Consider the following 576,716-nt stretch of genomic DNA (forward strand, 5'->3'; position numbering starts at 1 on the left):
CAGGGAGGGGGGGACTTCCATGCCAGGCCTCTGCTGTTGAGCCCCACCCCTGGCTCCCCTGGGTCCTGCCAGGCCTGCTGGGCACTGCTGCCTTTTCTGCTGGGCCCTTTACTCTTTGCTGGTCCTGCTGCTGGTGGTGCAGTGGAGTCCTTGAGTGCCAAAGCCCCGTTGAGTTTCCTGGAGTCCCCAGTGCGTTGAATCCCCACTCTGTCTTCTAAAGCTTCTCTCTGCTTTATAGTGATGCTTAACAGAGGTGGGGACTGTTCCAGGATTGCTTGTGCCACAGTGTTAAGCAGAGTTTTTAGTAAAACAGCCCCTTCCATTTTCAGCCACAGGACACTTCCTCCATAGGAGTCAGACATGATGAGTCCATTTTGGGGGTTGGACCAGGGTTCAAATTTGAGCAAAAGATGTCATGCTACAGTCAGAGTTGCTGCTCGAAGTCTAAGAACTGAGGTTTCGTCTTCTTTCTCTTGTGGGATGATTTCTCCCTGAAGGCTCTTGTCAGGCCTGCCCTACTGGTTCAGAAGACTCAGAATATGCATAAATTGCACAAAGCAGTACAGGAAACAGATCTAAGGGAACAGTTCCCTTCACCCCATCCCATCCCCAGTTGATACGTGAAAAAAAAAAAAACTTGGAAAGGCAAAAACTTTATAAATACACTTAAAATAGAATGGCTTCTATGTAAATGTTAGGAATTATATTTTCCTTACAGATCAAAGACTATCTTTTCCTCCTGATATCCCACCTACTTGTAACACATCATGTTTCAATATTTAATTGATTTCTTGATTGATTATTGCTAAGGAGCCAGTAGGTTTGTCCAAATTCTGCTATTGACTCAGTAATCTTCCACAAGTCTTTTTTTCTGGTATTATTACAAGCAATTCCAGAAAGAAACAGTTCATGGAATGGATTGCACTCCAAATGTTTTATCAAAGCCATGCATAATCACCTGCATCAGTATCACCTGGGGAGCATCTTTAAAATACTGATTTCTGGGCCCCACCTAAGACTTACTGCCTGGAGGTGGGCTGTAGAAGTAACAGGTGACAAACTCCTCCAGGTGATGATGCTATATACACTGAAGCATGAGGACAACTGGTATATACAGTATGCTTTCCATTATTGCAAATATGAAAGTAAAATAATTAGAAGAAAATACTGGTGAACTTTAATTGAAATTCAGGAAGTAGAAGCCTATAACAGCATTTATCTTTTTTAAGTATGAACTTTTAAAGGAAAAGGTTGACAGGTTTATATATAAAATTTTAAAGATTCATTTTAACAAAGACAAGATAAAAAATCAAGGGGGGAACTATATAAGATGCATTTTTCTTGATGGAACACCATCAAGAAAATGTTTGGCCATGCATTCACTCCTTCCAATATGAATAAAATATATTAAAGTTCTCCTGTGCTCAGCTCAGAAAACAATGAGCCATCCCTGTGCTCTTTGGCTTTTTAAAAATTTTTTCACTGTGTGATGCCATGTGGGGGGAGTGTTCATGTCACCAGCCCATTCTTCAAAGTTATGGCAGCCTGATGGATGCTGGTCAGGCTGGAGTGAGATGAAGGTCCAGGAACTCACTTGCCAGCATTATAAGATGGGATGAATCCAGTGCACTGGCACTGAGGTTTGGAACTGGGGCAGGATGTGGAAGGGCTCCCCCAAGGCACATCCCTCTCCAGGGTGGTCTGACTTTGGTTTCTGTGCTCCAGCCTGCAGCAGGCACCAGACTCTTCTAGGCTGAAGGCCAGGCTGTCCTGGACATACATACCTGGAGGACAAGGACTGTCCCCATTGCAGGTCAGAGCACTAGACTTCCTTTACCCCCTTTTTCTTTCACAAGGGGGCTTGATGGGAACTTTTGTTTTCACTGTTTGAAAAGCTTTTTTTTTTTATGGAAAGGCATTTTATTTTAAATACAGCCGTGTGTACATGTCAATCCCAAATTCTCAATCTATCCCTTCCCCCCACCCTTCCCCCTGGTAACCATAAGTTCATTCTCCAAGTCTGTGAGTCTGGTTTGTAAATAAATTCCTTTTTTTTAGATTCCGCATTTAAACAATGTCATATATTTGTCTTTCTCTGTCTGACTTCACTTAGTATGATAATCTCCATGTCCATCCATATTGCTGCAAATGGCTTTTTTTTTTTTTTTTTTTTTTTTTTGCGGTACATGGGCCTCTCACTGTTGTGGCCTCTCCCGTTGCGGAGCACAGGCTCCGGACGCGCAGGCTCAGCGGCCATGGCTTACAGGTCTAGCCGCTCCGCGCGGCATGTGGGATCTTCCCCGACCGGGGCACGAACCCGCGGCCCCTGCATCAGCAGGCGGACTCTCAAACACTGCGCCACCAGGGAAGCCCTATTTCATTCTTTTTAATGGAGTAATATTCCATTGCATATATATACATACCTCAACATAATAAAGGCCATATATGACAAAACCTACAGCTAATATCATACTCAACAGTGAAAAGCTGAAAGCATTTCCTTTAAGATCAGGAATGGGACGAAGATGTCCGCTCTCACCACCTTTATTCAACGTAGTTTTGGAAGTCCTAGCCATCGCAATCAGAGAAGAAAAAGAAATAAAAATAATCCAAATTGGAAAAGAAGTAAAACTGTCACTGTTTGCAGATGACATGATACTATACATAGAAAATCCTAAAGATGCTACCAGAAAACTACTAGAGCTCATCAATGAATTTGGTAAAGTTGCAGGATACAAAATTAATATACAGAAATCTGTTGCATTTCTATACACTAACAATGAAACATCAGAAAGAGAAATTAAAGAAACAATCCCATTTACCATCGCATCAAAAAGAATAAAATACCTAGGAATTTGCCTACCTAAGGATGGGAACTTTTTAAGGGAAGAAGATAAGACTTCAGAATTCACTAACTGAAGATGTTGGTTTTGATAGTCTTTGGCCAAGCAGTTGCCTGAACTGGATCTGATCAGGTAACTTAGAGTTAAAGCAGGAAGGGCTGACCCTTCTGTCAGTGTCCAGTGAAATAGCTCCCAAAACAATTGGGGTGAAAACGGGGATAGCTCTTAGACAAGATCTCTGTCATGCCTCTCCCACCCACCTTGCTCAGACTTCCAGAAGGGCCTCTGTTGTGTCTGGGCCTGTTTGGGTGGTTCTGTAGTGACTTTAGTTCTGTGTGTGCCTGATGCAGTGCTTCTGATGTCTGCATCAGTCCAGACCCAGAGGTAGAAGAGAGAGCCCAGGTAGAGGAAGCTTGCAAAGACATGTGACCCTACAGCTCAGGAGGAAAGGGGTGTCGCCTCCTGTTTGAACAACCCCATGCGCTGTAGTCCTAGCCCACAACTTGGGGGCCATGGCAGTCAAGTTATGAATTGGTGCAAAGATGCTTTTTCAGGCATTGATGGTGGAGGAAGCAATGCCATTGTGACCCTTGCTCTTTAGGTCTGTCATCTGAGAAATCATTACCACTTTTTCTGGTTGGGCAATAAGGTGAAGATGAAATTCACATTCTTGGGTTTAGGAAGGCAAAGTGGTTATGTATATGACCTTAGAGTCAGATAAACTTGAGTTCCAATCTGGACTCTTCCCCTTACAGTACGTGACCTTGCATAAATCTTTTCTTGGAGACCCATGGAGTGTCCGGACATAAAACTCTTAGATCAAAAATAAAGTTTCCTTTCCATTACCATCATTGCTGTTATCATAATTATCATCATCATCACCATTATGATCAAGGGATAGTACTGAGTGAATAACCAATGGATTCCTGTTGGGCACAGGTGTCATACTGTGAAGGATTGTAACAATCACTGGCGAAGCCTTGGAAATCCATCATCTGAAAGAGTGGACCCAGTATAATCAGAAAACACTGGCTAGAATTGGATTCTCTGCTTATAAGAAGTGTGAGGCCAGATTGGTTCATTCATCTGTAAAATGAGTATAACCCACAAGACTGTAGTGGGAAATAATGCAGAAAACTATGAAATTCCTGGCTTTCAGAGAATGTTAGATCTTTGATCATCATTATCATCCGTGTTGTCATTATCATTGTCATCATCATTATCATCAGATAATGCTGAGATAATTCTCAAATAGGAACCCCAAAAGTCTGTGCTCGTTCCTTTCATCCAACCTTCTCCCTTGCCTAAAAGAAACAAATAGTACATAAACTAAATGGAAAAACTTTCATTCATTTGGAATTATAAAAGAAATAATTGAATTCTATATACATTTACATCATATATGAACTCTGGTGCCATTTCTGTATTGTAGGATGAGAAAAAATTCCCTTCACATTTCCATTTTATTTAGTTGCCAGAAAATGCGAAATCATGAGGAAAGTCTTGCTGTCAGGAATGACAAAATATAATCTAGAAATATATCATTGACACGGAAAGCTGTTCCTTACATACTGTTTTGTGAAAAAGCCAGCTGCAAAACACAAGCACAGGTTAAGAATAAATATCAAAATATTTGAAGTGAATATTTCTAGATGGTGTTATTACAGGAAATTTATAACTTCATCTTTATCCTTCTCTCTGTTTCCAATTTTAACATTTTCAATGAGCATGTTCAGTTTTTATAATTAGAAAAAAAAGTCGTGAAGGTGAAAATAGTATAATTCTGTTCCTCCTTTCTCTTTAGCTGAAATAGGGGCTGTTGGATCTTGCAGTTCCTCATTTGCTTTCTGTTCCCTCTTACTTCCGAGGAGAACCTGGCATAAGTGTCAGAACTCTGTGGGTCCTGGCTGAGAGGCTTCCCCCTCTATGCTACCTCCTTGCCACTCTCCCTTGTCAGCTAAATTTGTGCTGGATTCCTGTCTTTGGTCACAAGGTGGCATTTCATAATTACTTTCTAAATATTCTCCCATTTAAATGATCTTATTTTTCAAAAAATAAAATAGCAATAAACAAAAATTTCAAAGAACATTATGAAAATGATTCCTAATTCTGCTTTAAAAATGTACAGGTATAGCAAAATATTGGAAGGATATACACTCAGTTGAATTTGCTAGAGACTCACAAATTTAATTTCATTTATTTATTCATTCAACAAATACTTACTGGTTGCCAACTATGTGTCAGCCAAAATCAATTTATCCACCTCAGACTTTTCTCCTGAGACTCTATTTTCAACTGCCTGCTGATACTGACCACTTGGACTAAGATAAACATTATCCAACAATATGGGCATAACCCTACATAGACACATACTCATCACTTTTAGCCAGTTTATCCCTTAATCCTGGAGGCTCACCATGTAAAGTGGAGAACGTATGAAAAAGCAGGAAAAGTAAAGGGTTAGAGTCAGAGAAACTTTTGCTGTAATAACCATTTTTTTATTTCAAAACCTTTGTAAGTGATCAAAAGGATTCTTAATAAGGCAAGAAGTGGATCAATAATATCAAGTTTCAAATGCAAGACATACCTATACTATTTAAAGTTGAGAGTCAAAGTCTCCATTACGCATTTGAATACCATTGATTTAGATGATTTCCAAGGCCTGCTTCTTTTTTCCCCAATGTTTACTGAGCTCTTGCTAAGTGCCCTGGCCCTTTGTTAGTTCCTGAGACTCAGCAGTGAACAAAACAAAGTTCCCGCCTTCATGATGCTTATATTCTGATTTACACACTTAAAAAAATTGAGGTAAAATTTGCATACAGTGAAATTCACAGATCTTAAGTGTATACTATTGAGTGTAAAATGGGACATTTCCATTACCCCAAAGTTTCCTGTCCTCTTTCCAGTCCCCCTCCCCCCACAAGCACTCACTCGGCTTATTTCTATCAATTTATATTATTTTTTATCTGTTGTAGAATCTCAGATAAATGGAATCCTACAGCATGTACTCTTTTGTGTCTAGCACGTCACTCATTTTACTCGATATAATGTTTTTTAGGATTCATCCTTATAGTTGTGTGTATTGGCAGTTGATTCTTTTAAAATCATTGCTGGGTGGTATTCCATAGCGTGAATATACAACAATTTGTTTTTCTATTCAGATGTTCTGGACATATGAGTTGTTTCCATTTTTAATCTATTATAAGCTGTGTTGACTTAAAAGAATGCACAACGTGAAAGTTGTGAGTTAAGTTTTATTTGGGGCAAAATGAGGACTGCAGCTGGGGAGACAGTTTCAGGTAACTGAGAAACTGCTCCGAGGAGGCAAGGCGGGGTATCAGGTTACATAGAAGTTTTGTAAAGAAAACCAGATATCTCAAGTTAAGGAATTTAGCGCTTTTCTGTGTATGGGAAGGTGCAAGAGTCTGGGCTCACTGAAATCATTCCTTTGATATGCACCTCAGCTCTCTGGGGCCAGTATCCTGTGTTTTCACATCCTGAGTTTCCTCAGGGCTCACTGGCTCACGTTGGAGGGCTGAAATCGTTGATGACTGTGACACCCTTTGTTTGCTGATATGGCAGGAAATATTTCATTTATAAATATTCCATTCCAGTATCAGCTGCTATGAACATTCTTGTGTAAGTTTCTGGTGCATATATGTTCTTATTTCTCTTGGGTAAATACTCAGCAGTAAAATTGCTGGGGCATAGAAGTAGCAACTGTTTGATTTTATATGAAATCGCTGAAGAGTTTTCCAAATTTCCTGTACCATTTGGTACTCATATCAGCAATGTTTGACAATTTCAGTTGTCTTACATTCTCACCAAAATGTCAATGCCTTGAAAGAAGACTAGAGCACAGTTCTAGATTAAAACAGATTAAAAGACATGACAACTAAATATAATGTTTGAATAAGGACTATAGTTTAGATAATAGTATTATATTGATGCTAAATTTCCTGAATGTGATCACTGTATTGTGGTTGTTTAGGAGACTGTTCTTGTTGTTAGGAGACAAAATGCTGATGTATTGTAAAGTCTGTGATTAACTTAAAATAGTTCAGCATTGAAAAAAAGATAGAAAAATACATAACAAGAGAGAGAAAGCAATTGGAATATTAATTGGTGAGTCTAATCTAGATGAAGGGAATGAGTATATGGGCATTCACTCTACTATTCTTGAAATATTTTGTAAGTTTGAATTTTTTCAAAATAAAAAGTTGGTGGTAGTGGTGGTTGGGGAAAAGACAGAGATATCTGGTCAGTTCTCCAGGAGAAAAGGTGGCGGAATGAGAATCTAGAATCAAGATTGACAAATTTAGTTATCTTCAAGCATGAGGTATGTCGACTAAAGAAAAACAACCTAAACTTTGTGAGCTATGTTTTATTCGGGGACCTTACTGAGGACTACAGCCCAATAGACAGCCTCTCAGATAGCTATGAGGAACCGTTCTGAAGAGGCAAGGGAGGAGCCAGGATATATAGGAGTTTTTGCTGACCCCCCCCCCAGAAAACATGTAGTGGAACGAGAGATTACTGCTAATCACAACAAAACAAGACAAAATAAAACCAGACATTTCAAGTTAAAGATTTTACTTTCCTATGTATGGGAAGATGCACGAATCTGGGCTCATTGAAATTATTCCTTAGATATGTATCTTAATTATCTAGGGCCTATATCTTGTTTTTCTTTTCCATCCTGAATTCCCCTCAGGGTGCACTGTTAGGGGGTGGCTGCACATGGCTTGCTGGTGGCAACATTCTTTGTTTACTGAAATGACAGGTAACATTCTTTGTCCACAGGTGATAGGTTATGCAAACAACTTTAGAGGAACACAAAGACAGGGACAGCAGGTTGAACTCTGCTTCTGCAAATAGTGTAAGAAATCGTTCCATAGGCCAGCTTGTTGGGACAGACCACCACATGTCACCAAAACTTTTTTGTGAGAGTTAAAATAGTAATATCTACACACCATGAATATGATCAGACTCCTGTGGGAGGAAGAGAGTTAGGGACTTGAGAGCATTTAAGTATCCAGTTAAAGTGGACTAGGAGCAACATTAGGATTAAGACAAAAAGAAGAATGTAGTTTAATTAGAAAAACCCATAGTACTGTATCAGATCTTGATGTGGACAGACTATGTGAGCTGCTTTGCCAGCAGTGAAAGTATCAGAAAAAGAGAGTCACAGGGATCAACGTTGGCCCTGTCCCATTCAGTCACCATCCAGTGCAGGAGGAAAGCAGTGGTCTGGAACCCCAGAGTAAGTGTTCAGAACGTGAGTGGAAGGAAACATAAGAATGCTAGGAATGGAGTAACAGGGTGTGAAGATGTAGCAATGATGGGCGTAGAACAAAAGAATCCAAAGCAAGAGTACTGTATTCCGTATTTACACAAGGGCTAAAAGTGCAACTGGATTCAGACTAGAAATATACCAGAGCTATAGTATAGTGGTCTCTCAGGACATAAAGTTGCCCCCCAAGAGCCACATTTTACTCTCATCTTCTAAACATTACACAAATGGCGTTCATCTCCAGTAACAGCTAAAAGTTGATATGAGAATACACGAAAATGTTCTTTACACATCAGGTTCTTCTTATCTTTGAGAATTCTGCAAAAGCAGAATGAGAATTTCCCAAAGAGATGCTGATTTCATAGGCCTGTTTTAAGGATTATTAAATGTGACATCTTCCTGTATGGAATTCAGGAATCATCCTTTTACGGGATGGGGCAATTCTTCAGGTAGGAAGTGTGAAATAAAATTCATATTTTATGGTAAGACAAGAAAAATTTAAACATAAAAAATTTTCTCTGCCCTTTGGCCTCCTCTCTCCCCTCTACTGTGCATTGTGTATCTATATTATGCATTGACCAAACCTCCCCATCAGCAGAAATACCTGCTCATCCATAAACAGCAACATTCTCCTGGCACCAATAAGACAACTCTTTAAAAGATAACATTCCTTCTTGATCTTGTAAGGGGCCATGACAACCCAAGATCCACTACTCACTTTGTACACTTAGATCTGTCAATAATACGTCATTTCATGTACAGCCCTTTGTCTCAAAAACATAACCGCGCTTTGACCTCTTATGGGTGGAACAGTTCTCAGAGCTTTCTGAGAGGCTGTTCCCGGGTTATAATCCTCAATTTGGTTTGAATAAAATTTTCCATTTCTTTCTTAGAGGGACTGATTAATTTTTCGTTGAAAGGAGAACAGAAGGGAGGCTGTTACAGTAGTTTAAAGGAGGATAAGCAGCAGGTGTTGGTGACTGATTGCATGGGGACACTAGGAGAAAGTCTGGTGTGGGGAACTGGCTGAATCCTGGTGCCATTAATTTAGCTATAGACCCCAGAGAGAGATTTTGGGTGTGGAGAGAGAAGAAGTGAGAAAACACTTTGCTCAGGGTAGGACATTTAGGTGGAAAAGTCCAAAAGTAAGTTAGATAAAATAATATGGAGCTCGAAAGAGAGATATAGGCTAGAGACACAGATTTAGGAGTCAATGCTTATATGAAAGTAAACATCATAAGATTATTTGAACATTGTGGTAAGCTGAACAATGTTCCTCAAAGGTATCCAGGTCTTAAATCCCTGGAACAGGTGAATTTTACCTTATATGGTAAAAGGGACTTTGCCGATGTGATTAAGTTAAAGATCTTGAGATGGGGAGATTATCCTGGATTATTCAGGTGGCCCCTAAAATGCAATTGCAAGTGTCCTTATGAAGGGAGGCAAAGGGAGAGTTGACTTCAGAAGATGAAAAGGCAATGTGATAATGGAAGCAGAAAGTATAATAGTGCAACTACAAGCCAAAGATAGCAGGCAGCCAACTCAAAGCTGGAAGAGGAAAGCAATGGATTCTTCCCTGGAGCCCTCAGAAGGAGCCAGTCCTGCCAACACCTTTAGTTTAGTCCTGTAAAACTCAAACTTTGGAGTTCTGACCTCCAGAACTTTAAGAGAATATATTTCTGTCATTTTAAGCCTCTAAGCTTGTGGTAATTTGATACTGTAGCAATAGGCAACTAATATAAACATTTTGAGAATGAAAAAAAGGTCTAGAAAGAACTGTAAGGTATACCAATATTTCAGGGAGCTTACAATATAGCTTACTGGCTATGACCACAAGTGGTGGTGTCAAACTGATCTGGATTCAAATTCAGCTCTACACTTAAGAGCTGTGTGACCTTGGGCAAGTTTTTAAAACTATATACCTAAGTTTCCCTGTCTGTAAAATTGGGACAATAACACTATACCTCAAAGGACTTTTGTGAGGGTTAGAGGTGAATAGGCAACTAATGTACCTGGTACATAGCAAATACTTCATAGATGGTAGTTTTGGAGAGCCACATATGTAAGCATGATTTATAGCTATTATTGTGTAGTTAATAAATGTTTTAATGTGGAGATGAACCAAAACTCAATGTTATTTTTTAGAAGAGTTGTATTAGCTTGTCCAGCTCAGTTTAGCAATGTAAGAGACTATATGAGGCTTGATGCCAAGGCCTGCACTGTTAATAAAGAATGCATCCATCTGGACTGCCGTACGTGTATATGCGTGTTGCATACATATATACATTTGGGAACAAACAGGTAAAAATGCAGTTTGTTGAGGATATGAGATGGCAGAAAAATCTTTTTCTACTTTAATAGTTACTTGATGACTGTGATAATAACACCACATTCTCTGTTAAGGTCTCTCTCCTTCCTGATACCGTTAAAATTTTCAGGTATCATTTACATGCAAGTGAATTATGGTTACAAAGTTGATAAGTTATGATAAGTTACCTCTTTGGAAGAGCATAAACTCAAACTGTTTTTCAAATCCCTTGATTCTTTCTAAAGTATCTAAAGTAGAACTTAAAACAACCAATGACCAAGAAATGGGAAAAGAATAATGTTAAAATTGAATCTGGAGCTGGAGGAATGTTAACAATCTTAAAAAAAAAACAAAACAAAAAACATTTTCTCCTCCCAAATAAAAAATAGCTTTATTGTATTTATGATTTCAAAAAGAAACTATGCAGAAAAATCTTGAGAGTTAGTAAAAATCACACTTTAGATCCCTGCCACCTTGCATGACAAAAGCAAGTTACTTGGTAGGCATTGGTGGCTGGGGGGAAAGGTAGGAGGAGGGAGGGAGGTGGCAGGAGAGGCAGAGGACAGAAAAGCAGAAAAGGCCAAGGCCTGGTGGGAGTAAGGATGGGAAGTGGATGGAGACCTTCATTAATAACCAGAGAAGTGGAAACTCCAACCTCAGGCTGTGATGTCACTTGTAGTTCCTCAGATTGGTGAGGACTAGAATGAATGACAGGGCAGTGCGCCGTCGGGGCTCCCCATACAGATGGGTGTAAGGAGGGGCGCGGTCTCTGTGAGTGTGTATGTGGCAGGAGTGTGGTGGGAGTTCCTGATGCACAGCCTGCCGGCTGAGAGGTGGGTGGGGATCCTCGGAGCCAGTTGAGGGGGGTGGGGCGGTTGGCAAGCTCGGTAATGACGCAAGGACCTCCTGTGACCAGGAGCCAAGGTGTGCATAAGTCCCTCTAGTTCAGGTCTTTTTCTTTGCAGTACTCACTCCCCTTTTCCATCGAGTGAGGCTGGCATCTGGCCAAGAGAGGGAGAGGGATGAACACACTTCCCCAGAACAAAGCAGGTCTGTGTGAGCAATTAGACCAGGAACTCTGCATTGATGGTGGCATGAGTGGGTGCGTGGAGGCGAAGGAAGGCAAAGAATGAAGTCGGTCTGGGCCTCTTTCATCGACACCTCTTTAACCTTTTGGAACAAAAATGATGGGCCTTGGGATGGAAGGAAGGGCTGGAGAAGAAGGGTCAGGAGGGAAGGAGGGAACACAGAGACTTGGGAATAGTTTGGAAATAATCCTTTGATTTTACAGCCTGTCTACAGGGAAGCGGTGGATAAACACGGAGATGAGCCTTGAAATTAAGAGGGAGGAGGTAAAACAAATGATTATCTAGGGGCGCACAGTGCATTAACAAAGACTAAAATCATTGAAACGAATTCCCTACTCCAATAAGGTGGGTATTTCATGGCTGGGGGTGGGGGCGAGGCAGGGCGGGCAGTGGGAGATTTGAGACTTGAAGAGATGGTGTAGGCCAGTCTTAAAGGAGACCATTGTCTAGTGTACTGGTCTGTTCACCAAGCACTGCCATACCACACTGTCTCTCATCTGTCTGCAGGTCCAAATGTCCATTAGCTGTGTCTCAGTCCAAGAGGAGAAAAGGAGGGGGAAACTGCTTGGGATTGGGGCAGGTAGGTATGACACAGTGCCCTGGACTGGAGCCCCTGGTGCTGGTGGGCTGAAGGAGTGGATATGGCCCAGGCCAGAACGTAACTAGGACTTCACACTGCTCCTACTTGCCCCTCAGTCAGTAAAAGAAGACTCATAGAAAGAACTAAAGGGGAAATTGTTGAAAGAGACTGAGGGAATCTAGAGGTGCCCTTTGGGTATGGGAGAAAGGCAAGAAAGAACCTGAAGAGAACAGAGGAGTGAATTACAGGATGAGAGATACATTTACACCCCTTTACTTGATTCAAGAAAGTAGATGGGTGATGGAATGAACAACACAATAGAAAAGTGTCTGGAAGAGACAAAAAAGATTAAGAAATAAATTTAGAGTAATGCATTGGAAGCAACGACAGTCCAGGAAGCAGCCATATCCGATTTAATGCTTTTTGCCTTCAATTCTTTTTTTTCCTATATAATTAGAGCCTGACTTTTATTTTTGGTGGCATTCTCTAGTTATAACTGTGCTCATCTTACTTTTGAACTTTTAATGGTACTGGTTTTATTTTTTTAATTTATTTTTTATTGAAGTATAGTTGAATTACAATGTTGTGTCAATTACTGCTGTACAGCAAAGTGACTCAGTTATACATACACATATATACATTCCTTTTCATATTCTTTTCCATTATGGTTTGTCACAGGATATTGAATATAGTTCACTGTGCTATACAGTAGGACCTTGCTGTTTATCCATTCTATATATACCAGTTTGCATCTGCTAATCCCAAACTCCCATTCCTACCCTCTCCCACCCTTTCCCCCTTGGCAACCACCAGTCTATTCTCTTTGTCCCTGATTCTGTTTCTGTTTCATAGATAGGTTCATTTGTGTCATATTTTAGATTCCACATATAAGTGATATCATATGGTATTTCTCTTACTGACTTACTTCACTTAGTATGGTAATCTCTCATTGCATCCATGTTGCTGCTAAAGGCATTATTTCATTCCTTGTTTTTTTTTTTTTTTTTTTTTTTTTTTCTTTTTGCGGTACCCGGGACTCTCACTGTTGTGGCCTCTCCCGTTGCAGAGCACAGGCTCCGGACGCGCAGGCTCAGCGGTCATAGTTCACGGGCCCAGCTGCTCCGTGGCATGTGGGATCTTCCCGGACCGGGGCACGAACCCGTGTCCCCTGCATCAGCAGGCAGACTCTCAAATGCTGCGCCACCAGGGAAGCCCTATTTCATTCCTTTTTATGGCTGAGTAGTATTCCATTGTACTTATGTACCACATCTTCTTTATCCACTCATCTGTTGATGGACATTTAGGTTGTTTCTATGTCTTGGCTATTGTGAATAGTGCTGCTGTGAGCATAGGGGTGCATGTATCTTTTTGAATTATAGTTTTGTCTGGATATATGCCCAAGAATGGGATTGCTGGATCATATGGTAATTCTATTTTTAGTTTTCTGAGGAACTTCATACTGTTTTCCACAGTGGCTGCACCAACTTACGTTCCCACCAACACTGTAAGAGGGTTCCCTTTTCTCCACACCCTCTCCAGCATTTGTTATTTGTAGACTTTTTAATGATGGTCTTTCTGACCCACGTGAGGTGGTACCTCACTGTAGTTTTGATTTGCATTTCTCTAATAACTAGCAATATTGAGCATCTTTTCATGTGACTATTGGCCATCTGTATTTCTTCTTTGGAGAAATGTCTCTTTAGGTCTTCTGCCCATTTTTTGAGTGGGTTGTTTGTTTTTTTATTGTCAAGTTGTATGAGCTTTTTGTATACTTTGGAAATTAAGCTCTTGTCAGTCACATCGTTCGCAAATATTTTCTCCCATTCTGTAGGTTGCCTTTCATTTTGTTTCTGGTTTCTTTTGCTGTGCAGAAGCTTGTAGTTTGATTAGGTCCCATTTGTTTATTTTCATTTTTATTTCTATTGCCTTGGGAGACTGAGATGGTACTGGTTTTAGATGTTCCTGTTATTAGCAGTATCTCATTGGATTTTGTCTTGTGATTCTATATGCAAGTTTGCATTTTAGTAGGGGATTTTTTCCAATTTTCACAGAAAAAAGGTCATTATATATTGTACTGTGAATAAAGGAGGTTGAAAAGTAGTGTGTGTGTGTGTGTGTGTGTGTGTGTATCAACTGACTTGTTATTTTAATAATTTTCACTTTTTTATTTTTAAACATTTTATTATTTTTGTGACACAAGTAAAACATGTTCTCAGGAAAATGAGAAAATAAAGATATGCAAAAAATACAAAAAATGTTTTTCTCTCCACTTTAATATTTACCCAGATAGGTACTGTTGCTTGGGCCCTGATGCATCATACATACAAACACAAAGTTATTTTAACTTACAGGCACCTCCTATCCATGATGAATGCATTGGGGGCTAGGGAGGTGGGGAAGCAATTAAATTTGAGCAACAGGCACCACACTATAGTGAGGATTCTGCTTTGCCACTCTGACATGCATAAATCTGTCTGCCTGACTGTTTCATTAAGTTCAAATCATTATATTTTCTCCTATTAAGGCCACTCTTCCAGGTCAGGAGGCTTATCTGAACTTGTTAATTTTATAGAGGCCCACTAAGTTCAAGCTGGAACATTACACTCCTTACTCTCACACAATCTATATCCCACAAATCAATCTATAAGGCTAAGTACTGTGTTAAGTATCATTATTTCCCATATATTGTGTCCAGTTAAAACAAAGATATCTTTTGTCATCTTGGTCTCCTAAGTGCCTACTAAGGTACCTTACTATCTAGATATCTTACACATATTAAACACCCCATCAAGGCAGGAATGTACCACTCCTACCTACCTTGGGATCAATTTTTAAAAGGCCCTTTCCTTTGATATTTGGCTTTTGTTCTTGTTCTTTTTATTGGGTTGAATGTTTACCATAATTTCACCACAACTATTACAACTAGTGCAATAGTGGAGTACTGCAACCTCCATCTCCCTTTCCAGAAGTTCATGCTGTTTGGTGGACCAACAAATGTGCTTGGAAAATTCCTGCTTAGAAAAGCATAGTGAAAAGATAGTACATAATGTCATGTTATTGGTTCTCAGGGCTGTCCTGACTGAGTGCTTATGAGACAAGTGCTTCATACTTGTAACCTTCAATCTGTTTCTTCTGTCTGTCTTGGGCTCCATTATAACCCTGATGCCTAGAGGAGTGGTTCTCAAACCTTAGAGCACATCATAATCACCTGGCAGACTTGTAAACACAGATGGCTGAGGCCTACCCCCAGAGTTCTGATTCAGTATGGAGCGGGGCATGAGAATTTGCAATTTTAACAAGTTCCTAGGTGATGCTGCTGGTCTGGCCATTACACTTTAAGAACTACTGACCTAAACTAGTAATTGGTAGGTACTCAATAAATTTGTTGAATAAATTAATGAAATAAATTAATCTTAACAATAACTATTTGAAATACATTAGAATTACTTTTTACGAAGAGGACACCTGAGGGACAAAGGAGTTAAGCGAATTGTGCAAAGTAAGAACTGAACCCAATTTGCCTATATCTAAAGTCAAGGTTCTTAACAACTATGTCTTGCTGTGTCCTCTGGGCCAATTTAATGTTTTTAACTTTAGGATATTAGAAAAGTTATTACCATACTCTAGTCTTTGAATGTTTTTCCTATTAGCATGTTCAAATTTTCTTTTCCTTTTCTTTTTCTCCTATAAGCATGTATTATTACTGTAATCAGAAAATTCCATAAAGAATATTATAAATGCCTTAAAACAAAATAACATCATAAAGCATGTTAAAATACATATAAACAATGCAATGCAATGCAATATTTACAACATGTATTATAGATTTGGAGTTAATCATATTTGAGTGGCTCTAACAACTCAATAGCAAAATGGACTCAGGATATGAATGGGAAATTCACAGTAAGGGAAGCATAAAGGGCCAATAAACAAATGGAAACTCAACTAACAACAGAAAAATTACAAACAAAAACAAAAGAAATCCTTCTTTTGTCTAATCAAATCAGAAAAGATTAAAAAGGTTGATAAGATTCTGTGCTTGCTTGGGTGTCTGTAAATAGAACTATTATATGCTGTGGGTGGGAGTAATATATAAGCACAACCTTTATGGAGTGGGGTTTGTATACAGATGTCAATTAGAACAATAATGATAATATTGAAATTTGAAAACAACACAAATACCCAGGGGTAGAGGATTGGCTCAATACATTATGATACACATAATTAAAGGAATACAGGCATACCGTGGAGATATTTTTGGCTCGGTTCCAGACCACCACAATAAAGGGAATATTGCATAAAGTGAGTCACACTGGTTTTCCAGTGCATATAAAAGTTATGTTTAGGGCTTCCTTGGTGTCGCTGTGGTTGAGAGCCCGCCTGCCAATGCAGGGGACACGGGTTCGTGCCCCGGTCCGGGAAGATCCCACATGCCGTGGAGGGGCTAGGCCCGTGAACCATGGCCACTGAGCCTGCGCGTCCGGAGCCTGTGCTCCACAACGGGAGAGGCCACAACAGTGAGAGGCCCGCGTACCGCCAAAAAAAAAAAAAAAAAGTTATGTTTACACTATACTGTAGTCTGTTAAGTGTGCAATAGCATTATGTCTAAAAAAAAGTACCTACCTTAATTTAAAAATACTTTATTGCTAAAAAAATGTAAACCATCATTTGAGTCTTCAGTGCATCGTAGTAGTAACAGCAAAGATTACTGATCACAGATCACTATAACAAATATAATAATAATGCAAACGTTTGAAATATTGCAAGAATTACTAAAATGTGACAGAGACATGAAGTGAGCAAATGTTGGAAAAATAGTGCCAATAGACTTGCTTGATGCATGGTTGCTTCAAACCTTCAGTTTGTAAAAAAGTAGTGTCTTCGAATCGCAGCAAATTGAGGTATGCCTCTGTATAGATGTAAATGTGTGAATGTATTGATATATATGTGTGAGTACCTATGTCTGTGTGTGTATGTATACACATACAAATATTGTCTAATTCTTTCCACTTTAATTCTAATTCACTCTAATTCTTTCTCCCAGAGAGCCTGGGAGCCCAGCACACCAATAGCAATAAGCACACCTAGTATCCATATCTTGTCTTCTAAATACCATTATTCAATAAAAAGAACAAGAATTCCTTGGAGAAATGTCTGATTACATGGATGGGGCAGGTAAAGAACACAATGGGCCAGGAACATTTTGCTGTGCCAGAAAGCAAAGTGCTCAAAAAATGATGGGGGGAGGCATACCAAAAGGACACAGAGGTCAGTCTGAAGAGGCTCCTCACAAACCTGATAGGATAGAAAGAAAATACTACAGCAACACTTCTGTGACATTCCTGCCAAAGATGCATAACCTGAATCCACTCAAGAAGAAATATCAGGCAAACCCAAATTTAGGGGCAATGTAAAAAATAACCAAACTGTAATGTCATAAAAGTCATGACTTGAGGGCATACTTTATACTGAAGGATAATAGACATGACAACTAAATGCAACCAGTGATTCTGAACTGGATCCTTTTGCCATTGTTAGAATAACTGCTAAAAATCCACTGGGGTCTGAGTTTAGATGGTAGTAATGTATCAATGTTAATTTCTGATTTTGATAATTGTATTGTGGTTATGCTGGAAAATGTCTGTGTTTGTGGAAAATGTGCACTAAAGATGCTTGGGGTTATGTTCATTTTCTACTGCTGTGTAATATATTACCATGAACTTTGCAGATTAAAACAATGCCTTTTATTAGCTCACAGTTCTGTAGGTCAATAGTCTGGGAGGGCTTGACTAGTTCTCTGCTTAGATTCTCACGAGGCTGAAATCAAGGTGTTGGCTGTCCTGGGCTCTTATCTGGAGGATCAGGGGACGAGCCCCTTCAAAGCTCATTCAGGTTGTTTGCAGAATTCAATTTTTTTGCAGTGATAGGACTGATGTCCCCATCTCCTTGCTTGCTTTTGACAGGGGGTTGCTGTCAGCTCCTAGAGGTTTCTCTCTGTCCTTGCACTTTACCCCTGCCATCTTCAGACCAGCAATGGTGATGCATCCAAGCTTTATCATGCTTCCAATTTCTCTCACTTCCCTTCTGCCAACAGCCATATAAAAGTTTCTCCTTTTGAAGGGCTTGTGTGATTAAATTAGCCCCACCTGAATAATCTCCCTTTTGCCATATATGTAACATAATGGTAGGAGGTGAAAAACATAGGGGCCCTCTTCAAATTCTGCATACCATAAGATTAATGGGGCATCAGGCTGGCATTACTCTCAAATAATTCAGGGAAAAAAATTCTCTGTACTGTTTTTGCAATTTTTCTCTAAGTTTGTGATTTTTCTTCAAGTTAAAAAATTAAAAGTAAACATAAAGATTTAAACAGTGCTGTTCTCATTCCAAGTAAGATAGAATAGGCACATTCTAACTTTCTGTAGCACTGAACACAGTTGTGAAAAACCAGACAGAATGTGTGGTGCAGCTATTTGAGTTCTCTGTAAAGGAAACATTAAATGGCAGATGTATTGGGAAAGAACACCAGAATCCAAAGTGCCATCAAACTGATAGATTTAAACAAGACCCAAAATCTAGTAACATGATATTCAATGTCCCATATACGAATCAAAATTACTCAGCATATAAGAAACCATGAAAATCTCAAAAAGCATGGGGAAAGACAGTCAACAGACACCAATGATGGGATGACAGATGCTGTCTGTAAATATTTGCTAGCCTTTAAAGCAACTATTATAAAAATGCTCAAAAGAGCCATCACTCTTGAAAAACTAATTAAAAATGAAATTATCAGCAAAGAAATAAATATAAAAAAGAACTTAATGTAAGTTTTAGAACTGCAAAATGCAATAACTAAATTTTAAAACTGACATGATGGATTCAATGGAAGTATGGAGATGACAGAGGAAGGAGACAGTTAATTTGAACACAAATCAATAGATATTGTCTAATTTAAACAGCACCCTAGATAAAATAGATAAACTCAATGGCCCTACAACTATTAAAAAAATCAAGTTCATAGTTTAAAACCATCCAGAAAGAAAACTCTAGGCCCAGATAGTTACACTGGCAAATTCTACCAAACATTTAAAGAAGAAAAAGCACGCATTGTACACACTCTCTTCCAGAAAATAGAATATGTGGTAGGTAGAATTATGATCCTACAAATATCCACACCCTAATCCCTGGAACCTATGAACATGTTTTGTTACATGGCAAAATGGACTTTGCTGATTTGATTAAGGGTTTGGACCTTGAGATGAAGAGATTGTCCTGGATTATCCATGTGAGCCCAATCTAATCCTTAAATGCAGAGAACATTTCCAATCTAGGTCAGAGAGATGAGATAGAAGGAGGAGGAGAAATTCAAAATGTAATAAGCACTTTACCAGCCATTGCTGGCTTTGAAGATGGAGAAAGAGGGTCATGAGCCAAAATATGTGGGTGACTTCTGGAAGCTGGGAATGACCTTTAGCTGACAGTCAGTAAGAAAACAGGGATCTCAGTCCTACAACCACAAGGAACTAAATTCTGCCAACAGTCTTTGTGAGAAAAGAAACAGATGTTCCCCTAGAGCCTCCAGAAAGGAATACAGCTCTGCTGACATCTTGATTTTTGGCAGGTGAGACTTATGACCTAGATAATCATCAGATAATATACTTGTATTGTTTAAGGCTCTAAGTTTGTGGTAATTTCTTATGACAGCAATTGAAAACTAATACAGAAAAGGAAGAAATACATTCCAACTCATTTTGCAATGTCAACATTACTCTGATACCAAAGCAGAGAAATATAGTACAAATAAAGAAAACTAAAACCAATATCCCACATATTACCAGATTAAATTTTTCAATATATAAAAAGAACAATCTACTGCAACCAAGTGGGGTTTATCCCGAGAATGAAAGGCTAATTCAATATTTGAAAATCAAGCAATGCAATCCATCACATTAAGAACCCAAAGAAGAAAAAACACATGAGCATAGCCATAGATGCAAAGAAGTCTTTTGACAAAATGTGATATCTATTAATGATGAAAACTCTTAGCAAACTATGAATAGAAGTCAACGTCCACAACCTGATAAAAGGCTTCTACAAAAAACCTTCAGCTAACATATTAAATGGTGAAGGACCGAATATTTTCTCTCAAGACTGGGAACAAGGCAAGAATATCCACTCTCAGCACTCTTATTCAACATCATAATGGAAGTCCTATCTGGTGCAACAAGGCAAGAAAAAGAAATAAAAGACATACAAATTGTAAAGTAAAGAAAAATTTTCCATATTTGTGGATGACATTATTGTCTATGAACAAAGTCCCAAGAAACATATATTGGAAAAGAAGAAATGAAACCAAAATAACTGGACATGCATAACTAAAAAAAATGGACTTCAAAACATACCTCACAACTTATAGAAAAATTAACTCAAAGTATAATATACTTAAATGTTAATTTTCATTGAAATATATCTAAATGTATTAAATATACATGTACAACACAATGTAAATCATAAAATGTAAATGTAAAGCATAAGAATCTGGAAGAAAATATAGGAGAATGTCTGTGTGATCTTGGTTTTGGCAATGAGTTTTCAGGTGTGACACCAAAAGAAAATATTTACAAGTATGACACCCATAACAGAAAAAAAATGATAAATTGGACATTATCAAAATGAAAACTTTTGCTCTGTGAAAGACACTGTTAAGAGAGTGAAAAGGCAAATCATGCTGGGAGAAAATATTTGCAGATTGCACATCTTATAAAATAATTATATCTCGAATATTTAAAGAACTCTTAAAACTCAGCAAAAGAAAACAAAAAATTCAATTAAAACATTGTCAAAATATCAAAATATGCTGTGTATCATTATTCACCAGAGAAATGAAAAGGAAAACCACAAGATAGTACTACACACTCTTTAGAATGGTTAAAATTTTTAAATATTGACAAAAATATCGTGACCATACTAAGTACTGCTGAGAATGAGGAGAAATTAGAACTCCAATACTCTACTGATAGAAATGTAAAATGGTGAAACCTCCTTGGAAATACAGTTTGGCAGTTTCTTAAAAATGAAACTTACAATTTCCATACAACATAGCCATTCCATTCCTAGGTATTTACCCAAGAAAATTAAAACATATGTCCACACGAAAATTTGTACGTGCATATTCATATCAGCTTTATTTGTAATAGCCAAAAATTGGAATGTACCTAAATGTCCATTAACAGATGAATGGATAAGCATTCACCGTACCATGTAATACCACTCACCAATAGAAAGGAATATGCTATTATTTCATGTAAAATCGTTATGTTTAATGAATGAAGCCAGACAAAAATAAAAGAGCATGTGCTCTATGATTCATTTTATATTTAAAAATACTATAAAATGAAAACTATAGTGACAAAAAACAGCTCAGAGGTTGAGTGGGGTTGGGGGTGTAAGGAGGGAGAGATTACACATGGGATGAAAGAGATTTGGGGAGATGATGGAAGTGTTTGCTAATTTGATTATGATCATGGTTTCATAGGCCTAAATATATGTAAAACAGATCAAATTGAATACTTTAGGTACTTCTAAAACTTTAATTGTACATTTAAAAAAAATTGAAGTATAGATGATTCACAATGTTGTGCAATTGTACCTTAATAAAGCTAAAATAGTTACTCACTTGTAGGTACTAACTGAAAAGGCTGAGAGTGATAACCTGTCTTGTTGTTTATTCTCATGATATTTGATTTACTTGTTTTTGCTTTTTTCATTGTAAGTTCATTTTTTTCCTTGCTGGTCTCTTTAAATACTCCCTCAGTGATATTTCCATTTTCTGTAATTTGAAGAAAACAGCATATGCTGCTGAAAGGTTGACCCTCCTCAGAGATCTCCCCGTTTTCTCCTTATTTACTAGACTTCTATCCCAATCCTTGCTTGAAAATCTGTAAAAACATACATATTTTCCTCAAGATACTAAAAATTTACCAACATGAAAGTATAAACAACTGATAGGGATGAATGTATTAGTTCCTTTTGTTGTTCCTGGTTGACTCACTTTTCTTTTGTTTTCATAAGAGATTCATTTTATTTCCTTGCAGGCTTCTTTAGGACACTCCCACTGACATCTCTCCATCATTACCTTAAAAAGTCAGATTGTACTGTTCACCAAGATCAGGAAAAACTGACTCTCCTATGGGATATATAAATTAATGGAAGCATTCATGTGATACTCAGTTCTCCTTCAATCACCTTCTGACTCGGCTCCCTGACTTTTACTTTTTTCCGGAAAGTTCTGGCCTCATTCCACCCTTACAGAAACATCCAGGAAAGGGCACTTCCTTCAGTTCGACTTTAAGCAATCATGTTTTGATTATGGTCCCTGAACTTTACTGCTTCTAGAAAATTCTGTACTCATCCCCTACCATAAGAGGAACTCCCAGGAGAGGGATGTTAATTTCTCTTTCCACAATCACATTGTGACCTTATTCCTTGAACTTTATCACTTCCAGAAAGTTCTGACTGCATCATCCCGCTCCCTCAGAAACACCAATGGGAAGGGATTTCAGTTCTTCAAAAAACCATACTCTGAACCAAAATATTGAACCTTACTTCTTCCAGAAAGTCTGTTCTCATCCCCCGCCATCCCCAAAAACCCTGGTGAGGCTGCCTTGCTTTCCTTCGACCAGTCAAGTTCTGATCTCATTCCCATATTTTTAAAAAATTGAGGCTGCTTTGGGAAATCTAGGATTGAGGTAGAAGGCACAGTATTGATTTTCTGAGGGACCAAAAAGCCATTTACGAACATCACTCCATCAGCTAGCCTTTATGAAGTGCCTATGAGTTCACCCGTGCATTTTTTTTTATCAGACTCTCCCTTCCTCTAGACAGAAAATGAAAGATCATTCCAGCCCCAAAATATTAACGGTCAGAGTCCTCCTTAAATATGTTTCTCAACTGAACATGCAGGGACTCTGATGACTAAAGTGTGAACATCAAATAAACAGTGATTTTGTATAAGTTGTGTAAGTTTGTCCATACACACCACTGGCAATAAGCACACACTGCAAAAATTTCCAAGTCATGTCTTGTGAAGGTACTGTGGTGAGGAGACAATCACCCTGAACTGGAAACTGTGGTCCCAGCTCTACTACTCACTGGCTGTGTGACCTTGGAAAAATCACTTTCCTACCAGTTTCCTCATCTGTGAAATGAAGTTTGGACTGATAAAATGACTTCGTTTTTTTACCCTGTGACCTACAGTTAGAAATACATCTTATAAGGTGACAATATTTCTTACATGTAAAACTAAAACAAGTTTCTCAAAATAATAATTCTTAACACTACTCATGGGTGATGAACTCTGATGTTTTTTGGTTTATTCTTTTTAAAAAATTGCTTGTGACCCACAAAACTGATTTCAAGAGTTGTAATAGGTGGCAATTCTCACTTTGAAGTACACTGGATTGAAGGAACTTTAAGATTTCTTTCTGCTCTATTCTAAAAATTAAAATGTCTACACTTTTCCAAAGTGTCTACATTGGAAACACTAAAAAGCAAAATATAGAACAACAGCCTCAGTCTTGCTGAGTTTGATCTTCCTCAGCTTGTTATCAGTTACAAAAGTCAAATATTCTCCACCTCCAGATGACAAAGTCCTATAGAAAATGTCCCAGATCAGACCCCCCCACCAAGATGTACAGCAGAGGGTAACCTTGGTACTTAGCATCTCTGAACTCCAGTACCCTCATCTGCCACTGTCCCTACCACTCTTATAATCAGTCTATTTTAGGGTCTTGTACTTTTTTAACGTTTTTGCTCATTGAATTCAGGAAGTATTCATCCTGTTATTCCACGTACTTTGTTTACACTTAATGACATGAAACACACATGTTCATGGAATATACATACACACAATGATACATACATATGTACACAGATATCCAACATACATACAAACAATAGTGGCCTCAGACTTCAGTGTACACTAGAATTACCTGGAGAGTTTACTAATAAATGGAAATTTTGGAATCCAACTCTGTGGGTCTGGAAGATAGGAGCCAGAGGTCCTACATTCTCAAAAAGCTCCCCCATCGGGCTTCCCTGGTGGCGCAGTGGTTGAGAGTCCGCCTGCCGATGTAGGGTACACGGGTCTGTGCCCCGTTCTGGGAAGATCCCACATGCCGTGGAGCGCCTGGGGCCATGAGCCATGGCCGCTGAGCCTGCGCGTCCAGAGCCTGTGCTCCAACAACGGGAGAGGCCACAGCAGTGAGAGGCCACAGCAGTGAAAGGCCTGCATACCGCAAAAAAAACAAAAAAAAGCTCCCCCATCAAGGTATTTTTATGCAGATGGTGGACTCACACTCCTTGAAAAACAGTACGACATACATTCTTTTTTTTTTTTTTTGACATACATTCTTAAAATATCAGATACTGAATTATGAATACGATCCTTTCTGGTTGGTTGAGGACAAGAAAAAATAGTCAAAGACAATTGAGATTTTGAGTCCAGGGATCTAGGAGAGAAAAGGTAACATTAACAAAAAATAAAGACTTGTGTGTCACAGGAAGATTGCTTTGTAAACTGCTTTATTAATTTCATATTATGAAAAGAATAATTTTCCTATAACTGGATGAAATTGCCCTGCTGACAGAAAGTTTCACAGAGACAAAGCAATATTCAATTAGAAACTGGTAAGTGGAAACACCAAAAGGTTTACAGAAAAAGTAAATCAGAAAAACTACAAGCATGTAGAGCAGAGGCCACATTACTGACCTCAGGGATAATCTTAGGATTCAAGGTATAAGGCAAAACTCATAATGATTGTCAGGTTCAGGAGTTTGGTAGCGCAAATGATGCCTCATTTGCTGCTTCTTAGTCTTTCTCCTGATTTCCATCATCTGCCCTACGTGCTTTTCTACATCATCCCCCATTTCATTGTGATCAATATGCCTGCTGGGTATGGCCCATCGAAAATTAGGGACAAGTCGTCTAATCCGTCCCAGCCTGACATTTCCTCCAGGCTTCTGGCCTCTACCCCCTCCTAAATCGCGTGATTCCTCTCCATTCTGCAAAGGGGCCTGGTCCCCGCCTTCCTTTTCCTGTTGGGTATTTTCCATATAGAGATTTTTTACTGCTTGTTCCTCTTTGGACGCCATTGCTCCTAGGAGACAAAAGAGAGAAGAGACTATTTTCTGGGTGGACTGATCAGCACCGAGGACAGAGGCCCTACTAAGCACCTCTCAAGACTTCCAGCCCCGGATGTAAAGGCTCTTCAAATTTTCGTTTTCCCACCTGAGAGGCTCCTTATGCCCTCTAGGGGGCCCCCAGTCCAAGCTCTCCCCCTCCCTCGCCCAAAACCCACCATTTGCCCTGCCTATCCATGCCCACGTCTCTGCAAGCACTAAAATGGAGGATAGGGTAGGGGGGAGTATTTGGGGGGTCTTAGGGCTATCCACACGTTCCCCCCACAGCCCAACTGTCCCCCGCACAGACCTGGGCCTATCCTCGCGGTCTCCTGCTCCTCCCGATTCTTGCTGCAAGTGCGCCGCCGCGACACTTCGACTCGCAGATCTGCAGAGAGTAAGGGTGGGGGAAGGGGGGCTGCTGCATCCTGACGCTCGGCCCCTTCTCAGCCCCGCATCTCCCACCCCCGGCCACCCCCACCCAGCGTCCGCCGCTCCCATCCTCAGCCGCCCCCGCGCCGACCACCATTTTCTACCCCGAGAAAAAAGGGGGCGGGGCGGGGGTGTCGGAAAAGCTCGCTGTGTTGCGAGAAGCAGGTAGTCGCCTCAGGGCCGCGCGGCCCGCCCCCAGAGAAGGCCTACCGTTTTCTGTGGCCAAACGCCAGGCAGCAGGGGGCATGGGGGCTGCGGTCTCCGCCCCGGGGCAACCGGATCCCCGGGGAGGGGTCCGCAGGCCGTGTCCGCTCGCCAACGCCACCTCTGGGGACCCCCCTCCGGGTCCCTTACCTGCTCCTCCCGCGCCTCTTACTTTTGGGGGCCGCCCCCGGCCCGCACTCCCGCAGGGACCGAGAAGGCAGCGAGCAACAGCTTGGTGTACCGTTAGAGCGCGGCGATCGCCAGTCGGCGCTGGCCGTTCACGTGGGGCCTCCGTCACCGCGGGACGCCACGCCCTTGCCACGCCCTCTCCTGCACTACGGGGTAGCGCCGAGCCGGCCTTGTGCACCTCCCCCTGCACCCCGTGTCACTTGTCCAAGCACCGGCCTGGGCCCCGAAGCTCTCCTTTTTTTGTGTGTTCCTGGGCCTTTCTCTAACGGCCGTAGAAGGACAGTATCTTCCCAGGGGGCCATTGGCCATTCCCACTGCTCTTCTGGGGACTTGCCTTTGCCCTCCTCTGCTCCCAGGATACACCCCTCCCCCTTCCAGGATTCAGGTGTAACATTTTAGGGGGTGCAAAACCCCTCTGTACTGAAGATAAATCGCACTTTAATGCAATATTCTAAAAAAACAAAATTAATGCAAGAATATCTATGATGAGCAAGGTGCCCCAAACACCCCACCCCCAAACTGTTGTCCTCCTTGTTACCAATACCCACTGTTTTCTCGTTTTCTCTATACGCAAATGCATGGTGGGGGCAACAGGAAGTGAATCAAGGAGATGGAGTTGTTTCTAATTATTCTTAACACTTTATTGTTTTGTTCCTGTTTTTGATTTAAAATTCCTTCTATTTATAGTTTACATTTATTTTTTGTTATGGAAAAATTTCAAACATGCAAAAATAGAATAGTATAATGAAAGGCAATGTACTCATCACCCAGTGTAAACAACAACTGAAAGTGTACTGGAACGACTCATGGCTGATCTTATTTCATCTATATCCTTACCCACTTCCCACCCTTAGAGATTATTTTTGAAGCAAATCGCAGACATAATATCACTTTGTGCATAAGTATTTCAAAGTGTGCATCTACAAGGACTCCTTTTTACTGACAATCATAATACCATTATCACACCTAACAATTAATCATCCATTAGTATCATTTAATGTCCAATCCGTGTTCAAATTCCCAATTCTGTTATAGTTTTTTTAACAGTTTGCCCGGACCAGGGTCCAAATAAAACCTGATGCCTACTGCTACTTTCAGGATACTCTCTTTGTCTTTGGTTTTGAGAATTTGACTGTAATGTGTCTTGGTGAGTGTATCCTGCTTTAAATTTGTTGAGCTTCTTGGATGTGTGTATTTGTGACAGTCCTTAAATTTTAAAAGTTTTACCCATCATTTCTTCAAATAATCTTTCTTCTTTCTCTCTTTCTCCTTTTTCGTTTTGCTCCTCAGACTGGGTAATTTCAATAGACTTATCTTAAAGTTCCCTGATTCTTTCTGCTGCCTGTCTACATCTGACGTTGAACCTTGCTACTGAATTTTTCATTTCAGCTACTGTACTTTTCAGCTCCAGAATTTCTATTGTTTTTTTTTATAATTTCTTCTTGTTTACTGATATCCCCTATTTGGCAAAACATCATTCACCTGGTTTATTTTAGTTCTTTTTCTTTACCATTTTGGTCATATTAAAGGCAGTTGATTTAAAGTCTTATATATATATATATATATATATATATATATATATATATAAATTTATTTATTTTTGGCTGCGTTGGGTCTTCGTTGCTGCGCACAGACTTTCTCTAGTTGGGGCAAGCAGGGGTTACTTTTTTTTTTTTTTAGGGGCTACTCTTGATTGAGGTGTGCAGGCTTCTCATTGCGGTGGCTTCTCTTGTGGTGGAGCACGGGCTCTAGGCACTTGGGCCTCAGTAGTTGTGGCATGCAGGGTCAGTAGTTGTGGCTCGTGGGCTCTAGAGCTCAGGCTCAGTAGTTGTGGTGCATGGGCTTAGTTGCTCCGCGGCATGTGGGATCTTCCCGGACCAGGGCTCGAACCCATGTCTCCTGCACTGGAAGGCAGATTCTTAACCACTGCACCACCAGGGAAGCCCTGATTTACAGTTTTGAGGGACAGTTTCTATTAATTTTTTTCCTGTGAATAAGCTGTACTTTGTTTGTGTGCCTCATAATTTTTTGTTATTGAAACTGGACATTTTGAATATTACTATGTGGTGACTCTGGAAATCATATTCTTCCCTCTCCCCAAGATTTGTTGTTGCTGGCTATTGGTTTGTGGTCGACTGTTTGTTTAGTGATTTTTTTTAAAACAATTTTTGTAAAGTCTGTATTCTTTATCGTGTGTGTCCATTAAAGTCTGTTGCCTAAGCTTAGTGGTCAGCTGATGTTTTGACAGTTACTTTAAATACCTGAAGTCAATAGAAGTTAAAGAAGAAGGAAAAAGAAGAAACATTCTCCCAGTCTTTGCAGATTGGTCCTTGCTGGGGAACTCATTCAGTCTTAGCCAGGCCATTTACAACTCTGCATTAGTCTTCACTTCCTACTTGCCTGAGTCTGAAGGACAGCCGAGGTGAAAGCTTTGGGTCTCTTCAGGCTTGTAAAGCACATGCCCACCTTTCCCTTTCATGCCATGTTCTCTCCTTTGGCAGCCATCTCATCTATACTTATATCTTCAATTGCTGTCCATCCACATATGATTCCTGCATTTCCCTCTCTAGCTCAGCCTCTGATCTAAATATCTTGCTGCATTCTTAACTTTCCCACTTGGGTGTACAAAGGTACTGAGAAATCAGGATGGCCCATCATGTTCCCTCCAGAAAGGATCCATTACATGTTGCTCATCCCAGTTAATATCACTACCTGTCACACAGATAATCAGGTGAAACATCTGAGAATCACACTAACACCTCCCTCTATACCCCCAACCCAACTCTCAAATCTTTCATTAGTTCATCTGTTTGTTCATTCATGCATATATTCACTCATCTAGTAGAAAGAGGAATATTGATGGCTCAAGGGAAAATGGGGATAATCACACAATCAGAGTCCTGGAGTAGGTGATCCATTGCAAGGAGAAGGACTACCATAGGAAGATTTGTCACTGCAGGGAAAGTAGTGAGCATAGGTGTTGAGGCAGGTAAATTGGTATGTTTGGTGCTGGGGGACATATAGACAATCTCTTCTGTGATAGCATTTATTTTTCCAAAGAAGCAAGAAGCCAAAAGAGCAGTTGAGAATGTTGAGGTGTGAGAGAGTGTTGAAGGTTTGTGCACAGAATAGATGTTGTGCCCCAGTGGTCTCAGATATTGAAAAAGTATACTGACTATGGAAATGTGGTAAAGTTGCCTGCTAGGCCTGAGTTTTTTCCCCATATCTTACAATAGCTTTCTTTCTGCTTTGTCTCTCACAGCTCTCCCCACTTTTCCCACCAGGCTCCCACACTGGTTTTTGTCTTTTTCTGGAACAAGTCATACTCACTCCCACTTCAGAGTGTGCTGTTCCTTAGGCTAGTATCAAAGGTTCTTCACACACACACACTCAGCTCATTCTTATCATCCAAGTCTCAGCTGAAAAGTCACGTCCATAGCATGGCCTTCTCTAGTGACAAAGCATGGCACAGCTCCAGGGATCATCATGTACGGTGTAGTCAAAGTAAGTGATGGTCTTTGAAGTTGTCAGACTGGGTGGCCCTGGAAATCCTTGACTGCCTTCTCCATAAATATTATTTTTGATCCCATTTCTCTTTTTTATTTTCTTCATGGCATTCTTCACTCACTGAAATTACATTAGTTATTTTTTTATTTTATGTGTATCCAAAAGAGAATGTAAACCCCATAAGGGGAAGGGCCTTTCCTGTCTTAAGGACTCAGTAAACAAGTGCTGCATGTCTCAATTGTTACCTACCAGATACACCAAAACAGAAACATAATTAAAGTTGAATGGCAAAACCAACTGACATTGGAATCAGAGATCACAGTATGAAAAATATTTAAAGAAATCTTGGACATTTGCTATCCAGCAGTTCTCAAACTATAGTGAACATCAGAATCTACCAGAGAAATTGTTCAAAATACAGATTCCTGAACCTCAAACTCCAGGGAAAGGTCTAGAGTAAGGTCTTAAAAGTTGCAATTTTAACAAGAGCCCAGATGATTCTTATAAAAGTGGCCTGTGCTTCATGTTTAGACCAACAAATACCTTTTAAAATGCTGTTTTTCTCATTCTCAGACATAAATTGTAGCAATATTTTCTTAGGTCAGTCTCCCCAGGCAAAAGAAATAAAAGCAAAAATAAACAAATGGGACCTAATCAAACATAAACTTTTGCACAGCAAAGGAAACCATAAACAAAACAAAAAGACAACCTACAGACTGGGAGAAAATATTTGCAAATGATGCAACCAACAAGGGATTAATTTCCAAAATATGCTAACAGCTCATACAACTCAATATCAAAACAAACAGCCCAATCAAAAAATGGGTAGAAGACCTAAATAGACATTTCTCTAAAGAAGACATACAGATGGCCAACAGGCACATGAAAAAATGTTCAATATTGCTAATCATTAGAGAAATGCAAATCAAAACTACAACGAGGTATCACCTCACACTGGTTAGAATGGCCATAATCAAAAAGTCTACAAATAATAAATGCTGGAGAGGGTGTAGAGAAAAGGGAGCCCTCCTACACTGTTGGTAGGAATGTAAATTGGTGCAGCCACTATGGAGGTTCCTTAAAAAACTAAAAATAGAGTTATCATATGATCCAGCAATCCCACTCTTGGATATATATCCGGAAAAGACGAAAACTCTAATTCAAAAAGATACATGAACTCGAATGTTCATAGCAGCACTATTTACAACAGTCAAGACATGGAAGCAACCTAAATGCCCATCAACAGATGAATGGATAAAGAAGATGTGATATATATGTGTGTGTGTGTGTGTGTGTATATATATATATATATATATATATATATATATATAATGGAATATTACTCAACCATAAAACGAATGAAATAATGCCATTTGCAGCAACATGGATGGACCTAGAGATTATCATACTAAGTGAAGTAAGTCAGACAAAGACATATATTGTGTGATATCACTTACATGTGGAATCTAAAAAATAGTACAAATGAACTTATTTACAAAACAGAAACAGACTCATAGACATAGAAGACAAACTTATGGTTACCAAAGGGGAAAGTGGGGGAAGGGATAAATTGGGAGTATAGGATTAAAAGATGCAAACTACCATATATAAAATAGGTAAACAACAAGGATGTACTGTATAGCACAGGAAACTGTATTCAATATCTTGTAATAAACTATAATGGAAAAGAATCTGAAAAAGAATTTATATATATGTACATATATAATGGAATCACTTTGCTGTACACCTGAAACTAACACAATATTGTAAATCAACCATACTTCAATTTTAAAAATGGTGTTTTCCTAGGGGAAATTGCTTCTATACCATTAGTCTGTTACCTATTATGCAGAGTTCTATATCTTCAGTTTGACTGCTGGTGTAATTACTGGGAAGCACAGTGTTCATCTAGGACCTCAGATTGCTTTTCCAGATGGGATCTCATTTAACTCTTGGTAAACAAACTATCAGGGTCCACTGCACCCAATTTTTGTTTTTGAGCTTTTCTTTGAGCATTTCTAAGTATTTTTAAGGATTGCTATTTTATGTTTTCTATTCTTTCTTAGAAATCTTCCTAAGAATGAGGAGACTATTATCTCTTATTTTTAAATAGAGATAATAATAATAGAGATGGTGTGTGCATTCTACCTTGCACACACCACGTGGGACAGTTGGGCCCTTTTGTAAAATTAACATATAGGATCTTATTGACCTTATTTTTTCTATATCTTGAGACATTTTGCTATTCATCATCCTAAGAATTATTTTATTATTAGCTAATTATTCCCAGGTATACTAAAAAGACTAAAAAAATTGAGATAATGCAAGAATGATGGACTAGCTTACATTAAGAATGACGCAATACTGAAACAAGTCATATCACATCACCATTTAGTTTTTTACTGCATTGTCCAAAGTATTACACTATCTTTCAAGAAGGTATAAAAGAAGTCAAAAGACTCCATCTTTGCATTTATTTAATCCAGCTTTCACTGAACACAGGTGAGATTTTTTTTCCATTTTCTTCCCATACAGACGGAAATTGAGAGAGGAATTCATTTTATGGTTATTAAATCAGAAGATGTAAGTACAGTGACAGCAGTATCAAACTGTGAGTCTTCAAATGACAGTATCTTAGATGAACTTTCTCAAACTCAAAAATCAACCAGTGAATAATGTACTTCTAAGGACCAAAATGATAAATGGTGTTCTCAATCAGTTTGACACTAGTCATTCAATATGTTGTGACAAGAACTAGAAATGCCGTGTTTTGCTCAAAGGACATGGGGAAACTTTCTGTCATCTTTATGATATCATATATTTAATATATGTCCAACATTTAATCAGTAAGTTTCTAAGTAGACAAATGCTGAAATCAGGCAACTAGAAGGAAATAGATCATGTATAAGTGGAAAAAAGTCATTGGATTCATCATTCTAATTGGTGTTCATCAATCTAAAAATGAAAATGTTTTGCAACTATGGAGCAAGACAATGGCTGTCTTCCCTTAAATGAAATTATGAGCTGTCAAAGTTTTGAAAAATTTTGTTTTGATGATTTAAGTACAAGATGAACCAGAGTGGTGGTAAGACAGAATTTATTGGGGATGTAAGTGAGATAGAAGTGAAGAATCGGTATCTACAAGATGTATATATTCCAGATTCAGGCATGAGAGTTGATGAGTAAGTTACATTCACAGGATGATGGCTATTTGTGTATACCTATATTCAAAGCCAGGAAAGTGAGGAATAAAATTTGGGTTTGATATGTTTAAATTCTTGTTAAATGTTCTGATTTAGTTGTCCTCTGTTATCCCTTTTTTTTTCACTCCTGTAAATTATTCATAAATTGACTTAATACACAAAACATCAAATGAGTATTTTGTATCCAGAAGGTGATGATGATTTTGCCTTGGTATTCTTTTTTTTAATATATTTATTTATTTGGCTGCTCCAGGTTTTAGTTGTGGCATACGGGATCTAGTTCCCTGACGAGGGATCAAACCTGGGCCTCCTGCACTGGGAGCACAGAGTCTTAACCGCTGGACCACCAGGGAAGTCCCTTGTCCTGGTATTCTGAGTGGTAACATTCCTGAGTGGCTAGGAGAACTCAATATTTTTATCTTGTTTAATCAGTGCGGCTGGTGGGAGTGACCTCTCCAAAGTGCCTTTATGATGGGAACCCCTGACTCTCATTTCAGTGTTCTACTTAGCCAAGTCAATAACACACTGTGTGCTTCCTTATCAGCTTCTGTGCCTCAAGATCAAAGTTCACAAACTTTTCTGATGCTAAATCTAGAAGTCAAAATAAGACAACTGGAGAGCTTATGAAATAGAGGGGTGGGGGAGATTTTCTTCTCCTATCCTAGACTCGACTGGAGATCCTTCAATTAAATGGAAATGATATAATGACATTCCTTTTTTTAAATTTATTAAATTTGTTTTTTTTGGCTGTGTTGGGTCTTTGTTTCTGAGCACGGGCTTTCTCTAGTTGCAGCGAACTGGGGCTACTCTTCATTGCGGTGCACAGGTTTCTCATTGCAGTGGCTTCTCTTGTTGCAGAGCACGGGCTCTAGGCGCACGGACTTCAGTAGTTGTGGCACTCGGGCTCAGCAGTTGTGGCTCACGGGCTCTAGAGCGCAGGCTCAGTAGCTGTGGCAAACGGGCTTAGTTGCTCCGTGACATGTGGGATCTTCCCGGACCAGGGATTGAACCCATGTACGCTGCATTGGCAGGCGGATTCTTAACCACTGTGCCACCAGGAAAGTCCCTATAATAACATTCTTTCTCCAGGACTCCATCAGGCAGCCAATTCTAACATAAAAAATTGGCACAGAAACTCACGTGGGCAGGTAATGAATTTGTATGCATATCCCTTTATTGTTACATTTTCAAGTATTCCCTCTAGTAGTCAAGCTTTTCAGTTCATGTCCAGGACACCTCTTTTAAGAAGGGAAGAGTCAAAGTGGGAAGCAAATTGGCATCTCCTGAAGTGCCCCACTAGGTGCCCAACACTGGTGGTTTAAAAATGAGGAAGGCTGAGGGTCAGAGCAGTTAAATATCATTCCTAGGCCCCACAGTTAGTAAAAGGCTGAGGAGATCTTCTCACCAAGGGTTGTCTGAATCTAGTGACCATAGTCTCGCCACTCTCCCACTTGGACTTCTCTTTTAGATGGTAGCCTTGCAAGGATGAGGAATGATTGAGCTTATGCTTTTTTGGGTAGGGGAATCCGTGCTGAGTGGTACAGGTTACCAGGGGATTTATCGTCCTCCAGTTGAAGATTTCTGATAGATACACAGGATTAGAGCTCATGTAAGAAGTCTGGAATGAAATGTGAATTGGAGCCTGCGTACCTTGATCCCATTAGGTGCCTAACACATGCATGGTGGCCATGTTCTACTTTACTCTTTCTGAGTCTCATTACTCTCTCTGCAAACTGAAGTTGCTGGACTAGGTAACTGCTAAGGTCCCTTTCTGCTCTGTCTTCATAAGGGCTAAAGATGGCCACTTAATAGTTTTTGGATGCCGCAAAGTGAGTCAGAGTTCCTCATCAACTGCCCCATCCCTCCTTGTAGGCTGCACTTCAGCCATATCAGACTGTCTCCTGGCTGTGTACCCCAAGCACATTGGGTACATTTCCTCTTCCATGCCCTGTGCATAGCCAGGAATGTCCATATATGTATTCCACTTCCTCTCACAATCCTACTCTTCCTGTACGATTTAGCTCAAAGCCCATCTCCTTCTCTGATGATTTTGACTGGCATTGCCTGGCACACAATATTTTCTCAAGAAGGGCATGACAAAAGAATGAGGCCATTAACCAGTGAAGGTTTAATATTCTTAATGCATAAAAAACAATAAATATCAGAAAAGGTGGTTAATTATATCAGTAATTAGGGAAATGGAGGTGAAAACAACAGAAAGCAATATTTCAGAGTCATCAGTTGAGGAAGACTTATTTTAAAATTCTCTAAATACCAAAGTTCTGGTTTGTTTTTGGTTTTATTTTTTTGTTAGGAGTATGGTGTATAAATTGAGAATTTTCACCCACTGCTGGTGGCAGTTTAAAAAGGTGCAAACATTTGGGGGAACAATTTTATAATTTCAAGTAGAGCTTATTCATATCCTAAGACTCAGACATTTCATGCTTAGGCACATAACAGCTGGAAACTCATACATACGTACATACATATATTCATAAAACACTATACCATTTAAGGAATAGTGCAAGTATTTCGTAACAATTTTCAAGGCCACATAGCTTGGTAAGAGGCATTACAGGGATTCTAACCCTGATTTTTCTCATTCTACACTAGCACGCTGACTCCCCCGCAGACAGTCAGTCACCTTCTAGGGCTCATGTAAACTTATTCGATGTGAAAACTCTGCTAGAATCTTGCAGTTGTAAAGGACAGGGACACTAAGTAGGCAGTTGTATAGACAAGTTTAGGGCTGAACAGAGAGAGAGAGGTGTGAAATAGGAGTTTGAATACAGGTTGCCAGTGCCTGGCACATAGAGATTGCTCATAAATATGTAGTGAAAGGATGAATGAAATGTCAGTTTTGGAACGATCAGCCTCTGGCAGTGATCATACATCTTTACAACTTTTACCTAATTGTATATGAGATAGAGGCTTGTTTCATACTTCCAGTTTTAGAACCTGCTTTGTAAAAATTATTTTTTAAAATGTTTATACTTTTGACAACATGAAATATGGACTTTGGGTAATAAAGGGTGTATAGATATAGGTTTATTGATTGTGACAAATGTAGCACTCTGAGGTGGGATATTGACAGTAGGAGGGGAATTGTGTGGGCTTGTGGGAGCAAGGGGTACATGGGAACTCTCTGTACTTTCTGCTCAATTTTTCCTTGAACCTAAAACTGCTCTACAAAATAAAGCCTATTTAAACAAACAAAAATCTTTATTGCTTTGGTTTTCTTTCCTTGCTAAAAAAATATTATATGCTTGGGGAAAATTTAGAAAGTAGAGGTCTTCACCAGCTGGTGAGGAGAACTGGAATTGCAACTTGAACCTCACAGTTGAGGACAACAGATTAGGTGGGGATGAGGGAGCACCAGGGGTTCCCTTAAACCCACTTGATGGACTTTTCTGGATGTGAAATGTGGCACAAGACCCTGTGCTTCCACTGCTATTACCTGTGCAGTCTCTGAGCCTCATGACAGACGGATCCTGTCTGATAAGTAAAATTTGGGATGATGCTATACGTAGTTTCTAATTTGCTTCCTCCCCAGCCCCTTCACTATTAATTATGGACATATTTTCAGAAAAGTAAATCTCTCTCTACAACAAAAAATTTGCAAATAAGTTTAAGACCAAATTCAAACCTCCTGTTTTAAAATGTTATTTTTATTATAATTACATAAGTAGTAAATCTTGGATGTAAGATAAATTCGAACAACACGGAAGTGTGTATAACATCTATATTTTGCCGCAACCCTGGAAATATCCATTGCTGTAATTTGGTGTATGTATAATTTATATATATTGTATGTTATACGAAGAGCTGTATAGAAAGACCTTTTTGTAGGAGAACATCCTCCACACCCAGCCACCTGAAAATACTGAATTCAGTGTTTGTTCACTGTCCTGGCAATGCAGAAGAGTCAGAAAAACTAAAGGCTGAGCATTTCTTATCTTCATCAACTTTTAGACCTTGAACCCTCTATTTTCTTTACAAGGCCTTTCCTTTTCAAAATTAATACGAACTGGCTTATGTTTCTCCTTCCAATGAATAGCTAAACAAATATACCAAAAATCCTTCCCTACAAATCAATATTCCTAAGCCACATCCTCCCCTCTCTCCTCTTATTTTCATAAACAACAAACTTCTCAAAGCAGGGGGAACTATATTCACTGTCTCCACTTTCTAACCTCCCTGTCATTCCTCAACCCACCCCTGTCTATTGCCTCTCCATTCAGCTGAATCTGCTCTCAACAAGGTCGCCAATGGCATCATTGTTGTAAAACCCAAAGGAGTTCCTTTCAGCCCTTATCTATATAAATGAGCCCATGTTTCTGATGAAAACAATACATGCTCCTTGATTTTGGTTGTTGTTAAAAACAAATCACAAACTTACAGAAAATTTGCTGGTATAAAACAAAGAATCCCCTGCCCCACCCCCTTCCCTGGACCATATGAGAGCAAGTTGCCAACACAATGCCCCATAGCTCCCAAATACTTTAGAGTGTATGTCTTACAGACAAGACCATTCTCCTATATAACCAGAAGACAACCATCAAAATCATGAAATTATCATTAATAAAATTTATCACAAGCTAATCCTCAGACCCTGTTCAAGTTTTGCCAGTTGTCTTAACGATGTCTTTCATAGCAAAAGGATCCAGGACAGAATCTTGTACTGTGGTGTCTCTTTAGTTTTCCACAGTCTAGCAAAGTTCCTCCGTTTTGTCTTGACTTTCATGACCTCGACATTTTTGAAGACTGTGGGCCGGTTATTTCATACCCTTTTCTCCCTCCCTTCCCCTTCCATTGCCTGCTGCCTTGAGACTTTCAGAGCTACAGTTCTAGATCTGACCACCAGGGGAGTATCTATCAACATTGACTACATTTTACAAAGGAAAAGCCATGATTTTCTTTTTTTTCCTACTCTTATTACAGTGACTCACCAAACTGTTTGCTAATTCCTTTCTACTTTCCAGGTCTGTTTTGTGTATGACCTCTCTGGCATGTGACTGATTTGAACCAACACTTCACCTAAGAAATTATATAAATGGCAAATTGGTACATGAAAAGGTGATCAACATTATTCGTCAATATGGAAATGTAAATTAAAATTACAGTGAGATATCACTACACCCCTATGAGAATGGCCAAAATTAAAAATGCTGACCATACTAAGCACTGACGATATTGTGGAGGATCAAACCCTCATACACTGCTGATGGGAATGAAAAATGGTATAACCACTTCAGAACCAGTTTGGTAATTTCTTACAACATTAATCTTACATCTACCATATGCTCCAGCCATTGACCCCCTAAGTATTTACCCTACAGAAAGAAAGCATGTGTCCCTGTAAAGACTTAAACCCAAATGTTCATACCAGTTTTATTTAAAAGAGCTTCATGTTGGAAACAACCTCATATCCCTCACCAGGTTAATGGATAAAACAAACTGTGATATATCTGTATAATAGAATACTACTCAGCAATAAAAAGAAACTATCTATACAGGCAACAAATGGATAAATCTAGAAATAGGCTGAATGAAAGAAGCTAGGAAAAAAGTACATTCTATACAATTCTATTTACATAAAATCACAATGAAATTAATTAATAGTGACAGAAGTTCAGTGGTTGCCTGGGAACAGGAAAGGTCCAGGGGAGGAAGTTGGAGGCCAGAGGCAGGTGGGTGGGAGATTACAAAGGGGCACGAGGAAGTTCATTATCTCTGCTGTAGTGTTGGTTTCATGATGTAGACATATACAAAACCGTATTAAAGCATACAGTTCAAATGTGTGCAATGTATTGTATGTCAATCATAGGTCAATAAAGCATTTAAAATATATTTTTCTAAGTCTTTGATGCAATTAAAATAACCAGGAGAACAATACCCATCAATATGCTCTTATCATATTAATAGGTCCACACCATGTCTCACCAAATTCATCTACACCACATATTACCAAAATAGAAATCATCTTTTGCAATGAGGTATGTTGAAACATTTAGTGAAAGTTGATGCACATGTCCTTCTGAAGTACAGACTAAAACTATTATTTCTTGGAAAATAATCATAAAGATATTTTAGAATATCCGGTTATTTTAGGGGACATGGCTGAATATTATTATAATAGGGAAGCTCTAGAGTAATTATTATTTTTCAAAATACTAAATCCTCATAACTGACATTTTATACTAACACTTGGAAACTTTTTGGCATTTAAACATTTTGTTACGCAATGGATAAAAATGTGGTGATCAGGGAAGAATCCATGGTACAATCACAGATTGCTAGGAAAAACAACGTAGCATATTTCTTTTGTTTTTTTAGAAACTGTTTATTTTCCATCAACCTATTTCCATTTTGAGTTTGTGGAAGAACAGTTTCAGACCACTCAGTGGTTGTTCCTACCCACTCAATGGCCTGAGCAGTGGGAGCTGCAGACCAGTCTTCAGTGGCAGGCTGAGCACTCCAGTCTTTAGTGGAGAACTGCTGAATAGGCACAGAGGGCACCTGCACACCTTCAGACCAGTCTGCCACCTCAGGCTGAGTAGCAGTGAACTCAGGAGCTGGAGCAGTCCATTCACCTTGAAATTCCTCCTTGGCCACAGCCTTCTCAGCTGCCGCCTGCTCTTCCTTTTCAATCTCTTCAGGATCTCTGTAGAAGTAGAGATCAGGCATGACCTCCTATGGGTGTTCATGGGAGATGGTGCCACGCATGCGCAGAACTTCCCAGGCAAGCATCCACCACATCAGACCCACTGAGTGAGCTCCCTTGTTGTTGTATGGGATGGCGATGTCCACATACCACAGAGGAGAGTCTGCGTTACACAGAGCAATGGTAGTCAGGTTAGCATAAGAGGCCCCAGTGAGAGTCTGGTGGTCAGCCCTGGGATCAGTAATCACTAGAAGTCTTGGCTCCCAGAACGCTGCCTGGATCTGGTTAGTGAAGGTTCCAGGAGTGAAGCAGCCAGCAATAGGAGTGGCTCTAGTGGCAGCAGCAAACTTCAGCCCAGCTCGCTGGCCAGTATTCCTGGAGGATATGACCCTGACATCAGCTGGGTTTTCAATGGCAACAATGGCACGAGCTTCCAACAGAAGCTTCTCCCAGGTTCCCTTCAGATTTATGATGTAGATGCCATCACTTTTCCTTTTGTAGATGTACTGTTCCATTTGGAAGTCAAGGTTGGTGCCACCTAAGTGGGTTTCTGCTGCAAGGAATTTGAGGACATCCTTCTCCTTCATTTGCAGGACATCAAGGCTCCGGACATTGTGAAAGTTTCCCTTTAAGTTCCGATGGGAATACAGAACAACGCCGTATGGACCCCTGTCTGGCTGGCACGGAAAAGGCAATTGCATATTTCAATACCCATCTGAGACATACGTGAGAATCACTGACTATTATTTACACAGTTAGAAAGTATATATGTAAACTTATTGCAAATGCATATTAAACATCAAGCAGCTCCCTCAAGCTATAGAATTCATTGCTTTTGCACAAATAAGGCATTTCTAAGATGGGCCTCAGGACTACTACAAAGCAAGTAGCTGCTGATGGAATGACATTCCACCTGCTAAACCTCTTTCCCATGATGAGATCACAGTAGCTTCTCTACTTTTAGGCTAGAATCTCACAGGAGCTATTTTATAACATGCTTTTGTCCAGATCTATGAACTCACTAGAGCCAGGCGTCATATTCCACCAGGAAGTGAAGTGTTGTGGTTTCCTGAAGACTGCTGCCCTTGAATCGGGAGTAGAAGCTCCAGCAGCCATCAGGACACATGCTCAGAACCTGCCCCCTTCAGACACCTGATATGACCAAGGCCACCGGCATGAGAAGCTGCACAGGGAGAGACAGATCCAGCAATTACCATGCTTTACTGGTAACTGTGTGCCCTGCACCGTGCTAGGCACTGGGTTAGTGACATAGACAGTGAAACAACTGAGCAGTGATCCTAACTACCAGATGTTACAATGGGTTTCTCACCAGGGCCTTTTTCTTTTTCTTTCCTCATCTCTCCCCCAACAACGAAGTTCATAATAAATAAGAAGTGGCCAAACATTCATGATCCCACAATAACCACAGGACTATAGGCTTACTCAGGTGTTATCACTGAATGTTCACAGCGATCCTGTGGGGAAAGCATTGTTATCCCCATTTTACAGAGGGGAAAGCTGAGGCTTAGAGTCGTTACCTGTGTCACCTCCCGCGCCCCTGCCTTTAGAAGGAAAGTGGCTCCAGGACACCCCTGGAGCAGGACACCGCACCCACTGGGGCTGGGCGGGACCCCAATGGCTTTACCTACGAGACAGGGGAGGCACCTAGCCCCAAAGCGGGAAAGAGGCGACTTGGAAGCGGATCCCTTTGTCTCCCCATACCCTAGGGCGGTCCAGCCACCACCGCCGGGACGCACACCCTCAGCTGAGTCCCAAACACCTGAAGGCGGGACCTGTGCTACTCGTCAGGTCACGTCAGTCTCTGCAGAAAAGTCGTCACGGTCGCCTTATTGACGTCAGGTTTCCATGGCAACCGCGAGGCGCAGGCTAATCCCCCACACCGGAAATGCCTCTTGCACACTCCTCCACTCCCTGGATTTCGGTGAAAGCAGAGGACCTTAGCTCTGGCTACCACCAGAGAAAGCATACTAATTAGAGGCACTAGACTGGGATCCGGAAAATTGGCGAACTCTGCCCAGGCTGATGGAAAAAAACGTCCCTGTTGTCAGGAATATGTTTGCTTTAAAGAGACAAGAACGGAGTTATTCTCAGTATACAGAGACCCAGGGAAGTATCCTAGGATTCTTGGAGATGACCTAGCCCTCAGAGGGCTAACAGAAGTTCGTCATCTATGGTAGAACATTAAGAGAATGTCTATAATCGTGTGATTGAATGATCTAGGAAGTTGGAAAAAAGTCACTTATTTATTTATATATTTATTAAGTCATTTAAAGAAACATTCAGAGGTGCTTCAGGGAGGCAGGCCTAGAAAAATATAATCATTTAATAGGCAGAAAGAAACCTAGTCAATTCCCCATACAATTGGTTTCTGTTGGGGAAATTCTTATTCTCCATTCCTGATGTTTTCTTCCATGAGGAGGGACATCCATGACCAAAATACTTCTAGCCTCTCTGTAATTCACTTCTCTATTGTGGGAATCACTTATCTGATGAGTGACTTTGGAAGGAGGGACACACAGCCCATACCCTTTCCCTTCAAAATTCTTGAAGCAAGCTGCCTTTATAGAGCACATGTTTACTCTGTTCTCAGGGGTGGGTCTAACAATAGATCCACAGCTCTTCTCCCCTTTTCTGAGTCTTGCTGGCTCCCCAACTTTTCCTATGATCCATTACAAAATGCTTGTGTCTTTAAGGGGTCCCCCAAACATACCTTTTATCCACATCTGGGCTCTAACTCAAGAACTATGACAAAAGAATAAAAAGAACAAAACATCAATTCTATTACTTATAAAGGTGATATTGGAGAAAATGACTTAGATTTGCAGGCAATTGGGCTTCTTTTTTAATAAACCCCAGAATCATACTGACTTGACCAACTAAAAGTGCTTCATGAGACAGTCATAAAGGCCAAAGACTACAATGCAGAGCTATTTGCTGCTGGTGAAGAAGCTCTGTCTATATGTGCTCAAGGAAAGTAACTTCCTTGCCAAAGGTTATCCCTGTAGCAGGAGAGTGTTTCAGGAAACAATCTGAGAATCACTTTTCAAAGTGAGTAAACACCCCTTGTTCTATTACTCACCAAGCAACGTTCTGAGGGTATGGTGTTCCATGTGGTTTATGGATCCAATTGTAGCAACAACCTCTCTGTTCCTTAACACAGGAGATTGCATTGGAGACTCCTCCTGTGGAGGGGGATTGGAATTAGGTTCTAAATTCCAAAAGTAGGGTGAAAATCATATGTCATGAAAATTTCCTATGGAAATCCCTTCAAGAAGGAATAGAAATGTTCAGAAATCGATACCCACATATAAAGCTATATGCAATCTATAGCCGAAACTATAATGAAGTCCTACCAAGGCTTCAGGAATCAGTGAATCCCTATCCTTTCCAATGATTACAGACCACAGAAAAAAAGTACACCCCAAATACATGTTTTGGATATCCATTTCTACTTAATAAAGTCCCACAAATAATAGTCATTTATTATCTCTCAGGATTCAGTATGTTGACTCAGCTCAGTTGAGTGTTTTTCTGCTCCACATGGTTTCTGTCACTTTAGGTCACAGTCATCTGGAGGCTTAATTCAGCTAGGACATCCAAGAAGGTGTACTCACATGGATGATTGGTGCTGATTTGTGGGCTCAACTGGGGCTGTTAAACTTAGATTCACAGTCTCCTACCCCAGGGTGTCCAGATTTAGCAAATAAAAATAAAAGACACCAAGTTAAATTTCAATTTCAGATAAACAAAATCACATTTCATTTGACATACTTATGCTAAAAATTATCCCTTAGTTCTCTGGAATTCAAATTTAATTGGGTGTCCTGATTTTATCAGGCAACCCGACACAAAGAATGCTTTGTGGAGGAGAACCAAGGTGCTGGTGGTGAGGTGTGGCTGTCTTGTCTTCACGATGTATGTGACAAAAACGCATGGGTTTCTCACCAGGAACAGGTGGCAAAGAGGTTTCTCCCCAAGCCCACTGCCATAACTATGGATATAACCGGCAGCCTGGGCACCTTTAGTTGCTGGTGACCGATCTGTACAAAATGTATCAGGATACATACTGCTGAGGTGATCACCTCTGTTCTCCCTGTGTTTACCTTCCCTGCAGCAGGGAGCCAGGCTTGATGCCCCTTCCCCTTGCCTCCAGGGAAGTTTGTGACAGGGTTTGGAGCAGAAGCTGTCTGACACCTGTGTTTCTTCCATCTTTTGTAAAACCTTAAACTTACAGTAAGGATTGGGCTGTTTCTACCTGCTACAGAGCAGAGGGCTTCTGAGAGCCTGGAGAGGGAGAAGAAGGGAGATTTCTCCCACACTGGGATGAGGTCAGAGATCTACATGTCCCTCCAGGAGCAGGGACCTAGCACTGCTCCATATCAGTGCTTGTGGTGGTTCTGTGGATGGTTCATCTAGGCTGGGCAACCAGCAGTAAGAGAGATTTTCTCCTTTGAATCAAGCAGTCAGGGGGCCTGAAGACATTGAGTCATCTGTGTTGATGGTTCAACCCTGAACAGTGTGGACAGATGGGTCATGATGGCAGGGGTCTCACCCGGCTGCCTCAGGAAGACAAGATCCCACAAGTGGGACTTCTTTGTCAAAGAGTATGGACATTGAATATTTTTAATATTTACTGTTTAGTTGACCTTTATAATCTTATTAGTATTTAGCACAAACAACCACAAGACGAGAGCACCTGTTTTTGCAGATCTGAGTCCATGATGGGTTTTACGTTTTTATTATTTGCTAATCTGATATCCTGGTACTAGAACGTTCGATTATTTTAATCTTTCTTTGTTATATTTCCCTATAAATGGCATATCTCACATTTGTGCCTCAGAATATATCCTGAAATAATTCCAGAATTTGAAAAGAAAATCTGATCAGTGACTTTATGTTTACGCTGCATCCTCTTTAAGTGGAAAATGTGGGGATACATTAACTCCATTCACTGCTGGTGGAGGAAAGATTGGTACAACCTCTTTGCAGAGACATTGGCAATATCTATGAGAGAAGAAATAGTGAGGTCCCCATCAGCTGCTGCACTCTTGGACACTGGCTACAGAGCTTCTTGGGCACCTGTGCCCCAGGAAATACGGGAAAGAATGGTCAGGGCAGCATGGAGTCATATGAAAGCAGCCCCACAGTCACCTTACTAGAGAAATCTCAAAAAAACACTATTTTCAGATTTTAAAAAGGTTGCTAAAGGGAACTAGCTCTATGATAGTATTTATATGTTTATAGCTGAAACATGCACACAATTATATACCTTACATTATTCTCACAACAACTCTGGGAGGATGGCATCATTATTCCCATTGACAGATGACAGATTCATTCACTAATGGAAGATCAATCTTCCAGAGGCATCTTTTAAGGAACAGGAATGGGATCTACCTCCTACCCTTCCCAAAGGGCATCCAACAGTCTCCTTGACAGATGATGACCTTCTAGAACTTAAAACTTGCAGTTTTACATGTTTCTAAACTGTGCCCACTGAGATAATATTCGCTCCCCATCCCCTCTCTTTGAAGAAGCTGATGGTGCAGATGAAATCCTAGTGCATGGTCCTGTAGAGGGTAATGGGTCTGGTGTCAAAGTCAACGGTTTGTGATTCCTGCCTCCCCTTTATCTGCACTCTCTTCATCTGGGGACTCAATGGGAAACTGCTTTTCCAATATCAATCTAAAAGGTAAAATAAAGGGACATAAAATGATGAGGAATTAAAGAAAATGGTTTGATGATCTTCTTACCTCACCCTGGATTCCTCAGCAAAGCCATCCTGCAACACAGAAATGGCCCCAAACCTCCTTTATTATGGAAGTGTGAATATGTGCTATTTCTGACTGCCATGTTTTCAGGTGATTTCTATGGCAGGTATGTCTCAGGGTCTCTCACAAGGCTGCAGTCAAGGCAAAGGTAGTGGCTACAGCTACCTGAAGGCTCAACAGGGGGAGGCTTAGATAACAGTCATCACTTTCTAGGAGGGAGGAGAAAAGTGGGCCATGTCTCACATTTCTTGAAGTCCTACAATGTGCCATATACTCTATGGAGGGTTCCCCATTTACTCCTCCCTATAGTCCTGTAAGGAAAGCATAATGGGTGCCCTTTTGCAGAAGAAAAAGGGCAGGCTAACAGAGGCTAAGCAAGCATTCCTGAATGACACACCACATAATGGGCAGGGATTGCGTTCCAGGTTTTGTCTCCATCACAATTTTCCATTCATCCTCAGTGAAGCCAATATGGCCTCCCACCAAGAATCTGAAAATTGGTTCTTGAGAATAGGGAAGGAAGTAGACATTACAATGGTTTGTGGCCCTCCAAAGGTCCACAGTACATAAACAGATGCAAACTACATCTATGGTATTAAAATTTCACATTCTATGCAGTAAAGTGTTGGCAAAGAAAAACTGTCTAAAGAGCCTCCTTGAGGGAGTAATAATGAAAGTAAGTTGAGATACACTGTGTATATCCAGCGATCTCTTATGTAGGTGATAGGGCTTAAGGACTGGTCATTTTACACTCCCCTATGGGCACTCACTCAAAAACCCCTCTTGGTGATGATGATGACGATGACAGAAATGAAATCCTGTCCCTGGGGCCAAGACACCTGTGAATGGGGACCAAGTGAATTGACTGGTTTTAAGGCGGTAGACAAGTTCTCAGTCAGAACAGGTGCTTCCTCTAGGATAGGTGGTCTGAAGAGTAGGATATTAATGTTGACAAAACTATTTTATGCAAGTGGAACTCTAAATTGTATATCCTTTAATCTTCACATTTATTTGAGTAAAGTATTATTAAATCCACTGTTTACATCAGAGTATAGGAAGTTTGGAGAAGTTAGATAAAAGGGGAAACTTCTTTGTTAATGCCTGCTTAGTAGTGTAACCTGGACTTCACTAAAGCTTCTCCTATTGTGTCCTGAAGCCACCAGGACATGTCCTAATCCTAATTTCTTTCAGTGCTCATATTTCATGCTGCCAAGGCTATCAATTTTTTAAATATAATGAGCCATATTACTTTTAAATTATAATATTAAAATTTAAAAGACTGTATTATAAAATAATCGTTAAAACTTGCTTGACAAGGCTGGAGTAAATACTTGAAAATTATATGAAGTGAACTCTCATGATATTGAAGCATTCCCAGGAACCAATATAAACAGATAATCTAATGATGTTGTGGTAGGCAGCCCCTAAAACAGTCTCTAATGATCTTCGCCTTCTGGCATTCACTTCCTTATATAATTTGGCCTATTGTGTGTGGGCTGGAGTTAGTGACTTCCTTTAATGGCTAGAATATATGAGAAGGGATGGGGTTCAATTTTGAGACAAGGTTACAAAGAGGCTGTGTCTTCCTTGTTGGTCTCACGCTCATTCTGAGAGAAGCCAGCTGCCATGTTGTGAGCTACCCAAGTAAAAAGGAACCCATGTCTCTGGCCAGAAGCAGTGAGGCCCTGAGACCTGCCAGTAACCAGCTACCTTTGCCTTGATTGCAGCCTTGTGAGAGACCCTGAGCCAGAGCCTTCCACTTTAGCTTCTCCCTGATTCTTGATCCAAAGAAATGGTGTAGTATTATATATTTGTTATTTTAAACATCTAAATTTTTGAGTAATTTATTTTTCACCAATAGATGACTAATATAAATATAAACAGAATTCATTCAAAGAGCAATATGCATGTCTTAGAAACATTTAAAGACACAGCTAATGAAATACAAATGAAAACATAAAGAGATACTATTTTTGATGCAATAAAGCAAGTTGCAAAATATGAATAAAGTGATTCCAATATTGAAAAAAATATATGTATGAAAAAATATTTTTGTGCATCTGTGATTATGATAATTCACCTATAGAGAAACACATCTGGAGAACATGCACCCGTCTGTTGATAATAGACACCTTTGGGTCAGGAGACAGGAATCAGGCAGGAGGGAGATTCAGGGTAATTTAATTTTATACATGTACAGTTCTATATTGCTTGAAATTCTATAAACAGAAAAATTTATTGATGAAAATTTGAAAACACAAAATACTTTCACAGATAAAGTAGTTATGGTTTTATTGTTTTAGAAATGTATTCAAAGAATACTGATTCATACAGAAAATAATCTGATTACAATTTTTGACACTGGATCTGTACACGTAAGTGTGTGTCAGTGTGGGTTTCTCTGGCTGAAACTTGATAGTATCTGTGTGCTTCCATGTCTCAAGTTCTATCACCTTATGTATTCATGGGCTGTGGATCCTTGTTATTTGGATTCAAAATCCTTGATGGGTCCCTTTTTAAGTTTGTGAGCTTACGCAAAGTACTTAACCTCTTAGTTTCTTGCCTATTTCATCTGTACAATAGGGATGAAAATGTCACATAATAGTTTTATGAATAAATGTTGCCTGGGCCAAAACAAATGTTACCTAATTTTGATATTGTGATATGTTTAAAGGCCACTAGTATTTTTGCAAGCATAATCATTAGTTGATTTATATCAGTTTCAGGTGTACAACATAGTGATTCAACATTTTTATAGATTATACTCCATTTAAAGTTATCATAAAATAATGGCTATGTTTCCCTGTGCTGTACAATATACCCTCGTAGCTTTTTTATTGTATACATGGTATTTTGTACCTCTTAACTCCCTACCCCTATCTTGCCCCTCCTCCCTTCCCTCTGCCAACTTAGTGAGCAAAATTGGGCACCACTGTGCTATAAGGTAATGGTTACCCACTGGTAACCACTAGTTTGTTCTCTGTATCTGTGAGTCTGTTTCTTTTTTGTTAAATTCACTAGTTCATTTTATAGTTTAGATTCCATACATAAGTGATATCATACAGTATTTGTCTTTGTCTAATTTATGTTGATAAGCATAATATGTTCCGAGTCCATCTATGTTGTTGCAAATGGCAAAATTTCATTATTTTTTATAGCTGAATGACATTCCATTATATATATATACCACATCTTCAATAACCATTCATCTGTTGATGGACACTTAGGTTGCTTCCATATCTTGACTATTATAAATAAGGCTGCTATGAACATTGGGGTGCACGTATCTTTTCCAATGTGTTTTTGTTTTCTTTGGAAATAGACCCAGGAGTGGAATTGCTAGATCATATGGGAGTTCTATTTTTAGCTTTCTAAGGAGCCTCCATACTGCTTTCCATAGTGTCTGCACCAATTTACATTCTCAACAACAGTGTACAAGTGTTCCCTTTTCTTTACATCCTTGCCATTTGTTATTTGTAGAATTTTTGATGATAGCCATTCTGACAAGTGTGAGGTGATATCTCATTGTGGTTTTGATGTTCATTTCTCTGATGATTAGCAATGTTGAGCATCTTTCCATGACCTGTTGGCTATCTGTCTTCTTTGGAAACATGTCTATTCAGGTCTTCTGCCCATTTTGTAATTAGTTTGTTTGGTTTTTTTGCTATTGAGTTGTATGAGCTGTTTATATGTTTTGGATATTAACCCTTTATTGGTCATATCATTTGCAAATATTTTTCTCCCACTCAGTAGGTTATCTTTTTGTCAAACTGTGTTTTGATGCATCACCAAATTAATCAGATTCAAGGGTTTTGCTCAAAGTATCCATGACTATGAATGAAAGCATCTTAATTCTGACCTCAATTACTATAGTTTGTTACCTATTAGCAAACACGTTGTAATGCAGATTTTAATTGTAATGATTTAAAAGGAAACTCTGTAATTTTGAGAACATAAATTATTTTTGAGAAACGTGTATTTCTACTTGGTTTGGCCAATGATATTCTTACAGCTGTTAATTCATTTCCACTGAGAAATGATATATAGCTTTTCTTTTCTGTTAAAAGCAATATCTGGGTGATATGGGTTTTTTTTGGTGTGTGTGTGGGTCTATAGGTATAATTTGCTACAAATTGTAACAATTTAAAATTATTATAAATTGGAGGAATAGTCTCCCGTGATCTGAAACTATTATACAGTTCAGCAAAGAAATCACTAGTCATTGAAAAACTAGTGAACATAGTAGTTTCCAACATACATCTTTATTGTTTCCCTTTTATAAAACTAATTAACATAAACAAAATACCAATCAGCATTCATGTAGGAATTATACTTGTTCATCACTGTCTGTTTATGGATACAAACATTGCACCAAAATCAATGAAAGCCTTTGGTGAGAATCAATTGGCTATATGAATTTATAATAAAGAAGATTTTATATTGTATTATTTGTAAATAGTGTGCTGCATATCTTTTTATCAGTGAATTTATAATACGTATATGAGTGTGTGTGTGTACATGCATGCACATATTTTATCAGAGAACATATTGTTAAGCTAAACACACCACTGTGTATCTAAATGCTATAAGTTCAAATAATCTAGCCTAAAATACCTCCCTCTTACCTATTCTAGGCCTCAAATTACTCCACTAAAGATTATCCCATTAGCTTAAAATGTTGAGTCCTTTCAAAAGGTAACTATTTCTCAACAGGGTATTGATGGAAGCTCAATTATATATACTTTTTTTAAACATCTTTATTGGAGTATAATTACTTTACAATGGTGTGTTAGTTTCTGCTTTATAACAAAGTGAATCAGTTATACATATGCATATGTCCCCATATCTCTTCCCTCTTGTGTCTCCCTCCCTCCCACCCTCCCTATCCCACCCCTCTAGGTGGTCACAAAGCACCGAGCTGATCTCCTTGTTCTATGCGGCTGCTTCCCACTAGCTATGCAACTCAATATCAAAAAAACAAACAACCCAATCCAAAAATGGGCAGATGACCTAAATAGACATTTCTCCAAAGAAGATATACAGATTGCCAACAAACACATGAAAGAATGCTCAACATCATTAATCATTAAGGAAATGTAAATCAAAACTACAATAAGATATCATCTCACACTGGTCAGAATGGCCATCATCAAAAAATCTACAAAAACTAAATGCTGGAGAGGGTGTGGAGGAAAGGGAACCCTCTTGCACTGTTGGTGGGAATGTAAGTTGATACAGCCACTATGGAGAACAGTATGGAGGTTTCTTAAAAAACTAAAACTAGAACTACCATACGACCCAGCAAGCCCACTACTGGGCATATACCCTGAGAAAAACATAATTCAAAAAGAGTCATGCACCAAAATGTTCATTGAAGCTCTATTTACAACAGCCAGGACATGGAGGCAACCTAAGTGTCCAGCAACAGATGAATGGATAAAGAAGATGTGGCACATATATACAATGGAATATTACTCAGCCATAAAAAGAAACGAAACTGAGTTATTTGTAGTGAGGTGGATGGACGTAGAGTCTGTCAAACAGAGTGAAGTATGTCAGAAAGAGAAAAACAACTATCGTATGATATCACATATATACGGAACCTAAAAAAATAATGGTCATGAAGAACCTAGGGGCAAGATGGGAATAAAGACACAGACCTACTAGAGAATGGGCTTGAGGATACGGGGAGGGGGAAGGGTAAGCTGGGACAAAATGAGAGAGTGGCATGGGTGATATGGTTTTAAAACAGTGGAAATAAAAACAAAACTTGTCTCAAATCGTCACAGTAAATTGAAACTAGCTTTTATATTGTTTTCAGTTGTCAGCAAGGGAAACCATAAAGTTAACTATGTATGTCAGTGTTTTGTAGTGTTGCTGTTATTTGCAATTTCCCTCCATCCTTGAATGTATTTTCCACATTGTGTAAACTGAGTGTGAATTCCTGTTATGGTTGTAAACAAAGCCCATAAAATTATATCCAATAAATAAAGCAAGGCCTGGTGAATCAGTAGGAAGAGTAAAGGCCTTGGGTTCAGAAGACGTGGGTTCCAGTCTGGAATCAGCCAATGAGTAGGAGCATGACATGGGGCAGAGTGGAACATTAAGGTCCCAAACCTCAGGTTCCCCATCCCGGGAGTGAGGATTCTCCCCCTCATAGGGCCCTTGTCAGGATTTATTGAAATCACAAGATAGTGTAGGTCACAAAAGTGCTGTAGTCTCAGCCAGGCCTGAAATCTAAGGCTCGGTTTCCTTATCAGTAAAGAATGAATCACAATATGGAGTTTGTAGTTATGTCAAAAGGATTAAGTGTTATGTGTAGATTAAAAGATAAGCCAGTGTCCTATTATGTGCATAATTAATGAGAATATAAAAATGATGATATCTCATCAGGGGTTAAAGGAACATTTTGCTTCCTTCCTTAATTTTTTTTTTTTTACTGTTTTCCAAGTTCATTTAAATATTTTGAAATATATTTAAGAGTATTCCACACAGCAAATTATTCAAAACCTTTCAAACCTGCAATTTTACCTCTGGAAGTTTCATTTGGTCTTTGCCATGCAAAACTATGCCTGCTAAAAATCACAGACTCTCGTTGTAGTACTCTTATGGGCTCTTGTAGAGGAAGGAAGATTAATCCACAGCCTGCTCAGCTTCTCTGAACTACATGCTCCGATTGCTGTCTGTGGAAGAACTCTGCATTTCCGTTGCTGAACTGTCCTGTGTCCCTAGCATCCCTCTCAAAAGTGGCAGAGAGAATCTGAGGCAACTCTTCAGACAAGATATTTGAAAATTTCAGCATCTTAAGTCCACTGTGTGACGCTACAGCCTATGAAACATTGTGAGGTCACAGTCTTTGGTCCCCTTTCACATGGAACATGTGTCTGGAGATGGTAAAGGTGGTGGAGTTACTAGATGCCTAGTGGTAATCACACCAGTAGGGTATGTCTGAGACTTCTCACGTGAAGTGAAGTTTAAGCTGAGATCTGAGCCTAAGGAGGATTTAGCCAGCAGAAGAGGAGAGAGTGGAGACTAGCCAGATATAACAGGAAGGAAATACCCTATAACCTGGTTCATCCCTTTGGAAAATCCAGAGTGCAAATCCCTTACCCAGAAGTTTGTCACGCTGGGAGAAACTTTGTGAAACTTAACAGGACAGTTGTAGAAAGTATCTGAACTCCTTCTGCCCTCCTTGCTCCCACCTCAGGCCTTTACTGACCACCAGCCCTCTAAGAGTCCTATATTATTATTATGATTTCTATCTGTGAAACCATAGAGAAGAAGAAAATCGTTAGGTAAAGCAATTTGAGCATGATTTTATTTCACATGTTCTTCCACCACTCGCAATGCAAGGTAACTTTTAGTAGATTTTTCTTTCCCTTTCCCAAATAACATTTTTCACTGGAGAAAATTCAGAAATTGGAGGTCTGTGCCACCTGGTGAGCATATCTGGAATGGCAGCTTGGATGTTGCATAGCAGGAAGCCTTGGCAGGAGGAAGGGAGAAAGGTGCCCATCGGATGGTAATATCTGGAAGATTTTGTGGCGAATGAAGCATTAAGGGTGAGTTAGAGCCCAGGTACATTAAGTCTAGTGGCAAGAATTTTCTTCAGCCCCTTCCTCCCAATAGTGACAGGAAACGTTTATATGTATAATTGAGAGACAAGGGTAATGTGAAAAAACATATAGATTTATATATAAACACAGTTAAGTCACATACATAATTTCTTTGCAATGAAATTCCCAGCTAGGTATATACTATAGTGTTATAAAAATTTGCATCATTTATTCTTCTGATTTCAAATTAATATCTTTCTTTCCAAAACTAATGAAATGCAGGAATGTGTATATGCTAGAGAAAATATTTTTCTATTTGTTTTCATCTTTTTACATAGCAAGATGTATATTGTTGGTAATTTAGTTTATATTTCCCGGGTGTATTTCTCTGTGTACAGTACTATATAAGTAAGTTTACATGAATATACTTATTCTTCCAAAATTTACTCACAATATGTATACATACTATGTATACATATGTTATATGTGTATGCTTATGTGTATATGCATATGTAAATATATGTACCCATACATATATGCATATATAATTGTTTTTGTATTTGTTTAATCTTTATATGTTTGTGATTCATAGTTGTTATTTAAATTTTTTAATAGACTTTAAATGATGCTCTTTTACTAATCAGATATATTTATATAATATAATATTAAACATTTGGCTATAAAATATGTTCCAAACACTTTCCCAATAATTCGCATTCCTTTATATGTGACATTTCTGTTTGGGAGACATGGACTTTTTCTAACTTTCCTTCAATTTCTCTAATTAAGTTTGTGACAGAGTTAAACGCTTTTCTTGGGTCACGTATATCGTTTTGGTTGTCGTAGTGTTAATGCCACGCTGATAGGGTACTCAAACAGTCCTCTCCCCCATGTCTTGATCTTGAAGGCGATGTAGATGAAATCTACTCCCTTGAGCCTGGAGGCCTGGATATGGGGCTACAGAGATTGAACTGTCCTGAGGAATTTGTGTGGGGCTCAGGTTGAAACAGAGGAAATTAACCTCTATGGAGGGAAGGAAATGATCATTTACGGAATTATTTTAGGCCAGAGGCACTTTACATGGTGTCTCCTATAAGCAAACAAATATTCAAATATTTTCCCCAATATTCACCAATGTAGAATTTTGTCTAAAGCTCTTTTCCATTTTGCCCTGAAGCCATCAAGGCTTTGAATCTAGAATTCCCAGTGGGCTAGTATTTGATGCAACCCTATGTATTACTCATTTTTTTCTGTCATAGCTGTGTTATTTTTAAATTTTAAAAATCCATGAAAATTAAAGCAATTTCTGTACTGTCAAAAGAAAAAAAATTAAAAGTTTGAAAAGCTTGGAGACAACATTTCAAACAGTATTACAGATTTTGTGCTCATGTGCAAGAACAAACAGGATTTCTATTAATCAGCAGAGAAAGGAACAAAAGATAACCACAGATAATTCAATTCATCTAAAAATAAAAATGCTTCTTCAGTAAAGATCTGGAAAGATGCCAAACCATTAACTGAAGAAGCAAAAATCAAAAGATGTCATAATAAATGAAAAAAATCAATTTGCATAAAATTGCTTATGAAATTGAAATTATTTATTTATTTGTTTGTTTGTTTATTTATTTTTGCACCTTGCAGCATGCGGGATCTTACTTCCCCAAGCAGGGATCGAACCTGTGTCCCCTGCATTGGCAGCGCAGAGTCTTAACCACTGGACCGCCAGGGAAGTCCCTGTAATGGCAAAATTTAAAAAGAATATGTACAGAACTGCAAAACTACACAAATGTTTTAAGTTAGGTATTCATGTCACCTAAAGAGAAACACATCTGGAAAATGTGCACCAATCCTTTTACATTGGATATCTTGGGTATCTATGACTCATGGTAAGGGGATCACGTAGATGGAAGGTGCAGAATGATTTTTATTTTCTAAGTATACATTTTTAACGTTTAAGATTCTGTGATTAGGCTAATCTGTCAAGAGGAACACTTGAAAGGATCTAATAATCGACTAACAAAAAAAGTTCACGTATATTTACCATGTTATCAAAGAGTTCACATGATACTGTTTCATAAAATGTCAGAATTTTCAACTTTTGACTTGACAGTGTATCTGTGTATTCATATGCATTTCTGTCTTACATTTCCCTCACCTCAGATGTTCACACTCTCATGTGCAGATTTTTCTTCACCTCGCTCAGGCATTGGACTTCAGGGCATAGAGATCTAGGAAGGGAAGGAGGGCAAGTGGTGGAAAATTCCAGAAGGTATTGGAAAATTCCACAAAGTTCTGGCTCATAAACTGGAGCCCAGGCTCCTCCCTCCTTCCCTCTTTACAAATCCCTCTGATTTGAGACTTTCAGAGCTACAGTTGTGGTTCTAGCCACTAGGGGATATCTGCCTAAGGTGACTACATTTTTTTTAAAAAAGGAGAGGCTACACGTTTTTGTTTGTTTGTTTGTTCTTTGTTCTCACTGTCATTACAGTGACCCACCAAACTCTGTTTGATATTTCCTTTATATTTTCAAGTGTCTTTTGTTGTTGTTGTTTTGGTATTATCTCTCTGGAATGGGTTAGAGTTAATTCTAGCCATTTGATTATTTTTAGACTATTCAGTTACTTTGTGTAAACTTCAGAAAATCCCCTATACTGCACCAAGAATTTAGTAAACCTATGCATGGAGAAGTCATCTTCCATTCCATAGAGCTCAATTCCAGTCTCTGTTTCCCTAGGTAGCATCTGAATGACCCTAGACAAGCTCCAGCACCTCAGTAAGCCTCAGCAACCTTGGAAAGTTGGTGATTCTGATATCAGAGTCCCCTTGTGAAGAATTCATGAAAGAACAGAGGCAATGTAGCAAGTACAGAGTCTGGCCTACAGCTGGCACACAGAGTTATCTGGGTTTGCAGAATGAAGGAACACAATGTAGTGTAGCTGATCCAGAGTCTGGCATACAGAGCTCCCTGTGTTTGTAACCAGAAGTATCAAGGTCCCCTAAGCCTCCTGATTCCAGATGGCCTCCTCTGCAAGGGTGATACAGTTGGAAAGAGTTCCCTGGGTGTTAGGTTGGTAGCAAACTCAGGGGGCAGTAATTACAGGACGTTAAGTCTCCTCTGGCTCCCAGGGCTCTCCTCCTCTGTGCCCTTGGGGAAGGGACTTCCTGTTAGGACTCCATCTTGTTTGTGTGGCTCTGACAAAGTGGTTTGGGGCTTGCGCTCTCCTTCTTCGGAAGCCCTTCCTGATATTCTCCAAACCTCCAGCTCCAGACCCACAGATTCTCTTCACGAGCAGCCTGTGAGGAGGGTGGTGACAGATCACTGCCTTCAGGCCACCCCATGGGTGAGTTGATTAGCATGAGACCTTTTCGTCAGATCTCCATAGGGCAGGAGGGGTTCTGGGTTTCCTCCCTAACCCCAACGCACAGGACCCCAACCAGCTGAACCCCCTTTAGAGAAGGGGTGGAGAAGGCCCAGGCTGACTAGTTTCCACTCTCTTGAGGAAATGGTCTCTGACACTCCCATCCTGATTCCACATGGAAAACCTCCCCTCCTATGGAAATGGCCATAGCTGAGGTGAATTTTTTCCCCTGGTTAGGGAAAAGGCCTGATTCATGTGACCTAGGGCTTGGAGAGTGGAAATGGTCCCCTAGGCGGGGGATGGGGTTAGTATAAGCTAATATTCTTTGGATTAATAATAGAGGTGGGAGAGGGGAAGAAAACCCACTATTACCCTTGAATCTTACTTTAACTAGGCAGGGTAAATTGTATTAGCCCAGAAAAGGTTCTTGAGGCTGGCTTTATTGCCCAACATATGATCTATTCTGGAATGTTTGAGGAGTAGTTGTTATGTGAATTGTTCTATGTCAATTAAATACATTTCTTAATTTATTTAAGTCACATTTTAAAATCTCCTCCCTGTAGTTGAGTTTTTCTCTGCCACTTTATTGGTCACTCAGTGAGCTGTGTTAAAATTTCCCACTGTGACTGTGGATTTCTCCATTTGTTGTTTATTTCTGTCAGTATTTGCTTTGCATATTTTGGCTTTGTCTTAAGACATGCATACAAATTCAGAATTTTGTATTAATATCTTGTTATTGCAATGCACCTGTTATCATAAGGAAATCTCCCTCTTTCTCTTTTAATGTTTTTTTCTTTAAAGTGTACCTTTTCTTTTACTAATGTGGTTATGCCAGCTTTCTTTAGGTTAATGTGGAGAAGGTATACATTTTGCCATTTTTTTATTTTCAGACTTTCCTGATGATTAAATTTTGCATGTGTCTCTTTTAAGGAACATTTGATGGAAGGTTTCTTGTCCAGTCTGATAATATCTGTCTTTCTATTTGGAATATTTAGCCTGAAACTTTTTAGGTAAAAATAGATGTAATTTGGTTTATGTTTATCATGTTACTGTATATTTATTTTTGCCTCTTCTAAGTTCCTTTTCCTTTCCTTTCCTTTGAAAGGGTTAATATTTTGTAACTGTTAAATTGTCACCTCATGTGGCTATCTAGTTAAACATTCTTTTGCCATTCAGGTGGTGCTTACCCTTAAGATTACAATGTACATTTTTGCCTTGTCACTGTCTCATATTAGTTAATTATCTCTTTAGAACTCCTCAGACAATTATGGGACCTTGAGACACTTTGATTCCATACACTCCCTCCAAATTTATTGTCATGCATTTTCATTCTCTATATATTTAAATCCCCAGAAGAAATTACTATCATTGTGTTATATAATCAACACTCATTTAAATTTGCCTACATATTCACAAATGTCATTTGTCTTTCTTTCCTGTATCTATGCGCCTCCACGTGGGATGATATTTCTTCTGCCCAAGAAAGAGCTTATAATATTTCTTTTAGTTTGAGTCTTCTGGTCACAAATTTTCCAAGTTTTTGTTACAGGATGATGAAATGAATGCCTTTTCTTTAAGAATGTTTTTCTTTAGAGCATACTTTTTCTCCAGTTACAATAATACTGTTACACTGAGTCGATATCTTGTTACTTTTGGAAGCTTCTCAACCAAGATCTCTTCAAATACCACTTCTCCACTGTTCCCTCCCATTCTTTCCGGGACTCACATTAACCATGTGTTAGGTATGTTCACTGCATCACCTTTAATTATCTCCCCCTCGCTTTTGGTATTCTCCATGTTATGTCTCTCCAGGCTCCATTCTGGATCTTTTCATCAGATTTATCTTTCATATCTCTAATTCTTCCATCAGGCAGGGAGATCACCTTTGACACTTGAACCAACACACCAGGCTAGATTTCAGGGTAGGTTTTATTGTCCCCCTAGAGCAGAGCAGAGAAGAGAGAGTTAGAGATGAAAAGTCACTTGTCCCAGGTCACATAACCTGAACCAAGCAGAGCAGGGACTAACAACACAGACTAAACCCTGGGTCCAGACCCTTTCCTCTGTGCTTGTTTTCTTCTTGGCTGTGAATGCTGCCTACCTCTCATTTCCTGAGAAGCAGAAACACAGTGAAGTCTCTCAGCCTTTATTTTTTCTTCCTAACTATGATAATTTCCTATTTAGATTTTAAAGTTGGTGGTGTTTCTTCATTACCGTGATATTTACCCAGGAATTTTTCTGGTACTGAGACAATTGATGTGATATTCTCAATTTCAGGGTACAATAAGCAAGTAACCTCCTTACAAAGAAGAGCCAGATGCTGGCGTATTTACCAAAGGAGGTATAACAATTGGCCTGAACAAGTCAGGTCTGGTATTCATCCTTCATCCCAGCACCAGCAAGATAGAGAATCACTAAGAAGTGATGCTCACGTGGACACCCAAGCAAGATAGTAAGTGACGAGGCAGCATGGCTGACCAGTATCAACCAGTGAAAAACAAAACCTTGTAGTTAAATATGTCATTCTTCTCTCTAACCTGGAAGAGTGAGGAATGATGGGATCAGGTTAACAGTTGAGCAGTCTTTATTGTAGCTCTGCTATCATTGGGGAAAATGTAGAGAAGACTTCCCAAGACTATACGGACCACTTTCTTCTCTCCACTTCCCCACAGTGCTCCCTATGCCATTCCATCCTGTCATCGGAGAGGCAATTTTCAGGAACAAGACGAAACCCATGTTAACAAGGAGACAGAGCAAAAGCCTCCAGAGAGAAGAATGGAGAGAAACAGGCAGGATGAGACCTTGGGGAGCTGGTTCAAGATCAGAGTGAGTGTGCTGGCTAAATGGACCTAACATGTAGAAGAAGGTGACAGAGAGAGTCATGTTGGGCACGTGTAGAGATGCTGGGAACTTTTCTCTCGTGGCAGTGGAGTTGGTAATCTGTCTTGTTATTACTAGGAGTTAACTTCCTAGATCATGTGAGGGCAGGTTCAGAGAAGCAATATAAAGGGAGCAGACTGACTGCAGGGAGCATGGGAGAGGCCGTCTAAAAGCAAAGGAGGAAACTACTGCCAAGGAGATGGAGCAACTCCACACCAGAAGACACAGTTTGGCTCAAGCTGAGTGTGGGAGGAGGTTGAGTCTCTGGGGTCCTCGTCAGAGGGGCGGGCCAGGTCTGCCTTAGGTAGGATCTCTTAGAACTTTATAAAAGTAAGTACATGTGAAAGATATGAAGTCGATTATTTCAGGAAAAGTATTTAAATGGAAAGAAAGGGTATTTGGGAAGTCCATGTCTGGTGTAAAAGTTAGCGATAACAGATATTGTCCTATCTTAAGAAATTACCTAAAGCCTGAGAAAAGGTCCTAAAGCAAGACACAGCTGGGTCTTATCTTAACCTTGGATTCCATTGTATCATTTTTCTTTCCCCAATTATTTCTTTGGCTCCTAGATTCCCTTCGGTATTAAATATGATGAGAAGTGGCTGCTGAATTTGATTCAGAAGCAATGCAGTGTCCCCTTCACCCCAGTCGAAGTAAGAGAGGACATTGAGGCCGATGAGAGGAAACGGGGTAGATGGCAGGCCCAGATGAGAAATGGCTCTGGTCTCATATTATGCTTCTCTTGTCACTCTCCCTACAGTTTCACTATGAGAAAATGCAGGCCCAGTTCTTCGTTGAGAATGCCAACATTGCCTTCGCACTGAAGAATGTCAACGGCAAGATTTACAATGAGGCTAATGAAAGGGTATGTATCAAGGGCATGAGCAGGGCTAGCTGGGGGCAAGAGGGCAGGACAGGGGCACGGTCTTGCTTGATCCCAGGGCTCAGATTTCCTGGAGCTTACCCAGCCCCTCTTGTGTTCTCAACAGATATCTATCTTTGTTGATCCCTGTGATGCACCCCACTCTGTGCTGAAGGAGCTGAGGTCAGAAAAGGTGGAGCAGATAAAGGTAATGCAGACTCAACACAACCTGTGCACTCACAGCCAGACCCACCTATTGCCCCCGATCACCACCTCAGACTCAGGCCCCTGAACCCCATCTCTAACTCTGCAGCTGTCCATGAAGGAACAATATGATGCCTCCCAGCAATCTCTTGACATCCAGAGAGTCCGCTCTGACCCTGGTATGGCTACAGCAGTAATTGTAGAGCAGGTGAGGGCAGAGGGGTCTAGCTGGAAAGGATACTCAGGAATGGTAACTCGGGGAGGGGTTGGTGCTGGAGCTGTACCAGCCAGGAGCCTCTCAGCCCCCGCTTCCCTCCTCCTGTCTTCCTGGAGACTTGATGACCCCTGATACTGGAATGGCACGAAACCCTAGAACTGGCATGGCCGCCTCCCTGCAGATCCATCCAGGGAATATGCCCAAGGTGAGGACCTTAGACCCGATGTTGGAGCAGGTGGTGATGGTGGGAGAGATTAGGTAGAAGAGGCAGATTTGTCTCAGGTATCCCCTGCTGGGGTCCTCACTCTAACTCTTTCCTCATCATAGCTTTTGGCCTTGGACCTGAGCAGCAAGAAACCCTACCAGCTGCACAGCCTGTCCAACACTATGCCGAATGCTTCCAACACCAAGAACTTGAACCTCTCCAACACTGAGGTGAGGTGTGGTACCCAGATCCGTCTTTGAAGGGAAGGTGGGAAGGCTCATGTGGTGGTGACAGAGGAAGGGAAATGGATTTGTAGGAAAAGGAAGCGACTAGGGGTGCACGGCCATCCTGGCTCTGTTTCTCTGGCCCATGTGGTTCCTCCTCATAATCACAGGTGAAGTCTGCAGGGGAGATGGACATGGGTGAGCGGCTGGAGCCAGAAGGGATGTGTGCAGACAGAAACCCCCTGTGCACCACCTTCCCTGATATGTCAACCAACATAAGGTCAGATGCATCCTCTGTTACCCGGTGGCAGCCTGAGCTACTCCCGAAAGTGCCCGTTTGCAAGGGGCAGCTGACGTGGACCTCAGGGAGGACTACAGGCCCTATGCTCTGCTCTCTGCATCACAAAGCTGCCAAAGTTTCAACCAGCACCCAGTGGGCCCCCAGCCCAACATGTGCATATTTTACATTCTTGTGCTGTGTCTGAGCCATTCTGGGGCAGGTGAAGAGCTGCAAATGGGGCGCCATTTCCCCTTTCTCCTCTCTTCTTCCCTTACCCCCACCATGGGAGAGCTTCTTTCCCTTCCCTTTGTTTTCTCTCTCTCCCTTGTGTCTAGGCCCATATGTCTCTCTCATCTATCCCCTCGTACCTTCACTCCCTTTCTGTCTTCATCCCCCTCCATCTCCCTCCCTGAGCCCCACCTCACTCACCTCCCTGCCCCAGCACCCTGGGCCATCCAAGGGGGAAGTCCAGGTCTTGGTCCAGGTCTTGGCAGAGTGCTGGACCGCCAGTGAGGTAGCAGAGCCTCGGGCACACACCCCATTCCCTCTTCTCTCCACAGCCTTCAGTGGGGCCCTGGAGGAAGGAAGGGAGGGGAAGGAAGCCCTGAAGCATGGGTTTGAAATGCTGGTCCCTGTGGCACTGGAGAAGAGAGTCCAGGCAGTCTGCGGGGGAGCTACCCAGGGGAAGGAGAGGAAGGGAGGGAGGGAGGCGGGGAGGGAGGTAGGGCCTGCTCTCCCTCTGTGTCAGTCGATGCGGGACGTGTTCAGGGCCCTGGATGCCTGGGACGCTGTGGTGTGGGTGTACTTGCTCCCATGAGGAAGAGGGTCACCTCCACAGTTTCACTGACTTTTCTGTTTTGTCTTGATTTTGGCAGCTCCATCCTGGAATTGTTCCCCAAGTTACTAACTTTGGTAAGTGTATTCCTTGTTCACTGACTCCTCTAACTGGCACTGACAGCACCCACAAACTACTCTGAACCCCATTAGGTCTTGCCCCAGTTACAGTTTTGAAACTGACCCTTCAAAGTCCTGGGCGGAGGGCGATGGTACAGTCCCTGTGGGAACCTGACAAACGCTCTGGATCTTCTACAAGCACATTCTTCATAGGCTTTGGGGAATACACGGTGATGATCCAAACTGTAGTCCTGCCCATGGAATTTCCAGGGCCCTTTCACCACTGACCTCTGACCCTCACCCTCTCTTGGGCCCATCCTTTTCCCTGATCATCCAGCACCACCTCCTGGTCTGCACTGCTGACATCCTCTTCTCTTCCCCAGGATGACCAGGAGACATCCCCACTGGCTAAGTGTGGTATTGAAGCCTGCAAGCGCTTACCAACCTGCAAGGTGAGGATGGAGGATCAAGCCGGGTTTTAAGTGGTGCCTGAGAAGGGGGTGTCAGCCATGGTCCTGAGGACTGTTTTGATTCCAGGGAAGCTACTTTGGATCTGATGAGCTGAAGAGCCTAGTCCTGCAATTCCTGAAGCAGTAAGTACCTCTGAGAAGCTGAGCAATGGGGGAAGGGCTAGGACAGGTGAGGCCACCTAAGCACAGGTCTGCTCAGGGGAGTTTTCAAGCCTCATTTGAGGTCCAGACCACAGAGATACACTGTCCTCTTTGCTCCCCCCTCAGGTACTACTTGATCCATGACTATGGAGACAGACAGGTTCTCGCGGGTGCTTATCACGAGGAGGCCTGCTTCTCCCTGACGATTCCCTTCCACCCCAAGGACCCAGCCCCGTGAGTATCACAGTACAGGCTCTGCTCCCGGGCCGTGTGGCTCCCCAGCAGACACAGGCCAGCTCCTGCAAACACCCACCACCCACTGTTGCTCTTTGTCTCCTAGAAGCAGCTTGTGCAAGTATTTCAAGGACAGCAGGAATATGAAGAAACTCAAGGACCCCCGTGAGTGTGTCATGGGAAGACTGGGTGGGAAAGGGCGGTGAAGGGGTCAATCATAGGGCCCAGGGCGTGGCAGCCCCTGACCTTCGCTCGCTTCCCCTCCCCTCACAGACCTGCGGGTCCAGCTGCTGAAGCACACAAAACGTGTCATTGTGCACACTCTCTGTGTGTTGCCCAAGACTCAGCATGACTTCAGCTCCTTCGTGGTGGACACGTGGTTCCAGACGGTGAGCGCCTGCTTCCTCCCTCGGGTGGGCCCAGGTAGCTGCAGGTGGGTGGGCGGAGGAGGTGGTGACTGGGCGCCTGGGCTCTTCCCTTTCAGAAAACGATGCTCTGCTTCTCCGTCAGCGGGGTGTTCAAGGCAGGTGAGTGTGTGTAGACCCCCAGCGCAGATGGCCCACTGCTGCCTCCCCCTGGCCAGGCTCACACCCAGAACCACTCAGCTTCCCTGACCCCTTCCCTTCCCTTCGCTTTCTTTCCGCTTCTCTTTCCTTCCCTCCCCTTCCGTTCCCTCCCCTCCCCTCCCCTCCCCTCCCCTCCCCTCGCCTCTCCTTCCCCACTGTGTTCTCCTGCCCTCAGGCTTCCCACAGACAACCCAGGTCTGAGCTGTGTCCATGCCTGTCTGCCCTGCACACCCTGGGCATTGGGGACACAGGCTGTGGATTTTGGTGGCTCTCATCCCAGATCCTTACTCTGAGAACTTGGGCCATTACTGAACCTCTTGGTTTCCTCATTTGCAAAAAGGGGTTGTACTATCCACCTCTTGGGCGGCTGTGAAAAATGCATCCCGTGAACTTGTGTAGTGGTCGTCAGGGGCCCTGTCACTGGGCGCAGACTGCTCCTACAGTTGCCCTCCCCATACCCAACACCTTGGCCCCTGTGAACAACTGCCCTCTCAGTATGAGTGTCCAGTCACAGCCTGACTGGGGACCGCTGTGTGAGCGTGTACAGCACATGCGGCTGTAAGGGGTGCTGTAATTTGTTTGTTGTTGAAGTGGAAGGAAGTTCTCAGGGCTGTGTGCGTGCCTTCACCCGGACTTTCATCGCTATCCCTGCCGGCTCCTGCAGGTGAGAGCCCTGTTGTGGGTGGGAATGCACATCCCCGCCTGGGCTCAGGGGCGTGGGAATGTCATGGCAAAGACCTTAGGTTTACTCAGTATTGTGGAAAGCCAGCAGGGAGATCCAAGGAGCAGTGTAGCCTAATGGTTAACAAGAGTATGGGCCTGGAATCGGCCTATGCGTTCACTCCTTGACCCAACACTCACTCGCTGTGTGACCTTGGTCAAGTCACATGACGTCTGTGTGACTCAGTGTCTTCTTCTGAGAATGGGGATCAGACTGTCTACCCCTTGCACTGTGGTAAAGGGTAAATGCAAAACTGCCCCTGGGTTGGGGATAAACCTATAAATCAAGTGAAGGTGGTAGACAGTCTCTCCAAAGGTGGGCTCTGTGGGGAGGGGCAGAGGTACCAGTCAAGGAACCTGGGAGACAGACACAGGAGGAACGAGGAAGGAATCTGGTTGCTGAGTGCCAGTGGGAGCAGAGTCAGTACTGGGGGTGTGGGTGTCCATCCACCAGTTGTCTGAGGGCCCATTTTTCCTTCAGTCTGTGCATCGTGAATGACGAGCTGTTTGTGAGGGATGCCGACCCCAGTGAGACCCGGAGTGTGTTCTCCATCCCACTGCCTACACCCACCTCCAGCTCCATGCACCCCCTCTCCCAGCAGCAGCAGGACATCATGCAGGCATCCTCCACCCCATCTGAGATGAACCGCTAGTGGTCTCAGAAGTGAGTGCTGGGGTTGCATGGGGATAGGAGGGAGCTGGGAGGAGTAGAGGAGTGATTAATGGGAATTTTCAGGTAACTATTTTAAATCTATTTTTCCTTACAAACATTTACTTGTGAGAAATACCCTAATTTCATACTAATACATTTCCATGTATTATAAAATACAGGTATCCTATCTCATATACTGTTTTGAAACTTCTTTTATTATTAGTGCCAGCATAGTTTCTTCTCAGTATATGTGAAGCTACATTATTCTTTCTAAGATCAATATATTAAACAATTGAATTCCAGGAAGCCATAAGCTGTTATTGATAGGCATTTAGCTTTTCGCCTCTTTTTCAGCATTACATGCAGTGGCATCTGCTCATTCTGGTACATACATGTTGGTAAACTTGAAGGCTTGCTCTTGTAGCATAGATGTAGCAGTGAAGTTGTGTGGTCAAGTGTCTCCAGTTTGGTCCTAAGGGAGGTCATCTATCCTCCCCCACTAGAGGCGCTTTCAGTACAATGACTAGACTATACCAGAGCTAAAAATTTCTTTACTCATCAAAAAGTGAATTCTGAGAATTCAGAGATAAGAAGAAATAGACCTCTAGGGTTTCAGGAAGGTGAAGGTGGACAGAAGTCAGGTGCCCTGGGGTTGACACTCACGGCTGCTGGCTCTGCTGACATCCCAATTCTTTCTCTTTACTTTCTTCAGTCCAAGGGCAAAATTCCAGATGTGACCCTCATCCACTGACCTGGGATCTTGAGAAGAAAACTCTGCAAATGAGCCTTTAGATGTCAGTTTCATCCTCATCATATCTGTCACCTCTCTTCTCTTAACTGAAGCCATATCCATGACTAAGCTTGCAGTCCGGCTAATCAGGAAGCCAAAGTTTACCGTGTAGGCCTGCCCGTTGTTTTATATTTTTCCCACACATGATCCTTGTGTATCTTTATATTAAAGAGTAACATTGCACATTGTATGTTGTGTGTCTTGGATTGCTCTTCCCCTGACCCAACCATGAGTTAGTGGGGCCAGGACCAAAAAGTCCCATCTCCCACATCATCCCTGGCAGTCTCTAGCATTTATATCTGACCTACACAGTGCTTGAAAATTATAGAGTAAGGACTCCATTCCTGGACAACCCTAAAATCCAAGCTTTGCCTCCTGATAACCTTCTCTCCACCACTTCAGTACTCACAAGTTGTGACCGTTCTGATGTTCACTTCTATAAACAAATATAAGGTATTTAGCAAGTAAAGTACCATATTTACTCCAATAATTATGGATTTCTTACTCACTTAACAGGTCTAAAACTGTGTTAACATTTTTATTAGGTTCTTAGGTTCTGTACCGAAGACTATTTTCCCCACAACTCCTGTGTTGTTTTTTTAACTTTTTTATTTTGAAATAATTATTGATTTACCAAAAGTTGCAAAAAAATGTGTAGAGAGGTCATGTATACCCATCACTCACCTTCTCCTAATGATAACACCTTGTATTACTTTAGTACAGTATCGAAACTAAGAAATGGACATTGGTACAATCCACTGAGCTTACCACAGTTTCGCCATTTTACATGCACTCATTTGTGTGTTAGAACACTTGGGCATAATACTTATATATATAATTCCATGCACTTTTACCAGCAGTGTAGGTGTTCTATCACCACAAACAAGATCAAAAACTGTTTCATCACCACACGTTTCCCTCATGTTAGCCTTTATAGCCACACCCACCTTCTTCCTGATCCCACATCCCTAAACTCTGTCAAACACTATTATAATTTCCTAAATGTCATAGAAATGGAATCATATAGTACACTACCTTTAGGAATGGATTTCTTTCACTCAGCATAATTCTCCTGAGATCCATCCAAGTTGTAAAGTGTGTCTATCGTCTGTTCCTTTTTATTGCTGAATAGGATTCCACGGTGTGAATGTACCACAGTTTGCTTACCCATTCCCCCGTTGAGAGACATCTGGGCTATTTCCACTTTTTAACTATTGTGAGTAAAACTGTGATGAACTTCATGTAAAGGTTTTTGTGTAAACATAAATTTTCATTTCTCTGGGTAAATTGCCCAGAGTGCAACTGCTGTACCATTTGGTAATCGCATGTTTCGTTTTGAAAAACCTGCCAAATTGTTTTCCAGACGGCCTGTACCATTTTACATTCCCTTTGGCAATGTGTGAGTGACTCAGTTTATCCAGTGTTGCCTGCATTTGGTTTGTCCATTTTTTTCAGCCATTCTGATAGGTGGGTTTAACATTTCATTGCGCCTTTAATTTGCATTTGCATGATGGCTAAAGATGTTGAATAGCTTTTCCTAAGCCTATTTGCCCTCTGTTCATGTCTTTCATCCATTTTATAATTGGATTAAGAGGCAAGAAGTTACCTCTAGAGAGCTGCCCTGGCTCTGGCTAACAGGCAGAGTAAGAGAATGTGAGGCCCCTCGAGACTCACTTTTCTTGACAGGGAGGGCAGAAGTGGGGCTGAAGCTATTAAATGTTCCTCAAATTAGGACTGAACTTGGATATGGAACAGGATTAAGAGGTGGGGGCATCTCTGGGTCCATCTGTGGAGATCTGGATAGGGCAGAAAAAGACGGGGCATATGGGGTAGAGGAAAAACAGTGGAAGGAGGGAGATACGGGGGGATGCCTCCCAGACAATGCTAGATTCACCAGTCTCAGCCTGCTCAATGGAGTGCAAGAAACTATTCTCCTAGACGTGTGGTTTTCAACTCTGGATATCCATTAGGATCCCCTCGAATGCTCAGATTCAACCAACTGAATCAGAGCCTCTAGGGATAAGCCCAGTCATCAGTGTCTTGAAGGTTCACCCCAGTTGATTCTAATGAGCTGTCAAACTTGAAAACCTTATCTGATGGTGTATTAGTTTGCTATGGCTGCCATAACAAGACACCACAGGCTGAGTAGCTTAAACAACAGAATTTATTTCTCACAGTTTTAAAGGTTGGAAGTCCAAGATCCAGGTGTCCACAGGTTTGGTTTCTTCTGAGGCCTCTCGCCTTGGCTTGCAAATGGCCTCCTTCTTACTCCTTCTTCACATGGTTGTCCCTCTGTGCATACACACCCTGGTATCTCTTTACGTGTCCTGAACTCCTCTTATAAGGAAACCAATCATATTGGATTAGTGTCTACCCTAAAGGCATCATTTTAATTTAATCACCTCTTTAAAGGCCCTATCTTCAAACACAGTCACATTCTGAGGTACTGGGTGTTAAAGCTTCAACGTATGAATTTGGGTAGGACACAGTTCAGTCCACAACAGATGGTATGAGAAACACCATGGTCTGAGACATTCATCTCCCTTTTAGCCACCTTCCTGGAACTACTATACAACACTTCTGCCATCACCTCATTAGGTAGAAGTCGGTCATGTGACCATTCTTGGCTGCAAAGGAGGCTATAAATGTGGTCTTTTACTGGAAACATTACTGTCCCAAATAAATTTGGGATTCTTTTATTAAGAAAGAAGGAGAATAGGTATAGAACATATGCTACACTTTCATACCCAAGGCAGCTAGAAGCACCACCTCAATTATCATGTCCTTTCTACCCAGTTTTCCAACCACAGTTTTCATGGGTTCAAACAAAACTGCTGCTTCAGAGACACCTGAGCTCACTCTCCCATCCTCCCAAATCCCATGTCCCAGACTATGCCTGCGTCCTCACAACTTAGCATGCTAAATCTACGTCATTCACTCACTCATTCATTCATTCAACAAATATTTATTGGTTACCAGTGATATGTGAGGCACTGTGATAGGCACTGGAGATAAATCAGAGAACCTGACAGACAGGGTCATGGTTCTCAGGGAGCTCACATTCTACAGGGGTTGATACACTCAAGATTTAAGAGCCATTAAGAAAATAATATGGGAAAATGTGACAGAGAATGACTAGTTTGGGGAAGGCAAGGAAGGATTTTCTGAAGACGTAACTTAGATTTAATATTGAAATAACAAGAAGTACACAGTCAGCAGTGGGAAGATATAGGACCTGAGCCCTCGAGGTAGAGGGAAGAGCAAAATGAAAGGCCCTAAGATACGGGCAAGCTTGGCAGTTTTAAGGAACAGCTTGTATGCCAGTGTGTATTGGGAGGACAGTGTTAGAAAATGAGGTGAGAATGGTAGGAGGGGCCCAATAACAGAAGGTCCTGTGGGCCATGGTAAGGACTCTGGGTTTTGTTCTTATTATGATGGAGCCATTGGGTGCTTTCTGAAATGAAGGGAAATTATTATTATAATCTACTTTATGAAAGCTCATTCTAAGTGTTCCTTGGAGGACAGACGGAAATAGAGCGACTGTAAGATCAAGAGACAAGATTAGGAGGCTACTACACACATGACAGTGAGAGGTTACAGTCTCGTAGACCACAGTCGTAGCAATGGAAGGGGTGAGATGGGGTTTGAGATGAGATGTATCTTGGAAGTACTGAACTTGTTGATGAAGTCCACGTTTGTGGTAAGGATAGAGAGGAATTAAGTGTGTCTCTTGGAATGTGGATTTTTGCAGCTGGGTTAGGGTGGTTTTCTTCGATGGGGAAGTGAATGGAGGACCAGCTTCGGTGCTATGTCAGCAAACTGACCGTTCTGTTTTGACCATGTCATTTGTGGAGCCTATGAAGAATCTGGGTGGGGAGCATGTGGTTGGATGTATAAGTCAGGAGATCCTGAGAATATCCTTGGCTGTGGCAAAAAAACCCAAAACAAACAAAAAAACCCCAAAACAAACACAAAAAAACAAGCATGCAAGCAAGCAAACGAAAAACCCAAGTGTACAGTTCAATCTGAAAATACAGGTTGATTCCGCATATGAGCATGACACAGCTCTAGATTCTGGAAGGGATACAAAGACATATTAAAAACCAACTTCACTGAGCTATAATTTGTGTTCAACATAATGCATCCATCTTTTTTTCTTTTTTTTTTGGCTGTGCTGCGTGGCTTGCAGGATCTTAGTTCCCCAACCGGGGATCGAACTGGGCCCCTCGCAGTGAGAGCACCCAGTCCTAACCACTGGACTTAGCTGTAAGCCTAAGGCTCTGGCCTGCCAGGGGTTACAAACTGTCAGAGAAGAAAGATATATGTGTGGAGTATAACTATAACTATCATTCATCCACTTATTCATTCATTCATGCACCTAGTGCATGTCAAGCTTAGTGCTAAGAAGGGAAGATAGGACCATGAACAAATTCAGACAATGTCTCTGTCTTCCGGAAGATTAGGAGTCGAAATAGTGGCTCTGGTTGCTAAATAGTAAGGGAGGTATTTGGTGAGCTAATTGGGGCCCCGAAAGGTCTAACCCCAGTGCACAGACGCAACTCTTCCCCTTCTGCATGTCTCATTGACAATGCTGTGGCATGACCTAGAACATAGAGCTGTTAGAATAGAATGAGCCTGAACATTCTGTGCATAAATGGCTGAGGAAACAGCTTTCCAAACCTTCCACCCAGCAATCAGCCCTGATTATGTGCAGAAGTAGATCTCAATTTCATTTAATTCTCACAGTTGGAGTTGTATGACTAATTATTTTGTCTCTGTATCTAATTAAGAAGCTGAGGTTAAGAAGGGTCAAGTATCTTGGAATCTTCCAATCCAAGAACATGGTATATCTCTCCATCTATTTGTATCATCTTTAATTTCTTTCATCAGTGTCTTATAATTTTCTGCATACAGGTCCTTTGTCTCCTTAGGTAGGTTTATTCCTAGATATTTTATTCTTTTCGTTGCAACGGTAAATGGGAGTGTTTTCTTGATTTCACTTTCAGATTTTTCATCATTAGTGTATAGGAATGCAAGAGATTTCTGTGCATTAATTTTGTATCCTGCAACTTTACCAAATCCATTGATTAGCTCTAGTAGTTTTCTGGTAGCATCTTTAGGATTCTGTATGTATAGTATCATGTCATCAGCAAACAGTGACAGCTTTACTTCCTCTTTTCCGATTTGGATTCCTCTTATTTCCTTTTCTTCTCTGATTGCTGTGGCTAAAACTTCCAAAACTATGTTGAATAAGAGTGGTGAGAGTGGGCAACCTTGTCTTGTTCCTGATCTTAGTGCAAATGCTTTCACGTTTTCACCATTGAGGATGATGTTGGCTGTGGGTTTGTCATATATGGCCTTTATTATGTTGAGGAAAGTTCCCTCTATGCTTATTTTCTGCAGGGTTTTTATCATAAATGGGTGTTGAATTTTGTCAAAAGCTTTCTCTGCATCTACTGAGATGATCATATGGTTTTTCTCCTTCAATTTGTTAATATGGTTTATCATATTGATTGATTTGCATATATTGAAGAATCCTTCCATTCCTGGAATAAACCCCACTTGATCATGGTGTATGATCCTTTTAATGTGTTGTTGGATTCTTTTTGCTAGTATTTTGTTGAGGATTTTTGCATCTATGTTCATCAGTGATATTGGCCTGTAGTTTTCTTTCTTTGTGACATCCTTGTCTGGTTTTTGTATCAAGGTTATGGTGGCCTCGTAGAATGAATTTGGGAGTGTTCTTCCCTCTGCTATATTTTGGAAGAGTTTGAGAAGGATAGGTGTTAGCTCTTCTCTAAATGTTTGATAGAGTTGGCCTGTGAAGCCATCTGGTCCTGGCTTTTGTTTGTTGGAAGATTTTTTTTTTGGAAGATTTTTAATCACAGTTTCAATTTCAGTGCTTGTGATTGGTCTGTTCATATTTTCTATTTCTTCCTGATTCAGTCTTTGAAGGTTGTGCATTTCTAAGAATTTGTCCATTTCTTCCAGGTTTTCCATTTTATTGGTAAAGAATTGCTTTTAGTAATCTCTCATGATCCTTTGTATTTCTGCAGTGTCAGTTGTTACTTCTCCTTTTTCATTTCTAATTCTATTGAATTGAGTCTATTCCCTTTTTTTCTTGATGAGTCTGCCTAATGGCTTACCTATTTTTTTTATCTTCTCAAAGAACCAGCTTTTAGTTTTATTGATCTTTGTTATTGTTTCCTTCATTTCTTTTTCATTTATTTCTGATCTGATTTTTATGATTTCTTTCCTTCTGCTAACTTTGGGGTTTTTTGTTCTTCTTTCTCTAATTGCTTTAGGTGCAAGGTTAGGTTGTGTATTCAAGATGTTTCCTGTTTCTTAAGGTGGGCTTGTATTGCCATAAACTTCTCTCTTAGAACTGCTTTTGCTGCATCCCATAGGTTTTGGGTCGTCGTGTCTCCATTGTCATTTGTTTCTAGGTATTTTTTGACTTCCTCTTTGATTTCTTCAGTGATCACTTCGTTATTAAGTAGTGTATTGTTTAGCCTCCGTATGTTTGTATTTTTTACAGATCTTTTCCTGTAATTGATATCTAGTCTCATGGCGTTGTGGTCGGAAAAGATACTTGATACAATTTCAATTTTCTTAAATTTACCAAGGCTTGATTTGTGACCCAAGATATGATCTATCCTGGAGAATGTTCCATGAGCACTTGAGAAAAATGTGTATTCTGTTGTTTTTGGATGGAGTTTCCTATAAATATCAATTAAGTCCATCTTGTTTAATGTGTCATTTAAAGCTTATGTTTCCTTATTTATTTTCATTTTGGATGATCTGTCCATGGGTGAAAGTGGGGTGTTAAAATCCCCTACTATGAATGTGTTACTGTCGATTTCCCTTTTTATGGCTGTTAGTATTTGCCTTCCAGGTCACTTATCCGTTCTTCTGCCTCAGTTATTCTGCTATTGATCCCATCTAGAGTATTTTTCATTTCATTTATTGTGTTGTTCATCATTGTTTGTTTCATCTTTAGTTCTTCTAGGTCCTTGTTAAATGTTTCTTGCATTTTGTCTATTCTATTTCCAAGATTTTGGATCATCTTTACTATCATTTTTCTGAATTCTTTTTCAGGTATACTGCATATTTCCTCTTCATTTGTTAGGTCTGGTGGGTTTTTATCTTGCTCCTTCATCTGCAGTGTGTTTTTCTGTCTTCTCATTTTGCTTATCTTACTGTGTTTGGGGTCTCCTTTTTGCAGGCTGCAGGTTCCTAGTTCCCGTTGTTTTTGCTGTCTGTCTCCGGTGGCTAAAGTTGGTTCAGTGGGTTGTGTAGGCTTCCTGGTGGAGGGGACTAGTGCCTGTGTTCTGGTGGATGAGGCTGGATCTTGTCTCTCTGGTGAGCAGGTCCACATCTGGTGGTGTGTTTTGGGGTGTCTGTGAACTTATTATGATTTTAGGCAGCCTCTCTGCTAATGGGTGCGGGTTGTGTTCCTGTTTTGCTAGTTGTTTGGCATAGGGTGTCCAGCACTGTAGCTTGCTGGTCATTGAGTGAAGTTGGGTGCTGGTGTTGAGATGGAGATCTCTGGGAGATTTTCGCCATTTGATATTATGTGGAGCTGGGAGGTCTCTTGTTGACCAGTGTCCTGAAGTTGGCTGGCTCTCCCACCTCAGAGGCACAGCACTGACTCCTGGCTGCAGCACCAATAGCCTTTCATCCACACGGCTCAGAATAAAAGGGAGAAAAGTAGAGAGAAAGAATTAGTAGAAGTAGGAAGAAAGAAAGTAAGAAAGGAGGGAAGGAAGGAAGGAAAAAAGAAAGAAAGAAAGAAGAAAAGGAAAGAAGGAAAGAAAGAAAGAAAGGGAGGGAGGGAGGGAGGGATGGTGGGAGGAAGCAAGGAAGGAGGGAAGGAAGGAAAAAAGTAAGAAAGAAAGAAGATATAGTAAAATAAAATAAAATATAATAAAGTTATTAAATTAAAAAATAATTATTAAGAAAAAAAATTTTTAATGGACAGATAGAACCTTAGGACAAATGGTGGAAGCAAAGCTATACAGACAAAATCTCACACATAAGCGTACACACACACACTCACAAAAAGAGAAAAAGGGGAAGAAATCATAAATCTTGCTCTCAAAGTGCACCTCCTCAATTTGGGATGATTCGTTGTCTAAAGGAGGGAAGGAAGGAAGGAAGGAAGGAAGCAAGGAAGGAAGGAAGGAAAGAAAGAAAGAAAGAAAGAAAGAAAGAAAGAAAGATGATAAAGTAAAATAAAATAAAGTTATTAAAATTAATTATTAAGAAAAAAGTTTTTTAAAAAAAACGGACGGATAGAACCCTAGGACAAATGGTGGAAGCAAAGGTATACAGACAAAATCTCACACAGAAGCATACACATACACACTCACAAACAGAGGAAAAGGGGAAAAAATCATAAATCTTGCTCTCAGAGACCACCTCCTCAATTTGGGATGATTCGTTGTCTATTCATGTATTGCACAGATGCAGGGTATATCAAGTTGATTGTGGAGCTTTAATCCGCTGCTTCTGAGGCTGCTGGGAGAGAGTTCCCTTTCTCTTCTTTGTTCTCACAGCTCCCAGGGGCTCAGCTTTGGATTTGGCCCCGCCTCTGCGTGTAGGTCGCTGGAGGGCGTCTGTTTTTCGGTCAGACAAGACGGGGATAAAGGAGCCGCTGATTCCGGGGCTCTGGCTCACTCAGGCTGGGGGGAGGGAGGGCCATGGAGTGCAGGGCGAGCCTGCGGCGGCAGAGGCCGGCGTGACGTTGCACCTGCCTGAGGCCCGCTGTGCGTTCTTCCGGCGAAGTTGTCCCTGGATCCTGGGAACCTGGCAGTGGCGGGCTGCACAGTCTCCTCGGAAGAGGGGTGTGGATAGTGAGCTGTGCTCGCACACAGGCCCCTTGATGGCGGCAGCGGCAGCCTTAGCGTCTCATGTCCGTCTCTGGGGTCCGCGCTTTTAGCCGCGGCTCGCGCCCGTCTCTGGAGTTCCTTTAAGCAGTGCTCTCAATACCCTCTCCTCGCGCACCAGGCAACAAAGAGGGAAGAAAAAGTCTCTTGCCTCTTCGGCAGCTCCAGACCTTTTCCCGGACTCCCCCCCCCGGCTAGCCGTGGTGCACTAACCCCTTCAGGCTGTGTTCACGCCACCCACCCCAGTCCTCTCCCTGCGCTCTGACCAAAGCCCGAGCCTCAGCTCGCAGCCTCGCCCACCCCAGCGGGTGAGCAGACAAGCCTCTCGAGCTGGTGAGTGCTGGTCAGCACCGATCCTCTGTGCGGGAATCTCCCCGCTTTGCCCTCCGCACCCCTGTTGCTGTGCTCTCCTCCGCGGCTCGGAAGCTCCCCCCTCTGCCACCTGCAGTCTCCGCCTGCGAAGGGGCTTCCTAGTGTGTGGAAACCTTTCCTCCTTCACTGCTCCCTCCCACTGGTGCCGGTCCCGTCCCTATTCTTTTGTCTCTGTTTTTTCTTTTTTTCTTTTGCCCTACCCAGGTACATGGGGAGTTTCTTGCCTTTTGGGAGGTCTGAGGTCTTCTGCCAGCATTCAGTAAGTGTTCTGTAGGAGTTGTTTCACGTGTAGATGTATTTCTGGTGTATCTGTGGGGAGGAAGGTGATCTCCGCGTCTTACTCTTCTGCCATCTTCCCCTCGTCCCCCACCCCGTTCTTCTGTCTTTAAAATGATCTGTCTGCCAACCTACTGAAGGTAAAGATTATCGAAGATACAGGGAATGAGTCCTGCACTGAGCTGAGTCCTTTGACCTTGGAGCAGAATCATCTATTACCCAGGGAGTGGATGTGACAAAATGTAATTGGCGGTGTATAACAGTTTTTGACATCTGGAAATTGTTACCTTCTGAAAGACATTTTGGGAGGAGACCTTCAAGATGGCAGAGGAGTGAGATGTGGAGATCGCCTTCCTCCCCACAAATACATCAGAAATACATCTACATGTGGAATAAATCCTACAGAACACCTAATGAATGCTGGCAGAAGACCTCAGACTTCCCAAAAGGCAAGAAACTCCCCAGGCACCTGGCCGTGTGGCTGACAGGGTCTCCAATACTTCCAGGTAGGTTTCTGGACCTGCTGTGGGCACTGTGAGGCCAGCTTAGACTCTGATCTGTCCTTACTCTGGCGTGTACTTGCCCCCAAATTCCACAGTTGCCCCCGAGGTCCACAGCCTCAATTGTGGGAACACTCATTGTCTATTCAGGTATTCCACAGATGCAGGATTTACCAAACTGATTGCGGGGATTTAATCTGCTGCTCTTGTGGCTGCACGGGGATATTTCCCTTTCTCTTCTTTGGTCTCACAGATCCTGGGGTTCAGCTTTGGTTTTGGCTCTGCCTCTGCATGTGGGCTGCCCTCAGGTGTCTGTTCCCCACTCAGGCAAGAGGGGGCGAAAGCAAGGGCTGATTAAGGCCCACCTGCTCACTAAGGCCAGAGAGAGGAAGGGATACAGCAGTCACAGTAAGAATGTGTGGGGAGTGCCTGCGGCAGCAGAGGCCAGCAGGATGTTGCCACAGTGTGAGGTGCGCCATGCATTCTCCAGTGGAAGTTGGCCCCGGATTGCAGGATCCTCGGCAGTGGCAGGCTGCACAGGCTCCCAGGAAGTTGTGGGCAGTGACCCGTGCTTGCACACAGGATCCTTGTTGGCAGTGGCAGCAGTCGTGGTGTCCTCCTGTGGGGTCCGAGATAACAGCCGCGACTCCCTCCCTCCTCTGGAGCTCACGTAGGCAGTGCCCTGCCATCTGTGGGCACATGGAGCAGGAAGTTCCTATGGTGGGCCCACCCCTCTCCTTGCATACCCCGCAACAACGGTCTCTTGCCTCTCTGGCAGGCTCAGGGGAGGTGTGGACAGTAACCTGTGCTTGCACACAGGATTCTTGGTGGCTGCAGCAGCAGCGTTAGCATTTCATACCCGTCTCTGGTGTCTGCGCTGATAGCCGTGGCTCGCGCCTGTCTCTGGAGTTCATTTAGGCGGTGCTCTGAATCGCCTCTCCTTGCGCACCCCGAAACAATGGTCTCTTGCCTCTTCGGCAGATCCAGACATTTTCCTGGACTCCCTCCCGGCTAGCTGAGGTGCACTAGCCCCCTTCAGGCTGTGTTCACACAGCCAACCCCAGTCCTCTCCCTGGGGTCTGACCTCCGAAGCCTGAACCTCAGCTTCCAGCCCCCACCTGCCCTGGCGGGTGAGCAGACAAGCCTCTCGGGCTGGTGAGTGTTGGTTGGCACCGATCCTCTGTGCAGGAATCTCTCCGCTTTGCCCTCTGCACCCCTGTTGCTGCGCTGTCCTCTGTGGCTCTGAAGCTTCCCCACCACCAGCCCCCATCTCTGCCAGTGAATGGGCTTCCAAGTGTGTGGAAACTTTTCCTCCTTCACCGCTCCCTCCCAGAGGTGCAGGTCCCATCCCTATTCTTTTGTCTCTGTTTTTTCTTTTTTCTTTTGCCCTACAGAGGTACTTGGGGGAGTTTCTTGCCTTTTGGGAAGTCTGAGGTCTTCTGCCAGCGTTCAGTAAGTGTTCTGTAGGAGTTGTTCTACGTGTAGATGTATTTTTGATGCATTTGTGAGGAAGAAGGTGATCTCCAAGTGTTATTCCTCCTCCGTCTTGAAGGTCCCCCCGCCACCGCTGAGAGCAATTTTAAAAGTAGATACACAGATTTCTTTTCTAGAGTTGCTAATTTAATAGGTCTGGGATGTAGCATGGGAGCCTGCATTTTGAAAAGTCACCCCACGCATTCCTAAAATCAGTTAAATTAGAGAAACCCTAACTGGGATAGATATAAAAATGGTTGCTTATTGGTCTGCCTGATGAACATTTCTTTATCTTAGTTCATGTGTTTTTAAACAACACAAACACTAGTAGCATAGAATATGAAACAGTTTAGAGTTTTACTTTCAATTCATGTAGAAAAATACATACCATATATTTATATGTTTTAATGAAATCACATGCTATATAGTCAATCCTCTGTATCTGCAGGTTCTGCATCCTTGGACTCAACCAACTGCAGATAGAAAATATCCAGGGAAAAAAATTCCAGAAACTTCCAAAGAGCAAAACTTGAATTTGTTGCATTCCAGCAACTATTTACATAACATTTACATCTTATTCACAGCTATTTACTTACCATTTACATTGTATTAGTTATTATAAGTTATCTTGATGACATTTAGAGTATATGGGAGGATATGCATAAGTTATATGGAAATACTACACTATTTTATATAAGGGACTTGGGCATCTGCAGACTTTAGTATCTGCGGGGGTCCTGGAACAAACTCCCTGCAAAGACAGCTGTATATGGTTCTTCCACTTGCTTTTTTCCCCCCCTTTAAAAATATTCCTTGGATAATTATTCATGTCAGTAAACATACAAGTATTCATTCTTTTTTTAAAAAAAATGAGATAGAATTTATATATAACGTTGTTTAACTTTAAGGTGTACAACATGTTGATTTGATACATTTATATTTGGCAATATGATAACCACCATAGCTTTAGTTATAACCTCTATCACATCACATAATTATCATTTCTCTTTTGTGGTGAGTACATATAAGATCTAATCTCTCAGCAATTTTGAAGGATAATACCGTACTGTTGACATAATCACTATGCTGTGCATTAGATTTCCAAAATTTATTCATTTACTGGATGCAAGCCTGTACCCTTTAACAACATCTCCCCAATTTCTCCACCTGTAGCCCCTGGTAACTATCATTCTACTCTCTGTTTCTACGAGTTTGGCTTTTTTAGAGTCCACCTATAAGTGATATCATACAGTATTTGTCTTTCTCTGTCTGGCTTATCTCACTAGGCACACATCCTTTGACAGACACTTAGGTTGTTTCCACATTTTGGTTATTGTGAATAATGCTGCAATAAACATGGGAGTGCAGATATCATTTTGACATTCTGTTTTCATTTCCTTTAGATATATACCTAAAATGGGATTGCTGATGACATAGTAGTTATATTTTTAATTTTATGAGGAAAATCCATACTGATTTCCATAGTGGCTGAACCAAGTTACATTCCCACCAATAATGTACAAGTGATCCCTTTTCTCCACATTCTTGCCAAAACTTGCTATCTCTTGTCTTTTTTTTTTAAACATCTTTATTGGAGTATAATTGCTTTACAATGTTGTATTAGTTTCTGCTGTATAACAAAGTGAATCAGCTATATGTATACATATATCCCCATATCCCCTCCCTCTTGCGTCTCCCTCCCATGGCTCCACGGCATGTGGGATCTTCCCGGACCGGGGCACGAACCCATGTCCCCTGCATCGGCAGGCGGACTCTCAACCACTGCACCACCAGGGAAGCCCCTCACAGTAGTCTCTTGATCTTATGCATTTCTGTAGTATCAGGTGTAATGTCTCCTCTTTTGTTTCTGATTTTATTTGGGTCTTCTCTCTCTCTCTCTCTCTCTCTCTCTCTCTCTCTCTCTCTCTCTTTTTTTAGTCTAGGTAAAGGTTTGTCAATTTTGCTTCTGTTTTCAAAAATTAACTCTTAGTTTCATTGATTTTTTCTATTGTTTTTCTCATCTCTGTGTCATTTACCTCTGCTCTGGTCTTTGTTATTTCCTTTCTTCTGCTAACTTTGGACTTACTTTGTTCTTCTTTTTTAGTTCCTTGAGATGTAAAGTTAGGTGATTTATTTGAGTTCTTTCTAGTTTCTTAATATATGCATAAACTTCCCTCTCAAACTGCTTTTGCAGCATCTCACATGATTTCATATGCTGTGCTTCCTTTTTAATTTATTTTGAAATAGTTTTTCATTTTGCTTCTGATTTCTTCTTTGACCCATTGGTTGTTAAGGAATGTGTTGTATAATTTCCACATATCTGTGTGTCTTCCAGTTTTTCTCTTGTTCTTGATTTCTAGTTTCATAACACTGTGGTCAGAAAATATATTTGATATTATTCTCTGGTCAGCTTCTGCCTTGCCAAGTGTTAGCTTCTTCCTAAGGCTGATGGTTACCCCTGATGCAACTAGAAGGCTGCTTATGGCGACTGAGGGTACATTCTCTGTTTCTGTCACTCAGGAGAAAAGGAAAAACTTCTCTTCAAACCATGGAATATAAGGCCTTTTCAATCTGACTAGGCCATTTTAAGATTGTTGGCCACCCTCAACCAGTAACAGTTGTCAGAGAAATTCCAAATCCTGATAGGTTCAGAATAATTAGGACTTGCCCCCAGAAGCTATCAGTGAGATGAGGTGGATTGGACATCCTGATGTTTGGAGTTCTGTTAGTGAGGAAGTGAGAAATTGATGTTATGTAAGCATATGCTACACTGGATGCCTTAAAAATAAGAATGGCTCAGAACACTCTGACCTCCAAGAGGCCTTGAGTGGTAGATGAAACAGCCAGAAGACACACTGAATAAACTTTGGAAGGAAAGGAGGTAGAGCATAAAAAACGGAAGTTTCCCAAACATGCCAACATGCAGGGGAAGGAAAAAGAGAGAGGGTGGGGGGAGGGGAGGGAGGAGGAGAAAGAGAGAGAAAGGAAGAGAGAGGAAATCTTGACTGTGACTTGGCAAAATCTCCCCAATTGATAGAAATCTGAGGTGTCCCTGGAGTCCTGTGATTAAAAACCAAAACAAGGGGCAGTTTCTCCAAGGTACCAGGTCCAGTAAGACCAGTTACCAAGGCTAAGTGGAAGTCATGTGGGTCTGTGCCCACAGATACCCAAGGAACAACCCAGTGGAGAGAATTCCAAGAAGATTAATTCTTCACAGAGTTTCCACTTTCATCACGTACATAACACCTCCCTTCTGTGCCCTGCTCTGTGAACCAGTTCCAGATGTGTTGGGGACATCCCTTCCTCCAGAAGTAGTTAGAAAGTCAGCCTTGAATGTCGTTTAACAACACCTCTAAAAAGCAAAAGCTTTGGTTGTCTCAGCTTTTAATCTTATTGGGGTTTGCAGGGACTTCCACTGGGCGTTGCTTGCTCACTTGGCAGGCTCATGACCTCTACCCGAGCTAGGCTACTCTCTCTCTCTCATTATTTCTTTCCAGAACTCCTTCTCCTGGAAAAATGTTCCAATCCTACCCACCTTTCAAGGCTCAAACCAGATCCTTCTCCCTCATGACAGCTTCCTTGGCTCTGTGAGTACCTCCCTTCTTGTACTCCTGTTAAGCTGAGAGAACCCCATAGTTTTTCAATTTTTTTTTTTTACCAGAAGTTGTTATGTGCAATAGCAGACCTGTCCAGGCACCTCTTGTTCTGCTTCCCCTATGATATCTTAGACTGTGGTTTATAATTTTTTTTGTATCTTTCATAGACTTTAGAGCACTGAGTGATCAGTGAACTGTCCTGTTTCTCCTCTTGCCCTTCTCCAATCCAGTCTCTATATGGGAATTCAAGGAATATTTTAAAGAAGAATTAGAACAAGCTCCTCCTTTCAATTACATACCTTAAATGCCTCCATTACATTTAAATACTTTAAAACAAAATAAAACAAAACGAATCCTTACCATGGCCTTCAGGTCCTGCAAGACTTGGTTCCTGGCCACCTCTCCCACTCAGCCAGGCCATCCTCCCCCTCTATTGATAAGCTCCAGCTACACTGGCCTCCTTTGGTTATAACTGGGCCAAGGACTTTCCTGCCCTAGAGCCCATGCATGTGCTATGACTCCTGAAAGGCTAACCACTCCCCCACCACCTCTTCCCACCCCCACCCGACTAACTCATTTCCTCATTTCCCCTTTAGGATTCAACTTAAATAGCATGCCTACTATCATTCCCTGGTCTAGTTCCTCATATTATACCTCACAGAACCTTGTTCTCTTTCTTTATCATAATTTGGGATTACATGTTTGTTTAATGTTTCTCTTCCCCACTAGATTGTACATTTCATGCTCTGAGGGACCATGTCTGTCTTATTCACCAGGGCATATCCAACATTTAGCCCAGTGCCTGACACATGGTAAGTCCCACGAGATAGTAGATTAAATCCTACTAAATTGCCATTTTTAAGTAAAAACCAGGCACACATCAGCAACTTCATAAAGTGCAACATAATACTTTTTGAATTAATGAAAGATGAGACAGGTGAATTATTAAGCAAAGAGAATGAGAAAGGAGCCTGAGGAATATGTTTTACTCTCAGGAATCTGGCTGAGTTGCTGACCCTGAGTCCTTCCCTCTAAAGGAAGGAGCACCTCTGATCCTTGTCATGAGTGTCTCTCCCCACTGAATTCCTCAAAGTCCATGCTTCACACTCCCAGGTTTTGTGTTCCTGCTTAAGCTCTTTCTCCTCCCATGCTCTTTCATGTTTTCCTCCCTTTTCACAGCTATTTTTGGCAACTAACTCATCAAGGGCATAAGGAATTCTATATGATGTTTCTTTACTCCCTTTTGCTGATAAGTTCCCCAATGTTCTTTGCCAGTTCATAATAATATTTGATTTATCCAACTGAGAGACTAAAAAGAAGAATCAGTGGCTGTATTGAATGATGAAGGAAGAAACTTCTTACCCTGGAGAATTACAGCATTGGAGTGGAGTATCTGTGAGGTATTGAAGGCAGAAAGAACCTAAGAAATTTCAGGGTTGCCTCCACTTCACAGTTCCACTTTTCCTTCCCTCTCATATCCAGGAGACAGCAATTACAGCAGTGGTGTGACCCTTGACTCATCAGCAGGGCAATTGAGAGAAGGGGAGGGTCACAGAATCTACCAGAGTTCTGAATAAAGTTTGAAAATTATTGTATAGAACAAAACCAAAAATCAGGTATTGGAACAAAAATCATGTATTTCCTGGGTGTCTTGAAAAGATAGAACTTAAGTCCAAGAAGAAGATCTAATGCTGGGGTATTGATTTGGGCTACCAGTGTTTGATACACAGGAGGTACTGCATAAATACACAGTGAATGAATGAATAAATGAGTTGTTTTAGGAAACATCAGCAAATGAAAACCATTAAAGTATAACCTCCCACAGTCTTTTTTCATCTCTATGTATATTTCAAACAGAAGTAGGTTCATTTGATATATACTGTGGCAAAATCTTATGTTATAAAATAAAGCAGACTGCTTTGCTGTTGATGTTGTTGTTTTTGCCTTTCCTTAGTAAAAGTATACCTTTCACTTTTTGGTTTCCAGTTCAGCATGTAAGGAGCTTGAAAGCCACCATGCCCATTCTCACACAATAAAAAGCTTACAAATTTAAAATCAACAATTCTTAGACCATCAGAGAATTGAGATCACAGGGCAAACTACTGTCCTCACAAATTGGAGAGATAAACAGGTGTATATAGAGAATTACAACTTACTGGAGCAGAAACTCAGGAGCAAACCACTGCTGGAGCCAGAACCATGATAGGAAAACAATCTATAATTAATTTCTGGGGGCTCAGTGTGGACAAGCTTAAGAGTTAAAAACTCTGGTGGACCCAGTCTATGGGTCCCTCCTCATTTTCTTGAGTTTTATCTCCAAGAGCCATACAGTTCCTCACAGTGAAGATCAGAGTAAAGTACCCTCAGGCTTCTAGCAAGGGGAGGGGAAAAATAGCCATTTTGAAATACACCCAAAGAATTTGTTTTTCTTAAAAAGACCTGCCCTCATAAGAAACTAATTAAACTGGGGGAAGGAAAATACCCAACTCTTGTTCTCTCCAGTTTTTCAAGTGGGGGAAGGGAAATATCCCCTTCTAGCATTCCTGACTCACCTAATTGCGCAGGCAGGACTGAGGAGCACTTTTGAAGGTCACAGCCCATGGCACAGTCACACTAGAAGGCTGGAACTTAATCATAAGATAGTAGAACACTTCCCTTCCCCCCACATCTTACCATCACACCAATAAGCTTCCTGTAAAATAAGAGAGGGATACAATGGAAAAAATTGCACATTGCATGTATAAGAACTTACTTAAAAAGAAGACTCTAGTAAAATCCAAAGTCAACAGGAAAGACAAAAGCAAGGACACCAGAGGAAATTTTAACCTCTGATACCTACAGCTACAGCAAACAGTGAAAACAGTGTAACTTCTAGTCAGATAAACATATGCCTCACACTAAAAGCCTATGTATCTCAATTCTTTTTCCTCAGTACATTATGTTTGGCTTTTAACAAAAACTTATGTCATAACAAATATAAAAAAACATAGTTTGAAGAGAGAGAGAGAGCAAGTATTAGAACCAGACTCAGATATGATAGATTTTGGAATTATCAGACCAAGAACTTATGGTGAGAGCTCTAATAGGTAAAGTAGACAACATGCAAGAACAGTTTGGTAATGTAAGCATGGAGATTGAAAGAGTCAAAAGTAAATGCTAGGGCTTCCCTGGTGGCGCCGTGGTTGAGAGTTCGCCTGCCGATGCAGGGGACACGGGTTCATGCCCTGGTCTGGGAGGATCCCACATGTCGTGGAGCAGCTGGGCCCATGTGAAAAAAAAAAAGTAAATGCTAAAAACAAAAACATTGTAAGAGAAATGAAGAATGTCTTTCATAGACTCATGCCCATAGACTGGGCATGGGTGAGGAAACAATCAGTGAGATTAAAGATATGTCAGTAGAATCTTCCCAAACTGAAAAGTAAAAAGAAAAAAAGAAAGAAAATGATAGAATAGAATATCCAAGAACTGTGGGACAATCACAAAAGGTGTAACATATATGTAATAGGAATACCAGAATTAAAAGGAAGAAAGGAACAGAAGAAATAGTTGAGTAATAATGGATAAGAGTTTTCCAAAATTAATGACAGATATTAAACCACAGATCAAGAAAGCTCAGGAATACCAAGCAGTATAAATACCAAACAATGTACACCAATGTATATCATATTTGAACTTCAGGAAATCAAAGTCAAAGAGAAAATATTGAAAGAACGCAAAGAAGGGGAAAAAAACCTATAGAGGAGCAAGGATAAGGATTAAATCAGACTTCTCTTCAAAAACCATGAAAGCAAGAAGAGAGTGAAGTATATCGTTTAAAGGGTTGAAAAGAAAAAATCACTAGTTTAGAATTCTGTATCCAATGAAATTATCCTTCAGAAGTGGAGAGATAAAGACTTTCTCAGACAAACACAAATTGAGGGAGCTCGATCCAGTTTATATTAGATCCAGGAATTCAAGTATTGTTCAACATACAAAAATTGATCAGTGTAATTCACCACATCAACATAATGAAAGAAAAAAACCCCACACAGTTATTTCAATTGATGCAGGAAAAGCATTTTACAAAATTCAACACAATTTCATGATAAAAAATACTCAATAAACTAGGAATAGAAGGAATCTACCTCAACATAATAAAAGACATATGAAAAACTCATGGTAAGCATCATACTCAATGGTGAAAGAATGAAAGCTTTCTTTCTAAGGCAAGGAGCAAAGCAAGTATGTCTATTTTCACCACATCTATTCAACATTGTACTAGAAGTTCTAGCCAGAGCAATGAGGCAAGAAAAATAAATAAATAAAGGCATCCAAATTGGAAAGGAAGGAGTAAAATTATCTGTTTGTAGATGATATGATCTTATATGTAGAAACCCTAAAGGCTCTACAGAAAACTGTTAGAACTAATAAATGAATCCAGAAAATTAGCAGAGTACAAAGTCAACATGCAAAAATCAATTGTGTTTCTACACTATAACAATGAATAATCTGAAAAGGAAATTATGAGAACGATTTCATTTATGATAGTATCAAAAGAATGAGAAAATAGAAATTAAGGATGTTAAAGACTTGAACAATAAAAACAGAACATTGCTGAAAGAAATGAAAGAAGACATAGACAAATGAAAACACACCCCATATTCATGGATTGGAAGATATAACATTGTTCAAATGTCAGCACTATCCAAAACAATATATAGATTCAATGTGATCCTTATCAAAATCCCAATGATGTTTTCCACAAGTATAGAAAAATCTATCTTTAAATTAATACAGAATCTCAAGGGACCATAAATAGCCCAAACAACCTTGAAATGAAAGAACAAATTTGGAGGACTCACACTTCTTGATTTCAAAACTTACTACAAAGCTACAGTAACCAGTGTGGTAATGGTATAAAGACAGACATATAGACAAAAGGAAAAGAATAGAGATCCCAGAAATAAACACTCATATATCTAGTCAAATGAATTTTTTTTTTTTTGCAGTACACGGGCCTCTCACTGTTGTGGCCTCTCCCGTTGCAGAGCACAGGCTCCGGACGCGCAGGCTCAGCAGCCATGGCTCATGGGCCTAGCCGCTCCACGGCATGTGGTATCTTCCCAGACCGGGGCACAAACCCATGTCCCCTGCATCGGCAGGCGGACTCTCAACCACTGCACCACCAGGGAAGCCCTAGTCAAATGATTTTTGACAAGGGTGCCAAGACTATTCAATGGGAAAAGAAAAGTCTTTTCAACAAATGGTGCTGGGAAAACTAGATATTCACATGCAAAAGAATGAAGTTGGACCCTTACCTAACAACATATGGAAATGTTAACTAAAAATGGATCAACGACCTAAATGTAATATCTAAAACAATAAAACTCTAAAAAGAAAACAAAAGCTTCACAGCATTGGATTTGGCAGTGGTTTCTACGATATGACACCAAAGACACAGATAACAAAAGAAAAAATTAGAAAAATTGGACTTCATGAAAATTTTTAAATTTGTACATCAAAAGATACTATCAGCAGAGTAAACCCACAGAGGCAACCCACAGAATGAGAGAAAATATTTGCAAATCATATATAATAAGAAATTAATATCCTAAAAAACAAAAACAAAAACCAAGCAACCTGATTCAAAAATAAGCAGAGCAAAGGACATGAATAGACATTTCTCTAAAAAATATACAAATGTCCAATAAGTACATGAAAAGATGCTCAGCATCACTAATGCTGAACATCATTATTAGGGAAATGCAAATTAAAACTACAATGAGATACCACCTCATACTCATTAGGATAACTAATATCAGAAAGAAAAAAACCCAGAAAACAACAAGTGTTGGTGAGGATGTGAAGAAACTGGAACCCTGTGCATTATTGATGGGAATGTAAAATGGTACAGCCACTGTGGAAAACAGTATGGTGGTTCCATGAAAATTAAAAAGGAAATTTCCATATGATCCAAATCTGGATATTTATCCAAAAACTTTGAAAGCAGGGTCTTGAAGAAATATTTGTATACCCACATTCATAGAGAGCAGCATTATTCACAATAGCTAAAATTTGGGGGCAACATGTGTCCATTGACAGATGAATGGATAAACAAAATGTGGTATATACATACAATGGGATATTATTCAGCCTGTAAAAAGGATGAAATTCTGTCATATGCTACAGCATGAATGAACCTTTAGGACATTATGCTATGTGAAATAAGCCAGTCATAAAAAGACAAATACTATATGAGTTCATTTATATGAGGTATTTAGAGTAGATGGCAAGTAGAATGGTGGTTGCCAGGAGCTGGAGGAAGGGAAATGAGGAGTTATTTTTTAATGGGTATAGAGTTTCAGTTTTATAAGATGAAAAAAATTGGAGATGGATGGTGATGATGGTTGCACAACATTATGAATTTTTAATATCACTGAATTGTACACTTAAAAATGGTGAATATGGTAAATTTTATGTTCTATGTATTTTACCAAAATAAAATAAATGAAAAAAAGAACATAAGCTCCATTTGTAAAAAACAAAAATAAGTACACAAGTATAGGGCATGGAAAGTGAAATTCTTTGGTATTCCTCTCTTCCAATGACAACTGCTGTTACAGTTTCAATGTAGCGTTTGTATTTTGTGTATGCATATTTTAGCAATTTATGTAGTAATTATTCTTTTAAGAAACATGTCACAATATAATGTCGTTCAATCTGCTTTGTTTAATGAAAATTAATACATACAAATACACTCACTCGATGCTCTAAATTTGTCCCTCTCCACAGAAATCTATAACAAAGCAAAGCAAAAACTAGATCATTAAGTACAAAGATGTTAAGCCAAATATCTATTAAAGCACCAAATATCTATTAATGTTCTGGGAACATTTGTCCCTCTAGTGAAGTCCATCTTCTTAACCATATAATTGCAGATAAAAGGTACATTCTTGCTGGCATACATACTTTCAATCTACCCCAACCCGTTATCTGTTGTCTGAACCATTTCCTAATTAATGTATTACCTCAGTGCCCAGCCTGTCTCATTTCTGTTCCATTGGTGACCATTTACAATTTCTTAAAATTGTGGACACATGAAAATATAATGGAAGCACAGGCAGCCAATAGACCCACCACCTGCTGGCAACGGCTGTTAACATTGTGCAATATTTCCCCTTGCAGGTTTTTCTATAGGGGGCAGAAGGCTCTTCTGGAGACCAAAATAATGCTTGTTTCACATCCACTTCACCTTTAGGACTGGAAGGGTGTCTGCACTTTCAGAGGACTTTGTCATGTGACAAAGGAGCCAGATTTTGAAGGGCAGAAGTTCGGAGAAAATGCCCTGATACTTATTATCATTATCTTTGACTATTTTTCAGGTACATTATTTTTCTGTATATGCCCATAGATGCACATATGTATACATTATGCATACAATAAAAAAATTAAATGGAACTATACTGCAGGTGCTGGAGTATAACTTTGTTCTTTTCTAAATACTTTACCAAATGACCTAGGAACATTTGTCTCTGCACTTATATCAGATAACACCTTTATGACCTATGAAATATACAAAGACTCAGAGTGCAAGGGATTAATGCCACATAATTTGTTTGCCACACCAGTCCTAAGAGGAATTTTAGTGACCACTGGGAAGGTAACATATTCATCCCTTTACATGCATAAGAAGTCCTCTGAGGTGCTGGTAACGTTCAATATTTCAATCAAGCATAAAGAAGAAAATGCATATAATCAGGGAGCCCATTAACCACTGACAACCAGTATAACAAATAGGTGTGATATTAATATTTCTGCATTTTGAATCCTTCACTGGCTTGAAAATGTACCCTTTAAAGTTTTATAAGGATTAAATGTGTTCATATAAATGAGGCACTTTAGAAGTATACGTGGCACAGAACAAATGCTTAATATTGCCACTAATAATAGTCAGGTCCATATTCGTCATATAAGTGTGTATAAGTGCACACATACATAAATTTCATATATATGTTTTAGCCAAATATAGCATATGCTGTGAGAAAAAGATATGACCCTACTTTATCCAAATGACTACTTAGTATATAAAATGCTGCTCAACATAATTATTTATTGGGAAAATCCAGACTAAAAACATAATGCAATGCCTTCTGGAATGGCTGAAAGTAAAACTAACAATACAGTTGGTGAAGATGTAGCGTAAGTGGGGTGTGAATCGGTACAGCCATTTTGAAAAACTGTTACGCAGCATCTACTAGGGCTGAACTTACACGTACCTGATAGCCTACAGGTTATCCTGATAGCCTGTATTGTACCCATAGGCAAATATATAATACTTAACAACAATTAATTTGTATGTATGCCAAAAATAAATATACAAAATGTTCATAGCAGCATCATTCATAATAACCCAATGCTGAAAACAAAACAATGCCCATCAACAAGAATAGATAAATTTAGTAAAGTCAAAGAATAGACTGGTCACAGGTTCTAGGCTCTCAGACACTTGTCTGGTCCTATCCCTTCATTAGTTCTCACCTCATCCATCAAAGTACCTTACACTGAAGCAACACTGAACTGTTCATCATAACTACCAAGTATATACCTTTGCACATTCTTTCTTCTGTACCATGGATCATACCTGGAATGCCCCCCTGGAAACTTTTCCTTGACTACTCATCCTTTCTCAGCTCAAATGGCACTTCCTTCTTGAGGCTTCACTTACAATCCCCAATCCCACTATTGGCAGGAACCACCCATATGCTGTTCATCCACAGCATGTCACTTACCTTTCTAGTATGTTGCTCTAATGCAGTTAGTGTGAGGACTATAAAGAGAATGCTAAACACCAGCAGGTGGCAAATCTGGGTAATGGGTACTTTTGTGTTTGTAAAATTACTCTCTGCACTTCGTTGCACACATATATATATGTTTGCCATATTGCATTTAAATTTAAAAATAACTGTTGGTGAAAGTGTGGGCAAACAGCTACTGTAATATCTAAATTTCACAATCTTTCTGGAGAACAAATAACATTCATGGAGCTTCATGGGAGTGATTTGATGATTGTGGAATTTTGTTAAGAATCCAAAACCCCCAATGTTTTTCAACAGGAGCAACATTGGTGTTTTGGTGGGGAGGGGTCAATCTTCTTGTGAGGCATCAACAACACTTGTTGTTAAACAATTTTGAGTACACCAATATGGTGGAATGCTATGCAGTCATTGAAAGGAGTGAGATGCTTCTATGTATGCATATAATTTATATGTGATTCTGCATGATGGAGATGTAAATAAAACACAATCTTTTGCATTGTATTTAAAATTTAGGAAAACTATCACACTCACTTTTGTTTCTGTCTCAATTGGAAGAAAATTTTAAAATAATCCTTCCTGATTTTATCAAGACAATCTGGCTTTCATAGGGGATGAACAAAATTCTTTCTTTAATAAAAATCTTATTAAGCTTTGAACTAGATATGTTACATTAACTGTTACATGTTTTAAAGCACCAATAATTTTTACAATCACCATTGTTTGCAACTTGTGTTATCATATGGAAAATGTTTCAACTTGAAATAAATGCAACAAAAAATCTTTAATGACCATGAATAAAACAGTAATAAAACTTTCAGCGTTAGAACAATTCTTATCTACCACGTGAGTTTCAAGGTTAGTGAACAATAGTTTTTTGTATAAGGAATACTCTGCTTAGAAGCTATTTACCATTCTAAATTATTATATTTTTCCTTGAGTTTGGATGCATTCAAGAGGTTAAGAGGAACTTTACCAATGCTGCCCATCCCCTAAGGCAAAAAAACATGGGGGTGACCTAGCTGGTGACCTCTCCCATAGGGGAAAAGGAGAGCAGTGATTGAGTACCTGGCTACTCCAGCTTTGTGGGATGCTGCTGGACTCATTTCTCTCCAGAAGCACCCAAAGGACTGAGGCAAGAACTCGATGACTTGGGAAAGGGAGTATTTTGGGAAAGAGGCAGATAAGAATATTGAAGGGCATTAAAGGGACATTACTTGCTCACTGTACACAGGACTTCAACAGGAAGTTGGACCACAAGCCTCTGAGAGAACTTCACTGGAAGATCCTCCTACTGGGCCCATGGGCACTCCCAAAACTCTGAGTGTTAAACCCACACTTTCCCCATTCTGTGGCTGGCTCCATGTGTGCACCCCCAAGTGCAGAGGTAAACAGAGTGTTTTCAGAAAAACAGGCCACGGTTCTAGGCAGGGGAAAAAACACACACTTGAGCTATAGTGCCACCTTTTGGAAAACAAAAGAGAGGTTTCCAGCAAATAGCCTGGCAAGTTGTAAGAACCAGAGAGGACATAAAAGTTAAAAATTCTGCTACAAGAGGGAGTTGGAAGTGCAGAGCAGGTGTATCCATACAAGATTTGGGAAAACCCTAGATATAAGAAAGACCAATGAAAAATATCCCCCACTTGAAGACAGCTAATAAAGTTTGTAAGAGGTGACTGCTACTTCAAATGTGAAAGCAGTAACAGAAAACCTCAAGGAACATGAAGAATCAAGGAATCATGTCATCACCAAAAGATAATAATAAATCTTCCAATAACCAAACTCAATGACACAGATCTAGCTGATAAAGAATTCAAAATAGCAGTTTCGAGGAAACTCAAAGAAAGCACAGAAAGACAATTCAATGAAACAGGAAAACAATACATAAACAAAATGAGAAATTTAACAAAGGAACAGAAATCATTAAAAAGAACCAAACAGAAATTCTGGAGCTGAAGAATTCAATAAATGAAATGAAAAATGCAATAAACTGTATCTACAACAGAGTAGACCAAATGAAAGATATAATAAGTGATCTGAAGGATAGGAAATTTGAAATAAAAGAATTAGAGAACAAAGAAATAAGAATTTTAAAAAGCAAAGAAAACCAAATATAAAATATTGAAATAAGTGGGACTCCAGAAGAAAAAGAGGGGGAGAAGGGGCAGAAAGTTTATTTAAAGAAATAATAGATGAGAACGTCCCAAACCTGGGGAGAAACTTAGACATCCAAGTTCATGAAGCTAATAAATCACCCTCATCTCAATGCAAAAAGACCTTCTCCAAGACACACTAAATGAAACTGTCAAAACTCAATGATAGAGATTCCTGAAAGCCATCAGAGAGAAAAAGATTGTAACCTAAAAGGGAACCCCCATTAAGCTATCAGAATACTTCTCTGAAGAAACCCTACAGGTCAGAAGAGAGTGGAACGATGCATTCAAAGTGTTAAAAGAAAAAAAATCAGCCCAGAATACCCTATCCAGTGAAGTTATTTTTTCAGATATAAAGGAGAAAAAAAGACTTTTCCAGACAAATGAAAGCTGAGGGATCTCATTGCTGCTAGACCTGCCTTGCAAGAAATGCTGAAAGAAGGGCTTCATGCTGAAATTAGAAGATGCTAGTCACTGACATAAAAACATATGAAAGTATACAACATATTGGTAAAGGTAAATATACAGTCATATTTAGAAAACTCTAATTTTGTAACATGATAGGGGATTAACCACTTAACTATAGTATAAAGGCTAAAGGAAAAGAGTATTAAAAATAACTATAGCTATTATAATTTATTCATGAATACACAATATAAAAAGAGACATCTTTCTTGTTAAATTTTGACATCAAAAATATAAAAGGAGGGAATAAAAGTGTTGAACTTTTGTATGCAATCAGAGTTAAGTTGCTATCAGCTTAAAATGGACTATTTTATCTATAAGATGTTTTATGTAAGCCTCATGGTAACCATTCACAAAAGATAAAGGAAGGAGAAACAGAGAATACCACCATGGAAAATCACCAATTCAAAAAGGTAGACAGAAACAGAGGAATAAAGAAACAGTGGAACTACAAAATAGCCAGAAAGCAGTTAAGAAGATGGCTTTAGTAAATTCTTACAGATCAATAATTTCTCTAAATGTAAACAAATGGATTGAATTCACCAATCAAAAGGCACAGAGTGGCTAGATGGATATAAAAGCAAGACCAAACTACATGCTGCCAGCAAGAGACTCACTTCAGATTTAAGGACAAACATAGGCACAAATTGAAGGGATGGGAAAAGATATTCCATGCAGTGGAAAACAAAAGAAAGCAGGAGTAGCTATACTTATATCAGACAAAATAGACTCTAAGGCAAAAATGCTAATAAGAGACAAAGAAGGTCATTCTATAATGATAAAGGGGTCAATTTACCAAGAAGATATACAATTGTAAATATATATGCACTCAACATCAGAGCCCCCAAATGTTTTAAGTAAATATTAACAGACCTGAAGAAAGATATAGACAACAATATGATAATAGTAGGGGATTTCAATACCCCACTCTCAGCATTAGGTATATCATCCAGACAAGAAATCAACAAGAAAATGATAGACTTGAATCATACATTAGAGCAAAAGAACGTAACAAATATTTATAGAATATTCCATCCAAAAGAAAGAAAATACATGTTCTTCTCAAGTGCAAAATGAACATTCTCCAGGATAGACTATACGATAGGACACAAAACAAGTCTTAATAAATTTAAGATTGAGATAGAAGGAACCTTAATGACACACTTTAGTTGTTGAATCAATCAGTCCTGAAGCTTGTCCTATCTACTTCTGCTTTTCTGGCTAAATGAAATCATAAACTTCCTTAATATTTTATCGAGTTTCAGTCAATTATTCTTTACATAGAGCTAAAATTCCCCCATCCAGTAGAATGGATATAACAATATTTCTTACAGAATTTTCCATTTTATTCTGTTCAGACCTACTCCATTATTTATAATGGCTGTATAGCTTTCCAAAGTATTATTGCACCTTAATGTATTTATTTTCACCCTTATTTATAAGTATTAAAGTTGTATTCCATTTTGTGGGAATTTTGGTATTTCAAAAACGCTGAAATAAAATCTTGTTATTGCATATAGTAACATACTTGCACACTTGGATGTTTTAGCAGCTCGGACATAGAACATTGTATGACTTTTCATCTGGGAGGTAGTCATAGGCATAGAATTTTGGGGTTAAAGGCTGTAGAATTATTGTAAGGTTTTTTGTGTGTTCATTTTGTTTTTTTTGCGGTACGCGGGCCTCTCACTGTTGTGGCCTCTCCTGTTGTGGAGCACAGGCTCCAGACATGCAGGCTCAGCGGCCATGGCTCACAGGTCCAGCCGCTCCATGGCATGTGGTATCTTCCCAGGCCGGGGCACGAACCCGTGTCCCCTGCATCAGCAGGTGGACTCTCAATCACTGCGCCACCAGGGAAGCCCTATTATAAAGTTTTTGAAACATATTTTCAAGCTAACTTTCAGAAAAGTTGTCAGTTCTCATTCTCACCAGCACTGCATGAACATGGCCATTTTTCTGAACCTTCACCTCTGGGATAAATCACTAATAATGGCATGGACTCAGAAGTCAGACTGTCTGTTCAAATTCCAGCTCCAAAACTTAATAGTGATGTGGCTTTGGGTATGTGGTTCATTATCCTTAACTACAAAATGGGCCTAACAATGGTATCTGCAAGCAACTTGCGTGGTTAGGGAAATAAAATAAGTCATGTAAAGTGCTTAGATTGTAAGTGGTCAATAAATGTTGGTTGTTATCGTTATTAAGATTATTTACCAACCTGTGACTTGAAAATGTTTTCTTCTTCTCGTTTGCATTTCCTTGAATACTGATGAAACATCATTTATTCCACATGTCTGTTACTCAATTGTAAAATGGTTTACCTTTATCTTTCTTGTCCATTTTGATATCTGTGTTGCCATTTCCTTGATAATTTGAACCCAATTCAATATATAATTATAATATTAACTCTTTGTTTTTCCTATATGTTATTTTTCCAGTAGTTTCTTTGCATTTTAAAATTATACTTATATCATGAAAAAGCATATTTTTATTTTTGTAACATCTTTATTGGAGTATAATTTCTTTACAATGGTGTGTTAGTTTCTGTTTTATAACAAAGTGAATCAGCTATATATATACATATATCCCCATATCTCCTCCCTCGTGCATCTCCCTCCCACCCTCCCGATCCCAACCATCCAACTAGTCACAAAGCACCAAGCTGATCTCCCTGTGCTATGTGGCTGCTTCCCACTAGCTATGTATTTAATATTTGGTAGTATATATTAATCCATGCCACTCTCTCACTTCATCCCAGCTTACCCTTCCCCCTCCCCGTGTCCTCAACTCCACTCTACATCTGTGTCTTTATTCCTGTCTTGCCCCTAGGTTCTTCAGAACCATTTTTTCTCTTAGATTCCATATATATGTGTTAGCATAAGGTAATTGTTTTTCTCTTTCTGACTTACTTCACTCTGTATGACAGACTCTAGGTCCATCCACCTCACTACAAATAACTCAATTTCGTTTCTTTTTTGGCTGAGTAATATTCCATTGTATATGTATGCCACATCTTCTTTATCCATTCATCTGTCGATGGACACTTAGGTTGCTTCCATGTCCTGGCTATTGTAAACAGCGTTGCAATGAACATTGTGGTCCATGACTCTTTTGAATTATGGTTTTGTCAGGGTATATGCCCAGTAGTGGGATTGCTAGGTTGTATGGTAGTTCTATTTTTAGTTTTTTAAGGAACCCCTATACTGTTCTCCATAGTGACTGTATCAATTTACATTCCACCAACAGTGCAAGAGGGTTCCCTTCTCTCCACATCCTCTCCAGAATTTATTGTTTGTAGATATTTTTGATGATGGCCATTCTAACTGGTGTGAGGTGATACCTCATTGTAGTTTTGATTTCCATTTCTCTAATGATTAGTGATGTTGAGCATCCTTTCAAGTGTTTGTTGGAAATCTGTATATCTTCTTTGGAGAAATGTCTATTTAGATCCTCTACCCATTTTTGGATTGGGTTGTTTGTTTTTTTGATATTGAGCTGCAAGAGCTGCTTGCGTATTTTGGAGATTAACCCTTTCTCAGTTGCTTCATTTGCAAATATTATCTCCCAGTCTGAGGGTTGTCTTTTCATCTTCTTTATGGTTTTCTTCCCCTGTGCAAAAGCTTTTACGTTTCATTAGGTTCCATTTTTTAATTTTTGTTTTTATTTCCATTTCTCTAGGAGGTGTGCCAAAAAGGATCTTGCTGTGATTTATGTCATAGTGTGTCCTGCCTAAGTTTTCCTCCAAGAGTTTTATAGTGTCTGGCATAACATTAAGGTCTCTAATCCATTTTGTGTTTATTTTTGTGTATGGTATTAGGGAGTGCTCTAATTTCATTCTTTTAAATGTAGCTGTCCAATTTTCCCAGCACCACTTATTGAAGAGACTGTCTTTTCTCCATTGTATATTATTACCTCCTTTATCAAAAACAAGGTGACCATATGTGTGTGGGTTTATCTCTGGGCTTTCTATCTTGTTCCATTGATCTATATTTCTGTTTATGTCCCAGTACCATACTGTCTTGATTACTGTAGCTTTGCAGTATACTCTGAAGTCCAGGAGCCTCATTCCTCCAGCTCTGTCTTTCCTTTGCAAGATTGCTTTGGCTATTCACGGTCTTTGGTGTTTCCATACAAATTGTGAAATTTTTTGTTCTAGTTCTGTGAAAAATGCCAGTGGTAAATTGATATGGATTGCATTGAATCTGTACATTGCTTTGAGTAGTAGAGTCATTCTCACATTGTTGATTCTTCCAATCCAAGAACTTGGTATATCTCTCCATCTGTTTGTATCATCTTTAATTTCTTTCATCAGTGTCTTACAGCTTTCTGCATGCAGGTCTTTTGTCTTCTTAGGTAGATTTATTCCTAGGTATTTTATTCTTTTTGTTGCAATGATAAATGGGAGTGTTTCCTTAATTTCTCTTTCAGAGTTTTCATCGTTAGTGTATAGGAATGCAAGAGATGTCTGCACATTAACTTTGTATCCTGTTACTTTACCAAATTCATTGATTAGCTCTAGTAGTTTTCTGGTAGCATCTCTAGGATTCTCTATGTATAGTAGCATGTCATCTGCAAACAGTGACAGCTTTACTTCTTCTTTTCCAATTTGTATTCCTTTTATTTCTTTTTCTTCTCTGATTGCTGTGTCTAAAACTTCCAAAACTATGTTGAATAATAGTGGTGAGAGTGGGCAGCCTTGTCTTGTCCCTGATCTTAGAGGAAATGGTTTCAGATTTTCACCACTGAGAACAATGTTGGCTGTGGGTTTGTCATATATGGCCTTTATTATGTTGAGGAAAGTTCCCTCTATGCCTATTACCTGGTGGGTTTTTATCATAAATGGGTGTTAATTTTGTGGAAAGCTTTTTCTGCATCTATTGAGATGATCATATGGTTTTTCCCCTTCAATTTTTTAATATGTTGTATCACATTGATTGATTTGCATATATTGAAGAATCCTTGCATTCCTGGGATAAACCCTAATTGATCATGTTGTATGATCCTTTTAGTGTGCTGCTGGATTCTGTTTACTAGTATTTTCTTCAGGATATTTGCATCTATGTTCATCACTGATATTGGCCTCTAGTTTTCTTTCTTTGTGACATCTTTGTCTGGTTTTGGTATAAGGGTGATGGTGGCCTTGTGGAACGAGGTTGGGTGTGTTGCTCCCTCTGCTATATTTTGGAAGAGTTGGAGAAGCATAGGTGTTCTCTAAATGTTTGATAGAATTTGCCTGTGAAGCCATCTGGCCCTGGGCTTTTGTTTGTTGGAAGATTTTTATTCACAGTTTCAATGTCAGTGCTTGTGATTGGTCTGTTTATAGTTTCTATTTCTTCCTGGTTCAGTCTCGGAAGTTTGCTTTTCTAAGAATTTGTCCATTTCTTCCAGGTTGTCCATTTTATTGGCGTATAATTGCTTGTAGTAATGTCTAATGATCCTTTTATTTCTGCAGTGTCAGTTATTACTTCTCGTTTTTCATTTCTAATTCTATTGATTTGAGTCTTCTCCCTCTTTTTCTTGATAAGTCTGGCTAATGGTTTACCAATTTTGCTTTTCTTCTCAAAGAACAAACTTTTAGTTTTATTGATCTTTGCTCTTGTTTCCTTCATTTCTTTTTCCTTTATTTCTAATCTGAACTTTATGATTTCTTTCCTTCTGATAATTTTGGGGTTTTTTTGTTCTTCTTTCTCTAACTGTTTTAGGTGTAAGGTTAGGTGTTTATTGGAGATGTTTCTTGTTTCTTGAGGTAGGTTTGTATTGCTATAAACTTCCCACTTAGGACTGCTTTTGCTGCATCCCGTAGGTTTGGGTCGTCGTGTTTTCATTGTCATTTGTTTCTAGGTATTTTTTGATTTCCTCTCTGATTTCTTCAGTGATCACTTCGTTATTAAGTAGTGTATTGTTTAGCCTCCATGTGTTTGTATTTTTTACAGATCTTTTCCTGTGATTAATATCTTGTCTCATAGCATTGTGGTCAGAAAAGATACTTGATACAATTTCAATTTTCTTAAATTTACCAAGGCTTGATTTGTGACCCAAGATATGATCTATCCTGGAGAATGTTCCATGAGCACTTGAGAAAAATGTGTATTCTGTTGTTTTTGGTTGGGGTGCCCTATCAATTAAGTCCATCTTGTTTAATGTATCATTTAAAGCTTGTGTTTCCTTATTAATTTTCTCTTTGGATGATCTGTCTATTAGTGAAAGTGGGGTGTTAAAGTTCCCTACTATGAATGTGTTACTGTTGATTTCCCCTTTGATGGCTGTTAGCACTTGCTTTATGTACTGAGGTGCCTCTATGTTGGGTGCATAAATATTTACAATTGTTATATCTTCTTCTTGGATCGATCCCGTAATCATTATGTAGTGTCCTTCTTTGTCTCTTGTAATAGTCTTTATTTTAAAGTCTATTTTGTCTGATATGAGAATTGCTACTCCAGCTTTCTTTTGGTTTCCATTTGCATGGAATATCTTTTTCCATCCCCTCACTTTGAGTCTGTATTTGTCCCCAGGTCTGAAGTGGGTGTCTTGTAGACAGCGTATATATGGGTCTTGTTTTTTTATCCATTCAGCCAGTCTATGTCTTTTGGTTGGAGCCTTTAATCCATTTACATTTAAGGTAGTTATCGATATGTATGTCCCTATTACCATTTTCTTAATTGTTTTGGGCATGTTATTGTAGGTCTTTTCCTTTTCTTGTGTTTCCTGCTTAGAGAAGTTCCTTTAGCATTTGTTGTAAAGCTGGTTTGGTGGTGCTGAATTCTCTTAGCTTTTGCTCGTCTGTAAAGGTTTTAATTTCTCTGTCAAATCTGAATGAGATCCTTGCTGGGTAGAGTAATCTTGGTTGTAGGTTCTTCTGTTTCATCACTTTAAATATGTCCTGCCACTCTCTTCTGGCTTGCAGAGTTTCTGCTGAGAGATCAGCTGTTAACCTTATGGGGATTCCCTTGTATGTTATTTGCTGTTTCTCCCTTGCTACTTTTAATATTTTTTCTTTCTATTTAATTTTGATGGTTTAATTACTATGTGTCTTGGCATGTTTCAGCTTGCATTTATTCTGTATGGGACTCTGTGCTTCATGGACTTGGTTGACTCTTTCCTTTCCCATATTATTGAAGTTTTCAACTATAATCTCTTCAAATATTTTCTCAGTCCCTTTCTTTTTCTCTTGTTCTTCTGGGCACCCTATATTTCACATGTTGGTTTGTTTAATGTTGTCCCAGAGGTCTCTGAGACTGTCCTCAATTCTTTTCATTCGTTTTTCTTTATTCTGCTCTGTGATAGTTATTTTCACTATTTTATCTTCTCTGTCACTTACCTGTTCTTCTGCCTCAGTTATTCTGCTATTGATTCCTTCTAGAGAATTTTTAATTTCATTTATTGTGTTGTTCATCACTGTTTGCTCTTTAGTTCTTCTGTGTCCTTGTTAAACGTTTCTTGTGTTTTCTCCATCTATTTCCAAGATTTTGGATCATCTGTACTGTCATTATTCTGAATTCTTTTTCCTGTAGACTGCCTATTTGCTCTTCATTTGTTTGGTGTGGTGGGTTTTTACCTTGCTCCTTCATCTGCTGTGTGTTTCTCTGCCTTCTCGTTTTGCTTAACTTACTATGTTTGGGGTTTCCTTTTTGCAGCCTGCATATTCATAGTTCCCATTGTTTTTGGTGTCTGCCCCCAGTGGGTATAGTTGATTCAGTGAGTTGTGAATGCTTCCTGGCGGAGTGGACTGGTGCTTGTGTTCTGGTGCATGAGGCTGGATCTTGTCTTTCTGGTGACAGCACTATGTCTGGTGTTGTGTTTTAGGCTGTCTGTGACCTTATTATGATTTTAGGCAGCCTCTCTGCTAATGGGTGGGGTTGTGTTTGTGTCTTGCTAGTTGTTTGGCATTGGGTGTGCAGCACTGTAGCTTACTGGTCGTTGAAAGGAGTTGGGTCTTAGTTCTGAGATGGAGGTCTCTGAGAGAGCTTTCACTGTTTGATATTACATGGAGCTGGGAGGTCTCTGGTGGACCAATGTCCTGAACTTGGCTCTCCCACCTCAGAAGCACAGGCCTGACACCCAGCTGGAGCACAAAGACCCTGTCAGCCACACTGCTCAGAAGAAAAAGGAGAAAAAAAAGATAACAAAATAAAATAAAAGTATTAAAATAAAAATGGAAAAGTTATTAAAAATAAAAAAATTAAAAGTAATAAAAAGAAAGAAAGAAGAAGACACCAACCAAAAAACAAATCCACCAACGGTAACAAGCACTAAAAAGTATATTAAAAAAAAATGGACAGACAGAACCCTAGGACAAATGGTAAAAGCAAAGCTATACAGACAAAATCACACAAAGAAGCATACACATACACACTCACAGAAAGAGAAAAAGGAAATATATATATATATGTATATAAATAAAAAGAAAAGAGCAACCAATTCAGTAAACAAATCTACTAATGATAATAAACTCTAAATACTAAAGTAAGATAAACATAAGAACAGAAACAAATTAGATGCAGAAAGCAAACCCCAAATCTACAGTTGCTCCCGTAGTCCATCACCTCAATTTTGGGATGATTTGTTGTCTATTCAGGTATTCCACAGACGCAGGGTACATCAGGTTGATTGTGGAGATTTAATCCGCTGCTCCTGAGGCTTCTGGGAGATATTTCCCTTTCTCTTCTTTGTTTGCACAGCTCCTGGGGTTCAGCTTTGGATTTGGCCCCACGTCTGCGTGTAGGTCACCTGAGGGCGTCTGTTCTTTTCTCAGATGGGATGGAGTTAAAGTAGCAGCTGATTAGGGGGCTCTGGCCCACTCAGGCCAGGGGGAGGGAAGGGTATGGAACGTGGGGCGAGCCTGCGGTGGCAGAGACCGGTGTGATGTTGCAACAGCCTGAGGTGCTTCGTGTGTTCTCCCTGGGAAATTGTCCGTGGATCACGGGACCCTAGCAGTGGTGGGCTGCACAGGATCCCGGGAGGGGAGGTGTGGATAGTGACCTGTGCTTGCACACTGGCTCTTGGTGGCTGCAATAGCAGCCTTAGCGTTTGATGCCCATCTCTGGTGTCCGCACTGATAGCCGCAGCTTGCACCCATCTCTGGAGCTTGTTTAGGCAGTGCTCTGAATCCCCTCTCCTCACGCACCCTGAAACAATGGTCTCTTGCTTCTTCGGCAGCTCCAGACTTTTTCCTGGACTCCCTTCCGGCTAGCTGAGGTGCACTAGCCCCCTTCAGGCTGTGTTCACGTGGCCAACTCCAGTCCTCTCCCTGGGATCTGACCTCCGAAGCCTGAACCTCAGCTCCCAGCCCCTGCCTGCCCTGGTGGGTGAGCAGACAAGCTTCTCAGGCTGGTGAGCCCTGGTCGGCACTGATCCTCTGTGTGGGAATCTCTCTGCTTTGCCCTTTTCACACTGTTGCTGTGCTCTCCTCTGTGGCTTTGAAGCTTCCCCCACGCCGCCCCCGTCTCCGCCAGTGAAGGGGCTTCCTAGTGTGTGGAAACCTTTCTCCCTTCACAGCTGCCTCCCAGAGGTGCAGGTCCTGGCCCTATTATTTTGTCTCTGTTTTTTCTTTTGCCCTACCCAGGTACGTGGGGAGTTTCTTGCCTTTTGAGAAGTCTGAGGTCTTCTGCCAGCCTTCAGTAGGTGTTCTGTAGGAGTTTTTCCACATGTAGATGTATTTCTGATGTACTTGTGGAGAGGAAGGTGATCTCCACATCTTACTCCTCCACCATCTTGATGGTCTCTAAAGGCTTAGTTTTAAAGTAATAAAAGTTATTTTTCTGCATAATTTCAGCCTTGGGTTATATGTTGAGAAATGTCTTTAGCATGCTTAAGTTAAATAATCATCTACTTTCTCCCAGTTCTGTTATTATTATATTCAATTTGTCAATCCATTTAAGTAACAACTTTGTTTCAAATAATTCTTAAGGATAGTGGAAAAGGATTATCTTAAAATGTTAAGTGAAAGAGGAGCATACAAAACAGTGTGTACAGTATTATTCAATTTTTATAAAACTAGATTTCATTTGTGAATATTTTGTGTAGAAAAAAGACTAAAAGAAAAGAAACTGAAATATTTAACAAAGTTTAGCAGGATTAAGATGATTTTTTATAATTTCTTCTTTATGCTCCTTTGTGTTTTCCAAAATGAATGTGTACCATTTGCTATCAGAAATTTAAAAAATAAGATTATTTTTTAATTAAAAGATGTGTTGTATCTTAAAATGATTTGGAGTGGTGTGTTTCAATATAAAGATAATGTAAGCCATGTATCTAATTTTAAATTTTCTAGTAATCTCATTTTTTAAAAGAAAAAGTAACTGGTGTAATTAATTTTAAAGTATATTTTATTTAACACTGTATATCCAAAATGCTATCATTTTATCGTATAAAAAGTATTGATAAGATATTTTACATTCTTTTTTTATACTATGTGTTTGAAATCCTGTGTGTGCTTTACACTTTTACCTGTCTCAAATTACATTAATCACATTTCAAGTTCTCAATAGCCACATGTGGCTCATGGTTATCATATTGGACACTGCAGATTTGGAACATAAAAATGTCTTGAGTCCCAAATTAGGCTAAATCCTACTCACCTGCTGAACCATTGCTTCAAATTACTTTTGAAATGCAGTTGATATGGATTAGGGGCTACAAACTGAAGTGCCTCTAAGGGCCAGAGAGGAACTATATAATTTGAATAAGAAAATCTGTGTACAAAAAGTTAAACTGAAGCACGTGTCTTTCTAGAATTGAAGCCACCACTAGCTCCTTCTAGTCAATTGGTGCACCATGGGAATGCAGGCTCAGGGTTGACAGACTTACTGAGTTTTCATGGAAACTTAAACTCTGGATTTTCTTGTGCAATTTCTCAATTATTGATTATCAATAATGATTCAAAAATTGAACAGCACCTTGTGCGACAAATTGTTTTTACCAAATGTAATCCTTTTTATGCCAACTTTTGACTACTGGGATCAATACATACTTTCAAAAATCCACTAATTTTATTAACTTTGAAACATTAGGCTACTCATTTTTGGTGACCTAAACCTTTTTTTTTTTTTCATTTTACATGTGTTATAACATTAACAGCTAACATTTACTGGGAGCTTAGTATATGACAGGCATCTTGCTAAACACTTTCCACATTTTACCAATGAGAGAAATGAAACTAAGGGCGGTTGACCAACTTTGTTTAAGGTCAAAAAACTTGTAAGTGATGTTGCCAATATTTGAACTAAAGTCTGCCTGACTCCAGTCTGTGCTTTTACAAACACTCCTTTAAATCGCCTAGGAGTATCCACGTCTAGGTAATCTACCAATCTCCCTCCCTCTCTCTCTCTACACACACACACACACACACACACACACACACACACACACACACACTCCTCTAGTCCTTTTTTTTCTCTAGTTGTGGCAAGCGGGGGACATTCTTCATCGTGGTGCATGGGCCTCTCACTATCACAGCCTCTCTTGTTGCGGAGCACAGGCTCCAGACGTGCAGGCTCAGTAGTTGTGGCTCACGGGCCTAGTTGCTCCACGGCATGTGGGATCCTCCCAGACCAGGGCTCCAACCCGTGTCCCCTGCATTAGCAGGTAGATTCTCAACCACTGCGCCACCAGGGAAGCACCTGTTTCTTTTTCTTTTATCTTTCTCTCCTTTATGCTCATCCTACATCTCCTTTCCAAAACATATTTCCTTTTCCCATTCTTATTTTTCATTTTCATTGCATAGTATTGTCTCTGTTTTATCCACCGTGATAAGGGAAGCTCTCAGCCAGTGGTGTGCTAAAGCCAGCTCTTACTGGCTCAGGACAGTTAATTATACATATCTCTTCTGAACTTTGCATTAAGTGACATCATGTTGGCAGCTGAAAATCAGCTGTAGTAGGAGTATTTACACAATGGAGATAAGCTAACACTACACATAGTTTACTGGAAACCTAGTTGTTTAACATTTAGTTTATCAGCACACCACTGGCTTTAGCACTGGTTACACATCTGATTTTTTCTGTCTGGGGATCAATGTAGGTGTTAGGTAGCTTATCTGCCCATCTACTTTTTCCTTTGGTTTTGTAAATTCTGTTATTTTCTGGAACCCAAACTCTTACATTAACTCCCTAGCTTATTACATTGATTCCTAATGTGTATGGTGAATTTTAGTTCTTTGACATTCAGAAGACAACTTTATTTTCCAGTTATGCATGAAATGAAATTCCTTTTTATTCTTTTTAAAGAGATCTATTTTTAGTACCTTGACTATGCATTAACTGATATCTTTTCTGAATACATTTCCTCACTGGGACAGCTGGATATTATGGTCAGAACCCCCTTCAGCTCATTTTGCTTTAATTTTTGTCCTGTTTTTGCATGTTTCCTTCTCTTATGGCACATTTATGCCTTCTATTTCATAGCTTTTTCCCTTAAAAATCTTCTAAAATATTCTTTGGACTTCTACCTGTTTTAACTTCAAGTCTCTTAAAGGATTTCCAAGACCTTGCTTCTTATGGGCATATTATTATTATTTTCCTTCCTGGAGCATTTCCATGTTCCTGCTTTCATTGGACAACTCCCAAATGATGCTGATTGGAATACTGGATCTTTGCAACCTTTTTAGTATCACATTCACAGATAATTTCTTACGTTATTCACAGAGATGGAAAGCCATGTTCATTATCTATCAGATTTATCCATTTAGAACTCTCAGAGGGCATCCTCATTTTCAAGGTTTGAGGTCCTGGGGACCCACAAATTATATCCTCCATGTACTTATCTTTTTTCTTTTTTGGATGCACCATGCAGCTTGTGGGTTCTTAGTTCCCTGACCAGGGATTGAACCCGGCCCTAGCAGTGAAAGTGCCGAGTCCTGACCACTGGACCGTCAGGGAATTCCCATCCTCCATGTACTTACATTAGTCCTCTGAATTTTGTGTTTCTTGGGGAAAAAAAGACTTCTTAAAAACATACCCCATGCCTTATTCAATCAAACTAGATGATAAAATGGTTTCATATACCTGCTTCCTCATCCTGTTATCTCAGTCCTATGTTTCCTCTAACCGTAAGAGCACTTTTTTTTTGTAGGTATTTACTCAACCACAGGAATGATTAGTAATATGATGATTTATACCTGCATCTTTCCAACTTTGCCAGCCTGACAGCCATTTTTTTCTATCCAATTGCATTTCTTTCTGGAGTTAAACAGATTATTTTGGCAAATTTGATTAAATATAACTGTTTTCGGGCTTCCCTGGTGGCACAGTGGTTGAGAGTCCACCTGTCGATGCAGGGGACACGGGTTCGTGCCCCGGTCTGGGAAGATCCCACATGCCGCGGAGCGGCTGGGCCCGTGAGCCATGGCCACTGAGCCTGCGTGTCCGGAGCCTGTGCTCCACAACGGGAGAGGCCACAGCAGTGAGAGGCCCGCGTACAGCTAAAAAAAAAAAAATACCTTTAAAAAATATATATATAACTGTTTTCCAATACTTCTGCAAAATGCAGGTGTCAGAATCTCAAATGACTGTTTTGGGTTATGAAGTTGTCTGTGTAATTCCCCTTCCTGACCCTGACTCTACCCTATATTTTCATTGCATAGAACAGACTAGTTTCTCTCTTAATATTTGCTAGATTTTCAGAATCTGTGGCTTCAGGTCTATGTTGGATGTGAGACTCTTTTTCAAACACACACTCTTGTCAAATTCCCAGTAGAAAACTTTACATTAGGTTGTTCCTGTTATTTGCAACCTGACAAGGCCAATATTGTTGGCCAATTTATTTTTTGTTAACATGTAGTTTGTGATTAAAATTTTATTTTTTGTTAGTTTATATAGTTTGGGGTTAAAAAATATGAAACCACTGGAAATTTGAACAATGACTGGATATTAAATAATTGTTTCCCACATTTGTTTGTGATTATGGTACTGTGGTTATGTTTTAAAAGCATAATTATCCTTTAGATATACATACTGTATCAGCTAACCATTGTTGTGTAACAAATTACCCCCAAATTTAGCAACTTAAAACCACACACATTTATTGTCCTAGAGATTCTGTGAATCAGAAGTCTGGGTGTGGCTAATCTGTGTCTTCTGCCTCGGGGTCTTTTGCAAATCTGCAATCAACTTGTTGGCCAGGGCCAGGGTCTTATCTGAAGGCTTGAGTAGGGAAGCATCTGTTTCCAAACTCACTTATGTTTTTTGGCAAGATTCACTCCCTCAAGAGCTATAGAACTGAGAGTCTTAGTTCCTCACTGCCTGTTGGCTGTAAGACTCTCAGGATTTTGCCATACGGGCCTCTCTAACATGGCAGCTTGTTTCATCAAAGCCAGCAAGGGGGTAGGGGACAGGGAGAGAGCCTCCTAGCAAGAGAGAAGTCATAATCTTCTGTAATGCAATCACAGATGTTACAACACATCACTTTTGCTGTATTCTATTGATTAGAAGTAAGACAGTGATTTTGCCTACATTCAATAGGAGAGAAAAGTAAACCAAGGCATGAATACCATATCCATAAGTAATTTGAAATCTACATATCTTTTTGTCAATGAGAATGTTTTAAGTGCCTCCATTGCATTTATAAGCTCACTGAAGAGTTCTTTGGATCTGGATCTATTATTGGCTTTTATTTCTTTTTTGCACAAGTAATCCATATTCCTTAAGAAAAATGTAGTTTAATACAAAGAAAAAAATCACCCAATATCCCTCAAGAGATAACCACTGTTAACTTTTTAGTGTACACTTTCAATTTTTATGTAGTAAGTCTAAAGGTCTTTAAATTTTTCTCATCCTTTGCATTTTAATGCTTCTCTCCATTGAATTCAGATATTCATCTTTATGTTCTTCTAATTATTCTTGTTCCTATTGAAGAATTGAGATCATAGTAAGTATATACACACCAGTAGCCTTTTAAATGTTAATGTGCATCAGAATTACCAGGGAAGTTTGTTAAAAATGAAAGTTCTGGAACTCCATTCAGTAAATTTGGAGTGGGACATTTTCAAGAAACTCCTCAGGTGATTCTCACACAGGTGGCTGATCAGCATACTTTTAGAAACACTAGGACATTATTAAATAAATTCAGTATTCCGTTAGAAATTGCAGGTATTCTCCTCTAGAGAACTGAAGTTACATATCCAAGGTTATTTTATTCAGGGATGGAATGAGACAAGAACTCAGAGCTCCTGATTCAATCGTTATTAATCGTACTTTGCTAAGTTTTTGTCAGGCAGAAATCACACCTTGACTAGCAGAAATTGCAGGCCTGAAGGGGAAGAGGGATGCTGTATTGGGCAGATCTATCTTTGGGGACTCTGCTAAATATTTGAAGGGAAAACTTATGGGGAGGTGGTTCTTGCCTAATATGTGGGGATGGGGGCAAAAATAGGGAAACACAGCTCACACACTCCTGACCTTGCTTCACAGTCATGTAAAGCGAATATAGTTCCTAATTTATAAAGAATTCCTGGGTTTATTCATCTGGCTAAAAGATCCAAATTTAGGGACCAAGTATTTATTGTGACCCTATGGCTCTCATACAGTCATTAAAAATAGTTTGCATATCTTCTCAAACTAAATTATAAAAGAAAACACATCAAACCATCTCACAGAATCGAGTCCCTGTATTAATCTTTTGGTACATTTAATTTCAGCATTTTCTCCTCATGTATTAGATAAATATGAGATTTGAAATAAAAAAGAATACATAGATTGCTTTTTAAAACTGCTTTATTAACTTCACAGTATATAATAAGCATCTTGCCATGCAACAGGTAAAATTCTTCTGCTAACAGAATCTTACAGACTGGGTCAAAAACACATTCAACTAGAAGCTGGTAATATGAGACCCACCAGAAATGAGTGGCATCAACAGGTTTACAACAAAGGTACATCATGAACATGTAAGTTTAGGAAGCAGGTGTGTCTCCCTACTAACTTCAGGGAAAACATCAGGATTCAAGGCATAAGGCAAAACTCATCATGATGGTCATGGTGAGGGGGGTCAGTGCTAACTGCCCGCAGACTATGACTCAACTGCTTTTCCCTCAGCTTTTGCATGAGTTGTCTCATCTCTTCCCCAATTCTTTCCATATTCTCCTCTCTCATCCTTGCCTGTGGCTCTTCAAGACTCTGAGTCATGTCCCATCTATACTGCAGGATGGGCTGCCTAACATGGAACCGCCTATCATTTCCTCCAGGTACACAATATTCACCGGATTCCGAAGGTAGGGCCAAAGGCTCTCCTTTATTAGCAACTTGCTCTTTTTCATCCTTTTTATCATTTTCCTCGTTGGCATTTTCCATGTTGATATTTTTCATCACTTGTTCCTCTTTGGACGCCATTGCTCCTAGGAGACAAAAGACAAGAAAAAGGGCTGCATTTTTCGTGGATAGACCAGCACCAAGGACAGAGGCCTGGATAGCATGTGTTATTATTATTTTTTAAATTTCATTTTCCCACCTGAAAGGCTTCATGAGCCCTCTAGGGGGCCCCCAGTCCGAGCCCTCCCCCGCTCAGTTCTTTCCCTCCCTCCTCCCAAACCCACCATTTTCCTTACTGATCCCTCCCCCAGGCCTCTTCAAACAACAAAGTGGAGGACAGGGCATGGGGAAGGTGGCGGGGGGGGGGGGGGGGGGGGGGGGGAGGGCGGGGGTTATGACGGGGCTCTGCACCCACCCACACACACCGTCCCCTGCACCGACCTGGGCCTATCCTTGCTGTCTCCTCCTCCTCCCGATTCTCGCTGCAAGTGCGTCGCCGCAACACTTGACACTTAGATCCGCAGACCTGCAGAAGGCAGGGATGGAGGGAGCGAGTACTGTCGCCAAGCTCTCTGCGTTGAACCACCGCCCCTCACCGCCCACCCCCCGCCGCCACCCCCGACCTGCGTCCACCGCCCCCTTCCCGGGTTCACCATTGCCCTGCAGGAACTCAGGGATGATTTCCCATTGCTCTTAAGTTGCTTTGAGGCCTGGAACCCTGCTGCCCCTGCAACCCTCACGCCAGGGGGCCCCTATTTCTGTTCCCAAGAAAGCAAGGGTGTGGAGAGAGCTCACCGGGACCCGCCGCGGTGATCCCCTGCGCAGCACCCGTGCACCGGCCTCTGGGGTTGGCTGGCCGCTGCCGCCCAGGCGTCAGCGCGTGGGCCTCGGGGCCCTTACCTGCTCCGCTTCCCCCGGGCCCGATGCCAGCCCGCCGTGCGCAGGGCAGCGGGGAGCTGGTACCCAGACACGAGTGACGACTGCACCAAAGGCTGCGTCGCTCTGCAGCTCGCGGTCACGTGAAGGCTTCGCGTCACCGCGGACCTCGCCCTCAGATCCTCCTCCCCACCCACCCGGGCTGACGCAGAGTTCAACAGGACCCTCCCCTCCACCTCAGCACGCAAGATCTCCCCCTACACGCAGCTGTGCGCTAGGTCCGGTTCCTCAGCTTGGTCCTTTCGGATCCGAGGGCCCACAGGCGGCCTCACTGCTCTTATGTTTGGGGTTTGACCTTCTCTGGTTACCAGGGAGAGTCTGCATCTCCCTTCCCACCACTCCAAGGCCTTGGTATTGACTTTGGCCCTTTCTGCTTTTTTCTCCTGTTCTCACTAGCTGTATATTATTTGCTTCCTAGTAATTTCTCTTTATTTCCTTTTTAAAAATCAGTATGCCTCTAAAAAACCTGAAAATTACGAAATTTCGTTTTTTGAAAGACATGCCTCAAGCTGGGGAAGTAAAAAAAAAAAAAAAAAAGAAAACTCATTGTTTATGTTCTCTTGCACCACACAGAAAGTATTTTCTTTGGGCTCCACACAACTTCATTTTTAGAATATTCTAGCTTGTTTCAGAATTTTATGGAATTAAAAAAATGGGGGAAATCTTTCTAAACACAGTCGCGATGTTTTGAAAATTATCTGTGAAGTTAATATTCACGGAGAAGTCTGATTGTCAAATCTTGGCTATTTTATGTAAATAATCTGCCTTTATATTCCTTCTGGGACAGATTTCAAGTTTTATTAATAAACATTTACATTTTATTCTACTATAATAAACATTCATTAAATATGGAAAAGCATTTGCTGGCAACTGAAGTCATCTGCTTAAATTTAACAGCTGTTATTAAAGTTGGTTTTGAAGACCTAAGCAAAGGGAAGAGCTATGAGGCTGATGCAGGTTGAGGGATGCAGAGATAATTGGATCACCACTGCCCTATCAAGAGGTTGGGAAGGGGCTGGTCTTCCTGCTGCCACATTCCAGAGCCTCCCATTTCCTACATCCAGGCTCCTGATTGTTTCTTAGTCCAAAAATATAGATGGACAGGTGACCAAGGTCTTGACCTGAGTAAATTCCTTTGGTTCCTTCCCTCCATTTCTTCCCCAAAATCCTACCTAGTGACTTATCTCCCACATAGATGAGGGGTTTGTTCTCATACTCAAAACCAGATGGGGCTCTTCTACACCTCTGTGGTGGGGGACTACAATAATTGTAGAAAAGTAATTCCTTCAGAGAGAGCCTCCCAGGTCTGCCTGCTCTCTCCTTTTTTTCACCTTGTCCAAGTGGAAACCTCTTTGGGACCTTTCTGCTATCTCTCACCTGGCTTGGGAAGTGCAGAGAGTTGAGATCCTCACCCTTACCTCCTCACCTCCAGTGCACTCAGGAAGAACCCAGCCTTGCTGCAGGGTCACTATCTTCCAGTCCATACCCACCCTGATACTCCCTCACTTATGCTAGGGTCCAAGGAACATTCTCTGCTGACAATTCTGAGTAACCTTATATTAGGCATGCAAACATGGAAGTCTGTGGAACACCTTAAATGTTATTCAAAATTATCTGTATGGGGGGTGATTTTATATTCACATTTTTGTGGGAAGAAAGGCTATAATTTTTAGAAGATTCTCAAAAGAGGCTGTGGTTCTTTGCCCCTAAAAAAGGTTAAAAGTGTCTATATATGCTGTCTCACTAACTCTAGTCATTTATTCTCACCTTAGACCTGCTTCTTTTCCCTTTGTTTTCTGCCTTAGTATCCACCCATTGGTCAACTCAGAACCAGGCCATCATCCTTGAATCCTTCTTCATTGTCTCTCATATTCAATTAATAACCAAATCGGGCTAAGACTCTATTTATGTCTTTTAATAACAGCATCATGGAGCTATAATCCACATATCATACAATATCCATTTAAAGTGTACACTTCAATGATGTTTACTTTATTCACAGATATGTACAACCATCACCACAGTCAATTTTAGAACATTTTCATCACCTCAAAAAAAAATTCAGAAAGTACTCTTTAACTATCACTCTCCTATCCTCCCATCCTCTCCAGGTCAAAGCAACCATACAAAGCAAACGTACTTTCTATCTCTGTAGATTTCCCCATTCTGAACATTTCATATAAATGAAACAATATATAATATGTGTTCTTTTGGGGCTCACTTCTTGATTTAGCATAATGTTTTCATACTTCATGGCAATAATATGATGAATCATTTGAGGAACTGCCAAAATGTTTTCCACAGTGTTGACCCTTTTACATACCTACCAACACTGTATGAGAGTTCTGAATTTGCCACATCCTCACCATTTGTTATCATATGAAATTTTGATTCTACTCATATTAGTGGGCATGAATTGTTGACTGAAAAACAGTTCACAACATGATAACTGTCAGTTCAGTTTTATTTGGGGACTTACTGAGGACTGTAGCCTGGGAGACAGCCTCTCAGATAGCTCTGAGGAACTGCTCCAAAGAGGTCAGGGGAGAGGTCAGTGTATATATACATAGTTTTGGTGAAGGGAGTATGTGCAATCAAGCACACATCTCAGTAGAAGGTTGTTGCTAGTCATGGGAAGGTTGCTGCTACTCACGAGGACCAAATGTCTCTGTTAATGATTTTAAGTGCTTTTCTAGGTATGAGAAGATGCAAAAAATTGGGTTCATAAAATTTTCTTCTGAAAATATTTAATTATCTGATGGATTTGAAGGCCTGTTCTGCCAGTTTTCCCAGAGCACAGAGTACCTCATTCGTGATCTCTGCCCTGATCTCCTTTCAGGGTGTGTTAAAGGTCTGTAACTTCAGTGGCTAAGTTACTTCATTCTTATAGAACCAGGTGGCAATTGCCATATTTTTGTAGTCAGGGCCCCCCCAACGCTCCCTCCCCCGCTCCATGGTCATAAAATTGACCATGTTTTGGGAGGCATTTCATGACCATTTTGTCCCACAGTACTAGGAATGTTCATTCCTAGGTCAGGCTAAGATTTCATAGATGGACCATTCAATGTGGTATTACTGGACTAGGCCCCATTAACAGTAGCCAAAAGTCTTTGGACCATCTGACTTACTAGTCTGCTATGGTCCAAGAAATGATTCCCTCTTATTGCTTCCTCCCATATCTAGAGTTACACTATTACAATCAATTGATCTTATAGAACTATGTATTTGGTCAACCGTTTCAAGTCACCTAGTCATCATTTTATCAGAGGCACAGTCATACATTTGGTAATATAAGAAGCAACCATCTTGTAAAATGGGCAGAATACAAGTAATATAGATAGTAGCATTAGTAAGGTCATAAGTAAGAATTTAAGCCAAGAACTTCCATTAGGTGCATCCCAGTATATCCCCAGGTCATCTGATTTAGTCTGTTCTGTACCAATCCTTGTCTTTAAGGGAAATGATATATTGGCATTGTTCATAAGGCACCTAGCCCAATTTCCTAGTGTTATTAGGCTGATTATCCTTAGTATGGTTTAATTGTTCCCAACACAAGGGAGATCTTTAAACTCAAACGACTGTGGTCTGGTGTTAAACATATAAATCAATCCCATAACAGGGAGCTTATATTCTTTGACTGAAATTTAGCTCTTTGCTCTGATTGAGCTTAAGTGACTTTAAAAGAAAATTCATATTTATTATTATGGTCAGAGCAAGTAGATTGATTGTCCAAGTGAGGGGCTTCCATCTAGTAATATCAATAGTAGCCTGAACAAAACTGTAACTTCTTTCTTCTAGAATACATTTCCTAAGGGCCATCCAATTAGAGCCTTGGAAAGGAGAAGTCCACCAAAGTAACCCAGAAGTACTGAATGTAGGTAATTGAACATAAACCCAACAATTGGATTGGTTTCTTTTTCTTTTTTGAAACTTACATATGATTGAACCCAAGAAAGAAATACATTTGGTTCATAAGCAAAAGTGTGAGCAGTTATCAAAGTAATTGGTATACAGGCCTGGTCTGGCATCTTGGGTCAGCTGGCTACTTCAGATGTCATCTTCTTCTCACTTTGGTCTCTTAGTTTCTCCTCTGTTTGAGTGTTGTTTTAAGGTGAGTTTGAGGTCAACAGCCTTCTCTATAGACCAGTCCAGTGCAAGGACATTTTCTAAGTGGAAAATATGAATCCAAGAGTTAATTCCCTTCAATTTTGCTGTACATGAGCTAGTTAAGAGCACTTGATAAGGTTCTTTCAATCTAGGTTGGAGTTAGTCCTTTAAATGATGTCTTTTCCAGTATGCATAACCTCCTGGTTGCAGGTCATGGAGCAGCTGATCTCCATCCAAAGATAGTCTAAGCTTCAGAAACAAGCTTAGACTATTTGCAGTAGCCAAAATATGGAAGCAACCTAAATGTCTAGGCAGATGAATGGATAAAGAAGATGTGGGGTGTGTGTGTGTGTGTGTGTGTGTGTGTGTGTGTGTGTGTATACACACACACAATGGAATAGACTCAGACATAAAAAAGAATGAAATAATGCCATTTGCAGCAACATGGATGGACCTAGAGATAATCATACTAAGTGAAGTGAGTCAGACAGAGAAAGACAAATATCATATGATATCACTTATATGTGGAATCTAAAAAAATGATACAAATGAACTTACTTATAAAACAGAAATCGACTCGCAGACATAGAAAACAAACTTACGGTTACCAATGGGGCAGGGGGTTAGGGATAAATTAGGAATTTGGGATTAATAGATACACACTGCTATATATAAAATAGATAAACAACAAGGACCTACTGTATAGCATAGGGAACTATAGTCAATATTTTGTAATAACCTATAATGGAAAAGAATCTGAAAAATAATATATATATATAATGTATATATTATATATATATAAAAAACTGAATCACTTTGCTGTATACCTGAAACATTGTAAATCAACTGTACTTCAATTAAAAATGTATAAATAGAAAAAAGAAACAAGCTTAGAATGTCCTTTTAATAATTCAATTAAATTTTACAATAATGTAACATAGTAATGAGGAATAATGAGTGAGTAATAAGGAAGTGAGTCTTAGACAAACAACATTAGAATTTAATATCCACAAAGGTATACTGCTGAAACAAATTTTTTCTCTCTAAATTTACCCGCATTTCCACCAAATATATCCAAATTAAGACAAATTTGTTTGCAAATAATTCTGGTTTCAATACACTTGGCCTGACTACTTACATAAGTGTAGTTGATCATACAGGCTCTTTTAAAACTGGCTTTCCATCAGATTCTGCCTGCAATATCTATAGATTTGGGCGAATTCCTCTCTTCCTGAGATTCCCAAAATATCTTGAGATTCTTGCAACTGTCAGGAGGTGTACTGCTTTACTTACCTGATAAGGCAGCTGGGAACCTAAGAGTTTCCTATCTATGGAGGGATCAGGTAGAGAGAAAAGATAAATTTTTAAATTCTGCTTACAAAAGAATAATTTACCAAACTGCTCTAAGTCATAATTAGCTTGAGGGGAAGTGTTTCTTAATATCTGGAAAACACAGATTAAAAGCCACTAACATTTTAGACAGAAACCATAAAAATTATAACAATATTCATAATTCAGTCTTATGTAACTAATCCTTGATGTCTTGTTAACAGTTTTATAAAGCCATCAGGGTTTCCATTCCTTAATGTTTTATCCAGTTCAGCGGTATGATCTGAAAGTTATCAGAAACCTGTACTTGTCAAAAAGTCCTTTCTATGAATCTTCCTGAAGATGAAGTATTTTTGCAAAGACATCAAAGTAAACCTAAAACTGTCTATGAATGACAAAAGACTTAAGACGGCATGGTTAAAGAACTGATTACAATGCAATTGACAAAGAAACTCAGTTACTGTTGTGACATACAACATTTTAAAATAATAACTAGATTATGACCAATAACATTTTATCAGGTCATATTTAATTTTCAGAAATTCCATATAATTTCTAGAATATTTAAAATAACATTTACCCATACCATATAACATCGAAAGGTTTCTTACTCATTTGACAGTGCTTCCCATGTAATTCAACATATTAAATGAACCTAATTAGTTTAATATCTCTCTTTGGGATGTTTCATGGGCCCTTTGAAGCCCTTCCAAAGTTAGTAAGAGGTCCAAGGAACTTCATTGGAATTTGAGTTGGAAGTTTGTCAAAAAATATCAAAAGGCTTTCAAACACGTGATCAAATAGGATCATATGTCACTGTGAAACAATACTTATTCACTTAACAAAAGTGACAATAAAATATTTCAAAGGCAAATACAGAAAGTTGTAGCAGGTTACCAGTTAAAGGTAAAGAAACTTTACAATCTGTTATCAAAAGCAGATCAATAGTTAAAGAAAACTGTGCCTTCTTAACAGAGACAGAAACCAAATTCAGGTTTGAACCACTTTACCTTTAATATTAGAACTCAATTAAATTTATTCTAATCTTAGTCAGTTCTGACCACACATAGAATACCATTATATTTTTTTTCTTTCCCAGGAACCTTCTACAAATTTCTATGTCCATATTAATTTGACCCTTATTTTCTTTCTTATTTAGAAATAACCAGCATTGAGACAAAATTGCTTTCTTTCCCTTAACAAAATGCAGTTTCAGGGGTTTCCCAGATGGCGCAGTGGTTGAGAGTCCGCCTGCCGATGCAGGGGACATGGGTTCGTGCCCCGGTCCAGGAGGATCTCACATGCCGCGGAGCAGCTGGACCTGTGAGCCATGGCTGCTGAGCCTGCGCATCCAGAGCCTGTGCTCCACAACGGGAGAGGCCACAACAGTGAGAGGCCCACGTACCGCAAAAAAAAAAAAAAAAAAAAAGCAATTTCATACCTCATACCTTCTTTTTTTTAGATTTATTTTATTTATTTGTTTGTTTATTTATTTATTTTTGGCTATGTTGGGTATTTATTGCTGCGTGCGAGCTTTCTCTAGTTGTGGCGAGCAGGGGCTACCCTTCATTTTGGTATGCGGGCTTCTCATTGTGATTGCTTCTCTTGTTGCAGAGCATGGTCTCTAGGCGTGTGGGCTTCAGTAGTTGTGGCATGTGGGCTTCAGCAGTTGTGGCTCGCAGGGTCTAGAGTGTAGGCTCCGTAGTTGTGGCGCGTGGGCTTAGTTACTCCGCAGCATGTGAGATCTTCCTGGACCAAGGCTCGATCCTGTGTCCCCTGCATTTACAGGTGGATTCTTAAACACTGCACCACCAGGGAAGCCCCTCATACTTTCTTATACTGAAAACACACATCGTACTTTCCTTGTATACTGAAATGTTTCCCTTATTATTTCTAGTAGCTTTAATTACAGATTTAAATTAGAATTCTCAATTCTTAAAAACCTTAATTTCTAGTAAAAAGTAAGAAGTAAGCAGTTGTGAACTGTCTTTTACATTAGCATTCTGTAGATTGGCAAACTTATAAATACCAATAATAATTTCTAAAATTATGTGCTTTCTTATAGAAAATGTCCTAGCGTGGCACCAAACATATTTATTAATAGTCTTAAATACATTCAGTTTCTGCGTAAAAGGAAGCCAATATTCAGTAATTAATGTTTCAGTATATTACTTTATTTGGGAATGGCTTTTAGTTATTCAATAAAATCTCACCATTTAACTTAATTTAGCAAAACTCTAAAGTTTCAAGTTACCAAAGTATGGAGAGACTATTTTAAAGTAGATATTCTTAAAACATAATTATTCCTGGGGCAGAGGGGAAGATGGCGGAACAGTAAGACGCGGAGATCACCTTCCTCTCCACAGATACACCAGAAATACATTTACACGTGGAGCAACTCCTATAGAACACCTACTGAATGCTGGCAGAAGACCTCAGACCTCCCAAAAGGCAAGAAACTCCCCATGTACCTGGGTAGGGCAAAAGAAAAAAAGAAAAAACAGAGACAAAAGAATAGGGACGGCACCTGCACCAGTGGGAGGGAGCTGTGAAGGAGGAAAGGTTTCCACACACTAGGAAGCCCCTTCGCAGGCGGAGACTGCAGGTGGCAGAGGGGGGAGCTTCCGAGCTGCGGAGGAGAGCACAGCAACAGGGGTGCGGAGTGCAAAGCAGGGAGATTCCCGCACAGAGGATTGGTGCCGACCGGCACTCACCAGCTTGAGAGGCTTGTCTGCTAACCCGCCGGGGCGCGTGGGGCTGCGAGCTGAGGCTCGGGCTTTGGTCAGAGCACAGGGAGAGGACTGGGGTTGGCTGCGTGCACACAGCCTGAAGGGGTTAGTGCACCACAGCTAGCCAGGAAGGAGTCCGGGAAAAGGTCTGGAGCTGCCGAAGAGGCAAGAGACTTTTTCTTCCCTCTTTGTTTCCTGGTGCGCGAGGAGTAGGGTTTAAGAGCGCTGCTTATAGGAACTCCAGAGACGGGTGCGAGCCGCGGCTAAAAACGCAGACCCCAGAGACGGGCTCAAGCCGCGGCTAAAAGCGCGAACCCCAGAGACGGGCGGGAGACGCTAAGGCTGCTGCTGCCACCACCAAGGGGCCTGTGTGCGAGCACAGGTCACTATCCACACCCCTCTTCCGAGGAGACTGTGCAGCCCGCCACTGCCAGGTTCCCGGGATCCAGGGACAACTTCCCCGGAAGAACGCATGGTGGGCCTCAGGCAGGTGCAACATCACGCCAGCCTCTGCCGCCACAGGCTTGCCCCGCACTCTGCGCCCCTCCCTCCCCCCTGGCCTGAGTGAGCCAGAGACCCCGAATCAGTGGATCCTTTAACCCTGTCCTGTCTGAGCAAAAAACAGACGCCCTCCAGCGACCTACACGCAGAGGCGGGGCCAAATCCAAAGCTGAGCCCCTGGGAGGTGTGAGAACAAAGAAGAGAAAGGGAACTCTCTCCCAGCAGCCTCAGAAGCAGCGGATTAAAGCTCCACAATCAACTTGATGTATCCTGCATCTGTGGAATATGTGAATAGACAATGAATCATCCCAAATTGAGGAGGTGCACTTCCAGAGCAAGATTTATGATTTTTTCCCCTTTTCCTCTTTTGGTGAGTGTGTATTTGTATGCTTCTCTGTGAGATTTTGTCTGTATACCTTTGCTTCCACCATTTGTCCTAGGGTTCTATCCATCCGTTTTTTTGTTTTGTTTTGTTTTTTAATTTTTTTAATAATTAATTTTAATAACTTTATTATACTTTACCTTCTTTCTTCCTTCCTTCCTTTGTTTCGTTCTTTCTTTCTTTCTTTCCTTCCTTCCCTCCTTTAGACAACGAATCATCCCAAATTCAGGAGGTGGAATTTGAGAGCAAGATTTATGATTTTTTCCCCTTTACCTCTTTTTGTGAGGGTGTATGTGTATGCTTCTGTGTAAGATTTTGTCTGTATATCTTTACTTCCACCATTTGTCCTAAGGTTCTATCCGTCCCTTTTTTTCCTAAATAATTATTTTTTTAATTTAATAGCTTTATTATATTTTATTTTAATTTACTGTATCTTCTTTCTTTCTTTCTTTTTTCCTTCCTTCCCTCCTTCTTTCCTTCCTTTCTTCCTCCCTCCCTCCCTGCCTCCTTTCTTTCCTTCTTTCCTCCTTTCCTTTTTTCTTCTTTCTTTCTTCCTTCCTTCCTTCCTTCCTTCCCTCCTCTTTCTTTCTTTCTTTCTTTCTTTCTTTCTTTCTTTCTTCCTACTTCTACTAATTCTTTCTCTCTACTTTTTCTCCCTTTTATTCTGAGCCGTGTGGATGAAAGGCTATTGGTGCTGCACCCAGGAGTCAGTGCGGTGCCTCTGAGGTGGGAGAGCCTAATTCAGAACACTGGTCAACAACAGAACTCCCAGATCCACATAATATCAAACAGCGAAAATCTCCCAGAGATCTCCATCTCAACACCAGCACCCAACTTCACTCAACGACCAGCAAGCTACAGTGCTGGACACCCTATGCCAAACAACTAGCAAAAAAGGAGCACAACCCCACCCATTAGCAGAGAGGCTGCCTAAAATCATAATAAGGCCACAGACACCCCACAACACACCACAAGATGTGGAGCTGCCCACTAGAGAGACAAGATCCAGCCTCATCCACCAGAACACAGGCACTAGTCCCCTCCACCAGGAAGCCTACACAACCCACTGAACCAACCTTAGCCACTGGGGACAGAGAGCAAAAACAGTGGGAAATACAAGCCTGCAGCCTGCAAAAAGGAGACCCCAAACACAGTAAGATAAGCAAAATGAGAAGACAGAAAAACACACTGCAGATGAAGGAGCAAGATAAAAAACCCACCAGACCTAGCAAATGAAGAGGAAATAGGCAGTCTACCTGAAAAACAATTCAGAATAATGATAGTAAAGATGATCCAAAATCTTGGAAATAGAACGGACAAAATGCAAGAAACCATTAACAAGGACCTAGAAGAACTAAAGGTGAAACAAACAATGATGAACAACACAATAAATGAAATGAAAAATACTCTAGATGGGATCAATTGCAGAATAACTGAGGCAGAAGAATGGATAAGTGACCTGGAATATAAAATAGTAGAAATAACTACTGCAGAGCAGAGTAAAGAAAAAAGAATGAAAAGAACTGAGGACAGTCTCAGAGACCTCTGGGACAACATTAAACGCCCCAACATTCGAGTTCTAGGGGTTCCAGAAGAAGAAGAGAAAAAGAAAGGGACTGAGAAAATATTTGAAGAGATTATAGTTGAAAACTTCCCTAATATGGGAAAGGAAATAGTTAATCAAGTCCAGGAATCACAGAGTGTCCCATACAGGATAAATCCAAGGAGAAATACGCCAAGACACATATTAATCAAACTGTCAAAAATTAAATGCAAAGAAAGCATATTAAAAGCAGCAAGGGAAAAACAACAAATAACACACAAGGGAATCCCCATAAGGTTAACAGCTGATCTCTCAGCAGAAACTCTGCAAGCCAGAAGGGAGTGGCAGGACATACTGAAAGTGATGAAGGAGAAAAACCTGCAACCAAGATTACTCTACCCAGCAAGGATCTCATTCAGATTCGATGGAGAAATTAAAACCTTTACAGACAAGCAAAAGCTGAGAGAGTTCAGCACCACCAAACCAGCTTTACAACAAATGATAAAGGAACTTCTCTAGGCAAGAAACACAAGAGAAGGAAAAGACCTATAATAACAAACCCAAAACAATTTAGAAAATGGGAATAGGAACATACATATCGATAATTACCTTAAATGTAAATGGACTAAATGCTCCCACCAAAAGACACAGATTGGCTGAATGGATACAAAAACAAGACCCATATATATGCTGTCTACAAGAGACCCACTTCAGACCTAGAGACACATAGAGGCTGAAAGTAAGGGGATGGAAAAAGATATTCCATGCAAATGGAAACCAAAAGAAAGCTGGACTAGCAATACTCATATCAGACAAAATAGACTTTAAAATAAAGACTATTAGAAGAGACAAAGAAGGACACTACATAATGAGCAAGGGATCGATCCAAGAAGAAGATATAGTAATTGTAAATATTTATGCACCCAACATAGGAGCACCTCAATTCATAAGGCAAATACTAACAGCCATAAAAGTGGAAATCAACAGTAACACATTCATAGTAGGGGACTTTAACACCCCACTTTCACCAATGGACAGATCATCCAAAATGAAAATAAATAAGGAAACACAAGCTTTAAATGATACATTAAACAAGATGGACTTAATTGATATTTATAGGACACTCCATCCAAAAACAACAGAATACACATTTTTCTCAAGTGTTCATGGAACATTCTCCAGGATAGATCATATATTGGGTCACAAATCAAGCCTTGGTAAATTTAAGAAAATTGAAATTGTGTCAAGTATCTTTTCTGACCACAACGCCATGAGACTAGATATCAATTACAGGAAAAGATCTGTAAAAAATACAGACACACGGAGGCTAAACAATACACTACTTAATAACGAAGTGATCACTGAAGAAATCAAAGAGGAAATCAAAAAATACCTAGAAACAAATGACAATGGAGACACAACGACCCAAAACCTATGGGATGCAGCAAAAGCAGTTCTAAGAGGGAAGTTTATGGCAATACAAGCCCACCTTAAGAAACAGGAAACATCTTGAATACACAACCTAACCTTGCACCTCAAGCAATTAGAGGAAGAAGAACAAAAAACCCCCAAAGTTAGCAGAAGGAAAGAAATCATAAAAATCAAATCAGAAATAAATGAAAAAGAAATGAAGGAAACAATAGCAAAGATCAATAAAACTAAAAGCTGGTTCTTTGAGAAGATAAACAAAATAGATAAACCACTAGCCAGACTCATCAAGAAAAAAAGGGAGAAGACTCAAATCAATAGAATTAGAAATGAAAAAGGCAAAGTAACAACTGACACTGCAGAAATAAAAAAGATCATGAGAGATTACTACAAGCAACTCTATGCAAATAAAATGGACAACCTGGAAGAAATGGACAAATTCTTAGAAATGCACAACCTGCCAACACTGAGTCAGGAAGAAATAGAAAATATGGACAGACCAATCACAAGCACTGATTTTGAAACTGATTAAAAATCTTCCAACAAACAAAAGCCCAGGACCAGATGGATTCACAGGCGAATTCTATCAAACATTTAGAGAAGAGCTAACACCTATGCTTCTCAAACTCTTCCAAAATATAGCAGAGGGAGGAACACTCCCAAATTCCTTCTACGAGGCCACCTTCATCTTGATGCCAAAACCAGACAAGGATGTCACAAAGAAAGAAAACTACAGGCCAATATCACTGATGAACATAGATGCAAAAATCCTCAACAAAATACTAGCAAACAGAATCCAACAACACATTAAAAGGATCATACACCATGATTAAGTGGCATGTATTCCAGGAATGCAAGGATTCTTCAGTATACACAAATCTATCAATGTGATAAACCATATTAACAAATTGAAGGAGAAAAACCATATGATCATCTCAATAGATGCAGAGAAAGCTTTCAACAAAATTCAACACCCATTTATGGTAAAAACCCTGCAGAAAGTATGCATAGAGGGAACTTTCCTCAACATAATAAAGGTCATATGTGACAAGCCCACAGCCAACATCATCCTCAATGGTGAAAAACTGAAAGCATTTGCACTAAGATCAGGAACAAGACAAGGTTGCCCACTCTCACCACTCTTATTCAACATAGTTTTGGAAGTTTTAGCCACAGCAATCAGAGAAGAAAAGGAAATAAAAGGAATCCAAATCAGAAAAGAAGAAGCAAAGCTGTCACTGTTTGGAGATGACATGATACTGTACGTAGAGAATCCTAAAGATGCTACCAGAAAACTACTAGAGCTAATCAATGAATTTCGTAAAGTAGCAGGATACAAAATTAATGCACAGAAATGTCTGACATTCCTATATACTAATGATGAAAAATCTGAAAGTGAAATCAAGAAAACACTCCCATTTACCATTACAACAAAAAGAATAAAATATCTAGAAATAAACCTACCCAAGGAGACAAAAGACCTGTATGCAGAAAATTATAAGACACTGATGAAAGAAATTAAAGATGATACAAATAGATGGAGAGATATACCATGTTCTTGGATTGGAAGAATCAACATTCTGAAAATGACTCTACTACCTAAAGCAATCTATAGATTCAATGCAATCCCTATCAAACTACCACTGGCATTTTTCACAGAACTAGAACAAAAAATTTCACAATTTGTATGGAAACACAAAGACCCCGAATAGCCAAAGCAATCTTGAGAACGAAAAGTGGAGCTGAAGGAAGCAGGCTCCCTGACTTCAGACTATACTACAAAGCTACAGTAATCAAGACAGTATGGTACTGGCACAAAAACAGAAAGATAGATCAATGGAACAGGATAGAAAGCCCAGAGATAAACCCACGCACATATGGTCACCTTATCTTTGATAAAGGAGGTAGGAATGTACAGTGGAGAAAGGACAGCCTCTTCAATAAGTGGTGCTGGGAAAACTGGACAGGTACATGTAAAAGTATGAGATTAGATCACTCCCTTACACCATACACAAAAATAAGTTCAAAATGGATTAAAGACCTAAATGTAAGGCCAGAAACTATCAAACTCTTAGAGGAAAACCTAGGCAGAACACTCTATGACATAAATCACAGCAAGATCCTTTTTGACCCACCTCCTAGAGAAATGGAAATAAAAACAAAAATAAACAAATGGGACCTAATGAAACTTCAACGCTTTTGCACAGCAAAGGAAACCATAAACAAGACCAAAAGACAACCCTCAGAATGGGAGAAAATATTTGCAAATGAAGCAAGTGACAAAGGATTAATTTCCAAAATTTACAAGCAGCTCATGCAGCTCAATAACAAAAAAAGAAACAACCCAATCCAAAAATGGGCAGAAAACCTAAATAGTTATGTCTCCAAAGAAGATATACAGACTGCCAACAAACACATGACAGAATGCTCAACGTCATTAATCATTAGATAAATGCAAATCAAAGCTACAATGAGATATAATCTCACACCAGTCAGAATGGCCATCATCAGAAAATCTAGAAACCATAAATGCTGGAGAGGGTGTGGAGAAAAGGGAACACTCTGGCACTGCTGGTGGGAATGTGAATTGGTTCAGCCACTATGGAGAACAGTATGGATGTTCCTTAAAAAACGAGAAATAGAACTACCATATGACCCAGCAATCCCACTACTGGGCATATACCCTGAGAAAACCAAAATTCAAAAAGAGTCATGTACCAAAATGTTCATGCAGCTCTATTTACAATAGCCTGGAGATGGAAACAACCTAAGCGCCCATTATCGGATGAATGGATAAAGAAGATGTGGCACGTATATACAATGGAATATTACTCAGCCATAAAAAGAAACGAAATTGAGCTATTTGTAATGAGGTGGATAGACCTAGAATCTGTCATACAGAGTGAAGTAAGTCAGAAAGAGAAGGACAAATACTGTATGCTAACACATATATATGGAATTTAAGGAAAAAAAATGTCATGAAGATCCTAGGGGTAAGACAGGAATAAAGACACAGACCTACTGGAGAACGGACTTGAGGATATGGGGAGGGGGAAGGGTGAGCTGTGACAAAGCGAGAGAGAGGCATGGACATATATACACTACCAAACGTAAGGTAGATAGCTAGTGGGAAACAGCCGCATAGCACAGGGATATCAGCTCGGTGCTTTGTGACGGCCTGGAGGGGTGGGATAGGGAGGATGGGAGGGAGGGAGACGCAAGAGGGAAGAGATATGGGCACATATGTATCACAGATTCACTTTGTTATAAAGCAGAAACTAACACATCATTGTAAAGCAATTATACCCCAATAAAGATGTTAAACACCCCCCCCCAAATAAAGACTTATAGCTAGCCAACCCTGAATTCTGACCCTCAGTTCACCATGGGTAGATTCGGGTAACTCTACGTACCTCATAGGGTTATTGTGAAGACTAAATAAAATTATGTGAACAGGAAAAACAAAAACAAAAAACATAATTATTCCTAAAACGTTTACCTAAAAGTGCTTTCATTTACATTTATTTATAAAAATTTCGTCATACCAAGTTATTTTTCTTGCTGACAAATTTGCAACAGATATAATAAGATCTTATTTGATGTCTAGTAAACCGAGGTACAAGTAAAGTATTATACTTAATATTGATGACTCTAAAGACAAATCTGTATTAATTAAACCAACTAACTTAAACTAGCTTTAATATCAAATATTAACTTAATACTGAGTTTTTCCTCGTTCATGTGAACCTGAAATTTATTTGGGTTGGTTTCTTTTATATTTCTGAGAGTTTATATAAGCACTTAATTTCCTCTAAACCAATTAAATAGAGCTCATTTACAAATTAATTTTGATAATACCATCCATAAGTAAAGATATACTTACGCACACATAGACATATAGACAGGCAAAACCAGAGATCTCAGCTTCATTTTAAAACTTAGTCATGAATCAAGTATTACAATATAAAACTCACTAGTTTACAGTAGGAATCAATTTTTAAATTAAATCCTAAAAGTCTTTCCCCCCCACCACCGCTTTTCTTCCCTCAGGCTCAGGAATTAGAGATGGTCTAGATAAGATAGTGCTCCTGAGAGCCCTGATAGAACATTTACATCTCAAGGCACAGGGAGAGAAAAGCAAGTTCTCCTAGAAGGATTTGTTCCATTAGGGTCAGAATTCTATAAAGATGTTTGTTTTATCAAGCTGGCTTTCTCAAACTTAACTGTGTATGCGATAAATGACCCCCATGTTGGCCATTTTCAGGGCATGATTTCCTTTAATTCCAAATTAAGTAAGTACTTGTAATTAAGTTTTGTACTTACATAAACCTGGTTGGGGTGTTAGTTGGAAGCTGGCTTTCTGATGCCCCTCATTTCTCTGCTTGAGAGGCTCTGTTTCCCATTTTAAAGTTGAATTTGTTGAGAATAAAATTTACTAATGAAATTGTTTAGTGGTCCCATGTGCTGCTTGTGAGTTTAACTCCTCTGAGTGTCAACCTAGAGTCATTTCAGCTCTGTTACATGTATCCGTTTCTCCCTCCAGCAGTCTAAAACCACGATGGGTGCTTGGATCACTGAATGGCCAGTTCTTATATCTGATCACCAGATGAGCAAGTCTTTTAATTAATGAGAGGATTTCCCTATGGGACCACTGCATGGTATGAGGACTCTGCAATTGAAGTTAAGTTGGTATTGGTTTAAAATAGATTGTTAAACTTTGGATGTTTTATGTAATCTTAATGATAACCACAGAGCATATGTACAGAATACACAAAAAAAAGGAAATTAGAAGGGAATCAAAATGTGTCACTACAAAAGTAATCAACTAAACATAAAGGAAGGCAATCATGGAGAAAATGAGGGACAAAAAACTATGAGACACACAGAAAACAATTAACAAAATGGCAACAGAAGTTCTTCCCTATCAGTAATTGTTTTAAATGTAAATGGACCAATCTCCACAATCAAACGACATATATGGGTAGAATGGATTTAAAAAACATGATCCAAAAATATGCTGTCTACAAGAGATTCACTTTAAATATAAAGACGTATATAGGTTATCTTTCTGACTGAAACCATAATGAATGTATTTGTATGTAAATATCTGGGTGTACCTGATTATCTCCTTGGGATAAATTCTTTTTTTTAATTTTAATTTTATATCGGAGCATAGTTGATTAACAATGTACTGTTAGTTTCAGGGGTACAGCAAAGTAATTCAGTTATACATATACATGTATCTATTCTTTTTCAAATTCTTTTCCCATTTAGGTTGTTACAGAATATTGAGCAGGGTTCCCTATGCTATAAAGTAGGTCCTTGTTAGTCAGAAAGACAAAAAACTGGAAACAACATAAATGTTCACTATGAGGGGGCTGGTTAAATGATGGTACATCTAGACAAGGGCTGCCATACAGTTACAAAAATTGTTTTAGAAGAATATTTAATGACACAGGAAAATGCTTTACATTGTATGTTAAGTGAAAATATCAGGATGCAAAGCTGAATATACATTATGAAGCCAGTTTAACAAAAAGTAAAGTCTTTCTTTTTATCTAAAATAAACACCAAGATGTTCATGGTTTTAGGAAAAAAGATGTATATAAGTTGAAAGTGAAAGGATGGTAAAAGATATTCTGTGCAAATATTAACCAAAAGAGAAGAGAAGTGGCTATACTAATATCAGATAAAATAGTTTTAATTCTAAAACTATTACAAGAGGCAAAGAATAATTTATATCATGATAAAACTGTCACCAAGATAATATAAACACATATAGGCCAAACATGACTGCTCCTAAATATATGAAGTAGACATTGATAGAATTGAGCAGATAAATAAACAGTATTCCAATACTAGTAAGAGCTTTCAATGTCCCATTCTCATTAATTGATAGAATAACCAGACAGAAGATCAGTAAGTAAATTGAGGATATGAAAAACACTATAGACTAATTGGACCTATCAGACATATACAGAACACTCCATCCAACAGCAGGAGAATACCTGTTTTTTTCAAGTGCTCATGGAATATTATTCCGGATAGACTATGTTAGGTCACAAAGAAAATCTTAATAAACTTTAAAGAAATCATACAAAGTATCATTTCTGATCACAGTGGAATGAAAATAGAAATCAATAGATGGAAAACTGGAAATCAAGTAACATTCTTAAATAACTAATAAGTCAAAGAAAATATTGCAAGGGAAATTGGAAAATATCTTGAGACAAATGAAAAGGAAAACTCAACATATTAAAACTTAGAGGTTACAATGAAAGCAGTGCTAAGAAGGAAATTTGTAGCTGTAAACACATTTAAAAAAGATTTTGAATCAACAAACTAAATTTATACCTTAAAGAACTTTGCACCTTAAAGAAAAAGGAAAACAAACTAAACACAAAACTATCAGAAGGAAGGAAATAATAATTAGAGAAGAGATAAATAAGAGATAGAGAGTAGAAAAACAGTATAGAAAATTCACAAAAGCAAGAGGTGGTTCTTTGAAAATATTTTAAAAATAACAAAACTTTGGCTAGGCTGGCCCCCCCAAAGAGAGAAAACTCAAATAGCTAAAACAAGAAAAGAAAGAAAAGACATTACTATTGATTTTAAAGAAGCAAAAAGGATTATAGAAGACTACTATGAATAATTGTACCATCAAATTGGATAACCTAGATGAAATGAACAAATTGCTAGGAACACACAACCTATCAAAACTGAATCATAAATAGAAAATCTGAACTGATCTATAACTTGTAAGGAGACTGAATTACTAAAAACCTACCAACAAGAGAAAGCCTAGGTATAGATGACTTCACTGGTGGATCCAACCAAACATTTAAAGAAAAATTAATACAAATTCTTCTCAAATTTTTCCAAAATTTGGAGAGAAGGAAACACTTCCCAACTTATTCTATAAGACTAGCATTACCCAGATTTCAAAGCCAGAGAAAGATATTAAAAGAAAACTACAGAACAATATCTCTTATGAACATTGATGCAAAAATCCTCAACAAAATACTAGCAAAGCAAATTCAATAGGATATCAAAATAATTTTATACCACGATCAAGTGGGATTTGTTCCTGGAATGAAAGAGTTGTTCAAAATAAAAAAATCAAGCAATGTAATGTACCACATTAACAGAATGAAAGGAGAAAGAAAAAGGTCATCTCAATTGATTTAGAAAAATTATTTGACAAAACTCAACAGCCTTTCATGATAAAAACACTCAGTAAACTAGGAATAGAAGAAAACTATCTCAACATAACAAAGGCCCTAAAAACATACAAAAAGAGCTAACATTATACTCAAGAGGGAAACACTGAAAATACTTCCTCTAAGATCAGGAACAAGACAAGGATGCCCACTTTCACCACTTGTTTGCAATGAAGTACTGGATGTTCTAGCTGAAGCAATTAGGCAAGAAAAATAAATAAAAGGCATCCATATTGGAAAAGAAGTAAAATTACCTCTGTTTTTAGATGAGATAATCTTTTAGGTAGAAAATCCTAAAGATTCTACAAAAAACATTTTAGAATTAGTAAATTCAGCAACACTTATGGATAAAAAAATCAACAAACAAAATCATGTGCATTTCTATACACTAATAATAAACAATCTAAAAGGATATTTAAAAGACAGTTCCATTTATAGCAGTATCAAAAAGAATAAAATAATTAAGAATAAACGTTACCAAGGAGTTGAAAGATTGGACATTGAAAACCACAAAATCTTCCTGAAAAAAATTTAAGGATACACAAATAATTGAAAAGACATTCTGTGTTCATGGATTGGAAGACTCAATACTGCTAAAATGTCAGTAATACCCAACAAGATCTATGGATTCAATACAATTGCTATCAAAATCAAAATCCCAATGATCTTGGTTTTTTTGCAGAAATAGAAAAACTCATTCTGTTTTTCATATGGAATCTCAAGAGACCCTGATTAGTCAAAACAGTCTTGAGAAGAACAAAGTTGGAGGTCTCTCACTTCCTCATTTCAAACTTAAGACAAATTTACAGTGATAAAAACAGCATGATACTGGCAGAAGACAGGCATATAGATGAATGTAATAGAACAGGAAATCCAGAAACAAACTCTGGCATAAATGGGCAGATGTTTTTCAACAACTGTGTCAAGACCATTCAACGGGAAAAGTACCATCTTTTCAACAAATATGAGGAAAATAGATATCCACATGGGAAATAATGAATTAATAATCTTACATTAAACCATGTGCAAAAATTAACTCAAAATGGATGAAAGACCTAAACACGAGAGCTAAAAGTATAAAACTCTTAAAAGAAAACATAAGAGACAAGCTTCATGACATTGGATCTGGCAATGATTTCTTAAGCATGACACCAAAGCACAGGCAACAATGGAAAATAATAGATTAGACTACATCAAAATTAAAAATTTGGTACATCAGAAGTCACTATCAACAGAGTAAAAAGGGAAAATATTTGCAAATAAGATACCAAATAGGGGATTAATATCCAGAATATATAAAGAACTACAATCCAACAACAACAACAAAAAACCCAATTCAAAAATGGATAAAGGACTTATAAAGACATTTCTCCAAAGGAGATATACAAATAGTAATAATCATATGAAAAGAAAAGATACTCAACATTATTAATCACTTGGGAAATGCAAACCAAAACCACAATGAAATACCACCTCACACCCATTAGAATGACCACTATAAAAAACAAAACAAAATAAAACAAAACAATCAAAAACCCAGAAAATAACAAATGGTGACAAGGATGTGGAGAAATTGAAGCCCTACTATGTGGCTAATGGGAATGTAAAATGGTGTATCTGTGGAACACAGTATGGCAACTCCTCAAAAATTAAGTGTAGAGTTACCATATGATACATCAATTCCACTTCTGGCTATATACACAAAAGAATCTGTCAGATATTTGTACACCTATGTTCATAGCATTATTAGTCACAATAGCCTATAAGTGAAAATAGCCAAGATGTCCATTTGATAGATTAATGTATAAATATAATGTGGTATATATATATATATATATATATATATATATATACACATGCACACACAATGGAACATTATTCATCCTTAAAATAGAAAGATATTGTGATACAAGCTACAATATGGATGACCTTTGAAGAAATTTTTCTGAGTGAAATAAGATAGTCACAAAGGACAAATATCATATGATTCAATTTATATGAGGTACCTAGATTGGTCAGATAAGTAGAGACAGAAAGTGGAATGGTGGTTGCCAGAATCTGGGTGAGAGGAGAAGAGAGAGTTATTATTTAATGTGTACAGAGTTTCAGTTCGGAAAGATAAAATTGTTCTAGAGCTGGAAAGCAGTGATGTTTGCACAACAATGTGAATATTCTTAATGCCACTGAACTGTATTCTTAAAATGGTTAAAATGGTAAGATTTTGTATTGTGTATATTTCACCACAATTTTTAAAACCTGAAATACTTATGTGTAAATTTTACAAAACATGTACAAGGCTTGTATGCTGCAAATTACAAAATAATTATAAAGGAAATAAAAATGATCTAAATAAATGGAGAGACATACTGTGTTAATAGACCAGAAGACACAACATAATAAAGATACAAAGTGGTGGGAAGAAAATTCTCTGAATAGGACAGAAACTTCTAACACCAGATGTGGATGGGTGTAGCTCATAACATGTGATGTGAACTGAGTTTGCTGGCTGACATTTGAGGTCTGTGGGTTTTTTCCTTACCAAGTATTCATACGTGGTTTAATTCCATTGACTACAGTTTGTTTCACCTAGTGTTCCTCACATTGCATTTTGAAAGCAAGCTTGTTAAAAAACACACTTTGAGAATAACACACTCATTGATAAAAACTGTAAGCTAATTTCTAGCCTAGAAATTTCAGTTTCTATCATAGAGGATAACATTAAACAAGAGAACACCCCAAAAATGATCTAGACATGCAGTAGGTATCTCTTTTTTTTTTACATCTTTATTGGAGTATAATTTATTTACAATTGTGTGTTAGTTTTGCTTTATAACAAAGTGAATCAGTTATACATATACATATATCCCCATATCTCCTCCCTCCTGCATCTCCCTCACACACTCCCTATCCCACACCTCTATGTGGTCACAAAGCACCGAGCTGATCACCCCGTGCTATGTCGCTGCTTCCCACTAGCTATCTATTTTACATTTGGTAGTATATATATGTACATGCTACTCTCTCACTTCGTCCCAGCTTACCATTCCCCCTCCCTGTGTCCTCGAGCCCATTCTTTATGTCTGTGTCTTTATTCCTGTCCTGCCCCTAGGTTCTTCAGAACCTTTTTTTTCTTTTTAGATTCCATATATATGTGTTAGCATACGGTATTTGTTTTCCTTTTTCTGACTTACTTCACTCTGTATGACAGACTCTAGGTCCATCCAACTCACTACAAGTAACTCAGTTTCATTTCTTTTTATGTCTGAGTAATATTCCATTGTATATATGTGCCACATCCTTATCCATTCATTTGTCGATGGACACTTAGGTTGCTTCCATGTCCTGGCTATTGTAAATAGATCTGCAATGAACATTGTGGTCCATGACTCTTTTAGAATTATGGTTTTCTCAGGGTATATGCCCAGGAGTGGGATTGCTTGGTCATATGGTATTTCTATATTTAGGTTTTTAAGGAAACTCCATACTCTTCTTGATAGTGGCTGTAACAATTTACATTCCCACCAACAGTTCAAGAGGGTTACCTTTTCTCCACACCCTTTCCAGCATTTATTGTTTATACATTTTTTGATGATGGTCATTCTGACTGCTGTGAGGTGATACCTCATTGTAGTTTTGATTTGCATTTCTCTAATGAGTACTGATGTTGAGCATCCTTTCATGTGTTTGCTGGTAATCTATATATCTTCTTTGGAGAAAAGTCTATTTAGGTCTTCTGCCCATTTTTGGATTGGGTTTTTTGGGTTTTGATATCTAACTGCATGAGCTGCTTGTAAATTTTGGAGATTAATCCTTTGTCAGTTGCTTCATTTGCAAATATTTTCTCCCATGATGAGAGTTGTCTTTTCGTCTTTTTACGTTTCCCTTTGCTGTGAAAAACCTTTTAAGTTTCATTAGGTCCTATTTGTTTATTTTTGTTTTTATTTCCATTTCTCTAGGAGGTTGGTCAAAAAGGATCTTGCTGTGATGTATGTCATAGAGTATTCTGCCTATGTTTTCCTCTAAGAGTTTGATAGTGTCTGCCCTTAAATTTAGGTCTTTCATACATTTTGAGTTTATTTTTGTGTATGGTGTTAGGGAGTGTTCTAATTTCATTCTTTTACATGTAGCTATCCAGTTTTCCCAGCACCACTTATTGCAGAGGCTGTCTTTTCTCCATTGTATATTCTTGCCTCCTTTATCAAAGATAAGGTGACCATATGTGCGTGGGTTTATCTCTGGGCTTTCTATCCTGTTCCACTGATCTATATTTCTGTTTTTGTGACAGTACCATACTGTCTTGATTACTGTAATTTTGTAGTATAGTCTGAAGTCCTGGAGCCTGATTCCTCCAGCTCCATATTTCTTTCTCAAGATTGCTTAGGCTATTCAGGATATTTTGTGTTTCCATACAAACTGTGAAACTTTTTGTTCTAGTTCTGTGAAAAATGCCATTGGTAGACTGATAGGGATTGCACTGAATCTGTAGATTGCTTTGGATAATATAGTTATTTTCAGAATGTTGATTCTTCCAATCCAAGAACATGGTATATGTCTCCATCTCTTTGTATCATCTTTAATCATCTTTAATTTCTTTCATCAGTGTCTTATAATTTTCTGCATACAGGTCTTTTGTTTCCTTAGGTAGGTTTATTCCTAGATATTTTATTCTTTTTGTTGCAATGGTAAATGGGAGTGTTTTCTTGATTTCACTTTCAGATTTTTCATCATTAGTGTATAGGAATGCCAGAGATTTCTGTGCATTAATTTTGTATCCTGCTACTTTACCAAATTCATTGATTAGCTATAGTAGTTTTCTGGTGGCATCTTTAGGATTTTCTATGTATAGTAGCATGTCATCTGCAAACAGTGACAGTTTTACTTCTTCTTTTCCAATTTGTATTCCTTTTATTTCTTTATCTTCTCTGATCGCTGTGGCTAAAACTTCCAAAACTATGTTGAAAAATAGTGGTGAGAGTCAGCACACTTGTCTTCTTCCTGATCTTAGTGGAAATAGTTTCAGTTTTTCACCATTGAGAATGAATTTGGCTGTGGGTTTATTGTATATGGCTTTTATTATATTGAGGTAGGTTCCCTCTATGCCCACTTTCTGGAGAGTTTTTTATCATAAATGGGTGTTGAATTTTGTCAAAAGCTTCTTCTGTATCTATTGAGATGGCCATATGTTTTTTATCCTTCAATTTGTTAATATGGTGTATCACATTGATTGATTTGCATATATTGAAGAATTCTTGCATTCCTGGGATAAACCCCACTTGATCATGGTGTATGATCCTTTTAATGTGCTTTCAGATTCTGTTTGCTAGTATTTTGTTGAGGATTTTTGCATCAGTGTTCATCAGTGATATTGGCCTGTAGTTTTCTTTTTTTGTGATATCTTTTTCTGGTTTTGGTATCAGGGTGATGGTGGCCTCATAGAATGAATTTGGATGTGTCCCTCCCTCTGCTGTCTTTTGGAGTTTGAGAAGGATAGGTGTTAGCTCTTCTCTAAATGTTTGATAGAATTCACCTGTTAATCCATCTGGCCCTGGGCTTTTGTTTGTTGGAAGATTTTTACTCACAGTTTTAATTTCAGTACTTGTGATTGGTCTGTTCGTATTTTCTATTTATTCCTGGTCCAGTCTTGGAGGATTGTGCTTTTCTAAGAATTTGTCCATTTCTTCCAGGTTGTCCATTTTATTGGCATATAGTTGCTTGTAGTAGTCTCTCATGATCCTTCTGTTTCTGCAGTGTCAGTTGTTACTTCTCCTTCTTAATTTCTAATTCTGTTGATTTGAATCTTCTCCCTTTTTTCCTGATAAGTCTGGCTAATGGTTTATCAGTTTCCTTTATCTTCTCAAAGAACCAGCCTTTAGTTTTATTGATCTTTACTATTGTTTTCTTCATTTGTTTTTCATTTATTTCTGATCTGATCTTTATGATTTCTTTCCTTCTGCTAAATTTGGAGGATTTTTGTTCTTCTTTCTCTAATTGCTTAAGGTGTAAGGTTAGGTTGTTTATTTGAGGTGTTTTTTCTTTCTTGAGGTAGGATTATATTTCTATAAACTTCTGTCTTAGAACTGCTTTTGCTGCATCCCATAGGTTTTGGGTCATCATGTTTTCATTTTCATTTGTTTCTAGGTATTTTTTGACTTCCTCTTTGATTTCTTAAGTGATCTCTTAGTTATTTAGTAGCTTATGGTTTAGCTTCCATGTGTTTGTATTTTTTACAGTTTTTGTCCTGTAATTGATATCTAGTCTCATAGTGTTGTGGTTGGAAAAGATGCTTGATATGATTTCAATTTTCTAAAATTACCAAGGCTTGATTTGTGACTCAAGGTGTGATCTATCTTGGAGAATGTTCCATTTGCACTTGAGAAGAAAGTGTATTCTGTTGATTTTGGATGGAATGTCTTGTAAATATTGATTAAGTCCATTTGGTCTAATTGTCATTTAAAGCTTGTATTTCCTTATTTATTTTCTGTTTGGATGATCTTTCCATTAGTGTATGTGGGGTGTTAAGGTCCCCTACTATTATTGTGTTACTGTTGATTTCCCCTTTTATGGCTGTTAGCATTTGCCTTATGTATGGAGGTACTCCTATGTTGGGTACATAGATATTTACAATTGCTATATCTTCTTCTTGGATTGATCCCTTGATCATTATATAGTGTTCTTCCTTGCTTCTTGTAATATCCTTTTTTTTAAAGTCTATTTTGTCTGATATGAGTATTCCTCCTCCAGCTTTCTTTTGATTTCCATTTGTGTGGAATATCTTTTTCCATCCCCTCACTTTCAGTCTGTATGAGTCCCTAGATCTGAAGTGGGTCTCTTGTAGACAGCATATAGGGATCTTGTCTTTGTATCCAGTCAGCCAGTCTGTGTCTTTTGGTTGGAACATTTAATGGATTGATATTTAAGGTAATTATTGATACGAATGTTCCTATTACCATTTTACTAATTGTTTTGGGTTTTTTTAATTTATGTACTTTATTTATTTTTGGCTGTGTTGGGTCTTTTGTTGCTGCACATGGGCTTTCTCTAGTTGTGGCGGGGGGGTTCCCCCTTCGTTGTGGTGCTCAGCCTTCTCATTGCAGTGGCTTCTTTTGTTGTGGAGCATGGGCTCTAGGCACGCTTGGGTTTCAGTAGTTGTGTCGTATGGGCTCAGTAGTTGTGGCTCGCCGACTCTAGAGTGCAGGCTCAGTAGTTGTGGTGCACGGGCTTAGTTGCTCCACAGCATGTGGGATCTTCCCAAACCAGGGCTCAAACCCATGTCCCCTGCATTGGCAGGCGGATTCTTAACCACTGCACCACCAGGGAAGCCCCTTGGGTCTGTTTTTATAGGTCTTTTCTTTCTCTTGTGTTTCCTGCCTAGAGAAGTTCCTTTAGCTTTTGTTGTAAAGCTGTTTTCTGTGGTGCTGAATTCTCTTAACTTTTGCTTGTCTCTAAAGCTTTTGATTTCTCCATCGAATCAGAACGAGATCCTTGCTGGGTAGAGTAATCTTGGTTGTAGGTTTTTCCCTTTCATCACTTTAAATATGTCCTGCCACTCCCTTCTGGCCTGTAAAGTTTCTGCTGAAAGATCAGCTGTTTGTCACATGTGAATTCCCATGTATGTTATTTGTTGCTTTTCCCTTGCTGCTTTTAATAGTTTTTCTTCGTGTTTAACTTTTGTTAGTTTGATTAATATGTGTCTCGGCATGTTTCTCCTTGGGTTTATGCTGTATGGGACTCTGTGCACTTCCTGGACTTGATTGAGTATTTCCTTTCCCACGTTGGGGAAGTTTTTGACTATATTCTCTTCAAATATTTTCTCAGGCCCTTTCTTTTTTTCTTCTTCTCCTGGGATGCCTATAATGCTAATGTCGGTGCCCTTAATGTTGTCCCAGAGGTCTCTAGACTGTCGTCCATTCTTTTCATTCTTTTTTCTTTATTCTGCTCTGTGGTAGTTATTTCCACCATTCTATCTTCCAGTTCACTTATCCGTTCTTCTGCCTCAGTTATTCTGATATTGATTCCTTCTAGAGTATTTGTTTTTTCATTTTTTGTGTTGTTCATTACTGTTTGTTTGCTCTTTAGTTCTTCTAGTTCCTTGTTAAATGTTTCTTGTATTTTCTCTATTCTATTTCCGAGATTTTGGATCATCTTTACTATCACTACTTTGAAATTTTTTCAGATACATTGCCTATTTCCTCTTCATTTATTTGGTTTTGTGGGGTTTTATCTTGCTCCTTTGTTTGCAAGATATTTCTCTGTCTTCTCTTTTTGCCTAATTTACAGTATTTGAGGTCTCCTTTCCCTAGGCTGCAGAGGTGTAGTTCCTCTTGCTTCTGTTCTCTGCCCCCGGTGGTGGGGTTGACCCAGTGTGTTGTGTAGGCTTCCTGATGGGAGGGCCTGGTGCCTGTGTTCTGGTGGGTGGTGCTAAGAATTTTCCCTCTGATGAGCAGGGCCAGTATCAGGTGGTGAGTTTTGGGGTGTCTGTGAGCTTAGTATGACTTTAGGTAGTCTGTGTGCTGATGGGTGGGTTTGTGTTCCTGCCTCTCTTGCTGTTTGGTGTGAGGTGTCCTGCGCTGGGAGCTGCAGGCAGTTGGGTGGAGCTGGGTCTTGGATTCAGAGAGAGGCTTCTGTGAGAGCTCTCAGTGATTAATCTTCCCTTGGACCAGAAATTCTCTAGTATTCCAGCGTCCAGGACTTCATGTTCCCACCCCAGAGCCTCAGGGCCAACTTCCGGTCGAGGAACCAAGACCCTGCAAGTCACTCGTCATGGCAGTAAAGGGGATATAAGAAAAAAAAGTAATCAAAACCCCAGACAAATCATAAAACGTAGAATCAAACAAACAAAACAGAAACAAGGAAATACACACACACACACACACACACACACACACACACACACACGAAACAAAAACAGAACCAAATAAAACAGAAAGGAAGGGAACAAAAGCAAAAGAACTGAGGAACGAAATCACACAATTTAAAAGAAAAGTAAAAAAAAAAAAAGGAACCAAAGCAGAGTACCAACTGATATGTGAAGCTAAGAAAAAACAAACTGACAAAAATGATTTTAAAAAATTAAAAAAAGAGAAAGGGGAAACAAGACAGAACAATAGAAAAGCAATGTAGAAATAGAAACATAAAAAATTAATATATATATATATTAAAGAATGAAAAAAAGACAAAAAAATACCCCCAGAGAAATGGTAAAAACAAAATCAAACAAACAAAAAGAGAAACAAGGAAACACACACATGCAAAAGAAACAAAAACAGAACCAAATAAGACAAAAAGCAAGAGAACCACCGGACAAACAGAACCCCCAAACGAAATCAAACAATTTGAGTCAGAACTCAGAAAAACACAAAACCTAAAAACAAAACCATAGCAGTGTGCCAATTGAAGAATAAAGCAAGGAAACAGAACAATCTGATAAAACTGATTTTAAAAAAATAAAATAAAATGAAAACGGAAAAAACACAGAACAACAGAAGAGGAAAGTAGAAATGGAAATATATAAAAAAATAAAATATGCTATAAAACACGAAGATCTCAAAAGACTGAATAGGGCTTACCTGGTGGCGCAGTGGTTGAGAGTCCACCTGCTGATGCAGGGGACACAGGTTCGTGCCACGGTCCGGGAAGATCCCACATGCTGTGGAGCAGCTGGGCCCGTGAGCCATGGCTGCTGAGCCTGCACGTCTGGAGCCTGTGCTCCACAATGAGAGAGGCCACAACAGTGAGAGGCCCGCGTACCGCAAAAAAAGGAAAAAAAAAAAGACTGAATAAAAAAAAATTTTTTAATATGAAAACAGGGACTTCCCTGGTGGCGCAGTGGTTATGAATCTGCCTGCCAATGCAGGCGACAGGGGTTAGAGCCCATGACCAGGAAGATCCCACGTGCCGTGGAGCAACTAAACCCATGTGCCACAACTAATGAGCCTGCGCTCTAGAGCCTGCGAGCTACAACTACTGAGCCCATGTGCCACAACTACTAAAGCTCGCAAACCTAGAGTATGTGCTTCGTAACAAAAGAAGCCACTGCAATGAGAAACCCACACACCGCAATGAAGAGTAGCCCCCGCTCGCCATAACTAGAGAAAGCCCGCATGCAGCAATGAAGACCCAATGCAGCCAAAAGTAAATAAATAAGTAAACAAATACTAAAACAACAACAAAAAACAAACAAAAAAAGTGCTTATATAAATTAAGCACACTTTTTTCAGAAGTATAGAAACTAACTGAAATATTTTTCAAATTCAAGTGATCTAGGTTAATCTTTAGTAAATAAAAAGCTAAATTTGTTGGTTTAATTAAAATAAACACATCAGAGTAATCATTATTAAATATAATGCAGATATACAACTTTCATTTTATCTGGGTATAGTAGTCATAAGTTCAAGTTATCTGTTACAGAATTTGTTGGCAAGAAAAATAAATTAAAATTCTTTAAAACGTGGCAACAGGTCCAAAATGGAGTCACTTATGGTAAGCCCCGCCAAACCAAGACTTCATTACTGTTTTGGCTTTCCCAGAAATGGAACCTTATACCAGTCAATCAGGAATTGCCTGACCAGCACTTGTTTGGTAATCTGCCTAATAGATCTCTTCTGTCCTCTGAAGAAAAGTAATCTGGCAATAACCAATCTACTTTGTTGCCTATATAACCTCCTTATTCCTACTCTCTTCCATGTATAAGTCATTTTCTACAGCTCTTCAGAGCTACTTTCTATCTGCTAGATTGGATACTGCCCAATTCATAAATCACTGAATAAAGCCAATAAGATCTTTAAAATATATTCAGTTGAATTTTGTTTTTTAACAAGATGATGGTTAGCTGTTTAATGCCTCATGAAATTTTCATGAGTAATCTAAACCTAATTGTTAAGAATAAGTAAAATAAATAGAGGTAAGTAAGATAAAAGTTTACAAATGAACATTTCAAGAATAACTATGCTTTATGGTATATCTACTTAAAAATAGTCTCCAAAATCTTTTTGGTAACTTGAAACCTTAAAGTAACTAAATTAAGTTAAATGATGAATATTCATTGAATATCTAGATAATTTCCATATAAGATAATATACTGAAACATTGGTTACTGAACATAGGCTTACTTACTTTTTATTACAGAGGAACTAAAGATATTTGGGTCAATTAGTCAATATATTTTATGGCAAATTAAAAAATTTACTATAAAGAGGAATATACTTCTAGAAATTATGAAATGTATCTATAAATTTGCTAATCCACAGAATGGTAATGTAACAGGCAGTCCACGATTACTTCTTGGTTTTAACTAGAAATTAAGAATTCTAAGGGTTAAGAATTCTTATCAGTGTATGTAATTAAAACTTTCAAAGTAATAAGGGCAAAAGAAAACAACTGTTTATGAAAAGTGGGTAAGGATATTAGAACGTGTTTTTTGAATAAGGAAAGGTATGAAGGACATGTTTTTTTCCTGAGGGAAAAGGAAAGTAATTTTGTCCTAAAGTAGACTGGCTGGCTGTTCCAGAATGAAAGAGAAGAGAAAATACAGTACAAAACCTGAATGTATAGAAGGTTTGTGGAAAAGGAATCTTGAGAAAATAATTGTATGTGTGGTCAAGCTTGTTAAATTGGAATGAATTTATTTTTGTTTTTAAAGAATGAGTCTTAATATCAAAATTACATTGGTGTAAAATCAGAATTTGGTTTTCTGTCTGTTAAAAAAAACATTTTCTTGGACTATTGGTCTTATCTTGATAGCTGTTGGGAAAGGTTTTTCTTTACCTTTTCGTAGTCTGCCTGGTCAACAAAGATTTTATGTCATACCAAAATGATTTCCTGTGCTTCTTGTTGTCTTTATCAGGTCTTTGGTTACTTGGGAAAACTGAGTCTTCTCGATATTAAAAGTGTGACGTTTTCTTCACAACTATGTCACCTTCTGTATTTGCCTTTAAAATCTTCTATTGTCACTTTGGTTAAATAAATAATTAGTTATTTCATAATGATCTATGATCCTATTTAATCAAATGCTCAAACCTTTTGACATTTTTGACAACTTCCCAAAACCAAATTATGAATGGAATCTTTTTAACCTTAAATTAACTTTGAGATTTCCCAGAGGGCTTCTGGAAAATTTCAAAGGTTTTGTCTCTCACCTGGTAAGATGTTAAAATTATTAGGTTTATTGGATATGGTGAAATACATGGGAAGCATTGTCAAATAAGTGATACTAAACCTTCTTAGGTTATATCTGTATGGATATATGTTTCTAATATGTGTTCCAGAAATTGTATGAAAGTCCTAGAAATCTAGTATGTCCTGGTATAATGTTATCAGTCATAATTCTGGTTATTATCTTGATATGTTTTATGTCACATAAATAACCAAATTTCATAGTCAATTTCATTATAATAAACTCTCATCAGGTATTTAATCATGGGCATTTAAAAAATTTTTTGTCATTTACAGACAGTTGTTGTTTTACTCTGATGCTTTTGCAAAAGTGATTCATCTTCAGAGAGATTCATGGAGAAAACTCTGAAAAGTACTATAGAATACAGGTTTCTGAAAACTTTAAGGACATACTACTGACTGGGTAAGAATTTCCAGAGCTCTAATGGAAAAACTAGATTCAAGCAGAACAAGAATTAATAACATGGGTTGAATGAACTGATGGGGATGATTATAATTTTTATGACTTTTTATGTGAAACACTGCTGGTTCTTTAATGTTTTTATTTACAAGTTTAAAGAAACCTTTTTCTTTTAAGCTGTCTATGATGTATAGCAATTTGATAAAGTATACCTTTGTAAACAGAATTGAAACATTTCATTTTTCTCCATATCTGATCCCTCCAGAATTAGGAAATTTGTTGAGTGTTCTTATTTTCATGGCTATTTAGTTACTTGTATAAATTCAGTAAGAATCTGTTTTTAGAATACAATTTGAAACATTGTTTATATTATGGCTTTGACAGAATATCATAATTCAGAATATGCATAGAATATAGACCACACAACTTTAAGGAACTGAGGCTGACTTTATGGAGCCAGTAAAGCCTCTTGGAAAACCAGCCTGTTACCTTGCTTGCTGGGTTCCCAGCAGCTTTCCCAGGTAAGGAAGGAAGGTCTCTTCCTGCAGGCCCGGAAACCTCAAGAAATTGAGGAGACTTCAAGAAGAAAGGAATTAACCCAGATCTATAGGTATTGTAGGCAAAGTTTGATGGCAAGTCTTAGGCTTGGCTTCTTAGCCTCAAGAGGCTTTTAAATGTCCAACTGAGATTTTACAAAATTCCAATTTCATAAGGAATTTATAAAAAGTTCCAGCAAAGAAAAATTTAAAATAGCCTCTGTGGTCAGTCACTACTCTTGCTACAGTTATGTAAACATCAGGCCGAGATTAATGAGACTAGACCTGTTTTGCAAACAAATTGGTCTTACTGTGATTATCTTTAATAGAAGTGAGAGAGTGGTTGTAGAGAGAAGAAGATGTTTAGTAAAAACGTATAAGACATCCTTGTGGATATCAGGTTCTATTCATGTTCATTATCTTTGAGGTTTTGTTATCTACCTGTAAATTGGACTGGATCCTGAATTCTTCCAGTTTCCTCAGATACTGGCTACAACTCTCCAAACTAACACTTCCAATTTTCTCCCACCCTTCTGACCTGAAATCAATAAGAACAAAGACTTCCTTTCAACCTCCTTGAAAGGGATCATACCATGTCCCCCTCACTATCCAGATAGCAGCCAAACTGCAGGCACTCGGATCTTGACCCAAGATTCAAGAGTCAAGTTTCAGGAATCACTTCCAGACTCTTGAAACTGCATAAGGGCTGGAGATCTAAACTTAAAATTGACTAGGGAGGTTCCTCAGCATCTTGAGGCATCTAGAGGTGGACAGCTCTCCCAAGATCACAGGTCAAGATCCTCATCTCCAATATGAAACTTTTATTCCTCTTGCCTTTTTGGTACTTGCTTTTTCTCTCTGTTAATGCATGGGAAGACAATGCCTCTTAACTCTGGCAACTATTGCTGAATACAAAAGAAAGGCCATAGTTATACAACAGAGTCCCTAGACTTTTCTTGCTAAGATGGCTTTAGATAAGAGACTTCCTTTAGATTACTTATTGGCTGAACAAGGAGCAGTCTGTGCCATGACAAATACCTATTATGGTACCTGGATAAACACCTCTGGTATTGTAGCCAATACAAGGAATTAACAAACAAGACACTTAGCTAAAACAAGTTGATGCCTTTCCAGGTACATTCTTTGATTTATTTGATGCCAACTGGTTTGGTTCATGGGGGCCCTAGCTAAAGAGTATACATTACTCTCTTGGTATTATCCTCCTGATAGTCATCATTGTAGTCTCCCTGGTGCTCTGTGTTCTCTCAAAGGTCTTAAATGCATGTTCACAGCCATCAGATGGTCTCACTGTGCTTGAAGAAACAGGAACAAGATGAACAATGAGATAAATAGCAAAAGTAATTCTTCTGTGGACCTGATATGATAATCTACAAGTTTTCATGGTGAGACAGGAACAATTCTGATGGTGACTGAGAGTGCCACTCATACCAAAAGGTGGAATTGTTAAAGTAATTAAACAAGGGGGCCATTAGAGGTGGCCCTAATGCCATGGTGGCCCATGTAAGCAAACCAAAATCTAAGCCTGTAAATGCCTCAAGGTTACAAAATCAAAAACCAAGGACAACCAACCACAAACAGCCAAGTGAGCTTTAAGCTGTTGCCAGCCAAATAATTTCTTCTCTTTGTTTCCGTACCTTTCCTAAGTAACCCATTCTCCTGGCTCCTGTCAGTGGAGCACTCCTATTCACTTCCCATTTGGTGCTCAATTAGAATCAATCTTTGTTCAATTAAATTTGTAAAAATTTTAATATGCCTCAGTTTATCTTTTAACAGAACTCAAGAAAAGAAGAATAGTCTATTATCTTTTCCCAGATATTTACCATCCTGTTCCTTTTCCTCTGCAGGTATAGTCATACTTCTGTCTAAAAATAAAATTTCATCTTTCTTACAGTGTTATACCCTGCCTTTCTTCACTAGCAACACAAATTGAATGTCATTCAATGTCAATAAACATCCATTTGCATCATAATTTCAGTGCTTACAAGAATACTAATGGCCCATAAAAACATGAAAGTATTAAAATTAGCCAACATTTGTTTTGGGTCAAGTAACATTTATTCTCAGAATTGCAGTGTGACATTTTTCATCCTTATTTTACAGATGAAGATAGTAAAGAACTGGGAGGTTAAGTACTTTGCCTAAGCTAGCATACTTAGAAAGTGACACATCATGGATTTGGACCCAAATAGCATGGCTCCAGAGCCCATGAATATTTAGGGTGATAGAACTTGAGGCACAGAAGCACACAGATTAACTATCAAGTTTCAGCCACATAAACCCAAACTGAGACACACTTACACATACAAATGCATTATCAAAAATTGTACTCAGCTTCTTTCCTCCATAAATGGGTACTCCTTGAATATATTTCCAAAACACTAAAATCTCAAGTAACTTATTTATCTGTAAAAAGTATTTTCTATTTTCAAATTTTTCTCTTAATAAATTTTCCTGTTTACAATTCTTCAAACAATACAGAAATGTATGTTTATAATATGAAATTACCCTGACTCTCCCTTCTGCTTGATACCTGGCCTTTGACCCAAAGGTGTCCACTCTCAATAGATTGGTGCATTTTCTCCAGATGTGTTTGTCTGTAGGTGAAATATTATCGTAATCAGAGATACACAAAAATATTTATTCATACATGTTTTCTTTTTCAGTATAGAATCCCATTATTCATATTCTGCAACTTGCCTTTTTTTCATTGAAAATAACAGCTCTTTATGTTTTCATGTATTTTGTTAGCTAATGTGTCTTCAAATGGTACTTGGTATATATATTGTTCTTTACATGAATACTCCATTTATATTTGTACTATCCATTGCTGTGAAGGGTAGCAGAACATGCCACCCAAAATGTGCTTCTGTGGTGTAAGGAATATTTTGAGCTGATTATTTTAAGAAACAGCAGACACAAGAAAATCTCTAAAAACAGAGTAGAAGTTACTCTTTTGTAAGGAACATTTACATTTATAACGGAAATCTCCACTAGTAAGTGTCTCCTTCTCTGTTCTTCCCTCTGAAGGAGGACTTGAAATCACATGAAACACTTGTCAATGGAGAAGGCACCAACTTTAATCGGCATAACAAACCTTACCCTTGTTAACCTTGCTTTTCTTGGTAACCTCGAATAACTGGCCTCTCCTCCCACCCCCAACATCTTTCTTTGCCTTTGGCTGAAGATTGTTTTTAAGGTGGTGGCATGGGCCATCTCAAGGAGTTATTCAGTTTCCCTGGGTATCTCCCATGTGTACATGAGGTATACATATTAACAAACTTATTTGTTTTTCTCTTGTTAATGTCTTTTATTACAGGGGGTCTCAGCCAAGAGCTCTGAAGGGTAAAGGGAAAATTATTTTTCCTCTCCTACCATTTTGGCAACCATGAAGGGCTCCACTGGGGCACCTCACTTGCTCTGGAGTCTACAGATGGGATCCTGAAAAACTGGCAGAAGCTGGCTAAGGGTAAGAATTCTTACCAAAGTCAGCTCTCTTGGATCTCTGCCTGTAGTGTCCAGTCAAGAGGGGAAGGTTAAAATCTTACAGTGTCTCTTCATTTCCAAATTCCAATTGGCAGAAGAAAGACATTTGTAAGATTTAATTCTTTGAATTGTGACTGGTGAATTTGGTTTTAGGTACCCGTTGGCTATTGATCCTTTTCCTCCCAGGGACAGCTATCACTTTCCTGTTTGTCTTGTATGTTCTGAGAACTTGGCTTGGCTTTCTGCCTGCCCAGGGCACATAGGTTGTCATTTCTTGTGTGTGCAGGTGGCTCGAATGTCAGGATGTAGGCCCCAAGAATATAGTCAGAAAGAAATGTGGGTTGCACCCCATTTGCAGCTAGTGTCCTACTGACTGTTGCCTACTCTTAGGGGGCATATCGATAATTACCTTGAATGTAAATGGATTAAATGCTCCAACCAAAAGAAACAGACTGGCTGAATGGATACAAAAACGAGACTCATATATATGTTGTCTACAAGAGACCCACTTCAGACCTAGGGACACATACAGACTGAAAGTGAGGGGATGGAAAAAATATATACCATGCAAATGGAGATCAAAAGAACGCTGGAGTAGCAATACTCATGTCAGATAAAATAGACTTTAAAATAAAGACTGTTACAAGAGATAAGGAAGGACACTACATAATCAAGAGATCGATCCAAGAAGAAGACATAACAATTGTAAATATTTATGCACCCAACATAGGAGCACCTTGATACATAAGGCAAATGCTAACAGCCATAAAAGAAGAAATCGACCATAACACAATAATAGTGGGGGACTTTAACACCCCACTTACACCAATGGACAGATCATCCAGACAGAAAATAAATAAGGAAACACAAGCTTTAAATGACACAGTAGACCAGATAGATTTAATTGATATTTATAGGACATTCCACCCACAAGCAGCAGAATACATTTTCTTCTCAAGTGCACACGGAACATTCTCCAGGATAGATCACATCTTGGGTCACAGATCAAGCCTCGGAAAATTTAAGAAAATTGAAATCATGTCAAGCATCTTTTCTGACCACAATGCTATGAGAGTAGAAATCAATTACAGGAAAAAATATATATAAAAAACACAAACACATGGAGGCTAAACAATATGCTACTAAATAAGAGATCACTGAAGAAATCAAAGAGGAAATTAAAAAAATACATAGAAACAAATGACAAAGAAAAAGAAGGAACATTTAAACAATAATTATCCTAGGCCTTTGATAATAGGCAAATATGCACCAAAACTCATTCTTAGAGAAAATTTACATCTTTTCTCAGTGCCTTTGAGATGTTGACTTTCAACTCTGTCTTCTCTAGGACCTGAGGGCATCCCTTTTAAATGCAAAGTTCAGGGAGGTGATTCTTGTCAGAAGTTAAAGAAATAAAAAAGGAGCTATTTGGAAACTAGACAAATGAAAAAATCTTAAAAGTCTTCTCTACAAATAGTGGTAAAAAGCTTTAGCCACCTGAGCAGATAACCTTAACTTTTCCATCTGCCAGAAACACAGTTTGAATCCAAGTGTTTTATTATAAATTAGTGAGTTTTAAACTATTGTACCTATATCATTGCTAAATTTTAAAATGAAAGCTATATCTTTATTTGTCTGTATGTCTATGTGTATGTTAGAGATGTGTGATACTTCTCTACCTCCAAATGGTAAAAGATTTGTAAAAGATCTCTATTTGATTGGCTTAAAGTAAAATAAGTACTTATATAAATTAAGTATCGCTAAACTCTCAGAAATAAAATAGAAACTAACACAAATGTTTTTCAAGTTCACATGATCTGAGATAATCTAAAGTAAATAAAAACTAGTTTGTTTGTTGGATTAATTAAGACAGACATGTCTTCAGAGGTATCAACATTAAATATAATGCAGATACAACTTTTGTTCTACCTAGATGTACGAGCCATAAGTTCACGTTATGTCTTACAATATTTGCCAGCAAGAAAAATAACAAGATTATGGCTAGCTGCTTAATGTCTTGTTAAAATTTCATGAGTGATCTCAACATAATTGTTAAGAGCAAGTGAATTAAGTAAATGTACATAAGATAAAAGTGTATAAAAGAACTTTCAAACAGTAATTATTTTTTTTAAAAGTATTTATTTAATTTATTTTTGGCTGTGTCAGGTCTTAGTTGTGGCACGTGGGATCTTTCGTTGCGGCACGCAGGCTCTTCATTGCAGCACGCGAGCTTCTCTCTAGTTGTGGTGTGTTGACTCCAGAGCACGTGGGCTCAGTAGTTGGGGTGCGCAGACTCTCTAGTTGTGGTGCATGGGCTCCAGAGTGTGTGGGCTCTGTAGTTGTGGAGTAATTATGTTTTATAATGTCTCCTTAAAAATAGTTTCCCAAATTAGTAACTTTTAGTAACTTACAACCTTAGACTTTTGCTGAGTTAAATTATGGATATTCTTGTAATATCTAGATCATTTCAAAATAATACACTGAAACATTAATGGCTAAACGTACGTCTAGGTTTACCTACTTTTGTCCCCTTATTAAAAAGGAACAAAAGATATTTGGTCTTGTTAGCAAAAATGTCTTGTGCCACGTTGAAAGTTTGTACTATGAGGAAGCACATGCTTTTAAAAATTATCAAATGTATTCATAAATTTGCCAATCTACAAACTGTTGGTATGGAACAGACAGTTCACAATTGCTTACTTCCTAGTTTTCACTAGAGCTTACGGTTTGTAAGCATTAAGAATTCTAATTAATACATATAATTAAAACTGCTAAAATTACTATGGGAAATTATTTCATCTCTGTATGTAAGAAAAGTAGGATGTTTGGGGATAAGAAAAGGTGTGAGGTATGGATATGCATTTTTGGTAAAGGAAAAGGTAATTTTGTCCTACAGTAGAAGGACTTGTTGTTTCAGAATGAGAAAGAGGAGAATACAGGACACACTAAATGGATATAGAAAGTAGAGGAGAGAGAAAGAGAAATTTACTTTGTATGGTCGAGCTGGCTAAAGTTGAATGAATTTATTATAAAGGTTTAATTTTTTATTTTATTTTTTTGGATATATTTTTTTAACTTTTTATTTTATATTGGTGTATAGCTCATTAACAATGTTGTGATAGTTTCAGGTGCACAGCAAAGCGACTTGGCCATACATATACATGTATCCATTCTCCCCGAAACTCCCCTCCCATTCAGGCTGCCACATAACATTGAGCAGAGTTCCCTGTGCTATACAGTACACCCTTGTTGGTGATCCATTTTAAATATAGCAGTGTGTACATGTCAATCCCAAACTCCCTAACTATCCCTTCCCTCCATCCTTCCCTCCTGGTAACCATAAGTCTGTTCTGTAAGTCTGTGAATCTGTTTCTGTTTTGGAAATAAGTTCGTTTGTATCATTTCTTTTTAGATTCCCCATATAAGCGATATCATGCAATATTTCTCTTTCCTGTCTGACTTACTTCACTCAGTATGACAGTCTCTAGGTCCATCCATGTTGCTGCGAATGGCATTATTTCATTCCTTTTTACGGCTGGGTAATATTCCATTGTATATCTGTACCACAACTTCTCTATCCATTCCTGTGTCGATGGACATTTAGGTTGCTTCCACGTCTTGGCTATTGTAAACAGTGCTGCAATGAACATTGGGGTGTGTGCATCCTTTTGGACCATGTTTTTCTCTGGATGAATACCGAGGGGTAGGATTGCAAGATCATATGGTAGCTCTATTTTTAGTTCTTTAAGGAACCTCCATACTGTTCTCCATAGCGGCTGTACCAATTTACATTCCCACCAACAGTGTAGGAGGGTTCCCTTCTCTCCACACCCTCTCCAGCATTTATTGTTTGTAGACTTTTTGGTGATGGCCGTTCTGACTGGTGTGAGGTGATATCTCATCGTAGTTTTGATTTGCATTTCTCTAATAATTAGCGACGTTGAACATCTTTTCCTGTGTTTGTTGGCAATCTGTATGTCTTCTTTGAAGAAATGTCTATTTAGGTGCTCTGCCCATTTTTGATTGGGTTGTCTGTTTTGATGATATTAAGCCACATGAGCTATTTGTATATTTTGGAGACTGATCCCTTGTCAATCACATCATTTGCAAGCATTTTCTCCCTATCTGTGGGTCGTCTTTTCGTTTTATTTATGGTTTCCTTTGCTGTGCAAAAGCTTTTGAGTTTAATTAGGTCCCATTTGTTTATTTTTCTTTTTATTTCCATTACTCTGGGAGACAGATTGAAAAAGATATTGCTGCAATTTATGTCAGTGTGTTCTGCCTATGTTTTCCTCTCGGAGTTGTCCCGTCTCATATTTAAGTCTTTAATCCATTTTGACCTTATTTTTGTGTATGGTGTTAAAGAATGATATAATTTTATTTTTCTTACATGTAGCTGTTCAGTTTCTCCAGCAACATTTGTTGAAGAGACTGTCTTTCCACCATCGTATAGTCTTGCCTCCACTGTCATAGATTAATTGACCATAGGTGCATGGGTTTATTTCTGGGCTTTCTATCCTGTTCCATTGATCTATATTTCTATTTTCGTGCCAGTATCATACTGTTTTGATGACTGTAACTTTGTAGTATAGTCTGAAGTCAGGGAGCCTGATTCCTCCAGCTCCATTTTTCTTTCTCAAGATTGCTTTGGCTATTCAGGGTCTTTTGTGTCTCCATACAAATTTTAAGATATTTTGTTCTAGTTCTGTGAAAAAATGCCATTGGTAATTTGATAAGGATTGCATTGAATCTGTAGATTGCCTTGGGTAGTGTAGTCATTTTGACAATATTGATTCTTCAAATCCAGGAACATGGTATATCCTTCCATCTGTTTGTCTCTTCTTCGATTTTTCCATCAGCATCTTATAGTTTTTGGAGTACAGGTCTTTTGTCTCCTTAGGTAGGTTTATTCCTAGGTATTTTATTCTTTTTGATGTGATGGTAAATGGGATTGTTTCTTGAATTTCACATTCTGATCTTTCATTGTTAGTGTATAGAAATGCCACAGTTTTCTGTGTATTAATTTTGTAGCCTGCAACTTTACCAGATTCATTGATGAGCTCTAGTAGTTTTCTGGTAGCATCTTTAGGATTTTCTATACATAGTATCATCTGCAAACTGTGACAGTTTTACTTCTTCTTTTCCAACTTGGATTCCATTTATTTCTTTTTCTTCTCTGATTGCCATAGCTAGGACTTCCAAAAACTATGTTGAATAAAAGTTGTGAGAGTGGACATCCTTGTCTTCTTCCTGATTGAAGTGGAAATGCTTTCAGCTATTCACTATTGAGTATGATGTTAGCTGTAGGTTTGTCATATAAGGCCTTTATTGTGTTGAGCTATGTTCCCTCTGTGCCAACTTTCTGGAGAGCTTTTATCATAAATGGGTGCTGAATTTTGTCAAAAGCTTTTTCTGCATCTATTGAAATGATCATGTGGTTTTTATTCTTCAATTTGTTGATGTGGTGTATCACACTGATTGATTTGTTGATATTGAAAAATCCATGCATCCCTGGGATAAATCCCACTTGATCATGTTGTATGAACCATTTAATGTATTGTTGGATTCGAATTGCTAGTATTGTGTTGAGGATTTTTGCATCTATGTTCATCAGTGATATTGGCCAGTAATTTTCTTTTTTTGTGGTATCTCTGTCCGGTTTTGGTATCAGGGTTATGGTGGCCTCACTTGAATGAGTTTGGGAGTGTTCCCTCCTCTGCAATTTTTTGGAACAGCTTGAGAAGGATAGGTGTTAGCTCTTCTCTAAATGTTTGATAGAATTCGCCTGTGAAGCCATGTGGTCCTGGGCTTTTGTTTGTTGGAAGATTTTTAATCACAGTCTCAATTTCAGTGCTTGTGATTGGTCTGTTCATATTTTCTATTTGTTCCTGGTTCAGTCTTGGGAGACTGAACCTTACTAAGAATTTGTGCATTTCTTCCAGGTTGTCCATTTTATTGGCATAGAGTTGCTTGTAGTAATGTCTCATGATCCTTCGTATTTCTGTGGTGTCAGTTGTAACTTCTCCTTTTTCATTTCTAATATTATTGATTTGAGTCCTCTCCCTTTTTTTCTCGATTAGTCTGTCTAAAGGTTTATCAATTCTGTTTATCTTTTCAAAGAACCAGCCTTTAGTTTCATTGATCTTTGCTGTTGTCTTCTTTGTCTCTATTTCATTTATTTCTGATCTGATCTTTATGATTTCTTTCCTTCTACTAACTTTAGGTTTTCTTTGTTCTTTCTCTAGTTGCTTTTGGTGTAAGGCTAGGTTGTTTATCTGAGATTTTTCTTGTTTCCTGAGGTAAGATTGTATTGCTATAAACTTTCCTCTTAGAACAGCCTTTGCTGAATCCCATAGGTTTTGGATCATTGTGTTTTCATTTTCATTTGTCTCTAGGTATTTTTTAGTTTTCTCTTTGATTTCTTCAGTGAACCATTGCTTGTTTAGTGGCATATTGTTTAGCCTCCATGTGTTTGTGTTCTCTATAGTTTTTTTCTTGTAGTTTATTCCTAATCTCATAGCATTGTGGCTGGAAAAGATGCTTGATATATTTTCAATTTTCTTATATATACCAAAGCTTGCTTTGTGGCCCAGCATGTCATCAGTCCTGGAGAATATTCCACGTGCACTTGAGAAGAATGTGTATTCTGCTGCTTTTGGATGAAATGCTCTATGAATATCAATTAAGTCCATGTGGTCTAATGTGTCATTTAAGACCTGTATCTCCTTATTGATTTTCTGTCTGGATGATCTGTCCATTGATGAAAGTGGAGTATTAAAGTCCCCCACTCTTATTGTGTTACTGTCAATTTCTCCCTTTATTGCTGTTAATATTCCCCTTAAATATTGAGGTGCTCCTATGTTGGATGCATATATATTTACAATTGTTATATTTTCTTCTTGAATTGATCTCTTGATCATTATGTAGTGTCCTTCTTTGTCTCTTATAACAGTCTTTATTTTAAAGTCTACTTTTTTCTGATATGAGTATTGCGACTCCAGCTTTCTTTTGATTTCCATTTGCATGGCATACCTTCTTCCATCCCATCACTTTCAGTCTGTATGTGTCCCTAGGTCTGAGGTGGGTCTCTTGTAGACAGCATATATACGGGTCTTGTTTTTGTATCCATTAAGCCAGTCTGGGTCTTTTGGTTGGTGCATTTAGTCCATCTACATTTAAGGTAATTATCGATATGTGTGTTCCTATTGCCATTTTCTTAATTGTTTCGGGTTTGTTTTTGTAGGTCTTTTTTCTTCCCTTCCTCTTTTGCTCTCTTTCCTTGTGATTTGCTGACCATCTTTAGTGTTGTGTTTGGGTTACTTTTTCTTTTTTGTGTGTGTATCTATTGTAGTTTTTGGGTTTGCTGTTCGCATGAGGTTTTGATATAGCCGTCTATATATGTACAGGGTTGTTTTAAGTTGCTAGCCTCTTTCCCACCTAGAGGAGTTCCTTTAGCATTTGTTGCAAAGCTGGTCTGGTGGTGCAGAATTCTCTTTGCTTTCGCTTGTCTGTAAAGCTTGTGGTTTCTCCATTAAATCTGAATTAGAGCCTTGCTGCGTAGAGTATCTTGGCTATAGGTTCTTCCCTTTCATCACTTTAAACATATTGTGCCATTCCCTTCTGGCTTTCAGAGTTTCTGCTGAGAAATCAGCTGATAACCTTATGGGAGTTCCCTTGTATGTTATTTGTCATTTTTCCCTTGTTGCTTTTAGTATTGTTTCTTTGTCTTTAATTTTTGTCAGTTTGATCACTATGTGTCTCGGCGTGTTCCTCCTTGGGTTTTTCCTGCCTGGAACTCTGCGCTTCCTGGACTTGGTTGACTGTTTCCTTTCACATGTTAGGGAATTTTTCAGCTATTATCTCTTCAAATATTTTCTTGGGTCCTTTCTCTCTCCTCCTTCTGTGACCCCTGTAACGCGCATGTTGATGTGTTTAATGTTGTCCCAGAGGTCTCTTAGGCTGTCTTCATTTCTTTTTTCTTTATTCTGTTCCACGGCTGTGATTTCCACCATTCTGTCTTCCAGGTTACTTATCCGTTCTTCTGCCTCAGTTATTCTGTTATTAATTCCTTCTAGTGTATTTTTAATTTCAGTTATTGTATTGTTCATCTCTGTTTGTTCTTTAGTTCTTCTAGGTCTTTTTCAAACATTTCTTGCATCTTCTCCATCCTTGCCTCCATTCTTTTTCCGAGATCCTGGATCACCTTCACTTTCACCATTCTGAATTCTTTTTCTTGAAGGTTTCCTATCTCCACTTCATTTAGTTCTTTTTCTGGGGTTTTATCTTGTTCCTTCATCTAGGACATAATCATTTTGTCTAACTTTCTGTGGTTGTGGTTTTCATTCTGCAGGCTGCAGGATTGTAGTACTTCTTGCTTCTTCTGTCTGCCCTCTGGTGGATGAGGCTATCTAAGAGGCTTGTGCAAGCTTCCTGATGAGTGGAACTGGTGGTGGGTAGGCAGGGCATGCTCAGTAAAACTTTAATCCACTTGTCTGCTGATGGGAGGGGTGTGTTCCCTCCATGTTGGTGTTTGGCCTGAGGCAACCCCGCACTGGAGCCTGCAAGCTGTTTGGTGGGGCTAACGGGGGCCTCCGGGAGGGTTCACACCAAAGAGTACTTCCCAGAACTGGTGCTGCCAGTGTCCTTGTCCCCATGGTGAGCCAAAGCCACCCCCCACCTCTGCAGGAGACCCTCCAACACTAGCAGGTAGGTTTGGTTCAGTCTCCTGTGGGGTCACTGCTCCTTTCCCCTGGGTCCTGGTGTGCATGAGACTTTGTGTGTGCCCTCCAAGAGTGGAGTCTCTTGTTTCCCCCAGTCCTGTGGAAGTCCTGCAATCACATCCTGCTGGCCTTCAAAGTCCTGTTCTCTGGGGATTCCTTCTCCTGTTGCCGAGCCCCCAGGTTGGGAAGCCTGACACGTGGCTCAGAACCTTCACTCCAGTGGGAGAACTTCTGTAGTATAATGGTTCTCCAGTTTGTGAGTTGCCCACCCAGCAATTATGGGATTTGATTTTTTCATGATTGTGCCCCTCCTACCATCTCATTGTGGCTTCTCCTTTGTCTTTGGATGTGGGGTATCTTTATTTGTGGGTTCCAGCGTCTTCCTCTCAATGGTTATTCAGAAGATAGTTGTGATTCCAGTACTCTGGCAAGAAGGGGTGAGCACACATCCTTCTACTCCCCCATCTTGAGCCAATCTTCCATAAATGTTTAAATAATAAGCTTTAATATCAATAGTATATTTATGTTAAAATAAAACTTAATTTTCTTTCATCTGCTATGAAGACAGGGTTTCTTTGACTGTAGGTCTGCTCTTGATAAGAGATTGGGAAAGGTTTTTCTGTACCTTTTAAATAATCTGCCTAGAAAGGTGATCGTTTTTCTCTTTCCAAAATAATTTCCTGTGCTTCATGTTGTGTTTATCATGTCTTTAATTACATAAGAAAACTGTCTTCTCAGTATTAAAATAGCTAAGTTTTGCTCACAACTATGTAACCTGCTGTATTTGCTTTTAAATTCTTTTATTGTCACTTTGGTTAAATAGATAATTAAGTATTGTTCCATAATGATCTGTGATCCCATTTAGTCAAATGTCCCTTTCTCTTAAACTATCTATAACCCCATGTTACTTTGGGGATCTCAAGAAGAGATAAAAAGAGCAAAAATCATTAGAAAACCTTGGTGTCTACTATTCATGGATAAGTACTCTTAAGAGGTGAGTGTATATTTGTTTTCAGAAATTTTGTTATGCAAATATAACCTGCAGTTTTAAGATGAGCAATGAGATGATACCCTACATACGGTTTTGTAAACTGCTTTTTTTCTACAAACATCATATTATGGAGGTCAATTCAAGCCAATCAGTATAAGCCCACATAATAATAAAATAGCCTTAAGCACTCATGGTCAATTTAGGTATGATAATAATAAGAATGGTTAATATTATTACTGACTTCCTCTGGCCCTACAGTGTTGTAAGTGCTAAACCTATACTTGGTCATTTAATTCCCACCACGTCCTGTGAGGAGAAGCTACTGTTTCTGAACTGTAACCATCAGGGAACTGAGGCACAGTGATGGCAGTGCTAGCCAGTCACAAGATTAAGATATGAACCAATTCTGCGTGGCAGCTGAGCCCCACACCTAACTAGTGCACACTAGTGCTTCTCATCTGATAACATTACTGTTCATCAGGGCACAGCGAAATAAAACTAACGTCCCATGGTTTTTTCTCGGTTAGCTGGGCAAAAGTTTAAACAACAGATCTTAATCAGTGTGGTTTGGAATCTGGAGACCTGTGTCCCGTTATATTGTGGAAGGGGCTCCTCCAACATTCTGTCTCCCTTCCTGTGCCTCAGGGATGTCCCCCTATTAAAGTGGATAACTTCCCTGTGCTTGGAGCAGAAAATGTTTATGTTTCTCCAGCCTTTTTAATATTTTGTATAATTTCAAGGGCAATGGGAATTTATTACAGTTAAAAATAGATAACATACAAAGGGAAATAAGATAATAATACCTCAAAGCCCACCATCTGAAGAAAAGCCCTTCTAGGCGCTTAGCGCCGAGCCGGCTGAGAGGAAGATGTGTTGGGTGCAGGGCTTGGGCTGCTGCCCTCGCCCCTTCGGTCACCGCCCCTGGAAACCCCTTTTGTAAAGCCTATACAGTTCAGTCAGACCCCCGAGAGTATGTCTCCAACTGCTGCTACAGAGGTTTATTCAAAAGCTTTAGCTGTTTGCCATGGACCACTGGACCTCTGTGACTTTCTGATCAAAGCTCGTGAGCTAAAGGACGATGAACATCACAGAAGAGTCATACAGTGTTTGCAGGAATTACATGAGGACCTTAAAGGATACAGTATAGCGGCAGAAGGCCTTTTCTTTCTAAGGTACAGGGAAAACAATGGTGATGGACGTGTTTTATGCTTATGTGGAAACGAAGAGGAAAAAACGGGCTCATTTTCATGGTTTCATGCTAGATGTTCACAAAAGAATACACCGCCTTAAACAGAGTTTGCCATAAAGGAAACCAGGACTCATGGCTAAATCATACGATCCAATAGCTCCTATAGCTGAAGAAATCAGTGAAGAAGCACGTCTCTTATGCTTTGATGAATTTCAGGTCACTGACATTGCTGATGCCATGATTCTGAAACAGCTTTTTGAAAATCTGTTCAAAAATGGGGGTCGTCGGGCTTCCCTGGTGGCACAGTGGTTGAGAGTCCGCCTGCCGATGCAGGGGACACGGGTTCGTGCCCCAGTCCAGGAAGATCCCACATGCCGCGGAGCGGCTGGGCCTGTGAGCCATGGCCGCTGAGCCTGCGCATCCGGAGCCTGTGCTCCGCGACGGGAGAGGCCACAACAGTGAGAGGCCCGTGTACCGAAAAAAAAAAAAAAATGGGGTCGTTGTTGTGGCAACATCCAACAGGCCACCAGATGTTCTCTATTAAAATGGACCCCAAAGAGCTAACTTTGTACCATTCATAGCTGTCCTGAAGGTCTCTGAGGCAATGAGAGAGTGGAATGCATGTATGTGGGCAATGCTGTATTTCTTTCTGGAATACTGTAATATGGTCCAGCTAGATTCTGGGATAGATTATCAGAAAAGGCAACTTCCTGCTGCAGGAGAACTCTACTATCGCACAAGTGAAGCTGATGTGGAGGCTGTCATGGATAAGTTGTTTGATGAGCTGGCTCAGAAACAAAATGATTTAACTAGACCAAGGATTCTAAAAGTGCAAGGCAGAGAGCTGCGGCTGAATAAAGCCTGTGGAACCGTTGCCGACTGCACATTTGAAGAGCTATGTGAGAGAGATCCCATCCAGGATACCACATTACCTTTAGTCATCATGCCTCCTTAGATTCCTCTTAGTTGTGACAATTTCTCAGACTTTCCTTCTTTTTGATGACCCTGACAGTTTTGGGGAATACTGGTCAGTTATTTTGTAGACTGTCCCTCGAATGGGATTTGTCTGATGTTTTTCTCATGATTTGACTGGAATTGTGGGCTTTGGGAGGAAGACCACAGAGGTCAAGTGCTATTTTCATCAGATCATATCAAGGGCACATAAGATCAATGTGACTTAACACTGTTGATGTTAACCTTGATCACACTTGTCTGAGGTAGTGTTTGTCTCCACTATAAAGTTACTCTTTTCCCCCTCTTTCCATAGTGAACTCTTTGGAAGGAAGTTCTTGCTGAGTTTTCATGTAGCAGCAAAGAAGAAAATCCACAATTATTTAACAAGGCTGTTAAAATACTTTCCCCTTTTCCAGCTACATATTTGTGTGAGGCTAGATTTTCTTATATGACTCAACCAAAGCAACATATAACAATAGTCTGACTGTAGAAGCAGGTATGAGAATTCCACTATCTCCTATTACGCCAGACATTAAAGAGATCTGCCCAAAGTATAAAACAATGCTACTCTTCTTACTATTTTCATTTTAGAAGTATAATTATTTTCATAAAAATGTTATTTCTGTTAATTTTATGGGTTGAATATAATGGTTTTATCATTGTTATTTTAAATAAATTAATAAATATTTTATTTTAAAAAAGCCCTTCTAATGTTTTCATCTGCATTATATTCCTCCGGAATTATACTTATGCAGGTATTATATATTTATACATGTATGCATACATTTATATATTTACATACAAATCATAAGATCTCATCTTATGCTTAATTTTATAACTTATCTCACTGTAGTGGGTTGAATTGGGTGCCCCCCAATATTTCCAAATCATAACACCCCCATACCTTAGTTGGAAATAGGGTCTTTGCAGATATAATTAAGTTAAAGATCTCAAGAGATGATTGGATTTAGGATGGTCCCTAAACCCAATGACTAATGTCCTTATAAAAGAAAGGAGGGAGATTTCACACACAGAGGGAAGAAGGCCATGTGAAGACAGAGGCAGAGACTGGAGTTATGCTGCTACAAACCAAGGGAAGCCAGGTGCCACCAGAAGCTGGAAGAGGAAAGGAAGAACTCTCCTCTGGGGCTTCCTTGGTGGCGCAGTGGTTGAGAGTCCACCTGCCGATGCAGGGGACGCGGGTTCGTGCCCCGGTCCGGGAAGATCCCACATGCCGCGGAGCTGCTGGGCCCGTGAGCCATGGCCGCTGCCTGCCGACACCTTGATTTCAGATTTCCGGTCTCTAAAACTATGGGATAATGCATTTCTGTTGTTCTAAGCCACGAAGTTCCTGTTAATTAGTAACAGCAGCCCTAGGAAACAAACACACTCACTAACCGTATACCCCAAATGTCATTGATTGTGAATAAACACCACTCTGTATCCTGTGTCTTTGTGTGTGCCTGTGGGGATCGTAATGATAATAAAGATATATGCAAAAAATAAATATGGCTAAATTTTTAAACTCCTAATGATTTTTACTGTATTGATTCATTTAATGCTCCAGGCACCCCTAAGAGGTAGATACAGTTGCTCAACCCCATTTTCTAGATGAAAAACTGAGGGACGGAGAGAACTTGGCCTAGGACTACACAGTTAGAGAACAGGACAGCTTGGGTTTGTACCTCACGCTCCAGAGCCTGGGAAACTGTCAAAGATTTGTTGTTAAGTAACAGAAGCAGTCTGCATAGCATGTATAATTTAGGAGGTCATTAAGGCAATTTTCATGTATTAACATATTTATACAAATAGCTGGACCTAGTGACCTTGGTGAGAGCACGTTCATTGCAAGATTCAATAGTGCAGTGAGATAAGAGGTTAGTGGGAAGTGAAGAATGTTAACCGGGAATGCAGGAAATGCTTTCTGGGACTTTGATTTTGAAGGACGGGGGAGAAAGGGAGAGAGAAACAGAGGCAGACAGAGAGAGAGAGAGAGAGAGAGAGAGAGAGAAACAGAGACAGACACAGAAAGAGAGAAGGCCTGTGACTGAATGGGGAAAGGGGGTCCAAAGAGGGATTTTCTTTTACATCTTCAGTTCCTTGAAAGTATAAAAGTTAATATTGCAGGAGTCATGTCATCTCAGATTTAACCTTTGAAAGAAATTTCCCATATTTCCCTCTTATTTCCACTTTAGAGTTAATGGGATGCCTCCAATGAACAGTATGGGTTTTTGAGCTCAATATATATTGAGCTATGAGTGATAGGAAGAATGGATAATTGTGTGTCAAAGAAATGGTAGTAATTTGTGGATCTTTGCCTCTCAGGGAGGCAGCAGGTGGCTGAAATCCTGGTGCGACATGATCTGAGGACCCCTGCACAGTTGAACGGGAAACAAGTATAGAATTTTCCTATAAACGTATTAACATACAGAGCCGTCCAGGAGAAGCAATTAGACAAACACAGCAACTCGCTGCCCTGGTGCCATCTCTCACTGAGCTCACCAGGTGAGTCAAAGGCAAGCCTGTCTTCCCAGCGTGGGGAACTGGGTTAGGGTCTGCTCAGAGGCACGATGTTGAGCAGCTCTTAGGAGCTTCTGAGTCTCCCACGAAGCTAGAGATCCTTCTGTCTTTAAAACTTTGAACTCAAGGCATACCAGAGAGAGATTTGCTTCCTTCATAAAGATATCTACATTCTCATTAGGAGAAAGACTGAAAAATACCTTTCTACAGTGCCTGCCTTAGCCCTAAGGCTCAGCCAGCCCCTGCTACTGAGTCTTGACTTTTAAAGAGCCCTTGAAGTCCCACAATGTACCATATACTTTGAACAGGTTTTCTCATTTTCTCCTTGGGATGGCTGTGTGACAAAAGGATCCCGAGTCCCATTTCATAGACAACAAAGCTCAGGCTCATAGAACCGACAGCACCTCTCCAGATAAGTGGCAGGATTCAAATGAAGTTACATCCCTTGCCCTAAGGAGAGAGAGGACACAGGGCAGCCTCCCTTTGAGAAAATGGGCTTCCAAGGCTTGAGAAGTGAGCATCTTACACTCCCCTGATATTGTGGCCCCATGGGTACTCACCCAAAAATCCCTCTTGACGATGAAGATGATAGTGCACATATGTGTGCACATACATTCTTCACGTTATAAACATTCATTACATTCAATTTTATAGAAGAACAAAGTAGCTTTTAAAATTGAATTGACGGTGTGTGTATGTGTGTGTTTCTATATGTCCTATGTCTTGTACACTCCACAATCTTTATCTTCATATCGGACCAGAGCTTGATTCCTATCTCAGATTTAGATATGCCAGAAAAACGGTAGATGCAGAGAAATTGCCACCAGTAAGTGAAAAATTCCGGAAAACACTGGCTAGCACCATTAACCCAGAGCCCAAACTTCGTCCTCACTCTCCTCGGCCAAGCTCCCTGGTCGGAGCCTCAGAGCTGCAATCCTGGACCTGGCCAGCAGGTGGCTTCCACCTCCATTTTTCTTTTACAAAGAAAATGAGCACATGAGGCCAAGAATAAGAAGATCTTGGAATGTTTTGTTTACTAAGACACTAATTATGTTTGTGAAACTTATATGTATTACTAGAGCAGTCCCATCTGCTGCTGACCCGAAAAGAACATCGAGTTCACTGAGGTATCTCCTTCCGTCCTAAGTGTAGGTTGAAGTGTCCACACTGCAGACGGGGGGTCCCTCCCAGAGAGTAGGGTGTTCACCCTCCACCCCCACCCACCCCGTAGAGTCTGTCCAGAACTTTTCCCACTCCCTGTCATACCCTGTCCATGACACTGGACACAGCCTCCAAGACCCCGCTCTGGAGCCCCATTCTCTCTTCCACCTCCCACCAGTCCTGTAAAGCCCTTCAACGGCCGACCGTGGCCAACACGCTACTGCCACCTGCTATTTCGTCTTCGTATTCAAGACCCGGAGTATATGTTTTTACACTCTTCTTTTACACCTAACAGGTTTTTCAGACAAAATTAGAATCATTCTATACATAGGTTCATGGGCTGGGTTTTGAGGAAGAGGATGGTATTTTTTTGCTCTTTGAATGAACGTCTTTGTAGAGAAGTTTGACAATGGAGGTACGATGGTGCCACCTCGTGACAGTGGACTGAACTGCAGCATGAACATCGCTGAGCCAGAAGGTGGGAGGGAAAGGCCTAAATCCAGAGAGCTTTCTGGAAGTCTGGGTGGAAAAGGGACACACTCCGGGTACAGGGATACTGAGGTATCTAGACAGAAAGTGCAGCCTCTTTCTACGCTGAGTAGAGCTGAGTAAAGCTCTATGTGATTTCAACAGAAAGACCATTTTTATTTTTATGTTTTAACAGAAAGATTTTTTTTTATTTTTAAAGACCTCTGGATAAAGAGGTATACACCTATATAAGCAAAACTGGATCCCTGTCATTTATGATCATTGTAACCCACCTTGGCATTTATTGTGACCATATTTCCATGCAGATGAGTTTCTGTGATAACATTTTAAGTTACTTGACAATAAAATTTCACTTTTGTGTGTGTGTGTGTGTGTGTGTGGTACACGGGCCTCTCACTGTTGTGGCCTCTCCCGTTGCGGAGCACAGGCTCCGGACGCGCAGGCTCAGCGGCCATGGCTGACGGGCTCAGCCGCTCCGCGGCATGTGGGATCTTCCCAGACCGGGGCACGAACCCGTGTCCCCTGCATTGGCAGGTGGACTCTCAACCACTGCGCCACCAGGGAAGCCCTCACTTATTTTTTTATATTGACCTGTTGTTGCATTATATGAATGCTCCAGAATTCACTTTTCCAGTACTAGTGATGTAAATATAGTTCCTTTACCACGTTTTCTATTACAAACTATAGTGTGCTTAACATTCTTGTTCATATACATGCAGATATCTTAGTAAGCATTTTTATAAGATCCGGAAGTGTTCTTTCAAAACAATGAAAAAACTATTCTATTTGAACAAACTCTTACTATTTTATATTTCTAACAATACTATATGAAAATTCCTGTTTCTGCACACTTTAGAAATAATGTGAATCGCTGCTAATCTGATAGGCAACAAATCCTCTCTCCTTGTCGTCACTATAACTCGTTTTTGCTGCCTGACTAGAATTCCATCCTATGGATGTGACATAATGGAGTCTCACAACCTCGTGTCATTTGGAATTCAGTGTTCCTTATATTCCCCATTGTCAAGGCTGTGTGGATGGCATTTAACTGCGCTGAAGGGCACAGTTCAGGATTCATGTGGCTATTTGCACATGAGCGGAATGTGTCCTCTTTGAGCACACATTGCGCTCTCTTGTGAGAGTCCTAGGATTCAAAATGCAGCCTGGTCGATGTATGAATATATATGGTGTGAGTGTGTCAGTGTATGGGTGCATGTGTGTGTGTGCGCACTGGCAACCACATTTCCTTCTGTTTCTTTCAACCCCTTCATGGCCTTGCTTCTCATTCGCTCTCCCTTCCTAAATCCAGGCCCAGGAATGAAGGTAGGGAATTATCAGGATGGCAATCCTTATAACCAGCTCCTATCACCATCCTTAACTACGTCCGTCCTGAATGTAACTTGCTTGTTATGGTGGTACAAAAGAAGACCAGGCCAACATCATATTTTATTTTTAATTTTTAAATTTTAACAGCTTTCTTCAGGTAAAGTTTACAGGCAATAACGTTCACACATTTTAAGGGTACAGTGTGATGATTTTTAGTAAATGCATGCAACCATCACCATAACTGAATTTTAGGCATTTCTGTAGTTCCCAAAACTTCCATAATGCTTGAAAACACTGAAGCCCCGTACCCATACTTAGTACCAGGCAAGCACTGATTTGCTGTCTGTCTCTATGGATTTGCCTATTTTGAACATTCCCTATAAATTGAATCATATAGTATTTGGTCTTTTATGTTTGACTTTGTTCACTTAGCATAATGGTATCAAGGATCGTATATGTTGTACATGTATCAGTGCTTCATTCATTTCATGGCTGAATAATAGTTTGTTGTATGACTATGCCAAATTTTACTTGTGCATTTCTCAATTGATAGGCATGTGAGTTGTTTCCACTTTTCGGGTGTTATGAGTAATGTTACTATGAATATTTTTCTCCGAGTTTTTATGTAGACGTGTTTTTATTTCTCTTGAGTATGTAACTAGAACTGGAACTGCTGGGCCATACGGCCCCTCAACACGTGAGACAACATTACAATTTCAGATGATTTCATTCCATAATTGGAAATACCTTGAGAAAAAGAAAAAAAGAGACAGGTGTGACAGAGTCTAGTGAGGAGACCCTAATAAACATTGTTATCCTGCTGTAGACCTATTTGTAAAATCCCTTTCAATGATGCAAAAGTATGAGACATGTGGGGGACATTTTCAACTTCATTTGAAAGCCTACTGTCTATAGCACACACTTCCCCATTACCTGACTTGGTCTCCATGGAAGGTGCTTTACAATTCTAGATTTCAGGTAACTGACAGTATCAGTTTGCAATGTAATCCTTGTCTGTAGACAAGCAACTTAATTGTATCCTGGCTAGGGAAACCTCTGTCTCCATTTGGCCATGCATTTCAACACTCATGATGTATAAATGTGACAAAAAGGTGGTTGTTGACTTTGGCAAGATAAATTTCAGTGGAGGAGTGGAGGGACGTCCCCATTAGATGAGAGATGAAGACTGAGTTGCAGGGGAGGTCGGGGGATGTGAACTGAGTATCAAGAATTCATTGTAGATCTTTAGTTGCAGAGTGCAGAATATATATGTAAAGAGGTCAGTAGCCAGAGATGTGGACAGAGGCCCACAGCATTAAATGATGTTCTATAATCACCATTTATAAGATACTTGAGCAGCTTGAAATCTTAATGAGAAGGATCTATCTCTTCTTAGATTTAACATCTGAATTGACCACACCAGCCTTCCCACACTTTATTTCCTTGTTTCCATTCTGGAGAAGCCTAAAACTTACTGAAGGGATAGTGTAGAGTTTCTTCTTAATGTCTGTTAAACGTATGAATGGATGAATAGGTGAATGCACGACGTGTCAAAGATGTGCTAAGAATTTAAGGATTTTTATCCCTGAGTGCAGAGCTCCTCATGCAGATGACTGAGCCCATGGTGGTGGGTGGCTGAGAGGATGCAGCTTCTCAGGACTCTGCAACTGACAGCTGCAAGATGGGAGCCCTCAACTTCAGTGTTCAGAGGCACATTTAGGCAGACTGCCACACCTTATGTCCTGGAGGGATCCATCCCTGACCTGAGCAGGTGAGTTCACAGACAGGCTTGCCTTCCATCTGGGGGAACGAGACTACTGTCTGCTCAGAAGCTTGCTGTGGTCCAACTCTTGTGCCATTTCGAAAGACTCAAGAACAAGCAGATCCAGCTCCTCTCTAAACTTGAACTCAACATATATCACAAAGACATATTCTCAATCTCTTTCTAGGGATACACATTGTCCTTAGGAGGCCCCAGAGGACACACACACACACACACACACACACACACACACACACACACACACCCTGGAGCCTTCATGCAGGCAGTAGCCCTAGGAGAACTTGCTGGCTTATAAGGCCGTCACTCATGGTTTGTTAGGTTGCCGATGTCACTGGACCCTTTTGCATTAATAACTAATGCAAATGATGATTAGCAGAAGAGTCTGCATACTAGGGATACTTTTAAATAACCTTACTATCCAATTAAATCTGATGGCAATAAGAGAATTTCTATGTTCATGTTTTTCAAGTGTAACAATAAACTACTGAGAATTTCCAGTGTGGGGGTGCATATGGGGAATTCTACAAAGTCTGATATTGCTGGTGGGGATTTCACTTAGTACAACTTTTTCACAGGTTGATTTATCAATATGCATTAATGAATCCAGGAACTTTTGACCTTCATGCATTTGGAGCCTGTTCCTTCAATTATTCATCCTCAGCATAACACCTGTCCCTCTATTATACTGTGCATATTCCTTATGTTGTCTGGGAATCCACTTTCAAACACTAATGACCTAACCACATTCCCTTGTCTCTACAGAACAGGAAATTGAAGTACAGTGATGTTCACCGACTTGCATAAATACAAGCAGGACTATCAGCCTGGCACCGGAAGTGAAGATAGATTTCAGAAGTGACCCAGATCAGCAGGAAAGCAAGACTTATTTGAATACAGTGTCATGTGCAGCTGAGCATCATGCAGTCTGCACTTGGACATACAGGGTGTCAGTCTCTGCTTTTCCTCTTAAGAGAAGGATGACCCCCAGCCAAGTTGCTTAACCTCTGTACATTACTGTTTCTCCAGCTACAACATGATGTAAAGATATGTTATTCTCTACCTTCCAGGAATGGTGTGGAAAATACATGAGATAGAAAAAATGCATGCATTCACAATAGATAAGTCCCTATGATTTTCTCGGCCAGAGGTCCTGCCCTAACATATAACTTTTCCGTTCCAACCACCCTAAGACTATTCACAAATGGCCGTTCAAGTACAAAGTAATGCAAGGACTTATGCCTACTGAATTCATTCAACACAGAGTATAATAATATCTGAAGTGTAGATTGGAAAGGAATTACGTAGAAATAATAGCTTCTTCCATCCCATCTAAGGTCTCAAAAGTGCTTTCCCAGATGGTATCTCATTAGCCTCTACATCTGAGAGGTTTTATCCAAAAAAATGGCCAGCATAGGGGAAACGATTTACCCAAGAACCTATGATGTGCCTGGCCCCCAGTGATTTACTGTAGTGTTCTTCTGCAAAGCCCATTCTTGCTGGGTTACAGTACATGTTATTCTCTTTTTTTATTATTGAAGTATAGTTGATTTACAATGTTGTGTCAATTTCTGCTGTACAGCAAAGTGATTCAGTTACACATATATATTCCTTTTGACATTCTTTTCCATTATGGTTTATTACAGGATATTGAATATAGTTTCCTGTGCTATACAGTAGGACCTTGTCGTTTATCCATTCTATGTATAAATAGTTTGCATCGGATAATTCCAAACTCCCAATTCGTCCCTTCCCCACCCCCTCTCCCCCTTGGCAACCACAAGTGTGTTCTCTGTCTGTGAGTCTGTTTCTGTTTGATAGGTAAGTTCGTTTGAGTACACATGTTATTCTTAAGAAATTAACATAATTATTAAAAGTGGAATGGGAAAAGATATGAAATATTGTGAAATGGACCAATGGTTTTCTTTCACACACCCAATGGAAATGCTGGAGTCAGTTTTCCTTTCTCCTAAATTATCTGAGAAACGACTCCAGCACAGAGAAATGACACTGAAGTGAATACGTAATGAAAACTTATACGTTTCCCTTCCATTTAATATTTCCACATTATTGTCTTATAATCATGCTGTTTGGATTGTATCAAGGGAATCTCCTTTAAAGGAAGGTCAGGTACGAGATAAGACTATTCATCCCTATTCAGCACTATATGTATCATCTGCCCAATTGACCTTTTGCTCCTCACAGTAATTGTCTAATATGGATAGAATTGTTTCCATTTTACAAGTGAGGAAAGGCAAATTCAGAGATACTGTGACGCAGCTATTATAAAATTTCCCATCTGCTTTTCGCATCCCTTTTTTGCAGCCTCTAATGATCATTATCTAGAGCTACATTTCATAAAAGGTTGCAAAAGCATGACGTACAAATTCTTTAATTGCTTCTGCATGTATTGGCGGAAATTCTTTTATAAAAGAATTCTTCCCTCAACAACTATGCGTACGTATAACAAGCACAGGAAAGGCAAGGTGTATATACAGTTCACTGGCAATATTTGCACTTTCAAAAATCAGGTGTTTCCCTAGGATTCTCAAAGGTGAGCAGTGAGATGGTTTTGTTGGCTTTTTTTTTAGAGTGTCATAGATGTTTCTATATTTGATGTGTTTTAGTGCATGATAGTCATTAATGGTTTTGATGTTCAAATTGTTCTATCTTTGGCCAATGGGAGGCCCTGAGGTTATGAGTCTTTTTGATATAGTTTCTGGTATGAGAGTTCAGTCCAGACTCACCTGGTACAATCCTTACCTAGACCAAAAATCAGGCATTTCTCCAAGGAAGCCTGGTTCCTTTTAGTGGGAAATTCAGTCTAGGGACCACAGTTGCTGATTACTACTGTGTTGGTCGTTGTTTCTTGCCCTTTCAGTGCATACAGCCAGTAATATAGGTTTCATATTTAAGAGAATCTACGTCATTGGCTTGCATCCTGGGCTGCTCTTCTGTCCCCTTATAGGTACGCATTTTTATCATCTTTTGTATTAACTGTACAGTTCTTAAAATATAAGGAAATATAACATACATTTGTTTTCTCCCCCTTTCATACGTAAAAGTTGTCATATTCTACACCAGTGCTCTCCAACAGAAACCTCTGTGGAGATGGGAATGTTCTGTATCTGTGCTGTTCAACACAGCAGTCATTAAGTACCTGAGTCTTATTCAGGAATCGAACCTTTAGCACCCAAAACGTGGTAACTCTGAGTAACTGATTTTTTAATTTCCTGTAATTTGAGTTTAATTTACTGTAAATAGCTACTTGAGGCTAGTGGCCGTCATATTGGACAGCAGCAGCTCCACACACTTTTCTGCACCTGGCTTTTATCACTGAACAATATATCCTGGAGATGACTCCACAACAGTACAGAGAAGGAGTCTTCATTGCTTTTTACAGCTGCACAGTCCTCTCAGATGTAGATGGACCACAGTTTATTCAACCAGCCCCTTATTGGTGGATATGTCTTGTTTCTGGCCTTCTGCTGTATAAATTGTTCTGGCAGGAATGGCTTTGTGTTTATGTCTTTTTACATTGTTAGTTTGGGATAGATTCTTAGGAGAGACATTGCTGGTTCCAAGAGTAAGTACCCTGGTAATTTCATAACACCGTATCAAATCCCCTGGCTAGGAGTTATACCATGTTACATTACCACCAGCAATGTACGTGATTGTCTATTTCTTCACTGACTATGTAAATGATGAGAAGAGGCATCTCGGCTTTTTGGTTTGTTTGTTTTTTTCTTTGCATCTCTTAATCCAGAGTTAGGTTTCACACTTCTTAACATGTTTAAGGAACATTTTTCGGGGAAATCCTTTTTGTACCTAGTGCCCTTTCTCCTTCAGAATGTTCTAATTTGCCCTTGCTTTTTCATAATCTTTCTACTACAAGGTAGATAACCTTTGTCATTGATGTAAGTTGTATGTTTCCCAATTTGTAATTTTTCAGTTTAATTTGCTGATGGGATGCTTTCTGCCTTACAATTTTTAATGAAATCAGGTGTACTATGGTTTTCCCTTATTGCTTCTGGATTTCAAGCCATATTTAGAAAACTTTTCTTCACCACTAGCTTTTAGAGGAATTTATTGTGGGTATATATTTGTGGACAGGAGAGAGAGAAAGGGATCATATTTGAGCGTCAGGTGTAAGAGGAACCCAGAAAAGAAGTGACCATCATGTGAGAAATATGTGAAAACCATTCCACTAAGTCAAGAGAATTAGGCATTTGGACCAGAGTCTTGGTTCTGTGTTTGTCTTGAAAGCTCGGTCTCTACTCTTTTCTGTCTCTTGTGGGTATGGATCCAGGCTCCCCCTGACTGGCAGAGAAGGTCTTCATGAAGCAGGAACTCCATGTCACCTCAAATGGACCTGTCAGATGACTAAATGGATAGAACCACCCTCTTAGGGATAAAACATACAAAACCAGCTCCGAAATGTACCAGTCTGACAGAGCAAAGGTCTGAGAGAAAGTAAAACCTCCAGCTGGAGCCTGTGAGGAGAAGCAAAACTGAAAGCAACACTGTTCACCTCATCCTTGACTCTCTGAGTGACGTCCCGTCCAGGAAGGTAATAGCCTACTCGTCCTATGCAAAAGGACGGGGGTTTGAGTTAGAAGGTGCCACAGTTTCCCAAGTTATAGCCTCTCCCACTAAGCTACATCATTTCCTGTTTCCATGCTGGTTTCCAGGACCCAGGGTCAAGCTTGGACTAATCGTGCTTAGAATGGAGCCTGAGGTCATGGGGCTCCATGGGGTGGGCACTAACATCCATCTGGTTTCCTGGGGCCTTTTCCAGTTATGCAGGTCTGGAGATGAAGAGAGGGAGGTTGGGATGCAGATAAGGAATTGGACTGACAGTTCCTGCCACATGGTAAACACTACACATTAATAAATGAATGAGAAGCAGGGTAGAAACTACACATACGCCCTTTTAGTCTTTCTATACACATCTGAATGTTTCAAAGTAAGTTAAGATCACACTGTACTTGGTTTCTTCCAATAGACTTTGAGGAAACTTTTCACTTCTGTTTTTAAAATATATATTTTCCATTGAGGGGGAAAAGAAAAATGTGTAGAAAATGGAGAGCGATGCCACCTAGTGACCAAAGTCAGAACTGCAGGTGTAAAAGTCTGAACTGGGGGCTTGGCAAAGGATGGGAGATGGAAAGGACTGTGGTTGTGGTGGGGAGGCGAATGAATTTCATCCTAAAGGCAAGATTTCTAGACTTCACACTGGCAGCGATCCTTCTGTATTCATGCCCATGCTGGGATCTTCAAGCCGTGGGACTGGAAATCTGGCCCCTAAGTGAACTGAGTAGAAAGCTGCATGAGTTAGTGTATGAATAATTGGTGTAAAGAAATTTGAGACAAAGGGACATATACAAATACACACACATACAAAAAACTGTCAAATCAATTCTTTTGATCTGCTTCCGAAGCCATGAGTATATGAATAGCGTATTGGTAGTCAGTTTGCAATCTTTTGTATTTTCAAACAAACCAAACATTGTATTTTACTCAATGTTTCCATTCTGGAAACAGCATAGAAATGCAAAGTTATAAAATAAAAACATCTTCTATCTTCAACAATCCACACTCAGTGATTTATTATCAAAGAAATCTGTTTAGTGTCTAAGTCAATAAATGTATTTCTACACTATTATTTTGTGACTTGGCTGCTGATATACCTGTTTAACAAAACTTTATCTCAGTACTTTGTTAGGGCACCAATGAATACTTCTCTTTGTTTAACACGTATGGAAAAATATAGACATGCGTTTTTAGAAACCAAAATTACATTGCCACACCCATCTGTCCCTACCTTTTGCCCACCATAATACAAAGAGAGTTTCTCTTAACTTATAGGTGCCTACTTTCCAGATTTTTCTCTGTATGTAATGCACTAACATATTTAATCACCCTCATACACCCATGTTCATATATATTCTTTTGCAGAAAAAGGGTCATCATATTTTACTTTGTACATCATGACAACCCTGTTCGCTTAATATGATTCATTTCCTATTAATTTATTTAGTTTGGTTTGTTTCCAAGTGGTTTTTCTGTGCATCCGCTCTTGATATCATTGACCTAACTCTACTGTTTAAGAATATTTTGTACATTGAAGAGATAAACCTACGTCTGAATACAATATCCCCCAGATTTTCACACACCTTTTGTGACTTTTGAAATGCAGAGGATATCTAATCCTTTTTAATGAGTTTTAGTGTTTTTATTTCACTTCACGTTGTTTTAGAGAGAACTGAATAATAATGCCTTCTGAGATGTCGAATGTCAGTTCACAGGATAAAATGTAACTCCAGATTACTTTGTGTAACTCCAGATTATGAATCCTGAAGCAGCAATTGGTAAGGTTGTTTCTAGGTCACGTTACTTAACTTTTAAGTTCTGTTCCCTGAAATGAATTCAGCAAGGTAGCAGGGTAAAAGATTAATATACAGAAATCTGTTGCATTTCACTACACTAATAATGAAATATCAGAAAGGAAAGTAAACAAATAATCCCATTTAAATCCCATCAAAAAATGCAATACCTAAGAATAAACTTAACCAAGAGGTGAAAGACCTATATGATGAAAACTATAGAACATTGATAAAAGAAATGGAAGGTGATTCAAAGATATGGAAAGGTGTCCCATGCTCTTAGACTGGAAGACTTAATATTGTTAAAATGGCCATACTACCCAAAGCAATCGACAGACTTAATGTAATCCCTATCAAAATACCTGTTACATTTTTCACAGAACTAGAAATAATAATCCAAAAATTTATATGGCACCACAAAAGACCCAGAATTGCCAAAGAAATCCTGAGGAAAACAACAGAGCTGGAGGCATAACCTTCCCAGACTTCAGGTTATACTACAAAACTACAGTAATCAAAACAGCATGGTACTGGCACAAAAACAGACATATAGATCAATGGATAGAATAGATAGCCTAGGAATAAACCCACCCACCTACGGTCAAGTAATCTTCAATAAAGGAGGCAAGAATATACAATGGAGAAAAGACTGTCTCTCCAACAAGTGATGCTGGGAAAGCTGGACAGCTCCATGTAAATCAATGAAATCAGAACACTCCCTCACACCATATACAAAAATAAACTTGAAATGATTTAAAGACCTAAATATAAGACATGACACCATAAAACTCCTAGAAGAGAACATAGGTGAACTAATCTCTGACATAAATCGTACCAATATTTTCTCAGATCAGGGTCCCAAGGCAAAATAAATTAAAGCAAAAATAAACAAATGGGACCTAATTAAACTTAAAATCTTTTGCACAGCCAAGGAAGCCATCAACAAAATGAAAAGACAACTTATGGAATGGGAGAAAAATGCTTGCAAGTGATGTGACTGACAAGGGGTTAATATCCAAAAATATACAACTCCATATCAAAATATAAACAACTCAATCAAAAAATGGGCAGAAGATCTAAATAGATATTTTTCCAAAGGAGACATAAAGACGGCCAACAGGCACATGAAAAGATGCTCAACATCACTAATTACTAGAGAAATGCAAATCAAAACCTCACATGAGTCAGAATGGTTATCATCGAAAAGTCTGCAAATAATAAATGCTGGAGAGGGTGCGGAGAAAAGGGAACCTCCTACACTGTTGGTTCGAATGTAAATTGGTGCAGCCACGTGGAGAGCAGTATGGAGGTTTCTTAAATAGCTAAACACAGAGCTGCCATAGGATCCAGCAATCCCACTCCTGTGTATATATCCAGAAAGAAATGAAAACTCATACACACACACACACACACACACACACACACACACACACACACTGGACTATTACTCAGCCATTTGCAGCAACATAGTTGGACTTAGAGAATATTATACTTACTGAAGTAAGTCAGACAGAGAAAGACAAATATCATATGATATCACTTATATGTGGAATCTAAAAAGTAATACAAATGAATCTATATACAAAACAGAAACAGTCTCACAGACATAGAAAACAAACTTATGGTTAGCAAAGGGGAGAAGGAGGGGGGCGGGACAAATTAGGAGTATGAGACTGACAGATACAAGCTACTATACATAAAATAGATAAGTAACAAGGAGTTATGGTAATAAAGTACGGGGAATTGTATTCAATATCTTTTAATAACATATAATGGGAAATAATCTGATATCCGAATCACTTTGCTGTGCACCTGAAACTAACACAATACTGTAAATCAACTGTACTTCAATTTTAAAAACTGCACACAAAAATTTCTGATTCTGATCATTTATAAGTACCTATTGGTCTTGAGAAGAGTTTAGGATTAAATGAGATAAAATGTAAAACCCCTTTCATATAGTAGTTGTGTACATGTTAATATCCTACCATTCAGGTTCTCTTTCCAAAGGGCAACAGCTTGTGCTGCTTTCTGGGTCCAGTTCAGCACCTCAAGAATCAGCTAGTCATTGTGGCCCCCACACCCAGTCCTCTTGGCCCACGGAGTAGGATTTCATCCCTACCATCATCTTCATGTCCAATGGGGAGCATGACACAGCCCAGATTCCACATCAGGCGAGGTTTCCACTATCAGTCTTTTAAGCCCTGGAATTCTGTCATCTAAAACAGGAGGCTGCTGCTTGATCTGTGTAGAGGGCAAAGTGTAGACATGTGACCCTGGAAAATTTACACATTCCGTGAGTCTGAGGTTGGCCCTCTGTAAAATGGGACTAAGGGCGCCTACTTCTAGACTTGTAAGAAGAAAAGGAGAAAACCTCAAAGAATGTCTGGCAGGCAATAGGACTTTGAGATATATTACTCCTGGCCCACCTTGCCTCCTCTGTCCTATAAAATAGATTTGAAACAGCATCTGGAAATGTAGCAGCAAGAAGTGAACTTTGGTGCCATCTTATCATTTCCTTTTTCCTCATGCTTTCTTGTCTCCTTTTTTTCATTCTAGTTTGACCAGAGGCAATTTCTTATTGAGCCCCAGGAAGAAGGATTAGCACAGAAGAGCAAAGAACAGGAACAGGTCAGCTAGACAGAAGTCATCAAACGTATGTCCAGTTCCAGAGCCATCAACTGACCACAGGACCTGGGTTGAGTTTCTTCCCCTGTGTCGGCCTGAGTCCTAACATAGAAGTACACTCAATATAGAAACAGGGGTTAGGGGTGGGGCCTTTTCGGTCAGAAGACCAGGATTTGATACTGGGAACCATTACTGGCTGGTTGACTTATCTTGAGCAAGTAATTTATCTAATATGTGTGCTATAATTGTTGCTATCTTTTATTACTATTGTGGGTTTATTCTTTCAGTTTTATGAGTATTATTATTTTTCTTACCACCCAGCCAATTGTGAATGGTAGGAGTGGTGATTAGCACAAAGTTAGGGACGAACCCAACTGAGGCTGGAGAATACAGGAAGTGAAGACAGAGAATGGAGGTGAAGTAAGCAGACAAGCCCTGGACTCTCTCTGGGTGCCAGGCCCTGTGCCCACCCTTTCATGACTCAGGGAAGGTTCTTACCCAACAGCACTCCTGGTTCTCAGCTGCAGACAGTGGCGACCTGGGGGCTGCCAGGGAGGTGCCCAGATGAAGGACTATACCCTTATTAGCTCCCTCCCCACTGAAGACCACCAGAGCTGCCTCTCCATTGCCATCTCCCTGCTCTTGGCTTCTGGGTATCGGAATAGGTACCCCGTGGAAACTTCCACACCTGACCCTTGAAGGGCTTTCTCCTCATACAAAAGATCCTCTACCTTCCTCAGTCCTCAAAGGTTGTCCTGCACAACTTACATTCCCACCAACAGTGCAAGAGGGTTATGACACAGCAATCCCACTACTGGGCATATACCCTGAGAAAACCATAATTCAAAAAGAGTCAGGTAGCACAATGTTCACTGCAACACTATTTACAATAGCCAGGACATGGAAGCAACCTACGTGGCCACTGACAAATGAATGGATAAAGAAGATGTGGCACATATATACAATGGAATATTTACTCAGCCATAAAAAGAAATGAAACTGAGTTAGTTGTAGTGAGGTGGATGGACCTAGAGTCTCTCATACAGAGTGAAGTAAGTCAGAAAGAGAAAAACAAATACCGTATGCTAACACATGTATATGGAATCTAAAAACCAAAAACGGTTCTGAAGAAACTAGGGGCAGGACAGGAATAAAGACACAGACGTAGAGAATGGACTTGAGGACATGGGGAAGGGAAGGGTAAGCTGGGACGAAGTGCGAGAGTGGCATGGACTTATATACACTACCAAATGTAAAACAGACAGCTAGTGGGAAGCAGCCGCATAGCACAGGGAGATCAGCTCGGTGCTTGGTGACCACCTAGAGGGGTGGGTTAGGGAGGGAGGGAGGGAGACGCAAGAGGGAGGCGATATAGGGATATATATATATATATATATATATATGTATATATAAATATATATATATGTATATATACATATATAAATATATATATATATATATACACATACTGGATTCACTTTCTTACACAGCAGAAACTAACACAACGTTGTAAAGCAATTATACTCCAATAAAGATGTTAAAAAAAAAAAGTTGTCCTGCACACTAAGGAAGGGGGACTCTGAGGTAAAGAAGGAAGTGCCTGCCTCTCAGAGGTATGTCATCTCCACGTTTTTACCTGACATATTGTACTTTTATCACTAATGACTTTATACATTTCCTATACACAGCCCGTCGATACACACACACAAACACACACACACACAGAGATATGCTGTCAATTCCATTTGGTTCTACTTTACCTCCCCCGTGAAACTGAGCACAATGAATGCTTTTCCAAGTTAATGAATGCATGTGCACATGTATGTGCACTATCATATTCATCAATAGGGGTTTTGAGGGAGTACCCCTTGGGCCTGTTATATCCGGGGAGAACAAAAGGACCATTTCTCCAGGCCTGGAAGCCCACTGTCTAAAAGGGAGGCTGCTCCACTGTCCTCTAGAGAGGGCGAGGGATGGAACCTTATTCCCAAACTCCCACTTACCTGGATAGGTGATAGAAGCTATATGAGGAGGAGTTTGTCATCTGTGAAATGGGACTAATCTTTAACACAGAGCTGTCCTGACGGGTGAATGAGAAAACCTGGGGCTAAGGCAGGCACTGTGGAAAGGTGTTTCTCATTGTTTCTCCTAATGAGAATATAGATATCTTTATGAAGGAAGCAAATCTCTCTCTGGTATGCCTTGAGTTCAAAGTTTTAACGACAGAAGGATCTCTAGTTTCGTGGGAGACTCAGAAGCTCCTAAGAGCTGCTCAACATCGTGCCTCTGAGCAGACCCTAACCCAGTTCCCCATGCTGGGAAGACAGGCTTGCCTTTGATTCACCTAGCGAGCTCAGTGAGCGATGGCACCAGGGCAGCAAGCCGTAGTGTTTGCCTAACTGCTGCTCCTGGACTGCTCCGCCTGTTAATACGTTTATAGGAAAATTCTAGACCTGTCTCCCATTCAACAGTGCAGGGGTCCTCAGATCATGCATCATCCAGCCACGTCACACCACAGTTTCAGCCATCTGCTGCCTCCCTGTGAGACAAAAACCTAAAAAGTACTACCATTTCATTGAAATACAATTGTCCCTTCTTTCATTCACTAATAACTAAATATATATTCGGCTTAAAATTTATACTATTCCATTTGAGGTGTCTCATTAGCTCTGTAGTAGAAATAAGATAAGAAGGAAAATTAATATATGGGCAAATTTAAGAGTTAAAAATGAGCTGAGATGGCTCCTTCACATTAGCTGTTAACTTGCTCAAGTTTCAAGGCACTGAAGATTAAATAATCCCTCCTTGGACCCCTCTTCCCCATTCAGCCACAAGCCTCTCTTTCTCATTGTCTCAGTCTCTCTATTTCCTTCTCTCTCTCTCTCTCTCATGATGAGATCTCATTTTCTGTAGATAAATATAGAAATATATAAACGTGCATAATAAATATGTAAACACCTACGTAAGCAAACTTACAGGAAGATATGATGAAGGTGAAAACATTCAACGGTTACCTCTGGGAGGTATGTTTTGGGGTAATGATTTTTTTCCCCTCCACATACACTGTGATATATACAGTGGAATGAACCTCATGCACACTCCTGAACACCCAACTGTCTGTTAATACAGAAGCAGCATCCATGAAATTAATAAAAATAATACAAGGCTGCTCAAAATAACTAGGTAGCTTTATATGTACCACGAATGAAATGGTCAGATTAAAAATGACTGAAATAAACAAGGAAAACAAATTACCTTCAAGTTCCCATTAATCACTCCTCTACTCCTCCCAGCTCCCTCCTATCCCCATGCAACCCCAGCACTCACTTCTGAGACCACTAGCGGTTCATCTCAGATGGGGTGGAGGATGCCTGCATGATGTCCTGCTGCTGCTGGGAGAGGGGGTGCATGGAGCTGGAGGTGGGTGTAGGCAGTGGGATGGAGAACACACTCCGGGTCTCACTGGGGTCGGCATCCCTCACAAACAGCTCGTCATTCACGATGCACAGACTGAAGGAAAAATGGGCCCTCAGACAACTGATGGATGCACACCCACACCCCCAATACTGACTCTGCTCCCACTGGCACTCAGCAACCAGATTCCTTCCACGCGCCTCCCGTTTCTGTCTCCCAGGTTCCTTGACTGGTACCTCTGCCCCTCCCCGCAGAGCCCACCTTTGGAGGGACTGTCTACCACCTTCACTTGATTTATAGGTTCATTCCCAACCCAGGGGCAATTTCGCATTTACCCTTTACCACAGTGCAAGGAGTGGACAGTCTGATCCCCATTCTCGGAAGATGACACTGAGTCACACAGAGGTCATGTGAATTGACCAAGGTCACACAGCGAGTGAGTGTTGGGTCAAGGAAAGAACCCATAGGCCGATTCCAGAGCCCACGCTCTTCCTAAACACTAGGCTACACTGCTCCTGGGATCTCCCTGCTGGCTTTCCACAATACTGAGTAAACCTAAGGTCTGCACCACCACATTCCCACGCCCCTGAGTCCAGGCGGGGATAGGCATTCCCACCCACAACAGGGCTCTCACCTGGCGCAGCGGGCAGGGGTAGCGATGAAGGTCCGGGTGAAGGCACGCACACAGCCCTTAGAACTTCCTTCCACTTCAACAGCAAACAAACAACAGTACTCCTTAGAGCCACACGTGCTGTACATGCTCACATGGCGGTCCCCAGTCAGGGTGTGACTGGACACTCATGCTGAGAGGGCAGTTGTTCATGGGGGCCAGGGTGTCAGGAATGGGGAGGGCAACTATAGGAGCAGTCTACGCCCAGTGACAGGGCCCCTGACGACCACTACACAAGTTCACGGGATGCATTTTTCACAGGCGCCCAAGAGGTGGATACTACTACCCCATTTTGCAAATGAGGAAACTGAGACCTTAGGTAACGGCCCAAGTTCTCAGAGTAAGTATCTGGGTTGAGAGCCACCAAACGCCACAGCCTGTGTCCCCAACGCCCAGGGTGTGCAGGGCAGACAGGCATGGACACAGCTCAGACCTGGATTGTCTGTGGGAAGCCTGAGGGCAGGAGAACACAGTGGGGAAGGGGAGGGGAGAGGAGGGGAGGGGAGGTGGGGGAGGGCAGGTGGGGAGGGGAGGGGTGGAATGCAGGGAAGGGAAGGGAAGGGACAGGAGGGGGAGGGGAAGGGAAGGGAAGAGAAGGGGAAGGGAAGGGAAGGGGTCAGGGAAGCTAGGTGGTTCTGGGAGTGAGCCTGGCCAGGGGGAAGCAGCAGTGGGGCATCTGCGCTGGGGGTCTACACACACTCACCTGCCTTGAACACCCCACTGACGGAGAAGCAGAGCAATGATTTCTGAAAGGGAAGAGCCCAGGCGCCCAGTCACCACCTCCACCTCCCACCCACCTGCGGCTTCCTGGGCCCGCCCGAGGGAGGAAGCAGGCGCTCACCGTCTGGGACCACGTGTCCACCACGAAGGAGCTGAAGGCATGCTGAGTCTTGGGCAACACACAGAGGGTGTGCACAATGACACATTTTGTGTGCTTCAGCAGCTGGACCCGCAGGTCTGTGAGGGGAGGGGAAGCGAGCGAAGGTCAGGGGCTGCCACGCCCTGGGCCCTATGATTGACCCCTTCACCGCCCTTTCCCACCCAGTCTTCCCATCGCACACTCACGGGGGTCCTTGAGCTTCTTCATATTCCTGCTGTCCTTGAAATACTCGCACAAGCTGCTTCTAGGAGACAAAGAGCAACAGTGGGCGGTGGGTGTTTGCAGGAGCTGGCCTGTGTCTGCTGGGGAGCCACACGGCCCGGGAGCACAGCCTGTGCTGTGATACTCACGGGGCTGGGTCCTCGGGGTGGAAGGGAATCGTCAGGGAGAAGCAGGCCTCCTCGTGATAAGCACCCGCGAGAACCTGTCTGTCTCCATAGTCATGGATCAAGTAGTACCTAAGGAGGAGCAATGAAGACAGTCTATCTCTGTGGTCTGGACCTCAAATGGACTTGAAAACTCCCCTGAGCAGACCTGTGCTTAGGTGGCCTCACCTGTCCTAGCCCTCCCCCCCCTTGCTCAGCTTCCCAGAGATACTTACTGCTGCAGGAATTGCAGGACTAGACTCTTCAGCTCATCAGATACAAAGTAGCTTCCCTGGAACCAAACGGCACTTGAGACTATGCAGTAGATAAAGCCTCCCTGCAACACCCCAAATGTTGTTTGATCCTTTTCCTCACCTTGCAGAGCTTTACTATGTAGGGAGTGTCAACGTCAACGGTCACTGGTGACGGTAACTCCTGGCCATCCTGGAGAAGGGAAGAGAAAGTCAGGAGTGGAGACCAGGGGAGTGGCGCTGGATGATCCGGGAAAAGGATGGGCCCAGGAGGGTGAGGGTCAGAGGTCAGGTGTGAAAGGGCCCTGGAAATTCCATGGGAAAGCTTACAGTGGATGTCTTCATCATGAGGTCCTGGAAGTCTCTAGTGTTATATTCAACTTGTGTGTGTGCGTGTGTGTACTTATGGGTATTTTTCCAGCAAGTATATCCATGTCATTTTCAGAAGTCCATGTCCCCCAAAATGCTTAAGGTTCTGATGCTAATATGTGATCTAGGCAAGACCCAAAGGGCTTGAGGGCAGGTGCAGAGGCCACTGACATTTGTAAGGGAAAATGATTTTCGTAGGCACTTACCAGGCGTAACAACTTCGGGAAACATTCTCTGATGGCCCTGTCCAAAACCAAAAATAGAGAACAGGTGGTTGATAGTTCAAGGTTGCAATGCTTCCTTTGAGTTAAAACAGTAATACCATAAACAGAGATCAGTGTGTTCTGGCCAATCCAGCAGCACCCTTTGCCCACCTCTGCTCCTGATTTTAGGGGTTTTCGGTCCACTTGCCTGTTGAGCACTGAGCATCTGTCATCTTACTGTCTGAAAGGCACTGTCTCCTCATCTCTCTCAGTACCTTCACTTTAATATTCCTTCCCTCCCTCCCTTCCTCTCCTTTGCCTGGGTAGCTCCCACCCAGACTACTCGGACTCCCTTCTCCAGTGCCACAGGGACCAGCATTTCAAACCCATGCTGCAGGGCTTCCTTCTCCTCCCTCCCTTTCTCCAGGGCCCCACTGAAGGCTGTGGGGAGAAGAGGGGATGGAGTGGGAGCCCGGGGCTCTGCTACCTCACTGGGGGTCCAGCACTCTGGCAAGACCCGGACACCCCCCAGGGATGGCCCAGGATGCTGGGCCCGTGAGGTGAGTGAGGTGGGGCTCAGGGAGGGAGATGGAGGGGATGAAGACAGAAAGGGAGTGAAGGTAGGAAGGGAGAGATGAGAGAGACATAGGGGCACAGAGACAGGGGAGAGAGAGACAACAAAGGGAAGGGAAAGAAGCTCTCCCATGGTCGGGGTCAGGGAAGAAGAGAGAAGAAAGGGGAAACGGCACACCTGTTGCGGCTCTTCACCTGCCCCAGAATTGCCCAAAAACACCAGGTAGGAATGGAAAATATGCACATGTTGGGCTGGGGGCCCACTGGATGCTAGCTGAAACTTTGTCACCTGTGTGAGCTCAGCCAGACTTGGGCATGGGAAACCGAGCAGCCATGGGGGCAGATCTTCCTCAGAAAGAGGAGAGGGTCAGGTCCCAGCTCAGTATGGGGCTGAGGATCCGTGGCCCCCTCTGATGATCACCGTCTTCTCTCCTGATGACCCCTGCACCTCTCTGAGTTGGTTCTTTATCTGAGGAATCATACCTGTCTCAGGCTGCCCAGGGCTCCTGTGAAGGACCAGGCGGGATGATGTGACGTGTGCAGGGAGGGATGGGAAGTGTCCCTCAGAGGCCTGTCCTTCTGTCTCCTCTACCACCTCTGCCCTCTGCCTTCCACTCCTGCCTCAGGAAGCCCTCTGATCACTGGCGGGGGCCCACGTCTGGCCCCTTGACTCAGGGAGCCCTGCTTTTTCCCAAGGAGGGTCCAGCTCCTGGCACTGGGCCAGCAGAATGGATGTCATGACAGCAGCCACCCATGGCCTCAGCCCTCAGCATGGCACAGGAAAGCCCCCAAGTCAACCTGGGAGAGGAGGGGGGATCCTTTTGGAGGAAGGGGAAGAGGGCCCCTCTCAGAACGGGGGAGGCAAACCCCATCTCAGCACGAAGAAGGAAGGCTTCTCTCAGCAAGAGGCCCTGGACTGGAGTACCCTTCTCAGTCCAGGGCGCCAGCATCTGGATCAAGGCTGGTCGCTCCTGGTCCTGGTGAGGAGGAGAAGCCCTGCTTCCTGGGGCACACTCTTGGGAGGTCTTGCTGGAATATAGCTGGGCGCAGAGAGCTGGAAACAGACCCCAGAGCGCCTGCAGAGGTGAGCAGGTCAGGGGAAGGAAACTCCTCACCGGTGATAGGCACAGAGAGAGCAGAAGGTGGGGCCTGTGATCCTCCCAGAAGACCAGGGCTGCCACCTTTGGCAAAGAGGCACTGTCACAGATAGTCTAGGCTCCCATGGGTGAAGGTCACCAAGAAGGGTGACAGGGTGTTCACACTGACCTTACATAGGTGGACTGGTCCGGGAAGGTGTCACACAATGGGTTCCCTTGCAGCCACAGCTCTTCAAGCTTCAGCCCTTGCATCTTGCTCAACTCCCACACAGACGTCAGCTGAGAAATATGGGGCAGAAGTGGGAAAAGGAATCCCAGGGAAAGAGGGCCATCCAGATCCCTGTACCCCCAGACCCCTCCCTCCCACACAGGTACCTTCACCTGCCTCCTGTCATCACTCTGATGGCCACTAACATGCCCCCCCCTACTCTCAACCCAACTTTGACCTGGCTCCCTCTTCTCACCTCATTTTTGGAGAGGTTCAGGATCTTGACCGTGGGGGCCATCTGTATAATGTCAGACAGGCCATCCAGCTGGTACAGTTTGTTGCTGCTCAAGTTCAAGGACAACAGCTTTGGGGCAAGAAGAGATAGAGTGAAGGTTACTATCTAGGACCTTGGAGACAAATCTGCCCTCCACCCCATCTCTTCCACCCCCTACCCTAATACCAGCACTGGGCCTACAGCCTCACCTCAGGGAAATACTTTTCGATGACCTGCAGGGTGGCAGCCATGCAGCTTCTTCGATTCAGAAATATATCAATATCATAGCCCACCAAGTCTTCAGGAAGGAGAGGGGAGGGAATAGGATAGCTGAGTGGGGTGTGGGGCCAGCACCAGCCCCTCCCCGCGTTACCATCCCTAAGTCTCCCTCCAGGAAGAACCCTCTGCCCTCACCCGCCCTAGAATTACTGCTGTCAGCGGTACCTGGGTCAAGGCGGAGCCTCTGGAGATCAAGAGCTTGCTGGGAGACATCAAATCGTTTGCTCAAGGTCAGCTGCGGAGAGAGAGATGGAGAGAGTCGCTCTGAGGCTGTGGTGGTGGCAGGGAAATCGGGGGCGAGGGGGACGGGGGTCTGGAGGAAGGAGAGTTGGGTCGGAGCGCTGGCACACTACTTGCCGTGAGTCTCCATTACCTTTAGCTGCTCCATTTCTTCTGGCTTCAACTTATCCCGCACAGAGTAGGGAACAGCGGAGGGGCTGACAAAGACAGGTATCTGCAGGAAGAAGAGGTGGGGTAAGCACCAGGAACTCTAGTTCCAAAGAAGACAACCAGCCCCTGGCCTGTACTCCTTCCTCAGGATGAGGTACACGTAACGCCCTCGACACACACCTTTCGGCTCTCCTCGTCACGAATCTTGTAGCTGACATCCATCAATGCAGAGGCAGTGCTAGCTTCCTGGACAAAGAACTGAGCCCCATTTTGCATAAAGTGGAACTACAGGGATTGAATGCAACAGCAATAGAATCAGAAGCCAACAGACCCTGCAGAACCAGGTCTCTCTCTCTCCCCCTTCCCTGTGCCCACGCGTCTGGCTTCGGCATCCTCTCTTACGTCCACTGGAGTGAAGGGGACACTGCAATGGCTCTGGATTGACTTCATTAGCCATGTCTTGTCATACTTTATCCCACAAGGAATCTAAAGATGAAAAGAAGGCATGGGAGAGAGGACAGACAACAGGGAATTTAGGCTGGAGGACGAAACTTTTCTTGTTCTTTTCCGGCCTTCTACTGAGCTTGAAAGGGCTTGTAAAGGAGGGACCACTGGCATGATTTCTTATGGGTGTGCGTAATATGGATTTCCTAAATACTCTTTCTCTCCAGTCAAACTCTCTTCCACATAATCAAGGTGTCAGAGATGATCTTCCTTTTATAAATTTCCAGGAGATCCTACCCAGCGCACACACTGCTTGTCCCTCAGACAAGGTCTCCAGAGGCTCGACCCTCTGTCTCCCACACTCAGCTTGCCAAACTGAGACCTCCAATGTGGAGTTGCTCCATATCCTTTGCAGTAGTTTCCACCTTTGCTTTGAGACAGGCTCCTCTGTTCTCCTCACGGTCAGCCTGTTCCCTTTACATTGCTTCTCTGAACCTGCCCTTAGATGAACAAGACTGTTAACTCCTGGTAATAAAAAGGACAGATTACAAACTGTCCCCAGTGAAAGAAACCAGCATCTCTACATGAGACCAACACAACTCCCCCTGCCTTTTCTCTCCTGCACATTCCATACATTTTTCAGGATACTCACTGTGACCCTGAACCAGCTCCCTGGGGTTCCATCTTGTGTGTTCTCCCCCATTTCTCTCTCCAGAGGTTTTCTGTTTCTCCACACAGTAGTATGCATGTGGCCTTCACTGTGCCATCTCACTCCTCTCTTGTTGCCTCGGATGGTACAGTTAGAGCTGCAGGGGGCATGTGGAGAGAAGGACGGTGAGTGGCCATAAGTGCTAAGAAAGTCTTCTGTACACCCTCGTCTCTTTGACACCAGCACTACAATTAGGATTGCTCAACCATTATTTCACTTCTAGCATGCTTCAGTTTTGTAGTGAGAGAAGAAAAACAAGTCCACGGAGCGTGAGAGAGGTGCATAGTCCCAGGGGCTGCTGTGCACAAACCCTGCTGCCTGGCCACTTACTGTCTTACTTCGGGGTCCTCCTGGACATCCCTCTTCACCACGTTTCCATCATCCTCCTGGAGGTGTGAGGGCTGAGGCTCACATCTATCATGTTCATAATGAGGGCACCTCTCGGCAGAATTACCTGGGAAATAACTCCAACCTTTCTTTCTTCCTTGGGGTGGTCTACCACCATCACCGTATTCTGAAAAGAGGAACAAAAATACAAGTTTGCAGACACATCTGTGGTCCACATACCACGTACCATGTGTTAGGCTAACAGCATGGTAGGGCAGGCAAAGTGCCAACCTGGCCTAAGGGACCAGTCCCACAAGCCTCGGAAAGGACACTCTTCTGCCTGTCCAGAGAGGACAGCCTTATCCGACAGATGGCACTATCAGGGGAAGAATCGAGGAGGAGCAGGATGAGGAAGAGGACGACAAGGAGGACAAAGAGGGAGGAGAAGAGGAGGGAGGAGAGGACAACTGCACTGAAACTTTTAAAACAGTGGAGCAGGACTGATAAAGAACCGAGGTGTATGCATCCATGGGTTAGACTGGACACCAGTCATATACACCAGGAAGGCACCCGAATCTTGCCTTCTCTCAGGACTTTCCAGCAACCACACCAATACCTGTCTCGTGCTTCCCAAATCCAATGAGCCACCAAACCGATTCCACTAACAACCAGCAAGCTAGCTGGACTTCCTTTGCCAGTGCACTTGGAGCTTTAATGTCAGGTGGCACTGATGTAACGGCCTCCTGAACTGTCTCCCTCCCTCCAGCCTTGCCCTGAACAATACTCTGTTGGAAAAAGCCAGAGTGAGCTCTCTATTGGGCCAGCCTGAAATGCCTTTCAGCTCAGCAGGCAACTCTTCCTAACTTCAGCCCTTTTATAACAAGGGTGTGAATGATAACCTGGAATGATGTGTCAACCACCATTTCCCAGTGTTTAGGGATTCTTCTTTTTCCTTTCTATTACTGGTGGCTAATTTGATTCCATCATGGCCAGGGAACACACTCTGGGAGATTTCAAGTGTTGTTTTTTTTGTTTTTAAATAACTTTATTTCTTTATTTATGGCTGCGTTGGGTCTTCGTTGCTGCACACGGGCTTTCTCTACTTGCGGCAAGCGGGGGCTACTCTTCGTTGTGGCGCACGGGCTTCCCGTTGTGGCGGCTTCTCTTGTTGCGGAGCTTGGGCTCTAGGCACGCGGGCTTCAGTAGTTGTGGCACGCGGGCTCAGTAGTTGTGGCTCGAGGGCTCTAGAGCGCAGGTTCAGTAGTTGAAGCGCACGGGCTTAGCTGCTCCGCGGCATGTGGGATCTTCCTGACCGGGACTCGAACCTCTGTCCCCTGCACTGGCAGGCAGATTCTTAACCAGCACACCACCAGAGGAGTCCCTCAATTCTTTCTGAATTTACTGATGCTTGTCTGATGGTCGAGGAGATGGTCTAACTTGGTGAATGTTACAGAGACCCTCGGGGAAAAACCTGTACTCTGCTGTTGGTGGGCGGACTGTTCTCTTTATGTCATGCAGGTCTCTTTAGTTTACTGTGTTATTCAAGTCTCCTATATCCTTGCTGATTTCCTCTCTAGTAATTCTGTCACTTGCTAAGAGGGAGGTGGGTGTGGAAGGCCCCCACTATAAATATAGATCTGGCTCTTTCTCCTTTCAGCTCCACCCGTTTTTCCTTCGTGTACTTTGAGGCTCTGTTGTTTGGTGCGTACACATTTAGGAACTTTATGTCTCCCTGGTGTCCTGATCCTTTCATCATTCTGTAAGGCCTCTCTTTGGCTCTTGCTCATTTTCTTTACTCTGACATCTACTGTACTGGATACTGAAGCTACAGCCACGCTTAGAAAGTGTCCTGGTTATATCTCACCTTGTCTTCACTCCTAGGAGTTGTGTTGCTGTTCACCCCTCCACCCACAAGTTCTCCCCTCCAACATATCTAATTCACCATGGGAAAAGATTTGGAAGTTTTTCGGCACCTGCAGAAATAAGATCGTGTCAATTCTCTCTCCCATGGGTGAATTCACTAAGGATATTTTATTTTTAACGCATTCCACTGAAACAGTGAACCAGCAGATAATCATACTAGTGGCTTGTGGGGAGGGAGGATTATGGTAATTACACTGTTAGAAACCAGCTTCCTTTGGGTTGTAATACTTAAAGTCCTCTAGGTTTGTGTGCTGTGCCTTTTGTACATTAACTATTCCATGTTGTCTCAGGGCACACTTATGAGTAAAGATCCGCCCACTGCTGATCACTCCACGGTGGAGTGATTACAACCAGGCCTCAGATGAACTCCTCTGGGGAGCCCTTGCTTTCCCTGTGTGGCCCGCTGTCAGGGCAGTCCTGCTACTCACAACCTTGGGACGTGCCCTGTGTGGCACTGGAAGTGAAAGGAAACACAGGTAGGGCATTTGACCCACAAATGCCACTTGCTCAGTCCCCAAACCTCGGAGGGGGCCTGGCGTGCTCTCTTTCTCCCACACTCCACATCCAACTGGTCAGGAGAGTCTCTCGGCCCCTCTCTCAAAGTATGTCCAGAAGCCAGCCACTTCTCACCACCTTCATTACCACCACCCTGGCCAAGATACCAACAGCTACCTCCTGGACTGTACTGCTGTCCAGCTGGCCCCTCTGCTTTCATCCTGGCTCCCTTACCTGTCTCTTTTCAACCCAGCAGCAGAGAGCAAGTCAAATCATTTCACTGCTCTTCTCAACACCACATAACAGTGGTTTGAAGCCCACCAACATGTTCAAAAGCCAGGAGTTCATAATGACACTCATCAACAATAACAACAACAAAGAGGAACCTTATTGGTGACCTTTGGAGAATGCCGGGCAACCAACTCGTTTTCAGGAAAATCCAGCAATGAAAGGGAAAAATTCACATTTTAAAGGGAGCAGTAAGGGCATGTGGTCTACGTACGGTGTATAGGAAGAGTCAGAGTCATTTGCAAGAACCCACTTTCCTTCCGAAATAACGTTGCCGAGGGGAAAGCGTAAAAGGGAGCTATATAGCAGCTACCGCAGTCCCCCGGCTGACCAACTACGTCGGGTGCCTGAACAGGGCTAGAGACCTCCCTCATCAAGGTGATTCAGACACAAGCAATCTCAGACATCGACTTGTCAAGTATTTGATAGAATAATCCAGTGAAGCTCTGTCACTTACTACGTATGTGATTTTAGGCGAGTAGTTTACCTCTCTGAGCCTCAATTCCATCGTGCGGTAGTGCTGTTTGCCATGTGTTTCCATTTGTCCCTGTTCCGGCGACCTGGAAGAGCTGTACTTCTTGACCTCCTTTGTTTGGACAGGGCTGTGTATGTGACTGGTTCTGGCTAATGGGCTGTGAGTGACATGTGCTATTTCTGGGCCAGAACATATGCTTGTTGGATTGAGACCTTGCAGGGTCCTCTTCCCCTCAGGCACAGAGACTGACAACTTTCTAGATGACGGCTGCTCTGTCAGTTTGGGCCTCCAAGTCATTCCAGTAAGAATGGCTCAGACCCCCAAAGTCTACCATCCTGTGAGGGGCATGCACCTGCCATGGACATGTAGTCCAAGTGAGGAATAAGCCCCTGAGATACGGGGACTGTCTATTACCACAGCATAATCTAGCCTATCTTGATTCTTGTATCTTATCTGTAAATTAAACTAACATCCTCTCAGGATTTTTCTGAGGATTAAATGAGAAAACTGGTATGACAAGGTTGCCACAGTGCTTGACATAAAACAGGAACTCAAAAAATGGCAGCTATAATGATTAAATAGTAATAACAAACTAGTTTTGAAAAAGTGTGGAAAATTGGTATAAAATGAGAGCTATTTCATCCACTCATCCTTACGGGTAAGTTGTATCATTTCTTCAAGAGTGGGGCATTTTATTTTATTTTTAAGACTCCCTAATGACTAGCACATATGCACTTATTGCTTGCCGTCATGATATCAGAAACATAAATTGAGGTTATATGTAAAGAATGAAAAACTGGAAAGATTAAGCAAAAGAGAGAATGACTAATGACATAAGATAGCATGAGTTAGCAATAAGTGGTTTCTTAATGAGAAGAACAGATTATAATTATTAGTAAGCATACATTCTTCTTAGTAAACAAAGGTACAAGGTATTAATGCGGCAGAAGAGATTTACTTTGAACAGGCTTTCCCAAAAGGTTTCCTGAGGAACACTAGTACTTTCCACAGTGGTCTGTGGAAAAATGTTCCATTCCCATATAGTTTGAGGAAACTACCTGCTACAGACTGAATGTTTATGTACCAACCTAGTCTCCAAGGTGACAGTATTTGCAGGTAAAGTCTTTGGTAGGTGATTAGGTCACGAGGGAGGTGCCGTCATGAATGGGATTAGTGCCTTTACAAAAGAGGACCCAGAGAGCTCCCTTGCCCTTTCTGCCATGTGAGGATACAGCGTGAAGACAGCCCTTTATGAACCAGGAAGCAGGCTCTCACCAGACACTGAACCTACTGGTGCCTTGATTTTGGACTTCACAGACTCCAGAACCGTGAAAAATAAATTCTTGTCATTTGTAAGCCACCCGGTCCACGGTGTTCTAGTACAGCAGCCTGAACAAGCTAAGACACTACCCTATTCTTTGAGATTCAAGTGGCATATTATCTTAAAAATATGACAATATAGAAATCCTTTTTACCTTCATTATTGTATGTCCCATATTTCTTCAATGGATAAAAACATTTCTGTTGCTGCTGTCTCTCAGACATAGTGTCTTGTAGAGCAAACCTGAAAGTGCTGAAATGAGAGGAAAGAAATGGCTATTATATAATACAAAATATATGTATCACCCCTTTAACCATCTCTCAAACCATATTTAAATCCCTCACAAATGTAAACACCATCTTTTACTTGCTGCATTTTACTCATTAAGTACCATCTACGTGATTTTTATGAAATGTATCATCTATAATTTTACTTAATATGGTTTTCTTAAATAAATTCACTGCTTTTTCCCACATGAAGGAAAGGGGAGAGCTTTCAAGGAATGTGACAAGGAATGGTTAGAAAGTCAGGAGGAAAATCAGAAGCCAATAGTGTCTGGCTGGACTAATTTAAGCCGTTTAGAGAGTCCAAGCAGAAAAAGATTATGGCATCCCACCCCCCACACACTTTGAAAGGCTACTGATCGGCAAAGCAAATACAGAAAACAAATTCTGAACCTTAACGTGCTGGCTACTTCCACACTTTTACTGAAAAAATATCAAATTAAACAAAGTCTCTCTCCTTGCCTCTCTCTACAGAACAAATTAAGAGACAGAAATTCACATCAGATTGGAAATCATCGATACGAACTGGCATCTAGGATTTCTCTGGTGTTCCTAATAACAAACGTGGTCTGAGGAGCGCAGAGGACGCCATCACATGGCAGGCAGTGAATACGAATACGGAAGAGAGATAAGCAAGAGTAGGGCTTTAATGTGGGGGTTGGGAACGAAGGGGGAAGGGAGGGGTCCACCCAGTTTCCCGAGCCTAGCTGCCGAGAGCAGCCCATGAACGCCTGCCGCCCGCTGTCCCGCCAATTCTGAGTAAACCTCTAGTACCGGCGGGCGCCCCTCCTACCTGACTACAGCCTACCGTCTACCACCTACCGTGACAGAATATGAAAGTCGGTGGAAAGGTTGGCATCAGAGCCAGAGCCTCATCAAAGTTCCCCCTCAGCCAGGACAAGCACCTTAATTCTAAAGGTCTTCTTCACCTCTCGGTCTGACTCCTCAGAAGGCTAAGCCGAGCTACCCACCGTTCAGCAGGCTCTCCACACGCTGAAAGGGCGCCCCCCTCGGTCGCGACCTTACGGCGTCACGTGACTGCGGGACCTACATAACGTAACGTAACGTAACGTAACGTAATGCGCCGCTGTGGGGCCCTACCTGACTTCCAGGGGCTTGGCTGGCAGAGGCCACAGAGTAGAAGGATGCAGGTGACCTCAGGGTTCAGGAGCTCTCAATCGTGAACTGTGACCGAGAGAACTGAGCCTCAGGAGACCACAGCATGTCCCATGACCGCAGAATATACACAACCAACAGCCGAAGGGTAGGTGCAGTGTTCACATGACGGCAGGCGCTTTGCCTGCCATGTGATGTTAGCGGCCACATCCGTGTTGACTCAGGGATCTGAAGATTCTGGTAGCCAGCAATCTTCATGAGATAGAGATGGCTGAGCCTGATGTGTGACCAAGGGGGATATGTGACCGACCATAGCATCCATACGACTCTCAGAAGCGGGTCACCTTTGTGACTTGAAGGGCTGAGGCTTCCACATGCCACTAGCTAGTGAGGGCCACATGACAGGATGAATCCACATGATGGGCAGGGTTCAGGAGTCTGCCATGCTCTAGCGACTTGAAAAGCTGGATCTACCACGTGATCATAGTGGCAATAGGTCCAGAGAGACTACACGAGCTCAGGGTTTAAGGGCCCATGGTGCTGACATGGCCAGTAGGTCTGGGCCTGCCACATAACTGTCAGGGCCTGCCACTTGATGGCCGCATCCGCGTGACCATAGCCTTAGGAGCCCACGGTGCTCAAAAGCTGGGTCAGCCTCCTGAGTGTAGTATAGTGACAGCAGGGTTGTCCCCGCTGCATGTTTCAGGAGGCCGTTCTCTTCACGAGACCTGGAGATCTGAGATTGCCCACATTCCTGGGCTTCCCGTTGATGGTGGTGCCTGCGGATGATCTTCCTCAGAACACAAGCTGGCTTCACCTGCCCCAACCCCCTTTTAATGTGCTAATGTGCTTCTTTCGTGTGCTAATTCTGTTTCCTTATAACACGTGAAATTTAACACATAAATTGACACATAGCAATGGACTAGGTCCTCCCTAAATCCATAACCATTGCCATATTTTAGCTACCACTTCAAAAACCTAAGCGGTGGGTACAGGTAAGCTTTGTTGCCGTCATTTCATGCAAGTCTAAGAGAAATTAAAGCAAACTCAATAAGTGAATTTTAGCTGTTCATTTGAAAAACAAATGTATATAATGATTACTATGTGTCAGGCACTTTAAAACGTCAACCCCTTTAATACTGGCAATTCTATAAACGAGGTACTATGATTATTATTCCAGTTTTCAAAGATGAGAAAGTGGAAGCACAGATGTGTTAAGTCACTTGCCTAAGAGGTAACCGAACCTATAGGTGCCAAACCAGGGTTTACTCCCAGGCACCCTGGCTCCAGACTTTGTGTTTTGATCACCTACAAGAGTCTCCAAAGAAAATTAAGAATAATTCAGCCTTCCTTATTCAGACTAACTGGAAAGCCATCCGCAGTTACTGAAAAGTTGAGATCATAGAGGACCTCTTTAAAGTGCCATTTAAATAATTTCCAGTACTACCAGTAATTAGAACTAATCCAAGCTGAAGCCAGGTAAGGCCCTCGGATTCATTTTAAGGTATAAATATAAACATCCTTGATAAGTGAAGTATTTCTATATATAAAAGTTGGTATAAAATGCTAGACGTTAGTTGAAAACGTTTTCTTCTTTTATTTTTAAACATTCTAAAGAGAAATATTGCAGACTTTATGGCTCTTTTTCTCTAAAGAGAAATATTGCAGACTTCATGGCTCTTTACGGAATTCCAAAAGTTAAAAGTGAGCAGAATCTGAATTTGATATTACCGCATTTATATTTTTGTTTGCATCTTCCTAGAAAGGACAGAGAAAGGGAAAGGAGAATATACAATATAGTTTTGGTGTTTCTTTTCTTATTGCAGTTTTACAAACACCTCTTTTGCTGATTTGTACGGAAAACTGAAGATCTGTCTGTATATCCAAAACAGATTTGATGTGATCTTGCCTGTTTGCTGGCTTAGGCAAACTTAATGCTATACAAGCAGTGGGATTATTTTGCTGGCACCCTGCAACGTGGCATGGCTACATAAATAACCTGAAGAAAATACAACAGACCAAATTTTGCACCATGGTTAAATTTGAATATACTAGTAAGGATAACAGACTGTGTTTGTAGTTCTAAGCCTGTTGAAGGAAGTAGTGATTTTTTGGAGTGACTCTGTTTGGGCACATTGCTGTTACTTAGATAATTTTGGAAAATTATTTATCGGACACATGTAAATGCAGGGTATGAAAACGGAGCCACGTGTTTACAATAGAGCCTATTATGAAACCTCAAGATGGATTTAGGAAGCATCTGTATACAATCACTGGATGGAATCCGACATCAAGACCTGATGTCTGTTCCAACTGTAGCTTATGTAATGGACAAATCCACTAATGGTGATTGAGGTCAACTTCTTTCACCAAAAGGCAAACCCTGGAGTTCTAATTATAACTTTACTTGGGAAGGGTCAGATATTCTCCTGTCAGAACTAAAGGTCGTATCATTTATTCTTTCCCTGCGATGATTACCAGGAGTTATTTTAGGATTTAAAAATATATTTAGTTACACCAGTGGGTGCCCGTCAGCTCTTTGTAACATACATTGGGGAAGGGACGCTAAGGCTATGGGTAAACACCTGTATGAACACAACTTATATGAGCTAGGTAGTTTAGGTACTGCATGTATCAGGTGCTGTGTTTGTTTAGGTGAGGCAGGCTGATAAGCTATTCTTCTTGAATGTTGTTTGGCAAGGTTTACTGGGAACAACTTTTACTTCTTTTATATTTCTGTTTTGGGGTGGACGTTTAGGAGGTCAGTGCTAGTGGCTTTGTTTAACACAGAGAAATGGGAAAGGAGAATAACAGACATTTGTGATGCTGCTAAATTAAACACAAATACTCAAATGCTTTGGGTTCAAACACAAATATGTACAACTCAAGTAGAGATCCTATGTGAATTTACTTTCAGAAAGTAAAATTGACTTCATCTGGTAAAATTATCCAAGAGAACTTATGAGATATTGCTGTGCCTTTATAGAAATGGTAATCGAAACATGTTTTTCTTTGTTCCTTTAAGGAGCTCGTTAATTAACTAGAAGTGACTTTACTGTCAGTGTCAAGCAATGGGAAAGAAGAGAAACAATTGTAGATAGTGCTCCCTGTCAGAGTACTCAGTGTGCTCCCTTCCCCCAGCACAGTGTAAATTTTAACAGCTCTAGGTGATGAGCTCATTCTTGGGGACTACCACAGCCTCTAAACAGAAAATTACATCCACTGTGAAAACTTCTTTTGAGGCCAAAGGATGGAAAGGGGCGAGAAGGCAGGGATTCCTTACAGGGTTTTTGCTCATAAACTATGTCATTTGTGATGGTATGATTCTCTGGTACAGTTTGAAAATCGCATCTGCGTGAAAACCACTTAACAATTAAATAAGTGTGTTTCAAGGCTTTAAAAATTATTAGACAGGGAGAATTGAAGTGGTCCTAGCTTGGCTCTTGTTATCCACTCATTGTAACTATTTTTTTGCCACACACCCCCCAAATAATTCTAACTATAGTCTTTGAAAGCATTGTGAGATGGGTTTTTATGTAAACAGCCACTTTGTTTTCTTGTTACGATATCACACTGCCATCTACTGCTGGTGGATATGTTCCCATATGATGTAAATGAGTGACCTTTGCCAGTTTTCGTTAGAATAAAAGCAGGCTTTGAGGACTAAGTTCTATCAATGAACTTTGCATTTCCATAACATCACCAGATGATTTTTAATTATCTACTTCATGTAGCCTCTTTGGGTCCAATGATAATCTAAAATGTACATGATGCTCTACCTTTTTTTTCCCACAAAATCTGGGAAAACATAGCATATCCTGTGCTCTCTAAAATCTGACAGGCACTTGCAATAGTTGACTATCACTGGATTCTGAAATTCTAATTTAGTCTAGTGTATCTGTTTTTATATGGGACACTTTGATGCAGTTCAAAGTCTCCCAAATAGGGAGGGGAATCAAGATGGTGGAGTAGGAGTATGTGGAGCTCACCTCTCCCCACAAACACAATAAAAATAACCCTACATGTGAGGCAATTCTCACAGAAAGCCAACTGGAAACTGGCAGAAGATCTCCTACACAACCAAAGCTGCAAGGAATATCTCTACGTATCCAGGAAGGACAGAAAAAACTTTTAAAGGCATGAGGACGGTCCTGGCACCCCTGGGAGAGATCTGTAAAGGAGGAAAGATACACATAGGCAGACACTTGCCCCGGGGATCCCCCTTGCCTGCTGGAAAAGCCGCTGGGATAGTTGGAGGGGCTGCAAAAGCCTAAATTCTACTCACAAGGAGTGCATGCATGCTGGCTTGCTAACAATCAGGGCAGAGAGAGACTGGCACTGGCGGCTGTTGCCTTGCTGCACTTCCCAACCCAAAGCACACACAAGGTGGTGGGGCCTCAGATGCACACAGCAGCTGAGCATTGAATCTTAGGTATACAGGTCCAGGGAGAGGACTTGATCTAGATGTGTTGAGACAGCCCGGAGGGCCTGGGGTACGGTCTGGGCCAAACCAAGGAGCCCATGGTGAGCCCGCACATAGTGGGGGCATGTCCTGCCACAGTGCCCATTGTCAGTGTGCACACAGTGGGGGCAGGTCTGGCCGTGGTGGACTTTGCCAGCACATGCACCAGATGGCACCATGGAAAGGCACAGCAGCTGGGCACTGCATCTCGGTTGGATGGGCTCTTGGCAGGAGTATGCAGCCGTTCATTTCACGGTGGGAGCACACTGGCCCCGCTCACACTACACCATAGCTTGGAGCCAGATCTGGAGCTGACAGGTCCTGGGAGAGGTCTGCCACAGAGGAAGCCCAGGTTCCAGGCAGCGGCACAACCACCTCAATTCCTGCAGCCACAGGGCCCCGGCCGCCAGCACCAGCCTACTCCACACCACAGCCCAGCACTAGGTCTGGGATGAAAACACAACGGAGAAAGGGATGCAGCCTTGGGCTGCTTCTGGGCAGGACCATAGATGCCTGCACGGGAGGCACATAGGTTTGTGGTGACCACACGGACCTCATTAGCTTCAGTGGTCACCTCCTTTGCATCTGGGCATGTGCTCAGGGGCAATGGAACCTGACTGAACCTGACCCTCAGGGCTCCTACTCCAACAGCTGAGAAGCAGACCCCAGCCCCAACAGGGCTGTGACAGCCATCGAGCAAAGAGGAGGCCCCAGCCAACAACCAGTGCAGGCTCTGGTCAACACAACTTCAAACACACCCCCTATCAAGGGAACAAGGGCCATCACACTTTAAGGAAATACATGGCAAGCACCCACACCAAAACCAGCCCTTGCACGAAAAATATTGGACTCATACCTTCTACACAGGGATCCTCCAACCTAAAAACACCCCTTCAAGAACACAGTAGATTCATGCTTCTCCTAAATTCAGAGAGAAAGAAAGTTAAGTGGAATGAAAAACAGAGGAACTCTTCCCAACGAAAAGAACAAGAGAAATCCCCTGAAGGAACAAATAATGAAAGAGACCTCACCAGTCTACTAGTCCCCAGATTCAGAAAGGAGGTAAGAGAAAGGCTACAGAAATTAAGAAAGATTATTGATAGAAATGCAGATCTCTGCAACAAGGAACTAGAAACTCTAAAGAGAAATCAATCAAAACTAGACAACTCAATTGCCAAGACAAAAAACAAACTAAAAGCAATAAATAGCAGACTAACCAAAGCAGAAGAATAAATAAGTGATCTGGAAGATAGAGTAATGGAAATCACCAAATCAGAACCACAGACAGAAAGACAAATTTTTAAAAATGAAGAAAACATATGAGACATTATATAAGAAATATATGAAACATTATATTATCTTTTATATAGGATAATATAAAGCATGTGTAATATGCATATTCATTGGCATAGTGTGTGCAGTCATATGCATAATAGGGGTACCAGAAGAAGAGGAGAGAGCAAAGGGGATAGAAAATGTATTTGAAGAAATTATGGCTGAAAACTTCCCAAACCTAAAGAAGAAAACCGATATCCAGGTACAGGAAGCACAGAGGGTCCCACACAAGAAGAACCCAAATAGAGTGACACCAAGACGTAGCATAATTAAAATGGCCAAAGGGAAAGATATAGAGGACTACAAAGTCAACTGGGAAACAAGGTTTAAAATGGCAGTAAGTACATACTTATCAATAATTACTTTAAATATCAGTGGACTAAATGCTCCCATCAAAAGACAGAGTGGCTGAATGGATAAAAAAAAAAAAACCAAGAACCTACAATAGGCTGCCTATAAGAGATTCACTTCAGGGCACAAGGCACAGACAGATTGAAAGTGAGGAGATGGAAAGCTATTTCATGCAAATGGAAACAACAAGAAAGCGGGCTTAGCAGTACAGATATCAGACAAAATAGACTTAAAACAAAGTCCATAAACACAAAGAAGGACATTATATAATGATAAAGGGATCAATAAAGAAGAGGATATTACACTAGTTGGCATATATACAGCCAATATAGGAGCACCTAAATATGTAAAACAAATAGTTACAAACGTAAAGGGAGAAATTAACAGGAATACTATGATACTAGGAGACTTTAACACCTCACTGACATCAATGGACACATCTTCCAGACAGAAAATCAACACAGCAACAGAGGCCCTAAATGACAAAGTAGACCACATGGACTTAGTTTATATCTACAGGACACTACATCACCCCCATAAACAGAATACACATTCTTTTCAAGCGTTCAAGGAACGACCTCTAGGAGAGGCCACATACTAGGTCAAAAAACAAACCTCAACACAATTAAGAGGATACAAATGACTTCACGCATCTTTTATAACCACAGTGTTATGAAACTAGAAATCAACCACAGAAAGAAAAATGGGAAAAGAACAAATACATGGAGACTGCACAACATGCTACCAAAAAACCAGTGGGTCAGTGATGAAATCAAAGAAGAAATCAGGAAATACCTCAAGACAAATGACAATGAAAACACAACCGTCCAAAATCTATGTGATGCAGCAAAAGCAGTTCTCAGAGGGAAGTACATAGCAATTCAGGCCTTCCTCAGGGAACAAGAAAAATCTCAAATAAACAGAAAGAGAAAAAGAATTAGAAAAGGAAGAATCAAAAAAATCCCAAAGTCAGTTCTTTGGGAGAGAGCAGAGGGAATAAATAAAATAGAGATAAAAATAGAAAAGATCAATAAAACCAAGGGCTAGAATTTTGAAAAGACAAACAAAATCGACAAACTTCTAGCCAGGCTCACCAAGAAAAAAAAGAGAAAGGGCCCAAATAAACAAAATAAGAAATGAAACAGAAGCAACAACCAATACCACAAAAAACAAAAAAAAGCCACAAAACCCAAAACACATAAGAGAATACTATGAACAGTTTTATGCCAACATGTTAGACAACCAAGAAGTAATGAACAAGTGTCTAGAAATATACAGCCTGCCAAATTTGAGTCAAGAAGAAACAGATAATTTGAACAGATCAATCACCAGAAGTGAAATAGAATCTGTAATTAAAACAAAACAAAAACTCCCTGCAAACAAAAGTCCAGTACCAGACAGCTTCACCAGTGAATTCTACCAAACATACATAGAACTTATACCTATACTTCTCAAACTCTTCCAAAAGATTGAAGAGGAGGGAACAGTCCCAAATTCATTCCATGAAGCCACCATCACCCTGATACCAAAAGCAGACAAAGACACTACCAAAAGAGATAATTACAGGCCAATATCTGTGAAGAATATAGATGCAAAAATCCTCAACCACATATTAGCAAGCCGAATCCAACGCTACATTAAAAAGGATCATACACCGTGATCCAGTTGGATTCATTCCAGTTGCTCTGATAGCCTTATGGAAGTTCCCTTGTATGTTATTTGTTGCTTTTCCCTTGCTGCTTTTAATATTCTCTCTTTATTTTTAATTTTTGCCATTTTAACTACAGTGTGTCTTGGTGTGGTCTCCTTTGGCTTGACCCTGTTTGGGACTCTCTGTGCTTACTAAACCTGGATATCTCTGTCCTTTCCCAGGTTAGGGATGTTTTCAGCTATCATGTCTTCAAATATGTTCTCTGCCCCTTTCTCTTTCTCTTTCTCCTCTCCTTCTCAGACCCCTGTAATGCAAATGTTAGTACACTTGCTGTTGTCCCAGAGGTCTCTTAAACTGTCCTATTTCTTTTTCTCTTTTTTTCTTTTTTCTATTCTGCTTCAGTTATATCTACTACTCAGTCTTCCAGCTTGCTCGTCCATTCCTCTGCATCATTTCATTTACTGTTGATTCCGTGTAGTGTATTTTTCATTTCCGTTATTGTATTCTTCTCTGTGTGGTTCTTCTTCATATTTTCTAAATCTTTGTTAAAAACTTCTCACTCTGTTCATCCAATCTTCTCCTGAGTTCTTTGAACATCTTTATGATCATTACCCTGAACTCTTTATCAGGTAGATCGCCTATCTCCACTTCACTTTGTTCTTCTTCTGGGGTTTTATCGTGTTCCTTTGTTTGGAATAGATTCCTCTGTTGCCTCATTTTGTCCAATTTGCTGTTTTATTTCCCTGTATCTGGTAGGTTGGCTCCATTTCCCAACCGTAGAGAAGTGGCTTTTTGTAGGAGACGTCCTGTGTGACCCAGCCGAGCTCTCCCCTCTGGTCACCAGAGCTATATGCTCTAAGGGTGCCCCCTGTTAGGGCTGCATGTGTCCTTCTGCTGTGACCAGCACACTACTGTGGGTGGTGTGGTAGGTGTGGCTGGCCTCTGGTCCAGTGGGTTGCCAGGCCCTGCCTTGTGCAGAGGCTGGTGGCCACTGGCGAGTGAGGCTGGGTCATGACGCTGCTGGCTGCAGTGCCCCAGGAAGTCCCGGGATTAGCGCTGGCCCACTGGTGGGTGGTGCTAGGCTCTGCAGTGGGTGGTGGTGGGGCTAGAGGTCCTGTATCTAGTGTCAGCCTGCTGGTGGGCAGGGCCAGCTCCACATGGCTGACTGCCGGGTTTGGGGGTGTCCAAAAGCTGGTGTTGGCCCACTGTTGAGTGGGGCTGGATCCCACGGCAGCTGGCTGAGGGGTGTCTTGGAACTGGTGTTGGCCTGCTGGTGGGTGGGGCTGTGGCCCAGGGAGTCCTGGAGCTAGTGCTGGCTCGCTGGTGGGCAGAGCCAGGTTCCTGGGTCTCTGGCTGCAGGGCCTTGGAGTCCTGAAGCTAGTGCCGGTTTGCTGGTGTGTGGGGCCAGTTCCTGACATGGCTGGGTATGGGGTCTGGGGTGTCCCAAAGCTGGCGTCATCCCACTGGTGAGTGGGGCCAGATCCAGGAGCAGCTGGTTGAGGGGCCCAATGTGTCCCAGAGCTGGTGCCAGCCTGTTGGTGTATGGGCTGGGTCCTGGTGTGCCAGGCGGCAGGGCTGCGGTGGTTCTTCGGCTAGTGTTCCCAGAGGAATATTCCTTTTTGCATATTTACAAATATGTACAATAACAGAAGATGTTCTTTAATTTTATTACATTTTCATGAGACTGAATTTCTTCTAAAAGCTTGAAGCTTTTAAAGATATTCCATATTGAATTTTAATGGTGCTCTTTAAAGGAAATTGTTGCTGATCATAAATGTTGACAATTTTCTTGCTTCTCACCTTTCATACCTTTTGAACTCTGTGTTGTATGTGTACAGAATGGTAATACTTGATAAAATTGTAACTGTAAAGAATCCATTCCCTTCTAGTCAAACTATCCTGACACAATAATATCAAAGTACGATAGTAAAGAGAAAGCTTTGCCAAAAATTTGAGAAAGAAAAAGAGATTTCAGTACGCTACCATGGATGCCTTTGTGGTTCTTCCGAAACTTACTGCAGGGATGAGAGCTCTAGTGCTTTGTAACTACCCATTCACTAATTCAATGTAGGTATTTCCTGAATAGAAGTATTTGTTACCTGGAAAGGCATAGTAGTTGAAAACCATTTGAGCTTGAGTACTGTGGGTATTATGCTCATGTTGATAATTGTGCTTTCAAATGGTGCCTGAAGGTGATATTTTTGTTTACCTACGCAATATACATTCCTCATCTTCCTAAGTGGTCTCAAATTTTCATTAGTGCATTTCCTCCCTCATACAGTCACATGTTAGGGGGAATTTGCCTGCTAGTTCCAAGGGTGAGACCAGAGTTACTCTAGATCTCACGCAATAATCCTATGTCCCTAGCCACAGTCATTGGTTCAAGATTGGGCCTGAGTCTTTATATCTTTGAGTCACTGGATCAACTAACCTAAAGTCTCCTCTACCTCTGGGCTCTCAGTTATATAAGCAAGTATCTTTCCTTACCGTATACACAAAAGTGGATTTTACTTTCTGTTACTTGTAACTTTGTTACTTACTGCTATATATGTTTTTGAAGATATGTTATCGGGTGAATGTAAGTTCAGAATTTGTTATCTTCTTAATACATTTTCTTTTATGGTTTGACAGTAGCCTTCTTGGTTGCAATCGCTTGATGTCTATTTTGCCTGATAGTAATACAAATTAACCATGTTTCTTTCAGTTTTACTGATCACTGGTATTTTTTACCATCACTTTATTTTCATCCTTTCTGACAGTCTACTCTACCTGCTTCATGAACTACTGAAACACGTTCATAATGCCTGTATTAGACTGTTCAGACTGCCACAACGAAAATACCACAGACTAAGAGGCTTAACAACAGAAATTTGTTTCTCACAGTTCTGGAGGCTGGAAGTACAAGATCAAGGTGTGAGCAGGGGTGATTTCTTCTAAGGCCTCTCTCCTTGGCTTGAAGATGGCCATCTTCTTGCTGCTTTTTCACATGGTTGTCCCTCTTTGTATACACACTTCTGCTGTCTCTCTGTGTGTCCTAAACTCCTCTTCTTATAAGCACACCAGTCAGATGGGATTAACGTATCCCCTAACAGCCTTAAATTCACTTAATCACCGTTTAAAGGCCCTATCTCCAAATCCAGTCACATTCTGAGGCACTGGTAGTTAGGGCTTCAGGATATGAATTCTGGGAGAACACAGTTCAGTCAATAACAAAACCTAATGTTAAGATGACGTTATCATAGAAAACAAGAGAGCAGAGGCAGGAACAACGATGCGGAGCAGGCACGAGGATGGTATGTTAGGCTTTCATTTTCCTATAGCTTCTCCAGTTCCTAAAATTCTCGAATGGCCAATGAATCCCAGGCATTTGACTGAGAAATTTGCATTGCTACTACCTCAGCCTGGACCTAAAGGATGGGAACTAGTATTCCACACTAGTTAGTAGCTCACAGCTTAAAATCTAACCCTTTCCTATTATCAATAGATCTGCTATTTTCTTCCAAGATACTTGACCCTTCTTAACCTCAGCTTCTTAATTAGATACAGAGACAAAATAATTAGTCATACAACTCCAACTGTGAGAATTAAATGAAATTGAGATCTACTTCTGCACATAATCAGGGCTGATTGCTGGGTGGAAGGTTTGGAAAGCTGTTTCCTCAGCCATTTATGCACAGAATGTTCAGGCGCATCATATTCTAACAGCTCTATGTTCTAGGTCATGCCACAGCATTGTCTATGAGACATGCAGAAGGGGAAGAGTTGCGTCTGTGCACTGGAGTTAGACCTTTTGGGGGCCCAATTATCTCACCAAATACCTCCCTTACTATTTAGCAACCAGAGCCACTTGCAGTTCTCTATTTTGACTCTTAATCTTCAGGAAGACAGAGACATTGTCTGAATTTTTTCATGGTCCTATCTTCCCTTCTTAGCACTAAGCTTGACATGCACTAGGTGCTTGAATGGATGAATAAGTGGATGAATGATAGTTATATTCCACACATATATCTTTCTTCTCTGACAGTTAGTAGCCCCTGGAAGCCCAGGTTTGATCCCCGGTTGGGGATCTAAGATCCTGCAAGCCACGCAGCACAGGCAAAAAAAAAAAAAAAAAAAGATGGATGCATTATGTTGAACACAAATTATAGCTCAGTGAAGTTGGTTTTTAATATGTCTTTGTATCCCTTCCAGAATCTAGACCGGTGTCATGCTCATATGTGGAATCAACCTGTATTTTCAGATTGAACTGTACAGTTGGGTTTTTCGTTTGCTTGCTTGCATGCTTGGTTTTTTTTGTTTGTTTTGGGTTTTTTTTTTTTGCCACAGCCAAGAATATTCTCAGGATCTCCTGACTTATACATCCAACCACATGCTCCCCACCCAGATTATTCATAGGCTCCACAAACGACATGGTCAAAACAGAACTGTCAGTTTTCTGGCATTGCACTGAAGCTGGTCCTCCATTCATTTCCCCATCGAAGAAAACCACCCTAACCCAGCTGCAAAAATCCAAATTCCAAGAGACACACTTAATTCCTCTCTATCCCTTACCACAAATGTGGACTTCATCAACAAGTTCAGTTCTTCCAAGATACGTCTCATCTCAAACCCCATCTCACCCCTTCCATTGCTACGACTGTGGTCTACGAGACTGTAACCTCTCACTGTCATGTGTGTAGTAGCCTCCTAATCTTGTCTCTTGATCTTACAGTTGCTCTATTTCAGTCTGTCCTCCAAGGAACATTTAGAATGAGCTTTAATAGAGCAGATTATAATAATAATTTCCCTTCATTTTAGAAAGCACCCAATGGCTCCATCATAATAAGAACAAAACCCAGAGTCCTTACCATGGCCCACAGGACCTTCTGTTTGGGCCCCTCCTACCATTCTCACCTCATTTTCTAACACTGTCCTCCCAATACACACTGGCATACAAGCTGTTCCTTAAAACTGCCAAGCTTGCCCGTATCTTAGGGCCTTTCGTCTTGCTCTTCCCTCTGCCTTGAGTGCTCAGGTCCTATATCTTCCCACTGCTGACTGTGTACTTCTTGTTATTTCAATATTAAATCTAAGTTACTTCTTCAGAAAATCCTTCCTTGCCTTCCCCACCCTAGTCATTCTCTGTCACATTTTCCCATATCATTTTCTTAATGGCTCTCAGATCTTGAGCGTATCAACCCCTGTAGAATGTGAGCTCCATGAGAACCATGACCCTGTCTGTCAGGTTCTCTGATTTATCTCCAGTGCCTATCACAGTGCCTCACATATCATTGGTAACCAATAAATATTTGTTGAATGAATGATTGAGTGAGTGAATGATGCAGATTAAGCATGCTAAGTTGTGAGGACTCAGGCATAGTCTGGGACATGGGATTTGGGAGGATGGGAGAGTGAGCTCAGGTGTCTCTGAAGCAGCAGTTTTGTTTGAACCCATGAAAACTGTGGTTGGAAAACTGGGTAGAAAGAACAGGATAATTGAGGTAGTGCTTCTAGCTGCCTTGGGTACGAAAGTGTAGCATATGTTCTATACCTATTCTCTTTCTTTATTAATAAAAGAATCCCAAATTTATTTGGGACAGTAATGTTTCCAGTAAAAGACCACATTTATAGCCTCCTTTGCAGCCAAGGATGGTCACATGACCAACTTCTACCTAATGAGGTGATGGCAGAAGTGTTGTATAGTAGTTCCAGGAAGGTGGCTAAAAGGGAGATGAATGTCTCAGACCATGGTGTTTCTCATACCATCTGTTGTGGACTGAACTGTGTCCTACCCAAATTCATATGTGGAAGCTTTAACCCCCAGTACCTCAGAATGTGACTGTGTTTGAAGATAGGGCCTTTAAAGAGGTGATTAAATTAAAATGAGGCCATTAGGGTAGACACTAATCCAATATGATTGGTTTCCTTATAAGAGGAGTTTAGGACACATAAAGAGATACCAGGGTGTGTATGCACAGAGGGACAACCATGTGAAGAAGGAGTAAGAAGGAGGCCATTTGCAAGCCAAGGAGAGAGGCCTCAGAAGAAACCAAACCTGTGGACACCTGGATCTTGGACTTCCAACCTTTAAAACTGTGAGAAATAAATTTCTGTTGTTTAAGCTACTCAGCCTGTGGTGTCTTGTTATGGCAGCCATAGCAAACTAATACACCATGAGATAAGGTTTTCAAGTTTGACAGCTCATTAGAATCAACTGGGGTGAACCTTAAAGACACTGATGACTGGGCTTATCCCTAGAGGCTCTGATTCAGTTGGTTGAATCTGAGCATTCGAGGGGATCCCAATGGATATCCAGAGTTGAAAACCACACGTCTAGGAGAATAGTTTCTTGCACTCCATTGAGCAGGCTGAGACTGGTGAATCTAGCATTGTCTGGGAGGCATCCCCCCGTATCTCCCTCCTTCCACTGTTTTTCCTCTACCCCATATGCCCCGTCTTTTTCTGCCCTATCCAGATCTCCACAGACGGACCCAGAGATGCCCCCACCTCTTAATCCTGTTCCATATCCAAGTTCAGTCCTAATTTGAGGAACGTTTAATAGCTTCAGCCCCACTTCTGCCCTCCCTGTCAAGAAAAGTGAGTCTCGAGGGGCCTCACATTCTCTTACTCTGCCTGTTAGCCAGAGCCAGGGCAGCTCTCTAGAGGTAACTTCTTGCCTCTTAATCCAATTATAAAATGGATGAAAGACATGGACAGAGGGCAAATAGGCTCAGGAAAAGCTATTCAACATCTTTAGCCATCATGCAAATGCAAATTAAAAGCACAATGAAATGTTAAACCCACCTATCAGAATGGCTGAAAATAACAGTGACAAAACCAAATGCAGGCAACACTGGATAAACTGAGTCACTCACACATTGCCAAAGGGAATGCAAAATGGTACAGGCCGTCTGGAAAACAATTTGGCAGGTTTTTCAAAATGAAATATGTGATTACCAAATGATACAGCAGTTGCACTCTGGGCAGTTTACCCAGAGAAATGAAAATTTATGTTTACACAAAAACCTTTACATGAAGTTCATCACAGTTTTACTCACAATAGTTAAAAAGTGGAAATAGCCCAGATGTCTTTCATCGGGGTAATGGGTAAGCAAACTGTGGTACATTCACACCGTGGAATCCTATTCAGCAATAAAAAGGAACAGACGATAGACACACTTTACAACTTGGATGGATCTCAGGAGAATTATGCTGAGTGAACGATATCCATTCCTAAAGGTAGTGTACTATATGATTCCATTTCTATGACATTTAGGAAATTATAATAGTGTTTGACAGAGTTTAGGGATGTGGGATCAGGAAGAAGGTGGGTGTGGCTATAAAGGCTAACATGAGGGAAACGTGTGGTGATGAAACAGTTTTTGATCTTGTTTGTGGTGATAGAACACCTACATAGCTGGTAAAAGTGCATGGTATGATATATATAAGTGTTATGCACAGGCGTTCTAACACACAAATGAGTGCATGTAAAATGGCAAAATCTGTCTTTAAAACTTTGAACTCAAGGCATACCAGAGAGATTTGCTTCCTTCATAAAGGTATGTATATTCTCATTAGGAGGAAGAATGAAAAACACCTTTCCACAGTGCCTGCCTTAGCCCTAAGGCTCAGCCAGCGCCTGCTACTGAGTCTTGACTTTTAAAGAGCCCTTGAAGAAGTGTTTAGGGATTCTTCTTTTTGCTTTCTATTACTGGTTTCTAATTTAATTCCATCGTGGCCAGGAAACAAACTCTGCAAGATTTCAATTCTTCTTTTTTTATTTTTATTTATTTAATTAATTAATTTATTTTATTTTTAATTTTTTTTTTTTTTTTTTTTTTGCGGTACGCGGGCCTCTCACTGTTGTGGCCTCTCCTGTTGCGGAGCACAGGCACCAGATGCGCAGGCTTAGTGGCCATGGTTCATGGGCCCAGCCGGTCCACGGCATGTGGGATCTTCCCGGACTGGGGCACGAACCCAAGTCCCCTGCATCGGCAGGCGGACTCTCAACCACTGGGCCACCAGGGAAGCCCCTATTTTTATTTTTTAAATTTATTTATTTATTTATTTATGGCTGCGTTGGGTCTTCGTTGATGCACACGGGCTTTCTCTACTTGCGGCTAGCGGGGGCTACTCTTCTTTGCAGTGCACGGACTTCTCGTTGCGGTGGCTTCTCTTTTTGCGGAGCATGGGCTCCAGATGCACTAGTTTCATTAGTTGTGTCATGCAGGCCCAGTAGTTGTGGTGCACGGGCTTAGTTGCTCCGTGGCATGTGCTCAACACAATAAAGGCCATATACGACAAACCCACCACAAACATCATTCTCAATGGTGAAAAACTGAAAGCATTTCCTCTAAGATCAGGAAGAAGACAAGGATGTCTACTCTCACCACTATTATTCAACATAGTTTTGGAAGTCCTAGCCAAGGCAATCAGAGAAGAGAAAGAAATAAATGGAACCTAAATTGGAAAAGAAGAAGTAAAACTGTCACTGTCTGCAGATGACATGATACTCTACATAGATAATCGTAAAGATGCCACCAGAAATCTACCAGAGCTAATCAATGAATTTGGTAAAGTAGCAGGATACAAAATTAATGCACAGAAATCTCTTGCATTCCTATACACTAACAACAAAAATCAGAAAGAGAAATTAAGGACACATTCCCATTTACCGCTGCAACAAAAAGAATAAAATACCTAGGAATAACCTACCTAAGGACGTAAAAGTCCTATACTCAAGAGACTATAAGACACTGATGAAAGAAATCAAAGATAACAAAAACAGATGGAGAGATGTACCATGTTCTTGGACTGGAAGAATCAACATTGTGAAAATGATTATACAACCGTAAGAAATCTACAGATTCAATGAAATGCCTAACAAATTACCAATGGCATTTTTTACAGAACTAGAACAAAAAGTCTTAAAAGTTATATGGAGACAAAAAAGACCCTGAATAGCCAGTGCAATCCTGAGGGAAAAAAACCGGAGCTGGAGGAATCAGACTCCCTGACTTCAGACTATACTACAAATCTACAGTAGTCAAGACAATCTGATATTGGCACAAAAACAGAAATATAGATCAATGGAAGAGGATAGAAAGCCCAGAGATAAACCCATACACCTATGGTCAACTAATGTATGCCAAAGGAGGCAAGGATATACAATGGAGAAAAGACAGTCTCTTCAATAAGTGGTGCCGGGAGAACTGGACAGCTACATGTAAAAGAATGAAATTAGAACACTCCCTAACACCATACACAAAAATAAACTCAAAATGGATTAGAGACCTAAATGTAAGACCGAACACTATAAAACTCTTAAAGGAAAACATCGGAGGAACACTCTTTGACATAAATCACAACATGATCTTTTTTATCCACCTCCTACAGTAATGGAAATAAAAACAAAAATAAACAAATGGGACCTAATGAAACCTAACAGCTTTTGAACAGCAAAGGAAACTATAAACAAGACAAAAAGACAACCCTCAAAATAGGAGAGAGTATTTGCAAGCGAATCAACAGACAAAGGATCAATCTCCAATATATATAGACAGCATATGCAGCTCAATATTAAAAAAAGGAACAACCCAATTAAGAAATGGGCAGAAGACCTAAATAGACATTTCTCCAAAGAAGACATACAGATGGCCAAGAGGCACATGCAAATCTGCTGAACATCACTAATTATTAGAGAAATGCAAATCAAAACTACAATGAGGTATCACCTCACACCAGTTAGAATGGGCATCATCAGAAAATCTACAAACAACAAATGCTGGAGACAGTGTGGAGAAAAGGGAACCCTCTTGCACTGTTTGTGGGAATGTAAATTGGTATAGCCACTAGGGAGAACAGTATGGAGGTTCCTTAAAAAACTAAAAATAGAATTACCATATGACCCCGCAATCCCACTACTGGGCATATACCCAGAGAAAACCATAATTCAAAAAGACACACACACACCAATGCAGCACTATTTACAACAGCAAGGTCATGGAAGCAACGTAAATGCCCATCGACAGACGAATGGATAAAGGAGATGTGGTACACATATACAATGGAATATTACTCAGCCATAAAAAGGAACAAAATTGGGTCATTTGTAGAGACGTACATGGACCTAGAGACTGTCATACAAAGTGAAGTACGTCAGAAAGTGAAAAACAAATATCATAGATTAACACATATATGAGGAATCTAGAAAAATACTGCAGATGAACTGGTTTGCAAGGCAGAAATAGAGACACTGATGTAGAGAACAAATGTATGGACGCCAAGGGGAGAAAGTGCGGTTGGGCATTGTGGGTGGTTGTGGGATGAATTGGGAGATTGGGATTGACATGTATACACTAATATGTATAAAATAGATAAGTAATAAGGACCTGCTGAAAATAAATAAATTTAAAAAATATATTGCTGTTCCCCTTTTGAATATGGATAATGAAATCTTGGAAGAGTTGATGTGCCTGGCCAAGGTCATGTAGCTTGTGGTACCACTAAGTGGTAGAGCCATAAAACCAGGGATCCAGTCTTAAGTTATTTGATGTCATTACCCCATCTACTGACAGATGACATTGTACTGCAAAAATTAAAATGGCCATGGCTGGTCTAACTCCTTATCTACAATTACAGTATAAGAAAAAATGTTGGTCTTCCCTGGTGGCGCAAGGGTTAAGAATCTGCCTGCCAATGCAGGGGGCACAGGTTCAAGCCCTGGCCCGAGAATATCCCAAAGCCACGGAGCAACTAAACCCATGCAACACAACTACTGAGCCTGTGCTCTAGAGCGCGTGAGCCACAATTACTGAGCCCGTGTGCCACAGCTACTGAAGCCCGCACACCTAGTGCCCATGCTCCGCAACAAGAGAAGCCACTGCAATGATAAACCTGTGCACCGCAACGCAGAGTAGCCCCCACTTGCTGCAACTAGAGAGAGTCCACGCGCAGCACCAAAGACCCAACACAGCCAAAAATAAATTAAAATTAAAACAAAAAGAAAAAGTGTTGAAGGAAACAGAAAAAACAAAAGTAAACAAAAGCAAAATAAAAACAAAAAAGAAAACAAACAAACGAAAAACCCAGAAAAGCTATGATCAAATGCTAAGTGCCATGAAGAAAAGTAAGGCTTGTCTGATAAGTTGACAGAGATGTGAGTTTAGTAAGGAAGGTGGTTATAGGGCTATCTGGGGCAGGCTGTTACAGGAAAACACATAATTGTAGGAGAATATGTTTGGTGAGTTAGGGTTAGAGGCACAGAAAAGAGGCTAGTGTGGCTGGAGAAAAATTCATTCAACAAATATTTAAGTATCCAGTGAACCAGGCATTACTATAGGCACTTAGGATATGTTAATGAACAAACCAACAAAGATTCCTGCCCTCCTGGAATTTATATTTTTCCATCAAGGGAGATGGCCAATTTACAAAATTGCATATGAATAAAGTGTATTGTATTCCAAAAGGTGGTAAACAATTGGGATCAGAAAAGGAAGCAGACAGGGAAGAAGTGGAAGCTGGAGTCCAGGGAGAGGGTTGGAAACAAATACTATTAGCTATCCTTGCAATTGATAGGAGAGTTATTAGTGGGTGGCAGTTTTCTCCATTACGTTGCTTTTGTCAAATATCAGTGTAAATGCTATGCTGGCTTTACTGCACAGAGGCAAGAATACATTTTTCCTATGTTTTGGTGGGGACTCGACTGCTTGTTTAATATAGCAGAGCCCCAGGGACACTAAAGTCTGATGGCTTTTTGTCATCATTGGCCACTCGTGTTTTTTTCTTTTTTTTTTTTGCGGTATGCGGGCGTCTCAGTTGTGTGGCCTCTCCCGCTGCGGAGCACAGGCTCAGGATGCGCAGGCTCAGCGGCCATGGCTCACACGCCCAGCTGCTCCACGGCACGTGGGATCTTCCCGGACCAGGGCATGAACCCGTGTCCCCTGCATCGGCTGGTGGACTCTCAACCACTGCGCCACCAGGGAAGCTCGCCACTCGTTTTTAAGTTCACACCCTCTGTTGTGTAGACTATCAATTTGGACGTCAGTTCTCTAGGTTTGAGACCCGGCCTGGCAGTAACCCTGGCCAGGCGGTGCCCAGGCGACAAGGAGAGACACTGTGCCAAGGAGATGCGGGAGGGTGGCGCTGGCGCCTGAGGAGAACCCTCTCACGCATAAGGCTCTCTCCCCTCGGTCTCTCTGGGTGGGGTCGGGAATCTGGCCCCTCCTCCCAGTACAGAGTAGATTGAGTGATAGGGGGTCACGTGACCTGAGCTGCACCAATCCAAGTCCTTTTCCGGCGAGCTTAACGTTGAGAGGGAACCGTTAAGACGCCCAGTGCCGGCAACACTGAGGCTTGTCCGCTGCGAGGTCCTGAGAGGGAGGAACCTGCTCCTACTGCTGGGGTCTTGGACAGCTCAAGTTTTTTCCAACTGTTGTTCCAATCAGGTAAATTACAACAGCATTCTTTCTATAAATTACGCCTCTATTGACCTAAATTAAATTACCCAGGATCAAGGTTTGGGGGTTAATAAGACAGGCAATCGAATGGATTGCTGGGTCCACTGTCCTGTCCACGCTCCGTGCGTTCCTCTTTCCTCAGCTGTGATTCGCTTCAGTTGTGTGGCTAATCATGTCCTGCTCTGTTTAAAATCCCTCGATCAGCCTTCTGCTTCTTAAAAAAAAAAATTGGGGCTTCCCTGGTGGCGCAGTGGTTGAGAGTCCACCTGCCGATGCAGGGCACACGGGTTCGTGCCCTGGTCAGGGAAGATCCCACATGCCATGGAGCGGCTGGGCCCGTGAGCCATGGCCGCTGAGCCGGCACGTCCGGAGCCTGTACTCTGCAACTGGAGAGGCCACAACAGTGAGAGGCCCGCGTACCGGGAAAAAAAAAAAAAATTGTATTTCTCCTTTGCACCTCAGTTTTGTTTGCGGTTTGTTTTGATATCCCAGACTTTAAATTGTAAGTATTGAAATGTATGTCTCTCTCTCCCCCCTCCCCCACCTCTCTGTCTCACTCTCTCTCTCTCTCTCTCTCTCTCTCTCTCTCTATATATATATATATATATATATATATAGTATTTCATTTATTTTATACTTCAAATGGTTATCTTCTGAAGAGCAGATAAATACTCATCTACATCTTGGAGATGACTGCACTTTTATTTATTTTAATGGGCTCTCTAAAGCAGTTTTAAATAGTTTTTTAACGGATGATGCGGCATGAGCATTTATCCATCCTCCTAACTGTATTTCAATTAGTTAAACTATTATTAAACAATGTCGTTTATACAATAACCATTCCTTTAACCAGTGATTCTTTTAAATTCTTTATTTTAAAATAATTTTAGGCTCACAGAAACTTTGCAAATAGTATAGAAAGCCTTCACCCAGATTTCTCTAATGTTAACATCTTATACAGCCAAAGAAAAACTTTCAAAATTAGGAAATTAACATTGATGCAGTACTATTAACTAATCTACATACTTTATTTGAATTTCAACATTTGTCTCAGTAATCTCATTTTTCTATTCCAGCATCCCATTCTGGATACCACATTGCATTTGGCCATCATTTCTCCTTAGTCTCCTCCAGGCTGACAGTTCCTTAAGCTTTCTGGGTGTTTCCCAATCTTGACACTTTTGAAGATACTGGTCAGGTATTTTATAGAATGTCTGTCAACTTGGGTTTGTCTGATGTGTTCTTGTGATTTGATTGAACTTATACATTTTTGGCAACAATACCTGTTTTATTCTCCTCCCCTTCATACCATTGGTGATGGAGGAATTTCCATCCTTGTGTTATGGGGGTAGCTGAACACACGACACCTGACACTGGACAGATACTACTCACGGCAGCTTATTAGTAACATTTACTCACAGCCTGGGGAGGAGGACACCACTGGCCAGATAGAGCCCCACAGGAGTCATTCTCTGGAAGAGAGTGAACAAGCAGGGGCTGTGGGGGGCAGTCTGTAGTAGCAAGAGGACGAGGTGACCCTTGGTTCACATGGGAGGATGTGACTGGCTTGTTTGAATACTTCTGTGAGCTGGTAGGGAACTGAAACCTGATAGTCAGGGGCAAGCAGGCACTGTGGCTAGTTCCCATGATAAGGCTGGCTTTGGCTAGAGGACCTTCTTCCTGGGAGCACAAAAGGGGAATGGGTACTTGTGGTTAGTCCATTTGTGACCCTCTGGGTTTTCCCCCAAATGTCAAGGCATACATGTCACTGTGCCTTAACTTTAGGTCTTATACCACGCGACTGCAAAAGCGATTCTGTTCCTTTCTCCAAGCCTCATGTGAAGGGGTACCTGATGACCATATGTTGTATTAATGATGATATTCATTTGCAACACTTGATTAAGGTAGGGACAACTGTGTTGCTCCATTGTAATGGTACTGTTTTCCTATTTGTAAGTAATAAATATCGTGTAGGAAATACTTTCAGACTATGAAAATATCCTATTTCTTCTCAGACTGTTATTCACGAGTTTTAAAATCCATCTGTTGATCTTGCCTACAACAATTATGACTTAATGGTGACTTTCTATTTCCTTATTCATACTACATTGGTTCACTGGAATTCTGAGGAGCTGTCTTTTCTCCCCCATTTATTTATTTATAAATTATCAAGTTGTTTATAAAACTTGTTTTATTTCAAATTATTGAATCAAATAGCTAATCAAATTATTTGTCAGTACTGAATCATGAATAACTATGTTATATTGTGACTTATAATCAAATTAAATCATTATTTAGTGTCTTGAATTGTTCCAGCTTTGGTGACTGCAAGCTCCTTTTGGTGGGGTCTGTGTTCTTTCAGCATGACCTGATCCTTTTTTGTGTACTTCCTTGCTGGCATTGTAAGGTATTCCTGTTCATCTTGTGTTTTTGTCCCCACCACGGCCCTGAAATCAAAACACTTCTGCAAAGAGGCATGCTTCCTTTTCTTGGAAAATGACATTTAGAAACCAATATCTCAGTGTGTGTTCATTGCTATTGCGGTTTCATTGCTGCTAAGTCCTTCCTCTCCATCCACAAATGAAGGAAATATATTGTATGTATATACTCATGCTTACAGATCTCAATTTCTCTACCTATATGTATAGATATTGAAAGCCAGGAGCTCATACTGATACTTCTTATTTTAATCCATTGTAGCCTTGTTTGTAACTTCTTTGTCTCACCTGGCTCTCCTTATCTTCAATATTTACTTACTTGTTCATTCCTGATATATACATGAAGTACTTGCATAAAGGCTACCCAATACACCTGTTAGAAACAGATTTGATAACTTGTGTTTGTGTACAGTTCTTTATGTCTTAGGCCTCAGAGGATGCAGTCAAAGAACTACTATTTCCCTAAGTTGCTTAGCTTAGCTATTTTCTTTGTCACCTCTTCAGCTGTGGTTAAGACATTCATTTGTAATATAGTTAGGTTAATTTGTTGGTGTTTGTATTTGAGTTTGCCTCCTCCCCACATCTTAGTTGATTTTAATTTTTTATTTAATTCTGGGGTATGTGAAATATTACTGTGATTCAAAGAGTCAGGGCTGCACAGAAACATCTATTAGACAAGTGTCACTCTTTCCTCATGCCTTCTAAGCCCCTCCCGTTCGCCACTTATTTCCCACACTCCCCCTGTAGATAACCAATCTCTTCAGTTTCTGGTTTAATCTTTCCTGTATTTACTCTGCACAAATGAACTGATACATATATGTGTTCTTATATTCCCTTGTTTATTAAATGAAGGACGGCATTTTATAATGCTCCTTTGCACTTTTCCTTTTTCAGTTAACAGCATTCCATAAAAAAACTCTTTATGCCATAGAGGGCTTCATTGTTTTTTTGTTTTTGTTTTTGTTTCTGTTTTATACAGCTGCATTGGACTCCACTGACATATGTAGGGGCATTTAACTTGTTTTCAACATTCTGCAACTACAAATAATGCTGCAGTGAATAACCTTAGGCATATGTATTTTTGTGTTGGTGGAAGTAGATCTTCAAGTTTTATTCCCAGCAGTAGTACTGTTGGGCCAAAAGTTGAGTGCATGTGTATTTCTGCTAGGTATTTCCAAATTTCTCTCCAGAAGAGTTGTACTGGTTTTCACTCCCACTAGCTACTGTGACTGTTTCCCCACAGACTCACTGACAGAACATGTTGCCCTACTTTTGTGACCTTTGTTGATGTGGTAGGTGAGAAATGATATCTCGGCATTGTCTTAGTATGCATTTGTCTAATTATGAGAAAGTTTGACTGTATATTTTGAGGACTGTTTTATATATTTTTTGTGAATTAACTGTTCATATCTTTTCCCATTTTTCTGTAGAAATATTAGCCTTTTGTCCTTAAATACTTCAGAGTTCTGTATATACTTGGACTATTATTCATTTGTCCGTGAGGCATGCTGCAAACACTTTATGTCAGTTTGTCAATTACCTTTTGACTTAGTTATGATGTGTTTGCCATACATTAAAAAAAATCCTTCATAGTCACATAGATCATTGTTTTCTTTCATTGCCTCTGGAAATTTGAGTCACAGTTAGAAAGCCTTTCCCTACGCTGAGGTTAAAGCAGAGTCCTGCCATATTTTCTGAAAGATTTTGTTATGGTTTCATTTGTTTAGATTCCTAACCCATTTACAGTTTATTTCTGTGTATGGTGTGTGATATGGATCTACACTGATTCCTTTCCCAAATGTCTCAGTTGTTCCAGCATCATTTATTGAACGTCCATCTTTGCCTCAGTGATTTTAAATGCCCTTTCATCATATACTGAAATTTCCATATATTATTCTTGTTTTTCTGGGTTTTCTATTCTGTTTCACTGGACTATTTGTCTACTCATGTACCAGTACCACAGTGTTATAATTACCGAGGCTTTATAGCATGCTTTAATGTCTGGTATCATTACTCCCCATTTACAGGTTTTCTTTTTCACTTATATCCTGGCTATTCTTGCATGATTTTTAAAAAAATATTAATTTTATTATCCATTGATCTAACTCCATAGAAACATTTGCTGATATTTTTGAGATTATATTAAATTTATACATTAGTTTAGGGAGAACTGATATCTTCTTATTGTTGTGTTATTCTATCCAAGAACATTGACCAATGTCTTTGTGCTTATTCAAGTTTCCTTCTATGTCGTTCAGGAGTGTCTAAAAATTGTCCTTGCATAGCTTCTCTCATTAAGTTTATTTCTATGCATTTAAGCTTTGTTTTTGCTATTGTATATGGAATTTTCTCTACTAAAGTGTCCTCCAGCTGTGTGTGTGTGTGTACACAAAGACCATTGACTTTTGTATGTAACTTTATATCCTACTACCTTGATGATTTCTCTTATTGTTTTACTCAATCTGTCATTGTTTCTATAGTGCTTTTCAGGTGTACAGTAATATCTGCACACAGAGGTGGCTTTACTTCTTGTTATTCATTCTCACAAATCTAATTGATTTCTCTAGTCAACTGACTAATGCTTGTAGTTGAAGACTGAACAGGAATGATATAATGGGCATACTTTTCTTGTTCCTGAGCTTATTGGAAAACCTCTGGTAGTCCCCCACTAAATAAAATACTTGCATGAGGAATTAATTATATATCTTTTATCATGTTAAGAATGCATCCCTCTTTCCCACTTCTTGAGGTTTTTCTTTTCTTAACATGAATGGGTGTTGAAGTTTCCCAAAGATTTGTTTGGCATCTGTGGTTTTAATCATATGATATTTGTCCTTAATTATATGACTATGGTGAATGATATCAATGGAATTCCTAATATAGAGCCAGCCTTGTATTAATGGAATAAATTGCACTTGATCACAGTATATTAGTTTCTAAATGTATTGTTGGATGTTTGCTAATATTCTATTTAGCATTTTGGTATCTACCTTTTACCTGTTAGCATCCTACTGGCTTCATATAATAGGTTAGGGAAGTTTCCTTCCTTTCTAATGTTCTTACATAACTCATAGAGCTTTGGTACTATTTGATCTTTGATGGTTTACTAGGATTCACCTGTAAAACCATCTGAGCAAGGTGCTTCTTGGGGGTATTGCTGTAATAACTTTATTTCTTCTATGAAAATTGCCTAATTTAAGCTTTCTAACACTAGAATCAGAATTTTGGTAATTTGTATTTATCTAGGAAGTTACCTATTTCATATAGATTTTCAAGTTTATTTGCATAGAGGTTGGCAAAGTAATCTCTTCCTTTTTCTGTTTCAATGATTATTTCTCCTTTGTCTTTTATTATTTTGTCTATGTGTGATCTCTCCCTTTCTTCCTTCATCAAGCCAGCTAGGGGTTTGTCTGTTTTGAAAAACAAGATTTCGTTTTTCTATTTTGTATCATATTCATTTCTGCTTTTATGTTTTGCTTTCTTTAGTTGTTCTTTTTTTCCTAGTTGTTTTTTTTTCATTTTTTGAGGCCATACTTTAATTAATTTATCTTCATTCTTCCATTTTTACTCATAAAAGTGCATACTGTGTGAATTTGCCTCAGATCACCACTCTAAATGTATCCCATAGATGCCGATATGTAGTTTTTCATAGTCATTCTTTTAAAAAACTTCTTTACAACTTCAGTTTGCATCTCCTCTTATATTCAACAGTTTTTAAGAGAAGCTTTAAAAAATTTTTTCAGGTGGAAAGGCCTTTCTGTTTTCAATTTTTGTTACTAACTTTTATAGCATTGGGGTTAGAGAGGATTGTTTGTACTATTTCTACTTTATAGAAATTAATTATCTAATCTCTGTGAGATAATTATGATCCATTTTTGACAAGAATATATTCCCTATATAACATTATTGATTAGCTTTCTCTTTTTTTATATGACTTGATCAGCCTTAGACTGAGTTTGGTGTATTAAATCTCCTACTGTTACTGTTTCCTGTTATTATTATTATTTTATCTACATCTCCTTGCATTTTTGCTTTATAAAGGTGTTTGTTTGTTATTGGTTCATAAATATTCCTAAGGGTTATATCTTCATTATGAGTTTTGGCTTTTATCATTAAGACATGTTTTTGGTCACATTTAATGCTTTCTTTTTTTTTTTTTTTTTTTTTAAACATCTTTATTGGGGTATAATTGCTTTACAATGGTGTGTTAGTTTCTGCTTTATAACAAAGTGAATCAGTTATATTAATGCTTTCTTAAAATCATCCTGAACCACCTGTTTTCTTAACTTTACTCTCTGTTCTATGCATTTTTTCCTCCAGTATCATTTAACACTCACCTACTGCATTATGATAAAAAGTTTGTTCTATTTTCTTCTACTTCTCTACCTTCTCTCATTTTTAGTTGCAGAGTTTCTGTGGGTTTTCTTCACAGCATAAAACTTTTGTACATTAGTCTTCTCCCCTTTCTTCCACCTTCATTTTACTATTGTATGTAAAATACTCACCATTGGGTATTTTGGTGAAGTTTTCCTTCTCATCGCAGTGGGATCACAATCCCAGTTCCTCTTTTAGATTACTTGGCAAACATTCTGTAAAGAGAAGTATAGGAAATATTGTAAGTTCCTGGGTCACAGTGTCACTGTCTCTGTACTCAACTTTGCTACTGTAGTGCAAAAGCATTCATAGTCAATACATAAATGATTGATCATGGCTTTGATCCAATAAAACTTTATTTACAAAATCAAGCAGTGGGCTGGATTTGGTTCAGTGGGCCAGTTTGCAGACCCCTGCTCTAGTAGCTTCCTTAGGAAGGGCTGAGGGGTGCAGAATTTCCTAAGTTTCTGCAAGTTCAAAAGCTTTTTCTGTAGGCTGTGATATTTAAAGGACACCCAAGTTGGTTATGAAATCTATGCTTCAGCCTTTCTTTTTAGTCAATCTCTGTCTTTTGATTTTTTAAAATATTCTATTTAAGGTGGGTTTCATATCCTCCAATGCTTGCTTGAGTATAATTAATTTTGTTTGGAGTGTTGACTTCCACTATTTTTCTCCTTCATGGTTGTTTAATATGTATGCACTTTTGTTCCCTCATCAATTTTTTTTTTTACAAAGCTTTGTATGGAATTCCCTTCATTCTGTTCATCTGTATGATACTGGATTTTTCGACAAGATTCCTAGTTTAATAATGTGAAATTTTGTTAGTATAGCAAAGACCAGATCCTTTTTTATTTTGTTTGTTTGTTTTGGTGATGAAGGGAGAAGTCCTGAGTGCTCTGATTTTGCGGTTCTCTTATGTCTTGCAAGATCCTTAATTTTCCCCTTTTGTTTATTTTCTCCGTCATTACCCAAGCGCCAACAGATGCTTCTCCCTAACTCTTTGCCTTTCTTCTTCCCTAAGAGTTATATCTTTCAAAGACTGCACTTTAAATCATCTCTGTCCCTTCATAAGCTCCGATTTTGGAGTGCCTTCCCTGTAGTCCGGGCTCTCATATTCTAGGACACATTTTTGGTATTTTTAGATTTATTCTGGGCTTAGTCCTTCTGCTGTAGTTTTAGATCAGCTTTCAGCCCTTTTCCATCTTCTTTCCTCTCTCTTGGCAGCTTTTCTTGGTCTGTCTTTTTGTTTTCCACAAAGCCTAGTAATGGGAGTGTGACAAATCTTATGCCAGGATTCATGATTTTTCTTTTTTTACTCACAATTCTTTTGAATTTTTGGCCTTCTCCATTTTAAAATACTGATGAGGGTGTGGCTTTTGTGTAGATGTACATTTTCCTTCTTATTGGTTTGTATCCTTTTGGGAGAAAATAATATTTTTAACATCTTTATTAGAGTATAATTGCTTTACAATGGTTTGTCAGTTTCTGCCTTATAACGAAGTGAATCAGCTATACATACACATATGTCCCCATATCTCTTCCCTCTTTCATCTCCCTCCCTCCCACCCTCCCTATCCCACCCCTCTAGGTGGTCACAAAGTGCCGAGCTGATCTCTTTGTGCTATGGGGCTGCTTCTAACTAGCGATCTCTTTTATGTTTGGTAGTGTATATATGTCCATGACACTCACTTTATCCCAGCTCGCCCTTCCCCCTCCCCGTATCCTCAAGTCCAGCCTCTAGTAGGTCTGCATCTTTATTCCCGTCTTACACCTAGGTTCTCTGACCATTTTCTTTTTTTTTTTTCCTTTTTCTATTTTATTTCATTTTTTTTTTGGTGGCTTAAAATGGCAGAAATTTATTCTTTCATAGTTCTGGAAGCCAAGCCTGAAATCAATATCACTAAGCTGAAATCCATGTGTGGGCAGGGCTGTTCTCCTTCTGGAGGCTCCAGGAGAGAATCCATTCTTGCTTCTTCCAGCTTCTTGTGGCTGCCAGCATCCTTTGGCTTGTGGTCACATCAAAACAACCTCTGCCTGTGTGGTCACATTGACATTTCCTTTTCTGTGTGTGTCAAATCTGGTTTTGCCCCTATATTTTAATTTATTTTATTTTATTTTAATTTATTTTAACATCTTTATTGGAGTATAATTGCTTTACAATGGTGTGTTAGTTTCTCCTTTATAACAAAGTGAATCAGTTATACATATACATATGTTCCCATATCTTTACCCTCTTGCATCTCCCTCCCTCCCAGCCTCCCTATCCCACCCCTCTAGGTGGTCACAGACCACCTAGCTGATCTCCCTGTGCTGTGGCTGCTTCCCACTAGCTACCTATTTTACGTTTGGTAGAGTATATATGTCCATGCCATTCTCTCACTTTGTCACAGCTTACCATTCCCCCTCCCTATATCCTAAACTCCATGCTCTCGTAGGTCTGTGTCTTTATTCCCGTCTTACCCCTAGGTACTTCATGACCTTTTCTCAGGGTATGCCCAGTAGTGGGATTGCTGGGTCGTATGGTAGTTCTATTTTTAGTTTTTTAAGGAACCTCCATACTGTTCTCCATAGTGGCTGCATCATTTCTCATTCCCACCAATAGTGCAAGAGTTTTCCCTTTCCTCCTCACCCTCTCCAGCATTTATTGTTTGGAGATTTTTTGATGATGGCCATTCTGACCGGTGTGAGATTATATCACATTGTAGTTTTGATTTGCATTTCTCTAATGATTAATGACGTTGAGCATTCTTTCATGTGTTTGTTGGCAATCTGTATATCTTCTCTGGAGAAATGTCTATTTAGGTCTTCTGCCCATTTTTGCATTGGATTGGGGTTTTTTTTGTTATTGAGCTGCATGAGCTGCTTGTAAATTTTGGAAATTAATCCTTTGTCAGTTGCTTCATTTGCAAATATTTTCTCCCATTCTGAGGGTTCTCTTTTCATCTTGTTTTTGGTTTCCTTTGCTGTGCAAAAGCTTTTAAGTTTCATTAGGTCCCATTTGTTTATTTTGTTTTTATTTCCATTTCTCTAGGAGGTGGGTCAAAAAGGATCTTGCTGTGAGGTATGTCATAGAGCGTTCTGCCTGTTTTTTCTTCCAAAGGTTTTATAGTTTCTGGCCTTACATTTAAGTCTTTAATCCATTTTGAGTTTATTTTTGTGTATGGTGTTAGGGAGTGTTTTAATTTCATACTTTTACATGTACCTGTCCAGTTTTCACAGCACCACATATTGAAGAGGCTATCCTTTCTACATTGTACATTCCTGCCTCCTTTATCAAAGATACTGTTACCATATGTGCGTGGGTTTATCTCTGGGCTTTTGGTCCTGTTCCATTGATCTATATTTCTGTTTTCGTGCCAGTACCATACTGTCTTGATTACTGTAGCTTTGTAGTATAGTCTGAAGTCAGGGAGCCTGATTCCTCCAGCTCCAATTTTCGTTCTCAAGATTGCTTTGGCTATTCGGTGTCATTTGTGTTCCCACACAAATTGTGAAGTTTTTTGTTCTAGTTCTGTGAAAAATACCAGTGGTAGTTTGATAGGGATTGCATTGAATGTGTAGATTGCTTTGGGTAGTAGAGTCATTTCCACAATGCTGATTCTTCCAATCCAAGAACATGGTATATTTCTCCATCTATTTGTATCATCTTTAATTTGTCTCGTCAGTGTCTTATAATTTTCTGCATACAGGTCTTTTGTCTCCTTAGGTAGGTTTATTCCTAGATATTTTATTCTTTTTGTTGCAATGGTAAATAGGAGTGTTTCATTAATTCCTCTTTCAGATTTTTCATCATTAGTGTATAGGAATGCCAGAGATTTCTGTGCATTAATTTTGTATCCTGATAGTTTACCAAATTCATTGATTAGCTCTAGTAGTTTTCTGGTAGCATCTTTAGGATTCTCTATGTATAGTATCATGTCATCTGCAAACAGTGACAGCTTTACTTCTTCTTTTCCAATTTGGATTCCTTTTATTTCTTTTTCTTCTCTGATTGCTGTGGCTAAAACTTCCAAGGCTATGTTGAATAATAGTGGTGTGAGTGGGCAATCTTGTTTTGTTCCTGATCTTAGTGGAAATGCTTTCAGTTTTTCACCATTGAGGACGATGTTGGCTGTGGATTTGTCATATATGGCCTTTGTTATGTTGAGGAAAGTTCCTTCTATGCCTACTTTCTGGAGGGATTTTTTCATAAATAGGTGTTGAATTTTCTCGAAAGCTTTCCCTGCATCTATTGAGATGATCATATGGCTTTTCTACTTCAGTTTTTTAACATGGTGTATCACGTTGACTAATTTGCATATACTGAAGAATCCTTGCGTTCCTGGGATAAACCCCACTTGGTCATAATGTATGATCCTTTTAATGTGCTGTTGGATTCTGTTTGCTAGGATTTTCTTGAGGATTTTTCATCTATGTTCATCAGTGATATTGGCCTGTAGTTTTCTTTCTTTGTGACATCTTTGTCTGGTTTTAGTATCAGAGTGATGGTGGCCTCGTAGAATGAGTGTGGGAGTGTTCCTCCCGCTGCTATATTTTGGAAGAGTTTGAGACAGATAGGTGTTAGCTCTTCTCTAAATGTTTGATATAATTTGCCTGGGAATCCATCTGGTCCTGGGTTTTTGTTTGTTGGAAGATTTTTAATCACAGTTTCAATTTCAGTGCTTGTGATTGGTTTGTTCATATTTTCTATTTCTTCCTGGTTCAGTCTCGGAACGTTGTGCATTTCTAAGAATTTGTCCATTTCTTCCAGGTTGTCCATTTTATTGGCATAGACTTGCTTGTAGTAATCTCTGATGATCCTTTGTATTTCTGCAGTGTCAGTTGTTACTTCTCCTTTTTCATTTCTAATTCTATTGATTTGAGTCTTCTCCCATTTTTTCTTGATGGGTCTGGCTAATGGTTTATCAATTTTGTTTAACTTCTCAAAGAACTAGCTTTTAGTTTTATTGATCTTTGCTATCGTTTCCTTCATTTCTTTTTCATTTATTTCTGATCTGATTTTTATGATTTATTTCCTTCTGCTAAGTGTGGGGGGTTTTTTGTTCTTTTTCTGTTGCTTTATGTGTAAGGTTAGGTTGTTTATTTGAGATGTTTCTTGTTTCTTGAGGTAGGATTGTATTGCTATAAGCTTCCCTCCTAGAACTGCTTATGCTGCATCCCATAGGTTTGGGTCGTCGTGTCTCCATTGTCATTTGTTTCTAGGTATTTTTTTATTTCCTCTTTGATTTCTTCAGTGATCTCTTGGTTATTTAGTAGTGTATTGTTTAGCCTCCATGTGTTTGTATTTCTTACACATTTTTTTCTGTAATTGCTATCTAGTCTCATAGCATTGTGGTCAGAAAAGATACTTGATATGATTTTAAATTTCTTAAATTTACCAAGGCTTGATTTGTGACCCAAGATATGATCTATCCTGGAGAATGTTCCTTGAGCACTTGAGAAGAATGTGTATTCTGTTGTTTTTGGATGGGATGTCCTATAAATATCAATTAAGTCCATCTTGTTTAATGTATCATTTAAAGCGTGTTTTTCTTTCTTTATTTTCATTTTGGATGATCTGTCTATTGGTGAAAGTGGGGTGTTAAAGCCCCCTACAATGATTGGGTTACTGTTGATTTCCCCTTTTATGGCTGTTAGTATTTGACTTATGTAGTGAGGTGCTCCTATGTTGGGTGCGTAAATATTTACAATTGTTATATCTTCTTCTTGGATAGATCCCTTGATCATTATGTGGTGTCCTTCTTTGTCTCTTGTAATAGTCTGTTTTAAAGTCTATTTTGTCTGATATGAGAATTGCTACTCCAGCTTTCTTTTGATTTACATTTGCATGGAGTATCTTTTTCCATCCTCTCACTCTCAGTCTGTATGTGTCCCTAGGTCTGAAGAGGGTCTCTTGTAGACAGCATATATATGGGTCTTGTTTTTACATCCATTCAGCCAATCGATGTCTTTTGGTTGGAGCATTTAATCCATTTACATTTAAGGTAATTATCGATATGTATGTTCCTGTTACCATTTTGTTAATTGTTTTGGGTTTTTTTTATTGTAGGTCTTTTCCTTCTCTTGTGTTTCTTGCCCAGAGAAGTTCCTTTAGCATTTGTTGTAAAGCTGGTTTGGTGGTGCTGAATTCTCTTAGCTTTTGCTTGTCTGTAAAGCTTTTAATTTCTCCTTCACATCTGAATGAGATCCTTGTTGGGTAGAGTAATCTTGGTTGTAGGTTTTTCTCTTTCATCACTTTAAATATGTCCTGCCAGTTCCTTCTGGCTTGCAGAGTTTCTGCTGGAAGATCAGCTGTTTATCTTATGGGGATTCCCTTATGTGTTACTTGTCGTTTTTCCCTTGCTGCTTTTAATATTTGTTCTTTGTGTTTAATTTTTGATAGTTTGATTAATATGTGTCTTGGCGTGTTTCTCCTTGGATTTATCCTGTATGGGACTCTCTGTGCTTGATTAACTATTTCCTCGCATCCTTCTCTGGAGCTCCTTTAAGCAGCACTCTTAATCCCCTCTCCTGGTGCACCAGGAAACAGAGAGGCAAGAAAAAGTCTCTTGTCTCTTTGGCAGCTCCAGACTTTTTCCTGGAGTTCCTCTCTGCTAGCCGTGGCACACTAGCCCCCTTCAGGCTGTGTTCATGTAGCGAACCCCAGTCTTTTCCCTGGTATCTGACCTCTGAAGCCCGAGCCTCAGGTCCCAGTCTCCGCCGACCCCAGCGGGTGACCAGACAAACCTCTCAGGCTGGTGAGTGCTGGTCAGCAACAATCCCCTGTGCAGGAATCTCTCTGCTTTGCCCTCCACACCCCTGTTGCTGCGCTCTCCTCCGCGGCTCCGAAGCTTCCCCCCTCTGCCACCTGCAGTCTCCGCCCACAAAGGGGCTTCCTAGTGTGTGGAAACCTTTCCTTCTTCACAGCTCCGTCCCACTGGTGCAGGTCCCGTCCCTATCCTTTTGTCTCTGTTTTTTCTTTTTTTTTACCCTACCCAGGTCCTTGGGGAGTTTGTTGCCTTTTGGGAGGTCTGAGGACTTCTGGCAGCATTCAGTAGGTGTTCTGTAGGAGTTGTTCCACATGTAGATGTATTTCTGATGTATTTGTGGGCAGGAAGGTGATCTCCACTTCTTACTCTTCTGCCATCTTGAAGCTCCTCAGGAGGAAATAATTTGAGGAAGGCAGCTAGGTGGTCAGCATTGTCTTCTGCTAATTTACCTCTGATTTCTAATGGCATTTTATCTCATGGAAGTGTGTGTCTGTGTGTGTGTGTGTGTGTGTGCATGCGTGCGTGCACACAAGTCCATTTTCATTCTATTCCTATAGTAGTGGTCACTTGAGTTGGCCCTATGGTTCACCACATACTTATTCAATAAGTATTTTGTCCACAGCTAACCCTGGAAGCAAACAAGTGACTATAGATACCTTCTCAGGATTTCTAAAAATTCTCCACTCTGAAGCAGGTTTTCGAAGATGGACCAAAAGACCAGAGTCACCCTCCTTGAGCTTGCTGCAAAGAGTCTGCTGAATAATGAGCCTGCAGCTATCCATGCCCTGGACGAAATCCCAAGAGACCTCTTTGTTCCATTGTTCAATGCTGCCTTCTTGGGTGGGCATAAGACGATCCTAAAGGCAATGGTGAGGGTTTGGCCTTTTCGCTGTCTCCATATTGGGTCATTGAACACACGGGAATCATACTATGACATCTTGGAAGCCATGATTGATGGTCTGCAGATCCTCCCTGCCCAGAACTCTTCCTCTTGGTAAGACTATGACGAGTAGAGACACAGGGAGTGAGTAGGAGTGTATGCTGTAGCCTGGGGCAGGGGAATACCTAACGGTCTCCCAACAGTAGCCAGTGGTGAATACTGCAGTCTTTGCAGAGCTGTCGGTCCTTGGGGACTCTATTGCCTTATAGAGTTGATTATAGAATAGAGGTGTTTGAGGATACTATGAATGGATTTGAGTGCAATTACACAGAAGTGGAATATGGGCATTGAGACAGGGAAAGACCGGAGGTGAAGGAGGGGGTGGGGAAAGGATGAAAGATGCTGCATTTGTGTGGAAAGAACTTCTTGGTGAATGGCAATGAAGTGAAAACCAGGGTTAAAGTGTTCTGTCCCTGCTTCTCATCATTGATCTTGCTGGGTTATATTAAAATCAGCTATCTCTCATGTGTTCTGTCTCTTCCTTTCCTTACAGGGGGCCCAAACTGAGGATCCTAGATTTAAGGAGTGATCTGGTCTGTAAGACAATATGCTCTGAGATTGGGACCGCATTCCCTTTCTGTTTTCAGTCATGCATTTACTCTCAGCACTCTGTCCTTAAGATAGAAGAAGCTCAGCATAGAGTCACGTGCCTCGGGATTGGTAATTCCGGGTCTGAGCCTCAGTCAGCTCAGGAACCCATGGAATTACTAGTGGATATTTCCCTCAATAGTACCTTGAGAACAGAGCAATTCCTCTCTTTCCTTTGTAGTAAGATTCAGCAGAATGTTGGGTCCTTGCACGTCTGCTGCAGAGATTTGCAAATCGATAGAATGTCTGGGCACAAAAGTATCCTGCAGTTTCTGGATCTGGGGTGCATTGAGAACCTGGAAATTGATCAGGCTAATCTGAGTGAAGTCGTCACCCTTTTGGCTCAGGTGATCCACCTGAAAAGCCTTACTCTGTGTAACATCCCCTTTAAAACTTATAATAGAAGGAACTTCAGATCTTTTCTCCTCTGCCTTGGGCGGCTGGACGATCTCCAGGAGCTCAGCTTGTCTTTCTTCTGCCTCACAGATCAACTGCACAAACTGCTCAGGTGAGGGGGTGGGGAGGAACCTGGGTTCCCTGATCACCCCATTGTTAACACAGAAGAGACCATGCTTGGATCTTCCTAAGCTCCTTGTAACCCATTTCTCTCTTTGCCTCAGCATAGGCACTGCTGGGAGTTTGAACATAGCCGGGGGAGAGAGGGGTACTTATGTTGAGCAGCAGATGAGGTTAGAAAAGGAAGCTGTGCTCATTCATTCATTCATTCATTCAGTGACCGTGGGCAGACCCTAAAAGAAGTCTGTAAATATATTGGTGAAAAAGACTCAGTCCTTCTCCTATTGGACTTTACAGCTCTCTAGAGAGGAAGGGGAGGCATTCAGATGGAGAAGCATTAAGCTATAGGACTAATGCACATGCCCATGGATGGGCCCCAATAGTTAACACTGCCAGATAATTTTGCTCCTGTATTTCCCCCCCATGCTTACACCCTGAATGGAGAGCTTGTCATCTGGGTACTAGGCAAAGGAAACCCTCAGTTGGCTGCTTTCCCAGACCCATCCTCGCCAAATAAGTGAATCAGATCCAACACTGATTATGTCGTATATACTAAGTGCATGAAATTTCTTCACTTAATCTTTCCTGCAGTTCTGTATAATAATGACTGCTGTGCACGTTTTCAAGATTAAAACCCTGTACCTCAGAGTGGTAAAGTAACTTTCTCAGGGTCACAAATCTATAAAGTCTGATCCCAAAGTCCACATTGTTAACCACTTATTGCAAACCATGAACACAGTAGTTTATTCTAGAGCCTTAGGTACCTAAAATTTGGGGCTCATTGCCCTCATTCTTCTGAAATAACCTTACATTTTTCTCTCTATAGAGCTGTGCCACCTCAGTTGGATTCACTGTATCTACCTTACTGTCACCTTTCTCACAGAGATGTCACTGTCCTGTCCCAGAGCTCTCAGGCCACCCACCTAAGGGAATTGAGTCTCAGTAACAACCACATCTTCTCAGAGGTTTATGAGCCCTTCCAGACTCTGCTGGAGAAGGTCTCAAGCACCCTGCAACATCTGGAGATAAACAATTGTATGATAACTGATTCTACTCTCTCTGCCGTCCTCCCAGCCCTGAGCCACTGTACCCACCTCCGTGTCCTTAGCTTTGCCTTCAATCCCATTACAATGCCTGTGCTCAAGAGCCTTCTGCAGCACTTGACCTCCTTGATGAAGCTGAAGTATGTGATTTATCCTGTCCCTGTCCATTGCTACGAGGAATGGATTTTTCATGACCGTTTGGACCGACAGAAACTTGCTGAAGTTCAGGCTCAGTTGGAGGCGATGCTGCACGGGGCACAGCGGACCGACATGAAATGGGTCAGTTGTTCAGAGTGATTTCCACAGCACAGGGAGGTGTTTCAACACTGATGTGTGGCCATGAAAGCGGTCACTTTTTTTGTTTTGTTTTTTTTTGCCTGAAACCCAAGTTTGTAGAGACACATATATAAAGTTCTACTGTTCTAGGAAACTGGGGTTAGGAACACTGGATATGTAAACTGATCTCTATAAAAGAGGAACTTTAAAAAGGAAATAGAGGAATTTGAAATGTCCGCTGGATCTCTTGCCCACTGCCCTCTACATTTTCTGGTTACTATCCACAGTGTTGGGTATGTGACGTAAGCTGACCCAGTCATGGTACATCATTTCCTTATCCACACTGATTGGTTCACTTATCCGTTTATGGGCACTTGACACAAGTCAGATCAATTGAAACTCTTCCTAGAGGTCATAGTTGTTGAATAATTTTACCCTCTAGGGACCTGCAAACTTCTTGTATTTCTGATTTCCTCAGGTGGCTTATGAGAAACCGTATGCAACTAAAAGGAAACAAACTATGCCCACTACCTACTGGTATCTTCATCAGCATATTGCTGCCTGATTTCCCAGGTCTCAGACCCCTGGCTCAGTTATTCCTTATTCCACACACATTCACCAAGTATCTGTTATGATTTAGGTACTTTTCCAGGTGCTAAGAAAGATAAAGTCCCTGATCTCACTCAGAGTGTAGACATTCCTATGATTTATCAGTTTCTCTACTCTTTCTTGGAAGACTTGGGAAATTATTTATTCCCCCATAACACAGTATTTTTCTCACTTTTTCCCCTCACATAGTCTGCTCAAATGATATTGGCCTTTTTATGCTGTTGGGTAGCTGCTCAGGCCTCAGGTCATGGCTTAAATGCTACCTCCTCAGATAGGTTTTCTCTTACTTCCCCATTTAAGTAGATTTATTCTGCGGCTGCTTTTGCTTAAGGTACCATGTATATTTCCTTCATGGTACACATTGTTGCATATGTATTTGCTCCCTCTGCCCCTCCACTAGAGTTGTACTGCTCAGTATGGTGCCCACTAACCATATGTGGCTTCTGAACTCTAGAAATTTGGCTAATCTCAAATGTGATGTACCCTAGGTGTTGAATGCACTCTGTGTATCCAAGAGTTAGTAAGAAACAAAGGATGTAGAATAACTAATTGATAATTTACGTGTATTGTTTACATGATGAAATGATAACATACTCCATATCAAAGACAGTAAAGATAAAAGAATGTAAATTAAATTCTTTATATACTTACGTGTTAGAATGATAGCATTGTATTTCAAAGACTTAGTAAGAAAAATGTTATAATAATTACGTGTTTATATGTTTACATATCAACATGATAAAACATTGCATTCCAAAGACTAATTGAGAGAAAATAAAGTTAACTAATAGGTTGTTCCTACTGTTTATATGTTGAAATGGTAACATAGAAAATGTCAACGATAACAGAAAAGAATGGAAAAAATAATTAGTATTTTGTGTATAGTGTTTCCTTATTGAAATGAAAACAGATTGCATTTTCATTGTTGAAATGAAAACAGATTGTAGTTTAAAGACTTAGTAAGAAAGAAGAATGTAAAAGTAATGAATGTTGTTTACATTGTTTCCTTGTTGAAATGATAACACACACATTTTAAAGACTCAGTAAAAAATTTTTTACAATTATTTTTTCTTATTGCTTACATGTTGAAGTGATAAACTGCATTTCGAAAACAGAGAAAATAATGTAAAACTTAATTAATAATTAATAAAAATAGTTAATAACTTGTTGTTACCTCCATTTTGCTACTGCATTTCTGACTTAGAAAGATAAACATGTTAAATGAATTGTATATGTTGTTGCTTTGTTGAAATGATAACACATGGCATTTCAAAGACATCATAAAATAAGAATGCAACAAGGCCACCAATACCCTGACACCAAAGCCAGACAAAGACACTACAGAAAAAGGAAATGAGAGGGCAGTATCTTCGATTAATACAAATGAAAAGGTCCTGGACAAAATATTAGCAAAACAAATCCAACAATATATCAAAAGGACCATACACCATAAATCACGTAGGATTTATTCCAGGGTCACAAGGATGATTCAACATTTGCAAATCAATCAGTGTGAGACACCACATCAACAAAATGAAAGATAAAAATCACATGATTATCTCAATAGACGCAGGAAACTCTTTTGACACAATTGAACATCCATTCATGACAACAACTCTCAACAAAGTATGTATAGAGGGAACATGTCCCAACATGATAAGGGCATTTACGACAAACCCACAGCCAACATCATAGTGAATGGCGAAAAGCTGAAAGACTTTCCACTAAATTCAGGAACAAGGTAAGGATGCCCACTCTCACCACTTATATTTAACATAGTATTGGAAGTCCTAACCACAGCAATCAGATGAAAAAAGAAATAAAAGGTACCCACACTGGAAAGGACAAGGTAAAACCGTTACTCTTTGTGGATGACATGATACTTTGTATAGAAAGTTCTAAAGCCTCCACCCAAAAACTATTAGAACTAATGAATGAATTAAGCAAACGTTCAGGATCCAAGATTAACATACAGAAATCTGTTGCATTTCTATACACTAATAATGAAATATCACAAAATGAAAGTTTTTCTTTTTCATTTTTATTGGAGTATAATTGCTTTACAATGGTGTGTTACTTTCTGCTTTCTAACAAAGTGAATCCGTTACACATATGTTCCCATATCTCTTCCCTCTTGCGTCTCCCTCCCTTCCACCCTCCCTATCCCACCCTTCTAGGTGGTCACCAGGCACCGAGCTGATCTCCCTGTGCTATGTGGCTGCTTCCCACCAGCGATCTATTTTATGTTTGGTAGTATATATATGTCCACGCCACTCTCTCGCTTTGTCACAGTTTACCCTTCCCCCTCCCCATATCCTCAAGTCTAAACTCAGTTTAAAATCACATTGAAAAGAATAAAACACCTAGGAGTAAACCTAACCAGGGACGTGAAAGCCCTATCTGAAAACTATGAAACACTGATGCAGGAAACTGAAGATGAACAAAGAAATGGAAAGATATCCCATGCTGTTGGATTGGAAGAATTAATATTGTTAAAATGTCCATACTTCCCAAAGTAATCTACAGATTTAATGCAATCACTATCATATACCCATGCCATTTTTCACAGAACTAGAACAAAGAATCCAAAAATTCATATGGAACCACAAAAGACCCCAAATTGCCAAAGCAATCTTGAGAAAAAAAAGGAATGAAGCTGGAGGTATAACCCTCCCAGACTTCGGACTATGAAACAAAGCTAATCAAAACAGCATGGGCCTGGCGCAAAAACAGACACATCGATCAATGGAATAGAATAGACAGTCCAGAAATAAACCCATGCACGTATGGTCAATTAATCTACAGAAAAGGAGGCAAGAATATACAATGGAGAAAAGGCAGTTTCTTCAATCAGTGGTGTTGGGAAAACTGGTCATCTACATGTGAAACAAAGATTAGAACATTCCTTCACACCATACACAAAAATAAAACGGTTTAAACAGCTAAATGCAAGACCTCAAAACATAAAACTCCTAGAAGAGAACAGAAGCAGAACACTCTTTGATAAAAATCATACCAATATTCCTTTGGATAAATCTCCTAAAGCAAAAGGAGTAAAAACAAAAATAATCTAACGAGACCTAATTAAACTTAAAAGCATTTGCACAGGAAAGGAAACCATCAACAAAAATGAAAAGAAAACCCAAGGATTGGGATAAAATATTTGCAAATGATGTGACCAACAAGGGGTTAATATCCAAAATATATAAACAGCTCATAGAACTCAATGTCAAAACAACAAACAACCCAATGATAAATGGGCAGAAGACCTGAATAGACATTTTTCCAAAGAAGATGTACACGTGGTTAACAGGCACATGAAAAGATGCTCAGCATCGCTAATATTTAGAGAAATGCAAATCACAACAACAATGACATATCATCTCGCACCTGTCAGAATGGCAATCATCAAAAAGTCTACAAATAACAAATATTGGAGAGGATGTGGAGAAAAGGGAATCTTTGTATGCTGTTGGTGGGAATGTAAATTGGTGCAGCCACTATGGAAAACAATATGGAGCTCCCTTAAAAACTAAAAATAAAACTACCATATGATCCAGCAATTCCACTCCTGGATACATTTACAGAAAAATAACAAAAGCATTGATTTGAAAACATACACACACGCCAAGGTTCATAGCAACACTATTTACAATAACAAAGATATGGAAGCAACCCAAGTGCCCATCAACAGACAAATTGATAGAAAAATATGGCATATATACACACACAATGGAATATTACTCAGCCATAAAAAGAATGAAATTCTGCTATTTGCTGCAATATGGATGGACCTAGACAATATTATGCTTAGTGAAATGTCAGATATAGAAAGACAAATACTGTACGATACCACTTGTATGTGGAATCTAAAAAATAATACAAGTGAATGCATATGCACAATGGAAACAGACTCGCAGATATAGAAAACAAATTTTTGGTTACCAAAAGGGAGAGGGAAGGTAGGAGGGACAAATCAAATTAGGGGCATGGGATTAAGAGATACAACTACTATGTATAAAATGGCAAAGCAACAATGATATACTGTATAGCACAGGGAATTATAGGCATTATCTGATAATAACTTGTAGTGGAGTATAATCTGAAAAAATGCTGGATCACTCTGCTGTACACCTAAAATTAATATAGTATTGTAAATCAACTATATTCCAATTAAAAGAAGAGAAAGGATACAAAATTATTTAATAATATGTTCATATTGCTTACATATTGAGATAATGCACTGCATTTCAAAGACTTACCAAAAAAAAAAAAGAAAACTAATTAACCATGGTGGTTAGCACCATGCTTACATAAAACATCGTTAGTTATGCCAGTCTGCTTTAAGATGATAACAGCTTAACTTTGATCATATGCAAAATCGCTACACTTTTACCTCTTCCCACCTCATTTTATGTTATTGTTGTCCCAGTTTGTATCTTTTATATTGTGAGCACTAATGAATTAGTGCAACTGTATTTATTTTTAATACTTTTGTCTTTCCGTTTTTATACTAAAGTTAAAAGTGTTTTATCCACCACCATTACAATGTTGGAGTGTTCTGAATTTGACTATATGCTTTTACGTATGAGTTATATGCTTTCGTAGGTTTTCATGTTGTTAATTTTTTGTTTTCACTCAAAGAACTCCCTTTAGCATTTTTGTAAGGCAGGTCGAGTGGTGAATAACTCCCTCAGCTTTTGCTTGTCTGGGAATGTCATCATCTATCTTTCATTTCTGAAGGACGGCTTTTCTGAATAGAGTATTCTTGGTTGTTGGTTGTTTTCTTTCAGCACTTTGAATGTATAATCCCACTCTTTCCTGGACTGCAAGGTTTCTTTTCAGAAATCTGATAGCCTTATGCTGTTCCCTTGTATATGACAAGTGGCATTTCTCTTACAGACTTTACAATTCTCTCCTTGAAAAGGGAACCCTCTTACACTGTTGGTGGGAATGAAAATTGATACAGCCACTATGGAGAACAGTATGGAGGTTCCTTAAAAAATTAAAAATAGAACTACCATATGACCCAGCAACACCACACCTGGGCATATACCCTGAGAAAACCATAATTCAAAAAGTACATGCACCCCAATGTTCATTGTAGCACTATTTACAAGAGCCAGGACATGGAAGCAACCTAAATGTCCATCAACAGAAGAATGGATAAAGAAGGTGTGGTACACATATACAATAGAACATTACTCAGACATAAAAAGGAACGAAATTGTGCCATTTGCACAGATGTGGATGGACCTAGAGACTGTCATACAGAGTGAAGTAATTCAGAAAGAGAAAAACAAATATCATAATATATATACCTTATATGTGGAATCTAGAAAAATGATACAGATGAACTTATTTGCAAAGCAGAAATAGAGACACGGATGTAGAGGACAGTCATATGGATACCAGGGTGGGAGGGGGGAGTGGGTTGAAATGGGAGATTGGGATTGACATATATACACTACTATATATAAAATAGATAACGAATGAGAACCTACTGTATAGCGCAGGGAACTCTACTCAATGCTCTGTGGTGACCCAAATAGGAAAGACATCCACAAGAGAGGGGATATATGTATGTGTGTGTATATATATATATATATATATATATATATATATATATATATATGGCTGATTCACTTTGCTGTTGAGCAGAAATTAACACAATATTGTAAAGCAACTATACTCCAATAAAAATTAACTTTTAATAGAGATGACAAAAATTCTAGATTGTTGTAAGTATTCAAAATAAATAAGTAAAATATAAAGACAGTTAAGAAAAGAAAAACAATTCTATCCTTGTCTTTGACATTTTTATTATAATGTGTCTTCATATAACCTCCTATGAGATGAAACTGTTCGAGGACTTTTGAGTTTCGTGAACTTGGGGGTCCATGTTGCTCCCACAAGTTGGGTGGTTTTCAGCCATTATTTCTATAAATAAAATCCCCCCCCGCCTCTCTCTCTCTCTCCCCCTTCCTCCTCCTCCAGGGTCCCCGTCATCCATATATGAGTCCACTTAATGGTGTTTTAAAAATCCCATAGATTTTCCCCAATATTTTTCATTCTTTTTTTTTCTCCTCTGATTAGATAACTTCAAATTACTTCTTTTTGAGTTCATACATTTTTTTCTTCTGCTTGATGAAGTCTGTTGTTATAGCTCTCTATTATATTTCTAAATTCATCCATTGTATTCTTCAGCTCCATAATTTTGCTTTGGCTCCTTTTTATGATTTCTATCTCCTTGTTGACTTTTTCATTTTGTTCAGGTATTGCTTTTCTGATTTCACTGAGTTCTCTTGCAGCTGGCTTGGAATCTTTAAAGCAATCATGTTGAATTCCTTGTCAGGCAATTCATGGACCTTCATTTCTATAGGGTGTGTTACTGGGAAATTATCTTGTATCATTTGTGGGGTGTTGGGCTTCCTAGATTTTTCCTGCCCCTGAAAATCTCGTGTTGGTGTCTTCACCTTTAAGGAAGCAATCTCCTCCATCAGCCTTTACTGACTTTCTTCAGGAAAGAAACATCTGAACCACTAAGCCAAGCTAGGGATACTGGGGGGTCTCTGAGGCCTCTTCTGTGGATTCACCAGCTCTGCCCCTCTTGCTCCATCTTGTGAAGGAAGTGTTTGGATGATACATGCCTTTTCTCAATTGCACAAAGCCAGGACACATGCTGACAGCCTCCTGTTTATTTTCCCCATTTCGGTACCCTGAAGTGTTTAAGGTATGTCTGTTCTCACCATCCAGCAGAGTGGTGCCAGTTCTCTTTATGTACATGTGCATGATCTGTTGAGGCATGAGTGCACCTTCTGCAGGGGTGTCCATGGAATGCCGGTTCTCAGGGGGACCGGCATATAGAGTGCTGGATGTGCTCGTGGACAAATTGAGGCTTCTGTAGGTGATGGGTCCTATGAGGTTTGTAAGGTACAGTCTGTGAGGCAGTTAGTAGAAACTGCAGCCCTTTGTTGAGCTTGGTGCCCTGTTTGCTGTGAGCCTTTACCCTTTCCCCTTCTCCTTGCTATCCCAAGACTATTCAGCCATGCTCATCACCTCTGGGTTCTGGGTTTGGGCAAGAAAGAAGTGGGATTCCTGGGCAGCGTCTAGCACCATTGGGTATTCAGGTGCTCACCACATTCTCACTATCTCCCATGGGAGGAATTGCAGGCCTAGTGCATCTATCTAGGCATTGATATGTGTAGCCTTGCGGGAAGTTTGATATTGTTAGGGTGAAGCTGTTCTTCCTACTCTCTTCAACGTGTCTGTTCTTGGAATTTTTTTTTAAAGGGTCAGGGTGTTGGGGCTTCCTCACTTGATACTGGGGGTCCCACAAAAACACTCTCGCCCATGACTGATTAGGCAAAATGTTTATTTGGAGACTCCTATTCTGCCAACTTCCTGACGTCACATTCTAGAGCTATGATTTGAATGGAAAAATGTTTGAGTGGATAAAAAGAAGCAGCCCAGGAAAAAGTTCATTCTCGACTAGGACTATGAAAATCTATGAACCACAATTTTATTTTCAATGGTTTTCACGTGGATGGGGTTTCCGAATTGTATTGGAGAGTCATATCATGACAAAAGACACAGCTTATGAATAAGCACCCTGTACAGAATCCCTATCTTCTCACTTCTCTCCATCCTTTGCCCAGAAGAAATTTTAATTGTGGATGTAATTTCCTATTTCCATGCTATGGTAATCCTCACAGGATGAGCCTCTTATTCGACCTATTATATTCAACCTAGGGCTGTTGAATTTTACATCGTGATGGTTGGTGGGTAGGGATATTCAACTCTACGCCACAGCACAGTAACTGCAACCGTTTCTCTTCTTTCGAGGTGGATGGACCTAGAGTCTGTCATACAGAGTGAAGTAAGTCAGAAAGAGAAAAACAAATACCATATGCTAACACATATATATGGAATTAAGAAAAAAAAAAAGTCATGAAGGACCTACGGGTAAGATGGGAATAAAGACACAGACCTACCAGAGAATGGACTCGAAGATATGGGGAGGGGGAAGGGTAAGCTGTGACAAAGTGAGAGAGTGGCATGGACATATATACACTACCAAACGTAAAATAGATAGCTAGTGAGAAGCAGCCACATAGCACAGGGAGATCAGCTCCGTGCTTTGTGACTGCCTGGAGGGGTGGGATAGGGAGGGTGGGAGGGAGGGAGACAAAAGAGGAAAGAGATATGGGAACGAACCTGTGTGTATGTGTGGCTGGTTCACTTTGTTTTAGGGCGGAGGCTGGCACACCATTTTAAAGCAATTGTGCTCCAATAAAGATGTTAAAAAAAAAAAACACTGACAATAACCTTACTTCCATATATCTTAACAAATTTCACAAAGGAACAAAGAGAAACAGGTTCTGAATGCAATTTCCATAATGATACAGCCCCATCTGACGCTATCTCCTGTGTACTGTTGCTAGGTAAGTCAACTTTGCTTTCTGAAAGTAAAGTCACATAGGACATCTAGTTCAGTTGTACATATGTGTGTTAGAACCAGAAGAATTTGAGTATTTACCTTTAGGTAAACAGCATCACACCTGTTCTGTTGCTCCCCTTTCCCACTTCTCTGTGTTAGATAAAGCCACTCCTCTTCCTAAAACCACTGGCACCAACTCCCAAAGTGGCCACCTCAAAACAAAAAAGATAAAAGAAGGAAAATTTGTTCCCGTGAAATCCTGCCAAATCACATGCAAGAGAAATGGTTTATCACGCTGCCTAAACACAGTGCCTGATAAATGTAATGCCTAAACTGGACCCCAGATACACAGATCTTTAACCATAGAGTTTCTTCCCCGCCCCCATGATATACAGTAGAGCGTGGTGACAGGGCCCCACTGATGTAACTAAATGTTTTCAAAAGGTCCTGAGGAACTCCGGATCATCATCTCAGAGAAAGAATGATTGCTTTGAGTTATCAGGTCTGACAGGAGCAAAATCTGACTTAAGAGGGATAATGAGGAGGCCAGAATTGGACTTTTGGTCAAAAAAGTTGACCCCAATCACCATCAGGTGAGCATAGTTAGGCTCGATAAAATTGTTCTGCATCTTGCACTGTTGATCTGCTCATCTGTATCTAATTATAACAACTATATCAGGTCTTGGTGTCAGATTCCATCCTATGACTACATGGAGATGTTTCCTAAATCCAGCGTAAAGTTTCATAATAGGCTCTATTTTAAATAAAGATATGCCTCCTTTTTTGTCTCCTGAATTTATGTGTCCCACAAATAATTCTCCACAGTTGCATGAGACGCAGTGACCTGCACGAATAACTGTCTTCTCTTACAATTCTTTACCCCGAACTAGGACATTTTTCAGTAGGCCTAGAACCACAGAGTCTCTTGTCTTTCTTAATACCTCAACTTTAACCACAGTGGAAAGTTTGATCTGTTGCATTTTCTTCAGCTCATTTATGCAGCCATGCCACATTGCAGGAACCTAGCAAAATAATCCGAACAATGTAAAGCATCGTTTACCGAGGCCAGCAAACCAGAAAGATCAGATCACACTTATTTTAGACATACTGATGATCCTGCAGCTTCCCACACAAATCAGCAAAATAGGTATTTCTGGATTTGCAATAAAAAAAACCCCTACAATATATATTGTCCTACTCCTTTCTCTGTTCTTTCTGTGGAGACACAGACGGAATATGCACTGTAAAATCTAATGAATTCAGATTCCACTCATTTGTAATTGTTGTAATTCAGGCACAGGGAGTATGGTGACTAAACTTTATGATACCTTCTTTTCAGTGTTTATTTAAAAGAAGGAAATGTTTTCAGCTATCATCAAGCAATTCATAAACCACTCATATACACAGATTTCACATATTAGAGATACGTTTATATCTATACACAAACCTTAAATAGAGGCCATGAAATAGACTCAAATTTGACTGGGTCTAATTAGCGTGGCATCCCAAAGAGCTCTCTCAAGATCTCAACTTTTCAGTAAGTGGGGCTGATTTGCCAGATTTTGTGAATTAGTAAGGCTGAACCCAGTGTTACCTTCTGGTGAGGAACCTGGTGGGTGAGCAGAACACAGAGTCTGGAGCCAGACGGCCTGTGGGCCACTCCTGGTGTTGCCACCTGCAATATCCGTGACCTCTTAGTCAGGTGATTGATTTAATACCTCTGGACTTCAGTGTTCGCATCTGTAAAGTTCTGTAACAGTACGTAATCTATAGAGTTACCTCTCTTAAATGAGTTATCCTTCTCCAGTGCGTGGCCCACAGTAATCACTCTACCCTTTTCCTCCGAAATTAACAACTACAACTCATTAGATTTGGTTTAATTTCCTTTAGACCTGCCTGAAACTGAAGTCAACAGCGCTTACCTGTACCCACTGCTTAGGCTCTTAACAGTACTTTCTACAGCATGCCCAGGACTGTGGTTTGGGGGAGGACTTATTTCATCCTCATGTGTTAATTTGTTATGTGTTAAATTTCATGTGCTATCGGGGGGGGGGAAAAAGCACATAAAATTAACACATTAGAGTGGGGTGGGTGTAGGTAAAGCCCAAGCTTGTGTGCTTAGAAGGTCACTCGGAGGCACCAACATCACAGAGGAGATGAGGAATGTGGGCAATCTCAGATCTCCTGTTCTCCCGAAGGTAATGTTCCCCTGAAACTCGCAGATCAAGTAGAACCATACTGTCATTGGACCCTACTGTCAGAAAGCTGACTCAGCCCTCCCAGGCACATGAGCTCTGTGGGTTCCTAAGGCTGCAGGTCATGTGGCTGCTGCCATCCTGTGGACAATAGTTACCTGACAGGCCCAGCCCTTCTTGTCTGGTCAGAACCCTAGGCCCTTAAACCCAAAGGGCATGTGGTCTCTTTGGCCCTGTTGCCGCCATGACCCTGTGGTAGCTCCAGCCCTTCAAGTCACTAGAGCATGGTGGACTCCTGAACCCTGCGTGTCACGTGGCTCCTTCTCTCATGTGACCCTGACTAGCTACCAGCATGTGGTAACCTCAGCCCTTGATGTGATCTACTGCTTACGGTTATGTGGATGCTATGATCTGGTACCCTTCCCAGCAGGGTACATGTCAAGTTCAGCAATCTCCATCACGTGAAGGTTGTGGGCTACTAAACGCTGTATATCCATGTATGGGCAACAGTGCGTCTCCTACCACACGTGGCACCCAAAGTTCTCCCACTCATGTGAGCTCTGCAGCTTCTGGACTGCTGTTGGTCAAGTGGACCTTATGGTCATTGCCATCATGTGGTCAGGTGAGACTCAGCCCCCTCAGTCACGTAAACATTGAGGCCCCCTCAGTTCGGTGGTTCAGGTGGTCCCCGAAATCATGTGATCACCTACAGTCATGCAGGAGGGTCTGCTCTTTAAGAGTGGGGAGGGTCTATTCAACTGCAGTACGGCTTAACCTCCAGAAGAGTCAGACCCATAGGTGCAGAAGACCTTTAGAGCTGTGGTGGGTGCTCTGGCTGAGGGGGGACTTTGAGGAGACTCTGGCTCAGATCCCAACCTTTCCACCAACTTTTATATCCTGCCGCGGTGGGTGGTACTCGGGTAGGAGGTGCCCCCGCCGATACTAGAAGTTTACTCAGGGAACTGGGCTTTTAGAGGCGCCCAAGCAACGTCAGTCTGAGGTCCGGCAAAGAGCCGAGGGCCCGAGAGTGTTGGACGGAGGTGCGGGGCGGGAGGGGGCTTCTGGATACGGCCTAACTGTTGTACAGCTGGCAGAGAAAGCCTGTGGGTGTGTGCGACCTGAACCTGGACTTACGGGAGCAGCTGCTGGTAGAGAGTGAAGTGGAGGAGGAGGATGGCCTGGCCTGGTTGGGTGGGGCGGCTGTGGACGGGGTGGCTGGGGTTCATGGACTTGGATGTCATCTCTCAGCAGCAGGGTCCTGGTCCGTCATGAAAGTGGTATTGAATGAGTCAAGTTGAGCAGATAGCGAGATTGTGTTTACATTTATGGGGGAGAAATACTTCTTGATACGTGGCTCAAGAATATTGTCACTTGTGATAATTTATATTACATGATGCTTAAATAATCCACTTTATTTTTCTCTCACTCCAGCATTTCCAAGCTTGTTCTGCAAAACACTAGGGCCACAAAAATCAGCAACAACGAAATTGGACTCTACTTCAGAGACGTGTGGAACATACAGGACTAGAGGTAAATGAATTTCCATACCATAGGATGTTTTATAGATAATATGCTAATATACAATATGAATGTCAAAGGCAAGGATAGTTTCCCCAACTTATGCGGGGATGATACATTTTTCCACAGAGCATCGGAGGAACGAGTGTTGCCAGAAAATATTCTGGGAAGACCTGTCCACACTAAATCTCCTACCACTTTAAAACCTTGTGCCTTTGCTTACTAAGAGCAAGGAATGTATGTTTATAATTATTATAATCTATTCTTCTTCTAAGAAATTACTTATTGCTCTGAAATGCATTTTATCTTATCTCATCAGCCAGTCTCTCTCCTGCTGAAATCTATTCATTTTTTAGTCTTCAGAGGTAACCTCAATTTCTAAACATATGTCTGATAGCATGGTGGCAAAGACAAGTGCATAAGTGCACATGCTTAAGCAGTCTTATCTATAGCAACAAATATAGTGCCCCCCTCGGGAAAGCAAAGTACAACTTACCTGTCAGGATGAGCAGACACAATACCTCTCATTTTATACAAATATCCCACACTTTTCCAAAACAGTTTTATTATTATGTAATAATTAAAGCTGCCATGTTTTGAGTTCCTATTATGTGTCAAGCACTGTGATAACCTCGTCATGTAAGTTAAGTCATTTCACCCTCAGAAAAATCCTGAGAGGGTGTTATTTCAGTTGGCAGATGAGATACGTGAGTCAGGAGAGGCTGAGCTATGCTGTGGTCATAGACAATCCCCAAATATCACTGGCTTATTCCTCACTCCCACTACATGTCCATGGCTGTTGCACGTCCATCACAGGATGGTGGATGTCGGAGATCTGATCTCTTCTTACTGGAATGACTTGGAGACTGAACCCGACAGACCAGCCACCATCTAGAAAGTTGTCGTTCGCTGTGCCTGAGGGGAAGAGGGCCCTGGGCCTGGAGGGAGGTCTCACACCAACAACCATATGTTGTGGCCCAGAATTATTTCACATATCACTCAAACCCATTAGCCAGAACTAGTCACATTTATGGCCCCGCCCAAACTAAGGGGATAAAGCAAGAAGTACAGTTCTTCCAGGGGCCTGGAACAGGGGAGAAATGGAAACACTTGGCAAACAGGACCACTGACTGCTGTATGACGCAACTGAAATGCAGAGAGATTGAGTACTTGCGTAAAGTCACATGGGCAGTACGGGACAGAGCAGGATTTGAATCCAGACAGGTATGTTTTCAAAGTCGATGTTCTTTACATACTCTTTTCTATATTGTATGCTATTCTCTTAAATGAAATACGTGTATACCCTTGACCCCTGAACAACGCGGGGGTTGGGGACGCCGACCCCCTGCACAGTCAAAACTCTGCAGATAACTTTTGAGTCCCCCCAAAATGTAACTACTAATAGCCTACTGTTGACTGGAAGCCTTCCCGATAACATAAACAGTGGATTAACACATATTTTGTGTGTTATATAGTGTATTCTTGCAATAAAGTAAGCCAGAGGAAAGAAAATGTTATTAAGAAAATCATAAGGAAGAGAAAATACATTTACAGTACTGTGCTGTATTTATTGATACCGAAAGTTTGCATCATCTGCTTACAAACTGAATCATCTGTCCGTCAGTACCTACATCAATACTGTCTTATGTGATACAAAACATGGTAGATGTTATATTTACTACTAACACTAAACACCAAAAGTAGAAAGATCGTGTGAAAAAGAAATTCATAGTTCTTACAGGTATAGGGATTCGTGCATTGATAACAAAGAAGCAGCAATATGATTGCTTTATGGTTGTCTAGTGTGATGGATACCATTGCTTCATGCTAGCCTAGACCATACACTAATGAATGAATCATTATAAAACTTTTATTGCGTACAGTATCACAGTCATCTTCATAATACAGCATTGGAAACATTGTTATACTAAAAAAACACATACCTGTGGTGATGATAGGCTGATACGTAGTTTTTCCAATTATGAGAGCGACACAGACAGAGAGAGACAGAGAACAGAGAGACAGAGAGACGTACTGTACGGGTATGTAATTCTTTGAAAGCAAAGTTATAAAACAGTGAGAAAACTAACACGTCATTAATTTTTTATTAAATATCACTCACCTTATGCCTGTGTAAGGATAGGCTAGTCACTTCAATACCTGTCTTGTACACGATGTTCTACACGTGTATTTTTTATACCTTTGTTGAAAAAAAATGCACATATAAGCAGATCCACGCAGTTCAAACCCTGTTGTTCCAGGGTCAGCTGTACTTATAGTAGAGATCCTATTACTTCAGTGCTCCAGTTCCCTCTTCCTTAATCATCTGATGTGCCAACAGTGGAACTGAATACACGTGGTGGCAGTGGCAGCACTGCAAAGCTGCGGGCCTCTTCCATACAGATGAATGGATTGGATATTTGAGTGTTCATTATATTCAAACATAAAAATTAGAAAATAAAGCATGGTGGTAGATGAAAAGCCTGTTCATGGATCATTTACTTTATAAAAATTAATCTCATGTCTTTCCACTCTTCTCAAGGAAAAATAATAAAAATAAGAACAGAAATTAATGGAACTGATAACAGATATGACAGAGTTCAACAACAACAACAAAATGCTAGCTGAAAGCACTTTAGAGAGATGAGATAATAAGGAAACATCTGGCAACAAGGGTCAAGAAAATTAGAGATACGGCACGGAGAAGCCACTGTGAAATGAGAAAAGCTGCCACACTTTCAGTTTCAGCAAAGATTCAAAAGATACAACAGTGTTATGGAAAAGATATGCTGATAAATTTAAAATTTAGAGAAAACACATCAATCCCAGAGAAAAACACGATTTTCCATGCTAAAGAAACAGAAAATCTTAATATTATTAAACGTATTCTTGACAAAGAATACACGAGAAGGCAAAATTATTAGCCAATCTCAGTTAGTTACACAAATGCAAAACGTATACATAAATTAACAGCAAGCTAAATCCTGCCACGGCTAAGACAGGAAACACAGTATGACAAAGTCGTGTTTAATCCCAAGCATGCCACATTGGTTTAACATTAGGAGATCTGTGAAGTTAATTTAGCCCATTAGTGAAATAAAGGAAGGAGGATTATCACAAAATATTCAGTAAAAAAAGGCCTACAAAAATTGAAACAACCAATCAGCAGTAAAACTGACAATAACAGGAATTCTCAGCAATTCATAAATAGAAAGATGTTTCTTTAGACTGACAACAAATATTAAAAATAGGGTAAACTACATCAAACATCATACTTAATAGCGAAACGTTGGAAGCATTCCCTTTAAAATCAGAAGAGAGACAAAGATGACTTACATGACCACTTTGTTTTAGCATCATACTACATCTCCTAGGCAGTACAGTGAGCCAGAATGTATATATGCATCTATACACATGTGAATTAATAAATGTGTACAAGGGAAAATAAAGCTGTCAAGATAACATAGTTACCTTCATGTAAATTCAAGAGAGGCTAAGGAAACTAAGATTAATGATAGAGATTAATAAGTTTGTTGAGTATAAGACTAATATACACAAAATAATTGTAACAGATAGAAAGTACCATTTTCATTCGGAATGTACCATTTACAGAAGCAAAAATTATAACGTTCTATAAAATCAACTATGAATCGGATTCCATTGGCAACTCTTCTGACATACATGAACACTCATGAGCTTTCCTGTTCTTTAGTGACCAAAAAGCTAAAAACATGAAACCAGTGTGTGTGTGTGTATGTGTGTGTGTGTGTATGTGTGTGTACACATTAACCAGAACCCCTTACAGCTCGGGTTCTAAATGGGATATTGGTGGTGTCAAGCATATGCGCCATCCTGAGACTTGGAGGCGTAACTGAATGACATGGGAGCCACGTATGGCTCAGTGACGTGGTCAACTGCGTATGATGGGAGGGGTCTCTGGTTCTTATGGAGCAGTCACAGCAGAGTGCCTGGAATGCATACATGTCAGTTAGCACACAGGCAGCAGTGGTGTTTCAGCTATAGCAGTCCCAAAGCGTGAGTGGACTTCCCCTGGATGCATAGCATCCAAGCCGGCTTTTCTGGCCCTCACAGAGTTTTTGTCAGCTATGGAATATATTTTATTAACAGTGTCTTATTTTTATAAAATAGCTATTAGAACGAATAGCTGGCATAGGCAAGTGGGAACTTTGATTGAAAGAGTACTTGACACCAAAAGTGGTTGCAAGCCACGGGCCCTGAAGGAAGTGGGAATCTGAGGAAAGTTATTTTGCTTAGGTGGATCTGAAGACAGTAAGGATCCAAGTGGCATTAGAGGATGAAATATTGGTGTTCCACGGCACACAATGGTGAAACAGTTACAGGAGTTGTCGCCTGTGGTCACTTGAATGAAATGCCTTTGAAGTCAATGTGTCGGTGGACCAAACAGATGCTGTTAGGGACTCAGAGGACGCTCCCTTCCCCACAGCACTGAGAAACACATTAGTGCGGAGGGCATCTTCATCTTCGAAGTGTTCTGAAGTGGCTGACTTGTGTAGGCCACAGATGAGATGGCAGATCCCCTCATTTCAGTGGGGATGTTGTGGTCCTGGAGTTGCAGGCCCAGTAGGAGCACTTAACCTCCTGCCTCAAGGTGAGTGCTGTTTACCTTAATAAGCAGCAAGGCTGGAAGGGTAGTCACATTGGTTTGACCTACATCAATCTGTGAAGGTGGCTAATTGTACAACAGATCCCGTGGATCTTAAAATATCTGAACATACTCCAAAGTTGCATTTGATCAGTGTGAAAATAAATAAAATATAGATAAGTATTTATTTATAATAAAATATAAGAACATAAAAATAAATAAATCAAGCTCTAGATCTGGTGACTCGAGCTATCGTGATGGCGAATGGTAGTCCCTTACTCAATTCCCACACTTGACCTGGAACACGATGAATGAGTGGACTACTAAGGAAGGACCCTACAGTGAAGTCGCAAGTAACTACAGTAAATCTCCATCCCAGGCTTAGCCAAAGGGACAGTCAGCCATTTACCGCTGTTATTGTGCATTTGCTTTAAGGACACATGCTCTTAAGCCAGAGTTCAAAAAACTTTCCCTGGAAAGGCCCAGATGACCAATATTTGAGGCTTTGCAGGTCTTTCGGTTTCCGATGGAGCTACTCAGATCTGCATTGTAGAGCAAAAGCTGCCACAGACACAGCATGGCTGTCTTCCTATAAAACTTTATATACGGGCAGGGACATGTGAATTTCAAATACTTTTCACATGCCGGGAAATACAATTCTTCTCTGGATTTTTTTAAACCATTTGACTATGGAAAAACATTCTTAGCTTGCAGGTCATACAGAAACAGGATCGTGGACCACAGTTTACCAATCCCCACTGTAAGCTAATGGAATCACTAGGTCCCCAAAAAGAGCACTGAGTGGAAAGTCAGCAAAGTGAGGTGGCAGGCATTCCTAAGGTCTTCTGCCAAGCATAACCCCAAAGCCGATGCCTTTTAACATAGTGGTTTTCAACCTTGGTTGCACACTGCAATCACATGGAGAGTTTTAAAAATGTGATTGCTTGGGTCTGCCTCCAACTCTGTTTTAATTGTTGTGCATGTAGGCTGGCGCTAGTGATTTTTTCAATCTTTCCAAGTGACTCTAGTGTGTAAACAATGTTGAGAACTGCCTGAACAATTTAAATGATGAGGGTGCAAGTATTTTACAATATTTAGTTTAAAAATCTTACAATTGTGGTTTTGGAATAATAATATTCCAATAATGAATACATAGAATATTCCAATCATAATAAATACATAACTGTGCTGGAAAGTATGAAATAAGAATTCCCATGTAATAAGCAGAGAATGCTCTCCTTCAAGGAAGGAAAGAAGGAAGGGAAGGAGCAAGCGAGGGACAGAGCGAGCGAGGGAGGGAGGGAATGGGAAAACACAGCGGTAAGGCAGGGGCCCCCAGTGCTAGGGTCAGGGAGGAAGGCTAAACCACTGATGAGCCCAGAGCCAGGTATGGGTTAAAGCCAAGCACCCAGGAGCGCAGGGCTGACTCGACAGTAAAGTCTTCCCTTCAGGAGACGGTCACAACACAGGGTAAGCGTGGAAGGGACAGAACAAACGCGACACATGGAGTGATTGGTACTGAGGGAACAGGAAAAAGAGAAAAGGCTGGAAAAGACCTAAAGATAGTATTTCTCTAGGGAGATAACGGAGTGGTAAAGGTTGAAATTATAACCACTGTAAAAGAAAAGAACACTGACCAGGAAGATGGCTGATTGAACACGAGGTTGGAATTTCACTTCCTCCTGAAACTTGATTAAAACAACATTAAAGGTAAACAAATCAATACAATGGTATATTACCCAGCAATAAAAAGGCAAGAACACGGGTGGATCTCAAGAAAAAAAATTATGCTAAATTAAAGAAGCCAGACACAAAGGAGTACAGGATATGTGATTCCATTTATACGGAATTCTAGAGCAGGAAAAGCTAATATATGGAAATGGAAAGCAGATCAAAGTTTGCATGGGGCCAGAGGAAGAAGAAGAGATTAACTGGGAGCCTTTAGGGAGTGTAGTATGTGTTCTATAACTTGATTAAGCTGGCAGTTAGCCTTATCCCGATTTTTACATGTAAGGAACTGCAGATCAGGAAAAGTTGGGTGAGTCATGTAAAGTGTTGCAGCTTATTAATCAGTGAGGAGATACTCATATATGCTTATCAATGATAAATTGTCCTTGTTATGCTGCGTAAGGAGCCAACAGGTATAGTGCTTCACCCTAAGCACCTGGGAAGATGCTGACCCAGACACAAACATCCTTTTATACAAGCAAAGCATAGATCTGAACGAATAACTATTGTGCATTCCAATCACCCATTTATAAACATAGTTGACACTCTCACGCGTTCCTTTGCCTTGACTTCTTAATGTTTATAATTACACATAAAAACATAAGCATTCATTAATATCTTCTTCTGAGGAACCATAAAAACATTAACATTCATTAATATCTTCTTCTGAGGAACCATAAAAACATTAACATTCATTAATATCTTCTTCTGAGGAACCATACTGTAATATACAGTTTTATACCCTGAGTTTTTTTTTTTCACATTGTATCATGCAGTGTCAGGAATATTCTATCTTGCTTTTTGTAACCTAACACTTAAACCCAAACTGTTTCTTGAACAATGATGCTTTTTCTTTTTTTGAGCAGCGTTTGGAAATGGGAACTTCAGCACCCCCCCCCACATTAATCCTTCCACATGCCTTTTTCAGGCTCTGAACTTTTAATTTTGGTCCCCTTAAACAGTATGTAAAGTTGCTTCCCACTGGGGCTGCCTGGTTTTACTATTGCCACTTTACAAGATACATTAGTAGCTGACACTGCAACCTGCCCCCATACAGCCGTCCATCTTCCTTTTCATAACAACAAATGCTACACATTCACCCCTTACTGGACACCAGATACTGTATTAAGCACCTGACCTAGGAATAGCTAACTTATTTGTAGTGCTCATTAGGTCACAGGCACTTCTCCAGGGGCTTTCCATGTATTTCCATATACCAACTCAATTCTCACAATTACCTGATGAGGTAGAAACTATTACTGTCTTCACTTTGGCGGGGCAGGGGGGCAGAGGAACTGAGTCACCGTAAGGTCAAAGTTACTTGCCTTGGACCATAGAATTTAGCACCAGTATTCAAACTCTGATCGATCTTACCTCAAATCTTTTGCCCATAATCATTAACGTGTGACTCTGTGTTCAGACAGAAACGAGCGCTGGGATGGGACTCACAAAGTCAGGTAGGCAGTGATGAGTGTGGGGTCTGGGACCAAGGTGCCCTGAACTCCAGCCTTCTGTCTGAGAGGCCTATCGCTGCACGCTGTTGCCCTGTACTGTCTCTCCTTTCTCAGACTGTGTGGGAACTGTTTCTCTGGTGTTCAAACTGAAGGTGAAGTAACAGAGACAGACAAGCTACACATGGAAAGAAAGGAAGGTTTCCAGAGGGTGTGTGCATATGGCCAGGATGAATTCAGTCCTTAGAGACATTTTTCATTTGTGTTTCATTCTCTTCCCAGTGCTCACCCTCATTTTTCCAGCCCCTACATCCATCCTTTGGCCTTTACTCTCTGTATGTCAGGTACTCACGTCCCTTCTTTTCCACCTGTGCTTGATTCCAATGACAATCATTTCTACCCCTCTTCTGACAATAGCAGTCACTCTGGTCCCATCGTCCTTCTGTGCCAAAGAGCCTGTAAAGCACAGCCATGTAGCTGCAGGTAAATATTTAGGCAGGAAATATTTTGTATGATAAATTCAAAAAGGGAAATGTCTGGGTCAAAGTATAAGAATGACTTCTGAATGGTTTAAGCATACTGTAGGCAATTAGGCTCTCATACACTGTTAGCGGAAAGACATATTGCTGTAACTATCATCACACGTCCTTAGAAAACTATGTCTTACATTGAAAACTATTGGTGTGGTTCTTCTGGGAAGCTGAAGAGCAGGGACTCAAGTCCTGGACCTACCCTGAAGCCCAACCTGTGCTCCACTGGGTTCTTTGGCCTCCACCACTGGGGATGCTCTATAACCCTGGTCAACCCATGGGTATTGTTCCTTTTTTTTTTTTTTTTGGTACACAGAACTCTATCACAGTACTTGCATTATTTAAAGAAATCAGTCAAACAACAATATGAAAAGAATCATTAAAGAGCATATTAAGACTAAGACCAAGAAGCAAACACTGGTCATATGTAATACAGTGAGATCCAGGAAATGTAGAGTAGGATCCAGTTTGGGGGGCAGTGCATTTACCAACATGATTTGGAATACATGTATCTGTAACCTAGTTATAAAAGCTTATAATGCAAAATATTAACACACACCCATGCACACTCACACTTTTCTCTTCCTCTGAGAAATAAGCCATGCTTACTGTCTGTCACAAAGCTGAGCACCCACAGTCATGCCTGTGGGTCCGGAACTTTCTTCCCCCACCCACCAGATATCCTGGAAGAAGCTGTGTCTGCTGGATTCAAGGAAAGTTTCTCCTTGTTTCTGTGTCCCCACTGTTTGCAAAAGCCTCCCTTCCTGTGATCAGAAAAGCTGTAGTATTAGTGTTCGTCAACAGGGAGGGGCTTAGCTCTATTTCTAACTGTACATGAATGAAAAATATTAATTTTGCAAAAGCAAGAATCAACACATGCTAGTTTTACAAGCAGGTTATGAAACAGATTTGCAGTCCAGTTTTTCTTTTTTTTTTTGTCTGAAATAAATAGATGTGGGTGGAAATGGTTGAGATCTGCAGATTCTCAAATGTGGCTTTGTTGATGATCACAAGTCGCCATTACACACATTCATTTAACAGATATTAATTAGTTGTTATTCTATGCCAGGTATTGCCAGCCCAAAGGGATTTCTAATCTGCAAACCCTGTGATCCAGAGAGATTTCTCCTCTACTTCAAGACAGATATCTCCACTTGGTCTGAAGTACCTGGACCCACCCAAGTAGGAGCAACTAGCACCTGGTCACAAAACATCATCCCAGGTCTGCTCACAGAAATCTGTCCCCGAGACCTGAAAGCTCACCATTAAAGGAGAACCAGTGCAGTAGCTGGAGGAACACTTAGGATGTGTAGGGAGACTGATAGGTGAGGACACAATCCCCCTTCTGCCACTTACTTGGCTGAGAATCGTGGAAAATTTATTGTATCTAACCCCTGTGAGCCTGAGAAGGGACCGTGGATACAATCGTCATGGGGTGTTTGTGAAGAGGTCAAAGAAATCTAGTGAGTCTGCCCATCACTGAGCAAACATTGGTTGCTGCTGGGCAAGTGTTGGCTTGCTTCTCACCGTGTTCTCTCCCTACCATAGTGGGGATGCTGTTGCCATGTACTCAGTGGCATAGCCATGATGTAGGAAGAATTCCAAAACGACACAGGAAGTCACCATATGAATACACATGATGTCATAAAGGATACTAACGACTACTTCGTCGTGGGAGGATCAGCTCATAAGTGGTGGAGCCTGAGGGGCAACCCAGGCAGCCTGAGCGGAAGGCACTAGTTGCTTTATAATACTCCTGTGATCACCTTTGATTCTGGCAGCACGACTGTGAGACAGGAATCAGACTGAGTTGCAAATGTTAAGTGAATGTATGCGTGTTCATGTGAGCGTGTGTGTGGGCACGCGTGTGTGTGTGATGACCCCTCTGTGACTTTTGATCACATACCCACTCTCCTGGAAGAGTTCCAAAACAAGGCAATGCCTGAGATTCCTACGTGTGAATCACCTTGATGAGGGAGGTCTCTAGCCCTGTTCAGGCACCCGACGTAGTTGGTCAGCCGGGGGACTGCGGTAGCTGTTATATAGCTCCCTTTTACGCTTTCCGCCCAGCAACGTTATTTCAGAAGGAATGTGGGTTCTTGCAAATGACTCTGACTCTTCCTATACACCGTACGTAGACCACATGCCCTTACTGCTCCCTTTAAAATGTGAATTTTTCCCTTTCATTGCTGGATTTTCCTGAAAACGAGTTGGTTGCCCGGCATTCTCCAAAGGTCACCAATAAGGTTCCTCTTTGTTGTTGTTATTGTTGATGAGTGTCATTATGAACTCCTGGCTTTTGAACATGTTGGTGGGCTTCAAACCACTGTTATGTGGTGTTGAGAAGAGCAGTGAAATGATTTGACTTGCTCTCTGCTGCTGGGTTGAAAAGAGACAGGTAAGGGAGCCAGGATGAAAGCAGAGGGGCCAGCTGGACAGCAGTACAGTCCAGGAGGTAGCTGTTGGTATCTTGGCCAGGGTGGTGGTAATGAAGGTGGTGAGAAGTGGCTGGCTTCTGGACATACTTTGAGAGAGGGGCCGAGAGACTCTCCTGACCAGTTGGATGTGGAGTGTGGGAGAAAGAGAGCACGCCAGGCCCCCTCCGAGGTTTGGGGACTGAGCAAGTGGCATTTGTGGGTCAAATGCCCTACCTGTGTTTCCTTTCACTTCCAGTGCCACACAGGGCACGTCCCAAGGTTGTGAGTAGCAGGACTGCCCTGACAGCGGGCCACACAGGGAAAGCAAGGGCTCCCCAGAGGAGTTCATCTGAGGCCTGGTTGTAATCACTCCACCGTGGAGTGATCAGCAGTGGGCGGATCTTTACTCATAAGCGTGCCCTGAGACAACATGGAATAGTTAATGTACAAAAGGCACAGCACACAAACCTAGAGGACTTTAAGTATTACAACCCAAAGGAAGCTGGTTTCTAACAGTGTAATTACCATAATCCTCCCTTCCCACAAGCCACTAGTATGATTATCTGCTGGTTCACTGTTTCAGTGGAATGTGTTAAAAATAAAATACCCTTAGTGAATCCACCCATGGGGAAGAGAATTGACACGATCTTATTTCTGCAGGTGCGGAAAAACTTCCAAATCTTTTCCCATGGTGAATTAGATATGTTGGAGGGGAGAACTTGTGGGTGGAGGGGTGAACAGCAACACAACTCCTAGGAGTGAAGACAAGGTGAGATATAACCAGGACACTTTCTAAGCGTGGCTGTAGCTTCAGTATCCAGTACAGTAGATGTCAGAGTAAAGAAAATGAGCAAGAGCCAAAGAGAGGCCTTACAGAATGATGAAAGGATCAGTACACCAGGGAGACATAAAGATCCTAAATGTGTACACACCAAACAATGGAGCCTCAAAGTACATGAAGGAAAAACTGGTGGAGCTGAAAGGAGAAAGAGCCAGATCTATAATTATAGTGGGGGCTTTCCACACCCACCTCTCCCTTAGCAAGTGACAGAATTACTAGAGAGAAAATCAGCAAGGATATAGGAGACCTGAATAACACAGTAAACTAACGAGACCTGCATGACATAAATAGAACAGTCTGCCCAACAAAAGCAGAGTACAGGTTTTTCCCCAAGGGTCTCTGTAACATTCACCAAGTTAGACCATCTCCTCGACCATCAGACAAACTTCAATAAATTCAAAAAGAATTGAGGGACTTCCCTGGTGGCGCAGTGGTTAAGAATCCACCTGCCATTGCAGGGAACACACGTTCAAGCCCTGGTCAGGAAGATCCCACATGCCGCGGAGCAGCTAAGCCCGTGCGCCTCAACTACTGAGCCTGCGCTCTAGAGCCCGCGTGCCACAACTACTGAAGCCCGCATGCCTAGAGCACATGCTCCGCAATAAGATAAGCCGCCACAACAAGAAGCCCGTGCACCGCAACGAAGAGTAGACCCCGCTAGCCGCAAGTAGAGAAAGCCCATGTGCAGCAACAAAGACCGAATGCAGCCATAAATAAATAAATTTATTTAAAAAATATAAAAATAGGGGCTGCGCTTGTGGCCCAGTGGTTGAGAGTCCGCCTGCCGATGCAGGGGACACGGGTTCGTGCCCCATTCCGGGAAGATCCCACATGCCGTGGAGCAGCTGGGCCCATGAGCCATGGCCGCTGAGCCTGCGCGTCCGGAGCCTGTGCTCCGCAACGGGAAAGGCCACAACAGTGAGAGGCCCACGTACTGCAAAAAAAAAATTAAATTAAAAATAAAATAAATAAATAAAATAAAAATGAAAAAAAGAAGAATTGAAATCTCACAGAGTGTTCCCTGGCCACGATGGAATCAAATTAGAAACCAGTTGTAGAAAGCAAAAAGAAGAGTCCCTAAACACTTGGAAATGGTGGTTGAAACATCATTCCAGGTTATCATTCACACCCTTGTTATAGAAGGGCTGAAGTTATGAAGAGTTGCCTGCTGAGCTGAAAGGCATTTCAGGGTGGCCCAATAGAGAGCTCACTCTGGCTCTTTCCAACAGAGTATTGTTCAGGGCAAGGCTGGAGGGAGGGAGACAGTTCAGGAGGCCGTTACATCAGTGCCACCTGACATTAAAGTTCCAAGTCCACTGGCAAAGGAAGTCCAGCTAGCTTGCTGGTTGTTAGTGGAATCGGTTTGGCGGCTTATTGGATTTGGGAAGCACGAGAGAGGTATTGGTGTGGTTGCTGGAAAGTCCTGAGAGAAAGCAAGATTCGGGTGCCTTCCTGGTATATATATGACTGGTGTCCAGTCTAACCCATGGACGCATACACCTCGGTTCTTTATCAGTCCTGCTCCACTGTTTTAAAAGTTTCAGCGCAGTTGTCCTCTCCTCCCTCGTCCCTCTTTGTCCTCCTTGTCGTCCTTTACCTCATCCTGCTCCTCCTCAATTCTTCCCCTGATAGTGCCATCTGTCAGATAAGGCTGTCCTCTCTGGACAGGCAGAAGAGTGTCCTTTCTGAGGCTTGTGGGACTGGTCCCTTAGGCCAGGTTGGCACTTTGCCTGCCCTACCATTCTGTTAGCCTAAGACATGGTACGTGGTAAGTGGACCACAGATGTGTCTGCAAACTTGTATTTTTGTTCCTCTTTTCAGAATACGGTGATGGTGGTAGACCACCTCAAGGAAGAAAGAAAGGTTGGAGTTATTTCCCAGGTAATTCTGGCGAGAGGTGCCCTCATTATGAACACGATGGGTGTGAGCCTCAGCCCTCACACCTCCAGGAGGATGATGGAAACGTGGTGAAGAGGGATGTCCAGGAGGACCCCAAAGCAAGACAGTAAGTGGCCAGGCAGCAGGGTTTGTGCACAGCAGCCCCTGGGACTATGCACCTCTCTCACGCTCCGTGGACTTGTTTTTCTTCTCTCACTGCAAAACTGAAGCATGCTAGAAGTGAAATAATGGTTGAGCAATCCTAATTGTAGTGCTGGTGTCAAAGAGACGAGGGTGTACAGAAGACTTTCTTAGCACTTATGGCCACTCACTGTCCTTCTCTCCACATGCCCCCTGCAGCTCTCCCTGTACCATCCGAGGCAACAAGAGAGGAGTGAGATGGCACAGTGAAGGCCACATGCATACTACTGTGTGGAGAAACAGAAAACCTCTGGAGAGAGAAATGGGGGAGAACACACAAGATGGAACCCCAGGGAGCTGGTTCAGGGTCACAGTGAGTATCCTGAAAAATGTATGGAATGTGCAGGAGAGAAAAGGCAGGGGGAGTTGTGTTGGTCTCATGTAGAGATGCTGGTTTCTTTCACTGGGGACAGTTTGTAATCTGTCCTTTTTATTACCAGGAGTTAACAGTCTTGTTCATCTAAGGGCAGGTTCAGAGAAGCAATGTAAAGGGAACAGGCTGACCGTGAGGAGAACAGAGGAGCCTGTCTCAAAGCAAAGGTGGAAACTACTGCCAAGGATATGGAGCAACTCCACATTGGAGGTCTCAGTTTGGCAAGCTGAGTGTGGAAGATGGAGGGTCGAGCCTCTGGAGACCTTGTCTGAGGGGCAAGCAGTGTGTGCGCTGGGTAGGATCTCCTGGAAATTTAAAAAAGGAAGATCATCTCTGACACCCTGATTGTGTGGAAGAGAGTTTGACTGGAGAGAAAGAGTATTTAGGAAATCCATATTATGCACACCCATAAGAAATCATGCCAGTGGTCCCTTCTTTACAAGCCCTTTCAAGCTCAGTAGAAGGCCGGAAAAAAACAGGAAAAGGTTCCTCCTGCAGCCTAAATTCCCTGTTGTCTGTCCTCTCCCCCATTACTTCTTTTCATCCTTAGATTTCTTATGGGATAAAGTATGACAAAACATGGCTAATGAACTCAATCCAGAGCCATTGCACTGTCCCATTCACTGCAGTGGACGTAAGAAAGGATGCCGAAGCCAGACGCGTGGGAACAGGGAAGATGAAGAGAGAGACCTGGTTCAGCAGGGTCTGTTGGCTTCTGATACTATTGCTGTTGCATTCAATCCCTGTAGTTCCACGTTATGCAAAGTGGGGCTCGGTTCTTTGTCCAGGAAGCTAGCACTGCCTCTGCACTGATGGATGTCAGCTACAAGAATTGTGACGAGGAGAGCCGAAAGGTGTGTGTCGAGGGCGTTACATGTACCTAATCCTGAGGAAGGAGTACAGGCAAGGGGCTAGTTGTCTTCTTTGGAACTAGAGTTCCTGGTGCTTACCCCACCTCTTCCTGCAGATACCTGTCTTTGTCAGCCCCTCCGCTGTTCCCTACTCTGTGTGGTATAAGTTGAAGTCAGAAGAAATGGAGCAGCTAAAGGTAATGCAGAATCAAGGCATGTTGTGTGCAAGTGCTCAGACCCACCTCTCCTTCCTCCAGCCCCCTGTCCTCCTCACCCCCGATTTCCTTGCCACCACCACAGCCTCAGAGCGGCTCTCTCCATCTCTCTCTCCGCAGCTGACCTTGAGCAAATGATTTGATGTCTCCCAGGAAGCTCTTGACCTCCAGAGGCTCCGCCTTGACCCAGGTATGGCTGACAGCAGTAATTCTAGGGCGGGCGAGGGCAGAGGGGTCTTCCTGGAGGGAGACTTAGGGATGGTAACGTGGGAAGGGGCTAGTGCTGGCCCCACACCCCACTCAGCCATCTGATTCCCTCCCCTCTCCTTCCTGAAGACTTGGTGTGCCATGATATTGATATAATTCTGAATCGAAGAAGCTGCATGGCTGCCACCCTGCAGGTCATCGAAAAGAATTTCCCTGAGGTGAGGCTGTAGGCCCAGGGGACGGTGATTACTCAAGGAAGTGGCCAGGGAGGCCATGTGCGGGAGGCCAGCTGTGGGAGGCCGGGCCAGGGGAGGGCGTGCGAATACAGACCCTCTACCCTGCCTGCGGCCTTACTCCTCCCGCTGCCTGCTCCCACCGTCTGTGAGCTTCTCGGCAGAGGCCTGGGGCCCCCCTGGCTGCAGAGGCTCCCGGAACCCCGTGACTGCAGCTGAGGCCGGCGACATGAAGGGGAGGGAGTCCCGTCCTCCTTAGGAGGAAGCCCGCAGAGAAGGTCCAAAACCAAGAAAAACTAAAAGTACGTAACGAAGTTACAGAAGAAATCATCAGCTAGAGAGTCAGGATGGCTGTGGCTGGAGAGAGGAAGGCTCTGCCCTTGCACCCACCTCTGCTCCCCACCTCCCACACAGCCCCCGGGCAGCCAACGCCCAGCCCAGAACTGCCCTTCTCAACCCAAGCCCAAGCCTCCGGAAGCACAGGCAAAGGAGGACCGAAGGCACAGAACGAGACGCAGACGCGGTAAGGACAGGGGTGCGGCCATCCTCGGATGTGGGCGCCACACTCAGCCCAGGAGGCCACCCATCTGTTGGCTAAAAGCACCTAAACCAGAAACTGTTTTAAGCTACAGCTGGTGTCTGGGCCACTTTATCAAGCACTTGAGACACAGAGCTGATTATTTTTCTGGCAACAGCGAAAACAGAAAGGTTGAAAGCACAGAGTCTGTCACCAGCTGTTTCCAGAGCGGTTCTTACAGTCACGTCTGGGTTGGGGCCAGAGACGGCAGAGAGGTCCACTCGGGAGGCCTGCTGCGGTTGGTCTTGTTCTTTCATTCCCCTCTTGCATTTCGCTGCCTTGAGTCACGCAGAGTAAAACCCCTTGCACAGCATCTTTCGGTGCTTTAGATGCTATTTGCAAAAGAGCCCCTTAAAAAGGGACTTGGGTTAAAAGAAACGTGTGTGTGCTGTGGTCTTGACTCATGGTCGCTGCCCCCTTACTTGGATCTGGATTCCCACATCAGCTCTCTCCTCACTGGCCTGCTGCGTGGCTGTAGCCAACCTCTTCAGCCCATCCCGAGCCCCAGTTCCTCACCTGTGACACCCGAGGGGCTGTGGAGCTTTCCGAGCGTCAAGCACAGAGCCTGGCACGTAGAAGGTGCCCAACAAATGGGACATGATTAAGATCTGACTGGTTCTCATGGCTCATACCACCCTTTCCCTAACATCATCAACACCCATGGATGTGGGATCATGGGTGATTTTTATTTTCTTCTTCCTGTGCTGTTTTCCAAAATCGGGACAAGAAAATTCACATCGCAATAACTATAAATACTTTATAACAAAAATCATTACCTACTAAAATGTTAGAGAGTGAAAACGCTTGCGCTATTCTTATATGATAGGAGTCCATCCCAGGACCAGAGGTCTCCCTCTGCTACATCAGGGATCTGAAAACAGTTTTCAGGACCACTGCCAAAGCCAGCCGGACAAAGGCTGCCCCCACCCGCCTCTCCTGTCAAAGGATTCCAAACTCAGTCCCCATTCCTATGGTCCCCATTGCCCTAAACCAGGACCACACCGGGCCCCGTTCCGAAAGTGGCCCAGCGAGAAACTGGCCAGTGACCTGTGGCTTCTGCAAGCTGGGCTAACAGGGCTCCTGGGGGTCTTGTGAGCGATTCACTGGGAGACGGGGCGAGTGAGCTGAGCGCTGAGGAGTGAGAGGGTGTGAGATACAACCCATGTAGAGGCAGCTGCCAGAGGCTGGTGCAGGCCTGAGTGGGCTGGTCGAGGGGTGGAAGGGGGCGCGGGCAGGCAGGGCCCCAGGCTGGGGCAGGAAGAAGGCCGGTACAGACCACCAGCTGCTCCAGCATGGGCTCAGCACATCCAGCCCGAGCACAGCCGTTTGGAGCTGGTTTCCAGCCCCAGGTCTGCAGACCTGAGGGTGGACACAAAGCGCCCCAGTGCAAGTGGGGCCTGGTGACTGGCCAACCTTTGATGTCCCTCCAGGCCACAACTGGCCAGGTTCTCAGATTTGTTTATTTTTCCTGTATAACTTTTGCAATGCTTCAACTAAACAGAAACTTTTTATCAACCATTCCCAGAGCAAGAAAAATAGCCAAATGCTTGGTTTGTAATGGAAGCTGGTAGCTGTGCTGGGCTGGGGGACACATGAGAAAAGCTCCCACTTTGAGGGATTCGGAACCCACAAGGGAACTGCATCTGCTGCCGATACGGGGACCCTGTGCCCCGTCCACCAACTGCTCACAGAGCTGCTCTCCTCCGAGGTCCTCATCCCCCGGCTCCGTCTCTCTGTTTACTTGGCAGGAACCCCAGGCCAAGTGCCAGGCACAGGCTGGGCCCAGATCCAGCCACTCAGTCTCTGCTGCGTCTTCTGCCGGGGGCACTGACTCGGCAGCGAGAAAGCTGAGCCCAGAGCCACGGGCAGGTCCGCAACCTTGCAGGAGGCAGCCAGCCTGAGAAACAAGCGGGCACGAGGGACATGGCCCAAGAGATGGGGGGCCCTGGATCCAGCTGTGCCTAAACCCAGCCCACAAATCATGCTGGTTGTAAGAAGCAGTTTGGGATGAATTTCTGTCCTTTACTAATGAAGATTACGTACTAACATGCTTTAACAATTCTACTCAACTCAAGTGTCCTGATTTTAGTGCCTTCATGGCATTTTCCAAGCAACTAAACTGACTGCTTACACACATGATCTCACCTGAACCACCAACACTGTGCAGTGCGCATCATGGCTACCCTTACTTCACAGACAAGGCCGAGGAATTATTCACTTCCGCTGTCGCTGTCGCAATCATCATCGTTTCACCCAAAGTCACACAGATATTAGGCTGTGCAGCCGGGATCCAGATTCACAGCCTCTGAATCCAAAACCTACACTCCTCCCCCCCAGGAAGGCCCCGCTGCCTTGGTGTGCACAGTCCTGTCCTAAATGCAGGCAGAGACACAAAGGCCGTGGGCCTCACCCCTCACATCAAGGGCTTGCAGTCACCTGGAAATTGGACATAAGACCATGAGCCCACTAAGGATGCAGAAAGCCAGAACACAGCTAAGAGTCCAAGTGTGAGGTCCAGGCACCATCCACACGGCAGGGAGGTGAGATGGCTCAGAGGCCACATGTCAGAGTTGGAGGCTGGTGCAGAGTCTCCCCATCACTGTGACCTCAGCGACCCAGGGCCGCACCTTCAGGTTCAGTCCTCCACCAGCCGCTGGGACTCCCCCACTCCCCCTTCAACCAAGGTTTCCTCAGATGTGTGACTGTGCTGTCACAGCCTACCCCCAAGACTGCGGAGGTGCTCCCTCTTACCCATACTCCTTCTTCAAAAGTACCTTAATTATAGCTATCAGGTGACAGGGCACGGCAATTTCCAGTTTCCCTCCTGGAAACAAAGAGACCTCAAGAATTCTACAATCCTGCATCACTTAGTTAATACTCTGGTGTCAACTGATGGCCTCTGGGTCTGTACTAGGTCACTTTCCATTGAGTAATTATCTTCCACGGTGGCTGCAAATAGTCACTGAAGGAACTGTGCCTCAGTGACTGAGACAAAGTTTTTAGTTCAGCTGTCTTATTTTATGTAACTGAGGAAACTGAAACTTTAAAAGTCTCGTATCATATTTCGAACCGACTTGCATTGTATTAGTGACGTGTCACTGAATGATTTTCCTTAGTTCAAGAATTTTTCTTATGAAATCATAATATAATATTAAAGATGCTCCAGAAAAGAAAAGTCAGCAAGGACTCCAAAAGGACCTGAAGGCAAGTCCCGCCACACAGCGGCTCCTCCAGCGTCGCTCGCTCCTGTGCCACCGTCACAAAGGCTGCTGCACCCACCACACTTCCTGGCCTCACTGTCATCTCTTGAGGCCTCTGCCCAAGGAGCTCATTTCTAGTGAGAGGACAAAGGCAACACACCCCAGAGACTTGCTTCCACAGAACCTTCCCCAAGCTGCCACCCACTTTCCAGGGAAATTGAGGTGAAATGACAGTTGAGTCCTACACTGCAAGAAGGCGGGAGGGAGCTGGAGGAAGGAAAATGGAGCGAGGAGGGGCCGCCACCTGTAGGTACTGTTTTCTAAGGCTCTTACTCAGGTTGAACAAGTTTGAGGTTTTAAAATGAAGCAAGAAACTCTGAATTATAGAAATAAATGTACTCTACTCTCATGCTGATGTTCAAAGATGCCATTTTCTTGAACTGGAGCCCCGGAGGGCCCTCTGCGATGTTGGCAGAGCCCAGGCTGCTGGTGCAGGCTCCTGGCTGCCCGCCCTCCACCCTCCCTCCAACCCCAGCTGCCTCCTACGGGTGGGCTTCCGGGGAGGCAGGAAAAGCCTTCTCTAGAGCCGACTCCCTTCTGTCCGCTGACCAGGCACCGGGGTGTGGCAGGCAATGCTGCACGCCCAGTCCCCGCTCTGCTCCTGGTGCCTTGGCTCCTGGCCTGTCACCCAGAGATCACCCCTTCCTCTGAAGACTGACAAAGGCAAGGATAATTTTTCAAGGCTGGTGGATGGTCAAAGGAGTCCAAGCAAGCTGACTGCATGGGTAACTTCCGCCTCCCTGGAGCCTGAGGGGACCGCTAACACAGGTTTACAGATACCACCTGGGGACCAGAAGGAAAAGAAGACTCTGCCTAGGCTCTCCAGGCAGCCCCTTCCAGAGAGCTGCTCCAGAATGCATCCCACGACCCAGCTCCACATCCTGAGAGGAACACGGGACATGACACCAAGCACCAGAGTGCCCTGTGCTCTGTACGTACCCCTACGTCTTCAGCAGGGTTCTGAATACCAACATGCTTTGCACTGTAAGACACGTGGAATCACTATGTTAACTTGAAAAGGAGGACAAAGGTATGGTCCAAGTGGGTTGGTGCCCTTGGTACCCCGCACCCAGAGTGTCCCAAGGTTGGTACGTTCACAAGCAGAACAGTTTTTAAGAGCCGTGTGCCTGTCATGCAGCTCATCTCCCAACTCCAGGAAGGCCCTGCCTACAGACGGTCGTCCCAGTCGCACAAATTAAGCCAGATCTGTGGGATGAGACTCAGAGTAAATTAGGTCCAAGAATAAGCCTCTGGAAAAGCAAGAGTTTCATAAAAATGGCAACATATGCTCGGCCTTCTCCGGCATTAGTGAATGTGGGAGAGGCTGAAGGCTGCTTAATGGTCTAATAAAATGTTTACAGGTGAAGGTTCTTACAGACAAAGACTGCTTGAGATCAGCACACCCTGTGCTGGGGTCCGGCGACCCTTTCATCAGGGAGATTTCACTGCAATGGCAGGAACGCACCCCACCCACAACCCGTCGGCAGGGGTCCCGCCTCTGCTCTCCCCTCTCTGGGCCCGCAGCCCTGAGGAGGGGGCTTTGCGTCTGTCCCCGTGGCCGGGAGCTCCCACGGGGCAGGGGTCTCTCCTGGCCCATAGGAGGGAGGGCCCACATGCTGGGTGCAGACAAGTGCACGGACCAGTGACCAGGTCAGCAAATGAACAGACAGGGACAAACGCTGAACTGGAACCGCCGAAGAGCCCTGTGAACAAGGTGAACAAAGGTCAGGTGGACGCCAGCTCATGGTAGATACAAACACTACTAACTCAGGTGGATCGAAGGCCTCAATATAAGAGCTAAAGCCATAAAGCTTTTAGAAGGAAACAGAGCAGGATGCCTTCACGACTTGGAACAGGCAAAGATCTCTTAAGCAGGTCACAGAAAGTGAAAACCATTAGAGAAAAAAATGAACAATGAAGCTTCATCAAAATTAAAAATGTCTGCTGGACTTCCCTGGCACTCCAGTGGTTAACACTCTGAGCTTCCACTGCGGGGGGCACAGGTTTGATCCCTGGGCGGGGAACTAAGATCCCGCTTGCTGCACATCTCAGCCAAAATACAAAACAAAACAAAAAAACTAAAACGTCTGCTTATCAAAAGACATCAAGAAAACAAACAGGCAAAGCCACAGATCGTGACAGAATATTTACAAAACATACATCTGACAAAGAACTGGTAAACAGATTCACAGAGAACTTCTATAATTTTTTAAAAATTCTAAACCCAATTAAAAATGGGCAAAAGAGGGACTTCCCTGGTGGCCCAGTGGCTAAGACTCCATGTTCCCAATGCAGGGGCCCTGGGTTCAATCCCTGGTCGGGGAACTAGATCCCACATGCTGCAACTAAAGATCCTGCATGCGGCAACGAAGATCCCGTGTGCCGCAACTAAGACCCGGTGTGGCCAAATAAATAAATATATATATTTTAAATGGGAAAAAGATTTGAAAGATGTTACATAGAATAAGATATACAGATAGCAATAAACATATTAAAGAGTAGTCAACATTATTACAGGCATACCTCAGAGATATTGCAGGTTTGGTTCCAGAACACGTCAATAAAGCAAATATCACAATAAAGTGAATCACATGAATTCTTTGGTTTCCCAGTGTGTAAAAGGTTATGTTTACAGTATACTGTAGTCTATTAAGTGTGCAATTGCATTATGTCTAAAAAGACAATGTACGACCTTAATTTAAAAATATGCTAAAAAACCCTGACCATCACCTGAGCCTCGGCCAGCTGTAGCCCTTCTGCTGGTGCAGGTTCTCGCCTCCAGTGCTGGCAGCCGCTGACTGATCAGGATGAAGGCTGCTGAGGCTGGGATGGCTGCGGCCATTTCTGAGAACAAAGGCACCATGAAGTTCGCTGCACTGATGGACTCTTCCTTTCATGAATGATTTCCCTGGAGCAGCAATGCTGTTTGGCAGCATTTTACCCACAGAACTTCCTTCAAAACTGGAGTCAATCCTCTCAAACCCTGCAGCTCCTTTATCAACAAAGTTTGTGTCATATCCTAAGGCCTTTGCTGTCGTTTCAACTATCTTCACAGCCTCTTCACCAGGAGTAGATTCCGTGTTAAGAAACCACTCTCTTTGCTCATCCATAAGAAGCAGCCCCTCATCCGTTCCCAAGTTTCATCGCAAGATGGCAGCAATTCAGCCCCATCTTCAGGCTCCACTTCTAGTTCTGGTTCCCCTGCTGTTCCCACCACGTCTGCAGTCCTTCCTCCATGAAGTCTCGAACCCCTCAAAGTCATCCAGGAGGGCTGGAATCAGCTTCTTCCAAACTCCTCTTAATTTGGATATTTTGACCTCTTCCCATGAATCACAAGTGTTCTTTGTTTTTCTTAATTTTTATTGGCCATGCCATGCACGTGAGGCAGGTGGGATCTTAGTTCCCTGACCAGGGATCGAACCCACGCCCCCTGCACTGGAAGCACATAGTCTTAACCACCGGACCGCCAGGGAAGTCCCGCAAATGTTCTTAATGCCATCTAGAATGGTGAATCCTTTCCAAAAGGTTTTCAATTTACTTTGCTCAAATCCATCAGAGGAATCACTGTCTATGGCAGCTACAACCTAACAAAGTGTATTTCTTAAGTAATAAGACTTGAAAATCCAAATTACTTCTTGATCTATAGGCTGCAGAAAGGATGTTGTGTTGTCAGGCATGAAAACAACATTAATCCCATTGTCCATCTCCATCAGAGCTCTTGGGTGACCAAGTGCATTGTCAGTGAGCAGTAACATTTTGAAAGGGATCTTTTTTTTCTGAACGGTAGGTCTCAACAGTGGGCTTAAAATATTCAGTAAACCATGTAAACAGATGTGCTGTCACCCAAGCTCTGTTGTTCCATTAACAGAGCATAAGCAGAGTCAATTTAGCATAATTCTTAGGGGTCCTAGGATTTTTGGAATGATAACTCAGTCCTAGGTTCAACTTGAAGTCACCAGCTGCATTAGCCCCTAACAAGAGAGCCTGCCTGTCCTCTGAGGCACTGAAGCCGGGCACTGACTTCTCTCTCGTTATGAAAGTCCTAGGTGGCATCTTCTTCCCATGAAGGCTGTTTCATCCACATTGAAAATCACCAATTATCTCAGCTAGATCTTCTGGGTAACTTGCTGCAGCTTCTACATCAGCACTGGCTGCTTCCCCTTCCACTTTGATGCTATGGAGATGGCTTCTTTCCTTAATCCTCACGAACCAAGTCTGCGACCTTCACACATTTCCTCTGCAGCTTCCGCCCCTCTCTCAGCCTTTATAGAATTGCAGAGAGTTGGGGCCTTGCTTTGGATGAGGCTCTGGCTGAAGGGAATGTTGTGGCTGGTTTGTTCTTCTATCCAGACCACTGAAACTTTCTGCACATCAGCAATAAGCCTGTTTTGCTTTCTTACCATTCGTGTGTTCACTGGAGGAGCATCAGTAATTTCCTCCAGAACTTGTCCTTTGCCTTCACAGCGTGGCTGACTGCTCGCACAAGAAGCCCAGCTTTTGGCCCATCTGGGCTTTCGACAGGCCTTCCTCGCTAAGCTTCATCATGTCTAGCTTTTGATTTAAAGTGAGAGATGTACAAGTCTTCCTTTCACTTGAACGTTTAGAGGCCACTGTAGGGTGATTAACTGGCCTAATTTCAATATTGTTCTGTCCCAGGGAAGAGGGACAATTCCACTTACATCAATTCCTAGAACAGGGAGGCTAATCTATGTGGAAAAGAAATCACACCCGTGATTATCTCCAGGGAGTGAGGAGGGGAAATGGAAATGGAAACTTTTTAGAGCAGTAATTCCCAAACTTGTCTACACATGAGAATCCCCTAGGAAAGCCCCCAGCACAAGCCCACAGCCCGGTGACCCCACAAGCAGATCAGCATCCCAGGCAGCCTTCCCAGGGGATTCCAACCGGCAACACAGCCACTCTGCATCGACCGCAATGTTCTACATCCTGGTCGGCATTTGGGGTACACAGGTATGAGTTTGTCAAAACTCCAAGAATCATACAAGTAAGATTTGTGTTACATTTTACATATAATGAATTCTCAGAAAACAAACGTAAAAAAGGAAACATCACAAAACAACAGAAACACCCAGCGCCTGCAGCGCTTCACTCTCTCTGAAGTAACTTGACACTTCTTCCCTGGGCCTCCTCCCACCGCGAGAAGCTTCCCCAGCCTGGGTCAGCGTCCACCCCGAGTCAGGCCGGGCAGCCATCCGCACATAAGCCAGTCAAGTCCAGGAACAGAGAAGTCATCCTCGGCCCCAGGGCCTGTCTGGTGTCTGCTCAGGCCCTGCGGATGCTTCAGTCTCTGGCCCATCACCCTGCCCCTCAAAGTCCCTGGGACCTGTACCCTGCAGACCTCTCCCCGCTCACGGATCCCAGCTCCTCACAGCATCTCTGCTCTCCAGAATCTTCCTTTTCCCTCTTGAGCACACCCACAGCTCGGGGTTGGAGACGTCTCACCTCCCGCCCCTGCCACCACACCTACCATTACGGACACCACGTCCCAGGCAGGGAAGAGGGTGCAGAGCAACTATGCCAGGACACGGTGCTTCCCAAAGTAGATGACACACCCCATCAGATTTTTACTGTAATAGTTACGTATTTATTTTAATATGCATTGCAGGAAAATGTAACTAGCACTTTAAACCCATATTTCAAGGATAATGTTACTCAGGAGAAGGTTAAATAAAAGAAATGAGTCAATTTAAAGGAAAATAATAACAATAACAGTACTAGTAGCAGTATGTGGACAAGATGAAAATTGCAAGGGTGAATTGTGAACAACTCAAGTCTGGGATCACCAGTACCATGGGTCACCAGCAGTTAACAAAATAATCAACAGCAAACTGTCCTGTCCCAGGAGAAACTCTAACTTCTCTTGTCCCTGAACCCCTCCACTCCACCCTAAGGTGCCACGTTCACCCAGTGACCACAGACGTCCTAATGGGACAGTCGAGGTGGTATAAAGACCAAAACCCTGACCATGCAGAACAAAGGTTTATTCCTCAGCAGCTTTGTGGTGGTCGTTTTGTATGAAACCTGCGTCCCATTTATTTTTGCACAGTTATGTGCTGCCATGGTTTCAACCCATACTCTTTCTTTCCCTCCTGCCCCAAGGTGTGGCAAGAGAGCTGTAAAAACGTGGCCGCCAAGAAAGGTTCACGTTAGCGCTCAGAGAGGGAATGTCTTCCGTATTTCTCACTGCGGGGTCAGAAGTTGGCTCACAGTAGGCACGCAGTAAAAACAGGATGAATAGAGGAAGGCGACTAAGCTTGGAGCCAGGCTTTTCAAATTCAAGTTTGCAAACCCAGGTATGTGACGGTGTGCACAGAAACTCGTGAAATAAATACAGTCCTGAGAGTTTAGACACAGCCTACATTTTCTTGATGCCCTGATGGTAACTCACTTAAAATATTATTTTTATAAAACCAAGATAGAGTACATGGGGTGCGTGTGGCATATCTATTAAAATGTAATTGCCCCAACAATCGCTACTTCTAAGACAGAAACACTTCCACGAGGTGCAAAAAGGTATGCTCGAGCAGAGCCAGGAGACACCCTGGACAGCCAGCGCTCAAAGACTAGGTATGCTGTGCCCCACACGGGGGAACCCCGCACACAGGGGCGTGTCCTGCACAGAGGGGAATCCTGCAGCCACTAACACGCTGGGTCTGAATGGTCTGAATGTATGTGGAAAAACCAAGGCACTGTTAAGTGGAGAAAACAAAGTGCAGAAGAGCAGGTGTGGCACAGCCCTACTATGAAATTTAAAAATGACAATATGAATACATTAATTAATATGGGTGTTAATATAAATCCACGTGGAAAAAGCCACATGACTATGCACCAGCCCATCTGTTAACCTCTGACGGGTGGGGAGACTCTCTCTAAAGCATTTATGATATGCTGGAATGCTACGAAAAGTCTGCAGTCAAACAAGGCGTGTTTGCAGGTAAGAACGCATACACTTGTTAAGAAGACTTGGAAAGACCATCTCCTTCCCCTCGGCCTCACTCAGACAGGCCCCTCCACGTGCAGCGTCATTGGCCGGGCCCTGGGAGGAGGACAGGCAGCTCGGAGGACATCGCGCTGCAGCCGCAGGAGGGGGGACTTCTTGGGCCAGAACCCGCGCAGCCCTGCCTCCCCTGTGTGCCCGTGTCTGCGGCCAGGGCTCAGCCCTGCCCCCATTTCCACATCAACACCCGGTCCACGCTGCTGCCAGGACAGCGCCTTCCTGACCCTGAAGACACATCTGTCCGGCTGTGTGCTTCTGGCTGTTTTGGGAGGCCTAGGGTTACTACTGAAGATCCTTTCTTGGGACTTTTGCTTTTATTTAAATATCACAAATATAATTCAACCACAAGAACTATTCCCCAGGAGGAAATGCTAAGAGGCCACAGAAAGACGTAAACTTTATTAAGACTAAGCGACTCTGAGCCAGAAGGGGTCTCTACCAAATTTGAATCTGGGGAGAAGATGCGACTGGGCACTGGCTCCAGAGCTACATAAAACCAAAACAGCTTGTGCAAAGTCCCAGGGGCCACTGGGGGCAAGAGTACCAGCCTTCCCTCCCGTCTGCAGCCCCCCAGCCTGAAACAGCATCGCTCAGGGCCACCACCATCTGCAGCTGCCGGGAGAGGCGCTGCACATTCAGAAGCTCCTGGACCCACACATCCCGAGCTCGGAACTGCACAAACAAAAGGTTAGGGGAAGGGGGTGGGGTAGAGGGAATAAAGGCTTAAAGATTAAAGTCACAGGCAGAGACAGCCGGCTCCGTTTTTTAATAACGGAAAACACGAGTTGGGCCTGAATGTGCTCATTGTTCAGTAGAGGGGCATCTACACAGGCAGGACTGGCTGGCGACAGCACGGCCTTCCCATCACGAGTCAGAGTCACCAAGGGGGAGGAGGCCCGGGCTCCAGTTAGTGAGGGTGGCGTGGGGCACAGCAGCCAGTGGGCCACGGGGAGGAAGGGCTGGAGAAGGACACGGTCACGTGAACTTGGGGAGCCGGTGACACAGGGCGTCCCTCACACCACGCTCAGGAGCAGACTGGTACAACCTCCTAAGAGGAACTTGCCAGTGTGGATCAGAGGCGTGAAAATGCACGTGCCCTTTGGCTCTGTAATTCCACTTCTGGTGTTCAAGCCCCAGGAAATGATCCAACCCAGGAGGACTTGGTACACAAAGATACTCTGTGCAGCATCATTTACAAGAGCAAGAAATCAGAAACAATGTAATGTCCAGCGCTGGAGGAAATGGTTAAGTGTTTGTGCGTTTCTACCTGCCTTACTGCAAAGAGGATGGAAGGCAGGTTACATAAATACACAGGACAAAGGGGCAAGTGCAAGAGAAGGAATCACAGCAAGAGAAAAAAGAATGTGTTTAAAAAATAAGGCCAGAGCTGGGCTGCTTTTTCTTAATGTGCTGCGGAGGCCCACGTTCACACCACCGCCATCCACCGTGACAGCAGCAGCCACCTGCGTGGACCTGCTGAGCACCCACCAGCCCACGTCCACTTTCACAGAGCCCTCTCAGCAAGCCCACCAGGGACTGATTCTGTCCCCAATTCACAGATAAGGAGCCCAGGCTCCAGAGGTCACCAGGGCCAGGAAATCATTGCAAGGTTCTGAACACAGGTTTTCTCTAAGCCAAGCGTGTCTGCTTTCCCCAACACCACACGCTTAAAGAAGCTGTATATTCATACAATGGAACACCTGCAGGCATGAAAACATGATGTTTAGAGAAAGTGACTAATGGTGTGGAGAAAACTGCCTAGGATATAATGTTAAATTTTTAAAAGCTGCAGAAAAGCGTACAGAAAATTTATAATTTCAACCATGTAAACTATATGATTATTTTCTTCCTTATAATTTTGCCTATTATCCATATTTTCTAAAATAGGTCTATATTAGTTTTATAATCAGAAAAAAATGACTTTGTATTTAAAAACTATATAAAGGGCCTCTGTGTTCTTGTATCACAGCACACATCCCACCCATGCGCACACCAACCCACTTCTGCTTTCCATAAAAATTCTACATATGCAGTAGAATCAGAAAGTACACATCAGCAAAGGAACATCTTGTGTTTGTGTCCATCGTTCTGTTAATCATAAAGGAACAATTTCATTTTGCTCAGAACTTTGTCTTTACAAACGATTTGGGGTTATGCATGTCAGAAGACAATTACTATAAATGAGTTGTTTCCTTTTTATTTTTCTCCCCAGGCGGAGACTCTCACACAAGGCAGCAGAGAGGCACAGACGTACTTTCTGAGGCCTCCCTCCTAACTACAGCGGGGAGGGTTGCCCACACTCCAGGCCCTCCCAGAAAGGCAGCAAGAACAACCCTCACCCAGGGCGGCCTGTTGCCCGAGTCCAGCCAGGCCAGAGCTGCCTCCTGAAGGCCTGGCATCGGACACCTCCTGCAACAGTTTTATTTTTATTTTTATGTTTTGCGGTACGCGGGCCTCTCACTGTTGTGGTCTCTCCCATTGCGGAGCACAGGCTCCGGATGCGCAGGCTCAGCGGCCATAGCTCACGGGCCCAGCTGCTCCGCGGCATGTGGGATCTTCCCGGATTGGGGCACGAACCCGTGTCCCCTGCATCGGCAGGTGGACTCTCAACCACTGCGCCACCAGGGAAGCCCCTGCAACAGTTTTGTACCTTTTGCTTGGGACATGGGCCAGAGTCACCCCCACCCACCCAGCTGCTCAAAGGGCTCTCTGGTCACTGTCTAGACGTGCTGTCCCAGACCTCAGAGCAAATCCTCACGGCAAACCCCTTGGCTTTGCCCTCTGCCCACACCCCAACCCACCTTCTGGGGACACAGGGAAGGCTTAGCCATCTTCAGAAACTGACACGCCTCCAGCACCTCCACCTGTGCCTGAGAGGTGCTTTTCTGCCCATCGTGGAGGTGAGGAGACCGACCGAGGCTCAGAGAGGGTCTCACAGCCAGGACCTGCCCACACCCCACCAGACAGGACAGATCTGGCAGGTGACAACAGCTCCAAGGTGGACTTTGGAATGTTCTTTTCTCTGCCGGTCACCAAACACTGTGCTCAACAAGACACAGGCCTGGTTTTCTATCATGAGACAAAAGAATGACAAGTTCCCAAGAGCTTTTTAATTATTTCTTTAAAATTTGCCCTCTCCACTACCATGGAGTTAACCACTGGGGGCTAGCTTCCAGCACTGCACAGCAGTGGACAGTCAGCTGTGTTCTGGTTTATCTGAAAGGAGGAAAAATAATATTTTAAATGCTTTAATAGTTAAACCAATACAAGGAGGGCAGATTTTCTTCATGTTTCCTCAACAAAAGCCACAGAACAGCCTGGCCCCTCAACTTTAAAATTAGTTTAGGTTAAGGAAGAACCCCAAACTGCCAACAGACTTCACGCAAAGACTGTGTGAAGTATGCATTACAGGGCGGCTCCTCAGAAGGAGCAGAGGGGCGGCAACAGCTGACGCCTGGCCACCTCCCTGGACAGGAACGAGCTCTGAGGCCAGAGCTCTGGTTTGATTTTTATGTAATTGGGGGGAAGCGAGGACTATTAAACTAATAATGTTCGTTGCAGACATTTTGGGAAATCACATGGGGAAAGAAAAAACCTTGGAAAAAAATACCTCCTTTATAAATGAAAACTATGAGTGACCTTAGGGCTTCCCTGGTGGCGCAGTGGTTGAGAATCTGCCTGCAAATGCAGGGAACACGGGTTTGAGCCCTGGTCTGGGAAGATCCCATATGCCGCAGAGCAACTAAGCCCATGAGCCACAACTACTGAGCCTGCGCGTCTGGAGCCTGTGCTCCCGAACGGGAGAGGCCGCGACAGTAAGGGGCCCACGCACCGCGATGAAGAGTGGCCCCCGCTCGCCGCAACTGGAGAAAGCCCTCACACAGAAACGAAGACCTAACACAGCCAAAAATAAATAAATAAATTTTTTTTTTTTAAAAAGTGACCTTATATTCCCATCCCCTAAAGTCGGCTGTTAAACTGACATGTTTTTAAATTAATTAATTTATTTATTTATTCTTGGCTGTGTTGGGTCTTCATTGCTGTGTGGGGGCTTTCTCTAGTTGTGTCAAGCGGGGGCATGGGCTTCTCATTGGGGTGGCGTCTCTTGTTGCAGAGCATGGGCTCTAGGTGTGCGGGCTTCAGTAGCTGCAGCACGTGAGCTTCAGTAGTTGTGGCTTGCAGGCTCTAGAGCTCAGGCTCAGTAGCTGTAGTGCACGAGCTTAGGTGCTGCGCAGCATGTGGACCAGGGATCTTCCCGGACCAGGGATCGAACCCGTGTCCCCTGCACTGGCAGGCAGATTCTTAACCACTGCGCCAGGGAAGTCCCTAAACTGACATGTGATGTCTTTCTTTCTAGTGTTTTTCCTGTGCCTGTGGATTTCGTGCGTTACTGAACTAGGCTGAAATGGAATTCCTTGCCCTGCTTTTTCACTTAACATTATATTTAATGTGATTTTTCATGTTTTTAAATTTCTCCATAAGTATCATTTTCAAGAAGGGTGGCAAAAAGCGCCTTAATTTGTTCACCTGGGTGGTTTCTGATGTTCTGCTACTGTAAGTGATGGATGCTGAGAACATCTCTAAGCATAAAGCTCTGGCTCATTTTGATAATTTCCTAGAAGATGGATTACGAAACCACAAATAGAATTTATTTAAGGCTCTAGAGAGATTTCCCACAATTAGTCCCCAGAAAGGCTGGGCAAAGCCAAAACTTTCCAGTAACTACCACTGAACTGGCCATCGCGCTCCCGGCAGCCCACGGTCCCTGCTGCCCCAAAGGTGTCTGAAGTGCAGGCACCCCCGAGAGGCTGTTTCCATCCTGAAGAGAGCAAAGGCCACCAACCAGGACAGGTACTGCGTGGGTGGGAGGGGCCAGGGAGGCATGCAGGGCAGCCCTGTGGGGCTCGGAGTGGCCGTCCACCCCGGGGGCAGCGGCTGCCCTCCTGCCCGGTGGATAGTGCCTGCCCCACCACCACTCCGCCCATCCAGAGGAGAAACCTTCCTCCTTCAGAGAAACTGCTCTGGAGTTGGGCAAGCTCCATTCACATTCCAGCCCTCCAGGGAGAGCTGTCGTGGGGTTGTACAAGGTAACCGTGCAAAGACTGGTGGCCGGGACAAGTCGAGGAAGTTAAAACCTTTTAAAGTCATTATTACCACCCAGACGACCAGGTGAGTCATCCTCTAAGGCAGGCACTAAACAACCCAGGCTGGGGGCAGGGAGAGGGGTCCCCTCCTGCAGCACCAGCAGCTGTCACGACCCCAGGACCCCCCGAGTGTGGGGGGCCCGCCAGCACGGACGACTGGAGGCTGGCCTCCTCTGCTTCCTTTTGGGGGCTGCTCTCTCTGGAGGGGGCTCTGTGGCCACGGCACAGCACCTGGTGGGGGACCCGAACTGCAGCACCCTTCAGTGACTCAGGAGGACAGAGCGAGCGGCCTGGGGGGCATAGCAATTAACCACCCTGCGGGCTCCTTGCACACACCTGGACGCAGCTCAAACTCAAACCTAGACTCTGAGACCCATCTTGTTTCCTATAACGCCACGGAGCCCCTCACTTAAGACAAGCAAGCGCCCTGTGCCTTGGTGGGGGGCAGCCTCCAGAAGGAAGGAAAATGGCTGCGACACGTGATTACTGCCCCCTGATGATGGCAACCATCCCTCTCTTTTCTATCTAAGGAGACTGGGGGTACTGGGAGCAGGAAAGGCGTCTCCACCTTGGTGTCCCCCCAACAGAACAGGTGCTCAATGATATTGGGGAAAGGGTTATCAGTTAAATTGACAAAAGGAGTCAAAAGACAGATTCAATAGGAGGGAGAAGAAAAAACCAAGCCAGAGAGAAAATCGGCCCACGGTGGAGCACTGTTTACATGTGTGAAGCTGGGGAAGATCCCCAAGTGTCTCGGGTTCCAGTCTAGGTGTCAGAGCAGGAGGTGGCCAGGGCGGAACGTGGTCCCGGACAACAGGACTCGGGCTCGGAACCCTGCTCGCACACTCGCCAGTGAGCCTGCCCAGCGCCGTGGGGCCCGAGCAGGGGGAGAGCAACGGGGTGGGGCGCCAGCAGCTGGGCGCCCCCGGCGGTGGAATCATCACGACCTGCAGGGAAACGAAGGGTCCTCCCCATTCTACAGGTTGTCGGGCTGAGGCTCAGAGGTGGGGTAACAGTCCAAGGCCAACAGATGATGCCGGAGCAGCCAGAAGCCCACCCCAGACGCTCCTTAAAGGAAAATTCATCTCATTTTACCCAACAATTCTACTCTTAGCTAGATCCCCAAAGTAGCTGAATGCAGGGAGTCAAACAGAGACTTGTGCGCCATGTTCACAGCGGCACCATTCACAACAGGCAAAGGTGGGACCAGCCCAAGTGTCCCTCAACGGGAGATGGAGCAACAAAACGCGGTGTACACGTACAGGGAAGGCTATTCAGCCTTAAAAGGGAAGGAAACGCTCACGACTGCTACAACATGGGGAAGCCTTGAAAACCTTATGCCCAGTGAAATAAGCCAGACACAAAAGGACAAGTATTATACGATTCCACTCACAGGAAGTACCTGGAAGTACCATGGAGACAGAGGTAGGACGGTGGCTGCCGGGGCTGGTGACGAGGTTAGGGAGTTAGTGCTTCATGGGGACAGAGTTTCAGTTTGAGGTGATGGAAAGTTTTGGAAATAGAGGTGATGGTGGCACAACATGGTGGCTATATTTAATGTTATTTAATTACACACTTAAAATGGTCATAATGGTAAATTTTATGTTATGTATGTATGTTATATATGTATGTTATGTATATTTTACCCCAATAAAAAAAATAATAGGAAAGTTTGTATGGCTGCCATAAATGGAAAACAGTGACATGCCACAAGGAGAAGGCAACCATTAAAAAAAAAATGAAATGCTGCTGCTCTGTCTGTGCCTTCTGTGAGCTGCCTGCACTGGGCGGAGAGCATGGTGGGCAGTGTCCAGAGCCAGCACCACGGCCCCTCGCCCTTGGGTGGTCAGGGTGCGAGAGCACTGAGAAGGGTAGGGCTGGCCCAGCAGGCGGTGCAGGTCACCTGACACCATTCCCGTGCACTGGCGTGTGTGACCCACCTCAGGGGGCACTGCTCCCCTCCACTGCTGTCCGGCTCCCCACAGACCCACGGGCGTGGGAGGCCATCCTGGGGGCTGAAGCCGTCCTCCCCCCACGACAGCCCCTCCTCCAACCCCAGCTGAGGAGGGCCCAGGACACAGGTGGGCGAGGCTAGAGAGGGGCAAGGTGCCTGGGCACGGAGGAGCTGGGAGCCCGGGGAAGGGGGCGGTACCAACAACCTCTGCCAACAAGGCAGCCGGAGCAGAGAGGGGCTGCTGGCAACCTACCCTGCTCTACAGTCAAAACGTACAAGGATGTTTGGAAAGTCAATTAGATGTGATTCTGTGGAATAGTAATACCAAAGGTCGGGGTGGAACGCATTAGCTATGCATTCCAAATACCTGATCCCAGGGCCTGGTCTGCAAGGCAGATACTTTCTCCATCCAGTACAAAGGGTCAACAACAGCAAGGCTGCCAAACTTTTGCCTGGGGGCCATGTGGCAGCTCGCCAGGAACCCAAGAGCTGCACCTGATTGGCATAAGGCAAAGTCAAATGGAGCCCCTTTCATCTAGCCCACAAGAGAGGGGCCCTGAGGCTGCCTGCAGGCCTCACCCCCCCCACGCCCACACCTCACACCACTCTGCTCCGAGCACCCTCGCTCCTCCCCTCCCCCTGGCTAAGCGGGAGCCGGTCGCCCAGTGCGGCCAGCGCCCAGTGCCCGCCCCCCAACCTGGGTTCCGTTCTCCCTCCTTCTCATCCCTGCCACCTCCCTGACCCAGGGCCCCGCATGCCGGCCTCTCCCTCCACCCCGCAGACGCGGGTGAGCTCTGTAACCCACTGATCTTCACGTCCTGGCTCACAACCCCACAAGGGGCCTGCAGCCCCCAGAACAAAGTCTGCATGTCTTGGCCCAAGATGCAAAGCCCTCCGTGACCTGCTTCCCACCTGCTTTAGCTGCTGCTCACACCTGTGACCTGATCACACAGTCGCTGAGGGGCCCAAACCCACCCAACCCTTCACGCTCCTGAGCCCCTGCACAGTGTCCTTCTCCTGGAACTACCAATCTCTCATTTGCCACCAGGCAGACTCCAGCTCATCCATCAGGACCCCACATAAGGTCACCTCCTCTGGGGAGCCTTCCTTAACTCTCCTGCCTCTCAACCCCTATGGCGCTTCTCTTGGTCCCTGACTATAGTACATGTATCTCGTATTCGCCACCTTTGCTTACACGTCCACCCCCTATCCTCCAACACAATGAACAGCGGGTCCCTTTATCTTCCAGGGCACTTCTCAGGGTCTCAGCCTTCAGAATGCCCTGCTCCTGGCAGGTGTGAAATGCTATTTGTTAAAAAAAAAAAAAAACAATGACATCCACTCTTCACCACGCAGGCCCATTCACTAAGTTACTGATGAAGAATTTTTCCTCACAAGCAACAGAAACTAACTTTAAGCAAAAAGGAGGATTTACAAGAAGTATCCTGGGTACCTCACAGCAGCTCTGGGGACCTCGGTAGCCTTCTCTCTCTACTATTTGCATCCAATGCCGATTCCAGGACTCACGGGTCTCTGCCTCTTTCCCTGAGTCTCAAGTCCCTAGAGGAGAACATCTGTTTAGGTATCTCTCCCTGGACCAGTTAAATACGGATGGGGTTGGGGGTGGCCAGGGTCACAAAGCACAGACACGGTCCCTGGGCGCCCACACCTGCAGAGCAGTGTGTTTGGAGATGGGGGACTCGTGGGCTGTCAACCTTCCAGCTGGTGCCTACAACAACTCCCATTTATGTTCAAGCCTGCATTCTGAAAGTAACGGCATTATCACACTGACCCAGCGGCAGTGTGGACGCCCCGCTCACGGGTTGTAGAGTGCGCCATGGAGATCACCTAGTGAGACAGGCAAGAAAGGGAAGTGTAATGGTGTCTGCGGAGCTGAAAAAACAGTACCCTCCCCAAGGGTCAACAGCAAGCTAATATTATTATCTAGTCCCTAAAACTCTGGGGGTGAATGTGTTTCAGAATTCAGAACTTTTAAAAAAGTAATTTAGAATAAGGACAGACATACAGATCAATGGAATAGAACTGAGCTGCAGGAACAGACTCTCACATTTCCGCTCAATTGATTTTTTTTTTTTTTTTTTTTTTTTGCAGTACGCAGGCTCATCACTGTTGTGGCCTCTCCCGTTGCGGAGCACAGGCTCCAGACGCGCAGGCTCAGGCTCCGGACACGCAGGCTCAGCGGCCATGGCTCACGGGCCTAGCCGCTCCACGGCATGTGGGATCTTCCCGGACCGGGGCACGAACCCGTGTCCCCTGCATTGGCAGGCGGACTCTCAACCACTGCGCCACCAGGGAAGCCCCACTCAATTGATTTTTGACAAGAGTGCCAACACAATTCTTTGGGGGAAAGAAGAGTCTTTCCAACAAATGTTACTGGAACAACTGGATATCCGCAATGCAAAAGGATGAATCTGGACCCCTACCTCATACCATATACAAAAATTAACTCCAATAGATGAAAGACCTAAATATAAGAGCTAAAACTATACAACTCTTAGATGAAAACATAGGCATACTTCTTCATAAACTTGGATTAGGCAAGCGTTTCTTAGCATAAGCAACAAAAGAAAAATAAATTGGACTGCATCAAAATTAAAAACTTTCACACAACATTGTAAATCAACTATACTCCAATAAAATTTTTTTTAAATTTACAACTTTTGTGTTTCAAAGAACACCATCAAGAAAGTGAAAAGACAATATAATGGGAGAAAATATTTGCAAATCATATATGTGATAAGGGATTATCTAGAATATACTAAAAGTTCTTATAACTCAACAATAAAAAGACAAATAACCCGATTTTAAAATAAGCAAAGAGCTGAATAGACATTTCTCCAAAGAAGGTACATTAATGGCCATGTGAAAGGATGCCCCACATCACTAGCCATCAGGGAAACGAAATCAAAACTGCAATGAGATATCACATCACACACACCAGAACAGATACAATCAAAAAGACAGACAGCAACAAGTGCTGGCAAGGCAGTGAAGACATCAGACCCTCCTACACTGCTGGTTGGAAGCAAAGCAGTGCAGCTGCTGTGGAAAACAGTCTGGCAGTTCCTCAAAAAGCAGACACAGAGTTACCCTCTGACCCACCAATTCCACTCCTAGGTATAAACCTAAGAGAAAGAAAACATCCGTCCACACAGAGACTTGAACGCAAATGTCCATGGCAGTATTATTCACAGTAGTCAAAAAGTGAAAACAACCCAAATGTCCTTCAACTGATTAATAAACAAAATGTGACCTATCCATACTATGGAATATTATTTGGCCACGAAAAGGAATGAAGTAAGACTCCTGTGGCAAGGTGGACAACCCTTAAAAACATGATGCTCAGTGAAACAAGCCAGACACAAGAGGCCATATATTATCTATGACTCCATCTATACAGAATGTCCAGAATAGGCACATCTTTGGACACAGAAGGTATATTAGTGGTTGCCTAGGGTGAAGGGAAGGGGGAGAGGCGGAGTGACTGCTCTTGGGGACGGGGTCTCTTTCTGGGGTGATGAAATGCTCTAAAATAGACTGTGCTGATGGTTACACAATTCTGTGAATACTAAAAGCTGTTAAATGGATAATTTAAATGGCTGAGTTGTATGGTATATGAATTGTATCTCAATAAAGCTGTTATAAAAACAGTTTTTTTTAATTAATTAATTAATTAATTTTTTTTTTTGCGGTACACGGGCCTTTCACTGCTGTGGCCTCTCCTGCTGTGGAGCACAGGCTCTGGACGTGCAGGCCCAGCAGCCATGGCCCACGGGCCCAGCCGCTCCGCGGCATGTGGGATCCTCCAGGACCGGGGCACAAACCCGCGTCCCCTGCATTGGCAGGCGGACTCCCAACCACTGCGCCACCAGGGAAGCCCATAAAAACAGTTTTTAAAAAATATATACTTACTGTACAAAGGAATGTTCTATTATAAATTAACATCATAGAAAGATATCCACATTGTATCATTAAGCAAAAAGAAGTTACATGTGAAGTACTTCAATTATGAATAAATTTTAAAATATTACCCCTAAAAAGGGAATTCTATGCATATAAAAATATACCACATATTATGTAATGCATTAGCAGGAATGGGGCATTCCCTGTAAGTATTCACACTAAATGGGAAAACTGAAAAGTTTATAAATAAAAGTTTATAAAAAGTTATAAATAGCCTCAGTTAGTTCAGATCAGGCTTACATCCAAACTCCCAAAACAACACTTTCAATTTCTAGAGGTTTTGGAATTTTGGAATTATGGATCAGATATGGTAGACCTGTATTTCTTACCATGTCCAGGTAAGGTACAAAATACAGCCATTGCTGCTCACCCATGCCAAAGAGCTCACAGTGTAACCAAGAATCTCACAGAGAGAGTGAGGCAGAGCAGACCGCAAACTTCCCAGTATCCCCGAGAAATGTTGCTAACTTTAGAAATATGCAATGAGTTCAGTAAAACTAACTCTGTAAAAGATAAGGAAAATAAATAGCTCATTCTAAACAGAATCCAACACTATCTCGTCACTAAAAATAATATTAACAAAGATCAAGTAATAATACAGGAAAGATAACATTTTAAGTCAGAGCAAAATACAAAACTACAAAGATGGTTGTAAATAAATATACTGGCAAGTACAGGTGTGTGTTTATGTACTTAACCTATGCTTTAAAAACCTGGAAGAATACACAGACAATGGAATATTATTCAAGCCTTAAAAAGGAAGGAAATTCTGATACACACCGCAACTTGGATGAAACCTGAGGACACTGTGCTCAGTGAAATGAGCCTGTCACAAAGGACAAACACCGTAGGGTTCTACTATGTGAGGTCCCTAGAGGAGTCAGAGTCACAGAGACACGCAGCATGGAGAGCGTGTCCGCGGAGCAGAAAGGCTGCCCCCATGCCCCAGCACTCCAGCCCATCACTGCCAGGGGAACAAAGAACCGAAGGCAACTTCGTGTTGAGTCACTCCGTGGACATCCGCAGAACTTCAGATTTCTCTCCAGTAGTCTTATGAATTGGCCAAATAAAAAGAAAGAGGAGCCAACACATTAACGGAGGACCTCCTGCCTGCCAGGCACCACGAGAAGATGAAGTGCTGCCACGCCGTTTTACAGACATGGAAACAGGTGCAGGCAGATGGCTCATCCCATTCCAGGTCACATTCCTTAGAAGCAAAACTCCAAGAGCTTTCCTCAGGAAGAAATGACCCTCTCTGGCATGAACGTGCAAGAAAAGAGCTTCAGCTTCACCAGAAGGAGAATTCACTGAGTGGCACATCATTCAGTGTGTACAGTCCACTCTGGCCACATCCACAGGAGGCCAGCACAGCCTAGTGGTCAAGACTGTGGGCTCTGGAGGGACAAGGTGGCATCAGAAGTCTACTCCACCACTATTAGATGACGGCCCTCAGCAGGGGACCTCACTTAAGTCACTTAGCAGGATAGGACGGGGGGGGGGCGGGGGGTGTTTATCAGGATTAGATGAGGTAACACAGGTCAGAGGATTTACGACAGTGTCAGACACGAGCTCAGTAAAGCTAACCGGCTACTGAAGGTGCGAGCTGGATCATTTATCCTATTTTCTCATAGCAACTCTCACCGGGAGGTACTAGGAGCACCATTTTTACCTACGATAAATCTGAAGCTCAGAAAGGTTAAGTAGTAGGCTAAGGTCACTCAGCTACTAATACAACAGTAGAACCAGAATTCAAGCCTGGGTCGGTGGGATTGCAAAGAAGGTCGAGATTACAGAGCACACACAGAGGGTAGATGGAAAGAAAGGCCTCTTGCTCCTCCTTCTCTCAGGCAAGGCCACCAACCCGAGACACCACCCCTGCGAGGCGGGCTGGGACAGGCTAGGAGCCAGAGCAGAAACCGGCAGCAGGCCTCTGTGGGCAAGGACAACACTAACCCAGGAGAGGAGAGTGGGCAGGGGCATCTGCACAGGCCTGGAGGGACATCACCAGGCAGGGCTGTCTTGGGACCCACCCTTTAACCTATGTGCACAAATGCAGCAGAGGAAACCACCAAGTCCATGCAGTACGGTGTGAAACAGCAGTGGTGTTCCTTGGGCAGCTCCCTGACACAACCGGCAATGAGGCGCCGGCTGGGGGACTGGAGGACGACAGACTGCCACTGTGCATCTTCCAGTCCTGGGTGCGCTTCCCACCACGGGCATGTGGCATCTAAAGGAAAACAGAATACTTTTCATAAAAATTCTGTATCAGTCACTTTCCTGCTATATAGTTTGGGGTACCCTCTGAGTTACCTTTTCTTCATTTATTAAAAAAGGGAAACACAAAACAAACTTTCCTCCCAGAAATTGTGGAGGGTTAGAGGAGACAATGCAGAGTAACAGGGACCCAAGCCTGCAGGTCTGTGACCCTCAGTTGCCGTCCACAGACTTAGTCCGGGGGCTTTCTCCCACTGAGGAAGGCCAACAACCCACAAAGGGGCCATATCTCAGTCCAAAGGTAAGGAAACCCAGCCTGCGGGTGAGGCGGAGCCCGCCCACCCCAGCTGCCGCTGGACGAGCCCACTCCTCCAGCAAGAGAGACCTTTCCGAGGAGAGATGCTTCCAACCCTTATCACAATCTCGCTGGCCACTGCCAAGTTCTACTTCCATTTTACATCAAGCCTCCTTGCTTTGTTTTGTTTTGTGTTTGTTTTTTTTTTTTTCCTAAATCTGAAATTAGGATGGAGGCTGGCAGGAGGATCCCTTGAGAACTAAGGACTGTGGCTGAAAACACAAAAAGAGTGCTCAGAAAGCCCACCTGTTTGCCAAGCACATGTGATCTGCTCAGAAGAATGTCGGCTGGGCCATGAGTCTTGATGGAGGACAGCAAACAAGCAGACAAACTCAGAATGCTCTCCACACACAGGAAGGACTTGGGAATGGAAACAATGACAGTCATTCTCCCAAGCATTTTATCCTTCATCTGCAGTAGAAAAGGGGCTGCACTGGATGGAAAAGGCCCCATAGGAAACCCTGGAGGCCCTTTGCCAGGGAACCGGGCCACACACCCACTCGCGCCCAGGCTGCGTCCCCGTGTCACCTGCCCAGAGGACGTGGTCTGTCGGTCACGTGTTCCAGGGCCATGTCCTGAAGTGCCCCCATACAGCCAGGGCCGTAAGCTTTTCAGGGGCGCTCAGGCCCTGGCAAAAGGAAGAATGACCTTCTTCCAAGTCACTGAGGCCTCCCAAGTCCTGATTAGGCAGGCGGTTCAAATCAAAGCATCCGGAAGGAAAGGGTCTCCATAGAAAATACAGAAATAAAGGCCTTCACCACTCCATGAGCCTTCATTTTCTTATTTTTCATTTTTAAGGCAAATGTGATTTTCAAAGACTAAAGCTTCCGGCTGTACCAAGCATCCCTGCCTACAGGAGTAAAGGAAATCCTTTTCAGTTTTGTCTGTTCACGCACTCAATCTGACGGGACAAAACAACTTCATGTGCTTGGATCACTTCAGTGAATGTTTTTTTTCAACAAAGAAAATTAAGTTTTCTCCCAATCTATATGAGCAAAAAAAAAAAAGAACATGAGGAAAGAACTCAGGGTTTCCTCTATGTTAAGCATAATGCAGATAAAAGATCAAACTTTTTTTTTCCTTAATGCAGTTATTCCATCTTGTGTGTTTTAGTGGTTAAAATCTGGCAATTTGAGGTGGTCACTCTCAAACAGGAACCTCAAACAATAGGTTTTATCTACCTCCTAAAAAGTATGGTTCTTGGGGAAATAAATGTTGTGGGGTTTTTTTGCCCTGATAAGACAGTAATCTCCTACCTTGCTGACTCAAATGTACTTGCATATTAATTGCTTCAGACCCCCAAATCCCTGCTGAACTGGCTAAACTGTGGGCCAAATTCAATAATCTAGCAACCTCCCATTCAATGCCTCACCAAGATAACTCTGCATGTTTAATTTAAAAGTACCGATCGCTTTCAAATGAAGTGCTAACGCCAGCCAGCCCTGCTGCCACAGCCCAAGGCTCTGACGGACACACCGTGAGTTGGAGAGTCCAGTCTGAGAGCTTCGGATGACAAGGTGAACTGCCTGCATCTCTTCCGAACGGTATCTGTTTGCCCAAATCAGCCCTTTAAAACATGCCCCTCTTGGTTAATTTCCCTGATACAGAGGCGGTGAGATCGAGCCTCAGATAGTCAAATATTATCTGCACCGATTGTATCTGATCAGCAAGAAGTACTCAACCCTCCAGCCAATGTGAATGCCTAGCTACTCAGCTGAACTGACCTAAGGCACTTTTTCCTTTCTCTTCTGCAACTGTGTTCCATGTTTGACCCCTCAAATTTATTTTAAGTAGTTTTGCAAACAGCTTCCTCTCCCCCTTCCTCCCCCATGCTGCCAGCACCTCACGTTCCTCGTGCACAGAACATGTCTTGTCCGCCCTGGGAAGTGGCACTTAGGGAAATGGAGAAATCGCCTCAGTCAAATCGGAATCAGAAATAGGTCCCATTCATTCAAGAGATTAAAACAGTATCAAGGGCTAATTTTCCTTTTACTAGAACAAGTCAGCATGAAAGCTGGGATTCCCAAGTGCTGGAATTCATGGCAACCTTTCTAGGCTGTGAAAACAGGTCTTACTCCCGGCCTCACAGTGAAAACGCCCTAAAATACATTCAAACTCCTGGCGTGGCTTCACATGCACTGAATCAAAACGCATGACTGCATCTTTTCACACTGAAATCCAGACTTGTTCAATAATAGTGACAATGATACTTTTTACAGTAAAATAACAATTACAATAATAACAACAGGGATCTGGAGATTTAACAGAACAAGGCAGAGCTATCAGTGAGAAGTGGTTTTTGATCCGTGGTAAAGTAAAAAGGTCCTGACAGCCGGCACAAGAAAGGAACAGGAGGTCAGACTAACTGAGTTTGGGTTCTGCGCTTCTGGAATCACAAATGTTCCGTGGTAAAGATTCAATATGAACTCTGGAACGTCACACGGTAAGCAAGCTTAATGGGAAAAAACAATGTGCCACTTTGAACTTGGATTCTGTGTACTGCTTCTACCAATTTGTTGGCCCCCAAATGCACCTACCTCTAGAAAGTTTCATTTAGAAATATCACTATTAAACTAAGTTTGAGTCTGAATACAACAGAAGTAAAATTTGGTTATGGCTTAGAAAATATTCACCCAACAGTTCATCTGGATGCTGCTGATTTCCCGTGAAGAATGATCTTCGGAAGCCGAATTTTTAGTGCTTCTCCTCGGCACCCAAAATATAAGTTACTTACTGAAACCACTTCCAGTTTCACTTCATATGCTGAAAAATATCATGGGGAAAAAGTATTTAAATGTTTCACTTGTAGGAAAATAAGATGGTTTCCACACTTCAAATTTGCCCAAGAGACTCTCTTTTAAAACAACTAAAAAGTCTAGTCCCTCAATAACAAAGCCTCTGGTGCACGAGTTTCACTACGTCCCTGGTGACCCTGACTCTGCGTTCTTTGCTGTACTTGCACTGACTACAACACGCTGTTTTGCCGTAAGTTTTCCACACATGCACCGACCCATCCCGAACCTGAAATCCACCCAAGTGCCATGTGGCTGTATCAACAGCATCTTTGGAGATCCGGACACCGACCATTTATACAAAGAACGTCTACACATTGTTCATGGTGTGACGCCTCCAAACAAGCCCTAAAGGTGCCACATGCCACCTCCTGTCTGGAGTCCTCATTCACCTCCTCACAAATCAACTTTCCTGTTTATAAAAACAAACTGGATCCTGCTTCTCGAAGACACATTTGACAAAAATGAGTATCTCTATATTGTAAGAAACCCCCTTGGTTTAAGCCATCTGTGTGTGCTACAGCAAAATGAAAGCATGCAGGAGGGTCCCTAGAGTTTGCTGTAATGAGACTGGCTGGACGTGGATCTCCTTACCATCTCTAAACAGAGGTGTTTTCTGCTTGGCTAGAGAGGCAAAGCTTCCAAAAATTTCAGTCATGCAAATCTAGGGGAAACAAAAAATCAGCAAGACCTTTTAAAAACTCCCGTAAAGGGCTAATGTCTTATTGTTAGTTTAGAAACTTTAAAATACATCATTATTATGTATTATATTTGATATATTTGGAAATATACATGCCCCCAAAGTAAACAGTAAATTCAGGGGGAAAAATTGTTTCCCCAATTTAAAGAACGGCACCCCTATCCAGTCTTTAGAAAAACTAACATTTTCTGAATTTTTCCCCGGGTCTATACACAGGCCAAGTTCAGGCTTCAAAAATATTAAGCTATGAAGGGCCCTCTTCTGTCCTGGTATTAAAATAAGGAGTTAACAAAAAAGAGCTTTCCAAAGCTTAGTCATGTAAACTCACCTATAAACCTCCTATGACACTGAATCGATGGTCCAGGACGTTCGTTTATACGACAGAAGGAACTAGAGCGTTTCAGGGAAGCCCACGTTTACAACTGCAACATCGTGTCCCAGCAGAGACTGGGGGCCTTGTTGTCAGGAGGAAAGTAACGGTCACAACAGTTACACCAGTTTATTAAAAGCTCATCATGCACCAGATATATTTCTTCTAATCCTTAAGATGATTCTTTCCTATTTTGCAGACCGGGAAGTCCAGGCACCGGGAAGTTAGGGAATCTACCCAAGAATATACAGCTAACAGATGCTGAAGCCAGACTCAAATTCAGCTTCTCAGACTCTAAACTTCAAGGTTTTTAAGTTGTGCCATGTTTGCATTTATGCTGTTCTGTGGGCGCGTTTTTTCCCTGTAATACGGATGCATAAATCACTTCAAGAAAAGCTCTGTTCCTGCATCACATATTTTGGGCTCGCTTGCATTCAGCAGTGACTGGGCACCTCTCCACTTCCAAACACAAAACAAGCCAAGGCCTCCTGCAGCCCGACCTCTCCTGGTAGACAAAACACGCTGCTTTCTAACAAACGTCCACTTCTCTCCTCTGGTTTCCATCCTGTCTTTCCCCACTGTGGGCCTTCCTCCTTCCAATTCCAACTGCCTCACAGTTTTACAGCCAAATCAACATAATTAAGCACTTGTACTTCAATTGTGTCAATTTAGTTTCTCCCCAATGACATTACCACCAATTTAAAAGCAGAGACAAAAATCATACATTCACGTGGTAGCGGTCGCCATCCATCTGGCCTTCCTTCCCCACCAAACACAAGAGAGACTTCTGACAAACGACTTATTTATTTACTTAATTTTTAAAAAATAAATTTATTTATTTATTTTTGGCTGTGTTGGGTCTTCGTCGCTGCACGAGGTCTTTCTCTAGTTGCAGCGAGCGGGGGCTGCTCTTCATTGCAGTGCGCAGGCTTCTCATTGCAGTAGCTTCTCTTTGTTGCGGAGCACAGGCTCTAGGCACACGGGCTTCAGTAGTTGTGGCACACGGGCTCAGTAGTTACGGCTCACGGCCTTAGTTGCTCCATGGTATGTGGGATCCTCCCGGACCAGGGCTCAAACTCGTGTCCCCTGCATTGGCAGGCAGATTCTCAACCACTGCGCCACCAGGGAAGTCCCGAACGATTTATTTTTATATGAACAGTCTCTTAAAGATTAAAAAATCAAATCATACGGTCATGATCACAACAGTTAACACCATTTACTGAGAACTTTGTAGGTTGCAGGCACTGAGGTAAGCACTATCCACAGCTTATCTCATGGATTCTCACAAAAACCCACAAGCTGGTGATTCTCCCCAGCCTGACAATGAGAAAACTGAGGTTCCAAGCAGCTCACCGTACCCAGCTGGGGTTCAAACCTGGGCCAGCATGCGAGCCCGGCTCTTTCCACTACTCCCTATATGGAAGCACAGCTATGGCGTCACACGCCGCTGTCAAGGAGAGAAGGACGCCTACAGACCCAGGCCCTGGCGGGGAAGACGCACCACACGGAGCAGAGCAGTGACTGGGGCCCAACCAAGGTGCTCACAACCCAAGCCACTTCAGGTCTGAAAGAGAAGCCAGGCAAGCTTCTCTGCACTGATCTTCCCCAAAGCAGGGCCCTTGTCTTTCCCGTTTGGCCTTTGCTAAGCCTGCCCTGTGCTGGGCTGGCAGAGCCCAAACTGCTGGTCCATAGTGAATGGTGAGGTGGCGCTGGGTTTTATCAGCCCTCCCAGACAACTTCCCCCAGCGCCTGCCAGCCTCCACAGGCCTGAGACCCCAGGCCCGCTTGACCCAGCGGTCATCCCGCAGTTTCCATCCACGTCCATTCCCCTCCAACTCTGGCTCAGGCCGAGCTCGGCCTGTCACCATCCCACTGCCTTGGCTGGACGACAAAGGGACAGCACAGCACACTCCCCAGAACCGGGAGCCACAGCCCCTCTTTACCACCTCCTCACAAGACCCAAAACTAGCCACGGGGCCAGGCCCTGGCCCCTCCCTTCGAACAAAACAGGAAACGCTGACCAGGAGCCCAGAGACCACAAAAGAGGAAACAGTCCCAGCCTTACAGCATCTCCACAGCACGAGACTTAATCCCAGGCCAGAACCTGAGCCCGACTTGGAGAAAAGGGGGTCTTTGTTGCAGTACAAGTAGGAAGGGGGGAGGTGGAGGAGGGGAAAAAGAAAAAGAGGAAGAGAAAGAAAGAAGGCCGATGATGCCATTAGACAGGAGGGAGGCCACCTTTGTCTCGCATCCTGTGGAACAGCCAAGGAAAACAATGAATCTATTTTTTCCCTCCCCTTCTTTGCCTTAAAAAATTCAAGAATTTCATTCCCTTCTTTGAAACATAGCTCTTGCATAATTTCAGTGCTTGCTCCTGCTCTCTGCAACGCTGAGGGAAGGGGGCGTTCGCCCCTCCTGAGCCCTCAGAAGTGGGATATCCTGTGCAGACCCTCAGTGCTGGTCTGCAGGCACCCGGCAGGAGGAGCTCCCCACGGGGGCCGCCCCCAGCACCTGGGCCGCCGCTGACCACATCACCGTTACCACTGCGGATCCCAACAGCAAACCCCATAAAAAAGGTATTACTCCTTTTTTAAACAGGTGAGGAAACTAAGGTTCAGAAAAGCAAAACATCCGCAGTCATGCAATAAGCTACTAGAAGAGCCGAAATTCCCATTTCAGTCTCTCCAAGCCCAAAGCCAGGGCCCACTGCCTGCAGCCTCTTAACTCTGAGGGAAGTCCCGCAGGGCAAAGTCGAAACCAGCTCTAGACTTCCCAAAGGCACCATTAATCAGACACGACAAGCAAAGTACTGAAGTTTACAGTGTTTGCAAACTTAAAAGGTTTACTGGCTCCAAAATACAAACATAAAACTGCAAAAACTGGAATTATTCAAAGCTGAATTGAATGTCTACTAAGATATAAGAAAAGGCCGCCTAGTATACTTGGGATGCAACGTGGAGGTAAGTGTCATAAATGTATTTTAGGGAGGACAACAGCACACTCTGCTCCCGTGTGTCTGCCTTCTAGGCCGTGGGGTGGCCTCAGGCCCACGTGGTCTCAGAGCAGCCCTTCCCCCCCAGGGCACCCACACCAGGCACGCTGGGCAGTCCCCAGGAAAGAGAGGGGAGGGTCTCGGAGAGCAGAGGCCAGAGCAGGCATTTCCTACAGGCGTCGGGCATGGCTTTCCCAACCTCTTCTGAGTCCCCAGGGCCACACAACCCCTCACCCACCTGAAAGGCGGCGGGTGGGCGCCCGGGGAAGGGCCTGTGTCCCCTGAACATGTGGGCACACACCTCCCCGTGCCTCTGCGTCTGGGGCCACACTTCAGCAGCATATCCTCCCTCTCCAGCCCTTCCCCAGTATTGGTAAATATTGCTAATTGCCTCCAAAGGCAGAAGCGAAGCAGAGTTTGTGTTTTGAAACGCGGATCATAATTCAAATTGGAGGCTGACACTAATCATTTGATGTTCACTTGAAAAGACCAGATAGGCTGTGCAGGAACATTTCAGTAAGGGGACCGATAAGGAGAGGGAAATAAAAATTATTGGTATTTACTCAGCCTGCAATGCTTGTGGAAGGAACTCTTTTAAAAGGGAGCACTTCAGAATGGTTATTCAATCTGAATTTTACAGATAGCACAGGAAATATTTTCTCACAGAATGCTCCCTATCTGCACCATCATATCTCTCCGGTGTGCCGTTCACATCTCTCATTGGAGGAATTCTCACTCAATCTTGCTCCATTATGAGCTGACGGTGACCCAGAGTATACAAGGCATTCAAGAATCTGCCTGGAAATTACTACCAAGGAACATCTGTCCTGTACCCCGCTTGCCAACCCTGCCTCAGGGAGTGCGATGGAAAACAACTCAGAATCCACACACAGAAACAACTTTTCATTCCCTTTACAAACCAGGCTCCTTTGGAAATTGAGGGTTCTGGAATTTTTCAGAAATTACGTTCCTGGAAAAACATGGCATGACTGTCTTTTGAAAGCCTCAGCTCAGGCTTCCTTTCCTACGCAGATCCTTCTAATAAAAGCCAGGACAGGGGCTTCACAGGGAAGCAAACAAGAAGGCACCCATGGCTCTCCGCACTGGTAGTGTTAAACTCCAATTCTGTATTAGACGCCACTGTTCAATTAACGACGGTGAGGGTTTCTCACGTGCTAACATACCCACCGTGCACGCGGCGTCTATCTTGTAGATGCACTAACCTTGGAAGATTTGTGTTGCGACTAGGAAAGATTAGAAGAAGACGTGTGGTCTCACACAGCCTGCGTCTGGGATCCCAGCTTTCCCCCTGGACGGCTGTCGGCCGCCGTCGTCGGAGGTCAGAGGACGGGGTGGCAGCGTGGCAACCCCGCCCAGACTCCACTCCCGCCGCACGTGCTCAGAGGGGCCGAGCGGCACATCACCGAGCGGCACATCACCGAACAGCCGTCTGCATCCGCGCCTCTGGCCTCACGCCAACAACCTGCACCCCGTATGCTTCTCACGGTCGGGGCACAGGGGTCAACGTCATCACAACCATCCCGACCGTGTGCCAGAAGCTCTGCAGACGGCTCCTCTGATACAGCCACCTGAGTGAGGTAATCACCTGCGGTTCAGGTGTAACAGCCTCAGTTAGAAAAGTGGCCTTGCACTGGGCTGCCCAGAGCCGGGTTGGGCCACGCCTGAGCTCCGCCTGCTTCCTCGGGGTGCTGGGCCTTGCTTGGGGTGTTCACATCCTGGAGGCACCCAAAACCAGTGCTTCCAGGTCGGGCGGGAACAAAGAGGGTTTGAGATCCCGAGTCTGGGGTGGGGGATATGGTGGGGGGAGGGGCCGTGCACCAATAAGTGACTTTCAGCCTTGAAAGCCGCTCCCGGAAAACATCACCTAAGAACTGGAAACAGGCAAGTCCTCATGCAAGCGCAGAAACGGTTCCGCTCGGTGGGACCCTGTCCCTCTGGGAGGCGGGGGGCCACCTTCTTCTCCTGGAGACCCCCTGCTTTGGTTAGCACCATGGGCTCACAAAGCGAGAGCAAACTGAGTGGAGAGGGCTGACAGTCGGGCCCACATCTTCAGACGCTTTCAAAGTTAAGTCACATAATCTGATGATGTGAAAAGGGGAGAATGCACATTTGACCCCTTGCTTCAAACAGAAATCTTCCCGTATGGTTTTTAATTGGAAGGCAGTTGTTTTGCGTTCGCAACACTCTTTAACCTCTGCCACTGTAGGTACAAGGCTGCAAACGATACTTCCATTGATTAAATAAAAAACAAACACTGAAAGAAACAATATTTTTCTTTTTAAGGAAAAAAAAAGATAGCGAGGAGCTATTTTCTGGAGGGGTCACCACTTAAAGGCGTATATGGGACGCCACCCTGGCTGCAGCTTATGGTTTATTTTGTCTTGGAAAAGCCCGAGGTCATTCTAACTCTGTTGACCTGTTACCCTCCACAGTGATCATCTCCATCCAGGACTGCAAGCAAACACTGCCCTCTTGTGCACTGAACAGTGCCGAGTAGGCGCGGAGACGTTTCCACACAGCACCCATGGACGGCTCGCAGGCAGGCCTACAGCTGCCTCTCCTCGGCCCGGAGGGGTGTTGGGAAAGGATGATACACATCTGTGTCCAGGGTGCTTGCCACAGTGTCCCCAGACTGCCTTCCAGGACAGACTGTGAGGTAAGAGGAAGAGGGAAAGATTCAGCTGAAGAAATCAGACCAAAAATAACTGACTCTTATCTTTCCTAGAAAAGATTCATTCCTCAGGATTTCCCTGGCAGTCCAGTGGGTAAGACTCCACCCTCCCAATGCAGGGGACCCAGGTTCGATCCCCAGTCGGGGAACTAGATCCCACATGCATGCCGCAACTAAGAATCCACATGCTGCACCTAAGAAGTCCACATGCCGCAACTAAGACCCAGTGCAGCCAAAATAGAAATAAATAAATAATTAAAAAAAACTTTATTGGTTACCATGGCAAGTTTTCTTTTTGCTTACTTTAAAAAACTTTTAGAAATGACTAATAAATCTACAATAACAGTATACTTTTTTTAATCTAGGAAATATTTGCCAGGAAAAGATTCCATTTGATTCCAGAAGGAGAAAAAAAAAGGCAGAGGGAACCCACATTGCTGTTTCTCAGAGGAACACCGAAAGATCAGTCGTGGTTCCTCTTCTTTCTGAGGAGCCCCGACCTGCAGGGTTACCTGCAACCTGGGGACAGGGCTCCATGCCCAGAAGACCAACCTGGCATTGCAAGAGAGCCTCAAAGGATGTAAAATGACAAGAGCAAAGGCAAAGATCCAGTCCAGTCTGAGGCCAGGCCTACTTGGCAGGAACCTCCAGGGGAAGCCCTGGTCTTCTCTGAGTGAGTCTTCCAGTTCTGTTCCGAACTATGAGCCACCCAGATGCTGCACCCACTCTTCCACCCTTCCAGGCACAAGCCAAGATGGGCCAAATCTCATGCCAAACTCATCTCTGGGCAAGAAAAGGCAAAATCTGCCCCCAGTGCATTACCTTCAACCCAGTGGGCACCCCGGAAGGAAAGGGGACGAGAGAATGTTTCGGGAGTGTCTGCATACCTGCGGCCAGGAGTCAGGAGGTGGGCTGGGTGCCAGTGACTTCAGCTCCTTTACATACCAGCTGTGATGCCCAGAGCTTGGCTCAGTGGTTTGGGAATGTGTGAACCACAGGTGGTCAAAGGGCCAGTGTTAAACGGCCAGCCACAGCCCCAGAGTCGTGACAGCTGTCCAGCTCCGTTATGCCAGGGTTACCTGCCGCCTCCTGTTTCCATGTCAGCCCCTTCCTCTAGCACGGGAAGAAAATGGGGGTCCAAGACCAGAAACAGGGCTCAGGTGCATGAAGCCGACAGGACGGCCTTGCGGAGGCCAGACAGGAGGCTGGCTGCGGCCCTCCCTCCCGTTCTCTGTCTCCCTATCAGAACCACAGGGCATACGGCTGCTTTAACCTCCAGCAAAGCCAAGATTGACAGACTCCAAATATATATATCCGTCCAGACACGCCAGCCCCACAGCAGATTCCTTTTGTGGACCCTGGCTCTGACACAGTCAGCCAGACTGAGCCTCTCATGTGTGGAGCAGCCTGACCATCTCCTGCCTCAAACCCCTCCCATGTGCTACTCCCTCTGCGGGCGTCCTACCTTGTCCTTTCCAGCACGCTCACAACTTTGTGCTGCGTGCTGCGTGCTGCTGCTCACTTCTGTAACACCCGCCTCCTCCACAATGCACACTGTGCTCCACTTCTGCCCGGCTCACCCACATAAACCCTGCTCCTAGCATGCAGTAGGTGGGTCAGGGTTTGCAGAATGAATGAATGAATGAATGCATCGACATGCCTTTCCTTCTGCAACATCTGATCTTACGGAATTAGGTCACCTAGCCAGGTTTCAGGACACTAAGAATCCTGGGAAGAGAAGGGAAAGACAGCCAAGGAACCAGGCTAACAGCGCCCAACCTACTGCAAAGAGCAGGTGCCAGAACGAACCAGAAGCCACCAGGAGACAGGTGTCAGGAGAGGGGTGGGCAGAGTCCATCTCAGACGCTACAGCACCCCTGATGCCAGGACTGTGGCATCACACACTTTCGGGGTCTCTGAGCTTTCCTTCGGGGAAACGCATGGAGAACTTGATGGAGAAACTGGCAGGCCCAGTGTCCAGCCTGTGCCCTCTGGCCTGGGGAGCCTGTTCTCTTTCCCCAGGAGCATCTCATCACACGAGGGCTCTGTAAGCGTGTGTGGACCCCGAGTTCATGTCCAGCCTCCCGGGTTCTGAAGAACCTGGTGCTCCAGGAAGTCTACATTCAGGAGGGACTCGGGCCCCAGGCTTGGCCACCAGGGACAACCTTGGCAACCACTTCTGGTCATGTTGTCCGACAAGACCTGGCTGAGCTGGGTCACCTGCTGGAAGCTACCACGCCAGCCCGCCTCTGGAGGGCCTCCTCCCCTCAGCTTCACAGGCTACTTGCAGGACACGGTGCTGGGCCACAGGCTCGCATTATGCTCATTTCCCAGTCCCAAGCTCCGGGGCAAGTTTAGAAGTCCTCGTCCTGTCTCAGATCAGGTCTGAATTAATACCCTTCCTCCAGAGAACTCCAGTAGCAAAGTGAAAACAGACATGCTAAACAATGGCCTTTGAGAGCCCCAGCAGGGACGGCTGGTGACAATGCAGCCCCAGGCTCTGAAAGAAACCTTAAGGTTAAAGGTTCACAGAGGCAGAAGAATTACCAAAGTACACATTTGTTCAAATTTCCTCCAGCAGATTTAAACAACCAGGGTCAAGCTGAAGATTGCCCGCAAAAACCTATGAGACAACTCAGCCCCTTTGAACTGCGTGGAGAAAGGAAAATATACGGTCTGGGAGGGATCTATGTTATAGCTTTTAAAAATGTTCTTGAAAAGGTCACCCCTGTTAACTCAAAATCAGCCCACTGAAGGATGTGTGAAAACTGCTTCTCTAAAACAACAGGGCTGCGGGCCCTCGCCGTGTGCGGTGAGCTGCACCCGGTCACCATGTCCCCAGCATCAGTGTGCTGACCCTTTGTGGGCCATGAAATTAACCATCAGCACAGCAGAAATCTGCTCCGAGTTAAACTACTTTGCTACGCTAAGTGGCCTGAAAATTAAATATGAGGATTGAATTTCCACTGAAAGATTAACTTGTCTAACCTCCAGGCAGGCTTGCTCGGCTGTGAACCCTGTGTGGCTGGCCGGTGGCTTGAAGCCCCACAGGAGGCTGGATGCTGGCCGCGGGCAGAAGGAAACGACCTGTCACCCACTCATTCATTCATTCACTCACTCGTCCATGCTGCGTGCCTGCACCAAGGCCCTGCCCTTGGTCCTGGAGTCGGATGACAGCAGGACCCCATCCTCAAAGGGATCAGGTCGAGTAAATGCAATGACAACAGATGGGAGGACAAGGGGTCCGGGGGGCCAGCAGGATGGTACAGACCCTCACCTGGTCGAGGCTGGGGAGGGCCAATGGTGAGGCTTCCCGAGACGTGGTGTAGCCAGAAGACGCCATGAGAGACCCCGGTCTGTCTGTCCAGAGACCTGCAGGCAGCTCGTTAAGCCTGGAGTCCTGAGCGACACAGAGACACTGACCCATCAGGAAGTGCCCTGTCAGCCTATGCGGAGTTTAGCATTTATGCCAACAGAGAGCAAAGGAAGACTTTTAGACCGGGGAGTCAAATAATCATATTAGCCATTTAGAAAGAGTTCTCGGCCACAGAGGAGAGGGCAGTTTCAAGAGGGGGCTGGAGGGCTTCCCTGGTGGCGCAGTGGTTGAGAGTCCGCCTGCCAATGCAGGGCACACGGGTTCGTGCCCTGGTCTGGGAAGATCCCACATGCCGCGGAGCGGCTGGGCCCGTGAGCCATGGCCGCTGAGCCTGCGCGTCCGGAGCCTGTGCTCCGCAACGGGAGAGGCCACAACAGCGAGAGGCCCGCGTACCGAAAAAAAAAGGGGGCTGGAATCGATACACTGCAGGCAGGTCGTGCTCGTCCAGTGCAGAGTGGACGGAGGCCTGTCCAAGGAGCAGCTGTGGTGATGGGCAGAGGAGGCGAAGGACAGGCAAGAGTCTGTAAGGAGTCCGTGAAGGCGAAGGAGGACACGCTGGGGACTGCGTGACTGGCCTGCCCCACTGTGGGCACTTACTGCCAAGCGGGGGTGGGGACGGGGTCTTGCAAGTGTGGAGTCTGGGGGCCTGTGGGGCTCACTGATGAAGAAGCCAGCCCAGCAGGCACTTGGATAGCAGGTCGAGAGCTGCCTACTGAAATGTGACTTAACTAAAATCAAATTACAGTTTCAGTCCGTCGGTTATGTGGCTGCCACCCTGGGCTGTGCTGCTGGAAGACACTCCCACCAGCACAGAGGATCCTTCTGGATGGTGCTGGGAAAGCTCTGCACAGACTTTTCAAACACTGTCGCTCGCAGCCAGCGTGTGCCAGCCCTCCCCAGCCAGGTCGACGCCAGTGGTGACCCGCAGCTTTCTCCCAGCCTCCCGTGCTCTGCCTGTCTGCGGACTCCAAACAGCAAGTGCTTAGGAAATGGAGCCCGGCTTACAGAAAGTCTTTTTTCCCTAGAGCAGATGATCTGAGGACCGTCTCTGAACAGATCATCATTTTAGAGAGCAGGGAACACTGGGGACGGACACACACACACACACACACACACACACACACGAGGGTCTTGGGTGCCTAGGGCATGAGGTCCTGAAATTCACCTGGAAATGACCCTGAGCAGAGTAAGTGCCACCCGCAGTACAACCGGAAGGCAGAGCCCTCGTCCCAGCATCAGGTGACCAAGGCCGAGCTACCCACTCCTGGAGCTTTAAGCCACCTGCGTAACCCCACAGCAAAGTGTGGAGCCCCGTGGCCAAGCAAGGCCGGCTCCAGAGGCCAAGCAGGTCAATGCAATTCCAAGCACTAATTTTAAAAGGAAAAAGTCAGGTTTATCTTTAGGTAGCACCTGTGCATGCCACCAAATAAATATCCTCGGGAAGTAGGTTAGAGACAAAGGAAATTACTCTAGTCTTCTTGAAGGCCCCAAGACAAGAAAGGCATCATCATAACACAAGAGATACTGCAAGAGGGAAAGTCAACTTCTCTCTCAACAGCAAAACTTGTTTCTTCTCCTGCCAAGAGAGGATCACCCACATTAACAAAGTCCCCTTCCCCATGCAGCCACAGCCACTTCAAAGCAGCAGAAGCCTAATCACAAAGCATAAGAAAATAAAAGACCCAATTAACAAAACACAAACCTCCAATAATCCAAGGGAGAATGGAGGCGGAAGTCTCTGTTTTTGACAAACTGACTTACACAGAAAGTGCTGCCCAGGAGCTGGGCTCCCACCAAAGCAGGTGCAGGCTGAGGTGCAATGGCAGCTTGGGCAGCCAGGCCGCTGACACGTGACCTGGAGCCGGCTTCTGACCTCTGCAGCCTCCTTTCTGTGGGCGGCACCCTGAGTATAGAGGGAAACACCCCCTCGGGGTCTGGCTGGCAGGATGCCGTGAGATAATCAAGGGTCCAGAACAGCATCCGGACGGGAGATGCTCCCCAGGCACCATGCCCCTCCTCCGGCCCTCCACAGGGCATTCCTGTATCTGTACCCCCAGAGCCACACTCTCCCTCCTGGCAGTGTCCCCCTCCTGCCTCCAGTGGCCCTAGACCTCTGTCCCAGGTCCTCTCCTCAGACTCTTTAAAAGCACCCGAAGGATCGCCCAGCTGAAAACGCACCTGCCCTCCCCTGACAGGAGGCTCCCCAAGCTCCTGAGCTCTGGGCCCCGCGGACTCTGCAGCTCAGCTGCACACCTGCCCACACCCGAAGCACTGAACTTCTGGGTTGTTTTATGAAATCTGCCAATTTTTAAATGCTGGCAATGAATTTTTAAAAAAAGACTTTTGGGCATCCCTGGTGGCACAGTGATTGAGAGTCCGCCTGCCGATGCAGGGGACGCGGGTTAGTGCCCTGGTCTGGGAGGATCCCACGTGCCGCGGAGCGGCTGGGCCCGTGAGCCATGGCCGCTGAGCCTGCACGTCCGGAGCCTGTGCTCCGCAATGGGAGAGGCCACAACAGTGAGAGGCCCGCCTACCGCAAAAAAAAAAAAAAAAAAAAAAGACTTTAGCAGACTTCCCTGGTGGCGCAGTAGTTAAGAATCCGCCTGCCAATGCAGGGGACACGGGTTCAAGCCCTTGTCCGGGAAGATCCCACATGCCGCGCTGCAACTAAGCCTGTGCGCTACAACTACTGAGCCTGCGTGCTGCAGCTACTGAAGCCCGCACACCTAGAGCCCGTGCTCAGCAACAAGAGAAGCCACTGCAGTGAGAAGCCTGCGCACCACAACAAAGAGTAGCCCTCACTCGCCACAACTAGAGAAAGCCCATGCACAGCAATGAAGACCCAATGCAGCCAAGAATAAATTAATTAAATCAATTTAAAAAATAAAATGAAATAAAAGAAGACTTTAGCATATGGGCCATCAAAACATATCTGCACAACACCCTAGTGTGGGATGAGACCCTCCCAGGGGTGGACAGACAGGATGAGTCGCCTCCTGTCGGCACTAAGGACAGGAGTGGGCAGGTCTAGGAAAAGGTCAGGAGGTGCCCTAAAGGCCTTCCAGAAACAAGCAAATGGCACTTCCTACACACCCACCACAGCCTAAATAATGTGTTGGGTACATTTAATCCTCTCAAAATATGTTCATTTATTTAATTCAACTCAATTATTTAATTCAAATATTACTGAGTAAAGATAATCCACAGAATGGGAGAAAATATTTGCAAATCATATACCTAATAAAGGACTGGTATTCAGAATACATAACAACTTACAACCTTACATAACAACTAACAACCCTTACAACTCAATAATAAAAGCCAAATAGCCCAACTAAAAACAAGGGCATAGGATCTGAATACACAGTTCTCCAAAGAAGATATACAAATGGCACAAGAAAATATCAGGGAAATGAAAGTTACAGCGACAATGAGATATCACATCACACGCACTAGAACAGGTACAAATCAAAAAGGCAGCAACAAGTGCTGGCAAGGCAGTGAAGACATCAGACCCTCCTACACTGCTGGTAGGAAGCAAAGCAGTGCAGCTGTTGTGGAAAACAGTCTGGCAGTTCCTCAAAAAGCAGACACAGGGTTACCCTCTGAGCCACCAATTCCACTCCTACGGATAAACCCAAGAGAATGGAAACATGCGTCCACACAGAGACTTGAACACAAACGTCCACGGCAGGATTATTCATAAGAGTCAAAAAGTGAAAACAACCCAAATGTCCTTCAACTGATAACGGATTTTTAAAAAGTGATCCATCAATATAATGGATACTCTTTGGCCATAAAAAAGGAATGATGGGGGAAGGGAAAGGGGAGTTTAATGGGCACAGAGTTTGGCTTTTGTAAGATAAAAAGAGTTCTAGAGATGGAGGTCACTGAACTATAAACTTAAAAATGGTTAAGATGGTACATTTTATGAAATATGTGCTTTACCACAATTAAAAATAATAGATTTTTAAAAAAGGAATGAAGTATAGGTCATGCTATACCATGGATGAACCTTGGAAGCCAGACACAGAAGGCCACATATTGTATGATTCCATTTATACGAAATGTCCAGAATGGGCACATGGGCAGAGACACTGAGTAGATTAGAGGTTGCCAGGCCTGGGGTCAGGGAGAAGGTGCAGGACTGCTAATGGCTGTGGGGTTTCTTTTCGCAGTGATGGAGCTTAGACTGTGGCAATGGCTATACAACTCTGTGAAGAGGATGAAAACACTTAAGCGTGCACTTGAAATGGGCAAATTTTATGGAATGTGAATTATATCTCAATACAAATGTTTAAAAACAGCCTTGACTGTCCACTCTGTGCCTGGCCCTGGCCTGGCCCTAGAGCCACACAGAGGCCTCCAGGCTAACGGGAACAACAGGTAGAATGCCTCCTGGTCACCTCAGGTGACCCAGAGCTCCAGAGACTGTCATCTCTGTCACCCTCTGCAGCACGGCCTCGAAGGCCTGCTGGTCAGACAGAGACTCGGGCCCAGCCTGGTCCAGGCCCTGGCCGATGCAAGGATGAGAGAGCGGGGAATAGGTCTCAGGGCTTAATTTACCGGTTGGTTCCTGGGGCGCCTGCCCAAATCTTATTCCAACCTGGATGGAGTGATTCTGAAGAAAAACCCAAGAGCCACAAAGGCGATGCTAAGTGAAAAGTTTAAAAGCAATTTATTTTAAATGATTACAGCTTTACCAAAAGCTGTGGCTATGATTTCCTTCTGACTTTGATTATAACCTTCCAGCAAAATATTCGTCTCATCAAGGCAAGTCTGCATTATTTTCTATTCTTAGCATGACTGCAAAATATTCTTTGATTTAACATTTGATATGTTTTGTTCTCAAGGGCAAGCCCCACGAGAAGAAAAATGTACCTCAACAGAATGAAATATGACTACCTGCTTCCACTTTTCTTTCTTGTTGGTTCTTGCTCAAATATTCTGCATTCATTTAAACTCAAGGCCGCGTCTCTGATGTTATGCTCCTCCCACACTGTTACCCAAACCCAAGCAGTCACCCACTATCCAGGGGCAGAGAAATTGCCGCAGACGGAGCTGGACTTGCATTTCCTGGAGACGCTGAGGGTGCTGAGCTTGGAAGGAGAGGAGGTCCTGGCCAGGTGTGCACTGAGGAAAAGGAAATGAAGACCCAACAGATTCTAGGAGCTAAAGAAGCTAGGGCTAAAGAAGCATTTCCACTTACATCAACGCCTTTAAATATGCCTCAATATTTTAGGACAAACGTATGATACCATAACATAACACAATGCATTTCTGTTTTTGTTCTTGTTTGTTTGTTTTGTTTTTTTGCCGTACGTGGGCCTCTCACTGTTGTGGCCTCTCCTGTTGCGGAGCACAGGCTCCGGATGCGCAGGCTCAGCGGCCATGGCTCACGGGCCCAGCCACTCCGCGGCATGTGGGATCTTCCTGGACCGGGGCACGAACCCATGTCCCCTGCATCGGCAGGCAGACTCTCAACCACTGCGCCACCAGGGAGGCCCAACACAATGCATTTCTGGACAGATTCATTAAAAGACTAGGGGCTAAGAAAACCAGAGTGTCTTTTTTTGTTTGTTTGGTTGGTTTTGCATCAGAAAAACACCCATATTCCTGGGGTGGTCAGGCCTCCGGTTTGTCGTTTCTGCTTGGGCCACACCACCTGCTGGGGACTAAGCGCAGATACCCAAACAGCAGTGTAAAAACCTGGTGGAAAACACACGGTCGTTCGCACATGAACCTGTCTCATGGGTCCAAAGAGAGCATCTCAGACAGACTGCAGGCGCACTCTTGGATAAAACGGCCCAAGGGACCATGCTTCTCCATGTTGTCACACGAGCACAGAGAGCTGGAAAAACAGAGAAGGGGAAGTAGCTTAAGTGTCATAAAGAATGCTCCCTCCCAGAGACAGGCACCCCCAGGGCTGCTGACTGACCTCCAAAGCTAGGAGCCCTGAGTCACACTTGCAAGGCTGTGGTAGATCAGCTGCTCCAGCCAGGGGGGTCCAGAGAGGGCCCAAACCTCGCAGGAAGCACCGCTTAAACGGAGGGGCGTGGGGGGCGCACAGGAGGCTAGCGATCAGGGTGACAGTCATGGCAAAAGAGCTGCTGTTCATTAAACACAGGAACAAAAGACTGGGAGACAATGCACTGTTAATCGTGGCAGCCACCAGAGGACTATAAATTGCCAAGCCAAGATACCAGCATTTTTCAGACCTCTTCCTTCCTGCCAGAGTGAGATTGAGGATGGGTCCAAGTCCCTCACCCCCACCCAAGTCTTTAAAACATACATTACTGAATCTTTTTGAAGTTCTAACCCTGAAAGATTTATACTCTAAAACACATCAGAGAAAAATACTGCCCAGAAACACCATCAGAGGGCCTGGAGCAGATGGGCACCCTTGTCCACTCACACTGAGAATGCCCGTGCTCCAAGGGCAGATCAGCGTGGGTTCAAACTAGCTCTTCTAGATCTGTGTTCCCTAACCTCCCTGAGCCTCTGCCTTTGCATCTGTCCCATGGGAGTATCACCTCTTACCTCCCAGGATTGCTATGAGGGTTAAACAAACAAAAAAAGTCACAATGCTGGCACTAAATACATGCTAAGTCCTGTTGTCACTATTAACCCCCAGCACCACTTAGGAGTTTTATCTATGGCCACAGGGATCAAGGAGATAAAACCCAATTTTCTCTAAGTTAAAAAATAATCTTTTTGTACATGAAAGTATTTTGGGGGAGCGATGGAATTAAAGAGAGCTGGCTTTAAGATACACTAAGCTTTAGAGGTATCATCATGGAACTCAGACAGTCACTCTAATTTCCTTCTGCTTCGGATAGGGCATTTAGCAAGGGGTCTGAACCACTCCCAGTGAGCTGGGAACTGCAGCGGCAGCCCCGCCTCCCAGCAATCTGGGCACAGGTGCGCTGCCAGCTGGAGTCCCTGCTCAGCCACCTTGCCTCTTTCTAAAGCTCCGGCCTCATCACATCACAAACCTACTTTAAAAGCATTCCAAGGCCCTTAGAAGAAATCTGCACCGAGGGCCCGATCTAAGCCCCACTCACCACTCTACATGATCCCGCCTTCACCTTCCACACCTCTCCCCACTCACCAGGCCCATTTCCAGCTGCTAAATGCTGGCAGCTACCCCTGGCTCTGAACAGACAAGACAGCAGGCTCATGCCTCAGAGCCCCACCCAGGCTGTGCCGCCACCGGGCAAGCTTTCCTTTCTCCACCATGTCCCGCAAAGCAAGTCACCCCTGTGCAAAGAGCCCTAATGAGTCACTCTGCACACCGCACAGCACTCTTCCCCTGGCTCTGCTGTCAGCCCCCAGAAGGGCCCTGCTGGTGACTTTCGACCCGCCCCCCAACCCCGGCTTCATTCATTTGGGACTTCCGAGTGCCTCCTACATGCCAGGCTCTGGCCCAATTCCTGCTATGCTCTTGTGGAGGACAGAGGCCATCAACAAGCACATCAAGCATATCAGACAGCACCAAGGGCTAGCAGGAAACAACACACGGACATGAGGAAGTATGACGGTAGAGAACTGGGGACACTTTAGGCCAGTAGGTCAGAGGAGGCCTCTCCAAGGAGGTGACACTCGAGCTGAGACTTAAATGAGGAGGGCACAGCAGGTGCAACACTGGCCCATCCAATAAGTAGGAGAAGGCCAGTGTGACTGGAGGTCAGGAGCCATGGATGAGCCTCAGGGGAGGGCAGAGGCCAGATCGTGGGTCACTGCGAGGGCAATGAGCGCCCGGACAGTCTTCAGCTGACGGCTGACCTGATCTGAAGACATCCATAAAAGGAGCAGACTGTCCACCATGTGGGGGGGTCAGCAGAGGGAGGAGGGGAGGGCCCATAGTCTGGAGAGGAAGGACAAGTAAAGACACACGTGGCCTCTGTGACATGAGGATAACGAAGGGGATTCACCAGACCCGGGTCAGGGGCGGCAGAGCAGGTTCCAATGCCTGCCCAGGGAACTTGACTTTCCAAGCTTCAGTTTTCTCATCAGAAGAGTGGGGCCCATGCCCCCCTACACCCCCATCACTCAGCGTTATCGCACAGACACAAGTTTGTAGCCACAGGCGTGGACCCGGGCAGGCACTCAGATGCAGCTCCTTTCCCCCCAAAAGAAAAAAGCCACTTTTTCTTCTCACTTCCCTGAGTGGAGGGTGGTAATCTCATCTATTGAAGGAAGAAGAGTAGCAGCCCTGGTCCCACCACTGCAATGTGCTCAGGTCACATGTTAACACCTGTAAGAAGACAAGGAGAGTCTCCTCTCAGGGGCGAGAGAAACATAAGAGCTGCAATGTTCGTACAACAGGAGAGAAATCCCTCTTCATTTCTTCAACAATTTACAGTCTAAACCAAGGACTTGTCAAATGCTTGGAGGCGTTATAATTTGGTGCCTGAAACCTTCTGTCCTATGAAGAAACACCACAAACATACACGTGATAGGGGAGGGCAGAGTACAGTGACCCGGGAAGTGGCAGCTTTGGAGTCAAGCAGAGCCCTGGGTCGGCCACTTCCTAGCAGCCTCCCCGAGTCCCAAGTCCCTCGATGGCTGAACAGTAACCACCACACTCCCTGAAGCGTTTGCCCGGGAAGTGGCAAACGTGCAAGAAAAGCAAAGCCAGTTGAGATCTGCCAGAGTGTGGACAGTCCAGAATCACATCCGAGGTCACAAGGTCAGTGAGGGAGAAAGCCAGGCCTCACCACAGACTCCAGAAGCATGTCCTTCACTCCCTACACCTATCACAAGAAAAGACCAACAATCTGCCTTCCCATTTTTTAACCTCCAACCTACACTGGCTCAGAGAACATGTCCTAAAATGTACCTGGACGTGACCAAACAGAAATCAGTTACAATGGGAGGGGAAAGCAGAGAGGATCGCGAGCCCCTTCACATGCATCTGTGGCTGGAGCACGGCTGGAGTAGAAGGTGTGAGGCAGGGGACCGGAGCAGGTTCCTGCTCCTCTAAGAGCCTCCGGTTCCTCTCCTGAAAATGGGGAAATTATCTCAGACTGTCCGCAGCATGGACCAGATGGGAGGTGACAAGATGAAAGTACTCAACACTCATCATACAGCAGGGCCCGCTATGCCCAGCGCGTGACCAGTGCAGCTGCCCACCAGCAGGCCGATAAAACCATCTGACCAAGAAGTGTTCCTATACGTGCTCGTGGGTGCAGAGAATGCCACCGGAAGGGACTGGAGGAAGTGGAAAGCAGGGAGGTACCAGGTCCCTGAGTCAGCAGTGAGGAGTCTCTGAACTATATATACACCCTTTGTGCCATGTGCTACCATTTTTCTATATAAACAAAACACCTGTCCATGGAGTCAAGTATACTGAAATGGATGTGGAAAAGTAATCCACAGAGGTGTACTTGTGGCTTCCTCTGGCGAGATGGGAGGGGTAATTAGGGGCCTTCTGCCTGGTTTGTAACGTTCTATTTCTTCAGAAGTAGAATGTATTCATGTACTACTTGTATAATTAAAATTAATTAAATGGTACATCTCAGGAAGGCTTTTGGGCAGTACCCACCACGACTCTCTGCCCCAGCATCTCAGTTCTAGGGTCTTTCCTTACAGACACACTAGCACACCCACCAAAGACGTCTGTTCTATAAAACTCACTGAAGCATCGTTAGCAAAAATGAGTAACGACATAAATGTCCATCATTAAGACATTCAGAAAACGGTGGTGCAAGTGTACAACGGAATTTCATGTGACCTTTAAAAAGAATGATGTTGCTTTATATGTATGAATGGGCAGGCCTGAGTATTGAGTGAAGTACTCAATCGAGTGGTGCTACCATTTTGTGAAAAAAAAAAAAAAAAAAAGAACGAGAAAAGGAGGGGTCGACATATACACAGGAACGCTGCCTGCACACGGAGTTCCTCCGAAATGGCACAGGAGGGGACAGCGGCTGACTCCGGAGATGGGCAGCAGGAGACCAAAGGACAGCGAGTGGACGCCTTCTGGGCACTTTCAGGGTCTCTGCGTTTCCCTAACCTGTGCGTGTATTACGAACGCATGTGGTTAAAAAAAAAAAAACCAAAACACTTTCGCTGTTTTCGGGGCGGCGCGAGAGGCTTCCCGGCGGGCGCCCCCGCCCCGGCGCGTCCGAGCCCCGCACCCCCCGCCCGCCCGCGCTCACCACCGATGATGGTCCGGATGAGGGAGGCGTGCCCGGGGCAGTCGACCAGCGTGACCTGCAGCCGCGGCTCGGACCCGGGCTCGGGCTCGGGCTCGGCCCCCAGCGGCGCCGGCCGCAGGCGCCCGGGCGGCGGCACAGAGAAGCACGAGAAGCCCAGGTCGAGCGTGATGCTGCGCTCGCGGCTGCTTGTCGAAGGCGGCGGTGGAGGTTGTGGTGCTGAGCGCGCGCGCCAGCGCCGTCTTGCCGCTGTCGATGTGGCCCAGGACGCCCACGTTCACGTTCACCCGCCGGCCCGCCATGCCGCCGCTGCTGTCAGCCCGCTAAGCAGCCCCCGCCGCCCGCGCCCCGCTCGCGCGTTCCGGCGCCGAAGCTTCCGGCCGCGCGGTCAGTCCGCCGAGCCGGAGCCAGGCGCCGGGGCCGACTTCCGTCCGTCCTCGCGTTCGTTTGTTCGTTTCCACGGGCTCTAGCTGAGCGCCCTCTGGGCACCCGGCGCCTTCTGTCCACCGCGCGGGGACAGGTCGCTCTCCCCGCAGGACATGGGGGACCCGGAAGGGGAGGGAACAATAACCGGGAGTAAAGACGGAACCAGACCACTACGGACCCCGGGAAGCCCTGGGGAAATACCGCAGCGGTAGAAGGACCAGGCCTGGGGCAGGGAGGGCGGGCCGCGAAGCTGAGCCCGTCCTGCCGAAGAGCCAGTGCGGGGAAACCTGGGAAGGCTGCTTGGAGAATCTCGGACCCGGGCAGTCAGCCTGGCCTCAGGGGGCTGCCAAACTGTACGCAGAAGGTCGAGTGAGTGCGTGCGTGCTGGGGAAGGCCTGCAACGCTCATTCTCTTGAAATGTCACCCACAGAAAAGGTGTCGCCTACGGGCAACAACACGGATCACAAATTTAAAGGTCTGCCCTGCCCAGGCAGGTGACTCGCCAGAGAGTAATCAGCAGGGTTTAAGGTGCCCGGGGTGGTGGAGACTGCGGAGGTGGAGAGCACATGTCCTGTGGCGACAGATGGGGAGCCACGGCTCAGCCTTGGCCAAGTGACACCAGGCGGGAATGCTAGCCCAACATTGCCCCATCTTTCCGCTTTTCAAGAGGTTAGAGTGTTTCTATGTGAAATCTGAGAGACATTTTGCCTGGTGAGGCCGCCGAGACTTGGGGCTGCGGGCTGTAGCTGTTACCCGGCCCGACTTACACCTAAGCGCTCACCAGCAGCAGGGCTGGGGCTTTAACCCAGGTCTTACCGTCTCCAACTCCCACCACACCTGGCTCCAAGACAGGTGCTGCCCCAGCAAGTAGCCTGGAGTCTAGCCCTGTCTCCACAAGTGCCAAGGAGACAGCAAGCTCTGAGTTGTCTGAAAAGTCAGCCAGATTCAGACTGTATCTTGGGGTCAGCTGTGCCCCTGCACCAAGCAGAGAAATACAGACCTCTGCCTAGGCAGGTGTGAGTCATAAGCTCACTCCAAGAGCCAGGGAGAGTGTGAGGGACACCCTGTAGGAACTGGAGCCCTGTTGCCAGCAAAATGCAGGTCACATCACGCCCCCTCCTTTGTCCTTTGTCCCTATCCTGGCTTCTACCCCAGTGAGGTGAGTTTGCTTTAGACCAGGCTGGTGCCCTGGTGCTCTCCCCTGTCCCAGCAGGCTGAGGACCCCTTACACATCTTTGCTTGCCCTCGGCCTGGCACATCAAAGGCTCCATAACTGTTTCTTGAGTGGACCCACCTCCAAACCTCCAGCCCACAAAGACACGATCCTCTGCAGCAGACTCCTGGGTCCCAGCCTGGGTTCCAAGGCTGGACCTGGTCCCTGGGAAATGATTGACAGGGAACGTCCCGCAGAACTGCGATTATTTGGGATTTGTTCTTAATGTTAATGCGATGCTGGTTCCTTTCTGTTTCTTTAATGCCATTTTGTACGAAGGTAGTTCAAAGTTCTTTACGAACAGCTAGTAATTAATTCAACTTCATTAAGGCCAATTAATCCAGGATTAATTATAAATTTGCTCAGAGGAAGTTATTATACTTTGCTCTTTGAGTTTGGCTTTAAAGATTCTTACAGGAGTAAAATGGAAATTTCCCTTTTCTCTGAGTAAAATGGAAATTTCCCTTTTCCCTTTTCTTGCCAGTGATTGTGTTAACCACGTATCTTCCTCGACATGTCCCATACTAACCTCAGATGAGGTTGTCACCCAGGCCACCACTGTGCTCCATGGCACTCGCAGTACTGAACAGATCTGCTAATGCCCTGTTAGCTGCAGGGTGGGAGCTGATGTCCTGGCAAGAACTGGCCCCACACAGGTTCAAATCACGGCCCTACCTCGTGTTGGCTGTGTGCCTGGGAGCACACCTTCCACCTGGACATGGATACAAACTCTTTAAGGTCTACAGTGGTCGGCGTCCCCTCCCTCTTCTTCTGTAAGACTCCTCAACTCTCCTTGGAGGTATCACACTCCTCTCCTCCAGGTCATGATGGGGGCTGACTGAACGATAGCTCTAGGGGTGGGCCTGAGACTCAGGTCCATTCCAGTAGCCATGACCGTTGGTTTGGCAGTGAGCGTGTGACCCAAGTTAGCACAATCGGAGAAAACCCTGGAATTTTTTCCAGGACAGGCAATAGAAAAGTGTGCTCTCTGATATTGGACTAAAACCTGGGGAAATCAGTCTGGGCCCTAATGGGACCCCTGGAGGGAAGCCTGGCCGCAGCAGAACAGTGGCCTCCAAAGATGTCAGTGTCCTGGAACCTGTGATGGTGTTGCCCTCCATGGTAACGAGACTTGGCAGGTGTGATTCAGTTAAGGATCTTGCGATAGCGGGGATGGGGGAGGTGGGGAGCTCACCCTGGATTATCCTGCGGGCCTGATGTAGTCACCAGGGTCATTATAGGAGGGAGGCGGGAGGATCAGAACCAGAGATGGCGTCATGAGAAGACGCTGCTGGCCGTTACTGTTTTTAAAGGCAGAAGCAGAACATAAGTCCAGGAAGGTGGGCAGCCTGTAGAAGCTGGAAAAACCCAGACTGTGGGTGCTCCCCCAGGGCCTCCAGACAGGAACGCAGCCCTGCCCACACCTTGATTTTAGCCCAGTGAGGCCCATTTTGGATACTGGCCTGCAGAACTGTAAGAGAATACCTATGTGTTGTGTTATGCCATTAAGTCTGTAGCAATTTGTTACTGCAGCCATAGGAAACTAATACAAACATTTACTTGGGAGTGTGGAGTCTCTTCCCATTTATTAAATCAGTGAAGGGTTCCTAACTCCCTCCCACCTGGTCAGAGAATCAGAGTCTGACAGCTAAGACCTACACTGGAAATAGCCTCACAGCCTGTCCTCTGGTCAGAACTGCTGCTTTAGCCCAGGCTGCCCTGACCTCTGACCCCATTGCCATGTGACGCCAGTGGGACGCCAGTGGGACAATGGTCCAGATGGAGCCCTGGGGACCTGCAGGCTCCAGCTGCTTTCTCGGCATCTGCTGCCGGGTTTTCCCACCGCAGTGGGATGTGCCTGCTGAGACGGACGGAAACTGTTCCCTAGCAGAGAAGGTTGCAATGGGAGGCACAGGCCTCACCCTGGCTAACCTGACCCCGTCCCCAGCCCCACTTCCTGCCTCGGGCTCCAAAGCAATTCCAGTGAGTGCCCTCGGGTACTGTTTCCATTTGAAAAGCATGACAAAATTACCACGAAGGGCAGGACACACACAGAGCAGGCAGATATCCAAGGGAGAAATAGCCCATGTCTTTCTGTTCCAAAGCTCTGATGCCATTTTCTGTGCCCCTCCCAGTGCTTGAGCCCATTGTAAAAGATCTCACTGAATTCTTTTAATAAACCTAGGAGGTGCTGTTATCGCTACTTTACAGCAGAGGGAAGAGGGCCAGGAGAGGTGACTTGCTCAGGCCCTCTGTTCCCTGCCAGCTGATCCTTGTTTTATGTCAGGTTTTTTCCAACCTCAGTGATATGAACCAACTTCATAATTTATGCAATATCCAGGTACCACCTACAATTTCATATTTTTCTTTAAGTTTGACTTAAATAAATAAAAGTATCCCCCTTACACAGAAAAACATTATCACTTGCCATAAATAGCTGGGAACCACAACAACCTCAGAATCAGGATCTTTAATAAAAAGAGAGATTAGCAAGCGTTAGAAAGGGGTTAAAGTCACACTCCGCCCCCTAAGACTCACTAAATTAGAATTAAAAAGGCAATAATGTTCTCACTATGTGGATCAACTTTATTTAATTTTATGTCTTTGTACCACCTCTAAGGTGTCCCTTCTGTCCCCAGAAATCAGCCTGGGGCTGAAATAACAAGCATGCCAATTAGGTTGGCAACAATCAGAAAGGGGGGTGAGAATGTGGGAATATAAGACCAGGGACTAAGCCAATTAGCTTAAAAAGGGGACTCCTTCAACAGGGACTTTCTTTGATTTTGATTCTGATTGGTTTGGATCTTGGGGATCATGGCTCTGAAGTGCACCCCAGACACTGGGAATTATCCTGCTTGTAATCATCGTAATAATCTTAGTAGTGCATTATATTCTCTCAAGAGCTTTAAGTGCATGTTTGCAGCCACTAAGCACCAAGCAAATGATCTCCCTACGACTGAAACATCAGAAAAAGAACAAAAGAAAGACTGACAAAGAACGTGAACCCAACATCATAACCTGTGAGCACCACACAGAGGGTCAGCAGAAGCTGCAAGGCCTCCAGAGTGGTAGCTGGGAATAACACTAATGCCTTAAATTTGTATTGCATCCCTCAGGCTGAGAGACTGGTCAAAAGGAGGAAATTGTTAAAACTAAGACAATGGGCCCAAAATGCAGTGGCTTATGCTAAGCCTCAAGTCACCAAATCAAGACTTAGTTACTGGACTTCCCTGGCAGTCCAGTGGTTAAGACTCCGCGCTTCCACTGCAGGGGACGCAGGTTTGATCCCTGGTTGGGGAACTAAGATCCCACATGCCATGTGGCATGGCCAAAAGAATTAAGTTTCAGCTCTTTCCCCTTTGAATGGTCGTGGCACCCTTGCTGATATACTGAGGGTTTATTTCTGGGCTCTCTATTCTATTCCATTAGTCTATATGTCTATCCTTGTGCCAGTGCCACGCTGTTTGATTACTGCAGACCATTATTAAATGTCCTGTTAGTTAGGATACACTCTCAGCACTCAGCTGAGCCTGGAGACCATGACAATGTGTGGCTCCATGGGGCCCCTGGGTCATTGCCCCCCTCCACATGCAGCAGCCTTCTCAAGATGTTGGAGAAGGCAGAGACAGGCTTGACCTGGGCTTGTGGGCTCAAAGGTCAGGTGTGAAAGAAGTCAAAGCAAGGAGCAAGCAGAAGCACTGGGAACCAGTGGCTGAGATGCTCAAGCTTGGACTGGAGAAAAGAGGGGTCAAGGCACTGGAGGTGAAAGAGCAAGGCTCATGGGAGTGAGAGTGAGAGAGCAGGCAGGTCTGGGGTTGTCACACAGCACAAGCTGGGATACAACTGTCCACTCCATTCCTTGTATGTGTGTCACTGCACAAACCCATGGGTGGAACCCTAACTCAAGTTATTTTAAGCCCCAATGTCAGTGCCATTTACACTGCCAAGTAGGGCAAAGCTGGATCTGGGAACGTAGAGGATTTCATCAGGAATCTGCCAGCTTTCCTTTCCTTTGTGCTGGCTTCATTCTCAGACAGAGTCTTCCCATGAAGTGGCAAAGATGACCTGGAAACCTAGGACCCAAGTCTCTTTCCCGATATTTCCAGTAAAAGTGCAGGTCTGAGTGTCATTGCACTGTCCGCTCACATCTCTGAACCAATCACCATTCTGGGGAGGAGGGGATACTTTGATAGGCCAGGCCAGGGTCCCGTGTCCATTCCTGAAATAAAGCTGGGGGTGGCGTCAACCCATCTAAACCACCTAGATGCCAAGTGGGGGAAGGGTGGTTCTCTACAGAAAATTAGAGTGAAGGTGGCCAGAAGAGGTAGGAAGGGTGCTGGTCGGGCATAATAAACCCTGTCCACTGCTATGGGCCTCACCTACCTTCACGCACCTTGCACACTTTGGACACTGGCCTGCCGCGTCGTCTTCTGTTGAAATGAAAGGAACTGCCTGGCTCTGCAGCCAGGCCCAGCTTCTTTGCACACTGGACCTGGGGTCTAGGCCTGGGAAAGGCATTTGCTCAATTTGTGATCTTGGACAAACTCCATCCCCTTTTAGGGCCTCAGTTTCCTCACCTGTAAAAAGAGAATGCTAGGCTGGATCAGATGTTTGAACTGTTCTTTAGCAGGAAAAAAATGTAACAGCTCTGGTGGAGGGGGAAGTGGGGGCCAAAAGGTTCCATTCACTGACAGAAACCATTATCAAGTCCCATAAGATCTGCTGTGTAAAATACCTGCAGCAAAACTGCATGATTTTGTGTGTATGTGAGGGTCCAGAACCCTACTGAATTTATAAGAAGACTTAACTGTGAGCCAGGCTGTGTGCCAGACACTGGGGTTAAAATGATGAACAACACATACGTGGTCTACACTTTCATAATGCCTGCCATTTAGTGGGAGAGACTAACATTGACCTGATAGTCTTGCAAGTAATCAGAAACCTAGACTCAAAAGTTAAGATGGAGAAGTACAAGGAGGTGTGAGAGTCAGGAACTCCTGCACCTGGATTTGACTTCAGGTCTGTCTCAACCCTAATGCAAGCTCCCCTGAGCTCTGGGCCAGTCCCTCCCTTTCTCTGGACCTGAGTCCACTCAGGTGTGAAATGGTGACATACCGTCTGCTTTTGAGGATGTTATCCTTCTGTCAGGGATCGGTCCAGGCGTTACCACGTCATGGTGCCTTCCTTGGCTCTCCAGCTTTTCCAGATGGCCCTGCTCTGGGCTTGCACACCACGTGGGGGTACTTGCTTTGGCACACCTCATGTTGCGAGTTTCCCAACTAAGGACTGTGCTTCTCAAGGCTGGAGATTTTGTATTTTATGTGTGCATCCTAGCACATTGTAGTGTCTGGCTCACAGGAGGTGCTAACAAATGTTTGTGGAATGACTGGGTGGATGCGAAGAGTACACTTTTTGGAGCAGTGTTAATATCATCATGGAACCGGACAGGACACAGCCACTGGCTAATTGTCTCATCTGAGGTCGTGAGATGGGATGAGGTTTACACAGACTGCAAAGCCTGAAGTCCTCAGGTGGAGTTCCAACTCTTCTGATTACTTGCTGTGCGTTCTTCATAAGTTATTGGGCCTCTTTTAGCCCGAATCTTTATCTGCATTAGGAATTGCACTAAACGTCATCCACAGCCAACTTAATCTAAGTAAAGGGAGAGGTGGAGGCGAGGAGAAGAAGAGGAGGACGATCCCAAGGCGGATGCTGAGCAAGCCTCCCCAGGGAGATGAAAGGCGTGGGAGTCACAAAACTGATTAGTGGGCACAAATCGAAGCTTAAGTTCTAAACCTGTCTCTTCATCTCCAAAACCGAGGTCGAACTTGAGCTCCGCAAAAGGGTATCCATTCGAATGCTGTCACGGACGCGAAGACGCCGTGAAGAGCGGAACACGGGCCCTCACTGGGGCGCAGCGGCCCTTTCAGGCCCACCCGAGCAGCAAGCGCCGGCCGTGGGGAAGCCAACCTCGGGACACAGCCGGAAGCTGGTGGGTGGAGCCTTCCCGGCAGCCGCGACGGGCAAAGCCAGGAGCCAATGGGGCGCTGAGGCGTTCCCCCTGCGGCCAATGGGGAGCTGACTGAGGCGGGGCCGGACCAGCCGCCTGGTAACTGCTGCGTGGTAACCGGCTGCGCGCTGCTAGGGCTGAGCGGGCGCTCGGGCTTCAGGTGCGCAGGTTGAAGATCGAGGAGGTGAAGAGCACCATCAAGACGCAGCGCATCGCCTCCCACAGCCACGTGAAGGGGCTGGGGCTGGACGAGAGCGGCCTGGCCAAGCAGGCGGCCTCGGGGCTCATGGGCCAGGAGAACGCGCGCGAGGTGTGGCGGCGGGGCGGGGGCTGAGGCGTGGGGACTGAACTGAGGGGGGAGACCGAGGCGGGGACGGGGCTGAGGTGGGCCCGGGCGGCGCGGACCTGGGGGTGGGGCGTGGGGAGGACGTCCCGGGGCGCGGCGACGACCCCGCGGCCTCGCTCCTGGCCGCGAGTCCTGACTGACCGCCGCTCGGGGCCAGGCCGTCCGCGCGGCACGGGTGTCGGCGGGGAGTAGATGGGCCAGGTCCCTGCTCTCCGGGAGTTCGCGTTTCAGACACAGACGTTTAAACCGCTGAACAGAAGGGCCGTTATTAGACTTCGGGGATCAGTTCCTGCAGGGCTCTGCGGGCCCGGGCACGGCGTTTGAGTTGCTGTGAGCGCAGTGGGAGGCTCTGGGACTTTTATAATCGGGAGGTGATCCGCCTGAGCAGGTGGCAGGTACAGAGGCCTTTCTGAACATTCCAGTTAAGCCCACTTCTGCTAAGTGATGCTGGTGCCAATTGCCTTCGGCCACATTGTCATCACAAAACTGTTCAGGCTCTTTGTGTGTGTACTTTTTTTTTTTGATGAAAACATTGAGGGTGGGAGAGGTCACTTCACCCATCCGCTTGCCACCCAGTTTAGTAATAGTAATGCTGGAGTTTGTGCCTGTGTGCCCCTGACTCCTGAAGCAGCGCGCTCTGTGGTAGGACCGCCCCCCTCGGGCCCCCTTCAGCCCTAACGTCAGCCCATTTTGCCCCTGCGGTGGCTTGGCAGCTACAGAACTCCTGGAAAAGGCTCTTGCCTCCTAGCCTGATTGTGCTAATAGGAAGGGCCAAAGAGAAGCCTCTGGTTTCCATTTGGAACATCAGGTTTCCAGAGAGGAAATAGTGACAGGGCCAAGGTGACTTTGAAATTTCTCTTTATCCAGCTTCTGCTCTCCGAGGGCCTGTCTCTGCAAGTAGCTGACATTGTTGAGTGCTTTTCATGTGCCGAGCACTGTGCTAAGCAGCTCCGTTTCCATTGTCTTATCGTTCATCACCACCCTTATACCTGTCCCTCCTTCACTTTGTTATGACACTTTTCAGACATACAAAAAAGTTGAAAGACTTGTGTAGTGCGTACCTGTGTTCCTGAATTCTACAAGTAACATTTTAGTCTGTTGCTTTGTCTTCTATCTGTTCATTTATCCATCTAACAATCTGCTTTTGCATTTCAAAGTAAGTTATAGACATTAGCATACTTTACCATAAACCCATTAGCCTTTGTGCCACTATGCTATGAACTCTGTTTTCAGATGAGGAAACGGTGGTTCCTAGAGGTTAGGTTATGGATCTAAGGGTACTCGGCTGGTAATTGGAAGAGCCAGGATTTAAACCTAAGTCTATCTGACTCCAGAATCCATACTCTTGACTCTGACGCTGTGTACCTCCATACGAATATGAGCTTCCCAAAGATAGAGACCGGGTAGTATCATATACCCAGAACTTGACTCATTATAGGGACTCAGAATTTACGTACTGAATTATTAGTCATCCCACCTCTGCTACCAGGTCCTTGTCTGAGACTGGTCACATCAGCAGCCTCCTTGATGTTTAATGTCCTCATCTGAAAAATGAGAGTTAGACTAGGTTATCTCTTAAAGGCCCTTCCAGTTCATACTTTTTAAATTTTGGAATTCACTGGACATGTCTCACTGGAGAGAAGGAGCCTAAATGGAAGAAGATTAAATGCAAGGGGAAGTGTGTGAATAAGAGTACGTAGCCAAGGTTGGCAAAGGCTCCTCTACCTCTTTTGAGTTGCCCAAAGAGTTCCAGTGTTGAGGATTATGATATCAGAGGTTACTGTGGAAAGACCATAATGGCTCTTTTGTCTTTTTAGAAATGCAGCGTCTGAAGAATATCTTCTAGGCTGTTAAGTGCACTGTGCTTTTCCAGCTGAGCCAGAAATGGAATAGGGCACATCCACATGCATTCCTTGAACCCACGTTTTTGAGGGGTTGTCTAAGTGTGGGACCAAGGTATGTCTCCACAGTCCATGGGGAAAGTGGGAGAGGAGATAAGATGTGCTCACAAGACCCTGTCCACAAGGTACCACCCAGGTAGAGGAGCTGCGGGCCTGCCCTGAGGCAAGGATGGTGCACCTTGGAGACAGTTGTGCTTTCGGTTTTTAGATCAGTGTGAGAAACCTTGAGATTAGGTGTTTAAGGAGTGTGACTTTCTCAGCCTTACTCCTTTAGAGTTAACTATTCTAAAATACATAAAACCAGGAACCTATTTATGGAATATTTGAACATATATACACACATGTATCAATACGCAGTCAACTCTTGAACAACATGGGTTTGAACTGCATGGGTCCACTTATTCACAGATTTCTTTCAATCAGTACGTATTAGGGTGCTACATGACCCCCAGTTGGTTGAATCCAGGGCTGCTGAACCACAGATATGGAGGGCTGACTGTATAGTTATACGCTGATTTTCGCCTGCGTGGAGGTTGGGCGCCCCTAACTTCAAGGGTTCATGCGAAATACATGCTGTATGTATATAATGTCCATACCTGTCTATATATAATATAGATGCTGTAAATGGCTTAATACTCAGAATATTTAAAATATACGAACAAACAATTTAATCTTGAGGATTTGAAGGGCATTCCTTGGATCTTAGGATGCTGTAGGTTAAACCTCACGTGCAGCATTTGCTTACAGCATTCTGGGATAGTTAACTGATGGCCAGCTAGTAGAATATGTCATTGATTCTTAGCCCTTAGTGGGTTAATTTGGGAATGTGATGAAAGCTGTGAGCCCTCCCTGGAAGAATGCACATTTGAACATATACACACAGTCTTGTTTCCAATTTTGAGGTGTGTGGGCCCCTGGAGTATATGCCACTGCTCCCATTTGTACCCCTCCTGTCCGTTCTCCACATAGCAGCCATCAAGATACTTTAAAAACAAATTTTCAGAACATGACATGTGGCCTAAGGCTTTTTCACTGGCTTCCCATTACATGTAGAATAAAATCCAAACTTTACTATGGACTGGAAGATTCTGTTCTGAGTGCTGCCCCTCCTGCCTCTACAACCTCATCTTCCCAGTCTGCTTGTTTTCTGAACTCTGGTCAGCACAGCTTTTCTGTCCCTTGGACATGCCAAGCTCATTCCTGTATTTTGAATTTATTGTTTCCTTTGCTTGGAACACTGACTCCTGCCCTGCCTGCAGCTTCGTATATCAAATATAATGTCAGAGAGGCCTTCCCAGATCACTCTTTATTATAGAGTAACCTCTGCCCCCAGCCACTTGCTCTTTTGTTGCCCTTTTTTCTTCATAGTAGAGATTCTGTGTTTGTATGTCTCCTCCACTAGGACGTGAGCTCCATGGCCCTCTACTGCCTCTGGCGCCTAGAACAGCGCCTGTGGTGTCCTGGCACTCGATGAGTCTGAGTTGTGTGGACCAGACACTGGACTTTTTCCTCCTGTGAAACATTTTAATATTGATTTATTATTTCTTTCTATTGTGGTATCTAGCATGTGGTGTGATAGTGGAATTAATCAAAAGCAAGAAAATTGCTGGAAGAGCTGTCTTGTTGGCAGGGCCTCCTGGAACTGGCAAGGTACTCATTTTCTCTCATTTTTTAAAATCTACCCAAGAGGATGATCTTAATGTGTAAGCCAAATTCAATTTGTATCTTAACTAGTCTTTGTTTAGCTAAATTGGTTATACGTATGTTTTTAAAACCGATGTGCAATAATACAGTTGAGTATCTAAAATCCATGCTTCTAAAATTCAAATTATCCTGGCTGACCTCCAGAGAAAAGAGAGTGAAGTCTTCAGAGGTGTCTCATTGTCTCTGTAATTTGTCTTTTATCTCTTTCAAGTCTCCTTTGCTTTGGAAATACATTTCTGTTGGCCTAGGGCTTCATAAAATCTTGGGAGTGACATCTGGGAAAGAAAACCAGTCAGCAAGCAATTTTCCAAATGCTAACTTGACCGAGCACTATTCTGGCTGTGTGAGAGATGGAAAGAAAAAGGAAAAAAGAATTAGAGACGTGATTTTTATCTCCAAGGGCCTTATAGTCTCTCCAGGGCAGAGAGGACACCATGGCAGCATGAAAAACTCCAGTTGAGCACTAAGCTGCGAGGCATCGCCCGATCTTAAATGCAGCTGGAATTGTAGCAGGAGGTGACACTTGGCTTGGTGTGGCTGGAGGGGTTGAAGCTTGACATTTGTGTTTGCAGGCAAGAAAAGGGCCTTCCAGGTCGAGGGTGCAGGACAACTTGTGGGATCTGTGGGGGGCTTGGCTGGGTGCTTGAAACGCACTAGAGTCCCCAGTCTGGGCCCTGCTTGTTCTTCAGGAGGGCTGCTTGGTGCAGGAGAGGAGGAGCCTGGGGGAGTCATTGTGTAAAGAAAGGGGTTCCAGCTCTGGTGCTGAGACCCCAGGCAGGTCCCTTAGCCTTTCTGAAGCAGTAGCACAGCCCTGCCTGTTTGAGGGAGTTATTAAAGTGGCGGTTGTAAGATGATGACTCTAATTATCATTTTGAAGTCGTATGATTGAATTGATAGTATGTCTTTTACTGGTGTCTAACCATAGAGGAGGAAGTGCTATATTTGTGAACAACTATAAACGTGAGCTTTAATTCCCTTTCTGCTTGTCACTGTATTTACCATTTATTTGCTTACTGTTCCTTCTCATATCTTAGACCTTTGCTCTCCCTCCATTTCCTTCCTAAAGTACATCATTAAGAAGTTCCTTCTAGAAGTTTGTTGGTGGCAAAGTCAGGTTTGTATTTATTGTGTTGCCCTTGTTTTGAAAGATAGTTATGTTGGATATATAATTCAGTTGACAGATGTGTTCTCTCAATACTGTTTCTCTCAGTGATATTTGCTACCTTTTGGCTTCTAGTGTTGCTTTTGAGAAGACTGGTTTTGAGGATTTTGTCTTTTCTCTCTGAATGTTTTTGGGATATTTTGGTTTTGGTGTTTCACTGTGATATGTCAAAGTGTGGATTTATTTTCATTTATCCTGCTTGATATGGATCTGAGTACATATTGTGTCTAATAAGTTCTGGGAACTGGTCAGCCTTTGTCTCTTCAGATGCTGCCTTTCCCTGTTCTCTGTCTTCTCTTCTGGAACTCCAGCTAGGTGAGGACCTCCACTGCGGAGGTCCTCCACTTGGGCCGAGTTTGCCCCCTGGGGAACATTTAGCACTGTCCTGAGATGTTTTCGGTTGTCACACTTGGTTGGGCCGGGAGTGCTGCTGGCATCTTGTGGGTGGAGGCCGGGGGGTTTGCAGGGCACCCTGCAGAGCACAGAGCAGCCCCTGCAGGAGGAGTTCTCCGGCCCAAAATGCCCACGGTGCCAAGACTGAGAAATCCTGGGCTGGAGCTTCTCATTTTGTCTTCTTAGTCTTTGAACCTCTTTTATGTTTTCTGTTGTTTTGACTCTTCTGTGTTCTGGGTAGCTTCATTAGACCTCTCTTCCAGTCTGTCTTGTAAGCTGTGAGGAAGCTACTCTTTAATCCAGTCCATTGAATATTTTCCATTTTGAAAAATTTGAAACCTACAAAAGAGTGGAAAGAACAGTTTGATGAATCCCTCTGTACTCTGCTCATAGGTAACTAAGTGTAAATATTTTGTGAGATTTGTGTTTTCTCTATGTTACTTCTGAACCATTTGAAAGTAAGTGCAAGGGACCTTCTCTGTCATTCCCATGATATGGTCATCCACCCAAGAGATGTAATGTTGCTAATAAAATTGGCTAATATCTAGTTTATATTAAAATATCTCCAAGTCATTTCAGTTTGTGGCTCTTTCATTTTTTTATATTTTTAAATTGAATTATAATCACATATCACACATTGCATTCATTATTGTCTCTTTATCGAGAACGGTTCCTGTCCCCTGCATTTTTGGTTTGTTTTCTTTTATGACACTGACATTTTTGAAGAGCCCAGGACAGTTGTTTTGTAGAGTACCCTACAGCTGTCCTCCAGTGGTTGTCTGATTGTGTCTGAAACATTCAGTCCTTTGGCAGAACGTGATGCAGGTGATATGTCTGGAACCTGCATCACAACAGGGGGCTGACGCCACGTTGTACTGTGAGGGGACTGGTTTCCTCTGAAATTTATAATCATCTGGGAAGTGACACTTCGAGATGTCCTGAATATCCTTTTACCCTATGGCTGTAGCATTCATTGATGGTCATTGCCTTATCAGTTATTGCATTGGTGGTTGCAAAATGGTGATTTTCTAAATCTGTCGTATCCTCTACATATATTAGCTTGCTTTTTTTTTTTTTGTAATGAAGAAGCCCCTCCCTCCCCCACTCATTATTTTTAATTTCTTCATTTCTTCAAAATCTGTTTTTTGCTTATTTGTTTGTTTGTTTGTTTTGGCCGCGCCATGCAGCTTGCAGGATCTTAGTTCCCCGACCAGGGATCGAACCCATGCCCCCTTCAGTGGAAGCGTGGAGTCCTAACCACTGGGCATCCAGGGAAGTCCCAAAATCTGGCTATTATTGATAGCCTGTTGTTCCTTGTTCGTGAAATACTTTCTTATTTATTTTGTATCCTGTATCTGCTTGTGGACTCATGTTTGATCAAATCTGAGGCTTCCCTGATCTCTTGATTAGGGCAGAGTGCTTCCTGAGAGGACTTGGGAGGGCCCCTGCTGTGCTGCCAGCACAGGGTACGTGAAGGAAATTTTGTGGCTTGGGTTTTCTGGCCATCAGGCAGTGTAGAGACCAATCCTTAATCTGTTTGAGAGCCTGCTGGTGAGACTTCCTCAGCCAGAGCTGTGGTGAGACGGACAAGCCTGTCTTTATCCCTTGGAGATTTTCTCTGTGGCCACCTTGTCTACTGACGTGTGCCCTTCAAGGCTCCTTTTAATCCAGGGGTTTCTGGCATCTGTCAAACACCTGCCCAGCTTTTCAGAGTAGTAAAATACCTTGCAATGATAGTTTACTACTTTGGGTCTATCATGACTACTTACTTATTCTAGATATTTTGTAACAGGAGGGAGTGGCCGTGGCTCTAGTGGCCGCTTTGCTGGAAGCATGGGTCTCTGGTGCTTTTGTAACATTGTATCCATGGACCTCAAGGTTCAGACAACTTAACTGAGTAGCCGGCAGGAGTGTGGTGCTTGTTCAGAGTATGGCCATTCCCCTCCTGAGGCCTGCACACTCTTTTTTTTTTTTTTGCGGTACGCGGGCCTGTCACTGTTGTGGCCTCTCCTGTTGCGGAGCACAGGCTCCAGATGCGCAGGCCCAGCGGCCATGGCTCATGGGCCCAGCCGCTTCGTGGCATGTGGGATCTTCCCGGACCAGGGCGCGGACTCTCAACCACTGCACCACCAGGGAAGCCCTACACACGCTTAATAATGGGGCTTTGTGTTTGGGTTTTAGAAAAAGGTGTTCGGATGAAGTTGAAAACAAAGTAGGTTTTTTAATCTTTTGGCAACAGCCTCTTTTTTGTGCCACTTGCATGGGGGGTGGGCACACAGAAATAGGTCTTGGAGATTGGGGTTTGCATCCTGACCCTTCTGCTTGCTAACGGTTTGACTTTGGGTGAGCTGGAAATTTCTGAGTTTCGGTTTCTAAATTCACAAAAGGTGAACTAGATTATCAAGTTCATAGGCTGCTTGGGAGGGTTCAGTGGGCTCCCTCGTGCAAGTCACCCAGCCCTATATAGTAGGTGTAGGTATAGTCTGCACAGTAGCCACATCATATGCCAGCCTTCTGGGAGCCTTTAAATGGAGGAAACTAAACACACCTGAAGCATTTCTTAACCAAGCATTTATCATATTTTAATGGAATATGTCGATCATCTCTTCTGTATTTGGTAGTGGTGGGGGTCTGCATTGAATCAGATGCAGCACTGTCTTTGGAGTTCACAACTGAGGGAGGGGTGTTGGGCCCTGTAGCGACAGGGAAGAGAAAGAGGAGTGACTGGAAAGGTGGCGGGCTTTGGATAGAAGGTGAGCGTGGCTGGCCTGAGGCTCCTGCTGGGAGTCCTGGTGTCAGTGTGCTGCTACCTGCCCCGTTATGCTCCAGAGATTTTCCCTTCGCTCTTAGGATACAAGAGAATACAGCTTTAGAGGTATCAGCCTTGAGGGCACAGACTCAGATGCCTACTCAGACGGGAAGTGGGGCTGAGTGAAGCACCCGGGAGCCCGCACGAGCCCTTGCTGGGGAGGCAGCTGCCCGCATGTCCACTCCCAGTGCTGCCATGTGGTCACAGGGGCCCCTTGTGGCCAGACCTTCTTGCTTCTCAGAAGAAGCTAAATAATTGTATTTTTATGTGAAATTTCCCAACATTAGAAAATGGGCAACAAATGAGTTTAAAAACACACATGAGGACTTCCCTGGTGGTGCAGTGGTTAAGAATCCACCTGCCAATGCCAGGGACATGGGTTCAATCCCTGGTCTGGGAAGATCCCACATGCCACGGAGTAATTAAGCGCGTGCGCCACAACTGCTGAGCCCGCGCTGTAGAGCCCATGCTCCGCAGCAAGAGAAGTCACCGCAGTGAGAAGCCTGTGCACCACAATGAAAAGTAGCCCCCGCTCGCCGCAACTAGAGAAAGCCCGTGCACAGCAATGAAGACCCAACACAGCCAAAAAAGAAACAAAACACACATGAGACTCTGCAGGCCAAAAGAGGAGCAGTCTGTGGGCAACTAGTTTGCTACCGGTGATCTAACCCAGGACTTTGATTTGACAGATGAGGAAGTCAGGCACCAGAGATTTGCCATGTACCCAGGGTCACGTATGCTAACACATATATATGGAATCTAAGGGAAAAAAAAGGTCATGAAGGACGTAGGGGTAAGACGGGAATAAAAACACAGACCTACTAGAGAATGGCCTTGAAGATATGGGGAGGGGGAAGGGTAAGCTGTGACAAAGTGAGAGAGTGGCATGGACATATATACACTACCAAACGTAAAATAGCTAGTGGGAAGCAGCCGCACAGAACAGGGATATCAGCTCCATGCTTTGTGACCTCCTGGAGGGGTGGGATAGGGAGAGTGGCAGGGAGGGAGACACAAGAGGGAGGAGATATGGGAACGTGTGTGTATGTGTGGCTGGTTCACTTTGTTTTAGGGCGGAGGGTGGCACACCATTTTAAAACAATTGTGCTCCAATAAAGATGTTAAAAAAACAAAAAAAACACTGACAATAAACTTACTTCCATATATCTTAACGAATTTCACAAAGAAACAAAGAAAAAGAGATTCTGAATGCAGTTTCCATAATGATACAGCCCCATCTGACGCTATCTCCTGTGTACTGTTGCTAGGTAAGTCAACTTTGCTTTCTGAAAGTAAAGTCACATAGGACATCTAGTTCAGTTGTACATATGTGTGTTAGAACCAGAAGAATTTGAGTATTTACCTTTAGGTAAACAGCATCACAACTGTTCTGTTGCTCCCCTTTCCCACTTCTCTGTGTTAGATAAAGCCACTCCTCCTAAAACCACTGGCACCAACTCCCAAAGTGGCCACCTCAAAACAAAAAAGATAAAAGAAGGAAAATTTGTTCCCGTGAAATCCTGCCAAATCACATGCAAGATAAATGGTTTATCATGCTGCCTAAACACAGTGCCTGATAAATGTAATGCCTAAACTGGACCCCAGATACACAGATCTTTAACCATAGAGTTTCTTCCCCACCCCCATGATATATAGTAGAGCGTGGTGACAGGGCCCCACTGATGTAGCTAAATGTTTTCAAAAGGTCCTGAGGAACTCCGGATCGTCATCTCAGAGAAAGAATGATTGCTTTGAGTTATCAGGTCTGACAGGAGCAAAATCTGACTTATGAGGGATAGTGAAGAGGCCAGAATTGGTCTTTTGGTCAAAAAAGTTGACCCCAATCACCATCAGGTGAGCATAGTTAGGCTCGATAAAATTGTTCTGCATCTTGCACTGTTGATCTGCTCATCTGTATCTAATTATAACAACTATATCAGGTCTTGGTGTCAGATTCCATCCTATGACTACATGGAGATGTTTCCTAAATCCAGCGTAAAGTTTCATAATAGGCTCTATTTTAAATAAAGATATGCCTCCTTTTTTGTCTCCTGAATTTATGTGTCCCACAAATAATTCTCCCCAGTTACATGAGACACAGTGACCTGCACGAATAACTGTCTTCTCTTACAATTCTTTACCCCAAAGTAGGACATTTTTCAGTAGGCCTAGAACCACACAGTCTCTTGTCTTTTCTTAATATCTCAACTGTAACCACAGTGGAAAATTTGATCTGTTGCATTTTCTTCAGCTTATTTATGCAGCCATGCCACATTGCAGGAACCTAGCAAAATAATCCGAACAATGTAAAGCATTGTTTACCGAGGCCAGCAAACCAGAAAGATCAGATCACACTTATTTTGGACATACTGATGATCCTGCAGTTTCCCACACAAATCAGCAAAATAGGTGTTTCTGGATTTGCAATTAAAAAAACCCTACAATATATATTGTCCTACTCCTTTCTCGGTTCTTTCTGTGGAGACACAGACGGAATATGCACTGTAAAATCTAATGAATTCAGGTTCCACTCATTTGTAATTGTTGTAATTCAGGCACGGGGAGTATGGTGACTAAACTTTGATACCTTCTTTTCAGTGTTTATTTAAAAGAAGGAAATGTTTTCAGCTATCATCAAGCAATTCATAAACCACTCATATACACAGATTTCACATATTAGAGATACGTTTATATCTATACACAAACCTTAAATAGAGGCCATGAAATAGACTCAAATTTGACTGGGTCTAATTAGCGTGGCATCCCAAAGAGCTCTCTCAAGATCTCAACTTTTCAGTAAGTGGGGCTGATTTGCCAGATTTTGTGAATTAGTAAGGCTGAACCCAATGTTACCTTCTGGTGAGGAACCTGGTGGGTGAGCAGAACACAGAGTCTGGAGCCAGATGGCCTGTGGGCCACTCCTGGTGTTGCCACCTGCAATATCCGTGACCTCTTAGTCAGGTGATTGATTTAATACCTCTGGACTTCAGTGTTCGCATCTGTAAAGTTCTGTAACAGTACGTAATCTATAGAGTTACCTCTCTTAAATGAGTTACCCTTCTCCAGTGCGTGGCCCACAGTAATCACTCTACCCTTTTCCTCTGAAATTAAAAACTATAACTCATTAGATTTGGTTTAATTTCCTTTAGACCTGCCTGAAACTGAAGTCAACAGCGCTTACCTGTACCCACTGCTTAGGCTTTTAACAGTACTTTCTACAGCATGCCCAGGACTGTGGTTTTGGGGAGGACTTATTTCATCCTTATGTGTTAATTTGTTATGTGTTAAATTTCATGTGCTATCGGAGGGGGGGAAGCACATAAAATTAACACATTAGAGTGGGGTGGGTGTAGGTAAAGCCCAAGCTTGTGTGCTTAGAAGTTCACTCGGAGCTACCAACATCACAGAGCAGTGCTAGGACTCTGCACTGTTGTTTCTTGACTGCTTATTTTTTTTAACATCTTTATTGGAGTATAATTGCTTTACATCGTTGTGTTAGTTTCTGCTGTATAACAAAGTGAATCCGGTATATGTGTATATACATCCCCATAATGCTTCCCTCTTGCGTCTCCCTCCCACCCTCCCTAAGCCACCCCTCTAGGTGGTCACCAAGCATGGAGCTGATCTCCCTGTGCTATGCGGCTGCTTCCCACAAGCTGTCTGTTTTACATTTGGTAGTGTATATAAGTCCATGCCACTCTCGCACTTCGTCCCAGCTTACCCTTCCCTTCCCCTTGTCCTCAAGTCCATTCTATACGTCTGCGTGTTTATTCCTGTCCTGCCCCTAGGTTCTTCAGAACGTTTTTGGTTTTTAGATTCCATATACATGTGTTAGCATACGGTATTTGTTTTTCTCTTTCTGACTTACTTCACTCTGTATGAGAGACTCTAGGTCCATCCACCTCACTACAAATAACTCAATTTCATTTCTTTTTATGGCTGAGTAAATATTCCATTGTATATATGTGTCACATCTTCTTTATCCATTCATTTGTCAGTGGCCACGTAGGTTGCTTCCATGTCCTGGCTATTGTAAATAGTGTTGCAATGAACATTGTGCTACCTGACTCTTTTTGAATTATGGTTTTCTCAGGGTATATGCCCAGTAGTGGGTTTGCCGGGTCATAGCCCTCTTTCCCTGTTGGTGGGAATGTAAGTTGTGCAGGACAACCTTTGAGGACTGAGGAAGGTAGAGTATCTTTTGTATGAGGAGAAAGCCCTTCAAGGGTCAGGTGTGGAAGTTTCCACGGGGTACCTATTCCGATACCCAGAAGCCAAGAGCAGGGAGATGGCAATGGAGAGGCAGCTCTGGTGGTCTTCAGTGGGGAGGGAGCTAATAAGGGTATAGTCCTTCATCTGGGCACCTCCCTGGCAGCCCCCAGGTCGCCACTGTCTGCAGCTGAGAACCAGGAGTGCTGTCGGGTTAAAACCTTCCCTGGGTCATGAAAGGGTGGGCACAGGGCCTGGCACCCAGAGAGAGTCCAGGGCTTGTCTGCTTACTTCACCTCCATTCTCTGTCTTCACTTCCTGTATTCTCCAGCCTCAGTTGGGTTCGTCCCTAACTTTGTGCTAATCACCACTCCTACCATTCACACTTGGCTGGGTGGTAAGAAAAATAATAATACTCATAAAACTGAAAGAATAAACCCACAATAGTAATAAAAGATAGCAACAATTATAGCACACATATTAGATAAATTACTTGCTCAAGATAAGTCAACCAGCCAGTAATGGTTCCCAGTATCAAATCCTGGTCTTCTGACCGAAAAGGCCCCACCCCTAACCCCTGTTTCTATATTGAGTATACTTCTATGTTAGGACTCAGGCCGACACAGGGGAAGAGACTCAACCCAGGTCCTGTGGTCAGTTGATGGCTCTGGAACTGGACATACGTTTGATGACTTCTGTCTAGCTGACCTGTTCCTGTTCTTTGCTCTTCTGTGCTAATCCTTCTTCCTGGGGCTTAATAAGAAATTGCCTCTGGTCAAACTAGAATGAAAAAAAGGAGACAAGAAAGCATGAGGAAAAAGGAAATGATAAGATGGCACCAAAGTTCACTTCTTGCTGCTACATTTCCAGATGCTGTTTCAAATCTATTTTATAGGACAGAGGAGGCAAGGTGGGCCAGGAGTAATATATCTCAAAGTCCTATTGCCTGCCAGACATTCTTTGAGGTTTTCTCCTTTTCTTCTTACAAGTCTAGAAGTAGGCGCCCTTAGTCCCATTTTACAGAGGGCCAACCTCAGACTCACGGAATGTGTAAATTTTCCAGGGTCACATGTCTACACTTTGCCCTCTACACAGATCAAGCAGCAGCCTCCTGTTTTAGATGACAGAATTCCAGGGCTTAAAAGACTGATAGTGGAAACCTCGCCTGATGTGGAATCTGGGCTGTGTCATGCTCCCCATTGGACATGAAGATGATGGTAGGGATGAAATCCTACTCCGTGGGCCAAGAGGACTGGGTGTGGGGGCCACAATGACTAGCTGATTCTTGAGGTGCTGAACTGGACCCAGAAAGCAGCACAAGCTGTTGCCCTTTGGAAAGAGAACCTGAATGGTAGGATATTAACATGTACACAACTACTATATGAAAGGGGTTTTACATTTTATCTCATTTAATCCTAAACTCTTCTCAAGACCAATAGGTACTTATAAATGATCAGAATCAGAATTTTTTGTGTGCAGTTTTTAAAACTGAAGTACAGTTGATTTACAGTATTGTGTTAGTTTCAGGTGCACAGCAAAGTGATTCGGATATCAGATTATTTCCCATTATATGTTATTAAAAGATATTGAATACAATTCCCCGTACTTTATTACCATAACTCCTTGTTACTTATCTATTTTATGTATAGTAGCTTGTATCTGTCAGTCTCATACTCCTAATTTGTCCCGCCCCCCTCCTTCTCCCCTTTGCTAACCATAAGTTTGTTTTCTATGTCTGTGAGACTGTTTCTGTTTTGTATATAGATTCATTTGTATTACTTTTTAGATTCCACATATAAGTGATATCATATAATATTTGTCTTTCTCTGTCTGACTTACTTCAGTAAGTATAATATTCTCTAAGTCCAACTATGTTGCTGCAAATGGCTGAGTAATAGTCCAGTGTGTGTGTGTGTGTGTGTGTGTGTGTGTGTGTGTGTATGAGTTTTCATTTCTTTCTGGATATATACACAGGAGTGGGATTGCTGGATCCTATGGCAGCTCTGTGTTTAGCTATTTAAGGAACCTCCATACTGCTCTCCACGTGGCTGCACCAATTTACATTCGCACCAACAGTGTAGGAGGGTCCCTTTTCTCCGCACCCTCTCCAGCATTTATTATTTGCAGACTTTTCGATGATAACCATTCTGACTCATGTGAGGTTTTGATTTGCATTTCTCTAGTAACTAGTGATGTTGAGCATCTTTTCATGTGCCTGTTGGCCATCTTTATGTCTCCTTTGGGAAAATATCTATTTAGATCTTCTGCCCATTTTTTGATTGGGTTGTTTATATTTTGATATGGTGTTGTATATTTTTGGATATTAACCCCTTGTCAGTCACATCACTTGCAAGCATTTTTCTCCCATTCCATAAGTTGTCTTTTCATTTTGTTGATTGCTTCTTTGACTGTGCAAAAGATTTTAAGTTTAATTAGGTCCCATTTGTTTATTTTTGCTTTAATTTATTTTGCCTTGGGGCCCTGATCTAAGAAAATATTGCTACGATTTATGTCAGAGAGTGTTTCACCTATGTTCTCTTGTAGGAGTTTTATGGTGTCACGTCTTATATTTAGGTCTTTAAATCATTTCAAGTTTATTTTTGTATATAGTGTGAGGTAGTGTTCTGATTTCATTGATTTACATGGAGCTGTCCAGCTTTCCCAGCATCACTTGTTGGAGAGACAGTCTTTTCTCCATTGTATATTCTTGCCTCCTTTATTGAAGATTACTTGACCGTAGGTGGGTGGGTTTATTCCTAGGCTATCTATTCTATCCATTGATCTATATGTCTGTTTTTGTGCCAGTACCATGCTGTTTTGATTACTGTAGTTTTGTAGTATAACCTGAAGTCTGGGAGGGTTATGCCTCCAGCTCTGTTGTTTTCCTCAGGATTGCTTTGGCAATTCTGGGTCTTTTGTGGTTCCATATAAATTTTTGGATTATTATTTCTAGTTCTGTGAAAAATGTAACAGGTATTTTGATAGGGATTTCATTAAGTCTGTCGATTGATTTGGGTAGTATGGCCATTTTAACAATATTAAGTCTTTCAGTCTAAGAGCATGGGACACCTTTCCATATCTCTGAATCACCTTCCATTTCTTTTATCAGTGTTCTATAGTTTTCATCATATAGGTCTTTCACCTCTTGGTTAAGTTTATTCTTAGGTATTGCATTTTTGATGGGATTTTAAATGGGATTATTTGTTTACTTTCCTTTCTGATATTTCATTAATAGTGTAATGAAATGCAACAGATTTCTGTATATTAATCTTTTACCCTGCTACCTTGCTGAATTCATTTCAGGGAACAGAACTTAAAAGTTAAGTAACGTGACCTAGAAACAACCTTACCAATTGCTGCTCCAGGATTCATAATCTGGAGTTACACAAAGTAATCTGGAGTTACATTTTATCCTATGAACTGAAATTCGACATCCTAGAAGGCATTATTATTCAGTTGTTCTCTCTAAAACAACGTGAAGTGAAATAAAAACACTAAAACTCATTAAAAAGGATTAGATATCCTCTGCATTACAAAAGTCACAAAAGGTGTGTGAAAATCTGGGGGATATTGTATTCAGACGTAGGTTTATCTCTTCAATGTACAAAATATTCTTAAACAGTAGAGTTAGGTCAATGATATCAAGAGCGGATGCACAGAAAAACCACTTGAAAAGAAACCAAACTAAATAAATTAATAGGAAATGAATCATATTAAGCGAACAGGGTTGTCATAATGTACAAAGTAAAATATGATGACCCTTTTTCTGCAAAAGAATATATATGAACATGGGTGTATGAGGGTGATTAAATATGTTAGTGCATTACATACAGAGAAAAATCTGGAAAGTAGGCACTATAAGTTAAGAGAAACTCTCTTTGTATTATGGTGGGCAAAAGGTAGGGACAGATGGGTGTGGCAATGTAATTTTGGTTTCTAAAAACGCATGTCTATATTTTTCCATACGTGTTAAACAAAGAGAAGTATTCATTGGTGCCCTAACAAAGTACTGAGATAAAGTTTTGTTAAACAGGTATATCAGCAGCCAAGTCACAAAATAATAGTGTAGAAATACATTTATTGACTTAGACACTAAACAGATTTCTTTGATAATAAATCACTGAGTGTGGATTGTTGAAGATAGAAGATGTTTTTATTTTATAACTTTGCATTTCTATGCTGTTTCCAGAATGGAAACATTGAGTAAAATACAATGTTTGGTTTGTTTGAAAATACAAAAGATTGCAAACTGACTACCAATACGCTATTCATATACTCATGGCTTCGGAAGCAGATCAAAAGAATTGATTTGACAGTTTTTTGTATGTGTGTGTATTTGTATATGTCCCTTTGTCTCAAATTTCTTTACACCAATTATTCATACACTAACTCATGCAGCTTTCTACTCAGTTCACTTAGGGGCCAGATTTCCAGTCCCACGGCTTGAAGATCCCAGCATGGGCATGAATACAGAAGGATCGCTGCCAGTGTGAAGTCTAGAAATCTTGCCTTTAGGATGAAATTCATTCCCCTCCCCACCAACACCACAGTCCCTTCCATCCCCCATCCTTTGCCAAGGCCCCAGTTCAGACTTTTACACCTGCAGTTCTGACTCTGGTCACCAGGTGGCATCGCTCTCCATTTTCTACACATTTTTCTTTTTCCCCTCAATGGAAAATACATATTTTAAAAACAGAAGTGAAAAGTTTCCTCAAAGTCTATTGGAAAAAACCAAGTACAGTGTGATCTTAACTTACTTTGAAACATTCAGATGTGTATAGAAAGACTAAAAGAGCATATGTGTAGTTTCTATCCTGCTTCTCATTCATTTATTAATGTGTACTGTGTGTGTACCATGTGGCAGGAACTGTCAGTCCAATTCCTTATCTGCATCCCAACCTCCCTCTTTTCATCTCCAGAACTTCATAACTGGAAAAGCCCCAAGAAGGAGAGAGAATTGACACTATCTTATTTCTGCACATGCCAAAAGGCTTCCACATCTCTTCGCATGGTGAATTAGATATGTTGGAGGGGAGAATTTGTGGGCGGAGGGGTGAACAGCAACACAACTCCTAGGAGTGAAGACAAGGTGAGATATAACCAGGACACTTTCTAAGCGTGGCTGTAGCTTCAGTATCCAGTACAGTAGATGTCAGAGTAAAGAAAATGAGCAAGAGCCAAAGAGAGGCCTTACAGAATGGTGAAAGGATCAGGACACCAGGGAGACATCAAGTTCCTAAATGTGTACGCACCAAACAACAGAGCCTCAAAGTACACGAAGGAAAAACGGGTGGAGCTGAAAGGAGAAAGAGCTAGATCTATATTTATAGTGGGGGACTTCCACACCCACCTCCCTCTTAGCAAGTAACAGAATTACTAGAGAGAAAATCAGCAAGGATATAGGAGACTTGAATAACACAGTAAACTAACGAGATCTGCATGACATAAAGAGAACAGTCCGCTCACCAACAGCAGAGTACAGGTTTTTCCCCGAGGGTCTCTGTAACATTCACCAAGTTAAACCATCTCCTCGACAATCAGAAAAACCTCAATAAATTCTAAATGAATTGAGGGACTTCCCTGGTGGTGCAGTGGTTCAGAATCCGCCTGCCAATGCAGGGGACACAGTTTTGAGCCAACGTCAGGAAGATCCCACATGCCGCGGAGCAAATAAGCCCGTGCGCCAGAACTACTGAGCCTGTGCTCTAGAGCCCTCGAGCCACAACTACTGAGGCTGCGTGCCGCAGCTACTGAAGCCCGCGTGCCTAGAGCCCATGTTCCGCAACAAGAGAAGCCGCCGCAACAAGAAGCCCGGGCACCACAACGAAGAGTAGCCCCCGCTCGCCGCAAGTAGAGAAAGCCCGTGTGCAGCAACGAAGACCCAACGCAGCCATAAATAAAGAAATAAATATATTAAAAAATATAAAAATAGGGGCTTCGCTGGTGGCCCAGTGGTTGAGAGTCCACCTGCCGATGCAGGGGACACGGGTTCGTGCCCCAATCCTGGAAGATTCCACATGCCGTGGACCGGCTGGGCCCGTGAACCATGGCTGCTGAGCCTGCGCATCTGGATCATGTGCTCCACAACGGGAGAGGCCACAACAGTGAGAGGCCCGCGTACCGCAAAAAAAAAAAAAAATTAAATTAAATATAAAATAAATATAAATGAAAAAATGAAGAATTGAAATCTCACAGAGTGTTCCCTGGCCACGATGGAATCAAATTAGAAACCAGTTATAGAATGCAAAAAGAAGAATCCCTAGACACTTGGAAATGGTGGTTGAAACATCATTCCAGGTTATCATTCACACCCTTATTATAGAAGGGCTGAAGTGAGGAAGAGTTGCCTGCTGAGCTGAAAGGCATTTCAGGCTGGCCCAATAGAGAGGTCACTCTGGCTCTTTCCAACAGAGTATTGTTCAGGGCAAGGCTGGAGAGAGGGAGACAGTTCAGGAGTCTGTTACATCAGTGCTACCTGACATTAAAGCTCCAAGTGCACTGGCAAAGGAAGTCCAGCTAGCTTGCTGGTTGTTAGTGGAATCGGTTTGGCGGCTCATTGGATTTGGGAAGCACGAGAGAGGTATTGGTGTGGTTGCTGGAAAATCCTGAGAGAAGGCAAGATTCAGGTGCCTTCCTGGTGTATATGACTCGTGTCCAGTCTAACCCATGGACGCATACACCTCGGTTCTTTATCAGTCCTGCTCCACTGTTTTAAAAGTTTCAGTGCAGTTGTCCTCTTCTCCCTCCTCCTCCCTCTTTGTCCTCCTTGTCCTCCTCTTCCTCATCCTGCTCCTCCTCGATTCTTCCCCTGATAGTGCCATCTGTCGGATAAGGCTGTCCTCTCTGGACAGGCAGAAGAGTGTCCTTTCTGAGGCTTGTGGGACTGGTCCCTTAGGCCAGGTTGGCACTTTGCCTGCCCTACCATGCTGTTAGCCTAAGACATGGTACGTGGTAAGTGGACCACAGATGTGTCTGCAAACTTGTATTTTTGTTCCTCTTTTCAGAATACGGTGATGGTGGTAGATCACCTCAAGGAAGAAAGAAAGGTTGGAGTTATTTCCCAGGTAATTCTGGCCAGAGGTGCCCTCATTATGAACATGATAAATGTTAGCCTCAGCCCTCACAGCTCAAGGAGGATGATGGAAACGTCGTGAAGAAGGATGTCCAGGAGGACCCCAAAGTAAGACAGTAAGTGACCAGGCAGCAGGGTTTGTGCACAGCAGCCCCTGGGACTATGCACCTCTCTCACGCTCCGTGGACTTGTTTTTCTTCTCTCACTGCCAAACTGAAGCATGCTAGAAGTGAAATAATGGTTGAGCAATCCTAATTGTAGTGCTGGTGTCAAAGAGACGAGGGTGTACAGAAGACTTTCTTAGCACTTATGGCCACTCACCGTCCTTCTCTCCACATGCCCCCTGCAGCTCTCCCTGTACCATCCGAGGCAACAAGAGAGGAGTGAGATGGCACAGTGAAGGCCACATGCATACTACTGTGTGGAGAAACAGAAAACCTCTGGAGAGAGAAATGGGGGAGAACACACAAGATGGAACCCCAGGGAACTGGTTCAGGGTCACAGTGAAAATGTACACAGAAAAATGTACGGAATGTGCAGGAGAGAAAAGGCAGGGGAAGTTGTGTTGGTCGCATGTAGACATGCTGGTTTCTTTCACTGGGGACAGTTTGTAATCTGTCCTTTTTATTACCAGGAGTTAACAGTCTTGTTCATCTAAGGGCAGGTTCAGAGAAGCAATGTAAAGGGAACAGGCTGACCGTGAGGAGAACAGAGGAGCCTGTCTCAAAGCAAAGGTGGAAACTACTGCCAAGGATATGGAGCAACTCCACATTGGAGGTCTCAGCTTGGCAAACTGAGTGTGGGAGACAGAGGGTCGAGCCTCTGGAGACCTTGTCTGAGGGGCAAGCAGTGTCTGCACCGGGTAGGATCCCCTGGAAATTTATAAAAGGAAGATCATCACTGACACCTTGATTATGTGGAAGAGAGTTTGACTGGAGAGAAAGAGTATTTAGGAAATCCATATTACACACACCCATAAGAAATCATGCCAGTGGACCCTTCTTTAGAAGCCCTTTCAAGCTCAGTAGAAGGCCGGAAAAGAAGAGGAAAAGGTTCCTCCTGCAGCCTAAATTCCCTGTTGTCTGTCCTCTCTCCCATCGCTTCTTTTCATCCTTAGATTCCTTATGGGATAAAGTATGACAAAACATGGCTAATGAACTCAGTCCAGAGCCATTGCAGTGTCCCTTTCACTGCAGTGGACGTAAGAAAGAATGCTGAAGCCCGACACATGGGCATAGGGAAGGGGGAGAGAGAGACCTGGTTCTGCAGGGTCTGTTTTCTTCTGATACTATGGCTGTTGCATTCAATCCCTGTAGTTCCACGTTATGCAAAGTGGGGCTCGGTTCTTTGTCCCAGAAGCTAGCACTGCCTCTGCACTGATGGATGTCAGCTACAAGATTCGTGACGAGGAGAGCCGAAAGGTGTGTGTCGAGGGCGTTACGTGTACCTCATCCTGAGGAAGGAGTACAGGCCAGGGGCTGGTTGTCTTCTTTGGAACTAGAGTTCCTGGTGCTTACCCCACCTCTTCTTCCTGCATATACCTGTCTTTGTCAGCCCCTCCGCTGTTCCCTACTCTGTGCGGGATAAGTTGAAGCCAGAAGAAATGGAGCAGCTAAAGGTAATGCAGACTCACGGCGAGTAGTGTGCCAGCGCTCAGACCCACCTCTCCTTCCTCCAGACCCCCGTCCCCCTCGCCCCCGATTTCCCTGCCACCACCATAGCCTCAGAGCGGCTCTCTCCATCTCTCTCTCCACAGCTGACCTTGAGCAAACGATTTGATGTCTCCAAGCAAGCTCTTGACCTCCAGAGGCTCCGCCTTGACCCAGGTACTGGTGACAGCAGTAATTCTAGGGCGGGCGAGGGCAGAGGGGTCTTCCTGGAGGGAGACTTAGGGATGGTAACGTGGGGAGGGGCTGGTGCTGGCCCCACGCCCCACTCAGCCATCCTATTCCCTCCCCTCTCCTTCCTGAAGACTTGGTGTGCTACGATATTGATATATTTGTGAATCGAAGAAGCTGCATGGCTGCCACCCTGCAGGTCATCGAAAAGAATTTCCCTGAGCTGAGGCTGTAGGCCCAGTGCTGGTATTAGGGTAGGGGGGTGGAAGCGATGGGGTGGAGGGCAGATTTGTCTCCAAGGTCCTAGATAGTAACCTTCACTCTACCTCTTCTTGCCCCAAAGCTGTTGTCCTTGAACTTGAGCAGCAACAAACTGTATCAGCTGGATGGCCTGTCTGACATTATACAGATGGCCCCCAGGGTCAAGATCCTGAACCTCTCCAAAAATGAGGTGAGAAGAGGGAGCCAGGTCAAAGTTGGGTTGAGAGTGGGGAGGGGGGCATGTTAGTGGCCATCAGAGTGATGACAGGAGGCAGGTGAAGGTACCTGTGTGGGAGGGAGGGGTCTGGGGGTGCAGGTATCCGGATGTCCCTCTTTCCCTGGGATTCCTTTTCCCACTTCTGCCCCATATTTCTCAGCTGACGTCTGTGTGGGAGTTGAGCAAGATGCAAGGGCTGAAGCTTGAAGAGCTGTGGCTGCAAGGGAACCCATTGTGTGACACCTCCCCAGACCAGTCCACCTATGTAAGGTCAGTGTGAACACCCTGTCACCCTTCTTGGTGACCTTCACCCATGGGAGCCTAGACTATCTGTGACAGTGCCCCTTTGCCAAAGGTGGCAGCCCTGGTCTTCTGGGAGGATCACAGGCCCCACCTTCTGCTCTCTCGGTGCCTATCACCGGTGAGGAGTTTCCTTCCCCTGACCTGCTCACCTCTGCAGGCACTCTGGGGTCTGTTTCCAGCTCTCTGCGCCCAGCTATATTCCAGCAAGGCCTCCCAAGAGTGTGCCCCAGGAAGCAGGGCTTCTCCTCCTCACCAGGACCAGGAGCGACCAGCCTTGATTCAGATGCTGGCACTCTGGACTGAGAAGGGTCCTCCAGTCCAGGGCCTCTTGCTGAGAGAAGCCTTCCTTCTTCGTGCTGAAATGGGGTTTGCCTCCCCCGTTCTGAGAGGGGCCCTCTTCCCCTTCCTCCAAATGGATCGCCCCTCCTCTCCCAGGTTGACATGGGGGCTTTCCTGCGCCATGCTGAAGGCTGAGGCCATGGGTGGCTGCTGTCATGACATCCATTCTGTTGGCCCAGTGCCAGGAGCTGGACCCTCCTTGGGAAAATGCAGGCCTCCCTGAGTCAAGGGGCCAGACGTGGGCCCCTGCCAGTGATCAGAGGGCTTCCTGAGGCAGGAGTGGAAGGCAGAGGGCAGAGGTGGTAGAGGAGACAGAAGGACAGGCCTCTCAGAGGCACTTCTCATGCCTCCCTGCACATGTCACATCATCCCGCCTGGTCCTTCACAGGAGCCCTGGGCAGCCTGAGACAGATATGATTCCTCAGATAAAGAACCAACTTAGAGAGGTGCAGGGGTCATCGGGAGAGAAGACGGTGATCATCAGAGGGGGCCACGGATCCTCAGCCCCATACTGAGCTGGGACCTGACCCTTTCCTCCTTCTGGGGAAGATGTGACCCCATGGCTGCTCGGTTTCCCATGCCCAAGTCTGGCTGAGCTCACACAGGTGACAAAGTTTCAGCCAGCATCCAGTGGGCCCCCAGCCCAACATGTGCATATTTTCCATTCCTACCTGGTGTGTCTGGGCGATTCTGGGGCAGGTGAAGAGCCGCAACAAGTGTGCCGTTTCCCCTTTCTTCTCTCTTCTTCCCTGACCCTGACCACGGGAGAGCTTCTTTCCCTTCCCTTTGTTGTCTCTCTCTCCCCTGTCTCTGTGCCCCTATGTCTCTCTCATCTCTCCCTTCCTACCTTCACTCCCTTTCTGTCTTCATCCCCTCCATCTCCCTCCTTGAGCCCCACCTCACTCACCTCGCTGGCCCAGCATCCTGGGCCATCCCTGGGGGGTGTCGGGGTCTGGCCAGAGTGCTGGACCCCCAGTGAGGTAACAGAGCCCCGGGCTCCCACTCCATCCCCTCTTCTCCCGACAGCCTTCAGTGGGGCCCTGGAGGAAGGAAGGGAGGAGAAGGAAGCCCTGCAGCATGGGTTTGAAATGCTGGTCCCTGTGGCACTGGAGAAGGGAGTCCGAGTAGTCTGGGTGGGAGCTACCCAGGCAAAGGAGAGGAAGGGAGGGAGGGAAGGAATATTAAAGTGAAGGTACTGAGAGAGATGAGGAGACAGTGCCTTTCAGACAGTAAGATGACAGATGCTCAGTGCTCCACAGGCAAGTGGACTGAAAACCCCTAAAATCAGGAGCAGAGGTGGGCAAAGGGTGCTGCTGGATTGGCCAGAACACACTGATCTCTGTTTATGGTATTACTGTTTTAACTCAAAGGAAGCATTGCAACCTTGAACTATCAACCACCTGTTCTCTATTTTTGGTTTTGGACAGGGCCATCAGAGAATGTTTCCCGAAGTTGTTACGCCTGGTAAGTGCCTACGAAAATCATTGTCTCTTTCGAATGTCGGTGGCCTCTGCACCTGCCCTCAAGCCCTTTGGGTCTTGCCTAGATCACATATTAGCATCAGAACCTTAACCATTTTGGGGGACATGGACTCCTGAAAATGACATGGATATACTTGCTGGAAAAATACCCATAAATACACACACGCACACACACAAGTTGAATATAACACTAGAGACTTCCAGGACCTCATGATGAAGACATCCACTGTAAGCTTTCCCATGGAATTTCCAGGGCCCTTTCACACCTGACCTCTGACCCTCACCCTCCTGGACCCATCCTTTTCCCGGATCATCCAGCGCCACTCCCCTGGTCTCCACTCCTGACTTTCTCTTCCCTTCTCCAGGATGGCCAGGAGTTACCGTCACCAGTGACCGTTGACGTTGACACTCCCTACATAGTAAAGCTCTGCAAGGTGAGGAAAAGGATCAAACAACATTTGGGGTGTTGCAGGGAGGCTTTATCTACTGCATAGTCTCAAGTGCCGTTTGGTTCCAGGGAAGCTACTTTGTATCTGATGAGCTGAAGAGTCTAGTCCTGCAATTCCTGAAGCAGTAAGTATCTCTGGGAAGCTGAGCAAGGGGGGGCAGGTCTAGGACAGGTGAGGCCACCTAAGCACAGGTCTGCTCAGGGGAGTTTTCAAGTCCATTTGAGATCCAGACCACAGAGATAGACTGTCTTCATTGCTCCTCCTTAGGTACTACTTGATCCATGACTATGGAGACAGACAGGTTCTCGCGGGTGCTTATCACGAGGAGGCCTGCTTCTCCCTGACGATTCCCTTCCACCACAAGGACCCAGCCCCGTGAGTATCACAGCACAGGCTGTGCTCCTGGGCCGTGTGGCTCCCCAGCAGACACAGGCCAGCTCCTGCAAACACCCACCACCCACTGTTGCTCTTTGTCTCCTAGAAGCAGCTTGTGCGAGTATTTCAAAGACAGCAGGATTATGAAGAAGCTCAAGGACCCCTGTGAGTGTGTGATGGGAAGACTGGGTGGGAAAGGGTGGTGAAGGGGTCAATCATAGGGCCCAGGGCGTGGCAGTCCCTGACCTTCGCTTGCTTCCCCTCCCCTCACAGACCTGCGGGTCCAGCTGCTGAAGCACACAAAACATGTCATTGTGCACACCCTCTGTGTGTTGCCCAAGACTCAGCATGCCTTCAGCTCCTTCGTGGTGGACATGTGGTTCCAGATGGTGAGCGCCTGCTTCCTCCCTCGGGTGGGCCCAGGAAGCCGCAGGTGGGTGGGAGGTGGAGGTGGTGACTGGGTGCCTGAGCTCTTCCCTTTCAAGACACGATGCTCTGCTTCTCCGTCTGCGGAGTGTTCAAGGCAGGTGAGTGTGTATAGGCCCCCAGCGCAGATGCCCCACTGCTGCCTCCCCCTGGCCAGGCTCACACCCAGAACCACCCAGCGTCCCTGACCCCTTCCCTTCCCTTCGCTTTCTTTCCCCTTCCCTTCCCTTCCCTCCCCTTGTATTCCCTTCTGTTCCCTCCCCTCCCCTCCCCTCCGCCCGCCTCCACTTCCCCACTGTGTTCTCCTGCCCTCAGGCTTCCCACAGACAACCCAGGTCTGAGCTGTGTCCATGCCTGTCTGCCCTGCACACCCTGGGCGTTGGTGACACAGGCTGTGGATTTTGGTGGCTCTCATCCCAGATCCTTACTCTGAGAACTTGGGCCGTTACTGAACCTCTCAGTTTCCTCATTTGCAAAATGGGGTAGTAGTATCCACCTCTTGGGCGGCTGTGAAAAATGCATCCCGTGAACTTGTGTAGTGGTCGTCAGGGGCCCTGTCACTGGGTGCAGACTGCTCCTATAGTTGCCCTCCCCATTCCCAACACCCTGGCCCCCGTGAACAACTGCCCCCTCAGCACGAGTGTCCAGTCACACCCTGACTGGGGACTGCCATGTGAGCATGTACAGCACGTGCAGCTGTAAGGGGTACTGTGGTTTGTTTGTTGTTGAAGTGGAAGGAAGTTCTCAGGGCTGTGTGCGTGCCTTCACCCGGATCTTCATCGCTACCCCTGCCAGCTATGCCAGGTGAGAGCCCTGTTGTGGGCGGGAATGCCCATCCCCACCTGGGCTCAGGGGCGTGGGAATGTGGTGGCGCAGATCTTAGGTTTACTCAGTATTGTGGAAAGCCAGCAGGGAGATCCCAGGAGCAGTCTAGCCTAGTGGTTAAAAAGAACATGGGATCTGGAAATGTGAGTCTTCATGGGCTCTGGAATCGACCTATGGGTTCTCTCCTTGAGCCAACACTCACTCGCTGTGTGACCTTAGTCAAGCCACATGACGTCTCTGTGACTCAGTGTCTTCTTCCGAGAATGGCGATCAGACCGTCCACTCCTTGGGCTGTGGTAAAGGGTAAATGCGAAATTGCCCGTGGGTTGGGGATAAACCTATAAATCGAGTGAAGGTGGTAGACAGTCTCTCCAAAGGTGGGCTCTGTGGGGAGGGGCAGAGGTACCAGTAACGGAACCTGGGATACAGACACAGCAGGGGTATGGAAGGAAACTAGTTGCTGAGTGGCAGTGGGAGCAGGATCGTTGTTTGGGGTGTGGGGTGGTCCATGTGTCCATGTCTGAGGGCCCATTTTTCCTCCAGTCTATGCATTGTGAATGACGAACTCTTTGTGAGGAATGCCAGCCCCAGTGAGACTCAAGAGTGCGTTCTCCATCCCAATGCCTACACCCTCCTCCCTCTCCCAGGGGCAGCAGGAAATGGTGCAGGGTTTCTCCACCCTGTCTGGGATGAAACTCGAGTGGTCTCAGAAGTGAGTGCTGGGTGTGCATGGGAATGTGCGGGGGAGTGAATCATGGAAACTCAAAAGCAATTTGGAAAAATAGCTTTTTGAATATTTTGCTTCCAAAAAATAAAAGTGAGCCCATGAAAAAGGTGTCATACTATTATATGTGTAAAGGGTTTTCGAGATGGTATAATGCTCAGCGACATTATCTTGTGTATGGAAAATCCAGGACAATCCACACACACACCAACCAACCAACCAACCAACAAAACACCCTACTAGAGCTGATAACCAAGTTCACCAAAGTTGCAGGATACAAGACCAATATACAAAACTTATTTGTATTTCCATGTACTTGCAATGAACAACCCAAAAATGAAATTAAGAAAGCAAGCCCAGTTACCATGGCATCAAAATAGTACAACGCTTTGATACAAATGTAACAAAAGAAGTGCAAATCTCATACTCCGGAGTCTGTAAAATGCTGTTGAAAAAAATAAAGAAGACCTAAATAAATGGAAAGACACTCCATTTTCATGGGTTGGAAGGCAATATTATTACGTTGGCAGTACTACCCAGAGCAAACTAGGTTCAATGCAGTCCCTATCAGAATCCTTCTTTGCAACAATTGACAAGGTTATCCTAAACTTCCTATGAAAGTGCACCAAAACAATCTCGAAAGAGAAGAACAAAGTTAGAAGACTCACACGTCCCAATTTCAAAACTTGCTACAAAGCCACAGTAATAAAGACTACGTGGTACTGGCCTGTGGACAGTGTATGAATCAGTGGAATAGAACTGAGAGTCCACAGATAAACCTTCACATTTATGGTCAACTGATTATCAACCTGACAGAGTGCTGAAAATATCTGATGGGAAAATAATAGTGTTTTCAACAAATGGTGCTGGGACAAGTGGGTATCCGCATGCAAACCAAAGAATTTTGACCCCTGACTCACACTCCATGTACAAACATAGCCTGAAAATGGATCAAAGATCTAAAAGTAAGAGCTAAGACTATAAAAATCTGGGAAGGAAACGTAGGTGTAAGTCTTCACAAATTAGGCAATCATTTCTTACATATGACACCAAAAGCACAAGCAACCAAAGAAAAAAAGTAGATAAATTGTTGACTTCATCAAAACTAAAACCTTTTGAGCATCAAAGCACAGTATCAAAAAGGTGAAAAGCCCACCAACAGAATGGGAGAAAATATTTGCATATCACATATCTGGCAAGAATATGTGAAGAACCCTTGCAACTCAACAATACAAAGGCAAGCACCCCAATTTTTTAAAAATGGGGACAGGCTCTGAATGGACATTTCTCCAAAGAAGACATATAAATGGCCAAGAAGGAAATGAGAAACTTCTCAACATCGTTAGCCATCAAGGAAATGCAAATTGAAACCACAGTGAGTTACCAGGTCACACCCACTAAGATGGCTTTAATCAGTGAAACAAATGATAACAAGTGTTGGTGAGGATGTGGAGACATTGGAATTCTCATGTGTTACTGATGGGAATATAAAAGGGAGCAGTGGTTTGGGAAAACAGTTTGGCACTTCCTCGAAATGTTAAACACGGAGTTACCATATGACCCAGTAATCCCACTCCTAAGTATCCCACCAGGAGAAATGAGAACATACGTTCACTCCAAAACTTGTTCAGGAACGTTCATAGCAGCATTATTGATAATAGCCGAAAAGTGGAAATAACCCAAATGTCCTGTAGCTGATGAATGGATGAATAAATCTTGGTACATCCATATAGTAGAATATTATTCAGTCATAAAAAAGAATACTGTTCTGATACATGTCATAACATGGATGAACCTTGAAAACATGATGCTAAGTGAAAGAAGTCAGTCACAAAAAGTCAAATATTGTATGAAGTGTCCAGAATCGGCAAATCCACAGGGACCAAAAGCAGATTAGTGGTTGCCAGGGTCTGGGGGAAGGGGAGGAATAGGGAGTGATCACTAATGGTTAAGGAGCTTCTTTTTCAGGTGGTAAAATTACTTTGGAATTAGATAGTTGTGGTGGTTGCACAATCGTGTGAATGTACTAAAAAGCACTGATTTGTATACTTTAAAATGGTGTGTGCATTATATCTCAATAAAAGATGGTTGGAGACTTGTACTTTAGAATTTTCCATTTGTTATTTTCTTGAACATCTTTCTTGATCAGTATATATTGAATTCCCTTGTTCTTTTGAACAGCTCTACTTTTCTGTTTTGAATTCTAGTGGGCATGAATGCTAGTGATAGATGGTTTGCTTTTCACTGGGTCTTTCTTCATCATTACACATAGTGTTCATACTGGTACATGTGTCCCAGCAAGAAAGTGGCATAGATTTAGCGGTGGCATTGCATGGTCAGCGTGACTCTACTGTGGTACTAATGGAGATCACCTGTTGTTCTCCCACTGCAGGTGCCTTCAGGACAACGAATGGAACTACACCAGAGCTGGTCAGGTCTGCAGTATGCTCAAGGTGAGGTCTGGGAATCAGGTGGGTTAAAGATGAACGTTTCTGGGCCTTCAGGGAGGCCAAGAAGGTGGAGGCCGGTGGCCTGGGAATGGAACTCAGGGAGCAGGCTCTTCTGACATTCCGACTCCTCTCCAGACCGAGGGCAAGATCCCAGAGGAGGCCTTCAAAGAAATCCCCTAAAAGGAGTGCTTGGATGTCATCTTTGTCTTCATCCACATCATCTTTTCTCTCCAGCCTCAGGCCACGCCCATGCCTGGGGTTGGAAGCCTGGCTGACCAAGAAGCCAAAGTTACGTTGTAGGCCAGGTAACATAGCCACCTGAAGGGTCAGCTGTTCTGTGTCTTTTCCCGACTCACGATTGCTGTTTGGTTTCATAATAAAGAGTGCTGTTGCAAGCTGTGTGTTATGTGTCCTCCATTGCTCTTCCCTGCCCCAATCACGAGCCAGTAGGTCCAGGCCTCAATGTCCCTGCCTTTGTCCCCGAGGAGGAGGCACCTTCTAACCCAAACAAGTGGGTTTTTTATACACTTTTTTTCCATTTATAAAACATGAAGATTCTGCACAAAAATGGGATAACAATGGGATTTAAAGTGCATGCATCAAAACTCCTTTATGTCCCAGCTAGATGGGTTTACATATATCATGTGTCAAGTTGGGAAATTTAAAAATACATGTAGACAATTGAAAATGGAAACACAGCATACCAAAACCTCTGTGACAGAGAAAAAGCAATGATCAGAGGAAAATCTATTAGTTGTTAGGTAAACGCAAAATAAAGCCACAGTAGGATGCCACTTCACACCTACTACATTGCCTATAGCTTTTTTTTTAAGGAACATAACAAGATGAACTTTGGTGAGGATGTGGAGAAATTGGAACTTCTGTACATTGTTGGTGGGGATACAAATGGTTTCGCTGCTGTGGAGAACAGTTTGTTGGTTCCTCACAAAATTAAACACAGAAGTACCATATGACCCAGCTACTCCACTCCTAGGTGTATACCCGAAAGAATTGAAAGAGGCACCAAAACAAATTATTGTACGTGAATGCTCACAGCAGCATTATTCATTATATTCAAAAGGTTGAAACAACCCATCTGTCCATCAAGGGATGAGTGGATAAACAAATTGTAGTATATACACACATTGGAATATGTATTTTTGCAATGATTGAAATCCTTGTGATATGTGCTCACGGAAGCTATCCTTCTATTTTATCAGTGGTCAGAGAGTGACTTGACAGAGATTTCCTGAAGGGCCTGGAGCCAAAAAGGAAAGGAAAACAATATTGTCTAGTCTTTGCAGATTGGCTTCTGATCGGGGACACTCCACCAATGCTTAGCCAGGCTGCCTCCAACTCTGCCTTAGCCTTCACCTCCTGCTTTTGAGGAGCCCAAAGGTCAGCCACATGTGCAAGCCTGGCTTCCTGTCAGACCTTCTGAGCCTGTGTCCTACCTTGTGCATATGCATTGCACTCTGGAATCTATGCTATGCCTTAAAAACTCTTATTCCCCCAAGAATTTTCCTCATCACCCTCACCCTTTACAGGCTTTGCGGGCTCTCTGCTGCTTGACTTATCTTATTTCCCTTGCCCCAGGCAGCTATGGGTACGGTACGTTTTTAGATGTTTTTGAGAGACGCAACCGAGAAAGCCACTCCGTGCCTGGGAGGGGCAGTGGGAAGCAAAACTCATCCTCTGTGCCATTCCCTCAGAGGTCCTCCATAGAGGTCAGAAGGCACAATCACAGTTTTGGGGGAGAACAAGATCCATATTATGACCCCTGGGACCAGCCAAAAGCACCGTGAATATGGCTGCAAGTCTCATGGGAGATCCAAGAAGGAAAGAGATATGAGAACATATGCATATGTATAACTGATTCACTTTGTTATAAAGCAGAAACTAACACACCATTGTAAAGCAATTATACTCCAATAAAGATGTTAAAAAAAAAAAGGAAACAGTTTGGGTTTAAGTGGTAGGTTACAAAAAGCAAGACAGAATATTCCTGACACGACATGATACAATGTGAAAAAAAAAACTCAGGGTATAAAACTGTATATTACAGTATGGTTCCTCAGAAGAAGATATTAATGAATGTTAACGTTTTTATGGTTCCTCAGAAGAAGATATTAATGAATGCTTACCTGTTCTCTTTTATGTTTTGTTTTATTTTTAGCAGTACGCGGGCCTCTCACTGTCGTGGCCTCTCCCGTCGTGGAGCACAAGCTCTACACACACAGGCTCAGTGGCCATGGTTCAAGAGTCCAGCCGCTCCGCGGCATGTGGGATCTTCCCAGACTGGGGCATGAACCCGTGTCCCCTGCATCGGCAGGCGGACTCTCAACCACTGCGCCACCAGGGAAGCCCTATGTTTTTATGTGTAATTATAAACATTAAGAAGTCAAGGCAGGGGGAACCTTGAAGATGGCGGAAGAGTAAGACGCGGAGATCGCCTTCCTCCCCAAGGATACACCAGAAATACATCTACACGTGGAACAACTCCTACAGAACACCTACTGAAGGCTGGCAGAAGACCTCAGACCTCCCAAAAGGCAAGAAACTCCCCACGTACCTGGGTAGGGCAAAAGAAAAAAAGAAAAAACAGAGACAAAAGAATAAGGACGGCACCTGTGCCAGTGGGAGGGAGCTGTGAAGGAGGAAAAGTTTCCATACACTAGGAAGCCCCTCTGCGGGCGGAGACTGCGGGAGGCGGAGGCGGGAGGCGGAGGCGGGAGCTTCGGGACTGCGGAGTAGTGCACAGCGACGGGTGCGGAGGGCAAAGCGGGGAGATTCCCGCACAGAGGATCGGTGCCGACCGGCACTCACCAGCCCGAGAGGCTTGTCTGCTCACCCGCCGGGGCGGGCGGGGCTGCGAGCTGAGGCTCGGGTTTCGGTTTTGGACGGAGCGCAGGGAGAGGACTGGGGTTGGCGGCTTGAACATAGCCTGAAGGGGTTAGTGCACCACGACTAGCCGGGAGGGAGTTCGGGGAAAAGCCTGCACCTGCCGAAGAGGCAAGAGACTTTTTCTTCCCTCTTTGTTTCCTGGTGCGCGAGGAGAGGGGTTTAAGAGCGCTGCTTAAAGGAGCTCCAGAGACGGGTGCGAGCCGCAGCTAAAAGTGCGGACCCCAGAGACGGGCGGGAGACGCTAAGGCTGCTGCTGCCACCACCAAGGGGCCTGTGTGCGAGCACAGGTCACTCTCCACACCCCTCTTCCGCGGAGCCTGTGCAGCCCGCCACTGCCAGGTTCCCGGGATCCAGGGACAACTTCCCCGGGAGAACGCACGGCGGGCCTCAGGCTGGTGCAGCGTCACGCCGGCCTCTGCCGCAACGTCACGCTGCCTCTGTTGCCGCAGGCCCGCCCCGCACGCAGTGCCCCTCCTTCCCCCCCCCCACCCCCGGCCTGAGTGAGCCGGAGCCCCCGAATCAGCGGCTCCTTTAACCCCGTCCTGTCTGAGCAAAAAACAGACGCCCTCCAGCGACCTACACGCAGAGGCAGGGCCAAATCCAAAGCTGAGCTCCTGTGAGCTGTGAGAACAAAGAAGAGAAAGGGAAATCTCTCCCAGCAGCCTCAGAAGCAGCGGATTAAAGCTCCACAATCAACTTGATATACCCTGCATCTGTGGAATACCTGAATAGACAAGGAATGATCCCAAATTGAAGAGGTGGACTTTAGGAGCGAGATCTATGATTTTTTTCCCTTTTCCTCTTTTTGTGAATGTGTACGTGCATGCTTCTGTGTGAGATCTTGTCTGTATAGTCTTGCTTCCACCATTTGTCCTAGGGCTCTATCCATCCATGGTTTTTAAAAAATTTTTTTTTTCTTAATAATTAATTTTAATTGTAATAACTTTATTATACTTTACCTTCGTTCTTTCTTTCTTTCTTTCTTTCCTTCCTTCCTTCCCTCCTTTAGACAACGAATCACCCCCAATTGAGGAGGTGGTCTCTGAGAGCAAGATTTATGATTTTTCCCCCTTTACCTCTTTCTGTGAAGGTGTATGTGTACGCTTCTGTGTAAGATTTTCTCTGTATAGCTTTGCTTCCAACATTTGTCCTAAGGTTCTATCCGTCCCTTTTTTTTTTCTAAATATATTTTAATTCAATAACTATATTATACTTTATTTTATTTTTACTGTATCTTCTTTCTTTCTGTCTTTTTTCCTTCTTTCCCTCCTTCCTTCCTTCCTTGCTTCCTCCCTCCCTCCCTCCCTCCTTTCTTTCCTTCTTTGCTTCTTTCTTCCTTCCTTCCTTTCCTCCTTTCCTTCTTTCTTTCCTCATACTTCTACTAATTCTCTCTACTTTTTCTCCCTTTTATTCTGAGCCGTGTGGATGAAAGGCTCTTGGTGCTCCAGCCAGGAGTCAGGGCTCTGCCTCTGAGGTAGGAGAGCCAACTTCAGGACACTGGTCAACAAGAGACCTCCCAGCTCCACATAATATTAAACGGCGGAAATCTCCCAGAGACCTCCATCTTAACACAAGCACCCAGCTTCACTCAACGACCAGCAAGCCACAGTGCTGGACAACCTATGCCAAACAACTAGCAAAACAGGAACACAACCCCACCCATTAGCAGAGAGGCTGCCTAAAATCATAATAAGGCCACAGACACCCCAAAACACACCACCAGACGAGAACCTGCCCACTAGAGAGACAAGATCCAGCCTCATCCACCACAACACAGGCACTAGTCCCCTCCACCAGGAAGCCTACACAACCCACTGAAACAACCTTAGCCACTGGAGACAGACATCAAAAACAACGGGAACTACAAACGTGCAGCCTGCAAAAAGGAGACCCCAAACACAGTAAGATAAGCAAAATGAGAAGACAGAAAAACACACAGCAGATGAAGGAGCAAGATAAAAATGCACCAGACCTAACAAATGAAGAGGAAATAGGCAGTCTACCTGAAAAAGAATTCAGAATAATGATAGTAAGGATGATCTGAAATCTTGGAAGTAGAATGGACAAAATGCAAGAAACAGTTAACAAGGACCTAGAAGAAATAAAGATGAAACAAGCAACGATGAACAACGCAATAAATGAAATTAAAAGTACTCTAGATGGGATCAATAGCAGAATACCTGCGGCAGAAGAACGGATAAGTGACCTGGAAGATAAAATAGTGGAAATAAATACTGCAGAGCAGAATAAAGAAAAAAGAATGAAAAGAACTGAGGACAGTCTCAGAGACCTCTGGGACAACATTAAACGCACCAACATTCGAATTATAGGGGTTCCAGAAGAAGAAGAGAAAAAGAAAGGGACTGAGAAAATATTTGAAGAGATTATAGTTGAAAACGTCCCTAATATGGGAAAGGAAATAGTTAATCAAGTCCAGGAAGCACAGAGAGTCCCATACAGGATAAATCCAAGGAGAAATACGCCAAGACACATATTAAACAAACTGTCAAAAATTAAATACAAAGAAAGCATATTAAAAGCAGCAAGGGAAAAACAACAAATAACACACAAGGGAATCCCCATAAGGTTAACAGCTGATCTCTCAGCAGAAACCCTACAAGCCAGAAGGGAGTGGCAGGACATACCGAAAGTGATGAAGGAGGAAAACCTGCAACCAAGACTACTCTACCCAGCAAGGATCTCATTCAGATTTGATGGAGAAATTAAAACCTTTACAGACAAGCAAAATCTGAGAGAGTTCAGCACCACCAAACCAGCTTTACAACAAATGCTAAAGGAACTTCTCTAGATAAGAAACACAAGAGAAGGAAAAGACCTATAATAACGAACCCAAAACAATATAGAAAATGGGAATAGGAACATACATATCGATAATTACCTTAAATGTAAATGGACTAAATGCTCCCACCAAAAGACACAGATTGGCTGAATGGATACAGAAACAAGACCCTTATATATGCTGTCTACAAGAGACCCACTTCAGACCTAGAGACACATACAGACTGAAAGTAAGGGGATGGAAAAAGATATTCCATGCAAATGGAAACCAAAACAAAGCTGGAGTAGCAATTCTCATATCAGACAAAATAGACTTTAAAATAAGGACTATTAAAAGAGACAAAGAAGGACACTACATAATGATCAAGGGATCGAACCAAAAAGAAGATATAACAATTTTAAATATTTATGCACCCAACATAGGAGCACCTCAATACATAAGGCAAATACTAACAGCCATAAAAGGGGAGATCGACAGTAACACATTCATAGTAGGGGACTTTAACACCCCACTTTCACCCACGGACAGATCATCCAAAATGAAAATAAATAAGGAAACACAAGCTTTAAATGATACATTAAACAAGATGGACTTAATTGATATTTATAGGACACTCCATCCAAAAACAACAGAATACACATTTTTCTCAAGTGTTCATGGAACATTCTCCAGGATAGATCATATCTTGGGTCACAAATCAAGCCTTGGTAAATTTAAGAAAATTGAAATTGTGTCAAGTATCTTTTCTGACCACAACGCCATGAGACTAGATATCAATTACAGGAAAGATCTATAAAAAATACAAACACATGGAGGCTAAACAATACACTACTTAATAATGAAGTGATCACTGAAGAAATCAAAGAGGAAATAAAAAAAATACCTAGAAACAAATGACAATGGAGACACAACGACCCAAAACCTATGGGATGCAGCAAAAGCAGTTCTAAGGGGGAAGTTTATAGCAATACAAGCCCACCTTAAGAAGCAGGAAACATCTCGAATAAACAACCTAACCTTGCACCTCAAGTAATTAGAGAAAGAAGAACAAAAAAACCCCAAAGCTAGCAGAAGGAAAAAAATCATAAAAATCAGATCAGAAATAAATGAAAAAGAAATGAAGGAAATGATAGCAAAGATCAATAAAACTAAAAGCTGGTTCTTTGAGAAGATAAACAAAATAGATAAACCACTAGCCAGACTCATCAAGAAAAAAAGGGAGAAGACTCAAATCAATAGAATTAGAAATGAAAAAGGAGAAGTAACAACTGACACTGCAGAAATAAAAAAAAATCATGAGAGATTACTACAAGCAACTCTATGCCAATAAAATGGACAATCTGGAAAAAATGGACAAATTCTTAGAAATGCACAACCTGCCAAGACTGAATCAGGAAGAAATAGAAAATATGAACAGACCAATCACAAGCACTGAAATTGAAACTGTGATTAAAACTCTTCCAACAAACAAAAGCCCAGGACCAGATGGCTTCACAGGTGAATTCTATCAAACGTTTAGAGAAGAGCTAACACCCATCCTTCTCGAACTCTTCCAAAATATAGCAGAGGGAGGAACACTCCCAAATTCCTTCTACGAGGCCACCATCACTTTGATACCAAAACCAGACAAGGATGTCACAAAGAAAGAAAACTACAGGCCAATATCACTGATGAACATAGATGCAAAAATCCTCAACAAAATACTAGCAAACAGAATCCAACAGCACATTAAACGGATCATACACCATGATCAAGTGGGGTTTAACCCAGGAATGCAAGGATTCTTCAATATACGCAAATCTATCAATGTGATAAACCATATTAACAAATTGAAGGAGAAAAACCATATGATCATCTCAATAGATGCAGAGAAAGCTTTCAACAAAATTCAACACCGATTTATGATAAAAACCCTGCAGAAAGTAGGCATAGAGGGAACTTTCCTCAACATAATAAAGGCCATATATGACAAGCCCACAGCAAACATCATCCTCAATGGTGAAAAACTGAAAGCATTTCCACTAAGATCAGGAACAAGACAAGGTTGCCCACTCTCACCACTCTTATTCAACATAGTTTTGGAAGTTTTAGCCACAGCAATCAGAGAAGAAAAGGAAATAAAAGGAATCCAAATCGGAAAAGAAGAAGTAAAGCTGTCACTGTTTGCAGATGACATGATACTATACCTAGAGAATCCTAAAGATGCTACCAGAAAACTACTAGAGCTAATCAATGAATTTGGTAAAGTAGCAGGATACAAAATTAATGCACAGAAATCTCTGGCATTCCTATACACTAATGATGAAAAATCTGAAAGTGAAATCAAGAAAACACTCCCATTTACCATTGCAACAAAAAGAATAAAATATCTAGGAATAAACCTACCTAAGGAGATGAAAGACCTGTATGCAGAAAATTATAAGACACTGAAGAAAGAAATTAAAGATGATACAAATAGATGGAGAGATATTCCATGTTCTTGGATGGGAAGAATCAACATTGTGAAAATGAGGCTACTACCCAAAGTAATCTAGGGATTCAATGCAATCCCTATCAAACTACCACTGGCATTTTTCACAGAACTAGAACAAAAAATTTCACAATTTGTATGGAAACACAAAAGACCCCGAATAGCCAAAGCAATCTTGAGAACGAAAAAAGGAGCTGGAGGAATCATGCTCCCTGACTTCAGACTATACTACAAAGCTACAGTAATCAAGACAGTATGGTACTGGCACAAAAACAGAAAGATAGATCAATGGAACAGGATAGAAAGCCCAGAGATAAACCCACGCACATATGGACACCTTATCTTTGATAAAGGTGGCAGGAATGTACAGTGGAGAAAGGACAGCCTCTTCAATAAATGGTGCTGGGAAAACTGGACAGGTACATGTAAAAGTATGAGATTAGATCACTCCCTAACACCATACACAAAAATAAGCTCAAAATGGATTAAAGACCTAAATGTAAGGCCAGAAACTATCAAACTCTTAGAGGAAAACATAGGCAGAACACTCTATGACATAAATCACAGCAAGATCCTTTCTGACCCACCTCCTAGAGTAATGGAAATAAAAACAAAAATAAACAAATGGGACCTAATGAAACGTAAAAGCTTTTGCACAGCAAAGGAAACCATAATCAAGACCAAAAGACAACCCTCAGAATGGGAGAAAATATTTGCAAATGAAGCACGTGACAAAGGATTAATCTCCAAAATTTACAAGCAGCTCATGCAGCTCAATAACAAAAAAACAAACAACCCAATCCAAAAATGGGCAGAAGACCTAAATAGACATTTCTCCAAAGAAGATATACAGAATGCCAACAAACACATGAAAGAATGCTCAACATCATTAATCATTAGAGAAATGCAAATCAAAACTACAATGAGATATCATCTCACACCAGTCAGAATGGCCATCATCAAAAAATCTAGAAACAATAAATGCTGGAGAGGGTGTGGAGAAAAGGGAACACTCTTGCACTGCTGGTGGGAATGTGAATTGGTTCAGCCACTATGGAGAACAGTATGGAGGTTCTTTAAAAAACTATAAATAGAATTACCATATGACCCAGCAATCCCACTACTGGGCATATACCCTGAGAAAACCAAAATTCAAAAAGAGTCATGTACCACAATGTTCATTGCAGCTCTATTTACAATAGCCCGGAGATGGAAACAACCTAAGCGCCCATCATCGGATGAATGGATAAAGAAGATGTGGCACATATATACAATGGAATATTACTCAGCCTTAAAAAGAAATGAAATTGAGCTATTTGTAATGAGATGGATAGACCTAGAGTCTGTCATACAGAGTGAAGTAAGTCAGAAAGAAAAAGACAAATACCGTATGCTAACACATATATATGGAATTTAAGGGGAAAAAAATGTCATGAAGAACCTAGGGGTAAGACAGGAATAAAGACGCAGACCTACTGGAGAACGGACTTGAGGATATGGGGAGGGGGAAGGGTGAGCTTTGACAGGGCGAGAGAGAGTCATGGACATATACACACTAACAAACGTAGTAAGGTAGATAGCTAGGGGGAAGCAGCCGCAAGGCACAGGGATATTAGCTCGGTGCTTTGTGACAGCCTGGAGGGGTGGGATAGGGAGAGTGGGAGGGAGGGAGACGCAAGAGGGAAGACATATGGGAACATATGTATATGTATAACTGATTCACTTTGTTATAAAGCAGAAACTAACACACCATTGTAAAGCAATTATACCCCAATAAAGATGTTTAAAAAAAAAAAAAAAGAAGTCAAGGCAAAGGAACGCGTGAGAGTGTCAACTATGTTTATAAATGGGTGACTGGAATGCACAATCATTATTCGTTCAGATCTATGCTTTGCTTGTATAAAAGGATGTTTGTGTCTGGGTCAGCATCTTCCCAGGTGCTTAGGGTGAAGCACTATACCTGTTGGCTCCTTACGCAGCATAACAAGGACAATTTATCATTGATAAGCAGATATGAGTATCTCCTCACTGATTAATAAGCTGCAACACTTTACATGACTCACCCAACTTTTCCTGATCTGCGGTTCCTTACATGTAAAAATCAGGGGATAAGGCTAACCGCCAGCTTAATCAAGTTATAGAACACATACTACACTCCCTAAAGGCTCCCAGTTAATCTCTTCTTCTTCCTCTGGCCCCATGCAAACTTTGATCTGCTTTCCATTTCCATATATTAGCTTTTCCTGCTCTAGAATTCCGTATAAATGGAATCACACATCCTGTACTCCTTTGTGTCTGGCTTCTTTAACTTAGCATAATTTTTTTTTCTTGAGATCCACCCGTGTTCTTGCCTTTTTATTGCTGGGTAATATACCATTGTATTGATTTGTTTACCTTTAATGTTGTTTTAATCAAGTTTCAGGAGGAAGTGAAATTCCAACCTCGTGTTCAATCAGCCATCTTCCTGGTCAGTGTTCTTTTCTTTTACAGTGGTTATAATTTCAACCTTTACCACTCCGTTATCTCCCTAGAGAAATACTATCTTTAGGTCTTTTCCAGCCTTTTCTCTTTTTCCTGTTCCCTCAGTACCAATCACTCCATGTGTCGCGTTTGTTCTGTCCCTTCCATGCTTACCCTGTGTTGTGACCGTCTCCTGAAGGGAAGACTTTACTGTCGAGTCAGCCCTGCGCTCCTGGGTGCTTGGCTTTAACCCATACCTGGCTCTGGGCTCATCAGTGGTTTAGCCTTCCTCCCTGACCCTAGCACTGGGGGCCCCTGCCTTACCGCTGTGTTTTCCCATTCCCTCCCTCCCTCGCTCGCTCTGTCCCTCGCTTGCTCCTTCCCTTCCTTCTTTCCTTCCTTGAAGGAGAGCATTCTCTGCTTATTACATGGGAATTCTTATTTCATACTTTCCAGCACAGTTATGTATTTATTATGATTGGAATATTCTATGTATTCATTATTGGAATATTATTATTCCAAAACCACAATTGTAAGATTTTTAAACTAAATATTGTAAAATACTTGCACCCTCATCATTTAAATTGTTCAGGCAGTTCTCAACATTGTTTACACACTAGAGTCACTTGGAAAGATTGAAAAAATCACTAGCGCCAGCCTACATGCACAACAATTAAAACAGAGTTGGAGGCAGACCCAAGCAATCACATTTTTAAAACTCTCCATGTGATTGCAGTGTGCAACCAAGGTTGAAAACCACTATGTTAAAAGGCATCGGCTTTGGGGTTATGCTTGGCAGAAGACCTTAGGAATGCCTGCCACCTCACTTTGCTGACTTTCCACTCAGTGCTCTTTTTGGGGACCTAGTGATTCCATTAGCTTACAGTGGGGATTGGTAAACTGTGGTCCACGATCCTGTTTCTGTATGACCTGCAAGCTAAGAATGTTTTTCCATAGTCAAATGGTTTAAAAAAATCCAGAGAAGAATTGTATTTCCCGGCATGTGAAAAGTATTTGAAATTCACATGTCCCTGCCCGTATATAAAGTTTTATAGGAAGACAGCCATGCTGTGTCTGTGGCAGCTTTTGCTCTACAATGCAGATCTGAGTAGCTCCATCGGAAACCGAAAGACCTGCAAAGCCTCAAATATTGGTCATCTGGGCCTTTCCAGGGAAAGTTTTTTGAACTCTGGCTTAAGAGCATGTGTCCTTAAAGCAAATGCACAATAACAGCGGTAAATGGCTGACTGTCCCTTTGGCTAAGCCTGGGATGGAGATTTACTGTAGTTACTTGCGACTTCACTGTAGGGTCCTTCCTTAGTAGTCCACTCATTCATCGTGTTCCAGGTCAAGTGTGGGAATTGAGTAAGGGACTACCATTCGCCATCACGATAGCTCGAGTCACCAGATCTAGAGCTTGATTTATTTATTTTTATGTTCTTATATTTTATTATAAATAAATACTTATCTATATTTTATTTATTTTCACACTGATCAAATGCAACTTTGGAGTATGTTCAGATATTTTAAGATCCACGGGATCTGTTGTACAATTAGCCACCTTCACAGATTGATGTAGGTCAAACCAATGTGACTACCCTTCCAGCCTTGCTGCTTATTAAGGTAAACAGCACTCACCTTGAGGCAGGAGGTTAAGTGCTCCTACTGGGCCTGCAACTCCAGGACGACAACATCCCCACTGAAATGAGGGGATCTGCCATCTCATCTGTGGCCTACACAAGTCAGCCACTTCAGAACACTTCGAAGATGAAGATGCCCTCTGCACTAATGTGTTTCTCAGTGCTGTGGGGAAGGGAGCGTCCTCTGAGTCCCTAACAGCATCTGTTTGGTCCACCGACACATTGACTTCAAAGGCATTTCATTCAAGTGACCACAGGCGACAACTCCTGTAACTGTTTCACCATTGTGTGCCGTGGAACACCAATATTTCATCCTCTAATGCCACTTGGATCCTTACTGTCTTCAGATCCACCTAAGCAAAATAACTTTCCTCAGATTCCCACTTCCTTCAGGGCCCGTGGCTTGCAACCACTTTTGGTGTCAAGTACTCTTTCAATCAAAGTTCCCACTTGCCTATGCCAGCTATTCGTTCTAATAGCTATTTTATAAAAATAAGACACTGTTAATAAAATATATTCCATAGCTGACAAAAACTCTGTGAGGGCCAGAAAAGCCGGCTTGGATGCTATGCATCCAGGGGAAGTCCACTCACGCTTTGGGACTGCTATAGCTGAAACACCACTGCTGCCTGTGTGCTAACTGACATGTATGCATTCCAGGCACTCTGCTGTGACTGCTCCATAAGAACCAGAGACCCCTCCCATCATACACAGTTGACCACGTCACTGAGCCATACGTGGCTCCCATGTCATTCAGTTACGCCTCCAAGTCTCAGGATGGTGCATATGCTTGACACCACCAATATCCCATTTAGAACCCGAGCTGTAAGGGGTTCTGGTTAATGTGTACACACACATACACACACACACACATACACACACACACACTGGTTTCATGTTTTTAGCTTTTTGGTCACTAAAGAACAGGAAAGCTCATGAGTGTTCATGTATGTCAGAAGAGTTGCCAATGGAATCCGATTCATAGTTGATTTTATAGAACGTTATAATTTTTGCTTCTGTAAATGGTACATTCCGAATGAAAATGGTACTTTCTATCTGTTACAATTATTTTGTGTATATTAGTCTTATACTCAACAAACTTATTAATCTCTATCATTAATCTTAGTTTCCTTAGCCTCTCTTGAATTTACATGAAGGTAACTATGTTATCTTGACAGCTTTATTTTCCCTTGTACACATTTATTAATTCACATGTGTATAGATGCATATATACATTCTGGCTCACTGTACTGCCTAGGAGATGTAGTATGATGCTAAAACAAAGTGGTCATGTAAGTCATCTTTGTCTCTCTTCTGATTTTAAAGGGAATGCTTCCAACGTTTCGCTATTAAGTATGATGTTTGATGTAGTTTACCCTATTTTTAATATTTGTTGTCAGTCTAAAGAAACATCTTTCTATTTATGAATTGCTGAGAATTCCTGTTATTGTCAGTTTTACTGCTGATTGGTTGTTTCAATTTTTGTAGGCCTTTTTTTACTGAATATTTTGTGATAATCCTCCTTCCTTTATTTCACTAATGGGCTAAATTAACTTCACAGATCTCCTAATGTTAAACCAATGTGGCATGCTTGGGATTAAACACGACTTTGTCATACTGTGTTTCCTGTCTTAGCCGTGGCAGGATTTAGCTTGCTGTTAATTTATGTATACGTTTTGCATTTGTGTAACTAACTGAGATTGGCTAATAATTTTGCCTTCTCGTGTATTCTTTGTCAAGAATACGTTTAATAATATTAAGATTTTCTGTTTCTTTAGCATGGAAAATCGTGTTTTTCTCTGGGATTGATCTGTTTTCTCTAAATTTTAAATTTATCAGCATATCTTTTCCATAACACTGTTGTATCTTTTGAATCTTTGCTGAAACTGAAAGTGTGGCAGCTTTTCTCATTTCACAGTGGCTTCTCCGTGCCGTATCTCTAATTTTCTTGACCCTTGTTGCCAGATGTTTCCTTATTATCTCATCTCTCTAAAGTGCTTTCAGCTAGCATTTTGTTGTTGTTGTTGAACTCTGTCATATCTGTTATCAGTTCCATTAATTTCTGTTCTTATTTTTATTATTTTTCCTTGAGAAGAGTGGAAAGACATGAGATTAATTTTTATAAAGTAAATGATCCATGAACAGGCTTTTCATCTACCACCATGCTTTATTTTCTAATTTTTATGTTTGAATATAATGAACACTCAAATATCCAATCCATTCATCTGTATGGAAGAGGCCCGCAGCTTTGCAGTGCTGCCACTGCCACCACGTGTATTCAGTTCCACTGTTGGCACATCAGATGATTAAGGAAGAGGGAACTGGAGCACTGAAGTAATAGGATCTCTACTATAAGTACAGCTGACCCTGGAACAACAGGGTTTGAACTGCGTGGATCTGCTTATATGTGCATTTTTTTTCAACAAAGGTATAAAAAATACACGTGTAGAACATCGTGTACAAGACAGGTATTGAAGTGACTAGCCTATCCTTACACAGGCATAAGGTGAGTGATAGTTAATAAAAAATTAATGACGTGTTAGTTTTCTCACTGTTTTATAACTTTGCTTTCAAAGAATTACATACCCGTACAGTACGTCTCTCTGTCTCTCTGTTCTCTGTCTCTCTCTGTCTGTGTCGCTCTCATAATTGGAAAAACTACGTATCAGCCTATCATCACCACAGGTATGTGTTTTTTTAGTATAACAATGTTTCCAATGCTGTATTATGAAGATGACTGTGATACTGTACGCAATAAAAGTTTTATAATGATTCATTCATTAGTGTATGGTCTAGGCTAGCATGAAGCAATGGTATCCATCACACTAGACAACCATAAAGCAATCATATTGCTGCTTCTTTGTTATCAATGCACGAATCCCTATACCTGTAAGAACTATGAATTTCTTTTTCACACGATCTTTCTACTTTTGGTGTTTAGTGTTAGTAGTAAATATAACATCTACCATGTTTTGTATCACATAAGACAGTATTGATGTAGGTACTGACGGACAGACGATTCAATTTGTAAGCAGATGATGCAAACTTTCGGTATCAATAAATACAGCACGGTACTGTAAATGTATTTTCTCTTCCTTATGATTTTCTTAATAACATTTTCTTTCCTCTGGCTTACTTTATTGCAAGAATACACTATATAACACATATAACACACAAAATATGTGTTAATCCAGTGTTTATGTTATCGGGAAGGCTTCCAGTCAACAGTAGGCTATTAGTAGTTACGTTTTGGGGGGACTCAAAAGTTATCTGCAGAGTTTTGACTGTGCAGGGGGTCGGCGTCCCCAACCCCCGCGTTGTTCAGGGGTCAAGGGTATACACGTATTTCATTTAAGAGAATAGCATACAATATAGAAAAGAGTATGTAAAGAACATCGACTTTGAAAACATACCTGTCTGGATTCAAATCCTGCTCTGTCCCGTACTGCCCATGTGACTTTACGCAAGTACTCAATCTCTCTGCATTTCAGTTGCATCATACAGCAGTCAGTGGTCCTGTTTGCCAAGTGTTTCCATTTCTCCCCTGTTCCAGGCCCCTGGAAGAACTGTACTTCTTGCTTTATCCCCTTGGTTTGGGCGGGGCCATAAATGTGACTAGTTCTGGCTAATGGGTTTGAGTGATATGTGAAATAATTCTGGGCCACAACATATGGTTGTTGGTGTGAGACCTCCCTCCAGGCATAGGGAGCACTGTGGGGAAGTGGAGAGAAGAAAGTGGTCCGTATAGTCTTGGGAAGTCTTCTCTACATTTTCCCCAATGATAGCAGAGCTACAATAAAGATTGCTCAACCGTTAACCTGATCCCATCATTCCTCACTCTTCCAGATTAGAGAGAAGAATGACATATTTAACTACAAGGTTTTGGTTTTCACTGGTTGATACTTGTCAGCCATGCTGCCTCGTCACTTACTATCTTCCTTGGATGTCCACGTGAGCATCACTTCTTAGTGGTTCTCTATCTTGCTGCTGCTGGGAAGTGGCCTGTTGAGACCAGTAGTTGTGTCTCCTTCAGTAAATACCCCAGCATCTTGCTTTTCTTTGTAAAGTGTTCACTTGATCAATGTTCTCTGAAATTAAGAACAACACATCAATGGGCCCAGTACCAGAAAAATTCCTGTGAAAATTCTCACGGCTAATGAAGAAATATCACTGGCTTTATAATCTAAAGAGAAATGTATCAGAGTGCTAAAAAAGGCTTAGAAACTTCACTGTTTCTGCTTCTCCGGAAATGAGAGGTGGGCAGCATTCACAGCCAAGAAGAAAACAAGCACAGAGGAAAGGGTCTGGACCCAGGGTTTAGTCTGTGATGTTAGTCCCTGCTCTAATTGGTTCAGGTTATGTGACCTGGGACAAGTGGCTTTTCATCTCTAAATCTCTCTTCTCTGCTCGGCTCTAGGGACACAATAAAACCTACCCTGAAATTTACCCTGGTGTGATGGTTCAAGGGTCAAAGGTGACCTCCCTGCCTGACGGAAGAATTAGAGATATGAAGGATAAGTCCAATGAAAAGATCCAGAATGGAGCCTGGAGAGACATAACATGGAGAATACCAAAAGCGAGGGGGAGATAATTAAAGGTGATGCAGTGAACATACCTAACACATGGTTAATGTGAGTCCCGGAAAGAACGGGAACAGTGGAGAAGTGGTATTTGAAGAGATCTTGGTTGAGAAGTTTCCAAAAGTAACAAGATATCGACTCAGTGTAACAGTATTATTGTAATAGGAGAAAAAGTATGCTTTAAGGAAAAACAGTACTAAAATATGCATTATTTCATCATCGTGTAAGAAAAACTCGGAAAATATGTGACCAGAAGACTCAAACTCAAAGAAATGTTACAGGCTCTTCTTTGGGCAGAAGAAGTATCCTTCCAGGTGGAGGCACATAGATACAGGAAAGAAAGTCTAATGACGTTTGTGAATATGTAGGCAAATTTAAATGAGTGTTGACTATATAACACAATGATAGTAATTTCTTCTGGGGATTTAAATATATAGAGAAGGAAAATGCATGACAATAAATTTGGAGGGTATATGGAATCAAAGTGTCTCAAGGTCCCCTAATTGTCTGAGGAGTTTTAAAGAACTAATTAACTAACATTAGACTGAAAGGGCAAAAATGTACATTGTAATCTGAAGGGTAAACACTACAAGAATGGCAAAAGAATGTTTACCTAGCCACATGAGGTAACAATTTAATAGTTATAAATTGTTAATCATTTCAAAGGAGAGGAAAGGCAAAAGAACTGAGAAGGGGCAAAAATAAACATACAGTAAGATAGTACATATAAACCAAATTGCATCTACTTTTACATTAAAAATTTCAGATTAGTATTCCAAATAGAAAGACAGATATTATCAGACTGGACAAGAAACCTTCCATCAAATGCTCCTGAAAAGAGACACATGCAAATTTTAATCATCTAGAAAAGTTGAAAATAAAAAAAATGGCAAAATGTATACCTTTTCCACAGTAACCTACAGAAAGCTTGTATAACCCTATTAGTAAAAGAAAAGGTACACTTTAAAGAAAAAAGCATCACTAGAGAAAGAAGGAGATTTCTTTGTGATAACAGGTTCAATGCAATAAGGAGATATTAATATAAAATTCTAAATTTGTATGCATGTCCTAAAATAGAGCCAAAATATGCAAAGCAAAATCTAACAGAAATAGAGCATGGTCAAATTCACAGTCACAGTGGGAAATTTTAACACAGCTCACTGAGTGATGCACAAAATGGCAGACAAAACTCAGCTAGCGGGAGAAGGTTTCAAAATGTTACTTAAGTTAACAAATGTATTTAATTGACATAGAACAATGCACATAACAACTACTCATCGAACATTCCAGAATAGATCATATGCTGGGCAACAAAGCAAGCCTCAGTATGCTTCTATGGACTAACACAATTTACCCTGACTAGTTAATGTAATATTCAGTGGTAATGGTGGGTTTTCTGCCCCTCCCCCACCTCGTATACATCCAAGGGATATTAGTTTACACAATCCCACGCCCCACCTAGGTGACCCTCCCTACTCTCCAAATCCTAGACCTGAGAAGATCACATGACTTGTGCCTTTTTCTCAGCCAGGGGAAATAATTCACCTCAGCCATGGCCATTTCCATAAGAGGGGAGGTTTTCCACATGGAATCAGAACGGGTGTGTCAGAGCCCACCTGGCCCATTTCCTCAAGAGAGTGGGAAATAGTGAGCCTGAGCCCTCTGCATGCCTTCTCTAAAGGGAGATCAGCTTGTTGGGGGTCCTGTGGGTTGGGGTTAGGGAGGGAACCCAGAACCCCTCCTGCCCTGTGGGGATCTGAGGACAAGGTCTCATGCTGACCAACTCACCCGTGGGGTGGCCTGAAGGCAGTGATCTGTCACCACCCTCCTCACAGGCTGCTCGTGAAGAGAATCTGTGGGTCTGGAGTTGGAGGTTTGGAGAATATCAGGAAGGGCTTCCGAAGAAGGAGAGTGCAAGCCCCAAACCACTTTGTCAGAGCCACACAAACAAGATGGAGTCCTAACAGGAAGTCCCTTCCCCAAGGGCACAGAGGAGGAGAGCCCTGGGGGCCAGAGGAGACTTAGCTTCCTGTAATTACTGCCCCCTGAGTTTGCTACCAGCCTAACACCCAGGGCACTCTCTCCAACTGTACCACCCTTGCAGAGGAGGCCATCTGGAATCAGGAGGCTTAGGGGACCTTGATACTTCTGGTTACAAACACAGGGAGCTCTGTATGCCAGACTCTGGATCAGCTACACTACACTGTGTTCCTTCGTTCTGCAAACCCAGATAACTCTGTGTGCCAGCTGTAGGCCAGACTCTGTACTTGCTACATTGCCTCTGTTCTTTCATGAATTCCTCACAAGGGGACTCTGATATCAGAATCACCAACTTTCCAAGGTTGCTGAGGCTTACTGAGGTGCTGGAGCTTGTCTAGGGTCATTCAGATGCTACCTGGGGAAACAGAGACTGAAATTGAGCTCCACGGAATGGAAGATGACTTCTCCAAGCATAGGTTTACTAAATTATTGCTGTAGTGTGGGAGATTGTCTTAAGTTAGTGCAAAGTAACAGAATTTTCTGAAAATTGTCAAATGGCTGGAATTAACGCCAGTTCATCCTAGAGAGATAATGAAAAAAACAAATCCAAAAAGCTAGAAACAGACCTAGAACATATAAAGGAAATAGTAAACAGAGTTTGATGGGTCACTTGAATGATAGTAGAAGAAAACAAATGTCTTTTCCTTAAAAAAAAGTATATACATATATATATATATCAATGTAGATACATGCCCCTAGTTGTCAAAGCCAGAATTGTAGCTAAGTTCCAGACCAGGGGCCTTGAGTGAAGGAGGGAGGAGCCTGGGCTCCAGTAAATCAGCCCAAAACTTCTGTAATTTTCCAGTACTTTCTGGAATTTACCACTCCTTTTCCACAATCCCTTCTTGGATCACTATCCTTCCTGAGGGAGGAAGTCCAGCCACTGAGAGAGATGAAGAAAACTCTGCACATGAGAGTGTGAACATTTGGGGTAAATGAAGCGTGAGACAGAAAATCACACTCCACACAGATAAACTGTCAAGTCAAAAGCTGGAATTTTTTATTTTTTACAAAACATGGGAACATTTTGATAACATGGCAAACATGTGAACTTTTTTGTCAGTTGGTTGTTTTTTTTTTTCAGTTGGTTGTTATTTTCAGTTGTTTCTCTCAACAAATTTTCCTAATCACAAGATATTAAACATTAAAAATCTATACTTAAAAATGGAATTATTCTGTACCTTCCATATATATATGATCCCCTCACCATGACTCACAGATATCAAATATATCCAATGTAAAAGGATTGGTGTATATTCTCCAGATGTGCTTTTCTTTAGGTAATGTGTATACCTAACTTAAAGTATTTGTGTAGTTATGTCATTATCAATACATACTTCTAAAATTTGTAATCACATACAGTTTTCTGTAATTTGAGTTTTTTACTTAGCCTGACAGCTCCAGGTTTTCATTTCCTCAGTTAATGTGTTTGGTCATCTTTCCAGATGTTTTTGGAGAAGCATTTTGCTTTTTAGGCAGATTGTTTGTGGTCATCTTTTGTCCTTTTCTCTACTGTTTAATAAAAGTCTTTTCCGTTCTTGCACATGAGCACAAAATTTGTAATACTGTTTGAAATACTGACTTCCAGCTTTTCAATCTTTTATTTTTTTCTTTTGACAGTACAGAAATTGTGTTAGATTTTTATGGATTTTTAAATTTAAAAATAATACACCTATGATAGAAAAAAATGAGTAATACATTAAATTGCATCAAATACTGGTCCACTGGGAATTCTAGACTCAAAGCCTTGAGGGCTTCAGGACAAAATGGAAAAAAGCTTTAGACCAAATTCTACATTTGTGAATAATGGGGAAAATAATTGAATATGTGTTGGCTTATACTAGATACCATGTAAAGTGCCTCTGACCTAAAATATTTCCAAAAATGATCAGTTCCTTCCCTCCATGGAGGCTAATTTCTTGCTGCTTCTACCTGAGTCCCACACAAATCCCCCAGGACAGTTCAATCCCTGTGGCCCTATACCCAGGCCTCCAGGCTTAAGGGAGTGGATTTCATCTCCATTATCTTCAAGACCAAGACATGGGGAAGAACGTTGTTTGAGTATGCTATCAGCATGGCCTTGACACCAGGGGAATTCAAAACTACCTATGTGGAGGAGACCTTCAAGATGGCAGAGAAGTAAGACATAGAGATAAGCTTCCTCCCCACAAATACATCAGAAATACATCTACGTGAGGAACAACTCCTACAGAACACCTACTGAACACTGGCAGAAGACCTCAGACTTCCCCAAAGGCAAGAAACTCCCCACGTACCTCGGTAGGACAAAAGTAAAAAGAAAAAACAGAGACAAAAGAATAGGGACAGGACCTGCACCTCTGGGAGGAAACTGTGAAGGAGGAAAAGTTTCCACACACTAGGAAGCCCCTTCACTGGTGGAGACAGGGGTGGGGGTGGGGGGAGAAGCTTCAGAGCCACGGAGGAGAGCACAGCAACAGGGGTGCAGAGGGCAAAGCGGAGAGATTCCTGAACAGATGATTGGTGCTGACCTGCACTCACTAGCCCGAGAGGCTTGTCTGCTCACCTGCCAGGGTGGGTGGGTGCTGGGATTTGAGGCTCGGGCTTCGGAGGTCAGATCCCAGGGAGAGGACTGGGGTTGGCTGCATGAACACAGCCTGAAGGGGGCTAGTGCGCCACAGCTATCTGGGAGGGAGTCTGAGAAAATGTCTGAACCTGCCTGAGAGGCAAGAGACCATTGTTTCGGGGTGCACAAGAGGGGATTCAGAGCACGACCTAAACAAGCTCCAGAGATGGGTGCGAGCCATGGCCATCAGCGTGGACTCCAGAGATGGGCATGAGACACTAAGGCTGCTGCTGCAGCAAACAAGAAGCCTGTTTGCAAGCACAGGTCACTATCCACATCCCCCTTCCAGGGAACCTGTGCAGCCTGCCACTGCCATGGTCCCTTGATCCAGGGAAAACTTCCCCAGGAGAACACACGGCACGCCTCAGGCTGTTGCAATGTCATGCTGGCCCCTGCTGCCACAGGCTCACCCTGCATTCTGAACCCCTCCTTCATGTGCCCTTGCCTGAGTTGGCCAGAGCCCCCTAATCAGCTGCTACTTTAACCTCGTCCTGTCTGAGGGAAGAACAGACGGCCTCAGGAGACCTACATGCAGAGGCGGACCAAATCCAAAGGTGAACCCCAGGTGCTGTGCGAACAAAGAAGAGAAAGGGAAATACCTCCAGGCAGTCTCAGGAGCAGCAGATTAAATCTCCACAATCAACTTGATGTACCCTGCATCTGTGGGATACCTGAATAGATATCAAATCATCCCAAAATTGAGGCGGTAGACACTGGGAGCAACTGTAGACTTGGGGTTTGCTTTCTTCATCTAATTTGTTTCTACTTTTAAGTTTCTCTTAGCTTAGTATTTAGAGTTTATTATCATTGGTAGATTTGTTTATTGATTTTGTTGCTCTCTTCCTTTATTTATATATAGATATATTTTTTTCCTTTTTTTCTTTTTGTGACTGTGTATGTGTATGCTTCTTTGTGTGATTTTTGTCTGTATAGCTTTGCTTTTACCATTTGTCCCAGGGTTCTGTCGGTCCTAATTTTTCCTTTCTTTTTTTATTACTTTATAATTTTTTAAATTTTTAATAATTTTTATTTTAATAAATTGTATTTTATTTTATTTTTCTTTCTTTCTTTTTCTCTCCCTTTTCTTCTGAGTTGTGTGGCTGACAGGGTCTTGGTGCTCCAGCCAGGTGTCAGGCCTGTGCTTCTGAGGTAGGAGAGTGGAGTTCAGGACATTGGTTCACCAGAGACCTCCCAGCTGCACGTAATATCAAATGGTGAAAGCTCTCCCAGAGACCTCAATGCTAAGACCCAGCTCTACTGAATGACCAGAAAGCTACAGTGCTGGACACTCTATGCCAAACAACTAGCAGGACAGGAACACAATCACACCCATTAGCAGAGAGGCTGCCTAAAATCATAATAAGGTCACAGACACCCCGAAACATACCACTGGACGTGGTCCTGTCCACCAGAAAGACAAGATCCAGCCTCATCCACCAGAACACAGATACCAGTCCCCTCCACCAGGAAGCCTACACAACCCACTGAACCAACCTTAGCCACTGGGGGTAGACACCAAACACAACGGGAACTATGAACATGCAGACTGCAAAAAGGAGACCCCAAGTACAGTAAGTTAAGCAAAATGAGAAGACACAGAAACATACAGCAGATGAAGGAGCAAGGTAAAAACCCACCAGATCTAACAAATGAAGAGGAAATAGACAGGCTACATGAAAAAGAATTCAGAGTAATGATAGGAAGGATGATCCAAAATCTTGGAAACAAAATGGAGAAAATACAAGAAATGTTTAACAAGGACCTAGAAGAACTATAGAGCAAACAAACAATGATGAACAACACAATAAATGAAGTTAAAAATTTTCTAGAAGGAATCAATAGCACAATAACTGAAGCTGAAGAATGGATAAGTGACCTGGAAGATAAAATAGTGGAAATAACTACCACAGAGCAGAATAAAGAAAAAAGAATAAAAACAATTGAGGACAGTCTCAGACACCTCTGGGGCAACATTAAATGCACCAACATTCAAATTACATTCAACATTCAAATATGGGACTTCTTCTGGGTCCCAGAAGAAGAAGAGAAGATGAAAGTGACTGAGAAAATATTTGAAGAGATTATAGTTAAAAATGTCCCTAATATGTGAAAGGAAATACTCAATCAGATTCAGGAAGTGCAGAGAGTCCCATACAGGATAAATCCAAAGAGAAATATGCCAAGACACATATTAATCAAACTATCAAACATTAAATACAAAGAAAAATATTAAAAGCAGCAAGGGAAAAACAAAAAATAACATACAAGGGAATCCCCTAAGGTTAACAGCTGATCATTCAGCAGAAACTCTGCAGAGTTTCTGAAAGGAGTGGAAGGACATAATTAAAGTGATGAAAGGGCAAAACCTACAACCAAGATTAATCTACCCCTCAGGGATCTCATTCAGATTAGACGGAGAAATTAAAACCTTTACAGACAAGCAAAAACTAAGAGAATTCAGCACCACCAAACCAGCTTTACAACGAATGCTAAAGGAACTTCTCTAGGCAGGAAACACAAGAGAAGGAAAAGACCCACAATAACAAACCCCAAACAATTAAGATAATGGTAATGGGAACATACATATCGATAATTACCTTAAATGTAAATGGAATAAATGCTCCAACCAAAAGACAAGGGCAGGCTGAATGGATACAAAACCAAGACCCATATATATGCTGTCTTCAAGAGACCCACTTCAGACCTAGAGACACATACAGACTGAAAGTGAGGGGATGGAATAAGATATTCCATGCAAATGGAAATCAAAAGAAAGTTGGAGTAGCATTTCTCATATCAGACAAAATAGGCTTTAAAATATAGACTATTACAAGAGACAAAGAAGGACACTACATAATGACCAAGGAATCAATCCAAGAAGAAGATATAACAATTGTAAATATTTATGCACCCAACATAGGAGCACCTCAATACATAAGGCAAATGCTAACAGCCATAAAAGGGGAAATTGACCGTAACACAATCATTGTAGAGGACTTTAACACCCCACTTTCACCAATGGACAGATCATCCAAAATAAAAATAAATAAGGAAAGACAAGCTTTAAATGATACATTAAACAAGATGGATTTAACTGATATTTATAGGACATTCCATCCAAAAACAACAGAATACACTTTCTTCTCAATTGCTCATGGAACATTCTCCAGGATAGATCATATCTTGGGTCACAAAGCAAGCCTTGGTAAATTTAAGAAAACTGAAATCGTATCAAGTATCTTTTCTGAACACAATGCTATGACATTAGATATCAATTACAGGAAAAGATCTGTAAAAAAAATACAAAATACAAACACATGGAAGCTAAACAATACATTACTAAATAACCAAGAGATCACTGAGGAAATCAAAGAGGAAATCAAAAAATACATAGAAACAAATGACAATGGAGACTCAACGACACAAAACCTATGGGATGCAGCAAAAGCAGTTCTAAGAAGGAAGTTTATAGCAATACAGTCCTACCTTAAGAAACAGGAAACATCTCGAATAAACAACATAACCTTGCACCTAAAGCAATTAGAGAAAGAAGAATAAAAAAACCCCAAAGTTAGCAGAAGGAAAGAAATCATAAAGATCAGATCAGAAATAAATGAAAAAGAAATGAAGGAAACGATAGCAAAGATCAATAAAACTAAAAGCTGATTATTTGAGAAGATAAACAAAATTGATAAACCATTAGCCAGACTCATCAAGAAAGAAAGGGAGAAGACTCAAATCAATAGAAACAGAAATGAAAAAGGAGAAGTAACAACTGACACTGCAGAAATACAAAAGATCATGAGAGATTACTACAAGCAACTCTATGCCAATAAAATGGACAACCTGGAAGAAATGGACAAATTCTTAGAAATGCACAACGTGCCAAGACTGAATCAGGAATAAATAGAAAATATGAACAGACCAATCACAAGCACTGAAATTGAGACTGTGATTAAAAATCTTCCAGCAAACATAAGCCCAGGACCATGGCTTCCCTTGTGGCACAGTGGTTGAGAGTCCACCTGCCGATGCAGGGGACACAGGCTCGTGCCCCAGTCCAGGAGGATCCCACATGCCGTGGTGTGGTTGGGCCTGTGAGCCATGCCTGTTGGGCCTGCACGTCCGGAGCCTGTGCTCCGCAATGGGAGAGGCCACAATGGTGAGAGGCCCGCGTATCGTAAAAAAAAACAAAAACAATAGCCCAGGACCAGATGGCTTCACAGGTGAATTCTATGAAACATTTAGGGAAGACCTAACACCTATCCTTCTCAAACTCTTCCAAAATATAGCAGAGGGAGGAACACTCCCAAACTCATTCTACGAGGCCACCATCACCCTGATACCAAAACCAGACAAAGATGTCACAAAGAAAGAAAACTACAGGCCAATATCACTGATGAACATAGATGCAAAAATCCTCAACAAAATACTAGCAAACAGAATCCAACAGCACATTAAAAGGATCATACACCATGATCAAGTGGGGTTTAACCCAGGAATGCAAGGATTCTTCAATATACACAAATCAATCAACGTGGTACACCATATTAACAAGCTGAAGGAAAAAAAAACATATGATCATCTCAATAGATACAGAGAAAGATTTTGACAAAATTCAGCACCCGTTTATGATAAAAACCCTGCAGAAAGTAGGCATAGAGGGAAGTTTCCTCAACATAATAAAGGCCATATATGACAAACCCACAGCCAACATCGTCCTCAATGGTGAAAAACTGAAAGCATTTCCACTAAGATCAGGAACAAGACAAGGTTGTCCACTCTCACCACTCTTATTCAACATAGTTTTGGAAGTTTTAGCCACAGCAATCAGAGAAGAAAAAGAAATAAAAGGAATCCAAATTGGAAAAGAAGAAGTAAAGCTGTCACTGTTTGCAGATGACATGATACTATACCTAGAGAATCCTAAAGATGCTACCAGAAAACTACTAGAGCTAATCAATGAATTTGGTAAAGTAGCAGGATACAAAATTAATGCACAGAAATCTCTGGCATTCCTATACACTAATGATGAAAAATCTGAAAGTGAAATCAAGAAAACACTCCCATTTACCATTGCAACAAAAAGAATAAAATATCTAGGGATAAACCTACCTAAGGAGACGAAAGACCTGTATGCAGAAAATTATAAGACACTGAAGAAAGAAATTAAAGATGATACAAATAGATGGAGAGATATACTATGTTCTTGGATTGGAAGAATCAACATTGTGAAAATGACTCTACTACCCAAAGCAATCTACAGATTCTCTACAATCTCTATCAAACTACCACTGGCATTTTTCACAGAACTAGAACCAAAAATTTCACAATTTGTATGGAAACACAAAAGACCCCAAATAGCCAAAGCAATCTTGAGAACGCAAAATGGAGCTGGAGGAATCATGCTCCCTGACTTCAGAGTATACTACAAAGCTACAGTAATCAAAACAGTATGGTACTGGCACAAAAACAGAAATATAGATCAATGGAACAGGATAGAAAGCCCAGAGATAAACCCACTCACATATGGTCACCTTATCTTTGATAAAGGAGGCAAGAATATACAGTGGAGAAAAGACAGCCTCTTCAATAAGTGGTGCCGGGAAAACTGGACAGGTACATGTAAAAGTATGAGATTAGATCACTCTCTAACACCATACACAAAAATAAGCTCAAAATGGATTAAAGACCTAAATGTAAGGCCAGAAACTATCAAACTCTTAGAGGAAAACATAGGCAGAACACTCTATTACATAAATCACAGCAAGATCCTTTTTGATCCACCTCCTAGAGAAATGGAAATAAAAACAAAAATAAACAAATGGGACCTAATGAAACATAAAAGCTTTTTCACAGCAAAGGAAACTATAAACAAGACCAAAAGACAACCCTCAGAATGGGAGACAATATTTGCAAATGAAGCAACTGACAAAGGATTAATCTCCAAAATTTACAAGCAGCTCATGCAGCTCAATAACAAAAAAACAAACAACCCAATCCAAAAATGGGCAGAAGATCTAAATAGACATTTCTCCAAAGAAGATATACAGATTGCCAACAAACATATGAAAGAATGTTCAACATCATTAATCATTAGAGAAATGCAAATCAAAACTACAATGAGATATCATCTCACACTGCTCAGAATGGCCATCATCAAAAAATCTAGAAACAATAAATGCTGGAGAGGGTGTGGAGTAAAGGGAAGCCTCTTGCACTGTTGGTGGGAATGTAAATTGATACAGCCACTATGGAGAACAGTATGGAGGTTCCTTCAAAAACTACAAATAGAACTACCATATGACCCAGCAATCTCAGTACTGGGCATATACCCTGAGGAAACCATAATTCAAAAAGAGTCATGTACCACAGTGTGCATTGCAGCTCTATTTACAACAGCCAGGAGATGGAGGCAACCTTAGTGTCCATCATCGGATGAATGGATAAAGAATATGTGGCACATATATACAATGGAATATTACTCAACCTTAAAAAGTAACGAAATTGAGTTATTTGTAGTGAGGTGGTTGGACTTGGAGTCTGTCATACAGAGTGAAGTAAGTTGGAAAGAGAAAAACAAATACCGTATGCCAAGACATATATATGGAATCTAAGAAAAAAATATGTCATGAAGAACCTAGGGGTAAGTCGGGAATGGAGACGCAGACCTACTAGAGAATGGACTTGAGGATGTGGGGAGGGGGAAGGGTATGCTGTGACAAAGTGAGAGAGTGGCATGGACATATATACACTACCAAACGTAGAATAGATAGCTAGTGGGAGGCAGCCACATACCACAGGGAGATCGTCTCGGTGCTTTGTGACCAACTAGAGGGGTGGGATAGGGAGGGTGGGAGGGAGGGAGACGCAAGAGGGAAGAGATGTGGGAACATGTGTATATGTATAACTGATTCACTTTGTTATAAAGCAGAAACTAACACACCATTGTAAAGCAATTATACTCCAATAAAGATGTTAAAAAAATGTACATGCACAAAAATACTTTTAAATGCCAAAACCAGAGTAACCAATGAAAGGCATGTAATAAGATGAATAACATGAAATGGGAAAGCAGGCTAAAGGCGAGTATGTATAACGTGATTATAATTTTGAGGAATGTGTGAGTGTGAACACGTATTTGTTTATCTGCAAGTACAAAACTCCACCTATGGATAAATACATCTGTAGAATATCTACCAATCTATTGACAGGCACTCTTTTGTACCTTTTGATGAGCTTTGGAAGGGGAAAGATACCAGAAAACTTTATTTTATAAATACATATTCTCTTATTGTTTGAAATGTTTTATTAGGAAAAACATTAACGAAATAATTTTGAGAGAAGATGTTTATAAACAGATTGACAAAGACATACACATATACTTTACTTTTGAAATATGTACAAAATATAGTGCTCCTGGTGGAAAAAGCAAGTTAAAATAATTGCCTTGACATAGTAGACGTGTGTGTACTTGTGTTTACGTGTGTGTGTGTTAGTGTTTTTATTTCTGAAACTCTATCACTTCCTCTCCCAAACACAAACACTCAAATATGAAGCTTTCTCTCTATCTCAGACAGCGGCTGGGCTTCCTCTCTTGGGGCTTACATATGCCAAAAAGTGATGGATACAGGGGACTTCTGCCAGTGGGTGGAAACTTCCACAAGGCTCTGTCTGGTCCCATCAAGCCCAGGTCCCTTCCTCCTTCCCACCCCTCTGGCTGAATCCCCTTCGGAGATTTTTAGAGCTGCAATTCTGGATGTCATCAGCAAAGGGGCATGTATCTCCATTTTGCTTTTGTTTTCTTTTCTTTAATATTAAACCCCCAATATTTGAAATAAGAAAACAGATGTTATTCTTTGGAATAAGTCATGAAATAGTATGGAGAGTGTGTTGCCAATTCTGTTTGGAAAAGCACTATGTATATTAAAAGACTAAACATGCTTCTTTTGGTGTTGACCCCATATCTGTCCATTGCTCATTGATCCATGTCTTTTACTCACTGTGTTCCTTCAGCAGTATCCATTGACATGTCCACACTGCAGAGAGACACCTCCGAGAGCAAGCTGTTCTAGACCCCAGGGCCCCACCTCTGTAAAGACCTTCTCATGCTCCCTGTCTGTCATCCCCTCTCCAGGACACTATAGACACGACCGCCGATCGCCCACAGCATTTTCCCTGAGTGCTGCCAAATCTCAGAGGCAGACTGTTCCAAAGCAGCAGAGACTCAGAGCCAAATACAGTCCCTGGAAGGAACAGCAGTCCCAGGTAATGCCAGAGCTACTAGGAAAGTGGATAAAGACAATCATACCTCCAAATCACCCTCAAAGGCAGCCCACCTCCTCTTCCTGCCAAGGCCCCTCATCCTATGGACCCAGCCTGTATGTCTAGCCCTGTGTGCCAAGCCCTCTGTTCTCTGGGCAAACTGCACCATTGGCCGATCCCTCTATTCCCAATCACTCCAGTGTCTCATTAACTGGAAAAGGTTACATTTGCATGGGGCTTGTTTTTCACACACACAGGATGGTGTTATATCTTCAGGACCATCCAGTAAGGGAGTGGTGTCACTCTCCCTTTTTTTTTTTTTTTTGAGAGGAAAGTCAGCTTTGCAGTAACTCATGAGGAGAGCACAGAGCTGGGATTTAGCAGACCTGCATTCTAGTTCAAGTTAACGAAACATGTAAAAGTGCTTGAGAGTCCTCAGGCCAGCATCTCACTCAGCCAGAGTGGATGGTCAAGGTCCTCATTGTACCAATGTGTGCTTCTTTCTTTAAGAGACACTTACCAAACAATACAAATATTCCTACAGTCATATTAAAGATGGAAGTTATTAAGCTATGTTTTCTGCTTTGTAAACTTGGAATGGGAGTTGGATTTTATCTTACGTCATTTTCATATCTCTGGAATCGATTGTGTGAATTTGGCCTCTTTTTAGAGTGACATACTAGATTTCCTTTTATTTCTATTATTGCTTAGGAAATGCCCAGTAAATTTTACCACATGAAATGCAAGCAGTCTACTTCTGTAGGTGTTCTCAGATTAATGTGTTGAAGGGTATTTCTACATGAACATGCAAGCCTAGAGGTGGATTATGTGATGCCAAAGCACATGCTCTGGCGCACAGAGATGGATGGCAAATGCCAGAGCCGGGGGTGGGACCTGGCAGCCTGGGTGCCTTTAGTTGCTGGTGGAAGAACTTTAGAAAAGGTATCAGGACATGTACTACTTGAAGTGGTTAATTTCTGTTCTCCCTGTGTTTACCCGCTCTGCAGCAGGAATCCAGGCCTGGTGCTCCTTCCCCCTGCTGCATGGGAGGTTTACGATGGGGCTGGAAGCAGAAGTTGTCGGAAGCCAGTGTTTTTTCTGTCCTTTGTGAAAGCTTAAACTTATGGAAAGGCTGGGGCTGCTTGTACCTGGTAGGGTAATGAGGGCCTCTGAGGAACAGAATGCAGAAATGAAGGGAGATTTCTCCCAAATAGGGGTGAGGTGGGAGGTCCATAGGTCCTTCTGGGAGTAGGGACCTGGGCAGTGCTCCATATCAATGCTTAGGGTGACTCCATGGATGGTCAATTAAGTCTGAGCATCCAGTTGTAAGACAATTTTCCACTTTGGATTGAGGGATAGAAGGCACAGGGTCAGGGGGCTTAAAGACACTGTCACCAGGGCAATTGTCAGCTCAGCCCTAAGCAGTGTGAACAGTTGAGTGATGATGGGGGTAGAGCCTCCCCTGCTGCATCAGGAGGCTATTGCCCACAAGTGGGACCGCTTTGTCAAAGGGCATGAGCATTTAACATTTTTAATACATACCATCTAGGTGAACTTCAAAATTTCATGATTAATGTATGCCCAAACAACTATAAGATGAGAGCATCTGTTTTCCTATGTCTGTGAAATAATGGTTTCACAACACTTTTAATATTTGGTAAAGTGATGTCCTGTTGTTAGATTATTAGGGCACTTTTCATTTTTCCATATTGTATTTCCCGAAAAATGACATATTTCATATGTGCATTTCTAAATGCTTGCTAATTGTTCCATTTTATGCCTCAGAATATGCCCTGGAATCATTCTAGAGTTTGAAACAAAATCTATTTAGTGTGTTTCTGTTTATGCTACATCCTTTTTATATAAAAACTGTTATGGGGGGGACATGAGTTCTTCATACACAGCTGGAGGAGGACTAATTGGTACAATCTCTTTGCAGAGACATTTGGCAATATCTATGAGTGGAGAAAGTGAGGACCCTTCAGCTCCTGCTAAAGACAAGTACAAGATGCCAACACATCTCCTCTAATGTTTGCCATTTTGCAGGAGTTATTTTACAATGCAAGTGAACAAAGCAAGAAATTAAAAGCAAAAGGAGATGGTAATATCTAGTTTTGCTGCTGATGTGATTATATATTAGAAAACTCAAAGAAAAAATGGAAAAGTTACCACAAACTAAAAGAGAATTTAGAAACGTGGTAGGTTACACTATTAATATCCAAAATCAATATGTTCTCATATACAACTGCTTTAAAAATTAGACAATATGATGAAAGAAAAGAAAATGTCTGGACATTAAACTTAGGAAGCAATGTTCAAAACCTGCATAGAACACAAAACTAGATTTGAACACATAGAAAAAGATATGATATTCAGGTAAGGGGAGTCAATAGCATAAAGATGCCAATTTTCCCAAGTTAATTATTAATTTAGTGTCCATCTAATTGAATATCATTAGCATTTTTGTATGAATTTAGACAATTATTTTAGACTATATAATATAATTGATTATAAAATTTATTTGATAATTAGTTGATTATCAAATTTACTTGACAGAAAAAAACAGCAAGAATAGTCTAAAAAACCTGAAAAAGAAGCATGATGAGAGTGGGTGACAGCTAGTCCCAACAGATACTAAAACATATAATAAAGAATGTAGAATAAAAGAGTGTGATATTGTCCCATGAATCAACAGAAAGACTAATGAAACACAATAGAAAATATTGATACAGGTCCAGTTATATTCAGAGATTTTAAATATGATTAAGGCAGCATTTTAAAAGAGTAGAGATATGATGGGTGATTTAAGAACTAGTATTTTGATAACCACATGTTTTAAAAAGTAAACAGAGATCTATTTTACATCAGGAGAAATGACAAGGGGTTGAGATTTAAATGTAAAAGAAAAAAAGAATCCATACAAGTATTAGAAGAAACTATGGGTGAACCCCTCTATAATCCGGAAGTGGAGGTAATTTTCCTAACTATGACTCAAAATCCAAGCATATCAAGGAAAAACAGATTGATAGGCTTGACTAGGTAAAAATAAAAAGAGGCATCAAACACAGTGACCTTATCAAAGATGTGTAACAAATACAAACAATTTATAAAAAATATGCACGGTGTCCTTAAACACATGAAAAGAATCTCAAACTTCATTTGAGTAAGAGAGATGCAAATACAACCACACTAGGATACCATTTCTAAGTTGTTAGATTGGCAGATCCAAAGGTCTGTCAACACACTCAGCTGGCGAGGATGTGAAAACGATGTCCTTTCCCACACTGCTCACAGGGATGCAAAATGGTATGATCACTGTAGTAGGCTTAACATTGGCTTCCAAAGATATCAGGCCCCAATCCCTGGAACCTCTGAATATTACTATATATGGTCTTTGTAAATTTAATTAAATTAAGGATCTTGAAATGGGGAGGTTATCCTGGATTATCCAGGTGGGTCCTAAATGCAATCACAAATGTCTTATAAGATACCACATTTGTGGCAAGTTGTTACAGTAGCCAAAGGAAATTAATACGACCACTATGGAGAGTAATTTGATAAAACATAGCAAAATTATATATGCCCCTGCTCTCTGACTCAGAAAGCCCACATCCAGAAATGTATATATATGACATACATACGTATATATATATGTGTGTGTGTGTGTATATATATATATATAAATATACATATATATATATATATATATATATATATATATATATATATATATACAGTCTGTCCTCCATATCCACAGGTTCTGCATCTGTGGATTCAAATATATTTTTTTTTAATTTCGGAAAGTTCCAAAACTAAAACTTGAATTTGCTGTGTGCCAGCATCTATTTTCATAATATTTACATGGTACTAGGTATTATAAGTAATCTAGAGATGATTTAAAATTGCTTATATGCAAATACTACACCATTTTATAAAAGGGACTTGAGCACCTACAGATTTTGGACCTGGAACCAACCCCCCACAAACAATGAGAAACAACTCTGTATATATATTTTTTTACATATAAATATATATTATATATATATATGTATACAAAGTATATATAAAGGATATATGTATACATATATGTCTACATATAAATATAAAGATATGCTGATAGTGACACAAAAAGAGTACAGATATATTCACTCTGGTACCTACGTTTAAAAAGGAGGAAATCTTGAGTCTTCCCTGGTGGTGCAGTGGTTAAGAATCCGCCTGCCAATGCAGGGGACATGGGTTTGATCCCTGGTCCAGGAAGATCCCACATGCTGCGGAGCAACTAATCCCGCATGCCACAACTACTGAAGCCCACACGCCTAGAGCCCGTGCTCAGCAACAAAGAGAAGCCACCTCAATGAGAAGGCCACGCACTGCAAAGAAGAGTAGCCCCTGCTCGCTGCAACTAGAGAAGCCCATGCGCAGCAAGAAGACCCAACGCAGCCAAAAATAAAATTAATTAATTAATTTAAATAAAGAAGGAAATCTTGTCACATGCTACAACATGCATGAAACTTGATGATACAATGTTAAGTGAATTAAGCCAGTCACGAAATGACAAATGATGTATGATTCCAATTATATGAAGTATCTAAAGCAATCAAACTCATAGAGACAGATAGATGGGGGTGGTTTTCAGGGGCTGGGGGGAGATGGAAATAGGGAGCTGTGGTTTGGTGGGCACAGAGTTTCAGTTTTGCAAGATGAAAACATTCTGGAGATGCGTTTCACAGCAATGTGAATATACTTAATACTCCTGAGCTATACGGTTAGAAATGCTTAAGGGACTAAGATAGAAAATTATATGTTATGCTTTTTTTTTAACCACAAATAAAAATTTACAAAAGGTAGTGAGTATGAATGTTAAATTTGGGGTAAACTTGGCAGAACAGTGTTGTGTTTTGATACAATTCACTGAGCTGATGAAAGGAGTTCATCAACCAATGAGGAGAAGGCCCTTGGTGAAAAATTTCTCGGAGGATGCAGAGAAAGTAAATCAAAGGGTAGAGAGAGTGCTAACACATGGAGAGAGGCTGTGTTTTCTGTCCAGATACCTAGTGTACCTGTAACTGGGTTTCTCTCTTTACAAACACATTTTCAGAAAGCTGTGTCTGGTGAATTTTGGCCACACACAGGCCCTCCCTCTAACCTGCCTGCTCTGCCTGTTCAAGCTGCATTCTGGCTTCTGTCATGAGGTGGCACCAATGTACCTCCAGTATCAGAGTTCTCTACAAAGAACTTTATTGAAAGAGCAAAAAAATAAATAAATAAAATGTTCTCCCTTAAAAGCCAGTGTATTAACCTAATTCTAATTCTGAAAAAACTGATAGGTGTTAGAGAAGCTGTAAAAACATACTCCAGGGCCTTCATACAATGAATCACCAGGTAGCAGTAGTACATCGACAGTCAGCAGCATAGGTAAGTACAGGGCCCTGGGAAGGTAACTGAGAGGAATGGGGCACAGATTGGAGTCTGGACGGCTGTATCCAGTGTCCCGGTCATGGGATGACAGACAGGGTATGGGGGAAGAACTGGGCAGCCTGTACAGGGGTTGGTGGGTGATGGGGCGTAAACACCCTAATCCCTGGGAGGGACCTTCTACAGTGTGGACATGTCAACATACACTGATGAGGGAAGAGATATGTCAATGAACGTGATATAGATTTGGGGTCGACAGCAGGTCATTGATATACATATGAATTTTCCAAATGGAACTGGATTCATAGTAAACAGACCATTCCAAGACATCTGTTATTCTTTGCAAAATGTACTCCTTTTCCTTAAAAATGAAAAATGAAGATGGCTGCAACCAGGTAGCCAGATCAGAATGTCAACTCTGAGACTTTCAGACCAGGGTGCTCAGCAAGGGGAAACGAGGGATGGAGGTTGGGATCTTGGTATAATGGCTTCAACCAGAGTTTTCTGGAATTTTTCACCACCTGGCAGCAATCCCTCTGTATCTATCATTTTCTGGATAATTGAATCTTGAGATTGGAATCCAGCCAGAGCCTGAACTGAAGACAAAGTTACACTAGCAAGAAGGGGGTGATTGGGCTAGAGGAGACCGAGAAAGAGAAACACACACCCACTGAGATATGCTGTCAATTCCATTTTGATTCTACTTCATCTCCTCACAAAACTGAACACAATGATGCTTTTCCAAGTTAATGAATGTATGTGCACATGTATGCACACTATGATCTTCATCATTAAGAGGGGCTTTTTGAATGAGTATCCATGGGCCCAGAATATCAGGGGAGAGCAAAATGACCATTTCTCCAGAGCTGGAAGCCCACTGACTAAAAGGGAAGCTGCTCTGTTGTCCATTACAGAGGGTGAGGAATGGAACTTCATTTCCAAAATGCCAGTTATCTGGACAGGTGATACGTATAGGCTCTACAACTTGCTTGGTCATCTGTGAAATGGGACTCACAATACCTGTGTCACAGAGCTGTCCTGAGGGGTGAATGAGAAAACCTGCCCAAAGTATATGGCATACTGTGGAACTTCAAAGGCTCTTTAAAAAAGTCAAGACTCAGTAGCAGGGGCTGGCTGAGCCTTAGGGCTAAGGCAGGCACCGTGGAAAGGTGTTTTTCATTGTTTCTCCTAATGAGAATATAGATATCTTTATGAAGGAAGCAAATATCTCGCTAAAATGCCTGGAGTTCAATTTTTAAAGACAGAAGGATCTCTAGTTTCTTGGATGATTCATAATCTCCTAAAAACTGCCCAACATCATGCCTCTGAGCAAACCCTAATCCAGCCCCCCACTCTGGGAAGATAGGCTTGCCTTTGACTCATCTGGTGAGCTCAGTGAGAGATGGCACCAGGGCAGCAAGCTGTGATGTTTGTGTAACTGCTGCTCCTGGACTGCTCCATATGTTAATACATTTATAGGAAAATTCTAGGCCTGTCTCCTATTCGACAGTGCAGGGGTCCTCAGATCATACATCATCCAGTCACTTCACAACAGATTTAGCCATCTACCATCTCCCTATGGAGTAAAACCTCCCAAATTACTAGCATTTCATTGACGTACAATTGTCCACTCTTTCATTCATTAATAACTTAAACTTTCTTTCGTTATTCCATTCAAGGTGTCTCATTAACTCTATGGTGGAAATAAGATGGTAAGAAGGGAAGTGAATGTATGGGCAAATTCAGGGGTTAAAATGAACTGGAATGGCTCCTTCACATTAACTTTTAAATTTTGCCAACTTTCAAGGCATTGAAGATAAAAAATTCCGTCATTGGAACCTTCATCCCCATGCTGCGAGTTTCTCTCTCTCTCTCTCTCTCTCTCTCTCTCTCCCTCCCTCCCTCCCTGTCTTCTCCTTCAAAATGTAAGTTTCAGAAAGAGTTTTCTACATTCCCTGTCAACATTCTTCGCTTCCCACTAACTCCTTATTCCACTGCACTATCAATTCTTTCCCCATGATTGCAATGAACATGCTCCCACCAAGGTCAAGAGCCACCTTTGTGTCCTAGGTCCAAATATTTTGTACAAGTATTAACATACCAAACAAATAAAATGAACCATATTAGTGAAACAGGGAAGTCATAAAATATAATGAGGGATATGATGGCTTTTCTGCAAAAGTATATATACCAACATGAATACACATGTATATGATGTATGTGTGTGATTACAAGTTAGTGTGTTACATACAGAGGAAAATCTGGAGAAGAAACACCAGTAAATTAACAGAGATGGGCTTTGTATTATGGTGGTCAGAAGGTGGGAGCAGAAGGGAAAGACAGAATAATTTCATCTTCTAAGCATACATTTCTATATGGTTTGATAGTTGTTGGAAAAGAAAATAATTAATTGGTAATCTGAAATAGTCATTGACAAAGTTTTGTAAAACGGAAGATGTGTAAACTATGTCACAAAAAACAGTAGAAATACATTTATTTACTTGGAAACATGTTCATACGCTATTGCATAAACATATCACATTAAAGATATTTCTCTGATAATAATTCAGTCTGTAGCCATTGGTGAGAGAGTGGAAACTTTCCTTTTCTAAATCTGCATTTGTATACTATTTTAAATATGGAAACTTTATTGAATAAAATGTTGAAACCTTAAAATACTTGAATCTGATTACAAATATGATGCTCATATATTCATTGCTTTGGAAACATGTTAATAGTATACTGTTTTGTGGGTAAAAGAAGCAGACCAAGACAATTTACCTGACAATACTTCTGTGTGTGTGCATGCATGTGTTTCTATGTCTCAAACTTCTTCACACCAATTATTTACACTGACTCATGCAGCATTCTATTCAGTTCACGCAGGGGCTTGACTTCCAGCTGTAGGAGTTGAAGACCCCAGGATGGACATCAATATGGAAAGATCTCTGTCAGTGTCTGGAAAATTCCTGAAAGCTTTTGCCTATACAGTGAATTCATCCACCTCCCTCACTTCCATGAAACCTATCCCAAAACTAGCCCCCTAATTGAGACTTTCACATCTGCAATTCTGACTCTGATCACCAGGTGGCATCTTTCTCTGCGTTCTACAGACTATTTTCTCCCAGTTGAAAATGCACTCTTTATAAACAGAAACAATTTTTTTTCTCAAAGCAAATTATGAAACAATGAGTACTGAGTGATCACAACTCTCTTTGAAAAATTCATATGTTTATAATAAAAAGACTGAGAGGACATATACATAAATCCTTTTGGCTTACTGCTGCATCTACATGTCATTAATTTATTAATGTGTGTTGGGTGTCTACTGTGTGCCAGGCACTGTCAGACCAATTCCATATCTGCATCCCACGCCTTCCTCGTCTTGATCTCCAGACCTGCATGAAGTGGAAATGCTCACAGGGAGCAACATGCATGTTAGTGCCCACCCATGATGTATGACTTCAAATGGACTCCATTCTAAAAAGGTCAATCCAAGCTTCGTCTTGAGTCCTGGAAACACAGGATCTAAAGAGCAAATGATGTGGATGAGCAGAGAGAGGTGCTACCTTGGGAATCTGATGGACCTTATAACCCACCTCTGTCCTCTTGCATAGCAGTAATGATATACTATCTCCTCCTAGCAGGACCTCACTAAAAGAGGGAAAGACTGGGCAACCTTTGTATGGTTTCAGTCCGGGTTCTCATGGGCAGGAACTGGAGGTTTTACTTTTCCTTTAGCTCTTTGCAAGGTCATAATGCTAGATTTTGGAACTGGTTTTGTGTCTGTCTTATCCCTAGGAGTGTGGTCCCTCCCATTTAGTCATCTTAGTGGTCCATCTGAGGTGACATGGAGTTTCTGCTTCATGTAAGACCTCCTCTCCCACTATGGGGGGCCTGGACCCAAATCCAGAGTAGACAGAGAGGAGTAGAGATCAAGTTCACAAAGACAAGCACATGACTAGGACCCCAGTTCAAACACCTAATCCTCCTAATTTAGTAGAATGGTTCTCATGGATTTCTCACATTATGTTCACCTCCCCCAGCATTCCTCTTAGATAGTCTGTAAAAGAACAGGCATTTTCTTTTTTTTTTTTTTACATCTTTATTGGAGTATAATTGCTTTACAATGGTGTGTGTGTTAGTTTCTGCTTTGTAACAAAGTGAATCAGTTATACATATACATATGTTCCCATATCTCTTCCTTCTTGCGTCTCCCTCCCTCCCACCCTCCCTATCCCACCCAAGAACAGGCATTTTCATACATTGCTGGAGGTAATGTAAAATGATACAATTCTGTAGAGGAGATTTGATAATATTAGTAAAATGTTATTGGTTTACTCTTGGAACTAGCAAGCTCACTTCTAAAAATCCATTCCAAAGAAACAATTAAAAAAGAAAAAAAATGTATAAGTACAAGGCCATTTCTGGCAGACCAATTCATAACAGAAGAAGACAAGAAACAAGACAGATGTCCCCTAACAGGGGGCTAAATGATAACCTATGGAACATCTGCATCCTAGAGGACTATGCAGCTATAAAAGTAGTGATGACTCCCTCTCTGTACTGCTATGGGTTAACTCCACGGTATATTGTTCAGTGGAAAAAGCAAAGTGCATAAAATGTGTAGAGCTGCTGCTGTTGAAAACAGAAGCCACTAGCCACATGTGCCTACTAAGATTCGATTCCTCAGTGGTATGCACTATGTTTCAGGTGCTCAACACACACAGGTAGCTAGTGGCTACCATGTTGGTCAGTGCACATTTCCTTTTCGGCACAAATTTCCACTGGACGGTGATGGTGTAGAATATGGCACCTGCTAACTGTGAATGGGGACGAAAGCTAACATACATATTATATTTGCTTTTTTTTAGAACTGGAAGGTTAAAACAAAAGATGAAAAGGGGATAAGGGGACAGAGGAGCAGCCCAGGATGGAAGCTGATGATCTCTAGCCTCTTAGAATATAATACAGATTTACAGGCTCCATACACTGAAAATGGTAAGAAACAATGACCAACCCAGTAGCAATGTTCAACTCAACTACCCAGATTGAGTCCTCTGAAAACATTTCCCACTAGAAGGAACCAGGCTTCCTTGGAGAAATGCTAACTCCAGGTCTGGATAGAGATTATACCAGATGAGTCTGGACTGAACTCCCATACCAGAAAGCAGGTCACAAAGACTCAGAAGCCAACATGAAGGGGCTCCCACTGGACAGACAGCAATTGAACGTCAAAAACATTAATGATTGCAATGGATTAAAACACATCAAATATAGAAGCATCTATGAGCACATGGTGACACTCATAGGGGACACACTAAAACAAAACAAAACAAAAACAAAGAAACAAGACCAACTCACTACTCACCTTTGGTAAATACTAAGGACACAACTCATTTTAAAGTAGAAATACTGCACAAGAATTGAACATTCATTCTTCCCTCCCTGATGTAGCATATCTCAGTGAACCTAAGACTTGATGAGGAGAAGTTTCTTTTAGAAAAGAATTCCAGATAATAGGTGCAGAAGGAATTATAAAATTAAAATATTACGCTTTTGCACCCTTTAATGAAATGTGGGTCTAGGCAAAGATCTTCAGAGGCTGCAAAAGACCTAAGGTGAAGAGAAATGGGAAATTTTTATAATGGAAGGATCAGGCTGACAACATCTGAACTCAGTGATCCATCTTAAAGTCACAGGACAGACAACCAGATACAGTGAGCCTCCTGGTGTAATGCTATACGAATAGACAACATCACATATGTGGTACTCTTGCCAAAAAACTTGCAGCTGAACAAGCCTCTAAATCTAATTTAAAAATTTAAAGAAATACAGGGTCCAGTGGAATATAATAAACCTCAAAAGAGGATTACAAGCAGCAAAATCAAAGATTCAACTTTATCAGTCAAAAGATCTATTTTCTTAAGCAAATAAACTAAAGTTTAAAAATAAAAAGGAATGAACCATCTTTAGATTACAAGAGACTTAACACTTCAAAGAAATTAAAATTAAAACCATAATTAGATACCACTACTCACCCACCAGAACAAAAAGTTGGAAAAAAAAAGGAAATTACCAAGTATTGGCAAGTATGTGGAGCAAGTAGACACCTCATGCACTGTCGGTGGAATAAAGACTGGAAAAAACACTTTGACAAACTGCATGGCAGTGTCTATGGAGCTGAACATATACGTTCCCTATGACTCAGAAATGCCACTCTTATGTACATGTCCAACAGAAACGAAAATAAATGTCCATCCAAAAGATATGTACAGGGATTGGTTCAAGATGGCGGAGTAGAAGGATGTGCACTCACTCCCTCTTGCAAAAGCACTGGAATCACAACTAACTGCTGAACAATCATCCACAGGAAGACACTGGAACTCACCAAAAAAGATACCCCACATCCAAAGACAAAGGAGAAGCCGCAATGAGATGGTAGGAGGGGTGCAATCACAATAAAATCAAATCCCATAATGGCTGGGTGGGTGACTCACAAACTGGAGAACACTTATACCACAGAAGTCCACCCACTGGAGTGAATGTTCTGAGTCCCACGTCAGGCCTCCCAACCTGGTGGTCTGGCAATGCAAGGAGGAATTCCTAGAGAATCAGACTTTGAAGGCTAGTGGGATTTGATTGCGGGACTTTGACAGGACTGGGGGAAACAGACTCCTTTCTTGGAGGGCACACACAAAGTAGTGTGTGCATCGAGACCCAGGGGGAGGAGCAGTGACCCCATAGGAGACTGAACCAGACTTACCTGCTAATGTTGGAGGGTCTCCTGCAGAGGTGGGGTGTGGCCGTGGCTCACCATGGGGACAAGGACACTGGCAGCAGAAGTTCTTGGAAGTACTCCTTGGTGTGAGCCCTCCCACAGTCCACCATTAGCTCCACCAAAGAGCTGGGTAGGCTCCAGTGCTGGGTCACCTCAGGCCAAACAACCAAGAGGGAGGGAACACAACCCCCCCCCATCAGCAGACAAGCGGATTAAAGTTTTACTGAGCTCTGCCAACCAGAGCAACACCCAACTCCACCCACCACCAGTCCCTCCCATCAGGAAACTTGCACAAGCCTCTTAGATAGCCTCATCCACCAGAAGACAGACAGCAGAAGCAAGAAGAACTATAGTCCTGCAGCCCATGGAAGGAAAACCACATTCACAGAAAGATAGACAACATGAAAAGGAAGAGGACTTTGTACCAGATGAAGGAACAAGATAAAACCCCAGAAAAACAACTAAATGAAGTGGAGATAGTCAACCTTCCAAAAAAAGAATTCAGAATAATGATAGTGAAGAAGATCCAGGACCTCACAAAAGAATGGAAGCAAAGATCCAGAAGACGCAAGAAGTGCTTAACAAAGACCTAGAAGAATTAAAGAACAAACAAACAGAGATGAACAATACAATAACTGAAATGAAAAATACACTAGAAGGAATCAATAGCAGAATAACTGAGGCAAAAGAATGGATAAGTGACCTGGAAGACAGAATGGTGGAATTCACTGCCAAGGAACAGAATAAAGAAAAAAGAATGAAAAGAAATGAAGACAGCCTAAGAGACCTCTGGGACTACATTAAATGCAACAACATTCACGTTATAGGAGTACCAGAAGGAGAAGAGAGAGAGAAAGGACCCGAGAAAAGATTTGAAGAGATTATAGTCGAAAACTTCCCTAACATGGGAAAGGAAATAGCCACCCAAGTCCAGGAAGTGCAGAGAGTCCCAGGCAGGATAAACCCAAGGAGAAACATGTCAAGACACATAGTAATCAAATTGACAAAAATTAAAGACAAAGAAAAATTACTGAAAGCAACAAGGGAAACATGACAAATAACAAACAAGGGAACTCCAATAAGGCTAACAGCTGATTTCTCAGCAGAAACCCTACATGCCATCACTTTCATTTAAAGTGATGAAAGGGAAGAACCTACAACCAAGATTACTCTACCTGGCAAGGATCTCATTCAGATTTGACAGAGAAATCAAAAGCTTTACAGACAAGCAAAAGCTAAGAGAATTCAGCACCACCAAACCAGCTCTACAACAAATGCTAAAGGAACTTCTCTAAGTGGGAAACACAAGAGAAGAAAAGGACCTACAAAAACAAATGCATAACAATTAAGAAAACGGTAATAGGAACGTACATATTGATAATTACCTTAAATGTGAATGGATTAAATGCTCCAACCAAAAGGCACTGGCTCACTGAATGGATAGAAAAACAAGACCCTTATATATGCTGTCTACAAGAGACCCACTTCAGACCTAGGGACACATACGGACTGAAAGTGAGGGGATGGAAAAAGATATTCCATGCAAATGGAAATCAAAAGAAAGCTTGACTAGCAATACTCATATCAGATAAGATAGACTATAAAATAAAGAATGTTACCAGAGACAAGGAAGGACACTGCATAATGATCAAGGGATCAATCCAAGAAGAAGATATAACAATTATAAATATATATGCACCCAACATAGGAGCACCTCAATCCATAAGGCAAATGCTAACAGCTATAAAAGAGGAAATTGACAGTAACACAATAACAGTGGGGGACTTTAACACCTCACTTACACCAATGGACAGATCATCCAGACAGAAATTTAATAAGGAAACACAAGCTTTAAATGACACAATAGATCAGACAGATTTAATTGACAGTTATAGGACAGTCCATCCCAAAACAGCTGATTACACTTTCTTCTCAAGTGCACACAGAACATTCTCCAGGATAGATCACATCTTGGGTCACAAATCAAGCCTCAATAAATTTAAGAAAATTGAAACCATATCAAGCATTTTTTCTGATCACAACACTATGAGATTAGAAATCAATTACAGGTAAAAAAAACGTAAAAAATACAAACACATGGAGGCTAAACAATATGCTACTAAATAACCAAGAGATCACTGAAGAAATCAAAGAGGAAATCAAAAAATACCTAGAGAAATATTACAACAAAAACATGACAATCCAAAACCTATGGGATGCAGCAAAAGCTGTTCTACAAGGCAAGTTTATGGCAATACAAGCCTACCTCAAGAAACAAGAAAAATCTCAAATAAACAACCTAATCTTACACCTAAAGGAACCAGAGAAAGAAGAACAAACAAAACCCAAAGTTAGTAGAAGGAAAGAAATCATAATGATCAGAGCAGAAATAAATGAAATAGTAACAAAGAAAACAATAGCAAAGATCAAAAAAACTTAAAGCTGTTTCTTTGAGAAGATAAACAAAATTGATAAACCATTAGCCAGACTCATCAAGAAAAAGAGGGAGAGGTCTCAAATCAATAAAATTAGAAATGAAAAAGGAGAAGTTACAATGGACTCTGCAGAAATACAAAGCATCATAAGAGACTACTATAAGCAACTCCATGACAATAAAATGGACAACCTGGAAAAAATGGACAAATTCTTAGAAAGTATAATCTTCCACGACTGAAGCAGGAAGAAATAGAAAATATGAACAGACCAATCACAAATAATGAAATTGAAACTGTGATTGAAAATCTTCCAAAAAGCAAAAGTCCAGGAACAGGTGGCTTCTATCAAACATTTAGAGAAGAGCTAACATCCATCCTTCCCAAACTCTTCCAAAAAATTGCAGAGGAAGGAAAAATCCCAAACTCAATCTATGAGGCCACCATTACCCTGATACTAAAACCAGCAAAAATGTCACAAAAAAAGAAAATTACAGGCCAACATAACTGATGAACATAGATGCAAAAATCCTCAACACAATACTAGCAAACAGAATCCAAAAACATATTAAAAAGATCATACGCCATGATCAAGTGGGATTTATCCCAGGGTTGCAAGGATTCTTCAATATATGCAAATCAATCAATGTGATACACCATATTAACAAATTGAAGAATAAAAACTATATGATCATCTCAATAGATGCAGAGAAAGCTTTTGACAAAATTCAACACCCATTTATGATAAAAACTCTCCAGAAAGTGGGCATAGAGGGAACCTACCTCAACATAATAAAGGCCATATACGACAAACCCACAGCAAACATCATTCTCAATGGCGAAAAACTGAAAGCATTTCCACTAAGATCAGGAACAAGACAAGGATGCCCACTCTCGCCAGTATTATTCAACATAGTTTTGGAAGTCCTAGCCACAGCAATCAGAGAAGAAAAAGAAATAAATGAATACAAATTGAAAAAGAAGTAAAACTGTCACTGTTTGCAGATGTCATGATACTATACATAGAGAATCCTAAAGATGCCACCAGAAAACTACTAGAGCTAATCAATGAATTTGGTAAAGTAGCAGGATACAAAATTAATGCACAGAAATCTCTTGCATTCCTATACACTAACAACAAAAGATCAGAAAGAGAAATTAAGGAAACAATTCCATTCACCATCGCAATAGAAAGAATAAAATACTGAGGAATAGGGGCTTCCTTGGTGGTAGAGTGGTTAAGAATCTGCCTGTCAATGCGGGGGACATGGGTTTGAGCCCTGGTCCAGGAAGATCCCACATGCCACAGAGCAACTAAGCCCATGCACCACAACTACTGAGCCTGCGCTCTAGAGCCCGTGAGCCACAACTACTGAGCCCATGTGCCACAACTACTGAAGCCTGTGTGCCTAGAGCCCATGCTCCACAAGAGAAGCCACTGCAACGAGAAGCCCATGCACTGCAATGAAGACTAAATGCAGCCATAATAAATAAATAAATAAATAAAAATAAATTTATAAAAAAACAAACAAAAAATTTAATGACTACTCTGCACAGTTCTAGGATATTTGGGTGTCTCTGTTAATGTAATTACTGCAAAGTGCACTGATCCTTCCCTCGACCTACGAGCACAGATTCTTTTCCCACATGGCATCACGCTTAAATTCTACAATACTCCTGGGTGGTCAGGAGCATAGTGTACTGTTAGCCTGTTGTACAGACGAGGCATGTGAAAGGGTAGTGACTTACCTAAAGTGTCCCAACAATGGGGCCCGATCTCCTCACTCTTGCTCCAGGAACCTGTCTAGCAGACTCGATAACACGCTTGGTTCTTCTCTACCAGCGCATGCTCCTGGGGCTCAGAGTCCACACCCTTCTCTGATGTTCCACTGTAAGGAAGAGTAAGGAGATAAGACAGCACATGGAATAGAGAGGAAAGTGAGATGACGGGAAGGCACATGAAACACAGGGGAAGAGGTGAGGATGTTCTGCCTGCCCCCTCTCAGTTCACTGGAAGCTGTGCAGTGGTGCTTTTCCTCTTCCCTAGCTCCATCACACAGCCCCCTCTGCACACACAGCAGTGACACTGAGGCTCACATGTCATGGACATGTGCACTTATCCCTGCTGGTGTTACATGTCCAAGTATTCTTTCTGGTAGTCATGCTATTATGTTAATGTAAGAGACATCAAACTAAACAGAGTGAAGGTTACAAATTTGGAATGAGAACTAACATTGCTGAGGACCTACTAGATGCCACATGCTATAGGTTGTTATTTTTATCTTCAAATTCTCAAAGCAATGTTCTGTGGGTATCATTACTTAACTTTCTACAGATGGGACATAGGCACAGAGGAGAACATACATGCACAAAGAGTTAGAGGGAGGTGTCAAATGGACACAGAGATCAACTTGAAGGGCTAACACTGGCCAATTCTGTGCCAATTTGAGCATCAAAATGCTTAATGATAATAAACCCTTTGAGAAAATAGGACTTTAGGGGTCATACTTATACAAATGAAAACAATTATTTAATAATTAATTAATGATGGGGAAAAGGGAAAGCTTGACCCTACACTCAAATGCTAAGTAATAATTCTAGAAGAAATGACAAAATTGGAAAAGCAATACTTAACAGAAACCATAGCAACAAGTGATTCAGGTAAGAATCATAAATAGATGCTCAGACTGCATCAAATCTCACTGCAGTCACAGAGTCACCATGGTAACTATGCTGGCCTAGTAATACTGGGAAAAAACAAACAATATCCACCCTGATTACATTCCAATATGTGATAGGAATTAAATAGAACTGACATAACACACAGTAATTAACCTCAAGTATTCTGCACAGTAAAGATTCCTGGAAGCTTTAGCAATATACACATAAGTGTATATGTACATACCCACATACACACATGCTCTCTCTTTCCCTCTCTCTCCCTCTCCTCCCCCACCCCCCATTCTCTCTCACCACCCAATATCCCAGGAATTCATTGTGTGGATTCACTGGTGTATAAAGAAGAAAATCCCCACAATTCAACAGATTCATTTCTGATCACACATAAATTTCAAAGCTACTGGACTATTTTAGTGATGGATTTTTCTGGAGATGACTTGTAGAATTGTCTCTGGGACATTTTTCTCCATAATTTCAGTAGATTGCCAATAATGGGTAAAAGCTGATGTGGAAATACAGGAAATGCAAGTTATGCATCAAATACCCTTTCCATTCTACAGTAGCCTGTGCTTTCACTCAAAAAGCTTCCCCAACACTTTCTGTTGAATATTTGGCTGCTGACAATTCAACAAAAATAAAATACATGAAAATATTAACATTTTACTTAAAAATACTGCCATTTATAATAGTAACAAGAACTACGAGATACTTAGGAATAATTTGTCCACAGATGTGCAATGCCTATACTTTGAGCACTCCAAAACATTGCTCATAAAAATTAAACAAAACCTGAATAAATAGAGAGACATGCCATCTTCGTGGTTTGGAAGACACAGTATTGTTAAGATGTCTATTCTCAAACCGATTTACAGATTCAATGAAATCATAATAAAATCCCAGCAGACACTTTTTTAAAGAAACTGACAGGGTGATTTCTAATTTCATATGGAAATAAAAAGGACCTAGACCATGAAAAATCACTCTGACAATAACAGGGTGGGAAGATAAACACTACCTGATTTCAAGACTCATTTTAATTCTGTAAGAATAAAAACAGTGTGGTTTGGGGTGAAGGTGAAAATGTATATCAAAGGAACAAAATTAAGAGTCAAAAAATAGACCCACACATATGTGAACAACTGATTTACAACAAAGCTACAAAGGTAATTTGGTGGACAAAAAATGGTCTTTTCAACAAATGGTGCTTGGAGAAGTGGATATCCACATGCACAAACATAAACTGTGATCCATATATAGTACCATATACAAAACTCAACTCAAAATACATCATAAACCTAAATATAAAAGCAAAAACTGTAAAATTGTACCAGAAAACACAAGAGAACGTCCTTGTGACACTAGATTAGGTAAAAATTTCATAGATGATAAATCAATACCACAATCTGTAAATGAACAAATCAATAAATTGTACTTCTGGAAAGGTAAGAATTTCTGCTCTTCTAAAGACACCACTGAGAGAATGAAAAGACAAGCCAATGACTGGGAAAGTGTTTGAAAATCATATAACTGTTAAAGGACTTGTATCCAGAATATAGAAAATCTCACAAAAGCCAATAAGAAGGAAAAAGACACTCAAATAAATGGGCAAAAATTATGAATAGACATTGCTCACACACAAAAAATCAAATATCAAATAAGTACTACATGGAACAATGCTCAACATCATTAATCATTAGGGAAATGCAAACGAAAACTTCAGTGAAATACTACTACATCCCTGTAAAAATGACGAAAATTAAAAAGACTGAACACACCAAGTCTTGGCAAGACTATAGGGGATGGAACTCTCATACAACTGCTAGTGGAAATGAAAAATGGTGTGACCACTTTGGAAAACAGTTTATCACTTTATTGTAATGTTAATCTCACATCTATCACATGATCCAGCCATTGCACTCCTAAGTATTTATTCTAGAAGAGAAAAGTCTATGTCTCTACAAAGACTAATACACACATGCTTATAACAGCTTTATTTAAAAGACTCCTAAATTGAAACCACCCAAACATCCATTAACAGGTAAATGGATAAAAGAAATTGTGGTATATTCATATACTGGAATACTATTAAGCAATACAAAAGAATGAACTATTGATATATGCAACAAAATGAACAAATCTAAAAATAATTACAATGAATGAACAAACCCAGACCAAAAAAAAAAACCTCTCTGGTTCTATTTAAATACACTTCTGGGACATGAAAACTAATCCATAGTGACAGATAACTGTTTTTGCCTAGGGACAGGGCAGTGGGAGGGCTAGGGAGGTCATGTAGTACAGAACTAAAAATGTTATGTCCTGGAAAAAATAATACTAATGACATTTAAACCTATCTGGTTATTTTAGGGGACATGGTTTGGTATCATTATAATAGGGCAAACTATAGGGTAATTAATATTTTTGGAAATACAAACATTCTTGTAACTGACATTTTAACTAACAGTTGAAAAATTCCTGGCATCTTAAAAATTTCATTATACAATGGATAAAAATATGGTGTCCATGGAAGAATCCATATCACAATATTAAATTGCTAGGAAGAACTTTGAACAAATGGCATATTTCAACAACCATCTGAGAGATATATAGGAATCACTGATTATTATTTATACAGTCAGAAAAATATATGTAAATTTATGCACATGCTTGTTAAACATAAAGATCCTTCCTCAAGCTAGACAATTCATTGCTTTCAAAGAAAGCATCTCTAAGATGGGCATCAGGGCTACTGCAAAGCGTGTAGCTGCTGATGGAATTAAATGCCACCTGCTAAACCTCTTCTTCCAAGATGAGATCAAAGCAGCTTCCCTACTTTTAGGCTAGTTTGTGAACCTCACAGGAGCTATTCCACAGCATGCTTTTATCAGATCTGTGAACTCACTTGAGCCAGGCGGCATAACCAAATAAAGATGTGAACTGTTGGGTTCTCCTGAAGACTGTTGCCTTTGAATGTGGAGTAGAAGCTCCAGCAGCCATCAGGACACAGATGCTCGGAACCTGCCCCCTTCAGACACCTGATATGCGCAAGGCCACCGGCATGAGGAGCTGCACAGGGAGAGACAGATCCAGCAATCACCGTGCTTTACTGGTGTAACTGTGTGCCCCGCACCGTGCTAGGCACTGCGTTAGAGACAAGGACACTGAAACAACTGGGTAGTGATTGTAACAACCCAATGTTACAATGGGCCTCTCATCAGGGCTTTTTTTTTTCTCAGTTATTCCTCTATCTACTACTTAAAAACAAAAAACAAAAAAATATTGAAAAGGAATAAGGAGTGGCCTGAATTCATACCCGCACTCATGATCCTGTGATAACCACAGGGCCGCTGGCTTATTCATGTGTTATCACTGAATGTTCACAGCGACCCTGTGGGGAGGGCATTCTTATCTCCATTTTACAGAGGGGAAAGCTGAGGCTCAGAGAGAGTCGTTACTTGTCTCACCTCTCGCAACCCTGCCTTTAGAAGGAAAGTGGCTCCAGGACACCCTTGAAGCAGGATACCGCACTCACTGGGTCCAGGAGGGACCCCAATGGCTTTACCTACGAGACAGCAGAGGCACCAAGCCCCAAAGCGGGAAAGAGGTGACTTGGTTGTGGATCCCTTTGTCTCCCCACACCCCAGCATGGTCCAGCCCCCACCGGGGACCCACACCCTCAGCTGAGTCCCGAACACCTGAAGGCATGACCGGCTCTTCTCGTCAGGCCACATCTGCCTCGGTAGAAAAGTCATCACGGTCGCCATAGCGACGTCCGGTTTCTATGGCAATTGCAATGCGTAGGCTTGGCCTCCACACCGGAAATGTCTCCTCACCCTGCTACACCAATGGTCTTTCGTTGAAAGAAAATCACCTTTGCTCTTCAGGCTACCACTTGAGAAAGCATAATAATTAAAGGCACTAGACTGGGACCGGGTAGTTGGCAGAACTCTACACATGTTGTTGGAACAAAGCACGTTCCTACAGTCAGAATTTTTTTGCTTTAAAGAGGCAGTAGGAGAATATTGTCAGTATACAGAGACCCAGGGAGGTACCCTAGGGTTCTTGGAGATGAGAGGGTGAGCATATAAAATTACAGGCCATGCTAAGCAGGAATGACTTACCTGATTCATGAGGTTGGAAGGAAAAACACGGGTTTCACAGCCCAGACCCTCTCTCTTCAAAACTCTTATAGCAAGCTACCCATAGGGAGCATGTGTTCTGCCCTGCCCTTAGGGGTGGGTCTTATGATTAGCTTACAATTCTTCTCCCTTTTTTGTGTCTCTCTAGCTCACCAGCTGTTCTTACGTTATTGCTTTAAAATGCTTGTGTCATTAATGCCCCCTCAAATACACCTCTGTTCTATGTTTGATTTATGTAGACCAACTAAGAAATGAAAAAAAGAATAAGGAGAGCAATACATCAACTTGACTCCTTATAAAGGTGAAATTGGAGAAAGTGGCTTAGATTTGCTGGCAAATTGGCTTCCTATTAATGATGTCCAGAATTGGACAGACTTGTCCACTCAGTAGTACTGCATTGGGACAGTCTCTAAGGCCAAAGACTGCAATGTATATCTATCTGCTGTCTGGTAGAAGACTCTCGTTTATGTGTACTCAAAGAAAGTGACTTTCTTGCCATAGGCAGTCTCTGTAGCAAGAAAAAGTGTTTCAGGACACCTTCTTTGAGAAACACTTCTCAAAGTGAAGAAATACCCCTTGCTCTGAATGAATACTCACCAAGCCACCTTCTGAGGCTCCTCCCATGGAACCATTGCAGCAACACTTTCTTAGTACATTAATTTTCTGATTATAGTGTGATTCCATAATTATTATGGAATTATTTTCCAATTTCCAAGACTAATGTATCATATATCGTGAAAATTTCCCTAGGAAATCCCCTCAAGAAGGAATTGATGGAATGCTCAGAAATGTTCTCCCTCTCATAAACCAACACACAAATTGTAGTCAAAATGGTAACGAAGTCCTACCAATCCTTCAAGGATAAGAGAATCTCTATATTATCCAATGATAACAGACTACAGGAAGAAAAGAAGTAACATTCACCAAGATCACAATGTTTTGAATATCCATTTCTGCTTAGCAATAAACAAAATAATAACCATGTATTATTTCTCAGGATTCTGTGGGTTGACTGGGTGTTTTTCTGCTCCGTTTGGTGTCTGTTACCTGAGGCTGCAGTCATCTGGAGGCACCTCTCATCTGGAATTTCCAAGAAAGCCCATTCACATGCATGAGGGTTAATGTTGACATATGTTGGGAGCTCACTGGGGCTGTTGACTGGAGCACTTTGGGTCTTCTCCACAGAGCTCTCCACATGTAGGGCTGCGAGATAAAACAGAGGACACTTAGTTAAATCTGGATTCCAGACAACCAAGAAATTATTTTTAGTGTAAGTGTGATGGTTAATTTCATGTGTCAACAAGACTGGGCCAAGGTGCCCAGATATCTGGTCAAACATTATTCTGGCTGTTTCTGTGATGTTTGGATGATATTAACATTTAAATAGGGGGACATTGAGTAAAGCAGATGAAGGCCTGAATAGGACAAAAGATTGACCTCTAACAAGCAGAAGGATTCTGCAGCAGATGGTGTTCGGGCATTTTATAATGGCTTAATGGCCTTTGATACACAGGTACTATTGACATTTCCTCCAATAAGGGAGTTTCAGGTGAAAGTTTAGAAAGGGATCATCATGGTGATTCTAATGTGCCACCTGGTTAAGACTCCCTGGCTGAGGAGACAGGTCAAAATGCAATAGGAGTAGCCTGCTCTGGGGAGGAAAGACAGCTACTATTTATGAAGCAAGTCATTTAGAGGGGCCCAGCACTACATTCTTCAAGTAAGTGGCTGGATTTAATCCTTATAACTACCCTAGTGGTGAGGTATTGCTATTGTCTCTTCATGGATGTGTGTGACTCCAAAGCACATGCTTCTAAGCACAGAGACAAATGGCTAAGAGGTTGCTCCCCAGGCCAACTGCTAGAGCCAGGGGTGGCTGGAAGCCTGGGTACCTTTAGTTGCTGGTGGCAGTGCTTTAGCAAAGGTATCAGGACATATACTGCTGCGGTGGTTAATCTCTGTTCTCTCTGTATTTACCCTCCCTGCAGCAGGAAGCCAGGTTGGTACTCACTCCTCCTGCCACATGGGAGATTTATGATGGGGCTGGAAGCAGAAGCTGTCTGAAGCCATTGTTTCTTCTGTCCTTTGTGAAAGCTTGACTTTACACCATGGAATGTGCTGCCTGTACCTGGTAGGGAGGGGAGGACATGTGAGGACACAGAGAAGGCCTGGAAGGGAAATTTCTCCCAGATAGGGGTGAGGTAAGAGTTCTATAGGCCCTTCCTGGAGGAGGAGGGACCTGAGCACAGGTCCATATCAACACTTGGGGTTGCTCCTTGGATGGCTCATAAAAGCTGCACATCCAGCCATGAGACAGATTATCCTATATGGATCAAGGGATGAGTCATGCGAGGTTGGGGTGTGAAGGCACAGAGCCAGCTAGGGCAAAGGTCAGCTCAGCCTTGAGCAGTGTAGACAGATGAGTATTGATGATAGGGGGCTCCCTAGGGTGTATCTGGAAATTGAGTTCACACACGTGGGCCTGCTTTGTCAGAGAACACGAATATTTAACATTTTAAATACTGTCTAGGTGAAATTTAAAGTCTTTTTACTAATATATATCTCAACGAACTACAAGATGAGAGCACTTGTTTATCCAGATTTATGCAATAATGAGTTTTACAATATTATTAATATTTGCTAATGTGAAACCCTATTGTTGGAGTGTTAGATTACTTTTCATTTTTTCCCCTTTTTCTATATACAAATGGTATATTTCACATGTGCTTTTTTAAGTTAGAAAGTAGGGTGGGAAAGAAACTAACACTTCAAGGGCCCACTACTGGCCAGTGTGTTAAGAACTCTACATACTGTTTTTATAACTTCTTACAACTGTTCTGTAAGTTAAGTATTCCCTGTTACAACTCATTCCTCCCCCAAGGCACACTCTACCAAGGCTCAGAGAGGTTAAATACATTTTCCAAGGACACCCCTGGTAAGAGTGTATCCTAATCCAGGGTTGTTGGATTCCAGAGTTGGGTTCTACTCTGAATCTGTGCACATAGGATGGGTAGTAACGTTTACCTTGCTCTAGAGCAGATTTTCTCAACCTTAGCACTGTTGACACTTTGGGTCAGAGTACTCCTTGTTGTGAAGGCTGTTCCATGTATTGTGGGATATTTAGCCTCCACCCACAAGATTTCAGTAGCACCCCCAGTTGTGACTACCAAAAATGTTTTCAGACATTTCCACATGTCTCCTGGAGCTGGGGAGCAAAATCACCACCATTTGAGAACTACTGCTCTAGATATACATTTCTGACAGGTAGTTGGATACATGGGTCTGGAGCCTGGAAAAACGTTCTGAGATGAAGACATGATTTGTAGGCTTATGGGGCCGGGCATGTAATAGATGCCCCATAAATATTTGTTAAATAAATGCAAATGGCTTATAAAATTGAGAGTCATCAAGTATTTTTCTGTTCTTATACCAGTTCTACAAACTGAAGTAGGATCATTCTTATAAACTTTATCAAAATCTGTATTTTCAACCCAACATTTATTGCTTAGCTTTTGTTTCCCTGTGTAAAAGAAATGTATTTGAAATGGTAGAACATGTTGAAATGGGTTATATTACCACCAGGTAAAGCCAGAGCCACAACGCAACATTAAGATGGAGGAACAAAAGAGTGAAGGTCCAGTGTAACCTGCATTTCTATGCCAGACCAATGTTAAGTACTTTAATGATACTAACATATTTGACCTTCAAACAGCCCTTTAAGGTTTTATCACCATTTATGGATCAGAAGTTCAAGGCATGGAGAGGTTAAGGAAGTGGTCTAGGTAACATGGTTAGTAGGAGATAGAGGAATGGCCCTTCCCAGGACTATATGGTATTAAAGCCCATTGATACTAACCATGAAGCTACCCTACCATGCATCAACAAATATCTCTAGAGCCTCGCCCAGGGTCTGGAACTGAGTGAATTTTGAACTGAATTGAACTTAGATATAGTGACTGAATGTAGAATTCTGGTGAGCCTGCAGCATGACTCTTAATATAATTTCTTGGACTTACATGGAAAAATATCTCCCATCTAGAAACTCAAAGTGTTTTTCTGAATGGAAATGACTTTATTCTCTGGCCCAGACCTAGCTGGCTGGGAGAAGAGGCTGGTGTGATCTTCTTTGACAGGTGAGACCACCTCCTCTTTGGGCAGTGACTTACCCAAGATCATCCTAGAGTTTTGAGGTGAGGTCTGCCCCTGGGACTCAGGGAGATCTCCTGGCTGGTACTGTAGGATTTTGTACAAAATACACAGAAATAGCTTTTGGTCCTATGTAGCACAGGAAAACACAGGGAATGGGCAAGTGGTGACTTCATTCCCTACCCCAAACTCTATTCATGGGTTGCATGACTCAACTGAGTGGAAATGGTAATAATCACCTTCTTACCTTCCCCAGCCCCATCATTCCACTACATAGAAATGGCATTGATTCTATCACAGTCAAGATAGAAATGTGTGTGTATTTTCCTTCTTCTCTCCACATGTTCTCCAGATCATTCTGCCCCTCAAATACAGTCACATCTGTGGTTCACACTCTCTTGCCCCCTCCACTACTAGTGGGGTAAAGCTCCACCAGATTCCTGACATTCTTGGCAAATCCATTCTCAGAAAGTGCTAGTCCCTCTTTCTTTACCCTCCAAATGTACTGCTCAGCTTCTGTCTTCACAGACCCATTGAGGCTAGAAGTAAAAGGGCCAAGGTCCCAAGACAGTGGTCTTATGGGTCCCCACATTCCCAGGGCCCTGAATGGCTCCTGATTTGCATGTTTCTTTTTTTTTAATCAGACAACTTTAGGGAATCAGAAGAAGTAAACATGTCAAATTTATATGTATTTTCTGTTGCATAAATTTTTTTGGGACTAAATATTGTTCTGCACAATAATCTAAAGGTTTTAAAGTATGTGTGACCACATTCCTTGTTAAGAGAAGCTGCCATAAGGTATGTCTTCAAATGGCTTTTAAAACATAAGGGGGGAATGGCATTAGCTTTATCGAGAGGCAGATATATTTTTTGTGTGTATGATTCAATATTTTAATAGATTATACTCCATTTAAAGTTATTATAAAACATTGGCTATATTCCCTGTGTTGTACAACACATTCTTGTATCTTATTTTTAAAATTTTTATTAAAGTATAGTTGATTTACAATATTGTGTTAGTTTCAGGTGTAGAGCATAGTGATTCAGTATTTTTGCAGATTACATTCCATTATAGGTTATTACAAGATAATAGGTATAATTCCCTGTGCCATACAGTATATCCTTGTTGCTTATCTGTTTCATATATAGCAGTTTGTATCTAATCCTGTACCCCTAACTTGTCCCTCCCCCTTCCCTCTTCCCTTTGGTAATACCGGAGTGTATGAGATTCTGTGTTCTTCTTGGCAACTCTGATACCAAAATGCAGTGGCAGGAATGTTTATAGTCCTCTCCTGGGATTTATAACCAGTGCAGTGTACCCTACACCCTTGGTATTGATAACCAGTGCACAGTAATCTGCTCAACAGAAAGAGTATGGAGGTTCTTTTAAAACTTGAAAATAGAAATACTATGTGACTGAGCAATCCCAATTCTGGTTATTTATCCAAAAGAACTGAAAATCAGGATCTCAAAGAGATATTTGCACTGTCATGTTTATTTTAAAGCTATTCACAGGGGCTTCCCTGGTGGTGCAGTGGTTGAGAGTCCGCCTGCTGATGCAGGGGACGCAGGTTTGTGCCCCGCTCCGGGAGGATCCCACATGCTGTGGTGCGGTTGGGCCCGTGAGCCATGGCCGCTGAGCCTGCACGTCCAGAGCCTGTGCTCTGCAACAGGAGAGGCCACAACAGTGAGAGGCCCGCATACTGCAAAAAAAAAAAAAAAGCTATTCACAATACTCAAGATAGAAACAACAGATAAGTAAATAAAGAAAATGTGACATATACATATAATAGATTATTACTCAGCCTTAAAAAAAAGAAAGATTTTCTGCAATATACAACAACATGGATAAACCTTGAATACATTATGCTAAATGAAACAAGCCAGGCACTGGAAGACAAACATTGTGTGATTCTACTTATTTGAGATATCTAAAATAGTCAAATTGATAGAATTAAAGAGTAAAATTGTGTTTTCCAGGGGCTGGGGGATGGGGAAGTGAAGAGTTATTAGTCAATGGTCATAAGGTTTCAGTTAAGCAATATGAATAAGTTCTAGGGGTCTGCTGTACAACGTTATATAAATAGTTATCAATACTGTATTGCACACTTAAATATTTTTAAGAGGGTAAATCTCATGTTAAGTGTTCTTATCAAAATAAAATAAAATAAAATAGGAAAAAAAAAGAAGTCAACTGATAATTCTAAATCTGGCAAAACTGACCTTCAAAAATGCGGGTGAAATTGTCTCCCCATTCCATTTCTGGTTACAGATTTTGTCTGTAACTCTAAGGGGATTGAAATTATTATAGAAATTCTTAGATTCATGTGGGCCACTGTCAGGTATTGAAGTGCTTCATTCAACAATGTATATATCAGAGAACATTGGGAAACATTCTACCAACACTGTACTGTATTTTGTAATAAAATATTTTGAAGATTGAAAAAAATGAGGATGAAATTAAGATATTCACAGACAAACAAAAGCTGAGGGAGTTTATTACCACTGGACCTGCTCATGAGAAATGCTAAAGAGAATCCTTCAAATTGGAAAGAAAAGATGACATACAGTTTCTTGAGGTCATATGAAAATATAAAGATCTCCATCAAAAGTAAATAGATGAACAAATATGAAAACAAGTATGATTATAATTTTGGTTTGTAACTCAATTCTTTATTTTATACAGGAATTAAAAGATGAATGCACATAGCACAGGGAGATCAGCTCGGTGCTTTGTGTCCACCTAGAGGGGTGGGATAGGAAGGGCGGGAGGGAGACACAAGAGGGAAGAGATATGGGGATATATGTATAGCTGATTCACTTCATTATACAGCAGAAACTAACACACCATTGTAAAGCAATTATACTCCAATAAAGATGTTTAAAAAAGACGAATGCACAAAAATTAATTACAAATCTATTTTAATGGGTACTCAATATATAACAATGAAATTAGTGACATCAGTAACATAAAGTTGGGGGGTGAGGTACAGAACAGTAAAGAGTAGAATTTTGTGTGTGATTGAAGTGAAGTTGGTTTCAATTTATATTACATCATTATAACTTCAGGATAGTATATGTAATGCCCATCATAACCACAAAGCAAATATTTATAGAATATACACAAAAAGCAAAGAGAAGGGAATAAAAATGTGTAGTGACAAAAATATCAACTAAATACAAATGAAGGCAGCAATGAAGGAAATGAAGGACAAAAAAGCTATAGGCTATACAGAAACAATAAAATAGCAAAGTAAGTCCTTCCCTATCAGTAACGAGTCTAAATATAAATGGATTAAATGCCCCAATCAAAAGACATAGATAGTCAGAATGGATTTTTAAAAAAGCAGTATCCAACTCTACATTGTATCCAAGAGACCATTTTAGAATTAAGGACATGCATAGGTTGAAAGTGAAGGGATGGAGAAAGATATTCCATGCAAATAGTAACCAAAGGAGAGCAGGGGTGGCTACTCTAATAACAGACAAAATGGATTTTAATACAAAAAGTGGTAAGAAGCAAAGAAGGACATTATATAATGATAAAAGGGTTAATTCAGAAAGAAGATATAACAGTTTCAAACATAGATGCATCAAACATCAGAGCCCAAAAATATATAAAGCAAACACTGATATAATTGAAAAGACAAATAGGCAGCTTTACAATAACAGTAGGAAACTTCAGTATCTCACGTTTATTAATGGATAGAACAACCAGAGAGAAGAATAATAAAGAAATAAAGGACCTGAACGACACTACAGACCTATTGGATCTAACAGACATATACAGAACATCCACCAAGGAAGAGCAGAATACAATTTTTTAATTGCAAGTGGAGTATTCTCCAGGATAGACCATATGTTATTTCACAAAACATGTCTCACTAGACTTGAAAAGATAGCTGTTGTACAAAGTATGTTCTCCAATCACAATGGAATGAATCGGTAATGGAAGGAAAATAGGGGAAATTACAAATATATAGAAATTAAGCAACACAGTCTGAAAAACCAATGGGTCAAAGAAGAAGTCACAAAGGAAAATAGAAAATGTCTTGAGAAAAATGAAATGAAAACGCAACACACCAAAACTTATAGGATGCAATAAAACCAGTGCTAAGAGGGATATGTATGGCTATTATATTTTAAAAGGAAGAAAGACATCAAATGAACAACCTAACTTTACACCTTAAAGAACTAGAAAAAGAAGAACAAACTAAACTCAAAGCTAGTAGGAAAAAGAAAATAATAAAAATTAGAGCTGAGATAAATAAAATAGAGAATAGAAATATTAACAGAAAAAATAACAATAATAGAAAAATAACAATGATACTAAGAGCTAATTTCTTCAGAAAGATAAACAAAATGGACAAAATTTTAGGTAACTGACTAATAAAAGAGAGATAGAAGACTCTAACAACTAAAATCATAAATGAAAGTGGGGATATTTACAACCAGTTTCACAGAATAAAAAAGATAACACAGTACTATGAAAATTATATGTCAATGAATTGTATGACGTAAATAAAATGAACAATTCCTAGAAACACATAACCTACCAAAACTGAATATGAAGAAATAAAATGTCTGAAGAGATCGAAATATTTAGCGGATTGAATCAGTAAAAATAATTTTTAAAACTTCTCAATAAAGAAAAGCCCCCCCCCCAAAAAAGAAAAGCCCAAGACCAGATTGCTTTTACAGGTGAATTCTACCAAACATTTAAAGAATTAACACCAATCCTTCTCAAACTCTTCCAAAAAAATTGAAGTGTAGGGAACACTTCCTAACTTATTCTGTGAGGCCAGCATTACTCTTATACCAAAGCCAAACAAAAACACTACAAGAAATGAAAACTACAGGGAAGTATCTCTATGAATATTGGTGCAAAAATCTTCAACTAGATACTAGCAAACTGAATTCATCAGCATATTAAATAGATTATATACCATAACCAATAAGATTTATTCCTATAATGCAAGGCTGGTTTGATATATGAAAGTCAATCAATGTAGTACACCACATTAACAGAATGAAGGGGAAAAAACCACAATCATCTCAATGTAGAAAAGTTGCTTGACAAAATTCAACACCTTTGCATGATAATAACTTCAAAAAACTAGGAATAGACAGAATCTACCTAACATAATAATGGCCATGTATGAAAAACCCACAGTTAAAAGCATACTCCATGGTTAAAACAATAAGGTTTTCTGCTAATATCTGAAGCAAGATAATGGTGCCCACTTTTGCCACTTCTATTCAACATAGTGCTGGAAGTTCTAGCCAGAGCAATTAAGCAAGGAAAAGAAATAAAGGGCATCCAAATTGGAAAGGAAATGATAAAATCATCATTGTTTATAGATGACATGATCTTGTATGTAGAAAACCCTAAAGATTCCACAAACTGTTAAAACAAATAAATGAATTCATCAAAGTTACAAGATACAAATAAAACATGCAAAAATCAGTTTCATTTCTATATGTTAACAATTGACAATTTGAAAAGGAAATTAAGAAAATAATTTCAAACACAATAGCATGAAAAATAATAAAATACTTGAGAATAAATTTAACCAAGGAGGCAAAAGATTTGTACACTGAAAACTGCAAAGCATTGATAAAAAAATTTTAAGAAGACATAGTAATTGGAAAGCAGCCCACATTCCTGGATTGGAAGACAATATTGTTAAGATGTCAATACTAACCAAAGCAATCTACAGTCAATGAATCCTTATAAAAATCCAAACAACATTTTTGCAGAAATAGAAAAATCCACCCTAAAATTCATCTGGAATCTCAAAGGACACCAAATGGCCAAAATAATCTTGAAAGAGAGGAAGAAGGTTGGGGGACTCAGACTTAGTGATTTCAAAAGTTACTACAAAGCTACAGTAATCAAAACAGTGTGATATTGGCATAAAGACAGACATATAAACCAATGGAATTGAGCACAGAATCCAGATATAAACCCTTACATATATGGTCAATTGAGTTTCAACAGTAGTGCCAGTACCATTCAGTGAAGAACAGATAGTCTTTTCTGCAAATGTTTTTGGAAAAACTGGATATCCATATGCAAAAGAATGAAGTTCCACCTTTACACCATACACAAAAATTAACTCACAGTGCATCAGACTTAAATGTAAGAGTTAAAACTATAAAACTGTCGGAAGAAAACAAAAGGGAAAAGTTTTATGACATTGGACTTGGCACTGATTTCTTGAGTATGACACCAAAAGCACAAGACAAAAATTGATAAATTGGACTTCATCAAAATTGAAACTTTTGTGCATGAAAGAACACTATAAACAGGGTGAAAAAGCAACCTATGGAATGGGAAAAATATTTACAAATCATATATCTGATAAGAGATTAACATCAAGAATATATAAGGAACTCTTACAACTCAACAACAAAAAATAAACAACTAGATTTAAAACTTGGTAAAGGACTTGAATACACATTTCTCCAAAAGGGATACATCAATGGCCAATAAGCACCTGAAAAGATGCTCAACATCACTAATCTTTAGGAAAATGCAAATTGAAACCACAATGAGATATCACTTCACACTCATTAGGATGGCCATTGTTAAGGAAAAAAAAACCAGGAAATAAGTTTTGGAGAGGATGTGGAGAAATTGGAAAACTTGTGTTTTGCTGGTGGGAATTTAAAATTGTGCACTGGCTGTGGAAAACAGTATGGCAGTTGATCAAAAAGTTAAACATAAAACCCAGTGATTCCATTCTGGATACTATATTTATAGCAGTATTATTCACAGATTCACAGAGCCAAGAGGTAGAAGCAATCCAAGTGTCCACTGACAGATGAATTGATAAATTACATATATATGTATGTATGTATATGTATATATATATATATTTTTTTACACACACATACACACTGGAATATTATTCAGCTTTAAAAAGGAATGAAATTCTAACACATCCTACAACATGCGTGAACTGTGAAGATTGTCCTAAGTGAAATAAGCCAGACATAAAAGGAAAATTATTTTATGATTCTACTTATATGAAGTACCTAGAGTAGTCAAATATTTATAGACATAAAGTAGAATGGGGTTGCAGGGGTTGGGTGGAGTGGGGAATGGGAAGTTATTTTTTAACAGGTATGGAGTTTCAGTTTGGGAAGACAAAAAATGTTCTGGAGATAGATGGTGATGATGGTTGCACCACAGTGTGAATGTATTTAATGCCATTGAACTATACACTTAAAAATGGATAAAATGGTAAATTTTATGTTATGTGTATTTTACCACAATGAAAAAGGAATGAACTATTAACACATGCAACAAAATATTATGCTGAATGAAAGAAGCCAAACAAAAAGAGTATATACTGTATGATTCCACTTACATAAAATTATAGAAAATGAAAACTAATTCATAGTGACAGAAAGCAGATCAGTGATTTCCTGGATGAGGGGAAGTTGGTACATGGAGAGACGAGAGGTAAGGTTACTAAGGGGCAGAAAGAAACTTGGAGGTGATGGATATGTTCATTATCTTTATTGTGGTGATAATTTCATGTGTATCTACATATGTCAAAGCTTATGAAACTGTATACTTTAAATATGCACAGTTTATCGTTAAGTAAATTATACCTCAATAAAGCTGTTTTTTAACTTGTGGTTAGACACAACATGAAATCTACCCTCTTAACATATTTTAAGTGTACAATACAGTATTGTTAACTAAAGACACAATGTTGCACAAAAGATTTCTAGAACTTATTTACCTTGCATAACTGAAACTTTATACCCATTAAATAACTAAAGCTGTTTTTAAAATGTGTGTTCCATGGATTGTAATCTTCTGGGAGCTTGTTATAAATACAGCAGAGTCACAGGCTAATCTATTGTATCAGAATCTGCATTTTAATAAGATACCCAGATGATCTGTATGTAAAATAAGTTTTCAGAAATCTGCTTTAATGAATATGTATTATTTTTGCAGAGAAGAATACAAGAAATAATTGTTAATTTTGGAAAGTGGATTATGAAACTACAGTATAATATGATTCTTTTTTCCCCAGTTTGAGATATAATTGACATATAGCATTGTATATATTTAAGGCGTAAAACATGATTTGATACATGTATATACTACCAAATGTTTACGACAATAAGTTTAAGATATTAATTCCATCACCTCACATACACATTTTTTCCTTGTGATGAGAATTTTTAAGATCTATTCTCAGTAATTTCAAATATGCAATATAGTATTATTAACTAAAGTCATCAAGTTGTACATTACATCCCCAGAACTTATTTATTTTGTAACTAGAAGTTTGTACCTTTTTTTTTTTTTTTTTTTTTTTTGCGGTACGCGGGCCTCTCACTGTTGTGGCCTCTCCCGTTGCGAAGCACAGGCTCCGGACGCGCAGGCTCAGCGGCCACGGCTCACGGGCCCAGGCGCTCTGTGGCATGTGGGATCTTCCCGGACCGGAGCACGAACCCGTGTCCCCTGCATCGGCAGGCAGACTCCCAACCACCGTGCCACCAGGGAAGCCCGAAGTTTGTTCCTTTTGATCACCTTTATCCAATTCCTCCACCCTGACCCCTTGCCTCTGGAAAGCACAAACCTGTTCTCTGTTCCTATGAGTTTTTTTTTTTTAGATTCCACATATAAGTGAGATCATATAGTATTTGTCTTTGTATGACTTATTTACCATAATGCCCTCAAAGTCCATCCATGTTGTTGCAAATGGCAGAATTACCTTCTTTTTTATGGCTGAATAATATTCTATTATAATGGTATATATATATATATATATATATACACACACAGACACATATATATACACACATATATATATCACACTTTCTTTATCCATTCATCCATTGATGAACACTTAGGTTGTTTCCATGTCTTGACTATTGTAAATAATGCTGCAGTGAACATAGGGGTGCAGATATATCTATTTGGAATAGTGATTTCATTTCCTTTGTATATATGTCCAGAAGTGCAATTACTGTATCATATGGTACTTCTTTTTTAATTTTTTTAATTAATTTATTTATTTGGTTTCGCCAGGTCTTAGTTGTGGCTCACGGGCTCCTTAGTTGTAGCATGTGAAATCTTAGTTGTGGCATACATGTGGGATCTAGTTCCCTGACCAGGGATCGAACCCAGGCCCCCTGCATTGGGAGCATGGAGACTTATCTACTGTGCCACTAGGGAAGTCCCTGGTAGTTCTAGTTTTTAATTTTTTGAGGAATCTCCATACTGTTCTCCATAGTGGATATAACAATTCACACTCCTACCAACAGTGCACAAGGGCTCACATTTCTCCACATTCTTGCCAGCATTTTCTATCTCTTGCCTTTTTGATGATAGCCATTTTAACAGTGAGGTGACATCTTATTGTGGTTTTGATTTGTATTTTAGTGATATTGAGCACATTTCATGTACCTGTTGGCCATATGAATATCTTCTTTGGAAAAATGTCTATTCAGGTCCTTTGCCCATTTCTAAATTGGATTATTGTTTTCTGCTTGTTTGCTATTAAGTTGTATGAGTTCCTTATATAGTTTGGATATTAGCTTCTTATCAGATATATGATTTGCAAAGATTTTCTCCCATTTCTTAGATTGCCTTTTCATTTATTGTTTTTTTTTACATCTTTATTGGAGTATAATTGCTTTACAATGGTGTGTTAGTTTCTGCTTTATAACAAAGTGAATCAGTTATACATACACATATGTTCCCATATCTCATCCCTCTTGTGTCTCCCTCACTCCCACCCTCCCTATCCCACCTCTCTAGGTGGTCACAAAGCACCGAGCTGATCTCCCTGTGCTATGTGGCTGCTTCCCACTAGCTATTCATTTTACATTTGGTAGTGTATATATGTCCATGCCACTCTCTCACTTTGACACAGCTTACCCTTCCCCCTCCCCATACCCTCAAGTCCATTCTCTAGTAGGTCTGTCTTTATTCCTGTCTTACCCCTATGTTCTTCATGACATTTTTTTTCTTAGATTCCATATATATGTGTTAGCATACGGTATTTGTCTTTCTCTTTCTGACTTACTTCACTCTTTATGACAGACTCTAGGTCTATCCACCTCATTACAAATAACTCAATTTCATTTCTTTTTATGGCTGAGTAATATTCCATTGTATATATGTGCCAAGTCTTCTTTATCCATTCATCCGATGATGGACACTTAGGTTGTTTCCATCTCCTGGCTCTTGTAAATAGAGCTGCAATGAACATTGTGGTACATGACTCTTTCGGAATTATGGTTTTCTCAGGGTATATGCCCAGTAGTGGGATTGCTGGGTCATATGGTAGTTCTATTTGTAGTTTTTTAAGGAACCTCCATACTGTTCTCCATAGTGGCTGTACCAATTCACATTCCCACCAGCAGTGCAAAAATGTCCCCTTTTCTCCACACCCTCTCCAGCATTGTTTCTAGATTTTTTGATGATGGCCATTCTGACTGATGTGAGATGATATCTCTTTGTAGTTTTGATTTGCAATTCTCTAATGATTAATGATGTTGAGCATTCTTTCATGTGTTTATTGGCAGTCTGTATATCTTCTTTGGAGAAATGTCTATTTAGGTCTTCTGCCCATTTTTGGATTGGGTTGTTTGTTTTTTTGTTATTGAGATGCTTGTAAATTTTGGAGATTAATCCTTTGTCAGTTGCTTCATTTGCAAATATTGTCTCCCATTCTGAGGGTTGTCTTTTGGTCTTGTTTATAGTTTCCTTTGCTGTGCAAAAGCTTTTATGTTTCATTAGGTCCCATTTGTTTATTTTTGTTTTTATTTCCATTTCTCTAGGAGGTGGGTCAAAAAGGATCTTGCTGTGATTTATGTCATAGCATGTTCTGCCTATGTTTTCCTCTAAGAGTTTGATAGTTTCTGGCTTTACATTTAGGTCTTTAATCCATTTTGAGCTTATTTTTGTGTATGGTATTAGGGAGTGTTTGTTGATCATTTCTTTTGCTGTGCAGAAGTGTTTTAGTTTGATGTAGTCCCATTTGTTTATTTTTTATTTTCTTGCTTGTGCTTTAGGTAACATATCCAAAAAATCATCATTGTCAAGAACTCCTGTTAAGAAGATTTTCCCCCTATGATTTCTTCCAGGAGTTTTATGGTTTCCGGTATTACATTTACGTCTTTAATCCATTTCGAGTTAATTGTTGAGAGTGGTGTAAGATAGGGGTTTAGTTTCATTCTTTTGCATTGAATATCCAGTTTTACTAGCACCGTTTATTGAAGAGACTATTTTTTCTCTATTGAGTATGCTTGGCTCCCTTGTCAAATATTAGTTGACTGTGTATGCATGGGCCCTCAATTCTGTTCCATTGGTCCATCTCTTTGTTTTTATGCCAGTAGTATGCTGTCTTAATTACTATATTTTTTGTTTTTGTATAAATGCATATACATATTTTAAAATTGCATAAATTTACATATAACATTTAGGTGTACAACATAATGATTTGATATTTGTATACATTGTGAAATTATGACCACAATAAATCTAGTTAACTTTCATCATATGGTTGCAAAAAACTTTTTTTTCTTGTGATAACAATGTTTAAGATCTACTTTCTGAAAAACTTTCAAATATCCAATTCACTATTATTAAGTATAGTCTATAGCTATAAACTATAGCTTTTTAATATAGTTTGAAATCAGAAAGAGTGATGCCTCCAGATTTCTTATTCTTTCTCAATATTGTTTTGGCTATTTGGGGTCTTTTGTCATTCCATACAAATTTTAGGATTGTTTTTTTCTATTTCTGTAAAATACTCATTGGAATCTTGATATGGATTACACTGAATCTATAGATGGCTTTGGGTAGTATGAACATTTTCACAATATTAATTCTTCCAATCCCTGAACATGGGATATTTTTCCACTTACTTGTGTCTTCTTCAATTTCTTTCAACAATGTCATAGCTTTCAGTTTAGTGATCTTTCGTCTCCTTAGTTAAAATTATTTCTAAGTATTTTATTGTTTCTGATCCTATTGTAAATGGGATTGTTTTATTTTCAGATAATTTGTTGTTAGTATATAGAAATGCTACTGATTTTTGTATGTTGATTTTGTATCCTGCAACTATATGATATTCGTTGATTAGATCTAACAATTTTTTGGTGGAATCTTTAGGAATTTCTATATAAAAAATCATGTCCTCTGAAAATAGAGAAATTTTACTTCTTCCTTTACAATTATGATACCTTTTATTTCTTTTTCTTGCCTGATTGCTCTGGCTAGGACTTCCAGTTCTATGCTGAATAGGAGTGGTGAGAGTGAGCACCCTTGCCTTGTTCCTGATCTTTCCACCCTTCACTGTTAAGTATGATGTTAACTGTGGGCTTGTCATATATGCCCTTTTTATGTTGAGATATGGTTCTTCTATACCTAAATTATTGAGAGTTGTTATCATGAAAGGATGTTGAATTTTGCCAAGTGCTTTTCCTGTATCTATTATGATCATATTGCCTTTACCTTTCATTCTACCAATGTCACGTAACACATTTATTGATATACATATGTTGACTCCTCCTTGCATCCCAGGGATGAATCCTACTTCATGGTGTATGATCCTTTTAATGTGTTGCTGAATTTGGCTTGCTAGTATTTTGTGGAGAATTTTTGCATCTATATTCTTTTTTTTTTTTTTTTGCGATATGCAGGCCTCTCACTGCTGTGGCCTCTCCCATTGCAGAGCACAGGCTCCGGACGTGCAGTCTCAGCAGCCATGGCTCACGGGCCCAGCTGCTCCGCAGCATGTGGGATCCTCCCGGACCGGGGCGCAAACCCGTGTCCCCTGCATCGGTAGGTGGACTCTCAACCACTGTGCCACCAGGGAAGCCCTGCATCTATATTCTTTAGGGATATTGGCATGTAGTATTCTTTTCTTGTAATGTCTTTCTCTGGATTTGGTATCAGGGCAGTGCTGGCCTCATGATTTTTGAAGTCTTCTCTACTCTTCAATTTTTTGGAAGAGTTTGAGATTAATGGGCATTCATTCCTCTTTAAATGTTTGGTAGAATTCACCAGTGAAGATATCTGGTCCAGGGCTTTGCCTTGGAAGTTTTTGATTACTGATTCAATCTTCTTACTGTTATTGGTCAGTTCAGTTTTTCGCTTTCTTCCTGATTCAGTCTTGGTAGGTTGTATGCTTCTAGGAATTTATACATTTCTTCTAGGTTGTCCAGTTTGTTGGTGTATAGTTGTTCATAGTAGTCTCTTATGACCATTTGTATTTTAGTAGTATCAGTTGTAATGTCTGAGTTTTCATTTATAATTTTGCTTATTATTTAGGTGCTCTTTTTAAATTGTTTAATCCATTGGTTGTTCAGGAGCGTGTTGTTCAATTTCCATGTATTTGTGAATTTCCCAGTTCTCCTCCTGTTATTGATTTCTAGTTTCATACCATTATGGTCAGAAAATATTCTTGGTATGATTTCAATCTTTTAAAATTTGCTAAGACTTATTTTGTGGGATAACATATGACCTAGCAAATGTTCCATGTGTGCTTGATAAGTCTGTGTATTCTACAGTTGTTGGACGAAATGTTCTATATATGTCTGTAAGGTAGAATTGGTCTATAGTGTTGTTCAAATCAGCTGTTTCCTTATTGATTCTCTGTCTGGATGATCTATCCATTGTTGAGAGTGGGGTATTAAAGTCCCTAACTATCATTGTGTTGATGTTTATTTCTCTTTTCTGTTTTGTTAGTATTTGCTTTATTTATTTAGGTGCTGTGATATTGGGTGCATAAATATTTACAATTGTTATATCTTCTTGAATGACTCCTTATCATTATATAATTACCTTCTTTGTCTCCTTTCACCATTTTTAGCTTAAAGTCTATTTTGCCTGATAAAAGTAAAGTTACCCCTTCATTCTTTTGATTACCATTTGATTGAATCTTTTTCCATCCCTTTACTCTCAGTCTATTTGTGTCTTTAAAGCTAAAGTGAGTCTCTTGTAGGTAGCATGTTTTTGCATTCTGTTTTGTTATCTGGTGTTCAGCCATTCTAATTTTTTGATTGGATAATTTAAATTATTTACCTTTTAAGTAATGATTGTTAGTTTAAGGACTTACTATTACCATTTTGCTAATTGTTTTATGACCATTTTGTAGGTCCATTATTCCTTGCTTCTTATCTTGCTATCTTCCTTTGTGATCTAATGACTTATTTTAGCTTTGTGCTTTGACTCCTTTATCATTATCTTTTGTGTAAATACTACAGAATTGTTTTGAGTGTGATTACCATGATGCTTCCTTAAAATATCTTATAACAACACCCTATTTTAAGCTGATAACAACTCAACTTTGATAGCATTCCTAAACTTTACACTTTTACTGACCCCTCTTCACATTTTAGGTTATTGATGTAACAATTTACTTATATTTTATATTATGTATCCAATAATGAATTATGGTAGTCATGATTATTTTTAACACATTTGCTTCTATACTACAATTGTAAGTGAATTACACAACACCATTACAATATTAGAGAATTTGACTTTGATTGTATATTAACCCTTAGTAGTGAGTTTTACACCTACATTCATATGTTTTTATGTTATTTATTAGCATCCTTTTATTCCTGCCTAAAGAGCTCCCTTTAGCATTTCTTGTAAGGCAGGGTAATCTGATTATTTTTGAAATATATAACACATACGCATAGGACAAGACTGTTAGGATAAATAGTAAGTTATATTTGCTGATGATCCCAAAATTATTTAAAAATATTTAATTTTTTCTCAGTTTTACTTAATAATATGGTAAATATCAATCAATATAACCCACATATAAACTAAAGCTCCTTGGGGTCCTCAATAATTTTAAAAGTGCAAAAGTCTTCTGAGACCAAAAGTTTAAGAACTGCTGCTCTAGGTGAATCTCAAGCATACACATGAGCTGGGTATCTGTGATAGCCTTTAAGCCCTACTAGACAAAATCTATGACATGGGTTTGCACAGAGGGCAACTGGAGTGAATATTAGGAGATCTAACTGGGTCCCGGTGTCTGAGCTACTGCTGATTATAGTGTGCACATAAGCTAGGTGTCTGTGATATTCTTGGAGATCCAGAAAGACAATATATTAGAAGAACAATGACAGATCTGCTGGCCAAGGTGCTGGGGTAAGTGTCAGGAGAGTTTCCTGGGTCCCATGGCCAGAGGCATCACCAATGATAGGACATTGGGTGAGTCAATTCCCTTCTACAGGCCCAAACTGATCACCAGGTTGAAATTGGGGAAGCTGCCCAGCTGTCCTGGAGTATTGTGGAGACCCACAGGATCCCAGCTGGGAAAACACTCTGGGTTCTCAGCAGGGTAGGTAGGAAGGAAGGAACTCTGTTAAAGCCAAGGAATTATTTTAAGTATGGATGGAAGAGTTTAACAAAACAAAAAGAAAGTTGCATTCTGTTGCTTACTCTGATGTATTGATAGAAAGAAAAGAAGGAGCTCTGTTGAGTGCAAGGTCATCATTAGCTCTTATTATTAATGTTATTTATTGAAGTCCATTGATGCAGGTAGAATACTAAGGTCACCTAAAATAACGAGTCTCCTGTCTTCTAGGGAACTAGGGAAAATCACTAGCATCTAGTGTCTCTGTGTGCTATGAGTTTTCTACTTTATTATCACTCGGTTTTGAGAGGTAAATTATGTTCTGACTGTTCTCATTCTTTCAGAAGTAATTTGGGTTTTTAATCCTTTCCTTTGCCTGAGGCTATTTTTAGTCACTGCCCATATAGGAGTTGTTTTGAAGTTATTAGGAAGAGTTAATATGGATATAACTGGCAAATATACCCTCATTTGGATTTTTGTGCCTATTTTGGAGAACTGTAGGAAAATCAAAAGAATCTGATCCTATTTTGTTTTTTAATGGCAGCATCTAATTTCTAGTCCATTCTTTGCACTCAACAAATGAATTTCCTCATATTTGTCCACTCATTAACCAGTAGATATTTACTGAGCACCCACCAGTGACAAAAGGGCAGTAAAAGATAACATGATAAATGTAACAGAAAGTGTTTCAGGGTGATGAAAATAATGATGTACCAGGTAGGCTGCCACTTTACAGCTGTGCAACCTTGAGCAAATGACTTTATCTCTGAAATAGTTTCCTTTAGGGAATATGATTGAAAATGGTGAAATGAGATGCCATAAAGTGCTTAGCACGGTGCCTGGCACATGGAAGATAATTAAAAAATCCTGCCCTCCCCTCAACCCTGCTTTTTTGCTCTAATTGCTACACCTCTTGGTACTTGAGGAACATAAAGTACGTATCCTAGATTGAATTTTATTGTGAAAAGAATAAGCACATTACAGTATTGTCATTAACATATAGTTACACAACACCCCAAGAAAAGCACATTACCTCTGGGGTGTTGCGTATCTATATGTTAATGACAAAGCATAGGCACCATACAAGTTAAGGTTTAAACCAGCCAGTCCCTGGACCACAAAAAAACTGCTATGTATAAGGGAGGATTCATTGAGCATTAAGAGCACAGTCACTGAAATTAAACAAAACTATATGGGAATTCTGGCTCTGCCACTACTTAGCAATAACCTTTTAAAGGTTTCTTAACTTTTTTCAGCCTTAGTTTCTCCATCTATCAAATAAGGACAATGGTAAATACATCGGAGATTTTGTAGAGTCAGGAAGGGAAATAAGAACACATTTACATTATATATGACCTTCAGCACCATTTTTGTGTTGTAGAATGATTAGGGTGATATTGGGATAGGGATGAAAATATCACCCATTTCCATGTAAATGGTGTATGTACATTCCTGCTTCCTGTTTTCTTTTCTGTTGGTTGTATCCTTCAAGTAACAGAGAAACAGGATCCCACAAAAGAACAAAGCAAAATAATGATTCTGCCAAACAGGACACTATAATGAGAGGCAGGAAATCTGGGTCCCAGGGCTATATTCACCACATTCTCACATTATGCCATTGAGTAAGTCATTCCACCCTTCCTTGCTTCCATCAAAACAGTAATAATACCACTTAGACCTGATGGCCATCCAGAAGAAGCATAATGAAGAGAAACTTGCTCAGTTTTATACTAAAATAATTACAAGTCTAGAATAATTAAAACCAATGAAAGTATATATAATTTAATGAAATAGAGTAGAAAGCCCAGGAAGAGATCAAAGTATTTATAAATGTATATTATGATAAAGTGGCATTTTCAAGTTGCTGGGTGAAGCAAACAACTTTAAAAATACTTCTATTAAATATTCAAAAGAAAATAAAGTTAGATTTCCTTCATCACAGCATATTATATAGGATATAATGTCAAATGATAAAAGTATTATTTAAAATCATATGTTCATTAATATACCAATATTTAATTTTAAAAAAGCCCTCAATTATGCCTATACATACAGAACATTTGGGAAAAAGTTCACATATGCAGTTTGAATTGGTTCATTTGAATCATGAAGTTTACCTGATGATGGGGTGTGTGAATGATGACTGAAGAAGGGACCTACTCAAATTCAGTGCATTGTTTCTATCACAGTTTGAAATATCTCGAAGATGTCCATTCCATTCAAGAGATTTTTGTCTCAGTAAAATTCCTGGTGGCAAAGGCTATCCAAGGAACTAATATTTATTTCTCAACTTACATTTTACAGATGAGGAATTGTTTTTTCAATATCTAGGGCCTTGTACCTCATTCATTCATTCCTTTATTCACGTAAAAAAAGGAACCCTCAGTAGTGACCAAGTGCTCAGTTTTTTACATTGTAGGATTTTAGATGGTAGTGAGGGTCTTATGGCAATTATTAATCAATTGTGTTCCCTGATACTGAAACCATATTACCTTAACCAAAGGGTGAGAGTGTACAGAATGTCAGTTTCAAGGGAGAAGAAGAAACGTCTTCGTTAGTTGCTTTTTGTTCCAGTCACAGAATAATCCTAACTGTCTGGGGAGGAACGACTCAACATAAAGCCACAACCATTTAACAATTTCTGTGTGGCTGGCGAAAGATAAAAACATAATAATTTTTTTATTCTCTGCTTTTGACAAGACTTGATACAGTCATCTTTTAAAAAAAAGAAAGTCTGATATCTGAATGCAAAATAACTTTTTGTGTTGCCAATAATGTATGCAATGCCTATCTGTGAACTTCCACTTCCCTTGATCAATTCCTCCAGGGAACAAAGCAGCTTTTCTCTTCCCATTATACACTTTCTGTGTTTATGTTAATCAGGTTTCTTGAGTTCTAGCTGTTTACAAAACTTACAAATTCCTGTAAGTCTCGCAGCATCTTGGGAGATAATCCCCCTTAATCATCTTGATGAAGGAAGATTCTGGCTTGCTTAATTAAACATCTGATTTACTTTGGGGATTACTATAGGTTTTAGCTCATATTTATGCCTTCCTTTTTATGATATTTTTGTAATTCCTAGACTAATATGGGTACTTGAAACTTGACTTTGTATCTTGCTCCAATAATTCACCCCTAAAGAAGTACTATTTAACTGATATTTTCTTTATGGGTATATGCTCATCAGTTTGTATAACAAATCCTTCCTTATCAGATCTTCTCCTTATGTTATAACTTTATTACAGAAGTAGTATTTGTTTACTTAAGAAAAATTAAAAATAAGCTAAATAAAATAATAATAAAACACTCATGTCTCTCCAGCTATAATCAGTTGGATTTTTGGTATGTCATTCCAGTTTCTCTTTTTGCATATAACTATTATTTTTAAAAAAGATCATGCTTTAGTACATATAGATGTCTTTGATTATTTTTAACTGATGCATAATATCTCATGTTATGGAAATACTATAAATTATTTACCTCATCTCCTATTCATGGATATCTGGAATATTTCTAGTTGTTAAATTACAAACAATGCTGCAATTAACATATTTACACATAAATTTTGCTTGTTTTTATGAATTTTTCTGTAGGACATATATCTACTAATTTATCATTCAAAAGTATGAACATTTATATTTTACTAGATATTGGGAAATGACCATTAAAATGACTATATCAAATTATCCGCCTCTACCTCCAATAGTATATGAAATTGCCTGATTCTTTGCAACAGTGGTTTTCAAATTTGACTGCACATTAGAATCACCTAGGGAGTTTTTAAAAAAATTATCAGCACCCAAGTTCCTCTCCAGACCAATTAAATCAACATCTCTGGGAGAAGAATCCTGGGCGCCTGTATTTTTTAAATGTTCTCCAGGTGATTATAATGCAACCAGGATTGAGAATCACTGTTATGCTTTCACCAACAGTGAAAAATGTTTTACTCTGACCTAGAAATTCTATTTCTAGAAAATTTTCTAGAACACTTGGGCAAATGAGTGTGTGTACAGTCCAGGGCTCTACCTTTGGCAGAAAATAAGGTAAGGGAGTTGAGGACCCTGGTATTAAAATAGCAGAAAATAATGAATTTGGGGCTTGTATTCAAAACCGCTACTTACTCTGGTCTGCCATGGGTGTGACATCTTCCTTCAAAAATAGAATTTGTGTAAGTTCTCAGACTACATATTTGAAAGCATTGTATAGAGCCTTCAATAAAGAATGTAAAGCCTGAACACAGGGGAATCTTTTGGGAAACATAAATCATTTCCTTCAACTGAAAAAACTTAGTAGACACTGATAATGTCAGTCTTACAAATATGTAGAAAGGCAATTCAACCATTAGATGCAGATTCTTTTGAAAGATGGATGGATATCTATAGAAGTGGTCACAAAAATTTCTAACTGGGGAAACCTTTTCCCAAACACACTCTTACTCATAACCGCAAAGTGGAATTCCCTGGTGGTCCAGTGGTTAGGACTCCGCACTGTCACTGCTGAGGGTGCGGGTTTGATCCCTGGTTGGGGAACTAAGATTCCACAAGCCGCACAGCTTGGGAAAAAAAAAATATATATATATGGCATAACCGCAAAGTGAAGCTGCTTTGATTGAAGGTGCTGTGGAACACACAGAACCAACACATGCACCCTCCCCTGATCCTCTGCAGTGCCTTCTGAAGCATTTTCAGATAATCCTAGAAGTCAAGGAAACATAGATTGAAAACCCCTGTCCTGGGGTAGAGCATCCCACTGGTATACTAGAAGTGGGTTATAGGTGTATCAGAGATACTGCTTCCCTCAATGCTCCGAGTAGTTGCAGCAGGGAATGCAACAGTGACTCCAGCTAGAGTCACTGGGGCTGATGCCTTTAATGGAGAGCAAATGTACAAACATGATCATTTTCTACGTGTGCCATTACATGATAAAGATTAGGGGGCACTGATCCAGAGAACAGAACTATTCAGTATATAGCCATGGCTATAAAATAATGGTTCTGGTGTTCTTGTGTGACTCAGAAACTGGTTCTGAAAGTAGTTTCAATGTTTCAAACAATTACAGCGTAAGTGTAGGGCTTTCCATGGGGGCCATTGTAAAGAATAATATTCATGGGCGCTTACAGTTTGATGTTTGTTAAGGAGTACAATCAATCTCATATCATATTGTCATATTGTATAGAATCAAGATAGTTCTGATAAAAGATTAGTGCTTCATATTCTTAAACCACAATAGCATAGCTATACATGAAAGTTACATAATATTTCATGGGCCTAGAGGAGTCTACTGTACTCTTTCCAATGCAACATTCACTTTCCATTGTCATGTTAAAATGACATTCCATCATCAAGGAGGAGAGGGATTAGCACTTTCTTGATTCAAAGAATGCACCTGGAAACACATTTCATTCTGCATTACTATTCCTCCCAACCATTGCTACCATACTAGGCATTTTGTCTATTCTTGACATATTTTAGAGTTTTCACAAAGTACCTAACTGGGCTGTGGGGAGTAGAACAGCAAGTTTCCCCTGTCCAGATGGAGGATTAACAACTTCTGGAGAAAAAAATTTCTACCCCACGCTTTTATACTGTGCTTTATTTTGAATACCACAACATGAGAACAGCCAAGTTTAGTTTGCTAAATGTTCAACATGCACAACAAACATTTTTCAAGTTTCTGGAGTTCTCCTCTCCTTCAGGGAAACTTTGGCAATGAGTATTGAGAGGGACGTGGCACCTCTAGGAAAGAGGTAGCCAGAGATTCTTTCAGATTTGCTGACAGGGTATGTAACACTGTCCAGCTGAGAGTACGTGTCCAGAGATAAGCTAAGAGGGTCCTATGAACTCTTAAGGCAAAATCTGCATGTTGGTTTACTAAAGATGTTTTATCAACTCATGATTAATTATGATGATGTTTTGAAGCTTATTTTATAAAATAATGACCAATCTCTTTAATCTGAAGAACTTGAAATATTTATATCATCTTTATAAGGCTATAACTGGAAAGCAGTTTTGCTCACTGCAAAGCTTGTGCTTGTCTCAATAATAATAACCCCCATTCTGTCTTGAGTTGTACTTGCATGTACATATCAGTTGCCAGTCTACTGACTGTGGTTGTTGCCTAAGGGTGGGTCCGTAAGAGAGTTCAAGACCTAAACTCTGTAACACAATGTCAGCAAGCTAAACTCTTCACTCTTCTGTTTTAAATTTAGTTCACAAAGTGTAAAGTGGTACAACTTTTCTGTTCTGGTTGTCAGTTGGTGGTACTTGTCAGGGCTTGAATCTGGAGATCATATGGGAGGGGCAGCAATGAGGGGGCATGAGTAAAATAGGCAAAGTGATGCATGCATGTATATACTCCACTCCTTCTCCCAGTAGGTGATAGGGTCCATCCTTACATCCCTAGAATTAACCCAATGGAATATAGAGGTGCGATTTAATTGTCACATTCATATACAGAATATTATGTAGCCTTTAAAATGTTATAAAAACAACAGAGATGATTTTTCTGCCTCTGAGGATAGCAATGATTGAAAATATTGATACTGAATGTTGATAAGAATATGAAGAAATAGACATTCATGCACCATGGGTTGAGGGGATATATTTTGAAGGTCAGTAAGCAAATATATGTAAAAATTTGAAAATATCCATGAGAAGAAGAAAATCAGCCCTTGACATCCATGAGCTGGCCCAGCATTCTCAGCTAAGGCTTGGTGTTCTCTTGTCGAATATAAACAATTTCACAGAACATTAACATCCGATAAGGCCACTCTGCGACTGTGATATATCACGACAAATGTAATCATGTAATCTGTAATCATGTATGAACACAGAGAAACATTGTCCCATTCACAAAAATGGCCAAATATCCTCCTATTCTGGCTAATATAAGTGGCTGCTGCTTCTTTACCTATCACAACTCTAGCCTTGTCCTAGTCTTCCCCATTTGTAGAACAAGATTTATTTAGATACCAAATCATAGAATTACAGTTGACCCCTGAAAAAACATGGGGGTTAGCGGTGCTGACCCTCCACGCAGTTGAAAATCTGTGTATAACTTTACGGTCGGCCCTCCCTATATGTGATTCTACATCCACGGATTCAAACAACCATAATCATGTAGTACTGTAGCACTATTTATTGAAAAATATCCACTCAGTTCAAACCCATGTTCTTCAAGGGTCTACTGTACTCATATTTCCTGACAGCTTTCAATCTACAGCAAAGCCTCACTTCCTTAAACCCTCCTCCAAATCACCTAACACAAGTCCTAATCCTAAAATAAGTTGTTTCTAAAACCCCCTTACTGAAGCACCCCATGATTCCCCATGGTGTGTGCTCTTCCTCTCTATAACCTAACTTGTTCAAATATTGGTGGTTTTGGCTGGAGGGCATTGCCATTCATGATCTTTGACAAAGTGGCTCTATTTGAGGGCATTACCATTCATGATCTTTGACAAAGTGGTTCTATTTCAAGGAATTTGTTATACAGAAATATTCAAACAGGCATGAAGACATAAACAATGATGCATCACTTTTCACAGAAGAAAAAATATAAGAATATGCTAAAGAATAAGAATATGAAAGAATAAACTAATAAGTATGTTGCATAAAAACTATAAAACGCTGCTGAGAGAAATTAAAGGAGACCTAAATAAACAGTAGATTCAATATTGTTAAGATGTTAGTTCTCCCCAAATTTATCTACTGATTCAAAGCTATCCCAATCAAAATCCTGGCTGGAGATTTTGTAGAAATGGACAAGCTGACTCTAAAATTCATATGGAAAAGCAAGAGTAAGAATAACCCAAATAACTGAAAAATAATAGAGGACTCACACTGCCTGATTTCAAGACATTATAAAGCTACAGTAATCAAGACAAGGTAGCATTGTAATGAAGATACACAAGTAGGTCAATGGAACTGAATAAAGAGTCCAGAAACAGACCCATTACATACAGAGGCAACTGATTTTTGACAAAGATGCAAAGGCAACTCAGTGGAGAAAGAAGAGTCTTTTAAGCAAGTGAGACTGTACCAACTGGATATCACTATGCCAAAATTGAACTTCAACCTATATATAAGGTGCACCATATATAAAAACTCAAAATGGATCATAGACCTAAATATGAAACCTAAAACTGTAAAACTTTTAGAATATAGGATACAATCTTTATGACCTTGGTTAGGCAACAATTTCTTATATTTAACACAAAAACACAATTGGTAAAAGAATTGTTCTTCATTAAAATTAAAAAGTTCTGCTTTCCAAAAGACATTTTTAAGAGAATAAAAAGACAATCCACAGACTGGGAGAAAATATTTGTAAAACATATATCTAATAATACACTTATATCCAGTATATATAAAGAACTCTTAAAAATCGACAATAAAAAGGAACCACTCAATTTAAAAAAATTGGGCAAAATATTTATACCTACTTCACCCAATATATATGGATGGCAAATATGCATATGAAAAGATGTTCAACATCATTAGTGATTAGCGAAGTGCAAATGAGAACCACAATGAGATATGGCTAAAATTAAAAGACCAACCATACCAAGCGTTAGCAAGGATGTGGAGGAATCAGAACTCTCATGCACTGCTGTGGGAATGTAATATGATGCAACCATTTTGGAAAATGTAAAAGTTAAATGTATACCTCCCATATGACCCACATCCCACTCCTAGGTAGTTATCCAAGAGAAAAGCAAATGTCCATACAAACAGTTCTACAAGAAACAGTTGTAGCAGCTTTATTTGCAGTAGCTCAAATCTGGAAAAAACCCAAATGCCCATCAACAGATGAATGGATAAACTGTGCAAACTGTGGTATAGACATATAGTAGAACACTACTTGGCAATAAAAAGCAATGAACTATTGATACACAAAACAACATAGATGGATCTCAAATAATTATGCTGAGTGAAAGAAGCAAGATCCCCTTCCCTCCAAAAGAATATATGCTGTATGATTCCTTTTATGTAAAACTACAGAAAATGAAAATGATTCTATATTGTCAGAAAGCAGATCAGTGGTTGTTTGGGGACAAAATAGGGAGAGGTGGGAAGGAGGCATTACAAAGGGGCATGAAGAAACTTTTCAGGGTGATGGGTATGTTTGCTATCTTGATTGTGGTGATGGTTTCGTGTCTGTATACATATGTTAAAACTTACCAAACTGTATACTTTAAATATGTGTGGTTTGAGGTATGTCAATTATATCTCAATAAAGCTATTAAATAAAAGCATGTGGTAGATCTGTATAATACTAAATTGGAAAGATAACTGAAAAGACAAAAAGGCAAGTTGCAGAATACTGTAGTTCTATTTCTGTAAGAGAATAAATTTATGCATATTCTTTATTAAGATGATATGCAATGAAAGATTAGGGCACTATGCACCAAATGTTAACACAGGAAAAACATTAAGAGATTCAAAAATATTTGTAGAAGCCTATTTATTGATATGGAAAGATGGTCACAATATACAGTTAGTTGGAAGAAAGGCAAGTTACAAACAGTATTTACAGTATGATCTTGTTTTAATTTCTTAACTGTTTAAAAATCTCAAAGCATATAACCCAATATTTTTACACACTGAAACATTCTCTTCAGCTCAGACCAGGGGTTGTAATTCCTACCCTGAGTCTATAGCTATAGCCCAAGTCCTGGGAATGCTTTCTGGACCACAGACTTCCAGGAATCACTATCATGTAGATTGAGGCAGCAGCTCCTCTCTTAGCTTTCCTGTTTTGTGTTGATGAAGCTGCAGTTCTGGGCCTGGGCCTAAATTTCTCCAATTAAGTTTATCCTGTACAGTTTTAGCTGGTACAAATGCAGAGAGTAGGCTTGCCTACTAGTAAAAGATAGAACCGTTTATCTTTTCATACGACACACAGGAGAATAAATTATAAATGGTAAACAAATTAAGGTATAATTTTGCAAGGAAGAAAAAAGCAATTATCCTTTAAACTGTAAGGTATGAAACAATGTACAGAATGATTCCAGTTCTTTATTGAAGAAGATAGGAAGGACACATAGCAAATTTCAGTTGTTTGGCTCCAAATCTACATCTCATTCATTCAACAGTTTGGGGCACCTACTGTTTCCCAGACACTGCCAGTTCAAATCCATACACTCATCCCAGACTTTTCTTCTTACTCCAGCAAGGTTTAGCCAAATGCCTAATGGACATGTGCATTTAGAGGAAGTTAAGAATTGCAAGACTGGCAGGGACATTATCTACAGCAAAACTGAATCATTAAAACCAGTCTGTGAGCCTTGAAGGCTGCCACACAAAAAGTGGAAGAGGACTATTAGGTAGTGCAATGAGAGCGGGTTTTGGTATCAGACAAAACAGCTATGCCACACTTGCCTGCTGTGGGAATCTAGGAATAAGTATTCAACCTCCTTAACTGCCATTGGAGGCAATCCAGAATAACGAGTTATAATCATAAAAAAAAATACCAGTACATAGCTCAGAGAACCATTGTTGAGAAGAAGAAACCTGTAAAATATAATGCCAACACAGTATCTGACATGAGTAGGTACTCAGGAAATGTTTCCTCCCTACATCTACCTCCTTTCTCTTGTGCAAGATTACTTGACATAAATGAAATAGCCTAACAATATAGGAGTTATAAATGTAGTAGCAAAATAAAAGATGAATATTACATTTTATCTGAGATTCAGGGCCATTTGTGTGTTGTAGAATGAGTTATCTGATGCAGGTAGAATAGGGGAAAAACAGTAATTCCTTTTACATTAAACAGCCGGTAGCAACCCTGCTTTCTTTACATATTGAGAGTGCACATTTGGCAATGAGTGTGTGTGTATACATATATATATGTGTGTGTGTGTACTGTTAGATATCTTTTTGTGTGTATATGCCTTGTTTCTACAACTAGATTATAAATTCAAGGATATTATCTTTTTAAATCATTTGAAGCTGCAAATGGATCTAAGCAGATACTAATGAAAAGTTAGCTTACTTATGATGCACCAATTTGCTATCTTAAATGTTAAAAAGCTCCCCATCTACACAAGAGAATAATCAACAGATGTTTTCAACTCACAATGAAATATTAATTTGATACCCCAAAATGGTCTAGCTCAGACCTAGACTGTCACAGGTAATATTGTGTTAAAGATGTAATTTATAACATGCACACTGTAATAACCAAAACATTATGCATGGCTCTTTGGGAACACACAGCCTGTTAGAGTTTGGAGATTGTTCAAAGGGTTCTCTTTCATTTCTAGCTCATTTTACATTGTTTCGATGATCACTTTAACTTCACGGAAAATGGCCATGAGTGTATTATAACTCAAATGATCAACAACTACAATTGAGCCCTTTCTGATATGCTCCTTTATGTTAATAAATATGGCCACAGCACTAACGAGATTGGCTTTTGCCTCTTTTTGGTTAAAGATGAGTTTTAATGCTGCTAATGCTTTTGTATTGATCATGTCTCTGGCTGCAGTTGGATTTTCAGACATATTCAAAAGTACTTTCAAAACAAGATTTCTGGTTTTACGATTTCCCAGGGAGAGCAAATGAAAAAGCTCTGAAAAGTAATTGGCAACAATGTGGTGATGGTTAGAATCAGTAGCCAGTTGTCCTAGTATCTTTAATCCGGATTGCTGTCCAGGTGAGTTCAAGGGAAAAGACATGGTTTCCTTACACATATGCTTAACATGTAATTCAACCTTGCGTTGTCTTTCATCCCCAGAGGGGGGATTCAGAGTAATTACAGCCTTTTTTCTCATTTCAGAGGAAGGAAAACTAAGCAAGCTTTCAATAAGTGTCACTACACCCACCTCATTAATGAACTCTTGGGCAAATGGATGAACATTAATGATCCCCATTGCAATTTGAGCTATTTTATGAATGAGAGGATCAGTAGTTGATTTAAGTAAGGTAACAAGTTTTTCAAACTCCTCAGAATCCATGTAGCATTCCATTTTGCAAGGGCAAGCAAATGGCTTAATCCCATTTACCTCCCTGATCCTGATTTGGCGTCTAATCTCCTCTATGGTCTGGATACAAGGGTCAGAACCAAATGGGTACTCAGAGACAGGCTGTGAGCTTGAGGGGGTGCTCCTAGAAGGGCACGCTGTTGCCACAGGCAAAGAATGGGTATTTTCCTCAGCGGAGGCCAGGACAACATATGAAGGAGGCTTTTTCTCAAATGGGACTTGGGATCTAAAGCCTAACACTGCTGGAGTTACAGCAGGAGCTTTGGGCCAGATAGTTACCTCAGACCAGTCCTTGGGCCTATCTTTTTCATTAATTTCATCCACAGGCTGGGGCTTAATTATCCTGCTCACAGGTCTAGGGTTAGGGTCAAAACTAGTTTCATCTCCATCCCAAAACCAGCTCCCAATAACGTTCTCCTCCTCCTCCTCCTCAGCCCCTGGCCTAGCCTTGCAGTTGGCCCCAGCCACAGGCTCCAAATTCTTAGCACAGGATGGGGGACAAATATCAGCTTTACCTTCATCCTTAGCACTGAAACGATTACCAGCCTCTTCTCCATTCCAGAACCAGGAACCAACACTGGCTTCTTCCTCAGCCCAAAACCAGGTATCAATACCAGTCTTATCTTTACACGTAGACCTGGACTCAGCACTGGACTCAGCACTAGCCTCAGCCACAGAACAAAACCGAGATGCTCTAGTGGCCTCATCTTCAGCTTTGGGACTGAAATCTGCCAGAGCTCCTTCCTTCATCTCAGTAACAATCTTGTTCTTAGACGCTGCCTTCACCTCTGCCACTGGATCTTCCTGAGTCCCTGCCTTGGCTACTGCTTTGGCCTGGGTCTTGGCTACAGATCTGACTACGCCAGTAGCCTCCCTCTTGGCTTCAGCTTGTACACCAGCCCTATTTTCAGTTTTGGCCTTCTTTTTACTCTCATTCTTTCTACTCCTATTCTTTCTACTTGCATTCTTAACCCCAGCCATGGTTGAAGCCCAGTTATGTAGATAGCTCTATACAGTCTTGGCTTTGGTTCTCAATATGTCCCAGGTCAGTGTCTTAATATTCTTTTACTGGGTTGAAGGTGATGATCTTCTGTCACTTCAAGGCCACCACAGCCACCACTGGAGATAGGCCTGAGGTGGAAGAAGAAAATGGGCTTTGAGTCTCTTCCAACTGTGCTTTTCTATGCAGAGAGCCACAGAGGACCTGTGAAAGTAGAGATAGATTGTGTGGTAGGAGAAGTAGAGTAGTATAAAACTCTGTTACCTCATTTTATCCCTTCCACAGTCCCACTAATGCCCAACAATGCCCTACCCAGGCACTTCCATACTCTTTTCTCTGCATCAAATAGGAACAGAGACGATGGGAAAGCTTGGTGAAAGTGAGAGAGGCTAAGGAGTGTCCAGCCCCTTTGGTATATACCACTATACTCTATAGGTCTATCTGGTAGGCCTCACACCAACCTGCACTGATCTGGTGCAATTTTCCCCTTTCTTGCTTCCAGTGTTGATAAGCCCTGTAGTCGACTCACAGGCAGACCTATGGACAAAAACACAGGAGGGATTGGAATTTTAAGTATTTGGTAGACAGACATGCATTCTGGCTTCTAAACCCAATACCTGCCTTTCCAAATCTAAGGCTTTGTGAATATAATGTTTCTGGCCTCCTTGGTCCTCCTCATGGCTTCCTTCCCCACTTCCTAGGTATCTATCAATTACCCTATAGGCACAATCCTGGCTCACCCTAGCCCCATTTCTTATACATAAATGTGAGGGCAGAGGTGTGTGGGAAGTTGGAAGACAATGGCTCCAAGATATGATCTGCTCTTACTTGCCAACAGCCAATTCCCATTCCCAATCAATAGGGGTGCTCATGCTCACACTCACCTTGGATCCAAATGAGTAGCTTTTGTCCTCTTTCTTAATCAAATTCAAAGTGAACAGCTACCTGCAGATTTCTACAGTACTCTATAAAGGAACAAACCTATGGATAGACAAAAAGAGGAAAGAAAACAAAAGAGACTGAGATGGCCCAACACCCATGACAAATGTTACAACATATGCTTCTGTACATTCAAGGCCATGTTAAATATCTCCCACCTGTCTTCTCCTCCCAAATGATCCCCCATCCACTCCCCAAAGACCTGCAGCTTGTCTAATCACACCTCCCAACACTAAAGTCAGTCATTTTCCTAGCAGAGGCCACACCTTCCTTGAACAAAAAGATGAGGTGCAAGAATGGGTAGTGGAACAACTGTATTTAGAAGACAGGCAGTGAACATAATGGGGACTACTATTTCAATACCATCTTGCATGCCCCTGCCTTTTCCCCTTCCCCACACATACATAGTTCCTATATCATTCACCACCTATGCCAGCCAGCCCACATAGCAGGTGTCCTCAGGAGATGCTACCCTTACCACTACAGAACAGTCCACTAGCTGGAGAAGAGTCACGCCCTATAGAAAGAGAAGCGGCATTCAGCAAAACACCAAGAGAGTATGTTGACAATGGTAGAAAAGTATCAGGTTAGCGAACAGATTCCAGAATTCAGGTCCTAAAACCTCCTTTTGAAGAATCAAGGAATAAGTAAATAAATGTCTCTCAGGTCTCAGAATTTCCCAGGAGCTCCACAAAATCTTCTGTGGGACTGCTTCTGCACCAAAATGAGAGGGGGCTGTGAAGGGTAGCTGGGGTTTGGGTTTCCAAAAACAGAAAATGAAGATGCAAACTGACTTCACGCGTTCTAAATTGACCCTTCAGAAAAATTTCCTCTCTATTCTGAAGAGCCATGATCACACCTTAACATATTAAAGTGGGCTAGGATGTTGAGAAAACAGATCCCAAATGAGAAAGATGGATTAATACATTATTTATTTACACGGATCCTTCCTGTGAAAGCCTATTGACTCCTCAACCTGCCATTTTCTTGCATTTAATTGGGTCCAAGACCTAAATATGGAAGGCAACAAAACTGCTGTATTAAGAGGCACATAAACTTTTCATTTTGGTGTCTTCATAATCTACTCGCTCAGTTCCCCTTTCACGGAATGTGCCAGACCTACCGGGCACACAGGACACTCTGGCATCAAAGAGGCGCCTGTGCGAAGGGACAGCACCCGGCACGCGGGGTCCCACAGACCCCTTTCCAGAATCAGGGCCCGGGCGGGCGGCCCCCCGCGCCCGCCCGCTCGGCACCGGGCTCTGATCGCCACCCCAGGCGGCCTCTCCGACGCCCCCACCCCGGCTCCCCTCCGCCATTTCGCCCGCAGCAGCCTCCCCCACAGCCCTCTCCTGGCACAGGCACCGTCGACGGCGGAGCGCGGGCGCCCAGAAAGCCCGCCGGGGAGCGGCCGCGCCGTTCGCCTCCCCAGGATCCGAGGAAAGACCTGAGGCCAAGACCTCGCGCCCCAGGACCGGTCCGCGCCGGTCGCCGCCCCCTCAGCGCCAGGGGTCCCCCAGCGATGCGCACCTCTCTCAGAGACCCGCTCCGACCCGGTTGCCTCCCCCTCGTCAGGCTGCCAGGGTCCGTGGGGCAGGTTGTGAGCCGCTCGTCGCCCCCGAGACACCCCCACTTGCCTTCGCAGACGCAGGGTCCCGATGGTCGGCCTCCCCCTCCTGTCGCAGCTCCTCACTCGGATTCCCACCGCTCGCCGTGCGGGCAGAACGGCAAAGAGGCGTCCTGCCCCCCGCGCGGCTGCGCCAAACCAGACAGGGGCTACGAAGGCTGCGGCACCAACCGCTCGCGGCGAGGGTGTCGGGAAGGGGGCGGAGGGATACGGCACGAATGGGCTCGACGCCCCCTCCCAGGCCCACCGTAGTTCCGACCCAGAAAGGGGCGGGGCCAGGAGTCCCGGCCTCAGGGGCGGGGCCCGCCGGTCCTCCGCGGCTACTCTTCGGGCGACCACCCTTCCCACCCCGCACACTTCTGGCACCGCAGCGTGTGGGGCCAGCGGGCGGTGGGCAGTGGGGGCTGGGGTTGGTAGGGTAGGGAGGGCCGCGCTGGAGGGAGCAGCGGATGGATACAGATCGTCCCGGGGTGTGTGTGTGTGTTGTGTGTGTGTGTGTACCGGACTGATCGGAGTCCGCCCCCCTACCCTCCCCCATCGCGCGCGCCATCCTCCCTGGGCACCAGTGGCAGAGGAGCTGTGAGGACGGCCCTCCCCGGGTCTGTTTTACACCTTCTGGGGCCGCGGGCGGGAGGAAGGTGGGAGGCGGCGCCCGTGGAGGCTGAGCCACTGCCCCTCTTCTAAGGGAAGGCAGCCCTAGACAGACCTCTGGCCTGAGGAAACAAACCACCTGTCTGCGCCAGTGTCGTCATCCTCTCTGCCACACTGCCATTTTCTCAGTCGCAGTGATAGCACGGTAGCACACTTTGCCATTTCGCCGCCCCCGCAGTTGCCCAGGAAAGAGGGCCTTTCCCTCTCAGGACCCGCACCGGCTCAGACAGTCCTCCCTGTCTCTCATCCCATAGCCAGGTGTCAGGCACCAGGTAGGGCCGGTCCTGGCTTCTCTTCCCGGGTTCTGTCAGGTATTCTCTTGCAGTTGCCTTCAAGTGCTCATCATCTTTGGCAGGGTGGGAATGTGGCAGGGATTAGAACCAACTGGGATCTCACACACTTGCCATACACACCAGTCTAGTTTATCTATTAACAAATAAATTATACTTATTTTTAATTCCAAAATCTGCATTATATCTGAGCCTGGTTCTGATGATTTGTGTCCTTAAATAATGCTTTTTCTTGCCTTTATTATGTGTTATAATTTTGTGTTGCAAGCTGGATATGATGTGTTGGGTAATAGGAACTGAGGTAAATAGACCTTCAGTGAGAAGCTTTATGTTAAGCTGGTTAGCAGTTGGGCTGTGTGTAATGTTTGCTGTAGCTGCAGGTGTCAGTCTTCAAATTCCTCTAGCGTCTTTATTTTTGTCTCTCCTCTTAACTTTGTGTTTCCCTAATTACATCTTGCAGAGAGAGTCTGCATCTTGCAACTCTTTCAGCTGCACTCCATTGTTACTACACTGGAGGCCTGTTAGCATGTGGAGGAGAGGAAGTGTTATATAATCTTCTGGTTAAATTCCAGTCTTTTGTGGGCCTGTCTCTAGACTGTGACCTTCACAAGTGTTTCTTTAGCATCTTTCTCCCCTTTACAGGAGAATGGAAGGCTAGAGTGTGCTGGATAGGAGGAATGCCTTTCCCTCAGCTGGAATAAGGCTCTGGGAAAGTCTTTTCCGCTGGAGATTAGGCCTTTGTTATGGAGAAGACTCGGGGGTGTATTTATTTATCTTTTTTTTTTTTTTTTTTTTTGCTGTACGCGGGCCTCTCACTGTTGTGGCCTCTCCCGTTGCGGAGCACAGGCTCCGGACGCGCAGGCTCAGCGGCCATGGCTCACGGGCTCAGCCGTTCCGCGGCATGTGGGATCTTCCCAGACCAGGGCACTAACCCGCGTCCCCTGCATCGGCAGGCGGACTCTCAACCACTGCGCCACCAGGGAAGCCCGGGGGTGTATTTATTGAGTGTACACTTCCCCTCCCACTGCCAGAGCCCTGAGGAGATCTTTCTGGAATATTCACTATGAGAACCTGCTGGAGTTCCTGGAGGTAAAGCCCACAACACTGCTAAGACTGCAGGTCTCTAGGGGTTTCTCACTCTCCTGCTATTCCACCCTCAGTCTCTATCAATTTGTCAAAATTCCCACTTAAGTGTTCTTACCTGTTTATGTCTCTAGCAGTTTCTGCTCTATGTAAAGAGATATAGGCTGTGACTCTCTGGATGTCTTTTTCCAGAATTTGGGGTGGTCATTTGCCCTGTGACCTCAGTTCTCTGATGGGTTTAAGATAAGTCATTGATTCTCAGTTTGTTCAGCTTTTTTTCTTGTAAGTACAGGAACAATGACTTCCAAGCTCTTTATATGTCAGAACTGAAACTGGAAGTGTGTCCTATGGATTTTAACAGGATAACTAAAGACGAATGAACACAGCTTTCATCCTCTTCTTTTCAGCTGAACTTCAGATCTGGGAATAAAGTTGCCCTTGAAAGCCTAGCTGCTCCATAAATATCTGCTCTTTTCCCTCCCAGGTATAGAAAATTTACGTGACTCCCTGAACCTGGCATCTCAGCCCCCAAATTCTTAACGTGGAGTGCAGATTAGAATTCAGACTTCCTGAATCAAAGTTCCTGGTGGTGAGGTCTGAGCAACTGTGACTTAACCCCAGTAGAAAAGTCATCTCAGTTACCACCACCACCACCATGAAGCGGCAGTGCACTATACTACTAGGTGCTTGCTTAGACTAGAGTTACCAGTTTCTGATCGCTGGAAGCATTTTCTAAAAGGAGGCTGCATGGTAGAGTACAGACTTTCTCCCCTGGGCTCTACTCTGGGACTTAGCCAGACTTCAGAGCCAGGCAGTCCAAAGTTTAAATAGAGATTTTACCACTAACTATTTGTGTCATTTTGGAAAAGGTACTTAATGTTTTTATAACTCAGTTAAGTCATCCCTCAAAGGGGATTGGTAATAACTACTTCACAGGATTCTTGTACACACTAACTGAGAAACTATCTGATATTCTGAAATATCTGCAAGTGTCAGGTCTTTCTAGTTCCTATTAAAATTGTGATCTAGTCATATTATGGGGTGGGCTGGGGAAAGCAGTAAGAGTAGATGAAGTAAGTCAGAAAGAGAAAACCAAATACCGTATGCTAACACATATATATGGAATCTAAAAAAAAAAAAGGTCATAAAGAACCTAGGGGCAAGACGGGAATAAAGACGCAGACCTACTAGAGAATGGACCTGAGGATATGGGGAGGGGGAAGGGTAAGCTGGGACGAAGTAAGAGAGTGGTATGGACATATATACACTACCAAACATAAAATAGATAGCTAGTGGGAAGCAGCTGCATAGCACAGGGAGATCAGCTCGGTGCCTGGTGACCACCTAGGGGGGTGGGATGGGGAGGGTGGGAGTGAGGGAGACGCAAGAGGGAAGAGATATGGGGACATATGTATATGTATAACTGATTCACTTTGTTAGAAAGCAGAAACTAACACACCATTGTAAAGCAATTATACTCCAATAAAGATGTTAAAAAAAAGAGTAGATGCGATCTCCACGGTGGCTTTTAGAGGTCATGATTGCTAAGACATCACCGCTGTGCTCTTTCTTACTGTAACCTTGGTGCTTTGTATATTCTGTGTTGCTTAACATAACCCTTTACTAAAAGAACATCACTTTTACATAAGTATGCCTCCCTCCTCCTTGTAGTGATGTGCCACAGGGAGGCTGATCCAAATTCCAGAGGTGAGTCTGCTTCGTCTAAGGATAATGCATCCCCTTGGTACTCTGGTTCAGGAATGGCTGGTGATGTAACTCTGCTCAATGAGACATGAAGAAGAGAAGATTGCAGAAGGATTTCTGAGGAAAGTGTCCTCACTCATAAGACAAAGCCATCAGTAAAGGTATCTCCTTTTCTTCCTTGGAAAGTTGCTTGACTCCTTGCAGCCATCAAGTTTCCAGCCTTAGGATGGAAGTTGATATTATGAATGGCAGAAGAAAGTGATGGATAAAAGCTGAGTCCTTAGCTGAATCAAACAATCACCAAGACTTCTCTGCCTCAGTACTTCTGATCTGTGGATAATAAATTTCCTTATTAAGTTAGTTTTAGTTGAATTCCTTGTTATATGGAACAATCCTAAATGTTATGTATGCTCAGGCACAAAACAATGCTTCGGTGAGTAATAGTTCCTGACTTCTGTCTGTCAGTAAGCCCTACCTCTTAAAACCAGTGGCAGAACTCATGTTTCCACGTGAAAGGAAAACTGTAGATTCTGAACATCTTGCCTAATGATTGCTAGAGGTCTGACAACTGTGATTGGCTTCTGTTTTAGATTGAAAAGGAAGGCTTCAGGCAGAAAACCTAAACCTTACTTATCTAGGGGGTTCAGAGGTACATTAAATACGTGAGCTTATAGATAAGCCTAGTTGCAATTCAGAGAGTCATTGTGTGGAAGTGCACCCATGTGAAATATCCATAGTGTAAAGATATCAAAGGTTATCTGCTTTCTATCCTGAGGACTGTACTGAGGTTGAGAAAGATAAATTCATAGTGTCAACAGCCAGAAAGTTTTGGTTAACTTTCCCCAGGTGCACTGTACTAAGCAACACAGGTATAGAAAGAGGTGGATATTTGGGATTTATCAAGAGCTGAGATTTTGCCAGGACAGTGGAGCCAGGCGCTAGAGGATGAGGTAGGTGAGTAGTAAAAATGATGGCCCATGATGGCCCATTAAGTTGGGAAGGAAGGAAAATCCGGAGTATGCTGATTCACAGGTAGAAGGGGATAAGGGGCAGGGAGTCTAGCAACACTCAGGTTCAAGTTTCTTTATGATGAATAAAGTACTTTGCTACAAGCTGTAAGGAGGAGAAAATCTGATGATGAAGATAGTCATGGTGATGATGGCAGCTTTTAGTGATAATTAGCGCTAGAGGGATATATTGGGCTGGCAAAAAAGTTTGAATGAACTTTTTGGCCAACCCAATAGATGTAGTGTAGTGGCAACACATGCCAGCTCCAGATTCAAACTACAAAGGTTTGAATCTCAGCTCCTCCGCTAATCAAATCAAGCTCTGCTAACTGAGCTTGCCAAGTTACGAGTCTGTGCCTCAGCTTCCTCATGTGTAGAACAGAGACAATAACAGCATCTACTCTATACAGTTGTTTTGAGGATTAAATAAGTTAATATATTTAGAACCCTTAGAAGAGTATCTGGCACTTATAAAGCACTCATTAAATCTTGATATTAACAATAAGTACAGTCACCCTTCCATATCCCGGGTTCTGCATCCACAGATTCAACCAACCAGGGATCAAAAATATTTGAATCAAAGAACTCCAGAAAGTTCCAGAAATCAAAACTTTAATTTGACACACACTGGCAACTATTTATGTAGCATTGGCATTGTATTTACAACATTCACGCAGAATTTACATTGTATTAGGTATTGTAAGTAATCTAGAGATGACTTGAAGTATATGGGGAGGGGACTTCCCTGGTGGTCCAGTGGTTAAGGGTCTGCCTTCCAATGCAGGGGACGCGGGTTTGATCCCTGGTCGGGGAACTAAGATCCCACATGTTACCAGGCAACTAAGCCCAAGCGCCACAACCAGAGACAAGCCCATGTGCCGCAACCAAGAGCCTGTGTGCTGCAAGGAAGACCCAGTGCAGCCAAAAAAAATAAATAAATAAAATAAAGATGTTTAAAAATAATAATAAAATAAAGTATATGGGGAGATGTGCACAGGTTATGTGCAAATAATATGCCATTTTATACAAGGGACTTGAGCATCTGTGGATTTTTGTATCTCTGGATGGTCCTGGAACCAATCCCCCCTGAATACAGAAGGACGACTGTACTATGAAAAGTAGTAAAAGGCTCAGGCATTGAGGTCAGACTGACTGGGGTCTGATTCACACTTTCAGAGTCCAAGTTTCTTCCTCTATGCTACCTGGCCCTCAACACTAGTTCTGTCTTATTCATAAAAAACGCTCCAGTGCATGATACAAAGAAACAAATGCTAAAATAGGGGTGAATAAAATACTGTGTACGTACATAGGATGGAGGCATTACTTCCTACCAAGGGGCAAAGAGTAAGGGTGAGAGTATCAGAAAGACTTCAAACAGGCCCTAGCATTTGAGCTGAGCCTAAAAGGATGACTGTGTTTCCTACAGGCAGAGAAAGGGCATGAGGGCATTGAAGATTGAGGGAAAAGACTGGGGAAATGCACAAAAGTAGTAAAGCACAGAGTATAGTTGGGTTGGAAAATAGCAGATAGTCCCATGTGGCTTCAGTGCAGGCAAAGTGGAGCAGGGCATGGACTGGGTGAGGCACAAGTGAGTGCCTCCTTAAATTGTATCTTTATCTCATTCTGGTCCTGGCCCTGACTTGGAAGAATGTGTTGCAAATGGAGATGGAAAGGTAGAATTGTATGGGAAAGTACAGGGACTTAAACCCTCCATTGGGGACCTGGTAGTATTTTATAGACGAGATCCCACTGAAGGCTGCTTTTTTGAAATTGGGGGCAGAGTAGAGGGTCAGCTGTGCTGTAAGATACCCTTCTTTCATTCATGATTGGACAGATGACAAATTCACTCTAATTTTATCCCCAGGCAGCAACATTGTAGGTCAAATGACATCTGAACAGGCCCTGATATTTATTACATGAGATAGCCCATAATATTTATCCTGAAAGGGGGCAGAAACAAAAGGGCTATATGAGTGTTGAAGTATTTACTTCAACTACACTCCCAGGAAAAAACTGAGGGATGATCTTGGCCCTTACAAGTGCTACTCAAGGAGTGATCAGAACAGAGATAATCATCTTCATGCATGGACACCCCCCCACACACTTACCCAGTGCTTTGGCTGAGACTGAAAAAACCCACAGGCGTGAGTTAGTTAAGCATCTGCCCTGGGATGCATGTGGGACTTAGAGGTATCTCTCCAGACTGCAGTGTGAAGTTCCCCAAATATAAATGCAGTACCCCCAACAGGAAATACAGGCTGAGGGAACTCTGATAAGGAAAAAATATAGAGAGAACTTTAAAAATCATCTAAATTGTAGACGCATGCCACAAAAACATATGCTGCTTTTTTCACCCATAATACACTGGTAGGCTCTGCCTCCTTTATTTTAACTTGCTTATGCACGATGCATAGGATCAAAGGTCAGTTTACAGATATTAATCTATGGGTGGCTGCTAAAAATAAGGATGTGTGACACTATTATTCTGACATCAGTTCTTTGACACCAACTACCTGGAGTTAGCATCAGACTCCACAGGTTTAAGGGTGCAGTCCCCAATAATACTGCCCCCACTTGAGATCAGGTGTCAGTTGCAAGACTTGGGGGACCACCCATACTTCTGACTGACCAGTTATAAATTCAGGGGTTCCCACGACCCCCTCAGGTTTGATAAAAGTGCTATAAGTTTGATAAAAGCAAGTTTGCTATAAGTTTGATAAAAGCACTAAAAGTGCTATATGTAGAATTATAGTTTTATTAGAAAGGATAGGGCTTCCCTGGTGGCGCAGTGGTTGAGAGTCCACCTGCCGATGCAGGGGACACGGGTTCGTGCCCCGGTCCGGGAAGATCCCACATGCCGCGGAGTGGCTGGGCCCGTGAGCCATGGCCGCTGAGCCTGCGCATCCGGAGCCTGTGCTCCGCAACGGGAGAGGCCACAACAGTGAGAGGCCCGTGTATGGCAAAAAAAAAAAAAAGAAAGGATATACATAGGACAAGGTCTTGAAGGGTCTGAGATATACAGATTCCATGTCCTCTTCACATGGATTCAGGGCAACATCACCCTCCCTGGATATCAGTGTGCTCACCAACCAGGAAGTTTTCACTGGGGTTTCATTACACAGGCAGGAATGTTCATGTGATCGAACCCCAAATCCAGCCCTCCTTCCTTCTCTGGAGTTCCTGCTGGCCTAAAGCTCCAACTCTAATCACGTGGTTGGTCCTTCTAGTGACCAGACCACATCCTCACAACCAGAAGCTAACTAGGGACCCACCACAGTCCGTTTATTAGCATAACAAAGATACTCCCAGGGCTCAAGAAATTCCAAGGTTTTTTCAGGCCCTGTGCCAGGAACCAAGGACAAAGGTTAGATATATTTTTTCTTATACCACATGTTTGAGGTGTTTGTCAAACTCTAAAACGGCACAGACAAGACAACAAAGCTTGAGGGGAAAGGCCACAACCTAAACATTGGTCCTGATACTTATATTACCAGAATTCTGGAGAGTGGAGGTAGGAGGATAATACAAAGGAGGCAGGGGGTAAGAGAGGAGGAGGTAGTCCTAAGGCCTCAATCTCTAATTTTACCCACATGCCCACAGGAAGGGGCTTTCCTGATGGCGCAGTGGTTGAGAGTCCGCCTGCCGATGCAGGGGACACAGGTTCGCGCCCTGGTCCAGGAAGATCCCACATGCCTCGGAGCGGCTAGGCCCGTGAGCCATGGCCGCTGAGCCTGCACGTCCAGAGCCTGTGCTCCACAACGGGAGAGGCCACAACAGTGAGAGGCCCGCGTACCGCAAAAAAACAAAAAACAAAAAACATATATATATATATATATATATATATATAAACAGGAGGGCCTGAAGTAGTATTACTGCATAGTTGCAACTCTATAGTGAGTATAAAAATAAGGATATGAGTGGGCTTAGGAAAATTCATTACTTCCTAGTGGCACTTTCTTAAACTGCCTTGGTATCCAGTGGATGCCAGGGTAGGGGGAGAGAGGTGGGTAGGGAGAGTGGGGATAATTCAGTTAGAAAGAGGACAAGGACTTACCAAAGGCTGCTACCTAGGATAAGACCAAAGGAACAAGCCCTAAGAAGTGGACAGAGAGCAAAACACAAGGAAGAGAGCGAAGTGTCTGCACAGCGGACACATGAGACCATCCATAAAACAGTTTCCATAGGTGGTTCCCAGAAAAACCCTATTCTGAGGCCCAGCACAGTAGCAGGAGGGAGCCTAGATGGAGTATCAGCTTTTGAGTTCCTAGATGGGAGGGAGCTGCTGCCTGGAGCTCAGGTCCAGGTATCATCTTGGGAGTAGAGAAGCTTGGCAGTATCCCAAAGAGAAATCTATGTGAAGGGCCCAAAGCATCCAGATTCCCTCCTCCTGAGTCTGTTAGCTCCCATTCCCCAGAGCTGCCCAGATTGGGGTTCATTCCTCTCTTGCATCTCCAGCCAGCTGGAGCCTTGGATCTCCCCCCTCTGCCAATTATGAGCTGGTCTCACAGTCTGGAAAAGACAAACAGTAGAGAGTGAGTGCCAACTAGGTGGGAGGAAGGGAGTGTAGCTCACAGTTCCTATCCTCACACCTGAGTTTCCTGATCCAGGGCCACCGGTGTTCACAAATTGTCACTTCACCGTTTCCTCTCTCTGGGCTCCCCTGAAGCCAACTGCTTCCACGTGTCCACTTCTCCCACCCACACAGAGAAACAGAGTCACGCAGCGCTGGGCGGGGAGACGAGGGTGGGGTAAGGGCTTGCAGAAGGTAGGAGGGAGCGCGAGGCTCCGAGACACTTCCTCTACCCGGACCTAGTCTCCACCACCACCTCCCACGGATGCCAATATCCGGCCTCGAGCCCACCTCCTCTAGCAGCGGCCGATGCTTCCCTCCACGTATGCCTCCCGCAGGATGACTTCCTGCCTCTTGAGCTCCTGGACAAAAACAGACCCTGGCTAAGACGCTCGCGATTGGCTGAGGGATTGTGTCCTCAGCCAACAAAGGCCATAATTCTGGGCGCCTGAGGGATTAGCTTTCAGGCTAATGCAGCATGGAGAGACACCCACCCACGCATCCATCATCACGTCCGACCACTCCTCTCACGGCCGTCTGTCAAGCGTCAGGTGCAAGTCTTTCCCATCCCTTTTCAGTGCGACACACCTCCACGCCGGTCTAAGTGAGGGTGCGGTCACGTGACCCACAGTTAGCCCCACGTGACCGCGCACTCGGCAAGTCCGCCGCAGCCCAGCAGGACGCAGGGCACAGTCTTGTGCCTCTGGGGTTGAGCTGCTTGCTAGAACAATCTGAAGCTCCTGATGGGGTGAAGATAGAGAGCTGAAAGGAAGGCTGGATTCGGAGCCAAAGCTTCCAGCCCTAAGCCTGGGCCTTGCTCTGTGGGAGCACAGGGCTGGCGAGGAACACCCCATGAGGAGTTTGGAGACCCTCTGACTTTCAGTATTCTGTGCAAAACTCGGGCGACGTATTAAAACACACACAGGATCTGTCTTGAAAAATACTGATAGCCAAAACAAACATTCAATCTCCAATTTCCACCACCAGGACGATCTCTGTTAGCACTTGTGGTTTGTGAATGGAAGCAAAACTGCCACTTTGCCCTACTTCCATAAACCTTGCAGCCTAGAATCGGGTGGTGGGGGGGAAAGCAGGTTGCACTGTCAGAAAAATTATACAAAAATTGGGTAAAGGCAACATAGGTTACTGGATACTTGTTCAGTGCAGTGCTGGGCTTCACTTTCTGTTGATAGAGCAAGTTTTCAACCCTAAGAGACTTATGTTAACTTGCAGGTATTTTGTCCAATAGCTATGGAAATGATTTATGTCCAGTGGAACAGATAACATAAATGGTTTCAATTTATCGCCCTTAAGATATAAATCAGTTTTGTACTTGATCCAGCAATGTTATACTAACATTTATTAATTTTCTATGTGTGTATGAAATTTAATATACATGTTTTGTTTATATTATTATATTGTGTATATTGTATATACATATCTCCTTCAACCATTCTCATCTTAGCAGTTGTTGTGTTGAAAAAAAACTTCCATGTGTTCATTTCTAATTTACAAATCATAATTTTACCTTTTCAAAAATTAACATCCTCAAACAGAAATAACATTTCACCATGTCTAAAAATAATAAAACATATGATATTTCCCATAAGCCTGTATTCCCTCTCCAAACCAACTCTATCCCTGACTTCCGCAATTCTTGTCTTAAGGTATGGTATGATGTTTTTACTTATTACTGTGGAAAACACACATAACACAAAGCTTACCATTTTAACCATTTTAAAGTGTACAATTCAGTGGCATTAAGTACATGCACAATGCTGTGCAATCATTACCACTATCTACTTCTGGAACTTTGTTGTCACTCCAAAAGGAAATGTGATGATCTTTCAAATGCAACAGTCATGTAAAAAGGTTGCCATCTTTGTACAAGAGACTAGTATAAACTTAGCAACCTTGGTAATTTTACATTTCTTTAAAACATTTCATAAGCTAATCTTTCTGAAGTCTCATTCCTTTTCAACTTTTCTAAATGAGTTTATCTCTAAAAAATTCTTTTTAACATATATTCATTTACATAGCTGTATCCTTTCCAACATGTCCACCTACAACTTGAGGCACTAGATGTAAGCATATTAAAAGAAAAAATCCTTGTCTAATTAATTTTTGTATCTCCCCAATGTCTGTCACTGAAAACTTATTTAGCATAGTGTATTTTCTTCCAGATTATGGAATATATGAAGTTTCTTAGAAAGTCATATTGGAATTGCACAGAAATTGTGTCTATTTACACAGTTTTTAAAATGGGATCTAATTTTCCACAGATGATGTCACAGTCTTCTCTATTACACCAGATATAAAAGCATGTGTCATTTCATGCCAATAAATAGAACATTTTTAATAGCTGCGTGGTATTTCCTTAATACTTTCCTTGGATTAGGATCACAAAGGAAAGCTTATTCCTGACTCCATTTAATTGGTGTGCTGTTCTACTCTTTCACTCTTCAGGTGGCACTGAGCAACACCTGTACTTTGTGTTGCAAAATGTGCAGATCTGGCCCAACTTAGTTCTCCAAAGTGGCCTCATTCCAACTGCATCCCTCATTAAACTTGTCTCACCTATTCCAGGCAGACAGGTTATATCCATACTACTGGAACAGATTTTCCAATTACACACTTTTCTTTACACCGCCACTGCTCACTTCCAAGAATGACCTAATGGGTTGTCTTATCCTACTTTTCAGTGACCAAATTTAAGTGCGTGCCTCTTCTCTGAAGCATTCCTCAAGTACCACAGCCCACTGTAATCTCTTCCTTCTTAAGATCCAGGAATGGGATTTTCCAATGAGGGTATGTATGTCATACTACTCATTGTCTATGTTTGTAACTGTGCACATTGTATCTACACCTCGATTTTGAACTGAAGAAGGGTCACTTCTGCCACTTTTCACACAGAACTTTATTGAAAACACAGACTTGAATAGAGAACCATATATTTAAACAATGAATAGCAGGGTAGGTTACACAGGCGGCTCAGTTCATTGGAAGCTCAATACTGAAAAATACAGCAATGGACAGCAAGACAAATATCAACAAATTTTTTTCAGCACTAATAGTCATTTGGCATCCACAAAATGATCCAGCTCAAACCAAGAATTGGACAAAGTTAACATCAGCATTAAAATATAAGTTACAAAATAAAGCCAGACTGAAAACCAAAGCACTACTCAGGGTTCTTTGGGAACATAAGGCTGATCAGAGGCAGGTGGTTAATCATATTAGCTTTGCTGTCCCACCTCAGGATCATTCTGATTGTCTATTTGGACTTGCAGTTCCTCAGCTAACTTCTCAAATTCATGGAATGCAGAAATAAGCGGCTCAAGACTGAAATCATCATCAATTAAGGACATTGTTCCATTTTTTATAATACTACTGATATTCTGAAACATTTTAATAACAATTTGAATGTTATCATTTGTCTCTTCTATGTTAAAGAGACCCACAAATATCGATAGAGCCTTGGCACTGAATAGTTTTTTTGCCACCATAGGATTTTCAGACAAATTCAATAACATTTTCAGAACGTGAAATTTTGTTCTTGCATTGCCTGTGGTTAATAAGGAGAGAAACCCAGACATATAATTGGCAACGAGTGTGTGATAGTCTGTAGTTGTAGTGAGGTGTCTAAGCATCCTTAATCCAAGCAGCTGCTCAGGGGAACCCACGCTATGAGCAAGGGTTTCCTCACACACTTGACATATGAATGTCTCAATCATGTTTAGATTTGGGTAAGGTGGAGCCATATGAATCATATTTTCCAAAAAACTTGTCCTAACTCGGGAGGAGGGATAATTGAGCAAAGTTTCAATAAGTGAGACAACTCCTGAATCGCGAATGAAATCACGGGTAAACTGAGAAGCAGTCCTCATACCCATGGCAATCTTAGATATTTCATGAATGAAAGGATCTCGAATTTTGTCCATTAATAGAAGGAGTTCTTCAAACTCTTCAGGACCAATTTTAAGCTCACACTGTATGCAGCTGCAGGACCAACTCTCTGGCTCTGCACTCTCCCTGGTCCTAAGATGTTCTCGAATTTCCCTGACTGACCGGTAGGACGGATCATACTGAAATGGGAACTCAGGGTCAGGCTGATCAGGCTGAAGCAAAGATTCCTGCTCTTCCCCTTCTGGGGTAACTTCCACATTCTTGGGCTTTCCCTCAAACATTTCAGAGTATACGGATGCTGCTTCCTCAGGAATTCTAAAGGGGCTTGGGGATGGGAAGCCAATCCCATGACAAGGACCAGGTTTGAATTCAACAGTGACCTCTTCCCAGGTTTGGGGCCTGGATGATACATTAACTCCCTCCTCAGCTGTATCTCTGAACCTGGGGCTAGCCTTGTACACAGGATGGGGATTTAAGTCAAAGCAGGCCTCATCCCTGTCCCAGAACCAGGACCCAAATATGGCCTCTTCTTCAGACTCTGGCCTGGTCTCTTCTCTGGCCACAGCGCCCAAACTGGACTTTTCCTCCGCCCAGAACAAGGATCCACCAATGGCCCCCTCCTCAGCCCCTGGCTCAGATTCACAAATGGCTGAAGCCCCAGCCTCCATACTGACCTCTTTCTCTGCCCAGAACCAGGACCCAATAATGACTTCCTCCTCAAACCTGGGCTCTTGTTTGACCCTGTCACTGTTATTAACATCTTTCTGGGCCCTGGGCTTCAAGACAGGGTTAGACTCTTCCTTGTCTCTGGGTCTGAATCTACTATTGGCTTCTTCTCCAGGTAAAAACCAAGACTCTTTATAGTACTCGTCTTCAGACTCAGATTCAAAAAAGTCCTCTCTCTTTGTCCTGAGCTTGGACCTCATATTTGCCTCATCCCTGACTCTGGGCCTGAACAAATTATTGGTATTTTCTCCAGCCCACAAGCAGAATGGGTTGCCAGACTCTTCCTCAGACCCAGACCAGGAATCAATATAGGGTTCTTGCTTGGATCTGGGCCTGGATCTGGGATTAGGCTGATGTTTGGCCCTGTGCCTGGACCTGGTATTGGCCTCTTCCCTAGGCCATGATCTGATACTGGCCTCTTCTCCAGCCCAGAAAGAGGACATTGTAGAGGTCTCATCTGCTGACCAGAATCCAGACTCATTAGAGGCCTCCTCTCTGGCCCTGGACCTGGGATAGCACCAAGACCCCATATTAGTTTCCTCCCCTGATCCAAACCAGGGTTGGATTCCTGTCTGAACCTGGGAGCCAGGAAAGGTCTCAGTGTCTACACTGACCAGTTCCCTATCCACAGATAAGGCCATAGGTTTAGCAGCTGACCCAGACTCAGTATTGACCAGTGGCCAGGTTACTGCATTGGTCTGAGACACGCCCTCTGCTTGCGACATTGCCTCAGCCCCAAACTCAGTCTGGGCCCAAGCCTGGGCTTCATCCTTGGGCCTTGCCCCAGGGATTGCCTTGGCTTCAGTCTTAGGACGTGCCCCACCTACTGCCCTGGCTTCAGTTTTGAGTCTTGCCCCTGCCATTGCCTGGGATTCAGTTTTGGGCCTTGCCCCGGCCATTGTCTGGGACTCAGCTTTGGGTCTTGCCCCAGCCATTGCCTGGGACTCTGTTTTAGGCCTTGCCCCAGCCATTGCCTTGGACTCGGTTTTGGGCCTTGCCCCAGCCATAGCCTTGGACTCAGTTTTGGGCCTTGCCCCAGGTGTGGCCTGGGTCCTAACCTTCGGTCTGACCACCATTGGGACTTCATTCTCTCTCTCAGCCCCACCTCCAACCTCTTCTCCAGGCTTCTTTTCAGGCTTGGCCTGGACACCAGGCTCAATCTCAGCCCCAGTCATAGTACAAGTTACAGAGGAGTCCTGATTAAATACCACTAGCCCAGTCTCAGCCTCTACCACAGATCTGTCACAGTTTTCTATCTTCACACTCTAATCTTTCGATGATTCAGGTGATACAGTTGGAAACAAAAATTAGAGTCAATCACCAGTCCAGCAGTCAATCAGCCTCCTTTCCAATCCCAGTCTCAGCCAATATTACAGACAGAGTGTAGAAGAAGCACAACCAAGCTGGGAGAGGATGGATGGTTCCCGGGTGGGTGCACACCTGTTGAGGGTGGTGGTTAGCAGCAATTCCACCACCACCAGAGATGCCACTGGAGATCAATCTAGGAATCGAGAACGTGCGGCTTTGAGTCTCTTCCAACTGTGTCACTCCATGCAAAGACCCACACACAGAGACTGGACCTTGAATGCTTCGTGGGAGAGTTAGGCTATCAGAAAGTCTCTCTGTTATCCTCATTTCACCCCACACCCTTTACCCCCAGAGCTGTCACACTGCTTTGCTTGCTACAACACAGGTGAGAAAATGGTGGAAAAGTATCTTGGCAATGGGAGAGGCTGAGGAGCCCTCAGACCAGACCCTAATCACCCTTGGACCTGTGCTGGTCTCCTCTACCCCACCCAAAAGTTGTACCCATTCTCATACCTGCACTGTTGTGGTGAAATTTTCCTCTCCTTGCTTTGTTCCAGTGGTATTAAGCCTTAAGCAAACAGCAGGCCATCCTATGGATAAGTAAACATACAGGAGAAATTAAGTCTGAGTGCTTGGTTGACAGGCAGACACCCTGATCCCTGATGCAAATATCTCTTTCTGTTTAAGTGTCTAATTTGTCTGATGTTTCCTACAGCTTGATTCCTGCTCTCAGGTCTTCTCCGCCCATTCACAGCCCAATCCACACCTACCCCAATGGTCCTAATACTCCTGCAGGAAATGAGAAACGGGTTCTGCAGCAGTGTGCAAATCAGAAAGAGAGTAAGACATGTGAATCAAAGACACCCAACTGGATCAAAAACACCTGTCAATCTTCCTCTGTAGCTGCCCGTTGCATTGCCCCACTTTGCACAAACCTCCAGAGATTTAAGGCAGTCTTTTCCTTCTTTCCTTCTCTGCAGAAGTAACCAGCCTTAAAGCAGACCTATGGACCAAAGATAAAAAGGTTAAGACAATCAGAAGACCATGGTAGCAACTAAGCGCCTGATGGACAGACCAATATCAAGGATAGGACTCCATATACTGTCTTCCAATATTCAGAGTCCTCTTAGTAGAATATTCTCATTTTATCTTGGCCCTCTATTTCAGCATTCCAGATAACAAACATCTTCTCTTGACGTCATATTTTTCGCATTGCTCCCTTCTCCAATTCTGAGGATTCACCACTAGGTGCACCACATCCTTTGCCTTACGCATTATAAATTGGGGGAAGGGCGCCCGCATATTCTAGAAAACAGGTTGTGCAGTGGTACTTGTATTTATAATTTGTCCCACCCTCACCTCCCAGTCCATCTTTACCACCCCAATTTTGGATGGAGGTGAGGGAGGAAGGCCAGGAAGTGTGGAGAAACCGGGTAGACAGGAGAATTTTAAGAGGCATTCCTGGATGCCTGACCTGCTCTGGTCGCAGTCACACCATCCCAATTCGGGTGTCCAGTCAATGGCTGCTGCCCACCCTCACCCTCATCCCCACACAACTTTAGAAATACAGGCCGTTTTCCTGTCCCTAGTTTTTCTCAAGCCTCTCCTCTACAGATGCACCCCATGGCCTGAAATCGCCAGACCTACCGCGCACACAGGACACTCTGGCATCAAAGAGGCGCCTGTGCGAAGGGACAGCACCCGGCACGCGGGGTCCCACAGACCCCTTTCCAGAATCAGGGCCCGGGCGGGCGGCCCCCCGCGCCCGCCCGCTCGGCATCCGGCTCCGACCGCCACCCCCGGCGTTCTCCCCAATGCCCCAAACCTGGCTCCCCTCCGCCATTTCGCCCGCAGCAGCCTCCCCCACAGCCCTCTCCTGGCACAGGCACCGTCGACGGCGGGGCGCGGGCACCCAGAAAGCCCGCCGGGGAGCGGCCGCGCCGTTCGCCTCCCCAGGATCCGAGGGAAGCCCTGTGGCCAAGACCTCGCGCCCCGGGCCCGGTCCGCGCCGGTCGCCGCCCCCTCAGCGCCAGGGGTCCCCCAGCGATGCGCACCTCTCTCAGGGACCCGCTCCGACCCGGTTGCCTCCCCCTCGTCAGGCTGCCAGGGTCCGTGGGGCAGGGTGTGAGCCGCTCGTCGCCCCCAAGACACCCCCCCTTGCCTTCGCAGGCGCAGGGTCCCGATGGTCGGCCTTCCCCTCCTGTCGCAGCTCCTCACTCGGATTCCCACCGCTCGCCGTGCGGGCAGAATGGCAGAGGCGTCCAGCCCCCCGCGCGGCTGCGCCAAACCTGGCAGGGGCTACGAAGGCTGCGGCACCAACCGCTCGCGGCGAGGGTGTCGGGAAGGGGGCGGAGGGATACGGCACGAATGGGCTCGACGCCCCCTCCCAGGCCCACCGTAGTTCCGACCCAGAAAGGGGCGGGGCCAGGAGTCCCGGCCTCAGGGGCGGGGCCACGCCGGCCCTCCACCGCCCCCCGTCGGGCGACCACCCTTCCCACCCCGCACACTTCTGGCACCGCAGCGTGTGGGGCAGCGGGCGGTGGGCAGTGGGGGCCGGGGTCGGGAGGGTAGGGAGGGGCCGCGCTGGAGGGAGCAGCGGATGGATACAGATCGTCCCGGGGTGTGTGTGTGTGTTGTGTCTGTGTGTGTACCGGACTGATCGGAGTCCGCCCCCCTACCCTCCCCCATCGCGCGCGCCATCCTCCCTGGGCGCCAGTGGCAGAGGAGCTGTGAGGACGGCCCTCCCCGGGTCTGCTTTCCACCTTCTGGGGCCGCGGGCGGGAGGAAGGTGGGAGGCGGCGCCCGTGGAGGCTGAGCCACTGCCCCTCTTCTAAGGGAAGGCAGCCCTAGACAGACCTCTGGCCTGAGGAAACAAACCACCTGTCTGCGCCAGTGTCGTCATCCTCTCTGCCACACTGCCATTTTCTTAGTCGCAGTGATAGCACGGTAGCACACTTTGCCATTTCGCCCCCCCGGAGTTGCCCAGGAAAGAGGGCCTTTCCCTCTCAGGACCCGCACCGGCTCAGACAGTCCTCCCTGTCTCTCATCCCATAGCCAGGTGTCAGGCACCAGGTAGGGCCGGTCCTGGCTTCTCTTCCCGGGTTCTGTCAGGTCTTCTCTTACAGTTGCCTCCAAGCACTCATCATCTTTGGCAGGGTGGGAATGTGGCAGGGATTAGAACCAACTGGGATCTCACACACTTGCCATACACACCAGTCTACTTTCCCCAGCCATTCTTTGGAGAAGGACCCACCAGGCACCCACTTCCCTAAGACAGAAACCTGCTGGCCCTTGAATCCTCTGATTCCTGCACTCCTATATCCTTCCTGTAGTCTCCAGCCCCTCCTTTCTGTGCTCCATGGGGCAAACAGCAACCCTGGTTAAGCACACCTGTGGTTGAGCACAAACCTGCTGGCACTGTTGCCCGTTTTAAAACCCACCTAAATGGCACCCTCGCTGTGGTAAGCTGAATAAAGGTCCCCCAAAGATGTTCACGTCCTGTTCTCCTGAACCTGTAAATATGTGATGTTACGTGGCAAAGGAGAATTAAGGTTGCAGATGGAATTAAGATTGCTAATCAGCTGAATGTAAAGTAAGATTACACTTCTGTATCTTGGCCAATGCCATGGCAAGGCTACTTTAAATGTGGAAGAGGTAGGCAGAAGAGTCAGTGTCACAGTGAAGTTGCATGAGAAAGACGCCACAAGTGGACGGGATATCACTAGTTTTGAAGATGGAAGGAAGCCAGAGGCCAAGGACTGCAGGCAGACCCAGAAGTTGGAAAAGGCAAGGAGACAGATTCTTCCTAGAACCCCTCGGAAGAATGAAGTCCTCCTATCGCCTTTATTTCAGACCAGAGAGACCCTTTTCCTATTTCCAACCTTCAGGACTGTAAGATAACATTTTATTGTTTTTGTTTTTTTAAGCCAGCAAGATTGTGGTAATTTGTTACAGCAGCAGTGGGAACCGAATTCACTCACCATCCTGATAAAGTCCATTCCCCTTCACTTTCTTGAATTGGGCTTCAGCCCCTGGGAGGATCAATCTGGGCGCTCATTTCTTACCACTATAACCACCCTCTTAAGCGCCTTCTCTCTTTTCTAAAGAAGAGAGAATTTGCAATCATCTTTGAGGTTCGTCTTGGAGAGAGTCCCTATTTACTGAATATCATGGATGCTTACCAGGATGAAAAGGGAACCTTATTCTTACCATGAATTTTCATATCAGCTTTTACTTGTTATTAGATATTTATTATAACTGTACAATATTTAGGTGATAGAGAAAAAACCTAGAGATGATTCTATACTATATCTAGAGACAACAGATGTCAGTTTTCAGAGGAAAGTCTTTCACTGTGCTCTTTCAATGGCCTTAGCTGAATTGTGGATTTTCTTTGTTCCAAAGTATACTCTCTTGGGTGAATGCCAGAGTGGAAGAAGGGAGTCTGAGCTCTTCTGGGATCTGTGCATGTGCATGAATCTCTTTGCCTCTCTGAACTGTTCCTTCCGCATCTGAAAGTGTCTGGTGCCTTTTCTTCCTCTGGTGCCTTTTATTCGTTCAACAAATATATATGAATATGTACTTTGTCATAGGCACAAACAAAAAAGAAATAAATCTCTGTTCTCGTGGAGGTGACATTTAGTTGTAATTTCATTCTTATTAATTTCTTGTCTAAAAGTTTACAGGTTTATCCAAAGTCATACCAGCAATCTTATCTGACAATTCTGGATATTGTGAAATCTTGATTCCAAGATACTTTCTGACAGAAGAGTGAATCTACCACTAGCTGACAGATTATACTGTGAAATTTTGAAATACCTGTTGGACAATTTATTGTTAATTCATTTAGAGAACAAACACTATGACTCATTAACATTTATTGAACTGAGAAAAGTCCTATTTTAAGCTCTTTATGTGTATTAGCTCACAAAACGATTGGACATTATGGACTACTATCAAAATAACCTATTACCTTCATGTAACAGGGAAGGAAACCAGCTCGGATGAGTTGTTTCATCTTTAAAGTCAGAGGGAAAAATAAAAACTTAAAATATTAAAAGGATGCTGACCTATGTCTGTCTGACTGATAGGCACTATTTACTTCATCCTAAAATGGATTCCAGTCTAATAGATTCTGATGGCCAAGGTTCCACTCCCCTGTGTCTCCAACAGACCTGTGTAACCCTGACTTACCCCTGAAATCTAAATCTCAGAACCAAATAACCCCCAAGCATTAAGCCCAGGATACAGATGCAGCTGTGCTATATCATACCTACAGCTCTGCCCCTGACCCCACCCCACCTCCTACATACTTATGCACGTGAACTTTCACACTAGCATATTCCTTGCCTATGCAACACACATGATCTACTCCTCTTCCCTCTTAATCACCATGGACACAGACCTGTTTTTGTCTATTAAGCTTAACTTGGCTATATTCTGTTGTTTTAATTTGCAATTCCATAATGACATAGAATGTTGAGCATCTTTTCATATGCTTATTTGCCATCTGTATATCTTTTTTGGTCAATTATCTGTTCAGATCACTGACCTTTTTTTAAAACGAGATTGACTGTTTTCTTATTGTTAAATTTTAAGGGTTCTTTGTATATTTTGGATACCAGTCTTCTATCAGATGTTTTGCAAAATTTTCTTCTCAATCCCCACTTCTCTTTTCATTCTATTAATAGAATATTTTGCAGAGAAGGTTTATTTTTAATGAAGTCCAACTTACCAATATTTTCTTTCTTGGATCACACTTTTGATGTTGTATCTACAAAGTCCTTGCCAAACACAAAATTACCTAGATCTTTTACTATGTTGTCTTCTAGGAGTTTTATAGTTTTGCCTTTTACATGTAAGTCTATAATTCATTTTAAGTTAATATTACTGAAAGATGTAATGTACGAGTCTAGATTTTCTTTGCATGTAGATGACCAGTCGTTCTAGCATCATCTGTTGAAATGATTATCCTTTCTCCATTGAATTACCTTTGCTCTTCTATCAACAACTGGTTGAATATATTTGTGTGGGTCTCTTTCTGGTCTCTCTCTTTTGTTGCATTGATCTATTTGTCTTTTCTTTTGCCAGTACCACACTGTCTGGATTACTGTGGCTTTATGGAAAATATTGAATTTGGGTAATGTCAGTCCTCTGATGTTCTTCTCCTTCAATGTTTGCTATTCTTGGTCTTTTGCCTTTCAATATAAACTTTATAATCTGTTTGCTGATATCCATAAGATAACTTGCAGGGATTTTGATTGGGATTGCATGGAACCTATAAGTTGGGAAGAACTGACATCTTGACAGTATTGAGTTTTCCTATCCTTGCACATGAAATAGCTCCACATTTATTTAGATCTTTGATTTCTTTCATCAGTGTTTTGTAGTTTTCCTCATATAAGTATTGTACATAATTTGTTAGATTATGCCTAAATATTTCATTTTTGGTGCTAATATAAATGGTATTGTTTTTAATGTCAAATTCCATTTTTTCAATGCTGGTATATAAGAAAATTTGAATTTTGTATATTAAGCTCGTATCTGGCAACAGTGCTATAATTGCTTATTAGTTCCAGGGTTTTTTTTGTTGATTCTTTGAGATTCCTACAGATATGATCATGTCATCTTTGAACAAGTAGTTTTAATTCTTCCTTCCCCATCTGTACATTTTTATTTATTTTTCTTCTCTTATTGCAATAGCTAGGACGTCCTGTGTGATATTAAACAGGAATGATGAGTGGGGACATCCTCTCCTTGTTCCTAATCTTAGCAGAAAAGCATCTAGTTGCTCAGCCTTGTGATGTTAGCTGTAGGTTTTTTTGTAGATGTTCTTCATTAAATTTAAGGAGTTTCCTCTATTCCTAGTTTTCTCACTTTTTATCATGAATGGGTGTTCAATTTTTCCAAATGCTTTTTCTGCTCTAAATGATCATATTTTTCTTTGTTAGCCTTTGATGAGATGGATTACATTAATTGATTTTCAAAATTTGAACCAGCATTGTATACTTGGAATAAATTCCACTAGGTTGTGGTGTCTAATTCTTTTTATACATTGTTGGGTTTTATTGGCTAACATTTTGTGAGGAGTTTTATACCTATGTGCATGAAAGATACTGGCCTGCAATTTTTCCTTTTTGTAATGTATGTGCTTGGTTTGGGTACTAGGTTAATGCTGTTCTCATAGAATTTGGGGGGGGAAATTATTCCCTCAACTTCTATTTTCTTTAAGTGATTGTGTAAAGTTGGTATAATTTCTTCATTAAATGTTTGATATAATTCACCAGTGAACCTGAGTCTGGTGTTTCCTCTTTTGTAAGGTTAATCATTGATTCAATTTCTTTAATAGTTATAGGTATATGCAGAGTACCTATTTATCCTTGTGTCAATTTTGGTAGATGTGTCTTTCAAGAAATTGTAATTCTTCTAGGTTGTCAATGTTTTGGGACAAAGTTGTTCATAATATTCCATTATTATCCTTTTAAGGTCCATGGGAACATTTCTGGTGTTAGCAATTTGTGTCTTTTCTCCCTTTTCTTCGTTAACTTGGCTAGAGGCATATACATTTTATTAATCTTTCAAAGAACCAACTTTTGGTTTTATTGAATTCCTCTACTGATTTCCTGTTTTTAATAGCACTGATTTCTGCTCTAATTTTTAAAATCTCTTCTCTTCTGGTTACTTTGGATTTAATTTGCTCTTCTTTCTCTAGTGGCTAAGGTGGAAAATTCAGTTATTAATTTTAGATTGTTTTTCCTTTCTAATACATTCATTCAATGCTATAAATTTCCCTCTAAACATCCCACAACTTTGATAAATTTTCACAAATTTTTTTAGAATATTTAAAAATTTCTATTGAGAGTTCTTTGACCCACGTGCTATTTAGAAGTGTGTTGGTTAATCTCCAAGTGTTTTAGGGTTTCCAGTTATTCTTCTGTAATTAATGTTTAGTTTAATTTCATTGTGATCTGAGAGCATGGTTTGAATGATGTCTATTCTTTAAAAAATTTTAAGGTATGTTTTATATCCCAGGATGTGGTCTATCTTGCTGAATGTTCCATGTGAGCTTGAGAAGAATCTGTATTCTGCTGTTTTGGATGAACAAAACAGAATACACAAAATTTTATAAATATTAACTAGGTACTGTTGATTGATGGTGCTGTTCAATTCAAGTTTGTTTTTACTGATTTTTCTACCTTCTGAGTCTGTCAATTACTGATAGTGTGGTGTTGAAGTCTCCCACTATAATAGTGGATTTGTCTTTTTTCCTTCAATTCTGTCCGTTTTTGCCCTATGTATTTCTGTACTTTTTTGTCAGGTGCATACACATTAAGGATTGTTATGTCTTCTTTGAGAATGTTATGTCTTCTTCTTCCTGTTTTATCTGAAATTAATAGAGCTACTCTGGCTTTCACTTGTTTAATGTAAATTTGTTTAATGGTATTTCTTTCTCCATCCCTTTATTTTTAATCTATTGGTGTCTTTATATTTAAAGTAGGTTTCTTTTAGACTACATGTAGCTGGATCTTATTTATTTAATCCACCCTGGCAGTCTATCTTTTTTGATTGGTGTTAAACCATTGACATCTATGATCATTGATACAGCTGGATAAATACCTACCATATTTGTTACTGTTTTCCATACGTTGCCCTTTATCTGTTTTTGTCTTATCTTTTTCTGCCTTCTCTGTTTTAAATTGTACATTTTATATGATATCATTTCTCTCTTCTCTTAGCATATAAATGATACTTCTAATTTTACTTTTCTAGTGGTTGCCCTAGAGTTTGCAATATTCAAGGCCACTTTCAAATAACACCATACTGTTTCACAGGTAGTGCAAGTACTTTACAACAGAGTATTTCTAATTCCTCCCTCTTATCCCTTATAACATTACGTGTCATTCATTTCACTTATCTATAAGCTGTAATCACCACATACACTGTTGATATGCTTATTTTGAACAAACTGTAATCTGTTAAATCAACTATGAATAAAAAGACTTCATTTCACCTTCATTTATTCCTTCTCTAACACTCTTCCTTTTTTCAATAGATATGAATTTTTGATCTATATAATTTTCCTTCTCTCTGAAGAATTTTGTTTAACATCCCCTGCAGGACAAGTCTACTGGGGACAAATTCTCTCAATTTTTGTTTGACTGAGAATGTCTTTATTTCTCCTTCACTTTCAAAGAATAACTTTAGTGAATACAGAATTCTAGATTGGTAATTTTTTTCCTTCAACACTTTAAACATTTCTCTCCACTCTCTTCTTGCTTCTATGGTCTCTGAAGAGAAATCTGATATAATTCTTGCTCCTGCTCCTCTATAGGTAATGTGGTAGGTTTCTCTGGCTTTTTTCAACATTTTCTCTTTGACTTTGATATTCTCCCATCTGAATATAATAGCCTAGGTATAGATATTCTGGGTTTTATCCTGCTTCATGTTCTCTGAGCTTCCTAGATCTATGGTTTGAAGTGTGTCATTAATTTTGGAAACTTCTCAGCCATCATTACTCAAATATTTCATCTGTTTCTCTCTTTTCTGTCTTTGTGGTATTTCTGTTACATGTATGTTACACCTTTTGTAACTGTCCCACAGTTTGTGGATATTTTGTTCAGTCTTTTTCACTCTTTTATCTCTTTGTATTCTCTTTTGGAAGTTTCTACTGACATTTCTTCAAGCTCATTGACTTATTCTCAGCCATGTTCAGTCTATTGAGGAGCCCATCAAAAACATTCTTCATTTCTTTTACACTGTTTTTGATTTCTAGCATTTGCTTTTTGATTCTTTCTTAGGGTTTATAGCTCTGTGTTTATACTACCATCTGTTTTTGCATGTTGTCCACTTTTTCCATTAGAGCATTTAGCATATTAACCATAGTTGTTTTAAATTCCTGGTCTAATTCCAAAATTTCTGCCACATCTGGATCTGTTTCTGATGCTTGCTCTGTCTCTTGATACTGGTGTGCTGGGGTTTTTTGTTTTTCATTTGTTTTGTTTTTGTGAGATTTTTTGGCTTTTAGTATGCCTTGTAATTTTTTGTTAAAAGGTAGATAGTACGGGTTAAAGAAACTGAGGTTTTATGTTTATCTGGCTAGGAGTTAGGCTGTGTATACTGTTTGCTATAGCTCTATGTGTCAGAGGCTAAATATTCTGTTGTCCTTGTTTTAGTTTCTCCTGTTGTCTTTGGGTTTCCCTAGAGACTTTTTAAAACAGAAATGTGACCTTGCCGAGGCTGGGAAGGCATCTTGGTACTGTATGTGATACAAATGATGCCCTTACAAGGATATCACATCTAGCTTTTATCTTAATATTTAGAAAGGAATGTGCAAACATCACAGAACCATGTTTCCCAAATATTATTCCATTGAACATGAGGCCATCAGGATGTTAAGTGGCATTCCATTTTTTAACGTGGTCTAATGAAACTGGGAAATGTTGTTATAGAAGACCCTGAAATATTTTGATTAAAATGATGTGAAAGACCTGTGAATAGAGTTTAAAAGAGAAGAGATTTTTAGGAGTAAAATAAAGCTGAGGGGAGATGTAAGTAGTTGGAGGGTTATTATAAGCTAGATATACCACAGCTGCCTTATCTGCATAAAGTCTTAAGTTGACATACTGCAGAAAGAGAGAGATGGGTTAGAAATGGACTGCATAGTGAGGGTGTGAGAGAAAAATATTAACTTATTATTGTAAGAGAGCATATCATCTTCAACTCTGGACACATGATAGGAAAGGCAAAAAACCATTTAAGGATGATTTATGTGTCTTGCTGCCTGAAGCTGCCAGGAAGGTAACTCTGAATTTCTTTCTCACTCCAGAATTCCATGACCCTAGTCCTGTAGATCCTAGGATGCGGGGTAGAGACGTTTTCTTAAAGAAGGTCTGAGATGTACACTTCCTTCAGCTTTAATCTGCTCTTATTAGACATGAGCCTTATTGATGTGGTTGGAAGGTGTGGGGGGAATGGGAAACATTCTATGGTTCTATTATTTGGTCTCAGTGTTTCAGTGAGCCTTTGTCCCTGGTTTGTGACATTCACAAGTGCTTCTCAGTTTTTTTCTTTTTTATGTGAGACAGGAGGTCTATAGGGGGCTAGCGTTGTGTATTTTCCTCTAGTCTGTGAACTCACAAGTGTTTCTTACCGTTTTTTCCCCCCAAGGCAAGATAAGAAATGCTAGATGGGGCTGGAATTGAAAAAAAAAAGCCTTTCCCCTAGTGGGATAAGGCTCTAGTAGTTTTTTCCCATTCAGAGCAGGCAGTTGTCATGGAGAATGCTCTGAGTGTATTTCAAAATGTTTGCTCTTCCCATCCTTCTGCTGTATCCATGAGGGAATACTTCTTGGCTCTTCATCATGAGAACTGAGTGGTTTTCCTGGAGGTCAAATCCACTAAAGCTCCTGTAAGACTGTGACACACAGAATTTCTCACTCCCTTGATGGTCCACACTCAGCCTCCAGCAATTTATCAAAATTACCATTCAAGTGTTCCTACCAGTTTTGGCTCCAGTGGATTCTACTCCAGGTAAGCAGATCTCAACTATGACTCTGAATTTTTCTGTTTCTCCAGATTTTGTAGTGGTGGTTTGGCCTATGATCTTAGTTATCTGACGGGTCCAAGAAAAGCCAGGTATTTTCAGTGTTTTCAGATTTTTCTTGTTGTGACTTTGGGAGTCACGACTTCCAGGCTCTTTATATATTGCAACTGAAACCAAAATTTTGGATGGAAGACTTAACTTATGCTGTTTGAAGATGTGTTGACAGCTATTTCCCCTCAAGTCTCTGTATACCCTTTAACTCATTCCTCTTCCTTATTCAAGTACTTACTCAAATTGACCACTGAATAAGTGTTATTTGTGCCACCATAAAGGAAGTGACAGAAGGTGACAGTAATTTTTTATTTTACAACTAAGAGTTATTTAACAGAAATTATTTGAACCAGGAATTCTACTTCTAGGAGTATGCCCTAAAGAAATAGTTAAGGATGTGCAAGCCAGTTTAGCTACAAGTGTATCAGTCCTCTGCTATCCCTTCAACTATGGGATGATTGTAGAGAAGAAAAATATCACAGAGGGAGTGCACTGAAGGCATAGATGGAAACAGAAAAACTGAGATAAGTGGTCTAGACAGCAGCAAACACAAACACCTACACGATCCACAGATCTGTTTTTCAAGATCTGTTCTCAGTATTCTGGAATTCACCCAGGTGATCATGTGGGGTATAAAAGGGCAAAAACAATAACTTGACTGAAATAAATAAACACACACAGGTGAAATGTACCATTTAGTGACAGAAATTTACTACAGAAATGTTCAACACAGAATTGTTTTTAATAGGAAAAAATAGAGATAACCTAAATATATGAGTATAGGAAATTTGTTAATTGTGGCAAGCTTGGTAGATGGGATTCTATGCCAACAATAAATGGAAGTGTCTGTTTCAGAAACACCTTGTCAGCATTGGGCTTTATCCAACTTTTATTTTTGTCAATATGCTGGGTAAAAAATGGAATACTATTATTTTGATTTGTATTTCTACGATTGTGCAGAAGCATATCAGGGCATACTACATTAAAGTAGCAGTAACAAATGACCCTCAAATCTCAGTAACTTAAAGCAACAAAAATGTATTTCTTGTTCATACTACATACCCAACACAGGCTGGTTGGGGCTACACTTACTAAGATTAAAGTGATGGAACAGTCACTATATGGAACATTGCTGGTTACCATGGAATAGGAAAAGACAGATCATGACAAATCACACAGTGGCTATTAAAATTTTACCCCCAGAACTGACAAAAATTTTTCTGTTATGTTCCACTAATTAAAGCAAGTTATATGGCCATAGCTGTGTTCAAAAGGAATGGGGAAGTGCAAGACTAAGTGTCTGAAAATTACACAGAAGGAAATCTTGGTTAGATTGCCATGTATGTTCTAACTAGTGTTTCTAGTATATTCTATCTTTTCACTTGCTTATGGTAATTTACAACAGCTTTATTGAGATACAGTCTACTTACCATACAATTCACCAATTTAAAGTGTACGATTCAATGGCATTTAATATATTCAGAATTGTGAATGCATCATCAAAATCAATTTTGGAACATTTTCATTAGCCCAAGAATATACCCTATAGCCCTTAGCTATCAGACTCCTTGCCCCTATTCCTAAACCAGAGACAACAACGAATCTGCTTTCTGTCTCTGCAAATTGGCCTTTTCTGGACATTTCATATAAATGGAATCATGTGATATGTGGTCCTTACTAGCTTCTTTCACTTATCACTTGTAACATGTATCAGTACATCATTGTTTTATTGCTGAAAATTATCCCATGATATAAGCAGGCCACATTTTATTTATCCATTTATCAGCAATGCATATTTGGGTTGTTTCCACTTATTGACTATTATGAATAATGCTGTTATGAACACTTGTGTTCAACATTTTGTTTGGACATATGTTTTCATTTCTCTTAGATGTATACCCAGGAGTAGAACTGATGGAACGTATGGTCACCTTTTGAAGTTACTGTTTCCCAAAACAACCACACCACTTTACATTCCCACCAGCAGTGTATGAGGATTCCAGTATCTCCCTATACTTTCTAGCACTTTTTATTATCTGTCTTTAGTATTATAGTCATCCTAGTGGGTGTGAAATGGTACCTAATTGTGGTTTTGATTTTCCTAATGGCTGATGATGTTGAGCATCTTTTCATGTGCTTATTGGCCACTTTTATATCTTCTTTGGATAAACGTCTATCCAGGTCCTTTGACCATTTAAAAATTGGATTATCTTTTTATTATTGATTTGTACCTTGATTATTGAGTTGAAACCATTTTTTATACATTTTAGATCCAAGTCCCTTAACAAATGTATGATTTGCAAAATTCTCTCCAATTTTGTGGGTTGGTGTTTCATTTACTTGATTGTGCCTTTTGAAGCACAAAAGTTTTTAATTTTGATGATGTCCAGTTTGTCTATTTTTCCTTCTGTTGCTTGTGCTTTTCATGTCATATGTTTGAAACTACTACTTAATCCAAGGTCACATAAATTTATACCTATGTTTTATAGTTTTAGTCTTACATTTAGGACGTTGATCAATTTTGAGTTTTAAAATATGGTGTGAGGTAGGGATCCAAATTCATTCTTTTGCATGTGCCTATCCAGTTGTGCCAGCACCATTTGTTGAAAAGACAATTCTTACCCCATTGTATGGTCCTCGAATCCTTGTCAAAACTCAATAAATATAAAGATTTATTTCTGGACTCTCAATTCTATTCCACTGATGTGTGTGTGTGTGTATGTGTCTGTGTATATATATATATATATATATATATATATATATATATATATGTCTACCCTATGTCAGTACTGCACAATCCTGATTATTGTAGCTTTGTAATAAGTATTGAAATCTCACAGTGTAAATCCTCCAACTTTGTTCTTTTTAAAGATTATTTTGGCTATTCTGGATCCCTTGCACTTACACATAAGTTTTAGGAACAGCTTGTGAATGCCTGAGAAAAAACAGAGCTGTAATGTGGTAAGGATTGCATTTAATCCATAGATCAATTTGGTCAGTATTGGTACCTTAACAATACTAAGTTTTCCAATCCATGAACACAGGATGTCCTTCCATTTCTTTAGTTCTTTAATTTCTTTCAACAATGGTTTGTAGGTTTTCAGTGTACAAATCTTACACTTTTTTGGTTAAATTTATTGCTAAGTTTTTTATTCTTTTTAATGGTATTGTAGTTGTTTTTAAAATTTTATTGGTTTGCTCATTACTACTGTATAAAAATACAACTGTGTTTTGTATATTGATATTTTATGTGAATTTGCTCAACTTATTGGTTTTAATGGTTTCTTAGTGGATTTCCTAGGATTTTCTAAATATAAGATTAATTCACCTGCAAATGTTTCGGTATTATGAATTATGTCAACATTATCAGTTAACTTTATCAATCTTTTTTTTTAATGCCCCCATTGATTTCTATCTAACCAGCCATGGCATTTTCTCTCACCAAGTATTTAAGTAAAAAAAATTCTCCTGGTACTTTTATGTTTCAATACTTGCATTTAAATATTTGAACTAATTGCAGTTTATTGTGTTGTAATGTATTTTATGTTATTTATCTCCAAATAGGTTGCCACTCTACCAAACTGTGGTAAAATATACATGACATTATATTTATTACTTTAGTCATTTGTAAGTGTATAATTCAATGGCATTAAATACATTCACAATGTTGTATAATCATCACTACTATTTATACCAAAACATTTTCATCATTCCCAACAGAAACACTATACCAAATAAAAAAAACTCCTCTTTTTCTCCTCCCCTAAGCTCCTGGTAAACACTATTCTACTTTATGTCTCTATAAATATGCCTATTCTAGGTACCTTATACAAGTGGAATACTATAATATTTGTGTTTCTGTGTCTGCCATATTTCACTAAGTATAATGTCTTCAAGGCCAATCCATGGTTCAGTACATACCAAAATTTCATTCCTTCCTATGGTTAAATAAAATTCCATTTTATGTATATACCATATTTTGTTTTTTTTTTTTTTTGTATATACCATATTTTGTGTAACCATTCATCCACCAATGGGCTCTTAGGTTGTTTCCACCTTTTGACTATTGTGAATAATAATGCTAGAACACTGGTGTATACATATTTCAAGTTACTGCTTTCAATTATTTTGGGTATATAGCCAGGTGTGGGATTGCTGGGTCATATGATAGTTCTATGTTTAAACTTGTAAGAAGCTGACAAACTGTTTTCCACTGAAGCCATGCTATTTTACATTCCACCAGCAATGCACAAGTGTTGTAGTTTCTCCACATCCTTGCCAATGCTTGCTACTTTAGTTTAAAAAAAATTATAGGTATCCTAGTAGGTGTAAACTGGTATCTCGTGGTTTTGGTTTGCATTTTACTCATGACTAATGATGCTGAACATTTTTTCACATGCTTATTGGCCATTTGTTATGTTCTCTGGAGACACGTTTTAAGTCCTTTGCCCATTTTTAAATTGGGTTGTTTGCTTTTTTGTTGTTTAGTTTTAGGAGTTCTTTATATATTATGGATATGAATCACTTTTAAGATATACCATTTCCAAATATTTTCTCCCATTCAGTAGGCTGTCTATCCACTTCCTTGATAGTGTCTTTTGATGTACAAAAGTTCTTAATTTTGATGAAGTCCAATTTATGTATTTTTGTTGTTGTTGCCTGTGCTGTTTGGTGTCATATCCATGAAATTGTTGTCAAATCTAGTATCATTAAATTTTCTCAAATGTTTCTTCTGAGAGTTTTACAGGTTTAGCTCTTAAGTTTAGGTCATGGATTCATTCTGAGTTATTTTTTGTATATGGTGTAATATAAGGGTCCAACTTAATTGTTCTGCATGTGGATGTCCAGTTTCCCTGCACCATTTATTCAAAAGACTGTCCCTTCTCAATGGAAGGGTCTTGGCATCCCTTGTGGAAAACCAATTGACTACTGATTTTCTGTTTATATCTGGGGTCTCTATTCTATTCCATTGGTCTATGTGTCTGTCCTTATGCAACTACCATACTGTTTTTTTTATTTATTTTTGGCTGCATTGGGTCTTCATTGCTGCACATTGGCTTTCCATACTGTTTTAATTACCATAGCTTTGTAGTAAGTTTCAAAGTTGGGAAGTATGAGTCCTCAATTTATTTTTATTTTTCAAGACAGTCATGGCTATTCAAGGCCCCTTCCAATTCCATATGAATCTGAAGATCAGCTTTCACATTTCTGCAAAAAAAGGCTCTTTGAATTTTTATTGCATTGTATCTGTAGATCACTTTGGAAAGCACTGACATCTTAACAATGTTATGTCTTCCTATCATGAACACAGACTGTCTATCCATTTATTTAGGTCTTCTTTAATTCTTTCAGGAATGTTTTGTAGCTTTCAGCAAGCAAGTCTTTCAGCTCCTTGGTTAAATTATTACAAAGTATTTAATTATTTTAGATGCTATTGTAAAAGGAATTGCTTTCTTAATTTCCTTTTTGGATAGTTCATTGCTTCTGTATAGAAACACAAGTGATTTTTTTGAGTGTGCTTTGTACCCGACAACTTTGCTGAGTTGGGATTGTTAGCTCTAATAGCTTTCTTGTGGATTATTTGGGATTTTCTGTATAAAAGATCATATCAGCAGTGAATATTGATAGTTTTACCTCTTCCTTTCCAATTTGTATGTCTTTTCTTTTTCTTGTCTAATAGCTCTGGCTAGAATTTCTAGTACAATGTTGACTTGCAGCAATGAAAGTGGGCAATCATGTCTTATTCTTGATTTTAGGGGAAAATCCTTTAGACTTTCACCATTGAGTATGATGTTAGCTGTGGAATTTTCATAAATACTTATCATGTTGAGAAAATCTCCCTCTATTCCTAGTTTTCTGAGTGTCTTTATTATGAAAGGGTATTGGATTTTGTCAAATGATTTTTCTGTATCAATTGAGATGATCATTTTGTCTTCATTTATATTAGTGTGATGTATTACATTGGTTGATTTTCTTATGTTGAAACACCCTTGAATTCCCGGGATAAATCCCATTTGGTTATGCTGAATAATCCTTTTAATATGCTGTTGGATTTGCTTTGCTAATATTTTGTTGAGAATATTGGTATTATAGCTATAAAGGATATTAGTTTGTAATTTTATTTTCTTGTGGTATCTTTATCTGGCTGTGGTATCAGGGTAATGCTGGCCTCACAGAAAGAGTTTTAGGAAGTGTTCCCTTCTCTTCAGTTATTTTGGAAGAAGTTGCAAAGGACTGGTGTTAATTCTTCATTAAATACATAATAGAATTCACTGGTGAAAGTAACTGGTCCAGGACTTTTATTTGGGGGAGGTTTTTGACTACTGATTCAATCTCTTTATTTGTTTTAGGTATACTGAGTTTTTTTTTATTATGGTAAAAACCACATAACATAAAATTTAACATCTTAACCATTTTTCAGTGTACAGTTGAATAGGGTTAAGTATATTCACATTATTGTACAAAAGATCTCCAGAACTTTTTCATCTTTCAAATCTGAAACTCTACCCATTAAACAGTTCCTCTTTTCCCCTTCCCCTAGCTCATGGAAACCATTATTCTATTTTCTGCAGCTATGATTTGACTACTTTAGAGACATCATATAAGTGGAATCATATAGTATTTGTCTTTATGTGACTGGCTAATTTCACTTAGCATAATGTCATTAAGGCTATTTCCATACTGAAGCATGTGACAGGATTTCCTTCCTTTTTAGTGCTGAATAAAATTCCATTGTATGCATATACATATTTTGTTTATCCACTCATCCTTCAATGGACATTTTGGTTGCTTCCACCTCTTGGCTATAGTGAATAGTGCTGAATTCGTTCATTGGTTCTATCAGTGTTTGTGTGTATGTAATTTTTAGCATTTTCTACATATAAGATCAAGCCATCTACAGAGAGAATTTTACTTCTTGCTTTCCAAATTGAATGCCTTTTATTTCTTTTTCTTGCCTAATTCCTCTGGCTAGGACTTCCAATACTATGTTGAACAGAAGTGGTGAGAGTGGGCATCCTTGCCTTGTTGCTGATTTTAGAGGAAAAGCTGTCAGGCTTTCACCACTGAGTGCAATGATAGTTGTAGGCTTTTCACATATGACCTTTATTATGTTGAGGAAGTTTCCTTCTATTTTTAGCTTGTTGAGTGTCTTTGTCATGAAAAGGAGTTGAATATTTTAAAATTCTTTTTCTGCATCGATTGATATGATCATGTGGTTTGCTTTATAGTTCTATTTTTAACTTAACATGAAATCATCTAATTATTGCAGTTTCATGATAAACACCTATTTTAAATTCAATTTCACATTTTGAATTTAAGGTCTGTTTAAGGTAGTGTTACACTAGAAGAGGAATGAAATAATAAAAGATACTAGTGAAATTCATGGTACACTCTAGTTTTCATGATCACTACCAAATTATGTCTGTGCATTTTGTCACTTTAACCTAGTGCCTTGCATGGTGCTAATCACAGTGCCACTACTTGATAGAAGATGAGAATTCCTGGGCAGAATCTCTCAGATAGCAGTTCTTCACGCATGGAAGTAATGTTCTCAGTTGCCTAGAAGGGTACACACTCTGAGTACACTTTCTTCTTAACAATTTTTGCCTTCCCTTTCAGAGTCTAATGACAGCAGCTGATAGGAGAACCTAACCCTTTGCCTTCTTGGTATGATGCAGTCTAGGTTTAGAGAATGTGAGGCAATTCTTGTGACATTTATAAAATTATCCAGAAAGGAGGAAAGCAATTGATATCTAACATTTGGATATGAGCCTTATTAGGTGGACACACTGCCCCTTCTCATCAGCATCTGCATTTCCCTTTAAAAGCTCCCAGAGCTCCCCATTATTGGTGGTTTAGATGCTACCTATAGCACTTATTAGTACTACCAGAAAGCTAAACTGTTACTCACTTTTAAAATATTAATATGAAAAAATAAACAGAGGCTCATGTATTAAGCTGTGATAACCAACCCATAGACATATTTTATCTTGTCACACTTGTCTACCTAATTTCCTAATGAGGTATTTCTAAAAGTGAAAGTGCTGAAGCCAAAAGTTTGGGCCTCCTCTGTTCATTGATACTTACCACAAATTACTCCTGATTAAAATTCATACAATATTACAGTCCTTACAGCAAGGTATTGGCATGCCTGTAAAATTAAAATTCCTCTAATTTTATGTACTCAATAATTTAAATGAAAAACCTTACCACTGTGAACCTCACCAATAGATGAAAATCAGTATGTTTCTTTCATTACATGTGAATTTAAAGATACTTTTAATACTTTATTTGGCAATCTTTATTTCTTGTTTTGTGACAAATCTCTTCATGGTCTTTACTCATTTTGAGACAGGAGGTAGATGGGTCCCCCCAGGGTAAGGAATTGGAGATTCGTTCCCTGTGGACCGATACTCCAAGATGAGTATAGCAGGACAATCGAGAGAGGAGGCTAGAAGATAAGGGACCACATATTTCTCATCCTTGAAGTCAAGGAGACCTTCCCGACTAGAAAGCTCCTTGGAGGTCAAAAGGCAAGTGATGCTAAGCTACCCATAGGCCTCTTTGGTGGAATCCATCTTGGCTGAGAGATGCATGTGCACACACGGGAGGATCCTGAGATATACCAAATACGTACTCTAAACCAGGCAAATCAAAATGATTGGCCAAAGGAAACCTGGAAGAAATGCCCCATATAAGTGATTTAAACTACCATGAGGGCATGACTCTCTGAGTCTGCCTGTGCGTCTATCTACACGTACTGTACACTTTTACCTCCTAATAAACATTTTACCTGTGTCACTGCTTTCCATCTCTGTGGGAATCTTTTCTGCAAAGCTGAAGGGCCAGGGCCTTGTCACCGACCAGTGGTCTAGTGGTTAGGGTTTGGCACTTTCGCCATTGTGGCCTGGATTGGATTGCCGGTGTGGGAACAAAAACCCTGCTTCAAGCTGCTGAAGGCCGAGGCCACCAGAGATCATATTTGTTGCTGAAACCTGGGACTTCAAGGTAAACCGCGGGCTTCACCCAGCTGAGGCTTGAGGGCTCTGACTTTTGCGCTTGCTTTCTTTCTTTCACTCTCCGCTTTGCATTCTTTTCAAGACCTGCAGGGCATAACCTCTGTCTGCCTACAGTGTTTTGGCTTCCTCCAACATTGGGGGTGGCAGGGGGATTCCCCAGGCTGTGCAGATTAAAATAATGCTTGGGTGACAGCTGACGCTGTCCTTTGGGACCTGGTGGAAATGTGATTTCCGACCGTGCAGGAGCCCCAGGGGTCTCTCTCTCTTTCTCTCGCTATCCCTCTCTCACTGCCCCGTATGGAACATTCCATTACACTTTTCCTTCCCACTTTACTCACACAAGAAGGTCTCTTTCTCACTTCATATCTCTGTGCCCTTTTAGGGAAGGATTTCCTGGATATCATTCTTAAATGATTCCTGGGCCCTACCACTGCCAAACCCAGTGCTGCTGTGTCAGACAAAATTGTCAGACAATTCCCAATTCTATCTTAGCTGCCAGACAGGACAAAGGATTTGGGGTTCTTCTGCTGTCTAGTCTCTCACCTCACTCAACACCCGGAAATTTACTATGAGAATTTCTCCATCTCCTGCCCTTCAAGCCTTAAACCCCATGCCACCTTCCATAGCACTCAACTCCAATTTCTCCAAGGGTTCTTCTTTGCATCTATCAGACCCCCTTTAGTCCAGGCCTTGGCAGCATACACACTGCTACGGACAGCCTATTGGGCTGGCCGCCATCCAGAAGCCCGAATTATAAATTTTGTAGATGCTCAGTCATGAGGAATACACCCCAGCATAGGAAGACATCATAGGATATAAGCTCTATAGCCATGGGATCCCTCCTAAGGAAAGTCCTGGCAACCGGTCTGCATTAGTTCAAATGTCCTCCCCTGGTTACGTGGGGAGACACCTTGGGCAAGGTACCACGGAAGACCAGAGACGTCTAGTCAGAAATTGATGAGGAGTAGAGGATGCTTGAAACCCCATCAGGTTCGAAGGGAATTTGGGGGATGCCCTGAACCCCTTCAGGTTAAAGCCTCCTGGTAAATGTTTCTGGGACGCCGGATTCCATTTCTAGGAGCGCTCTCTTGTTCTCAGTTGTAGGTTACTCAACAGGGCAGGATCCCCCTCCAAGCCAGAAGGAATACCTCTAGAGTATATCCTTAAGAATTGGAATTTTTTTGGGGGGTGGCCCTGCATTGGGTCTTTGTTGCTGTGCGTGGGCTACTCTTTGTTGTGGTGTGTGAGCTTCTCATTGCAGTGGCTTCCCTTGTGGAGCATGGGCTCTAGGTGCGCGGGCTTCAGCAGTTGTAGCGTGTCAGCTCAGTAGTTGCAGCACATGGGCCCCAGAACGTGCAGGCTTCGGTAGTTGTGGCACGTGGGCTCAGTAGTTGCGGTGCGTGGGTTCTAGGGCATTCAGGCTTTAGTAGTTGTGGCGTGCAGGCTCAGTAGTTGTGGCACATGGGCTTAGTTGCTCCATGGCATGTGGGATCTTCACGGACCAGGCATTGAACCTGTGTCCCCTGCATTGGCAGGCAGACTCCTAACTAATGCACCACGAGGGAAGTCCTAGAAATGGAATTTTTTTAAAATAGAGGGCTAAGAAAGGAAAAACTTAAGTTCTACTGTAACAGTGCCTGGCCTTTGTATAAGTTGGGGAATGGAGAAAAATGGCCTGAAAATGGGTCTCTAAATTATAATATTGTTCTACAATTAGGTCTTTATTGCCACAGGATGGGAAAGTGGACTGAGGGTTCCCTATATTCAGGCTTTCAAGGTCCTTTACCAAAATCCCGCCCTATACAGCTCTTGTAATTCAAAACCTGGGGAACCAGAAAACTCTCCTGACATTTTAGACGATCCCCTTCTAAGCTCTCCCGTCTCTCAGGGGGGAAACCTAGCTCCTCCTAAGGCTGATAATATCCCTACTTCTCTGGAGCCACCTACTTCTCTCGGTCCCTCTGACTGATCCCCAAATCCACCTCCCTATATCCCTCCATACCCTGTGTTAGTCAGGAAGGTCTCATTGACTTCGAGAATGAGAAATATGCGGTCTCTTATATTCTATCTGGGCAGGGCCCAGCCTCCTCTCTCGATTGCCCTGCTATTCTCATCTTGGAGTATCGGCCCACAGGGAATGAATGTCCAGCTGCTTACCCTGGGGAGACCCATCTACCTCCTGCCTCAATTTTGCTTTAAATATCCTCATATGTTCCTTAAGATTTGTGCTTCCCCCTCCTGGTGCTGAGATGGATACCTAGGTTGGTTAAATCCAAGCATTGTGGTCTTCTCATGAGTTACTGCAAAGCTGCTTCAGGAGGCACTTGTGCATAAGCTCTTGTCAATTACTAATCACTAGTAAGTCAACTAACTGTGGCTAAAGCCTGAAAGATGGTCCTTGACAAAAACTAGTGCCCATCCTTTGTGAAATAATGTCAGGATGGCTACATTCTTCACTCCCCCATGCCTTATTATTCAATTGCAATTTATGTCCTGTAAATTGGTACAGTTTTCTTGGTGCCACTTATGAAATTGAATTAAATTGGGACATTCTATTTAAGTCAGCATTTCCAGTTATAAAAATTTATCCTAATGAAACAGTAAAGGATGTTCAAAACTAATTAAAATTGTCATCTTTGAAAATCACCAGCTTAATTCATCTGTTATAACCCAGAATTTAGAAATGGCAGGGGTAGGGCAGCAATAAAGTTGCAAGGGGAAAGAGAAATTCTTTAGACATCACCAGATATGCAATGTGCGCACACATGCACGTGCACACACACACAATCATACATACACACATATATACACAGTTCTGTAGGTTCTGTTATTAAAATCATAAATTTGGGGACAGAAGAAAGAGGGCAAATTTCTTAATTCTTTGGTAAGTTGAGTCAAATGATATATATGAAAAATATACTTTAAGAAATAAAAATAACTAAAAGGATGTTAGTATTAGTTTTCTATTGCTCATGTAACAAATTACCACAGACTGGGTGGCTGAGAACAACAGATATTTGTTCTCTCCCAATTCTGGAGGGCAGAAATCCAAAATAAGTATAACCAAGCTAAAATCAAGGTGTTGGCAGAACTGTGCCAGAGGCTCTCAGGAACAATCCCTTTCTTGCCTCTTCCAGCATCTGGTGGCTACCAGCATTCCTTGGCATGCCCCAATCTCTGCCTCTATAGTCACATTGTCTTCTCTTCTGTGTCTGTCTTCTCCTCTTTTGTGTGAAATATCCCTCTGCATCTCTCTTAAAAAGACATTCTGATTGCACTTAGAGCCATCTCTACTAATCCAGGATAATCTCCCCATCTCAATTTCCTTATTCAAATCCCAAAATAACCTTTTTTTTTTTTTGCCATGTAAGATAACATTCACAGGTTCCAGGAATTAAGACATGGATAACTTTCAGGGGGCAACTTTTAGCCTACCACAATGTTCACTGTTGTATATTTTATTATAGGGAAAATGATAAACATCCTAGATGGTCAACAATATGAATTGGTTCAATCATGTCACAGTCATAGGATAGAATGCTACATGAGCATTAAAATTAGTTATATTATTAAAATGTAAAATATAAAAAAGTTATATTGCTAACTGAAAAATTTTTCTATCAAACTCCACAAAAATTAAAAATACAAAGAACAGCCCATGCTTGCAAAGCTGTGAGGAACTAGACACTAATACATTTTTGGCAGGAATATATTTACAATGTTTGGAAGATTTATTTGAAATAAATAATATACAATTTTCAGGCTTTTTGGTAAAAGTTTTAGGTCTAGGACATCATGTAGATATACTCCCTCCTCAAGTTGCAAATTGTATGGGGAAAGTTGATTACTGTAGCTAGTTTGTAAAAATGAGAAAGAAGCACAATGTCCCTCACCCAGAAACAAATGGAAAACTAGGCAATCTTTAAAAAGAAGAGATTAGATTTGTAACTGCAATAGACTGGCATGATATATTAAGTGAAAAAGCATGGAAAGGTAGACTAGATGTATTGTTAATCCAAAAATCAGCCCAAGATATTTTGTATAGAGAGGTAGAAGGAGAGAAGACACAGGGGATGTATGCATCTGTGTTGCTGGAATTAATTTACAACAAATGTTTAACACTTTTGTAGCCAGAAAGAAGTGATTGAGTTAAAAACCTGAAAATATGAGTAATATTGTGATGTATATTGACAAGGCTAGATCTCACCCTCCTGAAGATAGTTTCCTTGTCTACAAAATGGAAAATCTCATAACATTTTCCTGAAGATGTAATGACATAATGTGTTTGTTAGGGTCAACCCAATGCAAATTTGATCCCAAGATGTTAATGAAGTTGTGGTAAAATATGCTTATTACTGTTCGGTTGTAAATATTTTATAACCTCCATATTGACCTCTTTAATCCATAGATTATTTTGAAGTGTGCCTAAATTTCAAAACACTTTTTGTTGTTGTTTCTAGTTGTAATTTTGCTATTGATTTCTAACTTCTTTGTATTATGGTCAAAGAACATAATCTATAGAACAACTCTTTGAAATTTGTTGAGATTTGATTTATAAACTTTTGTGTGGTCAGTTTCAGTAAATGTTCTAGTTTTGTTCTAAAGAATGTATATTCTGGCAATTGTTAGGTGCAGTGTTTTATATGCATGCTTTAAATTAAGCTTATTGTATTGTTGAAACTTCTGTGTCACTTGTTTTTTTTTTGTTCCGTAATCTAACACTTACAATCTTTAAATCTTCCACCATGGTGATGGACACATCTATTTCTCCATGTAATTCATTGAATATTTATTTATATATTTTGAAATTGTTATTAAGTGATTACAGAATGTAATTGTTATGCATTCCTGATGAATTAGATATTTTATCATTATGAAGTTACCTTTTTTTTTTTGCGGTACGCGGGCCTCTCACTGCTGCGGCCTCTCCCGTTGCGGAGCACAGGCTCCGGACGTGCAGGCCCAGCGGCCAAGGCTCACGGGCCCAGCCGCTCCGCGGCACGTGGGATCCCCCCGGACCGGGGCACGAACCCGTGTCCCCTGCATCGGCAGGCGGACTCTCAACCACTGCGCCACCAGGGAAGCCCCTGAAGCTACCATTTTGATGAAGTTCTATTTTTCAGAGTTTAATAAAGCTATACCAGAAATTTTTGATTAGCTAGCACAACATGTAATTTTTTATACTCTTAGTTTCAATCATTCTGTACCCTAGTTTTAGATATGTTTCTTGCAAACAGGATATGATTAGATTCTTTTTGTATCCAGTCTGAAAAATCTTTGTCCTTTGAGTGTTAATCTTGTTACATTTTTGTAACAAATGACCTATTTAAATGTATCTTCCATTTTATTTTATGCTTTCTACCTTTCTAACCTCATCTACTTTTCTCTCCTCTGTCTTATGAATTGACTTGAGTATTTTTCCTCATTCCATGTTTTAAGAATCTGCTACTTCAAAAGTTATATACTCTATTTCTACTATGTTAGTGGTTACCCTACACAGTTTTATTAAAAAATAAAATAAAATGAAGAACTCTTAATGTTCCTCCCAAACTCAAAACATTTTAAACTCTAATCACCTCCTCCCAATTCACAATCTTGTATTGTCATTTATTTAATACTTTACTATGTTCTCATCTTGCAAGATATTCTTTTTAAGCCAATGTTTCTTCAGATTTACACATATTTACCACTTCTGCTGCTTTTCATTCTTACTGCATCTCAAAACATCATCCTTTCTGCCCAAAATACAATTTTAAAATTTCTTTTTGTGAACTTACTTTTGGAAAATATCTCTATTATTATTTATCAGAAATGCCTTTATTTCAACCTCGTTTTTTTCATTAAATTTTTAATGAACATTTAGAACATACATAAAGATAGAATAAGAAAATAAACACCTATATACAGACCTCGGTTCAATAAATAAATATTTTCTTTTACAGTTTTGTCTAAACCTTTCAAAGTAAATTATACCATGTCAACCTAAATAATTTACCATGCATCTTCATAGTATAAGAACATTCTCCTACATAATCAAAATACCATCATTGCTATAATAAGATTAACTATAATTCCCCGTATCTGATCCCCTCCATATTTAAATTTTCCCAGTTGTTCCAAAATGTGGTATACAGCAGTTTTACAAACCAGGTTCCAATCAAGGATCACATACTCTATTAGTTGCTGTTACATTTCTTAAATCTCATTTATCTACAACAGTTTGTCCTGTCGAACTTTTTTCACGATACTGACCTTTTGAAGAGACTGGGCTGATTGTTTTTTTTTTTTTTTTTTGGTACGCGGGCCTCTCACTGCTGTGGCCTCTCCCGTTGCAGAGCACAGGCTCCGGACGCGCAGGCTCAGCGGCCATGGCTCACGGGCCCAGCCGCTCTGCAGCATGTGGGATCCTCCCAGACTGGGGCACGAACCCGCATCCCCTGCATTGGCAGGCAGACTCTCAACCACTGCGCCACCAGGGAAGCCCTGGGCTGATTGTTTTAAATAATGTCCTACATTCAGAATTTGTCTCACTGAATATTTATGACATTGTTTCACTTGTTTTCTATGCCCTATATTTCCTGTTACCTATGAGTTAGCTCCAATGCCTAACATCATGTAACTTTTTCCTCTAATTCTCTAAGCACTCTAGATTGACAGTTTTGTTTCTTTCATTATTGCTATTGAGAATTAGCTGCGTGTATAATTGGTATTTCTTTGAAGGAAATTTATTTTTATGTAGCTCCTATTAATATTTTCTGTATGAGTTTAACGTATACAACTTTACTATGATGTGTTTAGGTATGTATATCTTTCTCTTAAGTTGCTTTAAATTTACTGGGATTTCTGAAGATGTGGTTTCTATTTTTCATCAATTCTGAAAAATTTTGAGTCACTGTCATTCCTTCTTTCCCTTCTATATGACGTGTTCTGTCTCTTAATGCTAACTGTAGAAAAATTTATTCAAAAACCTCCCAACAAATAAAAGTCTAGGACCAGACAGCTTCACTAGTGAATTCTACCAAACATTCAAAGAAGAATTAATACTAGTCCTTCTCAAACATTTCCAAAAAATACGAGGAGGGACTCTTCCAAGCTCATGTTCTGAGGCCAGTATTCTCCTGATAACAAAACCTGACGGGGCACCACAAGAAAAGAAAATTAGAGGCCAATATCCCTGATGACTATAGACGCAAAAATCCTCAACAAAATATTAGCAAACCAGATTCAACAATACATTAAAAGGATCATACACCATGATCAAGAGGGATTTATTCCAGGAATGACAGAGTGGTTCAACATCTGCAAATCAGTCACTGTGATGTACCACATTAACAAAATGAAGGATAAAAATTATATCATCACCCTAATAGACACAGAGAAAGCACTTGACAAAATTCAACATCCGTTTATTGTAAAAAATTCTCAGCAAAGTCAGTATAGAGGGAATGTACAGCAACATAATAAATGCCATATATGACAAGCCCACAGCTAACATCATAATGGTAAAAAGCTGAAAACCTTTCCTCTAAGATCAGGAACAAGACAAGGATGTGCACCTCACCACTTCTATTCAACACGGTATTGGAAGTCCTAGCCAGAGCAATTAGGCAAGAAAAAGAAATAAAGGCATCCAAATTGGAAAGGAAGAAGTAAAATTATCACTATTTGAATTTAACATAATATTATATATAGAAAACCCTAAAAACTCAATCAAAAAACTGTTAGAACTAATAAATTCAGTAAAGTGGCAGGATAAAAAAATCAACATACAAAAATCTATTGCATTTCTACACACTAATAATGAACTATCAGAAAGAGAAATTTAAAAAAAATCCCAGTTACAGCTGCATCAAAAAGAACAAAATACCTAGGAATAAATTTAATCCAGTAGATGAAAGACCTGTATATTGGAAACTACAAGACATTAATGAAAGAAACTGAAGAAGATACAAACAAATGGAAAGACATTCCGTACTCATGAATTGGAAGAATCAATATTGTTAAAATGTCTATACTACCCAAAGCAACCTACAAATTCAATCAAAGCCCTGTCAAAATTCCCATGGCATTTTTCAGAGAAATAAAACAAATAATCCTAAAATTTGTACGGAACCACAAAAACCAAATAGCCAAAGGATCTTGAGAAAGAAGGGCAAAGCTGGAGGCATCACACTCCCTGACTTCAAACTATATTACAAAGCTATAGTAGTTTAAACAGTATGGTATTGGCATAAAAACAAGACACATAGATCAATGGAACAGAATAGAGAGCCCCAAAATAAACCCACGCATATATGGTCAATTAATTTATGACAAACAAGCCAAGAATATACAATGGTGAATGGTGTTGGGAAAACTGGACAGCCACATGCAAAAGAATAAAACACAACCACTATTTTACACCATACACAAAAAGGAACTCAAAATGGATTAAAGACAAATTTAAGACCTGAAACCATAAAACTCCTAGAAAAAGCCATAGGCACTTATGGTCTTTGACATCAATCCTAGCAATATTTTTCTGGATATGTCTCCTCAGGCAAGGGAGACAAAAGCAAAAATAAACAAATAGGACTGCATCAAACTAAAAAGCTTCTAGACAGCAAATTAAACCATCAACAAAATTAAAAGGAAGCCTACAGAATGAGAGAAAATATTTGCAAATCATATATCCAATAAGGAGTTAATACACAAGATACATAAAGAACACATACAATTCAATACCAAAAATGAAACAATCTGATTTAAAGATCTGAGTACACATTTTTCCAAAGCAAACATACAGATGGCCAAAAGGTACATGAAAAGATGCTCAACATCGTTAATCATCAGGGAAATGTAAATGAAAACCACAATAGACATCACCTCACACCTGTTAGAATGGCTTTTCTCAGAAATACAAGAGATAAGAAATGTTGACGAGGATGTGGAGAAAAAGGAAGCCTTGTGCACTGTTGGTAGAATTGTAAGTTGGTGCAGCCAGTATGGAAAATAGTATGGACATTCCTCAAATTACTACAAATAGCACTACCATATGATCTAGCAATTCCACGTCTGGGTATTTATCTGAAGAAAATGAAAACGCTAACTCAAAAAGATATATGCCCACCCATGTTCAGTGAAGCATTATTTATAATAGCCAAGATATGGAAACAACCTAAGTGTCCATTAGTGGATGAACGAATAAAAATTATGGTAAATATATATACACAATGGACTATTATTCAGCCATAAAAATAATGAAATATTGCCATTTACAATAAAATGGATGGACCTCGGGCATTATGCTAAGTGAAATAAGACAGAACGATAAAGACAAATACTGTATGATCTCTCTTATATGTGGAATCTAAAAGGGAAAAAACCCCCAAGCTCATTGATATGCAGATCAGTTTGGTGGTTGCCAAAGACTGAGGGTGGGGAGTGGGAGAAATGGGGAAACGGGGTATACATTTATTTTAAAATTTCAAAATAGTGATATTAAAACAAGATCACTCAGAAAATTCACCTGAAGATTATCTTAAAATAAATTGTGAAAAATTTAAATTTACAAAAAAGTAGAGAAAAGCTGTAAAATTATATATCAAATACCATGTGTACCATATATTTGCTATGACACATATGTAATAATTCTTTCATATCTTTTTAAGGTAATAACATTTATGGATACAATCAGAAACTCACCCCCATCCTTCCCCCTTTCTTACTTCCTCCTTCCTCAGAGGTAACCACTATACCGAGTGTGTGTATATTACTAATTTGCATGTTTATACATTACTACATACGTATTATTTATAAATATATAGCATTACTTTTAATTTATATATATATTCTTGTTTGAAATTTATCCACATTGATTGTCAAAACGATCCTAAAATTCCAAAATCTGAAGTTCCTGGGAGTTTTGACAAGTTAGAACACTTGGTCCTTGAACATAATTTCCTCATGTGTGTTTGATGATTTTTCACTGTGAGGTTCATATTTTATTTGAAGCTTCATCTGTGGAAATTCTTTAAGACCTAAGGAAAATGTAGTTTTCCCCAGGGATTTGTTTGAGCAATGTACCTGGGTTCACTCTGTTTTGGGGACCTCAGAATTGTCTACATGGTATTTACTAGACCACCCAAATACTGTGACATAGAACTTCAAATCTCTGTGTGAGTTGGCTTAAGAGTAAAATTTCTCATGGTAGTGATGTCACTGAAAATGGTGGAGCAGGAAACTTTAAAACTTTATCCCTCCATCAAAGGAAGAATTAAGATGGCAAAAATTGTCAGAATCAAATGTTTTAGAACACTGTAATCTAATAAAAAATTATAATAACCAAGGGAACATTTAATGAGTAAAAAAGTTGCTAACTTTCAGGAAGAAATTGTTGTGGCATTTTAACTTACCACCTACCATCCTACACTAAGTAGCTCAGAGGCAGCCATATGGATGGCTGCCTGTGTTTCTGGTGAAACTTTCTGGAGCCAGAGGGCAATATAGAACTTATTCTCAAATAAATTTATTTTTGTGATTTGACCCATCTGGAGGTTTCCAGAGGGGCTGTCTAAGGAGTTGCCTTTTTTTGCCTGATGTGGAATTTTCTCAAGGAAGAAGTGGCCAATCAGGCAACACTTGTTGAAATCATTTATAGGTAGACCTACTGCTGCAGTCTCCTGGGACAAGAGATAACAGAAGGGGTAAGCAACAGACAGACCAAAAAGCGGAAAGGAGACACATGGGAGAATAAGTACTTTTAAAAGCACCCACATATAATAGAGAATCTATAAAGCCACACACATGTTCAGGGAGAGATGCATGCTCAGAAAATACTGATAAGATTCTAAGATTTCATCTCCAGCTGATCTTTTGGTTCATGCAAGCAGGAAGTGAAGGATGAAGCAAAATGTAAATTGCAGATCTAAGCACTGAAAGAGTGCCCCAATACAGCCAATCTATAAGGACTTGGTGAGTGTTTTTTAAAGTTTTTTTGGCCCCAGATATTTAAGAAAGTATCTGGAAAATCACTAGTTGGCCACTAAGATTACAGAACAGAGATGTTAGTGACCAAAAATTTTTAAAAACTAGTTTCTAAAATTAGTTTTGAAGAGTCACTAAACAAACAAAACTTACAACACACAACAAAGTGCACCAACAAACTCTGGAGAGGGGAATGAACCTGATTTATAGAGTTACCACGTAATGATATTCCAAATATCTAGTTTTCAACAGAAAATGAGGAATACAAAGAAATAAGAAAGTATGGCTCATTTACAGGAAAAAAAATAATATAAACAGTCTCTGAGTAAGCCAAGACATTGGACTTACTAAACAAAGACTTATTTTTTAATGTCTGAAACATTTATATTAACATATTTCCATACAAACAACCCAAAGAAAGTTCAGTATTAGTTGTTTTTGTTTGTTTGTTTTTTTATACTGTAGGATCTTATCAGTCATCAATTTTACACACATCAGTGTATACATGTCAATCCCAATCGCCCAATTCAGCACACTAAACAAAGACTTTAAAGCAACTATTTTAAGTATGCTCAAAGAGCTAAAGGAAACTATGAGAAAAGAACTAAAGGAAATCGAGAGAACGATGTCTCAACAAATAGAGGATATCAATAAAGAGATAGAAATTATAAGAAGGAAACATAAAAATTCTGGAACAAAAAGAACAATACTCAGAATTAAAAGTTCATAAGAAGGTTTTAAGAGCAAATTCGAGCAGGCAGAAGAAAAAAATCAGCAAACTTGAAGATAGTTCAACTGAGATTATTCAGTCTGAGAAGAAAGTAAACAGAATTTTAAAAAATGAACACAACCTAAGATGCCTGTAGGAGACCTTGAAGCACACCAACATACACAGAGTGGGAGTCACAGGTAACAAGAGAGAAAAAGGAACAGAAATAATATTTGAAAAAAATGGCTGAAAATTTCCCACATTTTGACATTTGACATCAATCTACACATTTAAGAAGCTCAATGAACTCCAAGTAGGAAAAACTAAAGATATCCTCACCTAGACATATTATAATTAAACTGCCAAAATGCAAAGACAAAGAAAATCTTAAAAGTAGCAGCAAAGTAGAAGGGATTCTCAATGAGAAAAACACTCAATTTCTCATAAGAAATATGGAAGCCAGAAGGCAGTCATATTTAAAGTGCTGAAAGAAAATACTGTCAAAAGTTATAAAGGTGTCAAACTATACTTCAAAGAGAAGGAGATAGGGCTTCCCTGGTGGTGCAGTGGTTGAGAGTCCACCTGCCGATGCAGGGGACATGGGATTGTGCCCTGGTCTGGGAAGATCCCACATGCCGTGGAGCGGCTGGGCCTGTGAGCCATGGCCGCTGAGCCTGCGCGTCCGGAGCCTGTGCTCCGCAATGGGAGAGGCCACAACAGTGAGAGGCCCGCATACTGCAAAAAAAAAAAAAAAAAGAGAAGGAGATATTAAGATATTTCCAGATAAACAGAAACTAAAAGCTTTTGTTGTTAGTAGATCTGCCCTACAGGAAATGCTAAAGAGAACACTTCATGCTGAAATGAAATAACACTAGAAAGTAAGTATATAGGTAAACATGAAAGGCATTACAAAGGTATTACAATATTTTTGGTTTGTAACTCCTATTTTGATTTAAAATACAGAAAAAAATAATCATAAAAATATGTTAATGGACTCATGAGGTATACAGATATAATTTGTAACAATGACAACATAAGGGGGGTTACAGCTGTATAGGAATAGAAACTTTGTATATTATTGAAACTGAGCATTAATTCAAACTAGGCTGTTATAAATTTAGGATATTAATTGTAATCCCCAAGTTAACCAATAAGACAATAACTAAAAAATATATAGAAAAGTAAATAAGAGAGGAATCAAAATGGTAGACAAGAAAAAGTTCAAATATAAAGAAGGCAATAATGGTGGAAGTGAAGAACAAGAAACATATGACATACTGAAAACAAAGAGCAAAGTAGTAGAAGTTAAGTCCTTCATTTGTAATTGCATTCAATACAAATAGATTAAACTCTCCAATAAAAAGGCAGACATGGCAAAATGGATTTTAAAGAAAGGAAACATGATCCAACTATATTTTGTCTACAAGAGACTTCCTTAGATCCAAAGACATAAATAGGTTGAAAGTGAGAGAACAGAAAAAGGTTATTTCATGCAAAGTTATTAAAAGAGACCTGAGGTGGCTATGCTAATATCAGAAAATATAGGCTTTAAGACAAAAATTGTTACCAGAGACAATGAAGACATTATATATTGGTAAAAGTTTTAATCCATCACAAGATGTAAACAATATAAACACATATACACCTAAAACAGAACTCCAGAATATATGAAGCAAAAGTTGACCAAATTGAAGGTAGAAATAGACAGCTCTGCAATAAGTTACAGAGACTACTATGAACAACTATATGCCAATAAAATGGACAACATAAGAGAAATAGACAAATTCCTAGAAACATACAATCTTCCAAGACTGAACCAGGAAGAAATAGAAAATATGAACAGGCTGATTACCAGTAATGAAATTGAATCAGTAATAAAAAAAAATTCCCAACAAACATAAATCCAGGACCAGATGGCTTCACAGGTGAGTTCTATCAAACACTTAGAGAAAAGTTAACACCTATCCTTCTCAAACTATTCCCAAAAAACTGCAGAGGAAGGAAAGTCTCCAAACTCATTCTACTGATACAAGGCCAGCATCACCCCAATACAAAAACCAGGAAAATATATCACCAAAAAAATTACAGGTCAGGGACTTCCCTCGTGGCCCAGTGGTTAAGAATCTGCATTCCAATGCAGGGGATGCAGGTTTGATCCCTTGTCTGTGAACTAAGATCTCACAGGCTGTGGGGCAACTAAGCCCATGCCTGCAACTACAGAGCCCACGTGCTCTGGAGTCTGTGCACCACAACTACAGAGCCCATGCACTCTGGAGCCCATGTGCCACAACTAGAGAGAAGTCCATGCACCACAACTAGAGAGAAGCCCATGCACCACTACAGATAAGACTGCATGCTAAAACGAAGAGCTCACATGCCACAATGAAAGATCTCACGTGCTGCAACTAAGACCCAACTAAGCCAAAAATAAGTAAATAAAATAATAATTAAAAATACTACAGCTCAATATTACTGATGAACATAGATGCAAAAATCCTCAACAAAATATTAGCAAACCAAATCCAACAATATATTAAAAGAATGATACATCATGATCAAGTGAGATTTATCCCTGGGATACAAGGATGGTTCAATATCTGCAAATCAATCAATGTGATACATCATGTTAACAAATTGAGGAATAAAAGCCATATGATCATCTCAATAGATGCAGAAAAAGCTTTTGATAAAATGCAACATACATGTACGATAAAAACTCTCCAGAAAGTGGGCATAGAGGGAATATACTTCAACATAATAAAGGCCATATATGACAAATGCACAGCTAACATCATACTCAATGACGAAAAGCTGAAAGCGTTTCCTCTAAGATCAGTAATAAGACAAGGATGTGCACTGTTGCCACTTTTATTCAACATAGTTTTGGAAGTCCTAACCACAGCAATCAGACAAAAAAAAGAAATAAAGGAATCCAGATTGGAAAAGAAGAAGTAAAACTGTCACTGATTGCAGATGACATGATACTATACATAGAAAACCCTAAAGATGCCATCAAGAAACTATTAAAGCTCATTGATGAATTTAGTTAAGTTGCAGGATACAAGATTAATATACAGAAACTCTGTTGTATTTCTATACACTAACAATGAACTATCAGAAAGAGAAATTAAGGAAAAATACCATTTACAATTGCATGAAAAAGAAGAAAATACCTGGGAATAAACTTATCTAAGGAGGTAAAACATCTGTACTTGGAAAACTATAAGACACTGATGAAAGAAATTGAAAATGACACAAACAGAAGGAAAGATATACTATGTTCATGGATTGGAAGAATTAATATTCTTAAAATAACCATATTACCCCAGGCAATCTACAAATTCAATGCAATCCCTAACAAAATACCAATGGCATATTTCATAGAACTAGAACAAATAATTTTAAAATTTGTATGGATTCACAAAAGACCCTGAATAGCCAAAAGAATCTTGACAAATAAGAACAGAACACTTCTCGACTTATTTTATGAGGTCAGAATCACTATAATAGCAAAACTGGACGAAGACATCAAAAGAGAAAAATACCACAGGCCAATATTCCTGATTAACATGGATGCAAAAATTCTCAACAAAACATTAACAAACCAAGTTCAACAGCACATTAAAAGGACCATACACCCTGACCCTGACCAAGTGGGATTTTTCCCTGGGATGCAAGAATGTTTAATATATATACAAATGAATTAATATGATATACTACATTAATAGAATGAAGGATAAAAATCACATGATTATCTCAATAGATGCAGAAAAAGCATATGACAAAATTCAACGTCTTTTCATGGTAAAACAATTAATTAGGTATAGAAGAAACTTACCTCACCACAATAAATTATGTATATGACAAGTCCACAGCTGACATCACACCCAGTTGTGAATGGTTGAAAGTTTTGCCTCTATGATCAGAAACAAGACAGGAGTGCCCACTCTCACCATTCTTATTCAGCACAGTACTGAACATCCTTGCCAGAGCAATTTGGTGAGAAAAAGAAATAGAAATAATCCAATTTGGAAAGGAAGATATGAATTGTCTCTGTTTGCAGATGACAAGATCATATATGTGGAAAACCCTATTGCCTTCCCAAACAATCTGTTAAAACTAAAAAATAAATTCAGCAAAGTTGCTGGATACAAAATTAATATACATTTCTCAAAAAATCAGTTACATTTCTCTATACTAACAATGAACTATCTAAAAAGGAAATTAAGAAACCAATTCCATTTACGACAGCATCAAAAAGAATAAATTATTTCAGAATAAACTTACCCAAGGAGGTGAAATACTTGCACACTGTAAACTATAAAACACAAAGGAAAGAAATGAAAGCAAACACAAAAATGTAAAGACATCCTAAGTTCATGGACTGGAAGAATTAATATCGTTAAAATGTGCATGCTCTCCAAAGTGATCTACAGATTTAATACCATTCCCATCAAAATACCAGTGGCATTTTTTCCCCACAAAAAATGATAAAACAATCTTAAAATTCAAATGGAACCACGAACGACTCCAATATAGCCAAATAAATTTTGGGCAAGCAGAAAAAAGATGAAGGCATCACACTTCTTGATTTCAAAATATATTACAAAACTACAGTAATCAAAACGTTATATTAGCATAAATACAAAAAGACCAATGAAAAAGAAAAAACAGATGAGAGTAAACATAAACATATCTGGCCAATTGATCCTTGACATGGGTACCATGAATAATACAGTGGGGAAAGGATAGTCTCTTTAATAAATGATGTTGAGAAAACTGGGTATCTATATGCAAAAGAATGAAATTGGACCCTTATCTCACACCATATATAAAAATCAACTCAAATTGGGTTAAAGACTTAAACATAAGACCTGAAACTGTAAAACTCATAGGAGGGAACAGGGGGACAGCTTCTTGACACTGGCCTTGGCAATGATTTTTTTAGATATGAAACAAAGAATACAGGAACTAAAAGCAAAACACACAAGTGGAATTACATCAAACCAAAAAGCTACTGAACAGCAAAGAACCAATTACCAAAATGAAAAGGTAACTTATGGAATGGGAGAAAATATTTGCAAATGATATATCTGACACTAGCTTAATCTCTACAACTCAATCTCTACAACTCAATAGCAAAAAAACCCAAATAACCCAATTAAAAGTTGGGCTAAGGATTTGAGTAGACATTTCTCCAAAGAAGATATAGAAATGGTCAACAGATTTCTGTATATTATTCTTGTATCCTGCTACCTTGCATAATTCATTTATTAATTCGAATAGCTTTTGTGTGGAAAATATAAGGTTCTTTATATAGAGTATTATGCCATCTGCAGTAGTGATAATTTTACTTCTTCCCCTCCAATTTTGATAAATTTTATTTCATTTTCTTGTCTGACTGCTGTGGCTAGGGCTTCCAATACTATGCTGAATAGAAGTAGTGATGGTAGGTGTCCTTGTTTTGTTCCTAAATTTAGCAGGAAGTCTTTCAGCTTTTCACTGTTGAGTATGATGTTGGCTGTGGGTTTGTCATAAATGGCTTTTATTATGTTGAGATATGTTCCTTCTATACCCACTTAGCTGAGAGCTTTAATCATGAATAGATGTTGAATTTCATCAAATGATTTTTCTGTGTCTATTGAGATGATCAAACAACCCAATCAAAAAAATGGGCTGAAGACCTAAATAGACATTTCTCCAAAGAAGACATACAGATGGCCAACAGGCACATGAAAATATGCTCAACGTTGCTAATTATTAGAGAAATGCAAATCAAAACTACAATGAAGTATCACCTCACACCAGTCAGAATGGCTATCATCAAAAGTTTGCAAATAATAAATGCTGGAGAGGGTGTGGAGAAAAGGGAACCCTTGTACACTGTTGGTGGGAAGGTAAATTGGTACAGCCACTATGGAAAACAGTATGAATCTTCCTTAAAAAACTAAAAATAGAGCTACCGTATGATCCAGCAATCCCACTCCTGGATATATATATCTGGGAAAAAATGAAAACTCTAATTAGAAAAGATACATGCACCCTAATGTTCATAGCATCACTCTTTACAATAGCTAAGACATAGAAACAACCCAAGTGCCCATCAACAGACAACTGCCTTAAGAAGATGTGGGGTGTGTGTATGTATACACAATAGAATATTACTCAGCCATAAAAAAAGAATGAAATATTGCCATTTGCAGCAACATGGATGGACCTAGAGAATATTATACTTAGTGAAGCAAGACAGCGAAAGACAAATATATCACTTACATATGGAATCTAAAAAAATAATAGGAATGAATCAATATACAAAACAGAAACAGACTCACAGAGATAGAATACAAACTTATGCTTACCAAATGGGAGAGGGAGGGAAGGAGGGACAAATTTGGAGTATGAAATTAACAGGTACAAACTATCATACTTAAAATAGATAAGCAACAAGGATTTACTGTATAGCACAGGGAATTATATTCATTATCTTATAATAACCTGTTATGAAAAATAATCTGAAAAAAGTATACATATATCAGTGAATCCATTTTCTGTACACCTGAAACAAACACAATATTGTAAATCAACTATATTTCAATAATTAAAAAAATGGCCAACAGGTATATGAAAAGGTGCTCAAAATCACTAATCATGAGGGAAATGCAAATCAAAATCACAAAGAAATACCACCTCACACCTGTTAAGAGGGCTATAATTTTAAAAAAAAGATAACATTTGTGAGGATATGGAGAAAAGGGAACTCTTGTACACTGTTGATGGAAATGTCAATTAGTGCAGCCACTATGGAAAATAGTATGGAGTTTCTTCAAAAAATTAAAAATAGAACTGCCATAGAATCCAACAGTCTCACTTCTGTGTACATGTCCAAAGGAAATGAAATCAGGGTCTCAAAGAGATATCTGCACTCCCAAGTTCATCACAGCATTATTCATAGTAGCCAAGACATGGAAGCAACCTAAATGTCCATTCATGAATGAATGGATAAAGAAAATGTTGTATATACATACCATAGAATATTTTTCAGCCTTCAAAAAGAAAGAAATTCTGCCATTTGCAACAACATGGATGGACCTGGAGGATTTTATGCTAAGCGAAATTAGCCAGGCACAGAAGGACAAATACTATACGATACCACTTATATGAGGAATATAAAATAGTGAATCTCATAGAAACAGAGACTAGAATGGTGGTTTCCAGAGGCTGCATGGAGGGGGAAATGGAGAGGTATTAGTCACAGGATACAAAGCTTGTTATACAAAATGAATAAATTCTAGAGACCTACTGAACAGCAAAGTGCCTATAATGAACAACACTGTATTGTATACTGAAAAATTTTCTAAGAGGGTAGATCTTATTTTAAGTGCTCTTATCACACACAAAAATAATAAAGAGGGCTGGAAGAAACTTTTGGAGGTGATGGATATGCTTATGGCACAGATTGTGGTGATGGTTCCATGGCTATATAATTATCTTCAAACTTATCAAGTTGTACATATGAAGTATGCACAATTTTTTTTTCTTTTTTTGCAGTACGCGGGCCTCTCACTGTCGCAGCCTCTCCCGTTGTGTAGCACAGGCTCCGGATGCGCAGGCTCCAGATGCACAGGCTCCAGACGTGCAGGCCCAGTGGCCACGGCCCACGGGCCCAGCTGCCCCGCAGCATGCAGGATCCTCCCAGACCAGGGCACGAATCCACGTCCCCTGCATCGGCAGGCGGACTCCCAACCACTGTGCCACCAGGGAAGCCCTATGCACAACTTTTTATATGTCAATCATACCTCAAAGAAAGATAAAAAAAATAAATCATCTTAATACACATTAAGAGAATGAGGGAAAAACATCACAGGATCTTAGGAATTAATAGAAAAAATCATTTGATAAAATCCAATGCATTGGACACCAGGAACTCTTGTCTGAAGGGCTGGGTGTGAGGCCTCTGCACACAGCTCACTGTGAGCCAGTGAAGCTAGACTCAGCACGAAGGAAAAGAAAGCTGACTTTCCAAGATGGTGGAGGAGTTGGAGGACATGGAGTTCATCTCTCCCCACAAATGTATCAAGAATACATCTACAAATGGAACAATTCACACAGAGCACCTGCTGAACACTAGCAGAGGACCTCGGACACCTAAAAGGACAAGAAAGATTCCCCATGTAACCAAATAGGACAAAAGAAAGAAGAAGTGAGAAGGAAGAGGAGAGGAAGCAGGATGGGACCTGCACCCCTGGTGGGGAGCTGAAGGTGAGGAGAGGTTCCTGCATCTGGGGAAGACCTGTCGCTGGCAGGGAAATCAGATGGGACAGAGGGGAGATTTGGGGACTCGGAGGAGAGCCCAGCAACTGGTCTGTGGCAGGCAGGACAGAGTGAGACCTACACAGATGGTCCGTGCCACAGCCCTGTGCACCCCAGCCTGAGATGGGTGCCCACCAGTGTGCACAGGGGCTGGATGCTGGAACGTGGGGTTTGGAGAGCAGACCCAGGGAGGGGACTGCTGATTGCTGTGAGGAGACAGCCTGAGGGGATGGAAATGAGGAGCTATGTAACTGGGAATGCTTGTAGAGGAAGCCCGGACCACCACAGAAGTGAAGTGCCACTGTTGAGTGACACACAAAAGGCGGGGCTGTATTGCAGCCTCTCTTCTCACGTGCCAAACCCTGCCTCCACAGGCACTAGGGAGGGCTCCCAGCAGGGCTGGCTCACACGCCCCTGCCATCGCCTCTTCCCCCCCACCCCCGGCCTGGGCAACCTGCTCGCCCCAATTGCCGCCTGACAGGCTCCTTCCTGCCTGACAGGCTTGTGTGTTCTGACAATCTCTGGAGCAGACTCTGGTGGGAGGAACGCATGCAGAGGTGGGGCTGAAACCACAGCTGAGCCCCAGGGACCACGTGACTAAGGAAGAAGAACTGAAATCTCTCCTCACGGCTGTGCACACCAAGGAGTTACATCTCTAACAGCTTCCCAAATTCAGCACCTGCTAAACATCTGAAAGGATAACAAGTGTTCCTGCAGCTGGGATGAGTCTGGCTTTAGCAGGTTTTGTGGGCTTTGTGAACACGTATATGTGGTGGTTGGGCCAGGCCAGAGTCTGAGCTGCCTCCATAGCTCCCACAGTGGGTCCAGGTGCATGACTACTGCAGTCCTGGGACCTGACCTCAGTGGACCTGCGCTGGTGGCCTGGTGAAAACAAAGCCTGAGAGTCACCAGGGCCAATTACCGGCATACCCAAAGGTAAGGTGGGACTGAGAGCACAGCTAACAACAGTGGATTTTGTGAGCCTGCACAACGGTGAAAGGGGATAGAAGAGAGCACATTCACAGGTGAACAGCTCCAGAGAAGGAATACTCAGTGGCTTCTCTCCCAGTAGGAGTGCTCCAATCCCACCTACCTTGCACCACAGATCAGGATCACAGCTAAGAAACAGATCTGGGGGCCTCTACTCCACCAATAGGGAGCAGACACCATCCCTGACAGGGCAGTGATAACCACAGAGCAAAGGGGAGGGCCTGCTCAATATCCATGGCAGGCTCTGGTCACCACAACAGCAGTCAAACCTCCTATCAAGGGGATAATGGCACAAGCCTCTGGATCAACCTCACCCACTAGGGAACAGACACCAGAAGCAAAAGGAACTATGATCCTGCAGCCTGTGGAAAGGAGGCCAAAAACACAGTAAGTTAGACAAAATGAGATGACAAAGAAATAGATTGCAGATGAAGGAGCAAGATAAAAACCTACAAGAACAACTAAATGAAGACGAGATAGGCAATCTACCTGAAAAAGAATTCAGAATAATGATAGTAAAGACGATCTAAGATCTCAGAAAAAGACTGGAGGCACAGATAGAGAAGACAGAAGAAGTGTTTAACAAAGACCTAGAAGAACTAAAGAAGAAGCAAACAGGGATGAACAATACAATAACTAAAATGAAAAATACTAAAATGAATCAATAGCAGAATAACTGAGGCAGAAGAATGGATAAGTGAGCTGGAAGACAGAATGGTGGAAATCACTGCCACAGAAGAGAATGAAGAAAAAACAATAAAAAGAAATGCGGACAGTCTCAGAGACCTCTGGGACAACATTAAACATACCAACATTCGAATTATAGGGGTCCCAGAAGAAGAAGAAGAAAACGAGAAAGGGCCTGAGAAAATATTTTAACAGATTGTAGTAAAAAACTTCCCTAACATAGGAAAGGAAATAGTCACTCAAGTCCAGGAAGCGCAGAGAGTCCCATACAGGATAAACCCAAGGAAGAATATGCCAAGATACATATTAATCAAACTAACAAAAATTAAACACAAAGAAAAAATCTTAAAAGCAACAAGGAAAAAGCAACAAATAACACACAAGGAAATCCCCATAGGGTTATCAGCTGATTTTTCAGCTGATACTCTGCAGGCCAGAAGGGAGTGGCAGGATATATTTAAAGTGATGAATGGGAAAAACATACAACCAAGAATACTCTACACAGCATGGCTCTCATTCAGATTTGACAGAGAAATCAAAAGCTTTACAGACAAGCAAAAGCTAAGAGAATTCAGCACCACCAACCCAGCATTACAACAAATGATAAAGGAACTTCTCTAGGCAGGGGGAAAATAAGGTGGGGGGCAAAAATAGAAATAAGAAAACCCCAAATGGGAAAGCTCACAGGAAAATGCAGACATACAATAAAAGCAGGAAATCATCCATATACAAATATAATATCAAAACCAGCAACCATGAGAAGAGTAGAGTATGAATGCAGGAAATGGGAATTGCATTTGAAAGTAAGCAACCAGCAACTAAAAACGACCTTGAATATATATAGACTGTTTTATCAAAACCTCATAGGATATGCAAATCAAAAAGCTACAGCACATTAAAAAAAAAAGCTACAGCACATACACACACACAAAAGGAAAAACCAACCCAAACACAACACTAAAGATGGTCATCAAACCACAAAATAAGAGAACTAAAGAGGAAGGGAAGAAAAAAATTCTACAAAAACAAACGCCAAAAAACTAAGAAAATGTAAATAGGAACATACATATCAATAATTACCTCAAATGCAAATGGATTAAATCCTCCAACCTAAAGACACAGGCTGGCTGATGGGATACAAAAACAAGACCTGTATATATGCTGTCTACAAGAAACCCACTTCAGACCTAGGGACACATACAGACTGAAAGTGAGGGGATAGAAAAAGATATTCCATGCAAATGGAAATCAAAAGAAAGCTGGAGTAGCAATACTCGTATCAGACAAAATAGACTAAGATCTAAGATTTAAAATAAAGACTGTTAAAAGAGACAAGGAAGGACACTACATAATGATCAAGGGATCAATCCAAGAAGAAGATATAAAAATTGTAAATATATATGCACCCAGCATAGGAGCACCTCAATATATAAGGCAAATGCTAACAGCTATAAAAGGGGAAATTGACAGCAACACAAAAACAGTGGGGGACTTTAACGCCCTACTTACACCAATGGAGAGATCATCCAGACAAAAAATTAATAAGGAAACACAAGCCTTAAGTGACACATTAGACCAGATAGACTTCATTGATATTTACAAGACATTCCATCCGAAAGAAGCAGAATACACTTTCTTGTCGAGTGCACAAGAACATTCTCTAGGATAGATAACATCTTGGGTCATAAATCAAGCCTCAGTAAATTTAAAATTGAAATCATATCAAGCATCTTTTCCAACCACAATGCTATGAAATTAGAAATCAAGTTCAGGAAAAAAAAACTGTAAAAAACACAAACACATGGAAGCTACACAATATGTTACTAAATAACCAATGAATCACAAAGAAATCAAAGAGAAAATAAAAAATACCTAGAGACAAATGACAATGAAAACATGACGATCCAACACCTATGGGATACAGCAAAATCACTTCTAAGAGGGAAGTTTACAGGAATAAATCTTACCTCAAGAAACAAGAAAAATCTCAAGTAAACAACCTAACCTTACACCTAAAGTAACTAGAGAAAGAAAAACAAACAAAACCCAAAGTCAGTAGAAGGAAAGAAATCATAAAGATCAGAGAAGAAATAAATGAAATAGATACAAAGAAAACAATAACAAAGATCAATGAAATGAAAAGCTGATTCCTTTAGAAGTTAAACAAAATTGATAAACCTTTAGCCAGAAGCATCAAGAAAAATAAGGGAGAGGGCTCAAATTAGTAAAATAGGAAGCAAAAAAGGAGACATTACAACAGGCACTACAGAAATACAAAGAATCAAAAGAGACTACTACAAGCAACTATACGCAAGTAAAATGGACAACCTAGAAGAAATGGACAAATTCTTAGAAAGATACAACCTTCCAAGACTGAACCAAGAAGAAATAGAAAATATGAACAGAACAATCACAAGTAATGAAATTGAAACTGTGATTAAAAATCTTCCAACAGGGGCTTCCCTGGTGGCGCAGTGGTTGAGAGTCTGCCTGCCAATGCAGGGGACACGGGTTCATGCCCCGGTCTGGGAAGATCCCACATGCTGCGGAGCGGCTGGGCCCATGAGCCATGGCCGCTGAGCCTGCGCATCCGGAGCCTGTGCTCCACAACGGGAGAGGCCACAGCAGTGAGAGGCCCGCGTACCGCAAAAAAAAAAAAAAAAAAAAAAATCTTCCAACAAACAAAAGTACAAGACCAGATGGCTTCACAAGTGAATTCTATCAAACATTTAGAGAAGAGTTAACACCTACATTTCTGAAACTCTTCCGAAAAATTGCAGAGGAAGAAACACCCCCAAGCTCATTCTACAAGGCCACCATCACCCTGATACCAAAACCTGACAAAGACACCACAAAAAAAGAAAATTACAGGCCAATATCACTGATGAACATAGATGCAGAAGTCCTCAACAAAATACTAGCAAAAGGGAATCCAACAACACATTAAAAGGCTCGTACACCATGATCAAGTGGGATTTATCCCCGGGATGCAAGGATTGTTCAATATCTGCAAATCAATCAGTGTGAAACACCACATTACTAAATTGAAGAATAAAAACCATCATCTCAATAGATGCAGAAAGCTTTTGACAAAATTTAACACCAATTTATGATAAAAGCTCTCCAGTAAGTGGGCACAGAGGGAACCTACCTCAATATAATAAAGGCCATATATGACAAACCCACAGCAAACATCATTCTCAATGGTGAAAAACTGAAAGAATTTCCTCTAAGATCAGGAAAAAGACAAGGATGCCCACTCTCACCACTGTTATCCAACATAGTTTTGGAAGTCCTAGCCAGGGCACAGAGAAGAAAAATAATAAAAGGAATCCAAATTGGAAAAGATGACGTAAAACTGTCACTGTTTGCAGATGACATGATACTATACATAGAAAATCCTAAAGATACTACCAGAAAACTACTAGAGCTTATCAGTGAATTTGGTAAGGTTGCAGGATACAAAATTAATACACAGAAATCTCTTGCATTCCTAAACACTAACAATGAAAGGTCAGAAAGAGAAATCATTTACCCCATTTACCATCACATCAAAAAGAATAAAATACCTAGGAATAAACCTACCTCATGAAGCAAAAGAACTGTACTCAGAAAACTATAAGATACTGATGAAAGAAATCAAGATTACACAAACAGATGGAGAGATATACCATGTTCTTTGATTGAAAAAATCGATATTGCCAAAATGCCTAAACTACCCAAAGTAACCTAATATTCCATGCAATCCCTATCAAATTACCAATGGCATTTTTTATAGAATTAGAGCAAAAAATTTTATAATTTGTATGGAAACACAAAAGACCACGAACAGCCACAGCAACTTCGAGAAAGGAAAACAGAGCTGGAGGAAACAGGCTCCCTGACTTCAAAATATACTACAAAGCTACAGTAATCAAAACAGTATGTTACTGGCACAAAAACAGAAATATAGATCAACGGAACAGGATAGAAAGGCCAGTGAGAAACCTACTCACCTATGGTCACCTAATCTATGACAAAGGAGGCAAGAATATCCAATGGAGAAAAGACAGTGTCTTCAATAAGTGGTGCTGGAAAAACTGGGCAGCTACATGTAAATGAATGAAATCACAACACTCCCTAACACCATACATAAAAATAAACTCAAAATGGATTAAAGACCTAAATGTAAGGCCGGATACTATAAAACTCTTAGAGGAAAACATCAGAAGAACACTCTTTGACATAAATCACAGCAAGATCTTTTTTGATCCACCTCCTAGAATAATGGAAATAAAAATAAACAAATGGGACCTAATGAAACTTCACAGGTTTTGCACAGCAAAGCAAACCATAAACAAAATGAAAAGACAACCCTGAGAATGGGAGAAAATATTTGCAAATGAAGCAACTGACAAGGAATTATTCTCCAAAATATACAAACAGCTCATGCAGCTCAATAAAAAAAAAGAACACCCAATCAAAAAATGGGGGGAAGATCTAAGTAGACATTTCTCCAAAGAAGACATTCAGATAGCTAAGAGGCAGATGAAAAGGTGTTCAACATCACTAATTATTAGAGAAATGCAAATCAAAACTACAATGAGGTATTACCTTACACCAGTCAGAATGGCCATCATCAAAATATCTACAAACAGTAAATGCTGGAGAGGGTGCGGAGAAAAGGGAACCCTCCTACACTGTTGGTGGGAAGGTAAATTGGTAAAGCCACTATGGTGAACAGTATGGAGTTCCTTAAAAAACTAAATATAGAGCTACCATATGATCCAGAAATCCCACTCCTGGGCATATATCCAGAGAAAATGATAATTCGAAAAGATACACGCACCCCAATGTTCACTGCAGCACTATTTACAATAGCCAGGATATGGAAGCAACGTAAATGTCCATCAACAGAGGAATGCATAAAGAAGATGTGGTACATATATACAATGGAATATTACTCAGCCATAAAAAAGAATGAAATAATGCCATTTGTAGCAACATGCATGGACCTAGAGATTGTCATACTGAGTGAAGTAAGTCAGACACATAAAGACAAATATATGAAATCACTTATATGTGGAATCTAAAAAAAGGGTACAAATGAACTTATCTACAAAACAGAAATAGTGTTACAGATGTAGAAAACAAACTTATGGCTGTCATGTGGTAAGGGGAGGGATAAATTGGGAGACTGGGATTGACATATACACACTACTATATATAAAACAGATAACTAATAAGGACTTGTTGTATAGCACAGGGACCTCTACTCAGTACTCTGTAATGGCCTATACGGGAAAGGAATCTAAAATAGAGTGGATATATGTATATGTATAACTGATTCACTTTGCTGTACACCAGAAACTTAAACACAACATTGTAAATGAACTGTACTCCAATAAAATTTTTTTTAAATTAAAAAATATGCCAGTATCACATCTAATACAAATACCACACCTAATGCAATACTCCATAATAAAAGTATCATTGTTAAAAAACATCCAATGCATTGCCATGATAAATACACTGAATAAACTAGGAATAGAAGGGAACTTCCTCCACATGATAAAAGCATTTATGAAAAACCCTCAGCTAACAACATACTTAAGGATGAAAAACTTATAAGGAAACTCCTAAGATCAGAAACAAAAGAATATCTATCTTCACCACATCAATTCAAAATTGAAATGGAAGTTCTATCCAAGCCAATTAGGCAAGAAAAAGGAATAAAAGTCATATAAATTGGAAAGCAAGAAGTAAAACTCTATTTGCTGATGAATGATCCTGTGCATTAAAAAATCCAAAGAATCTACAGAAAGCTACGAGAGCTAATAAACCAATTCATCCAAATTATAGGGCATAATATCAACACACAAAGAATAGTTTTGTTTCTGCATGCCTGCAATGAATAATCTGAAAAGGAAATTAATTTAAATTTCATTTAAAATAGCAACTAAATAAAATCTTTAGAAATTAAATGAAGGAAGGAGATGCAAGATTCATACTCTGGAAAGTAAAAAACACGACAGAAAGAAATTAAATGAGACCTAAGTATTTGTGAGACTCCCCATGTTTATGATTTGAAGACTTAATATTGTTAAGATGGCAATACTTTCCTTATTGATATATGGATTCAATGCTATCTCTATGAAAATGCCAATGACCTTTTTTAATATATGGAAAAACTAAACCTCAAAATCCTATGCAACAGCAAGGGTCCCCAGATAGCCAAAACAATCCTGAAAAATAATAAAATTGAAAGTCTTACATTTCCCAATTTCAAAACTTACTACAAAGCTACAGTACTTAAAAGAGTATGATATTGGCATAAGAATATACATATAGACCAACGAAATAGAATTGAGTGTCCAGAAATAAACCTACACATTAGTGGCTAAAACAATTTCAAGAATAATGCCAAGAGCATTCAATGGGAAAGAACAGTCTCTTCAAAAATTATGCCAGGACAACTGAATATCCACATGTAAAATGATGAATTTGGATCCTTGCCTCATACAATACACAAAAATTAACTCAAAGTGGATCAGTGACCTGAACATAAGAGCTAAAACTATAAAACTCTTGGGCAAAAGACAGAGATAATTCTTCATGACTTTGTATCTATCAATGGTTTCTTAAATAAGACATGAAAAGTACAAGCTTCAAAAGGAAAAAATAAATTGGACTTTAACAAAATCTTTTGTGCATCAAAGGATATTATCAAAAAATGAAACAACAACTCACTGTTGGGAGACAATATTTGCAACTCATGTATTTGATGAAGAGCCACTGACCAGTACATATAAAGAAAGTCTACAACCCCCAAACAAACCCAATTAATAATAGGCAAAGTACTTGAATAGACATTTCTTCAAATAAATATACAAATGGCTAATAAGTGTACAAAAACCTGATCAACATCAGTAGCCATTAGGAAAATCCAAATGAAAACCACAATGAGATACAACTTCACACTAACTAGGATGCCTATATTAATAATTTTTTTAAATGGCATTTAATAAGTATTGTTGAGAATGTGGAGAAAGTGGAACCCTTGTACATTGCTGATGCGAATGTAAAATGTTACAGTCACTGTGGAAAAGAGTTTGGCCATACCTTAGTAAATTAAACATAGAATTACCATATGACCCACCATATGACTTCAATATATCTGAGGTGTTAAAATTTCCAGGGGTGGGTATGGGTAATGGGGAAAATATTGTCTAAAAAGCCTCCTTAGAAGGGTAAGAAATACAAGGTATTATAATTTCAAAATGGCTTTTTTTCAATTAGACCAGTGAATGGCAAACAGTGACATCTCACAATTTCAAGTATTTATTGATCATTATTATATTTGTGATTGGGTGATATGGCTTTTTAAATTCCTTATAAATTTTTGGAGGTAGTAGTGTTTATTGATTTTCAAGAGCTTTTACATAATATATTAGATGTATTAACAGTTTGACATACATATTGTTATATGGACACTATTTTGTGCAGCCAAATCTCTTAATCTCTTTTGTATTTTCCCCTTTTACTGTCATATGTAGGGAGTCCTTTACCATGCCAATATTATGTAACTTTTTAAATAGACTTCATTTTTGGGAGCAGATTTAGGTTCACAGTAAAACTGAACAGAAGGTACAGAGATTACCCATATGCCCCTTGCCCCCACACATTAGCCTACCCCATTATCAACATCCCCCCACAAGAATGGTACATTTGTTACAACTGATGAACCTACATTGACATATCATTATCACCTAAAATCTATAATTTACATTAAGGTTAACTATTCATGTATATTATATGGGTTTGGATAAATGTATATTGACATGTATCCACCATTATAATATCATACAAAATGTTTCACTGCCCTAAAAGTCCTCCGTGCTCCACCTATTAATAACTCTCTCCCCCTTAACCCATGGCAATCACTGAAATTTTTACTGTTTCCAGTTTTGCCTTTTCCAGAATGTCAAATAGTAGTAATTATATATTATATACACTTTTCAGATTTACTTCTTTCACTTAGTAATATGCATTTAAGTTTCCTCCATGTCTTTTCATGTCTTGATAGATTATTTCTTTTAGTAATGATAATTTTCCATTGTCTGGATTTACCAAAGCTTATTTATCAATTTACCTGGACACCTTGGTTGCGTCCAAGATTTAGCAATTATGAATAAAGCTGCTATAAACAATCTTGTGCAGGTTTTTGCGTGGGCACAAGTTTTCACCTGCTTTGGGTAAATTCTAAGGAATATGATTGCTGGATGATATGGTAGGAGTATGTTTAGCTTTGTAAGAAACAGCCAAACAGCCTTCAAGAGTGTCTGTACCATTCTGCATTCCCTGTAACATTGAGCAAGAATTCCTGTTCCTCCACATCCTCAACAGCATTTGGTTTTGTCAGTGTTCTGGATTTTGGTCATTCTAATAGGTGTGTAGTAGAATCTCATAATTGTTTTAAATTGCATTTCCCTGATAAGATACGATGTTGAGCATCTTTTCATATGTTTATTTGCCTTGTATATCTTTTTTGGTGAGGTGTCTGTTAATTGGGTTGACCCATTTAATTGGATTGTTTGCTACTTACTGTTGAGTTTTTAGAGTTATTTGTATATTTTGGGTAATAGTCCTCTATCAGATATGATTTTTACAAATATTTTCAACCACTTTGTGACTTGTCTTCTCATTCTCTTGACAGTGTCTTTTGCAGAGCAGAATTTTAAAATTTCAACAAAGTCCAGATTATCAATTATTTCTTTCATGGACTGTGCTTTTAGTGTTGTTTAAAAAGTCATCACTAAACCCAAGGTCATCTAGATTTTCTCTTATGTCAGCTTATAGGAGTTTTATAGTTTTTCATTTAAAATTTAGCTCTGTGATCTATTCTGAGTTAATTTTTGTGAAGGATATAAAGTCTGTACCTAATAGATTAAGTTTCTTGCATGTGGATGTCCAGATATTTCAGCACCATTTATTGAGGAGACTAACTTTTCTCCATCCTATTGCATTTAGCCCTTTGTCAAAGATCAGTTGACTATATTTATGTGGTATGTTTCTGGACTCTCTACCCTGTTCCATTTATCTATTTGTCTATTCTTTTGCCAGTATCACACCATCTTGATTACAAAGTCTTGAAGTCAGGTAATATCAGTCCTCTCACTCTGTTCTCCTTCAGTATTGAGTTGGCTATTCTGGGTCTTTTGCTTCTTCATGTAAACTTAATATCATATAAACTTGCTAGGATTTTGATTGGGACTGCATTGAACCTATAAATAAGGTTGGGAATAACTGACATCTTGACAGTATTGAGTCATCCTACCCATAAACGTTGAGTGTTTCTCCATTTATTTAGCTCTTCTTTGAATTCTTTCGTAGGGGTTTTGTAGTTTTCCTCATATAGATCTTACACATATTATGTTAGATTTATACACAAGTATTTCATTTTTTAGGTGCTAACGTAAATCTGTAATTTCAAGTTCCACTTTTTCATTGTTGGTGTTTAGGGAAAAAATGGACATTGTAATATTAATCTTGTATCCTGCAACTTTGCTATAATCACTTATTAGTTTCAGAAGCTTTTTGTTGATTCAGATTTTCTACGTAGACAATATCATTTGTGAACAAATATTTTCTTTTCCTTTTTGGCCATGGCATGTGACTTGTGGGATCTCAGTTCTCTGACCAGGGATTGAACCCAGGCCATGGCAGTGAAAGCCTGGAGTCCTAACCACTAGGTCATCAGGGAACTCCCCAGTTTTATTATTATTATTTTTTGCTCTAAATCTGTATCCCTTTTATTTCCTTTTCTTGTTTTATTGCATTAGCAAGGACTTCCAATATGATGTTAAAAGCAGTGATGAAAGGAAACAGCTTTACCCTGTTCCTGATCTCTCTGGGAAAGGTTCTAGTTTCTCACCATTATATATGATACTAGCTGTAGACTTTTTGTAGATACTTTTTACCAATCTAAGGAAGTTCCCCTCTTTTCTTAGTTTGAAAGTTTTTATCATGAATGGGTGTTACATTTCTATCAAATGCTTTTTTCTGTATCTACTGACATGATCATGTGATGTTTCTTTTTTAGCTTGTTGATGTGATGGATTACATTAATTGATTTTTGAGAATTGAAGCAGGCTTTCATACATCGAAAAATCCCACTTAGTCATGGTATATAACTTTTTGTACAAAGATCTTGATTTACTTTTGTAACAAAGGAGAAAGGGTTTTAAAAAAATTAACCCATCTGATTGTTTTAGGTGTATGTTTTGGGTGGGAACCTGGGCTTATTTTCTATCAATAGTTAATCTGTTGTCACAATATGTCTAGGATATTTCATTCCATTCTCCTCTCATTCAGAATGTCACTTTATCTACTGTTTCTGCAATGAGCCTGTATTTTCATGACTTCTGCATTTAAATTCTTCACCTTATTCCATATATTAGTAACAATCTTTCTAGTAAACAAATTAAGAATACCAGAGCTGGTGGACTTCTAAATGGAGTTTTTGCTTCCCTCTGAAGAGATCAGATTTTTGTCCACATATCCTATAATGAAATATTCCATGTCAATACTCTTGCTAAAGTGAATATATGAACTATTTTTCAATAGGTGGCAAACTGTTTGTTACCAGTTTGCAAAGACATAACTAGCTTTCATCAAAATGTAAACGTACTCATAGCTACTTTCATCAAGAAAATTTTGCTACAAAAATAATGTGTGCTTTGATGTAGTCCATTCAAATTTTGGCACAAATTCCTTGTTTTCATTTTAGACTGGCACTTTGGGTAGCATCACTCAAGAATGATCATATGAAAGTAACATCAGCAAGATGGTGAAACAGGTGGTCCCTGGATTCAGTCACCCTCTCAGAAAGACAACTAGCATTTATCAGAGACAAGACACTTTTGTGAATATCCCAGAACCTGGGGGTGAGGCTGAAGCATTCCCTTGGACAAAAAAAAAAAAAAAAAAGGCCAGAAAACCTACATTAGAAAAGATAGACGAGCAATTTCACTTTCATTGCATTGCCCCACCTCCAGACCAGCAGAATGCCACACTGAGGGTCCCTCTGGGTTTATGGCTACTCCAGCATGAAAAAGAGAGCTCAAGGTGGACATCCAGCTTCCCCAGCAGTGTTAGACAATTCCTGGGAGTCCCACTTCAGTCTTACTTCATAGGTATCACTGGGGGAACCAGTGGGCCTAGACTACAGGGGATCTGCTAGAGATGAAAAGGGGGTGACGCTCATGGCAAGCAGCAAGCAGATCTTGGCAGACTGTATTCCAACTGGCAGCAGCTCCTGTGCAGAGAGCTCAGCCATCTGCAGAACCGTGCCAGTGGACTCAAGTTGGCAGGGAGCTTGGCTGGCAGTTCTGCCTGGTTTAGGTCCTCAGCCAATAGGCTGTCCCCATGGAGTCCATCATATGAGCTCACTTCACAGAGTGGCAAGCCAGTAGCTCTGCCCAACTTCTAAGCATAGTCTCCAGTCCCACCCAACCAGTAAGCCTGGCTAGGGACCCCAAGCAACTACAGAGCCCATCCTATGGCCCACTGAGGCAGTGAGTCAAGCCAGCAGTCCTGCCCAACTTTGGAGCATGGCTTCCAGTCTCTCCTGAGCTGGGTGCCCAAACAGCAACCTCAGATTACAGCCAATGACCCCCATCCAGGCAGAGAGCCAAACCAACAGCCCCATCAAACTACAGAATATAGCATCTGGTCCTGCTTGACCAGGGAATATAAGCTGTGACACCATGTGGCCATGGCACACAGTCTATAGCTCCACACAGGCAGAGAGCCAAGCTGAATTCCCCACCAAATTGTTGGGCATAGCCTCCAGCCCTGCCCAATCAGGAAGCCTGGCCAGAGGTCCTGGACTGTGGACCACATTCTTCAGCCCCACTTGGGCAGGAAGCCAAGCAAGTAACCCTGCCCAACTGTGGAGGACAGCCTCTGCCTCACCCCACCCTCCTCTAAGTGGGGAACCTGAATAATAACCTTGGACAGCCACAGAGCCCATTCTACAGGGCTATACTTGAATGGGTGGTCAAACCAGCAGCCCCACCTAACTGTGGAACAGGGCTTGCAGCTTCACCCAACAAGGGTGCCTGGGTAGCAACCCTGCTCAGCCATAATGTCCAGCCTATGGTACTGCCCAATTGGTGAACACAGCCTACTGCCTCATATGGGTAAGGAGCCTAACCACCAGCTCTGCCTAATCATGGAGCATCTACCATTGCCTCACTTGTCTAGGGAGAACAGAAAGCCATCCCACCCAACTGCACAGCACATCCTACAACCTCACAGAACTGCAGAGTATAGCTGGTGGCCATGCCAGACTAGGGAGCCTGGGCAGGTACCCAACTGGAGAGCCTACCCTATGGCCCTGGCCAACTGTAAGGCAAAGCTTGTGGCTTTTCCTGATTATAGACAGCCTGAGGCCTGGTCTAATCATGAAACCCAGACTACTGGCCCACCTGACTCTAGAGCCCAGCTAGCAGGTATGTCCAACCAGGGAGCCCTGACAGCAGCCCTGCCCTAACATGGAGGCCAGCCAGCAGGCTTAACTGACCATGGAGCACAGCCACTGGTCACCACTCCCCTGATCTCAGAGTATGGGAGGTGGTCCTGCCACAATAGAGACCCTGATAGCAAGCCCTCTCTGCCCATGGACACTGTAAGTGATACATCCAGAACCCCAAACTGGACTAACTGACTGATAAACAACTTTCCCTGCTAAATTGAATCTGTAAAGGTTAGAAGAAGAGACCATTTCCTCAGTTACACAGATACCAACATACGAACACAAGGATCATGAAGGATCATGTAAACATGACACTACCAAAGAAAACTAATAAAGCTCCAATAACTGACCCTAAAAAAATGGAGATCTAAGAAATAACTGATGACAAATAATTCAGAATAATCCTCTTAAAGAAGTTCAGTGAACTACATGAAAACACAACTGGAAAACTGAAAAAAACTAGGAAAACAATACATGAAAATAATTAGAAATTCCACAAAGAAATACAAACCATTAAAAACAACAACAACAGAAATCCTAGAGCTGAAAAATACAATGACTGAACTGAAGAATTCAATACAGAGCTTCAGCAACAGACTTGATGAAGCAAAATAAAAAATTAGTGAACTTGAAGACATGTCATTTGAAATTATCAGGTCAGAGGAGCAAAAAGAAAAAAGAATGAAAAAGAGAGAAGAAAGCATACAGGACTTAAAGAACACCTTAAGGTGAAACAATACATCTGGGATTGTGGGAATCCCAGAAGAAGCGAGAAAGAAAGGGACAAATGTTTATTTAAAGAAATGATGGCTGAAAATGTCCAAACTTGGGGAGGGAAAAGGACATCGAGATTCACAAGGCCCAAAATTCCTTACATAGGATGAACATGAAAAGGGCTACACCAAGATACATTATAATTAAATTGTAAAAAGTTAAAGACAAAGAATTTTGAAAGCAAAAGGGAAAAGAAATTCGTTACATACAAGGGAGCCCCATAAGATTATCAGTGGATTTTGCAGCAGAAACCTTACAAGCCAGGAGAGTACAGGAAGATACATTTAAAATACTGAAAGAAAAAAGTCAACCAAGAGTACTATATCCAGCAAAGCTGTCCTCAGATATAAAGGAGAGATAAAGATGTTCCCAAACAAACAACTGATGAGGGAGTTCATCAGCACTAGACTTGGCTTCCAAGGAATGCTAAAGGGAGTTCTTCAAGCTGAAAAGAAATGATACCATTTAACAGTGTAAAACATATGAATGAGTAAAACTCATTGCTGAAGGTACATATTCAGATTCTCTAATACTGTAATGGTGATGTATAAAACACTTTCAACTCTAAAATTTTTTTTAAAAACCTTATATATATGACAGCAAGAGAAGAAAGGAAGAGACTACAAAAGCCAGAAAACAACAGAACGGCACCTGTAAGTCCTAACCTATCAATATTATTTTAAAGAGAAATGGATTGAATTCTCCAATCAAGAGACACAGAGAACATAGGCAAAACATTTTCTGACATAAATCATAGCAATACTTTCTTAGATCAGTCTCCCAAAGCAAAAGAAATAAAAGCCAAAGGAACAAATAGGCTCTAGTAAAACTTATAAGCTTTTGCACAGCAAAGGAAACCATAAACAAAAAGAAAAGACAACCTACAGACTGGGAGAAAATATTTGCAAATGATGCAACCAACAGGGGATTAATCTCCAAAATATACAAACAGTTCAATATAAAAAACAAACAACCCAATCAAAAATTGGGCAGAAGGGCTTCCCTGGTGGCACAGTGGTTGAGAATCTGCCTGCTAATGCAGGGGACACAGGTTCGAGCCCTGGTCTGGGAAGATCCCACATGCCGCGGAGTGGCTGGGCCCGTGAGCCACAACTACTGAGCCTGCGCATCTGGAGCCTGTGCTCCACAACAAGAGAGGCCTGCACACCACGATGAAGAGTGGCCCCCGCTTGCCACAACTAGAGAAAGCCCTCGCACAGAAATGAAGACCCAAGACAGCCAAAAATAAATAAATAAATAAATAAATAAAATTGGGCAGAAGACCTAAATAGACATTTCTCCAAAGAAGACACACTGATGGTCGAAAGGCATGTGAAAGGGAATACTCAACATTGCTAATTATTAGCATAATGCAAATCAAAACTATAATGAGGTATCACCCCACACCAGTCAGAATGACCATTATCAAAAAGTCAACAAACAGGGGCTTCCCTGGTGGCGCAGTGGTTGAGAGTCTGCCTGCCGATGCAGGGGAGCAGGGGACACGGGTTTGTGCCCTGGTCCAGGAAGATCCCACGTGCCGCGGAGCAGCTGAGCCCATGAGGCATGGCTGCTGGGCCTGCGCGTCCGGAGCCTGTGCTCCGCAACAGGAGAGGCCACAACAGTGAGAGGCCTGCGTACTGCAAAAAAAGAAAAAAAACAATTGGGCAGAAGACCTAAATAGACATTTCTCCAAAGAAGACACACAGATGGTCAAAAGGCATGTGAAAAGGAATACTCAACATTGCTAATTATTAGCAAAATGCAGATCAAAACTATAATGAGGTATCACCCCACACCAGTCAGAATGACCATTATCAAAAATTCTACAAATAGGGGCTTCCCTGGTGGCACAGTGGTTGAGAGCCCACCTGCTGATGCAGGGGACACGGGTTCGTGCCCCGGTCCGGGAAGATCCCACATGCCGCAGAGTGGCTGGGCCTGTGAGCCATGGCTGCTGAGCCTGCGCGTCCAGAGCCTGTGCTCTGCAATGGGAGAGGCCACGACAGTGAGAGGCCCGTGCACCGCAAAAAAAAAAAAAAAAAAAAAAAAAAGGTCTACAAATAATAAATGCTGCAGAGGATGTGGAGAAAAGGGAACACTTGTACACTGTTGGTGGGAATGTAAACTGGTACAGCCACTATGGAGAGCAGTATGGAGGTTCCTTAGAAAACTAAAAATAGAGCTACCATATATTCCAGCAATCCCACTCCTAGGCATGTATCTGGAAAAGGCAAAAATTCTAATTTGAAAAGATACATGCACCCCAATGTTCAAAGTAGCACTATTTATAATAGCCAAGACTTGGAAGCAACCTAAGTGTCCACTGACAGATGAATGGATAAAGAAGATGTGGCATATATATACAATGGAATATTAGTCAGCCATAAAAAAGAATGAAATATTGCCATTTGCAGCAACATGGATGGACCCAGAGATTATCATACTAAGTGAAGTAAGTCACACAAAGACAAATGTCATATAATATAATTTATATGTGATATCTATAAAATGATATAAATGAACTTATTTACAAAACAGAAACAGACTCATAGACACAGGAAACAAACTTATGGTTACTGAAGGGGAAAGGTGGGGAGGGATAAATTAGGAGTTTGGGGTTAACAGATACACACTACTATATATAAAATAGATAAACAACAAGGTCCTACTGTATAGCTCAGGGAACTATATTCAATATCTTGTAATAACTATAATGGAAAAGAATCTGAAAAAGAATATATATAAATAACTGAATCACTATTCTGTACACATGAAACACAACATTGCAAATCAACTATATTTCAGTTTAAAAAAGAATTATTTAAAAAAACATAGAATGGCTGAATGGATTTAAAAAAATAAGATACAATGATATGCTACCTGTGAGAGATTCACATTAGCTCTAAGGACAGACATATGCTGAAAGTGAATGGATAGAAAAGATATTCCAAGCAAATGGGAACAAAAAGAACAGAGGTGGCTATACATGTATCAAGCAAAATAGACTTTAAGTTAAAAGTGCTTACAAGAGACAAATAAGACCATTATATAATGAAAAAGGGGTCAATTAATAAAGATGTAACAGTTGTAAATATGTATGCACCTAACATCAGAGCACTTAGTATTTAAAGCAAATGTTAACAGAATTGAAAGGAGAAATAAACAGCAATACAATAATAGTAGGTGACATTACTACTCCACTCTTAACAATGGATACATCATCCAGGCAAAAAATCAATTGGGGAAAAGCAAATTTGAACAAGAGTATAGATCAAATGTACCTACCACACATATACAGAACATTCTATACAACAGCAGCAGAATACACATTCTTCTCAAGTGTACATGGAAAAACCTCCAGGAAAGATCATATGTTAGGCCACAAAACAAGTCTTAACAAATTCAAAATTATAAGAATCTTTTTCTACCACAATGGTATGAAACTAGAACTCAATAACAGGAGGATAATTGGAAAATTCACAAATTTGTGGAAATTAAATAACACATTCCTACTCCTGAACAACCAACAAATCAAAGAAGAAATCTAAAAAGAAATTTAAAAAATCTTGACACCAATGAAAATAGGAACACAATATACCAAAACTTATGGGAGGCAGCAAAATTATTTCTGAATGTTTATAGTTATAAATTTTCATTTTAAGAAAAAAGGAAGATCTCAAATAAACAACCTAATATTACACTTCATAAAACTAGAATAAGAACTAAGCCTAAAATTAGCTGAAAGAAGTAAATAATAAAGATTAGAAAAGACAGAAATATCTGCAATAAACAATAGAAAATATCAACAAAACTAAGAATTGTGTTTCAAAAGATAAACAAAATTGACAAACTTTTAGCTAGACTAACCAAGAAAAAAAGAAAGAGGACTCAAATAAATAAAATTATAAATGAAAGAGGAGACATTACAACTGATACCACAGAAATACAAAGGATCATAAGAGACTACTATGAACAATTATACACCAACAAATTGGATAAACTAGAGGAACTGCATAATCCCTACAAATATGCAACTTACCAAGACTGAATCATGAAGAAATAGAAAATCTGAACAGACTAATAATGAGTAAAGAGATCAAAACAGTAATCAAACACCTCTCAACAGATAAAAGCCCAGTACAAGATGGCTTCTGTGATGAATTCTACCAAATATTTAAAAAAGAATTAATGCCAATATTTCTCAAAAATTGAAGAGAGGGAACACTCCCAAACTCAATTGATGAGGCCACCATCACTGTCATACCAAAGTGAAAGAAGGACACTACAAGAAAATAAAATTAGATGAGTTGAAAAAGAAAATATATATGTATAACTGAATTACTGTGCTGTACACCTGAAACTAACATGACATTGTAAATCAACTAGACTTTAATTAAAAAATCAAAAAAATAAAAAACAATAAAACTATGTCACAAAAATTTTTTAATTAAAAAAAAAGAAAATTACAAGTCAATATCCATGATGAAAATACATGCAAATGCAAATATTCTGAACAAAATGCTAGCAAAATGAATTCATTGAAAGGATCATATTCCACGATCAAGTGAGATTTTTATCTCTGAGATGAAAGCATGCTTCACCATATGCAAATCAATAAATGAGATCCACTACATTAACAGAATGAAGGATAAAAATCATATGTATCTTAATAGATGTAAAAAAAAAAGTATTTGAAAAAATTCAACACCCTTTCATGATAAACTCTCAAAAATAGGGTATACAAGAATGTATCTCAATATAATAAAGGCCATACATGAGAAGCTCATAGCTAATATTATAGTCAATGGTGAAAGCATTTCCTTTAAGATCTGGAACAAGACAAGCGTGCCCACTCTGACTACTCCTATTCAATATAGTACTGGAAGTCCTAGCCAGAGAAATTAGGGAATAAACAGCAACCCAATTGGAAAGGAATAAGTACAACTGTGTTTGCACATGAAATAAACTTATATTTAGAAAAACCTAAACACTCAACCAAAAAACTGCTGGAATGAATTCGGTAAAGTTTCGGGTTACCCAATCAACACAGAAAAATCAGTTGTGTTTCTATACACTAACAACAAACTATCTGAAAAATAAAGAAAGAAAACAATTGCAATTACAATACCATCAATAACAGTATTCTTAGGAATAAATTTAAATAAGTGAAAGATCTGTACATTGAAAGCTATAAGACTTCGATAAAAAGAAAGTGAAGAACAAATGAATAAATGGAAATATATCCTGTGTTCATTGATCAGAATAATTAATATTGTTAAAATGTCCATACTGCCCAAAGTGATCTATAGATTTAATGAAATCCCTATCAAAATTCCAATAGAATTTTAAACAAAAAACAATCCGAAAATTCGTATGGAACCACAAGCAACCAGTGCAGTCCTGAAAAAAAAGAACAAAACTAAAGGAATTACACTTTGTAATTACAAACTTTATTACAAAGCTATAGAATCATAACACTATGGTACTGGCATAAAGACAGACATGTAGACCAATGGAACAGAATCGAGAGCCCAGAAATAAACCCACACATATACAGTAAACTAATATTTGACAAGAAAGCCAAGAAAAATCAATGGGAAAATATAGTCTCTTCAATACATTGTCCTGGGAAAAGTGGATATTCATATGCAAAAGAATGAAACTGAACCCCTACCTTACACCACTCATAAAAATTCACTTGAAATGGATTACACCCGGAACTGTAAAACTCCTAAAAGAAAACATAGGGAAAAGGCTCCTTGACATTGGTCTTGGCAAAAAAAATTATTTATATGACACCAAAATCACAAGGAACAAAAGCAAAAGTAAACAAGTGGACTACATCAAACTAAAAAGCTTCTGCACAGCAAAAGAAATGACCAACAAAATGAAAAGACAACCTACAGAATGGGGAAAAATATTTTCAAAACCTGTATCTGAAAAGTTTTATATCTAAAATATATAAGGAAATCATATAACTGAATAGTAAAAATAATAATAATAATCTGATTTAAAAATGGGTAAAGGACCTGAATAGACAGTCTTCTACAAAAGAGATACAATGGCCAACAGTTCCATGAAAGGATGACATCACTAATGTCATGAAAAGATGACATCAATAGTCATCAGGGAAATGCAAATCAAAACCACAGTGAGGTATCACTTCAACCTGTTAGAATGACTATTATCAAAAAGAAAAGAGATAACATGTGTTGATGAGAATATAAAGAAAAGCAAACTTTTATACACTGTTAGTAGGAATGTGGGTTAGTGCAGCCATTATGGAAAACAGCATGGAGGCTTTTAAAAAAATTAAAAATAAATTACCACATGATCCAGTAATCCCACTTTTGGGTATATATTCGAAGGAAATGAAATCACCATCTCTAAGAGATATCTATTCTACCATGTTCATTGTAGCATTATTTACAATAGACAAGACATGGAAACCACCTAAATATGCACTGACAGATGAATAAAGAAAATGTTATATATATATATAAATATGTATAACATTTATTTACATATATAAATAAAATTCAGCCATGAGAATAAAAGGAAATTATGCCATTTGACATGGCAACACAGAGACATATTCTTTGGCCTGGCCAACACACTTTTCCATTTTGAAACTCGAAGAGAATTTCAAAGGAGTTATATGAGAATATTAGTACCCCTCCACCTCAATCAATATGATATTAAAGATAAAATGGTAAAATTAATTGGAGAGGAGTCATGTATGAATTATGGATATTACATTTCAGATAACCCACAGTGTTTGTTAGTTTGTTATAAACTGCAAAAAGCAAACCTGTATGCTTCTAACACCAGAATTTACCTCAGAAACATATTTGAAGATAACTCCATATATTACAAAAGAGACATGAGAAATTGTTGGAGTAAGGGCATATTATCTAATAAATGATACTGGTATTATGTGGAAAGAATCCATTTCCATTTCCCTCTACATATCAGAAGCCAAAATTCATTCTAGGTAATTAATTGTTTCTTTTTCTTTATCCTCCCACCCCTTTTGATATATTTAAGGTATGTAATCTTAGTGGAATTTGTTCACATGTACTGTGATATAACATTACTTGTTTTCCCAAATGATTAGCTAATTCTAACACCACTCACCAAATGTGTAGAAAAGAGTTATTAGCACAGCAGACCTGAGATTGCTAGTCTTATAAAGTCCTTACAAGGTTGGCCTTTGGCTGGATTCTGTTAACCTGGATTTAAAGAAGGTTCCCACCATTCCCAGAACAGATAAGATTGGCTCACTGTACTTAAACTCTTTGTGCAAAGAATATGGTTTATGCTGAATAACTTCTTTCCTTCTGGGAGTCTGGAATTTCGGTACATGCTAGGCAAAGGGTACCCCAACCTCCCCCAAATCTTGGGCACTGAGTATCTAATAAGCTTCCTTGATAAATAACATTTCACACATGTTGTCATCAATTGTTGTTGGAGGAATTAAGTGTATTCTGTGGGACTCCACTGGGAGAAGGCTCCTGGAAGCTTGCACCTGGTTTTTTTAGAACTTTGCTCCATGCGCTTTTTTCCTTCACTGATTTGGTTTTGCATTCTTTTGTAATAAATCATAGCTGTGAGTACAACTGTATACTGAACCTTGTAAGTCCTGCTAGCCAATCACTGAACCTGTGAATGGTCTTGAGGATCCCTGACACACTGAATCTTTCACTTTTCTCCATGAATCTGAACTGTCACCCTACTATAAATGCCCACATATATGTGGCAATATAAGGGCTCTCTATCTGTATTCCATTTAACTTTTCCTGAGTAGTTCTACTCTGTTTTACCAACAGATTTGACAAAATTTTAAAAATTCTTTGTGGGGCAAATACTTTCCAACTTCCATATTATTTTTCTTTCAAAATTCCCTGGACTATTCACAGGCTTGTGTGTATATACAATTCAATAAGGAGTTCTTGAACCTTTAGGAACCTCTAAACCAAGAACCTCTAAAAGGCAAATGGGAAAAGCCTACACATACTCTGCTCACAAAAAGAAAACCAAACTGGCTAATAAACATCTGAAAGTAGGTTTAATCTCATTAATAATATCAAAACAACAATGCAATACCATGTTCCCCAATTCTATTAGTACAAGACTTAAAAATTTTGCTACTAGGGTTATAGACCTATTAAAAACTGTATCTACTAAGCTCACTATACAGTTCTAAGAGAAATTATCCAGCCTACAGCCCCATACCAAAGGAAGAAGTCCTTCCTTGACTCTTGAGTAAGGCATGACAACTCGACGAGCATTGGACACCTGTAGGTGACAGTTCATGGAGCTGATGAAAGGCATCACGAGTGTCACTATGAAGGGGGTAGATGGCCTTCTAGAAAATCTCTGAAGAATGGATAGGCCTTTGACAGACATTATAGGGGGCTGGAGATGACTGGTAGGAAGGGACAAGTGAGTGAGAAAGTTGACCCCTCCAGGTGCAAGGAACTGTGTGAATAAGCTGTGGTGAAGATAATGTCTGTGAAAGCCTATTTTGTGTTACCTGTAAAATGCTATATAATGTATGTTCTGCCATAAAAGAATGTCTTTTTAAAGACATTCTTTATGTTATACAAACTCTTCCTGAGACTAGAAAAAGAACAAAAACTATCCTAACTCATTTAATAAGACTAATATAACTTTGAAACTATGGTGAGAAAACTACAGCATAAAACAATAAAATCATAGACCAATATCACTCATGAAGAATAATGAAAAAACTGGCAAGTTGAATCTAGCAGTATATTAAAAAACAGTAAAAACAACAAAAAATACTGTGATAGAATGTCAAGGAGATAGGCATATCCACAATTACAGTCAGATTTCAGCACCTCTCTCTCAATAACAAGTACAGACAAAATAAGGAAACACATACAAAAGAAGACCTAAACAAGTTTATGAACCAACTAGACCTAACTGACATTTATAGAACAGTTCACAGGACAACAGAAAAATACACATTCTTTTCAAGTGCAATTGGAATATTTACCAAGATAGACCATATTCTCGGCCAAAAAGGAAGACTCGATAAATTAAAAGGATTCAGGCCACACAAAGTAAGTTCTCTGACCACAATGATACTGTGGTCAGCACTGTAGAAATACATAACTGAAACATATCTGGAAAAGCCTCAAATACTTAGGAACTACATAGCCTACTTCTAAATAACTCTTGGATCAAAGAAGAAACTAAAAAAGAAATTAGTATGTAATTTCCATTGAAGAAAAATGAAAACACAACATATTAAAATTTGTGGGATACAGCTTAAGCATTATTAGAGGGAATTTTACAGTACTAAAAAACCTACATTAGAAAAACAATGGTCTCAAATTAATGACCTCAGCTTCTATTTCAAGTAGCTAGAAATAAAATAGTAACAAACACAAAGTAAACCAAAGAAAAAAAATAAGAGCAAAACCCAATGAAATAGAAACAAGAAAAACAATAAAGAAAATCAATAAAACTAAACACTAGTTTGTTGAGGTCAATAAAATTGATAAGCATCTAGCCAGAATGATAAAGGAAAACAAAAGACACAATTACTAACATTAGGAATGAGAGAGATGACATCACTAGATAATTTACAAATATCAAAAGGATAATAAGAAATGTATTGGCAAGGCTGAAGGTAAACAGACAACCCATAAATTGCTGACAGGGATGAAAATCTGTAATATCCCTTTGGAGGGATATTTCAGAGTATCTAATAAAACTACATATGAAGTTACCATTTGATCAACCATCCCCACTTCTAGGAATCTACCCTGAAGATATACCTCTAACCATACAAAAGTTACAATTGCACAAGATTATTCTTCCAGCAGTGTTTGCAAGAGCAAAATATTGGAAAAAAATGCCCATATATAGGAGAGTAATTGAACCAATTATAGTAGTGGCACATAATGGAGGAATATGAATCTGTAAAACAGAAATGAAAAAGATTGCTATGTACTAATTGGCTTCAAATCTGTAAAATGTGCAAATACTGAGGTTAATGGGATTAGTAAAATTTATTTTTTTCTAACTATACTCTCCTAAAAGGACTTTGGTATCTTGTGGATACCTCCTAAAGCTGAGCTCTGACCGAAATGGATTACCACAGATAAGGGAGTGCCACCAAGGATAGATGCAAATCGCCAAGTCCAAAGCACTGGCCAGAAAAAAAAATACAAGGAAAAGAGCAAAGGGACAGCGGAGGTGAACTTGTGAGAATATTCATAAAGCAGTTTGTAGGTGGTTCCCAGAAAGACCCTGCTCTGAGGCCCAAGACTGAAAAGGGAGGGAGCCTCAGATGGAGCAGGTGGAACAATGACCCTTGTGTCTCTAGATGGGAACTGTTGAGGGCACAATGGGACTAAGCTCTTTCAGAATCTCACATCCAGGTCAGACCCCCAGGATGCTGCTGCCTGGCTTGAGATCCAGGGATCCTCTTGAGGGTTGAGAAGCTTGCTTATAACCCAATGAGAAATCCTATGTGAAGGGCCCAAAGCATCTAGGTTTCCTCCTTGTGAGTGTGTCGTCTCTCCCCTTCCCTAGAGCTGCCCAGATTGAGGTTCATTCCTCTCTTGCATCTCCAGGCAAGTGGAACCTTAGAGTAAAGGTCAGTCCTGTTGCCCTCTCATTACTCCCACCCCACCCCCGCCACTAACTTGCCCACAATATTGAGCCCAGCCATCCCGGCTGTCTGACAGACAGACAGAAGAGTGAGTGCCAACTAGGTGGGAGGAAGGGAGTGTAGCTCACAGTTCCTATCCTCACACCTGAGTTTCCTGATCCAGGGCCACCGGTGTTCACAAATTGTCACTTCACCGTTTCCTCTCTCTGGGCTCCCCTGAAGCCAACTGCTTCCACGTGTCCACTTCTCCCACCCACACAGAGAAACAGAGTCACGCAACGCTGGGTGGGGAGACGAGGGTGGGGTAAGGGCTTGCAGAAGGTAGGAGGGAGCGCGAGGCTCCGAGACACTTCCTCTACCCGGACCTAGTCTCCACCACCACCTCCCACGGATGCCAATATCCGGCCTCGAGCCCACCTCCTCTAGCAGCGGCCGATGCTTCCCTCCACGTATGCCTCCCGCAGGATGACTTCCTGCCTCTTGAGCTCCTGGACAAAAACAGACCCTGGCTAAGACGCTCGCGATTGGCTGAGGGGTTGTGTCCTCAGCCAACAAAGGCCATAATTCTGGGCGCCTGAGGGGGTTTAGCTTTCAGGCTAATGCAGCATGGAGAGACCAACACCCACGCACCCACCATCATGTCCTACCACTCCTCTCACAGCCGTCTGTCAAGCGTCAGGTGCAAGTCTTTCCCATCCCTTTCCAGCGCGACACACCTCTACGCCGGTCCAAGTGAGAGTGTGGTCACGTGACCCACAGTTAGCCCCACGTGACCGCGCACTCGGCAAGTCCGCCGCAGCCCAGCAGGACGCAGGGCACAGTCTTGTGCCTCTGGGGTTGAGCTGCTTGCTAGAACAATCTGAAGCTCCCGATGGGGGTGAAGATAGCTGAAAGGAAGGCTGGATTCGGAGCCAAAGCTTCCAGCCCTAAGCCTGGGCCTTGCTCTGTGGGAGCACAGGGCTGGCGAGGAACACCCCATGAGGAGTTTGGAGACCAACTGACTTTTAATATTCTGTGCAAAACTCGGGCGACGTATTAAAACACACACAGGATCTGTCTTGAAAAATACTGATAGCCAAAACAAACATTCAATCTCCAATTTCCACCACCAGGACAATCTCTGTTAGCACTTGTGGTTTGTGAATGGAGGCAAAACTGCCACTTTGCCCTACTTCCATAAACCTTGCAGCCTAGAATCCGGTAGGAAAAAAGCACTTTGCACCCTGAGACAAACGAAAAGTGAATAAAACTTTGTATATTTCCCTTTAGCCTGAACTACCCCCCACCCCAAACCAACTTTATCCCTGACTTTTGCTCCTATCTGAGGATACGTTATTACTTTTGTGAATCCGAAAAATGTGTACCATAAACTCAGAAACTTTGGAAAGCTTACAGCTTACTCCCTTTAAATTATGCAGTTTTATTTAGCAAGCCAGTGCTTCTGAAGTTGTAGTCTCTCACATTTCTTTATTCCTTTGACATGTTTTACATGGTTGCAGGATTTTCCATAATCAAATAATATATTTGCATAAATTCAGTCCATTTCACACATTTTTGGGGGAGAGGGATCATCTTTCCATGTATGATACCAGTCTTTTCTATTTCACCAAATACAGAAAGTATCAGAGCTTTTCTTAGCCAATTTTAAAACGTATATATCATCACTTTTAGTGGCTGTATGCTATTACCTTAACACTTTCCATGGCACCACCATGAAGAAATGGTCTTCCTGACAGTTAAATTTGTGTGCTTTCTGGTCTTATTCTTTGAACCTTTAAGTAAGATCAAAGAAACACCCATACTTTGAACTGCAAAATACAACTTCTCAGCTCTTCAAAACTTACCTTATCCTCTATATCCCTTAATACACTCCTCCCAGCCACTCCAGGCAGACTGAATACCTCACTCCCATAGGAACACTTTTTCCAACTCCAAGCTTTTCTTCACAACATCCAACCTCTTCCTTACATTTCAGAGCCCAAATTAATTGGGTCCTTCTTCTCTGAAGCATACCCTGAGTAGCAGCCCATGGTGACATTTTCATTTAAAGATGCGAGAATAGCTTTTTCAAGGAGCATTATTATTCATACGTTAATTACCTCTGTGTTATATATATGGAATTTAAGGGAAAAAAATGTCATGAAGAACCTAGGGGTAAGACAGGAATAAAGACACAGACCTACTGGAGAACGGACTTGAGGATATGGGGAGGGGGAAGGGTGAGCTTTGACAGGGCGAGAGAGAGTCATGGACATATACACACTAACAAACGTAGTAAGGTAGATAGCTAGGGAGAAGCAGCCGCAAGGCACAGGAATATTAGCTCGGTGCTTTGTGACAGCCTGGAGGGGTGGGATAGGGAGAGTGGGAGGGAGGGAGACGCAAGAGGGAAGACATATGGGAACATATGTATATGTATAACTGATTCACTTTGTTATAAAGCAGAAACTAACACACCATTGTAAAGCAATTATACCCCAATAAAGATGTTTAAAAAAAATAAAAAAAATAAAAAAATTACCTCTGTGTTATCATATGTTATTTTTGCATCTATATTTTATGCTCACAGAGAGGGGTGATTTCTGCCAACTTTAACACAGAAGTTAATTGAAAACACAACATGATTCAAATAGACATCAATAACACTAGAACAGCAATCAGAAGGGTAGCTTACTTATAATAGCTCAGTTCACTATAAACCTAAATGGTAAATTCACAATCTAGACAAAAACAAGTATCAACAAATGTGCTTTCAGTTTTAATATTCGTTTGGCATCAGAAGATTGATCCAGCTCATACACAGAGTTTGGCAAAGTCAGTATCAGCATTAAAGTGTACATTACAACACAGAACCAACTTTGAAAACTAAAGCATTATTCAAGGACCATAACTCAGAAACATAAGGACAATCAGAGGCAAGTGATTAATCATACTCATTCTTTTGTTCTGCCTCAGGGTCATTCTGATCATCTGTTTTGCCTTGCAGTTCCTTAGCAAATTTCTCAACTTCATGGAATGCAGAAATAAATGGCTCAAGACTGAAATCATCATCAGTGAACCACAATGCCTCTTTTTTAATATTGTTACCAATATTCTCAAGCATTGCTAGAACAACCTGAATATTGTCATTTGTCTCTTTCCTGTTAAAAAGGCCCATAAATTCTGACACTGCTTCAGCACTGAGTATTTCTTTTGTCATGACAGGATTTTCAGACAAATTCAGTAGCATTTTCAGAACATGAAATCTTGTTTTGGTATTGCCCGTGGCTAATAAGGAGAGAAACCCAGATATATACTTGGCAACCAGTGTGTGATAGTCAGTAGCTGTAGTGAGGTGTCTAACCATCTTTATTCCAGATAACTGCTCAGGGGAATCCAACCTATAAGCAAGAGTTTCCTCACACACTTGACATACGTATGTCTGAATCATGTTTAGATTTGGATAAGGTGGAGCCAAGTGAATCATATTTTCTGAAAACCTTGTCTTAACTCGGGAGGAGGGATAATTGAGCAAGGTTTCAATAAGTGAAACAACACCTGAATCGTGAATGAAATAATGAGTAAATTGAGAAGCACTCCTCATACCCATTGCAATTTTAGATATTTCATGAATAAAAGGATCTCGAATTTTGTCCATTAATAGAAGGAGTTCTTCAAACTCTTCAGGACCAATTTTAAGCTCACACTGTATGCAGCTGCAGAACCAACTCTCTGGCTCTGCACTCTCCCTCGTCCTAAGATGTTCTTGAATTTCCCTGACTGACCAGTAGAACGGATCATACTGAAATGGGAACTCAGGGTCAGGCTTATCAGGCTGAAGCAAAGATTCCTGCTCTTCCCCTTCTAGGCTCAGTTCCATGTGCTTGGGCTTTCCTCCAAACATTTCAGAGAACAGAAATGCTGCTTCTTTTGAAAATCTAAAGGGGCTTGGGGATGGGAAGCCAACACTACCCCATGGGCCAGGCTTGAACTGAACAGTAACCTCCTCCCAGTTCTGGGGCCTGCATAAAGCATCAGGCTCCTGCTCAACTGAACATCTGGACCTGCAAATGGCCCTGTACACAGGGCTAGGATTTGATTCAAAATGGGCCTCATCTCCTGCCCAGAACCAGGACCCCACTATGGCCTCATCCTCCTCAGCTACTGTCCTTGACTCATAGTTGGTTCCATTACCAGTCCTATTATTGGCCTCATTTTTAGCTCCAAACCAGGACCCAACAACTGCCCCTTCCTCATTTTCTGGCCTGGATTCAGAGGTGGCCACAGTTTCAGTCTCATTAATGGCCTTGTCTCCAGACCAGAACCAGGACTCAACAATCATCTCTTCATCATCCTCTGGCTTATATGCACAGCATGTTTCTGCTTCTACATTGATTTCTTTTGCATCCCAGAACGAGGATCCAAAAGTGCTTTCCTCTCCAGACCTTGATGTGGTCTCTTCTATTGCCTGGGGTCCAACGTCTATATTATATTCTTCAGCCCAGAACCAGGACCCAATAATGATTTCCTCCTTTTCAGTGCCATGCTTGGACTCAAAACTATCCCCTGCCTCCAGACTGGCTTCTTCTTCAGCCCAGAACCGGGACTCAACAATGACTTTCTCCTCTTCAGCTTCTGGACTGTATTTGCTGCAAATGTTAGCCTTGTTCCTAATGGCCTCTTCCCTGGCCCAGAACCAAGACCCAACAAAATGTTCCTCTTCAGCTGCCAGCCTGTCCTCTTCTCTAGCCTCTGCTTCTGTTTCAAGCCTGTCTTCCTCCCCAGCCCAGAACCAAGAATCAATAATGTCTTCCTCTTCAGCATCTGGCCTGGATTCTTCTCTATCTGTAGCCCCTATAATGGCTTTATCCCCTTTCCAGAACCAGGACGTGATCATGGTCTCCTCCTTGGTTGGTGCCTTGGCTTCTTCTTCAGTCCTATCATCTATACTGCCCTCTTCCACAGCCCATAACCAGGGCCCTACAGTGGTTGCTGGCCTTGTATATTTTCTGGACCAGAACCATGAATCAACAGTGTCCTGCTCCTCCTCTGGCCTAGACTTCCAGCTGCCTCCATTGGCAGCAAACATACAGGGATGTTCTCCTGACCAGAAGTCAGACTCAGTATTGATCTCTTCAGCAGCTGTCATAAATTTACATTGGGCACCAGTGGCATACTTCATACTGATCTCTTCAGTGGTCCCAAACCAAGATGATATAATACCCTTTTCCTTGTCCTCCAGGCTAGACTTGTTGCTGACTTCAGCCCTCCCACAAGCTTCTACTCCAGCCCAGAACCATGACCCAATAATGGGCTCCTCTTTTTCAGTCTCTGGCATAGTGTCACAATTGACTTCAGCCCCAGAATCCATCTGGGCCTGGTTTCCAGCCCAAAACCAGGACTCAAATATTGTCTCTTCTTCAGCTCCTGGCCTAGCCTCTTCTCTAAACTCAGGCTCTGTATTGATTTCTTCTCCAGCCCAGAACCAGGGACCAATGACCTCTTCTTCCTCAGACCTTGGCCTGGACCCACAGCTGGCCCCAACACCAGCTTCCACACTGACCTCATCACTGACCCAAAACCAAGACCCAAAAATGGTCTCTTCTTTAGCCTCTGGATTGATTTCTTCATTAGCCCAGAAGCAGAAACTGGCAATGACCTTTACTGTATCATCTGCTGGCACAGATCTGGAAGTGGCATCAGCCTCAGTTTCCACACTGGTCTTTTCCCCAGTTCCAAGCATAGAATTGCCAATAGGCTCCTGCTCAGTCTTTGGTCTGAATTTACCACTGGCCTCAGTCCCCATACTGGCCTCTTCTTCAGTCCAGAACCAACTGCCAACAATGGACTCATCTTTCACTTGAAAACAGGACTTGACAGTGGCCCCACCCACTATGCTGGACTCTTCTGCAGCCCAGAACCACGCCCTAGTGAGGAACTCTTCCTCTGACCTGGCTTCTCGCTTTGTCCTGGCTCTGGCCTTGATTTTGGCCTCTTCCTTTGCCATTGCTCTGGCCCTGACCTCTTTCTTGGACTTGGGTCTAGACAAGTTATTAGCCTCTTCTCCAGGCCAGAACCAGGACTCTTTTTTGACTATATCCATAGAGCCAGACATGAAATCAATGGAAGCTTCTCGCTTGGCCCTGTGCCTGGCCCTGACATCGGCCCCTTTCCTGGCTCTGGGTTTGTACCTGGCCTCCTCTCCAGCCCAGAACCAGGATTTTACATTGTCCTCACATTCAGACCCAGAATTAGATTCAGAGACTTCTTTCTTAGATCTAAACCAGGACCTACTATTGGTCTCTTCCCTGCGCTTAGACCAGACACTGGTCTTTTCTCTGGCCCAGAACCAGGATGTCTTAATAGATTCATCCTCAGAACCAGAACTGGGTGCAACATAAAGCTCCCGACTGGTTTTGGGCCTAGGCATGGCCTCTTCTTTGGCCATGTGCCTCGACCTAGTACTGGCCTTTACCCTGTCTCTAGGATGAAGCCTTGTACTGACCTCTTCTCTACTCCAGAACCAGGAGCTCACAGAGGATCTATCCACCCATCTGAAATCACAATTGTGAGAAGTCTCTTTTTTGGATGTAGGCCTGGGATGGCACCAGGAACCCATATTGGTCTCCTCCTCTGACTCAAACAAAGGCTGGATACCTGATTGGGACTTGACCTTGGTGCCAGGAAAGGACTCAGCATCCATACAGACCAGTTCCCTATCCATAGACCAGATCTTAGTTTTAGCAATTGACCCTGACTCAGTACTGATCAGTGGCCAGGATATAGCAATGGTTTGGGACACTCCCTCTGTCTTCAGTAGTGCCTCAGCATCAAACTCAGTCTTGGCCCATGAATAAGTTTCATCCATTGACCTTGCCCCAGTGATTGCCTTGGCCTCACTCTTAGGATGTGTCCCAACTACTGCCATGGTCTCAGTTGTGGGCCTTGCTCCAGGAATTACCTGGGCCTGGGTCCTTACCTTGGGTCTGACCACCACTGGGACTTCATTCTCTCTCTCAGCCCCACCCCCAACTTCTTCTCCAGGCTTCTTTTCAGGCTTGGCCTGGATGCCAGGCTCAATCTCAGCCCCAGTCATAGTACAAGTTACAGAGAAGACATGATTAAATACTGCTATCCCAGTCTCAGCCTCTACCACAGACCTGTCACAGTTTTGTATCTTCACACTCTAATCTTTTGATGATTCAGGTGATACAGTTGGAAACAAAAGTTAGAGTCAATCACCAGTCCAGCAGTCAATCAGGCTCCTTCCCAATCCCAGCCTCAGCCAATAATACAGTCAGAGTGAAGAAAAAGCACAACCAAGCTGGAAGAGGATGAATGATTCTTGGGTGGGTGTAGACCTGTTGAGGGTGGTGGTCAGCAGCAATTCCAACACCACCAGAGCTGCCACTGGAAGTCAATCTAGGAAGCGAGAATGACGTGGGGCTTTAAGTCTATTCCAACTGTGTCACTCCATGAAGACTCACATAGAGAGACTGGACCTCAAATGCTTGATGGGAGAGTTAGGCTATTAGAAGTCTATCACCTTCATTTTTTCTACAATTTTTATCCCCAAAGCTGCCATATTACTTTGCCTGTTATTAAACAGGTATGAAGATGGTGGTTAAGTATCTTGGCAATGGGAGAGGCTGAAGAGCCCCCAGGCCAGACCCTAATCACTCTTGGACCTATGTTGGTCTTCTCTACCACACCCAAAAGTTGTACCCATTCCCATACCAACCTGCACTGATGTGGCACAATTTCTTGCTCCTTTCCTTGATCCCAGTGGCGTCAAACTCTACAGCAGCCTGCATATCCTGGGTACAAGTAAACATATAGCAGAGAATGGAGCCTGACTGCTAGATAGACAAGCAAGAACCCTGACCCCTGATACAAACATCTCTCTTTCTGTTTAAGGGTCTAATATGTCTAATGTTTTCTGTCTCCTGGTTCCTACACTTAGGTCTTTTCCTCCCATTCACGAATCAATCCACACTTACCTCACTATTCCTAATATCTCCTGCAGGAAATGGGCAAGGGGTTCTGCGGCAACGTGCAAATTTGACAGAGAGTAGGAGGTGGAGGAGGCCCTGAAACCACTTGGATCAAAGAACCTGCCATGATAATACTGGGTAGCTGTCTCCTGCATCGCCCCTCTTCGCACAAACCTCCAGAGATTTGAACCAGACTCCTCCTCCTTTCTTTCCTTGCAGAAGTGACCAGCCTTAAAGCAGGCCTATGGAAAAACAGATCAAAAGGTAAGAGGGTCAAGAAATAATGGTAGCAGCTGAGTGCTTGGTAGACAGACAAACAACAAACATAGGAGTACCCAAGTCATCTATCTTTTAACATTTACAGTCCCATTGGTTAGAATATTTTTTTCTAATTTAAGCCCTATGGATCAGGCTTCTGGATAACTCATCTTCACATCACACTCTTCCTCTTACTTTCTTCTCCAATTCTAAAGATTCACTACTTGGTGTTCACATCTCTTGTGCTATACAACATAGATTGGGGGAAGGACGCTCGCATATTCTAGAAAGCAGGTTGTGCGGTTGTACTTGTATTTACGACTTCTGTACCACCCTCACCTCCCAGTCCATGTTTTCCACCCCCCACCTTGGATGGAGGTGAGGGAGGAAGGCCAGGAGGTGTGGAGAAACCCGGTAGAGAGGAGAATTTTAGGAGGTATTCCTGGATGCCTGACCTGCTCTGGTCGCAGTCACACCATCCCAATTCGGGTGTCCAGTCAATGGCTGCTGCCCACCCTCACCCCCCATCCCCACACAACTTGAGAAATACAGGCCGTTTTCCTGTCCCTAGTTTTTCTCAAGCCTCTCCTCTACAAATGCACCCCGGGGCCTGAAATCGCCAGACCTACCGCGCACACAGGACACTCTGGCATCAAAGAGGCGACTGTGGGAAGGGACAGCACCCGGCACGTGGGGTCCGACGGACCCCTTTCCAGAATAAAGGCCCGGGCGGGCGGCCCCCCGTGCCCGCCCGCTCGGCACCCGGCTCCGACCGCCACCCCCGGCGGCCTCCCCGACGCCCCAACCCCGGCTCCCCTCCGCCATTTCGCCCGCAGCAGCCTCCCCCACAGCCCTCTCCTGGCACAGGCACCGTCGACGGCGGGGCGCGGGCACCCAGAAAGCCCGCCGGGGAGCGGCCCCACCGTTCGCCTCCCCAGAATCCGGGGGAAGCCCTGTGGCCAAGACCTCGCGCCCCGGGCCCGGTCCCCGCCGGTCGCCGCCTCCTCAGCGCCAGGGGTCCCCCGGCGATGAGCACTTCTCTTAGGGACCCGCTCCAACCCGGCTGGCTCCCACTCGTCAGGCTGCCAGGGTCCGGGGGGCAGGGTGTGAGCCGCTCGTCGCCCCCGAGACACCCCCACTTGCCTTCGCAGACGCAGGGTCCCGATAGTCGGCCTCCCCCTCCTGTCGCAGCTCCTCACTCGGATTCCCACCGCTCGCCGTGCGGGCAGAATGGCAAAGAGGTGTCCCGCCCCCCGCGCGGCTGCGACACACCTGGCAGGGGCTACGAAGGCTGCGGCACCAACCGCTCGCGGCGAGGGTGTCGGGAAGGGGGCGGAGGGATACGGCACGAATGGGCTCGACTCCCCCTCCCAGGCCGACAGTAGTTCCAACCCAGAAAGGAGCGGGGCCGGGAGGAGTCCCGGCCTCAGGGGCGGGGCCACGCCGGCCCTCCGCCGCCCCCTGTCGGGCGACAACCCTCCCGGCCCCGCACACTTATGGCACCGCAGCGTGTGGGGCCGGCGGGCGGTGGTGCACTGGGAGCCAGGGTTGGGAGGGTAGGGAGGGGCCGCGCTGGAGGGAGCACCGGATGGATACAGATCGTCCCGGGGTGTGTGTGTGTGTTGTGTGTGTGTCTCTGTGTGTGTCTGTGTGTGTACCGGACTGATCGGAGTCCGCCCCCCTACCCTCCCCCATCGCACCCGCCATCCTTCCTGGGCGACAGTGGCAGAGGAGCTGTGAGGACGGCCCTCCCCGGGTCTGCTTTCCACCTTCTGGGGCCGCGGGCGGGAGGAAGGTGGGAGGCGGCGCCCGTGGAGGCCGAGCCACTGCCCCTCTTCTAAGGGAAGGCAGCCCTAGATAGACCTCTGGCCTGAGGAAACAAACCACCTGTCTGCGCCAGTGTCGTCATCCTCTCTGCCGCACTGCCATTTTCTTAGTCGCAGTGATAGCACGGTAGCACACTTTGCCATTTCGCCCCCCCGGAGTTGCCCAGGAAAGAGGGCCTTTCCCTCTCAGGACCCGCACCGGCTCAGACAGTCCTCCCTGTCTCTCATCCCATAGCCAGGTGTCAGGCACCAGGTAGGGCCGGTCCTGGCTTCTCTTCCCGGGTTCTGTCAGGTCTTCTCTTACAGTTGCCTCCAAGCACTCATCATCTTTGGCAGGGTGGGAATGTGGCAGGGATTAGAACCAACTGGGATCTCACACACTTGCCATACACACCAGTCTACTTTCCCCAGCCATTCTTTGGAGAAGGACCCACCAGGCACCCACTTCCCTAAGACAGAAACCTGCTGGCCCTTGAATCCTCTGATTCCTGCACTCCTATATCCTTCCTGTAGTCTCCAGCCCCTCCTTTCTGTGCTCCATGGGGCAAACAGCAACCCTGGTTAAGCACACCTGTGGTTGAGCACAAACCTGCTGGCACTGTTGCCCGTTTTAAAACCCACCTAAATGGCACCCTCGCTGTGGTAAGCTGAATAAAGGTCCCCCAAAGATGTTCACGTCCTGTTCTCCTGAACCTGTAAATATGTGATGTTACGTGGCAAAGGAGAATTAAGGTTGCAGATGGAATTAAGATTGCTAATCAGCTGAATGTAAAGTAAGATTACACTTCTGTATCTTGGCCAATGCCATGGCAAGGCTACTTTAAATGTGGAAGAGGTAGGCAGAAGAGTCAGTGTCACAGTGAAGTTGCATGAGAAAGACGCCACAAGTGGACGGGATATCACTAGTTTTGAAGATGGAAGGAAGCCAGAGGCCAAGGACTGCAGGCAGACCCAGAAGTTGGAAAAGGCAAGGAGACAGATTCTTCCTAGAACCCCTCGGAAGAATGAAGTCCTCCTATCGCCTTTATTTCAGACCAGAGATACCCTTTTCCTATTTCCAACCTTCAGGACTGTAAGATAACATTTTATTGTTTTTGTTTTTTTAAGCCAGCAAGATTGTGGTAATTTGTTACAGCAGCAGTGGGAACCAAATTCACTCACCATCCTGATAAAGTCCATTCCCCTTCACTTTCTTGAATTGGGCTTCAGCCCCTGGGAGGATCAATCTGGGCGCTCATTTCTTACCACTATAACCACCCTCTTAAGCGCCTTCTCTCTTTTCTAAAGAAGAGAGAATTTGCAATCATCTTTGAGGTTCGTCTTGGAGAGAGTCCCTATTTACTGAATATCATGGATGCTTACCAGGATGAAAAGGGAACCTTATTCTTACCATGAATTTTCATATCAGCTTTTACTTGTTATTAGATATTTATTATAAGTGTACAATATTTAGGTGATAGAGAAAAAATCTAGAGATGATTCTATACTATATCTAGAGAAAACAGATGTCAGTTTGCAGAGGAATGTCTTTCACTGTGCTCTTTCAATGGCCTTAGCTGAACTGTGGATTTTCTTTGTTCCAAAGTATACTCTTTTGGGTGAATGCCAGGGCGGAAGAAGGGAGTCTGAGCTCTTCTGGGATCTGTGCGTGTGCATGAATCTCTTTGCCTCTGTGAACTGTTCCTTCTCCTTCTGAAAGTGTCTGGTGCCTTTTATTCATTCAACAAATATATATGAGTATCGCTTTTTCCTAGGCACTGGACATGCAGTAGGAAAAAAAAAACACCGGAAAGAAATCTCTGTTCTCTTGAGTTTACATTTACTTGTGTTTTCTATTTTATTTCGATTTCTATCCTACAAGTTTATGGTCATACCAATGCAAGCTTCTCTGGTAATTTCCAGGTGTTGGGATATTGATCCCAAAATATTTACTGGCAGGGGAGCGGATCTACCAAAGCTGACTGATTTTACTGTGAGACTTTGAAATATCTTTTGGACAATTTTTTCTAAATTCATTTACAGAAGACACTATTGCTGTTAACATTTATTGAACTGAGAAAAGTCGTATTTTAAGCTTTTTATGTGTTAGCTCTTTACGTGTATATATCAGGTAGATTAAGTGTCATCTTTAAAATCAGAGAGCAAAGAAAAGATTTAAACAAGACACTGACCTATGTCTGTCTGTTAAGTAATATTATATTTACTTCCTTGTAAAATGGATTCTCGTGTGATTGCAACAGCCACAGTTTCACTCTCCAGTGTCTCCACTAGCACCTGTGTAACCCGGACTAGCCTCTGAAATATAAATTTCTGTAGTGTAAGTGCTGGGCATTATGCTTTTTGATTTAAGTGCCTGACATTAAGCTTTTGATTGCCAAGGCACCCATTTCAAAAGAAAACCATCTTGAATAATCATATTATGGGCTGTAAGACATAGCTACCAGCAAAAGGACCTGAGAAGGAACTAGGCCACTCCCAACTCATTTAGTTCCCTCTTTCAGAAAGCCTTGGTTAACCTAGACAACTGAGTCCTTGAGAGATCCTGCCTTTTCCTTCCTGAGACTACTATCTGCTCTTGTGCTTTAAATTAGCCAATAAAGACAACCTGACAAACCCTAGGCTCCCTACAGTGGGACCCTAATAAAAGCAGAGCCCCAGCTTTGTGTTCTCTCTGTCTCCCTGTCTCTCTCTCCCCCCAAATAATTCCCCCACCAGTAAGCCTGGGATACAGAAGCAGCTGTGCTGCTGCACTATACCCACCCCGCCTCCCACATACATGCACATGAACTTTCACACTAGCATATCCCTTGCCTGTGCAGCTTGAGTGATCTACTCTTGTCTCTCTCAGTCATCGTGGTCATGGACCTAGTTTTGCCCATTTAGCTTAATTTACCTTTCTTCTGTCCTTCATGTTCCTCAGGCAAACTTTCCCTCTGGGATCTCCCTTTTGTTCAAGGTTGATCCAAACCCTATGTATTCTTAGAATATATCCATTCTCATATTCCCGAGTTTCAGGAGCTTTACACAGGAACTCAAGTCCCTTGCAGGTGGGACCAACAAGGCTGGGTTGCGTTCTTGTAAACTATGAAACTGGATCAATAGATGTCTAGTTTCAGTAGAGACTGAAGAACCTCTAGGAAAGATCTAAACTGTGTCTATTACTTGAGACAAAGCACATCTAAAGAACTTGTGGGGAGGGCTGACCCCAGAATATTTTCAGGTTCTATTTGGAGTGAGTTCTTCTTTAAGAGAATTTATGCTGAAGGAAAACAGAGCCAGGCACAGTGACCTCAGCCCAGGAACAATGCCTTTTCATTAGGGGAGTATAGCTGTTCTAATGGCAGCACTGGGATTAGGACTCCTATTTTTGCCTCTTCAAACATATGCCTTCAACTGTATGTCTGTTACAACAAAGGCAGGTTCATAAGTTATCATGAAAAGCACAGTTTGCAAAGAAATTATATTCTGTTGTGCAGATCCCACTTATAAAATATAACTTAAAGAGAGGAAAACATCCTCCTCTCCAACATGGCTTTAAAGTTTAGAGTAGTACTCAACTCTAACATGATGAGGACTCTGGGTATGGGTAGTGGTTGGACAAATTAGAGGGAGCAATTGGAGGGACTTAAGTGCTTCACAGTAAAGCTTACTGTGGCAACCACACATGGAAAAATCGTGTGAAAACCATCAAAATTTAGGACATGGGAAATACCCCTTGAGGATTTCTAGAACTAAAGGGGCTGGTGAGGTGAGTTCATGGTTATTAACTTTGCAGGGAGAAGAAATCCTGAATTTCCACAATGCCAGCGAATATTGGTAGTTAATTGAATGTTAAAGTAACTTTTCAAAACAGAAAAAATATGCGATGGGGCATCACTGTAGTCTGCGTCTAGCCAGCAAAATGGGAAAAAAAGAGTAGAGGTAGTCCACCTGCTTCTTAAATTCCATGGTAAAGAAATGCCTACATCATTTACACTTACATTTCATTGATTGGAATTCAATCACCATTTGTTGAAAATCCCGTCCATTCACAAACTGTGCTGGGACAACTAGATATCCACATGCAAAACAATAAAATTGTCTCAGCAAACTAGGAATAGAGTAGAACTTCCTTGACTTGATAAAGAACATATACAGAAACACCACAGCTAACACCATACATAATGGTTAGGAACTAGCTTTACCATTAAGATCAAGAAAAGTCAAGGATGCCCCCTCTCACCACTCCTTTTCAAAACTGTACTGGAATTCCTAGCTAATGCATTAAGACCAGAAAATGATATAAAAGGAATACAGATTGGGAAGAAGAAATAAAACTGCCTTTGTTTGCAGATGAAGTGTTTGTCTATGTAGAAAATCAGAAAGAATATCCAAAAAGATTGGAACTAATAAGCAACTCCAGTAAGGTTAGAGGATAAGGTTAATATAAAAAAAGGCAATTGCTTTTCTATATAACAGCAATGAACAAGTGAAGTTTGAAATTAATAACACAGTACCTTATATATTAGCACCCTCAAAAATGAAGTACAAAAAAAATGAACTACATAGAGGAGATTGGGAAAGATGGCGGAAGAGTAAAACGCAGAGATCACCTTCCTCCCCACAGATACACCAGAAATACATCTACACGTGGAACAACTCCTACAGAACACCTACTGAACGCTGGCAGAAGACCTCAGAACTCCCAAAAGGCAAGAAACTCCCCACGTACCTGGGTAGGGTAAAAGAGAAAAGAAAAAAGACAAAAGGATAGGGACGGGTCCTGCACCAGTGGGAGGGAGCTGTGAAGGAGGAAAGGTTTCCACACACTAGGAAGCCCCTTCGCGGGTGGAGACTGCGGGTGGCAGAGGGGGGAAGCTTCGGAGGTGCGGAGGCAAAGCGGAGAGATTCCCGCACAGTGTATCGGTGCCAACCAGCACTCACCAGCCCGAGAGGCTTGTGTGCTCACCCGCCGGGGCGGGCGGGGCTGGGAGCTGAGGCTCGGGCTTCGGTCGGAGCACAGGGAGAGGACTGGGGCTGGCGGCGTGCACACAGCGTGCAGGGGGTTAGTGCAGCACGGCTAGCCGGGAGGGAGTCCGCGAAAAAGTCTGGGTCTGCCGAAGAGGCAAGAGACTTTTTCTTCACTCTTTGTTTCCTAGTGCGCGAGGAGAGGGGATTAAGAGCGCGGCTTAAAGGAGCTCCAGAGACGGGTGCGAGCCGTGGCTAACAGCGCAGCCCCCAGAGACGGGCATGAGACGCTAAGGCTGTTGCTGCCGCCACCAATAAGCCCATGGGCGAACACAGGTCACTATCCACACCTCCCTTCCGGGGAGCCTGTGCAGCCCGCCACGGCCAGGGTCCCGGGATCCAGGGACAACTTCCCCGGGGAGAACGCACGGCGCGCCTCAGCCTGGTGCAACGTCCCGCTGGCCTCTGCCGCCGCAGGCTCGCCCCGCACTCCGTGCCCCTCCCTCCCCCCGGCCTGAGTGAGCCAAAGCCCCCGAATCAGTGGTTCCTTTAACCCCGTCCTGTCTGAGAGAAGAACAGATGCCCTCCGGCGACCTACACTCAGAGGCGGGGCCAAATCCAAAGCTGAACCCCGGGAGCTGTGCAAACAAAGAAGAGAAAGGGAAATCTCTCCCAGCAGCCTCAGAAGCAGCGGATTAAAGCTCCACCATCAACTTGATGTACCCTGCATCTGTGGAATACCTGAATAGACAAGGAATCATCCCAAATTGAGGAGGTGGACGTTCAGAGCAAGATTTATGATTTTTTCCCCTTTTCCTCTTTTTGTGGGTGTGTATGTGTATGCTTCTGTGTGAGATTTTGTCTGTATAGCTTTGCTTTCACCATTTGTCCTAGGGTTTTATCCGTCCGTTTTCTTTCTTAATAATTATTTATTATTTTAATAACTATTTTATTTTATCTTACTTTATTTTATCCACTTTCTTTCTTTCTTTTCTTTCTTCCTCCCTCCCTCCATCCCTTTCTTTCTTTCTTTCTACATTTTCTCCCTTTTATTCTGAGCCCTGTGGATGAAAGGCTCTTGGTGCTGCAGCCAAGAGTCAGTGCTGTGCCTCTGAGGTGGGAGAGCCAACTTCAGGACCCTGGTCCACAAGAGACCTCCCAGCTCCACATAATATCAAATGGTGAAAATCTCCCAGAGATCTGCATCTCAACACCAGCACCCAGCTTCACTCAACGACCAGCAAGCTACAGTGCTGGACACCCTATGCCAAACAACCAGCAAGACAGGAACACAACCCCACCGATTAGCAGAGGGGCTGCCTAAAATCATAAGTCCACAGACACCCCAAAACACACCACCAGACGTGGACAAGACCCAGCCTCATCCACCAGAACACAGGCACTAGTCCCCTACACCAGGAAGCCTACACAACCCAGTGAACCAACCTTAGCCACTGGGGACAGACACCAAAAACAACAAGAACTACGAACATGCAGCCTGCAAAAAGGAGACCCCAAACACAGTAAGATAAGCAAAATGAGAAGACAGAAAAACACACAGCAGATGAAGGAGCAAGATAAAAATGCACCAGACCTAACAAATGAAGAGGAAATAGGCAGTCTACCTGAAAAAGAATTCAGAATAATGATAGTAAAGATGATCCAAAATCTTGGAAATAAAATAGACAAAATGCAAGAAACATTTAACAAGGACCTAGAAGAACTAAAGATGAAACAAGCAACAACGAACAACACAATAAATGAAATTAAAAATACTCTAGATGGGATCAATAGCAGAATACCTGCGGCAGAAGAACGGATAAGTGACCTGGAAGATAAAATAGTGGAAATAACTACTGCAGAGCAGAATAAAAAAAAGAGAGTGAAAAGAACTGAGGAAAGTCTCAGAGACTTCAGGGATAATATTAAACACACCAACATTCGAATTATAGGGGTTCCAGAAGAAGAAGAGAAAAAGAAAGGGACTGAGAAAATATTTGAAGAGATTATGGTGCAAAACTTCCCTAGTATGGGAAAGGAAATAGTTAATCAAGTCCAGGAAGCACAGAGAGTCCCATGCAGGATAAATCCAAAAAGAAACACTCCAAGACACATATTAATCAAACTGTCAAAAATTAAATACAAAGAAAGCATATTAAAAGCAGCAAGGGAAAAACAACAAATAACACACAAGGGAATCCCCATAAGGTTAACAGCTGATCTTTCAGCAGAAACTCTGCAAGCCAGAAGGGAGTGGCAGGACATATTTAAAGTGATGAAGGAGAAAAACCTACAACCAAGATTACTCTACTCAACAAGGATTTCATTCAGATTTGAAGGAGAAATTAAAAGCTTTACAGACAAGCAAAAGCTGAGAGAGTTCAACACGACAAAACCAGCTTTACAACAAATGCGAAAGGAACTTCTCTAGGCAAGAGACACAAGAGAAGGAAAAGACCTACAATGACAAATTCAAAACAATTAAGAAAATGGGAATAGGAACATATATATTGATAATTACCTTATATGTAAATGGATTAAATGCTCCCACCAAAAGACACAGATTGGCTGAATGGATACAAAAACAAGACTCATATATATGCTGCCTACAAGAGACCCATTTCAGACCTAGAGACACATACAGACTAAAAGTGAGGGGATGGAAAAAGATATTCCATGCAAATGGAAACCAAAAGAAAGCTGGATTAGCAATTCTCATATCAGACAAATAGACTTTAAAATAAAGACTATTAGAAGAGACAAAGAAGGACACTACATAATGATCAAGGGATCGATCCAAGAAGCAGATATAAGAATTGTAAATATTTATGCAGCCAACATACAAGAACCACAATACATAAGGCAAATACTAACAGCCATAAAAGGGGAAATCGACAGTAACACAATAATAGGGGATTTTAACACCCCACTTTAACCAATGGACAGATCATCCAAAAGGAAAATAAATAAGGAAACACAAGCTTTAAATGATACATTAAACAAGATGGACTTAATTGATATTTATAGGACATTCCATCCAAAAACAACAGAATACACATTTTACTCAAGTGCTCATGGAACATTCTCCAGGATAGATCATATTTTGGGTCACAAATCAAGCCTTGGTAAATTTAAGAAAATTGAAATTGTATCAAGTATCTTTTCCGACCACAACACTATTAGACTAGATATCAATGACAGGTAAAGATCTGGAAAAAATACAAACACATGGGGGCTAAACAATACACTACTTAATAACGAAGTGATCACTGAAGAAATCAAACAGGAAATCAAAAAATACCTAGAAACAAATGACAAAGGAGACATGACGACCCAAAACCTATGGGATGCACAAAAAGCAGTTTTAAGGGGGAAGTTTATAGCAATACAATCCTACCTTAAGAAACAGGAAACATCTCGAATAAACAACCTAACCTTACACATAAAGCAATTAGAGAAAGAAGAACTAAAAAACCCCACACTTAGCAGAAGGAAAGAAATCATAAAAATCAGATCAGAAATGAAGGAAACGGTAGCAAAAATCAATAAAACTAAAAGCTGGTTCTTTGAGAAGATAAACAAAATTGATAAACCATTAACTAGACTCATCAAGAAAGAAAGGGAGAAGACTCAAATCAATAGAAACAGAAACGAAACAGGAGAAGTAACAACTGACACTGCAGAAATACAAAAGATCATGAGAGATTACTACAAGCAACTCTAGGCCAATAAAACGGACAACCTGGAAGAAATGGACAAATTCTTAGAAATGCACAACGTGCCAAGACTGAATCAGGAATAAATAGAAAATATGAACAGACCAATCACAAGCACTGAAATTAAAATGGTGATTAAAAATCTTCCAACAACCAAAAGCCCAGGACCAGATGGCTTCACAGGCGAATTCTATCAAACATTTAGAGAAGAGCTAACACCTATCCTTCTCAAATTCTTCCAAAATATAGCAGAGGTAGGAACACTCCCTCACTCATTCTATGAGGCCACCATCACCCTGATACCAAAAGCAGACAAGGATGTCACAAAGAAAGAAAACTACAGGCAAATATCACTGATGAACATAGATGCAAAAATCCTCAACAAAATACTAGCAAACAGAATCCAACAGCACATTAAAAGGATCATACACCATGATCAAGTGGGGTTTATTCCAGGAATGCAAGGATTCTTCACTATACGCAAATCAATCAACGTGATACACCATATTAATAAATTGAAGGAGAAAAACCATATGATCATCTCAATAGATGCAGAGAAAGCTTTTGACAAAATTCAACACCCATTTATGATAAAAACCCTGCAGAAAGTAGGCATAGAGGAAACTTTCCTCAACATAATAAAGGCCATATATGACAAACCCACAGCCAACATTGTCCTCAATGGTGAAAAACTGAAAGCATTTCCAGTAAGATCAGGAACAAGACAAGGTTGCCCACTCTCACCACTATTATTCAACACAGTTTTGGAAGTTTTAGCCACAGCAATCAGAGAAGAAAAGGAAATAAAAGGAATCCAAATCAGAAAAGAAGAAGTAAAGCTGTCACTGTTTGCAGATGACATGATACTATACCTAGAGAATCCTAAAGATGCTACCAGAAAACTACTAGAGCTAATCAATGAATTTGGTAAAGTAGCAGGATACAAAATTAATGCACAGAAATCTCTGGCATTCCTATACACTAATGATGAAAAATCTGAAAGCGAAATCAAGAAAACACTCCCATTTACCATTGCAACAAAAAGAATAAAATATCTAGGAATAAACCTACCTAGGGAGACAAAGGACCTGTATGCAGAAACTTATAAGACACTGATGAAATAAATTAAGGATGATTCAAATAGATGGAGAGATATACCATGTTCTTGGATTGGAAGAATCAAGATTGTGAAAATGACTGTACTATCCAAAGCAATCAACAGATTCAATGCAATCCCTATCAAATTAACACTGGAATTTTTCACAGAAGTAGAACAAAAAATTTCACAATTTGTATGGAAGCACAGAAGACCCTGAATAGCCAAAACAATCTTGAGAATGAGAAACGGAGCTGGAGGAATCAGGCTCCCTGACTTCAGACTATACTACAAAGCTACAGTAATCAAGACAGTATGGTACTGGCACAGAAACAGAAATATAGATCAATGGAACAGGATAGCAGCCCCAGAGATAAACCCATGCACATATGGTCACCTTATCTTTGATAAAGGAGGCAAAGATGTACAGTGGAGAAAGGACAGCCTCTTCAATAAGTGGTGCTGGAAAAACTGGACAGGTACATGTAAAAGTATGTGGTTAGATCACTCCCTAACACCATACACAAAAATAAGCTCAAAATGGATTAAAGACCTAAATGTAAGGCCAGAAACTATCAAACTCTTAGAGGAAAACATAGGCAGAACACGCTATGACATAAATCACAGCAAGACCCTTTTTGACCCATGTCCTAGAGAAATGGAAATAAAAACAAAAATAAACAAATGGGACCTAATGAAACTTAAAAGCTTTTACACAGCAAAGGAAACCATAAACAAGACGAAAAGACAACCCTCAGAATGGGAGAAAATATCTGCAAATGAAGCAACTGACAAAGGATTAATCTCCAAAATTTACAAGCAGCTCATGCAGCTCAATAACAAAAAACAAACAACCCAATCCAAAAATGGGCAGAAGATCTAAATAGACGTTTCTCTAAAGAAGATATACAGACTGCCAACAAACAGATGAAAGAATGCTCAACATTAATCATTAGAGAAATGCAAATCAAAACTACAATGAGATATCATCTCACACCAGTCAGAATGGCCATCATCAAAAAATCTAGAAACAATAAATGCTGGAGAGGGTGTGAAGAAAAGGGAACACTGTTGCACTGCTGGTGGGAATGTGAATTGGTTCAGCCACTATGGAGAACAGTATGGAGGGTCCTTAAAAATCGACAAATAGAACTACCATATGACCCAGCAATCCCACTACTGGGCATATACCCTGAGGAAACCATAATTCAAAGAGAGTCATGTACCAAAATGTTCATTGTAGCTGTATTTACAATAGCCAGAAGATGGAAACAACCTAAGTGTCCATCATCGGATGAATGCATAAAGAAGGTGTGGCACATATATACAATGGAATATTACTCAGCCATAAAAAGAAACGAAATTGAGCTATTTGTAATGAGGTGGGTGGACCTAGAGTCTGTCATACAGAGTGAAGTAAGTCAGAAAGAGAAAGACAAATACCATATGCTAACACATATATATGGAATATAAGGGAAAAAAATGTCATGAAGAACCTAGGGGTAAGACAGGAATAAAGACAAAGACCTACTAGAGAATGGACTTGAGGATATGGGGAGGGGGAAGGGGGAGCACTGATGTTGTGGGGAGGGTGGCATGGACATATATCCGCTGCGAAGCGTGGAGCAGATGACTGGTGAGGGGTGGCTGCATAGCGCAGGGTGATCGGCTTGGTGCTTTGTGACCGCCTAGAGTGGTGGGATGGGGAGGGTCAGGGGGATGTGGGAGGGAGGAGATGTGGGGGCATGTGTGTGTGTATGGCTGATTCACTTTGTTGTGGGGTGGAGGCTGATGCAGCGTTGTGGAGCAATTGTACTCCAATATAGATGTTAAAAAAAAAAAGAAAATTTTAGGTCAGTAAATTTTTTACTGATCCCCCCCCGCAAAAAAATGAAGTACATAGGTATAAATCTAACAAATATGTACAAGATGTATATGAGGAAAATTAGAAAACTCTGATTAATGAAATCATACAAGAACTAAATAAATGGAGAGATAGTCCATGTTCATGGATAGGAAGACTCAATATTGTCAAGACTAGTTCTTCCTAACCAGCTCTTCCTAAACCAAAGCATAGCAAGTTATTTTGTGGATATTGACAGATACCAAAGTTTATATGAAGAGGCAAAAGACCCAGAATAGACAACTCAGTATTGAAGGAGAACAACAGAGTCAGAGGACTGATATCACTTGACTTCAAGACTTACTATAAAGTTACAGTAATCAAGATGATGTGATATTGGTGAAAGAATGGACAAACAGATCAATGGAACATCATCAGAAGAGAGAGTCCAGAAATATACCAAGAAAAACACAATCAACTGATCTTTGACAAAGGGTCAAAGACAACAAAATGGAGCAAAGACAGTCTTTTCAACAAATGGTGCTGGAGTAAATGAACACCCACATGCAAAAAACTGAATCTAGACACAGACCTTACATCCTTCACAAAAATCAACAGAAAATGGATGATAGACCTAAATATGAAATGTGAAACTATAAAACTCCTAGAAGATAACATAGGAGAAAACCTTGATGATGTTCAGTATGATGATGTCTTTTTAAAACAGCTTTATTGAGATATAATTGATATATTAAAAACAATATACTTAATGTATACAATTTGGTTAGTTTGGACATAGGTATACACTTATGAAACCATCATCACCATCAAGATAATAGACATATCTATCACCTCTAATTTTCTTTGTGCCCATTTGTTGTTGTTGTAAGAACACATGAGATCTACCTTCTTAACAAAATTTTAAGTGCACAACACAGTGTTGTGAACGATAGGCACTATGTTGTACAGCATATCTCTAAAACTTATTCATCTTGCATAACTGAAACTTTATACCCATTCAACAACACCCTATTTCCTCTCCCCCAACCCCTGTTAACCACCATTCTCTCTTCACTATGAGTTTGACTATTTTAAATACCATGTATATGTGGAATCATGTAGTGTTTGTCCTTCTCTGACTGCCTTATTTCACTTAGCATAATGTTTTACAGGTTCATTCATGTTGTCACAAATAGCAGGATTTCCTTTTTTAAGGCTGAATAATATTCACTTCTGTGTATATACCACATTTTCTTTATCCATTCATTTATCAATGAACATTTGGGTTGTTTCCATATCTTGGCTGTTGTGAATAATGCTGCAATGAACAAGGGAGAGCAGAAATCCTCTTGAGATCCTAATTTCCATTATTTTGAATATATATTCAGAAATGGAATTGCTGGATCACATGGCAATTCTATTTTTGTTTTTCTGAGGGGCTTCCATACTGTACCCTATAGTGGCTGCACCATTTTACATTCCTAGAGCAGTGTCTAAGGGTTCCAATTTCTCAAAATCCTTGCTAACATTTGTGATCTATTGTTTTTCTGATAATAGCCATCCTAACAGGTGTGAGGGGATATCTCATTTTGGTTTTGATTTGCATTTCCCTGATAGTTAGTGATGTTGAGCACCTTCTCATATACCTGGTGGCCATTTGTATGTCTTCTTTGGAGAAATGTCTACTCAAGTCCTTTGCCTTTTTTTCTTTTTTTGGCTATGAAGTTGTAGGAGTTCATTACATATTTTAGGTATTAGTCGCTTAGATATATGGTTTGCAAATATGTTCTCCCATTCTGTAGTCTGCCTTTTCATTCTGTCGATTATTTCCTTTGTTGTGCACAACATTTTAGTTTGATATGGTCTCATTTGTCTATTTTTGCTTTTGTTGCCAGTGGCTTTGGTGCTATATCCAAGAAATCACTTCCAAGACCAACATGTTGTTGTTGTTGTTGTTTTACTGAGGTATAGTTGATTTACAATACTACGTTTCAGGTGTACAACAGTGTTTCACAATTTTTAAAGATTATACTCCATTTATAGCTATAATAAAATATTGGCTATATTCCCTGTGCTGTACACTATATCCTTGAAGCTTATTTATTTTACACATAGTAGTTGGTACCTCTTAATCTCTTACCCCTATCTTGTCCCTCCGCACATCCCTCTCCCCACTGGCAACCACTAGTTTGTTCTCTATATCTGTGAGTCTGTTTCTTTTTTGTCATATTCACTAGTTTGTTTTATTTTTTAGATTCCACATATACATAATAACATACAGTATTTGCCTTTCTCTGTCTGACTTATTTCACTAAGCATAATACCCTCCAAGTCCAATCATGTTGTTGCAAATGGCAAAATTTCATTCTTTTTTATGGCTGAGTAGTATTCCATTGTATATATATACCACATCTTTTTTAAAATTTTATTTTATGAAGTATAGTTGATTTACAGTGTTGTGTTAATTTCTGCTGTACAGCAAAGTTATTCAGTTATACATACATTCTTTTTCATATTCTTTTCCATGATGGTTTATCACAGGATATTGAATATAGTTCCCTGTGCTCTACAGTAGGACCTTGTTGTTTATCCATTCTGTATATAATAGTTTGCATCTGCTAATCCCAAACCCCCAATCCATCCCTCCCCTACCCCCGCCTCCCCCTTGGCAACCACAAGTCTGTTCTCTATGTCTTTGCGTCTGTTTCTGTTTCGTAGGTAAGTCCATTTGTTCAACATCTTCGTTATCCATTCACCTGTTGATGGGCACTTGGGTTGCTTCCATGTCTTGGCTACTGTAAACAGTGCTGTGGTGAACACTGGGGTGCATGTATCTTTCAAATTAGAGTTTTTGTTTTTTCCGGATATATACTCAAGAGTGGAATTGCTGGGTCTATGGTAGTTCTATTTTTAGTTTTTTGAGAAACCTCCACACTGTTTTCCATAGTGACTGCACCAATTTATATTCTCACCAACAGTGTATTATGGTTCCCTTTTCTCCACTCTTCACCACCATTTGTTATTTGTGGTCTTTCTGATGAGGTATGAGGTGATATCTCATTGTGGTTTTGATTTGCATTTCTCTGATGATTAGAGACACTGAGCATCTTTGATGATGACAAGCAATGTTGATTAGTGCCTGTTGGCCATCTATATGACTTCTTTGGAAAAATGTCTATTCAGGTCTTCTGCCCATTTTTTAATTGTGTTGTTTGTCTTTTTGATACTGAGTTGTATGAGCTATCTATATACTTTGGATATTAACCCCTTTATTGGTCATATCATTTGCAAATATTTTCTCCCATTCAGTAGGTTGTTGTTTAGTTTTGTCATCCTCTATGCTTTTATCTAACAATTTTACAGTTTCAGGTCACATGTTTAAGACTATAATCCATTTTGAGTTGATTTTTGTAGATGTTAGGACTCTAACATATCTTTTGGGGGAACACAATTCAACTCATAACAAATGATTAAAGTTTTTAGAAATAGTGGTGATGGATTTACAACACTATGAATGCAACTGATGCCACTTAATTATCCACTTAAAATAGTTAAAATGGGTACATATATACAAAATGCAATATTACTCAGCCATAAAAAAGAACAAAATAATGCCATTTTCAGCAACATGGATGGACCTAGAGATTATCATACTGAGTTATGTCAGACACAAAGACATATATCATATGCTATAACTTATATGTGAAATCTAAAAAAAAGGTATAAATGAACTTATTTAAAAAACAGAAGTAGAGTCATAAATGTAGAAAACAAACTTATGGTTTCCAGGGGATAAGGGGGAAGGATAAATTGGGAGATTGGTATTGACATATACACACTACTATATATAAAATAAATAACCAATAAGAACCTGCTATACAGCAAAGGGAACTCTACTCAATACTCTGTAATGCCCTATATGGGAAAAGAATATTAAAAAAAAGAGTGGATATATGTATATGTATAACTGATTCACTTTGCTATACATCTGAAACTAACACAACATTGTAAATCAACTATGCTCCAATAATTTAAAAAAATTAAATATAGTTAAAATGGCAAATTTTATGTCATATATATTATAAAAAAAGACATCATACCTTCTCTTCTCTCCTCAAACCCCAATTACCTCCTACCTATTCCTCAGTCTCAGATGATAACCTTGCTTCTTATTTCATTGAAAAAGTAAAAGTGGTTTGAAGAGAACTTCCACAAACTCCTACTGCCATATCTACTTGCATCTGTGCCCATAAATTCTGCCTTTTCTGATGTTCTCTGAGTGAACTGTCCATGCTTCTATCTAAAGCTTGCCTCTCCATTTGTCCATTGGATGATATCCCAACTCTCCTACTCAAGGTCATTGTTCCAAAATTTTCTTCTCTCTTTTATCCTAAAATTTTCCCTCTCTTGTGGAATATTCCCATCAATATTCAAACATACTGTACTATCTCCTATCTTAAAAACAAAATTCTCTCTTTACCCCATATCATTCAATAGCTATTACCCCATTTCTCAGATTCCTTTTGCTACACAATTCCTTAAAACTGTGGTCTTCAGTTACCAAATCAATGCTGTCTCCTCCTTTTCTCTTGAAACCATGCTAATCTTTCATCTCCAACATCCAATGAAGTTTCACTGATCCATTGAAATTGCTCTTGTCAAAATTGCTGATGATGTCCATGTTGGTAAATCCAATAACCAGTTCTCGATCCTCATCTTGACCTACCATCCTAGTGACCATACAATTTATCATTCAAATTGGAACATTTCTGAGAGTGAAAAAGTATTTTGTTAACAATTATTTCTGTACAACAGACATAAACTGGGACTTTCCTGGGAAAATAGGGATATTCTGTCACCTTACCTATCAGCAATGTTAGGCAGGGTTGAAAACTTCCTTCTTGAAACATCTTGACTTAGCTTTCAGGATACCATACTCTCCTGGTTTTTCTCCTACCTTACTGGCTACTCCTGACTGCACATTCTTAGCTTTCTTTTTTCAATTTTGCTTTTACTAGTTCATTATCATCTCCTATATCTCAATATTGAAATGCCCCAGAGCTCAATCTTTGGACTTCTTCCCTTACTACTTACATTATCTATATTCCTTAGTGATCTCATCCAGTTTCATGGCTTTAAATACCATCTATACCTTGACAGTCAAATTTCTATCTCTAATCTGGAACTCTTTCAACATTCCGAGACACATATATCCAACTGCCTACTTTTCATCTCCATGTATACATATAAAAGGCATCTCAAACTCAGCATGTCCTAACCTGAGCTCATGACCTTCTCCCTAAAACCTGCTCTTCCCAGTCTTCATTCATCTCAGTAAATGACAGCTTTATTCACTCAGTTGCTCAGCATCAGAATCATCGATTCCTCTCTCTTACTTTGCTTTCAATCCATGCATAATATCCACTGGATTTACCGCTAAAATATATGCCAAAGCTGGACACTTATTACCACTTCCACAGCTAACATCTTAGTCCAAGCCACTATCATCTCTGACCTAGACCACTGCAATTACTTCCTAGCTTTCAATTGGTCTCCCTGTTTCCATTCGTGTTTCCCTAGGGTTCATTCTTTACACAGCAGACAGGATTATCCCTTAAAAACATAAGTTGTATCACACTGCTCCCCTTGTCAAAATCCTCTAATGGCTTCCCATAACACTTAGAATAATATCTAAACTTCTTTCCATGGCCTACAGTATCTCACAAGATCTGGCCCCTGGCAACCACTTTACACTTCTCTCCAACCACTCTCTCTTTGCTTACATTTGAGCCACACTGGCCTCCTTGCTGTTTCTTGAATAAGCTAATCACATCTCTACCCAAGGAACTCTACATTTGTTGTTCCCACTACCTAGAATACTTCTTCTGAAGATAGTTTCATGCTTCATTCCCTCAGTTCTTTCATGTATTTACTCACAGAGAACTTCTCTATCTCATCCAAAATAGTATCCTCCCTTCCAATATCCTCTATCCTCATATGCTGTTCTTTTCTCCATAGCATTTATCACTACTTAATATTACATTACATATTTTATATATTTACTTTCTTATTATCTGTTTCCCTTCATCCCTAAATGTAAGCTATATGAGGATGACACTTTATTTTTTTCTATGCTATATTCCCAGGACCTAGAAACAGTTCCTGGCACATAATAGATTGCTTAATAAATACTTGCTGGATATATAAATGCCTCCAGAACACTGGGGTGTCTCTTCTGTTGATTATATAAATCATATCAGTTTACACTATGATCTTAAATCTGAGAGTTATTACACTTTTATGTGCTTCTATCACTGACCAAGCTAAGAGGCACCCCATTAAACATCTTTAGACTAATTAGTTTGTTGGAGATAATATTTTTTGTTGCTAAAGGTGAAAGTACCCCACCCAGTGTTTTTTTATTCTGCCATCTAAAGCAGATAGAAAGTTAATGTATACACACTACCACACTGGAATTGGATATAATACTGAAAAAGGGCTATTGGTTTGCTAGGATTTATAAAATTTGGAATTTTAAAGAAACGTCCACAAAATTCTATATATTAACCATAAATATGGGTCTTCTGTTTTCCCAAACTGATGTAAGATGCCAAGCCAATAAATAAAAGTTTGAGGATGTATTAGTTTGCTGGGGCTGCCATAACAAAATATCACAGACTGGGTGGCTTAAACAGAAATTTATTTTCTCACAGGTATGTAGGCTAGAGGTCCAAGATCAAGGTGTCAGCAGGTTTTGTTTCTCCGGAGGCCTTTCCCCTTAGATTTCAGATGGTCACCTTCTTGCTGTGTCCTCATGTGGTCTTTCCTCTGTGTGCATGCATGTCTGATGTCTCCCTGTGTGTTCAAATTTCCACTTCTTATAAGGACACCAGTCTAATGGCCTCATTTTAACTTGATCACCTCTTCAAATGCCCTGTCTCCAAATATAATCACATTCTGAGGTATAAGAGATTAAGATATTAACATATGAATTTGGGGAAAGGGGAACAATTTAGCCCATAACAGAGGGTTATCATGATAAAGAGAAAGTTAAAATGAACCCCTATCATATGTACAGGAAGTCCACCACAGAACAGGTTTCCAAGTTGTTTAGTTCATTGTGAGGTGAAATGTACAGAATGGTAAAATTTCACAACTCCGCTTTGGAAAGGAAACCTGGGGAGTTTGACGCCCATCTGTTTTCACCTTATTATAATATACCCTTGTGTGAACTCATGGGTGATGACTCGATGGATGTCTGTCAAATATGTCCAGATAATACTCAAAACTCAAAATATATGAATAGCCTATTTTACCACAGTATCTACCCATCTGGAACTTGCTTTACTGTTTCTGTGACCACTGCCTTTACTGTAAGTTGTATGGTAGACTGAATAATGCCCCTCCTCTCCAGATGTCAATATCTTGATCCCTGGAACTTGTCAGTATGTTACCTTACATGCTAATGTAAATAAGTTAAGGATTTTGAAATGGGAAGATTATCCCGGATTATGAAGATGGGCAAATGTAAGTATAGGATCCTTAAAAGAGGGAAGCAAGAAGGTCAAAGACAGAAGGAAGAGATGGGACAATGGAATCAAAGTTTGGAATGATGCAAGGAAAGGACCATGAACCAAGGAATGTAGGCAGACTCTAGAGGCTCAAAAAAGACAAGGAAATGGATTCACCCTTCATAGCCTCCAGAAGGAATCAGCCTTGCCAATATCTTCACTATATCCCAGTGAGACTAATTTTGGACTTTTGACCTCCAGAACACTAAAATAATAAATTCATGTTGTCTTAAGCAACCATATTTGTAGTAATTTGTCACAGGACCAATAGGAAACTAAGAAAAGTGGTCTCTGATTTTAAGCAGTAGAGAGAGATACTAGAACTCTTCTTTAGGGAATTACCTAGGTGAATTGTTGAGAATATTAATATTAAGCACATCGCAAAGTCCCTATCCACTCCGCCCTAACCCTACTGCTGTATGTCCTAAATCATAAGGCTGTAAAACAACAGCTGATAAGACCTTTCTGGAGTTTAAGGGGATTATTTAGAATTTAGGAAATAGCACCAAGGCCTATTTTCAAGCTTAAAGATCTCAAGCTTGTTTACTGCTCTGTGAGGAAAGGTGAACTCATAAGTATTATTTTGTGATAACAGTGACAGATAAAAATAAAGTAGGTGGAAAAACTCAGCATACGGTCTACAAGTGTATGATTACTAACTAGTATGTTCCCTAATGCCTATTGAATCCTTTGAGGAGTAGCAACAGCCCTTCTTTTCCTAAGTCCTGACTAGCCTCTCCTATTCCCGGAAAAAGCTATTTGTAATTTTTAAAAAGGTACAGAAAAGCATACATGATATTATCAAAGTTTTTAAAGAGATGCTATAACTGCTAGCATCCTTTGAATAGCAAACTATAATAGCATTTCCCAAACATTCAATTTATGGTATTTTTCCCTGCAAGGATTAATGATGATTAATTATTTCCAACTAACATATAAATATGGTGGTTCTGGATCTCTGATACACAGAGTTTACGAAAGTGATGAGGTTAAAAAGTCTCCACATTGTGTTTACTACCAGAATCTAAGATTCATTTGCATCTCTGACAATGTAGCTTGCTAAATAAAAGAGCCTCATAATCAAAATGAACAGACTAGACCAGAAACCATAAAACTCCTAGAGGAAAACACAGGCCGAACAATCTTTGCCATAAATCGTAGCAGTATTTTTTGGATCTGTCTCCTAAAGGAAAGGAAATAAAAGCAAAAATAAACAAATGGGACATAATTAAACTTAAAAGCTTTTGCACAGCAAAGGAAACCATTCACAAAACGAAAAGAAAACCTACTAAATGGGAGAAAATATTTGTAAATGATATGACCAATAAGGGGTTAATAGCCAACATATATTATAAACAGCTCATACAGCTCAACATCAAAAAAACAACCCAGACTTCCCTGGTGGTCCAGTGGTTAAGACTCCATGCTTCCACTGCAGGGGGCACAGGTTCGATCCCTGGTACCCCTGGTTGGAGAAGTTCCACATGCTGCGTGGTGTGGCAAAAAAAAAAAAAAAAAATGTTAAAAAATTTTTGAAACATTAAAAAAATTTTTTTAAACTTTAAAATTTTTTTTAAATTTTAAAAAAACAAACAACCTGATTAAAAAATGGGCAGAAGACCTAAATAGACATTTTCCCAAAGAGGAAATGCAGATGGCCAACGGACACATGTAAAGATGGTCAACATTGCTAATCATCAGGGAAATGCAAATCAAAACCACAATGAGATATCACCTCACACCTGTCAGAATGGCTATCATTAAAAAGAACACAAATAGGGGCTTCTCTGGTGGCACAGTGGTTGAGAGTCCGCCTGCTGATGCAGGGGACACGGGTTCGTGCCCCGGTCCGGGAAGATCCCACATGCAGCGGAGCGGCTGGGCCCGTGAGCCATGGCCGCTGAGCCTGTGCGTCCGGAGCCTGTGCTCCACAATGGGAGAGGCCACAACAGTGAGAGGCCCGTGTACCGCAAAACAAACCAACAAAAGAAAACCAACAACAACAAAAAAGAACACAAATAACAAATGTTGGTGAGGATATGGAGAAGAGGGAGCCCTCGTACACTGTTAGTGGGAATGTATTGTAAATTGGCATAGCCACTATGGAAAACAGCATGGAGGTTCCTCAAAAAACTAAAAATACAACTACCATATGACCCAGCAATACCATACCTGGGTATATACCTGAAAAAAACAAAAACACTAATTCAAAAAGATACATACACCCTAATGTTCACAGTAGCATTGTTTACAATAGCCAAGACATGGAAACAACCCAAGTGCCCATCAATAGATGAATGGACAAAGAAGGTGTGATACACAAACACACACACACACACACACACACACACACACACAATGGAATACTACACAGCCATAAAAAAGAATGAAAATTTGCCATTTGCAGCAACATGGACAGACCCAGAGAGTACTATGGTAAGTGAAATAAGTCAGAGAAAGACAAATACTGTGTGATCTCTCTTATAGGTGGAATCTAAAAAATAAACTAGTGAATATAACAAAAAAGAAGTAGACTCACAGATATAAAGAACAAACTAGTGGTTACCAGTAGAGAGAGGAAAGAGGGGAGGGGCAATATAGGGGTAAGGGATTAAGAGGTACAAACTATTACGTATAAAATAAGCTACAAGGATATACTGTACAGCAAGAGAATATAGCCAATATTTTATAATAACTATAAATGGAGTATAATCTTTAAAAATTGTGAATCACTATAGTGTACCTGTGTAACATATAGTATTGTACATCAACTATACTTCAATAAAAAAAATGAACAGAGACCATGTGGCTCTTGCTAAAAATCCACAAATGCAATCAATATCAAAATTCCAAAGACCTTTTTAGCAGAATTGGAAAAACAGATTCTCAAATTCACATGGAATTGTAAGGGGCCTCAAATAGTCAAAACAATCTTGAAAAAGAACAACTTTGGAAGACTCACAATTCTTTATTTCAAAACATACTACAAAGCTACAGCAATCAAAACAGAGTGGTACTGGCATAATAATACATATATAGATAAATGGAATATATTTGAGAGTCCAGGCATAAACTCCTACACCTATGGACAACTGACTTTTGTTTTAGTTTTTGTTTTTGTGGTATGTGGGCCTCTCACTGTTGTGGCCTTTCCCATTGCAGAGCACAGGCTCCAGATGCGCAGGCTCAGTGGCCATGGCTCACGGGCCCAGCCGCTCCGTGGCATGTGGGATCTTCCCAGACCAGGGCACGAACCCGTGTCCCCTGCATCGGCAGGCAGACTCTCAACCACTGTGCCACCAGGGAAGCCTGGACAACTGACTTTTGACAATGGTACCAAGACCATTCAATAAGAAAATAAATGTCTTTTCAATAATTGCTGCTGGGACAACTAGAAAGCCACATGCAAAAGAATGATGTTGGACCCCTACCTCATACCATATATAAAAAATAACTCTAGGGAATTCCCTGGTAGTCCAGTGGTTAGGACTCTGAGCTTTCACTGCTGATGGCCTGGGTTCAATCCCTGGTTAGGGAACTAAGATCCCACCACAAGCCGTGTAGCATGAGCCAAAAAAAAAAAAAAAAAGAGAAGACAAAGAAAAAATGTTGTTCTCAAACTTGTTTTTTTTAAGAAGGACATTATGTTACCTACATGGCCCTGTGATTAGGGGACTTATGACTAAGATAATATCTACCAAGAAATGTTCAGTAGCATGAAAGAACACTCAAAAAACCATAATACTGAGACTTATGGGTTTCAGTCTGACATGTAAAGAGCTTAGAAGTCATCATTCCCTTTGTCACTGTAAGAAAAAAACTGAACAAACTGAAAATCAGTATCTTTTAGATCCACCAGAGAATTGAGGTCACAGGACAAGCCAATGCCCCCAAAACTAAAGAGAGAAGTGGATACTGAGAACCATAGGTTACTGAGAGCAGAAACTCACTGCTCTCAGTGGGCTCTCATGAAGTTTAAATGTTTCTATTAATACTGGAGTCAGTACTGGAACACTTATACAGTAATTGATGAATTGCTGGAGGCTCTGTGTGATCTAGTTTTAGAATTAAAAAATCCAGTGGGTCCCCTGAGAGGGGTCTCCATACTTTCATGAGTTTTACCATCAAGAGCCCTGCCAGGTTCTCAAGGTGAAGAGTGGAGAAATATATCCTTGTTCCTCTAGTAGGTGGAGGGAAAAAGTAACCATCTGAAATATACCCAGAGCATTCTGTTCTCCTTAACAAATGCCTGCTTCCCCCAAGGGAAATTATTTTACCAGAGCCTAACTGAATTGAGTTTTACCAGAGCCTAACTGACCTAGGGGAATGAAACACCAAACTCCAGCCCCTGTTAGCATTCAATGTGAGGGAAGGGAAATACTTATCTCCAGTCCCCTCTAGCCTTCCTGTACCACCTAATGGGGAGCACAGAGCTGAGAAGCACGTATAAAGGTAGCAGCACAGGGGTACAGGTTCACTATAGGACTAAGACCTAATCATAAGACTACAGAAAAATTCCCCTTGTCCTCACACTTTATTACCACAGCAATTAGGCTCCTGTATACTAACAAGGTATTACAGCTGAAACAACTATAAGTCTCAGACCCTATAGAGGAAGGATTCTCTAAGGAAGCCAAAGACAACAGAGCAGGGAAAAGCAAGGACACTAGAGTAAATTTTAGTCTCTGACACCTACAACTACAGAAAACATTAAACACAGTCTAACAACTCCTAGACAGATAAACATAAAACCTTACACTAAAGGCCTATTTCAGTTCTGTTGCCCAATATATTCTGTCCGGCTTTCAACAAAAATTTACAAGGCATGCTAAAAGGAAAAAACAGTCTGAAGAGAGAAAGCAAGCATCAGAATCAGACTTAGATATGGCACGAATTTTGGAACAATTAGACCAGTATGCTAAAGGCTCTAACAGAAAAAGTGGACAACATGCAAAAGCAGACGGGTAATGTAAGCAGAGAGACGAAAACCCTAAGAGAGAATCAAAATGAAATGCTAGACATTAAAAACACTCTAACAGAAATGAAGAATGCATGTGAAGAATACCTTCATCAGTAGATGAGACATGGCCAAGGTAAGAATCAGTGAGCTTGGAGATATGCCAATAGAAATTACACAAACTAAAAAACAAACAGAAACAAGAATGAAAAACAAAGAACAGAATATTTAAGAACTGTGGGACATTACAAAAGTTGTGCTTTCTGTGTGTAATTGTAAGCTTTTAGCAGTTTCTCTTCTATCTCTGGGCCTCAATGGGGGGCAGAAACTGCTTTGAATTCCTGAAGAGGCCTGTACGGCAAAATAAATATATCAAAAATAACTTTTACCATTAAAAAAAAAAGTTGTAACATATAAATAATGGGATAACAAAAGGAGATGAAAGAGAGAAATAAACAGAATACCTATTTGAAATAATAATGGCTGAAAATTTTGTAAAATTAATGATAGATGCAAATTACAGAAAGGAGCTCAGAGAACACCCTACAGAATAAATATCAAAAAAATCTACACTTAGGCATATCATATTCAAGCTTTAGAAAATCAGACAAAAGAAAATCTTCAAAGAAGCCAAAGGAAAAAATGCCTTACTTATAGGAGAATAAGGAAAAAATTACATTGGACTTCTCTTCAGAAACTATACAAGCAAAAAAAGAGTGGAGTAAAATATTTAGAGTGTTGGGCTTCCCTGGTGGCGCAGTGGTTGGGAGTCTGCTTGCCGATTCAGGGGACACGGGTTCGTGCCCCGGTCCAGGAAGACCCCACATGCCGCGGAGCGGCTGGGCCCGTGAGCCATGGCCGCTGGGCCGGCGTGTCCGGAGCCTGTGCTCCGCAAAGGGCGAGGCCACATCAGTGAGAGGCCCGCGTACCGCAAAAAAAAAAAAAAAAAAAAAAAAATATTTAGAGTGTTGAAGAAAAAAACACACTGACCTGGAATGTTGTATCAAGTAAAATACTCCTTCAAAAGTGAAGAAGAGATAAAGATTTTCTCAGGTAAATAAAAATTGAGAGAATTTATTCACAGTAGACTTGCCTTGTAAAAATGTTAAATTCTTCATAAAGAAGGAAAATTATATAGGTGTGAAACCAAGATCTATCTATGTGAAGAAAGGAAGACAATTTGAGAATGAATAGATGAATTTAAAAGATATTTAATTTTTCTTATTCCTGATGATCAAATAACAGTTTGTTCAAAATAACAATAGAAACAATATATTCAGTGATTACTGTATATAATTGAAATGAATGGTAACAATATTGTAATGGTTGGGAGAGAGGAATTGGGAGTATATTGTAATAAAGTATGAGAACTACGCAAGCAGTATAGTATTATTTGAAACTGGACTTAGACTAGTCACCAATGTAAATGACAAACTCTAGAGCAACCACTAAGAAAATTTTAAAACACAAACATAATTAATATGCTAAGAGAAGAGAGTAAACAGAATAAAAGATGCTCAATTAAAACAAGAGAAGGCAGAAAAAGAGTGGAAGACAAAAGATGAAACAAAAACATGGCAATGAACAGAAAATAGTTACAAATGTGATAAATATTAATTCAATATAATCACTTTTGATACGAATGGTATGAATACACCAATTAAAGGGGAGAGACTGTCAGGATGGATTAAAAAACGAGATCTGACAGGAGACCTTCAAGATGGTAGAAGAGTAAGACAAGGAGATCACCTTCCTCCCCACAAATACATCAGAAATACATCTACATGTGGAACAACTCCTACAGAACACCTGAACGCTGGCAGAAGACCTCAGACTTCACCGAAGGCAAGAAACACCCCACGTACCCAGGTAGGCCAAGAGAAAAAAGAAAAAACAGAGACAAAAGAATAGGGATGGGACCTGCACCACTGGGAGGGAGCTGTGAAGGAGGAAAGGTTTCCACACACTAGGAAGCCCCTTCACTGGCAGAGACGGGGGTGGTGGCGGGGAGGAAGCTTCAGAGCTAGGGAGGACAGCTCAGTAACAGGGGTGCAGAGGGCAAAGCGGAGAGATTCCTGCACAGAGGATCAGTGCTGACCAGCACTCACCAGCCCAAGAGGCTTGTCTGCTCACCCGCCAGGGTGGGTGGGCAATGGGAGCTGAGGATCAGGCTTCAGAGGTCAGATCCCAGGGAGAGGACTGGGGTTGGATGCATAAACACAGCCTGGAGGGGGCTAGTGCACCACAGCTAGCCGGGAGGGAGTCCGGGAAAAAGTCTGGACCTGCCTGAAAGGCAAGAAACCATTGTTTTGGGGTGCATGAGGAGAGGGGATTCAGAGCACCACCTAAATGAGCTCCAGAGACAGGTGCAAGCCGCGGCTACCAGTATAGACACCAGAGAATGGCATGAGATGCTAAGCCTGCTGCTGCAGCCACCAAGAAGCCTGTGTGAAAGCACAGGTCACTATCCACACCTCCCCTCCTGGGAGCCTGTGCAGCCTGCCATTGCTAGGGTCCTGTGGTCCAGGGACAGCTTCCCCGGGAGAACACACAGCACACCTCAGGCTGTTGCAATGTCACGCCGGCCTCTGCCGCCACAGGCTCACCCTGAGCTCCGTACCCCTCCCTCCCCCAGGCCTGAGTGAGCCAGAGCCCCCAAATCAGTTGCTACTTTAACCCCGTCCTGTCTGAGCGAAGAACAGACGCCCTCAGGAGACCTACACGCAGAGGTGGGGCCAAATCCAAAGCTGAGCCCCTGGGAGCTGTGAGAACAAAGAAGAGAAAGGGAAATCTCTCCCAGCAGCCTCAGGAGAGGTGTATTAAAGCTCCACAATCAACTTGACGTACCCTGCATCTCTGGAATACCTGAATAGACAACAAATCATCCCAAAATTGAGGCGGTGGACTTTGGGAGCAACTGTAGACTTGGGGTTTGCTTTCTTCTTCTAATTTGTTTCTGGTTTTATGTTTATCTTAGTTTAGTATTTAGAGTTTATTATCATTGGTAGATTTGTTTACTGATTTGGTTGCTCTCTTCCTTTTTTTAATATGTAGATACATATATATTTTTCCTTTTTCTGACTGTGTATGTGTCTGCTTCTTTGTGTGATTTTGTCTGTATACCTTTGCTTTTACCATTTGTCCCAGGGTTCTGTCTGTCCTTTTGTTCTTTTTTTAAAATTACTTTTTAATTTTTCTTTACTTTTAAAAACTTTCCTATTTTTAATTTTAATAACTTTTATTTTATTTTATTTTTCTCTTACTTTCCTTCTTTTTTCTCCCTTTTCTTTGGAGCCACGTGCCTGACAGGGTCTTGGTGCTCTGGCCAGGTGTCAGGTCTGTGCCTCTGAGGTGGGAGAGCCGAGTTCAGGACATTGGTCCACCAGAGACCTCCCGGGCCACATAATATCAAATGGCAAAAGCTCTCCCAGAGATCTCCAACTCAACGCCAAGACCCAGCTCCACTCAATGACCAGCAAGCTACAGTGCTGGACACCCAATGCAAAACAACTAGAAAAACAGGAACACAACCCCAAACATTAGCAGAGAGGCTGCCTAAAATCATAAGGTCACAGACACCCCAAAACACAACATGGGACATGGTCCTGCCACCAGAAAGACAAGATCCAGCCTCATCCACCAGAACATAGGCACCAGTCCCCTCCACCAGGAAGCCTATACAACGCACTGAACCAGCCATAGCCACCGGGGACAGACACCAAAAACAACAGGAACTATGACCCTGCACCCTGCGAAAAGGAGACCCCAAACAGAGTAAGTTAAGCAAAATGAGAAGACAGAGGAACACAGCAGATGAAGGAGCAAGGTAAAAACCAACCAGACCAAAAAAATGAAGAGGAAATAGGCAGGCTACCTGAAAAAGAATACAGAGCGATGATAGTAAAGAAGATGCAAAATCTTGGAAACAGAATGGAGAAAATACAAGAAACCTTTAACAAGGACCTAGAAAACTAAAGAGCAAACAAACAGTGATGAACAACACAATAAATAAATTAAAAATTCTCTAGAAGGAATCAATAGCAGAATAACTGAGGCAGAAGAACGGATAAGTGACCTGGAAGATAAAATAGGGGACATAACTACTGGAGAGCAGAAAAAGAAAAAAGAATGAAAACAATTGAGGACAGCCTTAGAGACTTCTGGGACAACATTAAACACAACAACATTTGAATTATAGGGGTCCCAGAAGAAGAAGAGAAAAAGAAAGGGACTGAGGAAATTTTTGAAGAGATTATAGTTGAAAAATTCCCTAATATGGGAAAGGAAATACTTAAGTCCAGGAAGCGCAGAGAGTCCCATACAGGATAAATCCAAGGAGAAACACGCCAAGACACATATTAATCAAACTATCAAAAATTAAATACAAAGAACAAATATTAAAAGCAGCAAGAGAAAAACAACAAATAACATACAAGGAAATCCCCATAAGGTTAACAGTTGATCTTACAGCAGAAACTCTGCAAGCCAGATGGGAGTGGCAGGACATATTTAAAGTGATGAAAGGGAAAAACCTACAACCAGGATTACTCTACCCAGCAAGGATCTCATACAGATTTGATGGAGAATTTAAAACCTATACAGACAAGTGAAAGCTAAGAGAATTCAGCACCACCAAACCAGCTATACAACAAATGCTAAAGGAACTTCTCTAGGCAGGAAACACAGAGAAGGAAAAGACCTACAATAACAAACCCAAAACAATTAAGAATATGGTAATAAGAACATACGTATCGATAATCACCTTAAATGTAAATAGATTAAATGTTCCAACCAAAAGACACAGACTGGCTGAATGGACACAAAAACAAGACCTGTATATATGCTGTCTACAAGAGACCCACTTCAGACCTAGGGACACACACAGACTGAAAGTGGGGGGATGGAAAAAGATATTCCATGCAAATGGAAATTAAAAGAAAGCTGGAGTAGCAATTCTCATATCAGACAAAATAGACTTTAAAATGAAGACTATTACAAGAGACAAAGAAGGACACTACATAATGATCAAGGATCATTCCTAGAAGAAAATATAACAATTGTAAATATTTATGCACCCAACATAGGAGCACCTCAATACATAAGGCAAATGCTAACAGCCATAAAAGGGGAAATCAACAGTAACACAATCATAATAGGGGACTTTAACACCCCAGTTTCAGCAACGGACAGATCATCCAAAATGAAAATAAATAAAGAAACGCAAGATTTAAATGATACATTTAACAAGGTGGACTTAATTGATATTTATAGGACATTCCATCCAAAAACAACAGAATACACTTTCTTCTCAAGGGCTCATGGAACATTCTCCACGATAGATCATATCTTGGGTCACAAATCAGGCCTTAGGAAATTTAAGAAAATTGAAATCGTATCAAGTGTCTTTCACGACCACAACGCTATGAGACTAGATATCAATTACAGGAAAAAGTCTGTAAAAAATATAAACACATGGGGGCTAAACAATACACTACTTAATAACCAACAGATCACTGAAGATATCAAAGAGGAAACCAAAAAATACCTAGATACAGGGGTGGAGCTTCAAGATGGCGGAAGAGTAAGACGTGGAGATCAACTTTCTCCCCACAAATACATCAGAAATACATCTACAAGTGGAACAACTCTTACAGGACACCTACTGAATGCTGGCAGAAGACCTCAGACCTCCCAAAAGGAAAGAAACTCCCCAGATACCTGGGTAGGGCAAAAGAAAAAAGAAAAAACAGAGACAAAAGAATAGGGACAGGACCTGCACCTCTGAGAGGGAGTTGTGAAGGAGGAAACGTTTCCACACAGTAGGAAGCCCCTTCACAGGTGGAGACTGCGGGTGGCGAGGGGGGAAGCTTCAGAGGCATGGAGGAGAGCGCAGCAACAGGGGTTCAAAGGACAAAGCGGAGAGATCCCCGCACAGAGGATCACTGCCGACCAGCACTCACCATCCCGAAAGGTTTGTCTGCTCACCTGCCGGGATGGGTGGGGGCTGGGAGCTGAGGCTCGGGCTTTGGTCGGTTGCCAGGGAGAGGACTGGGATTGGCTGCATGAACACAACCTGAAGAGGGCTAGTGCACCACAGCTAGGCGGGAGGGAGTCCGTGTAAAGGTCTGGCAGTGCAGAAGAGGAAAGAGACTTTTTCTTGCCTCTTTATTTCCTGGTGCGCGAGGAGAGGGGATTAAGAGCACCACTTAAAGAAGCTCCAGAGACGGGCGTGAGCCCCGGCTATCAGCACAGACCCCAGAGACAGGCATGAGACGCTAAGGCTGCTGCTGCAGCCACCAAGAAGCCTGTGTGTAAGCACAGGTCACTATCCACACCTCCCGTCCCAGGAGCCTGTGCAGCCTGCCACTGGCAGGGTCCCGTGATCCGGGGACAGCTTCCCCGGGAGAACACACAGTGCGCCTCAGGCTGGGGCAACGTCTCACTGGCCTCTGCCGCAGGCTCGCCCTGAACTCTGTACCCCTCCCTCCCACCGGCCTGAGTGGGCCTGAGTGAGCCACAGCTGTCGAATCAGCTGCTACTTTAACCCCGTCCTATCTGAGTAAAGAACAGAGGCCCTCAGGCAAGCTACATGCAGAGGCAGGGCCTAATACAAAGCTGAACCCCAGGAGCTGTGCGAACAAACAAGAGAAAGGGAGATCTCTCCCAGCAGCCTCAGGAGCAGCGGATTAAATCTTCACAATCAACTTGATGTACAATGCATCTGTGTAATACCTGAATAGACAACAAATCATCCCAAATTGAGGAGGTGGATTTTGGGAGGAACGATATATATATATATATATATATATATATATATATATATATATATACATATATTTCCCTGTTTCTCTTTCTGTGAGTGTGTATGTGTATGCTCCTGTGTGTGATTTTGTCTGTATAGCTTTGCTTTTACCATTTTTCCTAGGATTCTTTCTGTCCTTTTTTTTTCTTTTTCTAGTATAGATTTTAGCAGTTGTTGTCATTGGTGGAATTGTTTTTTGGTTTGGTTGTTCTCTTCTTTGTCTTTTTTTTTATTACTTTAGAAAAAAATTTAATAATTATTTTTTATTATAATAACTTTATTTATTTTATCATATTCGTTGTTTCCTTCTTTTTTTCTCCCTTTTATTCTGAGACGTGTGGATGACAGGCTCTTGGTGCTCCGGCCAGGTGTCAGGCCTGTGCCTCTGAGGCGGGATAGCCGAGTTCAGGACATTGGTACACCTGAGGCCTCCCAGCTCCATGTAATATCAAATGGCGAAAATCTCGCAGAGATCTCCATCTCAATGCCAAGACACAATTCCACTCAACGAACAGCAAGCTATAGTGTTGGACACCCGAAGCAAAACAACTAGCGAGACAGGAACACAATGATATTCATTAGCAGAGAGGCTGCCTAAAATCATAATAAGGCCACAGACACCCCAAAACACACCACCAGACGTGGACCTGCCCACCAGAAAGACAACTCCAGCCTCAACCACCAGAACACAGGCACTAGTCCCCTCCACCAGGAAGCCTACACAACCCAATGAACCAACCTTAGCCACTGGGGACAGACACCAAAAACAATGGGAACTATGAACCTGCAGCCTACGAAAAGGAGACACCAAATAGAGTAAGTTAAATAAAATGAGAAGACAGAGAAACACACAGCAGATGAAGGAGCAAGGCAAAACCCCACAAGACCTAACAAATGAAGAGGAAATATGCAGGCTACCTGAAAAAGAATTCAGAGTAATGATAGTAAAGGTGATCCCATATCTTGGAAAAAGAATGGAGAAAATACAAGAAACCTTTAACAAGGTCCTAGAAGAACGAAAGAGCAAACAAACAATGATGAACAACACAATAAATGAAACTAAAATTCTCTAGAAGGAATCAATAGCAGAAGAGGCAGAAGAACAGATAAGTGACCTGGAAGATAAAATAGAGGAAATAACTACTGCAGAGCAGAATAAAGAAAAAAGAATGAAGAGAATAGAGGACAGACTTAGAGACCTCTGGGACAACATTAAACACACCAACATTCGAATTATAGGGGTCCCAGAAGAAGAAGAGAAAAAGAAAGGGACTGAGAAAATATTTGAAGAGATTATAGTTGATAAATTCCCTAATATGGGAAAGGAAATAGTTAATCAAGTCCAGGAAGCACAGAGTCCCATACAGGATAAATTCAAGGAGAAACACGCCAAGACACATATTAATCAAACTATCAAAAATTAAATACAAAGAAAAAAATATTAAAAGCAGCAAGGGAAAAACAACAAATAACAAACAAGGGAATCCCCATAAGGTTAACAGCCGATGTTCCAGCAGAATCTCTGCAAGCCAGAAGGGAGTGGCAGGACATATTTAAAGAGATGAAGGAGAAAAACCTACAACCAAGATTACTCTGCCCAGCAAGCATCTCATTCAGATTTGACGGAGAAATTAAAACCTTTATAGACAAGCAAAAGAAAAGTGAATTCAGCAACAACAAACCAGCTTTACAACACATGCTAAAGGAACTTCTCTAGGCACAAATCACAAGAGAAGGAAAACACCTGCAATAACAACCGAAAAAAATTAAGAAAATGGTAATAAGAACATACATATTGATAATTACCTTAAATGTAAATGGATTAAATGATCCAACGAAAAGACATAGACTGGCTGAATTGATACAAAAACAAGACCCGTATATATGCTGTCTACAAGAGACCCACCTCAGACCTAGGGACACATACAGACTGAAAGTGAGGGAATGGAAACAGATATTCCAGGCAAATGGAAACCAAAAGAAAGCTGGAGTAGCAATTCTCATATTAGACGTAAGACTTTCAAACAAAGCCTATTACAAGAGACAAAGAAGGACACTACATAATGATCAAGGGATCAATCCAAGAAGAATATATAACAATTGTAAATATTTATGCACCCAACATAGGAGCACCTCAGTACATAAGGCAAATACTAACAGCCATAAAAGGGGCAATCAACAGTAACACAATCATAGTAGGGGAGTTTAACACCCCAATTTCACCAAGGGACAGATTGTCCAAAATGAAAATACATAGGGAAACACAAGCTTTAAATGATACATTAAACAAGATGGTCTTAATTGATATTTCTAGGACATTCCATCCAAAAACAGCAGAATACACATTCTTCTCAAGTGCTCATGGAATATTCTCAAGACTTGTAAAATTTAAGAAAACTGAAATCGCATCAAGTATCTTTTCCGACCACAACATATGAGACTAAATATCAATTACAGAAAAAAATCTGTAAAAAATACAATCATATGGAGGCTAAAGAATATACTACTTGATAACCAAGAGATCACTGAAGAAATCAAAGAGGAGATCAATATATACCTAGAAACAAATGACAATGAATACACGATGACTCAAAACCTATGGGATGCTGCAAAAGTAGTTCTAAGAGGGAAGTTTATAGCAATACAATCCTACTTTAAGGAACAAGAAACATCTCAAGTAAACAACCTAACCTTACACCAAAAGACATTAGAGAAAAAAGAACAAAAAAGCCCCAAAGTTAGCAGGAGGAAAGAAATCATAAAGGTCAGATCAGAAATAAAGGAAACGATAGCAAAGATCAATAAAACTAAAAGCTGGTTCTTTGAGAAGATAAACAAAATTGATAAACCATTAGCCAGACTCATCAAGAAAAAAAGGAAGAAGACTCAAATCAATAGAATTAGAAATGAAAAAGGAGAAGTAACAACTGACACTGCAGAAATATAAAGGATCATGAGAGATTACTACAAGAAACACTATGCCAATAAAATGAACAACCTGGAAGAAATGGTCAAATTCTTAGAAATGCACAGCCTTCCGAAACTGAACCAGGAAGAAATAGAAAATATGAACAGCCCAATCACAGGCACTGAAATTGAAACTGTGATTAAAAATCTTCCAACAAACAAAAACCCAGGACCAGATGGCTTCACAGGAAAATTCTATCAAACATTTAGAGAAGAGCTAACACCTATCTTTCTCAAACTCTTCCAAAATATAGGAGAGGGAGGAACACTCCCATACACATTCTACGAGGCCACAATCACCCTGATACCAAAACCAGACAAAGATGTCACAAAGAAAGAAAATTACAGGCTAATATCACTGATGAACATAGATACAAAAATCCTCAACAAAATACTAGCTAACAGAATGTAACAGCACATTAAAAGGATCATACACCATGATCAAGTGGGGTTTATTCCAGGAATGCAAGCATTCTTCAATATATGCAAATCAATCAATGTGACACGCCATATTAACAAACTGAAGGTGAAAAACCATATGATCATCTCAATAGATGCAGAGAAAGCTTTTGACAAAATTCAACACCCATTTATGAAAAAAACCCTCCAGAATGTAGGCATAGAGGGAAACTTCTTCAACATAATAAAGGCCATATATGACAAATCCACAGCCAACATCGTCCTCAATGGTGAAAAACTGAAAGCATTTCCACTAAGATCAGGAACAAGATAAGGTTGCCCACTCTCACCACTATTATTCAATATATGTTCGAAAGTTTTAGCCACAGCAATCAGAGAAGAAAAAAAATAAAACGAATCCAAACCATAAAAGAAGAAGTAAAGCTGTCACTGTTTGCAAATGACATGATACTATATAGAGAATCCTAAAGATGCTACGAGAAAACTACTAGAGCCAATCAATGAATTTGGTAAAGTAGCAGGATACAAACCTAATGCAAAGAAATCTCTTACATTCCTATACACTAATGATGAAAAATCTGAAAGAGAAATTAAGGAGACACTCCCATTTACCACTGCAACAAAAAGAGTAAAATACCTAGGAATAAACCTACCTAAGGAGACAAAAGACCTGTATGCAGAAAACTATAAGACACTGATGAAAGAAATTAAAGGTGATACAAACAGCAGGAGAGATATACCATGCTCTTGGATTGGAAGAACCAACATTGTGAAAATGACTCTACTACCCAGAGCAAACAACAGATTCAATGCAGCCCTATCAAACTACCACTGGCATTTTTCACAGAACTAGAACAGAAAATTTCACAATTTGCATGGAAACACAAAAGACCCTGAATAGCCAAATAAATCTTGAGAAAGAAAAACGGAGCTGGAGGAATCAGTTTCCCTGACTTCAGACTATACTACAAAGCTATAGTAATCAAGACAGTATGGTACTGGCACAAAAACAGAAATATAGATCAATGGAACAGAATAGAAAGCCCAGAGATAAACCCACGCACATATGGTCACCTTATCTTTGATAAAGGAGGCAAGAATATACAGTGGAGAAAAGACAGCCTCTTCAATAAGTGGTGCTGGGAAAATGGACAGCTACACATAAAAGAATAAAATTAGAACACTCACTAACACCATACACAAAAATAAGCTCAAAATGGATTAAAGACCTAAATGTAAGGCCAGACACTATCAAACTCTTAAAGGAAAACATAGGCAGAACACTCTATGACATAAATCACAGCAAGATTCTTTATGATTCACCTCCTAGAGAAATGGAAATAAAAACAAAAATGAACAAATGGGACCTAATGAAACTTAAGAGCTTTTGCACAGCAAAGGAAACCATAAACAAGATGAAAAGACTACCCACAGAATGGGAAAAAATATTTGCAAATGAAGCAACTGACAAAGGATTAATCTCCAAAACTGACAAGAAGCTCATGCTGCTCAATATCAGAAAAAAAAAACAATCCAATCCAAAAATGGGCAGAAGACCTAAACAGACATTTCTCCAAAGAAGATATACAGATTGCCAACAAACACATGAAAGGATGCTCAACATCATTAATCATTAGAGAAATGCAAATAAAAACTACAGTGAGATATCATCTCACACCAGTCGGAATGGCCATCTTCAAAAACTCTACAAACAATAAACCCTGGAGAGGGTGTGGAGAAAAGGGAAACTTCTTGCACTGTTGCTGGGAATGTAAATTGATACAGCCACTATGGAGAACAGTATGTATGTTCCTTATAAAACTAAAAATAGAACTACCATACGACCCAGCAATCCCACTACTGGGCATATACCCTGAGAAAACCATAATTCAAAAAGAGTCATGTACCACAATGTTCATTGCAGCTCTATTTACAATAGCCAGGCCATGGAAGCAACCTAAGTGTCCATCAACAGATGACTGGATAAAGAAGATGTGGCAGATATATATAATGGAATATTACTCAGCCATAAAAAGAAACAAAATTGAGTTATTTGTAGTGAGGTGGATGGACCTAGAGTCTGTCATACAGAGTAAAGTAAGTCAGAAAGAGAAAAACAAATACCATATGCTAACACATATATATGGAATCTAAAAAAAAAAAAGGTCATGAAAAACCTAGGGGCAAGACGGGAATAAAGACACAGACCTACTAGAGAATGGACTTGAGGATATGGGGAGGAGTAAGGGTAAGCTAGGACAAAGTGAGAGAGTGGCATGGACATATATACACTACCAAACGTAAAATAGATAGCTAGTGGGAAGCAGCCGCATAGCACAGGGAGATCAGCTCAGTGCTTTGTGACCACCTAGTTGGGTGGGATAGGGAGGGTGGGAGGGAGGGAGACACAAGAGGGAAGAGATTTGGGGACATGTATATTTATAATTGATTCATTTTGTTATAAAGCAGAAACTAACACACCATTGTAAAGCAATTATACTCCAATAAAGATTTTAAAAAATAAAGAAGTGAAGGAAACAATAGCAAAGATCAATAAAACTTAAAGCTGGTTCTTTTAGAAGATAAACAAAATTGATAAACCATTAGCCAGACTCATCAGGAAAAAAAGGGAGATGACTGAAATCAATAGAATTAGAAATGAAAAAGGAGAAGTAACAACTGACACTGCAGAAATACAAAGGATCATGAGAGATTACTCCAAGCAACTATATGCCAATAAAATGGACAACCTGGAAGAAATGGACACATTCTTAGAAAAGCACATCCTTCCGACACTGAACCAGGAAGGAATAGAAAATATAAACAGACCAATCACAAGCACTGAAACTGTGGCTAAAAATCTTCCAACAAACAAAAGCCCAGGACCAGATGGCTTCACAGGCTAATTCTATCAAACATTTAGAGAAGTGCTAACATCTATCCTTCTCAAACTCTTGCAAAATATAGCAGAGGGAGGAACACTCCCAAACTCATTCTATGAGTCCACCATCACCCTGATACCAAAACCAGACAAGATGTCAAAAAGAAAGAAAACTATAGACCAATATCACTGATGAACTTAGATGCAAAAATCCTGAACAAAATACCAGCAAACAGAATCCAGCCGCACATTAAAAGGATCATACACCATGATCAAGTAGGGTTTATCCCAGGAATGCAAGGATTCTTCAATATATGCAAATAAATCAATGTGATACACCATATTAACAAACTGAAGGATAAAATCCATATGATAATAGATGCAGAAAAAGCTTTTGAGAAAATTCCACACCCATTTTTTATAAAAACCCTCCAGAAATAGGTGTGCAGGGAACTTACCTCAACATAATCAAGGCCATATATGACAAAAGCACAGCCAACATCGTTCTCAATACTGAAAAACTGAAAACATCTTTTCGTGGTGTCCTTGTCTGACTTTGGTATAAGGGTAATGCAAGCCTTGAGTTTGAGAATGTTTCATCCTCTTCCATTTTGGGGAAGAGTTTGAGAAGGACTTGCATTAATTCTTTTTTAAATGTTTGGTAGAATTCACCCGGGAAACTACATGGTCCTGGGCTTTTCTTTATGAGATTTTTGTTTACGGATTCAACCTCCTTACTTTGGTGATGTCATGTTTCCTTTGTTGGTGTCAAATTTCCTTGATTTTTCTTGTTCCTTGAAGTCTTGCATTGCACCCTTTGCATTTAAAGTCGTAGTCAACTCCTTCAGTCTTTACTAACTTAAGGAGAGAAATACATTCCTTCAGTCCTGCTAGGGATTCTAAGGCTTTCACAGACCTTTTATGGATATGACTGCTTCTCACTTCTTACTCCTGCTTGTGGCAGAATTCATAAATTTGTATACTTCTCTCAATCTTGCAATGCACCAGACTGGGTGTTGACAGCCTCCCTTTTGCTTTCCCAAGGGCAGAGCTAAAGCTAAAGAGGCCAAATTTGTGGCCTCTCCATGGCTCTCACATTCAGGTTAGCCTTCTGTGCATGCTCACAAGCCATCTACCAGAGATTGCTCTTGCTGCCTTTGAGAACACAGAGTGGGCCACAGGGTGGAGGTTTGTGGGGGTGAGGCAATCAGGGTTCTGGGGGTGCCAGTGGGACAGTTGTAGGGATCCACATGTGAGATGTCCCAAGTGGCTTGTGGGCTGGCTTCTTGATAGAGTCTGTGAAGCAGTTAGTAGGATCTATGTCCCATTAGTGCCCTCCAAGAGTCCTATATGTCACTCTCTCAGCCTCTTCCCACTCCCAGTCATGCAGCTGATGACTCGGTACTCTGAATGGGATGAGAGAGAAATGGGCCTCTTGGCCGTGTCCCACACAGCTGGGAAAGCCAGGCACTCCTTAACACACTTTCACTCCTCCCCCCATCCCTGCAGGAGAATTCACTGGCCAAGAAAGTGTCTCTTGGAACTGAGGGGTATTGCTTGGGGGAGGGGTGGTGCAGGTAAAGTCAAAATGTTACTCCTTCCCTCTCCAACGCATCCAAACTCAAATATATATATTATATATATGTTTGTTTCCTCCAACAGCATGCTGGACCTTCTCTGCTGGAAACCTAGAATTCCATAAAGGCTTTCTTGTCCATGGGTGATTGTCTCATCCGTAGGTGATTGACAGTGTTCTTCAGGGGCTCCCAGACCATGGCTGAGAGGGACTGGGACCAGCACATGGGCCACTGCAGGGTCCGCAGCCAGGACTGAGATCTGTATGTGTATTACCTGAGGCACGAGTGGGTGAGACTCCTTCCGGGTCCTGTGGCATATGGTGTTGGATCCCACAGCTTTCACAAAGGCACTTTTGTTTGTAGATGGATGCTAAATTGTTACTGTTGAACGGGGCATATGTTCGAGGAATGTCGTATTTGGCCATGTTGCTAACATCACTTCTGGCAATGAGTCCTTAAACACCAAAAGCATGATCTATGAAAGAAAAACCTCTTAAGTAGGACTTTATTAAAATTAAAAACCTCTGCTCCCTGAAAAATATTTTTTTAAGATAATGAAAAACCAAGCCAGAGACTGGGAATAAATCTCTGCAAAATACATATATAATAAAGGACTGATATCCAAAATATACAAGGAATTCTTAAAACTAAACAACAGGAAAACAAATACCCATTTAAAAAAATGGGCAAAAAGTCTGATTAGACACCCATTTCATCTTAATGGCTCTAAAGTGGATTTTAGGAACTGAGGACAGAGACCAAATATTATAACAAAAGATGCTCCAATTGCCTTATCACTCAGGAAATTCCAAGGGTTTTGGGAGCTGTGAGCCAGGCACCGTGAATGGAGACCAAATATATACGATAAATATATTTTGATCATCTTTTTTTTTTTTTTGCGGTACGCAGGCCTCTCACTGTTGCAGCCTCTCCCGTTGCGGAGCACAGGCTCCGGATGCGCAGGCTCAGCGGCCATGGCTCACGGGCCCAGCTGCTCCGCGGCATGTGGGATCCTCCCGGACCGAGGCATGAACCTGTGTCCCCTGCATCGGCAGGCGGACTCTCATCAACTGCGCCACCAGGGAAGCCCTATTTTGATCATCTTAATGACAAAATATATTTCTTATAAATCACAATATTGCAGTCCACCTCTTGGTCTTTGAACACAGATCCCTTATAGCAAAACAATAAAAAATGTCAAAAGATATGGCACATTACTAGAATCTCATTCAATCACTAATAATTATTGAGTCCATTATGAAATCTTATGAAAATGTCTCCCAGGGCAAGGCCACTCAGGTTTGCAGGCTTCTATTCAATCTTGTCAGTTTCCAAAAGCAGGAGTGATCCCAGCAATATATGGCTTCACCCTTTCAGTGATCTAGTATAATTTAGCCGAGAGGCAATATCATCTTTTGCTCTGGGCCTCTTTTGAGATGTTGATGTAATACTGGATTTCTCTCATTACATAACCCATTTATTCATTTTCTAACCCACAGCTACTATTTTTCATTCTCTCCACTTACACCCAAACTTTTCCATCTTTGGAAAGGACATTAGGTTCAGTCACTGTACTGGTCTAGATGGCAGGCAGCAATACTAGTCTAGCAAGTCCCACCCCCTCAGCTCACTTCTAGTCAGATAAGGTAAGGTAACACAGGTGCAGAAGTTACACAGGTGAGCTATCTTTATCACCAGGCAATATAGCTGCATTCACTGTTAATCCTAATTTTCCCAGATTGGGTGAAGGCATATCCTGCCCCAACAGGCCCTTAGGAATTCTGACATAAAAGTAAATAGTTTCTTGCTTAGGAATCATCCCTGTTTCATGCCCTTGTAGTTGCAGCCCTGGTCCTGTGACCATTGTATCAAGTGGTGGGGAAAAGAAAAAGTTGAGGTGATACGGAGAAGACAGAATACCAACATTTTCCCCACCCCCTCTTCCCCTGATCCACCAGAAAAACAGAAATCTATCCTGTGGGGATACTCTTTTAGCCCCACTCATGTTCAGCTTGACTGTGAGCACATACTCGTGAAGGCATGTAGGCCAGCCCTTCATGCCTTTATTCCCCACCACCCACCATTTTAGACAGCCAATATTTTAACTGCCCATTCCAATTCTCTATCAAACTATGACTCTAAAGAGGTTATTTTTCTGACCACTGCTGGACATCATGTGACGTAAAGTGTGTTTGTTCCTTGGTCTAAAGAAATGATTCTCAACCGTCCAAATTTGTGCAATATCTTTTGTTATAGTACTTTTGAGCATTTGCATCTACCACTGGGTAGGCAAAGCCCAGTGCAGAGTCAATGTCTTTTCCTATATTCCTGTCAGGACTCATTTGTAGCCTCCCAGGGCTACAAGCATTAGTCTGACTTGTCAGCTCTAATCAGGGCCTCCCCAAAACCCCCAAGGAATCTGCCACATAGCCATCTGCAATCTGTCTCTTTTGCTGGCATACAGAACAGTTCTTACTGGCATTGCCTCAGAGGGTGCAAGAGAAATATGTCTAGATTTGGTCCATCTTTGCACTGCTGCAACTAACTCCCCCAAGTCCACTCATTTCATGGACCCAGGTGGCCACATCAAGGAAGCATACCAAAATGTCCACTTAGTGGTTCCAATCACCTTCTGAACCTTGGAAGGGGGTTCTTCTGATGGGCATCAACATGTCCTACTTTAATGTACCCCTTAAATTCCCAGTGATTTCCATGAGGCTGTGCCCTATTAAGGCCATCCCTTTAACAGTCCAGTTTTCCATTGCCTAACTACCTGACCATATGGCCAGGCCATGGGCTACTGTCCATGTGTAGGTAAAAACCCAAACATAAGGGCTTTTGCCATTGCTCAATTCTTCCACCACTGCTAGGAAAACAGCATGGAATTCAGCACACCAGGGTGATCTGTTTTTACCTTCTTCAATCAGAGTGGTGACTTTCCAAACATTTCCAAGATATTGTCTGTTCACCATGGAACTGCCATCCACAAGCCAAGCAGCTCTTTGTTGGTCAGTTAAGGGCTCTTTATAGGGCACTGTCCAAGTTACAACAGAATCCAGTAGCTCCTCACACAGTTCCAGAGTCAGTCCTTGGTGAAAAGAGGCTCCCTGCTCTCAGGAGTATCTCCCCCTTGCATCTCCCAGGCAGCATGTTCCTTTATAAACCATTTCCATTTTATTATGGAACTCTTCTGGGCACTGCCATCCCCATAATCCTAGATATTATGGCTATTTCAAGTTTCAAGATCACTTTATGTCCTTCAGTCACAGTCTTAAGGGTAGCTTCAATTAATCACTGATTGCAAGGTAGTAAATGCCCCTCAAATGGAAATTCTCCAGTCCAAAGTGCCAGTAGTTGTCGAGGTGCTCACAGCTCTTGCCATATGCCCCAGTCTATTCCATGCCTCACATAGGGCTATCACACAGCCTACCAGCACCTCAGCCTCTACTCCACGCTGTTTTGGCTCGGGCAATCTTACTGGTTCCCATTTAGCACGTCCAATTAAAACTGCTTGAAGGGTAGATTTACATGCCTTCTATTTATAATACTAGGTATGGGAAACATTCACCAGTCAGTTATAATGTCCATCCCCACAATACAATCAGGTAAAAAAAGAAAAAAAAAGATGCAACCACTTCACATAAAACCTGTTTAAATATGCCAATTCTCCTACAAACTTTTACCTTAATTTCATCAACCCTTACATTCCTAACGGTAGCCTCCACTAGGACTTCATCAACAGGTTTTGGTTTTACAATACTAGGTAAGGGAGGTGTTCCCCAGCCAGACATGGTTTCCATTCCCAGAAAACATTCAGGTAACATTCCAACTTTCATAATTTAATTAACCGTTACACTTTTATGTTCTCTCAGTTGAACTGTAGCCCGAGTCAAGGTTTCACCAATGGATTTTGGTACCACAGTTCACAGGATTCCTGTATCAAGGAGTCCTGGAAACTTTTCTTCACCCCGACTATTTTACCCAAGCTTGTGCAAAAGGTTTTGGATCCTTAGGAAGGGGTAGAGCCAAAGGACTCTATAAGTCATATAAAGTCTTATGTATAAGACTTATATAAAGTCTTATATATCTTAAATCTTATATAAATATAAGATTTGTCAATCTTATATTAATTGTCTTACCCCTTGCCCTAAGTGATTGGTCAGATCTCTCATTGTAATTTCTGCTTTCTGGCTTTCAAAATTTCTCCAAATTGTGGTAAACAGAGCTGACTTCTTTGGGGCCCTTTAATGTTGGGGGGCCAGCAAGTCCTTTAGTACTGCTGTATTAAAATCTCTGTTTTAAGCCCACCAAGATCTGTTTTATTCACTCTGCTTCTTAATTATCATCTAAAGATTTCCACCCTGCTGGGATGAGTCCCATGACTCTCCTTTTTCTTTCTTCTTTGTTCCACTCCTATCAACATTTGCTTTATTCACCTTATTCCTTAACAACTGTTTAAAATTTCCTACCCTGCTAAAACTATTCTCTTGATTCTCTCCTCTGCTGTCTCCATTCTCTTGTTAATAACCTAATATTTTTATTAGCATCTATAAGACCATGAGGGGAAGCTGAGACAGCAAATTCCATAAGGCTTCTTGAACTATCCCTCGGTTTTGCAGCAGTAAGGTTACAATGGGGTATCCATGTAAAAGAAGCCCTTTAACCACAGCATCTACCATGACCTGGATAACAAGTATATTCATTGGGTGAATATCCTGGTCATCATAAAGCCAGTCCCGCATGGCTTGCGTACAAAGCATATCAGCTGCTTCATCTGGGGTGTTCCGCTTGGCATTCATAGAGGAAGATGGACAGCCCCCTTCTCAGGGTAAACAGACCTTACAGTGGTCTTTATACCATCCACCAGGCTAGTTGTTCCTTCAGAAATAACCTCCTGTGTGTCTGGATCACACATAGCCATCTGTGATTGTTCTATAGTCATCTGTGCAACCTGTACCAACCCAAACATGCTCTTTCATTCTGCAGCACTCAAAACCAAAGATACAGCTCCTAAATTAGTCACTCACAACTTATTTCAGTAAAGGTTCCTCAGTAAACTGATGATATCAATCTACCAAATAAAACAACTCTTTCACACTATATCCTCTGGTTTCAATAGTTTCTTGGTTTTTCCCTCACCCTACAATGACTACCTTCTTGGTGACCAGAGGTTTTAGAGGTACTTTCTGTTGGCCCTGCATAATTTTTACCTTGGAGTGGGGGCAGCTGTGAGGCTAGTGGCTGAAGCTCAGACTCACTGAAATCTGAGCTTGGTCTAGCATCAGGGTCTGATCCAGAACTCTTTTACTTTTAGTTTAGCTATTAACAGATAACAATTACCAAGGGATTGTATATTTTACCTCTTTCTTATTAGTCTGCATTTCCTTATTCATCCAGTGAGACAACTCCCCAGGAGTTGGAGTTGATGAAATAAAATTCATATTTAATGGCAAGACAAGAAAAATTTAAACATAAACTTTTTCTCTGCCCCTTTGGGCTTCCTCCCTCTCCCCTAGTGTGTATTGTGCATCTGCACTAACCAGACCTCCCTAGGAGATAACCTTCCTTCTTAATCTTGTAAGGGGTCATGATGGCCCCCTACTCACTTTGTACATGCAGATCCGGATTGTGTAAACTGTCAATACATCACTTGATATATAATCCTTTGTCTCAAAAATGTATATAACTGTACTTTGACCTCTAACAGGTGGAACAGTCCTCAGAGCTTTCTGAAAGTCTGCCTTCCTAGTTATAATCCTCAGGTTGTCTCAAATAAAATTTTCTATTTCTTTCTTAGACTGTCAATTTTTCATCAACAGATCTATCCCTAAATTCCATTGGTAACTTTTACCCTTAGTAATGGATTGTAGCACAGCTGTTGCTCCATACCATGCACGATCATGAATCAAAGGTTCCTCAACCCCCACCCTTTCATCCTTTCTTTTCCCAAACTACATGTTTATGTGAGCCAGGGCTTTCTAGCAAATCCCACTTCTCTGACACCAACTAAAGTGGTTCTGAACCCAATTCCAATGTGTGTGTGTCGGGGTGTTGGGGGGAAGATAGTTTCCTACAACAACAACAATTCTCAAATGCCAGCAAGGTGTCCTAGGATTAAACTTAATTATGACACTATCTACCCAGAGAGAGCATCAGAGTCCACAGGTCAGGGGCTCAGTCCCACAAGACTGCTCTCCACTTCAAATGTCAATCTCAAGCCCAGGTTGTTACTTGTGCTTCTGACCGACCAACTACAGATTGGAGGTTTCCACGACTCCCTCCTTGGACTTCAGATGCCAACTGTGAATCCAGGTTGCTACCTGTACGGCTAGACAGCTACCACCTGGCTATAAATTAGAGGTTCCTACGGCTTCCTCCTTGATTTCAATTAATTTGCTAGAGTGGCTTACAGAATTCAGAGAAACATTTTACCTACCAGATTACTGGTTTATTACCAAAGGATGTAATTCAGAAACAGCCAGATGGATACATAGGGCAAGGTATGGAGAATGGGTACAGAGCTTCCATGCACTCTCCCAATGCTCCACTGTCCCAGAATCTCCCCATGTTCTCCAACTCAGAAGCTCTCCAAACCCCATCATTTTGGGTGTTTACGGAGGCTTCATTACATAAGCATGATTGATTAAATCATTGGCCATTGGTGGTTGATTCAACTTCTAGCCTCTCTCCCCTCCCAGGAAGTAATAGGAGGGGTTTCGACTGAATATTACGACCTTCTAATCACAGAGTTGGTTCCTCCGGCGACAGACACCATCTTTGGTGCTTTCCAAAAGTCACCTCATTAACATAAACCCAGTTGTGGTGGAAAAAGGCTTGTTATGAGTAATAAAACACCTGTTTCACCATAATGGCTCTGAAGTGGATTTTAGAAACTGAGGACAAGAGACCACATATTATGACAAAATGGCTCCCATTGTTCTTATCATTCAGGAAATTTCAAAGGTTTCAGGAGCTGTGAGCCAGGAACCATGGATAGAGACCAAATATATATGAGAAGTATATTTTGGTCCTCTGAATGACCAATTATATTACTTATATATCACAACATCACAGAAAGCTTACTACAATAACTACAGCAATCTAAACAGTATGGTACCAACATAAAGATAGACATATAAACCAGTGAAACAGAATAAAGAGCCATGAAATAAACCCTTGCATATGTGGCCAAATGATTTTTGACAAGGGTACCAAGATCATTCAATGGTAAATGGACATTCTTTTCAAGAAATGGTATTGGGAAAACTGATATCCACATGCAAAAGAATGGATTTGGAGCTTTACCTTATACCACATACCAAAATTAACTCAAAATGGATCAATGACAAACTCAAGAGCTAAAATTTTGAAACTCTTAGAAGAAAACATAGGAAAGAACTTTATGGCATTGAGTTTGGCAATGATTTCTTGGATAGGACACCAAAACATAAAAAAAGATAAATTGGACTTTGTCAAAATTAAAAACTTATGTGCATCAAAAGACCCTTTCAAGACCAGTGAAAAGGCAAGCCATAGAATGGGAGAAAATACTTGCAAATCATAATATATGATAATGGATTAATATCAAGAATATTTAAAGGACTCCTAAAACCTAACAACAATAACAAAAAAGTCAAACAACCCTATTTTTAAGGATTTATTTTTAAGGGCAAAGGCCTCAAATAGACATTATTTTCAAAGAAGATATGTAAATGGCCAATAAGCACATGAAAAGATGCACAACATCACTAGTCATTAGGGAAATACAAAGCAAAACCATGAGATACCACCTCACACACATTAAGACGGGTATTATCAAAACACAGAAAATAACAAATGTTGGCAAGGATGTGGAGAAATTGATACCCATGTGCATTTTTGATGTGAATGAAAAATGATTCAGCCACTGTGGAAAACAGTATGTCAGTTCTTCAAAATGATTAAACATAGAATTACCATATGATGTAACAATTCCACTTCCAGTTATTTACCCAAAATAATTGAAAGCAAGGGCTCAAACAGGTATTTTTACCACCAATGTTCTTAGCAGCATGATTCACAACAGCCAAAAATTGGAAACAACCAAAATGTCCATTGACAGATGTATAGATAAACAAAATGTGGTATATACAAACAATGAAATGTTATTCAGTCTTAAAAAGAAGTAAAATTTTGATACATGCTACAAGGATAAACTTTGAAAATATTATGCTATATGAAACAGCCAGACAGACACAAAGTAACAAATATTATAGATACATTCTAGATACATTGTATCTAGATTTGTCAAATTTGTAGAGATAGAAAATAGAATAGTGCTCACAAGGGCCTGATCAGAGTGGGTAGTGGGAAGTTATTGTTTAATGGATACAGAGTTTCAGTTTGGGATGATAAAAAAAAGTTCTGGAGATTGATATTGATGATGGTTAAATGACAGTGTAAATGTACTTAATGTCACTGAACTATACACATAAAATTGGTTAAAATGGCAAACCTTATATGTTATTTTACCATAAGTTTCTAAAAACCATAGAAATGTACAATACAAAGGGTGAACCCTAATATACACTAAGGACTTTAGTTAGTAATAATGTATCAATATTCATTCATCAACTGTAACAAATATATCACACTAATGCAAGAGGCTAATAACATGGGAAACTGTGTGTAGGGAAAGGAGGTGGTGGAGAAGAAGTAGTAGCATAGGGCTTCCCTGGTGGCGCAGTGGTTGAGAATCTGCCTGCCAATGCAGGGGACATGAGTTCGAGCCCTGGTCTGGGAGGATCCCACATGCCGCAGAGCAACTAGGACCGTGAGCCACAACTACTGAGCCTGCGCGTCTGGAGCCTATGTTCCGCAACAAGAAAGGCCGTGATAGCGAGAGGCCCGTGCACTGCGATGAAGAGTGGCCCCCGCTTGCCACAACTAGAGAAAGCCCTTGCACAGAAACGAAGACCCAACACAGCCAAAAATAAATAAATAAATTAATTAATTAAGAAAAAAAGAATGGAGGGCAATGTCTACACTATATACTGAGTCCCCTTAAAAAAAAAAAAGAAGTAGTAGTATAGGGGAGCTCTCTGTACTATCTGCTTAATTTTTCTATAAACCTAAAACTGCTCTAAAACATAAAGTCAAATAATTTTTTAAATGCCAGTATTATTGCATTTTTGGTTTGTTATTCCTTGTTTTTATTCCAGTGTATTTTATTTATTCATTTATTTTTATTAAAGTATAGTTGAGACAATATTATGTTAGTGTCAGGTGTACAACATAGTGATCCAACAATTAAGTACATTAAGAAATGATCACTACAAGTCCAGTAACCATCTGTCACCATACAAAATTATTACAGTATTATTGACTCTATTCTTTATGCTGTATATTACATCTCCATGACTTATTTTATGACTGAAAGTTTGTTATCTCTTAATCCTCTTCATCTACTGTCCCATAATCCCCACTCCCCTCCCCTCTGGCAACCACATATTTGCTCCCTGTATCTGTAAGTCTGTTCATGTTTTTCCAGGGTTTCTTTTTGTTTTCTTTTTCTTTTTTTTTTTTTTGGCCATGCAGTTTACGGGATTTCAGTTCCCTGACCAGGAATTAAACCTGGGCCACAGCACTGAAATCCCAGAATCCTAACCACTAGGCCACCAAGGAACTCCCACTGTTTCCATTTTGTTTTGTTTGTTTTGTTTTTTAGATTCCACATGTAAGTGAGCTCATATGGTACTTGTCTTTCTCTGTCTGATTTATTTCACTTAGCAAACCATCAACAAAACAAAAAGACAACCTACTGAATGGCAGAAAATAATTGCAAATGATATGTCCAATAAGAGGTTAATATCCAAATTATAAAGAAATCACACAACTCAATATAAAAAAAGAAAAATGAACAATCCAATTAAAAGATGGGCAGAGAACCTGAATAGACATTTCTCTAAAGAAGACAGACAGATGGCCAATAGACACATGAAAAGATGCTCAACATCACTAATCATCAGGGAAATGCAGGTCTAAACCACAATATCACCCCATACCTGTTAGAAAGGCTATTATCAAAAAGACAAGAAGTAACATGTTGGCGAGGATGTGGAGAAAAGGGAACCCTCATGCACTGTTGGTGGGAATGTAAATTGGTGCAGCCACTATGGAAAAAACAGTATGGAAGTTCCTCAAAAAATTAAAAATAGAACTAGCATACCATCCAGCAACTCCACTTCTGAGTATTTACCCGAAGAAAACAAAAACACTAATTTGAAAAGATATATGCACCCCTATACTCATTGCGGCATTATTTAGAATAGCCAAGATGTGGAAACAACCTAGATGTCCATCAATAGATGAATGGACAAAGAAGATACACACACTCATTACTGAGTAATAACTTTTAATTCTGTCTTGGTGTGTGTATGTGTGTGACATCATCAGTATCGGCATCTGAACCAAATCTGGGGTGATAGTGTATTCTGTCTCTGAGGGGTGGCCACAACAGTCCCAGAAAGAAAATATATTTTTCTGTATAGTGGAGCCATGGGTTTCTTGCAGAATGAAGAGAAAGGGAGAGGGAATTAATTGTAAAGCTTTTCACTTAATAGAGTTGTTCATCTAGGCTATCTTTGGTAATTTTAATATTGTATTTCAAAACTTTACTATATATATAATGACATTAATGGATTTATGTAAATTATAAAAGTTCCTACCATTGTTCTTGGTATACCAGAAAAATGACATTACTTTAACAGGAGGCTCAAATGGAAAAGGCACAACCTTTGAGCCATTTCCTCTTGTTTCTTATCCACTTGAGATTTATACACCAAGGGGTGACAGCCACAGAAGTTTTTGTTTTTCACACCAGACTAGTTTTGACTCAGAAGAAATTATCTGTTATGAAAACTGAAGAATGATAGTGTGCCCCTCCTCTAAAAGCTTTTTTGTACTTGGTCACTGGCTCACTGAGGGATGAATCATTAGTTCTGGATGAGGATTTCTCACCTAAGGTGCTTCAGAGAGCCTGAAGTCCCATGTGGCTTGAATGCAGGTGGGATATAATGGGGACAATGAAAATATGCTGAAGGATATAGAGCCTTGAAAGACTTGCTAGGGAATTTGGTGATATTTTATAGATGGATTCCCCTGAAAGTTCCTCATTTAAAATTGAGGGTGGGTAAATAAATAAATAAATAGATAGATAGATAGATAGATAAATAAATAAATAAATAAAATTGAGGGCCCAGCAAAGGATCGGTAGGTGCTAATAGTCCAGTTGTGTTGCAGGAAGATTTCCTGCTTTACTTGATGACAGGAAAGATGAGAAATCTACACTGATTTTTACCCCCAGCCAGCAACATATTGAGACAAGTAACATCTGGATCAGCCCTGATACTACATGGGCTTGCCTGAATTATTTTTCCAGAAAAGGACATGAAACAAGAGATGAGCAATGGGGTTTTGACTTTGAGTACACCCCAGAAACAATTTGGGAACTGACTCTGTCTTCCATAATTCATACTCAAGGACAGACCATCAGCTTCTTGCTTTGATACAATACCTATATACCCCAAACTCACCCTTCTCTTTAACTAATGGAAAATTTCACAGCCATCAACTGATTAAGTGTGTGCTCCACAGGGCATTTGAGACACAGAATATTTCCAAAGGGTCTGGTCCAATTGTACTGCGAAGATCCCCAATTCTGAAAGCAGTACCCACAGCTAGAATTCCAGACTATGGGAGTTTTGTGGATTAAAAACCAAGTTATAAAGAATGCCAAAAATCATCTAAGTTGCAACTGTATGTTGCAAAAAGCCTACCTACATTTTTTCACCCTTAATGCACAAATGTGGCTGGTTGTCTTTCATTTTAACTCCTAGATATACAGAAGGTAGATTCAGATTTGACCTCAACAGAAATTAAACTAAAGATAGCTGCTAAAACTAGGGGTACATGACACCTTGTTGAGATTTGTAGGTTTAGGCCTTCCCCCAAACACATAAAAAGTTAGGAGAGAGAAGAAGCTCAATAGAAAGACCAGTAATTGTACACTGTATTTCTCAATACCCAATTTCCCAATTCTGGGCAGTTAAGGAAAGAGGAATGATAACAGCAAAGGAGACAGAGGGTAGGAGAGGCAGAGGTGACCCCAGATCCCAATCTAAACTCTGGCATTCTATGCCACAAACTCTTAACCAGAACTTAGCTTTTGTTAGGTATAAACAGGAGGAGCTGAGGTAGTATAGACAACATGGCTTCAGCTCTGTAAACTGTACAAATAAATAGGATAGTGGGATTAGGGGAAGTAATTTCTTCCTAACCACACACTCCTAAAGGACTTTGGTCTCCTGTGGCTGCCTCATAGAGCTGAGCTCTAATCAAAAGGGATCAGCACAAACAGGGCACTGTCATCAAGCATAGGTGCAAATCACCAAGTCCAAAGCATTGGTCAGCAAACAAAAGTAAATATGAGAGCAAACAGTCATAAAGATGGGGCAAATGAGATTTTCTATGAAGCAATTTTTTTGGTTAGACCCTAGAAAGGCCCTCCTCTGAGACCCAGGAATACGGGGAGTGGGGGAGCCTCAGATGAAGCAGTAAACTTGGTACCCCAAGATGGGGCACCTGGATGTTGAGGGTACAGTGGGAGTAGGTCCTTTTAGAACCACACTTCCATGGCTTTGCTAAATGGGAATGAAAACCAGGAATTTTCCTGGAGGTTAAAAAGCTTCAAGATATCCTGATAAGACATCTTATGTGAAAGGCTGAGCACAAGTTCTGGGACTCAAACTGGAATGAAAGCATCTGTGTTCCTTTACTCCTAAGTCTATGTCTTCACCCCTTTCCCCAGGTCTGCCCAGATGTCAGCCAGTAGCACAGTCCTGTCTTCTTGTGTACAGAGTGATTCTACTCTTTGAACATGCTGAAACTAAATGATCTTTCAATATAAACTTGTTTTGTTTGTACCCCACTACAGACGCAGACAGTGCTCTTTATTATTCTGTTACTTGTGCTTTATCCCTCTGACTAGACTTCAACTGAAGAACTAGGACAATGTTTTCACCAGTTTTAGCATGCAACTTTATTTACATGTAAATGAAGTATTAAATGAATACACTTATGTCAATATAAAGCACAGAAGTATAGTTTACTCAGGATGAATAAGTTCATTATTAGGTCATATTGCAGAAATACTAAAAATATCTTAATTTATATAGCACAGTAAAAATCAACAAACATTCAAGCTCTCAAGATCATTTGGTATCCATAAAACTGGCTCCTTCAATCAGCACAGATGGCATAAATATTGAACTTATAATATGCATTCATTTCATATTACAACACCAAAAAATTATTCAAGGCTTTGTGAGAACATACGGCTATTCAGAGTTTGAGTATTAATCGTATAACTTTCTCTCTCACCTCAGGATCACTGTGCTCTGCTAAGTCTTGTAGTTTCTGACCAAACTGTTTTGCTTCCTGGAATATGGAAATAAGTTCAGATTTAGTGAACTCTTCCTTGGTAAATAGCTTCACCTTCTTTTTGAATTGGAAATTTATATTCTCAAATATTTCAATGATATTAAGAATATTGGCCTTTGACTCATTTTTGTTAAACGGCGCAACCAATGATGACAGTACTTTGGCACTGATCAGTTCTCTTGTATTGGCTTGATTTTTAGACAAGCGCGAAAACACTTTTAAAACATAAAACTTGGTTTTGCCACTTCCCTTGTTTAACAAGGTGAGGAAATCTGGAATGTAATTGACAATCATATGGTGGTCCTCAAATTTTACACTCAGCTGCACTAATAATTTTAGTCCAGCCAGTTGCTCAGGGGAGTTCAAAGGAAAAGTGATTATGTCCTTACAAACTTGGTTTACATATGACTCTCCTGTTTTTGGTTCTCCAGAAGACTCAGAGTTGTCATCCACCATATTTAAAGTTCTAGGGTGTTCTTTAACATTGGGATTATTGACCAAGTTTTCAATCATAACAGTAATACCTACATCATGAATTATATCTTGGGTAAATGGATAAGCAGGACTGATACCCATTATCATTGTAGCTATTTCATGAATGAAAGGATCCTTAGTTAACTTAAGTAGGGCAACGAGTTTATCAAACTCTTTAGGCTCTAAACTAAAAACATGTGATTTGCAGCGGCAGGCTTTTGGATTGGGCCCATACTTTTCCCTATACTTAACCTGTTTTTTGAGCTCAGCTAAGGTCTGGAAGTAAGGCCCATTATAGGGTGGGATCTTGGTCAGAGGCCGAATCCCCAGAGGAGTTTCAATCAAGGTCTCAACCAGAGTCCAGTTCCCTTCTGGAGGCAAGGATCGCTCCCCTCCCTCTACTGGGACTAGGACACAAAACCTGGCCCTTGACCATGCTGCCGCTTTTTGCTTTATAGTAAGTTCGGGTTTGGGCTTGGGCTTGGGCTTTTCCTGGATCTTACGTGGAGGCTTATACACTTGAAAAGGGGTCTCTTCTTCAGGCCAGAACCAGGATCCTACACTAGGCTCTTCTCCAGTCCAAAACCAAGAGCAGACATTTTCTTCAGCCTCATCACTGGACTCAATTACAATACCAGCTCTGTCCCCCACCCTCAACTTGATGCTGGCCTCTCTCCTTCTCTGGGACCTGGACCCAATATTGTCTTTATCATCAGCCTTAGCAAAGGACCTGATATTGACTTCACTTCCAGCACCAGCCTTGACTTCATACTTGGTCACAGCACTGACCCTGGACATAGGCATGGCCTTTGACTTGGTTTCGGACACTATACCAGGTTCTGTAGGGGGGTCTGCCTTAGTCTCAGCCATAACTCTAGTCTTAGTTTTAGCTTCCATCTTGCTCACTTCCCTTGTCAAGGCACGGCCTCAGCGTAGGTCACTGCCTGTATCCTGGCCATTGCTCCATCCCCAGGCTTGGCCTGGGTCACTGGTCCTGTTTCCGATTCTGCCTCAGCCACTGCCTTGGCATGGATCTTAGCCTTGGCTCTAGTGTTGGCAGGGCCACAGATTCCAGCTTTCAGGCCAGCCCCAGCCCCTCCTCTGCCCTTGCCTTAGCCTTGAAGCCAGTCATGATCCAAGTTAAAGGCAAGGCCAAGTTATGTATCCCCACCCCCGTCTCAGCCTTGACTGAAGGTCTCTCCCAAGTTGGTGTTTTCATACAAAGTCCAGTTGTCACTCAGCCCCCTTTCCAACTATAGGCTCTGCCAGTGATATAAACAACGTGCAGAGGAAGCTCACTCAGGGAAAGGAAGGATGGCTGTGTGCCTGAGTGCAGCCCTGTGGAGGGTGGTGGTCTTCAGCCACTCCAAGGCCACCAGATCTGCCACTGAAGTTGGACCTAGGGGTGGAGGAAGGAAATGGGGCTTTGAGTCTTTTCCAACTTTTTGCTCATGTTGATTAGCACAGAGAGACAGGAAAGTATGAAAATTCAGTGCTAAGTGTAAAAGGTAGATAATTAGCAAACTCCTTCTCCCTTCATTTCATGCTCCCTCCTGTAGTCGCAACTACTGTAGTTGCAACCGATCTTTTTTCCAGACACAAAACAGAGTATGGAGAGTGGAAAAGCTGAATGGGAGTGAGAGACTGAAGATTCCCTAGACTGGCTCTCTACCCCTACCACACCCAAGCAGATCTCCACTACTTCATCCTACAGGTCTACTGAGGAAGTCTCCACATACACTAACCTTCTCTGATCTGGAGTAATTTTCTCCTCCTTTCCTTGCTTCCAATGATGACAAGCCCTACAGCAGACCTAAAGGCAGATCTATGGACAAATAAACAAACAGGAGGATTGGAAACTGATCTCTTGGTAGACTGACTTTGGTCCCTGGTCCCTATATATGTAGTTTGTCTAGTGTTTCCCTCCTTCTGGTCCCTTCCCCCATTGCCTGCTTCAGGACTGCTCCTCCTCTCTGTTTCCCACCATTTTCCACTTCAGTGACTGCCCTGGCACTTCCCTGTTTCAAAAATGGACTGGGGTGAAGCATAAGAATAGGAAAACCAAGTGGGAAGTAATAAAAGCAGGTATTACCCTTCTATACCCCCAAAGCTTAGGAAGGCTCCCAACTAAATCAGCAGGGGACCAAACGGGTTAGTAAACTGGCAAAACAGAAGAGATAGAATTCTCTATCTCAATCACTCTACCCTGACACCAATCTAAACAGATATAGGACACATTTCTCTTCTTCATTATTTCCTAGCTTCAAGTTGGGTTGCCATTTACAAGCCTTCACAACAACTGAGAGTTCCACAGACCTAAGGACAGACCTACACGCAAAGATTCACAAATGCAGAGTTAAATAAATAAATAGAGACAATGGAGACCGAGCCCTTGGTAGAGATCAGTACGTAGGATACTGATCCTTTCTGGATACAAGTACCTGATTGCCAAAAATTTCTCTCTTTCTTCCTCCCCTCCCCCAAATCTCCAAGCTCCTCTGCTCCATTCTCAAAGTCTGACAATTCCCCTGCAGAGACAACTCGAAAATCGCTGCGAGATAGTGGTGGTGTTAGTAGGGATGGAATGCTCAAACCATGGAAATTGGCTTCGAAATCAAAGAAAAGTATGATTTCCAAATTTCATCTAAGTTCTTGTGTTTCCTTTTTCTCCCCAAAGCCTATCATTTTCTTCAACACAATGGGAATAAGGGAGGGCTGTTTGGAAAGCTCGCAGAAAGGAGATCTGGAATTTCCCCTAGATTCCTACCTGCTCTAGTCTTAGCCATCTACCACATCCAAGCACTGACCTCTCTACAGAAATTAAGCCAATTTTCTTTTTCTTATACCCTTTGAGGTTCACTGCCCCCTACCGGTCTTTCCAGAAACATAGAGTACCGCAAATGCAGAAACAGACCTACACATATAAACGCATGATACATACTCAACGACCCAATGAAAAGACAGTGGGAGAGACTTGGTTATTAATAGTTAGCCTAGTAACCAGGACAGGAGACCCTTTTCTAATCCAGGGCCTTGATTATCAAACACTTACAACCTCCTTTTACACTCTTTCCCTCCCAGGGCTCCCCAGACCACTGCTCTCACAGACAGCAGCAGCCCCTCCTCCTATTAATGTAATCCACCATTTCTCCGCTAGAAGCCGCTACTACACTCCTTTCCCTCCCCAAACATGGTGGGTGGGGGGAGGGCAGTGTCGGGAAATCAAGCTAGCAAGAGGCAGATCATTTTTAATTTATCATTGCGTGCCGCTCAAATGAACCCTGTCCCTCTCTCCCTCTCACCACCCGCGCCCCATGACCAAGTCACATCTCCCACGTTCATCTCTGACACCCATATCCACACTCCCAAGCAATGCCCGCCTTCTCACTGACCTGCTCTGCTTGGATGAGAGGCAGTTTTCTCATTTCCTTGCCTCGAGGGGTGCCGAACCCTAAGAAAGAGGGACGGACAGTCAGACGGATACAAGGACACGAGACAATGGCGGCGACTATGTTTGGGGTTTGGCCCGGCCCGGCAGATTCATGACGAGATACCTGTTTTATCAGATAAAGGGCCGTAACTGGCAAACGACTGTAACTTTCTGGAATTTCCTTCTCCTTACCGCCCCCAGGACGCCTCAGGGACCCGCTCCTAGTGACTCTTAACAGCTACCTTTTCCTCCGCAGACTTTGTCTCTCCACGTCCCCAGAACCAAAACCGAGCAGCTCTAGGGAAGTTGAAGGCGATCCGGCCTCACGGAAGCGGAGTGATACCAGGCCTTGCATAGCGCCGCTTTCTCTGTCAGCGAGCTCCGTTCCGCCTACCCTGGCTGTTTCGGTACTGGAGTGGGCAGGGGCGGGGTCTGGATTTTTAGAAAGCAGCGCTGGACGGAGAGAAGCCGACTAAACCAAAGGGTCTCGGTATTAGTTCCCCTCTGTTAGGGAGCTCCTCCACCCCAAACCTACAATCTTTTCCCCTGAACTGAAATGTATACGGGTTTCGGGAGGTGACATCAGTGAATCCGCTTCGGCCTGATAAGGCGGACGGATACCAAAATATAGTTGTTACAAATTCCCTTCTCCAAAGCCTGCGGCCTGCCGTAGTGGGTGGGTTGGGGGAGGGGGCCGAGGTAAGAAGGTGAGGAAGGAGGCTCAAGACTGAAAGAGGAAGGTAAATTCTGATCTATTCCAAAAACTATGCGTCACCTTTATGAGAGAAGCCCCTTCACACCGCCCTTCTCAGCAATCAGCCTTTTGAAATAAAGGGCAGGGGCGGGGCGTCTGGAAAGCTGCTCTGGTCCGACTTGCTGATCAACATCAAACACCTTAGTCTTTTCTTGTTCTTCTCCTCTAAGTTTCTCGCCCTTATTGCCTACCGTATTTCTTGCACAGAAATAGTCGAAGGTAAGGTGGGATGAGAATATAGGGAAAGCACAGATGGACGGAGAGAAGCATATTAATACCAAACTACCCCGGTGTATACATAAGGCATTCTTATGCCCTGCCTCCCCTCCTGCAGCCCACGATATTTTCTGCACCTAAACACGCAGGAGCCTGAGCATGGGTATGTGGAAAACAACTCTGTACTCATGGAAGAGGATGAATCTCAAATATCTTTGTACTCTTGAGCCACCTCCCACCCCACACCCCCACCGCAGGGTTTCCTTATTTGTCACCTAAAATGGAAGGTGAAGTGGAAGAGAGTTAAGAAAGCAGCACTAAAGTGAGAAGGGATTAAATGCCAAACTATCTCGTTGTGGGGCCCTTTTTACGCCTGACCCACCATATTGCCTGCACAAAAAGTCAGATGAGGTAGAGGAAATATCAGAAAAGGAGGCTGGAAGAGGAGAGGCGATTTGAGGCCAGACCACCCCGGAGGTTCTGGGCAGCCCTCCCCAGTTCTGCTTTCACTGTTTCTGGGACCACGGAGGGGAGGAAGGTGGGAGGCGGCGCCCGTGGAGGCCGAGCCACTGCCCCTCTTCTAAGGGATGACAGCCCTAGATAGACCTCTGGCCTGAGGAAACAAATCACCTGTCTGCGCCAGTGTTGTCATTCTTTCTGCCACACTGCCATTTTCTCAGTCACAGTGGTAGCACACTTTGCCATTTCGCCATCCCCACAGTTGCCCAGGAAAGAGGGCCTTTCCCTGTCAGAACCCGCAGCGCCTCAGACAACCCTCCCTGTCTCACCCCACAGCCAGGTGTCAGGCACCAGGTAGGGCCTCACCTGGCTCCTCTTCACTGTCCTCTCTAAGGAAAAAGGGACACTACCCATGCACTTCTCAAGGGAGATCCTAGCTGCTCTCCTGACTTCTCTCACCACTACATCCTGCCTAATGAATGCATATGCTCATTCTCCCTGAATATATATATATATATATATATATATATATATATATATATTTTGATTTTCCATTCCAAGTTGAAAAAAGTGAGGGGCCATTGAGTCATGAAAATTCCATGGCACCTTCTGCTGTTTGCAGATCTAGGCCTATCTCTAGGTTTGTCTTTGTCTTTGATGTCTGTAACCCCAAGGCTTAGCCTAGAGTCTGCCATATGGGAGATGCTCTGTGTATAATTTTCAATGGAGGAAGGAAGCAAAGATTTTTTAAAAATACATTTTGGAAAGAAACCTGGAGAATCTAAATATCACATTTTGCGATGAACATTTGGGAGGATACACGTAATTTAGATTTGATAGGTTTTTTTCCCCTTTTCTGTCTTCTTTTCATGCTTGAAACTATGCCTTACTAAGCTCCTTAATATATAGCAAACCCCTATGAAATCATAAAGACCAGTGACCAACAATCCAGTAGAAAAATAAGCAAATATATGAACAGATTGTTCATAAAAAAGACAAATCAACATTTCTTAAATATATGAGAAAATCTTTCATCTCACTGATAATAACAGAAGTGAAAATTATAATTACAATGATATATTGTTTCTCATCAATCATATTGGCAAAGAACAAGAAGTTTGGAAACAAATTGGATTGGAGAAAAGGTGGGAAAACTGGCATCCTTATACATTGTTAGTGGCTTGCCTCTTTTGGAGGGTAATCTATTGTTAGACAAATATGTGAAAGAGACTTGGAGGCTTACTTGTATGAACTTTTGTGTGTGCTTTTCGAATTTCTAACCTCATATTTATAATAACTATTCAAAAATAAATTTTAACTTAAATAAAATATGCCTTATAATCAGAGGATATTTTAAACACACCACATATTCTTAGAAATGCTCCAAATCCTCAGACTTACACACTTAGATTCTAAACCAGGCCACCATGTTAGTAAAAGACAGTGAGAAAGGCCCACTGGTTGTCTTAGAAATGTTTCCAATTCTGAAATGGCATTAACGAGGGTAGATGGTTTATCCTCCAAATTTGAAGGACAAACTTCCAAGAGGCCCTTAACTACACATTTCTCCTGTAAGATTCACAATCTATTTTACTGGGTAAGTCCATAATAAATGCTGTACGGGCACTATTACTACTATTAAAGATAATTGTGCTTTCCATCGAGGAGACTGTATCTGGATACATATAGAAGTGTGATGTGAAACAGCACTCTTGATACATAGAAAATATCCAAAGAGCAGAAAGGGTAGCCATTGAAAATAATGATTATG

General features: G+C 41.5%; 10 protein-coding genes and 2 pseudogenes across 20 annotated transcripts; 4 read left to right on the top strand and 8 right to left on the bottom strand.

Moving 5' to 3' along the window:
- Positions 1-24,680: 24,680 nt before the first annotated feature.
- On the bottom strand, positions 24,681-26,208 carry BEX4 (brain expressed X-linked 4). The gene is made up of 3 exons (XM_022566472.2): positions 26,081-26,208; positions 25,605-25,682; positions 24,681-25,272 (listed from the first exon to the last, which is right to left on the bottom strand). The coding sequence occupies exon 3, from the start codon at positions 25,265-25,267 to the stop codon at positions 24,905-24,907; it is 363 nt and encodes a 120-aa protein (XP_022422180.1). The 5' UTR covers positions 25,268-25,272; positions 25,605-25,682; positions 26,081-26,208; the 3' UTR covers positions 24,681-24,904.
- Positions 26,209-39,066: 12,858 nt separating this feature from the next.
- Positions 39,067-40,194, bottom strand: LOC111170888 (small ribosomal subunit protein uS2 pseudogene; annotated as a pseudogene).
- Positions 40,195-56,163: 15,969 nt separating this feature from the next.
- Positions 56,164-339,853, top strand: LOC111170887 (nuclear RNA export factor 3). The gene is made up of 22 exons (XM_089904248.1): positions 56,164-56,182; positions 58,478-58,652; positions 58,873-59,026; positions 59,650-59,733; positions 59,841-59,945; positions 60,070-60,150; positions 60,256-60,325; positions 60,480-60,568; positions 60,691-60,798; positions 60,963-61,072; positions 61,948-61,984; positions 62,350-62,418; positions 62,504-62,559; positions 62,704-62,811; positions 62,918-62,976; positions 63,085-63,200; positions 63,296-63,338; positions 63,969-64,041; positions 64,579-64,717; positions 337,067-337,110; positions 339,515-339,575; positions 339,708-339,853. The coding sequence occupies exons 1-22, from the start codon at positions 56,179-56,181 to the stop codon at positions 339,750-339,752; spliced, it is 1,830 nt and encodes a 609-aa protein (XP_089760374.1). The 5' UTR covers positions 56,164-56,178; the 3' UTR covers positions 339,753-339,853.
- Positions 107,744-109,218, bottom strand: LOC111170879 (protein BEX1-like). Of its 2 annotated transcripts, none has more exons than XM_022566467.2 (3): positions 109,196-109,218; positions 108,737-108,821; positions 107,744-108,381 (listed from the first exon to the last, which is right to left on the bottom strand). In XM_022566467.2, the coding sequence occupies exon 3, from the start codon at positions 108,374-108,376 to the stop codon at positions 107,990-107,992; it is 387 nt and encodes a 128-aa protein (XP_022422175.1). In that variant the 5' UTR covers positions 108,377-108,381; positions 108,737-108,821; positions 109,196-109,218; the 3' UTR covers positions 107,744-107,989. The 2 variants fall into 2 exon arrangements, with proteins under 2 accessions (XP_022422175.1, XP_022422174.1); XM_022566466.2 differs by having other exon boundaries at positions 109,091-109,200.
- Positions 108,690-156,936, top strand: LOC149744227 (AFG1-like ATPase). The gene is given in 6 exon segments (XM_089903896.1): positions 108,690-108,783; positions 108,994-109,512; positions 155,603-155,745; positions 155,747-155,961; positions 155,963-156,278; positions 156,655-156,936. Coding segments are annotated over 6 exon segments (1,569 nt in total).
- LOC111171103 (nuclear RNA export factor 2-like) lies at positions 175,999-188,538 on the bottom strand (annotated as a pseudogene). Its single transcript, XR_016391313.1, has 19 exons — positions 188,335-188,538; positions 183,682-183,865; positions 183,295-183,448; positions 182,601-182,684; positions 182,379-182,483; positions 182,182-182,262; positions 181,974-182,043; positions 181,739-181,827; positions 181,512-181,619; positions 181,217-181,326; positions 179,381-179,417; positions 178,930-178,998; positions 178,791-178,846; positions 178,540-178,647; positions 178,375-178,433; positions 178,151-178,266; positions 178,013-178,055; positions 177,274-177,346; positions 175,999-176,735 (listed from the first exon to the last, which is right to left on the bottom strand). The product of XR_016391313.1 is annotated as a nuclear RNA export factor 2-like (transcript).
- On the top strand, positions 223,983-226,907 carry LOC111171137 (melanoma antigen preferentially expressed in tumors-like). The gene is made up of 3 exons (XM_089904251.1): positions 223,983-224,371; positions 224,811-225,413; positions 226,248-226,907. The coding sequence occupies exons 1-3, from the start codon at positions 224,082-224,084 to the stop codon at positions 226,759-226,761; spliced, it is 1,407 nt and encodes a 468-aa protein (XP_089760377.1). The 5' UTR covers positions 223,983-224,081; the 3' UTR covers positions 226,762-226,907.
- Positions 331,862-339,503, top strand: LOC111171143 (nuclear RNA export factor 2-like). 2 transcript variants are annotated; one of them, XM_089904250.1, is made up of 11 exons: positions 331,862-331,968; positions 332,066-332,173; positions 332,361-332,470; positions 334,270-334,306; positions 334,689-334,757; positions 334,841-334,896; positions 335,040-335,147; positions 335,254-335,312; positions 335,421-335,536; positions 336,305-336,377; positions 336,942-339,503. In XM_089904250.1, exons 2-11 carry the CDS (start codon positions 332,132-332,134, stop codon positions 336,953-336,955), a joined length of 684 nt encoding a protein of 227 aa, XP_089760376.1. In that variant the 5' UTR covers positions 331,862-331,968; positions 332,066-332,131; the 3' UTR covers positions 336,956-339,503. The 2 variants fall into 2 exon arrangements, with proteins under 2 accessions (XP_089760376.1, XP_089760375.1); XM_089904249.1 differs by lacking the exons at positions 336,305-336,377; positions 336,942-339,503 and having other exon boundaries at positions 335,421-336,238.
- Positions 339,854-419,674: 79,821 nt separating the features above from the next.
- GPRASP3 (G protein-coupled receptor associated sorting protein family member 3) lies at positions 419,675-423,525 on the bottom strand. Its single transcript, XM_089904252.1, has one exon. The coding sequence runs from the start codon at positions 423,252-423,254 to the stop codon at positions 421,560-421,562; it is 1,695 nt and encodes a 564-aa protein (XP_089760378.1). The 5' UTR covers positions 423,255-423,525; the 3' UTR covers positions 419,675-421,559.
- Positions 423,526-424,175: 650 nt separating this feature from the next.
- On the bottom strand, positions 424,176-573,861 carry ARMCX5 (armadillo repeat containing X-linked 5). Of its 6 annotated transcripts, none has more exons than XM_089904261.1 (6): positions 573,759-573,861; positions 573,479-573,537; positions 569,553-571,485; positions 442,020-442,087; positions 441,598-441,674; positions 424,176-424,254 (listed from the first exon to the last, which is right to left on the bottom strand). In XM_089904261.1, exons 3-5 carry the CDS (start codon positions 570,981-570,983, stop codon positions 441,647-441,649), a joined length of 1,527 nt encoding a protein of 508 aa, XP_089760387.1. In that variant the 5' UTR covers positions 570,984-571,485; positions 573,479-573,537; positions 573,759-573,861; the 3' UTR covers positions 424,176-424,254; positions 441,598-441,646. The 6 variants fall into 6 exon arrangements, with proteins under 6 accessions (XP_089760387.1, XP_089760386.1, XP_089760384.1 ...); XM_089904260.1 differs by lacking the exon at positions 424,176-424,254 and adding an exon at positions 441,168-441,277; XM_089904258.1 differs by lacking the exons at positions 424,176-424,254; positions 441,598-441,674; positions 442,020-442,087 and adding exons at positions 518,471-556,608; positions 571,832-571,911.
- GPRASP2 (G protein-coupled receptor associated sorting protein 2) lies at positions 437,473-440,959 on the bottom strand. The gene has a single exon (XM_022566460.2). The coding sequence runs from the start codon at positions 440,949-440,951 to the stop codon at positions 438,381-438,383; it is 2,571 nt and encodes an 856-aa protein (XP_022422168.1). The 5' UTR covers positions 440,952-440,959; the 3' UTR covers positions 437,473-438,380.
- Positions 443,623-516,320, bottom strand: GPRASP1 (G protein-coupled receptor associated sorting protein 1). Of its 3 annotated transcripts, none has more exons than XM_089904255.1 (3): positions 515,447-516,320; positions 515,020-515,095; positions 443,623-514,700 (listed from the first exon to the last, which is right to left on the bottom strand). In XM_089904255.1, the coding sequence occupies exon 3, from the start codon at positions 514,372-514,374 to the stop codon at positions 510,223-510,225; it is 4,152 nt and encodes a 1,383-aa protein (XP_089760381.1). In that variant the 5' UTR covers positions 514,375-514,700; positions 515,020-515,095; positions 515,447-516,320; the 3' UTR covers positions 443,623-510,222. The 3 variants fall into 3 exon arrangements, with proteins under 3 accessions (XP_089760381.1, XP_089760380.1, XP_089760379.1); XM_089904254.1 differs by having other exon boundaries at positions 515,279-516,320; XM_089904253.1 differs by having other exon boundaries at positions 515,020-516,320.
- Positions 573,862-576,716: the final 2,855 nt, after the last annotated feature.

Source organism: Delphinapterus leucas, chromosome X, assembly GCF_059928025.1.
Source record: "Delphinapterus leucas isolate spDelLeu-1000000601 "Yukka" chromosome X, BTC_Dleu_Yukka2, whole genome shotgun sequence".
Lineage (NCBI taxonomy): Eukaryota > Metazoa > Chordata > Mammalia > Artiodactyla > Monodontidae > Delphinapterus > Delphinapterus leucas.

Bases quoted from the DNA above. Each gene is read 5' to 3' on its own strand.
- ARMCX5 (XM_089904256.1), bottom strand. From the start codon at position 570,983: ATGGAAGCTAAAACTAAGACTAGAGTTATGGCTGAGACTAAGGCAGAC. The intron at 556,609-569,552 runs GTGAGAGAGAAA...TTTCTTTCATAG, and splicing joins CAGAGCACAGTGATCCTGAG to ATCATGCTTTTGGTGTTTAA.
- GPRASP2 (XM_022566460.2), bottom strand. From the start codon at position 440,951: ATGACTGGGGCTGAGATTGAGCCTGGTGTCCAGGCCAAGCCTGAAAAG.
- LOC111171143 (XM_089904249.1), top strand. From the start codon at position 332,132: ATGGCCCCCAGGGTCAAGATCCTGAACCTCTCCAAAAATGAG. The intron at 334,758-334,840 runs GTGAGGAAAAGG...GTTTGGTTCCAG, and splicing joins ACATAGTAAAGCTCTGCAAG to GGAAGCTACTTTGTATCTGA. The intron at 334,897-335,039 runs GTAAGTATCTCT...GCTCCTCCTTAG, and splicing joins GTCCTGCAATTCCTGAAGCA to GTACTACTTGATCCATGACT.
- BEX4 (XM_022566472.2), bottom strand. From the start codon at position 25,267: ATGGCGTCCAAAGAGGAACAAGCAGTAAAAAATCTCTATATGGAAAAT.
- LOC111170887 (XM_089904248.1), top strand. The intron at 58,653-58,872 runs GTAAGTGACGAG...ACTTCCCCACAG, and splicing joins GTGGACACCCAAGCAAGATA to TGCTCCCTATGCCATTCCAT. The intron at 59,946-60,069 runs GTATGTATCAAG...TGTTCTCAACAG, and splicing joins ACAATGAGGCTAATGAAAGG to ATATCTATCTTTGTTGATCC.
- GPRASP3 (XM_089904252.1), bottom strand. From the start codon at position 423,254: ATGGCTGGGGTTAAGAATGCAAGTAGAAAGAATAGGAGTAGAAAGAAT.
- LOC111170879 (XM_022566467.2), bottom strand. From the start codon at position 108,376: ATGGCGTCCAAAGAGGAACAAGTGATGAAAAATATCAACATGGAAAAT.
- LOC111171137 (XM_089904251.1), top strand. From the start codon at position 224,082: ATGGACCAAAAGACCAGAGTCACCCTCCTTGAGCTTGCTGCAAAGAGT. The intron at 224,372-224,810 runs GTAAGACTATGA...CTTTCCTTACAG, and splicing joins GCCCAGAACTCTTCCTCTTG to GGGGCCCAAACTGAGGATCC. The intron at 225,414-226,247 runs GTGAGGGGGTGG...TTCTCTCTATAG, and splicing joins CAACTGCACAAACTGCTCAG to AGCTGTGCCACCTCAGTTGG.
- GPRASP1 (XM_089904255.1), bottom strand. From the start codon at position 514,374: ATGACTGGGGCTGAGATTGAGCCTGGCATCCAGGCCAAGCCTGAAAAG.